The sequence below is a fragment of the Myotis yumanensis genome, unplaced genomic scaffold (assembly GCF_028538775.1).
Source record: "Myotis yumanensis isolate MYYU_CA2020_CCGP unplaced genomic scaffold, mMyoYum1.0.hap1 SCAF_1, whole genome shotgun sequence".
In the NCBI taxonomy this organism is placed as follows: domain Eukaryota; kingdom Metazoa; phylum Chordata; class Mammalia; order Chiroptera; family Vespertilionidae; genus Myotis; species Myotis yumanensis.
The window spans coordinates 38,525,828-39,102,543 of NW_027223752.1; the positions used below are offsets into that span (position 1 = coordinate 38,525,828).

Here is a 576,716-nt window from a genome sequence, read left to right on the forward strand (position 1 = left end):
TCCAAACTTCTCAAAGTAATCATTAGATGACAATTCATTAGGAATCTCACAATCAAGGGCAACTGCAGTCTCGTATGTCCAACAGCGAGCAACGTTACGAATTGTGTATCCACCTCCCCCAAGCATCAGTAATGGTAAATTGAAAGTTTTTACAACTTCTACACATTTAGCATGACCTTTGACTGTCAGATTGAAGCAACCAAGTCTATCACCAGATAGTGAGTCTGCACCACACTGTAGCACCACAGCCCTAGGTTGATACATCTCCATCACTTTTGAGATGATAGGCTTAAATATTTGCCCATAAGATTCATTATCTATACCATATCTCATTGGGAAATTGACAGCATAGTATTTGCCTTTTCCTGCACCAATATCCCTCAAGTCTCCTGTTCCAGGAAAGTATTCCCCGTATTTATGGAATGATACAGTCATTACACGATCTGTTGTATAAAAAGCTTCTTCAACACCATCACCGTGATGGATATCAATATCAATATATAAGACTCTCTGGTGATACTTTAGTAATTCAAGGATGGCAAGCACAATATCATTAACATAACAGAATCCTGATGCTTCTGATTTCTTAGCATGATGTAATCCTCCAGCCCAATTAACAGCCATATCAGTTTGTTGTCGGTTTAACTTCACAGCTCCAGCAACTGAGCCACCAGTTGAGAGCTGACAAAACTCAAAGAGTCCATCAAACACTGGACAATCTTCTCCAACATTAAATCTCTGCATCTGCTTACTGTACTCAGACATGTTATCTGGTCTTATTGAACGTAGAAATTTGATGTATTCATCACTGTGGTATTTTGTCATTTCTTCAGCAGTGGCTTTATAGGGCCTATATATTTCCATTTTTCTATATAAGCCATAATTTAGCACCAAGCTATGGGTCATGCGGATTCTATGAGGTTTCATAGGATGGCCTTTTCCATAGTAATAGTTTCCAATATCACCATCGCAGTAGTAGCAGACTTTCTTTTTGCTGCCTCCCTGACTGTACTCCATGGGCTCCCCAGCCACCACCGCCTCCTGGCTCCTCCTGCTGCTGCCGTGCTGCCCCAGCTCGGCTCTGAGGGGAGAGAAAAAGGCTATGGCTTAAGTGGGAGTGGCCGTCTCGTGGGGGAGGACGCTCGAGGGAGGAGAGGGTGGTGGAAGGGCTCCGTATGGCTGGGTGGAGGGGCCTAGAGCACGGAGCCGGGGAGGCCACGGCGCCAACTCAAGATACTGGGGAGGGGGGCTTGCGTACGCCAGATGCTGAGGTCCAGTTCCAGCAGGTCCAGGGGTTCCCCAAGGTGTGGATGGAGTCGGCGAAGAAGGAAGGACACAGAGGCAGCGTTCAGTCGATCAGCAGAGCGAGGTTCTCCCTCCAGGATCTCCAGCCAAGTTCTGTGTTTTATTGTCTTGTTACATCTGTATTTATACCAGTTGATTTTAATCCTGTCAATTTCTATTCCAAAGGTTAGGGCGTTTCTTATCTCCATTCCAAGGAGTAAAGATTATGTAGCTTAAGTGTGATTGTTCCTAGTTAAAGTGATTAACTGCCCGCCTGGCATTTAGTTAAGGGGTTTTATTCCCTCCTTAACTTCAGGGAAAAATCCCTACCTGGGGAAACAACCTTTCTCGGAGAGGTGACCTTGATTAAAACACATAGCACCAAGAAGGTGAGCAAACATATTAAGAACAGTATGCCATATACACCAAGTCCCTTGAAACATATGCTGTGCAGATGTTTCTTCCCTGCAGCAACTGTGTCAAGCAGCAAGGATGGACTGGCTTCCAGCAGGAGAGAAGTGCTGGGGATAGAAATTTCTGTTCATTAGCAAGTTGATAATCAAACCCAAAGAAATAAAACATGTGAGGCAAAAAGTATAGAAAGCAGAGATTGTAGTAAATCAACATTTAAGAAGTATGTAAACGATGGGGCCACAGACAGATGGAGAAGGGATGTTAGGGAGAGGAGGAAAACCAGAGTCATAGGACAATGGCTGCCTATCTTATTCCTTGAACACTACTTTCTGACCAGGTGTTACCTTCACCTGGAAGTGTAGTGCCAGCTATCCTAAAAGTTTGGGCTCTTTCTTAGTTAGGAAACTTTTAGAGATTCATATGGATATGCACAATACATGCTAGAGCTTAAATAAATACTGATTTGTTTTCTCAAAAAAAAAATTGGGGCTCAAACAAATTGTTACCAAACACCCTTATCTTTGGTTATTGTTGTCTTGAATCTGGTCTCTTGCTTTGCCTTGAGATTTGGGTTCCTGGAGATGTCCTGTTTTACCAAGATATTTGGCCAATATATGACTTAAATAAATTACATAATCTCTCTGTGATTCAGTTTCTCATTTGGAAAATATCAGATAGATCAGTAATTTTTAAATTCCTTTTTTAAAGTCATAGAATTTTTTTCTCAAATGAAATATTTTGTGGAGCCTGAATGTAGTAAACAGAAAAAGGCTATAGCTGTTTTGATTGAAGTCGGGTCAGTTGTGAACAGGAGCTCTGTCCTTACATATCAAGTTACCCACCTCAAACTTGTTTTTAGAATTAATGTTCAGCCTTTGCTTGTAGACCTAGATCCTGATAACTCACTTCAATGGAGAAAATGTGCTTTGGCCAACACCAAATATTTCTGAACTTTGATGATGGTGGATATTCGTTTGTGGCAGACACTGTTGGTTGCCTTTTCCTTGTCAATTCTATTTCTCATTTCTCCCTGTCCCTCAACTTTTTATTGTTGGAAGAGCTCTGTTTTTGTTTTATGTTTCCTTTTACTGCTTAAGAAAAATGATCTTCTTCCCAGTCCCAAAGGATAAATGATAATTGGTCTAATTATGGCGATCTTCCTCCTTTTCTTAGTGATTTGGTTAGGAATGGGTAGGGCATATAACTCAATCTTGGCCTATAGAACTGAAGGTAATTTTACTGAGGGGCTTCTTGGAAAGGTTTCCCTCATTAATGCAAAGAGCTGGATGGAGGAAATAATCCTGTTGTTAGCTGGATGTTGTCATCTACCTGTGATATCTGAAATGATACCAGTCATTCTGCGATTAAAGGGGATGGTCCAGCTCATGCATGCTGAGCATGTAGAGCAGAGAGAAGGAAAGAACCTGAGTGTTTGAAGATGTTATTCTATGAGACTGACGTGCTGCCTGCTGCGCTAAGGGGGCGCCAGAAGATGTTATTCTATAGCTGAAGTAATTGACCTGAAGCTGACCCAAAACTACACTATCGTTGATCTTGTAGTTGTGTGACATAATACAATTCTTTATTGTTTAGACTTTGGATCATCCATACTTGCAGCTAAAATTATCATAATGGATTCCACTGCTCTCTGGTATAAAGGTGAATGATACTCAAAACCCATTCATCCTTTGATACATCCAGTAAGCATTTATGAGCATTATGTGCCAAGCATTGCCTAGGTGTGGAGGATACAGTAGAGAAGGGCACAGGGATGGAGCTGACATCATGGGATGGTGTAAAAACAGAGAGTAGCTTAGTGTAGCCATAGCATAGTGACTAAGTGAGAAGAACACTGTTGATGCAATCAGGGCAGGGGGCATTCTAAGAGGAGGATTAATGTGCAAAAGCAGAAGCATAAGATAAAATTGGTTTGGGGAACTAAAATTTAAAAAGGAAACCAACAGCGAATATAATTAGAAAGGACAAATAATCTGTTAATATTATACAATTAATTCTTTAAAAATAATATGGCATACTGCTATCTAATCCTGTGGCTAGAAAGATGTATGGATTGCACACATAGTTAGTGGTGGACGGAAGAGATTAATGCTTAGAAATAAGGCTGATTCCGGGGCGAGTATATGGTTAATCATGTATGCTACATAAGGTATTTAGATTTTGTGCTGTAACTCAGTTTGCTCTAACCCATGTCAGAGGAAGCTTGGATGCTGACGCGAGAAGGACTTTAGTTTAAATTCAACAAATAATTATTCAGAACTTATTATGTAAGCTCTGGGTAATAAAAAATGAGGCCAGACTCTCTCTGACCTCCGAGATGATCATCTTAGTAGTGAACATGAGACATGCAAACCAATAACTTCAGTACAAGGTGGAATGTGAAGCCAGAGGACTTTGAAGCCAGGAGATGTGGGAAATGAGGATGTCTCAGAGAAGGTGGGTGCAGAACAAAAGGCATAAACAGAGTTTTTGTGAATGTGTATGCAGACAATAATTCCATTATTGTCTGTGAGACTGTAAGCAAGCATGGGGTGCGGTCAGAAAGGGATGAAGACCGAACTTGTGAACACATGAAAGTCACTCTAGGAAATTGAACAACTGAAGACCTAGATGTAAAACAGATACATTAGAGTCAAGGTAACGATGTCACCACATAATATTTGGTTTTATGAAAGAATTCACCATAAACAAAAGTAAACAGTGCTCTCTTCAAAGACCAGAGAGAATGTTAGTTATTTAAGACCTTTTCTTCATACGACTCGATAGCTCTCACACAAAAAAGGCCTTCTGTCAGCTCCACACACGCGACACTAGCATTTTTACTTCACAGGTGCATGTGGCTATACTGTGACATCTCATTTCCTGAGCCTGTAACTGTCTGAAACCAAAGACAAGTAAGGGCCTGCACCGAGGAGGATAAAAATGTAGGTAATGAAAAGAGATTAATAGCTTGAGCAGGTAGTTGAGTGGCTGCCTTAGGGGAAGCTGATCACTTTACTTCATAGGATGAAGATATTGTGATAATGTTGGTCAAAATCTGCCCCCGGGGAAACCAACCGCTTTTATCTTTACTTAAGTTTGTTGGCAAACCATTAGACTGTTTTTTGTGTTTGTTTATTAATTCTCCACTAAATCTGGATAATACTATGAGCATAAAACAGCAAGGTTAAAATTAGAAAAATTTTGAATTTACTTTGAAATCTCATGGCACTATATCCTAAAGAAGAAAAAGCACACTTGAGTTTTGCCAAAACTTAGTTATTTTGCTAGAAAAAGTTGGGAGATTCATAATGTAAAACAGAGACATTATCATTTTGATAGTCTGGGATTCAGAGCACATGGGAGTAAGTTACTAGAAAAAACCTCTTAATACTCATTTAATAACTAGTTCAAAGTGTCTAATTTTTACATGCAGAATTAAAAAGTGCATTGGGAAGTGGTGTGGTTTTGGGGAATTCAGGTTTTGTTTCTCACCTGGCCCTTGTTCCCCAGGAGCTGTATAGATCGGAGAAACACTGCATCGTGTGTGCGTCTGTATGTTTAAAGCTTCTGCTAAATTGGATTTTTTGGTACAAATCTCGCAGAGGGATTTGTGGAATCCTTTCCAGATATGATATTCCATTATTGTAAAAGCTTTACTGCTCTTATCTTTGTGGGCAGAGGGTCAGAATGGACTGCATGTGAGGATTAAAATCAGCCAGCCCAGGAGCAGAATGAGCTGGGATGGATTACACAAAACATTTTAACAAACGCTGGAGGTCCTGGCTTGCCTTTATCTTTTACCTCTGAGATTTCAGCAAATGTTCCAAGAACATCATTTGGAGGAAAGCAGATATCAGATACAACATTCCAGTAGCCACGAAGGCTGAACTTATATAAAACATTGATCTTATTTTCAGGAACCACTTAACTTAAAAAAAAATAATGGTAGAAATACTTTTCAGCTCTTTCTGCATTGGAGAAACAGGGCATCCCAAGGCTCTGACCTATACTCTACGCTTCCCCTTCTGCCTCAAAGGAGCTCATTTCCCTTCCCCAGCTTCCTATGCAACCTGCAAGTGAGGATGTGGGCAGCTTCCACACCTCTGAGCCTGCCTTACGTCCTGGGGCCATCCCACTGCCTGTGGTGCTCTGATAGAAAGTTCTAGAGCTGCCGCTCATCCCATGTAACTAAAACCTGGACCAGTCCCTTTGTTACTAAATTGTTATTGCTAAAGCTTTTGTGGGAAAGTATTAACTGAGGCTATTGATAGCATGGTCTGGGATTAATAGAATACTTTTTTCTCTGACATGTTGCAACCTAAGAACTGTATTGGCCTGCCAGTGGCTCTGGAGAATTAGTAAGAACACCTCTTGCCACCTCCATTCAAAAAGACAGATGTTATCTGTGCAATTAAATTATTAGTAAGTTATAAGTAATTAAGATTTAAAAAGAGACAATTTAAAACAAACCGACTAACCTCAAATTACAATGAGCAGCATCTGACTTTTGAAGTCGGTAGCATAATTCCCATAGGTGGGAGAAATAAACCTCTACATGGGAGCTGATGGGGGAGAGGGAAAGAAAAGAGAGGAACAAGGACCTCTGTCCTCTGGGCACACAAATCAGGGAACCTAGAGAAGGTGGTCCATTACTGAGCCAAGCCACAGGGAGCAGAGAGCTACTGTGTTTTGCAAATGAAAGAGGGGGTTTGAATCTCTAGAAGGTCCCGGAGGAGGAGAGTTGGGGAGCAGAGAAGCATGAAGCCTTTAGGGAATATCTAATGTTTAGATTATGTTTGACCTGCAGTACATAGCACTCAGCCTTCATGCCTTATGTTTTGGGTAGAAAAACAAAGAAAATGGGGTTAGGTTGTTTTTTCTCTGACACAAGACAGGAAGGGCAGAGTAAGTTACTAGAAGAAAACAACTTCTACCACTTCTCCTCCCTGTTCTGCCTCACTTTGGCGAATTCCTGGCAAGGATGTGCAAGGGAGCCCCCCTTTCACTGCAGCGGGGATGGGGGGTGGATGGGTGGGAGAGAAAAGTCTTCCTAAGCTCCAAGTGCCTCTGAGTTACACTGGGCTGTAGATGCCTGCTTGTTAGGCATTTTCAGAGGGAATTCTAGAAATGGGAATGGAGACTGTCCTTAGAGAATAATCTTTGGAGCCACCCTGACCTGGGCTTGAATCTTGGATCTGAAAATATAAAACTCTGTATGACTATGGGCACATATAAGAGTTCTTTTTTTTTTTAAAGTTTGACTTCTCACCTATGAATCAGGGACGATGATACTTTTCCAACAGTATTGTACTGAATTCTGTAATATTTGTCAAGCAGGTGGTGCTGAGTCTGATACGTGACAGGTATGCAGTATGTGGGACCTTGTCTTGGAATTTAATTAATTTGGAGAATTAATCCACATTGGATCCTAAGAGATACTGGTTATGGTAGGCTTCTAGTTACTCAGTGGTGAGTCAGGGGGAGTGAAGTTCTTTTGAGTTAAGGAATCAGGAGGTTCATTCAAGATCCTGTTCACCCCAGTTTATCTTGAAGATATCTGTGAGCGGATAATGGAAAGCAGACAAGAACTGAGGTCACCTTAGAGATTTGAGGACACCCTCTACCTCCTCATGGCCTGCCATTATCTCTCAGCTCATGGAGTCTTGTTTCTCGCTGTGGGTTTTTTGCCTCATAACATTAACTTCCCATGACTCACTGTGACGGGCAAGACTTCATGGCTTTGTCCCAGCTTTTGCTCACATTAGCAGCCTCACTATCTTAATAATGCCCACTTAAAATTTCCGAGAGGCAACTTGGATCAACTCACGTTTTAGCTTCAAGTTACACCAAAGTCTCTGACCAACATGTGGAATGCTACTCTCCAGTCACTGGCACATTTTTTATTCTCTCAGTTGTGGCCAGGGCTGCCAGACTCTCAGAGAAGCAGTGAGCAGGAAGACCCTGGGGTGTCTACTGTGGTTTATCAGTCCTCAGAATAAAGCCTAGATACACTATTTCTCCAGACCATCTGCTTTGTATGCACTGTTAATGTACATGTCTGTTCAGGTACCTGAGCTTGGGAACATGAGGCTGTGAATAAGTTACATATGGAAAGGTTGCTGAAATGTAGTGGTCACTTCATTGAAAAGTAGTCCATGAATATTTGGTCAGTAGATTCTATCTCTTGTTGGTTAGTGACCACCCATCTGACCAGCTTTAGGTATAATGACAAAACTGAATGTGCAAAGTGGAGGATAATACACTGGGATGGTAACATCTCAGAGAATCAGGTTTGTTCTTAGGGTCATACTGTCCAACCTCTTCATATCTGAGGATGGTCTCACTATTTCAGTTCACATTTGAGAATTGATTTGTTGAGATGTAATATTGGAAATCACTTCTTTATACAAAAACAAATAGGAAATGAACAAATAAAATATAGAAAATAAAAATAGTTCTAAACCTGCCACTGAGCAATAACCACTATTTAAATCTTTGTGTACATCATTCCAAAAAGGGGGAAAGAATGTGTGCAAAACATGCACTGTGACACTCATAAAATTGGATTATACGTTTCATACTTTTGCAACCTGTTCTCACAATATTTCTGGAATTTTTTTTCCATTTCTCTAAATGGTCTTCTATTATATCTTTAACTAGAGGCCTGGTGTACAAATTCGTGCACAGGTGGGGTCCAGCCGGCCTGCCCTGACCAGGGCCAATCGGGGCCAGCATATCCTATATAATAAAAGCATAGTATGCACATTGTTCCCTTGACTGGGAGTTGTCCAGGAGTTTGACCAGGGGGTGGGGTGGACCAGGGGAGGGGAGGGAGGTCCTGGCCGGTGGTCGTGGCAGGCAGCTAGGGGGAGGGAGGTAGTATCCGACTGGCAGCTGGCAGCCGCTAGGGACCCTACCAGTGCATGAATGTTGTGCACTGGGCCTCTAGTTTCATATAAATAGAATAATATGTAGTCATTTATGACTGGCTTCTTTCACTTAGCATAATATTGTCAAGATTCATCCATGTTCATATTAAAATTTCATCAGTTGCCCAGGACTGATACTAATATGTTTTCTTCATTCTAATCCAGATTCATGCAGTGCATTTACACATTTAGGATTGCTATGATTTCTTGATGAATTGATCTGTTTACCATTATGAAATGTTCCTCAAATATATATTTAAAAGTTATTATTATATTATTATTGAGTTTGGAAACTATATATTCTGGTTATAAGTTTTTATAAGAAATATGTATTACAAATATTTGTTTCTGGTATGTGGCTTCTGTATGCATTTTTTGATAGTATCTTTTGATGAGAGGAAGTTTTCATTTTGATAAATTCTAATTGAATATTATTTTTACTTATGATTTTTCCTTTCTATATCCTAAGAAATCTTTGCTTATCTCCATGTATCAAAGACATATTTTAAAATTTTATTTAACAGCTCTTCCTCTGCCTCTTCCCCTCCCTGTCCCAGCCCCCTTACCTTTAGCTTCCTCACTCCCAAGTTCCAAGGGCCCTTCCTTTACTTCTATAACTTGTTCCCTAAGCCTGTTTCTTCTAGGAATTACTGCTCCTACCTCTGTGATTTACCAAATAAATGTTCTCTAAAAATTTTTTTTTGTTTAACAGCTTTATAGTTTTATCTTTATCTTTAAATTAATCCATTTCAAATTATTTTTGAATTAGGGGTTGAGGCTTATTTTTTTTTCATATGGATATTTACTTGTTTTCAGCACCATTTGATTTTAAAAAATACTTTTCTTTGCCTATTGGGTAGCTTTGGCACTTTTGTTGAAAATCAAATGACCACAAAATTTGGGTCTATTTCTGTGTTCTCTATTTTTTCTGTAGATCTCTCACTTTATTCTTATGCCAGTGCTATAGTCCTGATTATAATACTTCATAGTATGCTTTAATTTCAAGGAGCTTAAGTTGCCCAACTTTATTTTTCCCTTTCAATATAGCTTTGGATATTCTAGGTCCTTTGCTTTTTCATATATATTTTGGCAAGAGCTCACCAGCTTCTACAAAGCATCAGCTGGGATTATAATTAGAATTGTGTTGAATTGCTATATCAATTTGGTTATAGTTGACATCTTAATATTATTTCCAATACTTGAACATTATATATTGCTCCATTTTAGTTAGGTATTTTTTAAATCCCAGCAGTAGTTCAATTACATTGCAGATGTGTCCTATATCTTTTGTTAAAGACATTACTAATTATTTAATTTTTGATGCTATTGTAAATCATATTTAAACATATTTTTGTTCCAATGGTTTGCTGCTAGTATATTCACCTTATTTTTGTATGTTGACTTCCTACCCAGAGACCTCACTAAGTTTATTTAGGATCATTAGGATTTTCTATGTAAGCAGTCATATAATTTGTGAATAGATTGTTTTCTTTTTTCCCCAATTTTTCTGACTTGTGTTTATTATTTGTGCCTCTTTGCACTGGTTAGGACCTCCATACAGTGTTCAGTAGATGTGGTGAGAGTAGAAGTCCTTGTCTTATTCTTGATCTTGGAGAGGAGCATTCAATATTTCAGTTATATATAATGTTAGGGTATTAGATGCCCATATTAGGTTAGAAAAGTTCCCTTTTCACCCCTCATTTGCAGATACATAGCTATTGAATTCCATTAAATGCTTTTCTGCATTGATTTAAACGATCATGTGTTTTTTTTCTCCTTTATTTTCTTTAACATGATGAACATGATTTTTGAATGTAAACCAAACATACATTTCTAGGGTGAACTCCACTTGGTCATTCAGTATTTTCATTGTTTTGTTTTGCTGGATTTCAGTTGCTAGTTGTTTTTAAAGAATTTTGTAACTATGTTCCGAGAGATATTGGTCTTGATAAAGCTAAAGAAGACAAACTTGAGGCCCTTTTATAAATTTGTAATGCCTACATCTAATAATTTGAAAAGCGGTGAGAAAGGTATTGAAAATTTTTAAAATTTGTATGGATTTACACATAAAGGAAAAAAAGGCTTACAAATCCTCTGTTGCAAATTGTCACATAGATTAAACTCACAAAGAATCAAACTAGAATTTAAGGGTTTTTTATTTTCTTTTATGTAGCTAAATTATTCTGTGTTTTCTTGAATATTCTTAAATTATTTTGAAAAAAGGACTAATTATTTTTTTAAAAGTTAAAGTATTAATAGTTATGATTGCTTATTTAAAAATATTGCCTATAACTATTTTTTATCATTGGATTTATAACTTATGTTCTTATCTTTTCTGACAAGTCTTCTTGATTTTGCCTTTCCTAAATTCAAACCCTACATTCATAATAATAAAATTATTAGGATGGCCTTTATGTCTAAATAATCTTTGAGTTTCCTGGAATGGCCATCAGGAAACACAAAGATTTTCTCCTACTTTATCCTTACAAAAGAGAGTGTATAGAAATAATTATGCTTGCTTGGCATTCTCAACATTTTAATTAATTCAAACTATTGTGAGAGCTCTTCTGTTGATCAAACATTGCATAAAGGAACAATACATGAAACCAACAAATCAAGAAGAGTTTCAGCCTTCCTAGGGTATTTACGCATGAATAAAATGTGTTAATATGAATAGATCTCAATGATAGCACATCTTTCATATGAAAGTAAACATTATCACTTTCATGTATAATATCTCCAGAAAGGCTTTGTTTCTAGGTTTTAATATTCTTGTAAATCAGGGACAATCATAATACAGTTTATGGGATAAATTAAAGGCCTAGGGGTTTGAAAATTTTCTCACTTTTCATAATATAATCTTTCTCCCAGCATAATCAGTGACTAAATCTTTATAAAATTGATTATGTTATAGCTTAGTAGAAGGTTCTACTCTCCTCCATTCTGGTATTTGTAGTTGTTATGATAAATTAACTGGAGCACTTGGTATTTAATTTTATCATCCACAGGGGTTTCTGCCCCTTCTTTATATTCACCTAAAGACCTTTGATGTAAGATTCAGATCTGGAATGTGTCTTCTGGAAGGAATACCAAGATAATCTGAGTAAGGACTGCAACAGGTTCTCTCTCTTTCTCTGTGCCCCCCATGCTTTTTTTCCTCTCTCTCTCTTCCCCTTTCTTCCTCTATCTTTCCCCCTCTCTCTCCCTCTCTGCCTCTCCACCTCTCTAGGCCTCTTACCCCGCCCCCCCCCCCCTCATCTTCTCCCCGCTCTCTCTGACCCTCTCAGGATGTTCACTTTTGGAAATCTGTGACCATGTTGTGAGGAAAACAGGCCACATATATCCAATACCCAGCATTAAACATCAGACAAGTGACTGAGCAAGCTTTAAAATTATTCCAGTCTCCTTCAAGTTGTCCCAGCTGATGCCCAGTAAAGCCATGAGCTGTCTTTATCAAGTCATGCTCAGATTACAGATCCAAGAGCAAATTAAGTGTTGTTTTGAACCATGAAATTTTGGAATAATTTATTTTGCTGTCATAATAACTGGAATTGAGTTGAGTTGTGGAATGTAGTAAGTGGAGCAGATATAGGGAACACATGTATAGGTAGCACTGACATCACGATCCCCACCAGGTGCCTGAGTCAGGACATCCAGAGCTGTTCAGTTTCAGAAGCAGAACGACAACATAAAGCAGGTTGCTTCCTTCCCAGATCATTGACATATGACTCCCAGATTCCAAGAGCCACTGATTGCCAAGAGCTTCTGTGCATGTTTTTGTTTTTTATCCTCTTTTTTTTTTTACTGTTATACCTTTATGAAAAAATATTAGTAGGCTGCACTGTTCTTTAGTTACAGTATTCTCAAACTCTTTATCCTTGACAATGACCAGATATGTGACTAATTCTTTAAATACTGCAAAGTTGAACAACTCATACCTAATTGTTACCTAAGGAGGATCCAAATAAATTAAGGGAATTTTTGGGATATGCTTCAAATTTTAATTATAATCTTTGACCCTGGAAGAGGTCTACAAAAATGGTTTTGATATATTAGAGAATTATAGCTCAGGGTAAGTACCACAAGAAATCTGTGAAGGGCCATTTCTACATACTGAAATAAACATGGATTTTTCATAAACTAAACATAGCTTAAACATGGATTTTTCAAAAACTAAACATAGCTTAGCCAATTTGATAAATACAAACAGGTATAAATATTGTTTAATTTGAATTTAGTTGATTACCCCCTTCCCCCAACGACCCTCTCCTCTGCTCAAAGCCAGAGAGTGGTCTGAGAACGAGAAATGGCTCCAGCCTTTGCCCTTCCTTCCTTCCTTCCTTCCTTTCTCCCTCCCTCCCTCCCTCCCTCCCTCCTTTCTTTCCTTCCTTCCTTCTTTCCTTCCTTCCTTCCTTATCTCTCTTCCTTCTTTCCTTCTTCCCTCTCTCCTTCTTTCATTCTCTCCTTCCTGTTAGGTACCAAAATAGCTGCCTCAGTTCTAGGCTTCATAATCTACCACTAGGCAAGAGAAAGAACGCTTTTTCTCAGGAATGTTCAGTCAAGTCTGTTCACATCTCTTAGTTGTAAGTAATGTGGTCATCTTTAAACCAACCATCAGGGGAAAAGTGGATAGGGAATGCTGATTGACTAAAGCTAAAGGGACTCCTCTCCTAGGATTGGTGACATAGTGCAGTTAAGACAATCTATACCCTAGGACTGAGGTTGGGGATGGATTCTGCCAATGGAACTTAGGGTACAATTGAGAAAGGAGAGGTGGCTATAGGGGGATACATTTTAGAGAAGGAACGAATAGACACACACTGTACATCTACTGAGTATTTACTCCGTATCTGGCACTGTGATGGAAAATGCTGCTACTTTTTTGGCAGCCCTGCTGGCTTTTTTTTCCTGTTTTACACATAGAATCTTGGACAAAAGAGAATGCAGAGAGAGTAAGAAGAGGATTCCCTGCACCTCCCCTCCCCAAGTATGTTAAGAAGGACATGTTGCTAGCATTATCCTGAATATTGTTGTGAGAGAGTGAACCTGCTTGTAATTTAGACTAGAGTCTTCCATTTGATTTTTGTTACCATGGACAGCTAAGCTATGTTAGTTGTACTTTGGGAAGCCACTTTTTTCTCCATTTAGACAGCGCTTTCTGTTCCCTTCCATATGGAATATAGTTTAAAGCAGAATGGATTTTGAGCATTCCTGAACAAAGGGAGTGGGATTTTTGAATCCAACATATGGAAAAATTATTTTAAATCTTGTAGGTGGTTCCAGCTTTTTAATCTCTGGTTTTATTTGAGCCTGATTCACCTTATCACACATAAGGCAAAGTGATTTGAGGAATTATTAATAGACTAGAGGCCCAGCACGCGAAATCTCACATGGTAGCCTGCCGCTGCTCGCAGCCCTGCCTACCCACCCACCACTGCTCACCATGTTTGCCACCCCGCCCACCCTCCCACTGCCCTGCCACACCCACAGCCCGGCCCACCCACCCGCCGCTGCTGGCTGTGTTCACCGCCCTGCCCACCTCCCCACTGCCCTGCTGTGCTCGCAGCACCACCCACCTGCCCACGGCAGCTCACTGCGCTTGCTGCCCCACCCGCCGGCTGCCACCTTGCTGGGATCGGAGCCTGTGGACTCGGGGGAGGGACCGAGAGGTGCTCAATGCACCTCATGGTGACCGGTTGTTTGGTCGTCCTGGTCATCATGGACCCTGGCATATATATATATATATATATATATATATATATATATATATATATATATATATACTAAAGCTCTATTGTGTTAATCCATATAATCTCACTCTCTGGAAATTTCATTCCAAGTACTCCTTTCCAAGGTTCCATAGGTACTAGAATGAAGATTTCTAAATTTTTTAAATTACATTTTGGTCAATCTTTCCATATTTTGAATGTAAATCATAAAAGTAAATGTGTCATATAGTGTCTGTTTTATAAGAAGATAAGAGTAATTTTCTTTGTATTTATTTTATGATTATTATTATTTTGAAAGATATTTCTGAATATCTGGTTCAGATTTCACAAAATTTAAGAGACATCAATAGTAAATCACAAAATAAATAGGAATCTTACTACTGACAGTTTAATTTTGTGGATTCTTATTGTGGGCTGAATTGTGAGCCCTCAAAATTTGTATGTTGAGGTTATAACATCCAGAACCTCAGAATTATCATTGTGGGCCCCAGTACAGTCTGACTGGTGTCCTTATAAGAAGAGGAAATTTGGACACAGGGTGTGTGCGCAGAGGAAAGATGGTGTGAGGGCGCGGTGAGAAGGTGGCCATCTGTAAGCCAAGTAGAGAGGCCTCGGAAGAAAATAAACCTGCCCACCGACACCTTGATCTTAGACTGCCAGCCTCCAGAACTATGAGCAAATGAATTGTGGCACTTCGTTACGGCAGTCCTAGCGAAGTGACAGAATCTTCTGTAAGTGTATCTAAAGCCAGGTTATTTCCTTGTGAGTTTAACTGAGGTCAGGGAATATGATGGATTCATCTGTGCTTCATCATCTAGGAGGAGTCTGGCCCAGGGTAGGTGCTGTGGAAGTGTTTGTTGAATTGAATAAACACAAACTATGTTTTGATTACGGCAGCGGCAGAGCAGCTGGCCGCGGCCTGTCTCTTTTCGGCCTCCACCTGAAGTTTCCGAACTGTTGTTTGTCTGCTTCTTCCTAAATGAAAATGGCTGTTTTCGTCCTTTCTGATTATAGAGGCAGATGTGAAAACACACACGCATATATAAATGTGTGGTCCTAGTAAAAATAATCTGCTAAGGCATTTAAGTATGATTACTTAGTTCCTAGACTAAGTGAAACCCAGAAGACCATCACTGAAAGTAACCGCCATTCAAATTTTGGTGTATATATCTCACAAGGTGTTTTTTTTCATATCAATATTGTTATTAATTTATTTCTCCCTAACAAATAAATGACTTTTATTTAGCATTGTTGTTTACATCACTTTGTGTTCTTCTTCCCCTTATCACTTCACTCCCACCTCACTTTCTTAGGGTTTCTTTAGCTTCCCAAATTTCCCCACCCGAGGCCTGATACACGAGCTGTTCCCTCCGTTGGGACTGCTCTTCCTTCTACGCTTAGCTTCCTTCCCTCCTCTAATTTGCAGCTTAAATATGACCTCCACAGAGAGACTTTTCCTGAGCACTTAATGTAAAGTATGTCCCCCTTTGCTTCTTTCTTTGATCTCAGTCTCTTGTTTCTTTGTTTTCTTTGTTTTTTCTTTCTTAGAACTTCTTTGACTTGCAAATACGTTGCTTGTTAATTGTTGTTGTTTTTTTGTTGTTTTGTTTTGTTAATCCTCACTCTGATATTTTTTCCATTGATTTTTAGAGAGAGTGGAAGGGAGTGGGAGAGACAGAGAAACACATGGACTGGTTGCCTCCTGCATGTGTCTGACCGAGCCTTCAATTGAGGTATGCACCCTAGACTGGGAATCAAACCCCTGACCCTTCAGTTTGCAGGCTGACACTCTAACCACTGAGCCAAACTGGATAGGGCTTGTTAATTGGTTTTCTTGCTTATTTTCTGTCTCCTCTTCTAGAAACCATGGTTGGATGCCAGTGCTGAAGACCCTTAGCCTGTAGGTTTAACTTCACTCAGAGGCAGTCTCAGGACCCACAGAAACATGTCCCCACCAGATATGGCCTTGCTGCCCTACAGCCAAGGTGCAGTGACTCTGGAATGTGTGCTAGGGGCTTGTAGCCTGTTGAACTGTAATTTTTATCTCTTCTCCCTGAGCACCTAACCTATATAATAAAAACCTAATATGCAAATTGACCAAACGGTGGAATGACCAGTTGCTATGACATGCACTGACCACCCGAGGGCAGACCCTCAATGCAGGAGCTGCCCCCAGCCCGTAGGCCCCAGGCCTTCCAAGGCGGGTGCCAGCGGGGCCCCCCCCCCCCCCCCCCCGATCGCCCCACCGGTCACCCCACAGATTGGTCCTGATCGCTGGCCAGGCCTGGAGACTCTACCCATACACGAATTTCGTGCATTGGACCTCTAGTTCCATATAACGAGGCCTCTGCCTTCAGGTTGAGTTTGAATTTCAATGCCAGCACTAATGGTTCCTTGACCATAGATAGCCATGCCAGCCCCTATCCCTGAGCTGTGGCTGTTCCCAATCCCATCCCCAGCCATTGGCTGGGTGCTGCCTCTAATCCGACAGAGCCCTTCTCTACTTGTCCTTCTATCCTTCCCTGCCTGTTTCACCACCTGACAAAATATATTGCCACTATCTAGAGCAGCCGTGGGCAAACTACGGCCCGCGGGCCGGATCCGGCCTGTTTGAAATGAATAAAACTAAAAAACAAAAGACCGTACCCTTTTATGTAATGATGTTTACTTTGAATTTATATTAGTTCACACAAACACTCCATCCATGCTTTTGTTCCGGCCCTCTGGTCCAGTTTAAGAACCCATTGTGGCCCTCGAGTCAAAAAGTTTGCCCACCCCTGAGCTAGAGCTCTCTGACATCCTTCACTCCCAGGTACACATGATGCCTACACTGGAACCAAGCTCTCCCTTTGGATATTGGGATTTGGACTGTTCGCTCTCCAGTTCCATTGGAGCCAACCTATGGAAAGAGGAGTTGATAGCCTAATAGTTCTGAGTTTGAATTCCGGTTCTGACACTTACTAGCTGTGTGACCTTAGGGAAATTATTGACTTCTCTGAGTCTGTTTCACCATCTGGAGTGTGGGCTAACTGATATCTGTCTTTAGGAGTTGTGAGGATTAGTGATTACCTGTGACAAGCAGCTAATGCAGAGCCTAGTACTCGAGCCGCACCCTGCCAGCTGCAGCCCCCTGTTCCTAGCTTCTTTCTCCCATGCCATTGGCCCAGGTTCACAGAGCTGCATGGGCTGTTCTTTCTCTCTTGATCTGAGCTGAGCTGACTTCTTTAACTTTCTGAGTTTCTGTTTTCTTTTTGGCCCATATTCTTTAAACAAAAACTATTTTTTTTAACTGCCTCTGGTTTACACTTCTGAGCTACTTTGATCTATTCTTTCTAGCATAAGAGCCATTTGTTCACTTTTGAATGTAAGATGCATTCCATCGTGTTTTCAAAGAACCCTATAGACAGCTCCAGAGAAGCTGGTCTGGTCTCCCAGAGATGCTGCACAGAGTGGATGGCATTCGTTACCTTCACATGCAAAAGATGTTCTTAGAGTCGGGAACAGTTCTTGCCCAATTTTAAGGCTATAACAGTGTTTTATACTGCAAACGGAATGTAACAGAATGGCCCTTTATGGTAAGAATCTTTTTTTTGCAATGACTTTTTAAATGCACCATTTTTTTTCAAGGTTACAATTAGAATTACATGACCATGTGACTTCTCTGGAAGGCATAAAGCTGCTCTCTGGAGCCCAGCCCCCCTCAGACACCGTGGCATGAATAATTTGAAAAATGGCTGGGATCCCATATGTTTCTTCATCCCGCCTAGACAGAGCTGACATTTGGGGATTTATTCTTAGAGTTTGCTTCTTTGAACATGTTTAGTTCAATTAGTCTACTGAAGCTGAGGTGGCATAAACTTTTTAAAAGAAGTGGTACCATATTCAGAACAGGATGTTTGAGACATAACAGATGGGCTTGTGATCCGGCTAGATTACCATTTATCAAATTTACAGTAAACCTAAGTGAATCCATAACATCTAACCCAGTTCCTTAGAAAAGCAGATGCTCAAGCAATGCTAGTTAAAAGAAGATGAATAATAAACAGCTAATGGCTGGTATTCTATTGACGTGGGGAAAGGAGAAAATTTAAATGAGTTGGAAATTATTTAATCTGAGAAGGTCAGATGTACTATAGAGTAAACTGTTGCTAATTTTATTTCCTGAGATGAAAGGTTAAAACTGCTTTACACAATAAAGGCTACCACTTTTGAGTATCTACTGTTACGGCTGTCTCTTATTTGTATTTGTCCAGCATTTCTATTCTTTTTGGGGAGCTATGACTGTCTCCATTGTCAGTGAGATTATCAAACATGGTTGTGCCCAGCACATGCTGCAGGCTGAATCAGGTCCTGTATTACATCTCCCCTGCAACTGTTCTCAGTGTGGCCATAGACATGTGGACATATGACACAGGTAGACCCCATTAGGGTCTTCCTCTAGATCAGCGGTTCTCAACCTGTGGGTCGTGATCCCTTTGGTGGTTGAACGACCCTTTCACAGGGGTCGCCTAAGACCATCCTGCATATCAGATATTTACATTACGATTCATAACAGTAGCAACATTACAGTTATGAAATAGCAATGAAAATAATTTTATGGTTGGGTCACAACATGAGGAACTGTATTTAAAGGACCAGAAGGTTGAGAACCACTGCATGTAGATTGATAGCTAGCTATTGAGAAGAGAGGTTTCTCTTTGCACTGGGATGGTTAAACCCAGAGTTGATGAATCTGGGAACTAGCATATAGCTAAATGTTTAATGGCTGACTTTGGCTGGCTTTCAAAAAAATGCATCGCATCCATCTATATATATAAAAACCTAAGCAACCTTTATGACCGAACAACTGTAATGACTGGTTGACCAGTTGCTATGATGCACACTGACCACCAGGGGACAGACGTTCAATGCAGGAGCTGCCCCCTGGTGGTCAGTGTGCTCCCACAGCCAACCTCCTGCAGTCCCTCCCCCCTGCTGGCCGGCCCCCTGATAGGCCTCGATCACTGGCCAGGCCGAGGGACCCCACCTGTGCACGAATTCATGCACTGGGCCTCTAGTACACATATAAGCATATTTAAATTTATTATAAATTCTCATATGAAAGATATGTAGCACATAATTTTTAAGTAACATTAAACTATTCAGCATCCTTTATTGTAAATTCCACATAGGCCATTGCTACTCACAGGATACTTTCACTGATTTTTGCCTGACTCTTGATGATAATGCAGTTCCGACATGTGCATTGGTTGGTATTTTCTTTTACTTTAATGATAAGAATGAAATAGTGAAGATGTGTGCTAGAATTTACATGCTTGCCAATGATGTGAGTGACTTCTTTGTTGAATTGGATAATAGTTTTTGAAAACTGGTTGAATGTTTCCTCAGCTATTTTGTTGCTATTTACAATGTACTCACTATACACATGAACACTTTTAAGTTTAAACTGCATTATTTATAATCTGCATTTTCTCCATCACTTTCTTAAGTATAGATAATCAACAAAGCAATGAATACAACTCTGATTTGTAGCATTAGCTGATTTCCATGGCTGACTTCCTGTTTCCGATGTGACAGCACTGAACATGGGGTTGGAAATTGGTACGCAGTAGCACACACTACAGAGAATTTACCCCATACAGACATAATAGGCGCAAATAATCTCAAGAACATAGATAATAGTAAAATGTGGTAACATAATTAGGAAGTGATAAGTTTTGAGTATTGCCTTCATTTTTAATACAATTTATTTAATTGCCAAATAACATAATTTAATGCTTATTAGTGATTATGTTTAACAAGCTACTTATAAGATCTCTGAAAATCTAAAAGTTGGCTCTCATAAGCTGGTCCCAGTGCACCACTGAACATGGGGCTGTTGTTGGGTGGACACTTCCCCCACAAGGTGGAGAGGGCCTGTTTGTGAACAAAGGCTTCTCCCAGGGAAAGCACTGCTGAGAGAGACCAGCAGATGGGATCGTTCCCAGGGATTATGTCAGTTTTCTTTTTTGTTCTTGCTAGATGGACCACTGAATAGTCCTGAAATGTGGAGGGCTCTGTTTATAGTACTTACTTCCATGTCTTGAATGGCTGCACAATGAAGGTATTGTCTCCATTTTACAGGTGCAGTATTTTGTTTGTTAAATGCTGTCTCATTTAATCCTCAGAACAATTTATAAGATGTCTGGATACCTGTTTTTCTTTGTTCTAATTTTTCCAATAAGCTGGGAGAAGTTAAGTGGCTTGCTCCAAGGTGGGATTCAAGTCCCGCTCTGTCTGACTGCAAGGCAACTTCCTCAGCCTGTGTTCTCAGCAAATGCAGGGTTACTCAGCAGTGAATAGATCAGCATCTATACAATGACTAAGCTTTAGGTCACAGGAAAATCTGTTCACTGGCTTCCTCTACTTCTCAGCTCCCTCTCCTGTCTGCCAGGATTCCTTGGTGCCCCTTTTCTGCATTTCTCAGGTACTTCACCATGTAACCCTTATGTTCTCTCAAACCTAGAGATGTTATAGCTTAGGGAAATAAAAAGTGGCTCCTCCCCACTAAAAAGAGTCACAGATGAGCACACTGAGGCATAAAGTCCCCGGCCCCAGGCATGGAGGCACCTGGAGCCAGACTCATTGCCCTGCTTCCTAACTGATGCTCATTCCCTCTGGCTGACTGCTGATAGGAAAAGTATTTAAAAATAAATACCACTGTGTCTCCCCAGATGAATTCTGCAAATGCCAAAAGGAAGTTATGCTTTGGCCATTATTAATGCCCCATGACTCAAAGTTTACAGGGCATGATAATCACCTGGAGAAAGGCGATTTTATCAACCGTTCTGTCAATACCCACAAAAATGTGCCTGAACTTTGAAGAATTATCCTGAGTGAAAGAAGGCAGAGAAATAAGAGTACACACTGCATTATTCCATTTATATGCCATTTTAGAAAATGTACACTAATCTATAGGACAGAAAGCAGCTCAGTGGTTGCCTATAGGCCGAGAAGGAAAGGTCGATTGAAAGGGGCATAAAGAAGATCCTGGGGGTGATAGGTATGTTCACTACTTGATTGTGGTGATTTTTAACATTACAGATGTTAAAACTAGTCAAGTTCTACATTTTGTTTTTTAAAAATTATATTTATTTTAAAAATAATTTTCAATTTTTCAATTACACTTTGGTTATAATATAAATTAATAAATAGTATATTAATTTCAGGTGTACAACATATGATTAGATATTTATATAACTTATGAAGTGGCTACCTCGATAAATCTAGTACCCATCAGACTCCATACATAGTTATTACATTACTAGAGGCCTGGTGCATGAATTTGTGCACTGAGAGGTTGGCCGGCATGCCCCGATCTAGTTGTGTAGATGTGCTGAGGTAATGGCAAGCAAAGACCACAGACAGAGTGCCCCCAAACGGCCTGAACACCAGCTATTCTCTGAGGTGGAAATACAGCTCTACTTTGCTGCTCGCACTCAGGCTGCCTCACTCTCCCTGGGGCAGAGTTGCTGACAGACAGACTGGCTGTCTCTCCTACCTCAGCCACACATTTTCTTGGGGCTCCGCCCCCAAGCATGATAGCTGACTTCGGCCAATGGTGGCACACTGCCATAGGAGCACTAGCCAATCAGCAGTTGGGAGCCCAGAAAGGTGCAGGGCCGATCTAGAAGTGGATGATGGAGCAGAAGGGTGAGTGGAGTGGTTCGGTGGCAGAGGTAGGATGTCGGTGATGCTTACTTTACATCTTTGCAGTTAGGCTGCTGCCTTGCCCCTTCTGCCCCCATCTGAGCTGCTACTCTGTCTTGATCAGAGTTGGGTCACTCTCCTCCTGCGGGCTTCCTGGACCCAGATTCTCCGGTGGCAGGAGCCTTAACTGGGGGATCGGGGGACCATGGGAGGTTGACTGTGGGAGCGCACTGACCACCAGGGGGCAGCTCCTGCATTGAGAGTCTGCCCCCGGTGGTCAGTGCATGTCATAGCGACCAGTCATTTCAGTTGTTCTGGTTATTCAGGCATAATGGTCACTTAGGCTTTTATATATATAGATTATTAACTATATTTCCTATGCTCAAATTCTACATTTTAAATATGTGCAGTTTATCTCTCTCTCTCTTTTTTTAAAAAAACAAATTGCTTTATACTTATTTCTTGGATGTTTTATGTGTGTATGTGTGTCTTTTTTCTGACCAGACTTTTGATTTTTAATGATCTATTCAAACAACTGACAGTGAACATTAAGTAGAAACATCAGTCAGTAGTAACGTGAAATATTAGTAGATGAAAAGATAAAACAAAACCCCAAACCTGTAACTCACTAATGAGTCATAAAATCTATAGCCTCTTTCCCATGCTTCTACTTACAAGTCAAAATATATAGTGTAGAAATCAATGACTATATATTTCTCATTATATATATATATTTCCAACTGACCTGTATTTTAAAGATCTTTTCCAGATTTCTACACAGTTCTTGAACTTATCAATTAAAAAAAAATATATTGCTAGGCATACGTGCAATAAAAATACATTCATTCATTTGCTTTGTGATAGACATGTACAAGAATGTTAGAGCAGTTTTATTCATAGTAGCCCAAGCTGGAAACTTCCCCAAAGCCCATCAGTAGTATAATGGATAAACTGTGATCTATTGACACAATGCAATACTATAGAGCAAAGGGAATAAATGAGCTATAACTACACTTAACAACATGGATGGTTTAAAAAAATTAATGTATTGGAGTGACATTGGTTAATAAAGGTATATAGGTTTCAAGTGTACAATTCTGTAATACATCATCTGTATATTGTGTGAATTGGTCAATTCTAATAGAATTTTGCTTACAATTAAAACAACATACCATCATCTGCCTGTTCATTTATTCATATCTAAATATTTGGGTCATTTAGATTTACTAGTAAGAATTCATAATTTAAGGCATTTTTGTAAATTTATTTTTTTCATTTGAATTATCCCCTGACCCTATATCATTGATATTCCAATGTGATGTAGGGAAAGGACACCGGACAAGATGTCAGAAGCACTGAGTTGGGCCTTGACTTGCCACTTACTGGCTGAGGACCTTCTAAAAATCACATTTAAAAAGATGTGAGCTGCCGAAACCGGTTTGGCTCAGTGGATAGAGCGTCGGCCTTCGGACTGAAAGGTCCCGGGTTCGATTCCGGTCAAGGGCATGTACCTGGGTTGCGGGCACATCCCCAGTAGGAGATGTGCAGGAGGCAGCTGGTCGATGTTTCTCTCTCATCGATGTTTCTGACTCTCTATCTCTCTCCCTTCCTCTCTGTGAAAAATCAATAAAATATATTAAAAAAAAAAAAAAAAAAAAAAAAAAAAAAGATGTGAGCAATAGGAATAATTATACCTGTTCTAGTAATCTCACAAGATGCTATTGAAAATAATGACAGATTTGCAGTTATGATTATTATCCATCAATTCCTTTGGCCATGTGCTCATTAGGTTCTTTATAGATCTTATTTTGTGTAGCTCTGTATTCATACCAAGAAGATTTTTAAGAAAGAATGTTGTCTGATCATATTATGAATGATTTTTTCTCATTCCTTCAAGTTCTTTTTCTACATTATGCTTTTTGTATTGTGCAGGTGATATAGTTTTAATGTAATCAAACATGGTAATCTTGTTATTTATCATTTCCTATGCTCCAAAAATAATCTAGAAACCAATTTTAAATAGTTTTAAGTATTTAATCTGGTAATGTATTTGGAATTTATTATAGTGTATGATGTAAGGTGTGGGTAGAAATTAAAAATTTTAATTCGACACTAAATATTTCCCAACAGCACTGAATAATTAATAAATTGATTTATTTTGTGGCCTGCATGTTCTGGGCACTGAATCAGGGCTAAACAAACATATATGCAGAAGACAACATCTCTGACCTTAGGGAGTTCACAGTGTAGGGCCGGAGATAGGTAGGTAAAACTAGCTGTAGATGTGATATAATTTCAATGGGGTACACTTTCTCTGCTTCCTGGGTGACCTCCAGGGCATGCAAGAGTCATTTTACTATGTTCACATCCACATGCCCACTGATTTCTGGGGGCTTTCTCTATGCTAATTGACATCCCATCTCTGTAGCCACCCAACTCAACCTTTTCTTCTCTACAGCCATATTGTGTCCCTTGAGTTCTATCCAGGAGATGGGGCAGATCCTCCTGTCTTGACTCTCATAAACCTATTGGGTTTATTTTGTTATTTTCCTTGGAAATCCAGGACTGTGCCCACATGGCAGCAGAGACAGAACTTTCTTACTCCGCTTCCTCTCCAGCTTCTCTCCCTTCCCATAGCACAGGGAACTTTTTTCTCATTAAGGCTGAAAGTGGGAACATGTGAGATAGCTGGTTCTGATTAGTTTTTCCCCAAAACTTTTGGGAAACAGTATGATGCAGTGGTTTAATAGGATGGTTAGGAATCTAGGCTCTGAAGACAGGATACATAATCCTTCCTGCATCACATACCAGTTTTGTGACCCTATGCAAGTTTCTTCTGTGCCTCCATTTCATTTTGGTTCATTGGGAATAATTTAAGCACATACTGTAATGCCTGGCACATAAATGCTTAATAAATATTTGCTGAACTGAATGAAATTCAATTTTACTCTATTAAAATTAAATAATTAAATGAGAAAATGCATATACTTAGAATAGTTTGTAGCACCTGGTAGAATACACATAGCCTTTATTATAACAACTAGAGGCCTGGTGCATGAAATTCGTGCATAGGTGGGGTCCCTAGGCCTGGCCTGCGATCAGGGCTGATCAGGTTCCCCGCCTCCCGGCCTCCCCGCCTCCCCACCTACCGGCCTCCTCCTTCCCTTTCTGCCCACATGCCACCACCATGCGGTTCCTGCCTTCCCTCCTCCCCGTCTCCTCATTCCCTCACTGCCCGCATCTGCCACTGCCCACCCCAGATTCCCCGTCCCAGTCCAGGGCCTGGCCCCGATTGGGTGATCAGGGCCTGCCAGCTGGGGGGATGGAATTGGGGAGGGACCTGGGAGGTTGCCCCCCCCCCCAGGAAATGGGCCTCGTCCGCTGCCACCCACCCCCGGTTCTCTGTCTCAGCCTGGGGGCCCAGCCCCAATCGCCAATGGGGCTGCAGGCTGGGACAGCTCCTGCATTGAGCATCTGCCCCCTGGTGGTCAGTGAGCGTCATAGCAACCGGTCATTCCGGTTGTTCTGGTTCTGTGACTATCGTGTAGGTTTATATATATATATATATATATATAATCGTGTAGGTTTATATATATATATATATATATATATATTTTTTTTTTCTTATTGTATTTCTGTTTTTCTAATGCTTAGCTTTTGAAATTCATAAGCCAGGAAGAGGTGAGCATGGTGAGGAGCAGTGGTGCAATGATAGCAAGAAAGTAACAAAAAGTATGGGGGTAGGGGAGCATTTATTAATATTTTAAAAATATCATCTCTTCATATGCAGGGTTCTCTTACCTAGTTAATTTAGTTCTGGCCTTTTCTCTCCCCAAAGCATCTTTTTTTTTCTTTAAAAGAAATTGAAGTGTAATTGACATATAACAATATCTTAGTTTCAGAATGTAAGAAAATGATTTGATATTTGTATATATTGTGAAATGATCAGCACAATAAGTCCAGTTAACATCTGTCACAATACATAGCTGCAATTTTGTTATGTGATGAGTTCCTAAAGTATCTTGTATACCAATTACACAGAGATTCCATCTCCTAAAATACTATGTCACTTTTTTACTCTAAACATGTCTTTCATTGCTACAGAATAAGCCCAGATTCATTAAATTGGTCTCATGAATCCCTAATTGTGCCTCCAGTTCTATCTCCCATTTCTCTTTGTTAAGTCCGAATTATCTACTTTCTGTCATATATCATAAGCTTTTCTATTATTCTGATTTTCCTTTTTTTCTAGTTTCCCCCCCTAGAAAGTCTCCCTCCTTCTTCCCACCAAGGACACCCATCAAGGAGGCAAATAGAGGCTGAAATACAGCCCATAATCATCTCACCTGCGGATGTCCCTCCCTTGGTCCAGTGACTGTCCGAAGGAGACATCTTCTCCCAATTCTCACAAAATACCAAAGTGGCAGCTCTGGTGAGGTGACACCTAGGGTTTTAGTGATATTTGTTATTTGTTTGTTTTTGTTAATCCTCACCCGGGGTTAGTTTTCTATTGATTTTTAGGGAGAGTGGGAGAGGGAAAGACGGAGAGAAACATAAATGGAGAGAAACACATCAATTGGTTTCCTCCTGCATAAGCCCTGACCAGGGCCAGGGCCAGGGAGGAGCCTGACCGGAATCGAACCCGGGACCCTTTGGTCTGCAGTCTGACGCTCTATCCACTGAGCCAAAAGGGCTAGGGCTATTTTTTAAAAAAATATATTTTATTGATTTCTTACAGAGAGGAAAGGAGAGGGATAGAGAGTTAGAAACATCGATGAGAGAGAAACATCGATCAGCCACCTCCTGCACACTCCCTACTGGGGATGTGCCCGCAACCAAGGTACATGCCCTTGACCGGAATCGAACCCAGGACCCTTCAGTCCACAGGCTGATGCTCTATCCACTGAGCCAAACCAGTTAGGGCTATTTTTAAAATTTATAACACTGAGGGCAGTGCTGCAGGAGAGAAAGAATATGGTGGCATTAGAAGAAGACACAGGAAGGGCTCTTGACCTAAAGTCTTGGAGAATCAAAGAAGGCCTTTTGGAGAAAATATCTAATCTGTGTTCTGAAGGATATGCTTGGTGATATAGAACAGGGGTCATCAAACTATGGCCCGTGGGCCACATGCAAATACAAATATTGTATTTGTTCCATTTTTTTTTTTTACTTCAAAATAAGATATGTGCAGTGTGCATAGGAATTTGTTCATAGTTTTTTTTAAAACTATAGTCCGGCCCTCCAATGGTCTGAGGGACAGTGAACTGGCCTCCTGTTTAAAAAGTTTGAGGACCCCTGAATATTATAGAACATACGTGAAGGAAGAGAGAGAACATGGTAAGCATAGTTGACCCTTGAACAATGAGAGGGTTAGGGGTACTGACACTCCCATGCAGTTGAAAATCCATGTGTAACTTTTGATTCCCCCAAAACTTAACTAGTAGCCTGTTGACCAGAAGCCTTATTGTCAATTAACACATATTTTGTATGTTATATATATTATATACTGCATTCTTATAATAAAGTAAGCTAGAGAAAACAAAATGTTATTAAGGATCTTTTATCCTTTGAGACAGCATGGATGGACCTGGAGAGTATTATGCTAAGCGAAACAAGGCAGTCAGAGAAAGATAAGTATCACATGATTTCACTCATGTGGAATCTAATGAACAAAATAAACTGATGAACAAAATAGATCCAGAGACATAAAAGCATGAAATAGACTGACGAATTTCAGAGGGAAGGTGGGGGTAGGGGACGAGTGGGGAGAGAAGAACCAGGGAATTTATATGCCTATATGCATAGCCCATGAACACAGACAATAGTGTGATGAAAGCCTGGGAGGGGTAGGTGTGGGGTGGAGGGGGCCAATGGAAAAAAAGGGAGACATCTATAATACTTTCATCAACAATAAAGATAAAATTTTTAAGAAGAAAAACAATCATAAGGAAGAGGAAATATAGTTTTTATCTAGAAAAATCACATAAAAGTGGACCCATGAAGTTCAAAACTGTGTTGTTCCAGGGTCAACTGCTCAAGGAATAGAGAAGAGTGTAGGGAGCAAGGACATAAGAGGATGTGGGGTTACAGTGGAAAATGAGAGTTGAGACTGGATAGGTAAGCATGAGTCATACAGGAAAGGATAAAAAAAAAAAGACTAGCTAAGGGTTTTAAACTTTCCCCTGGGGGCAAAGAAAAACTTGGGTGACATAAATCGATTTTTGTTTTAAGAGCTTTAGTAATAGTGCAGGGTGAGGAATGAATTGGGGTGGAGCTTGGAGACAGAGATTGAGAGGAATATGGCAGGAAAATGCAGGAAGTAGGGAGACAAGTTGGAGGACTTTTGCAGTAATCCAATTGAAAGATGAGATTCTGGCACTGTTTGTTACTGTGCCATAACCTAGTCTATCCTGACTGTTACAGATTATGTACAGGGAATTAGGGGAATGATACTTCTCAATCCTGACTGCATAGGAGGGGCCTTGCTCTCGAGCAGTGCCAACAGTGATAGTGAGAAGTAAATACTTTTAAGAGATATATGAGAGGTAGAATGCACTGGGTTGGAGTTGAGGGGATCTTTAAAGAAGCATTGAGGTTACTGACTTGTACAACTGGGTGGATGGAGTTGGCGCTTCTGAGATAAGAATCACTGGAGGGGAGGAATTTGGATACGTTGAATTGCCACATAGAGAGCCAGTCAGCACATAGATATGTGTGTCTAGAGTTGCAGGAAAGAGATGTGTTTTGGAATCCAGAAATTTGTGGATTTCTGTATATTTTTATCTTCCCTAACAGGATTAGGGCCAGCAATCTCTGTTTTCAAACACATTACTATCTATGCAGCAAAAACATATCAGTATTTGCAGCAAATGGGATAAAGAAAGAGGACAAATAGCTGTATAACAATTCAGGTCAGGCTTTTCCGATGAATAAGTTTGTGACAAATTTATAAAAAAAAAATTCGGATTTCAGAGTTTTCAATTTCAGGAATGTGGATATAAAAGTATCCACTTGTACTATCTCATTTAATTCTTACGCTGGCCATTTACAGTAGACACTATCACTATTCTCTTTTTACAGACAAAGAAACTCGGGCATAGAGGTCACATAATCAGTATTCTGATTAAAATGCCGAGGTCACATAATCAGTATCAATACCAGAGAATCTAAGATAGGAGAACGTTTCAAGGAGAGAGGAGTGGTAACATGGTTACATGTCATAGGCAGGTACAATAAAATTAAAAATGAAATAGCCTCACTGGATTTGGCAGTTCAAAAAATGGCCTTTGGGAAGGCAGTTTCAGGAAAATAGTGGGGTGGAAGCCAGTTTCTGGTGGGTTAAGGAGTGTGTAGGAGACAAGGGAAGGGAGACAGCTACTACAGATTACTTTTCTGAGAAATTGACACAAAGGGGTGGAAGAGATGGAGCAAAAGCTAGAGCGAATTAAGAAAAAATAAGCAAATTAAGAAAAAAATATTTTAAAAATGTATATTTGTGTTGATTTCAGAGAGGAAGGGAGAGGAAGAGAGAGATAGAAACATCAACGATGAGAGAGAATCATTGATTGACTGCCTCCTGCATGCCCCCACTGGGGAGTGAGCCCACAACCTGGTCATATACCCTGATTGGGAATCGAACCGTGACCTCCTGGTTCATAGGTCAATGTTCAACCACCTAGCTATGCTGGTCTGGCAAGAAAGCATTCTTAAAGCTTACAAAATGTTGCAGAGAGAGGAATCATGGGACAGCCAGTAAAGTGAGGTCCCTCCAGAGGGTACAAGAGAATAAGATTCAGAGCTCTGGTGAAGCGATGGTGAGGAAATTGCTTCTTGCTCATCCAGAAGAAAAGGAAGAGAGAGCCAAGGCAAGAAGTTTAAGGATTGACAACATGACCCGTTCTCTGTGAGTCATCTTCCGAGATTGAGAGGTGAGAGGGTGACATCTGAGGTGTGGAGAGAAGAAGCTTTGAGAAAACTACTGTAGAGTATGGAAGGACCATTGATTAGGGGTGGGTAGAAGAATTGGGCTTCATTGAGAAGGGCAAGCTGAGTTTGGAGACCTTGAATTTATTGTGCATCAGTCTTGGAGGTTTTGCAATGCTTTCCTGAGATGCTCACCAACTACAAGTATGGAGAAACTCACAAATGGATATATTAGGGTTGGTCTTTGCTGGGTAGGTGTAACCTACCTGGGAGTTGAGGGTCTTGGCACAGTTTCTAAATCCCAGAGTGCAGCATTGCTCTAGAACAGAGATTTCTAACCAGTGAGCTGCAAGACTTTTTAAAACACATAATACCTGATTACTTAGTCAGGGGCACTGACCTCTTTCCCCTTAGGTTGTCAAATGAAAAATGACAACAGCCAACACATTAGCCACCTGGTGTGAATGGATCAAAATTGTACATTTTTTTTTGTCAGACTGGCAAAAAATATATATATTTTTGGTGTGCCACAGAATTTCAGTAACTAGTATAAGTGTGCCATGAGTGGAAAAAAGGTTGAAAATTGCTGCTTTAGGACAGTGGTTCACCACCTTGGTGCACATTGAAATCACCGTGGGAACTTTAAAGCTACTGATGTCGGAGTCACATGCTCAGAAATTCTAACTGACTTGGTCTGGGAGCTGTGGCCTGGATGTGGGGGTTTTTATAAGCTCCCATGTGATTTTAATGTGCAGGCAGGGGATTATTATTCCCCTAATTTCCTGTACTGAAAGCAAGTTCATAATTTATAGTAGTCAGGATGGCCTAGTCCAGTGGTCGGCAGACCGCAGCTCGCAAGCCACATGAAGCTCTTTGGCCCTTTGAGTGTGGCTCTTCCACAAAATACCACATGCGGACGCGCATGTACAGTGTGATTGAAACTTTGAGGCCCATCCGCAGAAGTTGGTATTTTGTGGAAGAGCCACACTCAAGGGGCCAAAGAGCTGCATGTGGCTCGAGAGCCACGGTTTGCCGACCACTGGACTAGGCTATAATAGAGTAACAAATAGTGCCACAATCTCAGTGTCTTAGTGTTATGCCCAGATTTCAAAATCCCCAAAGACAGACCACCAGGGAGCCGAGTCCGATGCAAAAGCAAAGAGTCATTTATTCAAACTAGCTAGTTTGGTCCCTCTGCCTCCCTCACTGACACAGTGGAGTGGCAGGAAGCAAGAGAGCCCGGAGTCTTGGAAGAACAAAGAATTTATAGGGCTTGGGTCAGGGGGTGGGGGCTCACTCGGACCACTGATTTGGCCGATTCCGGTTGGCTGAGTGAGTGCCGGGGGCTAATGACGCAAGGGCAGGGTGCAGCTAGGGTCTGGTTACACAAAGACAGGAGGTGGCTAGCATACTTTTGGCGTTGGGCTAGTTTCCTTGCGTTCCTATTGGCTGAGATAAGGGCTGGCTGAGCAACTGATACATTCTATGGCTTTTGCTTGAAGAGGAGTTAGGAACACGGTTATCAGCCCTGTTCTGTCCTTTCATTAGCACAACAGACATGTATTTCCTGCCTATATAATGTCAATGGCAGGTCTAGGTAACTCTTCTGGGCAGCTGCTCTCCTTGTGTTGTTCAGCATTCCATGGTCACCGAGGAACCGAGTACTGGCTCTCATCTGCTTACACCTCACCTCCATTCACATTTCATTGACTAGAACTAGTTTTTGGCCACAGCTCATTGCAAGGAGGTGGAAAAGGCAACCGGATGTTGGTGAACATTATTCATGACCAACACCTCCAGCTTTTGTTGTAAATGGAAAGTAGAAGGTGATAAAAAGGCTTATTTACTTACAAACACTTACATAGTGCTTATTACGTGCCAGATATGATTGTAATGGCTTTCAAATAGGAACTCATTTAATTCTCGTAACAGCCCTGTTAAGTAGGTAATTTTATCCCCATTTTATAGAGGGGGAGGTTGAGGCTAAATAATTTGCCCTAGGTCATATAGTTAGTAAGTGGCAGATGCAAAATTAAATTCCAGGCAGTATGGATCCAGAGTCCAAGCATTGAACCTCTCTTGATGCAGTACTACATCTTTAGCCTGCTTTTGCTCAATTTAGATTCAGGGAGGGGGTGCAGAGAGGGGGGAGGAAGAAGGTTATAAGTGTAAGTGGGTCTTTGCATGCAGAGGGATTGAGTAATGTCTGGATATTTCACTGCTAGAGCTCGGGTAGGGCTCTGGGGGGAGGCAGAGCGTGAGACTTGGAGAATGGGCTGGGGAGGAGGAAATGGTTGGAACTGATACTACTGCTAATGAGACCAACCCTGGAGGCCAGGATGGAGACCAACTTCTGGCACTTTCCTTTCTTCCTTTCTCTCTTTCCTCCCGATCAGAGCCACCCATTTAGCATTCAAAGATTGTACTAGTATGTACCTCATACCTTTGCTGAGGCTAGCTCAGAAACAGTGCAGGGATGGGGACAAAAATCATTCCCCTGCAGAGTTGTGGGTAGGCCATTTTCACAGAAGGGATTAAATATCGTCAGACCGTACCTATTTCTGATGCATTTCTGAGAGTTTACATGTAATTACAGCCACTGACATACTATATTTAAAAATTCTCTAAGGAGGGGTGCTTGATAAAAGAATCCTCCAGCCAAGCAGCAGTAGTTAGAAACCATCACTGCTTAATATATCAGCTTTCTAGGTCTTCATTTTTGCTTTAGCTGCTGTTAGACAGGAACATACCTGCAGCTCAGCCAGCTTTTGTTCATTTCATGGCTGTGACCTGGGAGTCAGCAAACACCTCTGGGTAGTAGAACTCTTGGTTCTCACAGACAGATGACACCACGACACTACTCTAATTGCAGTTCCTCAAGAGAGGAAGAAAGGACAAATGATTCTGCTTTAAAATGGAATGTTTGCCCTAAACAAACAAAAAGAAACCCTCTGTGTGACACTGAAGCTTTTAGATTCCCGTCTCTCACCTGTGAAGTCCTGCAGTTTGGTTATAACATATGGACTCTGCAAAATGCTTTTGAAATGCTGTATTGGCACCTTGCTGTCATCTGCCAGCACATGGGCAGTAAGTCCATACGGTGCCGCTCCATTTTCTTAAATTCTATTTTGATTATGAGCTGTTGCAAGTTGTCAAGGGTTTCTCTTCCCTCTAGTGCTACAAAATGAATGATGGCAACAGAGGTCACTGGATGTTGCTGGTTATTACCACATAAGCCAAAAATCAGATCATTTTCTATTATTTACAAGGAGCTCTGGCTACAGGGTCAGGAGACCCGATTCTAGTCTCATTGCAGCCTCTAAAGCACCCTGTCATCTGGGACTAGGCACTTCATCTCTGAGTCTGTTTCTTCCTCTATGAAATGAAAATTTAAAACGGATTAAGAAAAGTGTGTAAACCAAGAATTTGATATTTATAATTCCAATTTTTACAACAATGAAAAGAATCCAAAAGTTATAATGCTATGCAGTTATTAAGGACAAAGAAGAAAGGATAAATGCCATTTTTAATTAAATCTGCAAATGGCAACGAGCGGGAAGTTCTACCAGTAACTGTGACTGTGTCTTAATGGAGTCCAAAAGAGTTTCCTCTTTGGGAAGTGTGAGCTAATACACCCACAGAGGAGTGATTTAGAACAGGGATATTTATACTGGATGGGAAATGCTGGGAAGCTGAGGTTTTATATCAATACCCAGAGGCAAGAGTGGGCAGCTGGTGAGGTGCAAAACAACATATAGATTTGAAATATTTCCTTTTAATGTTGATGATGGATTTATCATATCACATTAGAAGTCTAGGATAGCAATCTATAAGTTATATAGGTACATACTTTAAAAAGATTAGCCTGCCTGTTCACACCCCAGTCTATGAATGGTTGATTAGTCTAGGATAGCAATTTTCAACCCTTTTCATCTCACGGTGCACATAAACTAATCACTAAAATTCTGTGGCACACCAAATTTATATATATATATTTTAGAGGCCTGGTGCATGAATTCGTGCACAGGTAGGTCCCTTGGCTTGACCTGCGATTGGGGCCCATTTGGGCCGGGCCAGTGGGGAGAGGGAGCAAGGGCCACGGGAGGTTGGCTGGTCAGCCCGCCCCCTGATCAGGTTGATCTGATCACTGGGGCTGGCCGGCTGGGGGTGGGGACGTGGGTGATTGGCCGGCCAGGGAGAGAAACTGTGAAAGGTTGGCCACCAGCCCCCCCCCCCCCGCCACCCCCCCATTTGGGCTGATTGGGCTGGCTGGCTGTGGGGAGGGAGAGGTTGGCCAATCATGGGAGGTTGGCTGTGGGAGCCAACTGACCACCAGGGGGCAGCTCCTATGTTGAGTGTCTTTCCGCTGGTGGTCAGTGCACTGGTGGTCAGTGCGCTGGTGGTCAGTGCGTGTTATAGCAACCAGTTGTTTTGGTTGTTCGATCTTAACGGTCACTTAGGCTTTTATATATATAGATTTTTGCCAATTTGACAAGAAATTGATATACTTTTGATTCATCCACACCAGATAGCTATTGCTGTGTTGGCTGTTGTCCTTTTTTAACTTGACAATCTAAGGGAAAAGAGGTCAGTTCTCCTCACTAAATAGTCTGTGCTCCTCACTAAATTTTAAAAATTCTTGTGGCACACAGGTTGAAAATTTCTGGTCTAGGACCATGATGTCTGTATACCAAGCTAGTGACCATGAACACAGGTCATATAAAACTTACCCAGGGTTTTTTTTTTTTTTTTTTAACATTTTTATTGATTTCAGAGAGGAAGGGAGAGGAGAGAGACAGAAACATCAATGATGAGAGAGAATCATTGATTGGCTGCTTCCTGCATAACCCGGCAACCTGGGCACGTGCCCTGACAGGGAATCGAACTGTAACCTCATGGTTCATAGGTGGATATGCTCAACCACTGGGCCATGCAGTCAGGCAACGGAGGTTTTTAATTTGCATTTCTCTGATGCTTAGTGACGTTGAGCATCTTTTCATATATCTATTGGCTATTTGTATGTTCTCTTTGGAGGTTGGGTGGGGATGTTGGAGGGATTGAGCAAAAAAGAAAATAAAAAAGAGAAAAATCTCATGGACATGAACAACAGTGTGGTGATTGCTGACAGAGAGAGGGGGCTGGAGGAGGTGGAGGAGAGTATAGGGGGGATAAATGGTGATGGATGGAGACTTGACTTGGGGAGATGGACACATAATAGAAGTGTACAGATGATGTGCTGTAGAATTGTGTATCTGAAACTGGTATAATTTTGTTAACTGGTGTCACCCCAATAAATTTAATAAAAAGGAAAAAAACTCCCAAAACTCACCCAAGGGGAAATGTCTCTCCAGCTCCCCTCTGCTTACACACACCCTGTTAACTGCAGGGAAGGAGCTGTAACCTCAGCTACATCTTTGACTCCTGCAGGAGGCAGGCGAACCACAAGGATCCAGTGTGTGCTCCAGTCCCTTGTTATTCAACTTAGACGCCCCGGTGTATTGCGAAGGCATTCTAGCTGTAGGGAAGATGCTTGCACAGTGCACCACCAGCAGTGCTTGGGTAGAAAGCTAAAATAGCCTACTGTTATTCCACAGAATCTCTTGATTTTTTGATGGAAAGAATCCTAGCCGAGCAAACTGTTCTTTGCCTCCAGTCAACCTCTGGGTTTGCTCAGCTGCCTAAGCTCTGTGAGAGCAGAGGAAACAAATGACCCCAAGCTAAAGCCCAGATCCTGGTTATGCAGTTATGTCTCAGCCACAGACGAGGGCCCTGATTCTGGGGTGCTCAGGAGACAGAGTGATGGTAACTGCAGCCCCGTGGCTGGTAATCTAGGGGGTTCCAAAGTCAGGCACCGCCCCTCCCTTCTTTTCCTTCAGGCTGTGGTCTGGCACCGAGCAGGAGATATTTCCTTTGAGCCCCGCCCAGGGATTCCCTGTGCTTCTGGGCAACAAAGCCTTGACCATTTCTAACAGGCATTACCAGCATATTCTGACCCCAGGAAAGGGGACACTCTGCCCAACTTTCCGTTTGCCGTCACTGTTTCATGCTTTCCCACACCAGCAGCCTCTGACCCCGCCGCAGTGCACGTTTTGCCCCCCCTACCCCGCCTTGACCCTGCTTATGCAATCGTCGGTTCTCAACAGGTCCAGGTGGAGAGGAAGCCTTCGATAGATCGTTGCTTCTCAGACTGGAGCATGCAATATTTACCTGGAAGGCTTATTGAAACAGATTGTTGGCCCTCGCCCCTAGTTCCTTCTCTGCCGTAGTAGATAGAGCCTCGTAATTTGCATTTCTAACAAGTTTTTGGGAGGTGCTAGCAGGTGGGACCACTTTGAGAACCACTGTCTTGGATAAAAGACGATGCCGGGGCGTGAGCTCCTTTTCTCTCCTTCTCTCCCCGCTGCCTTCTCACCTATGCCATTTCCCCCTCTCCATAGTAGATTTCGCCTTTTGGACTCCGTTTCTAAGGGTTGCACTCCTGTTCCCGGGTGCGGGCAGATAGAGGGTTGTTAGGGACGAATCCTGTGGGCACTCCCAGCCCTGCCCAGCTTTGCTCCCACCGCTGTCCCTGGTTTCCACCGCAAACGCTGCCCGCGCCCCCTCTGCGGTGGTGGAAATCATTCACCCTCTTTCCCTACTCCCAGCGTTAAGTGCAATCTGTTCAGCAACTTCGCAGAGGTGGCCGGGCTCGCCCCGTGCTCCAGCGCTCGCCCTGGGAAGCTCCCCTGTTCGGCTGCAGCCCCCGGCGCCAGACCAGCCTGGGGCGCAGGGGCCATTTGCGTGTAGACTCTGCTGGCTCCGCGGGGAAGGGCGGGCGCAGGCGCTGGAAGCTCCAGCGTTGAGCTCCGCGAGCCGAGCCCCAAAGGGGGGAGGGGGCGCAGCAGCGTCAGGTGGCTGCTCTGCGTCCCCGCGCGCCGCCCAGTCAGTCCCTGCTCAGCGCTCAGCCTCTGCGGAGCCGGAGCTTGGGGGAGCTTGGGGCTCGAGACCCCGGCGGGAGAAGCCGACCCGTGATCCCTCCGATTGCCCATTGCCCTCTCTGGCTCCTGCTGCTTCTCCCACTTCCTCTCCCACTCCGCGGCCCCTGGACGGCGAGTTTTGCCTCGATCTCCAGGGAGAGAGGAGTGGACCCGAGGCGCGCAGCCCGGCTGAAGTTGGGCTCGGCAGGCAGCCTTGATCCAGCTGCGCGAGGGGGGTGGGCTGGGGCCGGGGGAGAGGAAGGCGCCGTGAAGGGGTCTGGGTCTGGCCAGGAGAGACGGGAAGAGAGGCGCTCGAGTTGGCTCTTCCCGCTCCCCCGCCCCGGGGCGCGGGGCAGGGGGAGACATGCTGAGCCCGCGCCCAGGCGACGGCCACCGCGGCTGCAGCCTCAGCAGCAGCTTGAGCATCAGCACCGGCGGGACAGCGACAGCGGGGGCGGCGCAGGCGCATTGTGCCCCGCTGAGCCTGCAGTTCCAGAGCCCCGTGTGCGGCACCGCCACAGTCTGGGCAGCGGCGGCCGGGGGAGCGCTACTACCATGAACTGCCTGGTCCTCCTCCCCAGAGCTGCTCATCCGGGTCGGGCTGGAGACACAGTCTGGGGACCCCGCCGCCGCCGCCGCGCCCCCTCTTCTCTCGGCTCCATCTTCTCTTCCACCTTTTCCTCCTCTTCCTCTACCTTCTCTTCCTGCATCCCCCCCTCCCCCGCCGCGGATCCTGGCCGCCGCTCTCCAGACCCAGGATGCCGGGGGGCAAGAGAGGGCTGGTGGCACCGCAGAACACATTTTTGGAGAACATCGTCAGACGCTCCAGTGGTAAGAAGAGTTGCAGTTCAAAACACCCCGCTGCTGTCCTGCCCACGCGCGCCCCCCATCCTCCCCATCCCACCCCTCTCCCAGAGCGGGTGGGGGATGCAGACAACCCTACCTGGAGGCTTCAGCTACTAGCTGGACCTGATTTGGGGTGGGGGCAGGAATGAGGCGGTGGTGGAAAGTTAGTTGCATACCCTCCTCCCGACGTGCGCACCCCCCTCCCACCTGTCCAGAACCAGGAACCGGAGGGAGCTAAGGGGGAGCTGGCAGGGTGTAGACACGTCTAGAGAATAGAGTTGAGTTTCAGTTTGTTGAGGGATGTTTTCTTGTTCATCCTCTTTCCACACCGCCCTCCCGCACCCAAGTAGGTGGCAGAGACTGAACAAATTCTTAGAGTTTAGTTAATCTCAGTGCAAGGGTTTCCCTCAAGTTGGGAATGACTGCAAAAGTGGCGACTTGATAAGATTCAGTCTGGCTTTTGGGCCCAGTGGGTACTGCTGAAGGGAACCTTGGACCAGGGAGAGGAATTGAAGTTGGACCTCATGAAGAGGGGACTTGAACAATGGGAAGACAGTTACCATGGTCACATTTGTGTTGAAAGTTTCTTTCTTTTCTTTTTTTAATTGTGCATTGACCTATAATGATTCATGTGATATTTGATTTGACTTAAACAGGAGCAATTAGAAGGGAAGCAATAGCTTCTGTGCTTTTATAATAACTGGAGAAAGAATTTTAAAAATGCTATTTTACCTGGCTACTGATGTGAAGGTTTTCTTACCTTAAAGTGTCTTTAAAATACCACCATTTATGCATTTATTTCCTCCAAGATGCTCCGAATGGTGATGCTTATATAGTTCACATTATAAGACCTTGTAAACGTTGCATTTTACGGAAATCTCTACATCTTCTACTTGTTTTTAATTCTTTTACATAATTTTCAAATTTTATAAGGAAGATATGTAAAGTATCCTTTAAAGTGCTCCCCCCTTCCCCTTTAGAGGCCTGTATTTTATTTTGAGATCCCTTGCTTGGAGAATTATGAGACATTTCTGCATATTGATTAGTGTAGAGCTTAGACCAAGGCAATTGAAATCCTCTCTGTATTTCCATAACTGTTTATTTATTCATTTGCCCATTCATTAAAACAATATATTTTTGGGTGCCTTATACAACAAGACCCTCTGTGGGGTCCTTTGGATAAAGCAATGATTAAGACACTTCAGTTCCGAAGAAGTTCCCTGCCTAGTGGATAAGACCAAAGCACCCTCAAATGACAGTAAATCATTAAATATAATTATGCTTTCCCTGAATTAGTAGAATATATTATATTAATTCTTATATGAGGATCCCTTCTAAAACTAGGTTTGAACATATTTCCCCTGATTTTGGGACTATGTATATTTAAATGTCCCAAGCTATTTTTCATAAAGTTCTGACGTGTAACTTTATTTCTTCCACTGTGGTCAGTACCTGATACTATACAAGTCTAGAGTAGACTTTCTGGGTTGAAAAAAAAAAAGCGAATTGGCCTGATCTAATTTAAGAAACCTATAATATTTTTTTAGCCATTGCAGTGTAATTTCAAATGTGTTTTTGATTTCTATGATGATGTAAAATATAAATTTACAATGGTAGGCAATTTCTATGTTTGTCTATTACCTTTTTGTATTCCTGTTATTCAAGACCTCAAGTACAAGGGGATATTACTGTTAAAACAACCAGTTTGGGAAATTTAAAGGTTATTAGAATTAGTTATTTAAAATACGTGAGTCTTATTTCAGCTTTCTCATCCCCTTGAGTTCTTTCAGAATAAAGAATAAAACCATGGGCTCTCTGATGCTCTACAGGGTAACCAGAAGGTCACAGTTCTTTGACTGAAGTTTACTAATTCAGCATCTTTGAAACTTCATATACAGACCGGAACTGTGCGCGGGTTTTTAGATTACCTTTTATTTCAGATAAACCATGAAATTGAGACTTACCTTGTGTGGCTTAGAAATATCTGCTTCTGTTGCCTCCATTTTACTTCTCCCATCTAAATGAATGACTGTTCTATCTTTTCCACATGTCATGCTTATAATGCTTCATTGGTTCATTGGTTCTTGCCATGGATAACACCTAGTGCAAATGGAAATTTATCTGTTTAGGCATTTTACATACCATCTCTAAGCGCTTATGGGTAACTTTTAATACCACTACTCAAAAGCTCTGAGCTGTGTTTGAATTGTGTTAGATACTTAAGGTTAGTATATGCACAGGTGTATGTAATAAGTACTGGAAAGTCTCAGAACCACTTACATAGGAAGAACCCTGGAAAATAAGAATCACAGTATTAAGTTGGTCTACATATTCATGTGAGAGTATCCCATAATTGCCATTTCTATATGACTTGGCCGAGAAATAAATTCATTCTGAGAAATTGTTTAATTGAGATTAACAGAGAAAATGCTCTTCAGAATTCTCACAGATCGAGTTCATCTCAGTGAAGATTTCACTATTCTCTAAATCAAGCATGTCAAACTCACAGCCCGCGGGCCGTATGTGACCCACAATGAATATTTTTGTGGCCCAGCCAATATAACGGTGTGAGCAGGTATTTACAATTTGAAAGGAACTAATTGTCAGATCCAGGATTACTGACATTCACCTTGGGTCAGTTTTGAAGTAATCGATGTGAATAAGATTTCCCCCGAAGCAGGAAAGATAGTAGCAGAGAAGAGATGCAAGTGTCAAGAAGAAAACATTAATTTTATCATTGCTCTTTTTAAAAAAAAATATTTTATTGATTTTTTACAGAGAGGAAGGGAGAGGGGTAGAGAGTTAGAAACATCAATGAGAGAGAAACATTGATCAGCTGCCTCCAGCACACACCCTACTGGGGATGTGCCCGCAACCAAGGTACATGCCCTTGACCAGAATCGTACCTGGGACCCTCAAGTCCACAGGCCGATGCTCTATCCACAGAGCCAAACTGGTTAGGGCTATCATTGATCTTGTTCTTTTTTTTTTTTTATACTGTACTTTTAAGAATAAACCTACATTTCTATGAAAATTGAAGCTTTTGTTTTTTTGCAGCCCACATAAACTTAAACCTTGTTTATTTGGCCTGTGTTAGCCTTTGAGTTTGACATGCTTGCTCTAAATTAACAACATTGAAAGTGAAGTGTTGGTAGAGCTTTAGTAGAAAAAGAAAGAAAAGCAGGCAGTACTCCCAATATATTTAAGAACTGGAGAGATAGCCTGGGATTGTCTGTTTACTTTTACCCCTTGAAATGCTTCTCTTTCTGATACAACATCATTTCTTTCTTATGAAAAGATCAGATCTTTTAGTGAGAGTCGGATGACATAGAGACATATACATAGAGATGCACACAGATAAACATAATGACCAGCATCCACCTAGATACAAAGATAGATGCAGTAGAAAACCCTCTCTTTCTCACACACACAGAAATGTAGAAACAGAAATACAGAGGGATGGGGGAGGGAGGGAGGGAGGGAGGGAGGAAGAGAGATTAGACATGAAAGGGAAACAGACACAAAGCAAAAACAAAACAGGCTTATTTGTCCATGGATATCACTAATGAGCTGAAATCTCAGCCAATTAGAAAACCATCAGAGAACTTCTTGATGATGCAGAACCAAAGAGCAAGGAGTGTGGTATATTTGGGTATACTTTTTAAACATGAGGCATTCCTAATAAAATTCCAAACTTCTCAGTTGCAATTTCCCAGAATAATGGTGCTATATTCTGTGCCCTAGAGTAGCACTGTAGCCTATTTGCTGTTATTTCACACCTCCTGATGTGGGGTTTTTATTTTCCTTATTTAGTTAACTCAGTCTGTTATGGGAAGGCATTTCAGATTATTACTGGTGATTCAAAGTCTGTAAAATAAAATAATGAGGGCCATTGAGTAGGATGGATACACACACACTTTATAGACAAATACCAACATATTAGAGATATACTGAAACTCCTTCTTTCAGTTTAAAGATAAAAGGCAAGATCATTTTAGACCAATAAAAGGAAATCACGGATTCTTGGCATGTGATTCCAGTAGGTATAGAGAGCACATTATTACTCCAAGAAGTTGTAAAGGTCAAAAGTATAAAAAGCAAGGTTTAGGTACATTATTTTTTTGGCTAGCAGCAGGAATAAATTGGTAGGTAGAAAAAGTTTGGGAACTATATAGTGAGTTCATAACACCATATAAAGTTTCCGGCCCAAAGTGCTATTGACCAAATCTGTGTCTGAAATATTATTAGGCTATCTTCCATTATTTTAATTTCAATTATTTATGTAAGCTATTCATCAACATATATTAGGCTGTAAGGAGCAGTAAGCTCCTGGGTAAAGGGAAAAATCACTGAAATAAAACAACAGTTTTCAGAACTATTAGGTGGGAATTTTAGATTAGAGAACAAAACAAAACATTTCCAAGGTCTTCAATCTGATTATATCTTTGGCAGCACTTGCTATTCAGATGTTGTCTTTGATTCCTTGAGAAGTCGGCAGAAGTGGTTATTTTGGGTGATGGTGAACTAGGTTGCCATTTCGAAAAATTCTAATTTCGGAAATAATGTATTTTTATTAGAAATTAAGTATTACTCTTTAACATTTTTAGCATTATGAAAAACTAGAAATGTTTTTCTCTTTAGAGAAAAAATGGGCCCAGGAAAGAAGGCAGAAGCGGTAGTATTTTATGAACCACTTAACTTTCAAGAGCAGTTCAAGATACTCAATTTCAACCTTTCTAGAGGTACTCAGGTTGCACAGCCATTTCTTTACTCAGTGATTTCTTATAGGACTATCCACAATTATTTTTGTACTGTAATTAATATTTGTAAAGACTGGGATCTTAAAGGAGAACCCGTGGGAGAAGAAATAGAGAAACTAGTGATTTAAAACCAAAACAAGAAAGGAATAACAACTTTTAAGCATTATGCACTTTAAAAGAAATGGTGAAAAAAATGGCTATTTTGGGTATAAATTTCTTGATATTTTTTTCTTGGAAGATTTTCTTTAACATCTAAACCACTATTCAGGAAATATTGATAAAACTATGTAGTATTTTAGAAGCATTGGTTTACTCAGGTATTATAATGTACCTCTTCACTATGACGATATCATAGAGGTTGAAATTATACTGACAGCTTCCTAAATAATATTTACAAATAAGCCAGAGGATTGTCTCTGGCTTTAGAGCCCACGCTGCATTATATAACAAATGCAGCACTTCCCTGACTAGAGAGCTGGTTACCCCAGGACACTGTTGTCTTCATTAGAATTGAAGACATTCACTGTTGTCTACCTTTTGCTTGATTCCAGAAGTAGGGTATGCACAAAATCCATGTACCTCACCATCTTTTAACTGCCCTACGAACAGAAACATAGACAATATTTTTTTTGATAGAAGGGAGCAGCTATGAGTATTTTGACAGTGACTGCTTAGATTTCCCAAAAGAAATCCTTTAGTTTAGTCAATATTTACCTCTGACTTTCATTGTTAACAATAGCTGTTTGCTAGCATGGACAAACAATACTTCCACGTTCTCCAGGGTCTGGCCTAGGAAAAAGGGTCCTATGTATTCTTCTCCAAAGCTCTGTAGTTAGGATTTACCACAAGAGGTCACTATAGGTTCTGTCACAGGTGAACCAAGTACTTATATTTTTGTTCTGTTTTCTTTCTTTTTCCCCCTCAAGTTTGATGGGAGGTTAAAATCAATGTTGTTAGTTGTTACTCTTGGAAGAAAATATTTAAAATGTAGGACATAGGAAAGTAAAACGAAGAAAAGTATTTATTTCTTTTAATTATGACAATCTTATTTTAGTTGAAGGTGACCAATCTTTTGTGACTGTATGAATGGGGTATTAGTAAAAGCAATTTATGTAAAGAAATAAATTTAAATAAATTTTGGACTAGCGGAAGATTTACTTTAGCAGATGGTGGTGATATATATAAAATATAAAGAAAATGCCACATAAATAATGTTCATACTGGAAAGATGAATATACATATATGAAATCTTAATAAAATTTGTCCCCTAGTATATGTCTTGATATAATTTATATCAAATTGGTGAAGGAATTGGTTCAGGACAATACCTTGATTTTATTGACAGATAGTGCACAGATTTATGATTACTTGCCTAGGATATGATTCTAGTATTTTGATATTATCCAAATTTTTAAAATAAAATATAGAGTTAAAACAAATATTCTCCAAAGTTCTCCAAATTTACTACCCCAAAAATATGATTGGAGGTAATCTACTTTAAGAGGTGTTATTTCCTAGAATCTTGATTATAGTCTGAATCTTGATTATAGGGATTTTTTTTCTTTTTGGGAGGGCTAGAAACCACATACTGAGATATGCTTTGAAATGTCCTAAACAAAATTAGTTTTAATGGGAAAATTAAAATATGCCATATAGTAAATTTATGAATAAAATAACTATGTCGTGAAAACAAATAAACATAAATAACAAGTCACAGCCAAAAACCAGTTGTAACTGTTGTGGAAACTGAGGTTAAAGGAAGTAGTTTTGATGTGCTCTAAGAAATGGATATTTATAAAACATTTTCCTTTACCAATAGCAGAGTTGGATTATAAAAATTTCCATCTTATGTTCTTGTAACACACACCAAAAGGAATGAAAATGATAACTATGGGAGGTACTGGATAAAATAATCAGCTTGATTGTGGTAATCATTTCACAATGTATACATACATCAAACCATCAAGTCGTATACCTTAATTATATACAATTTTTATTTGTCAATTGTACCTTAATAAAGTTGAAAAAAATCCTCACTACATTCCACCAAATACTCTGACTTAATAATGTATGGCATGACTCCTTTTCATCATTGAGGAATGAATAAAAAGAATTATTTAAGTATCCTTATTTAGTATCATGTAGAAGTTAATACTGGAAAGGTTTAGTCTTAAAAATTATTTGATCGAGTGAGGGCAATAATAATATAGTCTCATAAATCAGTGTGTGTTTTAGATGTTTTTTAAGTATTTGGTTGTATATAATTACTATTAAAAATATCTTTATATACATTCTTGAAAGTAGTTTTGTGATGTTTTAAGTTTTCACATGGAAAAAGGTAGAAAAATTAAGTAAGGAGTAGAGTAATTTAGAAAGAGTGGCTGAAAAGCTATTTGAAATTTTGTTGTAAAGAATTTCTCTTTCTTGGGGTCTAGTCCCATGAGAGAAATAAGTACTCTGTACCAAGTCCTATTGATTTCAAGAAATATGTGATTTGAGATCTGAGCTAAAGTACACAATCATAGCAGTTCCTAAAGGTACTGACATAGAACTGGAAAGTCATCAAAATGTCCCTATATGAACTAAGCTCTGCAAGGATATGGGTCATACCTTGCACACCCTATATAATAAAAGGGTAATATGCAAATTGACCCTAACAGCAGAACGACTGGGAATGACTGGTCACTATGACAGACACTGACCACCAGGGGGCAGATGCTCAATGCAGGAGCTGCCCCCTGGTGGTCAGTGCCCTCCCAGGGAGAGCTCTGCTCAGCCACAAGCCAGGCTGATGGCTGCCAGCACAGCAGTGGTGGTGGGAGCCTCTCCCACCTCCTCCAGCACTAAGGATATCGGACTGTAGCTTAGGCCTGCTCCCTGCTGGCAAGTGGACATCCCCCGAGGGCTCCCAGGCTGCCAGAGGGATGTCTGACTGCCAGCTTAGGCCCAATACCCCGGGGAGCGGGCCTAAGCCAGCAGGTGGACACCCCCTGAGGGGTCCCAGACTGTGAGAGGGCACAGGCCAGGCTGAGGGACCACCCCAAGTGCACAAATTTTTGTGCACCGGGCCTCTAGTACTTTATATCCTCCACTGTGAGGAGCACATAGCACTAAGTACTAGTTGAATACATGATTTTTTATTATGTCTCCTGTAATTGATCCCTCCAAACAATGCTGATTAAATTTGTTAAGTAAGCTTGTATAATTAATTGCATACTTTAAAATACTTAATCAATGTGCACATTTGAAAATGGAAATCGCATTGTGTAGGGCCAATCAGATGGATCTCATGAGAGCATGGGAGGTGAATGTGTAAGTGATCTCATGCTCATTTTATTCCAACTCGATATACAGCTGAAATAGTTTCCATCACTTTTGTTCACATCTCCCAGGGCTTAAGAGCTCAACTATTTTATGCAAGAAAGAACTGTTTAGAAGTTTATATATTCCATTTAAATTATTTTTAAAACAACTTTGCAGTTAGGAGTTGCTGATGATAAGTTTTATCATTGAGAATTGATTCTTACCAGGTTAAGTATCTTCTGAGTGTTTTTGCCTTGTGGAGTAGCTTACAATCCTATTCTGTATTCAGTGGAAGAGGGAAAATGGATTTTGGCAATTTAGAGACTGCAGGACCAGCCTCAGACCACCAAGTTTAACTTAAAAAATCAAATAACTCACTTAGATTGAGGAGGAAAGTTAAACTCTATCCTGATCTTCTCTAGAAGTCTTTTTTTTTTTTGTCTACCAGCATATATATATATATATATATATATATATATATATATATATTTTTTTTTTTTTTTTGGGGGGGGGTGGGAAATTAAAGCATAATGAGTTTATTTTGACATAGTTATAGCATTGAGAAAATAGAAGAGTTTTTCAATGAAGCTTAAATAATCCCAGAATGAAGTCCCTTAAAAACAACTCCCATCCTTTTGCTGGATCCTCATACTCTTTCTAATTAATCATTCATTAATTCAACAAAAATGTATTGAGTGCCTACTGTGTGCTAGACACTGATCTAAGCACTGGGGGTGAATAATGAACACAATGATAGTGATTTTTTTTAAAAAAAATGTGAGGGCAGTGTACACATTCGTTAAGAGCCATAGGTTCTGGAGGTTTATACTAGAGTCCTGGCTCTGATATTTACTAGCTCTGTGACTTATGTATCTGTACCTAGTTTTCTCCCCTGTAAAATACAAGTAATAATAGTACCTAGTTTATGGTGTTGGAGAGGTAATATGTGCAAAGTGCCAAGAACAGTGACTGGTATATAAGTATTCGTATCAGTGCTGTTAGTTATTATCATCATTTAGATGTTTAAATCTGAATGCACCATCTGTGATTGATGCCTTTACTTCTTGGTCACCATTTCTTTTTGTATCTGTTTTCAACTGATTTCTGTCTATACCGTAATGTTGAAGCTTCCTAGAGGGTTACATACAAGTGAACATTCCTATGAATCTAAAGGCCTTTTATTTGTTCGTATTTTTCTGGCTTCACAGGATTTGAGACTGTGATCCCCTACCCTCTCCATCTCCATGTTCACCTTTTGGATTTCATGTCTGTACTTCCTCCTGCCCTTTTCCCTGGGTTCTCTTTCTGTTCCCTTTTGCCTCTCCTTTTCTCCCCTCCATCCCTTCTTTTTTCTCCTCTCCTCCCTTCTGAAGACTGAACAGTCATCCATCATCTGGGTTCAACCTTCAGTGGTCTTTCTTATATCTTCACCCTCCTCTTCAGAGCACATTTGTCCTCTGTGCTGGCTCTATCTTCTCTGTGTTCCAGTCCCGGGTTTCCAATGGCCTGTACAATTTATCCTCTTACACTTCTCACCAGTCACCTAAAACTCAACATGGCCAGAACTGAATTCATCATTGGTTTTGGCTTCAAACAGACTTAGTTTCTTTGGTATTTCCCCATTTTTGTGTGAAAGGTATTGTGATATAATTACCAATCACCTGGGTATAAATTAATTAACTCATTCTGCACACAGCACTTATGGAAGGTACAAAAGAAATACATGGCACCCTCCAGGAGTTTAGTTGGTTAAGAGTGCCATCTCAATATGCCAAGGTTGCAGGTTCAATCCCCAATCATTTATTACTTTTTAGAGAGAGAGGGGAAGGAGAGGGGAAGAGGAAAGGGAAGGAGGGAGGGAGAAAGATGGAGAGGGAGGGAGGGAGGGAGGGAGGGACAGACAGAGAGAGAGAGAGAGAGCCAGAGAGAGAGAGACAGAGAGAGATTTATTTGTTGTTCCACTTATTTTGTTGCTTCTTATTGTGCCCTGACCAGGGATTGAACCTGCAATGTTGGCATATTGAGATGACACTCTTACCCAACTGAACTACCTGGATGGTGCCATGTACTTCTTTTGTACCCTCTGTAAGTGCTGGGTGCAGAGTGAGTGAATTTATGCCCATTCACTATACTGACTCATCTTAGGGCATGAAATATGTCTGTAAGTGACAGCAAATGCAGCTATTTTATATATATATAATCATGGACCAAAGAAAGAATTAGAGATGGAAAGACATTATCCTACTCATTCCTAAAGCAATCTCTCTCTCTACTTGAGCAACAATAGTCAAGGTAACTGGTAATCTTTTTGGAACTTTGTGGGGGTATTTTCAAGTTCAAAGAACAGTGTTCTCAACAGAGCAAAGGCATTTCCATCTTGATGACACAGTCTTCTGTCCTGGCTTGAGCCTTTACCTACAGTGACACACTAAGACTCTCCAGGATTATAATAACTACCTTTCAAGGTCACTGGCAAAACTCAGCAAAGCCACAAATGAGCGGATCTCGCACTGTGCCTCATCATAGTAAGGGTATAATAAAATTCACCTTTTTCTATTTTCTCTAAGTAAGGTAAGTAAGGTTAGGTAGGTTTTCCTTTTTCTTTTGTTTTCTTAACCTGAGGAAAGCAAAGAATTAAGAGTTGAGATTTCCATAAACTGGTGGATCTGAGCTTAAAAAGCATTTGGATTCACTTTATCAAGGTTGAAGAAAAAGACACAAAAAGCAAAAACAGACAGACACCCCTTCTCTATGCAACACACGTCTATTACTTAGAGCCAAAGAAATATCAGTTCTCCTCACCTCAGTAAGTGGCAGAGCTAGGAGAAGCTGAAGAAGGCAGAAATATCAGCCTCTTTTTGTAACTGACACAGTGACGTCTAACCAAAGGAGAGAAATGAATTAATTTGTGATCTGTAGCTCCTAGTGCATAGATAGTAGAAATTAAAAAAAAGGGGGATAAAGCTTCAGAAAATTAATTGGATAGTAATGTATTTAGAAAAGCCTTGCTTGTTTTTCTACTAGGTGTGCAGGTTAGACTAGTCTTTTAATTGAAATTCTTCATAGATATCTTGTCATTAGTGTTCGATTGCCTCAAAAGGTTAACTTCAAAGAAAATATATAATCCCTTCAGAACAGACACAATTCATTTGTAAAAACAAGGTTTGTTTATTCGCAGGATTGAAAAATGATGCTGAATCATTAAATATGCAATACTTTTTCCCTTGATAAACACATTATGACTGATTTAGCTTTTATCCAAGATTATATAATTAGTAAATGTCTTATGGCTTTAGGTATTTTAAGAACTTTTATTGTAACAAAATCCAGTAAAAAAATCATCATTATCTGTATTTAGGTAAAGGTTTTTTTTTTGTTGTATTTTGAGACTATGAGTCCTATAAGCCATTATTGCAGTCATATTTTCCTTCTAATGATTCTGACCAGTGTTTTTTTAAAAGCCCATTTTCTTATGCACAAAACACCAACTATTAAAAGTAGTAACTTTGAATTGTTGAACATTTTTTGGTGTGTTTTGAAATTTTTCTATAACAAAATTGCTATTATTCCAACACTAGAATTTCAGAAATATGAAGTACCTCATGCATTCTGAACCACTTTGGGTTAAATGGAAAAATAATGCCATCAAAGAAACACAGAAACTTAAAAATGTACCTTTGATCTTGAAGGAGATGAAACATGGAGGCATATTTTTAAATTTGATGACAGCTGAACACATTTGAATAAATTAACAGATTTTTTTTTGCGTATTTCAAACTCCCACAGTGATGGTCTGCCTAATGTTGCCAATATTATTATATAATAATTAGTCTCACTGTGTCACTGTCGACACACACACATTCACACACACCATCCTATATAATAAAAGCCTAATATACTAAGTGTCCGACTGTTTGTTCCACAGTTCGACCAGTCACTATGATGCGCATTGACCACCAGGGGGCAGATGCTTCAGCTGGTAATTTAGCTTGTTGCTGGAGTCCAGCCAATTGGGACTGGGCGAGACAGGCTGGACACACCCTGGACGAATCTGTGTACTGGGCTGGTTTCAGCCCAATCCTTGCAGGCCAGGCCGAGGGACCCCACCAGTGCACGAATCCATGCACTGGGCCTCTAGTTATATATATTTCCTTGTAGAATGTTAGGATACAGGTGTATTGTAAGGACAGGAAAGATAGTAGCCTTTTATTCTGTTATTGATATAGTAGAAGGCAATGCACCTCCGAGAAATCAACATTGTGGATGTGGTCATGGCATATAAATTATTTATGCTTTTGTTTAGCCACATGTGCCAAGACTCTATTTAACCCAGGAATTATTTTGTTGTTACTGTTCTATGAAACTTAAATATATGTATAGATAAAGCTCACCCAGAAGACAAGATTAAAAAATAATATATGCTCATGATGTAAAACCACAAGTTTCCAGAGTGCAGGGAAATCTGCTATTTTTGTATTTTATTTTATTTTATTTTTTTGAAGAATTGTCAGTTCTTCAAAGAAAAATATCTAGCATGGTCCTTATTTATATTCCTGACAATGTCTAGCATTGCTCTAATAATTATTCATTGTGATGTGACTTTAAATAGGAATCAGAATGTTTATGTTTGATTTGATCATGCAACAAGTATTTGCAGGTATACAGACATGTTCCCTGATCTCATGGAACTTGGAATCTAGTAGGAAGACAGGCATTCAAAAAATTGACATCAAATATGTCATTACAAATCGTGTAAGCAATTTGAGGAAAGAAGGGAAGGTGCTGTGATTAAGTATAATGGGACTAATTTTGTGTGGGAGATGGTGTCAGGGAAGGTCTTTCTAAGGAAGTTGTGCCAATTGAGACCTAAAGTAAGAGGTATCTAGATGGTAAGCGGGCAGAGGAGGATTTCAGGCAAGGAGAAAACATGTGAACAGTTTATATTTGATTTGATCATCTAACAAGGAGAGAGAGAAAGTGACTGGTTAAGTTTGTGAGGCTCAAAGGCCAGTACAATTGGATTGCTGTGGACAAAAGAAGAGTAAGATGGGAAGCAAGGGTGTGGGTGTCAATTAGGAACCTGGCTATTCAGGGCTAGGCTTTTGCAATATAGCCCAGTGCAGTGGTCAGATCTGACCACAAGGGTATCCTGTTGTGTAACCACTAGTTGGATTGGAGGGAGAAGGAGGGATGATAGGGGACCAGCTAGGAGACTATGACAATAGTCCAGGCAAGAGATGAAGGTGGCGTGGCCTGGGATGGTAGCAGTAGAGATGAAGAGAAATGGATGCATCATACATGTTTTTGTTCTCTCTCTCTCTCTCTCTCTCTCTCTCTCAGAATTATTAGGGTCTAGTGATATATTGGATGTCATGAATGAGAGAGAATAAGGATAACTTTCAGGGTTTTGACTCAAGCATTTGGGGATAAATTGATAGATTGAGGTAGGGAAGATTTCTGTGAGATGGGGAGAACTGAAGACAGCCAGATTGGAGTGATGCTTGTCGAGATCACCTGCATCATTACTTTGTCATCTAGCTTCCTTTTCATTCCCTTGAAGTAAAAAAGAATGCAACCCAAGGGAGCTTATAGTGTGGCCGTGTACAGAGGTGATTCTACTTACGGACACTCAGAAAAGAGTATCCCAGGCCAGGCAATTAGCTTAGTCAGTTTGTTCTCGTGGATTAGAAAACGTAGCTTCAGATTTTAATAAGAGCCCCATTCAGTTGAGAAGCAAAGTAAGTTGTTAAACAAAACCAAAATCCCAAACCAAAACCTGACTTTGTAATGAATATTTGACAGTCAGCATTGTCGAGATACCCTCTTCCACCAGTCTCTTGTAGAAAATGTTAGTGATTATTGCTACCTGGATTTTATTGTGTTGCTTTTAAGCTTCAAATTTCTCTTCTTGATTTTTGGAATGTGCATCTTGTAGCTTTTTGAGTCAGAGGATTGTGGAGGTTGGGGTAACTTGGAGCTTGAACACCTGCCCTTAAGTCCCTCTTGGAGGAGCAGGGATCTGGGGGAGCAGCTTGATATAGCCTCGAGCCAGGTTCCATTTCCCTCCGCTGGAGGGGCTCCGTGCAGGCTTTAGGGTTTTTGGAATAAGAGTGATGATTTCTGGCTGGTGCTCCCCTGAAGTAGGACTAAGTGAGGACAGTCAGTGGGAAAATCCAGTTGACTTTCCTAGGAAGCTGCCTGGGACCTTGGGAAAAATGTAAATGAGTGAAAGTGTTTTGTTTAGTATTTCGGTGTCTTTTTGTGGAGTTCTTTCCCTTCACCTGCACTCCATGTCTCTTTGTCAGCACTCTAGAATTCTTTTGTATGTCTTAGCACTTCTTAAAATATCTTAAAACTTCTCTGTGCTAGTGTTCTGCATTATATCCCCGGGGCCATTTGCATAACAAAGACGGGGTGGGAAAGGGAGGAGGAGAAAGATTTAACCTTCCTCCCCATTGTTAATGTGCATGAAATTTCTGGATTGGAACACACAGTTTTCATAAAAGCAAAACAAAAATAAACCCACAAAACTGTCCAAATCATGTCAGATACAGGTATTTTTGGAGCAGCTCAAAGGAAAATATTCTTTTATTGGAATTGTTGTAGACAGGAAAGAGACATTCACAGACTTTCATTGACTGCATATAACTTCTCTTCTTCCAGAAATTTCTATCAGCCGAATTATTGAGCATTTGCATATGATCTCCTTTAGGAATGGAAATAATATGCAGAAGTATTGAGTTGATGTGGTTATTTTCTTATTGTCTGAAGGAATAGTACTGTAAAAAGGAAGTGCTTCTTTTATATTTAGCAAAACAAAAGCTTAGACAGCAGTTGGGAAATATAGCGGGATACAATACCAAGTCTTAGACAGTGAGGCCTGGTTCTGGTGTTTCCCTCACCACACACCCTTTTCCCAAGTTCGCTGAGTCCTTCCTTTAACTTCCCTGGCCTGCTTCCCCATTTATAAAAAGGAAGGAAAGGATGCACAAGATGAGTGCATTTATGAGCTTGGGGTCACCTGATGGTCTTGCTAAATTCAGGTGGGGTTGGGTCCCACACTCTGTATTGCTGATAAACTCCCAGGTGATACAGGTCCACACGTTGAGTAGCAAGGTACTAGATTAAAGTTTTCCAAAGCTGGCTGAGCATGAGACTTTCCTCCGTGCCTGTATTTTTTTGTGTTCTACCCAGAGGGAGTCTGTTCAGCGTGCCTGCATTAGAGTTTAGCAATCTGTATTTTTGACGCTCATCCCAAGATTCTCTTGCGGCTGCCAGCATTTAGGAATTGTTGTGGTAGTAAATTAGAGCTTCTCCACCCTGGCTACGCAGAAGAACCACCGGAGAAGATTTCAGAACAAATACTGATGCCTGGATCTTATTATTTCTGTTTCCAGTATCAACTCTTTACTCTATTGCTTATTTCCCCCTTGAATGTTGTCATAGTTCTCTGGTTTTTAATTTTTATTTTTTGTATGCCTTATAATTTTTAATTGTATACTGGCCGTTAGGGTGACACATTGTAGAGATTTTTGATTTAATTATTTTTCCTCTGAAGAGGGGTGCATTTTATTTTAGCAGATAGTTAAATTATTGGTGGGTCACCTTGATTATGATTTTAGCTCTGTGTGTGTGTGTGTGTGTGTGTGTGTGTATGTGAGGGAAGGAGATAGAGATAGAGATAGAAAGAGAGAGAGAGAGAGAGAGAGAGAGAGTGAGAGAGAGAGAGAGAGAGAGAGATTCACTCGTCTATATTTTTTATCTTACTTAGACCTTTATCCTGGGACTTCTTTCCTACTCCTAAGCATGGCCTTCTGTGGCTTAAATGGGCTTAGTGAGGGATGACCAAATGACTGAACAGCAGGCTGTGTGGGGTGACCAGGTCGGCAGGGGGGTTAGTGATGACCAAATGACTGTAGTTCCTTAAATGAGGAATTTACAAAGCTTCTCTAGCTTGATAGGAATGAACTCTGAAATTTGTCTTGTGGCCTTGGTTAGGCTGTGAAATTTCTGCCTGCTTCTTAGCCTTCTAGTCATTTCTAGACTTGAGTTCCTTAGTAGTCTTATCCTGTGTATGAACAGATAAGAATTTGAGGTAAATTCATGTATAGATTTATGGCTCTTTATGTCAAAGCATTCTCCTTAACTTTAAGCTGCTCTGACAGCCCCAAATTATGACCTTTGACTTTTCTGCTTGAAATCTCTCACTCAGGAATTGTACAAATTGGGAAGTGCTCACAGGGGAATGGACAATTAAATGAATATCGCATTTAATGTATCTCCTTTTATTCAAGGATTTGTATTTTTCAGTTTCTGCCTACCTTTGTTTGGTTTTCAGTGCCTTGAGACAGATTTCCCTTCATATTTTGTCCTTTACTTCTTGATTTAGCATCTATTCTGCTAAATTGTAATTGGTTGTCACGTAATTGTTTTACTGAATATGTAAGTGTTTTGAGAGTAAAGGGTATGGTGTCTTGATCTAGCCAATTGTCTGACCCAGAATAGTGCCCTTTACTTAGCAGCTACTTAGTAAATGTTGAATTGCATTGCGATTTTTATGAAGACCAACTGTGAATCAGAATTTAAACTTAAAGTTCTCTACTCATAAGTTAATTTATCTTTTTAGTACACTACTCTGAATGTAAGTTCAAAAGAGTTTATTTCAGGTAGATATTTTGAGTATTTTGAAGTGAAGTATTCCTTTTAAAAGTTGTAATCTTTTAAAATATTTACTTTAAAATATTTTTCATTTTTATATCTTAATATTATTTTAATTTTAATTCAGTCTAAATATTGCTAAAGTTATTGCCTAAGACTATTGGACCTTTAATCAAGGTTGATATCAAAAGGTATTATTTTTATATTAATTTTTATACATGAAGAAAACCACTTCTTTATGCAAAATAGATCAGAGATGTACCAAATTTTGTGTACCATATGGTTGAAAATAACATCTTTAAATAATTTTATTTTAAAAAAGAACTCTTCAATGTTATTTTAAATTAGACTTTTTAAGATTAATCAAATTTATTCCATCATGTCCAAAATTATATTAATAGAATTTTTGGAGGAATCATCCAAGTTTGCCTCTGTTATCAAGTCCAATATTCTCAATTTGTGGAGAAGTGACTGTAGCCCCAATCTTAATACATTAACCTGTTTTTTAGGTATAATTATTACAGTCATTAACATTTTTAATATTAACCATACTTTGTTTTCATAGCTTAGAGTATACTTGAACAGAAAGAGGTATTACATAAACTGGCTTTTCTGTTCAATGAAGTTTTTAGTTTGTATACAGATCTTGTATTTATTGCAGATCTCATTTGATGATCATGCTAAACTCATTATGTCAGTTTCAAGAATAGGTTTTATTATTTATACCATAGAAAACCATAATTGCATTTGTCTATCTTTATGAATTTGTTTTTTTGATTACTTGAAAGAAGTACATTGCTAAATGAAGCTAAAAACTTCCTTTTTTTTTTTCTTCTTCAGAATCGAGTTTCTTACTGGGAAATGCCCAGATTGTGGATTGGCCTGTAGTTTACAGTAATGACGGTTTTTGCAAACTCTCTGGGTATCATCGAGCTGACGTCATGCAGAAAAGCAGCACTTGCAGGTAGGTAATAGAACAGCTCAGGAGCATTTTCTGAAGTTTAATGTTGAATATGGCTAAAAGGTTTAAACTGATTTAAACAGTGACGTAGTGATCTATATTAATAATAGAGGAATATGCAAATTGTCTGGAACACCATCACAGTAACAGTAACGACCCAACAGCAGGCTGCATGGGGCGACAAGGCCGGCAGGGGGGTTAGTGAAGGACAACCAAACGACTGAACAGCAGGCTGCATGGGGTAACCAGGCTGGCAGGGGGCTTGGGTGAGGGATGACCAAATGACTGAACAGCAGGCTGTGTGGGTGACCAGGTCGGCAGGGGGGTTAGTGATGACCAAATGACTGAACAGCAGGCTGTGTGGAGCAATCAGGCCGGCAGGGGGAGCAGTTGGGGGTAACTAGGCTGGTGGTGGGGGGGAGCAGTAAGGAGCAACAAGGCCAGCGGAGGGCGGGGGGCAGTTGGCGGCAACCAGGCCATCAGAGGGCGGGCAGTTAGGGACGATCAGGCTGGCAGGCAGAGGCAGTTAGGGGTGATCAGGTTGGCGGGGGGGGGGGGGGCAGTTAGGGGTAATCAGGCAGGCAGGCAGGTGAGCAGTTAGGAGCCAGCGGTCTAGATTGTGAGAGGGATGTATGACATTCCCCAAGGGGTCCGGATTGGAGAGGGTGCAGGCTGGGCTAAGGGGGCCCCCTCTCCCCCCATGCACGAATTTTGTGCACTGGACCTCTAGTTTATAATAAATATACATTTGGTCTTCAACCTAAGTCCTGGCACAGAGCTCCTAAAAGGCTTGGCATTAAGAACAATAAAGGTGCCTTTTGTTATGTTAATAAGGTGACTATTGGAAAGCCCTTAGATAATCTGAGGTTGAGGACTGGGTGCCAGGAGAACCAACCACATGACTAGAGGGAGGTAACTTTTAGTATCCCCAACCCCCATCATCTAAGAGAGGGGTTGGAGGTTGATCAAATGCCAGTGGCCAATGATTTAATCAGTGGAAACTAAGTCATGAGGCCTCCATAAAAATTCAAAAGGACAAGGTTTGGAGAGCTTTCTGATTGGTGAATATCTGGAGGTGCTGGGAGAGTGGTGTGTTCCTCACTCTTTCTCCATACCTTGCCCCTTGCATCTCTCTCATCTGGCTCTGCCTGAGTTATATCCTTTTTAAATAAACCAGTAATCTAATAGGTAAAATGTTTCTCTGAGCTCTGTGTGCTGCTCTAGCAAGTTAATCAAATCCAAGGAGGAGGTTGTGGGAACCTCTGATTTATAGCCTGTCCTTAGAAGTACAGGTGACAACCAGGGCTTGTGACTAGTGGCACCTGATGTGTGTGAGTGTGTGTATGGGGGGCTGTCTTTTAACCCGTGGAATCTGATGCTAGCTATTTCAGGGTAGATAGTGTTGTGGTTGAGTTGAATCATAGGACCCCCAGCTGGTGTCCCAAGAATTGCTTGTTGTTGGTGTGGAGACCCTCCCACTTGTACCACACGCACTGGAATTGGTACCAAAACCTATTTACTCACATGTAAAAACTATAGGGTAAAAATTATATTAAAATATTAAGGAGACTAAATTGTCAGTAGAAATATACAGCTGAAGAGCCATTGGTGAAAACTTTTGCAGAGAGAAGGATTTTTGCATGTATGTGAATGTATGAATTCATCCAATAAATATTTTTTGCCAACCTATTATGAGCCAGGAACTATCTGAAGTGCCGAGTGATCAAAGGAGCATCCTACCTCAGGGAAGCACTGATGGGCGCTAAAACTGTCTTGAACAAAGTAGGGGAAACAATTCCCAATCAAGTAGGACATGGCTCATGAACACGTAAAGAACATCAAAATAAAGTTCTTAGACCCTGTGTAAATCATACATACTTTGTAATGTTGGTACATTGTACCATTGCTATTTTGTTTGACTTATGTAAAACAGATTCTGGCATTTGTATTTATAAGAATTCTTTCAAAATATGCCATATCTGTGAGCTTAAAGAGCGTATTGCAAAAAAGATCATAAAAAAGAAAAGGAAATTCTATATAAGGAACCAATTTAGAACTGACAACTTTTCACAATATTTCAATACTGAGATGGGATGTGTTTCCCTTGAGCTAATTTCTCTTTAAAGATCTCACTTAACTAAGCACCAAAATCGTGTTATTTTAGAACTGTGAGTGATCTGAATTATTTTCTATTCCAAATCGTTTGTTTTTCAGAGAGGAAAACTGAGGTGGTTTTGTTATGCGATTTGTCCATGGTCACTCACTGAGTTGTGACTTTCTTTTGAGTTAATAAAGCTATTATTATAATAACCATAACCTGCATGTCATTTTCCAAACGAACAATTATAAACCTACTTTTGCCCACTCCTGTTCATACTGCTTCTTCACAGAAGGCAAGGATTTCATTGATACCATGAGTCTAAACCTGGCTGCACATAGGAATCCCTTAGAGAGGTTTTACAAAACACAGATTCTCATACCTCACCTCAAACCTATTGAACCAGAATCACCCAGGGTGGGTGTGTGGGGGGCAGGGATAATTACTGTCAGCTCAGATGTTTCTGATTTTTATCAAGATTTGAGAAATAATCTGTTGAACCGTCTTCTTTTTTCTCTATTAAATCGTTCTCATATCAAATCTTCACTCTCTGGTATGAAATGGGTAAACAGGCTGATGAAAAACTATGGCCCCTTATTGAAAAACTCAGTAGTACTGATGACTTTTGTGCCTTTTTTATCTGTTGGGTAGATATTAGCTCTTGGGCTAGCAATTTTGCTAAGGTGTGTGTTGTAACTTCTGGGAGGTTAAGGTTTGTATTGAACATCTGTCTCCCTTATGTCTTAGAAGGGTTTAGGGTAGAAAAAGGTTAGTTTTATGCTAGATGTTACCTGTGGAACAGGCTCCATAGAAAATTCTAGGGAATATAGATGCTCCCATACCCATTTCCTCTTCTTGGACTTTAGACATCCCATCATCATACCCATGCCTATTTCAGGTGCCTGAAGGTATTTACGATTTTCTCAACAAGATATGGTTTCCCTCCTATGACTCCCATTAGTTCATCATGTGGCATTATCATCTGGCCTTAAACTAACTAGATTTCCTTTTCCCTTGGGTTTTTATTGCTACTGTTTCTGTTGTCACTTTTGTTGTTCTATGTGGATCTATTGTGAAGTCCATGCTTCCCATGTATCTATGCCTCCACACCTGCCCCCCCCCCCCCCCGGCCCCCCATCCCCAGCCTGTTTTCTTTGGCAGGTGCAATTTTTTCTACAGAAATTTCACTTAAAAATGCTGGGATATTATACAGTATTAGCATATTTTATCTTCTAAAAGAATTGTTTTTTCCTTGCTAGCACCAGTGCCAGATTATAAATGCGTCAAAAGTAAGGATTCCATCTTGCTCACTTTTGCATGCACAGCAGGACACAGCTCAGTGTTTTGTGTCAGCATTTGTTGAATTAGATTGGCTTGTTTTGCAATAAACCCCAACCTAGACCTCACATGCCTCCATATAACATGCTTTTATTCATTGTATTTCATCCCAAGCGTTACGGTATTTAAGGTGGGCGAGGGAGCAGAGAGCTTTGGATTATGTTATGCTTTTTCATTTTTCATTGTGGGAAGATGTCTTGCCTCAAGCTCTGTTCACTATTTTTAGAGACTATTTTCAAAATGTTAATATTCTTTTTTAAAATAGTATGTTTTTATTGATTTTCAGAGAGAGAGAGGAAAGGAGAGGGAGAGAGAGAGATAGAAACATCAACATTGATCCGCTGCCTCCTGCATGCGCCCTACTGGGGATTGAGCCCAAAACCTGGGCATGTGCCCTGACCGGGAATCAAACCATGACCTCCTGGTTCATGGGTCAACACTCAACCACTGGCCAGGCCATATCGCTTTTTATTTTTTATTCCCTGTGTAAATCTATGAAAGCCTTTGAATATGAGTCAGAGGAAACAGAAGGAGGAAAGAAGAAAATTATATACACGTTTAGAACTGCAGTGTTAATGGCTAAAAGTTATTGTAGAGTTTTGGAATAACTGAATTCCAATTGAATATAGAGATAAATAATTTGACAATGAGGATAACCTTATAAATAATTCAAAGACTTTTATTGATTATCATTATGAATGATATAAGAATAAGAAACTACAAATCCGTGAGTGTCAGTTTGTGTAGAAGAAATATGACACTTTGTATTCTGGAAAGAAAAGAATCATCTCTATATACAACTTGCATTAGATGGATTAAAGTAGTAACTGGGTAAAGATTTCAGGTTTTATTGTTTAATTGTTCAAATATGAAATGTTTTATGGGAAAATAACAAAAGCAATTTGTAATTTTACAATATGAAGAGGCTAATATGTATTATTTTTGTTTTCTTATTTTTTTTTCTTTCCAACCCTTCCCCCATTAGACCAGATGCACAAAATCTAATGAAACACACTCTTCAGTTTGTCTCAATATTATCATTATACTCTCTCTGGGAAGTTCTCCATTTTATTAAATTTTCTTTTATTTTTTTTCCCTTTAATCACATCCCTTGTCCTCTTTTACAGTTATTCAAAGTGTGTTTATTGTATGTCTTTCTAATCTGTCTTCTATTTGTTTATTAAATATGTGTATTCTTAAATGTTGTTGCTTTGTGCTTGTTTTTAAGACCCACGCAATTCATACTGTGCAATAAGATTTATAGTTTCTTACTTTTTTCACTCAACATTATGTTTTTGGGAATTTTTTTATCCTCATTGGAAGAGTGAGGATATTTTTTCCATTGATTTTTAGAGAGAGTGTGAGGGAGGGGCAAAGGGGAGAGAGAGAGAGAGGAGAGAGCAAAATATTGATGTGAGAGAGACGTGCTCTTTACTGGGAATTGAACCTGAGATCCTCAGGTTTGCAGACTGACACTCTAATCACTGAGCCACATTGGCAAGCGTGTTTTTGAGATTTTTTTTTATGTTGCTATATATGCTATCCTATTTCATTATGTTTGTTGTGTAGTGCTCCTGTGTCTTCATAGCCTTAATTTTATTGATCTATTTTATTAGTCATGAACCCCAACTTTTGACATTTTGCTGTCTCAAACTACTTGGAGATAGACATCCTCATACACATCTTCTTGTGGCCCCACGTGAGAAGTTGTCTGTCTTTGTCCAGAAATAGAATCACTGGATAGTAGACTGTATATAGGATTTGTACATTAAATCCAGATTGCTGTCAAGTGGCCTTCTGTTTCCAAACTCACCAGCGATGAGTGAGGGTTTCAGTTTCCCTACATCCTTGTACTTCATAGTAGCATCTAAATTTCTATTTTGATACATATGATGTATGCTATGTACTGTCTCATAACTAAAATTTAAAAAATTCTCATGACACTTTAGGGTTCCTAGAATTTAAAGTCTAGCCCATTTTATTGTGTAATAATTCCATTTCAAGCCTTTGGATTATTTGGATGTTTATTGAAGGACACAAAACATATTGCATGTATAATGGAGATTGTAGGTTTTGGGGGAATGGATCTAAAGCATATGATCTTACTTCATGAGCCCTAGGAAACCCTGACATTCGAGACACACTATCACAGGCTAGGTAGAAACCACATCAGCATTTTAATCTTTTATTAACCTGAAACTTTAAAGGCCCATCTGTTGTTGTTTTTAGGATAGAAGGGTGAGAAGAGCAATCATGTAGGTGGGGAGGATTGGAGTAGATAGGTGCTTTCAAAATCATTTTTTTTTCCTCGAAGGGCCCACTAATAATTCTTTGTCCATGCATCAAATTAGAGAAAGAAGCAGAGGTATTAAGAGACACTTTATTGGATGTATTTCAAAGGTAGTTTTATTAACACAAGATAATCTCAGCCAATATGAGCACATTACACATGATGGATCTCAGTCAGTCTGGTTCCATTTGGCTGCGGACTCTGCTTTGCACACAGTGGCACCGAGGGGAAGCGTTGGAGAGCCAGGGGCCTCAGTCATGCTCATGCTCCAAGAGTTAGAGATGTCCAGGGCTATCCCTACCTTCCCTCAATTACATGTCATGGGTCGACTCTTAATGACTATCTGAATCCTTCTAAACCCATAGAACTTAATGGGCTGTGAAACATTTTGGTTACAATCTATGATACAAAATAATGCTTTGGTTTATTCCAAAATTATTTCTGAGAGCTGTGTTCTTATTTGTTTTTAAATTCTCCTTCTACTCTCCCTCGCAGGCTTCTTTTTGACCCCTGGGCTATAGATCTCAGCCCGTCCTCCATTAACTTGGTGATGATTTCACTGTTGTGGCTGGTTCTGAGCTGAGGACCACATTTGCCAGCTAACTGCATTAAGCCAATCATCTGTGATGAAGCATTTGCTTGCCTGTGAACTACACACACTGTAGTAATATTATTTTCTAGTGGTGTCTGAATGTGGTATTTTAGTTCAGGAACATTGTTCAGTCATTAACAGATTGAGCTAGATGGCAGAACTCATGATGAGGTTGTACATTCTTTTTTAGTTTGGAAGTTCCTTTGCCCCTTGAAAGTCTAACATTATAGCCATTCTTACTGTGAGTTCTCATAATGAGGCTTATTTGTGAGATTTTGATGGCAGAACAAGGCATCCAAGAATAAATAGTAAATGCTGCTATAAACCGAAGTCACCTGACCCCAGAAGTTTCCTAGGACAGAATATACATGAAAGATATATTGACACCTGCTTAGGCAAGCTGGATATGGGTTAGGCCAGGCCGGAGGAAAATTTCTTCCTTACTTTCAAGACCAGATCTTACCACCACTTAGTTGTGTGGCAAGAGAAGTGGCCAGATAATCCAGGAGCAGGTCCTGGGTGAGTTTATGCTTCAGCCTCATGGGTTAGCAAAAAAAAAGAAGACACAAAATGATGTGCATCCCCTTTAAGACTCAGTGACCTTGCCCATTAGCAGGTGTGGCCCAATCCCATTCTAGAATTGTAGGGACACAAGGGAGGGTGGTTGGGGCTGGAGTGGCCTTCTAACCCCACTCATTAGAAGCATTCCAGTAATCGCTCAGCCATTGTACCACACATTCTAACTGGCAACTTCATGTGCATTACGCTTTTTGACCTCACTCTCTGAGTTGAGTTAACATTATCATTTTACTGATGAGGAAGTGAAGAATCAGAGGGGTTCTATCCCTTTCATGTGAACCATAGTCCTGCAAGTGCAGTGCTTCTATTATATTTCTACTGCTCAGTGTTACAGCAGAGATAGATCGCTTCTGTGCGTTGCATTTTCCCCTCCAATAAAATAAACAGTGCAGTTGTAGAAGCCATTTATAATATCAGTGGAACAACATAAGAGTCAAAAGACTCAAAAAAAGTATTCAGATTGTAATAGTGTGGGATTGTTTTCTTAAAATGCCTTTGCATTCTTAGGATAGGAGATTTTAGCATTGGGAGGGCTAAAATGATGAAGAATATATTATGGAATTTTCATAGTTTACTTGAAAAATTGCTGGTTTGCATTTTCTCTTCAGATTTTTAGCTGAATCAAATGTGTGTTGTAAGTGGTATTATTACATCAATTTTCAAAACAATCTTTTTTTAAGTTGTACCTTAATTTTCAATCCTGTTAGAGTTTATTTTTCAAATTATTATCCTATTTTCATCCTGCATTTTCAATTATAATATTCAAATTTCTTTCCAAGTTTTTCTGGTGACCAGTTGTGAATATTGTGTTTTGGTTTATTGAACTATAGAACCCTGACATTTAGTAGTAGGAGTAAAATGGTTTTTCTTTTATGTTTCTTAAGACCACAAACATTTAGTTAGCTTAATAATTATTTTTTGTTCTTAATGTTTTCTTTATATTAAAGAGTTTTTAGATTAAAAACAGTCAATTATCATTATTACTATTTAAAAAACTGGTTGATTGAAAGGTTCACCTGTCTGTAAAAATATTATTGACAGTATTAAACTGATGTTTTAATTTTGGAGGGTGGGACTTTTTAACTGAGGTATTCTAATTTAATTATAATGTCTTCAGGAGATTTTCATAAGACTCACATGAGCTGAAACCCAGGCTTTAGGCAGGAGCAGTGGCTTTTCAATGCCATCTTATAGGCAGGCACTGAAATTTCCTTTGTTAGTCCAGCTGTGAGATTAAGGAGTTAGAGTCTGTTATTTTATTATGAGATTCTCATTTATTTTACTGTCATAACAACACTAAAATATCTTTTAAAAATAAAAGATAGAAATATTATAATTGAAAATTCAGGATGAAAATTGCCAGGGCAATTTTTTGGTCTGCTACATCTACTTCCTTTCATTTCTTAGTTTCTTAAATTCTAGTTGTGTAGGTTAGTGTTACCGTGAGATTGGCCTGAGTTACTTCTCATTTCTAGAGATATGGCATTGCTATTGAATCCTGCCAGTCTTTGATGGATCTTGCTAACAAATTGCTTTTCAAGTTGTAAATTTCCCAGATTGATATATTCAGGGGCAGTTTTCCCATGAGGATAATGAATCTTAAACTTCAGGGGCCCCTCCCGTGAGTGGGTGTTGTTTAAGGTTCTGTGCCTAATTTTGTTTTATATATTTTTCCTTTCCTTAAAGGTGGCCCTAAAATTGTATAAGCTTCAGGCCTACCACACTTGGATTTGCCTCTGGCCAACAGGCTAAGTCATTGAAAACTGGAACAAAAACAATCATAAAGATATACTTGAGTTTTCAAAAACGTATTCAAGGTATCTAGTAGTAGCTCACAGATTCCTTCCTGTTGGAAGAAATGATCTAGACAATTATGTTAACTGTGTATCTAAAACCAGATGAACAACTGATGATTGTGAAAGCACTGGGAACAGAGTTTTAGAGGCTTGTAGTCCTTGGCTAAATTCTGTTTTTATAGATTATCAGACTTTTGGTGAATTTCTTTTAGAAAAATAGATAATTTCAAATATTAGGACAATTTTGTGGGATATAGAAGTTCACTCTTTAATCTGTTTTCTATGTTTCTTTAACCATAATAATTATATATGCCTCCTTCAGTTTTCCTCCAATTAGCCATAGTTGTATGTGTAATATGAACTTTTCATGTTTCATTGTACACAGGAGATAAAAAAGACTGAAAGCTGAAATGATGTAATACTATCTTAATACTCAATGGAAAAATTATGATTGTTCTATGACCTTTAACAGTGTCAAAACATTGAAAACTCTCTTTCTATTGGTTATAAATACATAGACATAAAAGTAATTGGAAAAGTAATATTTAGTATACTATGATTCAGAACATTAAATTAAAGTGTTTCATTTCTTTGTAAAACCTATCACTTGTAATATAACTCACGACATAAAGAGAGCATTTTTTTCCTAACTCTTTGCAAATGTTAATAATCCTTTTTAAGTTTAAATCAACTTTAACTCCCTTTTTCTCCCATGGACACTATTGTGAACTATCTCCTGAGTTTCTTTAATGTGAAGCCTTCCTCCCTCCCTCCCTCCCTCCCTTCCTCCCTCCCTCCCTTCCTCCCTTTCTTTCTTTCATTTTTAATTTGCATCACTTTCTCTGGGAACCCTTGATCCTTTCATCCCAATCACTTTTGTGATTTATGTTGGTAAGTTCGCCTTCACTCAGTTCCTCTGGCTGCATATCTAGATTCTCTCAATGGCAATAATGTCAACATTCCCACATTCATCTTTTTCTTCTCTAACCTTGTTTATGTTTGATCCAAATTCACTTTCAGCATTATGATTTTCACTTCTTGATGGACTTTAATATTTGATGGCTAATTCCTGCTTTCAATTTCCATTTTTATAAAATGTCATGTGGATTTATCATTGAGAAACGAGGAGGCAACATATCTAACGTGCTCTGCTTCTGTGTGTGAATTGAATAACAGATGCACAGTGACCAATGCACAGTTTTGAAAAATCGAGGTGATTGGTCACCGATTATGATGCGTTATCTGTTATTCACCAGTGATTTGTAGACTGAAGAGCGAACATTAAAGTCTAAACTTTATGCGATTTTTCAGTTAACATTCCTTAGTAACTGAAATATGAATGGTGCTATTGGGAAACTGATGTTCTTTAACTACACCGTAGTAATACAAATCTGTACGTATATGAGCTGTGTAAAGCGAGGATTGCTTTTTGCTCTCTTTCTGTAAGTTTGGAATAACTTCTAATGCTAGCTTTTAGCAACAAATTTAACAATAATGACAAAAATATGGTATAAATATTTTAGTTCACTTTGTGGGAGCAACATTATGTTTTGTAACAAAGACAATGGTATGATTTTATGTAGCATTTTACAAGCAACACACAACTGAAATGGATTGTTTCCCCCCAGTTTTATGTACGGGGAATTGACTGACAAGAAGACCATTGAGAAAGTCAGGCAAACTTTTGACAACTACGAGTCAAACTGCTTTGAAGTTCTTCTGTACAAGAAAAACAGTAGGTATCTAAATTATCAATAAGGTGTGCCAACTCTTTATTAATGTTGTTTTTTGGTAAGTAGTAGTTGAGCTATAGTGTAGAGAGAATATAAAACTTTGTTCCTTCTCTTGGCAAGTAAAATTAGATAGGAAAATTAATAATTGATTCTGGCTATGAAAAGCAACCTGTTGAGGAATGGAGGAAAAGCATGGTGCATTTTAGATGTGTGTGTGTGTGTGTGTGTGTGTGTGTGTGTGTATGGTGGCAAATGTTTTGTAATGAATACTCATGATTATGATTTTATAGTTATGTGACAGGAATTTAAAATGACAGAAATTTATTCATTTTTTTTGTAGGGTTAAGGAAAAAGGTGATTAGCATCATTGGATATCTGATTACCATTCTATAAATACATAGGTAACATGTGAATATAGGCTATCTACTTGAGGTGAATCTGCTAATATAGCCTTTTGCTGGACTCAAGCTCTTTTGTGTGTAACTAGTGGAAGTAGTCATTATTTTATTTTTTAAACCATTATTTATTATTATTATTATTATACCTTTAGAACAGGCCATTCACATCTGGTATATTTTGCGAGCTATTCTCTAGGATGAGCTTTGTGAGTGCTCAGCTATCTATTCTCTAATCACACAAGACATCATGGTCTGGACTCTCCACCAGAGTTTGGAGGAACAAGCCAACCAAACAAAAAACCGACTAGGACATTCGTCAGCCAAGACTCCCTTCTAATTCATTTTCTTTGAATAGTTATTTACTTTTATTCCTTTTTGCTACTTTTGCAAATTGATTTTTCTGTTTTAAAATGAACAGTCACTTCACAGGATGGATTCATTTATTTAGTGTTAATAGTATATGATAGCAAAGCCAATGATCATCTTCAGTGGAAATATATGCAGCTTGGGACACATTCTAACTGCAACAGGAAATACTTGCTCCATGCTCAGTGTCTGTTGGATCTTGTGGAGCATAATTTATTCTCTCCACTTTACCTCAAACATTTGTTCTCTGTGGACTATTTGGAACTCAACTTAGGTTTCTCTTTTTTAATTAACAGACCAGCATAGGGATAACCACAGCACAGTAGTGCATTGGTAATGGAACATTAGTCTTTAGTGATTTTACCTAGGGAATGTCTTAACATCTTATATTTCATTTTAGAATCAAGGCTGAGGGGTATTTCTCTGAAATCATACCCAAATGTCTGTTGGCTTGTCACCTAGAAAACAATCCATTGTGAATGATCAGCTCTGTCCTCGTCAAGAGAAATGTCAGGTGTTTTCTGTTCTTTTTTTTTTTCCACCAGGTCCAAATACATATTGACAATTCATAGTAGATTCTTATGCCCCAATCCCCTTTCATTTTCATATAGTACTGTTATCCCTTAAATGACTTAGATATGTCTCAAGTTTAGCAAATCATTTAAGAATATTTCATATTATTTCATTCTGACATTTAAGCAAAATAAACAGATCTTTGCCTGATTTTGAAACATCAGAGGCAAGTTCATAGTTTCTGAGTTTCTCAAAAATACCTTAGTGGAAATCCTGTTTGTTTATATCCTTTAAATCATGCGATCAATGAATCGAATTTTGCATTTCCAAACGTCTCCTTTTGAGGTGGTTTAGATAGTTTGCTTTACTTTAATGGCTTGAAATAATTAGCTGACCTTTGTTCAGGCCTGTCTGGTTCTTTTCAGATAAGTATCTATGTATGTTTAGATTTCTGCTTAGAGCTAATAAGAGACAGAGCCCATAGCACTGTAGATTAAAGCTCCTCTCATCTGTGCAGCATATGCATTGAGTTTTTCCCCTTTAATATGAAGGAAAGATATTACCCATGTACTATAATGGAGTTCTACTATACTTAAAAGCAGCTTTAAAAAAATCTTGTAAATAGTTAGCTGAAGCTTTTGAATATCAGCTGAAAAGAGTGTATTCGTGTGACTTTTAAAAATGTTAAAAGGAAAAGTCACATGTCTGTAGAAAACGGCTTTGGGGATGCCTGAATGCCAACACCTCCCATTACTTTCATTAAATAATTAGGTTAAACACCATTTTGCCAGTGAGGAGATTGAGGTATCCTATTTAACATGTGTCACGATTGACATTTCAGTTTGCAACCTCTATTCTTTAGGCCCATGGCTCTGATTAGCAGGGGGCTGTTTCTACTGTTGAAAAAGAAAAAGTGGCTCTGAGATGATGACTGAAAATGGCTCTTACACAAAGGGCAGAGCTGTGATATCTGGGTTCATTCCCAATAATCAATGCCAGGGCTCTGCCTTGACCTTCCAGCAGCTACGGGCCTCTCTGCTTGGCCCTCCCAGATACCCCCGTCAAATTCAGAATATGGATATTTCAACAACCACTCAGCAAGTACTCAGCCTGCTTGCAGAAGTATGACCTGTACTTCAACTTGAAAAAAGTCCACCATGATATCTGAAAGCAATTTAAAAAAATAGCTCTGACTCTATACCACAATTTGAATTGTTGCTGTTTTCATAGATATGAGCTGTAACATCATCTCTTTCTGTTCAGATTTCCAACAGACCTTGGAAATCAGCTTATGCTCAATGCCCCTTTCCCTTTGTTTATGACCCTGCTGCTGCAAGCTCACTGTGTTGTAACAGCCATAGGCCACGTGTCTCTGGCGTCTGGGGCTGGTGATTTGTAAAACTGCTTATCACTCACAGTTCCCGGACACATTGTGTAAAATCAGAATCAGAAAACAAAGAACAAGCCTCTCTGGAAGATGGTGTAATTGTTTCTGAGATCCCTGCCTCATCCTGTAGTCATTTTGGAAGGGACCACGTCTTTTCATAGGCCTCCTGGTGTTGCAAAGAACCTGGTTGTCTAAACCGAGTATTCCCATAGAAATCTCCTCTCTTTAATTCTCTGACTTCTTTTTGTTTGTTTGTTAATTCTCACCCGAGGATTTTTTTTCACTGATTTTTAGAGAGAGTGGAAGAGAGGAGGAGAGACAGAGAAACATGGGTGGGAGACACATCGATTGCTTGCTTCCTTCCTGCAGGTGCCACAACTGAGCCTGTAACTGAGGTATATGCCTGACGGCATTAAACCTGGGACTCTAACTAGCTGGGAGATTCTCTGACTTCTTGAACTTCTTGTCTAAATGGCAAACTCCCTTTTATGGTGACATTATTATGTGGTTGATTTTTTTTCTTTTTTCTTTTCTTTGGCCACAGTATGGTGGCGCTTCTTATTTGGTTTTCATTGGTAGCCACCAACAGGCTATCAAGTCTCACCTAGATACTATTTATAGCTGCACAGTTCACCTGTACTTCACCTCACACCTGACAAAGGCTTTCATGTCTTTAAGGCAGAATATTTGGGGAGGCTTTACTGCACTGTGGCTTAGAGCTAACATGATGGAAAATAAGTCTTTTTGATTCTGATGGAACATTCCTTCAGTGTTTTATTGTTTAATGGATAATTACACCTTTGAAGTCATTTCTCTTATCTTCAGATATTTATTTGACATAATGCCAGTTCTGATTGGTCCAGAACTTAAGCACGAAACTGTCCTCCGTGGTCTGCAAGAGCCACTGTTTGAACAACCTGGTGAGAGTCCAGCCTCCTGCTTTGAGGGAGGGAGGTAGGAAGCAGTGGCTCATAAAGACACCCGAGTCTCTCAAGGGCTGGGGATAACTTTCCCCCCTTTAACGTTGTTTTAGAGGCGTCAGGTAGAGCTCTGCGTACACCAGCCTTAGTGTCTCTGATGTGGGGGTACAGTCAAAGCCATCGAGCTATCTTAGAAGTCTATCCCAGCATTTCAGATGTTCTTCCCAGAGGAATACTTACCAGAGCATCAGGTATACTGTTGAAGTCAAGTGGAAGCACTTCTCAAAGTGACAAAGAGAAGCCCCTGGGAGTGGCCACACTTGGTGAGACGATCTAAAGGAAGCTGGCCAGAGCAGCAGTGCTTGTGTCACTTCAGTAGCGAGATTGCCTTTGTGCTCCCGCGTTGTGAAATGACACCCTGGGCTTTACTTTCAAGTTTTGATATTTTGTGTTGAAAAATATGTGTATAAATTTATTATTATTATCATTATTCTTTTATTAAAAATTTTTTAGTGTTGACATTATTGCAGAAGTCCTCTTCTCCCCCTTTGCCCACTTCTACCCTCCCCTGCCTACCCCATACCTTGGCTTTTACCAAATTATTACCTGTGTCCATGGTATATGCATATATGTCCTTTTAAATTATTTAATTTAATGTAATTATTTTTATTGTTGACAGTATTACAGATGTCTCCCATTTTCTCCCTTTTTGCCCCCCTCCACCCAACTCCTGCCCCATCCCAGGCCTTCCCCACGCATGTATGTTTTTTAGCTATTTCCTTCTGTTTGTTAATTTTTGAGCAACTGGTAGTTGATACAAAATTAAAGTTTTCTTGAATCCTTTTTAGCAGTTAAAATACTATTGTATTGGTGCTAATTCCTGGCATAGCAGTTGGCAGCTGAAGGAAGAGGAAAGGCAGGAGACCAAGTCATTGCTGAGGCTTTGCCACACTCTGTTGTCCTTTCTTTCTCTTTCAGGAACTCCTGTTTGGTTTTATATGCAAATTGCACCAATAAGAAATGAACATGAAAAGGTGGTCTTGTTCCTATGCACTTTCAAGGATATTACATTGTTCAAACAGCCAATAGAGGATGATTCAACAAAAGGTAATTTTCAAAGGAATTACTACACTTAAGAATTAGGCTGTCTTTTAAATATATTATTGTTATTATTATTTTAACAAAATCTATTGGTTGAACTCAAAAATAAAATTGTACTCCATGACTCTTACACATTCATACTAGTCATTGTCTGGATCATTTTCAATCATATTTTTGAATGGAAATAGCAAGTTGAGATAATAGTTACTTAAATTATAATAAGGGGAATTGAAAAAAGACATAAAGAAGAGATTTCTCAGAACATTATTAATTTAGGATTGATGTAAGGGGAGTTTCAGCAACTTTTAACACGGTGAGTTTTAGAAACAAAAATTATAACTTGTGGGATGACTTGGGTGAAATCTTACTGGAACACCGTTGATTAATTTTTGCTAAATTGATTAGAGTTTGATTAATTGACTTTTTCAGGTTACTTTTCACCTTTTATTTATTTTTTTTAAAATATATTTTTGTTGATTTCAGAGAGGAAGGGAGATGGAGAGAGAGAGAGAGATAGAAACATCAATGATGAGAGAGAATCATTGATCTGCTGCCTCCTGCACGCCCCCTACTGGGGATTTAGCCTGATACCCAGACATGTGCCCTTGACAGGAATTGAACCCTGTGGGACCCTTCAGCCCACAGGCTGACATTTTATCCACTGAACCAAACTGGCTAGGGTTACTTTTCACCTTTTAAAAACTGGGTCGTTGTAGATTCTCTTGGATAGATGTTGCTAGATTATGTAAATAATAATTTTGTTATCAAGAGAGTGGCTAGAAAATGAAAACATTCTCATCGGAATCTTATTGACTATATTCAGAGAGACTGCTATAGAAAACAGTAGTCAGTGGCATGGGATTTTACTCCCTTTGCTCTCATTTTATTCTCTTCAATTATGTTTAAATTAGAAATTGGTGTAATAAATGAAGAATTTAAGAAACCCTTAGGAAAAGCTTTTATGCAATGTGTTTAATAATCTCTTAGAAGACTAAAAATTAAATGTCTTCCTTTTTGCATTTGGCAAACATTGCCTTTTCTTATGTCTTAAAAAAATTGGCATAAAAGCTTTAATCTTTCCAACTGTAATCATAATTGTAGAGAAATTGCATTGCTCTTATTTCCTGCAGATAAAATCACATGTATATTACTATAGCTGCTCAGTTTCTGGTTAGCATCAAATTGCAAGGAATATTTTACAATGTGCAAATCATTTAAAGCATGATATAAATCAATCCTCTGTTGAATTTCTGAAAATGTGTGTATTAAATCATCTCCTGAAAGAATGAATAAAGCATTCACATTTGGAGCTGTCCTACCTATCCCTATGCCTTTACTCATATACCCAGTGTCTAGGAAGTTTAGGATAAATTCAAATGTTATTTCTTTTTTTAAAAAAAATTTTTATTGACTTTTTTACAGAAAGAAAGAGAGAGGGATAGAGAGTTAGAAACATTGATGGGAGAGAAACATCAATCAGCTGCCTCCTGCACACTCCTTACTGGGGATGTGCCCGCAACCAAGGTACATGCCCTTGGCCGGAATCGAACCTGGGACCCTTGAATCCACAGGCTGACACTCTATCCACTGAGCCAAACCGGTTAGGGCCAAATGTATTTCTAATATATTAGTCTTCTAATGGAATAATTTTCTAATTATGCTCATTTGTTTGTTTGAAAATTCAAAGTTCTTCATCCAATAGCAGCAGAATACCTGTTCTTCTCAAGCTTAAATGGAGTGTTCATTAGGTAGATCCCATTCTGGCCATAAAACATACCTTGATAAATTTAAAAGAGTAGAAATCTTACAAAGTATATTCTTAGACGACAATGGAATTAAGTGAGAAATCAGTAACAGAAAGATAGCTAGAAAATTTCAAATGTTTGGAAATTAATACATTTTTAAATAGACCATGGGTCAAAGAAGAAGCCTTAAAATAAATCAGAAAAATATTTTGAACTAAAGGAAAATAAAACACAACTTATCAAATATGAGGTATGCAACAAACGTGGTGCTTAGAGGGAAATTTATAACATTGTATGCAAATATTAGAAAAGTAGAAAGATATAAAATTAATGACCTAAGCTTCCTCCTTGGAAAAGGAAGCCAAAGAAGAGCAACTTAAGTCAAAACAAGCTGAAGACAGTAAATAAATCTTAGAGCAGAAATCAATGAAATAGAAAACAGAAAAACATTAGAGAAAATCACTACAATCCAAAGCTGATTCTTTGAAGAGGTTATTAAAGTTAACAAACCTCTAGCTAGGCTAACCTGAAAAATGGAGAAGGCACAAATTAATAATATCAGAAATTAAAGAAGAGCCATCCATGGACATTAAAGCACTGCAAAAAAAATGGGTGTGTGGGGGGTGCAGCTAGGTTGGGGAAGAACGAGGGCATATGTAATACTTTCAGCAATAAAGATTAAAAAAATACTTCAAACAACTCTACAGCCACCACATTGGTAATTTAGTTAAAATGGGACAATTCCTTGAAGATGCAAACTATCAGAACTCACACTAGGGGCAATAACATGAATTGTCCTATAGCTATTAAATAAATTAATAAACTTCCAAAACAAGAAAATACCTGGTGCAGATGGTGTTACTGTCAAATTCATAGTCTCTTCCAGAAAATAGAAGTAGTGAGACCTCTTCTCATTCTATGAGGCCAGCACTACCCTCACACCAAACTCAGAAAAAGATAATATAAGAAAGGAAAATTACAGACCAATATTTCTCATGAATATAGATGCAGAAATCTCAACAAAAGAGAATACAACAATGTATTAAAAGAATTACACACAATGACCAAGTGGGGTTTAGTCCACATATGCAAAGCTGGTTCAACATTTAAAAATCAATCATTGTAATTCACTATATCAACAGGCTAAAGAAGAAATGTAATATGATCATATCAATTTGCATAGAAAAAGCATTTGACAAAACCCAACACCCATTCATGATAAAAACTCTTAGTGAAGTAGGAATGGAGAGGAACTTCATCAACTTGAGAAGGGAATGTCTATGAAGAACCTACAACTAAGAGCTGATGATACCTATTGTTTTCTCTAATTTACACCAAGTGATGTCATGGCACAGCTAATGTTGGCCAAAATGAGTATAATACTTTCTCACAGTTTTGATCTGCTGAACATTAAAGGTGGTGTCAGTAACTTTGTAGCCTATCTATGGAAAATGAAAGTTAGCAGCATTTTCTGATGACATTGGGGGAAAGGGTGTTAATATTAAGGGTTACATTTTATTTTTCAAATTAATGTGTCTCCATTTTCCTGCCTCCACCTTCATCTCTGCATTTGCACATCAGAATCACAGAGTTCTTTGTCAGGTACAATCTCTTAAAATGCATAATCCATTCTTACAAAAAATGAATAAACTCCAGACAACACAGATCACTTGATTTTGAACTAAGTGCTTGATAGACATGCAAATTAGATTCTATAGGAAAAATATGACCCCATTGTGGAAAGGATTCAACTATCTCTAGTGCCAGAATTTTTAGAGGAAGAGCTTATTTTGAATAGACGTTTATTTTGAGACTCCTACACACTTTTCAAGTACATAACAGATTGCTGAAAAAAGTATTGCACAGGTAACTATGAATGGTGTATATGAGTAACTTTCTATTATTCATGTGAGTTATAAATTTAATATGAAGGATTCAACAGAGATAAAATATTTATGCCATGAAGTAATCATCCTACTATTGCTATAAAACTAGAGTATGCGAAAGCAAGTTTTGTAACTTAGGCAAAATTTGTATCCTTCAACCTTTTAAGTTGAGTAAAGGGGACCATGGAACTTTTGGGAAACAGCAAATGAGATTTTGTGATAAGACCATAATAGCAAAATGATTTGGGGCTAAAGAATTGAGGTTGGAGACAAGATTACTTTTCATTCAGCCGTGGGTTAAACAGAGTTACTTAACAAATTGCAGACAGATCACAAGAATTCTTGTGTTTTCTGTTCTAAGGCTTGTGGCCCAATCACGAGAATTCTTTAAAAAGATATTAGCTTGTAAGAACATGTAATAAATGACTTCAAAATGCAATGGGTATTTAATTTTAAAGCGTGCCTTTAACATTTATGTAAAATGTTTTTTGTACTCGTTCAATAGAAACTTCTCTGGCCACTGGGTAAAGCTAGCAATAAAACTACTGCTCTGCAATGTGTTAACATGAGCCTTTTCATGACTCTTCTAGGACTATTTTATTTTCCTTGTTTATCTATTTTATTCATTAAAAAAACCCAAAGTACAAGTCGAGCACACGGTACTGAGCAAGCACTATTCTAGGTCCTGGAAATACAGAGTTCCTTCCCTCATCTCCTAATAGGTGGGGCAGACACACACATGTATAAAGCGGAAGTTTTCTTCTGATTGTTTCTATTTTCTCAGTAATGTAGGATTCATGATTATCAATTGAGAGCAAAGATGGGAAAGGAGTGAGGAAGTGTTAAAGGTGTGAGGAGAAAGGAGTAGGTATGAACAATCTGTGAGTGTGGAGAAGAGATTGGGCAAAGGCAATCTATCAGGTTTGTGAGTAGTACTAATGTCTACTTGAGGCCAGTAGTCATGAGTTTCACTAGTATCTGTGAACATAATTATGTGTTTTACTCCACCCGTGTTAGGTCAAAGGTGTACAGATATAGAAGGTGAAGAGTTGGATTTAACCAGAGTTAGAATTTGGTCAGGTGAGTAAGATGAAAAGAATCAGGGAGCTCAAGGATCAGGGAGCAGGATCAGAAGGTCAGGGAATTGAGGATGCTTGCAAGAGAGTAGGTTGAGAGTATTTACCGAGGATTTAGGAAATAGTGGTTTGGGATGCAGAAAGACAAGTGCATCCACATGCAGGCAAACCAGAATGCAACTTTTAATCCCAGAGCAAGTTTTACTTCTTATTGTGAAAAGGTGCTGTGATTGAAACAAGGGCCCGAGTCTGTTGAAGTTTTGCCAGAATTGATTGGATTGACATCAATCTCCTACTTCTGGTACTTTTTACCAAGAAACATATGGTTGAAAGACTGAATACACTGGCTAAATCTGAATTTTATTTCTGAATGGTATCTGGGAAAATAACTATAAACTGACAGCAGCCAACTAATTTGAGTGTAGCTCTTCTTCAGAATGAATTTTATGATCACCAAAACTTCACGCTCAGTTGATTTTTGCCTTTAAAATGAATGGCACCGAGTGATGGCAGCAATACCTTTGATTTATACCATGATGGATGGTAGCAAAAACCATTGGAGAGGAAGGAAAGCAGTTTGGAGGAGGTAGTTAAAATGTGGCAGGAACTTTATAGTCTTTATCACACATTTCTATAATTCTGGAAACTACTGTTCTTATCTCATTTTACTGTTGAAGATCCTGACACCCAAGTCTCACGGATTTCCAATCCCATGTCATCTCTATGGCACTGTGCTGACTCATTCTTTCCAGTGGAAACTTATTGTTTGGGTTTAAAGATGTCCATTTTTCCCTACAAATTTTTCACCTTAATGGTATTTCCCCCCTGCTCTTCTTTTTAACAAACAAAACAAAATAACAACAACAAAAAACACAACTCAAACCAAAACAAGCACAAGTTGAGAATACATGGGTTCTGACAGAATTTTACTGTTTTGAATCAACAGAATTTACTGAAAATAATACAAGGGGGCAAAGTGTTTTTGTTATCTTTTGTTCCTGGTATTGAGGTCTTGGAACTGTTGCTCAGGTAATCAGTCAGTGGTACTCAATACATCATTTATAATAATACAAAGGGGGAAAATTACAGCCAAGAAATCCATTCTGTTGATTAGCCATATGTGTTCTAAAAGAGATGGCTCAAATCTCTGCCCATTTATACTGTATAGTATTTTCAAACAGATTCCAAAATTGCCAAAACACTTACAGTGTGAAATGTCCTGTGCCAAATAGTTATGGCATCTTTGTGCCAATAATTGAGACAAAAATTTTGTGTAGGGTGAAAATAAGGGCAAAAATAGCAATCTTCCCCCGTGGGAAGCCAATGGTTTTCTTTAGAGAGGAAAGAACAGATGAAATATGAGTAATTATACCATGTAGTCTCTTTGGCCAAGAGTATAATTGTTTACCTAAGCTTTTTTTCTTATGGATTAGAATCTTGTGTTGCAGTCCAGTAGATTGATTTAACTGCCTCTGCAACTTCCTTTTATTTTTAAGATTAAGCAGTCCATGACATAGAGGTTAATTGCAACCCAATAGAGCTAAACTAATGTTTTATTAAGAAGGAGTTGGCATCCTGAGCTTTTAGGAGAACAAATGTTCTCATAATACCATGAACAACTTACAGAGCAACTATTAGGCTCTTCATATTCATCTGTCTGTTCACATTATCCTGTATCGACCACGTCTAAGTAACATCAGCGAACTGTGCTGAATAATCAGTCACACAGTTAGGTCTCTGTAAAGGTGAGATCAGTAAATATATCTCTGGGAGAAGTTAGAACTGCTGATGTGTTTTTTTTCCCTCTGACCTAGACAGTGTGGCTGCTAAACTTTTTCAGAGTTTGTACCGTGGGGGTTGGTGACAGATCAAATGAACTAATTTATCTAATATCATAAGCAGTTCTAGACGTGTCCAAGAGCACAGAAGGATAGGCCTAAGGAAATTCACAGTGGCATTGTTAGTGACAGTGAAGAATCTAGAAACCACTGATATGTGCATGAATAGAACATATGAATGATCAGGAACAAGCAAATGCCTAATTTTCTGAGATGATAAAGGTGGAGGCAAGAATCAGTGTCATGTGGGTGGGTGTAGAGGTGGAGGGATGGAAGGGAACTGGAACACTGTCATGTTTCTTACTGCTTTTGTTTCTTCAGTAACTTATTTGATGAGGTAATCTGCTGAAAGTGAGGAGAGGCAGCTGGTAAAGGGGTCTCGAGAAAAATGATGACTATTTAGGAATGAGGATTACAAAAAAAGCCTTAAACCTAGGAAATGGGGGAACACATACCATTTGATAATTTGTATTCTTCCATGTGTCATTGAACTTATTCCTTCATTATATCCTCAATGTTTTTTCCAAAGTATTTTCTGGATGAACATTATTATACACAGGGGTTGAAAATAGGCTGGTCTTTTAATCCAATACTCAGATGTACCAAGGGGTATGACGTCACCTGTCTTAGAAATATGAAACTTCAATAAGTAGTATAAGATTGACTTGGAAGTTTCTAAAAAATATTCAGTGCAATTATAGTATTCAGTTGATGTAAGAAAGAGAAGTGACCACAAGGAAATATTTGAATACATATTTTGCCCACATATAGTTACTATGATCTAAAGACTTTCTTGTCACTTTTGCCCAACAAAGCAAAACCAATCCTATACAATGCAAGGGGAGCACAGAATTTTGTGGACAGCTAGCCACGTTGGCTACTGGGACTGTATTATAGATATGAGCAAAACACAAAGGTCACACATAAAAATTACTTATTACTTTACAGCCTCACTTGAAATATATGATGAGTCTATATAGAAGTAAAATACTTTTGGTTGATACTTGTCATTAGTTCTTGATATTATGCTATTTCTGAGATCATTTGAATTTTATCAAGAATGTTGATTATGTGTGAAAAACAGACTCTCTTCTTATTTTTAAGGTTGGACCAAATTTGCCCGATTGACACGGGCTTTGACAAATAGCCGAAGTGTTTTGCAGCAGCTCACACCAATGAATAAAACAGAGGTGGTCCACAAGCATTCAAGATTAGCTGAAGTAAGTGTGAGACTAACTTTGCTTTCCAAGGTGGTGGTGGTGGTACATTACCCCCTTCCCAAATGATTCAGTATTGATATTTTTGGCTATTATTTTACAAACGCTTATCTGATAATTTATAATTCCCTTACAGAGTTATAGAAATTTCAGATATTTCTTTTTATTTTGTCTTACTTTTGAAATTGGAAAGCAGTTCATGACATCCCAGGTGATGTCTGTGGAGTGTGAAGTGTCCTTTGAGCAAATGAGATAGGGAGTTCATGCATTCATCCATTTATGGATGCAGCACACACGTATTGAGGGTTTGCTCTAAACTTGGTACTCTGCAAAGGAGGTAGGTATGAAATAAGCAATGGGCTCTATCATCAAGGAGCTAAAAACCTAGCAGAGGAATCCGGTAATGGAATGTGATAAATGTTATGACAGGTGCAGTGGGAGCACATGCGGGGCTCTGGAGAGGGCTACCTGAATGAGATGATAGCTGGGCTGAGTGAATCTTGAAGGAAAAATATAAGAGGCAGGTAAAGAGAGGCCAGCATATGCAAAGGCTCAAAATGAGATAGTGCGATGACTTTGAGAGTGACTTCAGTGTGGGTGAAGTTAGGAGGGGAAGGAAAGGTTAAGGTGGTATATAGTGAAACAGTGGTGGTTGGTGTCCCATATGCCAGGGAAGTGACATGACTGCATTCATGCTTCAGAGAAACCTCTTAATGGGAGATTGGTCCCAATGGTTTCCTTTGCAATCCCATATTTTTATTGCATTAATTTAGAAAGGTTATTCTAAGAAGAGGTCCATAGATTTCACCAGATTGCCCAAAGAGATCCATGGCACAAAAATGTTTAAGAACCTCTGCTTGACCTAGTGGCTCTGTGATGAATGGGTAGAGAGGGAAACCAGTTAAGAGTTTCTAGTGGACATTCAGGTGGGATGACCATGGCTTTAATCAAGGGATCCCGGAGCAGAAGTGGGCAGATTGCAGACACATCAAGATCAGAGTCAACATGTTTGTTGATAGATTAGAATTGAATGTGAAATAAGGAGATGAGTCCAGGTCAACTCTGTGTTTTTAGTGTGGACAACTAGGTAGAGAGTGAGTGCTGTTGGTTAATAGAATGGTAAACATAAGAGGAGGAAGAGAAGGTTTGGAGGTAATGATAATGAGTTCAGTTTTGAACATACTCAGTTTGAAGTGCCTGACAGGAAATCTGAGTGGAGATTTATGGGTCAGGCCGCAGAGGGATATTTGGGTTTGCATTGTAGGCCTCAGTGTCACCTTCACAGATCTGGCTGCCAAAGCCAAGGATTAGACCATGTTACTCAGAGTCAGTGTATTGAAACCAGAGAGAAAAGGAATGAGCACAGAACTCCGGAGCAGCTCAAAGGTTTGTTGTTCACATGTCTTCTGTAATCATCATTTGTCTTTCTGATGTGAAAGATGCCAAAAAAGCTGTTCAAGGTACCAAAACTATGCTGAGCATTTACTGGGGATTCACAAAATATTCTGAGATAACTGAGAAAAGAGAAATTAAATGTGTGTGTTCATCAGTTTGTTCTGCTGGAGAAAGGTGAGTTGAAGTGCACAGGAGTAACTTTCTTCACTAGCTAAAGATATTAGTTTGGTTTGGAGAGGGTTAGGAATTAATTATGTTCCTTGAATTTAAAGGTTCTGCACTTGTTCTTGGACTATAGCTGACAGAGGGACTTGTATTGTTTTCTGCTATAAATAGACCTGTTAGCTTGGGGAGAGAGTCATACTTTTATGAGCGGACATGTTTATAAAAGCCCAAATAAGACTTATCACTAAATATTAACTAGTAATAATCATCACAATATTTTAAAAAATATGATATGCAATTGGTACAAGATTTAAAGTAGATAATTAGATACAACTTCCTTTTTCAATAATGCTTGTTACTAAGTACTACTCATTTTTGAAGCAACTTTTTTTTTGGCCTTGAGTTGTCTGTTTCTTTCTACAAATCAAGCTGAAGTGTAGGAGTTTGTTTCTGTGACTGCTGACTTTTATAGTCAAGATTCTTTCTGGGTCTTAACTACACCCTATTTTAGAGCTTTCCTTTTTTTGTTAACACATTGGACAAGAACAAGAGGAAAGGGACCATGAAGAGGAAGAGGAAAATTTTCTACATTAACACCCGAATCACTCATGATTTTTTTTTCTGTCTACATCAAGTGGAAAGTTTCTCTTCCGTTGACAGCTCATCATTTTTACTTTTATTTTTGAGGAACTCTCATTCTAGTTTCTTCTCATCTGATTTTTTTTGCTTTGCTCTTTTGGTTATTGTTAGTTTCTTTATCAGTCATCCCTAATTCACAAACCTGATTCAGAAACAAAACTACTTTCTGTCAGGACTTAGCCTTGGTTTCAGAGAACATACAAGAAAAACAAGGTTCTCAATATATCTAGTCAGCTCTCCAAAGACTGACCCAGAACAAGCACCAAGTTAGCACAAGGATATTGTCTTTCCAGGTGTTCTCAGGATCTTATAATTTGCTCAACCAGAGTATTTGGACTTGCTGTTGTATTTCAACAGCTGCTTTACTTTCCCCAAGACATTTACATTTTATCTTAACTCCACTGGGACCTCTAAATTTGGAGCTGGTCTTCAGTTTTCTAGATGCACTGACATCCTGCTGATTGGCTTCAGCTTCTCCCTTTTATACTAGGTAGAGGCAAACATACCACTGTCCATGGTCCTGACTCCATTAGCGTGAACACTCAGCTATTCAGAGAGAAAGAATGTATCTGTATTGGTACAAAAATACACCAGAAAACTTTATTTTATCTACCCTCCACCTAAGGCTTATTGCTTAGGAAAGTAAAAATGAGAATAAAGAGTTGTTACTGAACTGGTTTATAAAAAAGCCCCAGTAAGGGAGTTAAGATTAAAGTAATGCTCTGTATGTGAGAAAGATCAAAGCTTAAGCATATACCCCTTTAGTTGTTGTTGCCATTCTTTTTCCTCTTCCTCTTCTTTTTTTTTCTCCTCCTCCCTCTCTTCATAGCATTTTGGAATCACTTTATATATGCAAGTCACTGTCTGAAGAATGTGGTTCTGAATGTCTAAAGAAATAGAAGATAATGGTTTACTTTGGACTGTAAATTATAATCACTTGGAAAGGTTCTGAAAACCCACACAAGATTAACAATTATTTTCTGGGGTGGGGTATAGGTATGAGTATACTGTGCTTTTAAATTTCTTCAGATGATTCTAGTTTGTAACCAGATTAAGAAATACTGAACTCAGAAGTGATCCCATTCCATCTTTAGAGGATACATCCTACATTATTCCTGGGTACCAAGCAGGGTGGATTTGTCTTTCTGTTAGCAAATCATGTAGGGCCCGCAACACTGTTAGAGCTCTGTGGGATGTTTGAACTTCTATTAATAGTAGAAGGAAGAAATGAGCTTCAACTCCTTTTCACAATTTCCAAATTCCAGGTTCTGGAAAGCAATGTTAAATCCTGTTACCATGCCCAAGGCTTCCCAGACCTCCACTCTTGCTCTGAGAAGAAGTGATAACTGTTTGACCCTTCAGCTGGACCTGGGCAATTGGTCCCCTTCCCCTGTCCTTGGAATGTATGCTCTGTCCACCCTTCTCACAGTGGGAGCCATTTTCAAGGACATAGTCTTGAGAGAGCTCTGTGTAAGACCATCAGTACAGCATGCATGACTGAGCCCAGTGCAGGTCTACATGTAAACGTTCAAGATTCTGGTGGGTAGGTGTAGAGACCTACTCATCTACAATCACCCAAGATGATCCTTGTGCAGAAGTTCCCTTGCTTATTAAAACTGTCACCTACCATCTGGAGTGGTCTACCTCTTTATTGGGTCTCTTACCCTCTGCATATGGTGCCCGAATTTGTGCATCAATAGTTGGCCACTGGAGAAAAAGCTGGATGGAGCAGCAGTCAGATCAACTTTGGTAGAAGGATTGGACTTGGGATGACTTCCTTTGAACAAACTTTGGTAAAACTCAGGAGAAGAAGGAGATGGAATTATAGGGCGTGACTGGCCTTGAAACCAGAAGTCATGATAATGGGCTGTGGTTTGACTGCCAGTAAGTTTGAATTCATTACTGACTGTGCAAAGATGTCCACATTACTTATATGTGCATTTTCTCTCTTTTTTAGGTTCTTCAGCTGGGATCAGATATCCTTCCTCAGTATAAGCAAGAGGCACCAAAGACGCCACCACACATTATTTTACACTACTGTGCTTTTAAAACTACTTGGGATTGGGTGATTTTAATTCTTACCTTTTACACCGCCATTATGGTTCCTTATAATGTTTCCTTCAAAACGAAGCAGAACAACATAGCCTGGTTGGTGCTGGACAGTGTGGTGGACGTTATTTTTCTGGTCGATATTGTTTTAAATTTTCACACGACCTTTGTGGGACCTGGTGGAGAGGTCATTTCTGACCCCAAGTTGATAAGGATGAACTACTTAAAAACTTGGTTTGTGATCGATCTGTTGTCTTGTTTACCTTATGACATCATCAATGCCTTTGAAAATGTGGATGAGGTAAGTTTCTTCTTTTTATTTTTAACACGATGGATCATGTTTTGAGAAAATTAAGATAAAAGGAACTTGTAGATAATCAAAACTTCTTTTTAGCTACCAATGAGTTTTTATCTGCTTTTTCCACTTGATTTCTGGTTGAAACGACTAATAACTAGGAAAATGGCTGAGGTTGGAAGTTGTGGTTGGGAGAATTGGAGGCTGTGGTTGGAAGAGGTGGAGCAGAAGAAAAACAGCAACATTGGAGTCAAATACAGTTCACAAAATGGATAATTGATTGAAAGTTGATTAAATACATGTATTTACTTTAGAAAACTGTAGCATTTTAAAACTCCATATATCCATAGCTCTTTTGTTACCATATATACTAGATATACATAGTAGCAGTGGTTGGATTAACATAAGAAGAAAACTTTTGTGGCAAAGTAGTTTTGAATTTTTGCCTTTTTGGTTTCTTTATAGCTTTTTCTGTAAATGTATCTAAGTTTATTTCCAGTGAGAGACTGTATTAGATGTCTTCTGATATCTTGTCTAATTAGAGATTCTGCTAATTCAGTGTTATCTGCACAACAAAAATACTTAAAACATGTATATCTTCAAACAATTTCATCCGGAGTTTCTTAGCTTCTAATTTAATAGTGGATAATTTCAACTTGCTACACCAAGCTAATGCGATGCAACCAGTTGTCTCAACTAATAATATATAAATGAGCCAATATAGAATATATCTGTTATTAAAATGTGTTCATAATGATGTTACAAACTTAATTTCCCTGAAGATTCTATTCTGTCCTTGAAGACTGTCAAATGGAAAACTCTCCACTGTGTTGTTGTTGTTGCTGTTGTTATTCTATGTGTGTTGGGAGGTAGATCTAAACTTTTCTTCAGTGACTTTCCCCCCCATAAAATTTTCTATTTTCAATCAACTTTAAGTATATTTAAAAACCCATTTTGCCTGAATGTTGCATATAGACATTATATCTTGATACTGTACATGTAATTGTTAGTTTAAAAATTATGGTGAAAAAGGAATCATAGTAATTTATTTCCTAACTAGGGATTTTACCTATATCAAGCAATTAAAGGTACAATTATTTCTTTCCAGTTTACCTTCTGGAAAGGGTTGAGAGGAATTGGTTTTAAAATGTTAATCATGTGATAAGGAGATAATAAGCAGAATTTATATTAAACTCACTAAATGGATTAATATATTAAAATTAATACATCCAGATTTCAGTTATTTAGAACATAGACATAAAGATTTCAAAAAATAATCAAAGGATTGATTCAATTCATAGGAAAGAAAATACATTAAATACATTACATAATAAATGCATTTGGTATAATATATAAATACATCAGAAGGTCCTCAGCCTCATTCATATGAAGGAACATACAAAGTAAAATAAAAAATGCCACTGACATACTATTTTTAGTAATCACATTGTTAAGATCAAACGGCTGCTAACACTCGAGGCTGGTGAGCACTGTGGAAGGGGTGCACTGCTCACATCTCCCTGCAGGAGAACTGCTGTGTGGAGCATGCCTAGTGTCCTGCAGGACCCGGCTCTGGTTTGGGAAAGCCAGTTGTTAGCAGCTTTCAAACTCAGCATCCAGTGAGTCATCACCCTGGCACACTGGTGGCTTGAAACTGCCCAGAGTGGAATATTTACACCCAGAAAGCTGCAAATGCTACAAATACAGACCTTTTTTTAACTTGCTGTAGAACCGGTTGTTCATCATTTACCAACACACCACTGAACACAGTTGAGGACAGCTGCTGAATTTTCTGATCTGCTGAGGTTCACACACTGCAGCCACATTTCCCCAAGGCTAGGAATTTCCCCAGTGACTAAGGATGGGGGTATATTATAATTCACCTATTCCTGATCATTGTAGAACTCCCTGTTGAGCAGTTTTTGCTCTGGACTTCCCCTTAACGGGTACTGTAGTCTGAGGCTGTTGCTACCCAATTGTTCCTTCCCTTCTTACAGGTGTCAGAACTGCACCGTGGTTCTCCCTCCTCCCTTGATCCTTCCCAGGCATTTATGTCAGTAAAATTCGTGCACATCTAACCCTGACTTGGCCTCACTCCCAGGGGACTTGAGTTGATAAAGTGGTGGTGTGGGCACTCTCATACATTGCTCCAGGGAGTATAAATTGGTAGAACCTCTATGAAGACTAATTGGCAATATTTGGTTTTATAAAAGAGCAGAAGCTAGAGGAAGCTACTTTAAATTGTTTGGAGGATTCTTTTATTATTTGCTTTCTTTGTCACCAAACAGTAAGATTATGTACCTACCTCTTGGCTTTTCAGTTTTAGGTCTTGTCTTTGACTTATCACTATGCAATTTGAGGTTTTAACCTCCTTTCCCCTCCTGTTCTCACTATATACATGCACTATTTCCATCACCCCCTTCTCACAATATAGATTTATCCTTTTGGTTCAATGGATAGTAGGTTTTTATATCATTAAGATTACAAATATGCTACTTATAACTACATTTCAGCTATAATGCTCTGGTTACTTTTCCTTTTATGTACTTTCCATTTTCCTGAGAGTTGCTAACTGTCTGTTTTTATCATTTGCTTGTCACTAATCTATCAATTGTCTAAATCTCTCCTTATTATAATAATGTAAACAATATTCTATCAACATCATTTTCTTAAACGAATATCTCTTCTTTCTACCCTCCCACCATATTGACAGTTTAGCTAGCTATAATATTCCAGGCTAGAGATCATTTCTCTTCATAATTTTGCAAGTCATAATGCCACTGCAGTCTACCTTCTAATAATTCTGTTAAGCAACTCGAAGCCATTGTGATTGCTGATCCTTTACACCTGACCTATTTTCTCTTTCTAAAAGTTTGGTGTATCTTTTCTGTCGCAGAGTTCTGTAACTTACTCATGAAATGCCTTCGTGTGCATCCATTTTCATTAGTTTTCCTGAGCACTGACTGGGTGGTCTTTTCAATCTGGAAAGAGCATGTCTTGATTTCTTCTTATGTTGTTCACCTTCTCCCCCTTTTTCTCAGTTTTTTTTCTCCCAGCAATCCTTTTATTTGGATATTGTACCTACTGGACTAGTCCTATAATTTCCTTGGTTTTTGTTCTCCTTTTCCATTTCTCAATATTTTATCTTTTTGCTCTATGTTATGGGAGGTATCCTCAATATTATTTTCTAAGTTTCTTTGTACCTAATAATGTTTTTTTTTTCTTTTTTTGCTTAAGGTCTATTGGCTTGATACTATTAGGGGGATGGGGGGACAATGGAGGGGGGTGAGGACACATTTGTAATACCGTAATCAATAAAGGAAAAAAAACTGAATTCAATTTGGCATATATTTCTATCCGTTAACTTTTTACCATTCTGGATTATTATACTGTAGCTGTATTTTTTATAAATAGTCTATAGATTTTGAAAATCTCTCTAATTGGGAAATTTAATCTATGTAAATTTACTGAGATGAATCACACTTTAATTTACTTATAGGGTATATTATTTTCCATTTTAAACTGCTTTTTCTTTGCTTTTCTCTGTGTTTTTGATTTTAGTTTTCTTCCTCTCTGTTATGTTTTGGGTTGATTGAAGTTTTCTTTAATCTCCTGGGTCTCCCCACTGGTTTGGAAGTTTTTCTAATTGATTACTCTTAACACCAGGACCAGTATTTTCACATCAATATTTGACTTATTGTTGTTTTTTCTCTTCTCCTCAATAATTCAAGGACCTCTGTTCATTTTCTCATCTTTCAAATTTTTATTGTTTTGTACTTTGGTTCCACATTGTTTTTAACTTTCTCTTTTTAGTTATTATATTATTGTCTTATTTAATTGCAGTATTTATTTAGTGTTATCCACATGTCTACCAGTTTCTTTGCTGATACAATTTTATATGTTTTTGGCCATCTATTTTTAGTTCAGTTCCTGTAGGTTGCCTCTTCATTATCTATTACATAATATCCAACTTTCTGGAACATACTTTTTATAGGAAGCCTTCTTACATTATCCCCAAGCAACTCTAATGAATATCTTCACCATATTTTATCTTTACTCATGTGTACATTCACATATTGAAATTACTTTTGTTTTGTTTCTTTATGTGTGTTCATGAGCACTGTACCAGTTGTCTGGTGATCTTGGTGTTATGCCTTCTCGAGGACATATTTGTTGTGAATGGTTTCTCTGGCTGTCAGTCCTAATTGTACAAAAAGAGAAGGAATGCCTGACTGACTTATATCACAAGGTAATTATGAGGAATAAATGGGAAAAGAGACGAATGAATTTTGCTTGAAGAACTTCCTGTCTGAGGGGATATTATTATTTCATTTCTGTCTGTTTCTTTCTTCAGCTTGATGATAAGCCCTGTGATGGTGCAGAATGTGGTCCATCTCCTTGGTGATCCTGTTTGTGCTCTGAGTACTTAGTGGTGACTCATTGACTTAAAGCAATGAAGTGTCAGCAAGGTTTAGGAAATTGTACAATGACATAAAACAAACTAGAACTTAACAGTGAGGAAGTGAGCTAATGGTGGCTTGGGAAAAGGCGAGGGTGAGTCTGAAAACCACAGTGTGATCCTTTAACATGATGCAGGTCCACAATGACTTAGAGGCCTTAATAACACTCTTTATTTTCAAGACTGTCTCAATTGCTGTGCCCGCTGAAGGTAATTTGATTTACCAGGAATTCATGAACTGGATATGTGACTTTTTAAAAAAGAGAACTGGGAGGCAGGGAAGACAGCGTCCATTAAAGAAAAGCATTCTGTTTGAAAAGAAGTAATGCAGATTTCCTCGAAACCATAACAGGGTAAAAGATGTTGTCACTCTGCATCCAAGCAATAGAAACAAGCTGCCTCATGGAGTGCATTTGAAGACAGCTCTGGGAAGTCCAGAAAGCGTGATTTCTGGGAGAGGAGAGAGAGGCGAGTTAGAGCACATCAGAACAAGATGGGGAAGCTGCAGGTAACAGGCTGTTTGGTAGCATAATTGGGCTTAGAAAACATACTTGGGGAATTCAGAGGACAATGAGTGGTATCTGTAAGTGGTAAACATGACAAACTAGGTCAGTACAAGTGGCAACTGGGAAAAACATCACTCCTCATGCATTGTTTCAGGAGGCAAAATAAATGGGTCAGTCAGTGACTGCAGAGTGGAAATACATAAAAATATTTCTAATTTTCAGAAAAGCTGATGGTAAGTAATTTTCTTTTTAAAAACCATTTACACTATTGCAGATGTCCCCATCCTCCTCACCCCTCTTTGCCCATTACACTCAGCCCTTGTTCTCTCTTCCCTCTGACCAACACCACACTATTGTCTGTGATCTATGGGATGTGCATATACAGGGTGTCCCCCCCAAATGTATACACACTTTAACAGCTGATGGCTCAGTTTTGAAAATGAAATGTATTTTAATAAACATTGCCTTTATAATTATTCAAAGTGTGTGCACACATTTTTTGGGGACATCTTATATGTTCTCTGGCTAACCCCTTTACCTTCTTTCATCCAGTCCCCCCTCCCATCTCCCCTCTAACAGCTGTTGGTCTGTTCCATATGTCCATGCCGCTGTTTCTATTATGTTTGTCAGTTTCTTTTGTTCATTAGATTCCACATCTAAGTGAGATCACATGGTATTTGTGTTTCTCTGACTGACTTATTAATAATTTTAAAAATTTTAAATGAATTATGCTGGTCAAGTGTCTACCTGCATCACTTCGTGTTTACATTGTACATTTTTATTTCTTATCTAATCATCAAAATAAGAATTGTAACTCAAAGAAGCTAATTATGCTTGTAGATTTTAATGACTTTTGTCAGCCTAGAATCTTTTTGTCCCTTTCATTGAATCTTAGACCCTCTTTCAAAATAGTGTTAGAAATTGCCATTCAATACAATTTGATTGCCATTTTTTTCCATTAAAGCTTATATATAAATAAAAACAATGTTGGAGTGGTATAGGTAGGAATTATGTACTTTTTTTTTAGTTTTTCTAGTTTTAATCTTATTGAATCCATAGAAACACTGCCCAGTCCACCTTGGAATTGATTGATTTTTCTTATCAGTGAATTTGCCTAGCTGGTAAGAAACTTTATATTTAAGGGCAATTTTAGGTTCACAGCAAAATTAAAAGCAAAGTATAGAGACTTCCCATACAGAGTTTGCCCCCATACATTCGTAACTTCTCTCATTATCAACATCCTCCACCACATCTATTTATTACAATTGAACCTACATTGGCACATCATTATCACCCAAAGTACATTGTTTACATTGGTGTTGTACAGTCTTTGGGTTTTGACAAGTGCTTAATGATATGTATCCATCATTATATTAATGTACAGAGTACTTTCATTGCCCTAAAAATCATCTGTGTTCTACTTATTGATTCTTTGTCCCCTGAACCTTAGAACCACCTGATCCTTTTTTTTTTTTTTAAATATATTTTATTGATTTCCTACAGAGAGGAAGGGAGAGAGACAGAGAGCCAGAAACATCGATGAGAGAGAAACACCGATCAGCTGCCTCCCGCACACTCCCCACTGGGGATGTGCCCGCAACCCAGGTACATGCCCTTGACCGGAATCGAACCTGGGACCCTCCAGTCCGCAGGCCGACGCTCGATCCACTGAGCCAAACCGGCTTCGGCAACCACCTGATCCTTTTACTGTCTCCATAGTTCTTCCTTTTCCAGAATGTCATATAGTTGGAATCATACAGTATGTAGCCTTTTCAGATTGGCTTCTTCACTTAGTAATATGCATTTAAGGTTCTTCCATGTCTTTTCATGGTTATGAACTCATTAAAAAGAAAAACTACTGAATAATATTTCTTTGTCTGGATGTACCACAATTTGTTCAGTTTATTCATCCAATTACCTACTGAAGGATATCTTAATTGCTTTCAAGTTTTAGTAGCTATAAATTAGCTGCTATAAACATCTGTGTGCAGGTTTTTGTGTGGGCATAAGTTATCAATTCATTTTGGTAAATATCAGGAATATGTTCAGAAACTGCCAAAGTATCTTTCAAAATGGGTGTACCATTTTGTATTCCACAAACAATGAATGAGAGCTCCTATTGGCCCACATCCTCACCAGCATTTGATGTTGCCAGTGTCTGGATTTTGGCCATTGTAATAGAGGTGTAGTGATATCTCACTGCTGTTTTAAGTTGTAATTCCCTAATGATATATAAGGTTGGACATATTTTCATATGCTTATTTGTGATGAATATTGTCTTTGTCATGTGTCTGTTTAGATCTTTTGCTCACTTTGTAATTATGTTGTTAATTTTCTTATTGTCAAGTTTTAACTCTTTGTATATTTTGTATAATAGCCCTTTATCAGATATATCTTTTGCAAATGTTTCTCCAAGTCTCGGCTTGTCTTCTCATTTTCTTTTTTAAGTATATTTTTTATTGCTCTTAGAGAGGAAGGGAGAGAGAAATAGAAACATCAATTATGAGAGAGAATTATTGATTGGCTGCCTCCTCACACCCCACACTGGGGATCGAACCCGCAACTCGGGCACGTGCCCTGACTGGGAATTGAACTGTGACCTCCTGGTTCATAGGTTGACACTCAACCATGCTGTATAGGCTCATTTTCTTGACAGTGTCTTTCACAAAACAGGGTTTTAAATTTTAATGAAGGCCAGTTTATTAATTTTTTTCTTTTATGGATTGTGCCTTTGATGTTATATCTGAAATATAATCGCCATACCCAAGGTCACCTAGATTTTCTCCAATGTTATCTTCTAAATGTTTTATAGTTTTTTGTTTTACATTTAGGTTTATGATCCATATTGAGTTAATTGTCATGAAGGGTGTAAAGTCTATGCCTCTATTCATCTTTTTTTTTTTTTTTTGCATTTAGATGTCTAATTATCCCAGCACCTTTTGTTGAAAGACTTCCTTTGCTCCATTGTATTGCATTTACTCCTTTGTCAAAGATTAGTTGACTATATTTATATGGGTCTATTTCTGGGCTCTCTATTCTGTTCCACTAATCTATTTGTCTATTCTTTCACTGATACCTTACTGTCTTGATCACTGTAGCTTTATAACAGGTACTGTCTGTCATTTGACTTTTATCTTCTTCAGTATTGTGTTGGCTACTCTTCACAATTTTTTCCTCTCCATATAAAATCTAGAATTAGTTTATCACCAAACACAAAATAACTTGCTGAAATTTTGATTTGGATTATGTTGTAGCTATAGATCAAGTTGAGAAGAACTGACATTTTGCTAAATTGAGTATTTCTGACTATGAACATGAAACATAACTCCATTTATTTAGTTCTTTGATTTCTCTCATCAGAGTTTTGTAGTTTTCCTCATATACATCTTATACATATTTTGTTAGACTTTTATCTAAGTGTCTCCTTCTTGTAGACAATAGGGCATTATCCTTTGGCCACCATGTTCACCTCTCTTTTCATGAGTTCCTTTCCGTTAATATTCTTATTCTCTAATATATATATTCTTTCTGTATGTTTAGGGATTGCCTCAGGGTTTATTTAGGTCCCCACGCTGGGATCTCCCATTGGAAGTGTAAAGCATTGTGGACAAATGAATACAAAGATGAAAAAAGGCACAATCACTAAACTCAAATGTACCTACCTTCTAGTTTGAGAGAAAAATTTATTTGCTGACACACTATTCAAGATTGTGAATAAAAGATTGTAAGTAAAAGAGGAGTCAGCATGAGGGAGGAGATGGGGAAAGGATTGGAGAATGGGTAAGAGTCAGCTACAGGTTTCAAATTGGAACATGGTGGCAATGGTCTGAGCTGTTAAGTTCTATTCCAGGTGCAGATGGATGGTATTGAATGGGTAATAAATAGATAGGATGGGTAATAAATAGATATCTTTCTTATATTTGAAAAATTTGGTTATATTCCAAGAATATATTCTTTTGCATGAGTTTTCCACAGAGACAAAGCAGTCTGTCTAACTGAGGGAATTAGCTCTGGGAGGGTAGGAAGTAACAAGCAATGAATACAGCAATGAGATTCCTTTATTTTATTTTTTCTATACATGAATAGAGATTTTTATCTGTACTGACCTTCCTGCATGATGAATGCTTCCTATTGTTAAGCATTAGGTAATGATTTTGATACAGAGGCAAAGAAGGTGGAAATATATTGCAATCTGTATATTATGAGTATTATTTACTTATTTTTCCCTTAACTAGCTATGGGTACTCGCATAGAAATTGCTCTTTACTGTTTTCTACATAGTCTTTATTCCTATGCTCGAGGATATATCATTTCCTCACTCTTCTTTGAAGGAGTTTCTAAACTTCCATTCCTACTCCATTTGGTCTTTTTATGACTTTATTTTATTCCATGATTTAATTTATGCTTTCACATAACAAATACTAACTGACAAGAAACATGATTATCTTTATATTGGAATCCTTCAACTTGAAGAAATCTGTTTTTTAGGCATTGTGGATAAAGGGTTAACAAAAGCATTTCTCTGTCTGCATGAGAATTTTACCTTTAGTCAACTGTCTTCCTTTTCTCCCAGGTAACTGATGAAGGAAATATGTTATCTATGCTTCTAGGCAATGTTAGGCATACTTTAAAAATACCTCTGATCAGGAAATTGCATATGGAATGAGAAGAACTTTTAATGAACTATAAATGACCTGATGAAGACATCATAGTTAAGAATTCCTGAATAATACAAGCGTGAGCATATCCCTGTGGACTCTGAAAGCTATGCCTGTGTTATTATTACAGGTTTGGATTAGGTGGAGCATAAGGTATCAAAACCTAGATCCCCAAACATTACCAAAACAACATGTTGATAAGACAAAGCTGAGCTGAGTTTATTGTTGGCCATTACAAGGGAGAACACTATCTTACAAATATTTGGCTGTTTCTCAGAATAGAAAAGGAGAGACTTTATTGGGAACTGGAAGTTTGATTTATGATGGGTCTTTCAAAGGGAAGGGCTGGGGAATGGGTTTTATTAGGATTGGGTAAGGATTAAGACTCATGAAATAATAGTCCAGGATTGGTGGAAACAAGGCGAAGATTTTGAGGCATCGGATTCAAAGAATCTTTAGGTGTAAACTGCCTGTTGATACTTTCTACTTAAGAGTTGATCAGTCTTTGGGAAGTTCCTATAATGAGAAATCAAGCCATTTTTCTGGGCATGGGCATGGAGTCCTGGAAAAGTAAAGCCACGCTAAGGACAACAGAGGCCTAGCACAAAGCCACGTTAACATAGTAAGTTATGGTTTCAGTTCTGAGTGTACAAGCTGAGTGTGAAGTTAGACAATTTTAGTTTTAAGGCCTTTCAGTCTAGATGGTTTCAGTACCTGCTAATTGAGTCTCATTTTTACACTTCTGAGTTGCCCCCTGGAGGAAAGAGCACAAGCAGCACAGCTCTGTGGACCTCTGCACAGACAGTTATGAGGTCAAAGCCTGTGGAAGAAGATGCCTGATGCGGCCCCACTGATAAACAGTGATTTCTGCCCTACATCCTCGGAGTCTACTGAGAACAAGCATAGTCTATAACAGTCTTGTGAGTCTGAGTGTTCACTTGGTCAGCACTGCAGACACAAATATGGACTCTATAATTAAATGCCTGGTGTGCGTTTTTCAAGAAGATGTTAGTTTTCACGGTGATTTGCTTGTGTTTAGGTCATTGTGTCAGTAAAAATCAGCATTTTCAGTTACCTTCCCATAGGATGAGTTATAAGTGGCCATACTCAAAAGTTGTTGTTTGAGCCTTTGCAGATATTGCAGTTGCTTTGGCCACAGTGAAGAAGAGGCCTAGATGACAGGAGCTTGTGCAACAATAATTTTATAATAATTACATCTAGACTAGCAGAAATTTTTACCCAAATAGAATCCTGCTGGAATTTTAAAACCAGTTGTATTTCTTGTGTTCAATATTGACATCTAACAATTAAGTTTAATAAAAGCATATCTATTTAAAGACAACGTTACCTGTATTGGTAAAGAAATTAATCATAATTAGGAAATACCATCTCCATGTACTGGAGTCTGTCAGTGAATAAGATAAAGTTATATCACTAGGACTGTTCATTTATGCTCTTCGTGTATGTTAAGCATACATTAAAGCTTTAAGCATATATACATAATTTCAAATAGTAATATGCTCTACAAATAATAGTATAAGGCATTAGACAAAAGATAATGATTGGAGTGATCAGCATTGAGCGATGTAGGAAATCTTGTAATGAGGGCTAACTGCAGCTCTTAGGTTAGGAATTTATTTCAGTTGCAAAGAAAAGAGACTCAAGGGACCTCAAATGGTGGGAGGTTTAATATAAGGGTGGATTTTTTGGAACACTGGAAAAGAAACAATGGGACCTTAGGAACTAGTATATGGTCCTGGACCATGGCAGCTCTGGGAACCTCAGCACAGCCAAGTTGTAATATTAGGAAAGTGAGCCCGAAAGTGGGCACTAGGTCGAAGGGCTGGGAAAAGAGGGAAAAAACCTACAAAAATAGAGCTACTCTTTGACCACTTTCTCCACATGCCTCACACACTTGCTTTGCCAGTTTTAAAAATTATATCCTTAACAATTTCATCGTCACGTATTATCATAAAAATGGTTGGAAAAGAGTCACTTTTAGAAAATAATTTTGGAAGATATGACCATTCACTCTGTTCTGTAAGATGTCCCCAAAATCTATACACACACTTTGAATAATTATAAAGGCAGTGTTCATTAAAGTACATTTCATTTTCAAAATTGAGTTATCAGCTGTGAAAGTGTGTATATATATATTTTTGGACGTCCTGTATTTTTGCAGAGTTTGCAGGTCTTCACTTGAGTGTCCCCTTATTAATGTGATTCACTTAGTCCTGTCAATATACTTATCTATTTTTCTCTTTAATGACTGCATTCTTACCTTCTCTTCTTTTTTATCTCGTGGCTCCCATTCCTGAATCTTCGTAGCTTTCAATACATCATGGCCACAACAGCCTTTCTCTAACTTAATCCTCACTGCCTTCTGCACCATTTCCTCAGCATTTCTTGGACCAGTTACTCATACTATAAAACAAGGGTCTTAACCTATTCAAGGATGGACATAGTTAGGGGAAGTGTCTGAGGAGGTGACAGTTAAGCCCAGACCTGCAAGATTAATAGGAATTAGATGCATACACAAAAAAGGAGTGGTTGGTGGATTAGGGAGAGTGTTTTACACATTATGTTTGGAGACCCCCAGGTGAGGGAATATGACATTTTTGAAGAAAGAAAAGTTTCTTTGACTAGAGTACAGAGAACAAAGACAGAGAAGCACAAGGTGACACTGTAGAGGCAGGCAGGTTGTGGTAAGGAGTTCGGATTATTGTAAAAGCAGCAACAAGTTATTGAAGGATTTAAAGCATCCATCAACATAGTTTGCTTGTACATTTATCATAATGTTTAGGTGATATACTTCTTTTTAGGGTGCATGTTTTGATCATGCTTTATATTTGCTGTAGACCCAATGGATATCAAAGAGAAAGTCTTTTTCACGAGAAGCATATAAAAATTTAATGCATTATGGATATGGCTGAACATCAATGTCTGTTCTTCATCTTTCTATCTATCTGCTGATGCCACCATGTTTTGAAAAGAATATAGATTGGCTAACATAAATTATTTAAATGGAAGTCTTCTACTGAAGCATGTTAACTAATGCATGGAATAATGAGGATTATTTATTTCCTCATGGATCTTTTGGTAGCATGAGTTGGAGAAGTGAATTCTGAATAGGAAGAAGATAATAGAATTTGTTATCTGGGTTAGAAGTTCAGGTAACAAATGTAGTTTGAAATTTTCTTTTAGTCTTTAAATTGTGCTGTACAAAAGGAAATAGAAATGAACTATGTAGTCATCCATGTATAAAATCTATTTAGAATAAGAACCCAATGGTTTTGAAATGGAGTTCATTATTGTTTGATAGTTTTCATCTAGTTGCCTGATATGGCACTACCTGTGAAGATGAAGTAACTATTAATTATTAATTATGACATTAGTGCTAGAGGAGTAAGAAGTTACTATGAGAGATTAATGTATTCATTTTTTCAATAAATATTTGGTGCTTACTACATGCCACAGAGTGCTAGAGAGCGTTCAAAACAATGTTCAAAGGAATGAGCATGGTATGAGCACATAATCACAAATAGACAAATGTCAAGAAGGGAATGTATGTGGTCCTTTGAGATTATATGATGAAATGACCTGACCTAGACTGGAGAGGAACGTTTCTCTGAGGAAGCAGTGACCGAGCTGAAATCTGATGTATGAATAGAGCAAACTAGGCTAAGGACAGGGGCATAAGACAGTTGTAAAACACTCCACTTAGAAATAATAGCAAATGCATGGACTTCATGTTTGAGGGGGCATAGCATATTTGAAGAACTGAAAGTTGAATGGAGAGTGAGCTTAAGAGTGTTGAAAGATGAGGTTAGAGTGGTGAGCAGGGGCCAGACCATATAAGTCCACGTAAACCAAAACAGATTCTAAACAATGGGAAGATAGGGGATGATTTGTGTGTATTTTTGTTCACAATACTACATCCCCAATATTTAGAATAAACTCAGTAGACATTTAGTGAGTGGATGAATGAAATCATGTATGGCAACTTTTTTTTTTTGCATTTAAAGAATGAGTTAGAGAAAAATAAATAAGTCCTTCTTGGGCCATTCTTTTATATTTCTGAATGTATCACCACATTTCAAAAGTCGACCTAAGTACGCAGCTTATTGTCCATCCTTATATTAAACGTCCATTCTTATATTAAATCTCTCATCACTTGAGGTCACTTGAATATATTTTCTTTGCAATTAAAAAAAATATCCTAACCTAGCAGCTGCATTTAGCTCAGTACAAGCTTTCCTGCATCATTCAATCCTGATCATCCCAGTCATTATCTATTCCTATTGCCTTGTATTATTTTTATTTGTAGAGCATATTACTATATGAAATTATGTATATGTGTTTTAAAGTTTTAATGTATGTTTAGAATACATGAAGAGTAGAAATGATCAGTCCTAGTGCAGGTACTAATGTTCTTCGTTAAATTACACATTATGCTCTAGTTCCAGTGAGTTCCAGAGTGTGGTCAGACCGTGATGTGGTGAGGAGCAAGGGGTCTGAAGCAAGACTGCCTGTAGTTGAATCTTGGCTCCTCCTCTTACAAGCTGCATGAACTTAGTCAAATTACTTACCCTATCTGGGCTATGTTTAATGATACCTTTCACATAGGGTTGTTTTGAAGATTACATTTTTAAAATACATATAAAACTCTTGGAACAATACCTGGCATGTAGTAAGCATTCAGTATTATTATCACCATGTCTGTCTTCCAAGTAGCAGTGAATGATCTTGTTTTCTGGTTAGTTTACTGTGTGGGAGGGAGTATATGGTACAGGATTGTTGCCATCTTTATTACATCCTTCTATCCCTGTAGGTCCAACTATAATTCTACCCCAGTCTCCTTCCTCCCCCATCCCCATTTTCTTCCACATTGCCTGATAGTGTATATTTTTTAGTTTTCTTTTTCTGACAGTCCTTTTCTAACTATATCTTATGTATCTCCTATAGCTGTGGTCTGGTCAGTAGAGAAACTAAAGAGAATTTCTCTTTCATACTTGATGCCATACCTTTATACAACTCAATGCTACATTGTCTGCTTTGTTGTCCATATTTTATTGCTTGTGTTGCAATTTTTCCCCTTCATTTATTTTACATGTATTGATAGCTTAACATATTATCATATGCCATGATTTGTAATGGACACTAGATCCATTCTTCAAGGGGTTTAGAATTTCCTGGGATGCCAGGCATACAAACAGAGACTTGTAATAAAGTGTTATTGTGACAATTGTTGTAATAAAGATGTGCAAAGATGAATGCTAACACAGAGGAAGGACACCTAACTCTCATAGTTAGAGAGAGGGGGAGGGTATGGTAATGAATATGGTGGTGGTAGGGCGGTTGGGAAGAAGTCAGAGTAATGCACATGGAGGAGAGAATGTTTGTCATAAGCTGTACATAAGACCCTAGCCACCAAGAGTGTGGTGTGGGAGGGACAAACTTTTCAGAAGAGGGTATGGCTTGTAATGTAAAATGAACCAGAATGGACACTTTAGGAGCTACATGTTGCTGAGGGTGATAGAGCATAGACAGCACAAGGAGGAGTTGGTGGGGGAGATGCTGATTAGGCAAACAGGTACCAGGTCCTGAGGGCTTTCCATGTCACAGTAGAAAGTGAATCCTTAATCCTAAAGCATTAAAGATTTTAGATTAGGGAAGGAAATGATTAGATTGATGTGATTTTAAAGGACACCAGGCTGCTCACCTGTACAGTGTGATCTGTGAATTAAAGGAAGTGAGACTAGAGGTACAATGACCAATGGAGAGACTATTCCTTGTCACACAAGTAGGAAAAAAATGAAGTCCTGATGAAGGCATGGCCTTAGAAATGGGAAAGAAAGGACATTTTTGAGTGATTTAAAAGGTAGATATGGCCTGGCTGGTGTGGCTCAGTGGTTGAGCATCGACCCCTGAACCAAGAGGTCCTTGGTCAGGGCATATGCCAGGGTTGCAGCCTCGATCCCCAGTAGGAGGCATGCAGGAGCATCTGATAGATGTCTCTCTCTATCATAGATTCTTCTATCTATCCCTCTTCCTTCTCTCTCTCTAAAATAACTAAAAACATTTTTTAAAAAGGTAGATATGTATTGAGCACATGGGCACTTTGATGGTAAGATCCTCTGGACTTGATAATCAGCTGTATGTGGCAGGGAACAGAGGAGCCGAGGCTCAGCCCCAGGCCTGAGGGACTGAGTAGATAATGATGTCATTAAGAAGAGTAGGAGATGGAGAATTGATTCAGGAGAGGAGAAGGCTTCCCTTTGAGACCTATCACCTTTGAGCACCTATGGGACATATAAATGGAATGGAATGCAATTGCAGGCAATTGGCTTCTGTATCAGGAACACATTAGAGATTTTGTGCTAAGAAGTGAACCTGTGACTCTTCCATCTATAGAAGTCAGTTGAAACATTGATATGCATTAAATCAACCAAGAAAGGGCTGAGGGTAAATCATAAAGAGATCCTAACATAATAGAAGCATGGAGAAGGGTAGCCCTAGAACATGATTTTGAAAGAAATGTCAGTTGGGGAGTTGGCTAAGACCCAGGAGAAAGTGGTGGCATAAGAACTATGTCAGAGAGTTTACAAAATATTTTGTAATATTAAGTGGTGTTGGACATGGCTATAGAAAATGTGCTTTTCTATTAAGTGGAGTCCAGAGCAGGTGCCCCTCTATGTGGACTGCCTCCTTTTGGAAAAAGCTGCCTACATCAGAGATCAGGAGAGAGTGTCCTTCCATCTTTGAGGCCTAGTCCTAGGAGGCCCTCATATTTCACATTCCTATTGAGAGTTGTGACTAGTTTGAATAGGGAAAAAATTCTTTCTTTTTAGAAAAAAGAATTTAGGTAGAAATGACTTTTTTCTGCAGTGTTTAAACAGAGATACCATGTTTTCTTTTAAGAATTTTAGTTAACTAAAGAACAACAGCAACACTGTTGTTTTTTTTTTCCATTTAACCCTGAGTTTTCCATGCATTTTGGCTATGGGTTTCATTAGAGCAGAAGCAAAGCATGTTTATCTTAACGTCCCCAGGGCCCAACCTAGACTCTTGGCTTATAGAAAGTATCAACAAATACTTATTTTTGCCTTTCTTGTTTATGGTTACATAATTTCAATTTTTAGGGCTTCCAGGTTCTTTTTAGTCTTCTACCTATCAACATCTCATGTCATTGAATTATGCCAATTCATCTTCTGAGGTTTATTAATGCTACTCTTTTGATATGCCTAAAGTTTAATATCTTTTTTCTCTCCCCAAGTGTGCAAGTGAAAGGAGAACTTATCTTAAGGCTTTATTTATGCCACAGCATCGGAGAGTAGAAGTTGAAATAGAGCCAGGCTTAAGGACATCAGAGTTGAAACAAAAAAACTGCCAGGATACTTCTGCTGCTATTTCACTTCTATAAGGGCTTCTATTTCTGCTTCTCTTCATTTTCTTTCTCTTTCTTTCAAGTCTTTATTTAGAAAAATTTTAATTATATAGCATGCAGTATAACCAAATGCCTTTTTAACCTTTTTACCTTAACTGTCAAGAACTTTATGATGCCATAATTTAGAGTCTTATTAATGTAACATTGGTTCCACTACCCTAACCAATCCCTCCATGTTGGTTAGAAATAAGCTCAGAGTAAGTTTAGGAAGATTGCTTGCATTCCTTCTGGGAGACAGAATTAGCACTAACGATGTCATGAGACTTGGAGGTGGTGGTCAGGTGAGAGGCTTCCGGATCACTGCTCTATCTTCCATCCTCTTATCAGGAATGCATTTATCCTCTTTTCCCAGGTGGCTTATTACATGCTTCCAAAAAACAAAAACAAAACAAAACAAAAAAACCAACAAAACAAAACAAAACACACACACACACACACACACACACACACACACACACACACAACACCAACTATGGGACCTATTGAATGAAGAAAACCTATGCTATATTTCCATTTAGATAATGTTATATTTGGAATTTTAAGCTTCTCAACAAAATATGATTTTGCTGCTGTTTCCTTTTGATATTCTTTTCTATGACTATTGCTGGAGGATAATAAGATTTGGCAGGTTATGTACCTATTCAAGGTTAATTCTTCACTTTCTCAGAGCTCTACAAATTTAGTGCTTATTATGACTGTGGTGGGAAGTAGTGGAACCATGACATTTGCCTGTTCTCCCCGTATGCACAGAAGTATTTCCTGTGTGCTTGCCTGTGAGATCAGGATTCTTTTTTCAGAAATTTTGCTATGCATAGCTATTTTAAAGTGAGAAATAAAAATAAATCTTGTAGAGGAAAAGTTTTATAAGAGAAGAAATAAAATGTCTGAACTCATCACCCTATTTTTATACTCTGTATATTGCATTTGAACATTATTCTCCTTTGTTTTTATTCTGAGCTATTTAAACTGCACTTATGAAAAGAAACTGGGTCTTTCTTAGCTAATGAAATGATTTGTGTAATAATTGACAAATACCTTATTTTTGAGTAGGAAGGAATCAGCATTTAAAAACCTTATAATTTCAGCTTTTTTGTTGACGTAAATAAAGTTAGAGCTATATTATGATCATGTTTTTAGTTTATAAGTGGTTGATGATCAAGTTCATGAAAGTGAGCCATTGCACTGTTTTATTTTCTTAAAGAGTGTCTCATTTCTTTTCAGGGAATCAGCAGTCTCTTCAGTTCTTTAAAAGTGGTGCGTCTCTTGCGACTGGGCCGGGTTGCTAGAAAATTGGACCATTACCTGGAGTACGGAGCAGCAGTCCTCGTGCTCCTGGTATGTGTGTTTGGACTAGTTGCCCACTGGCTGGCCTGCATATGGTACAGCATTGGGGACTACGAGGTCATCGATGAAGCCACGAACACCATCCAAATAGACAGTTGGCTCTACCAGCTGGCCTTGAGCATTGGGACTCCATATCGATACAATAGCAGCGCAGGGATATGGGAAGGAGGGCCCAGCAAGGATTCACTGTACGTGTCCTCTCTCTACTTTACCATGACAAGCCTTACAACCATAGGATTTGGAAACATAGCTCCTACCACAGATGTGGAGAAGATGTTTTCGGTGGCCATGATGATGGTTGGCTGTAAGTATCATGCTTTCTTTAAACAATTTTTCTTCTTTACAAACGATTGTTGTTGGCAGTTGTCCAGGCTCTAAGTTCTGTCAGGATTAAAATGAAACTGCTTTGTTTTCAGAAAGGTGTTTAATCCATATTATTTGCATTGGTTTACTTTTTATTCATCTTTAGAAAGTAAAAATATGCAAAATAATATATCTTACTTTTTAGAATATATTAACACATTTAACACAGTATGGATAGAGCGATACAAACATTGACATGGAAACTGCTATTTTATTCTGTTCACAGTAGCAGAGCTCATTCCAAGGGAGACCAGTTCTAGACAGGCAGCATCTGGCGCATCCCAGAGGTTTCGTTGGCAATGCATTAAATTCCAGAAAAGCAGACAGGAGCTGTTGTGGGATACATTGTTTAGAAAAAATTTTATCTAGTAATAGAATTGCTGAATTAAAGTTGATTTCTGGATACAGTTTTATGCAGGTTTTACAATTAAGACTAGTAAGAAAGGTTTATAAATCTAATTTCCATTACAAACACTCTAGGTTTGATATATGCCTATTTGAGAGAATGCAAGGATTAGTAAATATAAACCTATTAAGCAATGACAAGAGTAGCTAGGATTTAGCATGCGTACCTGAGTACTAAATGCATTGAGAGTGTTCTTGGGAGTAGAATGTTCTCTAAAGCAGCCAAAGACCATGTATTCTACACTCAGAGAGACCAGATGATGACAGAAGATCAGATCACTAACGAAATACATACCCAAGAAGCTGTTGTAAAAGAAGATCTTAGGGAGTAGTCACCACTATTCACACCTTCAAATTGACTTAGGTGATTTGTCCAAATCTATTTCTGATACCTAAAGTAACCTTAAGATCATTGTATTGGAGTTTTGATTAGTGTTATTAGCAGCAGGTAAGCCTTTGGATCCTGGTCATTGGTTTTTGTGTATAATGCATCCTTTTTAAGGTTTCACATTGCAGGGTTTTACATTTTGACTCTGATGAGAAAGATGTTAGAATCCAGGAGTGTCAGCTGGCCTGTGAAGGCTCAATATCTTGGGTTTAAGCAAAGTAGTTTTCAGAGTTCCCAACTTCTGAGAGCTATTGGAGCACCTAGGCTAGTAGCTGTTTAGCTTCTGTCCCTCTACCTCCTTTGTACAGGTATGGAAACAAGAACTCATGGGTTCTATTTGCTGGTTAAAGGTAACAGAGGGAGAATGAGAATTCCAAGTGTTGTTTGCTCCAGAGGCTTTTAGGAGAAAAAAAATGTTCTTACATACAAGGAGATCCTGATGTTTAATTAAACTGTTGCCTATGTACCAAAATGGTAAGATGTATTGTCAAAAAGGTGCTTTATAAATTCAGAAGACAACATTTTGTCAAATGTAGTATTTATTGCTATACTAATTTTAATATTTAATTAATTTTGCCTTACACATGAGCATAATTTTATTTTTAAAAAATTTATTTCAAGTAATTATATATTCACTGGAAGTTGCAAAGACAGTACAGAGAGGGCTTTTGTGTTCTCCACCTGGTTTCCTCCAGTAGTTACACCTTATACATCTCTAGTACAAGACCCACACTGACATTGGTGCAAGGTGTGTGTATAGTTCTGTGGTGCTCTATCACGTGGGTAAATTCCTGTCATTACCACAGAAATCAAGATACAGAATAGTTCCATCACCACAAATATGTCCCTCATGTAACTGATCTATAGTCACACCCACCTCTTCCCCCAAGCATGCCTAACCCTTGGTAACTATCTGTTCTTCATCTCTATACTTTTTTTTTTTTAATTTTGGGAATGTTATATACATGGAATCATACAAAATGTGACCTTTTGAAATTGGCTTTTTCCACTTAGCATAATCTCCTGGAGATCCATCTAAGTTGTTGAGTATATCAATAGCTCGTTCCTTGATATATCTGAGTAGTATTTCATGGTTTGGATATACTGCTGTTCAACTGTTCATCTATTTAGGGGCATTTTGGTTGTTTCCAGTTTGGGGCTATTACAAATAAAGCTGCTATGAACATTCACGTACAGCTTTCTGTTTAGACATAAGCTCTCAGTTCTCTGGGATAAATACCCAGGAATGTGATTGCTGGGACATATGGTAAGTGTATATTTAGTGTTTCTTTTAAGAAATTGGCAAACTATTTTGTAGAGTGGATATACTAGCATAGTAACATTTTTCACAAAAGAATAATAGGAGAATAAAATCTATGGAGAGTTGAAGGGCACCATTATCATTTTGTTTCTCAGGCCCAAAACCTGGAAATTATCCTAGATACCTGTTTTTAATCATGTGTTTCACCTAATCATAACAAGCTCTGCTGGCTTTACCTTCAGAATACATTTGAATCTTTCCATTTCCAAACCAAGACCAAGTCACCACCATCACTGGCCTGCACGTTTGCAGTAATCTCCTATGTGTTCCTTCTGTTTCTACTATTGTTTCACATCTCTACCCACAGTGGCCCCTTTAAGTAAATGAGATCACATAATTTAAGTAAATGAGTTCACATCCTCTGCTCAAATCCCTCCTGTGTTTTTCAATGCACATAAAGTAAAATTCAGATTTTCTATGCCTGCTATCAAAGCCTTAATGGTCTGACCCCTTGTCTGCCTCACCCACTTCACTTTCTCCCCTTTTTTATTCTACTCCCTCCGTGTGAGCCATCTTGATGTCTCTGCACAGCAAGCTGAGTCCTGTCTCAGGGTCTTTGTGTTTGTTTTCCCCACTGCTTGTAACACCCCTGCCCTGAATTATGTCCTGCATTCATGCAGACCTATACTCAGATTTCCTCTTCAGAAATTCCTCCCAGTGCTGCCCTGCTAGAAAAACTACCCCGATGCCAACCACCTTTGTTCTCTGCCCTTTTTCCTTTTTCTTCTTCTTCATTGTATGGACCAAGTCCTGAAACCACATTGACTCTGTTTCTTTTCCATCAGTATGTAAGCTCCATGAGAGCAGTTGTTTACACCCAACTTGTAAACAGTTTTTAATATCATGCTCAATCTATACTTGTTGTATAAATGAATGAAGTTGGAGATGTCCCTGATGGTCATAGTGAGGTTCTCCTGTCCTTAAGTCCACTCCAGTTAGGTCTCTGATGAAGATACATGCCAGAAAAATGCAGTTTTTGAATTTTGGCCCCGATTCCTTTGTGGAAGCCTTGGTGAGCTCATCTGTATTGTCTGCCTCTGGGAGTGCAGTGGTCCCTTTAGCTGGATTTTGCCCCACCCTAAGTCTCTCTGTAGGCCTAGTCAGTAGGAGCTAGTCAGTAGAAGCACCAACAATTCCTTCACCACTTTTTACTATTTACCTCCAGAATCTACCTACATTGGAAATTTTCACATAGATTTAGTCGAGTTTTCAAAATTTCGTTTGATTCAGAATTGGTCCCATTCCTTCTTGGCTTCATGTGTGGCCAATTATATTGCTATATGTACATTTTCTTCTTCTCTTTTCCTTCAGTTCCTATCTTGATTTTATGATGAAGACCTGGTCTTAAAGTTAGGCCTTTTACTGAGTTTTTGCTATATCCTTTCAACATCTGAGTGGTTGTTTTCTGTTTAGAAACCAATTTCTGACATCTTTTGCCTGTTGATTTAGGTTTCTTTTTTATGTCTCTGAATAAATTTCAATTGCTATAGCCAGAGTGTTCCTAGGAGATGCCTTTTAATTTCCTTTTTCGACTTGGGTCGTTAGTAATTTTATGGCATGTTTCCTTTGCAACAACCTAAGAAGATAATAGAAAACTGTCAAGACCTGTGCAGTGTTATAGTAACTTCCCACAGTTCCAAAATTTATTAGATACACATGCACAAAACATCAACCAAATTGGCAATTGTAGCTGTTTGCAATCTTAGTTTAATTTTTTTTCCCTACAATAACGCCAAGGAAAATAGACAAAACAAACCACCAGTGTTCCCAGAACCACCCAGAACCAGTATGTGTTATCAGCCATAGACGTAGCCAGGGGATTTAGTGGTAGTAGTGTGGAGAGAGAGAGAGAGAGAGAGAGAGAGAGAGAGAGAGAGAGAGAGAGAGAGAGAGAAAGAAAGAAAGAAAGAAAGATTGGGAAGGGGGGAAAGTGAAGGATAAAGAAAACAGAAAGGCTGATGCTTTTGGTTGTGCTAGGATTCTAGTCAATCCATGCTGGCTGTTTGAGAAGCACCACTTGTAACCTTATAACTGAGAAAAATGTTTTATCAGAAGATTGTTGGAGCTAAAAATCACTTTTATTCTGTTGAGGAAAATAATCACTACTTGTAAATGATAGCCTCTTTTTCTGAAGAAAGTCACCTGAAAATTTCATGCCTTCCAGCAATATTTAGAAATTTCAACGGCAGCACTTTCAGTCCCTGGGTCCTTTCTGACAAATCTCTAAGTAAAATTTATGACGGTGGCCTCCCTTCAATTCTGGTCTCCTGGTGTCTCCTTTTGATCCCTTCTGTGTCAGCAAGATTGCAACATATTGTCCTCCCCTGCTACCGAGGACTTTTTTTTAGACTAAATCCTTTGTTCCTACATTTGCCCAAGGTGGAGAATCCTCCTGCTCAGATTCCAGAACTGGAAGGCTGTTTGGATCTTCTCAAAATATGTCTACCACCATGGATTTCCTACATCAAATTGATCTGTTTTCAGTGTTAGCATGCTCTGTGCCTTGGCTGTACTGCACGGCTCTGGTAGCAGCCATTGCCATTCCTGGATAGTCACTTCCCCCATTTCCCTTTATCTGCCCATTCATGAATGAACCTGACTACTCTGCTGATGGTCACGAAATTCACTACCAAAGGGCTTTTCTGAAAGAGGATATTTTTGCAGTTTATTCTGCAGCACTTGTGGAAAATAGCATTTTTTTTTTTAGATCAAGATGTGGCTAATCTCTTTGTTAATTTGCACAGTAAATACTTAATGATGCCTTTCTGAAATGTTTTTAAATCCATTTCATTGATATAATCTCATTGAGCCCTTAGTAATTTTTTTTTCTAAAGATTAGCACACTGACTGATTTTACTTCTGTTCAGAAAGGACCTTATTGATCTGATGATTTGTTTTGGTGTTTATAAAAGGAAGGGGTGGGAGTGTGGAACTTTTTGATATGATTATCCTTTTGTCTTAATGTACTTGATGAATCCTCTTCTAAATATTTAGCAAGAAAATAATGCTTACTTAGTTCCTTCTTCATTACTAAAGAATCACATAATTGTATTTTAGTTTAATCCAACCATTATAAAAACTATATTTTTCCATCTTTTATTACAGTTTAATAAAAAAGAAACATAAAATAAAAATAGAAGTTATGAATAACTTTTGGCCATAATAATTTGTGTTCAACCGTAAATTTCTCTCTCTAAATATACATATATTTCCTTCTCCTATATATAATTTATTTGCATTATTTTTAAACACTATTAAATAAATTTAATAAACATGTAAACAGCATATTTCAAAAGACTAGGCTAGACTTTGGGTATTTATAGGGTTGGGGTAAGTAGGTTTACACATTGTTTGTATGGAAAGTACCACAATAAGTAAGTAATAAGAAGAACAAACTCTGTTTCACGTATTCACAACTGTAAACCTACTTCTGCCCCAATCTGTGTTTTACTTAAAAGCATTTTTACTCTTTCATTTGTTGCCTGCTTAGTTGTTAACCTTAGGCAGCCTGACTAACATGGTATTTGATAATCAGAACCTGTCCTGCTAGGATGCTATTCAAACTAAGTCTTTAAAAGTAAAACGAAGCAAAACCAGGAGCTATAAATACGAAATTGCCGAGGTTAAATTGGTAGACGGGACACCCAGCCATAATAATGCTAATTGCAGTTTTAAAATTGGATATAATTGATGATAGCTTGGGTAGTGTGAGAACTTTCTGTAAATGACTGGTGCAGTGTATAATGCAGAAGCAAATGTTTAGTGCACTTAGAAGTATAGCAGGGCCATCTGCCAGTGGGATGTGTATGAAGGGAAATTTGAATCTCCACGTAGGTGGTTAAGTGCTGCCGGGGAGCACTTAGACACACTGGCCACTCAGCATCATGCAGAGGAGACTCATGCCACGCATCGCATCATATTCTCCAGTTGATGAGCTCATTTAGCATCCACAGTGGAGTTGAGATGAAAGCCAAGCTGAGATGATGGGCACTTCCCTTACCCTTCTCCATAGGAAGAGGAAATAAAGAGAAGCTAGTGAGACCCAGAGAGTGGGAGAATCTACATATATGAAAAGTTAAGTGACCAACCGTATGTCTGTCCAACTGACTGACCGACTGACCGACCGGCCGGTATATATGACATGCACCGGGAATTAAAAAATAAATGTTGATTGGTGCATCATGGTGCATATAAAGCTCTCACTGGTGCCAATTGCACGTGATCAACTGGCTGATACATATGATGCACACTGGCAATTGATCAAAACCTCTTGATAGCGGTTTTAATTTAGGAATGGATATTATTGAAATCCCCAATGAAATGATTTGTAAAGGATCTATTATTGAAGCTACCTTTGGAAATAGTATATCTATAGATAATATTAAAAATATATCTGAACGTGCGATTCTTTGTCCTAAAAATTAGCACGTTCATAAATTGAAGAAATTTTGGATATACTCAATAGAGATTTTCACACCTGTTTGAGTAATGATTCCATCGATTCAATGGTTGATGCCGAAAAGGAAAATTTTCCCATCGAATTTCTTAATAGTATTACTCCTTCGGGAATGCCATATCATAAATTAAAATTGAAAGTAGGTGTAATCATTATGCTACTGAAAAGTCTTAATAGTAAATGGGGTCTTTGTAATGGTACTAGATTTATTATCAAAAGATTACGACCTAACATAATCGAAGCTGAAGTATTAACAGGATCTGTGGAAGGAGAGGTTGTTCTGATTCCAAGAATTGATTAGTCCCCATCTGATGCTGGCTTCCCATTTAAATTAATTTGAAGACAGTTTCCCGTGATGCCAGCATTTGCAATGACTATTAATAAATCACAAATAAAAACTCTAGAAAGAGTAGGAATATTCCTACCTGAACCTGTTTTTGGACATGGTCAGTTATATGTTGCTTTCTCTGGAGTTTGAAGAGCGTGTGACATTAAAGTTAAAGTTGTAAAAACTTCATCACAAGGTAAATTAGTCAAGCACTCTGAAAGTGTTTTTACTCTTAATGTGATGTACAGGGAGATATTAGAATAAGTTTAATCAATTTATCAGTCATTGCTTTTATCAATGTTGCTTTTATATCATGTTTTTTTTTGTTTTTATCTCATGTTTTTACATCATGTCTTTGTTGTTTTTATATCATGTTATTGTTTATTAATCAATTTATATATTATTTTCATATACATTTTACTAATTTTCTTTCATCTCTGACACTTCTATTATAGAAAAAGGGAAAATAGCTATATTAAAGTATTTTGTATTTTAATTTTATAATACTATATTATATATACTATTTTGACATGTAATTTTTTTGCAGTAATGTAATTACCGCACGAATCTTTTTTCTAATTAATCTCCTTTCAATGTGCGTGAATTCATGCACTGGACCACTAGTATAAAATAAGTGGAGGAGAAAGGCCTGTGTGACCTTGGATAGTCTTTGAGTCTCTCTAAGTTTTATTTTTTTAAATTGTGAAATATAGGAGTTAAAATAAATGTCTTTTAAGGCCCCTTTCAGTGTTAACATTCTATATATCTAAGATTCTGTTAGTGAACTTCTGCCACTGTCCATAGAGTTGGGCTGGTGGTGTTGGAGATGAGGTTAACATGGAAAAGAAGTATGTGTAATTTAAAGGTTTTAGGGCCTTGTTTTATGGAGAGTACCTTGTTTTATGGAGAGTAAGGTGTCTTGTATGGAATATGTTCAGTAAAGAGTTAAGAAGGGAGACTGTCAGGGGATATTATAGAGAAAAGATAGGTTTTGAAAAGATAAGAGTTTTTTCATATAGAAATTAGGAAGCTAGGAAGACTGGAAGGCATTTGCCTCAAGGGCAGAGAAAGGGGGCTGGGGAGAGTGGGTACACCATGCCAGTGGGGACTGGGAACGCTGTTTGGCCCAGATGGATATCCGGGTGGGTTTAAAAGTGAGTTGTTACCCTTTTCCAATTCTAAAATAATTCCTCTGCAGATTTTAGTATGAGACTCAGATACAATATCAAGTTATATGTTAACTTTTCCTTTCCCTTGCCATTGTGGTGTGGGTAGGAAATGGAGTGTGAACATGCCAATTTTCATTTCTGGTTTTAGTTTTAGCCAGATGGAGAGTGCTTTAAGTTTAATGTTTATTTTGGAAACTGGGTCAATTCTTTGTGCCTACTTTACCCCTGCTTTTAAAAAAAGATTTTTCCTTTCCTCGCCCTTGTTTTTTAATGAGCTGAGTATCCTGTGAGGAAAACATTTTGTGGAGCCTAAAGTACAGGGTTATAGAAACCTTTGTCATGGTTTAGTAGTTTCAGGTATGTAGTCCAATAGTTAAAATTAGACCAAGAGATGTGCATTTTAGCTCCTGTTTCTTATTCAAAGGAGTACTTGTATCTTTTTCAGGAATGTTCGTTTGTACTCATGTTTCTTTTTATGCCTAGTCAAATTTTCACAAAGGCCTCTCAGATTCTGTTAAGGTTGAGTTTTCCCAAACAACAAAAAGAAATTTTCTCAGCGGCCTATTAAGTAACCTGGTCTCTTTGCTTGGTCTCTGGAACTACCTGTGTCTCTGTATCACTCAAAACTATTTAATTCATTCAGCATTGTCTCAAGTGTTCTAATAGGTATTGGTATTAAGGAAACAAACTAGATAGTTCCTGGCCCTCAATAAGTTAGTGGTAAGTGAGTGTCTGACAAGGAAATCATGGAATCCTCTCTTTTTCTCCTATTTTCTCCATCCCCATCCCATCTCTCTTTATACTGTAAGCCAGTGGTCAGCAAACTCATTAGTCAACAGAGCCAAATATCAACAGTACAACGATTGAAATTTCTGAGAGCCAAATTTTTTATAAACTTAAACTATATAGATAGGCACATTGTTATTAACTTAATTAGGGTACTCCTAAGGCTTAGGAAGAGCCACACTGAAGGGGCCAAAGAACCGCATGTGGCTCGCAAGCCGCAGTTTGCCGACCATGGCTGTAAGCTAAGAGCTAAGACTATGAACAGGTGAATAGAGAAGCGGGGCTAAACTATAAGGCTTGTAAATGCAGGTTTTGTGTTTGTCCTTTTTTTTAAAGATAGAATTTTTATATTAATGTGTGGTTAAGTTTTACTTTATTAAATATATTCTTGTTGATTTCAGAGAAGAAGGGAGAGGGAGAGAAAGATAGAAACATTAATGATGAGAAAGGATCATTGGTTGGCTGCTTCCTGCACACCCCACACTAGGAATTGAGCCTGCAACCCAGGCATGTGCCCTGACTAGGAGTCAAACTGGTAGTCTCTTGGTTCTTGGCTCAGTGCTCAATGCTGAGCTATACTGGCCGGGCTCCTCTTCTTCATTGTATATTTAGCATAAAGCATTGTGCCTAATTGATAAGTTATGTTCATTAAACATATATAGAATGAATGAATGAATGAATAAATGAATAAGTGGAAGTTCACCTAGCTCAACCTGAGGAATATAGGAAGATTGTAAGAGGAAGTGACTTAAGCTCAGACTACAAACAAAACAGGTAAATGATGCAGTACTTAGGTACTTTCCAGGTAAAGAGATAAACGTAAAGGAACAAAAATGAAATGATTTGGCCTTTTTGTGGGACTCTTTGGCTTGAGGGGAATGTAGAAGTGTATGGGGAGGAAGGAAGAAAGCAGGATGTTAAAGGCCTGCATGGCTTGATAAAGAGTTTGTCTTTTATCCTAAAGGTTATGGGATATATAAGAATTTTATTCTAAAGTGTGAAAGATGGATCAGAGGAGATAAAGGCTATGGGCCAATAAATCAGTTAGAAGGCAGTTATCCAAGAAGATATAAACTAAAATGGTAGGAATATGGAAAAAGGTGTAGTTTTATATTTGGCAATATATTTTTTTCTCCTAAAGGCCAGATATGAACTCTCGAAGGTTTTGTGGAGCCTAAGGTCTCCATTACAACTACTCACCTCTGCTGTGGTGGTGCTAAAGCAGCCGTGGACATAAATGAATGAGCATGGTGTGTTCCAATAAAACTTTAAAGAGGGCTGGCTAGTTTGGGCAGATTAGCCATAGTTTCCCACTATTCAGCATAGACAACATGGATTGTGAAAGGACAATGGATTTTAGAGTCAGACTAACCTAGGTTCATTTTTTTCAATACTTACTGCAAATTTACATTTATTATCTAAACCACCATCTAGAAAATGAAGATAATAATCCCTACATTGCAGAATTATTTGGAGTACTCAAACAGATATTGCATGGAAAGTTCCTGAAATATTTTTTACATTGTTATTGGTGAATGGATGAAGGTGTTGGATATGGTAGAAGGAAGAGTTCAAAGGACTTGTAGATTTCAGGCTAATTCAGCGCAGTGAATAACGAAATTCTTTTTTTGAGATAGAAAAGAAGGAGCAGATATTACTGGGGGGAAAGGGTAATTGTTTTGGACATGTTGAGTGTGAGGGCCTGTGGGTCACTTGGTTGGAGATCTCCGTATGTTCGGCATTTACACGTGTGGTTGGGGTTCCAGAGATGTGAGCCATGGAGAGATCTCTTTAGGAGTCACAGTGTAGAGAAAGTAACTGATGTCAAAAGAGTACAAGATAGAGTCAGAATGAAGCTGGCCAAGTGTGGACACTTGAGGAAGGAGAGACACAAAGAGGTTAAGAAAAGAACCCGGAGAGGAAAAAGAAAGCATGCTGACAACGGATGAGAGAACTTCAAGAAGGAAGGGGGAACAGCAAGACCAATTGGACAGTGAGTCAGGAGAGATCTGGATGGCATTGGGTGGTCCTTCTTGACCTTCAATGAGTAGTTTCATTGAATAGTTGAAGGGGGTTTGTCTTTATGGAATCTGAAACTTTTTTTTCCTATGTGAGGGAAAATAATTTTATCAGTAACCATTGATCTAGTGTAGGTAGATTTTGTTTATACAGTATTTTTTTTTTACTGCAAATTTGCTTTTATTCTGAATCAACTTTCAAGTTCAATAAAATATATTTACATTAGATTATATCTCACTTTCTTTTTTAAAAAATATATATTTAATTCTTTATTGTTTAAAGTATTACATAAGTCTCCTTTTCCCCCCATTGACCTCTCCCTGGCTGCCCCCACCCCCCAGCACAAGCCCATACCCCCCTACTGTCTTTGTTCATTGGTTATGCTCATATGCATGCATACAAGTCCTTTAGTTGATCTCTTACCCCCCTCACCCCCACCTTCCCTCATAGGTTGGGAAGTCTGTTAGATGATTCTATGACTCTGTTTCTATATTTGTTCATCAGTTTATGTTGTTCATTATTCCACAAATGAGTGAGATCATGTGATATTTATCTTTTCCCGACTGGCTTATTTCGCTTAGCATAATGCTGTCCAGATCCATCCATGCTGTTGCAAATGGTAAGAATTTATATAAAATATATTTTATTGATTTCAGAGAGGAATGGAGAGGGAGAGAGAGATGGAAACATCAATGAGAGAGATTCATTGATCGGCTGTCTCCTGCATGCCTGAGCCTGTAACCTGGGCATGTACCCTGACTGGGAATTGAACCATGACCTCCTGGTTCAGAGGTCCACACTCAACCACTAAGTCATGCCATCTGGGCTGAAATCTTACTTTCTAAAAGAAGGTATTTTACTCAGGAGAATTTTCTTACTGATTGCTTCAAAATTATTTGGTGAGCTTCCAATAAATTTAGTATTGATTCCTATGAATGTGTATATTGCCTTAGACAGGTATTGTTACTTGGCAGGTGAAGTGGTGTTCTGCTAGACAAAAACATTCGGGGGAGGTCTTACATAATCCTTACATATGTGATATTGAGGATCAGTTGACATATGATTTTAATTTTGGTTAAAATAAAATTCTTAGAAAATTTTTTCACAGGTTGAAAGTCTAACAAATCCATAGATGAATTATTTAGAACATGTTAAAATAAATGTTATACCCAAAGGCCTCTATGCAGAGATTTAAGAATTGCTTTGGTATGCTCAGAAAGTGGATTTTTTTTTAGAGTAATTTCTAAGGCAGTTTCCAAGTGACTGCTTCTTTCCTACTTATGTAATATTTACATAAATTGTGATGACTGACTTAAGTTTCCTTGGGAGTTAAGGTTCCTGCCACAGGGTCCTGGCAACGGGCTATGTGTGTAAGTGAAATTTCTATAGGATGGCACTATATCCAAGTTGATTCTTTGGAAATACTGGAGGCTTAAAAATATTCTCATTGAAGCTAACTCTGGAACTACCTTTTTGATCCTATCTTCTTTAAAGTTGAATTTATGTTTAACAGCTCCCAAAAGACTTAATCTGTGACGATCTAATTTCAGAGCCTTATGGATTTAAAATGAATGTAAGGGAAAGACACTTACACTCATGCCTCTGGTTAGACTTTGGCAAAGGAGACAAGTTGACTCTTCTAATGAGACTTTAGGGTGGAAGCCATGGATTTTAGGAAATTTTCTCACTGCCTATGAGTTTGCCTGTTAGATTCTTTAGAAAAGGCCTCAAAGAACCCTCATAGGAGGTGTGATTCCCCAACTCTGTGCCCTTAGGAAGGCCTCCCTAGAGAGTAACATAACTTGTTCTGGCCCCATACATACTCTAACACTCTAGATTCCATCATCCCTTGTCCTTTTGCTGAACCATGGCCCCCAAATTCCAGATCTGGATATGCTGCCTCTTTTGCTACTGTTCCAAGATCACAGAGCACTATCTGGAGTAAATTACACAGTTGTATGAACAGGTGCCACTAAAATGCACGGTCCACAGTCTCATCACTTGCCTCTTATTTTAAGCTCATCTCCCTCTCACATTTGTTGAGCAGCTATTCTTATTCAACTCTCACATGTTTCCTTCCCACTTCTCCTACACCCAGGACCACCCTTCTTCATCTCAGAAGATGGTCTTCCTTTTATTTCTTTGAAAAAGAAAGTGTAGCTGAAGTGGACACACATTCCTCTCATTCCTGTCCTTCCTCTGACAAAAGAAGGCTGGGGGTGGGAGGGCAAAGGGGACAGCCAAACCACACAAACATCTGGGTCAAAGTAGTGTCTTTTCTTTTAAGTCAGTTGGGAAGACTTTGGAAGGTTTTGGGTTCAAGAGTGGCATGTTTTGCCTTATGTTTTATAAGGATCAATCTGGCTGCTGTGTGGAATTGAGACAATAACTGGTAACTGGGCAAGGATGGAAGAGGGCAGATAGGTTAATAGTCAAGGTGAGAGATGATGGCAGTGGTGGTCAGAATTGGTTAGATTCTGGACAAATGGTTAGGACCAACAAAATATCCTATACAATAAAAGAGAAACATGTAAATTGACCATCCCTTCACTACGCTCACCAGCCAATCAGGAGTGAATATGCAAATTAACCCAACAAAGATGGTGGGTTAATTTGCATACCCAGGCACCGGGTGGAGAGCAGAAGTGGACGAGTCGGCAGCTTGGGGGTATGTGGCTCCCTCGATCGCTTCCTCGGTCACTCCCTTGGGGGGACATGGCTCCCTCTGTTGCTCCCAGCGTGGGGAGCACCAGGAATTCTGGAATAGTAGTTCTGATTGCAGCCCCATGACTGAAGCAGAAGTCCAGAGCATGGGGAGCACCAGGAATGCTAGGAATCATAGTTCTAGTGGCAGACGGATCTCCTAAACACTAGAGCAAAGTGAGCCTGGAGCAAGTTACTGTTGCAGTGGGAGATGGAGCAAAAGCAAAGGTGAGAGACATAAGTAAAATCAGAGTGTCTAGGAAAAATTAAAGGGAAGATATCCTAAAACTTCCAGGAAATCTCCACGAATGAAGCAAAGAAAAAAAATGCTTCTATTATTCTGTGAGCAACAAGCCAAACTGGGTTGGGGGTCTCAGACAATTTGCTCATATGATTGCAAAGACAGACAGAAACTCCTGGATTGGAGAGAGCTCCCCTGAGGGCTCCCAGATTGGAGAGGGTGCAGGCCGGGCTGGGGGACCTTGCCACCCCCACTCCACCCCCACCCCCACCCCCTGTGCACAAATCTTTGTGCACCGGGCCCCTAGTGAGAGTATAAGAGAGAATGAGGGTCAGGATTTACTTGAAGGCTTTTGGTGCAAGCAACTGGTGTGATAAGTTGGGGATGGCCATTTGTCATGTCAAGTGGGCAGTTAATATATCCGAGTCTAGAGTTCTATGCAGTGGTCCAGGGTGAGGACATAGGTATGCCCTTCTCTCTTCTGTATTGTCCATTTCTATCTCTACTGGTTATTTCTTATCAGCTCATGAACATGCTAATATCTCTTCAATATTAAAAATATATATGTGGATAAAACACTCAACGCTGCACTCTTTTTACCCATTTACATATCTGTCTACCAGTTCTTCCCCTTTTAAGTGCTTCCTAAATCGTGTCTTTACTTTCTCATCTCCACTATTGTAAGTGGACGTCTTCTGCTATGCCACCTCTCAAAGTACATTTCCTAAATTTCACGGACACGTTCCATCCACATAGAAACATCTCTCTTAGCTTTGATGTTTATCTCTCCCTGATCCCCCTCCCACTGTTTTGGCTATTCTCTGTTAGCTTTGCAGGATCATTTTACTCTGTCTCTTGAATATTGACAACTGTGATATTGGGAACAAATTATTGTCAGCCTCTTGAGAGGCTGAGCTGTGTCTTTTTTTCTTTTTTTTTTTAACTGTTGACATGTAAGTTTGTTTTGTTCCCAGTTGTTTTTGTGCAAACATTTTTTTTTATAAATTTAAATTCTTTATTGTTAAAAGTATTACATGAATCTCCTTTTCCCCCTGTTGACCTCTCCCTGGCTACTCCCACCCCCCAGGACATGCTCTCACCCCCCTACTGTCTGTGTCCTTTGGTTATGCTCATATGCACGCATACAAGTCCTTTGGTTAATCTCTTACCCCCTCACCCCCTGCCTCCCTCATAGGTTGGACAGTCTGTTTGATGCTTTTATGTCTCTGGTTCTATTTGAGCAGTGTCTTTCTACAGGAGCGGCTTAAGGGGAACCAGCCAACTTCCAGATAACTCCCTAACCACTTGGCCTGAAGATCCCTGCCTTGTGTGTTTGTTCTTCCCTCCCAGAGGCCCTGTGCAACTACCAGTTGAGTCTCTGAAATGTGTAATTCTCTAGCCCCTGTCAGCATACCGGCACAGACTGAGTTTCAAACTAGCTCAGTGTCACAACAAAGAGAAAAGAGATGCTGAGATTTCAGAGGAGGATGGAGAAAACGTTCAGAGCCTGAGGTACTTGTTGGCAAGCAGGGGTGGGAAGGAGCTGTGATGCTGCTGCCAGAAGAGGGAGACTCTTCAAGAACTCTTCTTTTTCTTCTTAGCTCTGTGGTGGGAAAAATAACCAGGGATTGATAATTCATGCCCCTTTTCTCTGCTTTCCTGCCAAGAGAACTTTCTTCCCCAGTCTATCTAACGAGCCCCCGTCCTCTAAGTATCATTATCCCTTTATTATGGTCTATAATTATACTTTTTAATTTTTTCTTTATGTACTTGCTATTTGTCTCTCCAACTAAAATGGGAGCCACAAAGGCAGGGAGCGTGTCTGTCTGGTTCAACTCTGTATCCCTGGGGTAACAGGAGCATAGTAGGTGCTCGCTCCATAAATTCTTTTGAATGAGTGAATCGATTTTGATACTCCATATTTGAAAACTTCTAAATTCAGAGTGAAGCAAAACCACACTAGTTTTTCAGATCTAAGTATTTTAGTGGTGGTTTTAAATAGATATACAGTGAAACTTAGATACACGAATATGTGGCTGGCTTCGTTTTTCTCTAACAGAGCTCACTGAGTTGGTGACTTCCCCCCTTTATTATTTTTCAACTTTCAACCTGTCCTTTGATGCTGCATCTGTCCTATGATTGTACGGTCACTGTGCCTGTCGTGTCCCAGAGTTGTGGCTAGGAAGCAGGATATACTTCTCTGCGGCTTTTAGATTTCCCATCAACTTGTTTCAGGTTTCTTTTTTTCACCTTATGTTTCCTTTGATTCTCTCCACCCTCCACCCCTTCACCACCTGCTATGTTTTCTGGCAAAAGAGCTAAATTTTCAACTATAAAACAAAACACAATGAGCACAACAATAACAACAAAAGCCATTTGCTGTCTCAAGGGCATGGCACTTTAAAAGGAAATCTATACTTTGAAGATTATTGTTTTGGCTATGCGCTTAAAAAAAGTCTAATTTGAAACTCAAAGCTATGTTGCTTTCTTCCTCCCCTCTTAAAAAATTATTTTTATTGTTGAAAGTATTATAGATGTCCCCCATTTTCCCACTTTGTCCCCCTCTACCCTTTCTTTGTTCTCAGCTGTATGGACACTGCTCTTATAAAGTGACGGCCACTGTTTTAGTGGGAAGACAGCAGAGGGGCCATTAGAACTAGGATTTATGAAGACTGGAACAGCGTGTGTGTGTGTGTGTGTGTGTGTGTGTGTGTGTGTGCGCGCCCACGTGAGCATGTGTGCTCACATTTTCCTCATTCTCAATCACGAGGGAGTCCTGGCCTAAATGAATGAATTTGTTGAACTCCCAATCTCTTTTTGTTCATTGGCTATATATAGAAGGGAAAACCCTGGGAAATTAAACAGTTTGGAAACAACTGTCTGTTCCATCGAATTTGGTGATGAAAGTTTGTATATTCTCTTCTCCAGAGGCAACATAAGGTTAGGAGTGTTTCAGTTTAGATCAGAAATAGAAATATACTTTATTTTGTTATCTGCTAAAGAAACAAAACCATGTAAGTGTGTGTGTTTTAGAAAAATATGAATTTGAAACAAGAATGTTCCTGCACTCAAAGGGACATTTCAGTGGCTTCTGATGTTTGATGAGAGCCCTCCTATAGCTATGTAACTTTAACTGCTGAGTTAGTCTTTAGAGAGAAAGTTCCAGAGGAGGAAAGGTGATTGTAATGGGATTTGGTTAGTATGACAACACTAGAGAAGACAGCTGAGATAAACAGGAAGAGACCCAGGGTCCACAGAGGAAGGGAAGGAAATCCCAAATATTTTCTGAATTTCTGGTTTTCCTGGTTTCTTTTTAATTTCATCTGTGTGATATCCAGTTTATCTGCCTGTTTTTTTTAAATGTAATGTTTAGATCAAAGTAATATATACACATAATTTAAAGAGCAAAATAATGCTAAAAGGTTTATTTAAAAAATGGTTCACAGTTTTCCATGTCTTTTTCCACTTATCAGAGACTACTTTAAAATATTTTCACTTTTTTGGTGATATTTATCTTTTTATTTAACCTAAATAACATGAGTATTGAGAGGATTTTTAGTTTTTGTCATTATCTATTGACTTCTGTCTTTAGAAGGTGAAAATATAGTTCTCTTTTCTGTCCCTTAAATACCACTATATACACATACGTACATATGCCAATTTTCTATCTTCTCAGTATATTTAGATCATAATCTTTATGATCAATACTCTGTTTTCATTATCAGGACTATGTAGACACTATTTATACAGGAGTTACCTGTATACTATCATTATTTTTCTGAGCAACATTTGGTTTTCCCTAGCATAATTATTGTGATTAAAATTTTCTTCTTAGTTTTACACATATTTCTCTTTATTTCATTTTCAATCTCTTTTCTAGTGCATAAATCTCATAGAAAATTGCTGATATTAGGTAGTGATCAACTTCTCATCTTTTTTTTATAATTTTCTTTTTAAAAAACTACATTTTTATTAATTTCAGAGAGGAAGGGAGAGGGAGAGAGAGACAGAAACATCAATGATGAGAGAATCATTGATCACCTGCCTCCTGCATGATCCCTGCTTGGGATCGAGCCTGCAATCCAGGCATATGCCCTGACTGGGAATTGAACCGTTGATCTGATTCATAGGTCAACGCTCAACCACTGAGCCACGCCGGCCTGGCATGTTTTCATCTTTGGAGGCATTTTCTTGGAGGCTTCTATCTCTAGTCTGGATTAATCACTCTAAGTCTGACTCACAGTTCTCAGCCTAACTCCCTTCATTCATGATCTTCAGGAATCCCTTTGCTTTTCTCCTGTTTCCTATGTCTGTTCTGAAGCAGCAATTCTTACAGTAGCCTCCAGAGGAAGGATGCAAAAATAATATTTTTTTTGAGATTGTACATGCCATTAAATGTCTTTCATTTATCCTTAAACTTGATAGTTGATCTGAGCAGAGATTTAAGTTAGAACTGATCTTATGACAGAATTTGAGGCATTCTTCCTTTGTCTTTTGAATGAAGTTATTCTTGTATTTTTATATTTTAAATCTAAAAATATTTACTTTTTAAAGTGAGATATAATAGACATATAACATCACATTAGTTTCATGTATATAGCATAATGATTTGCTATTTGTATACATTGCAAAATGGCTGCTACAATAAATCTAGTCAACATCCATCAACTTAAATAGTTGCAAAAATTTTTTTTCGTCTGATGAGAACTTTTAAGATCTATATATTTTCAGATATACAGTATACCATTGTTAACTATAGGTACCATGCTGGTAAATAACATTCCTATGACTTATTTATTTTATAACTGGAAATTTATACCCTTTGACTCCAATCACCCATTTCCCATCCCCCACTCCCACCTCTGGCCCCACCAATTTGTTCTCTGTATCAATGAGCTTGGTTTTTGTTTTTGTTTGTTTGTTATATTTTAAAATTTCACACATAGGTAAGATCATATTTTTCTTCCTCTGTCTTATTTGTTTCATCTGTGTTGTTGCAAATAGCAACATTTTATTTTTTTTTTTGGCTGAATAATACTCTATTGTATAAATATACCATATTTTCTTAATTCATCTGTGGATAGTCACTTAGGTTGTTGCTATATTTTGGCTATTGTAAATAATGCTGCAATGAATATGGGGGTGTATATATCTTTTCAAGGCAGTGTTTTTCTTTTCTTCAGCTAAATACTCAGAAGTGAATTGCTGGATTATATGGTATTTATATTTTTAATTTTTTGAGGATGCTTTGTAATGTTTTTCTCTAGTGGCTGTATCAATTTGCATTCCCAACAACATTGTGCAAGGGTTCCCTTTCTCCACATTCTCACCAACAGTTGTTTGTTGATTTATTGATAATAGCATTCTGACAGGTGTGAGATGATACTTCATTGTGGTATTGATTTATGTTTTCCTGATGGTTAATGATGGTGAGCACCTTTTAATGTATCTGTTGGCCATCTATAATGTCTTCTTTGGAAAGATTTCTATTCAGATCTTCCGCCTATTTTTTAATTGGATATATATATATATATATATATATATATATATATATATATCTGCTTTTGAGTTGTATGAGTTCATTATATATTTTGGGTGTTATGTCTTATCAGATATATGAATTGCAAATATTTTCTTACGTTCAGTAGGTTGCCTTTTAATTTGGTTGATGGTTTCCTCTGGTGTGCAGAAGCTTTTCTAATTTGATGTAGTCCCACTTGTTTAATTTTGCTCTTATTGCTTTGCTTTAGTCAAATATATTCAAGTCTTGATTCTTGTAAATAATAGGGTTTTCTCTCTCCTTCCTTTTTGGAAACCTTTAGAGTCATCTTTTGGTAAGCAGTGTTATGAAACACTATGGGTGATGTCTTTTTCTATGGGTCTGTTTTCATCCACTTTTAAGATTCTCAAAGGGCATGTCTCATCACTTGGAAACACCTATTCTTCACTCCTGGGAAATTTTCTTGAGTTATTTATTGATACATTTCTCCTTTTCTCTTCTTTATTGAAACTTTTATTATTTGGAAGTTGGATCTCTTGGCTCAATTTTCTCATCCCCATTTTACAATGTTCTATGACTTTTTCTTTATTTCACTCTATAGTCTGGAAGTTTTCCTTAAGCTCAGTTTCTAACCCCTCTTTGAGCTTTTATTTTTCTTACCCTACATCAATTTCCAAGAGCTTTAGAGTTTTCTTTGTATTCCTTCTTATAACATTCTGGTTTTTTTATGAGTTCAAACTCTATGTTCTCTCTGAAGATGTACGCCAGCTTATGTCCAGTTTTCATATCCCCGCATAGTCTCTGTTTCCTTTAAGTTGATATTTGTTTTGTTTTGTTGGTTTTGGTCTCTGTTTCTCATGTTGGGAGCTTTATGAAGTTGTATGAGAATCCTGGCTATCTTTTTATTGCTGGACTTGTGACTATGGCTTTAATGTAGGGAGATCTGATTGGGTTATTTTGTGGGGAATATTCAGCATCACAAGTTTTATGTCATTTCTTTGGGGCTGCCAGTTTCCACAGAGGGAAATGTTTTCATATTCCAGGCTAGAGAATATAAGCCTTGCTTCCAGCTTCCTGGAGCTGAATGGGGAAATAGAGCTGGGGGTTTGACATTCATGGTGTGAACTTTCATATATGCCCCCTGATTTCAGTATGGTACCCCTACTTTCTGCTGCTCCCTCAGTCCAGAGGCACTCTCCAGTCTTCTGCTGAGGCGTGAAAAGGAAAACTGCTTGGCTCCGTGGAATTCAGAGGGCATCTGGGAGATGGATAGTTATCTGCTTCCTAAATAGACTTTTAACCAATCTTATAGTTTCAGCTCCACCTTTGTTGTACCCTTCCAGAAGTACCTGGTGGTAGCAAGTCCTGTGATTTTTGGAGGTTCTGTAGTGCAAATCAGATTGATTCTTGGCTTTCCCTCTGCTGGTTTAAGTTAGTTACTATTTGTCCTATGCTTTTCAGCTTTCACAAATTTGTTTTATGTTTTCCTATTCTCTTGTCCTTGTGGCTTTATGGTTTTAAGAAACCATATTTATTGTTATTTTGTGGAGTTTTGAGAGGAAGCAGAGGCAAATACATGTGGTCAACCTTCCATCTTTGGCGGAGCCTCTCTGCCTCTTTGCCTGGTTCTGTCACTTCTGTTGTTTCTTACTTCTCTTTCCTTTGTTTAGTATACAGATTTATAGAGCCCTTTATCTAAAAATTCCCACTACTGTTTACCATTTTTCTCTTGGTTAGTGGGGAGTATCCCATCCTTGCTAGACCCTTTAGTGGTCCGTTGCTATACTATCTGTCTACTGCACCTGTAAGTAAGTCTACTCCACTGTCTGTGTGGTCCCTGACCTTTGGGAGTCCTGTGCTGCTAGAAAACCTCTGCTCCATCATTCTCTCTGGCATTCTTCCCCTCTGTATTCATTAGAGCCACACTTTCTTTTCTACCATGTCACCCCTCAAACCCATCTCCAGCAGAACATCTTCCCCAATTCCCTTCCTATATAGACTAACACTGTAATGGTCACACATGCTGTCATCAGCTAGATTGAGTCAGGGTGGTCTAACCTTTTCACATAGGTTTATTCTTTGGAGTTATAGGATGGTTTGAAATTTACCAGCGTCATGATTGAAGCTGGACGTAAATACCTTCAATTTCTTAAAGTTAGGATTCCATTACACTCTTAAAGCTAGATATGGTCCACAATGAAAGAGTGAGAGGAAAACCACACTAAGTATTGTGGGCGAAATTTAAAGCAATCGGGACTACAATGCCTCTTCTGCCTTAATAAACAGCATTTGATAGCCCACAGTGAATTCAGCACAGTGATGCTTGGATTGTGTTGATAAACCTGTTCTGGGTGTTTTCCAGTTTGTGTTTGGCTGAAATACTGGCAGCTGGAACACTTTGCTGAGGCACTCTGTGTAGGGTGGGAACACATGTGCCTTTGGTGAAAGCTGCTTTGCAGTGAAAATCACTGGGATTCCTGTGAAGCTGTATTTTGTGAACATTGTTATGAAATCACTGCCTTTGAAACCTTTGGCTTGAGTCTCAAGTAACTAGATTTATAGAGTAAGGGCCTACTGGGTGAGCATGTTTCACTATTGTGGTGTGAGGAACTTTTCTGTTGACAGATAGAACTTTGCCAATGTAAGTTTAAAGCAGGGGAAGACTGACTAATAAAAGTCATCATAATTAGTGGTAAAAAGTAAGCTTTAAAAGAATCATGGTTAAAGGCTGTGTTCCCTTTAAAAGTTGAGTAACCAGAGTTTCTGGAATAGAGTGAAAAAGGAAAAAATGATGTGGGGTGAGTTCAGAAAATAATAGGACCTGGTCATTCAGGGCCTGGAGACCATGTTATTCTGTGGGTGGGAACCTGTAGAGGGTTCTGAGGAGAAAATGATGAGACCTGACATGTCAACAGGATCACTCTGGGCACCATGTTGAAAATAAACTAGGATGACAAGGGAGAGAAGAGATAATTCAGGGAAGCTCTTGAATAATCTTAGCGAAAAATGATGATGGCTTGGACCAAAGCAGTAGCAACGCAGATCATGGGCACTGGTGAGGTTCTAGTTATAGTTTGAAGGTAGAACAAACATTATTTACTGACATATCAGATGTGGGGCATCAAAGGAATAGAGAAATTATGAATGATTGCAAGTTATTTATTTTTGGCGTATGCATCCTAGGGATAGAGATGATTATAGGGAAAGAAGAGGGTTTTTGGGAGGGGGAGGATGTGGTAGAATTAGGAGTTACATTTTGATGAATTATGTTAAGTTTGAGATGCTTGCTAGATAAGTGAAAATGTCTTATAGGAAATTGGACAGAGAAGTTTGGATTTTAGGGGAGAGATTCTGCTGGAAACATCCATTTGAGAATTGTTGGTATAGAGCTGATATTTAAAGTATGGTTGAGAAGGTGGGGGTAGGTGGGTGAGTGGGGAGAGATTAACCAAAGAATTTATATGCATACTAGAGGCCCGGTGCACAAAAATTTGTGCACTCGGGGGGTGGGGAGGGGGGGTCCCTCAGCCCGGCCTGTGCCCTCTTGCAGTCTGGGACCCCGCGGGAGATAACGACCTGCTGGCTTAGGCCTGCTCCCGGGTGGCAGAGGGCATGCCCAATCCCTAGGTGCAGCCCCTGGTCAGGGTCAGAGCAGGGCTGATTGGGGAGTTGGGGCGCCGCCCCCTGTCATGCACAGAGCAGGGTGGATCGGGAGGTTGCGATGCCACCCTCAGTCATGCTCAGGGTAGGGCCAATTGGGGGGTTGGGGCACCACCCCCTGTCACACTCAAGACAGGGTCAATGGGGAGGTTGCGGTGCCACCCCCTGTCACGCACAGAGCAGGGCTGATCAGGGGGTTGGGGCACTGCCCCCTGTCACTCACAGAGCAGGGCCAATCAGGGGGTTGGGGCGCTGCCCCCTGTCACTCACAGAGCAGGGCCAATCAGGGGGTGGTGGCACTGCCCCCTGTCACGCACAGAGCAGGGCCCATCAGGGGGGTTGGGGCTCCGTACCCTGTCACACACAGAGCAGGGTTGATCAGGGGGTTGGGGAGCTCCCCCCTGTCATGCACAGAGCAGGGCCGATCAGGGGGTTGAGGAGCTCTCCCCTGTCACTCACAGAGTAGGGCCAATAGGGGAGTAGGGGCACCACCCTCTGTCACACACAGAGCAGGGTGGATCAGGGGGTTGGGGCGCTGCACCCTGTCACACTCAGGGCAGGGCCAATGGGGAGGTTATGGCTCTACCCTGTCACACACAGAGCAAGGCCCATGGAGGGGGGTTGGGGCGCCACCCTCTATCACCCACAGAGCAGGGCCGATCAGGGGGTTGGGGCGCCACCCTCTATCACCCACAGAGCAGGGCCGATCAGGGGGTTGGGGCACCGCCACTGTCACACTCGGAGCAGGGCCGATGGAGAGGTTATGGCTCTACCCTGTCACACACAGAGCAGGGCCCTTGGGGCAGCGGGGGTTGGGGTGCCGCACCCTGTCACACACAGAGCAGGGCCGATCACGGGGTTGGTGCGCTGCACCCTGTCAAACACAGAGCCGCAGGGTAATCAGGGGATTGGAGAGCTCCCCCCTATCAGGCACAGAGCAGGGCTGATCAGGGGGTTGGGGCGCCTTCCCCTGTCACAAACAGAGCAGGGCGGATAGGGAGGTTGTGGCCCCACCCCCTGTCACACACAGAGCCGCAGGGTGATCAGGGGGTTTGGGCGCTGCCCCCTGTCACGCTGATCCCTGTGCCGGCAGGCATATTACCCTTTTACTATATAGAATAGAGGCCTGGTGCATGGGTAGGGGCTGGCTGGTTTGCCCTGAAGGGTGTCCTGGATCAGGGTGGGGGTCCCCACTGGGGTGCCTGGCCAATCTGGGTGAGGGGCTGAGGGCTGTTTTCTGGCTGGCGAGTGACTGAAGCTCCCAACCGCTCCTTGTTTTCTTTCTTTCTTTTTTTTTTATTCTGGGCCAGCTTTAGCTCTGAGGCCTCACTGCTGAAAACATCGATACAATGTTGCGGTCCGGCTGGGTTTCAGTCCGGCTGGTTTCTGTGGTTTTGTTTAGCTTCTTATTTGCAACATAGTACATAGTTGCTTAGAGTTGCAGCTGAGAGGCCGGCAAGGGAACGTTGGATTCCGCAGTCACTGAAGTAAGCAAGCCTCCCTGCTCACTTCAGTGCATGGCTACCGGCCGCCATCTTGGCTGACAGTTAATTTGCATAACGATATGCTGATTAGCCAATGGGAAGGGTAGCGGTCTACGCTAATTACCATGTTTCTCTTTCATTAGTGTAGATATGCATAACCCATGGACACAGACAATAGTGTGGTGAAGGCCTGGGGCAGGGGGATAAAGGTAGGAAGGAGGGGTTCAATGGGAGAAAAAAGAGGACATCTGTAATACTTTCAACAATAAATACATTAAAAAATAAAAATAAACAGGATACATTAAAAAAAAAGTCTGGTTGAGATTGGTTGAACCCTCAGGATTGGATGTAGGTGAGAAAGAGGTCTAAGAACTAAGCCCTGAGACATTCCCATGTTTAGTAGTCAGTTAGACAAGGTGAAACCAGCAGAGACTGAGAAGGAGCACTTAGTGAGATAGAAAGAAACCTAGGAGCAGTGTCTTGTGGGCCAGGTGAGGAAAGTGTTATAAGGAGAGATGAGTGAGCAGCTGTGACAAGTGCCATAGGTCAAGCAGGATGAGACCTGGGAATCAGTATTGGATTTTGCAGTCTGGAGATCACTGATGGCCTTGAGCAGACTTGATGGAATCATGGGGACAAAAGCGGTTACCTCTTTAAATCTCAATTTTCTCATCTCTAAAATGGGGTATCATTACCATGTCATAGGGTTGTTGTGAGAACTAAACTAATTGATTCATGTAAAGGACTCAGAGTTGTGCCTAGCATGTTGTAAATGGTAAATATTTTTATTGCTTTTAGACACCTCTATTTAGCTGGAATTTAATTGCCAAACATGGTTCTTTTGGGAGGTCATGCAAATTAATTAAGAATCCACATAACTTGCCGAAACCGGTTTGGCTCAGTGGATAGAGCGTTGGCCTGCAGACTGAAAGGTCCCAGGTTCGATTCCGGTCAAGGGCATGTACCTGGGTTGCGGGCACATCCCCAGTGGGAGATGTGCAGGAGGCAGCTGGTCGATGTTTCTCTCCCATCGATGTTTCTGACTATCTATCTCTCTCCCTTCCTCTCTGTGAAAAATCAATAAAATATATTAAAAAAAAAAAAAAGAATCCACATAACTGAATTAGTGTCCAGGGCAAACACCTCCCTTCCAGGCTATCATTGAAGACCTTGTCCAGTATCTCACCAGTGTGGGTAACTTTGCACAGTGTGGTAACTCTATCAAAGAAGAAATAACATGACTTCTTTCTCAAGGTCACATCCTAGATCTTAAAGATCATGCCTCTTGTTTCTAGATGCTTATCATTCTAGATCTTATCCAAAGAAAATGCCTAAGTTTACCAGTTTCCTATTGGAATTCACCAATTTTGTTATTCTTACTTGAAAATTATCATTGGGTTTGCCTCATTAACTGATATTTTGCCAACTCTATCTTCCTTAAACATAGGTGTCAGGGACACAATTATTTCTTTGGCAGGTCCTCCAGTGACTTGGGATGAACTCTGATGGAATCAGAACAGACACACTCTTTTAGAGCTATTAATGTTTTATTTTTTTATAAATCAGCTTGTCTCCTGTTGGGTTTATGTCCTCTCTCAGCAATGCTCATTATAATCTAGTCTGAATGTCATTCGGCTTGAAGTAGAGGGCAGGCTGAGTGGGAGTTGACTTGTGTATTCTGTGTGTCTTCCATCAACCCAGACACAAAACCCAAGAAGCAGGTGCTGTGGAATGAATTGTGTCTCCCCAAATACACATGTTCAAGCTCTAACTCCCATGCAGCTATGATGGAGATAGGGCATTTAAGGAGATGATTAAGGTTAAATGAAGTCATTAGAGTGGTGCCCTGATCAGATAGAATTGTTGCCCTTTTAGAAGTGGAAGGGACAGGGCTCTCTCTACCATGGGAGGCCATAGCAAGAAGGTCACCTTCCACCGTTAGATTCCTGGTCAGGGCACATGTCCTGTTGTGGGCTTGGCCCCCAGTAGGGGACGTGTGGGGGGCAGTAGATCAATGATTCTCATCATTGATGTTTCTCCTCTCTGAAATCAATAATAATAATGCAAAAATATATAAAAGAAGGTGACCTGCAAGCCAGGAAGAAGGCTCTCACCAAAATCCAATCATGCTAGAACCCCACTTCCAGCCTTCAGAACTGAGAGAAAATAAACTTTTATTGTTTGAGCCACCCAGTCTATGGTATATGGTTATGGCAACCTGGAATAGTAAGTCAGCTGAAACCTTCTCCTCCTCCTCCTCCTCCTCCTCCTTCTCCTCCTCCTCCTTCTTCTTCCTATTTGTTGTCTTTAACATTTCTTTAAAACATTAGTTTTTGTTTTTGGAGGGGGGGGCAGAAGACTTTAAATCTCCTAACAATGTAGTTAACCATCTGCATTGAAAAAAATCATCAGTTGGCTATGAAATACTGTCAACTTCTTTAATTGCATCCCACATAATACTTACCATCTGTGTTTTATAAATTGATCAGAACACCTATGAAGATGCACTCCTAGTTTATCAAGCTCTTTAGCATTGGATTCCTTTAATTTCCTATAATTAAAGGATAGGGTAGCTGATGTAAGCCTACCCTTCTTGCAGTCCTTGCATCTTCTCCCCTCTCCCCCTTAGCTTTATTCTGTACTAACAACTAGCATTATTTCCTGCCTGAAACATTTTGAAATGTTTACTGTGTGGTATTTCAGAACACATTCAGGAAATATTCATCCAGTATTGATCAGTATGTAGTCTTTGTAATTTTAAAGCTTGTGCAAGCCTATGGAGGCAAGAAGAAAGCTTATCTATTTCTCTGGTTTGTGCACTAACAACAACAAAAAATGCCAGTACCTGTAAAGTCTTTTCTCTCATTGTTCCAGATTTTGTTTTTTAAGGAGGGCATTTCTTCTCTAATATTGTATCAGAAAGCACTAAAACAGTAAGCTATTATTTGTAGTCTCTGGAAATCCATAATTGGAAATCTAATTTCAGATTCCAGAATTATGTCTACACAGGTTGACTTGAGGCTGCATTGCAGCCACATGGTCCAGACTGTGGACCAACCATCCCTGTCCTACAGGCACAAAAGAGAATGGCTACTCATTGGGAACTTAATGGTTTAAAGACAATAGAGGTATCTGTCAGGAGCAGTGGAAGGGGCTTGCTTAATACTTTAATTTCTCTGACTTATACCTGTGAAATGCAGAATGAATACACATCTATCTTATTTATATCTATACCTATATTTCAATATAACATTACTCAACTTATTATATATAAATATACATTTTAGGCTGACACAAATCTGTTGTTGAAGAATATTCATTATAGTACTCAAGGGGAAAAAATAAAAGCGTACTGTTGGAGAATTTTCAAAGAGGAGGAGGAAACATTTAGAAGAACAGTTAAATATGCAAGCTACAGTTTACAACAGAAAGCCCATATGGTTTAATGCCATACATTAGTTTGTGTTAAAATTTTTGTGGTTCATTTTCAACTTAAAATGAATATGAGCTTTAATTAGTTTTGAAGTGAGCTAGGTAGGCATATGTCTTTCGGTAAACACAGAATAATTTTGTAAACAGCCAGTGTGATGGGCGGGGGCGGGGGGGGGGGCAGAAAGAGGCTGTTTCAGTGTGAATATGGTATTCTCTCCCATATTCTTGGTGATAGGTCTAAATTCAAGTTAACCACCAACATGGGGTCCTCAGAGACCCAGGCCAGCCAATCCTTAATGTATTGAGAATGTGGTTTGTTTTTCTTATTACATTTTGCTTAACTGAAAAAGAAAGAATTTTTAGGTTTTCATTAATCTATTAGTCAATCAGTCAAACACTTATTTGACATATTTCATATTGATGTATATTTACTATGAAATAGAAATGTATGTGTGGCTTCAGTGCCTGGATATATATCTTCCTGGCTATCTATCTAACTATCAACATAGATATAGATATAAATAGAGATATCTAGGCCTAAGGATACAAAATCAATTAAAATCTGTTTTCATCTCTCTATACCTCAGGGATATCAACTTCCTTATGTAGTTGAATTTGGAAGAAGTAAAACTTGGATACCTTAATGTACTTACATAAGGTGGAAACCAGAATGTTTATCTTCTGCATCATTGTATCCTGGAATAAGCCAGAAAAAGAGCGCCTGGTTATAGATATAATCATATATTCCTATGTATGTCACAGAGTTGCTCTATGAGGTCAAATAAAAGAACACATGATGAGCATATTTGAAACTTTTAAGGACTTAAATGATTGTTGTTATTCTTGGAATACTCAAAATCCAGCTCCTATGTGTCCCTGTTAAAATGGGGCAATTTAATATATATTTTATTCATCATATGGGGGTCCAGAAGGTTGGTAAGTGAAAGGACCAGTCCTTGTCCATTCTGAAATCAGGTGATAACCAGTCTGATAGATAACAGACAGGTCAGTCAGACTCATTCAAGGCCTTGAGAACAGCCACTGGGATGGGCAGAGGGCTGTTTCAGTGTGATTCCCGGGCATTCAGCTTTCCCCAGGATGGTTCTCGGCTCTCCATGGGTCCAGAGATGTACACGTCATGGACATGAGAAGTTGTGCTGCTTAGTCGAGATTGTCCCGAATGTTGATGACTCAAAACTTGATCAGACCAGGCTGGGTCATCTCCAAACCTTTGTCAGTCACACTCAATTTCTTGTTACCATCAGGCACTGTACATTCAGTTAGGGTTTTGAGATTCTATTCACAAAGTCTAGACAACCAAAAACATGCTTTCCTATATTTTAAAGAACAAGTTTAACTTATCTTCCATTTCTTTCGTGAAGGGATAGGTTTTGAAATCCTTATTTTTGATTTGCTTTGGATTAATGATTCTTGTTCGCAAGAGAATGAAGGCGAAGCCTCTGTCCCTGCCACTGTGTTTAATTACGGGACACACTGGGCTACATTTGACTGCATCCTGTTTCTGAACCAATGTTGGTTTCTCTAGTCTACCGTGGAAGATGTTTTGCAGCTCCACAGCAAAAGGATAAAAGTAAAATAAATGTTTGGGAAAGCACTTTGAGATAGCTAAAGCGAGAGAGCCATACAAAAGTACACAGGCAGTGGTAGGGATGACAAATTAATTAAAGCACTTAATTGCTTTATGGAAATAAACAGCTCTTTTGCACACTTTTTGGGTGTGTAATGAGAATGTTTCATAAATTTATAAATGAATGCATAACCTCTGATTTACGGAGCTTGGCTAATGTATCTCTGTATATTTTTAAATTGTGTTTTCAGACAGTATTTTTCTTTCTTATTGTGTAAATCCAGAACCGAGTTCCTAATGAGATAAGTTATTATAAGTAGTTAGGGAAGAGAAAGAAAACAAAGTATTTTAAAAGTTAACAGCTTTGAACAACTTATTGCTATTTCAGATTTCATGAATCTTGTTTTCAAGATTGTAATTTTTATTTCTCGCTGGAAACATACCCTGAATAACTTTTTTTTGAAGATTGTCTAAGAAACACAGAACAATAAGTTAAGAGTTTTAATAGTTTTCCTGGAGGCTTGACAATTTCTGAGGGGTCATCTCGGAACTGGGGTCACCTTATAAGATAGATGAGCACACAGGCACCACCCTGTAAGCTACATGAGAGTCTCTGCACCTCTTTGTATGGCTAGCACTTGGCACACTTGGTACATTGGAATAAATGAATGAACAAATTAACTCTCATCCCTCCATCCCTGCTTTAACTTGTGAGGTTCTGTTTTTCCTTCTCCAGTCAGAGTTCACTAGAGGGGTTCCAGAGGTGAACTAAAATATTCTCTGGGGGCTTCTGACCTGTTGCTGCTTCCCACACACATCAGTACCCTGGCTAGTCCTCTCTCTATAATCTGCCTTCTCTTCCCCAGTCCTCTCCACCATTCTCCCCAGGCCTCCGGCTCCCCTGTATTTTTATCTAAGTGGGAGTCAGTGTCCTAAAATGATGGTCAAGGACCAGTCTTCAGTTGCCCACGGAATTGGAACAGTGATCAGAAATATTGCCAACCCTTTTATGGAAATGGGCGAGCGCTCTGAAAATTGTCATGTACTGTATAAATGCAACGTATAAGTAATAGTTTTATATAGTAGTTTATTGATTTGTCAAAGTAATTGATATCACCTTGCCAACTTGGACAACCTCAGATATCCTGGGACTCTGGCTGGTATGCCTTTCTAAGCCTTTGCTGACCTCTCTCTGTGTCCTTGGTTTGGAGATTCTATATTTAAGTTTAATCATATTCAGTAGACTATTAGACCCTTTGTATTCTGAGACAGAGAAAATGATTTGTCTTCTCACAGTGCCCGTAGGTGTCATGTGATGAGCAGGTAAATGATAACAGTAGTAAAGGTTTATTTACTTCTGTAATGGGCAGGGATAATTCTATACAGTATCTCATTTTACAATGAACAGCTGATATTTTTTCTAGGATGTCAGGTGTGAAGCTAAGTGCTGTCCATAATTTGACTTATTTCATCCTCATAATAACCTTATGAGTTAAGTTATATAATTACCCTAATTTTACAGAGGAGAGGAAATTGAGCACAGAGAGGTTAAGTAACTTGCTATTAAGACCAGGAGTCATTACTCCCAGATAGTAAGACATGAGACTTGGTTAGGCAGTCTCACTGCAGTCTAGAATGTCCTTTTATGTTCTTTCTTTTATCCCTGTGGATCCTAGAATGCTTTTCTAACTTTATAAAACATAAAAGAAGCCTTAGAGCAGTTATATTATTATTAAAATATCATCTCTAGGGGAGTACCTATAATATTTGTTTTCTAATATAAAAATAGCTTTATTTTTTCTGATTATAAAAATAATTTAACTTGTGAAGAAACATAAGACAATACAGAAAATACAAATTAGAAATTAATAATCACTTGAAGCTCCATTACCTAGTGGTATTTGGGTGAATATGCTTTCTGACATTTCTCTGTGTACATGCATGTATGTATGTGTGCATGTATATATGTATGTGTGCAGGTATATATGTGTGTAAATATGTATATGCACATATGAGACTATACTATGCATGTTGTTTTCTAACCTATGCCTATGCTCACAATGTCTTTTGGGGATGTCTTTTCTGTGGCAGTGACTATAAGAATATACCTTGCTTTGGAATGGCTATATGGTGCTGCCTTATGTGGCTATCCCTTACTTTATTTAAGTGATCCCATATTAATAGACATTTAAACTGCTTCCAGTATTTACATTATAAACAATATCATGATAAACATGATTGGCACAAATCTTTCGGGGGGTGGACACTTGCTATTTGGGAGCAAATTCCTGGAAGTGGGATTGTTGACAGAAAGGATATTCACACTGTATTTAGGTGGACAGTGCCAAACCAGAGACGTAGTAACAGCACTCTGCTAATGTATTTTGAGTGTGCCTATTTCTTTAATTTCTTGCCAATGTTGGTTTTGTTAATTTTAAACAATCTTCGCCTGTTTGATAGTTGAAATTTTTTTGCTTTTATTTCTAATGCTCAATGATCAGTGGGGTTATTATGTTTATTGACCATTTGTGTATGTTTTGCAAATTACCTATTAATGTCCTCTATCCCTTGTTTTCATTAGTGTGTGGTTTCTATTTTTATAGATTTTTATCCCCTTTTTACATATTTTTTCCAAATAGTGGTTAGTTTTTCAGCCTTGTTCTAGTAGTTTATTGACTTATTTATCTATAATTTGCCATATAGGAATTTTAAATTTTTATGTGGTCAAACAGATCTCTGTTTTATGGATTCTTCTGGCGTTTGAGCCATTTTTTTTTGTTTTTGTTTTTTTTGTTAATCTTCACTAGAGGATATTTTCCCATTGATTTTTAGGGAGAATGGGAGAGAGAGAGGGAAAGATAGAGAGAAACATCGATGTGAGAGAAACACATCGATTGGTTGCCTCCTGCATGTGCCCTGACCAGGGCCCAGGCAGGGGAGGAGCCTGCAACGGAGGTACATGCCCTTGACTGGAATAAAACCTGGGACCCTTTGGTCCACAGGCCAATGCTCTATCCATTGAGCCAAACCGGCTAGAGCTGAGCCATTTTTAGCAGAATCGTCTTTACCCCGACATCGTAGAAATGCCTTCTTCTTAATAGGACACAGAACCAGGCCGAGTAATTGTACCTATGTGTCAATCACTTTAAAGTCCACTAATCTTTCACGAATACATTCTCATTTAATTTTGTTCACAATTTCACATTATTAATAATCTTTCTCAGGAAAGGAAAATGAGACAAAGGGAATGATTAACTTACCCCAAATCACACATCTAGTAAGGATTGGAATATAGGTTAGTCTGATGTCAAAGCCATGCTTCCTGCCATGGCACGACACTGTGATCTCTTAGTATGTAGAAAACCAGAGGAATAAGAAGGTTAAATGGCCTGTCGCTTGCTGAAATGTATTCCCTTCTTTTGATAGAAAGATTAGGAAATGATCCTTGACTGTTAATATGATGCTTCTTGTAGTAATCAGATTCCAGTTCAGTCTTTTACAAAGAATTTCAGTGGAAAAGCAATTACATGTTAAAAGAAAAGAGACATAGGAATGTTAAGGTATTAAGAATAATGTGGGGTATGCCTCGGGTTTTACGAATTAAGAGGATGATGTCCAAGGAGTTAAATGAATTTGTGAAAATGGGTCAATGAGAGAGCACCGTACCAGAATGCATGGTCCATTTTCAGGCAGTCACACTTAGCAAATTCTTCCCTCATCTCATTTCCAGTAAGTAGTCAGAGCAAGTATTAAGCAGCATTTTACATGTACAATTAGAAAGGGTTTTATGCCTGGTATTATACTGGATTTTGATGCAGATGAAGTATTCACAGAATACTTTCAGTCATCGGGTTAGAATTCACTGTTAGAATAAAGGAGTATATGATTTCAGTTGATATTGCATCACAAGTTATAAGCACTTGTGTGAACGAACTGATATTTTTGGTAAGCACTGTATTTGAGACAATATGAAAAGTTTTTTCCCCTTTTGTCTCCCCCCGCCCCCCAAGGATATATTTGAGTTGGGAAGGTGTGATTCCTGGTTTTGCAATGAGATGACCAGAGTTCAGTGTCAAGCTAGCCAGAGAAAGACAAATACCATATGATCTCACTTATATGTGGAATCAAATGAACCAAATAAACCAATGAACAAAATAAAAACAGAGGTATGGACACATGGAACAGACTGACAGTTGTCTGCCAGAGGGGGGTGAGGGGGAGACTGGATGAAAGAAGGTGAAGGGAGTAGCCCCAAAACATATATGCGTAACTCATAGACACAGACAACAGTGTGATGATGGCCGGAGGGAAGGGGGGGCTGGATGGAGGTGGACAAAGGAGGTGGAAATGGGGACATCTGTAGTAGTGCCAACAATAAAAATAAATTAAAAAAAGACAAAAATATTTGGAAATTCAATGCAGAACAAAAAAAGCTACAAAACATTGTAAAGCTATGTAATGGGAGTGAAGCAGATCTCCTCCTACGGCAAAACATAGAGTCATTGCTCTCTAATCTATCCTCTCATGGCAGTTAAACGTTTTAAACTGCAGTGCAGGCTCAAATTTTTGTTAGTTTGTATTCCTATTTCGTTGCTATAAATCCTCAAACCCAAATTTCTTGCATTTCTAGAAAATGAACTACGTTACCTCCAACACGAATTGCTTCTAGATCTTCCAGGACTCTTTCTGAGTGATTGAGTTGAAAGAAAATTGCCTCCCTGTACCATGTGGGCTCTGCTATTTTTACCTTTGTCTGGACCGTTTCCCTTACAGTTGCAGTAAATCAATCACTCGCTGGGATGGAGAGCCGTAAAGGCTGAGAAGACTGTTATTTGGGAGTCTCAGCATTTATTTGGCCCATGACACAAGGACAGGATATTGGCATGACCCTCTGTTGAGTCATGGTTCTCTCCTCTCTAATCAAACCTTTCAGTTCCAGAGCTTCTTTGTGTTCTCAAATTTCATTAGAAGTGTTTTCTAGCCTGTAGATTTCCAGAATGGAATCCAGGGCTCATGAGGCACTGGGAAATATTTTTTTCTCATCAAAAAGACAGACCAGGCACCTCAGTGGCACAACAGATTTAATTCTTTTGGTATTCTAATAAAAAGCTTTCCCCTGAAGTTAATTACTCCTCACATCAGGGTTGTTCTTTCTAATAAAATAAAGCAGTGACCCTAAGATGAGGCTGATTTTTTTTGACGTGTTATAAGGAATAACATGAAGGAATTTGGATACTCAAGAAATGTTTTGACTTTCTTGTTATTTGTGTTCTCCTTTCAGTAATATTTCCCCAATTAACCAATTATTCCTGGTATGGTTGTTAAGAATAGGAACATTTGGCACTCTTGGATTCAAATCCTGACTTTGCTACTGACTATGTGGGTGGCTTTGGGAAAATTGCTTATTTTTAAACCAGTTTTCTCATTTATCAAGTGGGAGTTATGATACCTTTCTCTCATTAAAGTCACATTTAAGATTAACTGAGGTAATGAACATAAAATTCTTTCATTGTACCTGATAGCAAATAGGTGTTCAATGAAAAAGGAATATAGTACTATCACTAGGCACTAATTGTTATAAGTCTGTTGATACTTTCATAAACAGCTAACCTTTATGAATGATGTTTGGCATAACATTTCCCCCCATTATACTTTTACTTCAACATAAATTGAGGAACTGCTACATGTTCAACATAGGGATACAAAGAAGAATAACATATGGCTCTTGAGAACTTAGGAGATCAGGAAATAATTGTACCTTTACTTTTACTTCCTTCACCCATTTATTATCTTGTGTGACTTTTCATGGTATTTATAGCCCTTTAAAAGCCTACCAGGAAAGAGTATACACATACTACCTGTAAGAATTCCATTTCTTGCTTTGGTGTTTATTCACCAGATTTCTTCTAAAAATGACAGTAATTTTGGAAACTTACTCTATTTAGTGTGGTGTATACTTACACATATAGTTTCTACTTTCAAGAAATAGGGAAAGAAGGATTTAGAAGATTATGCAAATTTATGTAGTGATTTGATGGCATTAATTTAGTACAGAGAAAATAGAGAAGCATAATTAGTTATATCCAAGTAATTTGTAGGAATAAGACTTTGGGCCAGTTAACAAAGTCACAGAGCCAATTAGGTAAAAAGATTGTTATGCTATATTGCTTAATTGGAGCAGGGAGATCTCTGGTTGAGACCTGAGGCATATTGATATGATTCCATAAACATTTATTGAATGTTTGTTCTGTGTCAAGCACTGGGTCAGCTCTGGAAATACAAAGGTGAATACGAGAAAGACCCTGTCTTCAAGGAATATCAAATCCAAAATCTAATGGGAATTTGCCTGATAATTTATGCTTGAACATTCACTTTTTGTCTATTTTCACTGCTCAAATGGCAAGGTACACACATTTGAAATAAGAATATTCTCCTGAGTATTTTATCAAATGTGTTCGCTCTTTGTAACATCTCAGATAGCAATGTGGCATAGAGTCAATTGCCAGGTTATGAGGGGTACTATGTATTTCTACATATAGCTACTATATATTTTAATCCTCACTGGAGGATATTTTTTAGAGAGAATGGAAGGGAGGGTCGGAGGGGGAGAGAGAGAAACATCAGCATGAGAAAGACACATTGATTGGCTGCCTCCTGCTTGTGCCCAGACCAGGGCCAGGGATCAAACCTGTAACCAAGGTATATGCTCTTAGCAGAGAAACTGTGACCCTTCAGTCCACAGCCAATGCTCTAACCACTGAAAAAAAACAAAACAAAACAAAAACCAGCCAGGGCTAGAAGTAGGTGAGTCTTTAAATATAATTTCAAATTGTTCCTAATTCTTTATGTAGTAAGAGAAGGGAACAAAAAGAAAATATTTAAAAAAAACAGCTTCACAATAATTTCTAATACATACTTTTTTTCAGTGTGATCATACTTCATACTTAAGCTGAAAAATGACACACAGAAAGAAAGGTTGGGTAAATACATGGTATTGATCATTTTAGACTGTCTAACATTAAAAGTATTATTTTATTAATTTAAAGTCAGTTTCTAGCTAGTCCCACAGACTGGAATAAGAAGCGATTTTTCTTAAAAGACTTAAGGGAACTATGTCTGGGTAGGTTCTTATTATGACAGATGGGTTCTTCTTCTACATACTAACTTTCTTAAGTATGGTGGTGCTGAAAAATGGGCTATTCATTTGCACTACAGTTCTTCCTTTTCATAGCTTATTTTCTGAAAATTAGAACTATTGATAATGGGTAATGTTTATAACTTGTTGCTTCTTCTTCCTTTTACTCCTATGTCTACTGAGCACTTATTGAACACAAGACATAGTACTAGCGGGGAAAAAGAGGCATGCATAGAACTAATGTTACTCTTAAGGTCAAAGTAGTAGGTATTATAATGTAGGTGCCCTAGTACTGTGTAGTAATAATTCTGCATCCTTGCTTCTTGGTTGTGTCACCTTGGATCAGTCCTTGATCTTTCTAAGGTTTTATTTCTTATCTAATGGGTTGTTGTGAGGCTTAAAGACATATACTCAGTTGTCCATTCAGCAAATGTTTGTTGAGCACCTACTATGTGTCAGATACTATTATGGGCTCTTGAAATACAATAGTGAACTAAAAAAGGATCCCTGCTCTTATGGAGCTTGCATTCTAAAAAAGGGAGACAGACAATAAATAACAGACATAGTAAATAAGGAAATGAATAGTATATTAGCAGATGATAATAACGAACAGATGGAAAAAAGACAAGTAGAGTGGGATCTGAGCATTTGGGGGTGTGGGGGAGAGGGAGAGAGCCAGGTATGTCCATTGAGAAGGTGGTGATTGAGGAAAGGCTTGAAGGCAATGAGAGTTACCTTGTGCATATCCTGTGGAAGTGCAATCCAGACAGAGGGCACAGCTAGTACAAAGCCCTGTGGTGGGATTGTCCCTGTCCTGTTAAATCTGAGGAATAATGAGGAGGAAGCCACTGTGGCTACAAAAGTGTAAGGAACATGCCCTACAAGTGCGTGAGCACTAATAGACATGATTGAATTATATCATTAAAGCAGCAGAGGCTGAATGAGCTGAGGCAGGCATCATTGTTTCGTGTGGAACTGGTGGTACCTAAGATGTACCTTAAGGGAGAGACAGGATATAGACAGTGCCTGAGAATTAGCCTAAATTTTGTTATTTAGTCCTTGCACTAGGACTTGACCCCAAACTGTGTTGCCATCACAGTAATGTGATCTAACCAAACCTCTTCTTTTATTGCTAAAGTTTGGGCATTGTAAGATCACTCTCCCACCTATATCCCACATGTCCCTTATGTATCCTCAAAGACACTTGTCAGGTAATATGTGTCAATGTGAGAAGAGGGAGAGAAATTAAGAGTTTTCCTTCTCTTCCAATGAAATGAACAATTCTGGCCACCTGTATTATAAAGCTGCAGTGTAACCTCCTGTTTTTTTAGGTTTTATATAAAATCATAATTTTAATAGTCTGTTTTGAGCTGTCTCTTTGATAGAGGCAAGTTTTACTTAATGTATTCAATGATTGGAGTTCTATGGTGATACAGAATTCCTGTAGCATTCTCTATTTCTATCCTATCCCTATACTGTTTCTCTCTCTCTCATGTCCACCTCTCTCTCTCATATCTTTTAATTTAAAGGGGTGGTTTGGGGGCCTCCAGAAATTAGGCCAATGTGAACGATGACTCACCATGACTAACTCAATAGAGATGGAGTTCTATTTTTGTAAAAGGAATATGGTTAACATCTGAAGCTCTTTATATATCATTAGCAAATTTAATTTTTTTATAATAACCTTTGATATATTTTTCTATTTTAAGAAAACACATTAGAGTGGTGTTTATCTACTCTGAAAATTTCTCTCTGTTTGTATCCATTAGCAGGATTTTTTTTTTGTGAATGTGTTTTTTTTGTTGATACTCTCCCAGACTTAAGGATGAGGTGAGAATTTATTCTTGATTTTCATACACAAAGTGAGGGATTTTAGTTGGGGGAGGTTTGAGGCTAAAACTGTTGCTCTTCTCTCTAAGACTCTATGAGCATATTATCGGAAGAAAGCCAAGAACATTTTTTAAAACCTCAGGGATGTATTTCAGCTCTACATTTACTTGAAAGATGAAAAAAATTCTTTGACAAACTATGTTATTTTAGGTAGTGATTATGAATCATTAAGAAACCAAAGCTTCTTCCAGTATGCATTAAAAACCATTTTGCCTTCAATTTTATAATGTTTTTACTCTTTAAGTTCTCCTGAGAACTGTAATTATTCTAGGTGGTTATATAAATTGAATTTAGAGAATTCCTATTAATTAGACAAGCCATTGCTTTATTACCTACATTTCTGAATCCGCTGCCCACCACTACTCCCCAAACATACAAAATTTCAAATTTACTTTGACGTGTGGTCTCTTCTTGATTTATGTCACTATTAATTACTTCTGGCTCATTTTATCTCCTAGGCCAAGAAGATGCACTAGATTTATCCTGAAGCTTCATTTGTCCAGACAAATCACTGTCCCAGCCACTCCCCTCATGTATTTTTACTCCTTAGGAAGAAAGTAAGTAACTAAGCAGCAATTTAGAAATCATTTTCAGATAGATGTTATTAGAAATATAGATACATTTTTAAAGTAATCTCACAATTTAAGGGAAGAAAAATTTACCACATTTAGCAATTTATATTTCTAGCAGATTTCCAGCAGAGTTGTAGTCTTAAAAAGACAGATATACCAATTGGTGAAACTTAAAGGGAAAGATACCTTCATATGTATAAATTATTTTAACTTAAAAAAAAAGTAGTTGAAGCTTTCTATTCCCTCTCACTTTTCTGCTCAAAATGGCTTATAAAAATGATTAATCTTACATTTAACTGTGTTGTATTTGGGAATAAAGTTTTCTTTTGAGGCAGTTATTAAAATAAATCAAGTTATAAGAGAAACTAAAAAATAATAGAGCAAGGTAAGAAAATGGAATACTGGATTCTGATTTAATTCAGCAAACATTCTAAGGACTATAAGACAAAGAAGAATAATATTCAATTGTCATCAATAAAATTTTAATTTATTCTAAAATTTTAAAATAATTATTAATACCAAATTTACGGAGTGCTTATTATGTTAGGGACATTTTAATACATTTTATTGTTTTTGTTTTAGCTTTTTTTTTTACATGTACCATCTCATTAAATACAACAACTCTAAGAGATAACCAGGCTTAGGTAAAAATAATTTTCAGTAAATCTTTTCCCTGAAGCTTTATTGAAATATAATTGACATATAATATTGTGTAAGTTTAAGGTATACAATGTTGATGAATTGAAATATGTGTATATTGTGAGATAAACAAAGGAGTGTGTGAAGCACATTATGTTCCCCGAGTTTTAAAAAAATTAACTAGATAAAGGCCTTTATCTATTAACCTAAAATGCTTATTTTTCTCATATATAAAATTTTCACATGTAATGAGCCAACTTCTCCATTTTTTATTCTATTTTATTGACCAAGATGTCTATTTCTGAACTAATGCCATATTATTTATTTATACATCTTTGTAGTATATTTTGATATTTGGTAGGACACAATTCCAGGCTTTGGTTATTCCTGAATGTTAATTCTTCTATATGAATTTCAGAATTATCTTGTCAAATTCAATGAAAACATTCTATTGGACTCTTTTTTTTTATATTTATTGATTTGCGATTATTGTACCAGCCTTGCATCCCTGGAATAAACCCCACCTGATCATGGTGTATGATCAATTTAATATATTGCTGGATGCAATTTGCTAATATTTTGTTGAGGATTTTAGCATCTGTGTTCATCAGGGATATTGGCCTGTAATTTTCTTACTTTGTAATTTCTTTATCTGGTTTTGGAATTAGGATAATGCTGGCAGCATAAAAAGAGCTTGGAAGTGTTCCTTTCTCTTGAATTTTTTGGAATAGTTTGAGGAGGATAGGTGTTAGTTCTTTGAATGTTTGGTAAAATTTATATATAAATATATCCAGTCCAGGATTTTGTTTGCTGGAAGTTTTTAATTACTGCTTCAATTTAATCTGTTGTTATTGGCCTACTCAAGTTTTCTGAATCTTCCTGATTGAGTTTTGGAAGATTGTATGTTTCTAGGAATTTGTCCATTTCACCCAGGTTGTCCAGTTTGTTGGCATATAGTTGCTCATAGTATTTGCTTACAATCCTTTGTATTTCTGTAATGTCTGGTGTTATATTGCCTCTTTAATTTCTGATTTTATTTATTTGGGTCCTCTCTCTTTGTTTCTTGATGAGTCTGGCTAAGGGTTCATCAATCTTGTTTACCTTTTCATAGAACCAGCTTTTGGATTTGTTGATCTTTTGTACTGTTTTATTTTTATTTTTTAGTCTCCATGTAATTTATTTCTGCTCTGATCTTCATTATTTCCTTCCTTCTACTTCCTCTGGGCTTTTCTTGTTGTTCTCTTTCTAGTTCATTTGGTTGTAGGGTTAGATAGTTTATTAGTCATTTTTCTTGTTTCTTGAAGTAGGCCTGTAAGTGCTGTGAACTTCCTTCTCAGGACTGCTTTTGCCATGTCCCATAGGGAAGTTTGCTGAAAACTTCCTCTGAGTATCTCTCACTGGTTTTAATATTAGCACTCTTTTATTGTTACATTTCCTGTTTCCAATTTGTCTTTTATTTATACACTAGAGGCCCAGAGCACAAATTTGTGCATGGGTGGGGTCCTTCCAGCCTGCCCTGATTGGGGCCAATCCGAGTAGGCTGGCTGGGTGGAGAGGCTGTGGAGGTTGGCTGGCTGGCTCCGCCCCTGATCGTGCTGGTTGGGCAGCCACAGTGCATATCCTCCCGCTGGCCTGATCACCTCTAACTGCTCCCCCCCACCAGCCTGCTTGCCCCCAACTGCCCCCCCTGCCTGCCTTATCGCCCCCAACTGTCCCCCTGCCAGTCTGCTCTCCCCCAACTTCCCTCCCCTGCTGGCCTGCTTGCCCCCATCTGCCCTCCCTTCTGGCCTTCTCGCCCCCAACTGCCCCCCTGCTGGCCTGATTGCCCCCAACTGCCCCCCCCCACTGGCCTGCTCACCCCAACTGCCCTTCCCCCCCCCCCCCCGCTGGCCTGCTCACCCCCAACTGCCCTCCCCTCCTGGCCTGATTGCCCCTAGCCGCCTCTTCCTCTAACCACCATGGCTTTGTCTGGAAGGACGTCTGGAAGGCCTCCCAGAAGGTCTCCCAGTCTAATTAGCATATTACTCTTTTATTAGTATAGATGAGTTATTTTTTTAATTAAATTTTATTGGGGTGACATTAGTCATCATGAACATTTAGGTTTCATGTGCGGATTACTAATTTACAAAATCTGAATACAGGACCATGTGCTCACCACCCAAAGTCAAATCTTCTCCTGTCACCTCATATTAGGACCCCTTTCTTTCCCCACCCCCTTCCCTCTGGCACATGAGTTATTAAAAATCACTGTATTTCCTAGTTTAAAAATTTGCATTGCTTTTTAATGTTATTTTAGTTGTTAATTTTATTTCATCCTGCCTAATAAATGTGTCTTTAATGAAATAAGCTCTTTTGGAATATGATGTATTCGTTTACTGTATGATCAGTTTTTGAGGCTGTCTCTACAATGTTTGAACACAAAATATATCTGCTTATCTATCTACCTATCTATCATCTATCTAATCTATCTATCCATCTATCTATACATGCATATATACATTTATACAAGCAAAACTTATATATATGTAAACTTGTTAATTAAATCTTCAATATCCTTAAATATTTTGGTCTATTAGCTAGAAAGGTACATTGCAAACACAAAATGTTTGCAGATTTATTAGTTTCTCCTTGTATTTGAATTACATTTCTTTTACCAATTATGTTGTTTGCTTTATCAAGGTTTTCTCTGTTGATTGTTACTTTTATCAACATGAAATATTCCTTTTGGTTCTTGTTTTTGCTTTTCATATTGCTGCTGCTGTCTCTCCTTCCTTTTCTTCTGCACATCACCATTGCATAGCTTCTTTTTATTAACTTTTTGGGTACCTCCTTTTCCACCTTTAATTTCTACATTCATCTGACAAGTTGCTTTAGATATATTTTTGATTTCCTTTCAATAGAATTTGGAAAAACTTGTATTTTAAAAGTTGAATTAATATAATTATATTTAATTTGAATTTTACTTTATGGGAATTATTTTGTTTGTCATGCTTTTTACTCTCCCTCCCATGTCCTGAAATTTGCTGAATTGAGTATTTTGTTGTGTTTGTTGTAGTTGTTTTATTTATTTCCCCTTTAATTACTTGAAAATTAAGCATTTCTCTGGTTGACATTCTAAATTTTTAATGCACATACTTGCCCTCCTTTTTTCCAGTTTTATTGAGAAACAATTGACACACTTTGCTACATAAGTTTAAGATGTACAACTTGATTTATATATATTGCAAAATGATTATCACAACAGATTTAGTTAACACCCATCATCTTATATAGCTACAATAAAAAGAAAAGGAAAACTTTCACCTTGTGATGAGAAATCTTAGGACCTATTCTCTTAACCATTTTCCTGTATACAACACAGCAGTGTTAACTTTAGTCATCACGCTGCACATTACATCCCTAGTACTTCTTAACTTATAACTAGAAGTTTATATCTTTTGATTGCCTTCCTCCAATTCTCCTTTCCCCATCCCCCGCCTCTGGTAACCACAAATCTGATATCATTTTCTATGGGTTTTGTGTTTGTCATTTTGTTTACTTTTATAGATTCCACATGTAAGTGAGTTCATACAGTATTTGTCTTTCTCTGACTGACTTATTCACTAAGCATAATGCCTCAAGGTACATCCATGTTGTCACAGATGGTAGAATTTCTTTATTTTTTTAATGGGTGAATAATATTCCATTGTATTTATACCAAAACTTTTTATCCATTCATCCATGAATGGATACTTAGATGGTTTCCATGTCTTGGCCATTGTAAATAATGCTGCAATGAACATAGGGATGCAGGTATCTTTTCGAGTATATTTTTTAATATATTCCAAGAGTAAAATTGCTGGAGCATATGGTAATTCTATTTTTATTTTTTTGAAGAACCTCTATACCATTTTCCCTAGTGTTTGCACTGATTTACAATCCCACCAACAGTGCACAAGTTTCCTTTTTTTTGTATCTGTACTAGCATTTGTTATATTTATGATGATGGCCATTCTAATAAACTACATGTGTTTAGTAGGTAAGATTTTATATTTTGATATGTATTTTAAGTATATAGGTTTGATTTATATATAAATACATATTTAAAATATGTATTTGATTTATGTAAAAATATATTTTTAGTAGGGTTCAGAATTGATTATATACTATTCTATCATGTTTAAGAAAAGAACTCTAGCATTCTTTCCATTTTCCCCCCTCTTTTACTAATCTTTTGTCAACTACCATGTTGCCATCATGTAGAATTTATTCCACATTGTTGTTATTATTAACAGTCACTTCTTTTTTTAAAAAATATATTTTATTGATTTTTTTACAGAGAAGAAGGGAGAGGGATAGAGAGTTAGAAACATCGATGAGAGAGATCAACCAGCTGCCTCCTGCACGCCCCCCAGTGGGGATGTGCCCGCAACCAAGGTACATGCCCTTGACTGGAATCGAATCTGGGACCCTTGAGTCCGCAGGCCGACGTTCTATCCACTGAGCCAAACCGGTTCGGCTAGTCACTTCTTACTTACAGCTGAATGTTGGAGCTTTGTGTTCCTTCTTTGTTTAGATGCTGTCTCCCATTGTGTAGGGGTTCATGATAGTGTCCCTGAATCTGAGGTTTGCTGAGGGTTCCTTGTCTTAGTTTGAACAATTTTTTTTGTAATTTCTAGGAATTTGGGGTGGAGAAGAGAGACCATAGCATGTTTTAGGGCTGCCAAAAACTCATGAAGCATGTCGTGAACAGAGGGCAGGCAGGTGTTGGAGGGTAGACTAATCTGTCATATCTTTGCTAGTCTCTGCTCCCCTGATTACTGAGTAGTTGACCTCATTGAGCCTCAGTATTTTAAGCTGCAAAATGGTTATCATAGCTGGCTTGTGATGATGAAAAGAATTGAAGGATGACAAGCAGTCAATTAATGATTCTCTCTCATCATTGATGTTTCTATCCCTCTGTACCTCTCCCTTCCTCTCTCTAAAGTCAATAAAAACATATTTTTAAAAAATGCATGACAAAATAGGAAACAGTCAGTGTGGTACTTTGAAGAAAAATCATGGCAGACTTCATTTTCTTCTTTGATAGATTGACAGGCCTCATAAACAATGGGGAGTAATGGATAAGATCTATGTTGCTTCCTTGTAATCACTCCTGAAATGTTCAGGTGTGACTGGGCCATATTTTATGTTTCCATATAGAGAAGAAACACAGGGTCACTGTCACTGGGCCTGATTAATTGCCCTGTTTCCCTGAGCTTCTGCATCCAAGCCAGCCTGCTAGATAAGTTGTGCTAACAAAAATAAGGGCAGCGGAATGAAATAAAGAATCAGAGTGAACTCTGTCTATCTAGACCAGGGGTGGGCAAACTTTTTGACTCGAGGGCCACAATGGGTTCTTAAACTGGACCGGAGGGCAGGAACAAAAGCATGGATGGAGTGTTTGTGTGAACAAATTCAATATAAATTCAAAGTAAACATCATTACATAAAAGGGTACAGTCTTTTTTTTTAGTTTTATTCATTTCAAACGGGCCGGATCCGGCCCGAGGACCGTAGTTTGCCCACGGCTGATCTAGACCAATGGTTCTCAACCTTGGCTGCACATTAGAATCACCTGGGACTCTTTTTAAAATCCTGATTTCTGGGCCTCATCCTCCGGAAATTCTGTTTCTTTGTTACTAATGTTGTGGCCTCACCCCATACCAAAAAAACAGAATTTCCAGAGGGTGAGGCCCAGAAATCAGGATTTTAAAAAGATTCCCAGGTGATTCTAATGTGCAGACAAGGTTGAGAACCACTGATCTAGACAAACCAGGAGAGATTTCTTACATGAAGGAAATTGTAGTCAGAATTATAGGAAGGAGTTGGGATTATAAGGTTAGAAAAAAATTGGGGCTTGAAGATGCATACTGTATCTTAACAAAAAATTCGGGAAAAATTGAGATGGTGTTGTAAATTGTGCAGTGAAGGAAACAATTTTTATTTCTGAGGTAGGGTGTTTGAGAATGCTTTGAAGTGGATTGGAGTCTAATTCCCTCTTAAGTTCAGCAAAATGTCTTTACAAATATGTACTTTTATGGGGAATATGGGATGAGAAAGAATATTAATGTCACCAGAAAATGAGACAAGAAAAAAAAAGTCTTAATATTAAAGGGAAAGCAAACAAACTTTCTAAATTTTATCCTACATATGGTGGGGGAGTAACATGTGAAGGGTGGTCCATTCATTTACTCTTTATGAGTTTAACAAATTCAGTTGGAAAGCAAAGGGGAAAAGCCCAGCTGTGTTCTGTTTATTGTTAAACACAGAGATGAATGGGTTTTATATTTTCAGTTTCCAACCATTTTTTTTTTTTATAAAAGGAAGATGGATTATTCTCATTCTTTCTGGAAACGATGAACAGTGTTGACCCAAGTGAAATATAGATTTGTGTAACAAAGAAAGTGGTTTTGTTATAGAATCAGCTCCTATGCTTCCTCTACATCTCAGCTCAATCACTGTTTCATTAAAGGAGTCTTCTTTCACCTGTGAGGCTAGGTCCGCTCAGCCTTTCACAAACTTACAACACCATGGACATGTGTCCATCTGTGAGTAACACTTGTCTCCATACAAAGGTTATATTTGTGACTTTTTAATTTTATTTAGATAGGCTGAAAGCTTCACTGAACACAGGAAATGTGCAAGTTCTGTCTCACCATTTTCTAACCAAAGCCTAGTACAAGATCTGACACCTAGTAGACTTTCGATAAATGAATGAGACAATGAATGAATGGATGTAGTCAAGATATTAAAATACTGAAAAAGAAACTGAAAACAACCCCCCGCCCCCAACTATTAGGTTGAATCAGACTGCAGTCATTGCCATGAAAGGAGTTGTCATGTAAAAGTTCTACAGCAGGTGTGTTACCTTTTTGAGTAAAGGAGGCAGCTTTCCAAACATAAGGAAAAGGCACAGGGGTGGAGAGTAGGCAGTGCTGGCACATTCGGAGTGGGTGGCAGATGGATGCAAAGTGGGCCTGGTTCCAGCTTCAGTCTCGGCTCAATTTCAGTAACTGTTCCTGAACATGTCTCTCTTTTATTGTCCCATTGAAGGCCTTTTATAAAGGCACTCTGCAGGTCCTTTTGATACAGCAAGTGAGAGTGATCAAAGCCCTGAGAACTAGGCATCATTGGCACACGGTGGAAGCTGGTTGCAGCAGTACTTCTTCACTTTTCTGAGCTGACAGTGGGGTTACTGAGTAAGAAGTGAGGATTCATTTACTGGAGAGCAGGAACGGAAACAGGGATTTCACAGCAATTAAACACATTTAGCAGAATTATTTTCTGACCTTTGGCAACTTCACAATTTCGTGGCTTCCTTTTTGTTGGGACTGTCTAGGACTCTTATCTAACATCTGTCATATTTTTTGTTGTTGTTCCCCCAAAGTAAAAGAGAAGGAAGGAAAAGAGATCTTAGCAAGGAAGGGAAAAATAAGATGAAAAGAATCCAAGTGTTCATCTTGTAGTCATTATGAATCCAAGTCCAGGATGATGGTGGCTTTCACAGGAGACATGCGTGAGTTTCACCTTCTATGATCTTGTTCTCTGTGCCTCATTATTTCTTATATTCATTAATAATTTTGTTATTGGGGTTAGTATGCAAATGTTACCAAGTATTTTCCCTTTTGTTTGAAGCTCAAAAAAGCAAAACAAAAGAGGTTTCGTTGTACTTCAAAAGGATCTGATGAACTGGCAAGGTTTTGAGATTTGGAGATAGGATAAGAAGGGACATTGTGGCTACTCATTTGAACTTCCTTAGAAAGGAGATAGATATTTATTCTGAGCCTAGTATGGGTACAGTTCCATCTGAACCTGGATGATTGGCTTGATAGCTTTTCAATGACTCCTCCAGCTATTTGATTCTTTGAATGATGCTAGAAAATAAACTGATAACTCAGAAATGCATCTAGATCAGTGGCTGGTAAATTTTGAACTTTATAAATAAACGTTCTTTACATTGTAATCTAAGTTACTGTAGTTCTATTTTTTAAATACCTTTTTCCCTCCTGCAAAGCAAAGCTTGAACATGTAAGCTAATGATTACTGTTGGTTTGAAAAAGCCAGATATAATCAAATTTCAGATGTAAGACCTCCATTTGGCTTGTGGTAAGGGGAAAATGAATTGAGAAAATTTGGAATTCAGCACTTTTTATTTTATCAAAGTCTGGATGAGTGATTATCATTAGCAGCCACTTAAGCCACACTGTGTCATCTGTGAAATATATGAGAAATGTTTTTCCACCTGATATGAGGGCTTAATTTCTTTGGAGTTTGTATGTGTGTGTGTGTGCACACGTGTGTGTGTGCATGTGTGTGTGAGGTGACTCACAGTAGCCTCTCCAGATCAGGGAAAGTGTGACTAATGAGGATACCACAGGGAGCTGGGTGGGGTGTGTACTCTGTGTGTGTGTGTGTGTGTGTGTGCGCGCATGTGTGTGTGTATGATTTTGCAGCAGATGAGAGGATCTCTGTGGTTGGGTGGGAAGAATCAAACATAATGCACCCCACAGTCTAATTAACTATGCTGTTTCTATCTAGCTTTCATTTGCTTTTGCTTCTGTAATGATACCATGAAAGTGAGATCATATGGCTGAATTCAGTGTGGAGACCTGTCACTTGTGTAAAACATCAGATTCATTCATGCCAAGGAAGCGAAAATACAGTGATTATGAGTAAATATTCTGGTAGCTCCTTTTATGATGTTTAGAGTTTACTTAGACCGATATTATTTTTCTATCAGTACAGAAACAAATAATTCTTGACCTCCTGGCATTCTTAATGAAGATGATGTGCATTTCTGAAGGAGTTGCATTTCTGACAAATTCATCCGGGAGTAGTCTTGGAGTATTTTTATAGGACTGCCGTCATTTTTAACATATTCGAAAACCATATTCTCAGTGGTAAATAAATGTTGTAAATCTTTAAGAAACTGATGTAAGAATGATATTTTTTTCACTTAAGAGAACAGCTTATGATCTCCTCACTATCACTATTTGCTGAATAATAAACAAACATGATATAATGAAATCATTTATGCGTGACATCAAATCAACTCTTTAGTATGAAACTATTTCTAATATCATTAGTAACCGTACATTCTGTATAACTCTGATAAGCCCCAAGAACAGAGCCAACCACCCAGTCATCTATCCATCCATTATTTTTCTAGCTACCGCCTCAGGCTGTATGAATGATGCAGTCTAGTTTCATCTTTGTCATTGTAGCACAATCTTTTTATTTATTTACCACAAACCCCTGGCTCATTCGCTGCTGCTCCCAGATTATGTTTTCTGAGCTCACAATGACTCAGCATTCTACTTAGGCTAATAGAGTGCGAGAACTGAAGAGGAGAGTACATGTTGTCTGAGTAAACTTCTTCATGAACATGAAGTCTGGAGATACAAAGTGCTAAGATGATGATACCCAGACTCTCTATACTCACTTGACCTGTCTGCCTTTCCAGTCCTTATTGTTCCTTTCTAATCTCAGAAGAGAGTGCTGGTTTTGCACTTTGTATAAATGGATTCATATACTATATGCATTCTTCTGTGACTTGCTTATTTGTCCCATCTGTATATGTTTTACATTCATTCTTGATGCTGTATGAGACAGTTTATCTCCCCACCCCCGACTGATGAATAGTGTTCTTTTGTATGACTGCTACAGCTATTTTTTACTGTATGATGTGTGGTAGACATTATAATTATCTCTGGTTTTATTTTTGTGTCCAAACAATGCTTTTATAAACATTTTGTACACATCTCTTGTTGCTCATGTGCAAGAAGTGTGTGTGTGTGTGTGTGTGTGTGTGTGTGTGTGTGTGTATAGAATGGCCATGTCATGTCTGTGCTCTTGGCCAACTTTACAAGATGATGTGAAATGTTATTTCATACTGTTTTACTAGGGGTAAATGTGAGGTCTCCATCCACATCACCACCTGATAGATGGAAAATGAGGTCATTGTGTTTTCAGGTTACATTTGCCTGATTGCTAATAGGGATTTTAAAAAGATGAGAATCATTTCATGTGTCCTATTCTGTAATCGACCTTTTCAAATTAATTTTTATTGGGTTGTTTGTGTTTTAAATTGGTTCATAAGAGTTTTTGTTCTTTTGTGTTTTCTATATTCTGGATATATCCTTTGTTGGTTATAGATGCTGCAAATATCTTCTACTGTGTTGCTTATCTTTTTATTATTTTATAGTATGTTATGAATCATCTTAATTTAATGTGGTCAAATAAATTGTTCAGTTTATGCTTTTGCATCTTGTTTGAGCTCATACAAGTATTCTCCTATATTTTCTTCTAAATGTTTTTAAACATTTTCACTTTTATTTAAATCATAGATAGATCTGGAAATGTATTTTTATTCAGATGTGAGGTAGGGGTTTATTTTAATTTTCCATATCTGGATAGTCAATTATTTCAGTACCATTTTTTGAATTGTTCATTTCCCCCCACTGATCTACAGGGTTACCGGCTTCATAGATCAAGATGCATGATTTGATGAAACTACCTGTTTTTCCATGTATCTATACCACACTATTTATCAAATATGTATATAGTGCTTAATGTGTGCCAGACACTGTTCCAAGAAAGTTAGAAAGGGTAACTCATTTGATCATTACAGGGAAGGTACTCTTACTATTTCCACTTTATAGATGTGGCAACTGAGGCACAAAGGGATAAGTTAACTTACCCAAGGTCACTCTTTCAGAAAGTGGCAGACCCAGGGTTGAACATTATGCTACCTCTCCAGTACTAACTTGTCTCTTAGTACTAGAGGTTTATGATTAATACTAGAGGCCTGTGGGGTCCCTCTACCTGGCCTGCATCCTCTTGTAATATGGAACCCCTCGGGGGATATCAGACTGCCGATTGGTTTCGGGTTGATCCCCACAGGTCAGGCTGAGGGACCCCACAGGTGCATGAATCTGTACGTCGGGTCTCTAGTATGCATATAAGATCTTTGATTAATCTCTTTCCGTCCTCACCCCTCCCCCTTCCCTCTGAGATTCATCAGTCTGTTCCATGTTTCCATGCCTGTGCATTGAGCGTCTGCCCCCTGGTGGTCAGTGCACATCATAGCTACCGGTTGAATGGTCCAATGGTCCAATGATTGCTTAGGCTTTTATATATATGTAGATTAACAAAAACCACCCAGTGCTGCTTCTTTCAGTGTGCTATGACACTTTGTGGTATATTCTCTTCCATGTAAGACTTAGATCAGCAAATAAACTTATATATATACACAGGAGTACCAATAAACTTAATAATTTGATTTTATGCTGAAACTATTGATCAATTAATAGAGAATTGGCGTCTTAGGATATTGAGTGTGGTATGTCTTTCCATGTGTTTGTAATTTTCTCCATAAAGGTCTTACATGTTTATTGTTAAGTTTATTTTAAAAACACACACATATATATGCTTTTATATACATTATGATATATATAATACTTTATAATCTATACATATTATACTTTATGATATATATTTGTTGTGAGCATCACAAGGAAAAACATTTGCATTTGTCTCTACCAGTGATTTTGAGATGGAGGTCTATTTTGTCTATTATTAATACCAGATTTATTTAATTGATATTTGTCTAGCATATAATTTTTAGCTTTTAATCTTCAACCTTTCAATGTTCTATAATCTTTTGAAGCCCATAAATAGCCCATGGTTGTATTTTTAAAAATTCACTATGACAATCTTGTTTTTATATTTTTATTTTTAAAAAAGATTTTGTGCTGATTTTAGAGAGAGAGGAAAGAAGAGGGAGAGAGAAAGAGAAACATCAATGTGAGAGTGAAAAATCAATTGGTTTCCTGACCAGGAATTGAACCAGCAAACTTTCTGTGCATAGACGATGCTCAGCCAACTGAATCACACTGGCTAGAGCAACAATCTTGTTTTCAACCAAAGATTACAGTTCATTTCCATTAATTTTAATTACCAAAACTTTAAAATTTGTGTCTATACTCTTTGTGCTTTCAATTTCTAATTTTTCTGTTTCTTTTTGTTGGGTTTACCTTGGATTGAGTTTCCCCCCCTCTCTTGTTTTGGGAGTTACCTCCATGTTTATTCTTGTAGTGATTTCCTTAGATATTTTAATGTATATGTTTAGCAAAATCTACTGTGAATTAGTATCTTTACTTTCCTCAGTGAAATATTATGGATTTACAAGCATAACCACTCATTTCCTTCTGAACTTTTTACCATTGTTCTAGTCTTTTAGTTCTATTTAGTTTTTAATGCCAGAAATTATATACTGACTAAAGCATACATCATACTGAATATTTTCCTCTTATTTTCTAAAATGTAATCTTAGAATTTAACCCTTTATTATATAATACTAGAGGCCCAGTGCATGAATTCGTGCATGGGTGGGGTCCCTCTGGGTGGCCTGCAGGGATTGGGCTGAAACCCACAGTCCAATGCTGCCTGCAGCTCCTTCCTGCCACTCCTGCTCATCCCGGCCCCACTGTGCCTGCTGTGGGCTTGCACCTGATCGGGAGAGGCTTGCACTGCCACAGTAGTGCTCACCAGCCATGAGCCCTGTGTCTGGTGCCCTCTCAAGGGGAGTGGCCTGTGGGATCGGGCTGAAACTGGCTCTCTGACATCCCCCGAGGGGTCCCAGATTGAGAGAGGGTGCAGGCCAGGGTGAGGGACTCCACTGGTGCACGATCAGGCCAGGAAGGGACTGCAGGAGGGCTCCAGAGCATGTCTGGCTCATCTTGTTCAGTCCTGATTGGCTGGACCCCACCAGCAATCTAACCTACCAATTGGAGCATCTGCTCCCTGGTGGTCAGTGCACATCATAGTGACTGGTTGACCAGTTGACTGTCTGCCCCTTGGTGGTCAGTGCACTCATAGTGAGCGGTTGAGTAGCCTTAGCATATCATTAGCATATTATGCTTTGATTGGTTGTTTGGTTGTTCTACAGTTTGGTTTATTTGCATATTGCCCTTTTATTATATAGGATAATATATTACATTATATTCTCAAGTCTGTGTCACAAACATATTCTAAGCTTTTTAAGACCAAGTATCTGGTTGTTTTTTAATTAAAAAAAACCTACAGTGCCTGGGACAGTTCCAAATACTTAGCAGGGGCTCAATAAATACTCATTGGCTCATTGGCTTAGCATTCAATTATACTCATGAGTTTTCATTAAATGAGAGATTTTAACATCAAAGTTAAAAAACTTAAATATTTTTTTCTGTTGTAGTTAGTCTTGGTTTTCCATACTTGATTTCTATAGGACTAATTCAAGTGAAAGTTTCAATTGCCAAGTCAAGTTGGTGTGAGAAATAGTGGGTAGGAAGAAAGATAGAAAGAAACAATGGGTAATGTAAAAAGTATTACTGCATTCTCTGACTATGTGAAAAAGAGGAAAACTAATATGGTTCCATTTTTCATTTGTTACTCTTCTACCTTAGTTTTTACTCTTCTACTTATTGTCAGTGATCCATTTTATTCCTTGGCCTTGTTCTGGGTCAAACAAAGTCATGATAGATCCACGGCAAAATTTATACCTCTTTTCTTTCTCATCCATGCTGCTCTTTTCTAGTATTCCAGTGTCTTTCAGATAAACAGCTTCAGTCTTATCTTTTTCACTTGGTTCATCTAGAAAAACATTTCTTTCCCACTAATAAAAATACTTTCCTTGCCTTACAATATGTGTTTGAAGAATAGGTTAAAAATAAACCCAAATATTACTTAAGATAATGTAATAAGGGACTCGAGATCAGACGTCTGTTACTCATTCTTTATAACTTCTGGCTAGAAGCCATGCTAATCAAGATTTATTGCTATTTATTTCCCAGACTGCTTGCTCAGAGGACTCCTGCATTGTCTTCAGTCAATTTCACTTTGCTTGTGATGTCAGTAAAGCATAAGTAAAATTTGAAAGACTATTTGCTATTGGGGATGGGGGACCACTACCATAAAGCAATTTAGTGATCAAAATTTGTCAATTATTCTAGTCTTTGCCATTATTCTAGTCTTCAGTTGCCCTTTGGTTGCTGAAGAATAATTTGGAATTCTTACCTTTCTATAATTGTTTTCTTCTAAAGAGAGGCAGGGTGCTTTTTATCTATATTCCTCATATGTGGCTGTGTGATATTATTTATATAATTTTCAACAATTTAAAAAATCTTCCATTAATATTATTTATTGTGTTGTTACCCAGATGATGGCTTTCTATGACTTCATGTAGATCTTTGTTTCTGAAAAAATCATTCATTTCTGATCAGAATTCCTATAAAGAAAAGGGAATTCACTGAATAGTCTGTAAGTCAAGTAGCAGGTTATTGTGTAAATTCTGTTGATGACTGGGCAACATAAGCCATGTGGACCATAAAACTGAACTCTGAATCTACCTCACGCAGACTTTTGAAAATGTGGCTAGATCTACTTTTCACTTTTCCTTTAAGGATACTCCCCATGGTAAGAGGAAGGTGGAGGGAACCTTCTATCATCATTCCAGTATCCACTGGTAATGTTAAATGAATAATTAAAGCATCTATATCAATAGTAGGCCCTTATTCTTGGACTTTTCCCTCACCCCCAAAGCATATTTACCTCAATTATCTGTGATTTGCCATCAAAAGTGAATCAAACTGTTTCACTATATTAATATAGTGTTTTTAATGTGGTCAAACATGTAATTTTGTTGAATACATAGCTTATAGATGTAGTGACCTATTGACATTGCAAATAGAAAGAAGGATTTGCTTGGTACTACTTATGACTGTTACTTCTGCTCTTTTTAATTGGTCTGAGTATTGCCATTAGGGAAAGCAATATTCCTGGGCCTGTTGCTGTAGGTTCCCTGTTTCTGAACATAGCTGTGGACTATTGGATTGAAGACTCAGCTGATGTTTCAATAGTTTCTGCTCACTGGAAAAGCTTATGATGTGAAAGTTATTTCTTTCTTCTATGCCCCCAAAATTGGGCTCTGTTTTTTCTACTATAAGAGTAAATTAAGCCTTTGTGTAAATGGGGTTAAGTGTTATCCCTGCTATAGGAATTCATAGAAAGGAGGATTCAATGTAGGCTATTCATGCAAGCTAAAAAGAAGTGTTCCTTAGTAATGCTGATGAACCCTTATAAGGCAACTCTTTGGAGTATAAGTCCTGTCACCAGATTCTTATGGGAAAAAAAAGCATTAAGTCTTCTGGTTGTCTTGAATTTCAATGTCTTCTTGTCATATCTCTGAACTAAGAAAACTGTGACTGTTGATGCTGCATATGATACATTTTGATTTGTTTTATGACCCTTTTCTCACTCAGGAAATGCTTTGCTTTATTCAAATCCTGATGCTGAATGAGTTATTGTTAACTAATGAATTCCTTAATTTGTATTGATGGTACAAAGATTAACTTTGTAGGATACTACATCATCAGAATCTTTCTATAATTTCCTAGGATCTGGAAGAAAATAAAACAACAAAGGATATTTATAGTTAATGTTAATACTCCAAAATATCTCAAAATAGATGTAGGAAAGAACCCTCCTATCATACATGTCTAAAGTGTCAATGCTTATTTAAAACTATTGCCTCCGTGCACTGATTCATGCATATTGAAAGGAAATTAATTAGAAGGTGGCTGGTGGGGCTCGGCTGGGCAAGAACTGCCCTGGAGCCAACCTCCCTTGGACCTTCCAGGCCTGCTGCACCTGGGGTGGTGCCATGGCTTGAAGGGTGTCTGCAGAGTGAGTGGGGTCCCTCCAGCAGGTGGGGTTGGCCTGGCCTGTGGGGATCAGGCCAAAACTGGATCTCTGACATCCTCTGAGGGGTCTCGGATTGTGAGAGGGTGGTTCTTGGGTTACGCACCCCGAAATCTGGCTCCCTCCTCTCTGGTTCCGGGGTGCATCAACCTAAGAACTGCCACTGCCAAGTCACCATAGCTCGGCAGCTCCTACATTGAGCATCTGTCCCCTGGTGGTCAGTGCACATCATACCTACTGGCTGGTCGGACATTTGCTTAGCCTTCTATATATATAGATGTTATTGAGCTCATGGGAACTATATGTTTGTAATTTTATCAACTGAGTCTAAAACTAAAGAAAGGCTGAATGTCAAGTTTCCCTCCATTATTAATTTCCGTATTGTGAATTTAAGCTTCTTTGCTTTGTTAATAAATTATCATTATATTATAGGCTTGGTTATCTATAGATTTAAAGCAGTAGAAGTGAGGGAAATGTATTCACTAAGAGTGTTAGAAATTAAATTAAGAGGAGTTATCTTTTGAAATATCTGAAAAGTTTATTGAGCATTGATTAATTTAATTTTAGTGCAATTAATGAAAATCAAAGGTGGATTCATTTAGTTAAGGGCATCAGATGAAGGAAACTGTTCTTTCTCTATAAAGACCTAAAGTGAGAATGGAGAATGACTTATAATTAGCCTTTAGATTCTGGTTTAGCAAATGGTCAGACAGATGCTATCTGAATGTTAACTCATGTTAGATAGCTTTTGTTTTTTTTTTTTTTTTTTTTTTTTTAAATATATTTTATTGGTTTTTTACAGAGAGGAAGGGAGAGAGATAGAGAGTTAGAAACATCGATGAGAGAGAAACATCGATCAGCTGCCTCCTGCACATCTCCCACTGGGGATGTGCCCGCAACCCAGGTACATGCCCTTGACCGGAATCGAACCTGGGACCTTTCAGTCCGCAGGCCAACGCTCTATCCACTGAGCCAAACCGGTTTCGGCAGCTTTTGTTTTAATACAGTGAAAATAATTACCTTGACTTCTAGGTATTCTAAGGATGCAGGTTGAATATACAGATAAAAATAAAGATAGAATAATGTGATGCAATAAGAAAATTATATTAATTCAGTGGTGCTGTTTCTAGTGATGGAGGAAACCTATTTGAAGTGGTTGGGCAAAAGCATTTATAATATAAATAAACAAGAATGAAGGGAAATATTTGTATCCTTTAGTTGATGACAGCTTTTATTATTTACCAGTCTGAACTTTTTTCTTCCCACTCCCATACCTCCAAGGATGTATATTTCTTCTCTTTAATCCATAGATTCTGTGTACATGTACAGGGTAGGGCAAAAGTAGGTTTACAGTTATGAGTACATGAAACAGAGTTTATTTTATTGCTATTGATTATTGTATTATTTTCCATATGAACAACTGTAAGCCTACTCTTGGCCCCATCCTGTATGTTTTATGGTGTGTGTGTGTGTGTGTGTGTGTGTGTGTGTTCAGAGTGTAAGGTTAGGGGTGTAATGTGTAGTTTCAAGTCTTAAGACTCCTATTGATTTGATGACTGGTTGATCCATGACATTTTTATGACCTTCAACTACCAATTTTTCTGCTAACCTTCTAATGACTTTCTGAACAACTGTCTTCAATACTCATGGATGATTAGCTTATCTTCCATGTACTTATATATATGCCACTGAGATCCACTGGCACTAGGCAGGATAATTTATTATCACACAGAATTATTACTGTGCGGAATTTAGTACTTAATGATCCAATTTTGTCTCATATCTAGAGCGTTGTAGGTGCTGCAATAGTCTGTGTCATAATCTGCCCTGGCCTCATGCTTTGTGGAGATTTCTTCTGAAAAATCAGAGAGGCAGAGCAGTGGGACCTGGGCCAGCACTAAAAACCCAGCCTTGCCCTGTCAGTTAATGTGATCATTGGCTGCTAGACTACTGCATCATCTTCCCCCTGCTTCTGGGTATGTGACTCTTAGTTCTCGACTTTCCCTTTGTTTCCTGTCACTTGGCTGTGCTATTCCTGTATTTTGTTCCCTTACAATTGATCTTGATTTCTTCGGTGTAGTCTCTAGATCTTTCCAGGCTGGGACACCAGCCACCACGTGTGTTCTGCTAGAATGTAAGCTCTACAAAGGGAGGATATGCGTTTATTTTGTTCAATGCTATGCCCTCAGTGCCTAGAACAGTGCTTGGTAGGTGTCAGGTTCTCAGTAAACATGTGTTGAATGAAATGTATTGACCTTTGTCCCTATTATTTGCTTTCCTCTAACTCTCTGACCTTCGCATTTTCATGAGTAGCCTTTGTCATCAGGTGTCTGACTTATGTAACTTAAGGGTGATACAGGAACTCCAGACAAAACCCACTCTGTCTCTGAGCTCAGGCACATCTAGCCACACCTAGCCTATGGCAGTTTATTGCATAATATGCCCAAGGACATTAATGTTATAAGGTATTATCATTATTAGAGTGTGTTGCAGCTGGTACTGAAGGATAAATTAAAGTCTGCAAGTGACTTTGTCTTCTCCTAAAGAAGATGTTTTCATAACTAAGAGATTGTTAAGTTTTGTCAAGAGCAACTTCAGAAAATTCTTAGAGAAGTGGACTTATTTCTGTGTGCTGTCTAATTGAGTTGGGGTCAGTGATCTTTTGTGTGATATGAAAAATAACCTTTGGGATGATCCAAATGGATTATGCAAATGGGTGACAGCCATTCTACAATCTTAGGACATCTACAGGTAATAATGATGCTATTGTCTAAGTCAAGATGTACATAAACACTTGCTAATAATATCTAGTGATACTATTTCTGCCACTGAGAATCTAATAGTTTTCTGAGGTACCTCAAAATTATATAAGTCTGAGTCTTACAGGAATGTATATAAAATTACATTCCAACTTAAAACCATAGAAATATAGATCTTAGAGCTGAAAAACACCTTAATATATCAGCTATCTCAGATGCCTGCCTACAGGAGGGTTATTTGAATTTCATGCAGAACATCCATATGAGACCCATAGAGGTTGAATGACTTTCCTGCCAAGGGTGACATAGTAAAGCTTTGGAAGGAAACAAATTTCATCTATTGTTATAATTTAAAGGGAATATATATTCCCATAATTTCTGTTTGAGTTTTTCTTTCATAGAAAACTTCAAAACAATCTGTAATGTCATAAGCACATCTATTTATGATATGCACAAAACTTTGTAGCTTCAGCAGAATGGGATTAGAGGATAAAATGGAACATTTTTCCATTCTTCCAGGCAGAGGGCTTATGCTCTTGGTAAGACAAAGCACAGTAAACACAGGGTGGGGCAAAAGTAGGTTTACAGTTGTGAATATGCAAAGTGCAGTGTTTTTTTGTTTGTTTGTTTGTTTGTTGTTTTGGTATTATAATTTTTATATTATTTTCCATATGAACAACTGTAAACCTACTTATGCCCAACCCTGTATTTTGTCCTACTTGCTTCTTATACTTCTGTGTTTTGTCTTACTCTGGAAATACCTTATAGTGTCCAAACACTGACCTTGAATTTCATGAGCCACACAACTTCCGATCTGAAGTTTTGAGCAGTCCTCATTTGTAATTACAGTCTGTTGCAGAAGCAGAACATCTAACTAATGCTATTTTGCTTCTTTCACAACCAAAAGCTGATTTGGTTTGTATTACTTTCCTGCCATTGCCGAAAAGACCACACAAGCTGAGTTGTATAGTTCCGAAGTCCACCTGAAGTCCAGCGTGGCAGATAAAATTGATTAGACTGTCTTTTCTCAAATCTACACAGTGATACTAGTAAAATACACATATCACTTAAATAAGAGCATAATAACTTATATAAGGAAATTAGGAGCAAGGTGGCTAATTATGTAATGTCCCTTAAAATGTCCTTTCTGCCATTATCAGAGGTAGAGGATTAGGTAAGCAAAAGTGGCCTTTTGTTTTGTACTTGCTATGGCTAGAAATATTATTTTACCAATCTTGAAAAGTACAATTTCCCATATCATCACACTGTCAATCTACTCATCTCTATAAATTTTCTATTATTCAACTATCTCATCTAATAGTCTTAACTGTTCTGGTATTAGCTCCTCCCCTCATTTTTTTTAATGATATATTTTTATTGATTTCAGAGAAGAAGGGAGAGAAAGAGGGGGATAGAAACATCAATGATGAGAGAGAATCATTGATCGGCTGCCTCCTGCATGTCCTCCACTGGGACCAAGCCTGCAACCTGGGCATGTGTCCTGACCAGGAATCTAACCGTGACCTACTGGTTCATAGGTTGATGTTCAACCACTGAGCCACACCCGCCAGGAAGTTTAAAAAATACAGAAATATAGTAATTTACACATTTTGTGCCTTTTAAAAAAGGCTTCATAAAATCAAGCCTATTCTCTTCTGTACTCTGAAAGGAAGTACACATCCAGCCATGTGAGTGTGTTAGCATAATGCTCATGTTGACAGGAACCATATTTTTTCTCAAAAGCATGATGGATGAAGCTAGTTTTGCAAAGAGCTCATGACCAATTTCTTTCAAGGTTCCGTTCAAATTTGACAGCATGAAGAATTTCATGTAGCAAATGGGAAATGTCCTTTTTCATTTTCAGCTGGTATGATACTCATTTTGGCCTTCTACGCACATCCATACCCAGTCCTGGTTAAAGATACGGGAGGCCCACCGTGCCAGAGCTCTGGTGCAGCACAGCCATTGAAGAGAGCAGGTGTCTGTTAGTGTTCTCAAAACCATGCACCCTGCAGGATTCTGCTTTTGTTGGGGTCAGTTTTAAATGCAGGCCATATGGCATAATAAAAGGAATCAAAGTATGAATTTCTACATGCTATGAATATTGCAGTTTTTGACCAAACTGCTTCATGCTTGGCTGTTATCTTTTGGGTTGATGGGTTTCCAGAGAAAACTAGCTGTGCAGGCAGGGGAAGGATGGGGGTGAGGTGGGTAAGAGATCAACCGAAGTACTTGTATGCATGCATATAAGCATAACCAATGGACACAGACACGGGGGGGGGGCGGGTAGGTGAGGGCATGTGCAAGGGGGTAGAGGAGGCTGGAGGTAGGTCAGTGGGGGAAAAAGGAGACATATGTACTACTATTTGTAATATTTTAAACAATAAAAAAATAAAATAACAACAACAGCACCCCACAGCTGTGCAATTTGAGATGTTTCGGTACATCTGTACCAAAGTTGCAGCCTGAAGATGCCCAGAATAGTGATATTCGATGTGTGTGTGTGTGTGTGTGTGTGTTTTCTCTGCAGATGCTAAATTTTCAGGAAGAGAAATGTTCAGCTTGAGCAAACATGACTAATAATTGTTAGATGTTTATTTGCAAACAGACAAGTGTTGGCAGCACAGAATCCAAAACAGAAATTATGGGTCTTGGGGCTTCTTATTTTCCTCAGGGCCTAACCCTTTCTTCTAATATTCTTTTTGGAATTTTAAACATTTTATTTATTTGCAAAAGAATACAAAATAATACACTTTACCTAACTTTGTATTTAATTGTGCTTCTCCCACATGATGATAAATAATCATTCTGAAACACAAATGGATACTTGTGTAATGATCCTTACCATCCTGTCAGCAAACATCTCTCTTTATTCCCATAACATTTTAAAATACTTACTTGTTCAACTTCTTGCTACCTCTACTGGAACCTAACTCCCCTGAAGGCACAGACCATGTTATTTTGTCATTGTCTCCCCACTGTCTGCTGTTATGTGTTTGGAAAATGTATAATGAACGAGTTATACTATTTTTTAATACTTATTAAATTTGTTTTTGTACTTTAAATATTTAAAAATTTTGTCTTCAAGTGTGCTATATAGGATAATTCTCCATTGGTCAGTTCTCACTTTACCTAATCATGTGAAAAATGTTTTCCTAAATAATTTGATAAAATCCAGCACTCATTTATGTTAAAAACTCTCAGCAAAATGGGGACAGAGGGAATATACCTCAACATAATAAGGACATATATGACAAACCTATAGTTAATATTACCGTATATTCAAAGGATAAAAACTAAAAGCATTTCCTTTAAGATCAGGAACAAGACAGGAATGTCTGCTTTCACCACTCTTATTTAACACTAGGGGCCCAGTGCATGAATTCATGCACCTTGAAAGGAACTGTGGGCCATGAGGCTGCAGTGGGCACAGAGGTGGGTCTTGGCCCATCCTCTGCGCCCCTGCCCAGGCCCTCCCACCACGGCCCCGGGTCCTCTGTCTGCTGGCAGCCCTGCTCCCACCACCACCACTTCCATGTGCTGAATTCTCTGGCTCCTCTTGCACCTGCTGACAGCATGTAGCGACTGGGGCCAGCGCCAGCAGTGGGTGCTAACGGGGCTGGTGCCCTCAGCAGTTGCAATTGGTGGCTGCTGCCCTGATCACCCCTCAGGAACAGGGGGAGGTGGAGAAACCCTCAGGGGAGATTGGGGCCGGCCGCCATCACTTGCAGCCATTGATGGCACTGAGCGATCGGGACCGGTGCCAGGCGCCAGCAACGGGTGCAAGCAGTGGCTCCGGTGCCAGCTGCGGGTGTGAGCAGAGCCAGCACTGGCAGTGTGTGCAAGAGGTGGCTACCAGCCCTGATCGCCCCTCAGGAGCAGGTGCGAGTGCCTGGCGGGACTACGGCGTGTGGGAGCAAAGAATTTTCAGTAACCACCAGAGGCTTGCCCTAATGACAGCAACCAGCGCCCTGCCTTGATCTGGCACCTACACTCACCTGCTCTACCATCCTGCTGTGGCGAATGCCGCCATGTTTCACACATGCCCCCTGGTGGTAAGCGCACATCATAGTGACCCATTGTTCGGTTGTTCTGCTGTTTGGTCTATTTGCATGTTAGGGATTTATATAGATAGATAGTACTAGAAGTCCTAGCCACAACAATCAGAAAATAAGAAGAAATAAAAGGCATCCAAATAGGAAAGAAAGTAAAATTGTCATTATTCGCAGATGGCATGATACACTATATAGAAAACCGTGAATATTCCACCAAAAAACTACTAGAACTGATCATTGAATTCAGTAAAGCAGCAGGAAACAAAATAAATATCCAGAAATCAATTGCATTTTTATATACTAATAAAGAACTATCAGAAAGTGAAAGTAAGAAAACAATCCCATTTATAATTGCATCATAAAAATAAAATACCTTGAAATACATTTAACCAAGGATATTAAAGACCTGTACTTGGAAAATTATATGACACTGAAAAGAAATAGAGGAAGATATAAATAAGTGGAAGCATATACCATGTTCATGAATAGGAATTAAAACAATTAAAATGTCCATACTACCCAAAACAATCTATAGATTCAACACAATTCCTATCAAGATACCAGTTATGTATTTCACAGAACTAGAACAAATTTTCCAAAAATTTATGTGGAACCACAAAAGATCCCGAATAGCCACAGCAATCTTGAGAAAGAATAAAGTTGGAGGAATCATGCTACCTGATATCAAACTAAATAGAAGGCCACAGAAATCAAAACAGCATGGTACTGGCATAAAAATAACAGATAGATCAATGGAATAGAATAAAGAGCACAAAAATAAGCTCATACTTTTATGGTCAATTAATATTTGACAATAGAGGCAAGAACATATAATGGGGTAAAGACAGTCTCTTCAATAAATGGTGTTGGGAAAATTGGACAAATACATGCAAAGAAATGAGACTAGATCACCTTATTACACCATACACAAGAATAAACTCAAAATGGATTAAAGATTTAAATGTAAGACTCAAAACCATAAAAATTCTAGGAGAAAACATAGGCAGTAAAATCTTGGATATTTCTTATGGCAATATTTTTTTCTTATATATCTCCTTGGGCAAGGGAAACAAAAGAAAAATTAAACAAATGGGACTATATCAAACTAAAAAGTTAATAAAAAGACAACCTACTGAATGGGAGAAGATATTCAACATGTTACATCTGATAAGATGTTAATATCCAACCCTTATAAAGTATTCATACAACTCAATACCAAAAAACCTCAAATAATTCAATTAAAAATGGACAAAGGACCGCAATAGACACTTCTCTAAAGAGGACATACAGATGCCCAATAGACATATAAAAAGATGCTCAACATCACTAATCATCAGAGAAATGCAAATAAAACCACAATGAGATATCACCTCACATCTGTCAGAATGGCTATATCATCAATAAATCAACAAACAAGTCTTCGTGAGAATGTTGAGAAAAGGGAACCCTCATGCACTGTTGGTGGGAATGCAGATTGGTACAGCCACTGTGGAAAACATTATGGAGTTTACACAAAAAATAAAAAATGGAACTGCTGTATGACCCAGGGATTCCCCTTCTGGGAATATATTTGAAGAAACATGAAACATTGATTCAAAAGAATATATGTGCCTCTTTGTTCATTTTAGCATTGTTTACAATAGCCAAGATTTGGAAGAAGCCTAAGTACCCATCAGTAGATGGGTAGATAAAAAAGCAGTGGTACATTTTCACAATGGAATACTACTCAAGGGTACAAAAGAAAGAAATCTTACCTTTTGCAATAGCATGGGTGGACCTGGAGAGTATTATGCTAAGTGAAATAAGTCAGTCAGAAAAAGACAAATACCATATGATTTTACTTATATGTGGAATCTAATGAACAAAATTTAAAAAACAAAATAGGAACAGACTCATAGATACAGAGAACAGACTGACAGCTGTCAGAGGGGAGAGGGGTTAGGGGACTGAGTGAGAAGGTGAAGTGATTAAGCCAAAAAAACCCCAAACAAATACCCGCAACCAAACTAATAGACACAGACAATAGTTTGGTGATTACCAGAGGTTGGGGAAGGTAGAAGAGGGTAAAAGGGGGCATAAATGGTGATGGAAGGAGACTTGCTTTTGAGTGGTGAACATACAGTACAATATACAAATGATGTATTATAGAAGTATACACTTGAAACCTATATAATTTTATTAACCAGTATCACCCCAATAAATTCAATGAAAATTTAAAAAATGTGTTTTACTATAAGAATGTTTTTAACTATAATTCTTTAATGATTATTTATGAACCTGGCCAATAATGAAAACTGATAGATAATCTTAGTTATAAGCCTTTACTTTTCATCATATTCCTGGAAAATACATTTTTTTCTTTATATATTCTTACTAGAGGCCCAGTGCACGACATTCATGCACTGGGGGCGGGGGGGGATCCCTCAGCCAGGCCTGCACCCTCTTGCAGTCTGGGACCCCTAGGGGGATGTCCGCCTGCTGGCCTAGGCCCATTTCCCCCGGGGATTGGGCCTAAGCTGGCAGTCAGACATCCCTCTCGCAGTCTGGGGCTCTCGCAGTCCAGGGAGAGGCTCCTGCCACTGCCACTGTGCTTGCCAATCATGAGCCCAGCTTCTGGCTGAGCAGCGCTCCTCCTGTGGCAGCGTACTGACCACCAGGGGGCAGCTCCTGCATTGAGCATCTGCCCCCTGGTGGTCAGTGTGCATCATAGTGTTGTTCATTCTGCCATTTGGTCTATTTGCATATTAGCCTTTTATTATATAGGATAACATCATATCTGTACTATATTCTCAGAATATGAGATATAATAATAATTATAATTAACATAGTTATCTTTGATCTAAAAGGAACTTTAGATATCATGCAATCCAAAGGAAAGAAAATTAAGTTTCAGGGAGATAACATAACTTGTCTAAAACTATATTGTTTGGTTTAGTTTTAATTGTGGTATGTTTGATTATATACTTTTTAAAAATGTGGTGGTATTTTAGGACTCTTTTTCTAAGCATTAAGATAAAACATTGAAATATAATTACTATTATTATCCAATTCATCCTTCAAGAATTGGTCTTTATATTCATTCCTTAAAATAGAATACTTTTTTTTAGGGATTTGAGATCATCTTTGTTTATTTATATTGGCATCCTATAAGGTTATACAAATAATTCATATATTAATTATGTGTCTTTGTTTTCAATTATTTTTTTTAAATGAAGGCATCCAGTTTGTATCTAAATTCAATTATTTCATACTGATGTGATATAATTTTGTGTTGCAAAACTCAAATGAAAATTTCTGTACTTTGAACCTGAATTGAATCAAACTTACATTTTAATATTTTCACCATCAATTTTTTCACTTACTTCCTTATTCTCTAGTCTTCTATGCCTTTGTGTTTGTTTTTTGCCTTTTTAAAAATAGCTAGCATATTTATGGCATATTTATATCCCCTACATTTACATACTTCAGTGCTGGTTAAATGGCAAGGCTAGAGTAGTTATTTTCATTTCTAAGTCAATTGTTTGGAATGCAAACCACAGAGCAGGAAAATCAGATTTCAACTGTGGGCTATATACACACTGACTGCTACTACTATTATATAGTCAGCACATTACAGGCTTATTAGGATTTTGTGAATTATTATCCAGTTTTATTATAATTTCAATCTGAATTTTTAAAAATTCCAACACAGAAAATATGCCCTTTCTGCAGTGTTGATGGTTCTCTAAGCGGCAAAAAGAGCTGAGGCTGTCAGGTTAGTTGCTTTGGGGACTAGAAACTGTCTGAATTAGAGAAAGCACCTGGCTATGATTCTATATCCAGATATTCTAAATTGGGAGCAAAGGACATTTGCCCCCATTGCTTAACTATTCTTAACTCACACTCCTCCAGCTTTACTCTTATGAGCCATTTATCATGGTGGTGGTGATGGTGATGTGATGACGAAGGTGATTGCTATAATACATTCCATGGTGGAAAAAAGAACAGCAGAGTCTTATGTGATAAGTTTCCCTCCACCCTCAGTACCCCATCATTGTACAGACATATTAGTATTATTAATAGCTTCTTGTGCATTCTAACAGAAGTTGTATCTATCTACAAGTATATATTTCATTTAGCCTATCTCAATCTCAGTTTTCCTCTCTGTATATGTCACCTATAGGTTGAGTCTTAATGAACACTGGATTGCCAGAATCCCAATTTTAAAATGCCCTAGAATTTTGATATATTTATATCAAAATTTTTATTTGTATTTGATATATTTACATTTCATGAGTAGCAGTAGCAGCAGGTACGTAAGGGACTAACTCATTTACTAGCCTTCTAAATAGGGCAGTTCAATTTTCTTAGACACATCCTAGGCAATTGAATTCTCCTGAGATTTGAAAAATGTCCAATTCTTACTCAAAAAGTTGTCCTGACTGGATCAAGTAGTTAAATGGACAATGAGGAGTAGGGAGTGAACCACACCTCCGAGAGCAGAATGAAAGCATCTGCTGCTTATCTCCCAGATTGATGAGTGCAGCTATTTTGGAAGAGTGAGTACTAATTAATCCATTACAGTACCCACTGTGATTCCTCAATGTAATTTCGGGCTAAACTGATGTTTGGAGACTTAAAACCTAACCACAGAAACTTATCACTGTAAGCTAACATCCCTGTAAGAAAAAATTTTCAGGGGTGTTAGAAAAATTTCTTAGACCATGTAGTAGAAAGGAAGTAATAGAAAGCGGAAGGTTCTTGTTCTGCAGAAGGTTCTTTTAAAAAATTAGCTTAGTTTCCCAAGTGCTTATGAAGTTGACCAAATAGAGCTAAAGTTGCATGTTTTATTAATAAGAGCCTTGATTGGTTGTGTATTTGTATTTGTGTCTAATTCTGGAGAGTTATGCTGCTCAATTAAAATCCACCCAGGAAGCATGTTCAGCGTGCACAGTGTTCTAACGATAAAACAGATTTAGTAAGCTGCATTAAAAAAGAAAAGGCAAGAAATGAACATTCCAAACTCTGTTGTGAAGCAACAACTGGGGGCATCAGAATGGTGGCATTACTATTCCAGAGAGTATATTACACTGTAGGTTAGAACCAGGAGGGCATGTGGTCCCACTTTACAGTCCACTATACACATGTCAGCAGGTGGACACTGTCAAGTTATGTGTTACATATATTAAGCATAAATCTGATTGGCAAGGAGCACATCCAGGACTTACTTTTCACCGTCTTCTAAAAATATATCCATGCTTCTGAGATGTTTTCAAATGAACAAATACTACACTAAATTTATACAGACTGTTCATTATTGAAAAAAAATTGTGCACAATGAGAAAGTTTCCACTAAGATGATGAAATTCTTCACAATCCTCTCATCTCTGCTTGCTTACAACCCACTGGCATTTTATCTCTTGCTCTTGTCTATCATTTTCATTTTAAAAATTTATGATCATATGTAGTTTCCGGGTTATAGTTGGTACTCAATAATTTATTTATTTTTAATCTTTATTGTTGAGATTATTACAGATGTCCCCTTTCCCCCCCCCCCCCCACCGCCCCCTTCTAACTGGTTCCCACCCCATCCCAGGCCTTCGCCACCTTATTGTCTGTGTCCATAGGTAATGCATATATGCTTATAAGATCTTTGGTTAATCTCTTCCCACCTCCTCCCATCCCCCTTCCCTCTGAGAATCATCAGTCTGTTCCATTTCCATGCCCCTGATTCTATTTTATTCACTAGTTTATTCTGTTTATTAGATTTCTTATTCATTTATTTTGATTTTTACATTCAATTGTTGATAGATATGTATTCGTTGCCATTTTTGTTGTTCATATTTTTTATCTTTACCTTTTTCTTCTTCTTCCTCTTCTTAAAGAATACCCTTCAACATTTCGTATAATACTGGTTTGGTGGTGATGAACTCCTTTAGCCTTTTCTTGTTTGTGAAGCTCTTTATCTGACCTTCAGTTCTAAATGATAGCTTTGCTGAGTAGAGTAACCTTGGTTGTAGGTCCTTGCTATTCATTACTTTGAATATTTCTTGAGTATCTTATATCCGTGTTTTTGAACTCTATATCCAGTAGTTTGCTTTTTTCTATTTCTTTCATTTGTGACATGTTTCTTTGTCTCCGCATTTTGGCTGCTGCCCTGTGATTTTTTCTATGTAGTGGGTAGAGCTGCTATATCTCCTTGAGTTGGTAGAGTGGCCTTGTGTAGTAGGTGTCCTATAAGGCCCAGTGGCTCAGCCTCCCCAGTCACATGAGTTGAGAACTCTAGGTGCATCCCTTTGTGGGCTGTGTGCACAGTCTTGTTATTAGTTGAGACTTGATTGCTGTTGGTGTCACTGGAAGAAATTGACCTCCAATCAAATTGACTGGGAGGACCAGCTGTGACTACAGAGGGAGTTAGAACTACAGGGCTTGCTTCAATAGGGCTTCAGTGCTCACTGAGTCTTCGCCTGAGTGTGTTGCTTATGGATGTGTAGAGTTGTAATCTGGTATGGTCTGACATTGACCACTGGGTACACTGGCTCTTGGGTCTCCAGGGAGGTGCAAAGTCAGCCACTGCCTGGGGCCTCCCAGCAGGAGCTACAGAGAAATCTGCAGATTCCTCCTGTTTGTATCAGGTTTGGGAGTGCCCAAACAAGGCCCAGCTGTGAAGCAAGGCAGGCTGGTGCTGGTGCTGCTATCGGATCTTGGGCCTTTTATTGATAGGTTTGGGGCTCCCTAATCCAGCTGCATTTTGTTTGAGAGATTTTAGCCTGAGCAAGGACAGGCCATTCAAATGTAAAAGCTGCTGCAGGCAGCTTGGATGGGGTTGTAAATTGGATGAGGTGGGGTCTCAGGGAATTACCAGGGCAGAGCAAACAGAAATGGCTGCCAGTCAGCCCTGGGACCAGGAGGTCCCAGCATAAGAACAGTGACCCCTGTGAGCACTTCTGTCTGGGAGAAAGTCCCCCCCAAGTTTTTGCCCCAATGCCAGACAATCCAGTTCCTCATCATGTGTGTCTGTGTCCCCCAGAGCCTTTTCCTGATGCTGGAGCTCAGAGGAAGCAGGACCTTGTAAGTTCAGTTTGTGTTCTGGCCCTTTAAGAAGAACAGTTGGGTCTTCAGTAGCCTCTGTGTTACTGAGCCCCAATCCACACTGGTTTTAATAGCCTGTAGTTATGGGGACTTCTTTTCCCAGCTCTGGGATCCTGGGCTGGGAGTCTAGTGTGGGGCTGGGACACCTTGCTCCTCACAGGTGGCCTCCACAGAGATGATCTCCCTCCTCATTAAAAAAACAGCACACATGGGTATCTGGGTGTTGGACCAGCCTGTTCTGGGCCTCCGCACCTTTTACCAGTATCAGTGTGCTTTCTTCTTCACTTCTTTAGTTACTTCCATTCAGCCAGCTCTTTGGCGATTCTAGATGGTGGTTGTTCTGAATTTTAGTTGTAATTTTGATGTGGTTGTGGGAGGGGGTGAGTATAGGCATTTGCCTATGCCACCATCTTTGGAAACAACCAATAATTTATTTGTTGAGTGAGGATCTTTCTGGCTGTAGAATGCCACAATATCCTAACTGGTGTGTCCACTGAGATGAGTTTCTCATTCTGCCAACATTGAAAATAAGATCCTTATTTTTACTTTTTTACATTCTTAAAGGACCTTTAAAATTCAGTACAGGGTTTTCTATTTGGAAAAATTTTTCACAATTTCTTATGAGATGTTTCTCCCTTTAATTTTGGGAATGTGGAGTGGTATGTATAAGTGCATGAGTGTGTCAGTATGTGCATATTTTAAAAAGATAGAATTTATAGCTGTAATATTTAATTGCAACCACTAATAAACTGTTTTTTAAGTGCCATAGTCTTTTCCACAGAAAATGCATTTACTAAATGTAAAATTAACTTCTAATAAAGAAGCTGTTAGCATGCCCTTGATTGTGAAAAAATGAGTAGGAATTGAGATAAAATGTTTAGTTGTTCAGTGTCTCTCACATGTTATCACCACCAAAAACTTCTCTGAATATAAATCTAGATCAATAAATTGCTGATAGAAAATTTTTAAAAAATGCAGCTTGTTGCGGAGCAGATATGTAATAAACACTGCTTAGTGTACCTGATTAAATATTCTTTAATAAGACTGTTCTCATGCAGCAGAAATTCGACATAAAGTCCTGGCCTGGCTCTATGTATTTAAAATTGTTATATGGGCTATATTATGATTACTAGTAAAAGACATGGATGACATTTGCTTTTAAATAGTACTAAAAGCAGGGCTATAAAAATAGGCTTTTCAAAATATACAAAGAAGAGACAAAGTATAGGGAAAAAGATCAACAACTCTGATAATAAACAAAAATGCAAGCTAAAAAAATAAATTCCAAATTAAATTGTCAAAAGCATAGTAATTTTAATGCCTATCCTGGGTAGAGAGCAGAATGAGACAATGTATCACACTACAGGTAGGTATACAAATTGCAGGAAGGTTTTTCATTTCAAATTTCATGTCTTCAATAGATTTTTCAAATTTTCTGTATTCTTATGTCTGCTTGATCAATTGTGTCATTTCAGGAATTTATCCATTCTACCTAAGTGATTGATTATTGACATATTCCCATTAACAATATACAGAGAGCTGACAAAATTTCACTATTTTTTTTCTATAGAATTGTAGCTTAATTTTTTGAGTGTTTTGTATGTTGTAGCCTTTGTGCTAAACATTTTATATGTATCAGGTCATCAACTTCTTCCAAAAAGGTTTACTATTATCATCATTATTATTTTTATTTTTTTTGTTAATCCTCATCTGAGGATGTTTTTTCCATTGATTTTTTTAGAGAGTGTGGAAGGGTGGGGGAGAGACACAGAGAGAGACACATCGATTGGTTGCCTCCTGCATGGGCCCCAACGGAGCCTGGGGACCAAGCCTGCAACCAGGTATGTGCCCTTGACTAGAATCAAATCTGCAAACCCTTCAGTCCACAGTATGGTGCTGTAACCACTGAGCAAAACCAGCTAGGGCTATTATCATTATTATTTTTAGCTGAGGAAACAGAAACTCAGAAGGATTAAATAACATTTCCAAGTTTACAAACTAATGTGTGGTGCTTTTGAGATCCAGAAATCCCAAGCTCTTAATCTTAACAGCCATTTTAGAGAAAAGAAACACATCTATACACGAGGTACTCTTGCTTTTATTATTAGCTTTTTTTGTGTGAAGTTCAATTCTTCTATGGTAATAAACACACAAGGAATGTCTTCAGCAAAACCTCACTTCTTCAGGAATGAAGTTCTTAGAGGCAAACTTCATTCTTCTGTGGGAGGATTTTTTTTAGTTTAAAACAAATTGTTTTTGTTTGTCTTTATTATTAGCCTCAGGAGTTTCCAGGCCTCAGGCATTTTGCAAGCTTAAGAGTTATGGGTATTGAGCCTCCTAAAACACCTTGTTATGCTAGAAGCCTGGGTTCATCATTAATAGTAGAAAGCTACAACCAGCTCAGCATGAACCATCCTGGAGCATGAACCATTGGTAGACCTACGCATATGCAGAAATCACTTTGTGCTGTAAGCACCAGACTTGTGGTTTGTGGAGTCTAAGTGCTGCTCTCATTTAGTTACTTCTACACTCTGTCCCCTAATCCTTTTATTTGGGGAAAAGTATTGAGGAGGACTTTGAGCATTTATGGTAAATGGATATGAAATTTTATTACTTTCTTGTACTCCAAGTCTTCTCAGAAGAGCAAAAATAAGTAAGAGTTTGATTTCTTTAAGTGCCTCAAAAAACAACAGTTAATGAAATTCAAAGAGCATTGAATTATTAAACAATCATACTTCCCAAAATAGTATTTGTGGTTTAGCCAATTGGTCATTTTTACTGAGTGCCCAAGGATTATAACATACTGATACATGCTTGCATCTTTGATTTGTGTATAGTTCTCATTTTCAGATAAATCATATGAATTTGCCGCGATAATTACAAAAGGAATTTATTTCATGCATCAGTAGCCCCATTTTAGGCCAATAAATTAGTAAAACATGAAGAACTATCTAACCCACATCCACCCTGTAGTTAATTAAGCAACTGAGTTTTCCATTTCTTTTGTCCTCCCCAGAAAATCCTAATATTACTCAGTTGTTACAGTTGGCACATGATCATTGGCAAAGAGGGCAGTAAGGAGGCTGCTGTAGTAACTCAGCTGAGAGATGATGAGTGCCTAAACCCGGGCAGAGGAAATATGGATGGGGAGTAGAGACAGATTTCTCACCCATCAGTGGAGACTAAGGCAAACCCATGTTTGTCAAAAGGATTAAATGTGAATGTGAAAGCACCTATAAATTATGAAAGCTGGGGAATCTTAGGTGGCTTCTTTCTTCTTCTTGACAGTGTTAATGACAGCTGTCAGCCTTAGTCACCCAACCTCTTCATGTAAATATTCAGTTTTAACCTACTGTCGGCTTTATGGACTACCTGCCAGGAGCCCTGAAGATCTTTTTCATCACATGCTTATTGTAGTTGACATTTCTGCCACAGTGATGTGCCTAGTGGAATGAACTTGGTATGGCTTTATTCCATGCACGTCAGACCTTGACAGTAATGATTTATTGAAAAGGTGAACATTTGGTACCAAGTGTTATCAGGAAAGAATGAAGCCTGGTAATGTGGGAGATAAAGAAGAACTTAGTAATACATCAGATAGTGTTTCATGGGATATACAGTGTTTCTTGGGGTACACAGTCTTGCAAATTAGAAAGATGAGGGTAGTTTTATCAAATAAAAAATTGAAACCTTTTAAATCAATGCCGTTTTTGTTTCTCTAACAGGTTGGGGTTGCTCCATTCAATATAGGCAGTGAACTAAGTTTTACTTCCTAGCTAACTCCTAATGAATAGTTTTGTAGCCAGCATACTCAAAGTTTCTACAAATCATAGTTCTTAGAAACCATAACTGGAGTAATATATTCTGATCTTTAATCTCCAGATGATGGATTATTTTCATCATATATCATCCCATGCATCGCTTCTCGGCCTTTTGGCTAAGATCAAGTGTAGTATCATCCCATGGGTTTGTTCCTCTAATCTATATATATAAAAGCCTAAACGACCATCACAACCGAATGGATGACTGAACAGGCTGTGTGGGGTGACTAAGCCAGCTGGGGGGTCAGTGAGGGGCTACCAAATGACCGAGCAGCAGGCTGCTTGGGGCGATCAGGCTGGCAGGAAGGTCAGTGAGGAGTGCCCAAACGACTGAGCAGCAGGCTGCGTGGGGTGACCAGGCCAGTGGGTGGAGCAGTTGGGGGCAACCAGGCCGGCAGGGGTGACAGTTGGGGGAGACCAGGCCTGCAGGGGGGCAGTAAGGGGCAACCAGGCCTGTTTGGGGGGCAGTTGGGGGTGACCAGGCCGGCGGGGTGGGGCAGTTGGGGGTGACTAGGCTGCCAGGGGGGCAGTTGGAGGTAACCAGACCAGCATGGGGGGAAGTTAGGGGTGATCAGGCAGGCAGGCAGGTTAGCAGTTAGGAGCCAGTGGTTCCAGATTGTGAGAGGGATGTCCCCAGGATCGGGCCTAAACCGACAGTTGGACATCCCCAAGGAGTCCTGGATTGGAGAGGGTGCAGGCTGGGCTGAGGAGACCCCACCCCCTGTCCACAAATTTCATGCAATGGGACTCTAGTCTATATATATAAAAGCCCAGCGACCTGAATGCTGGAACAACCAGAATGACTAGAATGACTGGTGGCTATGACGCACACTGTGGCAGCCAGCCAGCCTTATCTGGGTCCTGATTGGCCTCCCTCCCCACAGCTGGCCCAGCACCCAAATGGCCCCCATTGGGGCAGGCCGTCCAGACCCCACCTGTGCAAAAATTTGTGCACCAGGCCTCTAGTTTGATAATAATGTGATTGTCTTATACATGATACTCTCTTGGTGATTACTTGTTCTAAGATTCAATTATGTTTTAACACAGGATGGGATATTATCTTCAAAAGAAGTCAGTGAAGTACCCTTTCATATGTAAATCCATGCTAATAGTGCATGTTAACTTCAGTTAATTTATGGCTGCAAGCAATGCACAAGTTCTAGAAAATGCACAGTTTGTGGAAAATATACTATCTTGTCTACAATAAATTTATAGTTTATGTAAAGAAGCAAAGTTACACAACTATGAATTGATTTACAAAAATAATTGGGAAGGTACAGATCAATACAACAGAAGATAGTACAGACTGAATATGCAGAATGCCAAGATATGGCCAGCCCTTCCCAGGAGCTCCAAGACTCCAAGAATGTGTGTTAGGGTTCAGGTACTCTGTCTTGCTGATTCTTCCTCAGGTCTTTTGGTTAATCTGCCAGCCACTGGTGTATTTCTGATCCTTAACATTTCCCTCTTCACAGAGATGGTGACCAACCTGGTAGCTTATTTGCCCAGTTTTAGTCTCTTTTTTACTCCAGGACAACTTTTTATAAAACCACAAAGTAAGCTTTTGCAAATAGCATTTTATTCCTTATTCAACAAACACTGACTTTGGAGTCATAAGACCCACAAATCCTAGTGGCAGGGGAATGCACAGAGTCTGTGCCCCAAAATCCAACAAGCCTTGGCTAGAGAAAGTGCTGATCCATGCCAACTCATGTATTGTCCTTCACCTTGCTCTCTGCCATTACCTATATCAGTGATTTTCAACCTTTTTCATCTCATAGCACATATAAACTAATTACTAAAATTTTGCTGCACACCAAAAAATATATCTTTTGCCAATTTGTAAAAAAAAAAAAATGGGTATACTTTTCATTCATTCACACCAGATGGCTATGTGTTGGCTGTTGTCATTATTTTTAAATTTAACAATCTAATGGAAAATAGGTCAGTGCCCCTGACTAAATAGTCAGATATTGCACGTTTTAAAAATTATTGTGGCAAACCTGTTGAGATTGTACTTTGATCAAATTCAAGTTTGGCCTCATCACCTGTCACTTTTACTCTTGTTCTTTCTTCAAGGAGACATTTCATGACTAGTTTCTCCTGTACCTCTACCCGTGACACTGGTTGATGTAGCACTACTAGTGTTTAGATTTGTGAAAATGGGTTTCTCAGCTGCTGGCCTGCATTAGCATCCTGGGATTGTGGCAACAGTCCTCAGTATGTCCTGATGTCTGTACCTCCTCCCTCCTGCCTGCTGCAGTGATTGTTAAATGGTTTTCTGTGGAGATATGTAAAAAGTTCATACTTAAGAAGTTTTGATCAAACCAATGACAAGGAAGCAACTAACATTGGCTACAACAGGTCTTCTATGGGATGCAATGATTATTTGCAATATTAACCTTAAAGCTCATATAGATATTAGGTAATGTAGCTGTTGAGACTAAATTCTGGTCTGATTTGTTTCCTTATATTTATAACTAGGGGCCCAGTGCACGAATCCGAGCAACCTTGAAAGGAACTGTGGGCCACGAGGCTGCTGTGGGCACAGGGGCAGGTCTTGGCCCCAACTCTGTGCCCCTTTCCAGCCCCTCCCACGGTGGGCCCCACTCCCCTGTCTGCTGGCAGCTCCGCTCCAGCCGCTGCCACTCCCACATGCTGACAGTGCCAGCCCTGCTCGCACCCACTGATGGCGCGGAGCGATTGGGGCTGGCGCCAGCAGCGGGTAGGAATGGCAGCTCTGGCTCCAACAGCAGGTGCGAGTGGGGCCGTCGCCGGCAGTGGGTGAGAAAGGCAGCTGCTGGCCCTGATCACCCCTCAGGAGCAGGGGGAGGTAGAGAAGCCCTAAGGGCTATTGGGGCCAGCAGCCGCCGCTCGCACCCGCTGATGGCTCTGAGTGATTGGGGCTGGCACTGGGCACCAGCAGCAGGTGCGAGCACTGCGTGGGACCATCGAGTGTGGGAGCAGAGAATTTTCAGTAACCACCAGAGTCTCGCCCGGATGACAGCGACTGGTACCGCGCCTTGGTCTGGTGCACCCCCTCACCGGCTCCACCTTCCTGCCACAGCCAATGTCTGCCAAGTTCCATGCTCTGCCACCTGATGCTGATGCCCGCCATGTTCTGTATGCGCCCCCTAGTGGTCAGCGCACGTCAAAGCGACTGGTTGTTCAGTTGTTCGCTTGTTCTGCCATTCGGTCTATTTGCATATTAGGGATATATATATCTATATCTATCTCTCTCTCTCTCTCTCTCTCTCTCTCTATATATATATATATATATTTAAAATAGTAACTCCTTATGAAGGTTTATAAATCTACCTTTCTGAAAAATGCAAATAACTTTTTTTTCTAAAAATGGTTCATGCTTATTACAAAAAATCAAATATTGCAGAAAAGTTTAAAGAACATAAAAATCACCAAAAATACTATTACCCAAAGAGTGGAGTTAAGTAACATGTTTTTTTTTCTAACAAAAACACACCATTAATCTTTGCTGATATATGCCCAGAAGCCCCATCATCATCATCCTAATGGTTTCAGTTGTATTGTTGTGCCATTACTTGTATCACACAATCTTCATTTTTGAACATTTTAATTTTTTTCTTGTTATAAAAACATTTCAGTGAACATTTTATTGCACTCATTTTATAATGCTACCATATAACTTCCCAGAAATGGAATAACTGGGCTAAATGGTACAATTTGAATTTTTGTTCCATACTTGGTACAGGCACATCTTCTTGATTATTTTCTGATAAAACCTTTTTCTACAATATTATAATATTATTTATATTACTTTTATAAACTGTTCAGCTTCAACAATGGATATACCCAGATTGTAATATTCTTGGAATTGATTAGCAAGTAATTTTTGCTGTAGCCATAGCCTTTGTGATTTTGCACATCTTAATAGAAAGTTTCCCTTCCATCTCTTCAAACTGTCAGGTCAGAATACTTTGACAATATTCTTAGTCAGATGAGTTCTGGGACAGTTTTTATGTACTTTTTGTCTACTTTGCTACATAAGGAGAATCTTTTAAATTTAATTCAACTTCTGTTTTTATGTGTTCTTTAGTTATATGTTCAGAATGATGCTGTCAATATATAGATTTTAACAACTTTAAAAGGTTCTTGCTTTTAAGAACTTCATTGTATTTATAGCAAAGTATGTTAACATATATAAAGGAATTTAAATATATAAAGCAAGGCATATCATTCCTATTTTAAGGAGTGAGGTATTGATAGGTTCTGTCTGAGAACAGGAGAAGTTCCTTGACCTGTGATAATCAGAGTAGGTTTTATGAAGGAGATAATAAGCCCTGAGAGTGGATGGGATTTCGGAAAGGAGGGCTTTCATAGGGGAGAGATCAGTTATCTATTGCTGTGTAAGAAATGACTCCAAGACATAGTGAAATAATGCCGCCATGATTTATTATTTCTCATGACCCTACTGGTCGAATGGGTTATTTTGCTCCTCCTGCTTGGGCTCCCTCTGGCAGCTACATTTGGCACCTCAGCTGGGGGCTTGGTTCCACTGGCACCACAAGGATAGCATGACCTCTCTATCCTTGCTGTCTTGCTCAGTACAACCCAGGCTTTTTCAGGAATGGTGGTCTCAAGGCAGCGTTACAAGAGAGTACAAGTCAAACATGAAAGTTCTCTTAAGGTCTAGCTTTGGAAGTTGTATAATATCATCTCTGCCACGTTCTATTGAGAGAAATGAAGTCAAAGCCAGCACAGATGAAAATAAATAGATTTTGGTGGAAGAAGCAGAGAAGTCTCCTTACAAAGAGATGTACATATCAAGCAAGATAGGAATAATTTGTGGGCATATTTTGAGATTCACCACAAGGGAACTGCATGAACAAATATTTGGATGCAAGAATAAATTATATTGAGAGTTAACAAGAAGATAGGTGATGACACTATTTCTCAGAGGATACGAGAAGCTCTTGGCTATTCTACAGGTATTGTTCTTAGGATCACCAACAGTTTATTTAGGTTGTTAGCAGTGGATAAATAATGTGGCTTGGCACAAAGGTGTTTCAATATTATGTCAAGTTATTATATTTAGTACTTCCATATTAATGTAAGCATAATACCTACTATAAGGAAATGTAGAAAGAGTAGTGTTATTACTCTATTGCTTCTTTTCATATTGTAGTGCTAAAGATTAGAGAAATGATTGAGAGTATCATTACTGAAAAGTAAGGATTACCAAAAAGTATTTAAAATATATGTCTAGTACAAAATAAACAGAGAACAACCATACATTTTTAAAATTCAATTTTTCACCATAGTGAAACTGCTGGATTCAGTATACATTCTCATTATTTTTCTGTATCTGATAAAGCTAGACTTACAATTAGGTCGAGCAGGTAGATCTATACACCTTATAATGTGAAGGACATAAGATTATCTCAGCATCAAATCATTGGGTTGCTACGGTATCTAAATCTCACCATTGTAGTTTCCTTATTTTGTATTTTAATGTTTTTGAAATAAAGAGATACAGTATAACAACTTATAAATATCCTGAAAGTACCACATATGTCATTACCATCTATTCATCAGATCATATTATAATTGAAGTCTGGGTGTGTGTGTACACATGTATGAATGGAGATGATAGAAAGAAAATGTGCCTTCTCCTAACCTAAGAGAGGAAAGATATTAGGAACAAAATAGAAGCACCAAAAAAACATAATCAGCTACATAACTTGTGAAATTTTATACTTTCAGTTGTTTCTTGAAACTATAAAAATACCAATTTTTAAACATAGAAAATTAAAACAAACAAAATCTTAATTGAAAAAAAAGGGTCTATTATGCTATCTTTTCCAAGTTGGATTACTGTTCCTTGTGTTTGTGCTGACCCTTGCCCATCTTTATGTACAAATATATCTTCTTTGTGTCATTTATATTAAGCTAAAGTTTTAGTCTTTTTTTATAACTATGATTTAAAAAATTATGTCAAAACGAAAGTATCTCCTTTTCCTCTGGCATGTCTGAGTGACTCTATCACCGGCAGTCTCTGTCTATGTGCCTGTTTATTTCCCACACCCTAATGTTGATTCTTCCTCTGCTTCTTTCTAACTTGGTTTTAGAATTCCTGAGAAACATGGAAGACTGACCAGTGTCCCAAGGTTGACATATCTAAGAGTACCCTCATTTAAAATTGTGTTCAGTACCTAAGACAGCCCTCCAAAGATTTGTGTGTGTGTGTGTGTGTGTGTGTGTGAGAGAGAGAGAGAGAGAGAGAGAGAGAGAGAGAGAGAGAGAGACTGAGGTAGTCTGTACCAGCTGCTGGGTTCATCTAAAGATAACATGCAATTTTAATCTTTGGTTGCCTCTGGTTGCCTGACAGTCGATATATTTTGAGACTTCTTGTTTGACTCATAATAAATGATGAGATCAGTATTCATTGACATCTATTATTATTGTTCCTTCTATTTATGGGACTTTGTTCTATCTTGCCCAGTTCATCTTTATCAGAGTTACAAAAACTTCTATAGCTATTTAAGCAATGTTAGTGTACTAGTTTTATTAGAATAAAAAGAATTGTGCTAGATTATAGAGAATAAAGAAAATTGATTTACTTACATAAAGATAGAGTAACTATCATAGAAGGATAAAGTGGAGATAAAGCTATATTGATCCTTTAATTCTTTGTTTTTACTAATCATTAATTTCTCAGAGTTCTCTTGAAAAAACAACTTTCCAACATCTTTTCACTTATCCCCCCTTTCCCTTTCTAATATCTTTGATCTTATATTAGTAATTGATTAATATAAGTTCATGATTAATTTTCTAAATTGACTCTTTAGGGTATATAGGAAATATCAATAAGCATTGCCACTAAAATGAGGCTATTTTAATGGAGCCAGTTATATGGTAATCATGGGGTCAGCTATAAACTGGTGCAATCTGTCCAATTTATGCAATAATTTGTTAAGTTCTAGAATGTGCCCCTTCTGTGCCCCAACTTATCTAATAGCTGACAGTTACTAGTAAAAATGATTCAATCAACTGGCATTACCTGGAATTTCCCATTCAAAATTCCAGCATCCCTGATAGGGATAATGTACTGTATTTGTTTCTGATAATTAATACAATATAAATAAATTAATGAGATTAGTTCTAACAGGATAATCGACCTACTTCAGGTACTATTGGGGCATAGCTTAAATGAAGACTTGGAAAGAAGACATGTCTGGCTCAATAGTGGATGCCCAGAGGGTGCCTACATATATGGTTCATTACAGAAAAGCATCCAAGGAGATCAGGAGATGTTATAAAAGAGCAGGAATGAAAGTAAGACTCTGTAATGGGAAGTTTTGAAGATCAGCTTCTTTACTTTGTTCTAAAGCCAACTAGAGTTATTTCAAATGTTTTAAGATACTGTGTGCTACACATGCAATCACAGATGAATAGAACATTTTCCTTCACACCTTACATATCATTATTAAATGTGGACTTTATGCCCTACCTGGTTTGGCTCAGTGGATAGAGCCTCGGCCTGCGGACTGAAGGGCCCCAGGTTCGATTCCGGTCAAGGGCATGTACCTTGGTTGCGGGCACATCCCCAGTGGGGGGTGTGCAGGAGGCAGCTGATCGATGTTTCTCTCTCATCGATGTTTCTAACTCTCTATCCCTCTCCCTTCCTCTCTGTAAAATAAAATATATTAAATGTGGACTTTAGTGAATATAAATAAAAAGGGCAATGATGACCTATGTGGCTTTAAAGGTTACCAGAAATGCATTCTCATATTAATTTTTGAAATTGCTCAGTCTAGGGCCAATGATTACTTGCCAAGGCTTAGAAAAGAAAGATAATTAGGAAAAGTAAATGTCAGATGTCATCATGAAAAGTCTAAAAATACAAATTGTTAATAAGGCAATGAATGGATGCAACTTGACCTCTGGAGCAAACAAAATGAAGTGACTGGAGAACATCCTTTCTTCAGAGACCTGCGTATCAACATCTTGTCTGTTAGCATGTGCAATCGTGGGAGTGGAGGCTGTTACAATTAATTAGCTGAGCATAGATTTTTTGTTGACTCTGCAAATTGTTTAACCGTGAGAAATAAACTATAGTTTATATGCTTGGAGTGATTATAAATTTATTTGTGGATTTTTGTAAACTATGAAAAGGAAAAGATTATTAGCCTTCCTTCAAAGATTGTGATTTGGAAGAATTAAAGATTAATAATAGTTTTCTGTAGGAACTAGTGGATACTACTGGAGAGCAGGGATTATGTCTGTCTTTTTTATCATTGTATCATTGGTGGCTGGCATACTAGTATCATAGTATTTATTATTCAGTAAATATCTACTGAATGCAAAAATCTTGAATGAATAATGAAATCTATGATTTGTGTTATTGCATCATTCAATCTTTCTACCTATGCATCTCTTTGAAAACATTAAACGTTAATTCATGACTTTAATGCTCATATTATTAAAATAACAGGCAGTTGTTAGTTTAAAAGATAAAATACATTAACATTTTAGAAAGCACTTTTCAAAAGGTACTATTGGTGCCCTAACCGGTTTGGCTCAGTGGATAGAGCATCGGCCTGCGGACTAAAGGGTCCCAGGTTCGATTCCGGTCAAGGACATGTACCTTGGTTGCGGGCACATTCCCAGTGGGGGGCGGGGCAGGAGGCAGCTGATCGACGTTTCTCTCTCATCGATGTTTCTATCCCTCTCCGTTTCTCTCTGTAAAAAAAAAATCAATAAAATATATTTTTAAAAAAGGTACTATTGGGCTCTGATGTGCATGAGAAGAAGCTCACTATCCTCCTCTTCCAGGCTTCCTACCAGGTGAAGAACAAATCTGTCTTTATTAGGGTTTATTATTATGGTTGCATAACTAATCAAACTCAGTGGCTTGAAACAAGAACAGCTATTTGTTTTACCCATGAATCTGCAATTTGTGCAAGGCTAGCAGGCCATGTGGTGTCAGCTGGGTCGGTTTGAATGAGTCTGAAAAATCCACTTCTTAATCGGCTCAGCAAGCTAAGCTTACCTGGCTGCTAAGCTGATGTTGTCAAGCTACTTTCTGCACATGCAATCATAAGTTGATGAAACATTTTCCTTCAGAGCTTACTTATATTATTAAATATGAATATAAGTAGAAAAAGAAGTGATGGCTGAACCACCTATGTAGCCTCAGTGTTACTTCAGTGTCTTCTCATATCAATATTTTAAATTGCTCAGTTTAAGGCCAGTGCTTAGCTGGAAGCTCGGCCAAGGCTATTGACCAGGGGCCCTGATTCCTCTCCAGGTGGTCCTCTCTAGAAGAAGGCTTGGGCTTCCTCATGACATAAGAACCAAACTCCAAGAGCAGGTGTTCTAACAGTGAAGAATTGCGAGATTCTAGTTTCTTTTTTAAAAGCAATATATTTTTATTGATTTTGGAGAGGAAGGGAGAGGGAGAGAGAGCTAGAAACATCAATGATAAGAGAGAATCACTGATTGGCTGCCTTCTGCACAGCCCACACTGGGGGGTCGAGCCCACAATCCGGGCATGTGCCCTGACTGGATAGCAAACCGTGACCTCCTGGTTCATAGGTCGACACTCAACTACTGAACCACACCCGCTGGGCAAGATTCTAGTTTCTTTAAGCATGGGCCTAGATATTGGCATATGATCATATTATTATATTCTATTGTTAAAACAGTCATAGAGTACACTTAGATTCAAGGGCAAGGGATATACATCCTGCTTCTCAATGGAAAAGGTATCAGGAAACTTGCAGCCATTTTTAGTCTATCATAATTATCTTCTAAATAATCCCTTTGTGGTGAATAAAAAATAAGTCATTTATTGTGCATTCCAGAATTACTGAGACTCTAAATATGTTAAACTTGTAAAATTAGCTTGTTTTAAGTTTCCTTAAGCCTAAAAGGTTGCAGGATAGCATATAACAAGAGTCTTAATAAAATTTTAAAAAATTAGGCTAATTATCATTATTAGAGTATATGAATTGACTATATAGCATCCCTTTCAAAGGGTAAAATTATATACCAGGACTCTACAAAACTGGCCAGGCCAAGCATGGGCATTTATATTTGATGAATGACAATAGGTCTTCCCAATTTATTTATTATCTTCATATAGTCAGGACATGTATCATCTTTGCTTCTAAATATTTCATTCTCCTATCTGCATTAATAATATATATTTCTCCTATGTTTTTGTATCACCAGAGATTGTGACTTGAAAATAGAATGTGTCTAAAAACTATTTTCTAGGTTTTTGGTGTATGAATTTACTGGAAAAAAAATTTAATAGCTGCTATGTTTCAGGAACTGGTATGTGTTCTGGAAATACAGCAGTTAGCAAAAAGGGCAAGGGCTGTACTTGCACTCATAGAATTTGCGTTTCTAATGGAGAAGGTAGATAATAAACAAACACTAAATTAATATGCGGTGTAATGTAGTGATAAATAGAATTAAGAACATAGGCATAGTAAGGGGATGGAGTGTGAAACTGGAGGAAGAGGATGTTTAGACAAGGAGGTCTGGAAAGGGTTCTGTGCTGAGTTGGTTTTTGAGCAGAGACCTGAATGAGAAGAGGATATAGACCAGGTAAAGATCTCACAAAGGGTGTTTTAGCAGAGAGAACAGCTAGTGAAGGTACTCTGAAGAGTTAATGTGTTCAGAATGTTTGAGTAGCACCAAGAAGGCTATCATGACTGGGGCAAAGGGAGTGAGAGATGACTGGCAGAAATTATGATCAGCGAGGCAGGCTGTGCTCTGATTATCTTGGACTAGGTTTAAATTAAGTCTATGTGTGATTACATATATATTTCTTTCTTTCTGCTGCATAAAATATTATTTGGAAACTGTTTCCATGATGATGATGATGATGATGATGATGATAATGATGATGCTACATAACAATTCATAAATACTTACTCACTATTAGACTTTCTTTTTTAACTTGTTTTGTATGAGTTACCTTGGATATCAATCAGGCATCCAAGAAGATGTGTGTGTCTATAATTCAGGGCAGAGGTATATTATCATTGAGAGAAGCTGCATGTTGGATACATGCAAATTTTCTGTGCTCTTTTTGCAACTTATTATAAGTAAAAATATTTTTTAAGTATATATACACATATACTTGAATCTTAAATTATACACATATACTTACCTTAAAGTATACACATATACTTACCTTAAATTATGACCTTGTTTAGTCCTCTCCAGTATAGGACACCATACTCACATGAAAATGAGAGTCAGAAGTGGATATCTTTGTAAATATGCCAAACTTATTGAGATGTTGATTACATTCTTCATTTATTAATGCTGCAAACTTTTAATACATTAGCAGTTTTCTTTATATTTTAGCACTTAAACTTTTCATTTGAGCAGAATGTACGCATATTTAATGTACCCACAAAGATGAAATGTGTGGTAATTTGTTACACATAAAAGCAGTAGTAAGACACTTTGGCAAATAGAACATATTGCAAACATCTTAGGGAGCCAAACAAGTTAAATATGTCAAATAATAGGTAGTTCCGTGATATTTATTGACAGCTTAAAATAGCTGGGCACTATTACAACACATGATTGCAGCATTATTTCATTAATCCCTAAAGTGCTTTTTATTTTATTTTTATTGATTTCAGAGAGGAAGGGAGAGGGAGAGAGAGCTAGAAACATCAATGATGAGAGAGAATCATTGATCGGCTGCCTCCTGCATGCCCCACACTGGGGATTGAGCCCACAACCCAGGCATGTGCCCTGACCAGGAATCGAACTGGTTCATAGGTCGATGCTCAACCACTGAGCCACACCAGAAGGGCAAAAGCTCATTATTTGAAAAACATAAATTCTCCTCCTTTCTGAAAATGTGAAACTCCATATTTTACATGTATTTTTCTATCATTATTTTACATATTATTTCTGTGTTTGACTTTCTTAATATCACAGTGGTGGAATAGAGATGTTAAGTCTGTGATTACCTCTATTTTTAAATATAAATATTCCAAAGGTTTAAAGACCCAGTTGAGAAATGTCAGCACCATATTATTCTTACTCAGTTTTAACAAAACATCATCTATCTTGAAAATTACCTGCACTGTCATCAAAATTCCTAAGTAACAGCAGCAACAACAGCCTAAATACTGATAAAATTACAGCTTCCTGATGTGCCATTGTAATTTGTTGTATTCAGAGAACAATTGTTCTTAAAAAACCCCACATGATTTTCTGAAAATATGTTAAGGATGTTAAGTTGCACCACTAGCTTGATTTTATATCACCTCCATCAAAAGGAATTTTGGTTGACGAAATGGCAAAATGAAATAGCCCATACTTTGTTTAGAGGAATCATTTTTTTTTTAAATGCTTGGAGGATGTAGAATGGAAGTGATCATTATCTGATAGTCCACTTATTTGTCAAATGCTTATGGAATGTATGCGGTTACTAAACATTGTGTTCACTGAATACTAAGGTGAATAAAGTATTGCTTGCTTTCAAAAGAGCTTAGTGTTAACCAAGGGAAGGGATAGAGTGGGGGTTGTGTGCAGTTGGGGGCATGGTCAGTTTGGGCTGAACTCAGCGGCTTTTCAGAGCTTTTACAAAATCAGGTAAACATTAGTAGCCCGACCAGATGTGGAGAGAGAAGGGTTGGTAAATTATGGGTTGAGGAAGGGGATCATAGTCAGGGGGATTACAAAACCCTCTCCCATCGTAGGCTCCTGTAGATAAATAGCACTGGTCTGCAAGCTGGCTTTACTCTTAATTAAAATGATGAAATAAAACAATTTACAATACTGTATACTGACATGAGTTTCATAACTTGAATTTTCAGGCACTCCCAAAGTTTCCTTTTAGCTGTTAATTCCAACCGCGTTTCTCTTCAGAACTTTCTAAAAACGGAACACTTTAATTTGTCTTCACTCCCTATATTTCTTATGTTGTGTCAACAATATTTATAAGTAGGGAAGTGTTCCAAAAGCTGGAAGGAGCAAGCAATGAGAAAGAACATACATTTCTAAACTGGATCATCAATCCCTAGAAAATTCAAATTGATCATTCAGGAGCACAAGGCTGGAGGATGACTTTAGATGCGAGGCTAGAATTTCCTAGGAAAATTATAATTTTGGAGCATTTAATTCTTCACGAAATCTTTTAGCCACTCTCATGTTTTGTCACATTGACCAGAGTATTACATATGCATGTTTGTCCTACTGTAGGTAACACTTACTGAATTAACACCAAATTCCAGGCACTTTTCTCAGGGGTTAACATGTATTAGCTCCTAAAGGTTATAAAGACATCTCTGTCACACTATTCATTGATTGGGCCAATATTCACATTTTCTTTTCACTTGGGATATTTGTTTCATTTTCATCATTTCTTCTCTTTCAGCTCTTCTTTATGCAACTATTTTTGGAAATGTTACCACAATATTCCAGCAAATGTATGCCAACACCAACCGATACCATGAGATGCTGAATAATGTACGGGACTTTCTGAAACTTTATCAGGTCCCCAAAGGCCTTAGTGAACGAGTCATGGATTATATTGTCTCAACCTGGTCCATGTCAAAAGGCATCGACACAGAGAAGGTAAGGGGTTATCATTATTGCTATTTATTTTCTATTTCAATAGGATTCTCAGATGCCTGTAGTTTTCCCACTCACATATTGCTTGTATAATTGTTTCATAAATGTTACTCTATTTCATAAGTAACATATCAATCAATCATATTATTGAATGCTTAGAAGGTGCAAAGCACTCAACCATTAATCATCAATTAGTACTAGTCATCACACTCAATTTAGAAATTGTGGGTTCTGAAAACAGCTAATTACTGCATTTCCATAAAACACTCTCATTGCCACTCAGAGTAATTTGCTACATTCCTCTAAAACTCTAACAGGGCTGCCATTTCCCCTGGTAGATTTTATTCTTGATTTTTCTCTTTGACCTTTTTGCCCATTTAAAATTTAGAAAACAACTGCCTTGCTTATAAACTAAAAAGAATTATGTTTGCTATCCTCCCCTAAATTCTCTCCCCTTTCACATGTTTCTAAAGCAACTTACAATTCTTTGTTTTTCCCACACAAATCTATAAGATGGACACTATCCTCCCCATTCATTTGATATCTCTAATTTCTTGCTTGTATTTTCATGAAACCTTTTTAAATGTTTCCCATCCATCTCATATTAGGGGCAAAGAAAGGACCGAAGGCCTCCTCACAATAAACAAAACCAAATTTTAAAAACTTCTCACTTCCTACACCCAGCTGACTCAGGTCAAATATAGAGGATGACAAATAGGGCTTGCACATAGGAGTTTTAGAGAAAACTGGTCGTGAGCTATTTTACTTTATAAGCATCAGTGGAGACTTTTATTTTTAGGTACTAATTTTTGACAAATGATAATGAAACGGCACATTACCTTCCTTGCCATTTCCCACAAACTTGATTTGTTCTCTTAATCATATGAGGTTGAGTTGTAGTTTTTCTATAAGACCTGCTCAACAAGTACCTTTCAAAGTCAAAGGGAAAGAGCAAACGGGCAAAGTAGATGTTTAGTTAGGGGAATGTCATGAAACAGCAAGCAGATAGTTTTTTAAGCCAGAGCAGGCATTGTTAGGAGCAGACGGTTGAGTGCATGTGTAGGGAATGAACATGGAATGTGAAAATTGAGGGAGAGAAGCCTGCTGATATACTCAAGGGTAATTATATGAAAGAATCTTGAAAGAGGATGACATGTGCTCGTCTTAAACATTTTACAAGATAAATTTGCTATTTAAATGGCCACTTAAAGTGGAAAACGTGACCACAGAGGAGAAAAGGACAGATTACATTTCCATGGAATTTGATTAATGTATAAATGATTCACTATGTGGTTAGTTGGGAGGGTATCCAAAGAAGGAACAGAATCCTCCTCAGGGGTGCAGGTGTGAGTCGGTGTTTAAGACGTCAAATGCAGGAGGTCCTTTGAGGTCCACCTTTAGTGAAACTGAGGTCACGAGGGAACTATCTACTTTATCCATCACCATCTCAGGTAGAAGCTTTTCTTCTAGAAAGTTCAGTGATGTCATATGGTAGATGACAGAAACACCAGTGAAATGATAGAATAATAGCCTTTTACATTAGAAAAGAGCCCAACCCAAAGACTGTGCTTCTCCTAGAGGACCTGTTCAACTGCCTGCTTTATGCCATTGGTAGAGTCTAACACACTGGCATGGGGTGTTGGCATGGCACTGCCATGTAGGAGAAAGTGATTTCTGGGTTCCTATTATTTACCATATTTTTTGGTTCATACATTGTGGTCATGGAAATGTACTTCTGATTATCCACTGGAGTACCCACTGGAATAATAATTAAAAATAGATGGAGAGGCTAATCTTAAAAGTGAAATAAAATTTTAATTCAAATGAAAAGATTTTTAAAGAAATAAGTATACATATTAAAGTGAATTAGCTTTTAGGTAAGAAAAAAATCATGGTTGTGCCTCCTAACTGAATGGGGAATCTTTGGATAGTTTATGTCTAATAGAAAAAGCAGATTCAAATGACTGGTAAATATGTAAGTTTTGCTGTGCATTTTTAAAAGGATATCTAAATTTATTTTAATATAGCAGCAAACTCTCAAGGCCTTTATTAATTTCTCCTAGCCTATTAAGAAAATTCCCACCCAGATGCATAAGAACTAACCGTAACAGCACTGTAAGTAAGGAGACATATGCCAAAGTCTTGGCTTCAGAGATTTCCGCTAATTTCATAGGCAATGAGGGTGAATTTTAAAAATCTATTCTTAGACTACCCACCATATGCTATACCAAACAAGAAAAAACAAAATTGGCATCCAGATGTCTGGGTTAGTAGTGAACCTAAACACCAAGGGGAAGACCCATATGCCTGTTGGGCATTTAGTTATTTGACAAATAAATAACCTAACACATAACTTTAAAATACTATAATAAAGTATTGAATTATAGGCCCAACAATTATTAGCCAAAACAAAGATGGAGTAGATATCTCAGAACTAGACTTTACTATGGATAAGAACCTTTTATAACTTAAAGGACCATTGCAAAGATGGAATTGACATATTATTTAATATAATTATAAAATGAACTAAAAATCTAATAAAATATTTAATGAGAGTCTTTCCACATGACCTAACATAAATATGAGAAAGACTGAGAGTTAAATGTAAAAAATAAGAAACCATAAACAATTAGAAGAAAATATGTAAATAACTTATTTTTGTATGTATTAAAGTGATGTAATACATAAGAAAGTAATTAATAAATAGATTTGGCTAGGAAATGTAAAACTTCTCATACCAAAAACTATGAAGATGAAAATGAGAGTATTTGTAATAAATACCATAAGTGAAAGGTTACTTAATATGTAAGGGTGATTTTATAAATCAATAATAATCAAGAACAAAAATGAGCTGAACACACTGAAGATAAAAATACAAATTACTAATCTATATATATAAAAGCCTAAGCGACCGTTCGACTGTTCAACCGGTAACTATGATGCCCTGCACCCTCTCGCAATCTGGGACCCCTCAGGGCATATTGGAGAGCCAGTTTCAGCCCGATCCCCAAAGACCTGATCCAGACAGGAGGGGCCCTGATCTCTACAGGCACAATCCAGACAGGAGGGAGCCCGATTCCAGGGTGCATCACCTGAGAACCGCCCTCTCACAATCCGGGACCCCTTGGGGGATGTCAGAGAGCCAATTTTGGCCCCATCCCCAAAGTTCAGGCCGAGGGACCCTTCTGGTGCACAAATCTGTGCACCGGGCCTCTAGTAAGCATATCAGAACATCTTATTTTCACTTTTAATGACTTAATATTGAAACAGCAAGAGACCAATTTTAATATGTCAAAGGGACAAAGTTAATGCTCAATCTTAGCAAAGGCTGTAGTGCCTGACACTGTCATATAGTTTTGGTCTGTGTATAATTTGGTATGGCATTGCTTGAAAGAAGTTTGACCAAGATAATACCCTAAATTCGGGATATTCTAGAGCTCAGTCCTGTGCCGCTTCCTCTTTTGACTATATTCTTTTCTTCAATGATATTCAATCCAATTATTTTAAAAATTTATGCAAACACCACTAAAATATACATACTCACCTTGGACCTGTTCCCTGAACTATAGACTTTCCTGTACAATTGCCCATTCATGTTCAGTGAAATTATCCAGAAGTGAACTAAACATCTCCCATAAACATGCTCCATTGATATTCTTCCCCAATGCAGTTAATGGCAACTCTACCACTCAGGTTCTTAGAATGAAATTCCCCTTCCCCCACAATAAAACCTCCATCAAATTTTGTTGACTCCACCTTCAGTTCTTACCACCTTTATTACTATTACCTTGTCCAAGTTACTATCATGTTCTATCTGGGTTATTGTGTAGCCAAATAACTGTGCTTTTACCTTTGTCTCTTTATGGTGTATTTTAGCACAGCAGCCAGTGAGCTTATATGGCTTTCATAATAAAACTTTCTATCTACCTATTTATCCATACATATATATTATATACATATCTTTACTCTAGGATGTTTTGGTAATAAGAATGAAATTGATTGAGCTTATTAAAAATATAAGGGTGGAATAAAGAAAATGAATGGCTGATGACAGTAATGACATAAATTCTGTAATTGTAGTAATAAAATATTAGAAATATGAATATACTAGATGATGTAACTTTAGTAAGTAGCTTCTCAATTTTAACAAATATCCCCTATTTGATGTTAGAGATCTCTGTTAGATTTCCTATTCCTCAATAGTCAAATACTTGTCTTACTATATTTCTTATCTCACATTTTGTTGATTACTTCTTTCAAATATTTTATTAATGATTATACCATAATTAACTATGACTACATAATGAAAAAGATTGGAATATAATGTATCGAAGCTAAATGTCTTTGTTCTGATGCTTCTCTTATTAGTTCAAAAGAGCTATCTTTTTTAGTTGCTAGTACAATAGAATTTAATGATGCATTGCAGCTAATTATAGAAAAACCTTCACCCTGATTACTGAGATTTCCTTCTATCATTTCTACATAGTTTTATAGATTTAAAAAAAAATTCAGCTTTAACCCACAATCAAATTAATCACTGTGATTTAATTCAGTCTTAACTTGCCTTATGTGAATAATGTTTTCTCTAATTCAAATTGTGGCATTAAAGTCAGTACTGATGTGGAGATTGTAGCATTTTTATCATAAAAGGTAGCCTTAGGCAATGTTTTTTAATTTTTACATATAGAATAGTACCTAGATTAATTATAATTGGTTGAAAGTATTTTATTGACTACTAATTACAATAGTTGCTCTAGATCCTCTTAAAATTTAATATTCAAATCCATCCCTTGGGCTTTGCTACTTGCTGACATTCTGTGCACCTAGAAGACAAAAGAAATGGGTGCAATGAATGAGTATTTAAAAGGAAAGAAGAGATCATAAGAAAAAATAAAAAGGATGATGGATAAAGCTCAAAAAATGTATCCTACAGTTTGAAATTATTTTACTGGGAAATAATTCAAGTAAAGTAGATGGCTAGGGACTTCATTTTCAGGTTTGGGGATTATATGAAAAAATGTACGACTTTGTATAATGTATAGACTACATATTTCTCATCATGCTGGATTTTTTTTCAGTTTTCTTTGTGGAATGAAGCTTAAAATTAACCGTATCATAATTTTCTAAATTTCCTAATGTCTTACTTTTTTTTCTAATATGTAGTTTGGAAAAATCAGTAGAAAAAACTCTTTGGTCTTCATTTCTTGTTTCATGTGTTTTGTAATAAGCATAAAATATCAGTTGGAAGATCCCATTATATGAAAAGTTCTATCAGAATTATGCAAAATATTCAGGCAACATTATGCCTGTAGAATTAAAGAAATTTATATTTTGAATATTTAAAATTCTTGGGTTATTTTTAAACCTAATCTATCACAGAAGCACTCTATTCCTTCCAAATACAGTAGGCAATATATTATTTCTACAAATAGAAGTAACTTCCTTTTAATCAGTTTATTTTAATATACAGTGGGGCCTTGACTTACAAGTGTCCCGACTAACGAGTTTTTTGAGATACCAGCTGTCTCTCAGCCAATTTTTTGCATTGAGTTGATAGAGTAATTTGAGTTAACGAGCTCCTTAACAAGCTCGGTCTCGGAACGAATTAAACTCGTAAGTCAAGGACCCACTGTGTGTGTGTGTGTGTGTGTGTGTGTGTGTGTGTGTGTATTAGAAAAGCATGCCTAAATATTTCTATTATTAAATGTGAAAAACAGGGATGGCATTCTTATACATACATGGCATCTTTTTCTTTTTTAAAAATATATTTTTATTGATTTCAGAGAGGAAGGGAAGAGGGAGAAGGAGATAGAAACATCAATGATGAGAGTAAATCATTGAACGGCTGCCTCCTGCACAACCCCTACTGGAGATTGAGCCCACAACCTGGGCATGTGCCCTGACCAGAATCGAACCATGACTTCATGGTTCATGGGTTGATGCTCAACCACTGAGCCACACTGGCCGGACTGGCATCATTTTCTTGATTCAATATTTAAATACTCAAGAGGTTCCTATAACAATGTACAGCTGAACTCAAAAGTGAAGGCAGCAGCCTTCCCAGAAGACTCCACAGACAAATGTGCTGGGTTCAGTGTACTACATAAATATATACATGTGAATATAGTGAAAGGAAGCTGAAATGGTCTTAAGATGCATTAAAGCACTTTTATCTTCAGATCAAGAGTGGCAATAATCATCCCAATACAGTCGATGTTAATCAGATTATAGGTAAAATATTGTGTTCAGCTTCCAGCTGGATATTTTAAAAGAAATATTATCAAGTGGCCACACACTTACCAGAATGTAAGATATAAAGTTCTGGGAATCTTTTTATAAGTCAAATAGTTAAAGGAAATATGAATATTTAGTTTGGCTAATTGAAGACGGGGAGAGTTATGACATGTTCCTTAATATATTTGCAACAACATGGATGGGCCTTCAGAATATTATGCTAAACGAAGTAAGTCAGCAAAAGCTCAGAACCATATGCTTTCACTCATATGTGGAATATAAAACTGAAATTCATAGACACAGACAACAGTATGGTGGTTACTAGAGGGAAAGAGCGGGGAGGCAAATAGGTGGTGATGGGAGATGATTAGACTTTGGTGGTGGGCACACAATGCAATATACAGGAGACATATCATAGACTTGTACACTTGAAATCTATATAATCTTATTAACCAATGTGACCCAATACATTTAGTTAACTTAAAAAATTAAAATTTAAACAATATTCAAAGTATTTAAAAATGCAATGATCTATCTCCTTCAGGAGGAAATGAACTACCTGCCTTTAAGAATGCAGACAGAATGTAGTACAGATCCCCACACAGATTGCATGGTAATTGTGTCTGAGTGCTTTTGAGTACTATTACATATCAGATGTTGTTTATAATACAAACACATATATTCACAGGGTCCAGTATAAGAAAATATAGGAAGGAGACTTGACTTTGGATGGTGAACACACAATACAATATACAGATAATGTGTTATAGAATTTTACTCCTGAAACCTATATAATTTTATTACCACAATAAATTCAGTAAAAATTAAAAAATATAGGCCACAATTCTGTAATAATTCAATAATTATTTTCCCTGATTTTTAAAATTAGTACATCTAAATACTATAGTTTTGCAAATGAAACTAACTGTTTTTTTCCTAAGTGATAGAATAAAGACCATCTTTAAAAAAATATGAGGACCCAGAATCCCTGATAGGGCTAAGCCAGGCCAGGCCAATGGGACAACTGGCATGTTTTTCCTATAGACTTTAAATAGACATATAGTAAGCCTGAGAGGCTATGTCTAGTCTATCATTACAAAGAACTATATTCCTCAGTCTGTAGTATGAAAGCATCATGCCCCAAGTATCTGAAAGCCGTGACATTTCTCTCCCTACCTAAACATATCAAGGGAACTTAACTATCGTCATGTCCACACATTCTTTTCAGTTGTTACCTACTGAAATATTCAGAGTAAGTGTTCAGAATTACTTTTGACATTTCTCTTTTCTAGCTGACCTTCAGGCCTTATCTGAAAAGGTAGACATTATCTGAAATTTTATTTTTCCTTTCATGTATCAGGCATTAAATAAACTAAGACTCAAGTGTTTATTAGAAACATTACAAGTAAATGAGAACTTTAATATTTGCTGTGAGAGGAATTTGGAACATGCACATATATATATATATATATCCTCCTATCTAATAAAAGAGTAATATGCAAATTAACCGTCACTCCATCACAAAGATGATGGTGGCCACGGAGCTGGAGCGAGCAGGAGGCTAGGTTGCCCCCGGTGATGGAGGAAGCTAAGCTTCCCGCCTTCCCTGGCCAGCCCTCAGCTCCACTCAAGGCTACAAAGTTTCAATTATAGAAGATAAATAAATCCCAGATACCTGCTTCCAGCCCGCGGGTGTGGTCAGCCTGAAAACAGCCCTCAGCCCCTCACCCAAGCTGGCCAGGCACCCCAGTGGGGACCCCCACCCTGAAGGGGGTGTGGCCAGCCTGAAAATGGCCCTCAGCCCCTCACCCAGGCTGGCCAGGCACCCCACTGGAACCCCCAGCCTGATCTGGGACACCCTTCAGGGCAAACCAGCCTGCCCCCACCCGTGCACCAGGCCTCTATCCTATATAATAAAAGGGTGATATGCAAATTGACCCTAACAGCAGAACGACTGGGAATGACTGGTCACTATGACCTATCAATGCAGGAGATGCCCCCTGGTGGTCAGTGTGCTCCCACAGGGGGAGCTCTGCTCAGCCACAAGCCAGGCTGCCAACTGCCAGCACAGTGGTGGTGGCGGGAGCAGCGCTAAGGATGTCCGACTGCAGCTTAGGCCTGCTCCCTGCTGGCAAGTGGATATCCCCCAAGGGCTTCCGGGCTGCCAGAGGGATGTCTGACTGCCAGCTTAGGCCTGATCACCCGGGGAGTGGGCCTAAGCCAGCAGGTGGACATCCCCTCGGGGGTCCCAGACTGTGAGAGGGCACAGGCCGGGCTGAGGTACCCCCTCCCCATGAGTGCACAAATTTTTGTGCACCGGGCCTCTAATATATATATATATATACACACAGGGTTCGGCCCTTGTAGCCGTGGCAGCTTGCAACGGCCCTCGCAGCCCCAACTTTATCTGGAAGGTCATCTGGATGGATGTCTGGAAGATCATTTGGTTGTCCAGTCTAATTAGCATATTAGGCTTTTATTATTATAGATATACTTTGTTATGACTTTTGGCATAGTTTATGAGTGTTGCAGTTCTAGCTTTACATTATTGTTAGCTAATATAATTATTAGTCAACATTTTGTGTGTCAGATAATAGACAGCATTAGTTTTCTCCAGTAAGGGTAAGGAGATGTTATATAACTAAGTTAAATACCGAATGACTCAAACCTCTCTCTAGGAATTATATTAAGTCCATTCTTTTTATGTACCGTGTTGAAATTATTTTAGTGCAGTTGTTATATAACAGCTCTTTGCCACTAGCCTCTGAGGAAGGGACAAATGAATCATTTAATTGTTATAGTCCAGGAGTAAGAAGTAGGAGTTGTCCATATGGGGCCATGGATGACTTGTTCAGTAGCCTGGCTTTACCAGGAGGAGTGCGTGCCATGGTTCTGTGTCCACAGCTATGATGGAGATACCACCACCCACCTCACTTACTTAGCTGGGGGATGAAAAGTGCCCACGTAGCACCTGCATAAGATAAGCAATAATAAGTGTTAGCAAATAATGTAGACGATAGTGGGTATAATCGATTTCTTTCTTTACCTGTTAGAAACTGCAAGAAGTAGGTCATGCCAGGCACCATTTCTAATCTTAGTGTTTGCCTACCATTTGGTACGTACTGTTGTCTTTAAATATAGGTGAAAATGGAACCACAGTTGGAGAGTAATTTGGGTGAATAAAATACTTCTACATACATACACACTGAAGGCAAAGACAAAAATATAATGTGGACTTTGGGGGAAATGTAAGCCATGAATGAATCCACATGCTGCAGACTACGTCATAGCATGAGGAGGTGTTTGGATCTAACCTGCTGTTTTGTTCTGAGCTGCCTTGATTGATCCATTTTCAAACTCTCACTAGAATAAATCTACAGAAATGGTTATTGAAACACCTACTTTTGAATGAAATTCTAGTCCTTCCCACACAGTTTTTACAGTTTACTAGAAAAAGGTAGGATTATGCAGATGGTTGGATTTTACAAACCGAACTATTTAAAAATGATATTTTTATTTGTGTAATTTCTGTTGTTATTATCTGACTATGTTTGTTATATCTTATGTTTCTTCCAGGGCTTTGTGGTTTTCTACTCCCCACCCAGTTTCCCATCTATTTTATGGTTTTTTATGATAAAACCTAAGAGGTGCCTGTCCTTTGGCTTGGGAAGATTGCTTTTGATTTGGGATTCATTTATAGTCTATGAAGTACTGAAAAGTCTCTTTTAGCTCCTTTACTATTAGTGCCAAATAACCATAGGCATCCCTGTCTGACAGAGCAGAAGGCAGCAAGAGGGTGGAGAAAATAGAGCAAAATAGATAAATACAAATATAGTTATGTTAGAAAAAGATCCCTGTGTTTGTTCATTGCCCATTGCCTCAGATGGCACTTCATGCCCTACTCCTGGCCTAGTCCTAGAGTCAAGGAGAGGAACACATGGTGGCATGATCTGGAGGCTTTCTCTCAATTTTACTTTTCATAGTCTTGATCTGTCTTGAAACCTTCAAACATTCTCTTTTTCTCTTATATTTGCATTCTTTCTCATTGCTTTATGTCTTGAACTTTCTTGAGGAAATCTGCACTTTCCTAATTTCTGCTGGGTTATGTCTGAGATATAGAAATATCTACTAAGGGAAGGAGCTATATTATCATAGAATTTCTATATAGGAAAATAGCCAATTTAAAAAATTTGTATCCATATCAAAGGGAACTATGGTTTTGTAGGGTATCGCAGTAATTGCTAAGGAGCGGTAAATTAAACACAATCCTTGCTCTTGTATTGCCCAGAGTCTAATGGGAAAGGAAAGAGTTAGCAACAAAAATAAACATACAATTCCAAATTATGAGGATGCTTGAAATACAGTACAGAGAACCATGTGAGATTTATAAAAAAGGGGAGAGGGAGTGAAACTAATTTAGGTTGGAAGAATATAGGTTAAAACAATAGAGAAAGCAATAGAATTGGGACATAAAATCTTGTTAGAAACAGAAACTCCCCAAGCCTTGGCCACATTTATTTTGTTTGATTTTGAGAACATATATTTATATTATAAATATATACTGTGTTAATATTTATATTCCATTTAAAGGATATGCCATATTTATCAATCTCCTATTATTGGATATTTAAGACATCTAATGATTATATTAAGGTAAACATTGAGAATGGCATTTTCCAGGTCAAAGGGCATGCATATTTTTTTTTAGCTTATATAATTTTAAAAGTTTACGTCTTTTAAAAGGTCAAATGAGCTATAACAAACATAAGTTTACCTGTGTCCTTTCTCATAGTAACATCGCTAATATTAAGCATTCATCTTTTTAATTTTTATGAATTTAATAGGTCAATAGTCTTAGTATATTTAACTTTCACTCTTATCAATACACTAGAGGCCCGGTGCATGAAATTCGTGAATGGTTAGGGTCCCTAGGCCTGGCCAGTGATCAGGGCTGATCAGGGCCTTCCAGCTGCTGGCTGGGACCTTCTGGCTACCAGTCGGGACCTCCCTTGCCTGGCTGCAGGCTGCAGGTTGTGGGCTGGGGCCTGCCTTCATTCCGCGCTGCCCTCTGGTGGTCAGCGCATGCCATAGTGAGTGATGGAACTCCTGGTCTCCTGGTCAAACTCCCGAGGGGACACTTTGTATTTTAGCCTTTTATGTATATATAGATAAGTACTATAATTATCCCCAATTTATTATTATGGAATTTGGGCTCTAAGAGATTACATGACTTGCCTTAGGTCACATACAACAAAACTTGGATTTGGACCTGCATTACAGAGACAATGATCTTTATTAGCTACTATTATTCTTGTTGCATATTATTATCTGGTGGACAAGTATCTCCTTATCACACCTTAATTATTCCTGTTTTTTCACATGTTTATTTTTTTTTCAAATGAAGTTTCTTTTCCCTTCCCAATCATCATCTTCCTAAACATTGAAAATAAATCCCACTAGTTTTTTTTTACTGGAATTGCACTATCATAATCTCAGAGTTAAACATACAACAAAGGCCATCAGAAAACTTATACAGGTTGGCTGCTCAGACGAAATATGGCAGGCTCGTGTGAAGGAATTCAAGACCTTGGGCATAACTCTTCTAATGCTGAGTTAGAGGTTCCACTCCTAGAACCCAATGTGAAGATCAGAGGATTGCATACCTTGGGTACAAACTGGAGGTAATATAGGTGAGGTATGATGAACAAAATGCTAGGTCAACAGTAAGGAGACAAGTTCTAGTCTCCCAGTCTAGTTGCCATATTCAATCACTTAAACTCAGTCTCAGAATTTATATTCTTTCATGATCTTTACATTTCTGAGATTAAAATTTAAATATTTGGGAAGATTTTGTGAGAAGTACCCAGAAAAAGTCAGAAGATGGAGTCTGAATTAATAGTTTAATATTATAACCTTGTATCAAACTTTATCTTGATAATAAATGAGAAATAAATGGAAAGCAACCTTTCCAGGGGGAACCTGTCATTGTTAGAAGAGAAGCAAACCAGCACAGCCCCCAAGTTACACCTAGTTGTTTCGATTAAGATCCCTCTTTTCAAATGGCACAATTTAAAATTCCAGTACATTCAAAGAGACTTACATGTTTAATCTGACAGTTATTACTTGGCTTTAGAGTGCCTTCTAAAGTAGAAAAATCAATGGTCTCATAATTTTCGCATGTTTTTAATGACTCATACATTTCAGTAAATTACAGAGCACAGTACAATTAGAAGTAATTCATTCATTCAACCATTCTCAAGATAATTGAGAACCATTTTTTCTATATGATAAGGAAGCAAATAAAACTAGAACCCCAAGCCAACATCCTCTTTACTGTAAATGGTAATACTTTATTATCATTTAAATCTTCTGTTAGAAGAGTTTTGATTTAATAATGGCTTATTAACTTCATAATAAATATTGTGTGGTTAAAGGAAAGGAAACATTATTTTTAAAAGGAGGTAAATATTCTCTATGTTGAGAGCTGAGGCATGACAGGAAGTTTGGTCACGAATTCATATATATTTAGATAGATATTGATGGACAGGTTAGAACTTAAAGATCTGTTTCTTGTTCCAGTATTTGATAATAAATGTTGATTAAGTCCTTACTTACAAGACATTGTTCCAGGCTCTGGGATGACAATGATGAAGCAGACAATTTCTGTCACACAGGACGTGCAATCTAGCAAGATAGATGAAATCAATTTTTGCTTCCTTTGACCTACTGATACTGTTTTACCTACATTATATACTTTTTGTAAAAATACATTTTCATTTTCTATTTCTTTCAAAATTGGAATGAATTCAACCTAAGAAAAAAATATTGAAATTCCTGTTGAGCTGTATTTGAACCTTAGGAAAGGGAAATGTGTTTGCTATTCCACTGCAATACTAGATACCTAGTACTGTGATTTCACAAATAGGCATAAAGGTGCTGACAGTCCTAGGGAAGGTATACTTTAAGTCACTCAGGTATTTGGCCTTCCTCAATATGTTGCTCAGATCTCATTGATATAATAATATAGTTTATTGTTGTTGCTAAAATATCTTACTTGTCCAATAGACTAGAGACTTCTGAAGGTAGTGGCTGTGTAGTTATGTGTGTGTGTCTGTATCCAAAAGACAGCATATTTCTGGCATTCAGAGGTGATCAATGAATCAATGAACCAATGAAATAGTACTAAGAAATGATAGAACTGTTTGAGAGCACTTTGCAAACCTCTGTGAACTTAGGGAAGGAGTTACTTCCTTTTCTTTGATACTGCTGCCTCAGTTTGTTAGATTAGACAGAATTTACAAACCTAATATAAAGGATTTTTTAAGGGGAAAATAACAGTATAGTTTATTCAGTTAAAAAGCATTACCAAGGGCCAAACTCTTTGTCTAAATGAAAATTTCAATACAGTTTTGTAGTGTTCTGGGCATATAAGATGAAGCTGGGATATTTTATAGAGAACTCTGTTATAAATTACAAGGTTGCAAATTGATTTCCCAGAGCAGAGTGTTTTGGGCCAAAGCCCTTGGCTTTGTGCTAGAGGCTAATGCCTCAGGTCAGAGGTTTGGCTTTCATTCTTCTTGGGAGCAGAAGGACAAACCACAGTTGTCCCTGGTGAGATTCAGCTAATCTTCCTGTCAAGCTGGCATATGTAAATCCAAGGCACACAGACAGTTCTGCTATTGAGATGCTTTCTCGAGGGTTTTTGCTTTATGGAAAGTAACACAGCGAACCGGTGCTAATGGCACCAAATGCAGTGTCCTGTTGTCGCCTGATGCTCTGGGGGTTGGTTATTTGGAGGGCTATTGTCCCTCTCAAAAGGGAGGGACAACACTTCTAGCTTTGGCTAATGCAAATTTTAGCTTTTAAAAAATATTTTGAGATAATTGTACATTCACATGCAGTAATAAGAATGTAGAGAGATTCTATATACCCTTTGCCCAATTTCTCTCAGCTAGGAATTTGACATCATAGGAATCATCAACCTTATTCAGATTTCACCAGTTTTATGTGTACACATTTCTCTTCCTCCCCTCCCCTCCCCTCCCCTCCCCTCCCCCTCCTCCCCTCCCCCACCTCCCCTCCCCTCCCCTCCTCTCCTCTCCTCTCCTTCTACATAACTGCCACCACTCAAGTTATGAAAGAACATTCCAATCATCAGGATCTCCTGTGTCACCATCTACTGCCAAAACCACCTCCCTCTTCACCCACCTTCCTACATCCTGGCAACCACTAATCTCTCCTCAATCTCTTTAATTTTGTCATTTAAAAAATGTTATATAAATATAATCATGAAAAATTTTGAGATTAGCTTTTTTTCATTGAGCAAAATTTCCTAGAGATTCACCCACATTATTGCCTGTAATAAGTTTGTTTCTTTTTATTGCTGAGTAGTATGCCATGACATAGATGTACTACAGTTTGTTCAACCATTTAGCTGCCGAAGGAAATTTATGTTGTTCCCAGTTTGGGGCTGTTACAAATAGAGCAGCTGTAAACATTCAGGTTTCTACGTGAACGTAAATTTTCGTTTCTCTGGGATAAATGCCCAAGAGCACAATTGCTGGGTCATCTGGTGAGCACACAGTTTTGTAAGGAACTATCATACTCCTTTTCCAGAGGGGATGTACAATTTATATGTGTGGTATATGAGCAATCTAATTTCTCTACATCCTCACTTCATTTAGGCTTATCGCTATTTTTTATTTTAGGTGGGCAGTGATCTCACTGTGTGTTTAATTTGAAAGGGTTAATGATGTTAACATATTTTCTTGTGCTTATTTTTCATCTTGTATGTTGTTTTCAGTGAAACATCCTTGAAAATCAGTCGGAGGCTGAAAACCAGGTGACACAGGCTTTATTAGAGGAAAGACCTGCTGGGCTGTCTCGCAAAGGGAGAGCAGTAGCCCGTGCAGCGGTTAGAACTCTTTTTTTTTTTTTTAAGGAGAATGAGGAAGGCACAAGGGCTTGGGGTACTTGGCAAGAGCTGGTTGGTTAGTCAATGTATATGTCCATACAAGGTGTTCCTTCTGAGTTGGGGCCATATCACATTTACAGTAAGTCATTGCCATTACAGGGATGGGTGGGTTTAGCAATTACATTCCAGGGAAAGGTGAGTCTATCAATCCTTCCATGTCTTTTGCCCATGTTATGAATGGATATTTTTAATGTGAAGTTTTAAGAGCTCTTATATATTTTAGATCTTTGTCTTTTGTTGAATATGTGATTTGCAAGTTTTTTTTCAGTTTGTAGTTTATCTTTTCATTCTCTTCAAGTTCTATAAACTTACATTTTATATTTAAATCCATGATGCATTTTTAAAAATATATATTTTTATTGATTTTAGAGAGAGGAAGGTAGAGGAAGAGAGAGAGAGAGAGAAACATCAATGATGAGAACCATTGATAGGCTGCCTCCTGCACGCCCCCTACTAGCGATTGAAACTGCAAACCCAGGCATATGCCATGACCAGGAATTGAACTCTGATCTCCTGGTTCATAGGTTGACACTCAATGGCTGAACCACACCAGCTGGGCAAATCCACGATGCATGTTGAGTTAATTTTTGTATAAGGTGTGAGGTTTAGGTTGAAGTTTTTTTTTTTCCCCCCAATGTATGTCCAATTTCTGCAGCACCCTTTGTTGAAAACGCTGTATTTCCCCAACAATACTATACAGTCTTTATTACTATAGCTACATAGTATGTCATAAGGTTGGGTAGGGTGATTCTTAGTACTTTGTTTCTTTATCAATGGTCTTAGCTACTCTAGATCTTACCATATATCTTCTGATATAAATTTTAGAATAAGCTTTTTGTCTATGTCTATAGCAAAAATTGCTGGGATTTTGATAGAAATTGCATAAAATTCATACATCAATTTGGTGCAAATTGACATATTTACTATGTTGGGTCTTGCAATTAATTAAAATGATATATTTCTCCATTCAGTTAGGTGTTGTTTGATTACTTTCATCAGTATTTTGTAATTTGTAAGATACAGATCCTGTCTATGTTCTGTTAGATTTATACCCAAGTATTTCATTTTGTGAATTATAAATGGCATTTTGTTTTAAATTTTGATTTCCATATGTTCATCATTACATTTCAGGTTTTTGAATGTTTCTTTGGCATTAGGCTCTCATCTATTGCTTTTCCTTAGAGTTAGCACTCTCACCTCCAGCAAAATTTCTATCAACCTTCTCTCTTTGATTTGCCATGGGCAGAAACCAGGTCATATTTGCAGGATCTGGGACTCTGGAAGGGTTGCTTGCAGCATTAAGTGACATCTGAGAGTGTCTGTTACATGAAAATTCTACATGCTCTGTGACAGTCTTTTCTCCTATTCATAGGCATTATTACTTACTCTGTTATTTATGGCTATTTTCTGGATGATAAGAATTACGATAGGTTTGATTTATGACTAGTGTTACTGACATGTTTAGTTTCTCAGTTATGATGACAGTGGTGACAAATATTAATGTAGGTAATATACAAACCAAAATTCATTTATGGCTAATTTCTTCCAAATGCTTTAAATAATATTAATGGAGCATACTATACCAAAAAGATGATGGTTTGGTTTCTAGGATATTTAAGAATACTAATGACCTTTAAAGATAATCTCCTACCTAATAATAGACAAACATGGTAATTGACTGTACCTTTGCTACGCCTCCCATGGGCTAATCAGCGTGATATGCAAATTAACCACCAACAAAGATGGAGGCTAATTTGCATACTGCAGGCAGGGTGGGTCAGTGCCATCCTGCCTGCCCTGCTGCCATCCGGGCCTGCTATTTGCCACCTGGGCCTGCTATTTGCCACCCAGAGTGGTGGGGCAGGACAGTGCCACCCCACCTGCCCTGTCGCCATCCGGGCCTGCTATCTGCGACCTGGGGTGGTGGGCATCCTGTGTGCGACCTGACTGGGGCGGCTGGGTGGTGCAGCAGCGATTGGCTGGCCCGCCCGGGCATCCCGTGTGTGATCCGACCTGGGGCGGCCAGGTGGGGCAAGTACGATCTACTGGCCCGCCCGACCACTGTCTGGGTGTCCGGTATGCGACCCGACCCAGGATGGCGGGGCGGGACAGCGTGGCTCCTCTGTCACCCCAGCTTCCTCATCACAGCTCCCTTGGGGGCCTAAGCCTTTAGTCGGACATCCCCCAAGGTCTCCCTGGCTACCAGAAGGATGTCTGACTGCAAGCTTATGCCCATACCCAGGAGAGCGGGCCTAAGCCAGCAGGTAGACATCCCCCGAGGGGTCCCAGACTATGAGAGGGCACAGGCTGGGCTGAGGGACCCCCCTGATTGCACAAATTTTTGTGCACCAGGCCTCTAGTATGTGTGTGTGTGTGTGTGTGTGTGTGTGTGTGTGTGTGTGTGTATATTTAACTTTTGTCAATATAGCCAAGTAATTAAAGTACCAATTCACGTACACCCACAATGTGTGTGAGGAACTCATTCTTTTGAAGGAGCTGGGAAACCTCATTTGTCTTAGGTAACTGTAAAAAAATCATGGTCAGGTTATTTCCAATATTATTTCCACTCTGGATAATTAATCAAATATATTTTTAAATATATTTCTAATTTTAGAAAATATTTCTAATATTTTTGATAAATAAGAAAAGTATTCTTATTTAGTCAAATATATGCATATTAAAAAGCACAAAAATAAGATTGAGAATGGAGAAAAATAGAAAATCTAAATGTCATCAGAGCCCTCACTTTGGGAAGTTAGTGGCCCCAAACATCTGCAGCTTTATTTAACAAGTTAAAAAATGGTAACAATTTTTTTTCCATTAGTCACACTATTGCAAAACCAGGACCATGAACAACTTGATAGAATTGGTTCTCTATAATTTTAAACAAAAAACTTAAGCCTCACTTTTGTAAATGAGGTCTGTTCACAGGAAATTTATCTCTAAAGTGAAACACATGAATTTTAATCTATAATCTCTCACTGGTCTAAATATGACCTTTCAGTTTAAATAAAGGATGTTAATGTACTTTGGTTTATTTCATTACATTGTTCCTGAGTTAATTCCTTGGAGGTTTTGATAACCCCAGAAGTTGGAAGACATATATTCAGACAGCTGGCTCTCCCTTGGTGCACATGGCTGTGAGGTTAAGGCTTTTTAAAATTTTATTTATTTATTTTTAAATAAGTTGAGCTTTCTTTTCTTCCTATTAAATGAATGAGAATTGAATGCCTGTAGAGAACTTTACTTCATTTATTGGTAGTCTTTGAGTACTTCATTCCCAGGAAGGATTGTAAAAATGTTTGATGTTTAAATGTCATTTCCCTGACTCTTCCCATGGATTTTTACTAACTTAATACCAACCCATTGGATTGGTGAGGAGACATTAATCAGCAGTGCCTAACTTAATTGCACCAAAAGAATCAATAATTTTGAAGAATGTCAGTGGTGGCTGCATTGCCTAGCAAAATGTTGTTAATGCATATATTCCTTTGTCCCAAGAAAGAAAACAGGGGAATCTTTTTCACTTATTAGCAATTGTTACTAAAAATAGCTGACACTTTATTATTCCTGATTATAGATAATCAATACAATAATTTACTTTAGAGCAGTAATAGACCTCAAGAGGGAGCCCTGTTTAGTTGACTACTTTCAGGCACTTAAAATAAAATTATCCCTATCAGCCCCATTTTCACATTAGGAATTGGTTATAGGTTGATTAAAACTGACCAATCTGTTGTCATTGAACTAGGGCACAGTGGCAGGAGACTACCTCTGGTAAGAATAAAACTCTCCAGCTCTCTAGGTCATTACACTATATAAATCTACTTCTCTTTCACATAAAATTGCCTTTTCTCTTCAAATGCAAAAGGGAGATTTTGTGAGGATTATTAAACATACTAAGATACTCTCATACACTACTGGTCTGAGTGTAATTTGATATACCTGTTCTGAAAGGCGATTTGTCAAGAGATTTTAAATGATTTTATAGTATTTTACCCATTAATTTTACTTCTAAAAAATCTATCCTTGAACAATTAGTTATCCGTATAGGTTATTTATTACAACTTGATTTATGAAAGGGAAAACTAAAAATCTTAATATCCAATTATAATGAAGTGGTTAAATGAATTGTGTTCAATTATATAATGGACTATTATGCAGTGATTCTAATTATATTTTTAAGTCACTAGGTTGTGTCATGGGAAATGATTTAATGTGATATCGGGTGACTATGGCAGGAAATCAACCTTTAGAGATTTAAATTTTATGAAAATGGTATATAAATATGTATAAACTAGAGGCCCGGTGCACAAAAATTTGTGCACTCGGGGGGGAAGAGGGGGTCCCTCAGCCCGGCCTGTGCCCTCTCGCAGTTTGGGACCCCTCGGGAGATAACGACCTGCTAGCTTAGGCCTGCTCCCGGGTGGCAGAGAGCAGGCCCAATCCCTAGGTGCAGCCCCTGGTCGGGCTCAGAGCAGGGCCGATTGGGGAGTTGGGGCGCCGCCCCCTGTCATGCACAGAGCAGGGCCCATCAGGGGGGTTGGGGCTCCGTACCCTGTCACGCACAGAGCAGGGCCAATCAGGGGGTTGGGGAACTCCCCCCTGTCACGCACAGAGCAGGGCCGATCAGGGGGTTGAGGAGCTCCCCCCTGTCACGCACAGAGCAGGGCCCATAAGGGGGTTGGGGAGCTCCCCCCTGTCCCGCACAGAGCAGGGCCAATCAGGGGGTTGAGGAGCTCCCCCCTGTCACTCACAGAGTAGGGCCAATAGGGGAGTTAGGGCACCGCCCCCTGTCACACACAGCAGGGCGGATCAGGGGGTTGGGGCGCCGCCCTCTATCACCCACAGAGCAGGGCCAATCAGGGGGTTGGGGCGCCGCCACTGTTACACTCAGGGCAGGGCCAATGGGGAGGTTATGGCTCTACCCCATCACACACAGAGCAGGGCCCATGTACGGGGGAGGGTTGGGGCGCCGCTCTCTATCTCCCACAGAGCAGGGCTGATCAGGGGGTTGGGGCGCCGCCACTCTCACACCCCGGGCAGGGCCGATGGAGAGGTTATGGCTCTACCCTGTCACACACAGAGCAGGGCTTGTGGGGGGGAGGGGGTTGGGGCGCTGCACCCTGTCACACACAGAGCCACAGGGGGACCAGGGGGTTTGGGCGCTGCCCCGTCACGCTGATCCTGTGCCAGGAGGCCTCACGGCTCCTCTGATCCCGGTGCTCGGAGGCATATTACCCTTTTACTATATAGGATAGAGGCCTGGGGGCCGGCTGGTTTGCCCTGAAGGGTGTCCTGGATCAGGGTGGGGGTCCCCACTGGGGTTCCTGGCCAGCCTGGATGAGGGGATGATGGCTGTTTGCAGCTGGTCACACACCCTTCAGGGTGGGGGTCCCCACTGGGGTGCCTGGCCAGTCTGGGTGAGGAGCTGAGGGCTGCTTTCAGGCTGGCGGTTGTTGACTGAAGCTCCCAACTGCTCCTTTTTTTCCTCTTTTTTAAAATTTTATTCTGGGCCAGCTTTAGCTCTGGCTCTAGCTCTGAGGCTTCCACTGCTGAAAGCAGGTATCTGGTTTGTTTGCGTTCTATAATCGAAACAATGTATAACTCCAGCTCTGAGATCCCGGCTGGCTGAAAACTGGTTTCTGGGGTTTTGTTTAGCTTCTATATTTGTTAGAATGTTTCAAACTGCCAGCTCAGAGGCCGGCAAGGCAGGCAGGGAACGTTGGAGTCCGCCATCACTGGAGCAAGCAAGCCTCATGTTCGCTTCCAGCTGCCTGGCTGCCAGCCACCATCTTGGCTGACTGTTAATTTGCATAAGGATATGCTGATTAGCCAATGGGAAGGGTAGCAGTCGTACGCTAATTACTATGTTTCTCTTTTACTAGTGTAGATAATGGAGAAATTTTATTTTCTTCTTTATGTTTTTTTATTTCCTATATGGAGTATGATGATTGTTAAAATACATTTTTAAGTATATTTAAAGAATGAATAAGAGAGGAGAAAGCCTTCTTCTTTTGACTTTCTCCAGACAAACAATTTCTAGAGGATCTTGATTCAACTCCTTGGCCTCTAATTAAAGTAATTATGCTCAGTCTTCTAAGCTTTTTCTAAATTACTAATACCATAATGGATGAAAGTGATGGGGGAAGGGAATTAAGGAGAGCGAGATTTACCAAATGTTCACTCTATACTAGTATCTAGCTAAGGTCCTTTTCATAAATATACTAAGACTCATATTTCTAATAAGATGACTTCCTTTTGGCAAATAGTAATAGCATAAATAAATGATTTATCAATGAATAGTTATGTCTTTACTGACACTCTAAAACATAATACATTTATTGGAGTTAAAATTAAAGTGTTTAGGAATAAAACCAATTTGCAAAGAAAGCTAGGCAGTTCTGTGGTGGTGGTGACATTCGTGATTTCCTAATAAGTAAACTTAGTTTGATTAATTAGACACTAAATGATTTTCAGAAATCACCATTTATAGTTTTGTACTATTTAAAGAACTAGAAAACATCAGAAAGTGCCAGATGTTCTATTTTATTCCTGGTTGCGCTTCATTGAGGAGCATGGCTTAAGAGTGGGCATTCAAGAGTTTTGGGTTTGGCTGGTAATTTATTGAGAGGCCTCAAGCAAATCTCATAACCTTTATGCTATACATTTGCTTCATTTGTAAAATGGGGCATTAGACTAGGAAGAGTGATTTTTTAAAGCCTTTCCTGAGTGGAAGCTCCAGCAAGGCAGGCACTATGAAGTGTTTGCTCTTGGATCTGGTTGGCCTGCATAGTAGCCAGCATGTAACTAACACAGGACTAGCACTTGATAGCTATGAGTTAGATGAATGACTGAATGTGCCCCTGTGGACCTCTGCCTGGGAGTCTACCATCCCATCAGAGCTTCACCCAGCATAATTCTGCTTGTATCAGCTTTATCTATTAGGCATAAGGAATAATTCATTATAAAAACCAAAGAATGACTTTACTGCTGAAAGTCAAAATTTGAAATCCTTAGGCTGAAATCTTTTCAACTCTGATAATTCAATGTTACTATTGTGTGCTATTATTAAAAAAATGCAGATCACAACACTCTTATTCTCGTTTTCCCTTTCTATGCATTACCAATTCTATGATAGAGCTGTTTATAAATTGAACTTATGGCAAAGAGAGGGATGGTCTGTGCTTTGTGGATGAATCAGAGGTGACTAGGCAGAGAAGGGGATGATGGGATATGGCAGGCTGAAGGAACAGCGTGTAGGAAGGCAGTCATGAGAGAGTATGGCAGGTTCAGAGAGCGAGAAATACTGTGTGACTGGATGCAGGGTTGGAGCAGAGTAGTAAGAGATGTGGCTGAAGGAGGCTCCCACGTTAAGAGCCTTGCGTGCTTGGTTAGGACTTCGGCTCTACCTGGGGAAGCAGGCCATTGGATGTTTTAAGAGAGCAAGGTAAAATGATCATTTTGTGTTGTACTAAGTGTTCCCTAGTTGCAGTGTTGAGGTTAGATCTTTGGAGCCAGAAGGATGTCTGTTAAGATACCTCTTGATCTTAGGTTTAATGGGACTGGTATCATAAATAATATCAAAAGAGTTATTTTCCCGACCATGTCATTCCTCCCACCCCCACCCCAGGAATTTATTTGCGGAATTCTAAAAGTGATTCCTTATATGCATGCAGCCATAGCTCTTCCAAAGAGAAAACTTATTGTCTTAATTAAGAATCAACTTTAATTTATAAGTATCTTGATATGAAGAGGGGATAAATAATCAACACTAGAGACAAATAAAAGTCACTTTAACTTAAATATTTTCTACTGAAATGTAATTCCACTTGTTTATAACTATGAGATACCCATTAGGTAACTTACAAGAGATTCGATATGACATTCAAGGCCAAGTGCATTGAATTGGGATTAATGGGCCAGGTCTTAGTGTCACCTTGAATGATAATTTTATCACTTAAAACTAAATTTTTACTACCTAAGACATTTATTAGTGCCTTCATTTATAGAAAAAAATAATACTATACTCATATTTGGATGGCAGACACACCATGTAAGGCACATATGCTATCTATGTATGGAGACAGAGGTGTGGCTCTGGTCTATTTAACATGAAGTTTTAACTTGTTGGTTTATGACATCTGGACTTTAGTATATACCACCAATCAAAATGATAAATCAGTGTCATAAATGAAGTAAAACATAAAGGGAAGATCCACTTAAATTGATAAAAATTCTCTTTGATATGCCACTAAACAGAGAATGTTGCTAACACTAGAAAATTTAATTTGCAGCATGAATCCTGAAAGAATTAAAATAACATAAAATGACTATTACCAAAATGAATCTAAGACAATGAAAATTCTGCAAAGTAAATGGAATAGAAGAACAATTCATTTTTCCATTAAGATATTCAGTGTAATGTTAATGTGTGTGTACTTTAAAATTATTTTTATTTTTTTGCTTTTCTAGCATTCATTTTATTTTCAACTTGAGAAAAATATTAACATTAGCTAGTCCTTGAAATAACTTTAGATTCATGCTGAAATATTTTCTTAATTGTGCCTAAATCTCATCAAACAGTCAAGACACATAATTTAGAAAGGGGTAGAAAAGGAAAAATAGCAAATTGCTTTTGTAGGGAGCTAAAGTGACAATAAACTTTGTAGGAATACTCATTTTCAATAAGGTTAATCCATTTCTTTAGCCCTTGCCATGTGCTAGGCTAAACTGGGCTAAGCTTAAGCCCTTTCATTTAATTCCAGTAATGAGCCTATGAAATAAACACTATCAACCCATTTCACAGATGAAGTTTAGAGAGATTAAATACCTTAGGTTACAGATGGTAAGTGATAGATTTGCACCCAGACCTATCCTCTGGAGCCCAATCTTTTATGCTACCTCTAAGTCATAAGTAATGACTTCTAAGCAGCACATGTCCCATGTCACCTGACCATGCCCTGTCATTTTTTCTCATTGTGTTATAATTGTCTCTTTACATACCTAATTCCCCCTACTACATGGTTATCTACTCCAAAGCAAATACCGTGTCATATTTAGTCTTCTAGTTCCAGGGACTTAATGCAGTGGTGTACCCCATAGTAGCTATTGAATGAATAATGCTGTCAGAAGTCACTAAACATTAAGATATTAAATAAAATATTACATTGTTATGAAAAGCAACTGATGTGGAAATGAAGTGCCAATTGCTTCTGAAGCTCTGCTAGGCATTCCTTTCCCTAAAGGTGAGATTTCTTCAGAAAGCTAGGTGGGCTGAATTGCTATTACCTATAGGAATTCAAAGGAGTATGAAACCCCAGCACAGATACACTATATATGTAAAATGATATATGCAGTTTTAAAAATGGTTAAGGGAAGGGATACTGACAGCATAATTTAATTAAGGTCTTGACATTTATGGTGGACTTTTCTACACAGGGAAATAACCAACTGTTCATTGATATTGAGCTCCACATAAAAGGAACAATCAGGGGATTATTTTAACCTTTAGATAATTTTTAAAGGTTAAAATGCAATTAGTGTAGGAAAGAAAACTATTTTATATGAAAACATTACTCAGTGTAACTTAATGGGCGAGGGGGGATCAGCTTAGACTTCAGCTTGAGGGATTGAAAACCTAGCAAAGAAAATAATTTCTGATTATAAAAAATAGGTTACCAAGGGGATTGGGAGAAGGTTCTAAGCGAGCTTGCACATGTATCTTTAAATTGGGTAGTACTGACTTCTGCAACCACATCTTACTGGATGATGCCCTGGTTAAATATGAGGATAATGTCTATTTTAGTCTGGGTCTTTAATTGCCTTGTCTGAAAGCTGTCGGCAATCAAAGCTCCCTAACCCTGGCTCTTCTAAGCGATGCCTAGAGCTTGAATTGTGCTGCTGTCCTCAGCAGTCTTTAGGAGTCAAAGGCCAGAATGCAAGGGCTGCCAGCAAGATGATGTTCCCACTTTGCCAGCATTGACATTTGCAATTGCCCAAGCCCTACAGAAGGCTGGTGGATACACTTTTCCCTTCCTGGCCATAAATTCATCTGCAAAATAAAACATTTGAGCGGAAAAATACACAGAAAAAAGTGGAGTTGTAGCAGCCAGTGACAGCAAATGAAGTCACAAGGGTGCTTTTGTTGATTTTGTTTTCTTATAACCGGTTTCTATAAATCCACCTCTGATGTAGAATAAAGTACATTCTCCTGAATTTTAATTTAGTTATAAAACATTCTAAAATAGAGACTAGACTAAAATGAATGTTAACGCCCTATCTTAGTTGGCCCTTGGGTGAAGTTATATTATGGTTGTTGTTTTTTTTTTCCTGAGACTCTCCTGACCACCCCCAGACTCTTCTCTTTATGTTTCACTACGTGGTACTGTATTGAAAGAGTCCGTTGCTCATCAGCCCACCTCACCGGATTATTATTTGGTCCTTGAGAGCAGGACTGTGTCTTTGAACTCTTCCATCCCAGTGTCAAGTACAGTGTGTCACAGACTTTGTCATAGTCCATAAATATTTGTGGGAGGACATTTTTTTTTCTGAAATAGCCTCTTTCTCATTTCTTCTCACTTATTCCTCTTTCACGTTCTTCAGGTTCTCTCCATCTGCCCGAAGGACATGAGAGCTGATATCTGTGTTCACCTAAACCGCAAGGTGTTCAATGAACACCCTGCCTTTCGGTTGGCCAGCGATGGGTGCCTGCGCGCCTTGGCGGTGGAATTCCAGACGATTCACTGCGCGCCCGGGGACCTCATCTACCACGCCGGGGAAAGCGTGGATGCCCTCTGCTTTGTGGTCTCAGGCTCCCTGGAAGTCATCCAGGATGATGAGGTGGTGGCTATTTTAGGTACTGTGAACTTTCTTAATGTAGTAGCAAATGCGTAACAGGTTTGGAGATTTTGCTTCTCAGGTTTCTTAAGAGAAATTGCCTTTGCTTGCTGACTTTGGAAACTGGGTCACTGATCAGACGATAAATTTTAGTGAAAACTAGTAATGCTGCTTCAGCAAAGAACGTTAGTATTAGTCGCAGCCTAATGGGCTGCACGAGGGTTGGACTACACTTTGTTTGGCAACAATAGGATAGCACCTTTTAGACTAGAGCCTGACTTGGCTGTACCTCCATGTTGGTAAGTGTGGAAATGGCTTGTGGAGTGATTGTCAGGTTAGTAATCTAGAATGCTGGTCTCAGAGGGGCAATAGAACCTGTCTAATTCAACACTTTCCTTTAGAGATGAGCAAAGTGAGGCCCAAAAATGTTTGGTGACTTGTCCGGCTAGTACATGAGTGAGGGCTCGAGTGCAGATCATCGTACTCTAAATCTTTTTACCTCATCACAGCGGACCTAAGTAGCGAGCTAAAAGTGATGCGGAAATAAATGAATTTGACCCACTATATTGGAGTAATCACAATGCAAGTGGATTTAGGCTTTTAAAACTGGTTTTGTCCATTCACAAACCAGGAAAATTATTTGGCTAATAATAAATTCATTCAAAAATTCAGAGACCTAGTAATTAGTTGCACTAACAAAAAAGGCAGTGGCAGTACATATAAATGACAAAACATTTTTTAAATTTAAATGTTTGGGGACAGTGTAATATATGTATTGGTAGAACAAATGCTAAGTGATATTTTAGATTATTATTATTTTTTTGCTCCAATATCAGCAGCAAGTTCATGAAGCCCACATAGCTATAAAAGGAAGCAATAATAAAGTCAGAGGAGAATCATTTCTGGCTTTTTCCTCAAGTGAAATAAGTAAGAATTGCAGGATGTCAACTCCATTTTGATCACATTTTTCCTGGCTTGTGTCTCATGAAAAATGAGCTCAATTTTAAACTATTGGATTTTTTTAGCTTCCGAGGTCAACCTACCATCGCTTGAAAGCCACTTATTCTCGTTAATACGAGATTGACTGATGTATTTTAGCAACTGCAAAAGCAAAATCCAGCACAGAAATGAGGAACTGATCTCAAAAAGCCCAATTACCTGGCAGAGACAGAACTAAGCACTGAGAAACAGCGACCCCTCCCAGGAAAACAGGTCCTCGTAACTTTGTAAGAGTTAGAGGCCATGGTGCAGAGTTGCAAACGACTGAACACTGTTGTTTGTAAACATTTTTCTTAACTGTTTAGTCAGCACTGTGTGTGTTTAATGCTACTGAGTGCTTGTTCTGTTCTGTTTCCTGGAGTATAAAGGAGTTGTATGTAATCTTTCATAGCAAGTGCTTATTTTGTCAGAACGATTCTTTGTGGTAAAATGAAGCATATCCATACTACAGCCATTCTTGTTTGCTTAAAGAAGAGGCTAAGACACAAGCCCCAAACAGCTGTATTTTCTTTTCTTGCACGTTCCTGTCAATGGTGGGTGGGAGAACAGACATCCAATATATTATACTGAGGACCGTTGTGATAAATGGCTCAGCTGTGTGCTCATGCCATTTGCGTTGCCTATATTCTTCATTGGTAACTTTTTTTTTTTCTAAAAGGAGGGCTGGAGAAAGCCTTGAGTTCAGTGCTGGGTCTGTTAAGCTGCAATCATTTGCTCAGTGAGACAGACAGAATGCATTTTCTTTTTGTTTTAAAATAAAATGGTAGCTGGTTTTGCCTAGTGACACAGTAAAAATGAACACAGGGCTTCTGGGTATTGGGCCAATCTCATCATATAGCTGTCACATTGTATTTCCTTGAGTGTGTGCTTTTAGTTTATCCTCCTCAAAAGTCTTGAGAGTCAGAGACTTTTCATCTCTGGGCTTAATGAGTAAAACTGTATGTACACCTCTTTGACAACCTTTCATTTGCTTTTTCATTGGGCCTCTAATAAGGATTAGTTCAGCCAAAAAGCAGTCAGAAGGTTTTTGTTTAAAAAAATGTTTTGATCCGGAAGTGATCTTCCCAAGGCAGACGTAAGCAGCAGAGGTAGGGGGGCGAGATGCTGACAGAGGCTGCAGAGGGGCCGGCGGGGTTGCATAGGTCCATGAGACCCGGGATGACCCTGTCCTCTCTATGAGTCTGTGATTTGGATAATCTCTGGAGAGACAGATGTGGAGACAGGCTTCTGGAGCTCCTCTCGGTGTTGAGCCTTCCTCCAGTCTAGGTGCAGAGGAGAGGCGATCTGAGGGGATTGTATGCTAGGATTGTGGACCCCTGGTGACTTTCTGCAGGAGAGGGGCTGTGATGCTGCAAGTCAGAGATGACTGCACTGTGTGCCTCAAAGAGTGAGTCTGCCGTGACTCAGACCCACCCTTGTGCTCACACAGTCTGCAGGATCCACCTTCCAGGCAGCTATAGCTGGGTACACACTGCTGCCCATGCTTCGCTGGAAGGGCCTGCAACCTGCTAGAAGGGCCTTCCCTAACTTGGCCAGCTTCTAGACTTGCAGATCATCACATTGGCTCCATTTCATGATATCTCAGGGTGGTTTCCATTGAGAATGCATGTTTTGTTTGTATTGATTTCAGAGAGAGGAAGGGAGAGGGAGAGAGATAAAAACAATGATCAGAGAGAATCATTGATCAGCTCCCTCCTGCACACCCCCTACTGGGGATTGAGCCTGCCACCTGGGCACGTGCCCTGTGCAGCAATCGAACCATGACCTCCTGGTTCATGGGTCCACACTCAACCACTGAGCAACAGTGCATGTTTTCAGACTTTTCTAAATTAAAAAATACTTCATCTTACTTAAAAATGAGGGGAGGGGTTTCTTTAATGGTCATGATTGCTTAATGTTTTAAGAAAGAAAGAGGAAAATTGTTACTCCTGACATTTTGATGACCATTCCTTTCCAGCTCCTCCTGTTTTTTCTTCTCTTTCTCCTTCCTACTTCTCCCCTCCCCTTCCTCTGTCCTTTGCCTCCTTCTCCTTCTTGTAATTTTTTGGTTGCTTATTTTTGGAATAATTGCAAACTTAATGAAAAGTTCCAGAAATTATCAGGGTGCAAAGTTTGAGAAATATCTTTAGGTTTTCTACCTTATTAAGTAAGTTGGTTAGGTCTTCTATACATTTACTTTTTTCCTATCCTTGAATGGGGAGTGGCATGCTAAAGTGTCCTATTGTTAATGTGCCCTATCTATGTCTTTTTGCACCTCCTGTAGTTTGTGCTTTGTAGTGATTGTTGCTGTGTTTTTTGGTACACAGATATTCATAACTTTTTCATGGAAAATTGTGGCTTGGAACATTGAAATATGTCCTTTTTCATCTTGTCTAATGATTTTTTTTTTTTGCCTTGCAAGGATTAAACAGAAGCACATTTGAGTACACTTGGAAAAATGAGAATTTGTCTAAGTTGGTCTGGTAGGAGAAATGTGCAGGCCCTGCTCTCCCTTAATACTGATATTTTGCTGATTGAAAGGAAGGTCATTTTAAAATTAATTAAAATTTCTGGATCCAAAAATCAGGTGCAGTTTTATTCTTTTGGATCCTTGCCCCTAAACAGTCTTTTGGTAGGTGCATAATTCTTTAGTGTGTCAAAAGTCCTACGGTGTTTAATGAATGAGTTCTGAAGCATAACTAATTAATGGAAAGTTTAAAAATGTAGTCAACAAATACCTTCTTTTTTTTTAACGCTTCAAAATGTTTTTCTAAATAGGGCATATGAAGATAATTGCAGTTCATGTCTTTTTTCAACTTAAAGTTCTTTCAGTTCTTACACCTCCACTTTTTCTTGACCTTCCCACTTTGTATGAAACACAAAGAATTCTAAATTCAGTTCATGATGCATAATATTTTATATTCTTTCATATCTTCTTGCTTGTTAGTTCCAACCCTATAATTACCTAATGTGAACAGATTTACGGGTATGGCTAAAATAGCCGGGTTCCTTTTAAATGACTGAATGAGGTGTATTGTACCTTCTAGAGACTATAAAAATGGCATTTCCCCATTAACAATAGACCCAGCTTCTAAGATATTTGTTTTTCTGCATTCACAGTTTGTCCTTTCTGTGTTTACTGATTATTAGAATCATATGATTGGAATCATTAATCTAAGACAGTCTGTATCTAAGTATTTTAATTGTAACTTCAAATTCCTAAGAAAACTATGCTTGTTTATGTACCATTTGGATGGAAGGATTAGATATTGTTATGCGATTGGGGGGAGGGAATAGGAGAAGAAGGAAAAGATAGAATGAAATGAACTTAATAGTGTAAAAAGGTAATTTCTAGTACCTGGGTTAAGATTTCATTTTAATTAGAATCAGTCCCTATCTTATCAATACTGTGCATAATCAAGGAAAACTTATAAATTATGGTTCTCAGAATTAAACGTCTGCTTCTTATTTTGATTCCAAAAAGAAGAGCATCTGAGATGTGAATGAATAATATTTTGCTATTTTGAGAACCTGTGAAAATGTGACTTTTCTTCTGTGCCTAAGATTTCTTTCTGTATACTTGCTGTTAGAAGTCAAGTGCTTCACACTTTTAAAACCTTAAACGGGCTTTTCCCAAGCCCTAGAAAATTCTTTTGGCATCCACATTTCTATGTTCTGAGATGCTGAACTATGAACCGGGTAGGGTTACTCTACATATTATGATGATGACCTTAGTTAATTCAGACATTTTTATAAAGGGCAAACTAGTATTTGGTTTTAAATATGTATGCTTGTCTTTAAACTTTCCAAGTTGTGCTTATCACATCATTTATCCATGGCTCAAATTGCACACTCTAGAGATCCTCAGCCTACAGATTTCTGGACATAATATGAGTCTTTACAATCTGGTAGTTTAGATTCAACTTCAAACTGAACCTTACCATCCTTAAAAACGAAGTCTGTGTATTTCATCTCCTAGGTATCTCTTTATCCTATCTTTCTATCCCTCCCCATGACCACTGCTCTTAAAATTTTGATCCCGGGCTGTGGCTGCATCTGAAAGGCCTGTCTGCTTGCAATCTGTCATCAGCTCCAACCTCCAGTTTTATGTTCTGCTGCCACTATAAGAATCTTTCTAAAATATAATTTATCATGTCAGTTTCCTCAGTTGGATCGGCTTTTTTAGCAACTTGACTATAAAATGTAACTGGTAGCATGCTTATGTAACATTGAAAGTTCATAAATACATTTTGATTTTTAATATTTCCTATCAAAACTTTTAAAGTATAAATGCATTTCAGGCCCCTTTGAAAGTCTGTCTGATTTGGATACCAATAATTATTGAATACTCATTATTTTACATGCATTATTACATCAAATCCTTTAATTAATTCTGTGAAGAGCACGCTTACTAAAGTTATCTTATGGATGAAGAAACCAAAGCTCTGCAGTATCAGATGATTCACCCCAGGTTACAGCTAAAACATAAGTGGTGAGCACAGGATTTGAACCCAGATATGTCTAACTCTATGCCCATTCTCTTAACCATCACATTACAAATGTGATGCCTTCTTTAACAGGACTTTTTAAGTACAATTTTGAATTTATACAACTATTTTGCTTAAACTTGACAGAAAATAGAGGGCCTAGATTTTTACCAATTTGTTTCCCTTTATGTAAAAAAGGGTCTCTAACAACAGTATTAAGTACCATTCCAGTGAATATTATAAAAATTCTTTACCAAACATTACTTGAGTATAAGACCATTAATCAGCTACTAAGTACCTAAAAATATGGTCCTCTCCCTGGTGACTAGTTTACTACCAGGCAAGTGTGTAGGACTGGGGAGACCTGACTTAGAGTGTGAATCTCATGAGCCCTCAGAACACAAGTTGAGGATGCTAAGTTCCGTGAGTGGGCTTTTCATCTGGGTCCTGGAAGAGTTCATGTGTCATCTAGTTGGTAGGGAATAAAGTGGAAATGAAGCTCTCAGGAATGCTCCAGGATTGCAAGAATGCCACAGATCTTTGCAGCTCTTCCTATGAGAAGGTGGAGCCTCCTTTTCCACCCTTTGAGTCTGTCCTGGTCTTGTGACTTGTCTCAGTTCGTACGCTGAGTCCTCCACTCTTCCCTTAAGTGCTGAGGTTCTGTGGTTAGGGTCGGGTAGCTTAGCCTGCTTTTCTCACTGCTCTTTTATTTACCTAAGGCCCTGACATCTACTTGCAGAAAGCTTCATCTGCATTTTCCCAGCCATACTTGTTCTAGTCGTCTCTCATCCACCATTATTTTTAATAGTTGTGCTATATGTAATCATTGTCAGAGCATGTAGCCATGCACACTATATTTTTAACCTTTATTTAGTCTTAGTTCTACAAATAACTATTAGTTATTGCTACCACTAGTCTTTGTGTCAATGTCCCTTTAGGTATTTTGATTATCTGAAACATTTTCACTAATAAATTCCTTAGGAAATATCTATGGGAACAATGATGAGTTCTTTTATGTTGGTGATAATAGTTTGTGTCCTGTATACTTGAAAGTCAGTTTGCTGGATATAAAATTCTTGATTCACATTTCTTTCCTAGAGTATCTTAAATAGATCACTCCTACTTAACTCAAATCAATAGGCATATTTTAGAGCTTTGCTTTACTACCATCATCTCTGTTGTATCTTCTTCTCTTTACCCTTGTTGTCACTGCCTTCACTCCTGATGAGGTGGTTGTGGAGATAAGGTGAAATTATATGCATATAATCTGTGAAATACCATATTATGTTTCACAGTGAGGTAGATAGCCTTCCAACAGTGCTCCCTTGTCCACTCTTCACCCTGTCATTATTTCTGTTCTCAAAGTACTAGATAGGTCATGACTCTCTTTACTCAAAAACTTTTAGTAGTTTCCTTTTAAAACAGGATTAAGCAGAATCTGTTGCATGGCATTCAAAGTTCTCACTATTGAGTCCCACTTTTCCCCTCTAGACTTGGCTCTATCTCTATGTCCTGTAGGTTTCTAGGATAGTGAGCTAACGTTGTTCATCATGCCCTGGGCAGATCAGGCTTGTATTATTTGTCGGTCACAAATACTGCCCTTACCCTTGAGGCTCAACTAATGATTAAACTCAAACATGACCTTATTTGTGAGTTCTTTCCTGAATCTCCTCAAGTCCAAAACAGTTTATGTTTGTGTGCTTTGCCTATCGTGGTCCTATAGATCTCTCCCTCCCCCCTGTTTTGTAAAATTTTCTGGCATGTCTCTTTTACTTAGACAATTAAAGACTCTTAAGAGCAGGATTTTTAATTCTTGCATGTCTCTATCCCCACACAGCACACGGCACGTGTTCCAGTTTAAGGTTAGCATTAGGACACTGGATGCATGAATTAAATGGGGTGAATAGGGCAGCCATCATTTCTCCCATATGTGAAAGTAATAAGACTTTGTTATATGAACATTATTATAGGCATCAACTCCAAATCCTTTCTAGGAAAAGAAAATAGAAGAGTTTCAAGATGTAACTGTTTTTCAATTTAGTCTTTTTCTTGGATTTTTAAATAATATGCTATAACTTTCTTGATTTGGGCACATTAGTGTTAAGAACAAATTAAGAACTAATTTGTTCTTAACACTAATAGTGCCAAATTTAGGATTACCAGCCTGTGTATTACCATATTATTTAGCTTATTAAAGGTGGTTATCATCATCCCATATGAGTAAGGATACTCTCTATTTTTTACAACTACTTAATAAGAGGTATTTGGCTCATTATTTGTGTGTTTAAATAAAAATCTATAAGCTTCACCAGTAAGTTGTTTTTTTTAGTAAATAAGAATTATTTTTTTTATTTTTTAATTTTTTTTACATTCTTTTTTTTTTCTTTTTTTTTTCTTTTTCGCTTAAAGTATTACAAAAGGTATTACATAAGTGTCCTTTTTTCCCCCCCGCCCTTGACAAACCCCTACCCTCCCTTACCCCCCAGTGTCTTATGTCCATTAGTTATGCTTATATGCATGCATACAAGACCTTCGGTTGATCTCTTACTCCCCTCCCTCCTGCCCCCCAACTCTCTCTGGCCTTCCTACTGCAGTTTGACAATCAGTTTGAGGCAGCTCTGCCTCTGTATCTATTATTGTTCAAAAGTTTGTAATGGTCTTTATTATCCATGAATGAGTGAGATCATGTGGTATTTTTCCTTCATTGACTGGCTTGTTTCACTTAGCATAATGCTCTCCAGTTCCATCCATGATGTTGCAAATGGTAGGAGTTCCTTCTTTTTAACAGCAGCATAGTATTCCATCGTGTAGATGTACCACAGTTTTCTAATCCATTCATCTACTGATGGGCACTTAGGCTGTTTCCAGATCTTAGCTATGGTGAATTGTGCTGCTATGAACATCTGGGTGCATATATCCTTTCTGATTGGTGTTTCTGGTTTCTTGGGATATATTCCTAGAAGTGGGATCACAGGGTCAAATGGGAGTTCCATTTCCAATTTTTTGAGGAACCTCCATACTGCCTTCCATAGTGGCTGCACCAGTCTGCATTCCCACCAGCAGTGCACAAGTGTTCCTTTTTCTCCACATCCTCTCCAGCACTTGTCGTTTGTTGATTTGTTGATGATGGCCATTCTGACAGGTGTGAGATGGTACCTCATTGTTGTTTTGATTTGCATCTCTCGGATGATTAGTGACTTTGAGCATGTTTTCATATGTCTCTTGGCTTTCTGAATGTCCTCTTTTGAAAGGTGTCTATTTAGATCCTTTGCCCATTTTTTGATTGGATTGTTTATCTTCTTTTTGTTAAGTTGTATGAGTTCCCTATAAATTTTGGAGATTAAGCCCTTATCAGATATGACGTTGGCAAATATGTTTTCCCACGAGGTGGGTTTTCTTGTTGTTTTGTTGATGGTTTCTTTTGCTGTGCAGAAGCTTTTTATTTTGATGTAGTCCCATTTGTTCATTTTCTCTTTAGTTTCAACTGCCCTAGGAGCTGTATCAGTGAAGAAATTGTTTTGGCATATGTCTGAGATTTTGTTGCCTTTGTATTCTTCTAGAATTTTTATGGTTTCCTGTCGTACATTTAAGTCCTTTATCCATTTTGAGTTTATTCTTGTGTATGGTGTAAGTTGGTGGTCTAGTTTCATTTTCTTGCATATGTCTGTCCAGTTTTCCCAACACCATTTATTGAAGAGACTATCTTGGCTCCATTGTATGTTCATGCCTCCTTTGTCAAAAATTAATTGAGCATATTGGTTCGGGCTAATTTCTGGACTCTCTATTCTATTCCACTGATCTATATGTCTGTTCTTGTGCCAGTACCAGGCAGTTTTGAGAACAGTGGCTTTGTAATACAGCTTGATATCTGGCATTGAGATCCCACCTACTTTGTTCTTTCTCAGGATCGTTGCAGCTATTCGGGGTCTTTTTTTATTCCAGATGAATTTTTGGAGAGTTCGTTCTAGATCTTTGAAGAAGGCCATTGGTATTTTAATGGGCAGTGCGTTGAATGTATAGATTGCTTTGGGTAGTATGGACATTTTAATGATGTTGATTCTACCAATCCAAGAACATGGTATGTTCTTCCATCTGTTTATGTCTTCCTCTATCTCTTTTTTCAACGTCCTGTAGTTTTCTGAGTAGAGGTCTTTAACCTCTTTAGTTAAGTTTATTCCTAGGTATCTTAATTTTTTTGGTGCGATGGTAAATGGGATTGTTTTTCTGATCTCCCTTTCTGAAAGTTCACTATTGGTGTATAGAAATGCCTCAGATTTCTTGGGGTTAATTTTGTATCCTGCTACATTGCCAAATTCATGTATTAAGTCTAGTAGCTTTTTGATGGAGTCTCTAGGGTTTTGTATGTATAATATCATGTCATCTGCAAATAAGGACAGTTTTACTTCCTCTTTTCCAATTTGGATGCCTTTTATTTCTTCTTCTTGCCTAATTGCAATGGCTAATACTTCCAGTACTATGTTGAACAGGAGTGGTGAGAGTGGGCATCCCTGTCTTGTTCCTGTTCTTAGGGGAAATGGTGTTAGTTTTTGTCCATTGAGTATGATGTTGGCTGTGGGCCTGTCATATATGGCTTTTATTATGTTGAGGTATGATCCTTCTATTCCCACCTTTCTGAGAGTTTTTATCAAAAATGGGTGTTGGATTTTGTCGAATGCTTTTTCTGCATCAATTGATATGACCATGTGGTTTTTTTCTTTCAATTTGTTTATGTGATGTATCACATTTATTGATTTACGGATGTTGTACCATCCTTGCATCTCTGGGATAAATCCTACTTGGTCATGGTGTATGATCCTTCTGATGTACTGCTGGATCCGATTTGCTAAGATTTTGTTGAGGATTTTGGCATCTATGTTCATGAGGGATATTGGCCTGTAATTCTCTTTCATTGTGATGTCTTTACCTGGTTTTGGTATTAGGGTGATGCTGGCTTCATAGAATGAGCTTGGAAGCGTTCCTTCCTCTTGAATTTTTTGTAGTAGTCTGAGGAGGGTAGGTTTTAGTTCTTCCTTGAATGTTTGGTAGAACTCCCCTGTGAAGCCGTCTGGCCCTGGGCTTTTGTTTGCTGGAAGCTTTCTGATGACTGCTTCAATTTCTTCCATAGTTATTGGCCTATTGAGGTTTTTAGATTCTTCCTGATTGAGTTTTGGAATGTTGTATTTTTCTAGGAATTTGTCCATTTCCTCCAGGTTGTCTAGTTTGTTGGAGTAGAGTTGCCCGTAGTATTGTTTAACAATCATTTGTATTTCTGTGGGGTCTGTTGTTATTTCGCCTCTATCATTTCTGATTTGGTTTATTTGGGACCTCTCTCTTTGCTTCTTGGTGAGCCTGGCTAGGGGTTTGTCAATCTTGTTTATCCTTTCAAAGAACCAGCTCTTGGTTTCATTGATTTTCTGTATTGTTTTTTTGGTCTCTATGTCATTGATTTCTGCTCTAATCTTTATTATCTCCTTCCTTCTGCTCACTCTGGGGTTTTCTTGTTGCTCTCTTTCTAATTCTTTGAGTTGTAGAGTTAGATGATTGACTACCATTTTTTCTTGTTTTTTGAGATAGGCCTGTAGAGCTATAAACTTTCCTCTCAGGACTGCTTTCATTGTGTCCCAGAGGTTTTGGATTGTTGTGTTTTCATTGTCATTAGTGTCCAGGATGTTTTTAATTTCTTCTTTGATGTCATCGGTAACCCAATCAATATTTAATAACATGCTATTCAGCTTCCAAGTGTTTGAGTATTTTGGGTTGTTTTTATTGTAGTTTATTTCTAACATTATGCCATCGTGGTCTGCGAAGAAGCTTTTTATAATTTCAATCTTCTTGAATTTGTGGAGACTTTGCTTGTGACCCAATATGTGGTCTATTTTTGAATATGTCCCATGAGCACCTGAGAGGAATGTATATTCCGCAGCTGTGGGGTGAAGTGTTCTGAAGATGTCAATTAAGTCCATCTGATCTAGTGAGTCATTTAGGATTGCTGTTTCTTTGCTGAGTTTTTGTCTAGCGGATTTATCCAGTGATGTCAGTGGTGTATTAAAGTCCCCTACTATGATTGTATTGTTGTCGATCTCTCCCCTGATATCTTCCAGAAGTTTTCTTATGTATGTGGGTGCTCCTGCATTGGGTGCATATATGTTTACCAGGGTTATATCTTCTTGTTGTATTGATCCCTTTAGTATTATGAAGTGGCCTTCCTTATCTCTGGTTATGGCCTTCACTTTGAGATGTATTTTGTCAGATATAAGTATTGCTACCCCAGCTTTCTTTTCCTTTCCATTTGCGTGAAAGATATTTTTCCATCCCTTCACTTTCAGTCCGTGTGAGTCCCTTCTAATGAGGTGGGTCTCTTGTAGACAGCAGATGTATGGGTCATGTTTTTTTATCCATTCAGCCACTCGATGTCTTTTGGTTGGAGCATTTAGTCCATTTACATTTAAAGTTATTATTGAAAGGTACTTGTTTGTAGCCATTTCTTTTTTTGTGTGTGTGTGTGGCTGTTTTCTTTCTGAGCTTGATATTTCTTCTTTTTACACCAGTCCCTTTAGCATTTCTTGCATGGCTGGCTTGGTGGTGATAAACTCCCTTAGCCCTTTTTTGTCTGTGAAGCTTCTTATTTCCCCTTCAATTTTGAATGATAGCCTTGCTGGATAGAGTATTCTTGGATTCAGTCCTTTGCTTTGCATCACTTTGTAGATTTCCGTCCATTCTTTTCTGGCCTGATGTGTTTCTGTTGAGAAATCATTTGATAATCTAATGGGAGATCCCTTGTATGTTACTTTCCGCCTCTCTCTTGCAGCCTGTAAGATTCTCTCTTTATCCTGAACATTTGCCATGGTAATGATGATGTGTCTTGGTGTGGGTCTTTTCGGGTTCACCTTGTTTGGGACTCTCTGGGCTTGTGTGACTTTTTTCTTCCCCACCTCAGGGAAGTTTTCTGATATTATTTCTTCGAATAGGTTTTCTAATCCATGTTCATCTTTCTGTTGTTCTGGAACCCCTATTATTCGTATGTTGTTTCGTTTCATGTTGTCCCAAAGCTCCCTTAGGCTCTCCCCCTGTCTTTTAATTTTTTTCTCCATTTGCCGTACAGTTTGAGTGTGTTTTGCTTCCTTGTCTTCTAATTCACTAATTCGGTCCTCCGCTTCTCCCAGTCTACTGTTGATACTTTCAATGGAGTTTTTTATTGAAGCTATGTCACTCTTCATTTCTTCTTGGGACTTACTTAAGTTGTTGATTTTTTCATCTGTTTCTTCTAGCTTCTTGCATAAGTAGTTGAGTTTTTCATCTGTTTCTTCTTGCTTCTTGAACATCTGGTGCATGTACTCTAGGAACCTTATTCTGAATTCTTGTTCCGTCTGTTGCATATCTCTGTCTCACTTAGCTTCTTTTCTGGCGAGTCCTCCTTTTCTTTCCTTTGGGGGTTTCTTTGCCTACCCATGTTTGATCTCGCTGACATATGTAGATGTTGAGATGTTCAGTGGCTGCTCCCTGGGTGGCAGGGGCTCCTTGGGTTGTGGTTGCTGCTCAGACGGTTGCGGTAGCAGCTGCTTTCCAGTTGGCAGCAGCTCCTCTGGTGGGTGTTGTTCACAGCTGTGTTGGCTCTTCTGGCTGGTGGGGGGAGGCTTCACGTACAGCTGCTGTTCCACAGACAGAGGGTGTGGTGATCAGGAGGCTGTGGTGATCAGGAGGCTGCGGTGATCAGGGGGCTGCTGTTGCTTGGATCTGCTGCGTTGATTTAAAGGCACAAAATACAACAGAGCAAGGCACAACGTACCAGGCACTGAACACAAGTATATTCACAATATTAATAACCCCAAATAAAGGTGACCACCCGAATTAAGAGAATTAGGGGATAAGGGAGAAAGAAGAGAAGAAGATAAAAGAGAGAACAGAAAAGAAAAATAAGAAAAAAACAAACAAAAAAGGAGTGCAAAAATAGAATTGGGAAAAAAGAGGGGGGAAAAAAAGAGAGCGAAAAAAGAGAATGAAGTAGAAGCGGGGAAGAGACTATTGGTATGAGGAGCAAACTCCAATAGAACTGCCACTAATCTCAACAAATTCCAGCAACAGATCCCTGGAGATGAATGCAAACTACAAACCACCAATAATATCCAGAGGGGTAAGGGAAAACAGAAGCACAAAAATAACCGGGGTGGGGTGGGGGAGGGAAGGGAAAAACCAGAAGAAAAAAAAAAAAAAGAAAAAGAAAAACAACCTCACAACCAGTCCTAAAAAAGAAGAAAAAACACAAAACAAAACAAACAAACAAATAAAATAAAAAAAAAAAAAGCCCAGTATATTCAACAATCAAGAAAACAATAGAAAGATAAGAGAGAAAAAAATGATTGGAAAGTGAAGAAGGATAAAGAATAGGTGTATAAGGATTTAGAGCAGTAGATTGGAAATAGGATATATAAGTAGGGTGGAATTAGACAGGGGGTAAAAAGAGGGAATTGGGAAAGTCTGGAGCAGGAATAGGGTAAGAGAAACAGGACACCAAAAGGGGAAAAGTAAGGAAGAGGGTTTTAGCAAAGAGGTGAAATTGAGATAGGGAAAATTAATGCTAAAGGAACGATGAAAATAGAATGGAGAACACTAATCCCAAAAGAAAATAAAGAGAAAATAAAATGGCACTTTAAAAAATGGTAAAATGGTAGCAGTAATAATACTGGTTAAAAATAAAAATGTGGTAATTGAAAGGGTAAAATCAGGTGATGGAAAAAGAAGAAAAAGAGAAAAAAAAATTGGTTTCTTAGTAAAAAGGTGAAAAAATTAAAAAGAAAAAGAAAAAATTTGCAGTAGTGATGGTCTTTCGGTTCTTCTACTCTTCAGCCTGGTTCGCCTTAGTCCTGCCAGGTATTTAGGAGAGTGTTGAATTTGCCTGCATTACACTGTTCCTCCGTGTTGTAAATCACAGTCCTGATTTTAAAGCAGGCCGTATTTGTGATCCAGTCTGCCTTAATTTGTATTCCCCTAAGAGTCAGTTTGTGGCTCAGCCTCTGGGTGGCAGTGTTTTTGGGTTGGCCTCTGAGGCTATACAGCTTCTCTATCCTTTTTTAATCCTTACCCTGCTCTGTGTTGTTGGTGGGACTGAAAATCCCTCTATAGGCCAGACCCTGGTAACTCCCAGGGACTAATCAGCTTGTTTTAATCCTTTATCTCATACAGGGTGGAATCTGGGTGTGGCTGTGCTCCTTGCCTGGGGGGCTGGGGGGAGGAATTCCACCCTCTGGAGGAATGGCTGCCCCAGTCCTGGGCCCAGGGGGGTCTCAGCACTCAATTCGCTGCCACCTCCTCCGGCTCCCCCTCTTTCCTCAGCCTCTCCCCAGATTCCCCTCGTCTGCACCTTCACCCTCTCTTCAGCACAGGTGAGTGTCTGTATCCGAACTGTCCTATGAGCAGGGTTCAGTGAAAACAAAGAAACAGACAAACGCCGACCGGCCGCGGAAACGCTCCTCTCTTACCAGCACTGCATGGTCTGGGAAACGCTCCTCTCTTATGGGCACTGCATGGTCTGATCAGTTCCTCAGGATGCCCCCTTTAGTCTCAGTTCTCCGCAATCACAAAATCCAAATCTCAAATCTCCTGGCGCCAGCAAACCCGCGGAACTCCTTACCCTGGTCAGGGTCTGTGTCTGTCCCAAGAGACGAGGCTGTCTGCCATGCGGTCTCCCTCCGACCCTCTGGGCTCAGGTCTGGCAAACTTTCCTGCCCAGATCCCTGGTTTTCATCCTTTCCAGGGGAGGTCTGCCCTTCCCGGCTGCAAACCGTCTCACCAGCTGAGTAAATTTGCCAATTCGGGGTGGGTGTTATTAGTTTCAGCTGCTTACTCCGTTTCCTCCGGGACAAGACCTGGGACGCGTCTGCCTATATCGCCGCCATCTTGCTTCTAAAATCAAGAATTATTTTACTTATCTAAAATTGTCTATAAGTTTGCATTCAATATAATTTTTAAACAGAATGGCTTTGGACTTCAATCCTTGAGGATTGGCAGGTATAAATTCTAAATGTTTTAAAAGATTCTATTCTAATAAACCTATATAGTTTTAAAATTTTAATACTCATCAGCTTATTTCTGTTACTTTCCTTGAAAATATTACTTTATGACACTTGCTGTTTGTAAATACTCAAAGTTGTTAAAATTGTATAATTTAAAAACTCATACTGTTGTTTATTTATAAATGAATATATTTTATGCATATGTGTTGATAATACACTTTATGAGCCTCCTGCTATAATCAATTAAAGTGAAGGGATGCCTAATAAATGAAATGGATTAAGTTCATTCTAGAGAAGAATCATCAAATAGTGCTATCACCATATCCCACACACACTCACTAAGTAATCTTCAAATGCTATATTTTTAGGGATTTGTTGGCTATATTAGAAAGCTGCATCCACTGATGAATAACTGATATAATTTGTATTCATTTATTTTATCCATGGCATTAACTTACCAAATAATGTGTTCCATATTTTAAAATATACTCTGGCTGTAACACCAACACTTCAGGAGACCATAATCTCCAAGCATACCATGATCTGTATTACTCCTTTAATCAAGTTGTAAAGCTGTCTCTATTTTGTCTTTAAATTTTTCAGTTTCCCACTCTATGAATGTTTCACATTTGCTTCTATTGTGCAGTTCTGTGTTTTCTGTGGTTTAGAAGTTAAATACTTCATCAGACTTAATGTAAAGAACTGAGAAACTATAAATAGACCAAACAACAACTTTCCTGTTGATTGTGAGCTTTTCTACTAATTTTAAGGCTTTGAGGGAAGGTTTGTTTTCTCAAGCTCTAGAATGTTTATAGCTACTACTTACATTAAGTGGGAGCTGACCTAAAAACTAGCATCAGATACTCTGCACTCAGGAGTTCCCAGCCCTGGAAGTGTGCAAAATCTTTGTAATGGAGAGATGGGTACTTCTCTATTGGATATTCCGTGTATAATTTCATATCTCCACAACCTGTGGCTTCTTACAGATCACTCCGTGTAAATGTGCATAATATTTCTTGAATAACTGTGAATTGAGTGACTATTAGGTGATAGAGATAAATGGATACGCACATTTTGAAATGGCTGATTAATTTCCAAGTGATATATTTTGTATGATAATGGAAATTCTATGTTATAAAACAATTAGTATTTCTTACTATATAATGCCTGTTTTGGGGGGGAGAACAGGGGATAAGTTTTACTTTGATTGAGTCAGTTAACTTTTTTGTTACTTTTCAACCTTGTAATGGGATTTGGAATTGAGGCCCTAGATTTTAAAGTTCGTGTGTGTGTGTGTGTGTGTGTGTGTGTGTGTGTTGACAATGAGACATTGAAAAAATATTATCTTGAAAATATAATTTGATGATTTTGAGTTGACTCACTATGGAATTATAGATGTAGAGAAACTTTAAGCATTATTCTTTGTCTATCCGGTTCCCTTTAGAGTCAAAGGAACAGATGATGATTCAGGTTCAGTAACCTGATGTAAGCCACACTTAATGGCAGAGCCTCAGTTCTACCTCTAATCTTGCATTTCCCAGTTTTTTTTTCTCCCCTTCTCTCCTTTTCTAATGTGTATTTTTTCTTTAATAAATATTTGTTGAGTTCTTGAACTGTTCTAGGCATTGAGGTTTATGGCAGTGGTCAAAATAGAGAAAATTCCCTGCCCTCATGTGTTTATAGTCTAGTTAATTCTGTTCACCCCACATCATACGCTTTTTATTTCTCCAAGATACTAAAAGCATAAATTATTCAAATTTAAAAATTTTGATAGAAATATGGTAAGGATTTTCATTTCATCAGTGAGGTAAAATAAAATATGTAACAGACTTTTGAATGCTTTCATAATTAAAAATAGGGGAAATTTATGTATTGAGTATATTTTACCTATTGATGATGTACTTATCATCAATGAATATTTACTTATTATTTCATAGGTTTATGTATATATTTTATTAATTTAGTTTTATTTAAAAGTGTAAGGAAAAACATCTGTGAAAATAGTTTGCTATTTTTAAATTAAGTGTATTTATTAAGGGACATTTTGGAAAACATAAAGTAGAAAGAAAACAATAACATCATTTGAAGCTGATTGCTATAATTATTTAAATAAATTCTCTTTTAGTCTTTTATCCCTTTTGATTTTTAACACAATGTGTCAATTGACAAATTAATAGCAATATAATATACTATATAGAACAACATAGTATAATAAAATGCAATATACTTTGGTTTTTATCAAGATTATTTTTCTTTAAGAAAATAAGAGGTAGATAATTCATTCACAATTCATTTAGTCTTGGAGTTCCACTTTCATTTTTATGTACTTTATGATAGCTTGACCATAATCATATTTTTCTTTTTTAAAAATTTATCATTAGAAGATAAGCATTTTTTGCATTTATTTCAAAAACTAGTTTTAATTCTGTATGAATTGGTGAAAGGTAGATAGACAAGTTTCCATTGTTATTGGACAATTATTTATTTACTTATGCCAATCTGGGATTGTTCTTAATAATACTACAATGAATATTACATGTGTTGGTTCTCATTCTTTTGATTGATTCCCAGAGGTGAAATTAGAATTAAGTCAAAGGCATTGATTATGTTTATGGTTACTATACATAAAAATCAAATAGTTGAAAACCAATGCGCACTTATAAATGGGTGAGAGGTTGTATTATGAGTGATCATTTGAGAACTGGTCACAGAAATGAAACATAAAGAAATATAAGCCTTTTCTATCCGTTCAAAGACTTCCAGTTCCCCATATAGAAAGAGTAACAATGATGATAGAGGAAAAGAAATAAGAGGTAGATCAAAGCAGCCCTTTTAAAGACCTGTTATTTTCATTGCACCATGGACTCCGATAATATAACACTTGTTGATCTCTTCTACTAAACAATAATACATATAAATTATAAGACTAAATAAAATCTACCCATTATCTCATAATGCAGAGAGAACCTATCATTTTAATGCATTTGCCTTGTGCATATGCATGTTTCTGGCATATGGGATAAATGAATAAAATGCGGTCATACTATGTATATGACTTACTATCCTGCTTTTATTATTTTACATAATGTGAACACTTCTCTGTTGCTTTTTTTCAATTTATTTAGTGGCTGCATAATATTCCATAATTTATTTATTCATTTATATTTGTCTTATTTCTACCTTTTTTGGGTATAGTAAATATTAATTCAGTTAACAGTTTTTAAGTAAATTGGTAGTTCTAATAATGTAATTAGAATAAATACATATAATTAGAATTACTAATTTAAAAGGATGCCATTTCTGAAATTTATCTGTGTAAGTGGAGGTAAATTTTTATACCTAAAGTCTCCTTTAGGTTATCACGATGCTCTGTAGCCTTTCACACATTATTTGAGTCTCAGATCTATAATTATTCTTTTTTGGACAAATTTATGGCTATCAGATGGTAGTTGAGTTGTTAGTTTCACTAATTAAAAGAAATTTTTGAGGGTTCAGAAACAAGTGAAATTACTCAATATTAAATAAATATCCATTATGCTTATTTTGTGCTGACCATATGATTACATGGCAATTTTAATCACCTTCTCAATAATATATGTGTTTTCTTTTTCTATCTGAGAATGCTTTAGTGCCTTGTAATTCTCTAAGGATGTCCAAACTGCATGTGTGCGTGTGTGGGCAAATAATCTATAACCTCTCTCTCTCTCTCTCTCTCTCTCTCTCTCTCTCTCTCTCACACACACACACACACACACACTTCTATGGTTACATGTTATTTTTTCTTGCTGGTGGTCTGGCTGGCCTGACTTTGACCTTTAGGATGAGAACAGATATTTGCAGAAAGAGTAAGTCTTTGGCAGACTTCCTGTAAGAAGATTTTCCCACCTGCCTATGCCAGGGGCTCTTACTGAGCTGCCTCAACAGGAAGGGCAACCAAGTACTCTTGATTTGAGATGATGAATTGTTGACTTGAGGTCACCAATTGGAATGAACTCAAGTGTATAAGTAGACTTGTATGTGATTGCTAAAATTTTAAAAAGACATCCACATTTGACTACAGTAGGGCATTCTTCATGGAACTGTTCATGGCATAACACATCTGGGTCTCCACGTTTACCCAACCCAGCTCCTTAGGCTCTGTAATTGTGTATGTGAGCTCTCAGGCTGCACCCTGAAGACTTGTATAAGTTTGACTTGGTGGAGAGAGAAGAGCATCCTTGGAGACTAAGTCATGGTAAGTTTTAGTCTGCCCGGAGCACAGAGCTTAGTTGCTGAATAATGTATGCTTAATATATGTTGAAGCAGTTCCAGATTTATAAAGGCTGTAACAGTAGATCTTGTATATTGTATTTTACTGTCATCTGTACCAGAAGGGACAGAAGGGATGAAACTAAAAAAAAACTCCCTTGCTCCTTTTGGTCAGAATGGGATAAGTCAAGGTGGCAAAAGATAGTGAAACTTTATTAAAATGAGGTTTTTGGTTTCTCCATCTGATCTCACTTACTCATATCACTCCAGATTTCCATCAAGAACTGAAATCAGGGTGAATGCTTCATATATTCTGTAAAAGCGGTGTAAATTGTTATATGTGTACAGATGGGGTCCCACACTCAGGCTTGAAATTATCCTAGGAGATCAATACCATATATGAAACGGAATAAAAATAGTAGTTAGCATAGTTACTATCCTAACTAGTGTAGATGCTTGAATACATATCTTATACTATTTTTTCAGGGAAAGGTGATGTATTTGGAGACATCTTCTGGAAGGAAACCACCCTCGCTCACGCGTGTGCCAATGTCCGGGCACTGACATACTGTGACCTTCACATCATCAAGCGAGAAGCCTTGCTCAAAGTCCTGGATTTTTACACGGCGTTTGCAAACTCATTCTCAAGGAATCTCACTCTTACTTGCAATCTAAGGAAACGGGTATGTTATCTGGATCCACTTCCCCTTTTATTATCCAGAGGGATACTATGTCGTGCTTTATTAGTGGAGGGTTGGAAAGTTATTTAATTTTCAGGAGTACATTCCCAGCAATGTGAAGTGACATCATTTTCTTTCCCCTTATTTATGTTTTGTTTACTTTTTGAGGGGGAAATAGCACCTGAATATATGGATAAAGATTTGAAACATTACAATTTAAGATGCAAAATGAAAAACAGACTTGAGGAAAAGCAAACAAGCTATACTATAATATAATTAGTTAGTTCTCGGGTTTTATAACTGCTAAAATTACTATTAGTGAATCTTTCTCTATTATGTGGATTTTTAAAAGCTGGTAAGTTTAATCAAACTGGTTGTCTATTATATACTCCTGTTTCATTTTAAAATTCTTTAGTGATGAGAGAGAGAGAGAGAGAGAGAAAGAGAGAGAGAGAGAGAGAGACCGAGCATTCATTGGTTGCTTCTTATATGTGCCCTGACTGGAGATTGAACCTGCAAACTTGGCGTTATTGGGACAACACTCTAACTGAGCTACCTGGCCAGGGCCCTATTCACTCTAAAACTTCCTTCTGCATTAATTCTTATTCCCCATTAATTCTTTCCAAGCACACTATCTCTAAAAATAATTATCCACACTGACATGTCCTACAAATAGGTATAAGGATTTTTTTTTACTTTGCACTGCTGATGCAAATATAATCTTCATTGCCATTTTATTTTTTTTTATTGATGGTGTGACACATTTAATTTGCATAAAGAAATCTCCTATTTCTGATTTGTAGGTCCTTGGACATTATAGAAGGCTCTTTTATTGCCAAGGATGAAATATACATTTGGATAACTGCATGGAAGGAATTTCATATAAAATGATTGCCTGTCTACTGTGGTGAAATATTTTGAAATAACAAGCCTTCCCTTCTACCCCATTACACAGAACCTTCCCTGTAGTTAACATGGAGGAAAAAAGTCAATCCAAGAGACAAATTAACTTCTCTACCGTAGGAACAGAGAAATGACAATAAGCAAATCAATGTAATTCCCTACTCCGGGTTCTAAAGGAGGATAAGGCTGCAGCAGTCATATTCATACTAGCTGTGTCACAATATTTTGTTCTGTTCTTGAATAGCATTTTTGGTCTTTATTTTTGTTAACAAATAGTTATTGAGCATCCACAGCCTGCAAGACAAAATGTAAAGAGCTGTCAGCAGCACAAAGACTAAACACAGAGTCTTTATGTCAAGGAGCCTACAATCAGTTGTGATTATTATGTGAAACAAATTTGGGAAACATCTATTTGTGCAAGCAATTGAAAGTTAAGGTAGTGATGAATGTGGGAGAGAGGTACCATATATAAACTAAGGGTTGCTTATGTGTTAGGGAGCTCGGAGTCCCTTTAAGTATTAAGCAAAATTATGTCTCCTTTGGTGTATGCTCTACCTTCTCCAATGACAGATTCCTTCTCTACAAGGCAGTCTGTTAGATATTTGAAGCTCTTATATTTTAAGTCTTTTACAATCTAAGTTTTGCGCGTTTTGGAATCTTTTCACTTACTGCAAGATTATCAAAACTCCTATCTATGTTGTTACAGTCCTTGTTACGGTGATCTTATTTGTCACGGTCCTCCTCAAAGCATGTTGTTTACACAGAATCTCATCTGATGTTTATCATATTCCTGTGGGGAAAATAGGGCCATTATTTTCTCTTCAAAACACACAAAGAAGGAAACTCAGTCCCAGAGGGATTAATATCTAATCACTAATTGATATATTTACAATGCATAGACAGATAATTAAGAACTCACCAAAAGAAAATAAATTTTGGTTCTTCAAAATGAATTCATCACAAAGCTCTATTGCCCCTTTTTCTCCTTCATACATCTGAGCACGTGCTTATCACACACTCACACATGTGCACACACACACACACTCACACTCACGTGTGTACACATACACACAGGTTGTAAGAGTTGAGTGCACATACCAGCTTGGTTGCCTCTGATAGAAAGAGAAGCTAGAGACAAAATCAAGGAGTTTTTGTAAGGAGATCTGAGAAAATATACTCCAGGGATGCATGAGAATAGTTACCATTTTGAGAGCCTATTTTATAGCCAGGTACTTCAACATATTTTACATATAATAACTAACCTTATTAAATGTCAACTACCCATAGACAACAAAACCCTGTATAATCTATTTTGTCGATGAGGAAGTAGACACACTCTCAGCAATTTACAGTTTCTCATTCATTCAATCATTCCCAAATGAGCTGCTAATAAAAAATATTTTATTCTTATTGCTATTATTGTAAGGTTTCTTGCAATTAACATTTGTTGTGAATTGTATAATAAAACTATGTCTTTAGTGTGCTACCGACATCTCATAGCTGCCTTAACCATACTTAAAGGCGTGCTTCGAGTAAATTGGGGGATCCTATTGTGAGAGCCCTGATTTAGAGCCATCATTGGGTACAGTTTTGGCCACATGAGCAGATCTAGTGGCTGAGTGAGAGGCTTGTATGCTGTGCAGTTCTTGGTGGCTGCCACAGGGAGGCATGCCCCGGTGCTTTAGCTGCTTGCCTTTATCCCCATTAAGGAAAAACAGTATTTTTGTTTTGCAAATATAGCTCTCACTGAACATCCTTAAGCCCCTTTATATAAAACTGGTAATTTCATCCAACAACCAGAGCAGGGGTTGGCAAGTTTTTCTGTCAAAGACCAGAAAGTCGATGTTTTAGGATCTGAGGGCCATATGGTTTCTGTCTCACTGCTCACTGTTACCACTGCAGAGTGACAGCAGCTGCCTTAGCTTGGGCAGCCATCACAAAGTACCACAGACTGGGGGCCTTAAACAGCAGGAATTTATTTCTTACAGCTTGACCCGTGTAAGTCACCTTTCTCTGGAATGCCAAAACGGTGTTTATTAACTTAAGGACCAGCCCTTATGTATGGGTCTGAGAAAGCAAGCAGCACACCCAGTAGGTGATATCTAAATTTTAAAGGATTCTAATCAGACTTTTAAAGCAGTTTCTGCACTTTTGCTCATTCCGCCTAGTGCGTATGCAGTGCTGTTTACCGTTTGTGTAAAGGAGTTAACACAGCAGGTGTGACTGCTGTGCTTTGAAAGACGTGCTTGTGCAGTGGGCCCTTGGCTGGCATCTGGGAACTTGAATTTCAAGATGGTTCCCAAAACTGATAAGAGTGGCTCACTGTGCCCCCATTATTTATCCAAACAGTGTGGTTTATGCTTAGCATTTACTTCCAGAAGTCTGGCTTTGGTGTGTGCCAGGCATGTGACCAGCTTCCAATAACAATGCTGGGCACCATGTTCCTAGTGAGCCTCCCTGGTGGCAACTTTCCCAAGTGTTGTCCGGACTTGTTGCTGAAGGAATAGAAAGAGGACCTTTGGAGGCTTGTGCTTAGTGGCCCCTGGACTTCACACATTCACTGCTTCCCTTTGCTAAGTTTGCTTTGTATCCTTATGCTGTAGAAAGTCAAAGCCGTGACTATATGCTAAATTCTGTGAGTCCTCTTACTCTTAGCAAATCATCCAACCTGGATGTGGTCTTAAGGACCACCAATGCACCATTTATAAAGGTTGATGAGAAATCTGTATTCTCACCAAATCTGCAGATATTTTGGTAATTTCATCATAACCCTTTCCCCATAAAAGATGCTGACACCTACTGAAAGTATGCCTTGTGAGTATAAAAGAAAGAAGTATTTAAAGTTGGTGGGTATATTTGTTCACGAGGCTGTCAGCAATATTCCATTTCTTTGAAACCTAAAATAAGTGCTACATTAGCACTTCTAACAGCATTAAATGTGGCTGGGAATTTTTATTATTTCTAAGTATTTTCTTCACTTTCAAAATAGCCAGAACATATTTTCCTCCAGAATGACTGTTTAATAGGAGGAGTGAAGAGTTTTATTTGTTATTTTCTGTACTTCTTCTGGTGAGACACTTTGATAACGTGTGGCACAGAGAGCATTGGCTGGCTCAGTATATATTCAGTATACAACCGTCACGCTCCTACTGTGTGACTACGGGGTTATGGAGGTAAAAGGCCAAGTGCCTGCTCTTCAGGAGTCTGCAATCTAGTGAGTCAGGTGAAAACATCATACTAGAGTCAGATATGAGAGGGCTACCCTCAGGGCACCAAGGGGGCATAGAGGAGATGAGTCTAATTCATCCCAGGAGATAGGCAGGGATTCCAGGAGGTGATGCAATGTTGGAGTTAGAATTTTATTTCAAACAGAGAAATATTCTAGAGCAAGGAAGGATCTTGCAGATTGTCTAGGTCCAATCTATTTTCTTTAAAGATGAGAGAACTGAGACCCAGAGTATTGCATGATTTGCTCAAGTTCACTTAGGTAATTAGCAGCAGAGGTAGGGCTGGAATCCAAGTCCTTTCAATCCCATGCTGGCTGTATTTCTGCTGTTCAGCCCAGATTAGAAGCTTTATGTAGAAGATTGTGAGTAAAATGCAATACTGAATTGTGTTCATTTTTAATAGGGAAGAAGGAAAGTATATGGTATGAATTTGTATGAGGTTCATAGTTTGATCTTAGTGTTTTGCACACTGATTCAGAATAAAACTAATAGTGGAGCCAAAAAAGAAAGCTGTACGTAGTGTTCAGAGTGCTTTCAAGACTCCCAGGCTCAGCATGAGCCATTGTATATGGTATGGCCACAGCAGGTATGTCACTTTCATTATGAAAGGTCTTGTTTTAGTAAAAGCATGTAACTTACATATAGTATTGTTCAAGTGATGTTACTGAATATGGAAAATCTGGCTTTGCTGATACTACTGTGTTCTGATGTACTTCTTGCTAATAGAACTATTCTGACTGCTGCACCACCTACTATAAACATTTATAAAAAGAAATTTTCTCACATTAAACAAAACCCCAATTTTTTATCTTTGTTTTTTGTTATTTTTTAAGAGGTTAGCACTTTCACATTAGAAATTATGAAAAAAATATTGGCAAATTTACTGCCAAATGTGGCAATTATGAGTACTAAAATTTTGTTAAGTTTTTTAAAAGGGAAGAAATATAGGAAGGAAGGAAGAAAGAAAAGAAAAACAAGTATTTTCATGTAGAGTTGGGGAAATCTGAGACCTGGTTGATAACAGGAAAAGGAATGAGCTTGTGGTGAGAACAATTCTTTGTTAGAAATGAGAATTATGATTACTATATGGCCACTTCCAAAAACTCAAATAAATATATTGATAACTGAAATTTGAAAAATAATAACAAAGATTGAGCATGTCAGTATAGGCTAAAATCCTATATAATAAAAGCCTAATATGCTAAGTGTCTGGTTGACCAACCAGCTGTTCAACCAATAAAAGTGTAATATGCTAATAATATGCTAAAGCTGCTCAACCACTCACTATGATGTGCACTGACCATCAGGGGGCAGACAGTGAACCAGTAGTTTAGCTTGCTGCTGGGGTCCAGCCAATCGGGACTGAGCAAGACAAACTGGACATGCCCTGGAACTCTCCTATAGTCCCTTTCCAACTGGCCAACCTCCCATGTCCCTCCCCAGCCCCGATAGTGCACTGGTGGGGTCCCTCAGCCTGGCCTGTGCCCTCTCGCAATCAGGGACCCCTTGGGGGATGTAGGAGAGCCAGTTTTGGCCTGATCCCACAGGCTAGGCTGAAGGGACCCCACTGGTGCACAAATTTGTGCACCAGGCCTCTAGTTGTATAATAAAGCAGGTTTCCCTTTTGAAGAACATATCTATTGTGTTAGTGAGTATAAACCTCTCTTGTGGTCATGGCCTGACCATGATTGGCCATGGTCTTCATTCCATGGTTTCCCTAAATTTTTTGCTGATGTAATCAAAATTTTGTAGTCAAATAGCTCCAGAGAACATGTTTCTAGTACATCTACTGTTGTCATGGAGTGGAGCCCACTGGACATTGATCAAAAGTGATGCCAAACTGACATTTGCCCATTAGTTGTGGTCTCAAGGAAAGGCCTCCATTGTTGCCTCAGAGACCCATCTTGCTTCTGGTTTATACTCATTTTTATTGATCATCTCTATATCCTTTAGTTCAAGACATAGGCTAATCTGGGATCTTTCAACAATATTAATTTAACCCTTGTATTAGTTTGCTCAGACTTCCATAACAAAATAACACAGACTGGATGGTTAAACAGACATTTATTTTTCTCACAGTCTGGAGGGTAGAAGTCCAAAATCAAGGTGCAGACAGGGCTGATATCTGGTGAAGACTCTTTGTGTTGCAGATGATTAATTGCCTTCTCACTGTGAGCTCACATGGCCTTTCCTCTGTGTGTGCACATGGAGAAAGAGAATGAATTTCCTGGTATTTCTTCCTTTAAGGACACTAATCTTATTGGATCAGGGCCCTACTCTTTTGACTTTATTTAACCTTAATTTCTTCCTTAAAGGCCCTATCTCCAAATACACTTACACCGAGGGGCTTAGGGCTTCAACATATGAATTTGGTGGGGAGGACAAAAACATTCAGTCAATAGCAACTCCATTTGTTGTTTGTTTTAAAATTTAAAATCAAGACAGCTGAAATGGGTCTGCTTTATTGGGGATGTACAGTAGCATCAGCATTCAGTATTGATTTTTGTAACTTCTGGGCAATGCATAATTATCAAGACTAGCAAAATGTTTTTGCACTCCTACAGTGATTTAAGAAAAGATTCTCATTTAAACTTAAAAAAAAAATCCCCAGAATGATTAATACAAATTGAAAATTGGTAAAACAGAACAGAGAGGTACTTGCAATATCTCTTTTAACCCATAAAGCCAGAGTCCTTTCTCACACATGGCACTGTTCTTAAGTAGAGAGCAGTTGAACCCAGCTGGCAATTTTATAGCTAAGTATAGCACCAATCCTGTATTCTAATGTTCCAGGAGTAAGAAATAGTGGTTCAGGCTCACTCTTGCATTAGAACAAGCTAGCACTCAGTAACTGTTTTTCTTTCCAGAAAGCATTTTTATCATGGTGAATCTAGCAGCACAAAATACCTTTTTTTTTCTGTGAGCAATGAAGCATCTCTATAGCAATTATCTTTTGTGGATGGAAAACACACTAGAATTGGATATGAAACAGGCCTAGAGGACTTGTTAGATGTACATGTGTTGCAGTGAGCATGTATTTCAGTACTGGCATCTTGAAAGAAATGACCTAGGAATGTAATAATGGGTGTTCTGACTTCACTAATTTCCTTTCTTCCCCCTGATGGCCATGTTGGTATAACAGTTAAGCAAAAATGAGAGCACTCTCCTTCCAGAAATCCATAATTTTCCAATCCCATGAAAAAGAAATTACTTAAAACATTGTCCACAGTTGGGACAAATGATAGTGTGGTTTCCGTAAAACTCTGAAGTAGTCCATAGTATCTATGCTTACTTCTCTCATAGCGTTGATTGTGGTACCATGGTTTCCTATTTACATTTTTGTTTTTTCACCTAAACAAAGAGCTCCATAAAGTAGGTATTTTCTGTAATCCTGTTATTGCAATAAGCAGAAGTGCTTGCTATAATTGAGTGAATATGTCAATGAATGAATGAAATGTGAACACACATGCCACCCAGCACAGCTTTTATCAATACTGACTAGAATAATAAATGATACCCTGGACAACTTTGGCAAAGAATCTTATGAAATAGGATTATGAAAATGACCATTACTGATTCATGTTAAATCACAATTGGAGTTAACTTGTAGCTGCAGTTTCTCACCTGCAGATTCTGCCACAAGGTAGCAGCTTGTCATGTGCTTTCAGAAATAGTACAGCAGTTTGGACACAAGTGTTGAGTGAATTAAACTCACATGATACCAGGGGCCGTGATTTCCAGAATAGTACCCTAATCTCATTCTAAAGGACTTACCACACTAGACTCTGAGAAGACAGTAGTTACATCTCTCATGACCGCAACTGCTCATCAGGATTGCAAATTCACTGCGCACTACTGGACCTGTTGGCAGTAGCTCTGCTCACGTGTTTGAACCCTCTAAACTGAGCTGCATCCACACTGATGTAGCTCACTGCCTGGAGGTTTGCACAACACGGGGAGTGAGCTAAGAGAGATGAGGTGACTTGCTCCTGGCTACACAGCTGATAGCTGCTCTGAGGTTCCAACCTCAGTTTCTCAGCTCTGAGCTGTCCCTCATTCCGCTGATGGTGGTAGAAGGAGGCTGACTTTCAGCAATTTCAGGAGTTTGTCTTGTGCATTTAAATGAAGCAGAGACCTATTTATGCAGTCTTTTGAGCCCTTCAGCTGCTTCTATTTAGAGCTCACTGTTGGTCTGCTTCCAGATGGAATAACGGCGTTTCCACATTTAGTTACCAGGACATAGGTTCACAGAACTCTAACTCTTCTATGATGCCTCCAGTTCTTTAAGGACAGTTTCCCAAGTTTCAGAGTGAGGACTGGATTCAATAATTTACCAATGTACTCGACAGTAAATTATATTATCTGTTGTTCGACAGTGCCTCTTTTCAAAAACTAGAGTTTATTCTGAGCACAAGAAAATATGTATTTTAGCAGTAAACAAGAAGGAGATGAATAAGCAGTTAGTAGACAGAAGAGTACTTATCTAATGTAACATAAGGGGTAGATATTTTATAAGTTCTTTTTCTTGGGAACCCTCCACATAGCAACAACCCATGATTAGGTGCAATGCTTCAGCATTTGTTTTATTTTAGGGCTGAATCGTGCCTTAAAATAGTGCCTTTCTAGGGGCATCATAGCTGATGCCAGACTGTTCATTTGCAACATGTCTACCACGTCTTAATTCTCAACACATATATTTTGACCAGGGACCACTGAAAGCATGGTGCTATAGCATACCATCTTTATTTAAAGGAAATAATCCATTTGAATGAAAAAGCAAGGATTCCTATGAAGAATGAAAGGCATGTATTATTTTCTCCCCTAATGCCTTTTGGTGTTGTTTTGAGTTTGGAATACATGCACTCTTTAAATATACGACTTATCTCCTTATGTCTCTTTTTACTTCTCTCTTCTGGAAAAAAAAGTCAGTGGATATTACCTGTGCTCAAAAAGAAGTTATATGTATAATATTAAACTTGTATCTGTTTATGGATTTTTAGGCTGAGTTCTTGGGGGAGGGTCCTTCCTCCCCAAACCCCAACATAACGCCTAAATTTGATCGTATAGTTTGTCATTGTAGAGAATTCTTCCCTTCAATTTTTGAGCTGAATCCATTGACTCAGCCTTTTCTGTTCTCTGAGGTACCTGAGAAAATCTACAGCTCAGTAGACACACATTATAAAAGCTTCCTTGCTGCTTCTGAGGAGTAGCTTTGCAACACTTTACAACCAGGAAATATTTTGAGAAGCATTTGGTTACTCGGAGGAGGAGTTTCAAGATGTTTACCGTGAATTCAGTATTACTGTGAGTTCAGACTGTTGACGAAAAAAGTAAGATAAATATTGTAATAACACATGTCAATTTATATAGAATAGAAGGCATTTTAAGCATTACAAACACTTTGCAAATGAGAAAATAGAGACTGTTCTGTGGTTGGGTTGCGTTCTGAATAGTTGACTATTATGACCAAAATGGCAGCTGCCTGCCTAGAATGTCCATGTTTCCCCCTCCACTGGGAGGTGCATTTCATAGATTTTGATATTGCAATCAAGTGGTCTTTTCCCAAAGGAATCAAATCAAGTCATTCTATTAAATAGCCAGGGACACTCAGATGACCCAGCAGGACTACAGTAATTTCATCCAGAGAAAGTCCTTCATTTCTGCCTTTTCTTTCTGAATCAGGTTACACCTGATTCACCCAACAGTTTTAGAGGTTGGCACTTGACTTCCCTGAGGCTTGTTCTTTGTCCACAGTTTCATCCTCTGGAGAGTGATGTCATTGGTAGAGCTTCAGTCCCTTAGGAAACAAACACTCACAATGGGAATTGCAGGATGAAAACTCTAACTGCTAATTCTGCACATAAGAAGCAGCCAAGTTTCCCTAATGGCAGCACATGGAGGTAATGCAGGGCATTGGACCCTGGCCAGGAATTTGCTTCCCTCTTTTAACAGGTGCCTTAGCAACTGCTTTAGATATGGTTGTGGAGTGCATCATAGTTCCAGCACATTCAATGGGTAATATGTCACACAGGTCCTTTGAAAGTTAGTTTTTTTTTTTTTTTTTTTAAATATATTTTATTGATTTTTTACAGAGAGGAAGGGAGAGAGATAGAGAGTTAGAAACATCGATGAGAGAGACATCGATCAGCTGCCTCCTGCACATCTCCTACCGGGGATGTGCCCGCAACCCAGGTACATGCCCTTGACCGGAATCGAACCTGGGACCTTTCAGTCCGCAGGCCGACGCTCTATCCACTGAGCCAAACCGGTTTCGGCTGAAAGTTAGTTTTCCAGGAGAAGATACATACCCCCTCTTGAGTGAGAAAACAGTGTTTCCCACTGCTCAGAAATGCAGAAACCAGGATGTAGAATGACCTGCTTAGCCACTGTGGAGGGCGCTGTTTCTAAGGAAGGGCCTGCTGTGCCCGCAGAAAGCAAACCCAAGAGATCAGCTCCAGCCTGAGGGATGTAGGACTCCATCAGATGAGGCTGACTGCCTGCTTGTCAGCATTAACATTTCTGCACCTGGCTGTCGCAGGGTGGCTTGTTACTGAATAAAATCATAGGCCAGGAGGACATTCTCTGGGCTGTTGGGATGGAGGAGGGAAGTGGGGAGCAAAGAGAGTGACTGACAGGCCTGATCCCTTTTATGCTAACACAGCTGACTTCTCCAAAGTATTTGAAAAGTAGGTCCTGAAGCGGATGTTGGCTCTCCTGAGAAGAATATGAAAGTAGATTTGGGTTTGGTAGCTTTGCCACGATGAAAAATCTCTGTTGTTGGGTTCCTGTGGCATTCTACTTAACCCATTCCTTTAAAGAGGTGTTTTTGATTGTGAACCAGCAATTCTGTGTTGCTTGGCAACATTAATGAAGGTCAAGCAATGCTGAGAGAGACAGAGACAGAGACAGAAACAAAGAGAGAGAGAGAGTTTCAAAATTTTTAAATCAATCAGAATGAGTCTGTCAGCAGAATAGACTTACAACAAATATAATTATATGAAAATGTATCTGATGCTTGATGAGTAAGCCAGCTTTACTATACCAAACAGAATAAGAGACTTGAATTTCCAGCTTTTGAGCAAACTTTATAAAACAAACTTATCCATCCTTTTCTGGATGCTTAGGTACCTCTGTATTTTCCATGGTTAAATATCTAAATCTCAGGAATAAAATCATAATTAATGCTATAGAATTTAAAATTAACCAAGAATTTTCACATTGTTCAGAAAAACCTACCCAAGTTCTAAACCTGCTACTTTATTCTCGATTTGAGACAGTGGAGGTGTTTAGTACTCAGGTGTTTTCTGGTTTGTCAAACATGCAGCTGATTAATTTTGGTTCAAGAAGATTAAAGATGCATTTGACATCTCACCAAAATGAAATCAAACTAATAAGAGTGACTAGGGCAGTAATAAAGTTAAAGTATAGCCACTCATACAGCAACAGAAGTTATTTTATACGGACAGATGGGGCAACAATATTCTTTATTGAGTTATAAAAATACTTTTTCTCTAAAAACTAAAAATTTCAGATAAAAAATTTCAGTGAAATATCAAGATAGAAAATGGAAGTGAACTTGGAAAATATATTACAAGGAAAATGATATGAGTCACTTGAATCGCTATTATATAAAAGACTAGAGGCCCAGTGCATGAATTGGTGCACGGTGGGGTCCGGCCGGCCCCACCCCCAATGGGGGTGGAGTGGTGGTTAAGGGCAGGGCCGGCTGGGGGGAGGGGTCACAAGCGGTTGGCCATCCACCCCCGCCCCCTGGTTGAACTCCCTGTCGATGGGACAATTTGCATATTAGCCTTTTATTATATAGGATACTGGTCTCCTTATCCTGTGACTTCAGGTCCTCTTCAAGGATCAGTTGGCCCTACCTTCTCCATTCCCCTCCCCATGTGCCAGTCCACATGATCTCTCCTTTCTTCATACTTCTGTAGCATCCACCACTGTATTTTTTATTTGATAGTTACTATATGTTGCTTTGCAGGGTATGTGTATTGAATAGATGCTCTGTTCCCATATGCTGACTGTTAAATTCTTAGAGATAGAGAAATGTCTATCCTCTCATACATCCAACTGCTCTTTGTACTCCAGCACTCTGAAGACATCTGTTGATTGAATGGCTGAGTGATAATGTTGCAGAGTTAATTAACTAAAAGCAAAGCTTTCTGATAGTACATCTGGATACCCCTGGGGGAATAGGTATTTCCAGGAAAGAAGCAGGAAATAACAAAAAAAGAGATTTCTGATATATTCACTTTGTTAATTCTGAAAACCACTGGGCTAATTTTAGAATTATTATTATTTTTAAAAATTCTTTATTGTTTAAAGTATTACACGAGTCTCCTTTTTTCTTCCATTGACCTCTCCACCGCCACCCCATCCCCCAAGCATGAGAATTATTTTTAATAAAACTTTATAAAGGTTACGTTTTTGAGGAATTAGAGAATTCTTTGGGAAATTAAAGATAAAAAATTTAGACTTGCATTGGATTATTATGACCAAATAACATTTTAATAGGTTAAAACTTGATCCAAAGTAATGAGAAATTGTAATATTGAGATTCTGCAGAAGACACCTGAATTATTTATTTTCAAACAGCATTAGGCATTCAATTTAGATGAATGTCTAATTGTTATTTTGGTGAAGGGAAAAAAAAGAGGAAACTTCTCCCAAACACATAGCTCTTTCTCTCTTAAACAATTGTAGGCAGGAGAAGTGGACCATTGCTTCCACCCAATTCAGAAATATAGAGCAGACCTGTTTACACCCATGGTCAAGAAGCATCGTACTCTTTCCTAGGGAATGTTCCAAGATCTCGCTTCATAAGGAATAGAATTCCAGTCTGGGTTCAAGTGTATGATCTTGGGCACATGAATTTACTCACTATGCCTTAGTTCATACACCTGTAAAATGAGATGATAATAGTCAATAAATCTATATGGGAGTGCCTCTCAATGCCAAGCGCTTTTCTAAATACAGAATGCCTATGAGTGAGTAAAATGGATGTGTCCCTGTCATCATGGGGCTTAGGGTCTAGTACCTATCTCATAGATATGTTGTGAGTATTAAGTGCATAGAAACTACTCCATGTGAGGTCTTAGTAAAGGTTAGCAGTGAAGAGAATGATGGTGATGGAAATGGTGACAGATGTGTTTCATAAGTGGCAGTACCAGACTAGTGCTCAAGAGTCTCTCCCAAAATTCTAGCAGAAAGAGAAGGTTAGGCTGGAGTCTGTCATTCACTGCTGATCATAAAGTAAGGGAAATGTTCATGAGGCACCCAAGTCTGGTCTCTCTTGAAGCTAGAATCCCCCTCTTATAAGACAAAGGCAAAATGTAGTGGCAAGAGTTCTATATGCAGTCATGGAATGTGCTGAGAATTGTGAAAATGAACACTTCTACACTTGCCAGAATAATGTTGAGTTTTTCCAAAGGAAATGGCTACTTCTGTTCACACAAAGCAATATATACTGCCACCACTTTCTAAACTCCACACATTCAGCATAACCTCTATTGTGGTAAAAGCTCAAGTGTGGTCCCTAACATTTGATAGAATGATTTGGCTAATGATACATATTAAGAGAACAGGCAGGGGTCGTGATATCAAATCCAGTTCTTAGCACTTTGCATGGATTGCATGTCTCTTAATCTAGGTTAATGAGCAAACTTCCATGTTCTGTTTTGCTGTGTGTGTAAGATTAGCAGTTAGCCAATTTAACTTAATCTAAACCTTGCATTTTAGCTATAGGTTCTAAACTCATCCTACATTATATCTATCAAGATTGGCTATCTGAGCACTCTACTATCTATTTGAGTACTGTCCTCTTAACCATGCCCCGTGGCTATTAAAGCAGAGTTATTATGTAAATGTGTTCCTCTTAATGGGAGACACTCAGGGGAAGCATTGGGAAAAATGGAAAAGAGCTTTTCCAATCTGTGTTCAGTATTAACCCAGTAGTTTTATAAAACAAGAGCTAAGTTTACTCTTTTATTTAGAACCTCAAGCTAAATTTAAATTGCACTTTTAAAATTAAAAGGCAACTGCATTTAGTTTTCATAAAAATTTAATTTCGCATGCCCTCAACATTATGGCATTTTTGAAGGACTTAATTTTTCTAAATGCTATTTGCATCTATTCATTTACTTTTGAAAGAACATAATAAAGACAGGCCACTAGTAAGGGAAGAAAGAAATATTGCTTGGACAAGCTTATTCCACAAGTCAAATTTGTCAAAGAAAATGTGCACTAATATCTTTCCTTTTTATAATATTCCCTGTAAGAAAAAGTCACTCATTTTATTGATGTTTGACATTTTGTAGTAAAGGTAAAATTCATTTTTAATGAGAAATATTCCACAGGGTTATTAATTAAAAGAAATGCAAAAAGAGAGAACTGTCATTTAAAAAGAGCAACTCATGAATTAGAGAACATCTCTAGTTCAAAATACAGCTCAGTAAAGTTCTCTCAGGATTGGGGGTTGGCTGGGTGTGGGAATGACTTGCTCCTTGCACCCTGTGTCCTGGATGCAGAGGACCTGTGTCATCTGGGTCTGAGATGCTTTTGCATCAAAGCTTTGGTAAATTGCCCTGGCAAGTGTGGCTCAGTTGCTTGAGCATCATCCCTCATGGCAAGTTTGATTTCTGGTCAGGGCACATATACAGGTTTCAAGTTCAATCCCTCATCATGTGTCTATAGGAGGCAGTTGATGGATGTTTCTCTCTTACAATGATATTTCTCTCTCTCTCTGTCTGTCTGTCTCTCTCTCCCTCTCTCCCTCCCTCCCCCTCTCTCTAAAATCAATAAAAATATATATTTAAAACGTTTTAGTAAACATAGAGAAATAGCTCCTTGAGTTTATTGCTTAAATCATTTATTATACTTCTTATTTTGGGTTCATAGTTCTCATGAAATATAAACTACTTGAGGGTTAAAGATTGTGAATAATGTAATCATAGCACCTAGCGTAGTACCTTGTACTGTAAAGTTTTTAAAAAGCCGGCAAGTGAGAGAATCAATATTTTAGTGTCTCCTGTTTGGAAGAAGACTGAATGTAGTTATTATTACATGGATTTATATTTCCCTAACATAAATAATATCTCTCAGAAAAGATTAAAGTGGCTAAATTATTTAACTTGGAGCCAGGTCATGAGAAAATGGTAATGTAAAATTTCCCTTTGATGGTTTCATACTTCCGTGCCACCTCCTAGATCTTCTAGTCTTGCCTCAATCCCTCCTCTCTATACTTTATTTTCCACTAAGCTTTATGGTAGCCACTCTTCTGTTGCCCTGGACACCTATCTTTTGGATCATGGTAGAGGTTTGAGGGATCCAAGATATATAGCCCCTATGTCTATCCCATATTTGGAACCAATGGAGAAATCAAAATATGACTATCATAACCGGTAAAGATGATTGGAGATAATGGCCATAGGGCTTTACCAAGTGAATTTTCTAGTACTTAACTCTGAGTCAAGCAGTTTTACCATTCAGGCACTGGTCTGTCTGGGTAACAGCAGATCTCCCCCACAAGGGCAGAGCCTGCTCAGATAGCTCACTCCATAGTAGATAGGCCCAAATGCTTCGTCTCTGCAGGAAGGATGGCTTCCAAAGGGGAGAGAAAGTGGCTAAGCTCTGCTTCTTCCAACCTCCAACCAGAGAGGACACTCCTTTTCTGGGGAAAAGAAAGTGAATGAAAGGTGGAGGAAGATGTTAGGAATATTAATTAGTCTTATAGAAGTCTCTCCATTTGCATACATAATGAGGGGAGATTAAGTATCTCCCTAAATGGAATCACAGTACTTAGGATTTATAACATATAGGTATTACAACATATGCATAAAATACAGGGTGTCCCAAAAAAAATGTATACACACTTGAACAGCTGATAGCTCAATTTTGAAAATGAAATGAATTTCAATACACTGCCTTTATAATTATTCAAAGTGTGTGTATACATTTTGGGGATAGTCTCTATATAAAATTTATAAGGTATATAATAGTATATACATTTATAAAATGTATAACATTTATAAAATACTTTTATAGATAGAAATAGAACACACATACACACAAGTGAAGACCACACACATGTATTTATACTTTAAGAAATTGCCCAATATCCACCAGTAGAATTCCAGGCAAAATGACCTGAAGAATTGCAGGTAACCTCACGGAGATGCCGTGGGGCCATGAGCATTTCGGAGGATGGCTTGGATCACACCACAGGGAAGAGTAAGGATTATGGACTAAGTACATCAGAACCACTTGGATGCTTTTTTAAGTTACAGATTCCTGGGCCCCACTTCAGATATTGAACCACAGTTACCAGGTATAATGGGGTAAGGGCTCACTCCAGGTGATTCACATACACACCATGGTTGGAAAGCCAGTGGCAAAGAAGCAACTGCCTGACCTTAAAGTAGTGCAGAGGATTGAGACCAGCTTTTGTAATCCCCTATTTCCCACTGAAAGGAGACAGAAAATGGCTAAGCTACAAGGTGAGTTATTTAGATTATGAATTAAGATCCTTCTGATCGTAAGGGTGACCAGGGAAATAGCTGCTCTGATTAGAATTGTGAATAATTCTAAGTGTGCAGCATGTCTTACCCAGAAGTTCCTGGAACTTAACCCATATGAGGACGTTTGGTCTATGTGGGAGACAGGCACCTACTACTACCTAGTCAGTCAGTCTTCTTGTGGGCTTCCACGATGAATATCCTAGCCCATCATCCACTCTCAACCCCCATTTAGCCTTTATCCTTTGAATCTCTTTGGCCCCTTGCCTCCAATCAAAGCCCCTTTTCCAAGAGTTTAAGTAAAGGTGAATAAAATATGTGATTAGTTCCCTGAAGGTTTTAAATCATGTGTCATACTGGTATTAAATTTATACTTGTTTAGAGAGTAGATAAACTTGGCTTTTGAACATTCCATACAATGTTAGATATTCTGATAAAATACTGCTTTTGATGGAGAGTCATACTCAACATTGATCTTAAAGTTGTCTTTTCTACACAGTAACCTCTTAAAGTGTGAGGACAGTTGGTTACTCTTGAGAAGGAGCATTGCTGCTGCCCTGCTGGGGCTAACACAGGCCTAAAGATGGGGGAACTAATGACTTGTTGAGACTTACCACCTCATGGACTTGTGATCCACATAGAAAAACCGAGTAACCAGCCACTAAATTGATTTGCCACACTAGATAACTTTTGTATATTAAAAGCCTGGAGATTTGACCTTAACCTTATTGAAAACTTGCGTAATGTGTGTCCTACAGGGAAGCAAGTGGTAAAGAACTTCCTCTGCTAAATGCCAGGTCAGAACAAAAGCTACATTGCATAAACCTGCTGATATTTCCTTAGAAGGACGTACTGTTTACATTCTCCCCAATTATTTACCCAATTTCCTCCCTTTTCCCTTCATTACACCTTCTGCCCAACAGTCTTTTGGATTAGAAGGTATTCTGAAAGCTATGATGATTTATTTAAAATCTTTTCAAGAAGTGTGATTTCCTAGGCCTATAGTGTGGAAAGTCCCTGCTGTTTTAGCCATTTCTAGAGGAGTTTTTCTCAGAGGCTTTGAATGATGAGTTTGATAGGTGATCCATCATGGTTTCTGACCATAGTGTGAAGTTTGATTCCAGTTGCTAAGGAACTCTGTTTTCATTTAGTTTTTCTGCTTGTTATTCCAGAATTATTTAAGCTCATGTGGTTATAATTTCCTTTCCTGAAGATATGGTCAAGATATGAAAAGCTCTTTTTCTCAATGTTTAATATCCCAGACCATAATATGTTCCCTCCCCTCTCCTCGCCTCGCCTCGCCTCGCCTCTCCTCTCCTCTCCTCTCCTCTCCTCTCCTCTCCTCTCCTCTCCTCTCCTCTCCTCTCCTTTCTTCTTCTTCTTCTTCTTCTTCTTCTTCTTCTTCTTCTTCTTCTTCTTCTTCTTCTTCTTCTTCTTCTCTCTCTCTCTCTCTCTCTCTCTCTCTCTCTCTCTCTCTCGATTTAATGTTAGAAGGTACATTTGCCAGTATCTGGGATTATTTGTGATAATATGGAAAAAACTTACTGACAAGGAATTTAAATGTCTATATTTCAACCATAGTAACATGTCTAACTCGTCTCGGGTGACCACCTTAACCTCTTGTGCCTCATTTTGATCATCTTTAAAATTGGAATACTTATACCATCTGATCTTTCCATAGCTCTTACAGTTTAGAAATCTATTTAAAATGCAGCATCTTATGTGTTCTTCAGGGAACATATAATTGTCTTCATTTTATAATTGAGAAAACCAAGTCCTATGCAAGCAAAGTAACCTGCCAAGATCCCTCAGTATTAAATGGCAAAATAACACTTCTGGAAACAAAACAGGTGTTCAGAAAGTTTACTTATTGTTCCTTCTATAAATATATCCTTCAGAGCTTAAGGAATTATTGGAAGGAATAAATGAGGTAGTAGCAGGAGGATTTTTAAGCAATCAATAGTTACATAAATATAAGTTAATATTTAATAAAGCAGGACTATTTTTTAAAATATATTTTTATTGATTTCTTACAGAGAGGAAGGGAGAGGGATAGAGAGTTAGAAACATCGATCAGCTGCCTCCTGCACAGCCCCTACTGGGGATGTGCACACAACTAAGGAACATGCCCTTGACCAGAATCAAACCTGGGACCCTTCAGTCTGCAGGCTGACACTCTATCCACTGAGCCAAACCGGTTAGGGCAGGACTATTTTTTACTAATGAAACCCTTCAGTGTTCTTATTTTTCTCTTTAGTTCCCTGAGTTAGAAAACTTCAAAGCTGATATTGGAAAAATAAATAAATATAGAGGCTGACCTTTGGATGGAGGTTGAAAAACTCAACTAAATTCTTTATTTCTTGTGTTCACTAGCCATTCAACCAAGTTGAGGCTGTTTCTCGGCTTTTGTATTGGGTAAAGACTGCCCTGCCAGCTCCTAACTGCATGTGGGAAATCTGCAACCAGCTTTCTCTTCTTTGCTAAAAGAGCTTTCTTTTCAGAACCTGTGTCATTTTGACAAATTTCTAGTGACTTCCAAGGCCACGCTTAGGTGGAACATTAGCCATTGTTCAAATTAATAAATGCCTGTTATTGCTCTCGCCGAAGCCACTTAGAATTGTCCATGTGAGGAGACAGGTTCTTTGCAGATTGAGCCCTGCGATTCAAAGCGTCTGCCCTTGTGGGTTTTGATTGTGGCCTAATGTTTGGAGTTCTCTGTTTTCTCTGACTTCAGTGTTTTAATACATATAGCCTGTTCCTCCTGTGTAGCAATCACAGGGGCTTTCATTGCATCTTAGCTACTCTGGAGAGTGACTGCTTAGCTTTCCATTGTGCTCCCCAATATGTGAATTTCATGTGTACCATATAGCGAGTATAAGTCTCAAGTCTCAAATGTGCCCTCCCAATTTAGTGAAATCAGTCTAACTATTTTTCATGATGTGGTGGTAGACAGATACCTTAATTTTATTTATGTAGATTTTAAAAAGAAACCTGTCAACAAGTTTGTAAGTTGTAAGTTCACCTTAGGTTGTGCAATGCTATGGCTACCATTGTGGCTTTATGTTGAAATATTGAACTTTCTACCTTTAATACTTTTTTTACTTTTTTAAAAAATTAAATCTTTATTGTTGAAAGTATTACTTATGTTCTTCTTTTCCCCCCATTGACCTCTTCTACCCCTCCCCACCCCCCACCCCAGGCCTTCACCACCCTATTGTCCAAGTCTAAGGGTTATGCATAAATGAATACATGTTCTTTGGTTGATCTCTACCCACCCACCCACCTATCTCTGCCTTCACTCTGAGACCACCTTTAGTCTTTTAAAGATAAGGAGACTGCTATAGATGGAAAGTTTGTGTCCCTCCCCCCATAATTCATATTTTGAAATTGAAGCTTCCAAGGTGATGATATTAGGAAGTGGGGCCTTTGGAAGGTAATTCAGTTATAAGAGCAGAGCCGTCATGAATATGATTAGTGCCCTTATCAGAGAGGCCCAGAGAGCTCCCTCACGCCTTTCCACCATGTGAGGCCAGAGAGAGAAGGTGGTAGGTAAGGACAGAAAATGTGTTCTTACCCACCACGGAATCTACGGATACCTTGATTTTGGACTCCTCAGCTTCCAGAACTGTGAGAAATAAATTTCTCTTGTGTATAACATTGCCATTTTCTTATTTCTTTGTGTGTGTGTATTGTGTGTGTGTTATAACAGCACGGACAGACTAAGACAGAGATCTGTATCCAAACAACAGATATTATTGAGTGGCTACTATGTGACCAAAAGTTGCAACAGAATAAAAAAATAATGAAGTGGAAAACCTTCTTCTGAGCATCAGTTTTATTCTCAAGATCAATTTGCTCAGATTGGGAGTGGAGTTGAGTGGGAACACATCCAAAGGTCTGTTTCTGCATGGATATGGGAACATTATGAACACGGTGCTGAAGGACCATTCCCGCCCAGCAGTGAGGCCCCGCGGCCAGTGTGCACAGAAAGGCGGGTTTGTGTTTGGAGACAGCTGAATCAGGGCGTCCCACAGCAGAGATTTTCACCCAGGCTGAACTTTTGAATCACTCTGAGAACTTCGGACAAAAGTATGATGCTGGGCCTCACCCCTAGAGATTCTCATTTAAATTGGTTTGGGACAAAGGTAGATACCTTTCCACCCCCCGCCCCCCTCTCCCCCCAGTCCTCCTGTTGAATATGTTCCCCAAGTGGTTATAATGTGCAGCCAGAGTTGAAAACCAGTGTGTTAGGTCAGCGATTCTAAAACTGCGCACAAGAGTCACCTGGGAGGTATGGGTTAAAATTCAATTCTGTGGGGGTCTGCCTTCAAAGATTCAGCTTTGATTGTTCTGAAGTGGGACCCAGGAATCTAGCCTAAATGATTATAATTTGTGTGCTTCTTAGAAAACACTGAGAAACACCACTTGTGAGCTTCAAGTGTTTGTAACCTGATTGGCTGTCTGTGGGAACCAGACTAGAGATTTTAGTTCACTAACAATGAGTGTCTAACTCAACATTCCCAGATAGCGGATGGAAAAGAATGTAGCTGTTTCTCCCTTCTTATTTTTAAAAATATCTTGCCCTCCCCCCTCATCTATGACATTATGTTTGCTATGCAAGAGCTTGTCACCTTTTGGACAGAGACTCAGTCTATGTAATCTTTAAGAGTTTCTGCTTTTGGTTTTGTGAAAATTTAACTGAACTATTTTTATTCACTTTATTTAGGATTTTACTTATTAAATAGAATTATGACAACTTATTTAGATTGAAGTCTGATAATAAAACCTATAAGACATGGAGATGTTTCAAAAATCTAAAGTGAGTCGAATCACATACTCTAGGGAACCTTGTACTCTTTTGGTACTTATGGCATTAGCTATCCTAAAACTTCTAGAATAAGCTGTATGCTTTTTCTGCCACCAGTTTCTCAGTGTTATTTTGTTTAATTCTAACAGGCCCTTGAGGAAGATATTACTGTTCCAGTTTGTTATCCTGAACACTGGGATCCACAGAGGCTGAGACTAAGTGCATCCCAAAGCTTGTAACCATAATAAGCAGCAAAGATAGCATTTAAACCCCATGGTCGTACTTTGGGGTTTTTTCTTCTTCTAAACTCTCTTTAGCTACAGAAAATTCATAGATAATTTTGGCAGAACAATTTACAGTGCATTTAAAGCTTTTAATTTAAAAAAAAATGTTGCATTTTTTCTTTGCACAGATATGTATTAAAACACAAATATAGAGGCTATTGTAAAATAAAAGCAGAAAACAAAACTGTATTACTACATATTGTGGGAAAGAAGGATTAGATGAATAAAGACATTTATAGAAAACTAGGGGCCCAGTGCACGAATTCGTGCACCTTGAAAGGAACTGTGGGTGGCGAGGCTGTGGTGGGCACAGGGGCGGGTCTCGGCCAATCCTCCGTGCTCCTGCCAGGCCCCTCCTGCCATGGCTCTGGTCCCCTGTCTGCCCGCAGGCCCGCTCCCATGCACTGACAGTATCAGCCCCGCTCGCACCTGTGGAGTGATTGGGGCCAGTGCCAGCAGTGGGTGTGAGTGGGGCAGGTGCCGTCAGTAGGTGCGAGTGGTGACTGCTGCTCCAATCACTCCTCAGGAGCAGGGGGAGATGGAGAAGCCCTTAGGGGTGATCAGGGCCAGCAGCTGCCGCTCGCACTTGCTGATGGCAGCAAGCAATTGAGACTGGCGCAGGGCACCAGCAGCGGGTATGAGCAGCGGCTCTGGTGCCAGCAGTGGGTGCGAGCAGGGAGCAGGGCCAGTGTCGGCAACAGGTGCGAACACTGGGCAGGACAGTGGCGTGTGGGAGCAAAGAATTTTCAGTAACCACCAGAGAAGCTTACCTGCTCCACCATCCCACCGTGGCTGACGCCTGCCATATTCCGTGCTCTGCTGCCTGCTGCCAAGGCCGCCATGTTCCACGTGCGCCCCTTTGTTGTCAGCACACGTCATAGCAACCAGTTGTTTGGTTGTTTGGTTGTTTGATTGTTCCGCCGTTTGGTCTATTTGCATATTAGGGTTTTATATATATAGATAATATCAAATTTTATTAGCTGAAAGTTTCTTTTTTTCCTCTCTTTCTCTTTCTCTCTCTGTTGATAAATTTTAAAACATTTAAGTAAACTGCAACCTTCACTCTGTGGGTTTATACTCCTCTCCATGCCTTCCATTGTCATTGGGTGGTGGGAGGGGACTAAAGGTCAGGTCCTATAAGATGCCAGAAGAGATGCAAAAGCTTTTACAAACTAAAATCTGGGAAACTCCGTCTTAACTTCAACTGAAAATTGGCTTCCCTTCCTTAAAAGAATGAGCCATGGAATATTAGGTCACTATCTACAGCCTGTATTACAAAGTTAGAAGGGCACTCCATCTGCCCTATTAAATAGAGCTGTCCGTGAAAGCTTTACCGGCTTTGTAATCTAGCCTGTGGATAGAGCAGGTTCTTGTATTGTCAATCACCCACCCCTCTGAAAACACTAACAGTCCTTTTCTCTCCTACATCTGAAGCATGAAGTTCCTTAGAAAAGTTCTTAAGGAATGGTGCAAACCACTTCATCTATCACTACACCTGTTTTGCTAAGAAAATTTCATTATAAACTTCTTCATGTAGCAATCAAACCAGTTTAAGATTATAATGTTTGCCCTAAAAATATGAGAGGGATGTTGTTTAGATTTATATGTATTTTCCGGTTTTTCATACTCAAAGAAATCAAAGCATATGTTGAAGTGACTTCTACTGAAAAATAAAATGTCTGGAAATTAGCAGATTACGTTTAGGTAAGTGAGTAATGGAAGCCAGAAATGAGACTATTAAAAGCTTCCCGTGAGTTCTTTGTTTTAAATTGCTAAACCGAGCTCATTAGTCTGTATTACTCTAAAGAGACGAGGGGAAAGCTTCACCTGTTAGTGGATATTAATTTCATTCTTACTATTATCCAGAAGAGATTCCTTGATACTAAACAACCAGCTGTGTAATGTAGAATTAGCCACACTTCACTTCTACCTTCATATTGTATATTTTTTATTTTATGCATTGCTTGTCAAAATATATGAATGGCAGGTAAGCTTAATAAAAATAAACAAGGAAGGAAATCAGAATGAGTTGAAAAATGGGGACATTGTCCTTTTGGGGTTACATCTTTTGAATATAATGTTCTTCTCTGAATTATATTTGCAGCCCAGGAAGGCTTTTTCAGGGTGAGGTGGAAGCAAAGGAAACAGTGGGGGAACAAAGTAAGGAAATGGTGAACAAGAGGAGAGCAATAGATTTAAATAGTAACTAGAACATGTAGACTGACCAGCTAGGCAAGATATATTATACACACACACACACACACACACACACACACACACACACACCCCAAGGGTGAACAATGGACAGATGGAGCATAATAACAAGAATGTGTCTTTTTACAGTCAAACACATCCTGACAAATGCCCATATACACACCTTCTGTATATTGTGGCCAGTGGTTATTAAAACAATACATTGATACCTTAGTCCATGTAATGATTCTATCACAGACTGACTCCTACTTGATCTTTCTTCTTTTGTTTAACCAGACCTCATACTTGTTTCACTTGTTTAAATGTGTGATCTGTAGGAATGGGAAATAGCTTAATTATTTATATGGTCTGTTTGTCAAGAGAAAGAATTCTTGCTGATTCAGATGTTAAAACATTACCACCCTACCCTTCCAAACCACCATCTTTCTTTGCTAAAAGGTTTACATTTGATTATGTTTTATGTTTATGGCCTACCTACAAAATACCATTAAATTGCTGTTGTAAATCAAAGGTAATGTTCTATTGGCAATCTTTGAACTAAGCAGCAAACTTTTCATTCAATAAGGTCTCTGCAGGTTTATATGACAAAGCGCAAACTCTCAAATCCCATGCCCTGGTCTTTTTCCACTTGTACTGTTTGCACAGAACTTTCTCATAGAATTATTTCAATCTGCATAATAGTGTGTGATTGAAGACAGCAAGCCTTTGGGACTTATAGTTTCAATGGTTCACAGAACTCCTTGTCAAATTTCCATTAGGATAGCGAATAATGACGTTCAGTAGACAATAATTTAGATATTCTGTAACACATGGACAAATAATTTCTTGGGATTTTTTTTGTTTGTTTTTTTCAAGTAATTTAAGTGTTACTTTAGTACTGACTTCAAAACTTTGCTTCTAAGAACTCCTGTATGCCTTGGCCAAAACAAAACAAAACCCTTCAAACAAATAGTTTTGTCATTTTGACTAGAGAATCTAAGCCTGAGGTTCAAATGCAATAAGATTTCAATGAAATAAGACTAAAATTTTCCATGTCCTGGATAATGTATATTCTTGAGACAGTTTTTATAAGTTTTATCCAAAAATAAGTGTGTGACCGCCCCCCCCAAGAGATTGAAGACTTCTTTCGATACACTACTGTCTTTGACTGTGGTGCCATAGTATAATTTGTATTGAAGGGAATGTTTACTATTGATATTATTAATTCCAAATGATTAAGGATGACCCCTTAATAGCTACATTGCCCCTTTAAACCTGCTTACAGATAGAGTTACCACACATCTATGTAAATTCTTCTTGGACCTTTTTTTAAAAATATATTTTATTGATTTTTTACAGAGAGGAAGGGAGAGGGATAGAGAGTTAGAAACATCGATCAGCTGCCTCCTGCACACCCCCTACTGGGGATGTGCCCTCAACCAAGGTACATGCCCTTGACCGGAATCGAACCTGGGACCCTTGAGTTCACAGGCTGATGCTCTATCCACTGAGCCAAACCAGTTAGGGCTTCTTGGACCTTTTTATTGCTCCTGTCAGGTTGCTCCTTCTGCCTGGCATGCCCTTACACCCTCCCTACGTCTCTTCCTGCTGAAGTCCTTTGTGACCCAACTAAAATAGCACCATCTCTTACACCTCTTCCAGAGCCCCTCAGCCAGTTTCCCTCTTTGACAATGCGCTTTGAGAATTCCTTTTATTAGAGAACCCTTATAGTTTGATTTGTATGGAAGTCCTATATGCCTTTTAAACTACTATAAGAGAGATCACGTTTTATTCATCGCTGCTTCCTCCATCAAGCACAGTGCTTCACCCTCAGTAGATATTAAAAAAATGCTTCCTGTTTAACTATTGGGTGAATATGAACCTGATACCATATCTCTTAAGGGAGAGGAATACAAACTATACATTGTCCATGGAATACTTATTCGGCAGGAGTAAATCATAGTGCACAAGCTATATTAAAGAAACCACAGTATGATGTAATAAGTCCCTACTTAATGTTGTCAATAGGTTCTGTGACTTTAAGCAGAACGACACACAAAGAAACCAATTTTACCATTGTTTAATTGATGTAAACAGAGTTAAGTTCCTATGGCTTCTCATCAACATTCTAATGAATTGACGTTGAGTGAACCGATGCTATTTGAGGACCTGCTGTATTTTAAAAATATTTTCTCTTTCCTTTTTTTATGAATGATGCACTTTCTGGCTATAGTGCCGAGTCTCATTCAGTCATAATGAGCTCTCTGTGGCACCAAGAAAGCTTAAATGTCCTGCATTCTTAAGTATTTTGCTATATATGCAAGTGTGTTCAGTAAATCTTGGCAAGTAATAGCTGTTAATAATGCGCGCTGCGTTTCACGGCTCCCACTGTTAAAAATGATTTCAGTGGTGCTCAACGGGGGCTCCTTTTACTGTCTCTTTTTGAGAACCTATTTCCAGGAAGCCTGACATCATAACAATTAAGAATGTCATCTTTTATTACTTACCTCTTAACATACAGGACCACTTTCATTCTATAAAAATAAATAGATCATTTTAATAACAGCTCATATTTATATAGTACTGTACAGATTATAGAGGTACTTTTACATGCAACATCCAAGTTGATTCTTAGAACAGCACTGTGAAGGAGATGGAGTGGATTTCATTGTCTTCATTTTCATTTGTGGGTAAATAGACCCCAGGCTGGTGAGTGATTCAGTGGGATATAGAGCCCAGGCATTCTGACGTCAATGGCAGCCAATGTTCATTCTACTACTTTGTGCTACCTTTAAATACTAGAGATATTCTACTTATGCACTCAACCGATCCACCTCATGCATTTTTCATGTGCCAGACACTGTATGTTCTAGGCACTCAGTGTACATCAGCGAACAAAGCAAACATCAAATCTTTGTTGAAATTAATGTTGGGAAGCCAACAGATAAATGAGGTGATGACCATTGTGAGGAAGGAGATTGGAGCATTTTTAGATGGTTGCAATTATATGTAGGATAATTTAAGCCTCGCCAAAAAAGTGATGCTTGAAAAAGACCTGAAAAAAATGAAAGGGTAAGGCTTAAAGGTGTCCAGAGGAGGTGTAAGTACAGGAAACAGCAAGTGCAAAGGTCCTGAAACAGGAATTCTTCTTAATGCGTTTGAGGGACAGAGAGGATGCCACTGAGACTAGACTGTGGTGAGCAAAGGAGAGAATAGTGGAAGATAAGAATAAAGAAGTAGAGTCATAGAGTCCACTTTAAGGACTTTGATTTCTACTCTGAATAATATGGGAAGCCATTGGAGAATCTTGAATAGGAAAGTAGTAGGGTATGAAGCTCATTTTAAAAGTTTCACTCTTGCTTCCATCTTATATATTGAGAATAGGTTATGGGGGTGGGGGAGAGATATAGAAATACAGAATAAGAGAGACCAGTGAGAAGGCTATTATGACATCCCAAGCATTGGTGGTTGCATTAGTTTTCTAGGGCTGTATTAAAGCACCAAAACCTGGGTGGCTTATAATAGAAATTGACTACCTCACAGAACTGGAGGCCCAGTGTCTTAAATCAGGGTACCAGCAACTCCTGTGCTCTGCAGTTGTTAAAAGATGACCAAGTCATGCTTCCTGCCTTAGAGTACTTCTGAGTTTAGTAAGGTAGAGAGAGATGCTAACAGATCATTTTAATATACTACCTGAAATTCTCTGAGAGATTTTGAAGTGTTCTGGAATCCCAAGTGTGGATACTTATAAGCAGAAAGACAGTGCAGAAGGTATAATGCCAGTAGATGAAGAAGGGGGTGGGGTAAATAGGGGCAAGGGGAGAGGCGTCCCAGAAAAGAATGCTGTTTAGGCTAAAACTCTAAGGGCACAATCAAACAACATGGTCAACAGTATTTGGGAAAAACAAATAGATTTAAGAAGTCATGGAGGCATACAATATTATGACTTGACTAGAAACTATAAGCAATTTTATATTAATAACACACAAAGCACAATACATGATAGTTCCCCTGCTGAGGATATAGGTGATGGTCAGGACAGGAAGAAAGTACCTGTGTGCCTTGAAAAACTCAAATTACAGCCTTTGAAGGGTCTTCAGCTGTGGAATGATGTGATCAGATTTTCATTTAAGAAATTTCTCTCTGGTGGAAGTATGAATGATAATTTTAATGAATCATGACTGGGGAGTGGGGAAGAGAGAGGAGTCTAAGATGACTCAGACTTCTGATTGAATAAATGGAGCCATTATCCTGAGGAAAATAGATGTGGGAGCAATTATGAGTATAAGCACATAGTATAAGGATAATGATTTTGGTATTAAGTGTCATTGAAACATACAGATAGTTGTGTCTAATATGTGGATAGCTAGGTTTAGATCATGTTTCACTTAGGAAAAGCATGTAATGTTAAAAGAGTATTGGGCCAAAGACTGAACTATGGGGAGCACCAGTGTGTGAATGGATAATAATAAGAAGAACCTGTGAATGAGATGTAAAGGAAGAATATAGTGGGTACCATGGGTGCCAAGGAAGTACATCTACTAGAAGAATAGAGTGATCAACAGTGTAAAATGCAGAAAAATGTCCAGTAAAATATGGACTGGAGAATAACCACTGTATTTGTCTATGGGGATCAATAATAATGACCAGAGAGAAAGAAAATTGTTTTGTATATGCTGAAACTGGTTTGGCTCAGTGGATAGAGCATCGGCCTGTGGACTGAAAGGTCCCAGGTTCGATTCCGGTCAAGGGCATGTACCTGGGTTGCGGGCACATCCCCAGTGGGAGATGTGCAGGAGGCAGCTGATCAATGTTTCTCTCTCATCAATGTTTCTAACTCTCTATCTCTCTCCCTTCCTCTCTGTAAAAAATCAATAAAATATATTAAAAAATTGTTTTGTATAGGGATGGTGGGACAAAATCTAAGTTGTTTGGGTTGATAACTGAATAGGAAGTGTGCAAGTAGTGTCTATATAAACTATTCTTTCAAGAAAATTGTATCAGACTTGGACCCAGCAGCAGAAAAATGGCACTTTTATTGGATAATTAAAGGAAGGCTAAATAAAATGCTTATGTATAAAGTGTGGGCAACCCTGTGGTTTCTCTGGATAAGGGATAGGGCTACCCATGGGCTAATTACAGCACACCATTACCATCCATTGGCCTAAACAGATAAGAAAAAGGAAAGAGAGGATGATAAGAAGGAGAGGAAAAAAGAGGGGCTAGGGAGAAAGAGAAAGAAACCGCGTCAAAAAGGCTGACTGACACAAGCTATGGCCTTTAGTCAGTGAATTAAGGCAGCCCATGGTGACACCACAGAGAGGAGCTGAGATAATAAAGCCTCATCCTCTCTTCTTTCTTTCTTATCTCCTCTAGTGTTTCCCACTGGCCTACCCCAACTGGAAGCAAGGCAGCAAGTAAACCCATTAATGTAGACATGCAGGCCAGTATCTCAGGGAACAGAGCAGAGTAGGAAAAGGTGGGAAATGGATCTGGAGAGGTAAATGGAATATGTTTAGTATAAAATTAGTTTGAGTAAAGAAGTAAGAAGACATTAAAGTAGCTGAAAAGTCAAAGGAAGGGTTGAATTTTGTGAATCTTTTTTTCCCACCTCCACCAGGATAGAGAAATGAGCTAAAAGCTGGGGTAAAAGGTTAGCAGAAAAGTTAAAGCTAAGTGGAGGATATAAAGGTAATTGATGAAGAAAAGTCCTAGAATATTCAGGTGCTCAGATAAAGAGTCAAAATGTTTACAGAAGGAAGAACATTTCATTCTCTCAGATTGGAAAGGAGAGGCAGAGGTATAATAGTATTGAATGTCTAGGTCAGTGGTCAGCAAACTGAGGCTCGTGAGCCACATGCAGCTCTTTGGCCCCTTGAGTGTGGCTCTTCCACAAAATACCACGTGCGGGCGCGCATGTACAGTGCGATTGAAACTTCGTGGCCCATGCACAGAAGTCGGTATTTTGTGGAAGAGCCACACTCAAGGGGCCAAAGAGCCGCATGTGGCTCACTGGCCACAGTTTGCTGACCACTGGTCTCGGTGATGAGGGGGACAGAGTGAAGAGTCAAGAAATTGAGTGAGCTGACCACCTTGCCCCAATTTTTTCAATGAAGAAGGCATAATCATCTGCTGAGAGTGGGAAGGTGGGATCTGGGTGAGTTTTGAGGAAGATTATATTTCTTTGAAAGAGTCACTTGGGGAATGGGGTTAGAGAGAGGGTAGGAGAAGAAATTGACCAAGAACAAGATATATCCACTGAAAGACCAGATAATGTTGGAGATCCTGAGCTATCACTTGTACCCTGTATGTATGATGGGTTTTTCTCATTTACTGGTGTGCACACAGCAGCCTGACTATGTGAATCACAATGGCCAATTGAAGGGATAATTCGGGATCCTGATTTTATCAGATTAGTTCAGTATTGGGGCAAAACCACAGAGAATGAGGCCACTGGTGAACATCCTTCAAAATCCATCTTATACCACTGAGACCCTTTTATTTTCTCTCTCTTCTTTGGGTGCTATTTTTCAAAAGTATATTTGCAACATATTTAAACCCTTGATAATGGTGTTCTTAGAATATTTCATAACATTTAGATAAAATTCCCATAAGTATTATAATTAGCATGTTCATGCTCAGTTCAACATATTTATTCTGAAGGTTAAAACAAGGCATATAAATACAATTAAGGTTTGAATTTAAATAAAAATTGCACTACATTTATATATCCACATTCCATGTGCAAACCATCAATGCTGTTTGTTAAATACACGTAGCTTATAACTAAAAAATAAATACTGTATTTCAAAAGGAAGGCAACTATATTGAATTATTGCAGTGACATGTTCTCTCTATTTCTTTTGTTTTTCCAAAAATATAATAAGTTTTGGTCAGTAATTATACTTTCAAAATTCCAAAAAATTTATTTTTTACAAATAGAGTAAGTGAAAAAAATGACATTGTTGGAAGAGTGTCACATACTATAACCATCTCCCAACTCCCACCAATCTATACTTATTGTTTGGAATATGTTAAATGTAACCCAATTGGAAATTGCGCCTTTGTAATTTTACTCTACCTGCTTACTTACCAAGGAAACTACATATAGGTGTCCTTGAATCAGGGATGAAATCTGTCTACCAATAAAGACATATTTATTATACATTAATGTCATCCCAGTAGAAATGAAGATTTCTGTGAGTTTATGTTATTATCAGATTCATTTAACAAATAAACACTTCCATGTTGTTGTTCTTGATTAGATGTGAAAAGAGGTTTCTTGATTCTGTCAATATTAAACAAGATAAAACAATTTGGAAGGTTTTCTTTCCATATAGTGAAGAGTAATAAAAGAAAAGAAGAGACGGGATATGAGTCATGTAATTTGGTTACGTGTGGCGTTGATTGTAGTAATTGATCCATGGTGGACATTACTGCCGTAAAGTTATTGATCTTGCTGTCTTGCAACCATTTACCCCATAACTATCAAAGGCAATAAGCTAATATTATCTATAGGAATCACTGCTTCTCAGGCAATGCTTAAAATTAAATAACTATACTTTAGCAGCAACTTTATTTTGGCTTTAGTAAAAGAAGGATCAGAAGATAATACTTTATCCTCATGTCTCTTCTTGCATACAATCCATTAAGTCCAAAACTATATTTTTATTTAAAATTATAAAAGCAAATGCCTAGGAAAACAAAATATTCTTGCAATGTCTAGAAAGAAAAAAAAATACCCTGATTTTCATGCAGAGTGTAGATTATTTTAATTTACTCTTTGATTTTAATTCGATAAAACAATATTTATATGACACTAAGAGTAAATCAAACTGGAAATTTGCAAAGTCCTTCAGTTTCTTTGTAAAGGAACTGCCAGCTACTAAAATCAATAACCCCCAAATTTTAGTATCTTAACACAATAAGACTTCAATTCTCATTTATATATCAACCCAAAGCAAGTGCTTGGTGGGAATTCTTCCACTGAGTGATCCAGATACCCAGGATCCTTCCAGTTATCAAATGCATCATTGCTTAAATGCACTGGTCCTTTCTTTCCTGCTGACAACAAAAGAGTGGATCCTGCAGGGAAATTTTACTATCCCTGGATATGATGCACATCATTTTTGCTTACAGTTCCTTGACTAGAGCGCAGTCATATGACAACTCCTATCTCTAAAGGAGGCTAAGGAAGTGTCATCTAGCCTTGTGTAAGGGAAGCAGAGGAAACAGTTGTGATAAATTAGTAATCTGTCATAGAGATTGACTATGTGTCTTACCCTTCTTTCCACACCTAGAACACAGAGTAGACAATAGCAAGTCTCATCTAGGCATTGTTTTCAGCTCAAACTTCAGGATCTACCTGATATGTGCAATCCTCTTCCGGAGGTCTGACAGGCAGGAGTTTGTTTTGGGACATGCTATTGGCTATTGTAAGTGGCAATGTTGAGTAAGTAGCTGGATATATATGGTGTCCATATGTCCCACTTTAGCCAGGACCATTGTCTTGGGGATCAGTCAGTGTGTTTTACAAAAAGAATGGGAGGTGGCGGTCAAACTAATCATGTTGATTAAGTGAAGGTCAATTAAAAATACGCTGGTCTGTTGTTCATTATACTCCATAAATGAGTGAGATCTTGTGATATTTATCTTTCTCTGACTGGCTTATTTCACTTAGCATAATGCTCTCCAGTTCCATCCATGCTGTTGCAAATGGTAAGAATTCCTTCTTTTTTACTGCAGCATAGTATTCCATTGTGTAGATCTACCACAGTTTTTTAATCCACTCATCTGCTGATGGGCACTTAGGCTGTTTCCAAATCTTAGCTATGGTGAATTGTGCTGCTATGAACATAGGGGTGCATATATCCTTTCTGATTAAACTGATGAACAAAAACAGATCCAGAGACAGAGAAGCATTGATCAGACTGTCAATCCTCAGAGGGAAGGTAGGGTAGGGTGCGGGTAAGGGAGAGAGGTCAAAGGACTTGTATGCATGCATATAAGCCTAACCAATGGACACAGACAACAGGGGGGCGAGGGCATAGTGGGGGGGCAATGGGGGGATAAGGACACATATGTAATACCTTAATCAATAAAGAAAAAAAGATACACTGGTCTGTTTAGTATCAAGCAATACAAATACTCAATAGAGAATGCATATCTAGAATATACAAAGAATTGTTACAGATCCTCAAGAACAAAAACAGATATATGCATTTGCATATTGTATTGAAAATTACCTGTTGATATACCTTGATTCTTTACCAGACAAGCAGCAAACTTATCTTATCCATGATTGTATTCTCAGTATCTATAAGCCTGTAGGGAGCGGCTCCCATAAATCTTTGATGAATTACAATACACTGAATTACCCCCATTGCATTGTAGTAACATACTAGTGAAAGGGTCTACTCCTGCTACATCCTTGAGGGTGGGACAAGGTCTTATTTATAAAGTAAAATTTAATTGAAATAAAGCTCATACATTGAAAAGTATATAAGCCATAGTGTACCGCTTGAGGGAGTTTTATAAACTGAACTCATCCATGTAACCTAGCTTGAGAACAGTACAGGAAACATGTAAGCCCATTCCCTCCAATCCCCAAGATTTAACTACTGTTCTGCCTTTTAACACTTTAGTTTTACCTCTTTTTTATTTTTAGAATTAAATAAGTTGAGTTACACATTATGTTCTCATTTGTATCTTCTTTCACTTAATATTACTTTTATAGGAATCACTCATGTTGCCCGTTGTTGTAGTTCATTAATATTAGTTGTAGTGGTTTCTGTTGAGTGGATACGTATTTCGACATATCCATTCTACTCTTGATAGACATTTGGGTTTCCATTTGAGGCTATTATGAACAGTGTTACTACATCATCTTTGCAGATGTCTTTTTATTTCAATATGTACAAAATTTTTTTGGGGGGGGGTTATATACCCTCGATTGAAATTTTTGAGTGTTGTTTATCCTTAGCTTTATTAGGTGCTCACAAAACAGTTTTCCAAATGGTTGAATAAATTCGAACACTGACCAGCTTCTTATGAGTATTCAGTTTTTCTGCATACTCATTAACACTTGTGGTTTTCTTTTCCATTTTAACTATTTAGTGAGTGTGTAAGGGTAACACACTTGTGGTTTTAAATTATAATCCCTTGACAGCTACTTAAGATGAGCACTGCTCCATATATTTAATAGCTATATATATTATTTTTTAAATAAAATATTCATTTTTCTATTGGACTTGTCCCTTTGTTCTTGAGTATTTGTAATAATCCTTTCTATATTTTGGATATGAGTCCTCTATTGGGTATTTGTATTGCATTTACCTCCTTTCACTCTAACTTGTCTTTTGGTTCTCTTCATGGTATTTCTCAAAGAATAAAAAGTCTTAATTTTAATGTAGTTTCACTTACTCCTTTTTCTCCTGAAAGATTGCCACTTTTTGTTTGCTGTTTAAGAAATGTTTTCTTACTCCAAAGTATTGAAGATTTTTCTCTTGTACTTTCTTTTGATAGGTTTATGTTTTTTACCTTCCACAATTGGATCTACAATCTGTTTAGGGTTGATTTTTGTGTATAGTGTGAGATACATACAGGACACCAGATCTGCCAGTGCCTTGATCTTGGACTTGCCAACTTCCATAACTTTGAGAAATAAATTTCCGTTGTTTATGAGCCACAAAGTTTATAATATTCAGTTATAGAAGCCTGAATGGGTTAAGACATATGCTAATACTATAGCCATCTTAATTACTATAATTTTTAAGAATAAAATATGAACAGTATAAGTCAGTTTTTTGTTCTTAATTAGTATTGCTTTAACTGTTGTGCTCATTTTGCATTTTTATATAAATTGTAGAATTAGTTTGTTAAGGTCTTTAAAAGATTCTACTAGGATTTAAATTTGTTATAATCAATCAATTAATCAATTAGGGAATCATTTCTTCCATCTTAACATTAGTCTTCTAAACCATAAACCTGGTATATCCCTGCATGTATTTAAGTCATTTATTTTTGTGTTATCTGTGCCTCGTATGTGCCTGGAGCTCAGTTGACCCTCAAAAATATGAACTCTCACATTCCCTCTCCTTCCACCCTTATGTCCTCAATCAACTATGAACTCTCATATTTTCTCTTTTTTATCATGTGATCCTCAACTAAAAACAGTCAGTTCTCTCCTCAGAGATTACCTTTCCCTCGGAGCGAAAACTCTCTGAAGTATCAACTGGGCTAATGTAATTTGTGCTTCCTAAGAAACAGGGCAAAAACTCTTCCCAAGTTACTCTATATTATGTTATTTATGTTAGTAGAAGACAGTGCCTCCAATCACGGTAATATATGGAGTATGAGGTTCTTCTACCCAACACTAACAAAACTAGTTAATAATAAATAGAATATGACTGTAGGGGATCTGTCTTGACTATATAAAGATACTTCCAAATAGAAAAATCACAGATACATAAGTTTTAATTAACAAATGTTAGATTTGGTGCCAACTACATGGTTATATTTATACTAGAGGTCTGGTGCACAAAATTCGTGCACTTGGGATGGGGGGTCCCGCAGCCTGGCCTGCACCCTCTCACAGTTTGGGAGCCCTTGGGGGATGTCTGACTGATGGCTTAGGCCCGCTCACCATGGAGAGCGGGCCTAAGCCATCAGTTGGACATCCTTAGCGCTGCTGCAGAGATGGAAGAAGCTCCTGCCACCGCTGCTGCACTCGCCAGCCATAAGCCTGGCCAGCTCAGGGCTTCTGGCTAGGCAACGCTCCCCTTGTGGGAGTGCACTGACCACCAGGAGGCAGCTCCTGCATTGATCGTCTGCCCCCTGGTGGTCAGTGCACATCATAGCGACTGATTGTTCTGCTGTCCAGTTGATTTGCATATTAGCTTTTTATTATATAGGATAGAAAGTTTCAAGTGAAGTATTCATGCACAATTTTTTCACAGTCTGTGCTTCAATACTGTGCAGAGCTGAGATCTCTTTAATCAGACTTCCCAGTGATGCCTGTTGAGGCTTGACTTCTGTGACTTCTGCTGGCTTTGCTGTGTGCATATGCCTATGCACGTTTGTGGGCAGGTGTACTGACCGATCCCAGTCATTGAAACAGCTCCACTCTTTTTTTTAAATTGTAGGATCCAGCTCTTGGCAATTGCTACACTAAAGAAACAGCCATAGAGCTTCTCATACTCTACTTTGACTAGAATAACTAATTGCAGCTCAGCACTGTAGGGACAGAGTTATTAGCTACTTCTTAACTCTAGACACTACAGTTCAATTTCTGGCCGGCAATGTTTGGAAGCAAAAACCCTGGTAATTAGCAGCACATTTTCATTATCTCTCAGCACAGCATGTGAAGCAGTTGCCTCCAGTAGAAGCAAAATCAAACAACATGTATCCTAGATCTATACTTGTTACTGAGGGTCATAAAAGCCTCAGTAGGGTTTGATGAAAGGAATTTTTGACACCTGTAAAATGAGGCAAGTGTGTTATCATCTGGCAAGAAGTTATGTTAGGAATGAGTTAAAGAGCATGAAGTAGACTGTCTTATTTCAAAGTGGGGTTTTTGTGTGTGTGTGTGTGATTTTTTAGCTTTGGTACTGACCTTGTATTTCATATATTTGAAGAATGTTAATGCTGAAAAGAAAGAAAACCTAAGTCTAACACCATCATCATTATTTAAAAGAACTAAAGTAAAAAATATTATGGGACTTGCACACAAGGTAACATAACTGATTAGAGCCCTGGCTATGACTGGGATTCCAGTCTCCACACGACCCTTCATTGCTCTTTCTGTTAGGTACTCTAAATCTCAATTCTAGAGGATCCTGCAAAAGAAGTTTTTGAGTTGGAAGTGGCACTAGTCACCAATTCTGTTCCTAGTAACCTTTTTCTAAATTAAACATCAAGTAGTGTATATGATACATTACTTTGCATTATCTAAATGTATTGAACACATTCTTCATTTGGAGTAGAGTAGAGGTGGTCCAAACAGGGAAAAGTCACTTGCATGGCTAATTTTGCTTCTATGGAAGTTCAAAAATCCAAGTGGTGAATGAAAGAGGAGAGATTTCTGCCCCAGGTGAACATATGCTATCCTTATGCCACTTGTTAGATGTAACTATTGATATCTGTTTTACATGGAGTAGCTCTATCATCCTGTTAAAATAGAGAATGGTTTACCTTAAATAGATCTTTAAGCACACCTGATGTGTAGACGGGCTACTTGGATTTGCCAAGTTTATACAGGTGGTCAGTGTCAGAGAAAGTATTAAATTCCTTGCCTCCTAACGGATGCCCCAAGACTTTACAACAACATTTCACTGCACATTTTTTTTTTAAAAAAAATACATGTTTATTAGTTTCTGAAAGGAATGGAGAGGGAGAAAGAAGTAGAAACATCAGTGATGAGAGAGAACCACTGATCGGCTGCCTCCTGCACGCCCCCTACTGGGGATCGAGCCTGCAACCCTGGGCATGTGCCCTGACCAGGAATCGAACTGTGACCTCCGGGTTCATAGGTCGATGCTCAATCACTGAGCTACACCGGCCGGGCTTACTGCACATTTTGATCTAGAATTAAATTTGTCATGAGGGAACTGGAGAGTGGATTTAGAAACCAGGAAAAGTAAGGTCTAGAGGTCCAGCTGTGAATGACTGATTGTATATCCAAGTGCCTAATCATTTTAACTCTTCTGAGTTTCAGCTGTCAAATTTCACAACCTGAAGAAGTACCCAAGAATTATTCCCTTTTGTAGAAATTTGATTCCAACTGTAAAAGATTGAAAAAGTAATCTATTATCTAGCTACACATTTCTAAATCTGTCTAAAAGATAATACTCCAATAGAGAAAACCTGTATTTCTCAGCAGTGAAGAAATTGTATGTGATCTTGAGTAAAAGCTGCATTATTTTTTAGATATCAAGTGCAAAAAGTAACACATTTTAAAATAAATATGTCAGAGTTGGTTTTGCAAACAAAAGCTGCAGAAATTGTTTTTATTATGAAAACAAATTCTTAAAAGGATTATAACTGCTCTACCTGAATAATTGTTTTCCTTGAGGCCCAACAATTATCTTACCAGGTGAAAGCTAAGGCCACATGTTAGCTGTGTACCTGGGGACAAAGGAATAGTGTCACATGAGATCTAGTAGGTAATATAGTTGAAAGTGCAATGTAAACTACAAGACAAAATTACACATAGCATTCGGAGTGCTGGCATAGAATAACAGAAGGAACATTGGAATGGCCATTAGGAAATAGATTTCAGTCCCAGCGTGGCCATTTGCTGGCTAAGTGAGCTTAGGCAAGTCACATAACTTTTCTGACCCTCATCGGTCAAATAGGGATTATCATAATGGCCCTGCCTGATTTATAGAGTTGTGGGGAGAAAATGAGATAACTATGCCAAATTGGATTGTAAAATGGATTGGTTTTGCCAAACGTTAAATAATGTTATTTTCTACTTGCATGCTGGAGCCCCATTACATATTCATGTGTGTATATATATATATATATATATATATATATATACACACACACATATATATATAATATACATCTCTCTCTCTGTGTTAAACTTCTAGCCTAGAGTCAGGACTTTTGGCTTATTCCATTATTAAAGTGATTCAACGTCCTTTTTCATTTCATGTCCTTCTCTCAGGCCTTTGATCCTTTAGATACTTTGCATCTCTCTTGAATTTAGATCAGGAATCAGTCTTTCAGTCCAGTAGACCCAGGTTGGAAACCCCACTTTGTTATTCATTGGCTGTATAGACTGAGGGGAGGTTTTTAAAATCCCTTTAAGCCTCGGTTTTTTCATCTATAAAATGGATCATCGTGCAAATTAAATGAGCAGATAATCCAAGGAAAATATTTAATGCAATTCCCCTAATTCTGGCGTTTTTCTTGCAATGATTCTAAGATGGAGTTAATAGCTACTCTGACCAGAATAATTATGTTCTCAATGACAGTGTAGTCTAATGGGTCATTTATGGGATTGGGGCTTTATTCTTACATATCCAACAAAGTAAAATGATGATGCTTGTCTCTATCAGTTTTGCTCCTTTGAAATTGAGTGTGCTAAAATTCTGTGGTGAGAACTTAGGAAAAAAAGAATATTCTAAATGTGCAAATGCTAATAAGTAGGTGGCAATTGCAATGCTACTAGATATTAGCTTACATAGCAAGAGTGGGGCTCTGCCACCATTTATTCTAAAATGTGTGGTATTGACTTAGCAGGAGTCAAAATAAGTAAGGAAATTGATATTTCAGACTTGGAAGGGTGGAGACAAGTAATTTTCAGTGACAAACCATTTGGTAAAATTGCTGTCTGTGATGGCCTTCTAATGCTATGGCTCTTTTGAAAGATGATGGAAAGCAGAATATCACTAATGAGTGGTGTTTGGGACTGGTTACATTTAGTAAGCCATGAGAAGATGACATCAGGCAAGGGTTGGCTGGCTTATAAACAAATATGGAAAAGAATCAAGAATGGGGGTGGGGTGGGGGTGGGAAATAAGATTGAAAAGTCATTGCACAGAAAAGTCCTTTAAGGCAGCGGTCGCCAACCTTTCAGACCTCACAGACCACCAGTGGTCCGTGGACCATCGGTTGGCAACCGCTGCTTTAAGACTCAGTTTTGTAGCAAAGATCAGATAATGAAAGTGATCTCCCACCAAGCTGGTGGCATCAATGTAGCTGCCAGTATGGAGAGAGACAGAGACAGAGACATGAGGCCAAGAAACAAAGGATTAAATCAGGCTTGAGAATTATGTCTAAGAAAGAACTCTTTGTGAGGTTGCAGTATATGGAATTCACTGTAAATAGATCAGAAACTGACTAAAATTTCTGAGAGCATTATATTGCTACAGAAATCACAAGTGTGTTTTTTTAACTTGTATTTTATTTATTTATTTTTTTTTATCTTTAATTTCTTTATTGGTTAAGGTATTACAAATGTGTCACAAGTGTAGTTTTAAGAAATTGTTTCACTATGTGAGCCCAAAACCAAACCTTAGGCTCCCAAATTTGCACAGACAGGAAGTAGCTGAAATAGGACAAACTCTTCAATCCCCGTATCAGGTCTGACTATAGAATAATATGGACAAAAAAAGATGCTCTAAAAAGATGGAATCAGGAGCCACAGAGAACAGTGGATGAGAGAGCTAATCCCAGATAGCAGACTGAGAGACTAATAAAGGAATTTACCCTACTGCCTGGAAGGGGGCCCTTCAAGGCCTGGCCGGCACATTTCATCACTGCTCTAGGCCAGTGACTGCTGAGCCTCTCAGCCATTGATCCCTGCCCCCTTCGATGGGAGTGTATAGTCAGTTATCCTATGCCTGCTCCACTATTGTATATTGTGCATGGGGGTATATACCTGTGTGTACCTAGCGGGGGGTGGTGGTGGATAACTTGTCTTTGTAGTTTGTGTATTACCATTGCAGGCTTCCTCATCTCAGAAGATGGCACTATTATTTATCCTTTTGCTTATTAGACTAAAGATAGACTTCAAAAATTTACTCTTTTTCTCTCAAATTGTCCATGGAGCCCATCAGCAAACCTTGTCAATTTTACTGGCAAAATAAATCCAGAATCTGACCACTTCTTACCTTTATTTCTGCCTCCCTGGTTTAAGTCACCATTATGTCTCACACGAATTACGCAAAAAACAAACAAACAAACAAACAAAAAACCAAATGGGTTACTCTATCTATCCTTCCCACCTTACAGCTTATTTCCCCACAGCAGCCTGGGCGATCCTTTCCCATGCCTTTCCCTCATGTTAAAATCCAGAGTCTGGCCTCCTACCCAACCTCCTCCCCCATCACTCTCTCCACGTTTACTAGCACCTACTTTGTCTTCCTTACTGTTTCTCAGGTAAAGGAAGCATTCTCTCACCTGAAGGACCCCTCTCCCCGTGCTCTCTGCATGACCTGCTTCTTCACTCCATGACTATCTGTGCTCAAATATCACTTCCTCATAGAGACCTCACCCCTTAGCTATTCTCTATGCCCTTACACACTTTATATTTCTTTGTAGCTCACATCACCTTCTGACATTATAAGAAATATCTAAAGGGTTTTGTTTTGTTTACTGATGTCTACCTAACTCCAAATCAGAGAGTGGATCATGGTAGGTGTTTAACAAATATAATGTGAATGAATATCTTGTTTGCTGCTGCATCTCACCTTTAATAAGTGTCACGGGGTAGGTGCTGTAGAATACACTGGACCCAATTCCACCGGGGCATTCAGAGAAAGCCTCCTAGCAGGGGGCTTCGTGGATGCTCTGCCTGTGCAGCTGTACGGGGCCTTGCACTGAGAAGTGCCCTGCTCCTGGTTTAATGCTCTGTTGTTACTATCCTGAAATTCATCACTTTGAATAGGGAGCCCTGCTTGTTTCTGTTTTAAATATATTTTTATTGATTTCAGAAAGGAAGGAAGAGAGAAAGAGAGAGAGAGAGAGAGAGAGAGAGAGAGAGATCAATGATGGGAGAGAATCATTGATTGGCTGCTTCCTGCATGCACCCTACTGGGGATTGAGCCCGAAACCCGGGCATGTGACCTAACCAGGAATCAAACCATGATCTCCTGGTTCATAGATCAACCCTCAACCACCGAGCAACACCAACTGGGCCCTGCTTGGTTTTTATTGAGATATAATTCACTTGGCATACAATTGACCATTTTAAAATATAAAATTCATTGTTTCTTTGTATATTCACAAAGTTGTGCAACTAGCACCGTTATCTAATTCCATAACGTTCTCCTGAAAGAAATCCCATACCCATTAATATTCATTCACTATTTTCTACTACCCCCTCCAACTCATCCCTGGAAACTATTCATATACTTTCTAACTAAATTTGCCTTTTCTGGCCATTTCACATAAGTGAAACCATACAATATGTGACCTTTTGTGTCAGGTTTCTTTCACTTAACATAATGTTTTCAAGGTTCACCCATGTTGTACCATGTATCAGAACTTCATTCCTTTTAATGTCTGAATAATATTTCATGGTATGGATATATCACATTTGATTCATCAGTTAATGATATTTGGGTTGTTTTTACTTTTTGGCTATCATGCATAATGCTGCTGTGAACATATATATACAAGTTTTTATGTCTCTGTATGTTTTCATTTCTCATAAATATATACCTAGGGATGGAATTGCTGGGTCATTTGGTTACTCTATGTTTAACTTTTTGAGAAATTGCTGAGCTGTTTTCTACATGAGGTTGGACCATTTTATATCCCTTCCAGCAATATGTGAGGGTTCCAACTTTTCTATACCATGCCAACATTTGCTAATTTCTGTTTAAATAACACTTGGTATTTTTTTACTATAGCTGACTTTGCCTTCCTTCTTTTATTATTTTTTAAATGAAAAACCTCTAGTAATGAAAACATATAATGATCAACTCTATTCCATTTATGCTAAACTCAGTAATGGAGTTTGTAATCTATGTTTCATTTCTTATGAAAAATATATTTTCATATTTACGATAGCCTGGAGAATTCATATTAATGAACTTTTATATGGTAAAGGAAAATGTGGCCTAGAACATTTTCATTAGTAAATTCAGGAATTGTATCAGTAAATCTACAATGTTCTGCGCTTGCATCTTACTACCTTTATCCACATTAGCAAAATCAAAAAAGTACTACGTTTCTCCCTTTCTTCTTTTCTTCCTTCTGTGGGGGAGGAAGTGAAGAATAATTTTGCTTCTACCCTTCGTGGCTAAAAATAAATGACATATTAACAGGAGAAAAATTAAAGTCTAATAACAAGTATACCTCCTGTATACACGTATACCTCCTTAAATAACATTTCCAGCTAACAACAAAAAGAAAATGCTGGGGAAGTGGGGAGACCAGTTATTGCTGGGGGGAGGGGGTACCTAGAAAAGCACAGTAAACAAGGGTAAGTTGTTATTTAGATTTAGATCAATGCCTCTCCATTGATAAAGAGTTTCTAGAGATTTAGAATCATCTTTCTCTTCCTCCTACAAAGAGGGAGACACTCTTTCAAGAAGAGATTTCACTTATAAATGCAAATGTCTCTTATAAAAGGACTAGAGGCCTGCCTGGTGCACAAAAATTTGTGCACTTGCAGGGCAGGGGTCCCTCAGCCTGGCCTGTGCCCATTCACAGTCCAGGACCCCTTGGGGGATGTCCACCTGTCAACTTAGGCCCACTACCCCGGGGGATCAGGCCTAAGCTTGCAGTCAGACATCCTTCTGGCAGCCAGGGAGCCCTTGGGGGATATCCGACTAAAGGCTTAGGCCCCCAAGGGATCGGGTCTAAACCGTTAGTTGGACATTCTTAGTGCTGCCACGGAGGTGGGAGAGGCTCCTGCCACCACCACTGCGCTGGCCAGCCATGAGCCAGCTTCTGGCTGAGTGGCACTCCCCATATGGAAGTGCACTGACCACCAGGGGGCAGCCCCTGCATTGAGCGTCTGCCCCCTGATGGCCAGTGCACAGCATAGCAACCGGTCATTCTGCCGTTCAGTCAATGTGCATATTAGCCTTTTATTATTATTATATAGGATGTCCCTATTTCCCCCCTTTTGCCCCCTCTACCCAGCTTTTGCCCCCCACTTCTCTCTGGCCATCACCATCCTGTTGTCTGTGTCTATGGGTTGTGCATATATTTTCTTTGGCTAATCCCTTCTTTAAATTCACTTCTTTAAATTTTTATTTTCAGATAAGTGCTTATAACTGCACTATTATATATTTTGCATTATATCATTTAGAATTAAGATAATTTTTTATTGAACCCTTGTAAATTTTAGCACAATTTAATAAATTATGCTAGAAGCTATTAGGAGATTTTTCATGTAATGCATACACATTTCAATTAATATTTTATTAATTTTTAACTTTTTAATATTTTAATTTGAAATAATATCATACACATAAAAAAAAACTATAAAATACTACAGCATATTATATGTACCCTTCACCCAATTTTTTAGGTGCTAATAATTTAAACATAACCATTATACAACTAACAAAATTTGGAATATATTTTTCTTATAATCTCTTTAATGTTACTTAATCCATTTACTTTGTTTTTTGTTAATCTTCACCCAAGGATATTTTTCCATTAAATTTTAGAGAGAGTGAAGGGAAAGGGAGAGACACATTGATTGGTTGCCTCCTGCACATGCTTTGATAGGACTGGGGATCAAGCCAGCAACTGAGGTACATGCCCTTGACTGGAATTGAACCTGGGACCCTTCAGTTCACAGGCTAATGCTCCATCCACTGAGCAAAACAGGCTGCAGCTTAATTCATTTACTTTTAATCTATATGTGTCTTTATATTTAAAGTGGGTTTTGTTTTTGATTCACCATCATAATCTGTCTTTTAGTTGGTGCATTTATGCCACCGACTTTCAGAGTGCTTACTGATAGAGTTACTACCATATCAGGCGGCTTCTGTGGCTTCTGGGGCGGGCATGCTTTGCCGCCCCGGGACCCTCCCATCTTCGATCTTGGGTCCGGGGTGGCAAGGCACGGCCAGCTGCTGGGGGCTTTCTGGGGCAGGTGTGCCTTGCCGCTGGGACCCGCCAATGGGGTCCTGGGGCAGCCGGCCTGCCCTGGATGGAGGCTTGCTGGCAGTTGGCAGTTGGCGCTGTCCCACCCTGCCTGCAGTATGCAAATTAGCCGCCATCTTTGTTGGTGGTTAATTTGCATATCATGCTGCTTAGCCAATGGGAGGCATAGCGAAGGTACAGTCAATTACCATGTTTGTCTATTATTAGATAGGATCACTTCTCCATTTTCAGAGCTTCTCCTGTGCCTGCTGTTTCTTAAAACAACCAGCTCAAGATAGCCCTTATGCCAAAAAGACATATTTTGGGGTGATACATTTTGTTCCTTCTTTCTTTCCTTCCTTCCTTCCATCCTTTTCCTCTCTCCCTCCCTCCCTCCCTCCCTTCTTGCCTTCCTTCCTTCCTTCCTTCCTTCCTTCCTTCCTTCTTTCCTTCCTCCCTTCCTCTCTTCTTCCCCTCTCTTGCTCTACTCACCTCCCTTTCTTCCTTTTTCACATTAATTAATTAATTCCTTAAATTTTATTTGGGACCTAATTTTATTTGAACTAGACATTAACACATCATTTTTGTTACCAAACAGAAAGAGTTCATCTACCTGATTTTACCAGGGTCAAACACTAAACATCGAAAATTGCAGTGGAGAAATTAGTAACTTTATTTGCAGAGCACTAAGCAAGGAGAACAGGAAATCTATGGCTCTAAGCCTGAACTCCTGTTTCCTGGGTTCTGGGCATTTTTTAAGGAATTAGGGGGAACCGGTGTGTGGAAGCACTGGCTGGGCAAGTTTTCATTGGGAGACCTTGGAGCTTGTCTGTTTATGGGAAGGGGCTCCAGCACCAAGAGATTCCTGGACAGTGGACCCTTTGCTTCTAAAAGCGTTCTGGTGTTCGCAGTCTGGTTATGCCCCAGTCTTTCAGTTCTGTGGGAACAGCGTCCAGAGCTTCTGTTCCATGTTATAGCCAGTTGTAGATTAGTGTTTAGTCCAGGTTTAGTCCATGAATCCATTGTAGGACTCCCCCATGGCTGTGCGTGAGGTGGGCACAAGGGAGAGCAGCCCCCTGCGACAGGAGTCCCAAGAGGACCCAGGGCCTGTGTGTAAGAGAGAGAGAGAGAGAGAGAGAGAGAGAGAGAGAGAGAGCAAACTTCCTTTGTTTGGAAGTTTAATTGTTTAGGTTTCTCTTGCTTGCAGTGGCCACACCCATTCTGACCACTAATTTGTTCCCAACTATGACTGGCAGACAGGTAGGCACCTTCCCGTGTCACTCAGACCTTCCTGGGCATCCATCTAAACTGCCTTTGCCCAGTGCCTTTCCCCATCAATCAGCGGGGAACAGACTTGGAGAGTGTTAAATGCACTAATTGGTAAAGCTGTAGACATGGCATGTCTATACTCTTTGGTCTTCCCTTGCTCCTTTCCTGTTTGAGCTGGTTTTGCAGTTACACTTGCCTCTGGAGAGCTTAAAGATCTATGAGTGGCCTAAGTAAAGCAAGGCCACCATATTTCAAAACAGTTTGATGAGTCATCCTTACTCTTCCTTCACACATCTCAGTTTGTTGAATGGCCATCAGCCATGGCTCCATCACTGTGGCCTTTGTTAGAAAGAGCTTATAGCCTCTGATCTGGATATGACCGCATGTTTAATAAATATAAGTCTTTGTTGTATTAGTTCAGGTTGGAATGGAGTGAAAGGACTAGAGTTAGGCTTAGTGACTAAGTTTATAGAAATAGTAAAAAGAAACAAAGAATCAAACCAAATAGACCCCATGAGTCAGATGAACAGGAGCAGCTGCTTGATCACATGCCCCTATAAATTCATAGTCAATTCCCCAGACTCACAGATCCAGAAAGCGATGGGCCATTTGAGAGAAAACACCACTGCTATTCTCCTTCAAATTATAAACCACTGAATCTATGTCATTAAACAAATTATTCTAACCTTTTTTTTTCCCCCAGACCTTTATGGGATTTCAAAGTTCAGTACACATTCAATTTACTCTATTTTGATATCACTTTTATAATCAAATGTCCTACTTTTGAAATGGAAAGCTCAGTTGGCCATGTTCCCTGTTAAGTTTTAGAAGCTTTTATCATTTAAATAAATTAAACCTTCCAGCATGGGCTTCACAGAACATAATGAAGCACGGAGAAGAAAAGCTTAAATGAAATAAACCTCTCAAATCATAGGAATAGTACATGCTATTGTGCATTCTACCAATAGATGTGTGACAGGAATCAGCCTGATTCATGACTTTTCTTTTTTAAATTTGCCCTCAATTTTTTGTCGTGTTCATCAGCTATTTAATTTGCCATTGGTGGTAGTGACGAGGGGTTGGGGTGGGGCGAGACGAGACAGAGTACATCAAGTGAAAAGCCTCTGAGAAAACAATGAATACTGGATATTTTTTAAATTTAAATTCTTTATTGTTGAAAGTATTAGATATGTCTCCTTTTTTCCCCACTGACCTCTCCCCAGCCACTGCCACCCCCTAGCACATGCCCTCACCCCGCTACTGTCTGTGTCCATTGGTTATGCTCATATGCATGCATACAAATCCTTTGGTTGATCTCAAAATTGGATTTTTAAAGGCTGGTTTCTTTCAACACCACATTGATAATCATGCATATACATTTTTTCTTTTACATGGTTTAATTCATTTACGTTGCTTTCCTATGAACTTCATTCAGATCTTTCAACATTTTTAAAAACTATTTTTTTTGGGGGGGTGGGTTGTTTTTGTTTTCTAGAAATATATCATTATCATTTCCATGTACTAATTGTGTACAATTTATATAGCTAATATATTGAATTAACAGGGAACATTTTACTTCTGTATGACACCTTGCCCATATAAGAATCAATTGGATTATGAAAATTCTTAATTAATAAGTTTGCAGATTCTTCCAACTTCCAAAGAGTAGCATGCATATTTTTTAAAAATCCAAATAGGAACATGCTATTTTTTAGGTGTTTAACAAAATAAAATGTATCAATCTTCCATTCTGTTACTAAGTTGAACCATTTTATTATATGCATGATTAAATAGTTAAAAGTAAAAGGCACCTCTTAAAAGGAAAGATTCTGCAGAATATATTTGAGAATGCTCGTAATGGTAATGTAGAATAATTGCCATGCTATTTTTATGATGAAATGTGGCTCCTTAGTAATAAAAACACATTGTTATTCAAATTTAGAGTTAAGGGTCATAAAGTTATCGTCAAAACTATGAGGGTTTATAGAGAGGGCCTATTACTTTTAATGTTTTTGAAATACAGTGAATTACTTTAGGCATCCCTGCTGTTTTATTTTCTTATTTATGACATAATGCATTCTTTGTAACAAGACAGACACAAAGCTATTATACTTTACATATAAGACATGGATCAAGTGGTGGTGGCACCTCAGTAGATTATTAGTCTTTAATCCTTAAACACAATAAAATCTTTTTATCTGTTTCTTTGTTTTTAATTTTAGTGCTTATATTCTCTTACCTCACATTAAGGAAGTGTCATATTGCCATCAGCTGGAAAATAAGTTCTTTTTTTTTTTTTTTTTTATATATTTTATTGATTTTTTTTTACAGAGAGGAAGGGAGAGAGATAGAGAGTTAGAAACATCGATGAGAGAGAAACATCGACCAGCTGCCTCCTGCACATCTCCCACTGGGGATATGCCCGCAACCCAGGTACATGCCCTTGACCGGAATCGAACCCGGGACCTTTCAGTCCGCAGGCCGACGCTCTATCCACTGAGCCAAACCAGTTTCGGCTGGAAAATAAGTTCTTAATGGGTGTTATTACATCCTCACAATGAAACTGTTCTGACTCAGGTTCTTTAAAGACTGATTTGTGGGTTGAAGCTCTGGACCTGGCTTCCAAATGAGGAGATAGGGGTGGGCGGGCATTATGATCAATTACAGGGGTTGGGAACCTTTTCTCTGCCAAGGGCCATTTGGATATTTATAGCATCATTCACGGGCCATACAAAATTATCAGCTTAAAAATTAACCTGTTATATTTGGTCAAACATTTAATTAACTCACCCTTAATGCTTTGGCAGGGCCAGACTGAATGATTTCCTGGGCCGTATATGCCAGTGGGCTGGACACTCCCCACCCCTGAATTATAATACATATAGCATTGATTTATTGTTTAGACTAAGAGTGCAAAATAATAAAAGAATTATAAAACAATCTTCCTGTTTGTAATACTTTCGATGCATAAACTGATCACAAACATATTTGCTGAATGTATGAAAAGGTTATTGATTTGATAAATAACATTTATTTATTGAGGTCTTTCAAGGTAACAGACGCTGTTGTAGGCATTAGAGGTATAGAAGTTAACAAAACAAAGGTCCCTGTCCCCATAAACAAATGAATCTAGGTATTAGTGTTATCTGCGTCCCCACTTGTTACCCGTGGAAATAGAGTTCCTGCGCTGTTGCAAGGACAAGCGAACTTTACTCCTGTGGAATTAAGCCCCTGGCTTTCCAATGTCCTATTTCCCTCCATCTGCCATGGAAAAAGTCCAGTCTTGTCTTCAGCAGGGCTAGGATTAAGATCCAGAGTCTCGGCTCCATATAAAAGTCCAGTTTAGTCCAGCATGTGGCTAGTTTAGATTGTGTCCCAGCTGCAGTCCATTGTATATGGGGTTCACCTGGCCATGAGCTGTGTAGCTGCTTAAGAGCACATGGTGGGTGTAGGCCATGGAGCAAGAGGGTGCAATAGGGAACAAGAAGCAAGAGATAGAGAGAACTCCTTTGTCTGGGGATTATGACCAGGGCTTGACCAGTTAACCCTTCAAGATTTCACACTCTTGCAGTGGCTCTATCCCCCTAGCCAAGTATCTTCCCTACTTCATCCCTACTTCACTGCACATGCACCCATTTCCTGCTTTGTTGGACTCCGTCCCCCAGTGATCTGCAGGGAATGGACTGGTGGTTCCCTGGGGAGTGTGAAGTTGAAGCTTCCTGGTGAAGCTGCCCAGATGACCATGATTATAATGCCTGGCCTTTCATTTGCTCTCTTTCTGTTATTAATATTATTAACTAGCCAATAACATTACCAAAGTTGGTATGAGAGTATAGGGAAAACCACATTCTTTGACCCTCTCCACTCCCCGCCTTTCATAAATGTAATAAATGTAATATATGTTGAAGCAAGTTAAAAGAAAATACAAGGGCTTCCATGAAGGGGACAAGAAGCTACAAATGGTGGCATGTATTTCAACTGCTGGGAGAGTAAGCAAGCCTCCTGTCTGCCTTGGAGAGTGAGGAGAGTTTAGAGACCATCTCCTTTAAGCCTCTCTTCAGCTTTTTTGTCAAGGGTATCAGTTACTCAGCAAGCATAGGGATGGTTCTCCATGGCAAATGCTTTGTGACGCATTACCTGTTGGGTGTGAAACTCCCTATTTCATCCACTTAACTATCTGGGTTTTCACAAGGTCCAGAAGGAAGTGTCAGCGTTACCCTGAGAGATGTAATGAAGAGCAAACTGTTTGGAATCTGACTCCTTGGATTTGTATCCTGGTCTCTTACTAGTTGTGTGACCACAGGCAAACCACTCAAACTTTCTGTGCCTTAGTTTGCTCTTCTGTAACATGAGAATACTAGGACTTATTGCACAGAGTAGTTACGACACTTAAATTAGAAAATAAATGTGTAGACAATCCCTTTGTTATATGTAAACTTCTTATAACTATTTCTCAATTAGTCACAATTTCTCTTCTGCAGTCAAAATATACAAGATAAATTCAGTCTCCTTTAACAAACTCCATCTAATCCAATAATGTTTTTTAAAGTTAATTTTGTTTTAGAAGCCTGATAATGGTAAATAGTTGATCCAATCTAAGTGTTATTGTTTTCAGTGAGGCTCCAGTTCAAATTCTGTAGCTTGGGTAGGACATTACATTTAGCAAAAAAACCCAAACAAACAAAAAACAAAGGACCACCCAGTTAAATTTAAATTTCAAGTAAACAATAAATAGTTTTTAAAGTATAAATATGTCTGATCCAAATAAATAGTGTACACATTTTTTAGTATAAGTATGTCCTAAATATTACAAGAATATCCTGCATTTTATTTGGCATCCCTGTGTCAGGCACCTACCTACGCTGCTCCACTGAAAGTTTGAAATAGATCCTTTTTTCTCAAATGGGAAGGCTATTGTCACTTCCCAAATGGGAAGGCTATTGCATCAAGGCTATGTCTATCAAAGGCTAGGTAACAGCCTTTAAAATAAATAAACAAAAAAGGCAGGAATTGAGTGTGAAGGAGGATGTGGCCAGTTATTTGCATCGGTCTCCTCATGTCAGTTCATAGACCCAAAGTGAGTACATTTTCGGTGATAGGGGGTGAAACAGGAATAAAGTATCTATGTTTCCATGTTTGGATCTGTCTGGTCCCAAAGAGTGTTAACATCTTAAAGTCTTAGAACAAGCTCTGTTTACTTAGGAAGTGTAAGAAACACGTCAGCCCTTTGAAAAACCTCTAAGTACACGGTTGGAGCTTTGATAGCAGGCTTGGAGATTAGTATTGCATCTTTTTAAAAAAGTGCCTCTAGAATGGGAAAAATATGCTGGTCTTTGCAGACAGTTATTAAATTTAGAAAATATTTATTTTAAATTTCCAATGATTAGTACATGATAAGCTGTTTTTAGTGTCTCAATCTCAATTTTTAAAATGTGCGCTTAGAGAAGGGCTATCTCCCTGACTTTTCTGTTAACAGTGACCATCATTAGTATTGGTTTCTGCTAGAAAATCAATGATTATGTGTTACTCCTGGAAACTGCTGAATCTTCAAGAAGTGATGAAAATGGTTTCAAATACAAAGTGTTTTATGAGAGTTCAAGGGAGAGAACCAACATTTTTTTTGAGTGTCTTTCATATGCCAGGGACTCTGTACTTCTCATATATTTCTAATCTAACCAACAACTACATCAGAGGAGGTGATGGAGGTAAGTTATTTTGCTATTATCATAAAATTGTCTGATTCTGAAAGCACTTCATCTCACTTCGTTTTGAATTTTCCTTACAGCCTTCTCCTGCAGTTATTTTGTTCTTCAGCAAAAAATCTTACACTATTAAATTCACTTCTAACTCTGATAATATAAGTGGTAATGTCCTATATAGTTTACTATTTTTTATTTTTCTTGAAATTATACATTCCCAGTATTATTTTTAAAATAGATATTTTTCATGAAAGTTTGCTTATTTATTTATGGATATGCATCTAAAATCACATGTACTATATATTTAATTTTATGTTTAAAATGTAAAAAAATATTGGAATTTGAAGATTCCAACCTCCCACTCAGTGAAAGTCTCACCTAAACAAAGTTCTTACTTCTGTTTGCATATTTTAGTAGTGTGAGGAACACGAGTTTTCAAATTATTCAATTATTAGATAGCAGCTTGAAATTAAGTATATATATTCAGGTGATATTTACCTTCCAGAATTTTTTTCTAATAGATCCAAGTTTTGCCTTCTGGAGCCATATGAATACATTTACTCCTTCCTTATGCCCAACCCATGTCCTTTGTGGATGACCTGTCTAACTTTCCAGTACTTTTAAACCCTGGAAATCTTACTATTTGACCCTTAAACAGGGGATGGTATTAAAGTAGTTTTGAATTATATATATATATATATATATATATATATATATATATATATATACACACACACATACATATACATACACTAGTGGCCCGGTGCATGAAATTTGTACACATTAAAAGGGAATTAATTAGAGGAAATATTTTAATATTGCTACTTGCCCTTTCTCTATAATAGAAGTATCATAGATGAAAGAAAATTAGTAAAATGTCTATGAAAATCTCCCTCCTGTCAGAGTCTGGGGTGCGCTGTGGAACCCAGAGTCAAGTCCCCGCCACCTGCGTGTGCCTTGAAATCATGCAAGACCCAGACCAGGCCGTCCCCAGCTCCATCAAGCCCTGCAGGGCGTGGGGTGCAGCCTCAGGTCCCTCGGCCCTGTCACGAGGGCATGAGGGTATGATGACCATTTGCATATTAGCTCTTTATTATATAGGATATATGTATATATATATATATATATATATATATATGTATATATATATATAAAACATACAAAAACAGTGACATATTACAAGTAAATCTAAGAGATAAATATATATTTCTTTACTCATATATGTATATACACACTTGCATATACTAACATATTTAGTATAACATATACTAATATATTTTCCATTAAATAGGAACATGAACTAGAAAGGCAGTATCTCTATTCAGTTGTTTCTTCACTACATTCACCTAGAATTAAGTAAGCTAAGTAATCTTAGTCAACTGCCCTATGTTGAGTTTTAAGCGCACTGCTTGTGTTAAATAGTATGGGAATATTTTTTTCCATTCAGAAATGACCTTGCCCTATGTTTGAGGGTTTCCTCTGTAAAACCAAGCACATCTGTATGCTGTCACACAATTATAAATTCATCTGTTTTTTATCGTGTTTTCAATATCTCTGCCCCACCACAGATCATTTTCCGTAAAATCAGTGATGTGAAGAAGGAGGAGGAGGAGCGCCTCAGGCAGAAGAATGAAGTCACGCTCAGCATCCCCGTGGACCACCCGGTCAGAAAGCTCTTCCAGAAGTTCAAGCAGCAGAAGGAGCTGCGGAATCAGGGCTCCTCGCAGAGCGACCCCGAGCGGAACCAGCTCCAGGTAGAGAGCCGCTCCTTACAGAATGGAGCCTCCATCACCGGCACCAGTGTGGTCACGGTGTCACAGATCACACCCATTCAGACATCTCTGGCCTTCGTGAGAACAAGCGAGTCCCTCAAGCAGAACAACCGCGATGCCATGGAGCTCAAGCCCAATGGCGGTGCTGACCCCAGATGTCTCAAAGTCAACAGCCCCATAAGAATGAAGAACGGAAATGGGAAAGGGTGGCTGCGACTCAAGAATCACATGGGAGCCCATGAGGAGAAGAAAGAAGACTGGAATAATGTCACTAAAGCCGAGTCTATGGGGCTATTGTCAGAGGACCCCAAGGGCAGCGACTCAGAGAACAGTGTGACCAAAAATCCATTAAGGAAGACAGATTCTTGTGACAGTGGGATTACAAAAAGTGACCTTCGTTTGGATAAGGCTGGTGAGGTGCGAAGTCCGCTGGAGCACAGCCCCATTCAGGCTGATGCCAAGCACCCCTTTTATCCCATCCCCGAGCAAGCCTTACAGACCACACTGCAGGAAGTCAAACACGAACTCAAGGAGGACATTCAGCTGCTAAGTTGCAGAATGACTGCCCTGGAGAAGCAGGTGGCAGAAATTTTAAAAATACTCTCAGAAAAAAGTGCGCCCCAGACCTCTTCTCCGGAACCCCAAACGCCACTCCAAGTACCTCCCCAAATACCATGTCAGGATATTTTTAGTGTTTCCAGGCCTGAGTCACCTGAATCTGATAAAGGTGAAATCCACTTTTAATATATATTATACATATATATTTGTTAATATCTTAAAGACAGTATATACATCTATATACAGAATGTGTATATACAGTATATACATATATATTTTCACTTGCTTTCAATATGATGAACACAATATGGATTTTGATATGTAAATATTGCATGTCCAGCTGGATTCTGGCCTGCCAAAGATGATTATTAAAAACATAGATATTGCTTGTACATTATGCAGTTGACTGCATGCACACTTTACTTTTCTTTATAATCTCTATTCTGTAATTTAAAAAAGTATGATTTTTGTTAATTAAGGCAATGTAATATTTGAAGAATCAGGGTCCAACCTGCCAGTGTTGCCATGACAAATTTGATCTCAGGCTGAGTAGACTGCACTGTCATTTCCTCACTGTTCTGTTGAGTTAAAATTAGAGATTAATGCCAAGGAAGAGTTCAACTTTGTAAACTGTTAGTACCATTTTACGATCTCTTTCCTTAGGTTATTTTTCTGTAACTGAGTGTTAGGTTATTTTTCCCCAAGAGGCAATGTTTTCTCCATTTAAAGGACTGTTTTGTTGCCTGAGTCAGATAGCAGTGTGGGGTATTGAAAATTTATTGCTATGGGTTTTGTGCATGAATTGCATTTCTGCTCAACTATACCTCTTCTTTTTCAACATTATACTTAGATAGTAATCATTAACTTCTATGTAAGGAAATCCCTATCCCCTCCGTCTTGGAGAACAGCTGCCATCTTGTAAGCTGATTTTATCAACCCCATAAACACAAAACTCTTAATATAGTGTATATTATTATAGAAATACTGCACCACAGGGTACAAGGGCCTTTTAACCATTCCTGTTAGAGATGCTGATCTTCTGAAGGTGATGGATGCTCTCAAGTTGTGTTTCTAAAACTTGTTCAAGGGCGAAGTTAAAAGGTTCTTCACAAAGAAAGAAACAAACAAAAAAACATTTAAGAAATCATATCAAAATTTTACCTATAATGACATAAATAAAAAAGAATGTAAAACAGACAAGTTTTGTAGCTTATCTATCACTTAGGAAGGATGAGACACAGGTACAGAATTGCTCACACATGATTCTGTGTGTAGCAATAACACATGAAATGTGCTTAAAAAACCCAGAAACAATTAAGAAGTAGAGGTTAAATTGCTCAACTCAGATAACTGCTTTTCTATAATTTTATTCTGGTTACAGTTTTCTATAGCTTTTTTGCACAGTTCTACTGCTGGACTTCTGCTGAGTTCATAGACTCCTGTGGCTCACGCAGACCACTTAGGAAAGGGGGGTACTAGAGACTGAATTTCAGATTCTTTTGGGTCACAAATCCTCTTAGAAAGTGCCTATTATCAACTAAAAAAAGTCACAAAGAGTTATGTGTAGCTAATCCTTTAAATGATATGTATTGGGAATCAAATACACATTAATTCCTAAGAACACAGAAGAACTTATTTATCTTGACTAACGGGTATTTTGTAAAGTTGGTTGGAGAGATATACTTTTGAATTGGTGCATGCTTGACATTTACCAGTGGGAGCAGGGCAGTTAACGTTTGCATCAAGTTGAAAATATATACCAATTGAATTTGTACATTATCGGACCATCTGTCCCCAAGATGATAGCAAAATCAAAGGAGATATTTTGATCAATTGTACCCATTTTTATGAGCTTTTCTACCTATCTCGCAGCATCCATAAACAAAATCACCAGAACCAAAACTTATCACAGTTAGACTGGAGAAGTGCAAAACAAAGTCATTTATTAAAAAGTTGATATTTTAGAATTTGTAATAGAACTTCTTCACATGCCCACAAGATGTGCCTCTTTCATTCAGGAGTCTCAGAACAGATGTTCTGTGCCATGGATTCCATTTTCTTCCCTTTGTGCCCATAACTTCCATGACCCATAATGGAAGTTGTCAGGGGACGATGTCTCCATGCTATGCTACAATATCTACCTACCATAGGCACATAAAAATGAGGTAATCATGGTATAAAACAGGGGTGGTGAAACATCTGGCTCATGGGCTGTATAAGGCCCACAAAATCATCTGGTCTGGCCCTGCCAAGGTATTAGGGGTGAGTTAATTAAATGTTTGACCAAACATAGCAGGCTAATTTTTAAGCTGATAAATTTGTATGGCCCATGAATGATGTTATAAATATTTAAGTGGCCTTTGGCAGAAAAAAAAAAGGTTCCCCACCCCTGGTGTGAGGTATTAGTCTTGAAATTGGGATTTTGTTGCTGTCAGGGTGAGGAGGGTACCTTTTTCTTGACCTCTGACATTTATTGAATTTCAGGGTACTTTTCTATTTAACTAAGTGTGAGACAAGCTTGGCTAAGCTTTTTAAAGGTGGATGAGTGGTAAAAATAAACTGAGTACAGAAAGTGGTCAGTTTAACTTTAGCCATGTGCTTTAACAAAAAACAGTTGCTGTAAAGCTGTAAGAGAATGACTGTGAAACAGACGGCCAGTGTAAAGCTACAATCCATGCCTTTGCATATTAGTGGTGCATATACTAGTACTTGCTGTGTTCTGGCATTGACTCAGAGTTTCATCAAATTGACCTATAATATTATTGTTCACATATATGGGAAAGAAACGTATGGTTTTTGAACTACTACAAGTGTCACAAAGGAGAGAAATGTATCAATTGCTTATTTCTGGTACAGTTATGACTGTATTCTTTTATAGCCACCTCTGTTCCAGTTTGCATGACATGATGAGCTGCTGAATGCACCCTGCTGTTTCAGCAGGAATGCACGTGTTCAGCAAACACTGTACATAGAGTAGTCTTTTAGGTTCCCACATTCCTTAGTTCTTACCAGTTGAACTTACTCAGATTTGAATGAAAGGTGAGCACCTGCTTGAATATGTGCAATAATGATACAATCATGTTCTGTGTTGCCTCAACCAGCATAGACTGTAGATTCCCTTTGGGGGGACCAGATGACTGCATGTTTTATTCTTACACTGTATAGATGCTTTTGGTGCATCCAGAATAAAATTTTTACTATGATATTTCTGAACAATGCACTAATAGGAATAAATAGAAATGTATTTAAAATCTAAACATTTTCCAAAGCAACTTACACACCTTCATTATTTTTCTATGATAATATATAAGATCAGATGCTGTACCCTGGACAGGTGGGTGTAACACAATAGTGAAAGTCAAACAAAGAAGAAAATGTGAACTGTGCATCATAATGGCAAGTTTTATCAGTCTGTTTTAGGATATTATTGCACTAAATGTGATCTGGTAGATAGAGGAGCTTATAATAAAAGACAAATAGGCACACGAAAGGCAGATGACAAAGCTGAGAGTGTCCCATGTTGACATAAGTAGAACTTAGGATGGTTTTGGCATAGATGTTGAGTAGAGATGCATACTTCATTGTTAAAATGGAAACCTTTTATTATGGACACTGGTTTCATCTCACATTAAATATAGAAATATAAATGTCCCAATAATTTCATCAAAAAATTTATGTAGATCAGAGAATTAGAAAATTTGGGGTTTTAAATTGCTCCTAAGAACACATAAATTTATGTAGATCAGAGAATTAGAAAATTTGGGGTTTTAAATTGCTCCTGGAGTACCCAGCACTTTAATAGGAATATGAATTATGACCACTAACTAAAGTGCCATTTTGAAATTTAATCTTATTGGAACCTAAATGTCAATCACAGCTTCTCTTAAATTTAAGAAGATTTTGTTCACTTGTGAGATCTGGCCCGTATGTTGTTCTATTTTAAATAAATAAATTCTTTCAGAAAACATTTTTTTTTAATTAGTCTTTAGAGCAATGACTGTTTTTGAAGTGTGCACTGGCTGGTACTGGTGAAATTATTTGTCATTCTTAATGAATTGTACTATCTTGTATAATTTTTATCTTATAAGCTATTTTATCTATCTCTTTTCCAAAATTTTATGTAGCTAATGAGAACTTTTCTCTAGGATGTACATAATACATGGACAACTTTAAAATATGAATATTTTTAATGATGTGAATGTTGTGTTTTAATACTTCGTTATGTGTAAGAGTATTTCTCTTGTGGTCTTGATGGAAAGGGATAAAGGAAAGTTCAGTCTTTTGGAAAACAATCTGTCTGTGGTTCTGAATCTAGCTTTGCCATAAATGCAGTGTATCTTTGGGGAAGATACTGCTGTTTTTATTTTGTTTTTGATATGTTCTGGGCTTCAATTTCCCCACCAATAAATAATAAAACGAAGAGCTGCTCCCTTCTTATATCAAGACAATGTTAGGTGATGAAAATCATCTTTCTCTCAAATGAAAATCACATTAAGACAAATGATCATTTTTAATTTTTTTTCATAGATCAGCCAAGATGTGCTTTCCAAATATTCTAGGTTTTAGAGGAGACTTCTTTGGTCAGAAGGTGGTGGGGAAAGGCATGGGGGGGGGGGGGGCGCTAAATAATCATTAGTAAGAGGCATGTGAGTGAAAGACTTGAAAATTACCTGGGTATTTGGAACTCCTAATCAAATAAACATACAAAGAACGAAAGTCTTTTGAGGGAAGAGAGAAAAATATATATGTAAATACAACTTTTTTCTTACTCTACTGAGTCATAGTGCTCAGCAGAAATTTTCAATTTTGTGAGAAAAGTAAATAAATGGTGAATATTTAAAGTATAGGGCACTTCAATTTTTTTGTATAAAAATAATCATGACTTGCTCAAGATATACTGTTTCACAACAGCAGTTGTTCTTATAACAAAATTCTTAATATTTAAAGAATTCTTTCCAATAACCAGTTTTCCAGTGTGTACCTTCAATTGAAGAAAGTTAAGAAAAAGGTTAAAAACAAACAAACAAACACACACATTTATATTTTTAAACCACCCATGTTATTCTGTCTTTAGTGAGAGGGTTTGGGTTTTAAAAATCATAATATATAATTAGTAATATTGGTAACTCAAGGAAGCCACTTTTAGCATGTGAACATTTTATTTTTATTTTTAATATGTTTTTTTATTGATTTCAGAGAGAGGAAGGGAGAGGGAGAGAGAGATAGAGACATCAATGATGAGAGGGAATCATCATTGCATGCCCCCTACTGGGAATCCAGCCCACAACCTGGGCATGTGCCCTGACTGGGAATTGAACCTGTCCTCCTTTTGTGGGTTGGACTCTCAACCACTGAGCCACACTAGCCAGGCAACATTTTATTTTTTTAAATGAGATTTGTTTTGTTAATTTTTGCTCATTCTGCAAAGAGTCTTGTATATTAAGGGATACACTCAAAGCTGTAGTCCCTTAATTTGCCATGACCCTTTGGGAAAGGAAAGAAGAGCACATAGAAACAAAGGAAAACATTTTATGCACTTGAGGAAATATTTAGTTCTGTAATCTTCCCATCAAGTCAGAATTTAAAAACTGTTATACAATTAGGAGTTAGATGTTATTTTGAAAGCAGACACCATTTCTCAAGTTAAAGAAGGATTAGTTATAAATGCCTGATATATTTGAGAATATTAAAGGAGGGTTAAAGGGGATTGGTCATTATTGACCGTGACTTTTTACTATCCATTGTAATCCTTTTGATTTATTTGCAAAATGGTCAGTGACATTTATATTTGTATCCACTGTGATAGGCCTATGGCATTCCAACTCACAGTTGCATTACATATGTATTCTACACATATGTAAATAAATATTTTCAATCAACTTGCTGTCAGTGTAAACTTTGTACTTACATTTCACATGTTGTTAGCAGCTTAGATAATAAAATCTCTTACAACTGTGGCATGACATTTAATGTGTTTTTAGAGGGTTGATATAGATCAATTTGACATGATAGGAAATATTCATCTTGGTCCAGGAAAACAAGTCAAGAGGAGATGTATTTGGTATTACACAGAAGAAAAACAGTCAGGTTTGAAATAGGTTCTGGTGTCAGGCTAACATGAGCTCATAGGATTCCAAATCAAGATTTGCATTTCCAATTTGGAACAGATATACAATGAGGATCATAAAGGAGGTGACCATTTAGACTCATGGTGGTATAAGCATGGTCATTGATAATGCTTATGGGTGAAATCAAATCAACTCTGGTGAGTTTATATAGAATATTTTTTCATTGTTTTACCTTAGTTTTACTGGTGCGCATTGCTTTAGATTATTTTTATTTTACATACTAGAGGCCTGATGCATGAAATTCACGCAAGGGGCTTGGCCCTCACAGCCTCAGCTTCATGCGGAAGGTCATCCGGAAGGACATCCAGAAGGACATCCAGAAGGTTGTTCAGCTGTCTGGTCTAATTAGCATATTATGCTTTTATTATTATAGATACTTTATTGTGCAGACCTCTCCATGAGAAAGATTGGCTAAGCCTGGATCTTCCATTAGTTATAAACACACTCACACACACACAGACACACACACACATTGTGAATGGGCAACAACAACAAAAACATTTGAACAGAAGCAAAAGTATAACATCCAGATTTCTGTAGTTATAACATTTTTCTGGCATATCACCAGGCAAAACCAAAGGGCAAATTCAGATGAATTCCCATGTCAGAGTCTTTAAACATTAAATAATGTGAATTACTAAATGCTATCTTAGGACTTGAGCAAGCAATATGTTCAAACATTCAAATGTTCCATACATTCCTTAGTATCAGTTTTTCTCATTGTTAAGTAAAAGAGTGCTTACCTGAGATGTTCCTAGTACCCATTAAATGAATTATAAAATGTGGTTTTAACAATATAGCTACAGAATCATCCACATTAAAAGAGACATGTGTTCAGGTTTGCCATACCTCTTTTCTGTGGAATTTAGATTGTCAATGAATTATATTTCTCAAAGTTTATTTATTTTCACAAAACAATTACCCACACGCTTAATATTTATTGATATTTGTATTCTTTCTTTGAAGCATTTACCATTTACCTTTTTTCCCTCTGGAAAGGTATCTATTAATTTTCCACAAATCTACAGTTCTTTTATCTTCTGGATTTTACCCACCTTTTCTTATTTGGAATATTTTTAGAACTAGAGATTTAGATGCTAAAAATAATAATCTTATTAGCTATTCTCTTCCTGGAAATTTGAGTTATTTAGTATGTTTAACATTTAAAAATCAATAGATTTATATTAGGATAAAATGCTTACTCTGAATTTCAATTTTTTTATCTGACAAAATTTAAAAAAAATTTCTTTGACCCTGGTGAAAATTTCTTCACTTTGTTTTTACAATAAAGGAATTTAATTTTTGATTATCATAATCTTGAAAATAAGTGGTAATGATTCCAAATGCTATAGTAAAAATCTGTTACGGGCCATAAATTATGTGAAGATGAGAAGTGCTAAAAATTCTTTATTAATGAAGTAATTAATAGAATTATGATGCCTAATTATATCAAACATCAATTTGTTAGTGCCCATGTTAATTATTATTAATAAGTTAATCTTCAAAGCATTTTATGTCAAATAATTGGTTCTCAGCTACCCAGTGAGGGCAAATAATATCATTTATCCAAGTCTAAAGGACACTAAAATACTTTGGAGTTCTAGTAGTGTTCTTCTTTATTGTTCTTCTCTACCTCTCAAAACACTTGGGGGTATACACAAACACAAGACCAAACAAATCATCTTCAGTGTAGAGGAAGGCAGTTAACTTTTTTGTTCTTTGGAGAGTACTTAAATTCATTAAATGGCATGATAGAGTTTGGGAATGTTTAATTGAGAAATTAAGAGAAAATAGGTAAACATTTATGTTGGCATACTTGTTTAGGTGGTACTAGAATTTGTAGTTGGTCCTACATTCTAGTTAATTCTGAGTCATGTTCTGGAGGGAAGGTGGATGGATACAAGCTAGAATTGTTTAATGCCTACTATGTGCCAGATGTTTTAAGAGTATTGGTTTGTATTCTAACTTGAGATTTTCTACCTTTTGATTTTTTATGATGAGACCAATGTTTTTGCATGCTTTATGAGAGCCAGGACCACTGAGGATTTGGACTGGGAACCAGGAAGATGATGAAGGCTGAGTGGAATCTACCAGCTCTTTACCTTCATGCTTAGAAGTTAAGTAAGTTAATTAAGCCTATATTTACTGAGTGCTCACTCGCTATTTACACTATGCTAACCACTTTATTCAGGTTATAAATTTAATTATTGCAACAGCCCTGCGAAAGAACAGATTAAGGAACTTGCCAGGATAGCATAGCTATTAAGTGGTTGGGATTCTAATACAGTCAGGCAAACCCTAGGGAGACAACTTCATCTTTCAGAGTACTGACATTGCAAAGGCTATCTAGTTTAAATGCAAATTCCAAGTCTTTCAAGACATGCACTTTTAAAAGTTCCTGAATTGAAAATAAATTTTAAAAATTTACTTTATAATGTTAACATATATGTTTGCTTTGTTCATAGTAGGTTAGAGTAAATGACGGAGGTTGAACTCATAAGGTGCCCCATCCAATAGTGGAATTTTCCATCACTTCTCCCCACACTTGAAAGGCATTGGTGGAGGTCAATTGACAAATGTAATTATTAGTAAGAGGCAAGTCGTAGTCACTGGTATTAGCATTTCCTTTTCCAATTCAATTTTGACCTAAAAAAAGTAATACATGGTAGTCACGGAAAGCAAGATATATTTGAGATTTTTTCCCTATATATTTTTTTCCACTTTTAATATTGGGATTTAGATGAGACTCCAGAAATATTTTATTTTTAAAATTTGTTTTTTGACCCCCTGAGTTTTAAGTAGATTAACATAGTCTTGGCCAAACCACTATTAAATGCATTATCCAAATGAACTATTTCTATTTTGAATGGCAATCTGTGTTATTTCCAAATTTAATGAGCCTGTGAATATTTACTTCAGAGAATTTAAAGAATTTTCTCTAATGAAAAAAATGTTAATTTTATGAATGTGATTTATTTGTTCTACTCTTTGAGGATTTTTTAAGCTAACATCTGTGGATAAGGAGAAAAATAAGGTATTATGATCTTATACTCTGGAATCTTCAGCCCAAGCCATCTTGTTTTCACTTTAATGATAACATAGCCAGAGGTAACTATGAGAAAGACCATTCTACTTTTTCCATAACAGCTGTGAGGACCTCAATGATATCATACAAAGCTTTCTAAAGTTAGCTCATTTTCATCACTGGGTTTTATATTATTACTGCATTATTATTTAAATGAAGTTCTGACTTGCTATATCTAAATGCACTTGGTCAAAGAACAATTGACGAAAAAGTACAGTTTTTGGCTAGACTTCTAACTGAGAAAAAAGGAAAGAAAGAGGTAGGAATAGCAGTTGCTTTTTCTTTTTTAAAAAATTACAGTTTAAATATTATTTTGTATTGGTTTTAGGTATACAGCACAGTGGTTAATTAGATACTTCACAAAGTGTTCCCCCCAGATATTTCCAGTACCCACCTGGCAATGTGCATAGTTATCACAATATTATTGACTATATTCCCTATGCTGTACTTTATATCCCCATGACAATTATAATGTGGTTTTTTTTGTGTGTGATGCTTTTTAATAGTTTTTATTTATTTATTTGGAGATAACACATTGTCATAACTCTTGTTAGATTTTAATGCATTTAACAAGAAAATGGAAGCATTTTGAAGCTTGTCAAATATTGGGGCTTTAATATATATATATTAAATATATTGTTCTCCTATCAATCAAGTTTAGAACCTCTACTTCTGACTACCTAGAAGCACAGGCAAGGGCACCTAGCTGTTGGACTGTATCTTCATGGAGTAAAGTCAAAAGATTTGACCAATCTCTCCTCATGAAGAAACACTGACTATTGAATGAAAAGTCCACACAAGGCTAAAATACCTATATTGATACTTGAATAAAGCAGATTGAGTATTCATAGTAACTAATTTAATGAATTCATTGTCAAATATTTTATCCTCCTCTGTAAATCATCTTTGATAGCATGAAATTTAACCTTTTCCTTCTATGGTCACACTCTCTATCGAATTAAGGAAATTGGACTTTGTGATTAAAGCAACATAAAGGTTGTTGATCACAGAGCTGTTGGTGTCATGGACCCTTCATTTGTTCCTCAACTTTTTCCAACCAAAGTATGATGGGAAAGATTACAGATGAGGTTGAGATAGAGTAAACAGGAAGAATAGCTAGCAAACTATGCAAAACCATAATAAAGATTCATTTTGAATTCCATGTCGAAGAAATTTTGATAGACTTGAGTCTTTAATATTGGTATATCATGTCACACCCATGAATTATTAGTTTAAACAAAAGCCAAATGTACTTTCATTTAAAATAAAGATTAAGATTATTTAACATATTCCATATTTAGAAAATAGTGGGGAGACTTGGTTTTTGTGATCTCTGCATGAATGTTTTCTTGTTGTGATTCTAGAGACCCTTCTTCAGAGAGGGTATAAGAGTAATGTTTACGTGCTTCTCGTTTTAGTTGGTAGTAATGGCATTTTCAACTGAGTGGTCATTGTGGACCTTAGAACCCATTCACAGTTAAAGCGAGACAGAACACACATTTCATCCTGGGGACAATATGATTGTTACCAATATGATTGAAATTGGAAAACAATTTAGAACCATTTCCACAATGAAACACCCATTGTAGTTTATTAAAAAAGCAATGAGTTCTAAAAGTGCTTGGTACTCAGACAATACAAATTAAATGTGCATATTTATATATTGAAGACTATACATTTCTTTTTATTCTATATGTTGGTGACTTTGGATACACTAGTTAATGGCATTTTGTATAGTATAATGAAATTTCTGACTATCACATTGATGTTACTATGGGAATTAATTTTGGCAAACACATAAATGTTTGCCAAAATTATTGGTGGGAACTGAGTTTATTAAAGATACCTGTACTATGCTAGTGAATCAGTGGAGACAATTAATTCATGCGTTGGCCAAGGAAGCAATGCAAAAACTTCATGTGATGTTTTTTAATATCATTCTGCTAAGCTGTACTTGTTTTCTCTTCTCAAACTCTAACTCATGCTTAGCAGATCACTTTTTCTACTTAAAGGTATTGCAATGTGTAACATAGAAATTTTCTATGTAATGTTGAAAAATTACCCGATTGCTAAGAGAATGTGTGAAAATATTTTAACTTTATGAATTAGGGTCAATTCTGGAATATTTGTGATCAAAATTTTATTAATTCTGGGAAGTTTGTGGTGATTATTACTTTATTTAAAAATTGTCCTCCAGAAATAGTCATTTTAAAAAGTGAATTGATTGTCAGGTGGAAGTTTTTAATTGAAAGAATTCCGGGTTTCAGCACAATAAACTCTATTTCATCAGGGAGGATTAGCTTTGTTTTTTTTTCACACTTTATTTAAATGTGAATATTTTTTCATGATACAGAATAAAATGTCATTTTATGAAACTTGTTTGAATTGAGTCTTTGTTGAAAATTATTGTTTTGATTCTGGTTTATTAAATGAAAAGCTCCCATGACAAAAACATGAAGCAGTGAATTCAGAGAACTCAGTCTTCTGATATATTAACTCTGATAATGTTATTTTAAACTCCTATTATACTTTATCTTTGGTAAATTCTACTGTGATGGTATAAGTAATAAAATTAAAGAAGTGTCAGATCAGAAGTTAAAATTTTAAAACCCTAGAGGTAACTATGTTTGAATTAGAAGATTTCTGTATCCCATGAAAGATAATGATAAAGTCTACATAGAATTTTGGAGAAATTTTCATTTTACAATAGGGTTTCTTTTAATAGTTTTTAATTATATCAACCTATCAAAAATGTTATTATTTTCCTAACATTATGGATTTATCCCAGTCTGTGAAATTTAGAAGCATAAGGGCAGGATATACATGAAATAATAGAATAATTTCATTTTTTTAAGAAAAAAATCACAAATGACTTTGCCACGAAGCCTTGAGGCACTGAAAGGCAAGAGCTGAATAAATATGTAATATAGGATGACTGTTATATGAGAAATGCATATTTTTTCTAATTAAGGAAATGCTAGCTTAAGGGATGTATTTTGGACATCAATGAAGAATTATTCATATCTACTACTTTTCTATGCAATAGAACATTGTTGTTGGAGAACAACTAAATAATGCTTTGTCTTTGTTATAGGTATATTATGGTATATGTACACAAGGTAGGAATTCTAGAGTTAGCTCTCATTTGTACAGGAGTCAAGTATATGATGATACACATAACTAAATGGATCATCAAAGTGGTGGCATCCTTTCTACATAAATATTCAGTAATTTACACTCCACTCTTTGTCCTTTTCTTTTCTTTCCTTATATACACGTGCGTGTGCGCGCGCACACACACACACACACACATATCAATAAACAGAGGCCCAGTGAACGAAATTCGTGCACTCAGGCAGAGGGAGGGGCATCCCTCAGCCTGGCCTGCTCCCTCTCACAGTCCAGGAGCCCTCGGGGGGATGTCTGACTGATGGTTTAGGCCTGCTCTCCAGTTAGGGCCTAAGCCGCGGGGAGCAGGCCTTAGCCGTCAGTCGGACCTCCTTAGTGCTGCCGTGGAGGCAAGAGAGACTCCTGCCACCACTACTGTGCTTGCCAGCCGTGAGCCTGAGTTCTGGCTGAGCTGTGCTCCCACTGTGGGAGCACACTGACCACCAGGGGGCAGCTCCTGAGTTGAGTGTCTGCCTTCTGGTGGTCTGTGCACATCATAGCGACCAGTCGTTCTGCTGTCAGGCCAAAATGGGCTCTCCGACATCCCCTGAGGGGTCCCAGATTGTGAGAGGGTGCAGGCTAGGCCAAGGGACCCCACTGGTGCACGACCAGGGTTGGGGAGGGTCGTGGGTGGTTGGCCAGCCAGGGAGGGACTGTGGAAGGGCTCCAGGGCTTGTCCAGCCCATCTTGCTCAGTCCCAATAGGCCAGACCCCAGCAGCAAGCTAACCTACTGGTTGGAGCGTCTGCCCCCTGGTAATCAGTGCACATCATAGGGAGCAGTTGAGCAGCCTTAACATATCATTAGCATATTACAATTTGATTGGTTGAACGGCCAACTGGATGACCCGACATTTAGAATATTAGGCTTTTATTATATAGGATTATATTCTTCCTTTGTAAATTTTGTGATGATATATCAGTGGAGAAAGATACCAATTTTCAAAACACAATAAAGCATGTTATTGCTTTGTATGAGTAAATACTCAAGTGCCAAATACCATTAAGAGAAGATGGAACAGGAATTCCTTCCTATGGAATATTTTCTCCTGTGTGTGATAAGGGATAGAACATATTTGAACCTTCCACTCCTCAATCTTTTTGTGTCAGTACGGTGCTATTCCCAACCAGCAAGGAGGGCCTTGCTTTCTGTAAGATTGTTGAAATCAGTCATACATAGTTTACCTATATCATGTCAGATCAATTTTGTTTAATCTACACAAATAAGAATAATGTGCTTTAATTGGATTAAATGAAGATGTGCCCAATATGAACAACCTGGAACAGACATTGTACAGCTGGAAGGCACTCTGGAAATGAATTAGCACCACACCTAACTTTGAGAAATGAAGAAACCAAGAATTGGAGAGAGTAAGTAATTCTCCGAAGTAAAATGTATAGTTAGTGGAAGAGTTGGGATTAAAATTCAGTTGTCTTGATTCCAAGTCCAATGTTTTTTCCACCGTATCATATAGCTGTCTGGGTTTTCCACAGTGTAACACCATATGCCCACGCACATGTAAACACATTCTAGCAAATGCTGCTGAAAACGTTGCTAGCCTCATCTCTGATTGTTGCTGAAAGGACAGTTGTGTGTATAACTATGCTACTTTAATAAAGGTATGTGCCCTTCATTTTCTTTTTCTGTTTTCTTAAATATATTTTTTATTGATTTCAGAGAGGAAGGGAGAGGGAGAGAGAGATAGAAACATCAATGATGAGAGAGAATCATTGATTGGCAGCTTCCTGCATGACCCCCCACTGGGGATCAAGCCCACAACCCAGGCATATGCCCTTGACTGGAACCAAACCTGGGAGCCTTCAGTCTGCAGACCGAATGCTCTATCCATGAAACCAAATTGGCTAGGGACTATTTTTCTTAAATTAAAAAATGCTATCTTACAAAAGGTGTACTCTCCTTTTGATACTAAGATTGTTTAGTATCCTATAATCATGATACCTAACAGTTTTAGAAACAGAATTAAATAGATAATCCATTTGTTGTATCTGGCTAAGGCGACCCAATTGGGAAATAATTAAGAAAGACTGGGAAAAGATTGCTTGGATACCGACCACCTCAGATCGGTGTGTGAAGAGCAGAGGCTGGAACTTCTGCCACTCTTTTCTCCTGTGGGCCCATGTGGGTGCATCAAACACTACTTCCCATCTTGCCTTATTCTACTGTTTTCTTGGGCCCAAACTTGAGTCTTTACGTGTGTGTGTGTGTGTGTGTGTGTGTATTTAGGGAGAACATTCTTTTGTTTTTTTAAAATTCATTGGAACTATTCTTATGAAAAGGTAAAATATATGTCTGTGACCATGGTTTATAAATAACAGTGTTCAATATGGTCAGTGGCTAGTGTACAAGTGTTAGCATTCAGTTGCACCCAAATTGTGGACATTAGGGTTGTGAATATCCTGTTCTAAGACCAACAAAATTCTGTTGACATTCTGTATGCTAATGACTTTTGAGTTACATAGTTTATGGATTGGCAGGCGTGAGTTCCAGGAAAAATAACCAGGTTTAGAGAGAGAGAAAGGAATTTCAGCTATTTCATGCCCTCTTTAAATTTCCTTGCTCTCCACTCTTAACACCTTTCTCTTAAATCTCAACAAAGGCTAGGAGAGAAGGGAGCAGATTTTCAGGATCCTGGTTCTTTTACCGCTACATATGCACACACCGTCTTCTGTTCCCTGCAGTTTTCCACTGGGCTTGAAACAGAAGAGAAGAAACACTCTGAGCTAGTGGCTGTGTGGCTCCCCGCCTGTCTAAGGAAACAAAGGAAGACTAAAGCAGGACATCCCACAATCCCCCATTAAATCTGAGAGGAGAAAGAGCAAGGAGGGGCTTTGTCTTTCAGCACATCAGCAGCAAACAGGACAGGTCTGGGCTGGTGGAGGTGTCAGGAGCCTCTCCTTCCCTCTGCTAGTGGGTATTTTATTCTTTGTGTAGATAACTTAGAGGGGAAACATCAGAGAACATTTTCCTACCCAGATCTCTGACTCCAAATCGAGTTTTCATTTGCCTCAAAGTGACTCTTGGACATGCATGAAATATATGGTTTTCATATTAGACCTTACAGAAATAAAACAAATGTTAAAATTATTTTGAGGAGGACTTTGTAGTGGTCCAGTGTCTTTATAGAAAGTTATGATCTAATTTTTCAGGGTTTGGTCTTGTTCTAATTCTAAAGCAGGGAAAAAACAACTAATGTTTACCTTCACATAATGGTCTGCCTAGTCATATATATGGAATATTGCGAGTTCATGGCATCACCTTAGCTTCTCCCCTGCACATTTATCTATGTGTGAAAGCTCCACAGGAGCATTGAGATGAGTGCAGGATGCTCTGATGATGTAGACATGAGCTACTTAAAGGAAATGACTATGTTTTCTTCTTTACAGTTCCCTGCAGTGGTTAGAAGTGTGCACTGTACCCAGGACAGTTACTACAATTAAAAGTATTGAAAGAATGCTCGGGGTAGTTTCAGATCTATTATTTTACACTCACCTCTGTTTTGAAAAGCTTTAACATAGCTAACTCATGCAGGAAAGATATAGCTACCACTTCTTTCCTCTTTGCATCTAAGATAAGTGAACCAACATAAATCACTCCTAATTGTCCAAGACTATGTATTATAAGGTCGAAAATTCCATATGCTGCCTTAATATCCCTGTGCCTCCCAAGGACCCAAAATCTATCTGTGAATTCCCCCAACCCTGCCAAATGGGCAAGCCCTACCCCCATTGCCGCTAAGCAGGAAAAGCTCTCAGCTGACTAGTTCCCTGTTAGCCAGGATAGGTGCATTCCACCTGGTCCCCAGCCTAACAAGGATTTCACTTCCCTGCAGCCCATGAGTTGTTTTCAAACAAGCCAATCACATCCCCACGTGATAACTAAAGGTCACTTCACCCTATGGTTACTAACAAGCCTCCCCACCGCTCCCCAGCCCCTGCTTTCTGTTCCTGAATGCAATCCCAGTGTGATTCTACATGATTTGCAATGTCCTCCATCTCCCCCAACTGTGAGTATAGGTGACTAGTGAACTCCTGTCTGTTTCATCTGTCCAGTGTTTGGTGTTGTGCATTTGATCATCTTGTACTCTTTAAATGGGGCATCCCTCCCTTTTCAACAAGGTAATAGAATGTAATTAGGACAGAACGTTAATTCAGTTTGTTGAACATAAGGTCTATAAACTAACAATGCTCATCAAAAGTAAGCACATTATGTCTCTTCTTACTTTGATGGTTTCATTAAGTGACAATCTTTGTGTACAATGGAGCTTTATACTCAAATGCGGTGATGAAATTTGATTGGGTACAAATTTTGGATATTGTCTTTTGACATGCAAATATTTCATAATAAAGGCAATTTGTTTAGCACGGAGGTCAGCCATGTAGTAAAAATCAGTCCCCTTTTATCCAATTTGACTACATAAAACAAACATATTTCCCTCATTTACTGTTTTTGCTGCTGGAATTTGATGATTCAAAACAAACTGTAATGATACTTTCCTTTCTGCAAATATCTTCACTTTCCAAGACACTTACTTGGCATTTTCTAGGTATCAACAGATTTATAGTTACCTGGACAATTCTATGGTGAGAAAAATTATACTATTTCAAAGTTCTTCTATGATCTGCTCTAAAGAGTTTTGGACTGATTGTTTAGAATTTAGTTAGACCATTAGTTCTCAACTGGGGGCAATTTTGCTCCCAAGGGAAATTTGTCAGTTTCTGGGGATATTTTTGGTTGTTTAACTGGGGCAGGCGTGCTATGGGTGTTTACTCTGTAGAGACCAGGGATGCTGCTAAACATCCTACATTGCATAGGATTAACACCCCATCCCAAATAAGGAATTACCTAGCCCCATTTATCCATAGTGCTGAGGTTGTGTGATATTCTGAGTCGTAACAAAAAATATGTATGTGGTTTGCATTCCCATTTCTGACACAGAGCTTCCAAAACTCTTGGAATTTCCCATGTGATGATAGTGATAAAGGTGTCTTTTCTTATGTCAATGAGGTGACTTTTGGACTACATCTAAGGATGGTAGCTATTGCCATTGGAACCATCAATTTGACTAGTGGGTTGGAATTTTCAGTCCCACCACTGACCTCAGGGGAGAGGGGAGTGAAAAGGGGCTAGAGACTGAGTTTAATTAACAATGGCTAATGATTCAATGATTGTATTAATTATGCCTAGGAAATGAAGCCCATATAAAACCCGGAGGACTGGGTTCCAACACCTTTCATGTTGGTGAACACTTGAAGATTTGGGGTGAGTGTTGTGCCCGGGGAAGGCATAGAAGCTCTGTGCCCTTTCCCCATACCTTGCCTGATGTATGTCTTCCATTGGGCTGTTCTGGAGTTATATCCTTTTATAATAAACAGGCAATATAATAAGTAAAATATTTCTCTGAGTTCTGTGAGCGGCTCTAGCAACTTACTCGAACCCAGGGAGGGGACTGTGGAAACCTCTGATTTATAGCCAGTCATAAAAACTATACTGTGAATAATTTGACCTAAAATAGTGTCAGGCATTGGCTCATTCAGAAAGCAGCCTTTGAGAACATTCCCAAAAATAGTCTTGGGGCTAAGGGATGGCTGATCCAAGATTTTTAACCTTCTAGTCTGTATATAAGCTCTATGCCCAACAATCCCTACCCACCTGTCTGAACAGAGCAGAATCATATTCTGTCAGGATGGAATGGCAATTCTAAGTCCAGAGCTATAACTTTCAGCTCAGTATATCCATTACAGGATATTTGTATCTTTCATTTAATTTTTAAGTTTTCACATATTTATAACAGCTTCTTTCAGTTGAAATTTGTAAAATAAAAGAAAGCTGTATGAATTCCTAACTATTTTGGAAGAATTTCCCACCCTTCAAATGACTTTTAAGTAGCTCTCAAATTCTAAATTAGCCTTTTTTAAATAGTACCCACGACATTATAGCTTAAATCATAGGGAATAGGATAAATGTGGACCAAAGTGTCTTCTCTGGATGCACTAAGATCATTATAAAAGAAAGGCACTAGGTCTTAATTATGTTGGAATTTCCCACCTTTCTCTCCCTCTTTCCCTTCTAAATTGTACTCAGCTTTGAGGGACTCTTAAACATTCGAACCACACGTGTACATCACATACAAGTGAGTGGAAGAAGCTTTATAAATAATCTTACCTGAATAGACACCACTCTCATCTCTGTGTGAGTGAGATGATTCCTAGAAATATTTCTTAGCCCTGCTAGTGATGCACAGTTTGTTTGCAAATTAGTTTTGTCTGCCATTGGAACATTGCTGCAGATGTATTGGCGAACCTGTCATTGGGGAAGCTTTATTGCCTCTTTACAAACAGCTTTTTGGAAATGCAATTTAAATAGCATAAAGTTCGCTCATTATAAGTTATTCAATGATTTTAGTAAATTTTTAATACATTTCATTGATTTCAGAGAGGAAGAGAGAGAGAGACAGAAAGAGAGAGAGAGAGAGAGAGGGAGAGAGAGAGAGAGAGAGAGAGAAACATCAATGATGAGAGAGAATCAATGACCAGCTGCCTCCTGCATGCCCCACACCGGGGATTGAGCCCACAACCCAGGCATATGCCCTGACGAGGAATCAAACTGTGACTTCTTGGTTCATAGGTCAATGCTCAACCATACATATAATATGTTTGCTTTTGTGTCTGACTTATTTCACTGACAAATGTTTTAGAAGTTAACCTATGTTGTTGCATGTGTCCTTACCTTTCTTTATTGCTGAATAGTATTTAAATGCAGTTATATCCCAGTTGTTTGCCCATTCATCAGTTTACAAACATTTGCATTGTTTTCAGTTTTTGGTTATTGTGAATAATGTTTCTCTAAACATTCATACAAGTCTCTGTAAGGACATAACATTTTCTTTATTGTGAGTAGATGTGTAGGAGTGGAATTGCTGGGTCATATGGTAGCTGTGTATTTAACTTTTAAAGAAAATATCAAATTGTTTTTTAAAGTTACTATGTCATTTTACATCCTCACCAGAAATGTATATGATGGCTTCAGTTTCTCCACATCCTTGCCAACATTTAGAATCATTGGTCTTTTTGGTTATAGCTATTCTAATAGTTCTATAATGGTATTTCTGTGTGGTTTAAATGTGCATTTCTCTAATGACTAATGAAATTAAACACCTTTTATGTGGTCTTCCTTTTTTTCCTTTGGTGAAATATCTATTTGAATATATTGAATTGAGGAAACATTCAAATCTCTTACCTTACCTCTGCTTCTTGGCACCACTAAGCCCAGCTTCATGGGATGACAATTGATTTATGGGCTATAAGAGTGTATCTTTTTCAGATATCTGAGTGACTTGATATAGGAAAGAGATGGAGGTAGGAGACACTAGTACTTTTGGAAGATATTAACTTAAAGTTACAAAGCTACCTTAAGGCTTAATATGTTTGAATATACCAAGGAACCTACTTAGGCTATTTCTTAAGCTAGTAGGTGCTGAAAAATAATTCTGGTGCCAAAAATTTTAGTCTCAAGAGATCTTCTTTATCTTAAAAGCTCATTTTGAAAGGTAATGCAGGAGGAATTTATATGAATGAACTTTGGATTAAACTATAAGAAACCTCAAAGATAAAGCAACTTTAAAATTTAAAGATGGAATGGTCCTGACAATGGAATATTATCTCATCCAGACAAGGGAATGTTATGCAGCACTAAAAAGAAATGAACTATCAAGCCTTGAAAATACATGGATGAAACTTAGATGCATAATGCTAAGTGAAAGAAAGCAATCTGAAAAGGCTAACTACTGGCATGATTCCAACTATATGACATTCTTCAACAGGCAAAATTATGTAGGTAGTAAAAAGATCAGTAGCTGCCAGGGGTTGGGTGGAAGAAGGGATGAATAGGTGAAGCACAGAGGATTTTTAGGGCAGTGAAACTACCGAATATAATACTATAATGGTGGGAGTGTGTCATTATACATGTCTCTAAACCCACAGAAGGTACAACACCAGGAGTGAACTCTAATTTCAACTATGGACTTTGGGTGGTGATGATGTATCAATGTAGGTTCCTCAAGAGAAATAAATGTACCTCACTGGTGGGGAATGTTGATAACCGGGGAGGCTATGCAAGTGTGTGGGCAGAGGGTATATGGGAAATCTCTGTACCTTCTGCTCAGCTTTGCTATGAATCTAAAACTGCTCTAAAAATAAAATCTATTAAAAATTAAAGTTGTTTATCTAAGTAAAAGGTGTTCCTTGCAACCCAAGCAACTTTGTGTCTGAACCAACTCCCATTTACTTTTCACACTCTCTCTGTCAAATCTTTTATTTTGTGGCAAAGTCACCTGGTTGGTCCTATGCACTAATTTCTTCAGCAGCCTGTAATAATTTAGAGGTGCCTGCCACTAACCACTCCACTTGCTACTCACTGTTTATACCGCCTTTAAAGTTGCAAAATTCATGTTTGAAGCCTATACTTTTTTTGGTGTTTTTTAATTTGTTTTTCAGGTAAGATAAAATAAAAAAAATTCTTCTTTCTCTGTAAGTCAAGTGACATAGCTATAGAACAATGCTGTATAACAATAGTCTGTTTAGAACCATCATAGTTTGGTTCGCAAGTTTAAGAAACGCAATGATGTAGAATTTACTAATATCCCTTTGATGGTGTGTATTGCAAATTCACTCCTGGAATATTATGAGGAAAAGATTTTTTTTCTTTTGACTTGTCAGCTGTGGTTTATTCTCCCAGAATAACACAATGAGGAAGGGTTTGAACTGCTCAGAGCAGAACAGACTGGCTCGCAGTTTGAGGGACGTAGTGTTGCTCCAAACCAAGTCTGTGGGCCCCCTTTTCCCTGCAACATCTCCAGCCACAGTGCAGCTTTGAGAGACACGCATTGAAAAGCGCTTCACGATCCTGGGACCCCAGACTGTGCTGCTTCTCAATATATTTGTTCTGTGCTCAGACAGTGTGGACTAGGCTCCCACTAATTTACCAAATAAATTCCGTCCCCAAGGGACTGTCTGTGGCCTGATTCTGTGAGGGCTGAGACCACATCTCCTGGACACCTTGTGTCTCCAGGACCTGAAGGAGAGCCATGCATATGAAATATATTCAGTAATTATTTGTTGACTAAACAAACATTGAATGTTATCTTAGCATTGTTAGATGTTAACATTGTGAAATGTTGAGGAATATCTGAGTACCTCACTGGCTCACTCCCAGAGAGACTACCTTCTAGCTCAGTATTTTCGGGTTTCTTTAAATTTGTTCCTTTTGGTGCAATATGGTTAAGATGAAGACACTGACATCATATATTCTGTTATGGTGCTAATAACATTATAGAATATGCATAATCATCAATACATAGCTGTGCCATTTTAATTCTTCTGTAATTATTCAAGTGGGTTTTATTTTACAAAAATGTACTTGTTCTATGTAAAACTACTATGCCTAGAGCCTGGCTGGCATGACTCAGTGGTTGAGCATTGACCTATAAACCAGGAGGTCACAGTTCGATTTCCAGCCTGGGTTGCAGCTTGATACCCAGTTGGGGGTGTGTGTGCAGGAGGTAACCAATCAATGATTCTCTCTCATCATTGATGTTTCTATCTCTCTCTCCCTCTCCCTTCCTCTCTGAAATGAATAAAAATATATTTTAAAAAACTACTATGCCTAGAAAGGGAGAGTTACAGAGGTAAATTAGAGAGAGAGAGAGAGAGAGAGAGAGAGAGCAAGCTTGCCTTCAGGGGAACTTAGAACTCAGGGTAGGAAGCAGAGGTAAATACATAATACAAGGTACTGAGTACAAGGGGAAGGGCTGGGGTAGGAAGCAGAAAAAATGCTGATTGTGGGAAGAACCTTCCTGAATGTTCCAAATGGGGACACCAGTTTGTACTCTCAGGAATGTAGAGCTGTGAGCAGGGAAGCAGGTGGCAGAAAGTACTGCTCCTGAGTCCCAGTGGTGTGGTTAATGGACAGAGTGCACCCTGTCCCAGTTCAAGGCAGCTGAAGGATGATAGAATGATATATACACTCCCAAGATCTGTTGCATAGGTGTATTAATTTACTGTATTACCTAGGTTTTTTTCCAGAGTGTACTTTTAAAAAATATGTTTTTATTGATTTCAGAGAGAAAGGGAAAGGGAGAGAGAGATAGAAACATCAATGATAAGAGAGAATCATTGATCCACTGCCTCCTGCAAGTCCCACACTGGGGATGAAGTCTGCAACCCAAGCATGTGCCCTGACTGGGAAGCAAACCATGACCTCCTGGTTCATATGTCGACGCTTAACCACTCAGCCATGTTGGCTGTGCTCCAGCATCTATTAATAGTTGGTTTAAGATGAAGTGTGTGAAAACCATATTATTTTAGTAGATAGAAATTAGGTTGAAAATGTGTGGCCTATAGAAATAAAGATGTATCATTTTTTTTTTCTGGCTTTTGGGAGTGTTACGCTATTCCAGAGTTTCACCAGGATTGTAGATGACACCCCCAACACCATCTTTATTGTCTTTTAGTGAATGAAATTTACCAACATATAGTATGATTCTTTCAAGAATAGAGTTGCAAAGGCTGTTGACTCCTTTTCAATTCAAACTGCAAATTAAATTCTTAACAATACGTTCCCACACTTATTATTTAATCTTTATAAAATTAAGTTATAATTTAATATATTTTTAATTAAACTTTTTATTTTGAAATAAATTATAGGTCCTCAGACAGTTGTTATGTAGTACAGAGAGGTTCTGTATATCCCTCACCCAGTTTTCTCCAATGATTATGTCTTACCTAATTATAGTGTAATATTAAAACTAGGGATTTGACATTGTCACAATCTGATTATAGTTCCAAGCCATCTTATCTTGTGAGTAGTTTCATGTAACCACCACTACAATCAAAATACAGAACTATTTCATCACCACAAAGATCTTCCTTGTGCTGCTACCTTATAGTCAGTCATACTCTCTTCCCTGCCAGCCTAGCCCAGCCCCATTCCCTGGCAACATCTAATTTGTTTTCCATTCCTATAATTTTGTCATTTCAAAATGTTTTGTGAATAAAATCCTACAGCATGGAGCCTTATAAGACTGGCATTTTTCATTCAGCATAATACTCTAGAGATCAAGCCAAGTTGTTGTGTATATTAATAGCTTATCACTTTTTATTTTTTGCATTAGAGGTCCCATGCATGAAATTCGTGCACTGGAGGGGGTGTCCCTCAGCTCGGCCTAAGCCCTCTCACAGCCTGACACCCCTCAGCAAACATCCCTCTCACAGGCCAGGACCCTTCGCTTCTTACAGCCAGCTGTGAGCCAGGCTTCTGGCTGAGCGGCCATTCCCCTGTGGGAGCACACTGACCACCAGGGTGCAGCTCCTTCATTGAGCGTCTGCCCCCTGGTGGTCAGTGAGCATCATAGAGACCAGTTGTTCTGGTCATTCTGCCATAATACTCACGTAGGCTTTTATTATATAGACTAGAGACCCAGTGCACGAAATTCAAGCATGGGTAGGGTCCCTAGGCCTGGCTAACGATAACGATCAAGGCTGATCAGGGCCTTCCAGCTGCTGGCCAGGGTCTTCCTTCCGGCTGCTAGCCAGGGCCTTCCTTCTCCCGGCTGTTGGCTGAGGCCTTCCTTCATTCTGCACCACCACCTGGTGGTCAGCACATGTCATTGTGAGTGGTCAAACTTCTGGTTGGTCGAACTCCCAAGGGGACAATTTGCATATTAGGCTTTTATTATATAGGACTAGTGGCCCAGTGCATGAAATTCGTGCACAGAGGGGGGGGTCCCCTCAGCCCAGCCTGCACCCTCTCCATTCGCGGATCCCTTGGGGTATGTCCAATTGCTGGCAGTCGGACATCCCTCTCACAATTTGGGACCACTGGCTCCTAACCGTTCACCTGCCTGCCTGCCTGATTGCCCCTAACAGCCCTTCCCTGCCGGCTTGGTTGTCTCCAACTGTCCTCCCCTGCTGCCCTGATCTCACCCCCAATGTCCCTTCCCTGCCGACCTGATCTCACCCCTAACTGGTCTCCCCTGCCAACCTGATCAACCCTAACTGCCTCTGCCTGCCTGATCGCCCATAACTGCCCTCCCCTACCAGCTTGATCTCACCCACAATGGCCCTCCCCTGCCAGCCTTATCTTGCCCCTAATTGCCCTCCTCTGCTGGCCTGATCTTGCCCCTAACTGCCCTCCCCTGCCGGCCAATTTGGTTCTGATTGGTCATTTTCTATGCCAGTCAGCGTCAAAAGCTCCGCCTCCTAGGCAGCCATTGGCTCCTCGCAGTTCACCCAGATTTGGTTCTGATTGGTCAGTTTCTATGCCAGTCAGCGTCTCTGGGCTTATCTCCAGGCCAGAGAGGCGGGGTTGATCAGCAGCCCCCCCCCCCCCCCCCCCCCCCCCCCCCCCCGTGTAGGCCCAGAGAGAAAGAGAAAGAGAGGCATGGATGATGGCAAAGCCTGGAGAGAAAGAGAGAGGCAACGGCTGATCAACAGCTGCCACGGAAGCTGCAGATCAGACCCTGCCTCTCTCGCGGCCTCTCTCCGGGTCTGATCCACAGTCCCCTCGGCAGTCAGTGTTGGGTTGCTGTACTGGGGGCATGACTGACCTCCAGTGTTCAGTCCAACCTTCAGTCGGTCATTATGGACCCTGGGTTTTTATATATTAGGATAGTATTCTGTAGTATGAGTGTACCATTGTTTGTTTCATGATTGAGGGGCATTTTAGTTGCTCCTAGTTTTAGGCTATTTTGTAAATCAGGCTGCTATGAACAACTATGTAGAGACTTGTAGGAACATTATTAGTTGCATGTGTCTGAGATAAATGTTCAAAAGTACAAATTGCTGAGTCATATGGTAAGTGTACATTTTCACTTGAGCTCTTCTATTAGGTGTATAATGATACTTCCTGGTGGCCTAAATTTGCATTTCCCTAATTTCTAGTGCTGTTAAACATCTTTTCATGTGCTTATTTGTCATCAGTATATGAGAAGCCTCAAGAAAACGTCTTTTCATGTATTTGTCATTTTTTAAATTGAGTTGTTTTTTTCATGTTGAGTTCTGAGGATTAATTGCATGTTCTAATTATGAGTCCTTTGTTGGATGTATGGTTTGCAAATATTTTCCCTTAGTCTCTAATGTGTCTTTCAATCTGTGAACACTCTCTTTGTAAAGCAAAAGTATTTAATTGTGATTAAGCTCAATTTATAGATGTTTTACAAGAATAAACACTTTTATTACGTGAGCTAAGATAGGAGGAATAGACTTTTTATATATATATAATGCTGTGGAATCATGTCTAAGAACTCTTCAGGAAGTTCTAAACCCTGAAGGTTTTCTGAGTTTTACATTTAAATCTATGGTTCTATGAGTTAGTTTTTATAGAAGATGTGGATTTAGGTTGAAGTTTACTTTTTTGCCTATAGTTATCCAATTATTCCAGAACTATGTGTGGACAAGTTTATCTTCTCCGTCAAATTGTACTTACATCTTTGTAAAAAATCAGTTGGCCACACTAATCTATCCCATTTATTTATGTATCTATTGGTCTACTCATACCACATGATCTTGATTACTGGAGCTATATAAGAAGTCTTAAAATTGGGTATGGTATTTCCTTCCAATTTATTCTTATTTTTCAAAATCATTCTTAGCTATACTAGTTCCTTTGCCTTCACATATAAATTTTAAAGTAATCATGTATATATCTATAAAAAGTCTTATTGAGATTTTGATAGAAATTGCATTAAATTTCTATATAAATTTTTTGGGGAAATCGCATTTTACCATGTTGAGTCTCCCAATCCATAACTACAGTATATTTGTTCATTTATTAGAGATTTTTTGATATCTTAGCATTTTTCAATTTTCAGGTCACATCTTATATAAGTTTTGTTGACAATATGTATATCCAATAAATTTATTTATTTATATGTTTAGTGATTATAAATTGTATTATATTCTTAATTTAATTTCTAGAAATTTTCTGACATTATATAAAACTATATATGTTTTTTGTTATGTTTACCTTATATTCTGTGACCTTGCTGAACTTCTTAGTTCTAGGAATGTTTTTATAACATCCTTAGAATTTTCTCTATAGACTATCATATCATCTGTAAATGGGGATAGTTTTACTTCTTTCTTTATTCCTTTTCTTGCCTTATTGCACTCGCTAAAACATTTGATGAGGAATGAAAAAAGACACTGAGTGGTTAATGCCATCGTAGGGAAAAATGAGAAGTTTAACTTGGCAGAACAAAGGGTACACCTAGGTTATCAAACTCTTGTATTAAATTCCTGATAAAAGTGGAGGAAGGGAATGGAGAGATGTATTATAATCACAATAAAAAAGACCCCAAGTGACAGAATAAATGCTAGATTCTTATTTAAAAGAAAATTAAAGAAAGTAATATGACACATTAGATACAAAAGCTACAAACCAAAGTTTTTCATAATTTCTTTTTTTTTAAACCTTTTCCTAAAATTGAAGGGTATCAGCCATGTTTATCATTTTGAAATTTATTAAAATTTTATTCTCATTTTTCATTCTAAAATATTTTAAGAGTCAGCTGAAAGTTTTCTTTCTTTTTGGTAATGGATTTGAAGTTTTTGTTTTTTAAAGCAAAAACAAGTATGCTTTGTTATTGTAAATTATTTTTACCTTTTCACACTTTTTATTTTCTCATCTTTGTTCAACAATACATTTATACATTCTTATAAATTCTCCTTGTCCAACCCTGGCCGGTTAGCTCAGTTGGTTAGAGCATCATCCAGATATGCCAAGGTTGAAGGTTCAATCCCCAGTTAAGGGCACATACAAGAATCAACCAATGAATGCATAAGTAAATAGAACAATAAACTGATATTTCTCTCTCTCTCTCTCTCTCTCTCTCTCTTTCCTTCCCTCCCTCCCTCTCTCTCTTGACTCTGTCTCTAAAATAAATTTTAAAGTATTTAATAAATAAATTATATTTTCCCAGAGTTATCAAAATTTTTCTTTAGAGAAAAAAGATTTTAGAGGATGTTTAAAGGAGATTCTTCAGACCAAATAAAGGATAAGTAACCAAGTAAAATATTTCTTAATAACTTATAAATATTGCCAACTTCTAGTAACTCTATTTTTTTTACTCAGTATAAATAACAGTTGTTACAAAAATAAGGGTTAATTTTATCATATTTACGAAAGAGCTATGTAGGATGAAATTTTTGTTAAATGGTAAAAAATTTTTACAATCAATAAAGAAGCTGAAACACGGGGTTGTAATGGGTGGTTGAAGCATTGTCCTATTAAATAATGTCATAAATAAGTCCTTCACATGCAGACTTGTCTCATTTCTTAGGGGATTTTGTTGTCATGGCAACAAGTTTTACAAGAGCATTTTCAGCTTCCATAGTTAGAATTACACAAAAAGAGTTTGATACAATGAACATAGGTGAGCTTTAGTTATTATATTTGGATAAAAGCCCCTGCTTTATCACAGTCATATCATTAAAAATATTAAAAATGTGACACTTCTTTCCTTTTCAAAGGAAGGCCATTTTACTATAATGTGTGTATTTTTTAATCTTGAGAAAATAAATTTAAGAGGTTCTAAATTTTTCTCAGTTTAGATACAAGTAGATTGTAAAGTTATTTATGATGAGTAAGACATGATGATATCTAATACATGAAAGAACTTTGAAGTTATAGTCTACTTCTTGTAGAGATGAATTTTAAAGAGTACTAGCAAGCCAAATACAGTTAAAAGCATAGTTTGGATATAAAAATACTGTTAGGAATGTGATGGTGAACTGCATTAGGCATATTTTATCTTATGTGAAAATCTCATTAATATGAAAAACATCTCTAGCTTTCCTGTTTGCCTTTTGCAAATAGCTTCAAGATAAATGGAAACTCTCTCTTAATGTTAAGTAAAAACATATACTGCTATACTATTGTTTTGCAGCTATGTATTTATTATCATCTTTAATCAACACAAAATCTTGGAATGTTCAGTATCATCATTTCTAAATAGAGAGATAAGTGGTGACAAATCAATATTTTGTGCTTTAAAAATATTTCTTTAGCAGTCAAACTTCTTGAATAATTTCAAATTGTTGTTTTATCAGAATAGCTGAACTGGACCCAAATTTTAGTGCGTCCTTGCCCATCTCCATGTCAATTTAAGAATGCTTTTTCTGACCCCTGATATAAGACTTCATTTTACCTTACTAAAAATGCTAATATTCTGAGAAGACTTATATTTTGCATGATCACCATAACCTATCAATTAGAATATCATGTACAACATATAATAAATTGCAGCTACAACTTCAGGACATTGCATAGCATAGCGGCTAAGAAAGAACCCGCCCCCTGAGCTAAGCCTTGCTAGGTTCTAGCAATAGCTCTATCACTTCATAGAATATAAACTTAGGCAATATTTTTTCACCTCTATGCGTCTTATTTCCTCTTATCCAAAATAGGACTGATATGGCTATTCTAGAGCCTTCAGGGAATCATATTCCTTCCAGTTTTCTGATTTATCATTCCAAGGTAGGACGTTAATTCTCATTGTCAGAGGTGGATACTGGAGCCCCATTCATTTAATCTGCGTTGGAAGAAGCAGATCTAGGGCAGATCTAGGGAGAAGAAGAAGGGTGCCCCGACCTTTTAAGGAGACTACATAGAAATACTACACAACACTTCTGACTTCTCATTGACCATGACCTAGTTCTAGATCCTACTTAGCTGCATGAATAACTGTAACGTGTTGAGTTTTTGCAGGGTGGCAAGAAGCTTGTGGTAATTTGTGTTATTATTGTAATGATCATCATCATTATTTGTTAGTTATTCCCATAGTGATTGTAGGGGACAGGAAGAAAATGAGGGGCTGGCAAAGGAGACAGAGGGAAAAGGACAACCGCGGGGATACAATGGCCAGAGGCCACAGGCAGAGTTCCAAGATAGCAACTAGGGGTCTAGGATCATAACCTTCCTAGAGAAAGAAGGCAGAGAAAATGCCAATAGATTTGGAAAGCTCATCTGAAATAGCAGATCTGGTAAAGGAGTGATAGCAGAACCCAGACCACAAAGGGTAACGAAGTAAGGTGAATGTGAGAAAGTAGAATCAAGACCATTTATCCTCCGTATTTAAAAATTGGTACTAAAGGGAAGGAAAAGAATTAAGTTCAGTGGCATAAGTTGACAGCAGAAGGGAAAGAAGCATATTTAAGATTGGTTTGGTTGTTTTTGTGTTATGAAAAGGTGAACATGTTGTTGAGAGGTTATTTTATCCTGAGAGCCTTTTCAAGACTTTCTAGGCAAGCATTTTACATTTGGGTTTGTTTGTTTAATGATTCATAGCTATAACATCATTTAGATGAAAAGCACCACTATTGTTTACAAATAGAACCTTGTGGTAATCTTTTGAAGTTTTTAGATGTGTAAGTTAAATCTTTATTTTCAATAAAACGTAGATGATAACCTAGCAGTGTTCTGTGTTTCAGTGTTCAGTGTTTTCACCATTTTTCACTCATCAACCAATAAACACTTATTGGTTCTTTGCTTTGTGTAGTCATTGTGGGGTGCAGTGGGAGACACAAAGAAATAAAGGAATTCTCTTTCATTATGTGCATGAGACAGGTGGGATCTGGGTAAACACACTTTCTAAAACCATGGAGAAACATACCTATGGCTTTTGAAAAAAACATACGTTGTGTTGCTATTTATTTATTCATTTTGGTAGGAGGTTCATATATTTTGCTTAAAGACTTTAAATTATTTCTGTACTATTTTATATTTTCCACTAATTAATTAATTAATTTTTAACACGTATCTTTATTGTTGAAAGTATTACAGATGTCCCTATCCCCTCCATTGACCCCCTCCACACTGCACCCCTCTACCCCCAGGCCTTCACAACACTATTGTCTGTGTCCACAGGTTATGCATATATACACATAACTTCTTTGATTAATTTCTTCCTCCCCTCTGAGATTTGTCAGTCTATTGCATGCTTTTATGTCTCTGGATCTACTTTGTTCATTCATTTATTTTGTTCATTAGATTCCACATATGATTCCCTGATTAATTTATTCAAAAATATTTAAGAGTGCTACAAATAGGTACACATATACACACACTTCAGTAATGTGACTCATTTGGGAAATGTCCCCTCAGAACTATAGAACTATCTTAAGAACTATATTTTTTATTTTCAAATATATATCTTGAGTGGAATTCACTGATGAAAGCACTTATAAGTAGATAACACATTAAACTCTGTTTTTTAAATATGACTTAATAATTCTTACTAGTGACCTGGTGCACGGATTTGTGCACATTGAAAGGAAACTAATTAGAAGGTGGCCAGCAGGGCAGGACTGGGCGAGATGGGCCGGACACAACCTGGAGCCAACCTCCCGCAGTCCCTCCCCAGCCTGCTGCACCTGGGGCAGTGCCGTGGCTCGAAGGGTGTCTGTGGAGTTAGCGGGGTCCCTCAGGCAGGTGGGGTCCCTCGACCTGGCCTGTGGGGATTGGGCCAAAACCAGCTCTCTGACATCCCCAGAGGGATCCCAGAGTGCAAGAGGGCACTCTGCAAAGTTCCGCTGCTGCCATGTCACTCCTTCTTGGCAGCTCCTGCGTTGAGCGTCTGCCCCTGGTGGTCAGTGTGCGTCATAAATACCAGCCAGTTGGACAGTCATTTAGCCTTTTATATATATAGATTATTTACCTACAAACAGTTTAAGGCTGAATTACAGAGCTACACATATGGGATTATCCTCATTGCCAATGTTTTGAAACATGTTGACAAGCAGAAGAGAAGTGTTGTGGTCCTTTCTCTGCAGGTGCGACTGATAGTGGTTACGATCTGTGTGTGAAGCTGTGGCTCAGAGGATCAATACCCAGTGGTAGGGCTCACCATACTATCCTCATGTGCCATTGATCTTGGATTTGTGGTTGAAACCATTGCCCACTATAATATTCTTCAGAATCTGTATTTGCAATATTTATGCAGAAGAAGTCAGGTTGTAACCAAAACAGTCTGCTGCTAACTATTCCTTACATCTTAATGAATAATGAGGTCAGTAGAAAGCCTGGAGATGCAGGTTTTATTGACAACATGTTTGCTCACCACCACAATTCTTACAGGGGTACTGGAGGCCAAAAAGTAAGGCCATGCATCACCTCCATCAGCTCAGTTGGCTACCTGTACAACCTCTTGACAAGACCTAAACTCAGAAACAACTGTTAGGTATGGAAAGTATGTCTTTGGTTCTCTCAGGTGCTCCTCCTCTTCGTATCTCCTCTTGCCTTCTGTCCTAAGCCAAAGGCTTAAGTAGTCATTTCTCCTTTGCTATCTACCAACCGAGTGCCTCTGAGAAAGAAAGACTCACCTTGTTTCAAACAGTATTTGTATGTATGCCTGGTGCTATTCTAAGAGTTTTAAAAATATTAACTCATTTAATACTTATAACCCTAATATTCTATTTTTATAGATGATAAAACTGAGCCATAGAGATAACTCACTTGTCCAAGGTTGCCTAGCTAGTGCAATGATAGTCATAATTTGATCTAGGCAATCTAACCTCAGCACCTCATACAATCTTTACAACTAAGATTAATTACTATCTCCTCTTCAGGGATATTTGTAAATATTCAACAAATTGTACATAAAGTGACAAGAATAGTCTGGATTCACTTCTTACTTAAAAAAAAACTTTTCATTTTCCATTTTGAATATAAAAGTTATTTAGACAGGTTTGTTTTCTCTGCTTTAATAGAGATGAAATATTTTTGGATATTAATTATATTAGTATTTTGCATCCAATCTTGGCAAGTTATTATTAAAATCTACCTGGGATAATGAGCCTTCAAGAAGAAGATAATAGAGTTAAGAATATTAGAGGCAGCTGTGAAATACCAGGGGGCCTTGAAGGTAGGCACCTCATTTTATGTGAATATATTATAAAACAGGCAGAAGATATTTGAGGTCACAGCCCAGGAGATGCAATAGATGAAAAGAGAGATGAAGGAGCCAAGTGAAGGATCATTTTAGGATGCTCAGAGGAAAGCACTGGATCATAAACTATGAACTCTGAAGGTGTCCTTCTGGCACGAGAATGCCACTACTATTAATTGGACACTAGCACTGCATAAGGAATTATATGTAATTTAGTAGGATACATCTCCTATTGAGTTGGCTTAATGCCAAGAGATTGGAAGAAATGAAAGAAATGTAAGAAAATACAAAAGGAAAAAACATTTCTAAGGGAAACATTTTTTAATAGCCACAAATTTTCTCTCATAAAATTTGTTCATGTGATTAAATATGACAAGGTTAAAATTAGAACAAAGTTTTAGTTAAATTATTTATCTAAATATGGCCTCAATGCAGATTAATATGTGAAACATCTTCCATTGTCACCAAGACACATTACTCTAAAAATAGCCACAATTAAAAAATGTGCTGTACTGCGGGTGGAAAATGTTATTCTTGCTGTGTCTTTAATATCTGTAAATGTGTTCTGTATGGCATATGATTCACCAGGACTATGCTATTTCACCTTTGGCGAAGTACTTCTTTACCTCCTATTGAGTAGTTTGATTAGTTAAAAAATGAGGATTAAGGATGGCATTTGCTATAAAAAGTCGATAACAAAGACTTGAGACCCTTTCTAAAACTTGAATGGGAATTAGAAAAGATTCTTTAATGATAACTTTTATGGGGCCTAGAAATGTAGAAGGTGAAAGAAGGGAGGCAAAGAAATGAAAGTTTCACTCTACTCAACTATGACTATGACTTCCATTTAAACTTTTTTTCCCTAAGGTATCACACACTCCTATACCTGAATGCACATTCTATATAATAAAAGGGTAATATGCAAATTGACTGAACGGTGGAACAACTGGTCTGCGGGGGGCGGGGCCAGCAAGCAGGTGGTGCCAGGCCAGCCAAGGTGCATGCCAGCAGACAGAGGGAGGGGATGGTGATCGGGGGCGGAGGCAAACAGTGGCAGTGGAGGGGCAATTGGGAGGAGGAGGGGGCTGGCTGCTTGCCAGCCTGTGCCATCCCCTGATAGGCCCACCTGGTTGCCTCCTGCAGAGGGATGCCAGCCTGTGGCTTAGGCCCACACAGGGAGCGGGCTTAAGCCATCAGTCGGACATCCCCTGAGGGCTCCTGGACTGCGAGAGGGTACAGGCCAGGCTGAGGGGCCTCCTCCCCTGCCCCTGAGTGCATGAATTTTTGTGCGCTGGGCCTCTAGATTAAAATATATAATGAAATGCTTTTGTATTATCTTAGTAACCAATCTTGTCTATGACCCAACCAACAGTGGTTGTATTTATAGATTCCCTATCATTAAAGAAGACAACAACAGAAACAAAGAACTCCTGAATCCTGCACTTTATTTATGTGAAAGAAACAGTCTGAAACAATTATTACTTGTGTGGTAGGTGTGCCCAACATTTTTATACTCTTAATCAAGGCTGATAATTAATTTTTAGCAAAAAAGCAATTGTTTTTCAAACATTAGTTCTTATTAGTTATTGAGTACATATTCTGCTACCAGAAAAAAAGTAAAAGGCATCAAGCTAATGGAGATAAAAATCACAGATGGCATAAATCATTTGGATCCTTACGTGCCATTCATTTAGCATTCAAACAAGGGTTGGAACAAGCTGGCAGCTCGTCACCTCTTCCTCCTGGCTTCAGAGTATATTTGGACCACACTGGATGGTCTTCACAAAGCAGCTGTGCAAATTGCCCTCAATCCAGAAAGCTGGCCATTAGCATGGGGGAATTTCAAAAAAAGAGAAAAACTAAAAAACTCATGGACACAGAAAACAGTGTGTTGATTGCTGGGGTGGGGGGTGGGATGGGAGAAGGTGGAGGAGGGTAAATGGGGGATAAATGGTGATGAATGGAGACTTGATTTGGGGTAGTGAACACACAATACAGTGTACAGATGTGTTGTTCAATTGTGCACCTGAAACCTGTATAATTTTGTTAACTAGTGTCACCCCAATAAATTCAATAAAATACCTTTAAAAAAATAAATGCAATGAGCGAATATTTTTTACTTTAAGAAATCTTGGCTCTTCCTTATACAAAAAAAAAATCAAATTTTTAATCAATTGGGACAGGCAACTATTAAAAGTGATAACTTACTCATGGCATGTGAAGAACTGATCACATCTATGCCTCTGAGGGCCCTTCCCACACTGGCTCAATTTCGTTACTCTGGCGTGAGTGCCTGGCACATGGTGCAAACCATAGCCTCAGAACACATCTTATTTTAGGCAGTGGTGTGAGTAGGGCATTTGATCCTTGGAGCAGATCATTTTTTAATTTCTTCTTTCTCTATAGAACAAAAATATTTATGGTAATAAGAATGTAATAATCATAAGTAATAAAAATTTTTAGACTTTTTCTTTTATTTTATAACAAACAATTAACAATTAAAGTGAAAAACAAAATTTAAAGGAATTATTCAAATTCAGTAAAATTTCCCTATGATATAAAAGTTACAATTACCAAAGAAAAATATTATATTCTATTGTTCACACTTTGACTGTTTTAAATTGTAAACACAAATAAAAATGTTATATACTTAAATTAATATGAATATATAATTACATAATATGTATTAACACATGTTATTAAAATGAAACATTAATTGCAGGAATTAATTAGATCTTAGATGAACACTTCTTTTTGAGAGGAGTATTTGACACTGATGTGGTTAAGGACTGCCAACTAATGATGCTGATAAATGTAGATTCACTCTTAGTTGGTTTCATTATTCTTTTTTAATTATGTGGCATCAAAGCATCCCCTTAACTCCTTATTGCTGCCTGGGTCAGACCTCTCCCACCACTGGCATTGGTGTCACTTTGCTTGTAGAGGATTCTCAGTAGCTCATATTAGTATCTCCTATGCCCATCCATGTAACTGAAAGTATTTTAGCTCAAATGAGTGCTTTTTGGTGTATAGCAGCCAGTTGTTCTGCACTCCCCCTAAGTCCTCCATGCACCCACGCATAGCATATCTCTATCAAATGGTAATATGTGATCTTTCTGAGAGCAGAAATTTTACTCTAAATGTGTTTTCCCCCCAGAAACTCCCTGTGAGAACTAGAGTTCTGTTTGATCTAACAGCTAGCATGAGGGATAAATGGATAATACTGATCCTGATGTGATTTCTCCCCAAGTTCCCTCTGGAAATCAGCTTAGCCCAATTCTCTATACATCAAACTTCAGGATCAAGACACCTAGAATTTTTTCTGTGCTCCCAATTCAACTAGAAGACTGGTTTTCTTGGTCTACATTAAATGCATTAAAATTATGCAGAGATGAAAGTATAATGGTTTAATATTCATCTTAAAGCTGTTACCTCCAGTGAAGGGGAACAGAAAACAGACTATCTAAAGAAAGGAGCATGCATGAATATCATGTGAATAGCTTTCTTGCTGTTTAGGACCCAGTGAGCAAATAAAAGTAAGGGTAATAATTCAGAAAGACAGAGGATATTGAAGTGAATCATTACCGAAACGTGGCCTAAGCCAATATTGCTGAAGTAGACTCCTTTGAGAATTTATCATGTCTTGGCAGTGCGGGTTTTTATTTGCTGAGTCTTGAAGATCTGTATTTACAGAAATTGTTATTGCTAAGCAAGGGATCTAATAATCCAAAGAGCCAGAAAGCTGTCATTACTGAATGTTTTCCCTTTATTTCCAGACGGGCTATAAATAGCATATAGCTGCCTGAGAGTCTTCTTGGACTTCTTTCAAAAGACATACATAAACATGGGGTGTGGGGGGGAGTGGCAACAGGATACACATCTGTAATCTCATTAGCTTTGATATCCCATTGTGTGAATTCCGCAAGTATTAGGAACTCAAATCCAAATTTAATCAATTTGCTTGTTTATATACAAGTTTGCAGCAAAAATTATGAATATTCAACTGGTAAAGCACAACCTAATGTGGGATAATGGATCTCTATTATAACTACACTAGAGGCCCGGTGCATGAAAATTCATGCACTGGAGCGGTGAGTCCTTCAGCCTGGCCTGCCCCCTCTCACAGTCCAGGAGCCCTCAGGGGTGGGAGGCGACCTGGCGATCAGGGAAATGCGACGCCCCATCACACCTCTGCTGCTGCCACTGTTGGTAGCGCAAGCCTCGGCCCGTCCTGGTTACCTGAGCCTCGGGCGGCCCTGGGCGGCTGGGCAGCCACCATATGAGGCTTGCCTGAACCTCGGGCTAGCCCTGGGCAGCTGGGGGGCTGAGGGGAGTGGGGGTCTCCAGAGGCAGGCAATCAGAGTGGCCTTGCTGTGCACCTGCCACCCTGGCAGGACTGAGGGGACTGGGTGCCACCATCTTGTGCCTGTGGGCGCCACCATCTTTGCGATGGTGTGAGGGTCAATTAGCATATTCCCTCTTTATTAGATAGGATCATACTCATATAAATAATGACTATGACAGTAGTTTACCCCAGTGTAAGTAGTTTAGGAAAAATAAATAGTCTTTGAATTTAGGAATTTCAATTAATCACTGAATGCTTATACTCAACTCTACTAAATATAGGGTGTCTCAAAAAATTTACACATATTTTAACAGCTGATAATGCACTTAATTTTCACTCCTTTTCAGATTTAACTGATTTGAAATAGTGAGTGAAGCCAGTCTAAGCTTTAAACAAAGCCAATTTATCCTAAAGTGCCACTATACTTTTTTTTAATGGCGATACATAAAAGATAAAGTTTATGGCACAAAACTGGCAACAGTCAACAAATTGAAGGTGCACAAATACTAAACCAAATGGTTCTTGATGTTTGCAATTCCATTCCTTTACATTATCAGCAGTGCCTGGACCAGAATGGTCATCTGTTTTAAAACAGGCATTGACAAAATAATTATTCATTTCTGTTGATTCTTTTAAATTTTGAAAATGAACTCTATGTTAATAATCACTGACTTTATAATCATTCAAAGTGTGTATACATTTTTTGGGGACACCCTGTGTAATGGTCATGAAAATGGGGTCAACATAGCTTCTTTATCTGTATAGAGAGTATATACGATCTCTCTCCCTTATTTACCTAGTACATCATACACAGTAAGTCCTCTCTTAATTTTGATATGTTCTGCAACTTTAGCAAATTACATGTAACAAACATAGTTTAACTATAGGCTAATTGATATAAACAAGAGTTAAGTTTCTATGGCATCTCATCAACCTAAATGATGTTGAACAAAATGATGTTATTCAAGCACCTGCTTTAAACAAATATTATATATGTGAATCAAGTATCTAAAAGATACAGTTAAGTCACTTAATCACCATCCATTTTGAGGTTTAGGATTTATTTATAGTTTATACAGTTTGTTTTTCAAGCTTACAGTTTTGTCACCTCTCCTTGTTCCCTGTTTTTTATGTTTTTGTTTTTGTTTTTTCCCTAGCTGCAGGAATCATTTAATCAGTGTACAGCACTAATGGGACTAACCCTGACTTCCAGCAAGAGGAACCAGGATTTCAAGGAAAATATTTTATAGTTCAACATTGAATCAGTATGATCTGCCTCTAATCTGGCTTTGAGCTTCAGCCCTCATGACAGGCTGGATCTTCATCTTTCTCGTACCCAAATCTCAACATCACTCATGGCTTAGCTCATGCTCCCTGGAGAATGGTCCTTGGTTCAACCAAACAGCCCAGACCTCGAGGCATAAAGGACCATTTCCTGAACATTTCTCCTGCTTCTTCAGTGCCCAAATCTGGTCCTCAACTATTGGTTTGTTTTTCCCCTTTGCTCTGTCGTTTGAATTACATTGTACCCAAGTTTCCAAAATATTAGACCTGCCTTGATTGACCTCTGAACCTGGTGTTTTCTGGTTCTTTTCTTGCTAATTACTTGCCCCAGCCTTAACTCTTCCCCTATGCTTATAAGGGTTTACCTTCTCGGAAAAATCGTACTAAGAATCTGGTACCCTACTATTGGGAATGTATTTCTAGATTCTTAATTTTACCTTGTTCATCTGCTTCTCAGGTCTGCCCTAGTCTAATCTATTTCCTTCTGGTCTTATCATTCTAGCCTGGCTCTTTGCTCTGAATTATTTACCTTGTCACTGACATTCCTAAAGTTGATGTTTAATGTATTTTGATTAAGGAGCCTTCATCATGCTATGTGGCACAGAGTATACCATAAAGCTTGAATTTGGTGCCATAGAAACTCATTAGGAATTTCACATAAATTGTTCATTCCAATTTATTTAAAATGATGTTTTGTGAGTTTTTTTAATTGTTGACACTATTACAGATGTCCTCCCCCTTTTGTCCACCTCCATTCAGTCCCCTCTCTCCATCCCCTGTTGTCTGTGTACATGGGATATGCATGTATAGTCTTTGGCTAATCTCTTCACCTTCTTTTATCCAGTCCCTCCATTCCCCTCCCCTCTGACAGCTGTCAGTCTGTTCCATATATCCATGCCTCTAGTTCTACTTGGTTAATCAGTTTATTTTGGTTATTGGATTTCACAAATTAGTGAGATCATATGGTATTTGTCTTTCTCTGACTGGGTTATTTTGCTTAGCATAATAATCCCTAGGTCTATCCATGCAGTCCCAAAGGGTAAGAGTTCCTTCTTATTTTATAGCCATGTAATATTCCATTGTTTAAATGTACCACAGCATTTTTATTCACTCATCTCCTGATGGGCACTTGGGCTGTTACCAGATCTTAGCTATTGTAAATAATGCTGCTATGAACATAGGGGTGCATATATTCTTTTTGATTGGTGTTTCAGGATTCTTAGGATATATTCCCAGAAAGCATCACTGGGTCAAACAGCAGTTCCATTTTTAATTTTTGAGGAAATGCAATTGAAGAAAGTATAGCAATTCACCTATCACAGGGCCTGGCATTCCTGCTGTGCTTGCTCAGAATTTGATCAGAGAAGCAAAACTATCAGGAATGAGATGAAATAATGGGTTATTAGAGGGACTTGACATTGTGTAAATGTGGGCATTGGTGAAACAAAATATGTATGGCTTTTGCTTTTTCATCTTTTTCTGGGCCTGAGATGAGCAGGGAGAAGAGATGGTGTGAAGTGGAGGAGAGCAAGGACAAACTGGAACCCATGAGGATAATCTGGAACCCGCCAGAATAAGCTGGAAACTGAGCTGATCTGTCACCACCTCCAATCCTGTAATGTTGGTGAGGCGGGTAACCTGCAGGAGAAGCTGACTCATTCAGAATCCAAAAATGCACCTGGCCCCGGAGTTGGAGAAGTGCAGGGAGGAGATTAGATGGACGCTAACAAGGTAAACCAGCTGCTCTGCAACAACATGCATGAACTGCACTAGCTGTGGACCCTACACTGACTGCTAAGCTACACAACACTCCCGATTTACTTCTGGATTCGATTTCCCCCACAAATTTCTGTTGTGGTCATCTCTAGTCCATAATCGTACAGAGAAGATAATTCTGGGAACATGCTGCAAGCTTAGCTAAGCTGACATAGTACAGAGACACCAGACCCCTTTTTTGTCTTCTCACCTGAGCTTGAAGAATACAGCTAAAAAGGTGTATTGAAAAATTATATATACATTATTTACATTTAAACATGACCTAATTGAATTGTCCATCTCTGATTTCATCAGCAGGGTCAGTTTATTCCATTTGTCAGGCAATTAGACAGCTGGTCAACTTCATTTTAGTCTTTGTTCTTTAAGCTGGATCAAGATTTCAATTCTCTTTGCCACAGTTATTGTGTGCTTGGGGTTAACACTCCCTTTGAGTCTCTAGCTACAGCAATTTTGTACTTCTTTCAAGCAAGGTGGGAAAATTACTGGTTTGTGACATAGGAAGCCCTTTAAAGCTTCGTGGGTAAGTATAGAGGGATCACGCCACCAAACTTCATAAAATTGCTCATTTAATTGTTTTACTCATCCAGGTCCACTGCTGATAATCCTGATATGAACACCATGCCTGTTCTTCCAAGGGCAGAGTTATTTTGGTTGTAGAAAGGTTTCCAAAGCTTTTTAAATCTGTTTGAGCTCTTGAAGATCTGCAAGAGTGATGCATTTTTTTTTTACCACATTAAATAATACATTCAAGTGTAAGTGGTTCAAAGTGAGAAACTAGAGAAAAGGGCACTGGATGAAGCAGCTCGTGCTGTGTCTCCAAGGTGATTGTTTGTCACATAGCAATAGGCCTGCCCCTGACAAGGCTGGTAATGGTGGCCTTGGTGGAGAGGGATGGTGTAATCAGTAGAGCCCCCTTTAGTGCTGTCACTCACAGACCAGATCTGACTAAATTCCTCAAAAAATTGAGTTCAGGTTTTGGGAGAAATAATTTGTTTCTGTGGAAGAAAAGGAAATAGCACACTCCCTGTATCAACTTCCAAATTTAAAATCAAAGATGATCTGTTAATTTATTGAGAATGAATCTCTTAAGAACTCAGACTTGCAACACTTGCAAATGCATAGAGGGAGAAGGATCTGGGCAACACATTCTGATCAACCTCAAAACAAAAGGAGGATAGAATATCTAAATCCTACTTCAGCCACTTAATAACTATTTCCCCAAAACAAATTAAGCATTTCTTGCAATATTTTAGAATGCCTGATTAAAGAATTTATCTCTCAGTTCTATGAATATTGATTCTGAGTTTAAACACTACATGGACATGATCCCAGTTGAATCATTTTATTTCCAGTTTCTATTAATTTAATTTTATTTATTGTACTCCATTTTATTTCATTCCTAGTTTCTGCTAATTTTATTTCTAGTTCCTGTTTTAAATTGATTTCAGAGAGAGGAAGGTAGAGGGAGAGAGATAGAAACATCAATGAGAGAGAATCATTGATTTGGCTGCCTGCTGCCCACCCCGTGCTGGGCATTGACCCTCGCATGTGCCCTGACAAGGAATCAAACTTAACCTCCTGGTTTATGGGTCTACGCTCAACCACCTTGTCACACTGGCAGGGCTATTTCTAATTTCTACAATTTCTAGCAACAAGTTTATAATGTGCCATCTAATCACTTATTTGAAGATAGAATACTATATTAGCAATTAATTATGCTCAAACACAAGCCTGATTAAGACCTTTAGTCATAGTCTAGGAAGGAATGAGAGAACCTAAAGTGTGAGAGTGGGGCCAGAGAGGAGGGGATGGCATTGAAATTTCCTGACTTTGGTGGTTGAGGAATACAGAGAAAAAGCCAATTTGGGTGTTTCTAGCTTGGACCATTGAGTAGATGATCATGCAATGATCTGAGAAATGAAAATGGAGAGGAAGCAGGTGGGAGATGAAAAGATCAGTTTGTAACTAATATCTGGAACTAACTGCCACATCACTGGATACATTTGTGGAAGTTCTCGGAGGCTTTTCCTTTAGTAGCCATTCTTCTGAGCACTCTTAACTTCTCACCATCTGCATTGAGTGAGGGGGATCGCAGCTGCTTTCTGTCTCCACAGTTGGGAAAACCCTGTGATGTTGTCAGCATTTCAGTGGTTGGTTGGCAATGGTTCAATTTGTGGGTGGATTTTATTGTTGATAATAATAGTGGAGTTGGCTCTTTTCGGGGCTAGTGATTTTTCCAGTGCTTGGCATAGGAAGTAAAATTGAAAGAGCATCTTAAAATCTTGTCCTTTTAAAATGTTAACTAATGAACTTCAGTTTGATGCTTTACCAGAGCCTGTGGGATTACGGGTAATAAAAACAGGAAATGTGAGTTTGATGTGGTGGAAGCAATGATGAAATTTGCTTTTTATGCACCTTTAGGAAATGCATAAATGTTCCAGGTCAGGCGGCACAGTAGCTGTCATAATGTGTTGGCATCTTGTCACTCTTGCTTTCTATCCTCCGTGTGGGTTTGTTCAGACTCTGCATTGCATTAGGCTGCTTCTTATTAGAATAAAATATGCTCAATTCCCTCAGTACTGAACTAAATTCACTTGGGTATTTTTTAAAATAGATTTTTATTGCTTTCAGACAGGAAGGGAGAGGGAGAGATAGAAACATCAATGATGAGAGAGAATCATTGATCGGCTGCCTCCAGCACATGCCCCACTTAGGGACCACGCCCACAACCCTGGCATGTGCCCTGACCGGGAATCAAACCGTGACCTCCTGGTTCTTAGGTCAATGCTCAACCACTGATCCATGTCAGCTGGGTTCACTTAGGTATTTTAATGGTAGTTTTTAGTCCAAACTCTTGCTTTTTATGCCCAAAATTAGTAAACTCAGATCCATCAATGCATTGACAATTGAGATGTCCTTTACATCATTGTGTAATGAGTAGAAAATGGAGTTTCATGAATACTAACTTATAGTGTGGACATGTTATAATGTACATTAAAATTTTTTTCTGTCTATAGAGTACAGTATAACTTGTAGTAGACTAGCCCTGTCTTTGCACACTTTTGTATTATTCAGAATACTTGCCTACATATAGTATTCATTCAGAATATGTTATAGATGTTACTCTCTAGTTGAAGATAAATGGAGTGAGAAAGAAAATAGGGCTTTCGAAAACATCAATTTGGAAAATTAAATAGAGTTATATCTTTACAAATATCTGAACATGTTATCTTTTAAAACCTTAAACTGATCCCCAGTTCTTGCCAAAATTATCTAATTATAAATAAAATTTTTATGTACTTATCTTCAGTGTTCTCTTTGGTACTATGTGCACCCCTTTGCTTCACTGGAGAGCCACTGCTCATTTAACTCTCTCTTATCCATCCATTCCTTTCACAACCACCACACCAGATAGGTCTTTATTGCATCCTCTCTAGAACCACTGACAGGCTTCTTAATAGACTTCCTTCTAGTCTAGCCATTCCTCAGCATCTTATATGAGATTAATTTTAAAAAATGCCTTCATATTATTCCACTTTTCAAGAACTGTCAGTGGTCCCTATTTCTTACTATGCAGGTATGATTGACATTGAAATTTTAGTGCCAGGAATGTTCACAATTTAGAACTATCTCCATAATTTAATATTTATACCACTCATCCCTTACGAGGATTTTTTCAACAATATACCTTCTCTTTTTCTTTCCCTATTGCATTCTCTTGCCTAAAAAGCCATCCCAATGCCTCTGCTTATCTAAACTGTAGCCATCCTTCAATATCCTGCATCTAGTCTCACCCCCTTTTTGAAATTTCCCTCAAACATTCTCTGTCTTAATAATCCATACCGTATAGTTCTGTACCTAACCAAATAATATTTTAACATACAGCACTCTGAGAGAGAAATAAATTTTCACTGTTTAAAAACTTTTAATTATAGAAAAGCATTTTAATAATTTTTTGAGGAACCTCCATACTGTTTCCCATAGTGGCTGTACATTCCCACTAGCAGTGAATGAGGGTTCCTTTTTCTCCACAACCTCTCCAACACTTGTTATTACTTGTCTTATTGATAACTAGAGGCCTGGTGTACGAAATTAATGCACCTGGGGGGGGGTGGGTGTCCCTCAGCCCAGCCTGCATGCTCTTGCAGTCTGGGAGCCCTCGAAGGATGTCTGACTGCTGGCGTAGGCCCGCTCCCCACGAGCAGGCCTAAGCCGGCAGTCGGACATCCTTAGTGCTGCCAGGGAGGCGGGAGAGGCTCCCGCTACTGCCGCTGTGCTCGCCAGCCATGAGCCCCACTTCTGGCTGAGCAGTGCCCCCCCTGTGGGAGTGCACTGACCCCCCGGGGCAGCTCCTGCATTGAGTGTCTGCCCCCTGGTGGTCAGTGTGTGTCATAGCAACCAGTCATTCTGCCATTGGGCTAAAACCAGCTCTCTGACATCCCCCAAGGGGTCCCAGATTGAGAGAGGGCACAGGCCAGGCTGAGGGACCCAACCAGTGCACGATCAGGGCCAGGGACAGATGTGGGAGGGCTCCAGGGTGTACCTGACCCATCTTGCTCAGTTCAGATTGGCCAGACTCTAGCAGCAAGTAACTTACCGGTCGGAGCATCTGCCCCCTGGTGGTCAGTGCATGTCATAGCGAATGGTTGAGCAGCCTTAGCATATCATTAGCATACTAGAGGCCTGGTGCACAAAAATTTGTGCACTCCGGGGGGAGAGGGGACCCCTCAGTCCGTCCTGTGCCCTCTCACAGTCTGGGACCCCTCAGGAGATAATGACCTGCTGGCTTAGGCCTGCTCCCGGGTGGCAGAGGGCAGGCCCAATCCCTAGGTGCAGCCCCTGGTCAGGCTCAGAGCAGGGCCGATTGGGGAGTTGCGGCGCTGCCCCCTGTCATGCACAGAGCAGGGCTGATCGGGAGGTTGCGATGCCACCCCTAGTCATGCTCAGGGTACAGCCGATTGGGGGGTTGGGGCACCGCCCCCTGTCACAATCAAGGCAGGGTTGATAGGGAAGTTGTGGCATCACCCCCTGTCACGCATGGAGCAGGGCCAATCAGGGGGTTGGGGTGTTGCCCCCTGTCACACACAGAGCAGGGCGGATCAGGGGGTTGTGGCGCTGCCCCCTGTCATGCACAGAGCAGGGCCGATCAGGGGGTTGGGGCACTGCACCCTGTCACACACAGAGCAGGGCCGATCAGGGGGTTGGGGCGCTGCACCCTGTCACACACAGAGCAGGGCCCGTGGGGGGGGGGGGGAGTTGGGGCGCCGCACCCTGTCACACACAGAGCAGGGCTGATCAGGGGGTTGGGGCACCGCCACTGTCACACTCAGGGCAGAGCTGATGGGGAGGTTATGGCTCTACCCCATCACACACAGAGCAGGGCCCATGGGGGGGGTGGTTGGGGCACCGCCCTCTATCACCCACAGAGCAGGGCCGATCAGGGGGTTGGGGCACTGCACCCTGTCACACACAGAGCAGGGCCGATCAGGGGTTTGGGGCACTGCACCCTGTCACACACAGAGCAGGGCCCATGAGGGGGGGGGGGGTTGAGGGGGGGTTGGGGCCCCGCACCCTGTCACACACAGAGCCACAGGGCGATCAGGGGGTTGGGGAGCTCCCCCCTATCAGGCACAGAGCAGGGCTGATCAGGGGGTTGGGGCACCTTCCCCTGTCATGAACAGAGCAGGGTGGATAGGGAGGTTGCGGCCCTGCCCCCTGTCACACACAGAGCTGCAGGGCTATCAGGGGGTTTGGCTGCTGCCCCCTGTCACGCTGATCCCAGTGCCAGAAGGCATATTACCCTTTTACTATATAGAATAGAGGCCTGGTGCACGGGCAGGGGCAGGCTGGTTTGCCCTGAAGGGTGTCCTGGATCAGGGTGGGGGTCCCCATTGGGGTGCCTGGCCAGTCTGGGTGAGGGGCTGAGGACCGTTTTCAGGCTGGCAGGTGACTGAAGCTCCCAACTGCTCCTTTTTTTCTTTTTTTATTCTGGGCCAGCTTTAGCTCTGAGGCCTCGCTGCTGAAAGCAGGTTTCTGGCCTTTGTTTACCTTCTGTATTTGATACAATGTTGCGGTCCAGCTGGCTGAAGCCCGGCTGACTAATGCAGGTTTATGGGGTTTTGTTTAGCTTCTATATTTGCAACATAGTTGCTTAGAGTTGCAGCTGAGAGGCCAGCAAGTCAGGCGGGGAACGTTGGAGTCCACTGTCACTGGAGCAAGCAAGCCTCCCTGTTCGCTTCAGTGCATGGCTGCCGGCTGCCATCTTGGTTGGCAGTTAATTTGCATATCTCAGTGATTAACCAATGGGAAGGGTAGCGGCCATATGGCTAATTACCATGTTTCTCTTTTATTAGATAGGATTATGCTTTGATTGGTTGACCAGCTGACCAGAAGACCAGACACTTAGCATATTAGGCTTTTATTATATAGGATAGCCATTCTAATGGTGTGAGGTAGTATCTCATTGTAGTTTTGACTTGTATTTCCCTAATAGCTAGTAAAGTTAAGAATCTATTCAAATATCTGTGAGTTTTTTGAATCATGTCTTCATGGGAGAAGTGTATGTTCAGGTCTTCTGCCCATTTTTTTAACTGGATTGATTGGTTGGTGTTGAGTTGTATGAGTTCTTCATATATTTTGGATATTAACCCCTTACCAGAGCTGTTGTTTGCAAATATCATCTCCCATTCGGTTGGTTGCCTTTTTTTTTGTTAGTGGTTTCTTTTGCTGTTCAGAAGTTTTTTAGTTTGATATAGTCCCATTCATTTGTCTTTATTTCCCTTGTCTTTGGGATCAAATTCATAAAATCTTCTCTAAGACCAAGGTCCATAAGTTTAGTACCTTATATTTTCTTCTGTGTAAGTTATTGTTTCAGATCTTATACTTACGGCTTTGGTCCATTTTGAGTTAACTTTTGTACATGGGGACAAACTATAATCTAGTTTAATTCTTTTTCATGTGGCTTTTCAATTATGCCAGCACCATTTATTAAAGAGGCTTTCTTTTTTCTATTGTGTTTTTGGCTCCTTTGTCATAAACTATTTGCCCATATACATGTGATTTTATTTCTGGGCTCTCAATTCTGTTCCATTAGTCTGTGTATCTGTTTTTCTGCTAATAACATGCTATTTTGATTATTGTTGTTCTGTAGTATAATTTGAATTTAGGTAGTGTGATACCTCTGGCTTTGTTCTTTTGTCTCAGGATTGTTTTGGCTATATGGGATCTTTTGTCATTCCATACAATCTGATGATTTTTTGGTTCTTTCTTTAAGAAATGCCATTGGGTTTTTATGGGGATTGCATTAAAACTGCATATTGTTTTGAGTAATATGGGCATTTTGAATATGTTGATTCTTCTAATCCATGAACACATAATATCATCTTTCCAAATCATTGTCTTTTTCAATCTCTTTTAATATGCTTTATAGGTCACAGCATATAGATCTTTCACATTCTTTGTTAAGTTTATTCCTATGTATTTTATTCCTTTTGTTGCAATTGCAAAAGAAATTATTTTTAAATTTCTCTCTCTGAAAGTTTATTGTTACTATATAGGAATGCAGTGGATTTCTGTACATTGAGTTTGTATTCTGCAACTCTACTGTATTTGTTTATTGTTTATAAATATTTTTTAGTGGAGTGTTTAAGGTTTTCCACATAAGAAATTATGTCAACTGCACAAAGTGACACCTTTACTTCTTCATTCCCAATTTGGATGCCTTTTATTTATTTCTTTTGTCTTATTGCTCTGGCTAGGACTTCCAGCACTATCTATATTAATAAAAGGGTAATATGTTAATTAGACCAGGAGACCTACTGGATGTCCTTCTGGACAAAGCCATGGTAGCAGGGCCGAGGCAGAGGTGGTTAGGGGCGATCAGGCCAGTGTGTGGGGGGGGAGAGTTGGGGGTGAGCAGGCTGGAAGGTGGGGGCAGGTGGGGGCAAGAAGGCCAGTGGGGGGGCAGTTGGAGGTGATCAGGCTGGCAGGGGGGCAGTTGGGGGTGAGCTGGCCAGCAGGGGTGGCAGTTGGGGGCAAGCAGGCCAGCAGGAGGGGGCAGTTGGGGGTGATCAGGCCAGCAGGGTGGGGCAGTTGGGGGTGAGCAGACCAGCAGGGGGGGGCATTTGGGTGCTATCAGACAGCAAGAGGGGACAGGTGGGGGTAAGAAGGACAGCAGGGCGCAGTTGGAGGTGAGCAGGTTGGCAAGGGGAGGCAGTTCAGGGTGAGCAGACTGGTGCGGGGGGGGGGGTGGAGTTGGGTGAGAGCAGGCCAGTAGGGGAGCAGTTGCGGGTGATCAGGCTGGAAAGGGGATCAGTTGGGGACAATCAGGCCAGCATGCAGAATGGTTAGGGGTGATCAGGCAGACAGGCAGGTGAGGGGTTAGGAGCCAGTGGTCCCAGATTACGAGAGGGATGTCCGACTGCCGGTTTAGGCCCGATCCCACTAAATCAGCAGTCGGACATCCCCCGAGGGGTCACAGATTGGAGAGGGTGCAGGCCAGATTGAGGGACACCGCCCCCCCCCCCCCCTGCATAAATTTCGTGCACCAGGCCACTAGTATTAAATAAGAGTGGTGAGAGTGGACATCCTTATCTTGTTCCTGATTTTAGAGGAAAAGCTTTCAGTTTTTCACCATTGAGTGTGATATTAGCTGACGATTTGTCATATATGGTTTTTACTAGTATTATGTTGAGGTACTTTCCTTCTATACCAATTTTATTGAGTGTTTTAATCATAAATGGGTGTAATATCTTATCAAATGCTTTTTCTGCATCTATTGATAAGATCACATACTTTCTATCCTTTGTTTTGTTAGTGTAGTGTATTACACTGATCTATCTGTGTATGTTGAACCATCCTGTACCCCTAGAATGAACTCCCAGTGCTGTCCCCTGAAGCCAGACACCACTAGCCTCGATGTGTGCAGCTGGCTGGGGTGAGCTGGGGGAACCCAGCTGCCTCCTTTATTGCTTTGCCCTCCCAGCAATGGCAACTGGAGGACTTCTGTGGCATCCCCAGGTAGCCCCCCTCTCCCCACCATCGAGGCATCTCCACCTGACCCTTTTTCTCTCAGGGAAAAGTGTCTCTGTGGCACCAGTTGCTGGGGTTGCAGGTAATGTGCTCTGCAACCCAACATGAAAGTTGAGGGAGGTGGGCTATAGGAGGTTAAGGAAAGGCATCCAGGTTCCGTGGATTTGGAATGCCCAGTGCTGCCAGACAACTGTGGCCACACTTCTGTGCTTCATCGCTGCCCAGGTCACTGGGCTCAGCTGCGGCTCCTGCTGCCCCTCCTGCAGGAATGCTCAGTAAATCTCTTTGCTCTTCCTGACAGAAGGGAGTGCCATCCATACTTGAGTCCTCCCCTCTCCAGGCTGAGCCCCGCATGAAGCTCCAGGCTGGAGAGCTGTGTCCAAGGCTCTTTTGAGCTCTTCTCTCTTCTTGTCTTTCTGGTTCGCTCCCACTTGCCCACCTTTAGATGTTTCAATGCAAGGATCTCTCAGATGTGTTTGTGTGTTGAGTAGGGGAAATTGTTGAAACGTCAAGGGGAGAGACCAAGGAAATCTCTCACACCCTTCTCATTCTACTGATGTCACTCTCCTAAAATAATCTTTTGACAGCACTGGTTACCTGCTTTTAATTGCCATTGACACCTGAATGAATCCTGCAATGGTCAGGAGACACAAACCTAATTCAAACTTCTATCTCGACCTCCATGTTCATAACCATATCTACATTTGTATCTATATTCACATGTATATTTGTATCTCTGTTAACATCTTTATCTGTATCTGCATATATCTGTACCTATGAATATATTTCTACTAGAGGCCCGATGCACGAAATTCATACAAGAGTAGGCCTTCCTTCCCCTGGCTGCCAGCACCGGCTTCCCTCTGGCACCCGGGACCCGGGATTCCCTCTCAGCCCTGGCTTTTTCTGGAAGGACATCTGGTCTAATTAGCATATTATGCTTTTATTATTATAGATATCATATCAAAATGTTCATATCTATCTATATACTGGGAAGGGTTCACAATCAAAAGATTTGTTAACAAACTCAACCCATGTTATAGAATGAGAAGAATCCACATTCTACTATTCATTTGGCATAAGCATACTTAGATATTAAATTATATCTTTTCCACATTAGGTTTCTCATATTAGTTTGCTTTCTTATTAAGGAAGCAGGCTATATCTTCAATTAAGGAATTAGTGGAAACCTTTAACCAAGAGTCTACTGCTCTGGGATTGTCTAGCTTCCTCTCTTCTTATGTTATATAAATTACACAGATCCTCTCTGAGTGTTCTGTGCTGCATTTGTTACCCATAAATCTATTTTGGGATGTTCAGTAAGTTTACCACTGCCCTTGCTAGGTGTCCTCAACTGATAGATCAGTAAATATTTCAAGTTCAATTTACACCCTTAATCAACCATAATACTAAGGAAGCTTCAGGTTCCTGTAAGATGTTCTGCAAAAAGCCTGCCACTGGCCCTAACTGGTTTGGCTCCGTGGATAGAGCATCGGCCTGTGGACTGAAGGGTCCCAGGTTCGATCCCGGTCAAGGGTATGTACCTTGGTTGCAGGCACATCCCCAGTAGGGGTTGGGCAGGAGGCAGCTGATCGATGTTTCTCTCTCATCGATGTTTCTGACTCACTATCCCTCTCCCTTCCTCTCTGTAAAAAATCAATAAAATAAATTTTTTAAGAAAGCCTGCCACTGAATAAATGATAGCCACTGAGTACCCTGGGAATGACTGCTCTACATGCATCTCACCAGTTGTTTGAACCCTATGAGGTCTTTGGCCAGTTGCTTTTTTGTTCTACCCTTCCATTCTCTGAAACTGTATTTTCTTTTCTATTTGGCAGATAAGAGCTTCTTCTTTAAGTTAGAAAAATAACTTCCTGATTAGACTCAACTGACAATAGTTCTCCCCATTTTCTAGAAGGTAGAAATATGGACATCATGACTGTTTCAGCTCAGGGTATTCTTGTTAACACACTGATATGTAGACTTTTGTTAGGGGAACATCTTGGATGATGTTATAGCCCCAACTCCTTCTCAGGCAGCAAAAATATTTTATGCTTCAATCTGAAGAACATTTCTGGGTACTTACCACATGCCACATATTTTATTAGATGCTGGATAGTTTGGGTTTTCAAAAGGCACTTTCCCTTTTTTTGATGGCCTTACAGACAATGAAAAAAAATCAGTTGAATGTGGTATCTATCAGACCATTTTTCTTAAATTCATCCTCATCCCACCATCCTGTGTGACTACTGCTCCTAGGGTCTGCTGGGCTCTCTGACCATTCCTCCTTTGTTCCCATTGCAGGCTCCTCTCTGTCAATTTCTTACAAGGCGGTGTGCTCCAACACACTATATTTTGTCTTATTCTCTCATTATTCTACATATTCTCCCAGAGTGACCTCCTGTACTTTATCCTGATGATTGATGTAGATACTTCTAATTAAAATATCTCTCCTGCTTTCCAAACCTGTATTTTCCAATTTACTGGATGTCCTTTCTTTTTCCACTCAATATTTTACTTTTCTTTCATTGGTACCTTGTATCTCCACCAAAGTCTGGCTGTAAGCCCAGCATGTCCCTCCACCCATCCTCTCACTATCTATGTGCAGCTAGTGGTAAAGCCCTGCCAATTCTTTTCTTTATTTCTAAAGTCCTCTCAAATTCCATCAAAACTTCAACTGCACTAGCTTTGTCTCTCTTCTTCTCTTCCCTGAGTTATTACCAAAATCCATTTGACCTTCTTGTCTCCTTTTGCTTTCTTTAATTCATCTTTTAACAAGAAAAAAATCTTTATAAAAGATTTCATAAAACATAAAGCCAAAAAGTAAAATACAATATTCCTCTGATTAAAAATTTTTAATGATTTTCTATTGCCAATATGATAAGCTAAAATTTCCTACTTGGGTCAGGCTCTCCAAATTTTGACTCTATTTACTTCTGAAGTCTTATTTCATGATTCCACCTATCCCTACACTCCCTCCCAAACCCAGCAACATATACACATTAACCCATTTTTGAATAACATGCAACTACTTCCATTCCTTTCCTCATACCAGGGAATCCATTCTTCTACTTTCCCAAGAGAACACATCTTCATTTACTGAAACTGTTCATTTACTTTTAATATTTTTTATTTGAAGTCTTTTTTCTGCTTAAATTTGACCCCTCACATATTTGTACCTCCACTGTACTGTGTACATAATTTCATAAAGCACCCAAGCTTCACTACCAAATTGTGTTTGCACATATATCTTCTTCTACTATAATATAAATTGATTGAGGACAAGAATAGATTTAAATTCACCTGTGAGTTCCCAGTACCTAACAGAGCACCCGTTCTATAGAAAACACCGACTACATGTTTATTGGAAGATGAAATGGAAATAACAATTTCCATCATCCATTTTGTAAGAATGATGGAAAACTCATAGTTATTTAATGTTGTTCAGCTACATATTTGTTGTATTTATAAACTTTTTCTTTGTGGGCATAAATATATGGTTCTCTGAAGAATCTGTACTAGTTAAGCCTCCTTAAAGTTATTACTATTGTGATATGGATTTAGTAATTAATTTTACTCTTTTAGATGTGGTATATCCCACGTTAAACATTAGTTATTTTGAGTCAAAAGGCTATGAAGTAGACATAAGTCAAACTTCTTGTTAGGTCTTGTTGGTGGACACAAGGATTTTTTTTATTGCCCCATTTCTGAATCCCCTTCCTATGTTTTTAAATTTTATTTTTCAACTGCAGTTTACATTCAATATTATTTGTTTCAGGTGTACATCCTAGTGGTTAGACAATCATATACTTTACAAAGTGATCCCCCCAATGTTTCAAATACCCATGCACCACACATAGTTATTATAATACTTTTGACTATTTTCCCTATGTTGTACTTCATGTCACTGAGACTACTTTGTAATTTCCAATCTATACTTCTTAATCCCTTCACCTTTTTCATCCAACCTCCCAAATCCTCTCCCCTTTGGCAATTCTCAGTCTGTTATCTGTATCTATAAGTCTGTTTCAAATTTGTTCATTCATTTATTTTGTCCTTGAGATTCCACATACAAGTGAAATAATGTGGTATTTGTCTTTCTCTATCTGATTCATTTCACTTGGCATAATACCCTCTAGGTCCATCCATGCTGTCTCAAATGGTGAGATTCCATTCTTTTTGTATGGCCAAGTAATGCTATAAGACTTTGTGGGAGACAGGGCTTGAATTCTACTAAAGCTCCAGAAAACCCAGTTAGTTCAGATTCAGGCTTCTCCCATTCATGCAATCTAGCCTGGGCCAACAAGACAAAAATTATACTGCTATTTAAAATTCAAAGGAGTGGCACAAAAAGCAGTCTTCATTCATTTATGCAGCAACCACACCCATTTCCCAGGTTGGTAGCAACAGCCAAGTTCATTTTCTCTCCAGTGGCAGAGAAAACAGTGACTTCACAGTTCCTGTGGTCCTGGCACCTACCAGGTCTTTCCTTCTTCTTGCTCGTTTTCCAAGCCTCCTGAGGCATTTCCCAAGTTATGCCAAACTTTTTGATAAAATCCTTCAGCTTCTGTCTTTCTGCTAACAAAATTGACTAATAACTATTGATGAATTTTACTTATGCAAAATTGTTTAAGTGGAAGGCTATGTGTAAGTATGCCTCTAATGTAAAAATTGATGTATTTAATTCACAAAATACATTGGGCATAGCTCTCCCAGGCAATGGATTCAAAAGCAATAAGTTCTAACATAACACCAGCGAGCAGACTCCATGGGTAAATGACATAAGTAATTTATGGGCAATAACCATTGCTTTGCCTTCAGATATTTCTTTATCTCTTTTGCATGCCTTTCCCCAGGTGCCATCTGAAAGGGAATAGTAGGCAGCTAATGAAGGTGTTCTCTATGGAATTATAGGCAGCCTCAAGAATAAGGAATAGAGCAATTGTCTGCAATCATAACCAGATGTTGCAAGGCTCTATAAGTCTTAATGGCTGTTGCTTCAATACAGCTTTTTAGGAGGAAAAAATCAATAACACTAAAATAGATTATCTATGGGAAGCATTTACTGGCCATTTTTCATGAGAAAAGTACTGTACAGAGACTTAATTGTGCTCTTTGGATATAGTTTGAAAGTTAAAAAGCTAAAGGATCGTGTTTATACTTGCATGTTTGGCTTTTGTGAGAAGTTTTATGAATTATCATTGGGATGTCTATAGAGCTTTTACTATTGAAAACTATGCCTGCTATTGGACTTTAAGCAACTTAAATATATGAAAGAAAAATTACATCCTGTTCAGTTGAAAACAGGGTCTAAATGGAACAGATGTGGGGCCTCACGATTTGAATGTGACAAAACTACAGATCCTTTCCTCTCTTTGAAATTGGACCTCTGGTGGCCACAATAGTGAGCAATCTGTTCATAAAGCCATCCAGATATTTTTACTCCTACTCAGCTACCAGGTTCCTGGACAGGCCAAGCTGTAAATTAACTAGGAGATGCTGGCATCTTAGCCATGTTTTGTCTGTGAAACCTGGTAATTCCTGCCAGAGTTTCCCAAAGAATGGCCCTTGGACCACATGTATTAGAATAGCTTGGGCTGCTTATTAAAAGTGCAAATTTCTTGGTCTCATTCCATTCACTCTGTGGGTGTGGTCTGTACATCTGTCTATGATACTTCCTAGGTGATCAATACACTCTCTAAATATCAATCATTGATAATGTCTCTCTCCTCTTAGATATACATCTTAGGTCCAGAATTAATTCTGATAAAAAAATGAAGAAGTACAGATTTATATGAAGAGCCTTAATTCTCTCCCCCAAAATACCTCCCTTTCCAATTCACATGGCAGGCATCTTTTAACCACTCCCCTAACCATATTCTACACAATCGATTATCTGGTGCTTTCTCCTAATGCCTTTGGCTTTCTGTGATCCCAGACACTGAGAATTTGGCCATCATATTTCTTAAACTTTATCCTTTAATTAAAACAGCTGTCCTGGATTTTATCCCTATAGACAACTCATCTAAAGCATCTAGGAACTACTGACAAGCTACTGTATACTAATATATACAGGCTGGAAAGAATTCCCCAAATAATCCTTCCGTACTAAGTGATACTGAAGCATTTAACAGAACTTCCCCTGTGCAAAAGCACCTGCTTGACTGTCTCTCCCAAGAGAGTCAATTAAATCAGATATTGCAGCTAGTACACTTTATTGTTTAAAGTACTACATAAGTCTCCCTTTTCTCCCATTGACCTCTCCCCAACCGCCCCCACCCCCCAGCACATGCTCTCACCCCCCACCCCATCTGTGTCCATTGGTTATGCTCATTTGCATGCATACAAGTCCTTTGGTTGATCTCCTACCCCCTCACCCCCCGCCTTCCCTCATAGGTTGGACAGTCTGTTCGATGCTTCTATGACTATGGTTCTATTTTTGTTCATCAGTGTATGTTGTTCACTATATTCCACAAATGAGTGAGATCATGTGATATTTATCTTTCTCTGACTGGCTTATTGAACTTAGCATAATGCTTCCAGTTCCATTCATGCTGTTGCAAATGGTAAGAATTCTGTGTTTTTTTACAGCAGCATAGTATTCCATTGTGTAGATGTACCACAGTTTTCTAATCCACTCATCTGCTGATGGGCACTTAAGCTGTTTCCAAATCTTAGTTATTGTAAATTGTGCTGCTATGAACAAAAGGGTGCATGCATCCTTTCTGATTGGTGTTTCTGTTTTCTTGGGATATATTCCTAGAAGTGGGATTACTGGATCAAATGGAAGTTCCATTTTTAACTTTTTGAGGAAACGCCATACTGTTTTCCACAGTGGCTGCACTAGTCTGCATTCCTACCAGCAGTGTAAGAGGGTTCCTTTTTCTCCGCATCTGCTCCAGCACTTGTCATTTGTTGATTTGTTGATGATAGCCATTCTGACAGGTGTGAGATGATACCTCATTGTTGTTTTGATTTGCATCTCACGGATGATTAGTGACTTTGTCTTCATATGTCTCTCGTCCTTCTGTATGTCCTCTTTTAAAAAGTGTCTATTTAGGTCCTTTGCCCATTTTTTTTATTGGATTGTTTATCTTCCTTTTGTTAAGTTGTATGAGTTCCCTATAAATTTTGGAGATTGAACCCTTATTGGAGATAACTTTGGCAAATATGTTCTCCCATGCAGTGGGCTCTCTTGTTGTTTTGTTGATGGTTTCTTTTGCTGTTCAGAAGCTTTTTATTTTGATGTAGTCCCATTTGTTTATTTTCTCCTTAGTTTCCATTGCCCTAGAAGCTGTATTGGTAAAGATATTGCTACAACATATGTCTGATATTTTGCTGCCTAAGGAGTCTTCTAAGTTTTTATGGTTTCCCATCTTACATTTAAGTCCTTTAGCCATTTTGACTTTATTTTTGTGTATGGTGTAAGTTGGTGATCTAGTTTCATTTTTTTTTTTGCATGTATCTGACCAAATTTTCCCAGCACCATTTATTGAAGAGACTGTCTTGACTCCATTGTACTCTTGTCTCCTTTGTAGTATTTTTTTAAAAAATCCTTTGTATTTCTGTAGGATCGGTTGTTACTTTACCTCTTTCATTTCTGATTTTGTTTATTTTGGTCCTCTCTCTTTGTTTTTGGTGAGCCTGGCTAGAGGTTCATCAGTCTTGTTTATCCTTTCAAAGAACCATATCTTCGTTGTATTGATCTTTTGTATTTTTTTTTTGGCTCTATGTTGTTTATTCCCACTCTGATCTTTATTAATTCCTTCCTTCAGTTTACTCTGGGCTTTTCTTGTTGCTCTCTTTCTAATTCCTTAAGTTGCAGGGTTAGATAATTTATTACCACTTCTTCTTGTTTTTCTCAGTAGGCCTGTGGAGCTATGAACTTCCCTCTCAGGACTGCTTTCACTGTGTCCCTTAAATTTTGGATTGCTATGTTTTCATTGTCGTTTGTTACCAGGATGCTTTTTATTTCTTCTTAGATCTCTTTGGTAACCCAATCATTGTTTAATAACATGCTATTTAGCCTCCAACTGTTTCATTTTTTTATTGTTTTTATTATAGTTGATTTCTAATTTTATGCCATTGTGGTCTGTGAAGACGCTTGGTATGATTTCTATCTTCTTGAATTTGAAGAGACTTTGCCTGTGTCCCAATATGTGGTCTATCTTTGAAAATGCCCCATGTGCACTTGAAAAGAATGTATATATTGTAGCTTTGAGGTGAAATGTTCTGAAGATGTCAATTAATTCCATCTGTTCTAGTGAGTAATTTAGGATTGATTTCTTTGCTGATTTTTTGTTTAGAGGATTTATCCAGTGGTGTCAATAAGGTATTAAAGTCCCCTACTATGACTGTATTGCTGTCAATCTCTCCCTTGATAGCTTCCAGAAGTTTTATTTTTTTAATGTATTTGGGTGCTCCTGTAGGGTTTATATATGTTTACCAGATATACATTGAGTGGCCAGATTATTATGACCACCTGACGTTTGTAGGCATATTAGCCGTACACTGCATCGTATGGGATATGGAAGCCAAAGCCCTGTTCAAACACCTTTGCTGTCTGTGGTTACCAAGATAAAACATCTCCAATTTGCACAGGAACACAAGGGTTGGACAGTCAAGCATTGGAAAAAAGTCATGTGGTCTGATGAATCACGTTTCCAGTTGCATCATGCAGATGGCAGAGTGAGAATTTGGAGGAAACAGCATGAAAGCATGCACGCCACATGCATGAGTACAACCCTTCACGCTGGTGGGGGCAGTGTTATGGTTTGGGCCATGTTTTCCTGGCATGATTTGGGCCCTTTAATTCATGTGAAACAACGTCTGAATGGCACAACATACCTAAGTATCGTTGCTGATCAAGTTCATCCTATCATGTTGATGGTGTATCCCCGTGGAGATGGCTTCTTCCAACAAGACAATGTGCCATGCCACCGTGCTCATATTTTGCAGGAGTGGTTTCAAGAACATGAGGGAGACTTTACCTTGCTTAGGTGGCCCCCACAATCACCAGATCTCAATCCAATTGAACATTTGTGGGAGGAAGTTAAAAGAGCCATCAGGCAGTTGGTTCTACAACCATCAAATCTCACAAAACTGGACAGTGCTATTCATCAGGCATGGTGTCAGATTCCTCGCATCACCTTTCAACATCTCGTGGAGTCAATGCCAAGAAGAATCACCGCAAAAGAATTGAAGGCAAAAGGTGGCCCAACGAAGTACTCATGGGTTGGTCATAATAATCTGGCCACTCAGTGTATATCCTCTTGTTAAATTGCTCCCTTTAGTATTCTGAAGTGGCCTTACTTATGTCTTGTTATATCCTTCACTTTGAGGTATATTTTATCAGATATAAGTATTGCTACCCCAGCTTTATTTTCATTTCCATCTGCCTGAAAACTTTTCTTCCAACTCTTCACTATCAGTCTATGTGAGTCCTTTGTTCTGAGGTGGGTCTCTTGTTGACAGCAGATATATGGGTCATGTTTTCTTATTCATTCAGCTACCCTATGTCTTTTGATTGGAGCATTTAATACATTTAAGTTTAAGGTTATTATTGATGGGTACTTGTTTGTCACCATTTTTATTCTTTATGCCTGTGTTCTTTCTTCCCTTCATATTTCTTCTTTTTATAGCAGTCCCTTTAGCATTTCTTGCATTGGTAGCTTGGTGATAATAAACTCCCTTAGCCTTTTTTTTTTTTTTTTTTTTTGTCAGTGAAGCTCCTTATTTCACTTTCAATTTTGAATGATAGCCTTGCTGGGAATTATATTCTTTGATTCAGTCCACTGCTTTGCATCACTTTGTATATTTCATTCCATTCCCTTCTGACCTGATATGTTTCTGTTGAAAAATCAGTTGACAGTCTAATGGGAGATCCCTTATAGGTAACTTTATGTCTCTCTTTGGCAGACTTTAAGATTCTTACTTAGTTGTTGGTGTTTGCCAATTTTATTATGATGTGTCTTGGTGTTGGTCTTTTTGGGTTCATCTTGTTTGGGACTCTGTGTGCTTCTTTAACTTGTGTGAGTTTTTTCTTCCTAATATCAGGGAAGTTTTGTCATTATTTCTTCAAATAAGCTTTCTATTCCTTGCTCAGTCCTCTCCTTCTGGTAACCCTGTTATGCGGATATTGTTTTGTTTCACTTTATCTTGTCCCAAAGCTCCCTTAATTTTTTTTTTTTTTTTACCAGTTGCTGATCTGCTTGGATGTTTTATCCTACCTTGTCTTCTAGCTCGCTGATGCAGTCCTCAGCTTCTTCTAGCTTACTGTTGATTATTTCTACTGTGTTCTTTATTGAAGCTATGTCATTCTTTATTTACTCCGGCTTCTTCTTTATTTCTCTTGATTCTTGCCCATTTTGTTGAATTTGTCTTCCATCCTTTTCAGCATCCTTATGGCCATTGCTCTGAATTCTTTCTCTGACAAATCACTTGCCTCCATTTCATTTACTTCCTTTTCTGGTGATTCTTCCTTTTCTTTCGTATGCGGACTGTTTCTTTGTCTCCCCATATTTGATCCTTTCAGGGTATCAGGTTATGTGGCTCACTCTCTACCACATTAATGTGCCTTCCAAAAGGCACATTAATACAAATCAACAAGACACAACACAAAGGGAACAAAACATGAATGTATTCACAACACTAATAACCCCAAATAAAGGTGACGACCAGAGAAAAGAGAATTATGGGGGGAGAAAAGAGCGCAAAAATGATATTGAGAAAAGAAAAAATGGTAAGAGAGAAAATAAAAAGAAGAAAAAAAGGGGAAAAATATACATATATGGGTAGAAAACTCCACAAAACAAATAAATAAACCAAAAAATGCAAACAACAAATACCCAGAAAAAAAGGGGGGAGTGGCTGAATCTGAAGAGGCAGAGCTTATATCAAGAAAGTAAGGTAAAGGAATCGAATGAATGGGGGAATGGACACAGTTCAGTATAGAGGAGGTAGAACGAGAATGAGTTGATAAGAAGAAAAGTAAAAAACAAAATAATCAATAAAAATTTCCCTTTCTTTAATCTCTCTATCTATTTAATCATCTATTTTTGGAAAAGGAGAATAGAGTAGAGAGCAAATAGGCCTGCGTTTGGTGAGTGAAACTAATTAAGCAATTAGGAGAAGAAGAGAGCAAGTGAAGAGAGGACGAACAAAAGAAAAAAATAAATTGGCTAACAAAGAAAGAGAAAAGAGAAGGTTGCATGGACTTTGAGCAGGGGAGAGGTAATTAGATATATGAGTAAGCCAATAGAGACTACTATAATAGTAATGCGTCAATAAAGCAGTTAAAGAAGATCAATTTTTAACAAGGAGTAAAAAGAAAGGCGAGAAAAACTAAAGCAGGAACAGGAGAATAGAAATAGGATGAAAAAGAGAGAAGTGAGGAAGAAAAAGTTGGCAAAAAGGAAAAAAATGAGATAAAGTAAAATAATGATTAAAAAATAAAAATAGAATGTAGAACACTAATCCAAAAAAGATTTAAAATAATAATAAAAATTAAATAAAGTAAATACATAAATAAATGTTTTCCTTTTCTTTCTCAAGTAAAAGATAAAAAATAAAAAAAGTGAAGTAGAGAAGTGTCGTTCACTTCAGCTGTGTTTTAATGTCCCATGGGGGCTGGATTAAGACCCCTCTCTACTGTTCTGTCTAACACTTCTCAGTTTCCTGTTAGGTAGTCAGCACCACGCTGAAGTTCCCAGTGATCCACTGCTCCTCTGTGTCTGTCTCCACAGCCTTGGTTTCAGGCAGGCGGGACCAATCTGCCCGCTTTGCTTGTCTGCTGGCTTTTAGTTGTATTCACACAAGTGTCTATTTCTGACATGGGCTCTAGGTCAGGGTGTTGCTGTATTAGTTTCTGGGACCAAATGGCCCCTCCACCCAGCCCCCGGGGGTTCCTTGAGGGTATTCAGAATCTTTGTTTCCCTGCAGAGCTCGAGGTTGGGTGTGGCTGCGCTGCTAGGAGGGGCTGGCTCTTTAGGAGAAAAATGGCTGTTTAGGGTTGGAGGGACCGGACTGTCCCAGAGCTGGATTCCTGGTCGCCTCTCCCTGTTTTGCTCCCTAGCCTTCACAAAATCCTCCACCTGCACCGCAGTCTCAGTGAGTGTTTGTAATTGAAAGATCCTATGTACTGGGTTTAAATTAGTGAGTAAAAGTAGGAAAACATAAAGACAGAGCAACCACGCCACTGCACGTTTCTCTACCCCTGTCACTGCATGGCCAGTGCAGAACTTCAGGCTGCCTTTCTGGGAGCAGCCTCCCATGGCTGTGGGCTTAGATCTGGCAGCCCTGTGGACCCACTTCCACAGTCAAGTGTTATATGTGTCCCCAAGGGACACAGACTTGGTGCAGCACAGTTTCCTTCTGACCCCCTGGTCCCCGTGGTCTCACATCTCTCTCTCCAGCCCAGATCCCCTGCCCTACCATTCTCCAGGCATCCTCTGTCCTTGCCACGGATTTTCTCACCAGCTGTGTTTAATTTGCCTATTCCAGGTGGATGTTACTCAATTCAGCTGCTTCTTCTATCTGCTCTGTGAGAAGGCGCAGGACATGTCTGCCTATTCGGCTGCCATTTTGTCTCCTCCGGACAAACGTTTTAGGAGCACACGGCCAGGGAGGTTGGAGTGTTGGGTTTGTGGGTTCGCAGCCGAGGCAGCAGATTCCTGGCTGGTGTGGCTGTAGGGTCCTGGGGCTCCCTGGGTGGAGGTGAGGATGGGCTCCCAGGCACAGTAGCTCTCCCCTTCAAAATGGTGTGGCCTGTGTGGCAGAGCCGGCCGCCCCAGGAGAGAGATTGCAGCGGTAGCAGAGGCCGCCCGGCTACGAGAGCCTGGTCCTCCAGCCCCCAACAGTCCCATGGAATATAACTGTCACACACACACACACACACACACATGCACTTCCTTTTCGCTCCCTCACTCACTCACTCACACTCTCTCCCTCACTGCCCCGAATGACTGTTTTTATTGCTTAGAAAACAAATCCAAGATTGTGTTTACCTATATTGAAGCGATAGGTTGCTTGGTCAATTTGGTGGGGAGAAGTGCAAAATGGGAAGGGCTTGACCTTGGCCATCTAGAGGTCTAAACTGGAGATGGGAAGGAGGGAGTTGGCATTGGAAGCACAGAGGAGGAGGAGTGTGAAGGGAATTGGCTACAGCTTTATGTGAGTACATGGAAGGGGGTGCTGACTGCGATTTCAAGTTCAGCTGACATTGAAAATGTGTGTAGTTTGAGTGTGTTAGTAAAGCCTCGTCTTTCAATAAGTCTTAAAACTATTTTCTCTGTAAGTTCTGCCCATGCAGAGCTTGGTTCTCTTACCTTATAATTCTCAGAAATTAGTGAAACACACAGCTCCAATTTTCCATCTTTCTGTTCTTTGCTGAAAGCATCCATGTGGTGATTGTCCTATTATTGAAATTTCCCAAGTAAGATTTTCAAGAAATGGAGAAAAGATGTTTGCTTTTCCTTTGAAATGTGAAGCATGCCATTCTAGATTATAGTAGGAACCAAAGGCCCTTGATTTGATTTCATTCTGCCACAGATAAAGAACATCATGATTGTTTTGTTGCTTTAGTGAAGGAGAAAATGTTACCCATAGGCAAGAAACTATAGGAGAAAAAGTCAAGGGAAACATTATAGTTATTTTACAGATAAAGAAACAAAGAAGGCAAAACAATTTGGGAGAATGCGTCCTTATCTAGGGTACATTTCATGTTAAATAAGGAAGTATGTTAATTGAATTATAAGATTTAGGGAAAAAAGACTACTTTCTTTCTCCTCCCTGTTTTTTTTTTCTAATTAAATTTGTTGGGGTAACATTGATTAATAAAATTATGTAGGTTTCAAGTGTACAATCCTATAATACATTATCTGTATACTGTATTGTGTGTTCATCACCCCAAGTCAAGGCTCTTTCTGTCAACATATATCCCCCTACCCTCTCCTATCTCCTCCCACCCCCACTTTCACTCTGATAATCACCATACTGTTGTGTCTTTGTCTGTGAGGTCCTTTTTTCCATACTTATTGCCTTTACCTTTTTAACCCAGCCCACCAACACCTCTCTCCTCTGATAGCTGTCAGTCTGTTATCATATCTATGAGTTTGTTTCTATTTTGCTTGTTTGCTTATTTTATTCATTAGATTTCACATATAAATAAAATCATATGGTATTTGTCTTCCCTAACTGGCTTATTTCACTTAGCACAATACTCTCCATTTCCATCCATGCTGTCACAAAAGGTAAGCATTCCTTATTTTGTATGGCCAAGTAGTATTCCATTGTCTAAATGTACCACAGCTTTTTTTTATCCACTCATCTACTGATGGGTACTTGGGCTGCTTCTAAATTTTGGCTATTGTAAATAACACTGCGATGAAATAGGGGAGCGTATATTTTTTTCCAATTAGTGCTTTAGATAAAAGATAGCCCATGTTAAAAATTAGCCATTTTGTGTCAAAAGGCTCTGAAAAACACCTAATTCAAATTTCATGTTAGATCTTACCACTAAGTGTAGTGGACACAAGGACTTTTTTGCCTGTCTAGCATCTCAATCAAGGTCTTTTTCCTTTTGCCAGCTCTTCTCACTATGTCTTCAGCTCCACATAAAGAAATACATTTTACTCTAAAGTGGAGAAAAGATTGTTACTGAAGTGCGCATATATTTTGGTCCTAAATTGAATATGAAATAAAAGATTTGATTGTGTTTCCCCATAACATAATTAACTATGTCTTATAAACTTAGTAAGAACACATAGTAAAAAAAGAGATAGCAAAAATCTACACAGAGCCCTAAATGGTTTGGCTCAGTGAATAGAGTGTCGGCCTGTGGACTGAGGGGTCCCAGGTTCGATTCCAGTCAAGGGCATGTACCTTGGTTGCAGGCACATCCCCAGTGGGAGGTGTGCAGGAGGCAGCTGATCGATGTTTCTCTCTCATCGATGTTTCTAACTCTCTCTCCCTCTCCCTTCCTATCTGTAAAAAATCAATAAAATATATTTTTTAAAAAATTTAAAAAAATCTACACAGAATGCAGACACTTGTAATCTTCAAGGTCTTCACAAAAGTAATCTAGATCATGTTAATGACACTTCCAATTCTTGTTACAGTTAAAGTGAATTTACTCCAAAGGGTAAAGAACCTATCAAATAATTAAATGGTGATATTATTTGTTTACATTTCTATGAGATTTGTGTACTATCAAAGTGTTTTTTATGATTTTAAACTTATTTAATCTTCACAGCACAAAAACTAGGGAAGGCAGGACAGATATTATTTTCTTTTGATGCTTGTTATAATTGAGCTGGTAAATGACTGGGCTTAGGTCTGACAGCTAGTAAATGGTAAAGCCAGAACTCAAATCCTTGTGGTCTTCCCGCTTCCAGGGGCAGTGTGCCAAAAATGTAAATTAAGTAAAAGTTTTCTCAATTTTTGTATAGGAATTCAGAATAAGGCTATCACTGATGTAAAAAAGGTACAACTATATATTTCATCAGTGGATCTTTTTAATATATTCTAACTTTTATGAAATAACTTGTAAGATAGTAAATAGTTTTTTTAATAGAAAATACAGCTTAAATAGTAAAACAATAACGCTAGGCAATTTTTTTTTTCAAACTTCATCACAAAATGCCTTGCAAATAGTGAATTAATATTAAGGAGTTGAACAGTAAATTGTAATAGGATAGATAGATTTAAGTATTCTTAAATGGAAAAAAGTAAGATAATCAAAACTTAAAACAATTATTTTAATACTATATATTTTATTCATTGATTTTTCAGTAGTAAATGCTATTTAATGCTATAAATTCTATAAAATATTATTTTAAACTCACAATTATCAACCATTTAGACTCTGACGAGTTCTGCAGATGATATTTCTATATAAGTCCATCTGGTTAGCAAAGGCTATCTTAATTTTTCACAGTATTTAATCATGACAGCATCAAGAATTAGAACTCCATTTCTAACAGACTAACTACATAAGAAAGGGCAAAGCTAATTACGTGGCATGGATTCATAGCATTTAGGACAAGTTTAAATATGAGAAAATTAGAAATTTTTCAAAAGCATGGGTGTGGCCTTGGCCTGTGTGGCTATGTAGATTGAGTGTCATCCCGTACACTGAAAGGTCGCTGGTTCAATTCTATTCAGGGCACATGCCCAGGTTTTGAGTTTAATTTCCTGTTAGGTGTGTACAGGAGGCAACTGATTGATGTTTCACTCTCATATCATGTTTCTCTCTCTCTCCCTCTCCCTTCCTCTCCTTATAAAATCAATTTCTTAATAAAGGATTGCCGGGAGCCGGTCCATCCTTGCTGTTTCAAGGGAACTGGTGTATATGGCATACTGTTCTTAATATGTTTGCTCCCCTTCTTGGCGCTATGTGTTTTAACCAAAGTCACCTCTCCGAGAAAGGTTGTTTCCCCACGTAGGAATTTTTCCCGGAGGTTAGGGAGGGGATACAACCCCTTAATTAAGTGCCAGGCGGGTATTAAGCTACATAATCTTTACTCCCTGGAATGGAGATAAGAAACACCCTAACCTTTGTAATAGAAATTGACAGGATTAAAATCGGCTGGTATAAATACGGATGTAACAAGACAATAAACATCAGATCCTAACCAGAACCTGGCAAAAGATCCAGAGAACATGGCAAAAGATCCTGGACAGAACCTGGCTACAGAACTTCACTGGAGAACCTAGACAGAACATGGCAGGAGAACCTGGATAGAACCTGGCTGGAGAACCTTGCTACAGAACCTGGCGACTGAACCTGGCTGGAGAATCTGGAGAACCCTGGCTGGAGAACCTAGCAAGAGAACATGGCTACAGAACATGGCAGGAGACCCTGACAAGAGAACCCGACTATGATGATCAACTGAATGCAGCCTCCATGTTATTCCTTCTTCGCTGACTCCGTCCACACCTTTGGGGATCCCTGGACCTGCTGGGGCTGGACCCCAGCAAAGGATGAGTGTGATTGTCCCATGACACTTGGCATAGTAGGGATGTTTTCACTAGGAAAAACTTTGGATAGCATTTAGTAACATGGGAAAACATATGATACACTGCCATGTGGGATGTTAGACTTCATAGGTTGACAACACACCGGAGCATGGCAGGGCAGTCTAATCCAAGTCCATGGACCACCATGTCCACGTCTCTGCTGTGTCCCCTTTGACAGACAGGAATGTGTTTCTGAGTATTATTTTTCTGCCTTTCTCTTTACTACTCTTCTCAATACCATTTGCTCTTTTCTAATAATTATTGTGAGGCCAACCAATTGGTTGAGTTAAAGGGTTAGGAATATTAGACTATTATCTGGGAGAAACTTCAATAACAAAATGTAGGGTCTGAGAAGCATGAAAAAAAACGAATCTTTACTAATTATCACTTCAGTCCCAGGATAGCCTGCTAAGCATTAAAATATTACTCAAAATTAATCAAAATACAATCAAACACTGCAGTTAGTATTTAAAAACTTCATTATAATTTTTTTTTAAAATTTAAGTTTCCAACAATTTAAAATTTCAATCATTTTGAATACCCTAAAGATAAGTCAGCCTGAAGCCAGCAATTCATGGAAAGCCTGAAAAAAATCCTTCATATTTCTAAATTATGATATATTTTAGTACTTCTTATTTGAAGCAGGAAAAATTATCACCATGATAGATTACTTGCCTAAAGTCACTTGTATCTTTTCATTGGAGCTTTTGAGCTTTTAAATCAAAAGAATGAACAGAAACTATGGATTGAAAATATGCTGGTATTTTATGAGAACACTAGCAGGAAAAGATCAGCAGTTGATAAGAGATTTCATGAAGCCTCCATTCAAAAAAGTTTCTTAATCAGATCAAAAACTCCAAAGTACCATCTATTAATACAACAGCCCAGCGACCCTTATGGCGGAACGACCAGAATGACTGGTTGCTATGATGCGCACTGACAACCAGGGGGCATATGCTCAACGCAGAAGCTGCCCCCTGGTGGTCAGTGCGCTCCCACAGCAGGGGCATCGCTCAGTCAGAATTCGGGCTCACAGCTGGCAAGCGCAACAGTGGTGGTGAGAGCCTCCCCTGCCTCCGCAACAGCACTAAGGAGTGGCAAGCCAAGTGGTAAGGAGCGAGCAGGCAGGCAGTTAAGAGCAAGGGGTCCAATTGGGCCTAAACCGGCAGTGGGACATCCCCAGAGGGGTCCCAGATTGCAAGAGGGTGTAGGCTGGGCTGAGGACACCCCCTCCACATGAATTTCATGCATTGGGCCTCTAGTGTAATTATAAGAAAGCACATACTTGTATCCATCAAATAATATATAGCATGATTTTGGTATCAACTTCTGATTCTTTCTGTCTAAGGATACTTCAGTGTGTTTACGAGATGTATGTCTCCAAATTTTATGAGTTATCTCTCATGTTTCTAATTTTGAATTTCAGTGTTCCAAATTTACCTTCATAGCAGTTTGTTCTTGATATTGGAAGGGGGGTTGATTCCATGATGCCCAGCCCCTGCAGATACCAAAATCTGTGAGTGCTTAAGTCCCTTATATAAAATGGTGTAGTATTTGAATATAATTTATGCACATTTTCTCGTATACTTTAAATCATTTCTAGGTTATCTATATATATATAAAAAGCCAGTGACTTTAACACCATCATGACCAGAATGACCAGAACCAGAACATCACAGCCCCTCGCCCAGGCAGGCCTTGCCCCCCAGCAGGGACCCCTCACCCCGATTGGGGATGTGGCTGGCCTGCAAACCACTGGCGGCCCCTCGCCCAGGCTGGCCTCACCCCCCAGCAGGGACCCCCACCCTAATGGGGGTATGGCCAGCCTGCAAGCCACCCATGGTCCCCCACCCAGGCTGGCTTTGCCCACCCAGCAGGGACCCCCCACCCAGATCTGGAGCCCCCATCAGGGCAGGCCAGCCAGTCCCCACTCGTACACCAGGTCTCTATTCCTTTATAATAAAAGGGTAATATGCAAATTAACCCTAAATGTAGAACGACCAGAACAACTGCTGGACCAGTCACTATTGAGGTGCACTGACCAACTCTCAGTACCTTCCCCTGGCCATCAGGCACTGATCACCCTATGGCAAAAGGGGAACTGGGGCTGGGTGGTGGTAGGGGGTGGGATCAGCTGTGGGCAGCTGGGGAAGATGGCCCTGATCACAGGCCAGGCCTAGGGACCGTATCTGCATATGAATTGCATGCGCTGAGCCTCTAATCTACACTAATAAAAGAGAAACATGCAAATTGGTGTCACTCCGCTATGCCCACCAGCCAATCAGATGAGTATGCAAATTAACCCAACAAAGATGGCAGTTAATTTGCATATGCAGACACAGAGCAAAGACTGAAGACAACGTAGAAGGAAGCCAAGTGCTGCAGAAGGGAGCAAAGCTGTGGAGAAGCAAGCAGGGCTTCAGAGGTGGGAGGGAAGCAAGTGGGGCGGCGGAGATGGGAGCGAAGCCTACCTCGGTGGGTTTTGCTCCTTTCTCTGCTTCGCTCCGGCCACAGGAAGCCCTATTCTTGCAGGAATCTTCCTGCAACGGGCCTCTGGTCCTATATAATAAAACCCTAATATGCAAATCGACCAAATGGCAGAATGGCTGGCAGAATGACTGGTTGCTATGACACTCAATGACCACCAGGGGGCAGATGCTTAACACAGGAGCTGCCCCCAGCCTGCAGACCTTGAACTGAGGCAGCAATGGGGGGCAGGGCCAGTGAGCAGGTGGTACCAGGCCGCCAGCCAAGGTGGGTGCCAGTGGGGACCCTCGATTGCCCTACTGGTTGCCCCGCAGAGGGAGGTGACTGGTGGTGATGGGGGGGGGGGCAGGGCTGGTGAGTGGTGGCACCAGGCCAGCGAAGATAGGTGCAAGCAGGGGCCCTGATCACCCCACCGGTCACCCCACAGATGGGCTCTGATCGCAGGCCAGGCCTAGGGACCCTACCCATGCACGAATTTTGTGCACTGGGCCTCTAGTTTATAATAAATGCTTAATAAGATGTAAAACCTATATAATTAGTTGCTATTGTGTATTGTTTATGGAATAATGATAAGAATAAAAACTTAGACATGTTCAGTACAGACGCAATCATTGTAGGCCTAACTACATATAGTACACATCAGCAGCATTTTAAGTATTTTCCAAATATTTTTGATTTGTGGTTGGTTGAATCCACAGATGTGGAACCCATGGATACAGAGGGTTAACTGTACTTAGGTAGCACTAGCACAGCAATTTCAAGGAAATTCTGTCTCAATTTGCATTTTTCATAAAGTTCACAGTTTAAATGCATCATCTGTTTAATTTTGCTTTTAATTTGCTCTACAGAGTCCAGAAAAAAATGATAACTAGACATGTAACTTTACTCTTTTACAGTGTAGTGTTCGTAAAAATGTCTACAAAGTTCCTATCTCAGAGAATATATATATATAGACTGCTCTACCTTTCATGAATAGAACCTGTTTAACCTCATGCCCCTCACCCCACCATAGGGCAAGAATCATGGACACCTCATTACCTCATGCTGCACTCTTAACACCCCTGCTGCCAGGATCAGCCTCAGGTGCACCACTGAATTGATTCCTGTGTCATGAATGTGCTCTCTGTCCATCATGAAGAGCACCTTCCCATCATCTCTTAATAATGAATTCGTACCAAGATGTTAGGAAAGGTATGATCATTTTTTAAGCAAGATATTGCTTAGTCTAAAAAAGTGGAAAGTAAAACTTGAGGCTTTGTGGTATGTTGAGAAGAAGATATCTATGGACAAAAAAATAAAAGCATTTCTCCATGTACGTAACTATCCATTCTTTCTCTAAATTTCATCTTTAGAAAGTCTTCCTGCTGCCCATGACTTGCCCTGCTGTGAAGAGGGGTATGATAGTTATGGGTCTCTCCCAAACTTTCATGTTCTTTTCTTTGTAGACACAAAATAAAATTAAACTTTCTCATTTCCTTTAAGTTAGGAGGGATCCCGTGACTTGCTTTGGCCCATAAACTATGAGCAGGAGAGTTCTGAGTCATTTTCAAGCAGCACCTCAGTCACCATGCTCCCTTTTCTCCACCTTTGCAACCACGGGAGCCCAGAGACAGACCCTCTTAGCCTGGCCTCTGAGTGTGGATGATACAGAGCAAGGCTCCCTCCACAGTGACTCATGATAAACAAGTAGCATGAGCAAGAAATATGCCTTTGCTGTTGTTATTTTTAAAATAATATATTTTAATTTATTTCAGAGAGGAAGGGAACGAGAGAGAGAGAGACAGAAACATCAATGATGAGAGAGAATCATTGATCGGCTGCCTCCAGCACGCGCACAACTCCTGGACATGTGCCCGGACCAGGAATCGAACCCTGACCTCGTAGGCCCTAGGAGGCAACAGTGGTCGGCAAACTCATTAGTCAACAGAGCCAAATATCAACAATACAACGATTGAAATTTCTTTTGAGAGCCAAATTTTTTAAACTGAAACTATATAGGTAGGTACATTGTTATTAACTTAATTAGGGTACTCCTAAGGCTTAGGAAGAGCCACACTCAAGGGGCCAAAGAGCCACATGTGGCTTGCGAGCCACAGTTTGCCGACCACGGTCCTAGGGTGATGCTCAACCACTGAGGCGTGCCAGCCTGGCCGCCATTTTTGTTTGAACACAGCAATTTTCAGCCTTTTCCATCTCATGGCACACATAAACTAATTACTAAAATTCTGTGGCACACCAAAAAATATATTTTTTACCAATCTGACAAAAAATAGGTATAATTTTGATTCATTAATACCAACAGCTATTGTTGTGTTGGCTGTTATTTTTTTATTTGACAATCTAAGGGAAAAGAGGTCAGTTCCCCTGACCATAGAGTCAGGTAGCACATGCTTTAAAAATTCTTGTGTCATACTAGTGAAAATCGCTGTTTTAAGCCAATGATATTTTGGAGTGGTTTGTCATAACAAAAGCCATCCTATCCTAACTGGTGTAAGTATTACATTGAGTAAAATGTAAAATTTCTTCAGACAGTTTAAAACTCATATAAATATAAACTCTTGGTTCCATGCGAGAAGCCTCTTGTCATTCATAAGACAGGTTCTAAATGTATTTGGTTTCTTGTAAGCTATTTGAGTTGTTAAGTTCAGGCTTGATATTTGTACTTTATAAATCAACAAGGGTTTTGCTAGTATATATGTTGATGAACAGAGAACTCTGGAAGCTGTTTAGGTGACTAGCTTCCTTTTAGGGTAGACATGTTATCACAGAGAAGTAGGGCCAGCCATTTGGTTATAGGATAAGGGATCATTCTGATTTTTCATGCTGGGGGTCGGGGGAGGGATCCATCAACATTCATTAATGGAGTAAGAAGTTGCAGACAGCTTTGCTGACTGTCCCAGGAACCCAAGGCAATTGGGCCCTTGTATGCTTTGTGTCCCATCTCATTGCTTTCAGTTTTTTGTTGTTATTGTTGTTTGTTTTTTTAAAATATATTTTTATTTATTTCAGAGAGGAAGGGAGAGGAAGAGAGAGATAGAAACATCAATGATGAGAGGGAAATCATTGATTGGCTGCCTCCTACATGTTGGACCGAGCCCACAACCTAGGCATGTGCCCTTGAACGGAATCTTGAATGGAATCAAACCTGGGACCCTTCAGTCTGCAGGCCAATGCTCTATCCACTGAGCCAAACCGGCTAGGGTTGCTTTCAGGTTTTTTGCTTGGTTACCCAATGTGGATCCTGATTAGGCTACACAGAGTTTAATGTGAAAAGCAGTTTCAGTGGATGGTAGGACTGTAGTTCTAAGCTATATTTCAAGTCAGAGATAAAAGCTATTTGGAGGCCTAGAATAGGTAGGAGTTATATAACTTAAAATATAATTGAGGACATAATGATTTAAAAAAAACAAACACCCTAAAATACATGTGAAAAGGATGAAAGACCATAAGATGTTTTTTTTCCATTATGTGCTTCTGAAAGGCTAGTATTTTCTCCTTTCTTCTCCCTTCATTATAGTTCCATGTAATTGAATTCCATCTTCTGCTCCATTAACCTTCAAAGAAGCTATGTAACAGGTGCCCCACTCAGGTAATGTCGGGGCCCTATAAAGATGCATTAACGATTAACCTTTCATCAATGCATTCAACATTTTTTGAAAGGACTGTCAGTAATTAATGTTGTTAATGTTCAATGTATGAGGAAAATAATAGCTGTAACTCTTACTGACACCTTGAAAATAGGCAACCTATTTATTGATCTGACCTTACAAAGTGAACATCTAATCTAGTTAGAGCAACAATTTTGACTCTATTTATAATGTATTCCTACCATTACTTGAGACTTTAAGCTATGGGACTTCTTATATCCTAATGTTAAATCGTACCTAAACCATAAGTAGACTGTTGTGTTTTTTTTTAAAGTAACCCCTAGTATATAGATGTTTTAATTCCTGCAGTAGCTCATGTGAATAGAATATGGAGTCAGGGCAGTCTTCATATTCTGGTCAGAAGAGCTGCCACTGTTTTTCCTTAAAAAAATAAATAAATAAATAATACTCTGTATACTCTGCTGTATTTGCAAAAAAAGGCATTCAGTTTAAATTTTTTTTTTCTCCAAAGGAGATTAGCAGAGCACATGTGATGTAGAGTGCCCTATTTCAGGGCTTTTTAAGGACAGTATTCTGATCTCTTAGGCTTAACAAGCAGCTATTTTTTTAAGCTTGAACAAGCAATAAAAGCACTCCTTCTCAGGGCGAGTCTGAAGAGATCAGTCATCTTCACCTCAGAGGCATTCTGCTCAACTTGAAGTAAAACACAGATTCCAGAAAATAAACCTACTGGGCTGAATTAGGGGCAACATACACATCAGATGCTCAGCTAATAAAAGCAGTAGGAGAAAATATTTACACATTTTAATATGCACAGTATTTTATTTTTTTTCTTGCAGTGTCACTGTGGGTGTGGAAGTTAAATCTGTTCAAACATGAGCATCTGCTTGGAAATTTTATTTAAAAAAATATAAATATATCCTATATAATAAAGAGCTAATATGCTAATAGTCATGACGCCCTCACGTTGTAACTACCGTTCAGCAGGAGACTGCGTGCGCAGTGGGGCAGAGCCGCCACTTTGCTCCAGAGATGGGGCAGAAGCAGGGAGGCGCCCGGAGGAGGCGGGACCATCCCGTGGCGGGGAGGGAGGGGGTGAGAGCCCATAGCGCCCCCCCCCACCAGTCCTTCGCCACCCACCACTCGCACTCAGTGCGCCCACCTGCCAGGGGAAGGAGCGCAGCGCAGCAGGGGGGAGGCTTCCATGATGGGGTGGAGCCGCCGCATTGCTCTGGAGACCGGGTGGAAGTGGGGAGGCACCTGGAGGATTCAGGACCAGCCCAAGGTGACTGGAGGGACTGAGGGTGGGGCTTGAAGTGGCCAGAGAAGGCCTGAGAGATCGGGGGGCAGGGCCAAGCGTGCTCAAGCTCTGGGTGTCAAGCCGGTTGGCGGGTGGTGGGCCAGGTGTGTGCAGGTGGGCGGGGCTGCGCAATTTCGTGCACCAGGTCACTAGTAATATATAATCAACATAGACACACACACACAGGCACGTGCGTGCACGCACACACACTCGTACACAGGCTCAGGAAAACTAGTGTAATTTTATATTCTCTTGTAAGTTTAAATTCCTAAACTTTTCTGATCCAACAAGCTGATAGTTTTTGACTCTGAACTTCCAGTTGACTGCCCTTTCTGAGATATCCTTTGTGCTCCTTTAATCTTTAAGCAGCTTGCATTTTGCTTAGCTAGTCAGCCCAGTTTTTTTTTTTTTCTTTTCTCCATTTTGCTGAACAAAAAATTGGGATGTGGCCAATATCCATGATTCAGAGGACTCAGGAGAGATGTTCTCCTCATAAAATAGTCATTCTACTTCTTCCGAGAAACCACTGGTGGTTCCTTTTAGCGTGTGTCCAGGTTAGTATTGTCTTGCTGTCAAATTTCAAAATCGTCTGTATTTTGAGATGGAAAAACCTCTGAGTTGGGTACACAGACAACTGGCTTAGCTAAGAAAGGAAAGTGAAGGACACCACCACAGCAGAAGCATAAGAACATCATGAGAAAGGAATTACAATGATCTCCTCAAAGTATTCAAGCTAAAGAAGTGGCAGCTATTGACAAGTCTCATCACGGATCATTGGTGATATTGCCAATTCACTGATTTCCCCCCTAAAAATGCTGTTTTCCTACTCCAATAGTGAGCATTTTGTAAGTTTTAAACAGTCAAGTATCAAGGTGAATAATCATGTTTCATATAGGTTATCTAAATTGAAAACAAAAGGCCAAGTCATTTTATAATAGCAAATTACAAATACAACCTAAACGCTATCTCAAACAGGATGTAAGATGTATTTTTATTGGCTGTTGACATAGTAAGCAGGTCTGAGAAACATCAGTTTAAGTGCATTATTTGATTCCAGTGATTAAGTATCTTCTGTGTGTGAGACAATATGCAAGCTACTGTATGTACCATTATATGTGTAAATGAAAACCCATAGAAACAATATAGATGTTAGGTAAGTTTACCAGGGCCTTCACAACCAGCATTGATTCAATAATAGTATTAACTTGAATGAACAATCAAAATTTACTTTTAAAATAATTATTGAAAGCAGAACCAAAAATGATCTTAAAAAGGAAGATAAGAGCCTTGACTGGTGTGACTTGGTTGGAACGTCATCTGGTATACCGAAAGGCTGTAGGTTCCATCCATGGTCAGACCAAGTACAGAAGGCAACTGATCGATGTTCTCTCTTGCATCAATGTTTCTCTCTCCTTTCTCCTCTCTCTAGAATCAATGAGCATATCCTGGGGTGAGGATTAAAAAAATAGAGAGAGAGAATAGAAACTCTTTAAAATAAAGCTACAAAAGTTAATTTAACACATTGGTTCAGAAAAATGCTGTTGATCATGACTTAATTTAGTCACAGCTTACAAATACTGTACAAACAGTAGATAGTATAAACACCTGTTATTTACATTGATGGATAATTATTGATACCATGTACATAACTTACCCTCTTAGCCTCATTTTCCTAGTGTGTGAAGTGTGGAAGGTGATAATCTCCCTATTCTATAGAATTAATGGGAAGACTGACTGAAGTCATGTACATAACACACAGTAAGCCAAATGTCCTGGACATAGAAAGTTCTTTCAAAATATAGAATCCAGCCTGGCCAGAGTGGCTCTTGTTTCCTTCCACCTTCTATTTCCTGTTTCTATGGCTGCCTCCATCCTCTTTTCTAGTAACTCTTTCCTGACTCTCAACCTGATCATCTGGAGAAAAAGGCGAAGTTAAGTTCTAAATTAACAAAAGAAACATGTATCTATTTGTTCAGTACACCTTTCAGTAAGACCTTCCAAATATCAGCCTACAAGTCTCTCTGCATGCCAACTAGTGGAAAAGCAGCCAATTTCCATTTTTTTAAAAAAATCACATCTCTCTTTTCTCCCAAGCCCTGAATGTAATCTATTGCTCTCACTTTGCCAGAATTATGCCTTCCTATCCCCCTTGGGGTCCATATGGCCAACCAGAATGGCCTTTCTGAACTCTTGTTCTGTATGACCCCTGTGTAGTATTCGGTACAGTGGGCCACATGGTCAGTTGGAATATTTCTCTCTGAATAGAGCAGTTGCTCTCAATTAGATGAGGTATGGAAGGACAATTTTGTTCCCAGGGGACATTTAACAGTGTCCACAGACATTTTGATTGACTCAACAAGGGAGTGCTACTGCCTAGAGTGGTTGGAGGCTAAGGATGCTGCTAAATATCCTACAATGCACAGCTAGCTACTCCCCTCACTGACAAAGAATTATCCAGCCCAAATGTTAATAGTGCCAAGGTTGAAAAACCCTTTAGACAGGGCCAAATGAAAGAGAATTATTGGATTTTTTTTGTGGATCAAACTCCAAATAGGTCTATGTGGTTTAAATTGCCATAATTGGGTTACAGAAATGTTCATTCCACCTCTATTTTCACGTTGGCATCTGGAACCTATGAGTTTGACACAATGGTATAAAGCAGCAGAGAGAACACATTGTGACCAGGCTCTGGGTGTGTGTCAGAATATAACATTAGGTGCTATCTACCAGCTACAGATTTTTATGAGGTTTCCAGTCTAGATGCTTTTCAAAATGCTTTTCACCTGCTTGCCATGATGTTCAGATTTTCGGTGGTATTTTTATTAGGAGTGCTCAAAATCCAGTTTCACGAATCTAATGATGGGGAATTTTCCACAAAGAGACTTGTGCTCCCATTTCTCCCCATGTCTGGCTTTGTTTGTAAGAATAGAATTCAGTTTCCTGGTCATCACTACTCAGGCATAGGGGATTTTTAGAAGGAGTCAGTTGCAGACTTATGAGAACAAAATTTAGTATATGTGGAATATCTGAAAAAATACTCAGTAAAGTACAGGAAACTTAATTCTTGATACAAAAATTGCACGTGTCCTATTCACATATTTTTGAATAAGATATAATCTTTCCATTTTGATCCCAGAAATTGACATCAACAAATCTCTATTCTGAACTCCGTGGTCCTTCTAAATTTCAGTATCTTTTTCAAAAGAAAAGGTTCCTACCTACCTTCAAGTTGCATTTCACACTAATTATGTTTAGGAATCCTTATTTTATTCAAATCTGTATAACTATAGTTTTAAAAATATTTAGTCTGTTCCCAAGAGTCTCTCTGAAGTAAAAGACTTGTACAATAAAAAAACTACTAAAAATATAAATTCAATGCAATGAAGCCCAATAATTTTAATTATTTTACATAGGCAGTACTATAGTGTTAACTTTTACTAATAGTGCCTACAATAAAAATTATCCTTTGTACAAAGTGGAAAAAATGATTTCATTCAAGGAAAAAATCATATGTTAACAGGCTCTGATACATGGATCTGCTGCACCATGAAATTCGGCCTTTTAGTCAAGTAGAGAAAGCTTGCCAAAATGTCAAAATATGTTAACAACACTTTTCTTCACCTACTTCGTGGCCTTCTGACAAATCCTATAGGACACAGAGCATTTAACAATCTCCATTTTTTATTACAACTTCACTAACAATTAGAATCAATTCTACAAAGTTGACTTATGTGTGATCATATTTTAATACTAAAGAAGCCTCATCAAGATCCCCTACTTCCACAAATGTCCTGAGGACTTCAATTTCTTTTTTGTCCTGTGTTGTAGAAACGCCTTATTCTCAAAATCTTACTGTTCTACCCAGTTTATCATTTCTTAACTTCCTGTTGCTGTTGTTTTCTTTTTTCACCTGAAATCCTCTCCCTCCCATGAAGTTCATTTTACCCCGGCTGTGGTATACCACAGGGATTAAAAGCATACAGCTTTGGGATCAGACATTTTTGGATCTTAGTCCACAATTTGATATTTACTTCTTGGTACGTGAGGCTTGGTACTTGATTCAGGCAAGATGGTTGTTTCTTCTTAAAGCATTTCATGCATGTTTCAAGCTAGAAGTAAAGAAAAGACCAAAAGTTAAAGCCCTTCTAGCAAGGCATTATCTCAGATAGATGCTTTCTTCAGGAACCTTTGCTTATACATTGGCTGGAACAGTACCATCTCTGGATTAAGCAAGGACTTGGAATTGGTTTATTTTGTTCCCCCCTATTCATATCAGAGGAAACGGAGGGACTGAGAAAGAAGGAGTTTGTAAGAATTCTCGCTGAGTCTTCCTTCACTCTTTGCCATGGGAGGTATAGGAGGTGTGTGGGAGTTCCACCAATGCAGAAGGCTTGATAGGGGACCTTTATTCATTTGTTACCTTTCAGTATGCTCTCATGTATTTAAACTCATGTACTCTTGGTTTGGTGTATTTATGCCTTATCTTGTATTATAATAGAATGAAATCTTACATGAAAGACATCCCAAAAGTGATTCTTGCAAGGAAACCATAATATGAAGAGACTAGTAATAATTAAGAAAACACAAGCTACAAGAGGTTATTATCACACACGTTCTATGATTAAAATGATCATGTTCCAAACAAATCATACTAGAAGTCAGGCAAAACATGGTGAAATTATCCAAAAGATTTAAGAACAAACCACACCTTAACTGTATATGGGATCTTGAAATACCTAGCATGACACCATTATGATTTGTCTGAAAACACTCAGAGTTTAAAACATATAATAAGCACCATGAACACAGGACATAAAAAGAAACCTCTTCAACTTTTTTTTAGCAATGTTAAATTTATGGGATTTTTGTCTATTAAACTTTTCAATGAATTTTATAAACATTTAGAATTTCCTTCTGACGTTTTCTTACCTAATAGAAAAAAACAAAGAGACATCAATAGAGAAACACTTATTCCTTTTCCACAGCAATGTTGGCTGAAATGATATATGGAAAATAATATGGTGATAAACTAAAGTGCATTTCTCTGTCAGCAGGTACTATTAAAAAACTCATAAGAAAAAACATTGCTGCTGCAGACTTGGATAAGGTAGTATTTGGATAAATTATCCAATGTGGGAGAATGGCTACGGAGCTGGATAAAAGTTAAAATGCTTTAATATCTCTCAGCTTAAGACTTTTTTTAAGATTCTTTTTCAATAATGATACACAAATAACTGCATCTTTTGAACCACTAAAGGAATTAGCTCAAAATTACAACGGCTTAATATATCAAGTTTATTTCATGCTCACACTAGGTTTTCAATAGATCGAATGGCTTCTTCCCAAGGGAGCTATCTCCCAAGCAACAACCTAGAGCTCTAATGTGCTTTCACTCGTGTGCTCTATCGTCTCAGCACAGGCTGCCAGGTCACTATAGCGCAGCGATCTTCAACCTTTTTCACCATTGCACACATAAACTAATTACTACAATTCTGCGACACACCAAATAATTCATATGTATATATATTTGCCAATCTGCCACACACAAAAATAAGATAGATTTTTTTTAATTTGACAGTCTAAGGGAAAAGAGGTCGGTGCCTTTGACTAAATAGTCAGGTATTGCGTGTTTTAAAAATTCTTGTGGCACACCAGTTAAAATCACTGCTGTAGTAGGAAAAGACAGGGATGGGTTTTCACGCAGGGGCTTCTTACAGCCTTGGGCAGGAAATGACTCAGGTCACTTCCACTTACCTTAGATTGGCTGGAAGGACTTGATGGCTTCATTAATGCCAAGATGGTGAGAAGCATAGTTTCCTGTGTGCCCAGGATATAGGAGAGAAATGAATATCAATGACCACCAGTAATATTTTCAACATGTAAGCAACATAAATTTTAAAGAAAGGAATGTGTAACTGTAAACATTCTGGAACAGTTTCTTTGATAAAACAAGAACAAGATTCCAGAGCAAGATTATGAGATAGTACTATGTGTGAAATTCATTTTCTGCATATTTCACAGACAATAAATTTTAGCAATGAGGTTGAAGCCAGAGCATCACTGGTGAAGTTAATTTTAAAATACAAAGCATTCTTTGTTAAAATGATTATGTTTTCCATTGAGTTATCCCAGCACCTTTACAGAATATCAATTGACCATATTTGTATGGGTTTCTTTATGGGCTGCGTTATGCCATTGATTCATGTGTTGACCTTTGCACCGGTATCTGATGATTTCAACAAGAAAGGAAAGCAAACCATGGAAGCAGGGGAAACCATATAAAAAATTTCAGTAGTCCAGGCAAGAAATGATGATGTCTTGAAATAAGCGGTAGCATCAAAATTGAAAATAATTGTTCAGATTCTGAAAATATTTTTAAAAAGAACACACAAAATTTGCTCAAAGGGGCAATATAGAGTGTGAGTGAATGTGGAAGTAAAAGAGCAAAGTCAAGAATTTAAACCTAAATAATTAGAAGAAAGCTCTTTTTTTCTAATACTGGAAACACTAGAGGAGAGGCAGGTTTGAGATCAATAAAAAGACATGTTCAGTTGAGGGGACATTAGGTTTCATAGTCCTCAAAGAGTGGAGTGGAGTAGAGATGTCAAGTAGCCAGATTTTTTTTTTTGTGTGTGTGTGTGTGTGTGTGTGTGTGTGTGTTTTGAGACCAAAGTTTAGGGTAGAAATTGTTGCTGAAAATATATATTTAAGAATCCTTACCAAAGTGATACTATTAAAATTCATGGGGCTGAACAAAGTAATCTAAAATATCTATACAAAACAGATATGTGAGACTAAAACCTGGGCACACAAATGTTTAGAGGTCTGGGAGCTGGGTATTTAGAAAGGTGTCTAACAAATCATAGGAAGTTATATGGAAAAGCAAAGAGAATGGTATTCTAAAGACCAAATCGTCAGCCATTGATGGTCTGTCTATTAAGTTGTTTCCATTCTCATCTCATAGAAAAGGTTCCATTTCCTTTGGGTAAACACTCAGAAGGGGAATGGCTAAATCATATGGTAGATCTATTTTTAATTTTTGAGGAATCTTCATATTGTTTTCCACAGAAGTTGGACTAATTTATATTCCTACCAACAGTATATGAGTTCCCAACAGTGTATGAATATATATATATAATGGATTATTATTCATCCATGAAAAAGGATGGCATTCTATTATTTGGGACAACATGGATGGACCTTGAGCATAATATACTAAGTGAGATAAGTCAGACAGAGAAAGACAAGTATTGTATGATATCATGTATATGTGGAATCTAAAAGAAGTCAAACTTGTAAACAAACAAAAAAAGCAAAGAGTAAAATGGTGGTTACCAGAGGAGGGGCTTGAGGGATAAAATTGATGGTATTTAATGGTACAAACTTGCAATAAGTACTAAAAAAGCCATGAAGATTTAATATACAGTATGTTGAATATAAAAATAATAGTATACTAGAAATATGCAATGTGATAAATACCCGTACAGTGCAGTGCAGCCATATTACAATATATGAAATTGTCCAAGTAACATGCTGTACATGTTAAATTTACACAATGTTACATGTAAAATTTATCCAATTAAAGTAGAGTTAGCCACTGTATCTGTTAATGATTGCTGATAGGCTGAAAAAGATGAGGCCTTCAAAGCCACTGAAATTAATATAACATCTTTTGCGGGCTAGTGGTGGTGATGATAGCCTGTTTAGGGTTGATTCAAGAAATAATGGGAGGATACGTAGTTGAGATAGTAACTCCAGAGTTTTGCTGTAATAGGAATTACAGAAATGTGTATTAGCTGGTGTAGAATGTGGGGTCAAGACAGATTTCTATTGAGCTGGGATAGGTTAGGGTGTGTTTGTACAACTTTGGGAATGATCTAGCACAAAGGTAAACATTGGTGATGCAGGTGAAAGGTGACAATTGCAAGAGAATATGATATTGAGTGCTCAGGTGGAGGTGTTGACAATAAGCCTCATAGAAGAATAAAAGGCGTAGTGTTTGTGAGTCGGCTGATAGATTTGTCAGTGGTAGCATGCTGACATTCTCTCTGGTTGCTTTTATTTTCTCAGTGAAATAGGGAATTTATACCAACTGAACTTGAAGTAGGGAACAAAGGTGTTAAAAGTCCAGGAAAAAGGAGAAAATGTGACATCACCTATTAGGAGAGTAAATGAATGAATTGACAAAGGAGTTTGGGAAGATTACTGGGTGTCACTAGAGGCTTAGTGGACCACTTAGCTTGGTTGTGTGATTGCTCTCGTCATGCTCACCTACTCAAGTGCAGGTGTGGAATAAGTGAAGAATTGGATTTAACCAACTATGACAGCTATGATGGCAAGAAAGAGAAGTCACAGAGTGGAGGGGGATGCCGGGAATGATTAGAAAAATATATCCCATTATATAGCTGGGAAAAGAGCAAAGTGAGATGATGAATAAAAATGTAATAGGACTTACAAAGATGTAGACCAGTATTTGGAAAATACTTCATTATAGGATTATGAAAGCAGTTTAGTGGGTCATGGTCAGCCTTTTAAAAGTAGAAAGGATGGAATGGATTACAGAACACCAGGTAGAAATATCATAGGTAATAGATGTATATGCATGCTGGGTTGCAATATAAAATTCATTTTTTAATGTGGATCCTGGTCAAAACTCTTTGTAATCTCCCCATTTTAGGGAGGCTCTTGGTAAAAGCCTGGGTCATTAGGCTCATCTGTTACTACAAATACAGCTTCATTGGTCTAATTTATAACTCTCCTGTTTGGGAAACAAAAGCAGGCAACTTTTCAACTCTATTAGTCTCCAAATTATGGAACTCTAATTCAATTTAGATTGCAGGCAGGACAGAGAACATCTTTTTAGCAGTGCCATAATCCTTTCTAGCTCAGCTTTCTGGCTGTTGAGGTCCAGTTTAAGCTCATACTAGTATTTCTCTACCAAGACATTCTTGCAGAAAGCATCAGGAAATAACCAGCATACGCCAAAAAAAATTTAGATTTCCTGCCATTTCCCCTAACACTGCAGCTTTAATGGGAACATGTTTTGTGTTTCAAGGTACAGCAGATGAAAAATTGGCCCAGTGTTTCACCACCACATAACAAAGGTCACCAGTTCTCCTGTCTACAGTGCCTGTGTCCTCCCTCCCAAGGCCCGGCTAAGTTAATTCTATATTGTAGCATCCTACTTCCCCTTACCAAGTTCTGTTTCAGGCAAGGATAGTAATTAGCCACATGCATCAGAGAATACAAATAATAGTCATTTAAACAAATGGGACTTTTTTAAATTTTCATGAAATAGAATAGCCCAGGGCTGTTAAAGCAACTCCTCAATGCTACCAACATCCAGAACCTATCTTTCCACCCAGCCATCTTTAGTCATTTATCTGCTTTCTACCAGTTTATTCTTCTCTACTCAGCTCTTAACTACTGGGCCCGGGGATTCTGCAAACTACGTTTTCCAGCTCTTTTGGCAGCCAGCTTCTTGTTAAATTCAGATGGGAGATTTTGAAGTGGAAGGAAGGAAGAACAATTCTGATTCTGGCTCTGAAAGCATCAGCAGTTACCCTGGTAGCTGGTGGTTGTAAGAGTAGTGACCAGATGGTTGTGCATTCCCTCCAGCAGGCCCGCTCTTGCTGGATCCCGGCTCTGGCAGGCGTAGCTCTCTGTGGAAGTTCTAGCCCCTGCATACTAGACCGTGCATGCAAATGGGCTCCATTATACAGATGATGGTAGTTTTTGTGTGGTTTTTTTTTCAGGATGATATCATTTCTTCCTTCTGCTGCTGCAGCCCTTTCTACATGTTTTAACTGTTTTTCTATTGAATACTCTCTTCCTGAAATACCTAATTTTGATTTCCTGTGTACATCCTGATTGCTATTGGTACCCATGGGAGTATCTTGGGAAAATATAAAAAATAAAAATATGAATAAATAAAATGATGAACTCATTATTAGAGGAAAATATGATGCTGATAGCCCATGGTGTGGTTAATTTTCACAATTGCTGTAAGTATAATCTGTTGAAACCTGGGAAAGAATGCCTATAGAAGACAGGGGTTGGGAAAGCAAGTGGACACTGAATCAGACTACCAGACTGATGATGATGGCAGAGGCTGTTGAGATACTTGGCTGGTTCTACATCAGAGAACTTACACAAAGAAAATAACAAGCGCAAGGCTTACGATTTTCAGCATCCATAAGACTGAGATCTGAAATTCTGAAATACACTCAGAATTTGTTTTTATAGTTTGCAAAATACAACAGAAGTCTCTCATGTGAAAGTTAAGTCCTTAATTGGGATGGAGGGAGACCCTTAGAATTGAAATGGAGCACTTGGATAAAATCCGAGAACCAGGAACCCACCAATTTGCTGAGCATCCCTTGCCAGTAGAAGAAATTCTTCCTCTTCTATTAATGCCAGTTGAAGCAGGTAACTTGCAAGAAGTTGCTCATGCTCCCCTGATCCACTCCACTAGCCCTAATTACTTCTAGACCCATAACTAGAGCCATGGTAGAGACAGCTCTAGAGGAAACTTAACTTTAACGGGAATAGAGTTGAGTTTAAACTAAACAGAAAAATATTAATTTAAAATAATGGAAAGTTGAAAAATGTGTGTTGAAATTGATTCTACCATTTCTTGTTGAGCATGCACTACTCAATGCCATGCCACCTCTCTTGTTGAGGTTTTACAGAGATTAGCTGTTAAATGGGGACCCAATGGATCTAATCATTTAGTGGGTATTTCCTCAGTTCCTAAATACAGAATAGGAATGAACACACCCATGAAATGGCAAAATTATCCCATTGTTTAGGAACTTCCCCTCTTTGTCAGCATGCAAACCAGAGTCTAGGCTTTATGTATGGGGACACAAGAGAGAGTGATGCCCTCATCAAAGACTTGAGCGTTTAGAGGTGATGACTCTTATCACGTTCTCACTTAACTGCCCTGTTTGGCAAGTGGATTATAGAGAATAACAATGGAGTATCATAGCTCCAATTAGGCAGTGATTTCATTTCACAGCTGCTGCTCCAGATGTGGCATGTTTATTGAAGAAAATTAACACAGCCCTTGACAGCTGGTATGCATACTGATCAGATAAGTGTTTTTTTCTCCTTATTAACATCAAGGACCACCAGAAGCTGTTTCACCAAAGAAGGAGAAGGCCGTACTAACTTTCCTCCTCTCAGTTATAACAGAGTGTGGAGAACCTAGATCTACCTGACATCCCATAGATCATTCATTATGCTGACTCACCCTGAGGAGAGTTTGTGAGAAGTCGCCTAGAAGTGTAAAGAAGACAAATGGGGGCCAGACTGTGGGAAATGAAAACTCGGAGGTCTGTCTCTTAAGAAAAGTTTCTAAGAGTTCAAGTGTCTGGGGTTTGTTCGAATACCCCTTCCAAAGTGAAGGACAAGGTTCCTACCAGCCATCATTTGAATTTTGGAAACAATATATACTAATGTGAGTGTGATGCTCTAATTTGCTGAGAACTGACAGTTGAGTGAGACTGGGAGCAAAAGAAGGTCCGCACAAGGACCAGGTTTGTACTGCAAACTACTCACTGAGGCATTTGATCTGGCAGATATAATGATGCCGAAATCCGTGCAAACAGGGATGTTGTGTAGACCCATAACTCCTGCTTGCTCCAGGGCCCAGATAAAGACTTACTGACTGACCATGGGATACCAGATAGTCATAGACTCTGAGCTACCTATCATGAACTGAATGATATCTAATTCAGCAAACCATATGAAGCCTGGGGAAATCCACACTATGTTATTAAGTGGAAGTGGTATATACATTCTGAACCAATAGCTGAAGTATGGAACTTTTTAACCTGCTAGCCAAAATATTACAATTTCAGGAATCACAGAATGGAACTGGAAGAGGTTCTCTGATTACTGCTTTTAATAACCTGCTCCCCAAAGTGTTGGTCCCTGTCCCTTAAAATTTGATCTCTACTGATTCAGAAATCTTCGTTCCCAAGAGAGTGTATGCCAGTTTGTATTAAATGCTTGGACCTGAACCTACATTCTTCTGCTTTCAAAGCCTACACTCATGTCTGTTACGTAAATTTAGACTCAAAGATAACTGCAAAATGTTGCAACTCAATGTTCTCAATACAACAACATAGAACACTCATCCTCAGCACAATGAAAACTATGTCATGTGGACAACAAGCCCATTTGTTCTAGTTCCTGTTGCTGTGTAATAGCCACCCCCAAAGCAATGAAAGCTTTTAGTTTATTCATGAATCTGCAGTTGGGGAAGGGCTCAGTGAAAATAGCTCTGCTTCACTAATGTCAGCTTGAAGACTGAAGGCTAGAATCATCTGAAGGCTTGTTCACTCACATGTCTGGCAGTTGATTCTGACTATATGACCTTCAACCGCAGCTGGGGCCACAGACTAGAATGCCACTGGATGACCTCTCCATGGGCCTGGGCTACCTGACCACATGATGACTTGTTACCAAAGGGTAAGCATAATAAAGCAGAGCAAGGCAGGTGAAAGTCGTATGGCCTTCGATGACACAACCTCAGAAATCATACAGAGTTACTTCTGCTGCATTTTATTTGTTCCACAAAGGCTGGCTCAGTTCCAAAAGGAAGGGAAATAGACTCTACCTCTTGGTGGGAGAGTAGAATGTTTCTAAAAGAGCACACAATGCCAGAAATATTTCCAGTGACTACTTTTAGAAAATGTAATCTGCCATACCATTATTAAGGCTAATTGAATAGTAGAACTAAAACTTATTGGTATATATTCATACTCAGTCATGATTAATTCAGAAATTATGGTGGCCTTATGTCTATAACTGGATTCCATGGTGTGGAGATTGGCTACAGCGTTTGGACAGGTTCAAGCCTTGGACTAATGAGAGGGCACAGTCTTCTCATAGCAACGTGCAAATCCCAGCTCTGCCCTCCAAGCACAATTATAGCCAACAGCTATAGTTGTAAGCTTGAACCTATGGTCTAAACACGTGGCCCCACGTGCCTGAGTGATGTAGGCTTGATAGAGTTCAGGTACATGTAATTGAGTAGGATCAAAATCCATGAGAATGTTGTAAACATCTTGACCACGCCTTTACTTTACCTCCTGGAATCTGGCTATAAAATAAAGACACGGCTTGCAGTCCGTGGCACTGTCTCTCTCCATCAAAGAGGGCAGCATCCCGCTGAGGCCCAGCTTTCATTCTCCTTTCTCAATCCTTCACGGCCCCCACTCAGGCTCACCGAACCTGGCTGAGCTGGCGCGGCACATAAGGCGCCCAGTGTGGGGCTGAGTATGCCAGAGCTGTGCCAGCCGCCACACATGGTGAATTCAGCTACAGGAAGAGGAAAAGATAAATGAATTGCTTATAACCTGGAGAGAGGAGTTATTGTTTATTAAAAATAAAAATTCCTTTCTGCCTCATACCCACTCCCCATTCTCCCAACCACCATTAAGAAAAAAAGAGCCCACACTACCTAATTTATCATATCTATTGAGTACATAGGGCCCAAGAGTTTTTACATGCAGCAATGATCTTTACTGCCCTCTTTGAGTAGGATAATACTAAATGTCACAAGGATAATTTTTATGAGAATGTAGCAGCACCTCATTCCAACTCTATCATAATTTTTAAAGTAGTCATTATTAATTACCAAACCATTTTTATAAAGACACAAAAGTTAAGAAAATATGAGGAAGTCATGTTATACAGAGAGGGTAAAAGTCAGTCTTACCATCATCCTTATTTCATCCCAGAAGTTGAAGATGAGATGCAATAGTGTGATGCATGACATGCCACGTGAACACTGACACCCTGAAGAAGGAATAGGGATGAAACAGCATCAAAACTGGTGAATGGTACTCAGTATTTACTTGACCCAGTAAAGCTAAGTTCCCCTGGCTCATTGGCTCTTGGCAACCTGCCCACGCAATGACTTAACCCCTCCCAGCTCCATAACCACCTTAAGTGTCATGAGTGGTCCCTAGGAATGAGGGTTGGAGGGGAGGATACTTCGTGTATTTATAGATGGTTCTCCTATGGTCTACCTCCTTCCTGTGAGAACTCTCATTTCCACACCAACATTGTTATCTCCCCATGTTCCCCAAACAGCAAGACCCCTCACATAGGCTGTGCCATGTAATATGTAAAACATGACAGGACCGGGGGGGAGAGAGGGGGGGAAGGCCTCTGCTAACCACCCTGCTACATGCAGCCACTCTACCTCTCACCAGAATCTCATAAAACCAGTTTATTCTGTTTTCTCCTCCATTAACCTTGCACACATCCAAAAGTTTGGACTAGAAATTGATGGCAGAGACCAATGTTTCTGGACTATTTAATCCTCTGGGAATTCCACAGCTATCACCCACATGTTTGATAGGGGGGATTTATAATCTATAGATAGAGCACTGAAATTAATCTGAAAAGTAATCATATTATTTTAAATCTTAGAACACATATACTTCTGTGAATAGGGGGGTTAAGTTTCTTATATGTGAATAAGGGGTTATGTTTTCTTAAGTTTCCTTTTCAAGGCCTGTGTGAAGCGATTGAGGAGGTGACTCAGTTGTGAATCCAGCAAGCAGAACCGATAAGCAGGGTCAGACCGACCCGCCAGGAGTCAAAACATCTCATCAACATCATTTCATGGCCTGATGACTAAAGGACAATAGCTGACATCTGCAGATCCCTGGGGCTGCACGTGGACCCTTAGCCCCCTCCCCTACGTAATCCTGTCCCATGCACCTTGCTGGGAAGGCAGGATTTGATGCTTGTAAGCTTCCTGTTTTCTTGATTGACTAGTCTTCCCAATAAATGCCTAATATGATTCAACCTTGTCTTCGATATTGGACACAGTGACAGGCAGCCCAAGCCCAACTGGGGGTTTCCCAGTAACATTTTTAGCTATGCCCAGATGTGTCTTAATCCCAGTTAAAGCTCAGTATTGGGTCTCTATTACAATACTTTTATTTTTTAACCTCTTTAAGTCTTTCCAATGTTCCCTAAATGTCATGCTGGGTCATGGGTAATGATGAGATTTGGTGAGACAGGCATGACTCATGGCCTGGAAGAAGAGTCTGAATTGTGGATTCAGGGCTTATTCAGGAAGAAAAAAAAAACACATAAAATTGGAAACAAGGATAAGCCAAATATGGGATTGTCAGAAAATGCAGCTTGAAGTCTAATCAGACATGTAGGGACCAGTCACTGAATAATTACTTCCATTCTTCCTTCATCCCTTTACTTTCAATATAGAAGAACTTACAGGGACAGAAGTGGATTTAATGAGTATAAAGGTTAAACATTTCTAAAACATGAATTTTATTATATCTGTTTTTGATTTACATATTATAGTAGCTCCCCATTGTCTTCTGAAAGGAAGCATAAAGTCCTAAACATGGCCATGTAAGGACCTCCCTAATCAAGTCCTTGCCTGCCTTTTCAGCCTCATCTCCTGTAATAGGTGTCTAGGACTGCCAAGACTAGATGGCTTAAATAATAGATGCTAGTATTGATTTTCTCACAGTTCTGCAAGCCAGAAGTCCAAGATCAGTGTCATGGTGATTGGTTCCTTCTGAGGACTCTCTTCTTGGCTTGTAGATGACGCTATTCTCCTTGTGCCTTCATATGGCCTTTCCTCTTTGTGTGTCTGTGTCCTAACTTCTTTTCAGCTATCAGTTGTATTAAATTACAGCCCACACTAATTATTTTATTTAACCTTAATTACCTTTTTAAAGAGTCTGTGTTCAAATACAGTCACATTCTGAGGCGCTGGTGGTTAGGGTTTCAACATATGAGTTTTGGTTGGACCAAATTCAGCCCATGATACCTTTTGTTGACCCTCCCCCACCCCTTCCCTCAAGACACACACTCAAAATTCTTTAGTTATACCTAATGTTTCTTTGGCTGTTTCTTACACATGCTGTTATTGTGTTGGAATGCTCAAAAAAATCCTCAAAAGCTTCCTCAAAAGCCTTCATTGCAGTTCTGTTCTTTGGATTATGTTCGCAAAGAACTTTCTATACAGTTCTATCATGTTGACTATCATTTGGAATTATACTAGTCCCTCTCCTTTTCTTTTCTCCACTAGCTTATTAAAGGCATATGTGACCTCTATCTGCACATAGTAGATGTCCCACAAACTTTTAATAAATTAATGAAAAGTTTATTACTTTATGTTTAACAACCAGGTGACAGTAACAATTAAGTTAAGGAGAGGGGCCATGCATAACATTCTGACTTCAATTTTTGCCCTGGCTAGGGCCAGAAGGAGTGCTACAAGAAATAGAGGTAAAAGGCTGCTATTATATTCAGAGTCTTATGCATAGGAGTAGGGTAGAGACAAGGCATCATGGAGGAGATTGAAGCAGCATGGACCCAGATTGAAGCAGTCTGGGTCCAAATGCTGGTTCTACTCACTGGCTCTGCTTACTTTGTGCCCACAGGTAAGTTACTTGACTTTTCTGAACTTCAGTTTTCTCCTTTATAAAAGTATTATTAAAAATGTCTATTTTTTGCTGAAACCGGTTTGGCTCAGTGGATAGAGCGTCGGCCTGTGGACTGAAAGGACCCAGGTTCGATTCCGGTCAAGGGCATGTACCTTGGTTGCGGGCATATCCCCAGTAGGGGGTGTACAAGAGGCAGCTGATCGGTGTTTCTCTCTCATCGATGTTTCTAACTCTCTATCTCTCTCCCTTCCTCTCTGTAAAAAATCAATAAAATATATTTTAAAAAATGTCTATTTTGAATGGACATTGTTGAGACTTCATTAAGATAATATACACAAGTATAGAAGATAGTAGTTATTCAGACTTTAAAAAGATATTGAGCCCTGGCCAGTGTGACTAAGTTGGTTGGAGCATCATCCCACATATGGAAAGGTTGTGGGCTTGATTTGTGGTCGGGGCACATACCTAGGTTGTGGATTCAATCCATGGTTGGGGCACATAGGGGAAAAAAAAACACCAATGTTCTCCCTCACATAGATCTTTCTCTCTCTCTCTCCCTCTCCCTCTCTCTAAAATCAATAAGACTGTCAAACTTCAGAGGAAACGTAGGGGAGGGTGGGCAGGGGAGGTATTAAAGAGGTAAACCAAAGAACTTGTATGTATATAAGCATGACCAATGGACACAGACAATAGGGGGTGAAGGCCTGGGCTGGGGGGCAGGGGAGGGCTGGGGAAAGACAATGGGGGAAGAAGGGGACATATGTAATACTTTCAACAATAAAGAATTTTTAAAAAATAAAGTAAAATCAATAAGAATATCCTCAGGTGAGAATATTAGGAGAAGATATTGATAAAAGAAGTTTTAATGACATGAGAACATTCTAGTATTTAATGTGAAGGCAGTAGAACAATTTTATGAAATTAAGTCTATGATATCAATTCAATTATGTAACAGACATTACACACATGTACACACAGATACAGACATTTAGAAACCAATAGAACCTGACTTGGATTAACTTGGAAAAGAAATGTGTTGGGTAGACATGAGGAAGCTAACAGAATTTACAGGAAGGCTGAAGGATGGGTAAGGAGCTGGGACCCAGGGGTGGGAGCAGTACGGCCAGGCCAGGTGTTGCCTATAGTTCCACTGCTTCTGCATGCTGGTCTCTCGGCATTACCCACTTCTCATCTCTCCTTACATGTGCACTCCTATCCCCAGAGGCAAATTCTCAGTGGGAAGAACTCTTGGCTGAGAGGAGGTCACATTCTGGAGCCCTAACCAGCAGGGTAGGAGGTTGAGAGGAAATCTGGCCTCTTTGGCCTTTATGATGGAAAGACTTACAAGTAGTGGATTCCTCAAAAGGAAGCATGGGAAGGTTGTGTGATGCTAAGAAGGAAGAAAGACTGGGAGGAAGAGAAAGAGGACAGATGAGAGAAAAGGAGAGAGAAAAGAAGAGAATAAAAAAGAATAAGAGAAAGTACATCCTCTATTCTGATTTTATAGATGGCATTACAGAAGTTAAATAACTTTCTCTCAGACTTACAGATGATCCGTAGTGGAGCCAAGCTTCAATACCAGGCAGCTTGAGTTCCGATTTTGTGCTTTTAATCGTGCTACTGTTCTTGCAGTGCAGACCGATAGACCAGAAGCATAGATGAGAGTACGCTAAACACAAGTTTCTGCTTTTCCAAGGTCACTTTACTTCCTAGACTCTAGCATCCCATAATTGCATACTTGTTTGATTTGAGCACTACCTCTGCTCCTTAAAAAAAACCATGTACTATTTGAGAAAACGAAGCACCTACTGCAAGCCAGAGAGGGAAATAAAAGCTGATGCTAACTGCAGACAGTGATATTTTAAGGTAAAGCACACTTGCTGATAAGCAGCTTTTCTCATGTCATGCTGTCTCCCCAGTCAGGTGGGAGCAAACACCAGCCTAGAATGTTGCTTCAGTATCAAAATTATGTTCCTTGTATGCTTGAGCCACATAAAACAAAAAAACACAAACAAATAAACAAAAAAGCTTTCTGCTTTTCCTCATGAGTATGCCTTTCCTTGGGATTCTCCCCCCCCCCCCCCCACTCCACCTCGTGGATACAATAATCTACTTCCTATTCAATGTATTGCTTCCTATAAATTATTTTTCTCTTCAAGGTGAATTCTTTATTTTCCACTGTAGGATGGTATGTCTTCAGGAAGGAACTGAATCTAGAGGAAGAGAGTGCCCTTTGAGCTTGGCTATTCAAATTTTGGGGTTCTTTAACATCTCTTTTAGAAATTATTTCAGACTTACAAAAATGGCAAATATAATAAAAAGAATTCTTTCCTATCCCATCTTCACCCAGGTTCCATAAATTTAACATCTCCCATAACCACAGTGCAATATATTTGTAAATTCAAGATCCTATTTGTCACTTTCTCTTTCTCAGTTGCCTGGACTTTCATCTCATAAAGAGAGTGACACTGGCTATTCAACTTTCCTTCTCCTTCTAAAAGACACTTTCACAATTTCTGTTTCTTGTGGCTCACGTACTGTTCACCACAATTAAGTTCCCGAAAGAGTAGTTTTATTACTGAGGTGCTCAAGAACTTAAAGACAACTAAAAGCAGGATCTAAACAATTATCCCAGGAATTGATGTGATTCCTTGGAGGGGTGAGCTATAGGGCATGGTAGAAAGTTCCTGCTTTGGATTCAGGAGAGCTGGGTTTGAATCCCAATACCATCATATATTAACTCTGTAACCTTGAGCAAGTCATGTATCTGTTCTGAGCCTTGATTCCCTTGAAAATGAGAATACTAGAATGTGTTTCCCTGAATAGAAATTCAAGCTGAATAATGTGTGTGGTTGAGTTTGGAACCAGCGGGTGATATATAAATAATGCTATTTTCATTGCTATGGAAAGTCTAGAAGGAGTCTTGAAAGCTAGAAGAGTAACCTCCAAGAGGAGCTTCCAAGGAGCCTTCCTATATTGCAACAAACATTAAATTTTCTTCTGTCAGACCCAAAACCTTCCCAGGCAGTGGCCTATCACAGACAGTTCTGGGATGTTAGATAGAGGGATGCTCCCCAGCTGGTTCCTGGCCAACACAGCAATGGACCTCAATCAACTCCAGCAAAACAGCGGGCTGCTCTGCCCACACTGGGGCTGAGAAGTTGTTAGCTCACACCATTCAGGGAGCACTGCTCTGCACATCTGTGCCAGAGTTGGAGGTGGGGAGGAGAAGGCTGCTTAACACTTTGTGTTCTCACATTCTATTCTCACATTCTTTGCTTTGACTTAATACCCTCATCATGAATATAATCATACCAGTATCTATTCCTGTGAAGGAAAGTTTAATGTTGGTCTCGATTCCTGTATTTTAAGTTCATTGAAGGTGTGGAATGTCTATTTTTAACACTTTGGGGTTCTCAACACCACATGAAGAATCTGTCATAAAGTAGACACAGAAGAAGAATTTACTGAATACATTTATGAGGAGCAAATAAAATATTCTTGAGAATTGTGGTAATTAAGTGTAGTACCACAGTGACCGTCATCTTGTACAGGAATGTTTTCCTTTCCTTTCAGTATCTGGTAAAAGTGAAATCATGGGAAGGAGTTAAGAATTGATATGGATACAAGGTAGAATGGAAACTTTGTCTTTTCTCTATTACATATTTAATCAGTTATTTGAGCAGCTAATCTTGACTGAGGTAATGTATGGAAAATATATGCTAGTTTTTTTCTTTTGTCTGTCCTCCTTTTTAATTTCTAAAGCATAACACAGCAATGAGATGTTCAAGTTTAGATTTTCTCTTCAGAGATCCTTTAGGAAACCTGTCCTTTTAAACAAGACCCAGAACCTTGGGGACACTGCTGCAGAGTCCATGACATTCACCACTTTGGCGGGGAAAGAGACCAGCATAGAAACAGCTGGGAGCCAGTTAGGGGTGAGCACAGACATTTCCCAACTCACTTTCCTATGTCCACATACAGACAATTCATGCAGCTAATGACAGATATAAACTTTGGAAAATTGTTTTCTGCAAAACACTTTCAGAGAGTATCTACAATTTACCTCACCAGACAAGAAATATAATTTTTTTTGGTTGTTAATTTAAAAAAAAAATGCTTTCTCAAACTTAGTCTGGCATTGATTGGGAGGAAAAATGAATTTCAGTATCTCTGAGATACATTCTCCCCCAACATCCCTATTAAAACTCCATCAGAAATCCAGAATTTGGGTTGTTGCATGAATTGGATTAATCAGATGATCATGGCACAGTGTTTTGCAGGCCTCCGGCAAGCCCCAAACTAATGGTTTACAGCTGTCACCGTGCACCAGGGGGGCTAATAAGAAAAGCTCTAGGATATCTGTTAAAGCAACTGGAATGCAAAATAAGAAAACCAAGTTGAGTATTCTGTCAGAGATAAGGGGCTGACTTAATAGAAAGCTGGGGCTCTCCTGCCACTCAGCCAAGGCGTGTATTGAGAGGAGGCATCACGTCCATAATGCCTGGATACAGCTTGGGCTTCTGCCAAAATGCTGAGGGATGTGAAGAGAAGTCACAAATGATTTTTTACCACAAATATATAGTTAATATCTCTGCCCATTTGCAGATAGGCATGCTTATTTTTAAAATGCTACCTGGAATTTTGAGGCCCCTGACATTTTCTTTCACATATGGTAAAGCTGAAGCCATTCTTTTTTTTTTAATCCTCTCCTGAGGATTTGTTTTTATTAACTTTATAGAGAGAGGGGGAAGGTGGAGAGAGAGAGAAAGAGAGAGAAACATTGATTGATTGTCTCCTGCACCCATCCCAACTGGGGATCAAACCCACAACCTGACTGGGAATCAAACCCACAAACTTAGTGTATGGGACAATTCTGCAACGAATTGAGCCACCCACCCAGCCGGGGTCTGAAGCTACTATATTCTTTACATGTTTATTAAGCACACTAGAGGCCTGGTGCACGAAATTTGTGCATGGGGGTGGGGGGCGTCCCTCATCCCAGCCTGCACCCTCTCCAATCCAGAACCCCTCAGGGGATGTCTGACTGCTGGTTTAGGCCCCATCCTGGATATCCCTCTCACAATCCAGGACCACTGGCTCCTAACTGATCCCCTGCTGGCCTGCCTGATTGCCCTTAACTGCCTCTGCTTGCTGGCCTGATAGCCCCCTAATTGTCCCCCTGATGGCCTGGTCACCCCCTAACTGTCCAGAAGGATGTTGGACGTCTGGAAGATGTTTGGTCGACCCAGTCTAATTAGCATATTATCATTTTATTAGTATAGATGGAGTGTGCCAGATACCAACTTTGGAGACCAAGATGCTCTGGCCTCAGGAAACTCATAGTGTAATTAAAAAGGGCGTGAACAGACTGGACCAAGTGCTTTATAGAGAGAAGAGTTGCATCTTCGTTTTTGTATATCTCTAGCCCAATACCTGGCACATATATTCAGTTCTTAATAAAAACTAAAATTGATAAGAACTGAAATGGTGAGAGCTTCATAATACAGGAGCTAAGAGGAAGGGCTTCTAATATAGTCTAAATTGCAGAAATAAGAAAGGATTGGAGTCAACTTTCCAGAGGAAATAACATTTGTTTAAACAGAATTGTTAATGACAGGTGAGAGCTAAACAAAGAAAGAAAGAGGTTCAAGATTATCCTAGGCAGTGGATAAACTTTGTTCAAGAGAGGGCAGGAATTGAGAGAGGGGCAATTTCCTAGAACTGCAAATACAGTGCTTTACTATGTGTGCAGTAAAGGTGGGTGGCAGTAAAGGTGGCTGACATAGGGTTGGACAGAAGGACAGGGACCAGATTTTGGAGAATGTCATGCTAATGAATCTGGATTTTAACTTTAAAGCAACTGTCAAACCACTGAAGCATGTTAAGCAGAAAACTGGCATGACTGGATTTATAATGTTAAAAGACCACGATGATAGCTTTGGGGAGGACTACATAGAGAGACTATAAACTTGTAGGGAGAGTATGACTTAGAGGCTTTGAAATGATCTAGACACAAATTGATGGGGACTGGATAGAAGGCAGTGGCTGTGAGGAATGAGATATGTGGACTATTTGGGGTAGAATAGGCAAACCTGGTGATTCTATGCAGAGGTGAGATAGAGAAAGGCATCACATGCTCGGGGTTCTGACTTGGGCACCAGGGAGAAGGGTAGCACCACTTATTGAGGTGGTGAAAACTGAAAGGGAGAGGTTTGGCCAAGGTGGATAATGGACACTCATTTATGTGAGCAGCTTGAAGGTCTGGGGCAATTCAAACTAAGATATCTAATAGGCTGTTGGGTGGTATAGCAGATTATAGATCATCAGAGAGCTCTGGGCTAATGATATAACTTTGAGTCATTGGTTCATAACTTGTCATTGTAGCCTAGAGACTAGATGAGAACTTGCAGAAGAGTACAAAGTGTGAGAGGAGAGCCTGGAAAGGAGCCTTACATGATCTGCAGAGGGAACAGAAAACCTTCTCTAAGTAGCTTGTCTGGAAAAAAAAGCAGCTGAATAAATTGGGAAAGAAATAGAAAAATTTGAGCATCTGGAGTAGATGTATACCCGTGAAAGGAGTAGCACAACAGCACCAACAAAAGCTACATAAAGGATGGGTCAGCACCTTGACTCTAAGGATATTGTTTAATTTTACATTTATTGTCTTCAATACCCATCATTCCCTTATCATAGACTAAACTAGTGTAAGTGGCACCAGAATGTGCCTGTTAGGCAATAATAACATGACAGGAGAACCCCTAGAGAAAAATCTCTCCCATTTGGGAATCACAGCCAATTGAGCTCACTCCTACCTTTCCTGATAAAGCTCCTGCTGCTTAGTTTGGGATGTGGGTTGTTATGGTGATGGGGGTGGAGTGGATGGAGCCTAAGAGGAGGAAATTGTAAAAGATGCCATTAAATATAGAAGGACTTGAACTTTCTATATCTTTGAGAAAGTGTATTCCTTGCAAAGTCTGTATTGAGATTTCCTTCAACTCTGCCAGGGGTGGTGATGGGCTCTGCATAATCAATAAGGTTTCCATTGTCACCTCAGACACTGGGCGGTTTATGGATTTCCTTTAAATACATTTTCTGAAACTTTTTATAATGTTCTTTCTCTAATTAATTGGAGTAGTTTGCTATATAAAGTCGACTTGACTTGTCAGCCCTGGCACTTAATTTGATGCCTATAGTCCTACATTCAGTGACACTGGCAATCATCTTTAAAATGAAAATCACCGAAATGAATGTAGAGTATCCACCTATTTACTGTATGCAGCTGAGGAGCCTAAAATGGCCTAGCTCTAATGTTAATTAAAAACTATATGTTTCCTGGCTGATTCTATTAATATGTTAAATTCTTATTATAGACTAGAGGCCTGATGCATGAAATTCATGCAAGGGCTCAGCCCTCACAGCTGCGGCAGCTTGCCTCAGCCCTCACAGACTCAGCTTCATCTGGAAGGTCATCTGAAAGGACGTCTGGAAGGTTTTGCAGCTGTCCAGTCTAATTAGCATGTTATGCTTTTATTATTATAGATATTGCTAGATATAAACATTTAAATATCCACTTTACCTACAATAAAAAGCAGTAGAGTATAGATATGCATTAAGATAGAATAGTGAGGTCTTGAAACAAGAAGAAAATCTACAAATCTTCCTTTAAAACATATACTCAAGCCTGGCCACTGTAGCTCAGTTAGTTGAGTGTCGACCCATGAATCAGGAGGTTACAATTCCCGGTCAGGACACATACCCTCCTTGTGGGCTTGATTCCCAGTAGCAAGTATGTAGGAAGCAGCCAATCTATGTTTCTATCTCTCTGTCCCTCTCCCTTCTCTCTCTCTAAAATCAATAAAACATATTTTTTTAAAAAAATTATTAAAAATAAAGTCAAATAAAAGCAAAAATAAAAGGTTAAAGAACAATAGTTTTAAATAAAGCTATTGTTTTTTTAAAGTCCTTTAAAAAATTAAGCCACATTTTAAGGAATCCTTTATACTTATTATTTTGCTGCCTCTCTACCAATCCTTTAAAGACAAAAGTTATTATCCCTATTTTATCGATGAATAAACTGAAGCAGAGAGAATGACTAGGGTCAGAGATAGAGAAGAAATCAGAATTCAAATCCAATCATTCATAGTAACCTGTCAGAAATCAGTCTATTGCATGGAAACGGAGAACTGGTGATTTGTAATTCTGTTATTTTTTTTAAATTGGGAAATTATTCCTTTCAAAAGTGCATTAAAAGCCTCTGAATTACCAAATTTAGGGAACACATTTTGTCCAAATAAAGACGCATTTAGGAGTGTGTATATGTTTGTGTATCTGTGTGTGTGTGTGGTGTCCATTAATTTAAAATTTCTTAACAATAAGTATATTACACAGTGAAGTCCAGCTATTCTACCCAAAATAATATTTATTTAAAGAGTGTAACAAAAGTCCTACTTTAATTTTGTTTCTTTCAAAAAAATGTAGTAAACCAAACTTTTCTCATTCTTACTGGTTTTATGAACTTATTTGATATGAATATTCCAGGATAGGCAGTTCATTGAGTTCACAATGATTTAATTTCCACTGGAGCATATTTTAATAAACATTTTTGCCATTGACAAAATGTTTTTCTAGCTAGATCTGAAGGTTTCCTTTAAATATACATGTAATTCATATATAACACATACATATATATTCTTTACATATTTATACATGCATTTATATATAGATAACTAAAGAAATGAATATATTGAATATATATATACTAGAGGCCCATTGCAGAAAGATTCCTGCAAGAATAGGGCTTCCTTGAGCCGATCGCACCACCAAGCCCCACCGCCCAGGGCCTCACATGAGGGTCCCAGCCACCCAGGGCCACACACGGGGTTCCCGCCGCCCAGGGCCTCACATGGGGGTCCTGGCTGGCGGCGAGGCTTAGGTGGCACATGGGGGTCCTGGCTGGCAGCGGGGCTTAGGCGGCACACGGGGGCCCAGATGGCAGCTCGCACTGACCCTCCCTGCCTGCAGTATGCAAATTAGCCGCCATCTTTGTTGGCGGTTAATTTGCATATCACTCTGATTGGCTGATGGGAGTAGCGAAGGTACTGTCAATTAGCATCTTTGTCTTTTATTAGATAGGATTACAGGCCTGGTGCACAAATTCATCACCATTAAGGTCCCTCTGCCTGGCCTGAGGGATCGGGCCAAAACCGGCTCTCCAACATCCCCCGAGGGGTCCCGGATTGCAAGAGAATGCAGGCCAGGCTAAGGGACCCCACCAGTGCATGATCGGGACCAGGGAGGGACCACAGGAGAGCTCCAGGGTGTGTCCCGCCCAACTCACTCAGTCCTGATCAGCTGGATCCCAGCAGCAAGCTAACCTACCAGTCGGAGTGTCTGGCCCCTGGTGGTCAGTGCATATCATAGCAACTGGTTGACCACTTGACTGTCTGCTCTCTGGTGGTCAGTGCACATCATAGTGAGCAGTTGAGCGGCCTTAGCATATCATTAGCATATAGTGCTTTGATTGGTTGAATGGATGACTGGACGACTGGAAATTTAGCAGCTTAAGCTTTTATTATATAGGATATATGAGAAAGAGAACAAAGACTGAGACTCAAAGAATAGAGGATGCTGAAACATTCTGTCTTTTGTTCTGAACAGTTTCTTATTCTTCTAACCCATCATTTAGATCTATTCTGGACCAACACCAACAGGAAAAAGTCCAATCAGATTCCATACTATACTAAAGATTGAGATGTTTATTCCTCTCCATGTGAAATGAGATATATGATATATTTTAGAGCAGGCTTTGTTACAATCCTTTCTAAGAGCTTAATATTTATTGCATGCTGTTAGTTTAATAATTGAATTTTACTAAGCTTACTGCTCATTTAAAAATCAACCACATTTTTTGCTCATTGAATTTATGGTTGAGAAGGCATTTTCACATTAACCTGTCTTCCATGCCATTCTTTAGTCCAAGAAAAATGTTTCAAATTTAACTTAAACACATCTGTGTTATTGTAATGTTTAGGCTAAATTAGAAAGTCAAGCCTAAAATATATAATGGTAGTAGTTTAATGGTAGGAATGTTCATATATTAAAATATTTTATTTAACATAATTTTATTGACACTTTACCAACCCTATTTTTTCTATATTAGTTATAAAATCACTTCATCAGTCTTCTCTCCCACCCAAAATTCATGCTAGTATTTTTATAGCCAATTTTATTGAAGTATACTTTACATTAAGTATACTCTTTTTAAGTGAACAGTTTGATGAGTTTTGATAAATATGTATAACTGCATTTCCTTCATCCCACAAAGTTCCCTAATAAATCTTGGCTTAATTCTCCTACTCCCAAGCAACCAATGATCTGCTTCTATCACTACAGATTGGAATTTCATGTAAATGGAATCCTACTATATGGACTCTTGTGGGGTTCCTGGAGGTACAATTTATGAAAGTGTGGAGACTCCCTTAATACTGGGAAATTTCCCCCCTTGGAAATTTTAACTCTCAAGCACTTCTATGTTGAGTCTCCAGTAATTCATCAATTACATTTTAAAGTGTTCCCACTAAAGGAAAAGAAAAGTGTTCCCATTGATACTGATACTGGCTCCAGCTGCAGGCTTCTACTCTCTCCACCATGTAATTCTTTGTATCTGTCGGTCTCCAAATTTCAGAGGAGCAGTTTGTCCTGTGACCTCAATTCTCTGATGGATCTAAGAAGAGTTGTTGATCTTTAGATGGCTTAGTATTTTTCTTGTGAGATGGGAATGATGACTTCTAAGGTCTTTACATGTCAGCTTAGAAAATGGAAGTTCTCTTGTTACCCATTTTTGGGGGAGTTATCTGTAATTTTTAAAAAATTATCTTTATTCTTGAAAGTAAAGGAACGGGAGGAGTAGGGGGTGAAGGAGGGGGAGGAGGAGGAGGAAAGAGAAGATACATAAATGACAAATATCAGCAATATTAGGAATAAAAGAATGACCATCACTATAGATCCTATAGACATTAAAAGGATAATAAATACCATTTAACTCAAATTTTTCCAATAAATTTGTCATGAATCATTATAAATGGAAAACCAAAGATCACCAGCTATTTGAGGAAAATAAACAGAATAAATAATTCCAATGTGAAGCAACAGAACAAAACCCCTGAAAAATTAGAGATAACTATGAGAAAGAAAAATAATACTAATTAGTATGCTCAAAGAGATTTGAAAGGATACTGCATTCTTTAAAAAAAAGCTGATTGATCTGCAAACTAAGTTATCAGAAAACAAAAAAAAGAGTTTTAAAAATAAAATATTTGAAAAACAACAATTCAACAGATGGGATTTAAAGGACAGATTCATTTCAGTATCCTAAAATCCATGCCAACCACCTTGCAATTATGGCAAAATGGCCACAACAGGACTGAGATTAAGTGGTTGACTCAGTTCAATGTAAACTTATTATCGTGCTTATTACTGTGAAAATAACCACAACATTTCTTTGTTTTTTCAAAGTATCATTTTAGTAAAGAAAGGACAACACATTGCAAAATATCATGATTAACAAGATTTACTCCTTAAATTCAAGTGTTTCCCAGCTGTGCATTCTTTGAGCTATTTCCAATTACATTGTCCTATTCAGAGAGAAGTCTTTCAAAATGTAACTTAGACCAGGAAAATATTAAAACCCATTTATTTAAGACAAATCTTACCTTGACCAATCTTGCTGCATCATGAGTCAGAGTTCAAATTAATTTTTATTTAGTTGCCTGTGCTTTTAAAGTAAAATTAAATAGCAGAACTGGAAACTTTGCTTGCATATTATACCATTATAAAATTAGAGTCAGTCCGTTAATAAATAATTGTTTAAAGATTGACAATAGAAACAATAAATGAATTTGATTTCCTGGACAAGATTAATGAGCAAGGAAAGTTTGCTTTGCATAAAATAAGATTATATAAACAAAACACTGATGAATGGTTAACACCAAGTCAGTGTTTACACTAAATCAAATCAGTTGTGCTACTATAGACACAAGCTAATAAACTAGACCAGACTTTGTTTCTTTAGGGTCATTAACATAAGAGTGTCTATCATGTTAAGTATGACTGATAATTACTTTTTATGAATCATAGTAATGAGCTTAAGTCATCAAAATGTCTCAGATAATCATCATTAGCATCTAGCATTTTATATATGCAAGTTGCTTTCCAGTCAACATGTTTTTTCTTCAAATTATTGCTCCAGGCATTCTTGTGTCTTAGTCCAATCTTAGTTATTGCTGGTTCTCACACACAAAGAGGTTATTTTTCACAAGTTTCTTAATAAGGCAAGGTTTTGAAAATGTCAATGTTTTAAATGATGCCTTTATTCAAGAGTTTTCTCATCACAATTATGAAAATAATATGGCTGAATACTAAAATTATTATTTCCTGTTTCTTTGGGTTAAGAAGACTCTGGTGAAGAATGGCATTCATGTATGTAATACATATTTCTATTGATCCCAATTATGGAATTGTTTTTATTTTAAAATATTTCCCAATTTGGTTTTCTATCTCAATAATAGAATAACTGACATCAATGGTCAGGTTGAATATATGTTTGGAAAGCAAGAATCCTTACAATTATCCTTGAAACATGAACATATATATTTGGAATATCAGAAATTAGGAGAAACTTGCTTTTTTACTTTAATTTCATGGAGAAGGGAAGTTCAAAGACCCACTCCATGAAGAGAGAAGTTGTAAACCTGGTAGCTGCAGGAAGTAATTTCATCAAGCCACAGCCTAGGATTCTAGTTTTCTTTGCAAAAAGGCTGACTGATGGCCAACATCCTTCCTTTCAGTCCTCTCTAAAAAAACTGCATCTCTCTACCCTGAATTTTCTCATATTTTTCTTGTCTTCAATCCCTTCCCTGCCAAGTGTGTTAAATTAGATCAAATAAGTAAAAACTATCACAAGGTCAGAAAGTTTATAAATTGAATTAATTTTTTATGTTATTCCGAAGCAAAAATCTGAAAGCATAAATTCCCTCCTCAAGTCTTTTCATTCTCTACTTTGCTTTGTTATTCAGGTCTTTGAAATGCCATGGACACTAAGCAGATTTTCACTTTCTCTCTTCTTTCTATTCCCTCCACTTCTCTCATCAGGTACATTTGTCTATGTTGAGTCTGTCCCTAGTTACAGAGTATTATGCCCATGTCACCATTGGAAAGAGTGAAAATTGGACTACCAACCCACACATACTAATCAAGGAGCTTATACTACCTTGGGTGTTTCATAGTTACCACATATTGGGCTGACCAGTCACAACAGAGGGGTCTGAATGATCAAGGGCCTCCACCTGGGAATAGTCAGCAGACAGATTAAGGAACACAAGGAGCTTAAAGTCAAATCTATGCTTGGATGAAGCATAGTGTGGGAGAGCTATAGTGACCTGTTAGGGAGATAGGACCAGATTTCTACCTTTTAAATGTGTGAAAGGTAGGTCTGTGTCATTTCAAATAACTAGAGTACTTTATGCAAAAATACCAAAGTAGGTACCATGGAGGATAAGAAAGGGTGTATGAAATCTTTATAATAAAGAGCCTGAAACATTGAGACATTTAGCCAACTAGTATAATACAAAATATAGAAATGTTGAACAAAATGCTACCAATTTTCTATGCTATAAATAGGAATTGAATTTTATCTGAGTAGTAACTATTTTATAAAATAAATCTCCACTAACCACAGAATGAGAAAAATAGACATAAAATTAAGCCAATGGGTTTGATTATATGGAGCATGTCGTAAAACAGAAAATGGTGACAATTTTTTTTTTTTTTTTTTAAGAATATGCCTACTCTTTTTTTTTTTTTAAATATATTTGATTGATTTTTTACAGAGAGGAAGGAAGAGAGATAGAGAGTCAGAAACATCGATGAGAGAGAAACACCGATCAGCTGCCTCTTGCACATCTACTGGGGATGTGCCCGCAACCCAGGTACATGCCCTTGACCGGAATCGAACCTGGGACCTTTCAGTCCGAAGGCCGACGCTCTATCCACTGAGCCAAACCGGTTTCAGCGATGGTGACAATTTTTTATGAAACAAAATATCAGTGGGTTTGTTTGAATAGAAACTTGAAAATGCTATGTTGTGGTCCCTTTGAGTCCTGTGCTTTAATAATAATAACTATTAATTATTTTAATTATTATTTTTATTTATAGAAATATTTTATTAGTGTATTTCAATGGTGACAAATGTCCTGGACTATGGAAATGCATTAATTACCTATGTCATCTTTCTGTAATGTTTTCAACTTATAAAGACACTAGAGGCCCGGTGCACAAAATTCGTGCATGGGTAGGGTCCCTAGGCTTGGTCGGCAATCAGAGCCAATCTGTGAGGCATATGGTAGGGTGATCAGGGGGCCTCTACCGGCATCCATCTTGGCTGGCCTGGGGCCTGCAAGATGAGGACAGCTCCTGCATTGAGCATCTGCCCCCGGTGGTCAGTGCGCATCATAGTGACTGGTTGTTCTGCCGGGTGTTCTGCCATTTGGTTGATTTGCATATTAGGCTTTTATTATCTATACTAATAAAAGGGTAATATGCAAATTGGTCATGACTCCCTCACAGTCACAACCAGATATGCTAATTAGTCACAGCCGGTATGCAAATTGACCATCACTCCAACACACAAGATGGCCGCCCCCATGTGGCCACAAGATGGCCTGCAGGGGAGGTAGTTGGGGGTGACCGGGCCAGCAGGGGAGGACAGTTGGGGTGATTGGGCTGGCAGGGGAACAGTTAGGTGTCAATCAGGCTGGCAGGGGAGTGGTTAGGGGCAGTCAGGCAGGCAGGCAGGCAAGCCATTGGGTGCCAGCAGTCCTGAATTGCGAGGGGTTCCAGATTGGAGAGGGTGCAGGCTGGGCTGAGGGACACACCCCCCCCCCCCCCACCCCACCCAGTGCACGAATTTCTAGTATAGTATAAACTATGGAGGATAAGAATTCCATACAACTAAGTATTCATATACAATTATATGAATCATGAGTATTATAATAAATATAATGATAGAATGATATAGTGCTCATTTAATGATACACAATAATAGTAAAAAATAAATTTAAAAGATCATCTGAAGTCTATGTAAATGGAAAATTCATTCCTTTATGGGAACAAATTGTTGGTTAAGTAATCATTATTCCCACCCCCCACGCCCCCCCCCCCCCCCGCCCACACACACATACACATACAAACACACACAAATTTGAAAGGAAAAACATTAAGAGCTATAAGCAATTTGCTGTCATTCATTTTTTAGATAGACATGTCCAGTTCTCATAATCTGTGCATTTATACATATACTAGAGGCCCAACTCATGCACAGGTAGGGTCCCTAGGACTGGCCAGTGATCAGGGCCCATCAGATTCCCCATCTCCCTGCCTCCTAGCATCCTAGCCTTCTTCTTCCCTCACTCCCTCAGTGCCCCTTTGCCGCAGCTGGTCACTCGCCATGTTCTGTGCTGCCCCCCTGGTGGTCAGTGTACATCATAGTGAGCGATCGTACTCCCGGTTTCCTGATCAAACTTCTGAGGGTACACTTTGCATATTAGCCTTTTATATATATACTAGAGGCCCGGTGCACAAAAATTTGTGCACTCGGGGGGGAGAAGGGGTCCCTCAGCCCATCCTGTTCCCTCTCGCAGTCTGGGACCCCTCAGGAGATAATGACCTGCTGGCTTAGGCCTGCTCCTGGGTGGCAGAGGGCAGGCCCAATCCCTAGGTGCAGCCCCTGGTCGGGCTCAGAGCAGGGCCGATTGGGGAGTTGGGGCGCTGCCCCCTGTCATGCACAGAGCAGGGTGTATCGGGAGGTTGCGATGCCACCCCTAGTCACGCTCAGGGTACAGCCGATTGGGGGGTTGGGGCACCGCCCCCTGTCACACTCAAGGCAGGGCCCATCAGGGGGTTGGGGTGCTGCCCTCTATCACCCACAGAGCATGGCCAATCAGGGTGTTGGGGCGCCGCCACTGTCACACTCAGGGCAGGGCCGATGGGGAGGTTATGGCTCTACCCCATCACACACAGAGCAGGGCCCGTGGGGGGGGGGGGGGGTTGGGGCGCCGCCCTCTATCACCCACAGAGCAGGGCCAATCAGGGGGTTGAGGTGCTGCACCCTGTCACACACAGAGCAGGGCCGATCAGGGGGTTGGGGAGCTCCCCCCATCAGGCACAGAGCAGGGCTGATCAGGGGGTTGGGGCACCGTCCTCTGTCATGAACAGAGCAGGGTGGATAGGGAGGTTGTGGCCCTGCCCCCTGTCACACACAGAGCCGCAGGGCGATCAGGGGGTTTGGGCACTGCCCCCTGTCACGCTGATCCCGGTGCCAGGAGGCATATTACCCTTTTACTATATAGAATAGAGGCCTGGTGCACGGGTGGGGGCTGGCTGGTTTGCCCTGAAGGGTGTCCGGGATCAGGGTGGGGGTCTCCACTGGGGTGCCTGGCCAGTCTGGGTGAGGGGCTGAGGGCCGTTTTCAGGCTGGCGGGTGACTGAAGCTCCCAACCGCTCCTTTTATTCTTTCTTTCTTTTTTTTTTTTTTTAATTCTGGGCCAGCTTTAGCTCTGAGGCCTCGGCTGCTGAAATCAGCTTTCTGGCCTTTGTTTACCTTCTGTTTGATACAATGTTGCAGTCCGGCTGGCTGAAGCCTGGCTGACTAATGCCGTTTTCTGGGGTTTTGTTTAGCTTCTATATTTGCAACATAGTTGCTTAGAGTTGCAGCTGAGAGGCCGGCAAGTCAGGTGGGGAACGTTGGAGTCTGCCATCACTGGAGCAAGCAAGCCTCCCTGTTCGCTTCAGTGCCTGGCTGCCGGCCGCCATCTTGGTTGGCAGTTAATTTGCATATCTCAGTGATTAGCCAATGGGAAGGGTAGCGGCTGTACGGCTAATTACCATGTTTCTCTTTTATTAGATAGGACTAGAGGCCCAGTGCACAAAAATTTGAGCACTCAGTGGTGGGGGAGGGGGTCCCTCAATCCGGCCTGTGCCATCTTGCAGTCTGGGACCCCTCAAGGGATGACCACCTGCTGGCTTAGGTCTGCTCCCTGGGGGTTTGGGCCTAAGCTGGCAGTCAGACAACCCTCTGGCAGCCTGGGAGCCCTCGGGGGATGTCCACTTGCCAGCAGGGAGCAGGGGAATAAATAGTGATGGAAAGAGTCTTGACTTGGGGTGGAGAACACACAATACAATATATAGATGATGTATTATAGAATTGTACCCCTGCAACCTACATAATTTTATTAACCAATAACACCCAATAAATTCAATTAAAAATAAAATAAAAAAGAGACCTAGTACTCTAGTACTTACACTACATTTTTTTTTAGATCAAAACTCTGGATCAGAGTCAAAAAAAAGAGGCTAAATGAAGAAAAGTAAGAAGACTGATAGGTTAAGACTGGCATTATGTCAGATGCAATGCAGAAAAACGAACTAGCAGAAGAACACACAAGTCTGAGAAAGAATGAGTCATGGTGACTTGGCTGAGCAATTATCTGAGAAACAAACAAACTATAAGCAAGAAAACAGACAAGGCTAGCAAAAGAATTGACTCAACAATATCAAGATAAGATACCCAAATAAAGCAGTTGTTCTTGCTTGGATTAGAGATATTTATCCCTATTACTTAGAAATTGCATTGTCTAATATAGTAGCTACAAGCCTCATGTGACTATTTATATTAAAGAATATTTAAAAATCCAATTCTTTAGTTGCCCTAGCTACGTTTTAAGTGCTCAATAACTACACAGGGCTAATAGTGCCTTTATTGGATAGCAAAAATGTAAAATATTTATGTCACTGCAGAAAGTTCTACTATAGAGCACTGCCTCAAAAATATGAATTCCACCATCAAACAAAGGAGGGTCATAATCAGACCAACTACCTGCCTAGGGTTAATATTCTGACCACAGCTCAGTGAGTCAGAGTCCAGATAGGGAATGGCAGTTATGCTGAGCAGAGGAGTCAGCTGTTTAAACATCCTGGCATCTTATATCATCCTATATAATAAAAGGGTAATATGCAAATTGACCCTAAATGCAGAACAACCAGGAACGACTAGTCGCTATGATGTGCACTGACCACCAAGGGCAGACACTCAATGCAGGAGCTGCCCCCTGGTGGTCAGTGAGCTTCCACAGGGGGAGCGCCACTCAGCCAGAAGCCGACTCATGGCTGGCCAGCACAGCGGTGGTGGAGGGAGCCTCTCCTGCCTCTGCCAGAACTAAGGATGTCTGACTAATGGCTTAGCATTCCAAGCCGTTAGTCAGACATCCTCCAAGGGCTCACAGGCTGCCAGAGGGATGTCTGACTGCCAGCTTAGATCTGATCCCTCAGGGAGTGGGCCTAAGTCATCAGTTGGACATCTCCCTAGGGGTTCTGGACTGTGAGAGGCATAGGCCAGGCTGAGGCCCCCCCACCCCAGTGCACAAGTTTTCATGCACTGGGCTTCTAGTTGGAATATATGGGGAAAGACACTGCACAGAGGGTTTTCTGGTGGTTCTTGGCAACAGAGTAAACTGTGCATGGGCAGGGCAAGAGAACATGAGGCTTACCCAATTGCAGCTGCCATGGGATTGAGCCAGATTGTAGAAACCTTGTAAACACTTTAACATGGTGGGCATTCATTATAGACATCATAAAACCCCAACTTTAAACAAACAAACAAACAGCACTACTCTAGATCTACCCTAATAAAGCCTAAAGCCATGACCTGCCCAAATATCCAGGGCAGACAGAGTTTAAATATTGAATTCTATCAAGTTAGACAGGCTTGGGAAATATAGTGAGGTTCTCAAATATCTTCACTAACAAAATGTAAGTATGTGCATACACAAGTTCAAGATGTTCAGCCAGTAATCAAACAGTGAACTTGAACCAATAACACTATACAAGGGAAGATCACAGAAATCAGAGCTTCTAAAATAATTAACATTGTCCAGTACAAAGTAAAATATTAGACATCTATAAAATAGTAAACTGTGGCCAATACTCTGTAAATAGAAAGTAGTCAACTGACCCATAGTGACCCAGATTTTGGATTAATGAGATAAAGACTTTAAAGCAGCTATTATAAATAAACATCTTAAAACAATTAAGGGGAAATATAGTCTTAATGCACATAACTGTGCAAAATTTAGAAATTAGAATGGATTAACATAATCAAAAATATTTTTAAAAGAACTAAGTTCACTTTAACACTAACCATAAAACTGGTTATCAATATAGCTATTGATGTAAGAGTAGACATATAAATCAATGAAATAGACCTACGTATACTGTGGTCTAGACCAATGCTACTCCAAGTATGGTCTGTGGATGATAAAGACCACCAACTCTGTTACAGACAAGTACTATAGTTGAGCATAAACATTTAGACATTTTTATAGTAAGTTGACATTACTGTGACATCCAAGAGCATGATTAATGTATTTGTCTTTTGAACAGGACCTACACAAGTTCAGTTGTTGAATTCACGGTATGAATTTCATAAGCTACAAACTGCGTACTAATATGCCTTGTAAGTCAATGTTATGAGACTTAATTTTTTAAGGTTAATCTATCATCTGTAATTCAAAAGATATAAGAATCTGAGAATATATAATCACTTATTTATCATAACAATATTTCATAGTTATTTTAATTTTTGGTCAGTCACATTTTAAAATAAATTTAGCATTTATAACTACTAACTAACCTAAGGAAGCATACTTTGAATAATTTGTTTTAAAATAATTTATACATGGCGATAAAACCTTCATTGGACTCTTTTTCTCAAGTGGCAATAGTAATGAAATAAATACTAAAAATGAAAGTGATTCTGAAGAATAAAGACAAAGGTAATTCATTCAAGTTATATATATATACTGGATTCAGTTCTGTAAACATATTTGATGATGAAGTGAGAAAACCACATTGCACTATTTGCAGAGATATACTGACTAATGAAGCAATGAAACCATCAAAGTTTAAATGGAATTTTCACACAAACCATTACAAATAAGTTCATACAAATAATAATCTGAAAGAAATAATAACCAAATTATAAGATCATCTGAAGATGTTTAACATATTATATATAAATATTAATAATCTAAAATGAACTCTTTCATTGAAAAATAGTTTTTATAAATTTTAAATTTTTATATTTTATGTGTGTTCTGACTATATTTTTGAAATGTAATTCTATGTCTAATGAACCTAATAAAAATCAGGATTTTATATCATATATCTTATTTTATTTTTATATTAATTTGTTTTTATTGTATGCTACAGATGTATTGCTTTATGATGGATATGAACCACAAACAAACAAAAATTTAAATATATCCACAGATAGTTTAAGAATCGCTTCTCTAGGCAGACTGTATATTAGCTTAGTGTTTCTCAGACTTTATTGTGCATAAGAAGCACCTTAGGATCTTATTAAAATACACTTTCTGATTCAGTAAATTCATAAAACCTAATATTCTGTTTTTGTAAATATTTCCCAGATGATGCTAATGGTGCTTGTCCATGTATTACACTTTGAGCCATTATATTTATCTTATATACTCTCTTACTACTAACACTGAGGAGTGTGGGTATGCCCCGCAAAAAAGAGTAGACTAGGAAACCATTAGTTATAATGTAAATTTTGATGTCTTAATTTGACTTGATATAGTGATATTATCAAAAGATCTTTGGAATTTTACTATAATAATCATGATTCTATGTAGACACCCCAAAGGAAATGCTTTTACACTCTTTCTTGGGGCAATACTCTGTTCAGATATGCTAATGTCCTTTCGCCTATGACTCTGATTCAAATGCTGGTCTTCCTTGATCTAGAGAGGGAGAGAATCAGCATCCGTGGAGACGGCGGGCTTCTTCCACCCATAAACACCTCCCTAAAGGGTGCAATGTTATTGTGGTACATAAACTTAGTGGTTCAAATGATGAAAATAATTGACAATTTTAAAAAGGGGATCAGTTTGTATTTCTTGTCAGCAAAACTAAGCATAACATAACAAGCAGATTCATAGACTGAATAACACCTTCTCTGAACTTCACTATTATAACGTGATATCCACACCAAACGGTTTAGGGGGCCTACAGGTTCCAGTAATAGCAATGTGACGTGTACAAAGATATATCAGAAACAGAGATACCATATATAAAATCTAGGACACATGTGAAATCACCCAACTCTATGAAGGCACCGGATAATCATTCAAAGCAGGCAGAAACTGGAGAGGAAACTTCCTTTGAGAGACAGAAAAGATGAGATCCAGTTATAGTTATAAATTTGAAGTTTTTTTTGGTTGTTTTTCAGATGTACTCCTTAATCTCCTCATGACTCAGGACATCAAAAAACTGCTCAGGGTATCAGAAAACTATACATTTACTGGCTTTATATGTGAAAAGACAAATCTGAGACTGATAGAGTGGAGAACAATTAAGTGTAAAGAATCTTAGAAAGAAGGAGTCATATAGATGGAAGCGCCAAAATCTGTACGTATAATGTAAAAAACAAAAACAAACAAACAAACAAACAAAAATCAGCTAAACTGTGCAATTGCAAAGGAGACACCAGACTCTGCAAAAGAGCCTGATAGAACTGGGGATATATGAGCAGGGAAGCCTGAGTTTTGAAGTATGAACCTAGCTAAGCTGGTTTTTCTGATAGAATAAGAATGAATCTTCAAAGGAAGATAACCAAATTCAGAGTTTCTACAATGTATCTGTCATAATGTTCACTATCCATATAAAAAAGCACGAAATATGTGAATGAACAAGACAAGTTGATTTCAGAGGATTCAGTGGCAAAATATTGAACAAACACCTCAAAAATTACGTACATGAAAATGTTCAATATTAAGTCACATCAGAGAAGTGAAAATTAACATCAATGAGACACTACAACATATTCATTAGAATGACTGAAAGTAAAAATCTTATATAGCAGCAATATTGATATTTTATCGCATAACCTAAAACTGGAAAGAGACCAAGTGTTCATCAATAGAAAACAGTGATACATTCATTCAATAGGATGATGCTCAACAATAAAAGAAACAAACTATGATTCATGCAACAATATGGATGACTCTCAAAAACACTGTTGAGTAAAGAAGCATTACACAAAAGAGTGTATACTGAATGGTCGTATTTATGTGAAGTTCTAGAACAAGCAAAACAAATCACTGTTGAAAAAATACACTAGAACAGAGCTTGCCTCTGGGACCTGAATTGACTGAGAAAGGGCATGAGGAAACTTTCTAGGGTGTTTGGTCTCTAAAGAGGGGAAGAGGTCAGACAGGTAGGTGCTGTTTACAAAATTAGAGAATAGTACATTTAAAAAGTCTTCATTTCCTTGTATGTGAATTTTATCTCAAAAGAAAAAGAAATGTGAACAAAGATGGAACTTTAGTAAACATATGCACATTGAAGTACTGTGAGATAAATACACCGATGATTGCACTTACTAGGAAACACACCAAAAATTAAATGGACTTATATGTGGATAGAGGGATAAATGGATGAACAGATATGTAATAAATAAGATATAGTAGGTAAATGTAGAATGCAAGTCTTAGTTGTATGGTTTTCACTGTAATATTCTTTCAACTTTTCTTCATGTTTGAATACTTAATAACTAACTGTTGGAAGGACTCTATTGATGAAGCTTTATGAGATAATGTAACTACATTACAGAACAAGAGCCAAATTCTGAGGGAATTGTTTAGAACATCTGTCAGGGGAGACATTTCTCTAATGTGCGGAGAATTTGAAGGTGGTCGGCGATATTGTTGCATTACACAACTCCAGGGAATACCTGTGAAACAGGCAGTCAAGTTAGGGGAGCTAGAGTAACAAAGGCACTATAAATCATTCATACTCACTTGCCTACTTTTATACCACTAGGTAAGAAATTTTATTTTCATAAGCCTAATATCACTTGTTCAAAACAATACTTTTCTATAAGTTTGATCAAAGAATCAACTTCTATTTGCCCAATATTTTTAAAATTCAGAATGTGAAGTTTACAAAAAGGGCACAAATTCAATTATGTAACTTAAAGATTTTATTTATGTATAGAATTCTTATTTATGATTATTTTAATGCAATGCATGTATATCATGCAATAAATAATGGACACAGACAACAGGGGGGTGAGGGCATGAGTGGGGGTATAGGGGGTAATGTGGGGATAAGGACACATATGTAATAACTTAATCAATAAAAAAATTTAAAAAAAGAAATAACTGAATCAGAACACTTTATTTTCTACATTATTTTGCAATCATTCGGAATACTTAGACTTGGGATTAAATAAAAATGTTTATATCTGATGCATGATTGAATTATCAGTTTTATAAATATATATATTTGTAATCTTCCAGGAAGATTGAATTCTACAATTTATAATCATATGTCTTCTTGTGCTTGTTGACAGGACTTCTATTCACTGCTTTATTTCTTAGATGTAAGGACATGTACCTTAAGACTCGAAAGGATACACCAAACAGCGCTTTTTCAGACCCTTTCATAAATAATACATTAACAAGCTTTCAGAAGTTCATAGTCATTTCTTCCACTTAAAAGTGAGAAGAAGAGAGGGGTGAACTAATTTGCAGGAGGCAGAATTTCTGGATTCTCTACTAACTCTATGAATTCATTCTTCTGAATCTCACAATGTAATGGCATATACTCCCTTCATTACTACAAAAGTACAAGGCTTTAAAACAAATAGTTTAGGAGATGCTTTTGTCTTCAGAGAAACCTAAGTCTGTTGCACAAAGTGATAAAGTTTTTAAAAGATGTTCACCGATATTTATGAGTATTTGCTGTAAGATATGGTGCATGTTGTAGAAATTGGCTATATTGTACAAACAATTTACATAAAAGAGTAACAACACATTTACAGAGCTATACACATACCGAGTTATATATAAATATAAGTCTGTACAAACACATATGTTTCCACTGATTTTTCTTGTTTCCCTCCACCCCCAGTTTGATGATAAGTAGCCATAGAGAAGGTGAGTTGCAAGAAAAAAACTTAAAAGGAAAGGCCTCACTAAGCCTGGCCTCTGCAATTAGTTATAGCAGAAGGGAGCTGACTAATGGGAGAGAGGGCATGAAGCACAGTGGGAAGGAAAGGACAGAATATGAGGCAAAGTGAATCAAGATTAGGAGCAGGCAGCAGAGGACTTCTCAGTGGAGTTATAAATGCAAGTTTTAGAAAACCCAGAATGAAGAGTCTAAATTCTGTGAAATACTCTACCAAAGACACAATGAGGAAATTGCACGGGAAAGTGAGCAGTGTTATCGTTCTACAACTTATCCCCCTGAAGGTCATAGATGCATAGAGTATCGATACAGCACAGAGGAATAAGAGACAGCTGATCTCAGCCCATGCTCAACCCAGAACACTTTCACAGAGACTACAAGCTTGGTATCACCTTGTATTTGCTGTCCCCTTTTATCACCATGGACCCAATATTAAGGGAGGAAAATGAGATAATGATGCTCTTTTTGTTTTTAGATTATTAATTTAATTTAATTTTTTTTCCATCACCATTTATCCTCTCTATGCCCCCTTCCACCTCCCTTTTCTCCCCCCACAATCACCACACTGTTGTCCATGTCCATGAGTTCTCTATTCCTTTTTCTTTTTTGCTTAATTCCTCCACACACCACCAACACCAACCTCCAGCAGAGATACTGATGATCTTATTCAGAGATTTATTTATTTATTTATTTATTTATTTATTTATTCATTCATTCATTCATTTGGGCAACAGGAGGAGGATTGTGATTGAAGGGAGGTTTATCTATGGGATCTGAACATGTTTTATGTAACCAGCTGAAGGATCAGTGCAAAAGAGAATAGGGACAATGGGGTGTAGTTACTGAGAAGGGCAGAAGGGCTCATACCCAAAGCACTAGTGGAGGAAGTGGATTTAGATAGGAGGAAAGACACTCATGTATTGAAATAGAAGAAAGGAAAGAGATGATGAGTGTACAGTAGGTTGGGTTGTTGGGTTGGAGGCCTTGTGGGCTGATGGAGTTTCCCTCTGATAGCTTCAATTTTCCATGTGATGTATGAACTGAAGCTATCTGCCAGGAATCAGGAAGAGGTTGGGGAGATGGTGCATAATTCTAAAAAGAGTAAGGAGGGTATCATTGCAGAAAGTAGGACAGTGGGTTGATCAGGAATAACCTACTAGGATTGCATGGCATTACCAAGTGTTCATTTGAGATTGGTAACTGTGACTTTCAAAAGAAGACAATTGCTCTGTTTGGAGACTTTCTCAACATAGGACTAGTCTATTCTCTGATAGACCACTGTATGCCCTCTACACACTAGGTAAAACCATTCTTCTCACATTTTCCTATGTTACAAAATCATCATCACTATCATCATCATCATCCTAAATCACATCTATTCTGTGACTTAAAGAAACCCCACTTATTTTTAAAATTTTTAAATAAGAGAAAAAAATGTCTCACTCTTCTTCTTTTATTACCTTTATCTTATTCATTGCAATTTATCCCCCACCTCCACCTCCCTAGCCCAGAAGCCTTCAGACATCAACAAAGGCATTCCTAAAGGGGTCACTGCCTAGACCAGTGATGGCGAACCTATGACACGCGAACTCATTTTTTTGGTTGATTTTTCTTTGTTAAATGGCATTTAATATATAAAATAAATATAAAAAATATACGTCTTTGTTTTACTATGGTTGCAAATATCAAAAAAATTTCTATATGTGACATGGCACCAGAGTTAAGTTAAGGTTTTTTCAAAATGCTGACATGCCGAGCTCAAAAGGTTTGCCATCACTGGCCTAGACACTCTTTATACACTTAGATCTTGCCCTTCTTATCTCTTTTGACATATCTTTATTTCCTTCTTTTCCAATTTTAGTTGTTTTCCACTGTTGTGCTCTTGTCTTCTCACTCCTAAATAATTAGTAAAGTCATTGTGCAAATTATCAGTTTTAGAAGATTCATTCGATAAAAAAGAGATAATGTTGTAGCCAACAGGAAGGGTGGGGAGGAAGACCTAAATATATTTCCATCTGATTTCAATCAAATTCAGCTTAAATGTTAGCTCTCTCTATGCTTAATATCCAGTTTCTGCAGCACCACAGCTCTGCAACATTCCAAAGGGAAAGGTCTCAAAAATCCTTTAACAAAACAACACAGCTCTCAGTCTATAATTCTTAGCCTTTCAAAAAAGTTGAATTTTAGAAGGCTGTTTAATTTTGCTGCTCTCCTCACAAGTGCCAAAGTCAAAGAAAAGCAAAGGAAATGGAGTAAGGGGGAAAAAAAATCTTACTCCTGAGAACATATGACTTTTCAAAAACTTTAAAAAACCCCACTTATTTTTAAAGTTTTTAAATAAACTATTTTATACATATAAAAATTATGTATACCATACATGGTACAAAAAAATTTAAAAACTGAATATTCATGATCCTATCACCAGCTAAAATACAGCATTCTGTTCTGACTTTTTCACGGCCATCTCTGAAGATGTCTGCAGAGAAAAGGAAGTATATATTTTTAAATGCAATTACCTCAGACCAACTCCTGCCCACATGAAGGTGACCTCAATTACCCAAGGATGCTCTCAGTTAACCTACAAAATAATATGGCAGCCTCCTTAAATTACATGCCTGAAACAGAACCACAGGAAAAGAACCAGCCTCAGAAAATGGGTCCCTTGAAGCTGCAAAAAGCCCTAAGGTGCTCAGCCCCACCATTTTTCAGATCCTAAACAACTTGGTAGAAAATAAATTTCAGGTGAGACTCAACAAAAAGTGTCCCTTGATACTGGCCCTGCTGAAAGAAGCCAGGATGAAACCCTGGGTTAATGGCTCTCACATCCACTCTGAAAGAATGCTTTTTATTGCTGCCCACCCAATGACATCCTCTTTTCTATAAAATGAGAAAGAAAGCATGTCAGAATTTAATTACAGTTTATCAGTTTGTACCTATTTACAATTCTAAATCAAATGGAGCAGCAAGCCTACTGTGGTAGATGGTACTTAAGCCCTTCATATATGTTAACCCCAAAGTCCTCACAAACCAACTTCCAAAAAAAGGTTTGTGTTTTAGTTTCCCATGAATGATTTCACCATTGGGCCCCATGTTAAAAACATGCTTCAGGAAATAATAACATCTGTGCTGTTACTTTCTCTATAGAGTCTGACTGCAATGTGGGATATGTCAAAAGCTTCTTGAATATCCAGACTGCAAATTTCAACCCAATAATTAATACTATCGAAGTGTGGTTTATTTTCTCTCCAGTAATTTCTTTAAGTCTGATTTTTCTGTTTCAGTCTGAAGGACTCCTTACATTCCCTAGGTTTGAGGAAGCTGGAAGGTAAGATAATGTTAATGTTCCTGCAATGAAATGTTGTTTTGAAATTCAAGGCAATAACTAGTGGACATCATGAGATAGTATCAAACTCCTGATGAACAGTATATCCTATATAATAATAGAGGTAATATGCAAATTGACCCTCACTCCATCACACCATCACAAGACGGCGGCGCCCATAGCGGGGGGGGGGGGGGGGGGCAGGGTTCCCATAACACAAGATGGCTGTGCCCACAGTGGAGGCGAGGTTCCCATAATGAGCCATAATGAGTGATCAGCAGGGACCTGAGGCTGCATGGCCGGGCCAGGAGAGGGGACCTGAGGCTGTGCCCCCCGCCCTATGGGGCTTGACAGGGAACCTCAGGCTGCGCAGTCCACCTGGCAGGGCTTGACAGAGGACCTCAGGCCGCACCCTCTGCCCTGGCACTGGGCTGGGGGACTCAGACCACATCCCCCACCCTAGCAATGGACCAGGGGACCTGAAGCTGCACCCACTGCCTGGAAGGGCTTGATGGGGGTGAGGATGGCCAGGTCTGCATCTCGCCCAATAGGGGAGAGGCTGGCTGGGTCTGGGTCTTGCACACTTTTGAGGTGCATGCAGTGGGCGGGGACTTGACTCTGGGTCCTATGGTGTGCCCCAGACTCTGACAGGAGGACGATTTTCATATACATTTTACTAATTTTCTTTCATCTCTGACACTTCTATTATAGAGAAAGGGCAAATAGCAGTATTAAAATATTTCCTCTAATCAATTCCCTTTTAATGTGCACAAATTTTGTGCACCAGGCCACTAGTTAATGTATAAGTATTAAACATTGAGCTTAACTGTTTATAAAAACTTGAGCACCAAGAAGATCACTTCCATATCTTACTCCTTTTATTATTTGTGTTTCTTTTCTATGTATATTTTATTGAATTTATTGGGGTTACATTGATTAATAAAATTATATAGGTTTCAAGTGTACGATTCTACAATACATTATTTGTATATTGGGTTGTGTGTTTACCATCCTAAATCCTTGTAAAAAATAATTTCAAATATTTATCTGAACAGAAATGAACAGTAGAAAATGCTCTGGGTCAGGATTTAGTAGATGAGGATCTGTGGTCAGAGCAGGTTTCTTCATTGGCAGAATAAAAGAAATACTTCCTACCTGAGTGATTCCAGGGTTATTCTGTTCAGCACCAAGATCACATGGTATGTGAAAGTACTTTAACCATTGCAAAAACACTATGTACATGTGGACTATAAGAGAGACTTCACCTTTCTATTATTATACCTTAACTTTCATCCTCATCAATTAAACTAATTCCCATTAAACTAAATTGATTTTTGTGTCTTAAAGACATATTTTTCAAATGTAATCTCATTCATGAAAAAAATAAGAAGGAACAGAAAGTTATTAAATTTGTATAGGTAGAAAAAATGTGTATGTATTCATATATATGTTCACACACACAAACATGACATATAGACTAGTAGAGATAGTGTATCTGAGGGTTCTCCAGAGAAAGAGAACAATAGGAGATATATAGACAGACAGATATATATATATATATATATATATATATATATATATATATATAGTCTTCAAGTTGGAGATCCAGGAAAGTTAATGGCATAATTCCAGTCTCAGTTCAAAGGACTGAGAATCAAAGGAGCCAATGGTATAAATTCTAATCCAAAGACAGGAGAAGACTGATGCCCTAGATCAAAGAAATAAGCAGAGGGGGACATTTCCTTCCTTCTACTTCTTGTCCTATTTATGCCCTCAACAGTTTGGATGATGCCCACTCACATTAGAAAGTAAAATCTACTTTATTGAATCCATCAATTCAAATGCTGATTTTGTCTGGAAACATCCTCACAGACACACCCAGAAATGTTTAATCTGTTCACCCCATGGCCCAGTCAAGTCGATACATAGTAACGTTAACCATCACAGATGAAAATAACAATTAATTATAAGGCTTTTCTATTCTCCCTATCTGTTCCTTTCCTAATCTTTGGTGACTTCAACAACTAGGTCTCTTTTCCTAAACTTCATTTAGCTTCATTTCCAATCCTTCCTGCCTGCTTCTGAATGGGTTAGGCTTGTACCTGGACATCATCTGAAACTACTATGCTCCCAGTCAAGGAATTTTGTAGGCTTGTTTCTTATCTACCTCAAAATCTTCTGCATTTCAACACTCTATTTTGCCAAGACAAACTATGTAGCCCACTTATGTTCTCACCCTGACTCTTCTTAGATTCTCTCTCACACAACTTTATTCATTCCTTCTTCAGGTTTCTTTGACTTTCATGGACATTCTCTTGTGTCCTCACTTCTAAAAACTATCCCCTCTGACTCTGCTTCCCATTCAATATGCATCCTAAATCCTAAATGTCACAAAAAGTCATATCTGTTCACTACTTCTGCTTACTCAGTTTTTTACTCCCCAATCCACAGAAGTATGGATTTGGCCAGCATATTGTATTTGAATATGTTCTGCCAATGGTCACCAATGCCTATGAATCACCAGGACCAAATCCTCTTTTTTGTAATGCATCTGATGTGGTTTCCCCACAGCCTGGACCTGCCTTTCTGGGCTCATTGTGCATGTTCCCTTGATGGCTCCCCTTCTTAAGCTGACTATTAAATACTGGTATTATCTCACAAAGTTCTCTCCCTAGTGCTTGCTAACATTTCTTTCTTTGGGTACCTTCATTAACTCTTACGCACCCATGCACACCTATAACACTGGTTCTCTTGACATGAGATCAGAATTTCCAATAGTTGTCTGAACATCTTCACATCTGTCCTAAAACCCAAACTACTGACAACCAACACTCATTCTATTTCTTCAGTGTTACTGACATCTGTTTTTTCCTTCATCCATACTGCCATTGCACTCATTTGAGGCCCCATCATTTTTTGTCTGGACTATTGCAATAGCCTCTAAAAGATCTCTCTCCCTCTGTCTGCAATATAGACACAAGCATTATTTTCTTAAAGCTCCATTGTGACAAATACTGGTACAGTTTCCCTCCTGCTCAAACTCTGCTAATGTTTCTTGATTTTCTATAAATATAAAGTTTACAATAGTTAGCATGTTATTTGAGCCCACTCATTTCATTTTTATCTCCCAGTAAAATATCTCCTTCTTCTACCCCACCCCCACACCAGAATACTCTTTGTCATTCCCCAAATTTTCTAGTCTCAGGGTCTTTTGTTGGTTCTACTATTACTTCTGTCAGAATATGCTACCTTAATTCATTATACAAATCCACATCTAGTTCCAATTTTGATCCTCTTAAATGATTCCTTAATAATCCCAATTGCAGTCCTTTCTCACTGTTTAGTGTTTATAGGACACTTTCACCAAGCAGGCATAATTGTGACTTGTGTGTGTTCTGTTTCTATACCTAATTCTCAGCTCCCTTAAAGTGAGCATTTTAAAGAGAGAATTGTATTAATCTTTATATTCCTCCATAGTACACCTATTTTGTACAGCACAGAATTTTGTTAAATACATTTGGATTTGCAATGTCATTTATGGGAATATTTTTGATGTCCCTGAGCAACACCACAAAATGACCTTGCTTAACAGTTAACAGTCTGGTCACATGTGTGTAGAAATGCTAAATGCAGAATTCAAACTCTTTTTGGATATAGCACAAAATTCCCTTCACTTATAAAGTTCTTTAGTTTTTCAGGTGCATGCTAGCATTTTCATTAACATTATTTTAGTAATTGCTGAATAAGTATTTGTTGAGAAATGTCAAGTGAATATATGGGCACAGAGGTTCACTTTCTTTCTTTTGCATTTTTTTTTTTTGGAAAGTCTAGGATTAAAAGGAAACTATTCAGCCCAAGCTCTAGAGGCGGCAGCTCTCTTTTACACCTGACTAATAAAGTGCTGCCGGGCCGGCTTCCAAGAGCTGTTTTTCTTGTCCCACGAGGCAGCTTCTCCCCAGAGAATGGCTTTATTTTCTCGCAGCTGTCATCTCTTAACCTTATTTTAAAAAATCAGATCTGTGGACAAAAACACCTGCTTGTCCACAGGTTCATGGGGACAGGCTTTAGTTGGAACCAGCAGGAGCAGCGTCCCTTGTGCCATCATTTCACATGGATTCGCCAAGACCGCAGAGTGGTGCCCTCACCATTCAGCTACCGTTTAATCCAGAGTGTGCATTTCAGAGCCAGTCCATTGTAATGGTCGCTGTTTGTGACATCTCATACCAGCCTAATTACCAGGTTGGAAATGCACACTCTGTATTTTGAGTTTCTGATTAAGGCCAAGTCATTTTTCTTCTAGCCACATACTGCTCCGCAGCAAGGCAACATTTCATCAGCAATAAGAATGACTTTCATTTTTTTCTTCTATTTTCAGCTTCTTGAGAATTCTTCTTTGAATCAAAATGATAGCAAAACTTGATTTTGATTTCAACTCAGTGTCACTTTGATTTATCTCCCTAAGCAGCGGGTGAATGGGAACATACAGCAGGCAATAAAAATGTCATTCCACTTCTCACTCTCTCTCTCTCTTTTTAAAGAACACTCTCATTTTGGCTTTAAAGGAGCTTCTTCTCCAATAAGTCAAAGTACTGTTCTACTTGGGTAGATCTAAAAATCATCCAAGTCACTCATGACAACAGGATTTTACCAACTTTACTATTAAGAGCTTTTTTCTGTCAAGAATTAAGATAAATATTTATGTGCTTTGTATGTTGGTAGGTCATTATATATGTGTATATTCACACAGTCAAACATAGTTACACTATTTCATACTAAAAAAACTTCAAATAAACTAAAATAAGGCAAAATATTTATCAGACCCACCCAATTTTTAATTAGTCTCACATCTCTGAGGTCTTGGATATTTTACTGCCCTCTCATAATCAGTTCCTTTATCTATAAGAGAAGGACAATCTTACCATAGGGCATTTTTATGAGCGTGATGTGGTAACAGGTAAAGCATTAACATCAAGCTTAGATTGCTGGGGCAGCCAGAACATGATCATGATCATGATTAACAAAGTGTTGTCATGAGAAGTTGGAAAATTCATGTGCAACACGAATCGAGTATAGGTGGAGTCTCCATCCTAGTCCCAAGCCACCCTTTCACTGGGTGGGCTCTTCAGTTTCTGAGATCACTTGACCAACAGCAGAGTAGCATCTCTGCTCTGAGCATTGGAATGATCAGTACTCTAAGTTGTAAAAGAGATTAAAGGTCATCTAGCCCAAAAGCCCACCTACCCTCTTCTATATAAGCATCAAGTAAACTCTTCTCAATTGAAGAGCTGTTATCCAATCAATATAGGTTGGCTTTACTTTGTAAGAGATCATTAGGAAACCTAAGATTCAGTCCTGATATTTAATTTTCCAACACCTCTTTTCCAACAGCTAGATCTATTAGCTATACCTCAAAATACCTCAATAGCTGGTCCTTTCTCATCACTTCTACTGTTACCACCTAGATAAAGCCACAACTGTCTCTCATCTGAGCTACTGCAATAGCTCCCCAATTATTCTTTCTGCTTCTAGTTTTGGCACCTTACATTCCATTTACCACACAGCAGCCAGAGTGATATTTAAAAAAAATAATTCAGAACATGGCAGAATCTTAAATTCAACCTCCTAATGACTTGTCAGGGTGTTTAGGCATACCCCACCCATAACTTCCCAGGTCCCACAAAACCAAACACCTGGCCCCTCATTCTCATTTGTCCCATCATTGCTTCAGTCACCTGATCTAAACACGCCTTCTCACTGCTCTTCTGACAAACCTAGTTCATTTCTGACTGACTTTTCTTAACCAATCAATTTAATTTCCCTTCACAATTCCAGTCTCTATCATATTATTCTGTTTTCTATTTTTCATTCTGTTCATACCTTTTAATTTATCTTTCTCTCTTGCACCTCCACTGTGACCTCAGAATTTGTAGCAATACCTGAATCATGCAGCACTTAAACATTGCTCAATTAATGAATATATAAATGCTTTACATTATAATTACAAATACCTTCTTAAGTCCCTCCAGGATAAATAGTATATTTTACCCATCTAAGAAGCTCCAGCACCCAGAACTCCTCTCATGAAACATATTCTGTGGACAACATAGAATGTAAATGAGTAAACAAATAAGGTGGTGAGAAGTATTGATGATTAAGTATTAAGCATAATTATATTCATTTCCTGGGGGCTGCTATAACCAAATACTAAAAACTGGGTGGCTAAGAACAACAGAAATGTTTTGTCTAACACTTCTGCAGCCCAGAAACCCCAAGTTAAGGTGTTGGCAGGGCCATGCTCCCTCTGAAGAATCGATTTCAGCTCTTCCTCCTGACCTTTGGCAGCTCCTGGACTGTGGCAGCATGAGTCCTGTCTTTACATGGTATTCTCCCAGTATGCACATTAAAGCTAACTCTCCTTATGTCCTTGTTCTCTCTTCTCAATAATTTGCAAAGATCTCAAGATCAAAGATCATGTTGATACCTCTCAATTCTATGGTTGTCCTTTAATATATTTCTTTTAACAACAACAGCAGCAGCAACACTTTTAGAGTTGAGTTTAGGCATTATAGAACACAGGGCATTTTTTTCTTTTCTTGGTACTAACATGCCATAACAATCTCATGTGGTTCTCTTTCACACCTGTGTCAATAAACCAAGCGATGATAAAGCCAATACTGTGTTCCTCATAGGGCTTATTCTAATCTCTGGGTCTTCCCATACCCCTTCTTTTATTTTAAATTCACATTTTCATGAGATGGATATAAAGCTAAAAGTGAAGAGGGTCATTTTAGGAAAGAGAACAGTCAGGAATGGTTACAATGAACTTGTTATTCTTATTAGAATAAATATTTGGAAATGCTGTGTATTCCTACTGTTAACTGACCCCAGAGAAAATTGGAAATAAGTTGCTCATTAGGGGAAATGACATTTTATGACACAGAAATTTGCTTTAAACATATCTTAGCATATAAATTTTGATACTAAGAATAGACTTTTCAAATGGACCCATAATGTAGAGATAGATAAAAAACCTTTCAAAAGGACATGCTGTACCTTCAACCTTTCTTTCACCTCTCAGTTAACTAACCTGATCATGGGGTTCTGCTGGGTTGTTAATTTGAGCTATATTGGAGCAATCAGCAGCCGTATGTTTCCCCACCATTTCAGGGCATTGAGTATTCTCTTGCTGACTTTTGGGTTTATAACTCTTTGGAATGACCTTTCCAGGGGAGGAAGACTCAGAGGATGGGGCAATAGGAACTTTTAAGTTCAGAAACTCAGCTGTAAGTGTCTGAGAACCAAGTTCCAGGGACAATTATATTTTTTCTAGCTCTCCTGTGACAGTCTTCAGGAACAACAAGCACATTAGCCATAGAGCTATACTGTGCTGTGGAGTCACTGTGCTATGGAGCACATGCTCACCGAGGTATTTAAATGCTGAAACTCAAAGAGCACTGCCAGTTGATAGTTCTACCAGGTGTCCATAAGTCTGGAAACTTAAGAGGATTTCTTTACATATGTACGCATCTACAGATTGAAGGTGTCCTTCATGACATTCTATATACTTGATTATGTTTTCCAGACTTTATGGACACTCTGTTTTCTTTTGCAGTTTTGCTGGATCTTCCAGGAACTTGCAGTGGTATAGGTTTTTCTTAAGGAAAATTGGCATTTTGGGGTATAATTTCTTTTTAAAATAATTTCTATAGTGTTTATTGAATCCTAAACTTATGCTATCTTTCCTGAAGACAATTTGACAATATAATATCAAAAGCCTTAGCATGTTGAATCTCCTATGAATAAATGCTCAGTCTTTAGAAATTTATCACAAAGACATAATAATGGATGTGATTAAGATAGATAGATAGATAGATAGATAGATAGATAGATAGATTACAACTTCCACCCCCTCTTTTCAGGTATGAGGGTGAAGAACACTACATCCATTGTTTAATATTTTAAAGCACAGTGATTCTGACCAGAAGAAAGTCCTAGCAGCATTCCAGACTACTGTATTGCTTATAATATTAATCCCCTGTTCCAGAAAGTGAAAGGGGAAGGAGGGAGGAGAGGAAAAAATACTTCCCTTCCTTGGCCCACAGAGTGATTTACATTTTATCTCAATCTTCTGTTTTCTACAATGAACCTATTTTAATTCTGTAATAAGAAAAACTGTATAACATGACATTTTTGATACAAGTTGCATCTTTAATGAGATGTTATTTCCTGAAAGAATGTTTTTCACTCTTTGTGTTTCCTTGGTCATAATTTTTATTACAGTAAATAATGTGCCATAATAGATACATATGCAGTGATATACTTTATAATTGATATTTACAACAAACAAAGGAAAATAAATGATTTTATAACTAAAAGGACTAGAATCAGGAAAAGCATAAAAACAAAGGAAATGTAATATGATGATGAAAAATAATATTTTAGATTTGAAATGAAGCTTATAGGTAATCTACTTATTTCATATTTCACTATCAAAAAGTAATTACCTTGAATGCTTTCAGTGACATAGTATTCACTATTATTTATATTAGTATAAGTACATAATAACCAGTATTTTTTTTATTAGCAGTCATTTATGGATTGTGACAAAACCTTTTGCATTAAGAGCCTGCCTCCTTTTTACCTCTCAGTCTAAACTTATAAATTCCTCCCAAAATGTGTCTGGTGAGATGGATGCAGATGGGTGATGATCTTTCTAAAAGATATAGATTATTTATTTTTTTCTCAAAAGATCAAATTTTCTGAACAGGGGTGTACAAAAGTAGGTTTACAGTTGGGAGTGGAATTCACTTGAAGCTATTGTAATAATCATAACCTGCATGTCTTTTTCCATAAGAACAACTGTATATGGAAATAACCTTAATGTAGTACTCAAATCCCCATATCTTCAATATTAGGTGCAATTCTACAATTTTCTTATTTATCATCAGGAAATTTCTTGATTTTTTTGCTTACATGAATAATTTATTTTCTTTTTATGTGCCTTGCAAGTTCTGTCTCCCGCATTTTTTATGTTGACTTTCCTATTTCTCTGAGTTAATTATTTGTTTTTTTATTCTCCTTCTTAATCATTATAGTTTCTACTTTCTCTATTCTATTAGTTGCTATATTGTTGTGTAGCTATATCACAATACAGGACAAAAGTGCTTTATTTAATTATTTTCTTTCTGTAGAAATCTGACTTATTCAGATAGCCCTTATTTTACAGAGCTAATTCTACTATGTCTAATTTTCTCTCAAAATGTATATGGAAATCTCAATATCTTATACAAATTTGTATCACCCAGTGCTCCATAGAGAGTGTTGTAAAAGCAACGTCTATCTCTACATAGGGTATGCAAGGACACAAACTATATCCTTAATCTATACTGATATATATATATATTCCATAAATATATGTATTTATATATGATAATCAGGATTTATACTGAATCTAGCAGAATAGAATTGTTTTCTTGAACCTTTAAGAAACACCACTATCCCTCAATATAAGCCAGACTAAGATGGCCACTGTTTTCTTTTTCACTAGCTAACTCTTGAATTAGTTTAATAGTTCTTCCAGAAGTAGGCTTCTTGTTCCTGATAATAATTTCTTGGAAGTATTGAAAAGCTTTGATAAAACAGAAAGTATTTTAGAAAATATTGTTAAGTGAAAAAATGATTTCAAAACTATGAAATAATAAGGAAGTTTGAGTCACACCAGAGTACAGAATTGATCTTGCCAAGCTAATGCTCTGTGCATCTTGTGCAATTGCAGTTCTTATATCGGTAGGATCACTTTTGGAATATGCCAAGAGGGGATGCTAAACTATGCTTTTTCTTATAATGGTGTATTTGCTCTTAAAAGCCAAACATAAAATTACTTATTATAATTTTTCATGCATCATCACACAAATATAGATACTCTGTCTGGTTTTAATTAGTAATTCAGATAAGATACACATTGACCATAAGGAACCTATTGGATTTTCTGTGTTGCTGACTTGCTATTTATGATGCAGATTCTAAGTCACCCATGAATATTGCATAGCAAATGAGAAATACATACATGTAGAAAGTGCACTAATGGCACTGCTTGTATAATTGTCATAAAGACAAAATGAATAGAACAGTATATAGTTTTTGAGGTCACTCACACCTGATTCACACTCCACTTCTGTCACTTTCTAAATGTGTGATCTCATGCAATTTATTTAGCCTTTCCTTCAGTCTCCTTGTCTCTAACATGGGGATGTTAATATCCATCTTTTAGTATTGTAATGAGAACCACATAGAAACATACACATGAAATACTTGTCTTAATGCCTGAGATATATTTTTTTATCATTTTCATTAGTGTCAAATATAGTTTCTCTCCTATTCAACATTCTACTGGAAGTTCTAGCCAGAGCAATTAGGCAAGAGAATCAAACACACTCAAATTTGAAAGGAAGAAATAAAGTGATTTCTGTCCCCACATAACATGATTTTATATGTAGAAATATAAAATAGTCCGGGAAAAGAGCTACTAAACAAATTCAGAAAAGTTGCAAGATATAAACTTAACAGGCAAAAATCACTAACATACATATTCCTGAATATATTGAAGAAGACATATAGAAGTAGAAAGACATCCCACACTATGGCTTAGAAAACTTAATACTGTTAAGATGACATTACTAGCCAAATTGATCTATATGTTCAATGTAATTTCTATCAAAATCTCAACAATGTTTTTGTATAAACAGAAAAATTTATCCTTAAATTCATATGGAATTTGAAGGGACCCTGAATAGCCAAAACAATCTTGAAGAAGAAAACTGAAGTTGAAAGACTCATACTTCTTGATTTCAAAACTTTTCAATAATCAAAACAGAGCGGTCCTAGCATTAAAACAAATATATTGACAAGTGGAATCATATAGAGGGTCCAGAAATAGACTGTTGCATATATTGGTAACTGATTTTTAGCAAGGCTGCCAAGACCATTATTAGGAAAAGGTCAGTTATTTTTAAACACATTGTGGGGGGAAAACTGGACATCCACAAGCAAAAAAAAAAAAAAAAAATTAGACCCTTACCTTATACCCTATAAAAAAATTAAAATATATAAAAGAGAATGCTAGGACTAAAACTAATAATTTTAGAACAAAACATAGAGACAAATATATCTGACATTTGATTTGTTGATGATTTGAATACAACATCAAAGTATAGGCAATAAAAAAACAGAGAAAATAATTGAAATAACTATCAAAATGTGGTATATGGAACACAATTTTATCCTCTTAATGTGATAATAGTAAATTTTACCCTCCGATTGTTCCAGTTGTAGATAAGTATAGAATATTTTTATGTTTTTCACTTTTTTGTACTTACAGAGAACTAGAATGCATTAATGTTAATAATACTGCATTAAAGCCCTAGGTGGTTTGTCTCAGTGGACAGAGCATCAGCCTGTGGACTGAAGGGTTCCAGGTTCAATTCTGGTCAACAGCACTGTATCCATGTGGGAAGCAACCAATCTATGTGTCTCTCTCACACTGATGTTTTTCTCTCTGACTCTCCCTCTTCCTCCCACTCTCTCTAAAAATCAATGGAAAATATCTTTGGGTAAGGGTAAACAAAAATAATAATAATACTCCATTGAATAATATTAAAATTCAACTTTCTATCACAATCCTATTAAAGGTGGCAGTTCTAGTCAATTCTTTGTTCTTATGAAACATGCAGTTTTTATAAGGATGAGCTTACCTTGAACCATTAAAACACTGCTAACATAACACTGCTTGATAATAATTGTAATGGAAACTGCTATAATATTTTATAATTATTACATTATAGTTAACATGCTGAACCACAATCATCTGATAGATCATCAGTAATAAAAATTAGATTGTAGGTGTAGCTATTATTATAATTTTGTTTTAGGGAGAGTTTTATAATATACAAAGTTTATTTGAATGTGAACTTGCAGTGACAAAGTACTATATACTATGCTGCAGACTTAAAAATGCTAAGATATAAAGGGCCTTTAGGATTACAGGGGTGAGCAAAAGTAGGTTTACAGTTACAATGCAAATAAATAATACCATAATTAATAAATAATACTGCCAGAATAAACTTCATGTTTCATGTACTCAGAACTGTAAACCTACTTTTTCCCAACCCTGTATTGTAAATTTGTAAATTCTAGAGCAGGGGTCCTCAAACTACGGCCCACGGGCCACATGCAGCCCGCTGAAAACATTTATCCGGCCCACCGGGTGTTTTTGCCGCCGCTGCCTGTCCTGCTTAGCAGCCGACTCATCCCGGGCCCGCAGTGCGCATGTGTGGAATGTCTGAGGGACAGGGAACTGGCCCCCTGTTTAAAAAGTTTGAGGACCTCTCTTCTAGAGCATTCTTATATATAAGATTTTGGGTTTTTTTTAAACATGGCAGAACATTGTTCTCTAGAATGATCTAAATTAGAGCAGTGGATTTCATCTCAAGAGAGTAGGCTGGCCCACAGCCTAAGACTTGGCTTCAGAAAGCGCCATGAGAGGAAGATGTGAAAACCAGGCTTCACTAGTCTTAAAACTGACATTCCCTTCAGTGATCGGGACCTTCAATTTCTCCCTCTGGTGACTTTGGCTCTCAGCACGAGTAAAGTCAGAGTTGCCCTTGTCAGTCATGGAAGAACGTTGTTTACAGGATTTCTTCCACTTCTTATTTACTTGGTTCTGAATGTCAGAAAATGCGTTAAGTGGTGTATTATAGGTTTTAAGCATGCGCGTAGCTGCAGGAGGAAATTGCCAACATAAAATTTCTTTTCTATGCAGCAAATCCAGATTCCTCTCAATCTGTATTTAGACTAGTGATATAATAGTCAACTAATGATAATTCTTTAAATGATTGCAAGCAGCTACATTTGTTCCGAGTTATAATTCACTTAAATGTATAACTAGGGCAACGACACAAGCTAAATACAGTAATAAAATAACACAATAAACTGTATTTACAATCACGTCAAAGCTAACTGGAACTGAAATGGTGGAGTATGAAACCTAAATTTACTCTTGCAGCTTTCTCTAACTTGGTAGAACAGAACTCTGAGCGCTCACCTAAAGGGTAAACCCACCTGATGTGAGTGACATGCTTTTAATTAGATCCAGCCACATAAGGCCTGCGGTGGGGGAGAGAGAAAAAAGCTTCACTCGAGCTTATCTTCCACTATTGTTCTCCAGAAAGAGGCCTAGGAAATAGTCCAAACTGTCTCCTTTGGGACAAAAACAAGGCATATCTTGTTTGTGAAAATAGTGTATGGTCTTAACATGATTTTAACTCAATTTAACACTCATTGAGTACTATTCTATGTCGGGCACAATGCCAAAACCTGGGCCCCAAATATGAATGGGGCACAATTCTTGGGTTTAAAGAATTCAGTTGTATATTGAAGCTGAAACCTTCAGTATAAACTGTAAAACAAAGTGACGACCATGTTTTAAAAAGCAAAGATGCATATTCTGTTATCCCAAATGATCTGCATTTAAAGGTGTTTTTTTTTTTCATTTTCCATATTGTTTTTATGCTAATGGATTTACGAAACTGTGCTAGAGAGAAAAAATTGTTAAAGGCATGTTTATAAGAAGTTAGAAATATCTCCTTTGCCAGTAACAAATCTAGGTAATTTTCATTCCTGAGCAATTATGCAAAAAGGAAATTGATGGGAAACAGTATGAGGGATAGATGTGAATAATACAACGTAAATCAAGGAAATGGAAAGGAGCAGTTTATTCAGACTTCTAACGGGACTGCTAGCAAACATGGCTTTGGTCTCTTGCCATTTCCTTTTGAGCCAAAGAGAACAAGATGATTTTAGTATCGGGAGTATAAATTGCTTATATATAGATTTTTCCTTTTCATCCTCAGATTCGATGAAAGAAAACCAGGACAACTGAAAGCCTATTTTAGAACCTCAGACTCCCTGTTATCTTTTATGTTTTCACGTTGGATTTTCACTAGCCATTACTCTTCCAAACTCTTCATTCAGGAATTTCTGAAGTCTTTTCTGGAGTCTTTGGGTTGGAAAGGCTGAGTGAAGCGAAAAAAAGGTAGGTGTTCTCTAAAAAAAGTAGCAGCCCATATTATAAAAGCAAAAGCAAATATTACCCCTGGTTCAAGCTCAGGTGCTAACTAACCCTCACTCACATCAGTCGTTCCTTTGCTTCTCCACAGCAAACATCAGCACTGTTGTTACTGACCAGGAAATAGTTTCTGTGTCGTAGTCAATCTTGCTGACTTGTTCTCTTATTAGGTAGTATTAGACAGGGTAGAAAAGGTGCTAAAGAGATCACAGTTCTATAATGATCAAGTATCTTATAATTTCAGCAAATCGGTCTCAGCATCATATATGTTGGGAAGAATGGCCTATATATGTGGTTGTGGTAACTCTGGGGTGGGCCTGAAATCTTAAGGGTGCCCTGGAGGAAGCTCCAAGGTTTTGATTCTTCTTTTCAGTCGCTACAATATTTGATTCTGACCCTCTCTCTTCTTAACTTCAAACTCTATGATCTGTATTGTAATGACCCCCATTTGTACTTTGTGTGGTCCTCCTCCCCAGGTTTTGTATCTCATTTCTCCCTAATGGACCCACACAGCTTTCCTTGTCCACACTTGAAAATATAAGATGTGTGAAGGCTTTTGGCCCATACCTTTTATCTCTACCTTTATCCCCATTCCTCATCTTGTTTTTTTCCCTTATATCTGTATGCCTGAATTCTCACTTTCTCTCTAGCCCCTTGGACTCATGTAAACAGCTGCCTGACTAGTTTTCTTCTTTCCCCAGGACATGCTGTCTTGTATAGCTTCTCAGGGTTCCATATACTGTAGCCAGAGGCAATGAAATACACAACCTTTAGGTTTGCCCATGGTATCTAAGGCCCAGGTTCCCCTTAATTGGGAAGTAGAAGAAAAGAAAAGGAGAAATGGTACCTTGGAAAGCTGTGGAAGATAAAATTTTAATAATGTATTGTTTCCTGAAGATTTGGATTTATCCTGTACTGTCTTGCTAATTGGCTAGACAATCCTAAATGTAGAGAACAAAGGTCCCTGCACATTTAGTAGTACTTTATTCCCTGGCCAAGCACTGGCTTTTCATATGGTCAAGAGTCTGATGGCTCAACACAGAGATGTAATTATTTTCACTAAAGCAAAGTCATTGATGACAATCAGATGATTAATCCAATCATCATAACTTACTTTCATTCTTATATTTACTTACTAAAAACTATCTAAAGAAAATAGTTTATTAAAACAATAGCATAAATGATAAAAGGTAGTGGGGATCAAAGCAAAGGTTAGTATTCCATTGAAATGTGCCTGGTGCATAAACCAAAATACAAGATTCTTCTTCCTCCTTGTTGAGCAAGAGTGGTTGATTTTACCACATCACTATAGAAGTCATTACATCTCAAATGGATTAGACTTCGTTCTTTATAGTTTGTCTTCTAGGCTCTTCTACCATGGCTCTGTATTGAGTCATCTTAACTAAGCTAAACCATGTTTGTTAGAAATCCTCTACATGATTCTGAGTTTGCACAACTCACAGGAGATATATTGCATGATATTTGGAAGATACAAATGGGGAAGCTCTGAAAGTTGGTGCTGGGTATCAGACAATTTGGCTCATGGTACAAGTGCATGTAAAACTATGTGGTAAAGACACCAGATTCTATATGTCCATGGCATTGAACCTCGGTATGGTAAGAGACAGACATGAGTTTTGGTGTGTCTTCTTAAGTTCCAATTGCCCTTCTTTCCATTTTTGCAGGTACATTTGTTCTTGGTCTCATCCACATCCATTTTTTTCCTACTGCCCATCTGGCTGACATGTAGTGACATGAAGCTCAACATTAGGCAAAGAAACAACAGCTTAGGCAGGCTGCTCCAACCTCTCCTAAAATTGCATTATGTCTACCCCTGAAATAAATTATTTATTCTATATCATTCTAGCAGTTCTGCTTCTATGATATAACCCAGATTGGTATAACTATCTAGTTAGGCAAGCTTAAGTATGACTTAATTTCAAAAATAAGTATGCATACTTGCTTTATATGTATCCTAATCCCTCTGTAAGAATCAGCAGAGAACTCTCATGTGAAAACATTTTGAAGACTACAGAGCACACAGATGAAAGATATTATATGTGTGTGTGAAAAAAGACACATGTGTACATATTTTTACATACAAATTGGTATATTGTCAGTGAGCTTCGCTTTATCTAAGAATAAAATAATTATTGTTGTAACTGAAGCTTTTTGAAGGCTCCAATTTATTTTAAGACTTCTAAACAAATGCCTTTAACAATTTCCTTGACACATGCAAATAATATTGAAGATGATTAAGGAAGATAATGAAAAGCTATGGCAGTGTCTGGAAATGCAAAATATTAGTCAACTGACAGATTTCTTTTTTATTTTTATATTAAGTTTGACTCTGCAACTAATTGCATTTAGAATTTGATTCTCAAAAGACACCCATTATTCTTGAGCTTTTTCTCCAGAACATTCTAGAAGACAGGATCCACATTTTATCTGATCTCTCTTCTTTCCTGAATGGAAGGAATAAGATATTTATACTCATTATAAGTCAGGATAATCACATGGAGGTCCTTTCTGCCTTGCCCATGATTTATACTGAGTAATATTTATTAAATAAATAAATGAATAGACTAACCAATCAGTTAATCAGGTAGGTCAGTTTCCCATTGTTGAAGAAGAGAAAGCAACTTCTGATAAATTCTTGCCTCATGTTCTAGGTTGAACTAGTCTTAGGGTAGAAAATAAAGACAACTGTGCCAAGTAGTATTCTGATTAACAGAATAGGCCATAAGTATACTTACTAATGTTCATCAATGACTTCTATTGATAATATTAAATACTGAGATGAGAGGCAGCCTATATAACATTGTGCATCTATCTGATGAGCTGAAGAATTAGATGGGTATGAGCTAGGAGTATTTTAGAGGCAGGTAATTTTTGAATGAGAAAGATAAAGATCTTCTAAAATGTCAATTCCTCTGATTCTAATTTCCTGAATTTTTCTTACTTTACATAGTGTGAGAAAGTCATAGTCATGGAAGACTTTAGTCACCCCTTAATTAAACACGTAGGCAGACTTGCTTCTGGCCAGTCGCATTAGGCTACCAACTGGAAGTGAAAGTGTGTGCTCATTAAGAGAGTAAAACGTCAGGGCAAGAATTTTCATTTAAAATTTGTACTCTCCTGCTGTGATACCAACGTGGTTGTGATGGATGATGGGTAGTGAAATTAAGTTGAAATCTACGTGTAACCCAAGAATTTTATGTAATGGCATGCCATGTAAAGACTGTTCTTAAGAACTGAGCAGTACTTCAACTACTTAAGAATTTTATTTTTGTGCAAAAGCCTGAAACTGGTCAGCTTTTTAAGTAAAACTGATGAGGAAAATTAACAAAATTTTGTTGTGATGACCTAGTGTTGTTATGAACATTTTATTTGCATGTTGATGTTTTGTATTCCCAATTAGGCAGAAATAAAATTAAGAGTACGGGAATTTCATAGTCATAGGATCACATTTATAGCCCATTAACGTTAAACAGCTACTGTTATAATGAACATAGTGCTCCAATGATATATCTGTGCAGGTTGATAGGTATAATGAAATGTCCATTTGAGGTCCTTTAGGGGGACAAAGAGGTCAATTGTGTAAAAGAAAAAGTCTTAGAGCAAAAGGTCAGGTTGCTTACTCAAAAGTCATACCATTTAGTGTAATTGATTTAAAATACCTCCTGCTTTAATAAGCGATGATCAGAAATGGAAACTAGCTGAGGAAAACAGAGACTTCATATACAGGAAGTTAGATATTCAGAGTCTGGTCCAAACCATTATTTTAGGAGAACAGGAAGGCCGAAGAGGAGATGGTTAAGATAAACTTAGTGCCACATAACCTTAAAAGTTTTTGATGTAGCAATTCAAATTTATATTATAGTACTTTCATATCAAGGTGAGAATTGGGTTCCTGAAAAATTTCTGTAGGAGACTCAGACTTCATGGTTAATAAACTTAAGACCTTATTTTAAACGTATGATTTTTTAAAAAGCCAAAGTTATGTCCAGCTGGTGTGGCTCTGTGATTGAGCATTGACCTATGAATCTGTCTATGCCTCTCCTCTTGACTTTGGAAGAACTTGTGACTACAAAGGAAATGATGGTAAGTGACTTCAGAGGCTAGGTCACAAAAGGAAATGAAGATATTGCCTTGCTCACTGGAGCACTTGTGCAAAACTCTGAGGCTTCCATGCTGTGAATAAGTGCAAATAGCCCATGAGGGAATCACAGACACAAACCCCAACACTGTGCACAAAAGGCCCAGCAGGCTGCTAGCTGCTGAAACCACCTTCTTTTCCAGTTCTAGCTGCCATCCAAGTGCAACCTCATGAAAGACACCCAGGCAGAACGGTACTCCCATGCCCTTTGGGAACTCCTAACCCACAAATATAGACAGACATAACAAAATAATTGCTATATTTAGCTATTAAATTTTGAGCTCCTTTTTTTTATGCAGCAACAGAGAACCAGAAGAAAATTTGGTATCTGGAAGTGCAGTGTGTCTCTAACACAACCTGGAACAGCTGGCATTGGCTTTGGGGACTCACTAGTGGTGGGCAGAAGCTGAATGACCTCGAGGAGACTGTTAACAGAAGCTGGACAGGCTTCAAGGAAGTTATTAGTGGGGGCTTAAAGGAAATTAAGAAAAATGTTATTTATAAAAAGCTAGAAGAAAGGAGATTTATTTCATGTGGTAGCATAATGTTTAGCAAAACTCTTAATTGTGGTAATACTGATAATAGAAAATGTACCTCATGAGCTGATGGATCTGGCTAAGGTTTGGGGGCAGAATATTGAAAGTGTAAGCTCTTTTAGCCATGTATGATAAGTCATAAAGACAGATGAACCACAAAACAGAATTACTTGGTTTTAAAGCAAAATTTGGAGGAAATAGAAAGAATCCAAGACTGGCTGGGTTTTAAAATAAATTAATTTTTCATTCCCAGTCTCTCTAGATCAGTGGTTCTCAACCTGTGAGTCATGACCCCTTTGTGGGTCGAACGACCCTTTCACAGGGGTTGCCTAAGACCATCGGAAAACACATATATAATTACATATTGTTCTTGTGATTAATCACTATGCTTTAATTATGTTCAATTTGTAACAATGAAATTGGGGGTCACCACAACATGAGGAACTGTATTAAAGGGTCGTGGCATTAGGAAGGTTGAGAACCACTGCTCTAGATGGTAAACACAAAATTATATAATACTATATTCAAATTAAGAAATGGCTTCAGGACAAAGGGCAAATCCAGCTGGGCCTATAAGAGTCCTTGGTAAGACCTCAGAAAAATTTAACTTTGTGCTGCATAGATCCTTTCAAACAGACAAGACAGCCTTCTAAAAGTTTTAAGAGCATGACTGGCAGACACCTCCATCCAGCCACTGTTCCCAAGAATCATATTAATGTTTTTCTAAAGAAACCTCACAGGGAACCCAAGGTAGAAAAGAGGTTATTTTAAAATATATATAGTTTTGAGCTCTCTCTAATGTAATCAATTGTAGATTGGTACACAGAAAACCCATCTCATTTTTTAAAAATATTTTTACTTGATTTCAGAGAGGAAGGGAGAGGGAGAGAGAAATAGAAACACCAATGATGAGAGAGAATCACTGATTGGCTGCCTTCTGCATGATCCACAATGGGGATGGAGCTCACAACCCGGGGCACGTGTCCCAACCAGGATTCAAACTGTGACCTCCTGGTTCATAGGTCAACACTCAACCGCTGTGTCACGCCGGCTGTGCCCATATGATTTTTAAAGTAATTGTATCACTGTGGACAGAATGGGACAAAGACAATGCAACATGCAAAGTAGTATTGGATCTCTGAATGTCTTACAGACAGGAGACAGTCTGAGAAAATGACTGACTGTCATATACAGCCTCCTTTTTTATGGGAAAGGAAGGATAACTTGAGTGACAGAAGCAAGAACTCTGGAGAGTCAGTCCCAGGAGCAGACCTGGCTTCTAATCAAGGAAACATGTCGGACTGTATTTCAAAATTCCTTTGTATGCATGACCTCTGTGCCTCCCATTTCCACCCGTTTTTGAGTAGTTGTGCCTACAGCATGTATCCTATGCCTACCTCACAACAGTGTATTGGGTGCGTAAGAGGCAAATGACTTTTCATCTTAATCTACATATCTTAAAACTGAGAGGAACCACATTTCAGGAGGTGTGTCCAAGGGAACTAATGCAGGACCCTTCCAATCTGTAATGAGATGCTGGTCCTGAGCCTCATGCTGTAATGAGATCAAACTTAAGTGTGACTGTATTTTGAATGTGGGAATAATGCAAATAATTTTGGCCAAAATGTAAAATATGGAGACTTTTATTAGTTGATACTCCTCCCACTGAGAAGTGGGATCTATGCTCCATCCTTTCAAATTTTGGAAGCAATGTGATTAGGGTGGAAGTAATGTTATAACTGTAGAAGCTAGTTCAAAATAGGCCTGTTCATCACTACTTTCATGTTGGAGTCCTGCTCTCACCACAGCTGTGAGGAAGCCCAAATTAACTCATGCAACAGACAAAATGGAAAACTATGGGGTCACATAATGAGAGAGAGACAGAGGGAGAAGGAGAGGGAGAGGGAGAGGGAGAGGGAGAGGGAGAGGGAGAGGAAGAGGGAGAGGGAGAGGGAGAGGGAGAGGAAGAGGGAGAGGGAGAGGGAGAGGGAAAGGGAGAAGGAGAGGGAGAGGGAGAGAGAGCTTCCTTACCAGTCTCTAGACATTCCAACTCTCCTCTGTTCCAGATTCAATCCTTTGTCTTGCAGCTACTTCATGAGAGACCCTGAACCATGGTATGACTGTTCAATCCAGTCCCTCCCAAAGTTCTAATCGGAGAGATGATAATAATATGATTGTTGATGTTTTAAACCACCAAGTCTTGGGATAAATTGTTACATGACAATAAATAACCAGAATGGTCATGACTACACTAAATAATTGCAATTTATTTGTTGCCCACTAAAATGCAGAATAGCAGCCCATTTATAATTAAGATACTATAATATCTTAAATTAGAAATTTTGATTGTTATCCAATTATTTTTCATTTATTTTATGTTGTTCACTGAAACTTTGTGGAATTTCTCCTCTACTGGGTTTCAATGTCATGCTGTAAATCCTTTTTGCACCTTTGTAAAAATATGCAAACCATAGGTCAATATATATATTGCAATGCATGTAATGCTCCATGCACACACTTTAGTGCATTTCTTTCTGACATCCTCATTTGGAGATGTTAATGTCTGACTCAGTGTCCAGGTCTCAGAGAAAGTAATGTAGGGGGTTTTAATGGAAAATACATTAAAATATTTATAAGCAGTATCCCATTAAGTGTGCCTTGAATTTCAAGTACACTGGAACTGAAATCCTAGAAAGTGAGAAATAGTCATACAGAAATGGATTTTTGCATAGGTAAGAATTTTCAAAAGAGAAATCCAAGTCTAAAAAGTCACTGATGAATCATGACCAATAATGAAGTTTCCAAAGTCTATCTCTATGGAAAAATAGAACCCCCAACCTCAATAGCTTCAAACAGCTCATATCTATTCACTCACTTCAGTGGATCAAAATAGGGAACAGATACCAGATATGTGTATCAAAACAATGCAGAGAAAGAAGGTGCAGTTCTATTATTATTCTATTGGCCATACTCTCCCTCAGAATGTAGAATGTATAAGCTTCCAGCTAATATGGTGCGGTAACCATGTTTCCTAAATTGTGTCTGCCCCATTTTGAAATGGTGTGATATTAGAGGATGTTGGTCCATTTCCCTGAGGGACGGATAGGAAGAGGCAAGATAAGAATGTTCCTGATGCCGAAACCGGTTTGGCTCAGTGGATAGAGCGTCAGCCTGCGGACTGAAAGGTCCCAGGTTCGATTCCGGTCAAGGGCATATACCTGGGTTGCGGGCACATCCCCATTGGGAGATGTGCAGGAGGCAGCTGGTCGATGTTTCTCTCTCATCGATGTTTCTAACTCTCTATCTCTCTCCCTTCCTCTCTGTGGAAAATCAATAAAATATATTTAAAAAAAAAGAATGTTCCTGATGGCACTACCTTAGCAGGAACTGTGAAAACTCAGTGTGCTGAATGTAACAGAAGAGTGTCAAGAAGCAGCAGTGAAGAGAGTAATTTGGGTTGAGGTTGTAGTTCACAGATGTAGGGTGAGTGTGACATCTGTGAGATTAGTAAGAAGCAATGGGAAGAAGGAGGATTTCTGACACAATCACACCTTAGTTGTCTGCCATTGAGCAGAATGAGTATTTGGTGTAAGATGAGAGTGAAGGAGGGTCCCTGGAGCTCTACCAGTGAATCTAATGTCACTTGGAAAAAAAAGTGGGGGAGGAGGAGTGAGAAGAAAAAAAGAGGGGAGAGGAACAGGGAGGGAGAAGAAAATAGGTTTGCTAAAGGAGAGGGATTACTTATAACCCTTGACTTTCTTGCTGGTTTTAGAAACTCTATGACATTAACATACAGAGAAAATGAATGTTTTTCCTTCCTTCCTTCCTTAATTGAACTTGAGAAATGGACAGAAAATCCATGAGGATAACAAAGGGAAAAATTAGGAAAACATTCATGCAGATCATGGGTCCTTTAACATCAAAATTCACTGCTGTCCCCTAGCAACCTGAATGAAAGATAGCAAGGAGATTTGCTTTTCAACCTGATGGGTAATTCTTTTAAGTTCCCATTATTCCCTTTTCTATTATTATTCTACTGTGCCTTAGATGTACATAATGGTTTACATCCACAAAACATACAAATCATCTTATTTATCTTCAGTCCCCAGAATTTTATATCCAGGTGAAAATTTCCTAGTAAGATCTTACAAATTCAAAGCTGTCCATTTGGGTACATTTACCCAAGGGGCTTTTAGAAGATGAGAACTGTCAGGGACTTATTTTTAGAAAAGAGGGAATGCAGTATTTCTAAAAATAAAGATTCCATTGACTGGAGCCCTCTGCACTGCAGAAAGCAGCCTTTGGAGCAGAAGTCATCAGCAGGAACTCGATAATCCCTGAATGGAAAGGCCACACAGTGGCTCGGTAACTGACATTCTCTCTTGGGAGTTGGTATGTGAGGCAGATGGCTCCAAAGTAAAAGGCGTACTCTGTCCTATTTTTCTGTACTGATGGCACAAGGGAGTGGGTCTGTCTCTTTCAGGATGGCCTCTAAATCTAATCCTGTGCTAAAATCAGATTGCAATTAGCAAGAAGGAAGCAAGATGTGTTGGAAAGAGTTTGAACCGTAGTGAGACTCCAGGCTTTAACTCTCACCAGCCATTTTTATATATATATATATATATATATATATATATATATATATATATATATATATATAAAAGTGGGGGGAGAATAGAGCAGGAAAGCATGCATCTTGGAGTGATGTCAAAGAAAACCGAATTGCAAGTGCATAGGGTGAATGTGGAGAGGACAAATGGCAAGTAGTGGTCAGATGGTCTATGGCATGGTGAAAATTCTGGATTTTATCCTGAAATTAAAGGAAGTTAGTGAAGATTTCATCTAGAAAGTGCTGGCCTATAAATCGGAAACAATGACTATAGTAATCCTGAAAGACAACTAACAGACACCCCTGCCCAACCCCATGTACATCCTCCCACTTCTCCCTTCAAAACACACACCAGATCCGGCCTCTATCCATCATGTTTCTTCTCTTGGCTAAGCAGGTTTAGTTCATATAGTTTTCTTCATTACTGTCATTTAAATTCCTTCATTTCCTAGATTTTCCTTCTTTAAATAAAAGCCAATCTTTGGACCTTGACTTGCATATTGCTCTGCTCTGCTGAGGGCCAGATGGCATCCTACTCTCCTCATCACTTCATGGTAAAGCCTGGTATCCCACCACCACCTGTGTCTCTGCCACCTAGGGCAGTGATGGCGAACCTATGACACGCGTGTCAGAGGTGACACGTGATCTCATTTTTTGGGTTGATTTTTCTTTGTTAAATGGCATTTAAATATATAAAATAAATATCAAAAATATAAATCTTTGTTTTACTATGGTTGCAAATATCAAAAAATTTCTATATGTGACAAGGCACCAGAGTTAAGTTAGGGTTTTTCAAAATGCTGACATGCTGAGCTCAAAAGGTTCGCCATCACTGACCTAGGGTCCAGCTGTATGGTTAGACCACAATCTTCAATGAGCAAACCCATTTCTTTGTTGGTCACATTTATAGATTTTCTGAAGGGCAATAGAGATTACTGTCAGGCACAGCAGAACCCCTATGCAGAAAAGTGAACTGTAGAAACTCATCGATTGTCCAGCAAGAAGCCGTATAAGAGCAGTTAACCTGGACACAGAGTGTTGAATTGAAATCTGCAGAACATTTTCCAAGCTTTCTGACCTAGATGAGGTTAACCCCAGTGTGATTCCTATCTATTGCCTCAGTAATATTGAATTGAAAGATTTATGCTTCTGGTAGAATGTCTATTTCATTTCCTATTACTTCTAGCTTCATACTCAAAGCAACAATTTTCAAGTGGAGGATATTGAAATAGACCAGTTTCATTACATCACTTCTGTATTTAATTTTTAAAATTCTTTCATAACCCTATTGGGTGTTTTGAACTAAATTAACATGGCTCAAGTAAACCACCAGGACCCTGTAGAAGTCACAGAAAAGAACATGAGATTTCTTATTACATGCACTCTGACCAACACAACCTTAAACAAATTTATGGAGGAACTTATAAAATGTTTTAACTTGGTACTTTATAAAGACAATAACAGTTATTAGTTTAAAACAACTAAACTCATGATAGAATTGACCATGAACATGTATAAATATAGACTGTTTCAAGTTGGGTGGCCAATGTTCCATTTTGGCTGAAAGAAAAACTCATTCTCTTTTGATCTACTCTATCAGGTTTTCTTCCCCACCTTTCCCCTGAAAGTATTCTAATCAAAGTCACCAATGGGCTGCACATTGTAAAATCCAACTGTCAGTTCTAACATTTTATTTTACTTAGCCAATCAGTTGTGGTTACCAATTGATTACTCATTTTCTCTAGAACACCTGGTTTGCTTGGCTACTAGGGTACCATTCTCTTGATTTTCCTTTAGCAAGTTACTCCTTATTGTTCTCCTTTGCTGAATCATCCTCATGTTCCCAGTCTCTAAATGTCACAGTGCCCTGGGCTTAGTCCTAGGACATGCTCTTGTCTCTGTCTATACTCATTCCTCAGGTGATCTCAAGCATCACAGTTTTATATATTTGGCCACTAACTCCTAATTTATATCTCTAGCCTTCCAAACTTGTCTACTCAACTGCCTACTTAAAATTTACATATAGAATGGCATCTCAAACTTAATATTTGCAAAACTGAACTCTTAATTCCCTCCAGTTTCTGAATATACTACTTTCAGATTCACCCTCTTCTTATTAAATGGCAACTCTGTTCTTCCTATTGCTTAAGTCAGAGCTTTGGCACCATCTTTGACTACTCTTTTCATACTTCTAGCTCATCAGCAAATCTAGGCAGTTTTATTCTCTCACTGTCTCCACTTGCTTCCATCCTGATCCTAGTTATTGTCATCTCTGACCTGCAACATTGAAAGAGCCTCCTAACTTATCTCTCCACTCATACTTCTGGCCATATTTTTCACATTATTTCCAAATTATTAATTTCAAAATGTGAAATAAATTATGTCACTCTTCTACTTAAAATAAGGCTATGCCTCCCATCTCACTCATATTAAGATACAGTCATCTCTATTTTAACTTTCAAGGAACTATACGATTTAACCAAATCTTATAAAGGCTACCACCCTTTCTTTCTCTCCATTCCATTTACATTGGCCTCCTTATGCTCTTCAAATATTGAAAGCACACTTCTGCCCTCGGAACTTACTTTTCCTTCTCCTCAAAGATGTCTGACTCACTCATTATTTCCTGTAGGTCTCAGTTCAAATATCACCTTAAACCAGCAGTCAGACATACCTCTCACAATCCAGGACCATTGGCTCCTAATCACTCACCTGCCTAATGCCCCCAACTGCCCTCCCCTCTGGCCTGGTCACCCCCAGAAGCCCTCCCCTGCCAACCTGGTTATCCCTAACTGCCCTCCCCTGCCAGCCTGGTTGCCCCCAAATGCCCTCCCCTGCCAGCCTGATTTCGCCTCCAACTGCCCTCCCCTGCAGGCCTGGTCACCCTCAACTGCCCTCCCCTGCTGGCCTGTTCCCCCCCAACTTCCCTCCCCTGCTGGCCTGATCTCACCCCTAACTGCTCTCCTCTGCTGGCCTGATCACCCCTAACTGCCTCTGCCTCGGCACCCATCACCATGGCTTTATCTGGAAGGAAGTCGGACATGAGGAAGATGGCCAGTCAACCCGGTATAATTAATATATTACCTTTTTATTAGTATAGATAGATTATATAGTATAGGATTGCTTAAATGGGGGAAAAAGCCTTTTTCAGCAGGAGGAGATGCTCTTGGTGGACAGAAATACATAACCGCTATATCTGGACTGATAGCCAGCCATATGCACTATACTGCCAAACAGGTTATTAAAAAATTGAACCACTTTCTTACATCTTACACCAAACAGCTATTGCCCTTAAAACCCCTCCTCAGCCCTCACCTTAGATTCTGCCTTCATAGTTCACTTAGATTAGGTTCTGATTGGTCGGTTTCTATGCCAGTCAGCATCAAAAGCTCTGCCTCCTAGACAGCCATTGGTTCTTCACAGCGCCCACATTTGGTTCTGATTGGTCAGTTCCTATGCCAGTCAGCGTCAAAAGTTCCACCTCCTAGACCAGTGATGGTGAACCTATGACACGCGTGTCAGAGGTGACACGCGAACTCATTTTTTTGGTTGATTTTTTTTTCGTTAAATGGCATTTAAATATATAAAATAAATATCAAAAATATAAATCTTTGTTTTACTATGGTTGCAATGCAAATATCAAAAAATTTCTATAAGTGACAAGGCACCAGAGTTAAGTTAGGGTTTTTCAAAATGCTGACATGCGGAGCTCAAAAGCTTTGCCATCACTGTCTTAGACAGCCATTTGTTCTTCCCAGCACCCACATTTGGTTCTGATTGGTCAGTTCCTATGCCAGTCAGCATCTCTGGGCCTATCTCCAGGCCTGATCAGAGAGGTAGGGCTGAACAGCAGCCCCAGAGGCCCAGAGAGAAAGAAAGGCCCGCTGCTGGCAAAGCCCGGAAAGAAAGAGGGAGAGAAAGAAAGAAGCAAGTACTGATCAATAGCTGTCACTGAGGGTGCAGATCAGACCCTGCCTCTCTCTCTGGGTCTCAGCCCCCTGGGCAGTCAGTGTTGGGTGGCCAGGCTGCAGCAGGGCAGTCAGTGCTGGGTCGCCACAGCAACCCAGCAGTGACTGAAGGACTTCCAGGTTGGTCTGCCTTCGGTAGTGATCGGTTGTTACTTCATAGCACATGTTAATCTATTAATTTTCTGGTTCTTGCACTGGATTGTTCTGAGAGCAGAAATGTTATTTGCAGGTATATGCCTAGTACTGGCACACAGTAGATACTCAATAGGTATTTGTTGAATGAATAAATGAATGAGAGGAAACTCTATAGTTACAAACATTTTTGATTTATGACATTAAATGATGTAGCTGCAACCAAGTGATCCCTGGTTACCAGGTAACTGGTTATGTTGGATGTAGCAGCATTCTCTGAGGCTCTGTCAAATATTCCTGAAAGATGTCAATTAATTAAGCCTATGTGTTTCTGTCTTTTATTGTTAGAGCATTGAAGGATATAAACCAATACAAAGAATTATCATTTAGAAGGACTTTCTTCTCATGATTCTAAGAAAAGCAAAATCTTCTTTCAACTTAGTTAAGTTTGACCTTTAAGTTTCCAAGAGGCAAAGACAGATATTATTTTCAGCTACTTGCTAATGATTTGATTAGGAAAAATGGTTCTATTCATTCCAAAAGAGATATTCACTTGAGCACATGATGATTGTATTTTCTAAAGGACATAAAAATCACATATTTTTCTGATTTGGGTTCAAGCAGAAAGGAGGTTTCAATATTTTTTTTTCTGTAGAAAACACAGCCCCATCAACCTGATTCTATTCCTTTTATCTTCAAAAATATTCTCTCAATTCAGGCCTTATAATTTATGACTAATTGTTTGAATATTTGTTATTGTTTTTTGGTTAAGAAAAATCTTCTTCTTCCATTTCAACAATATAATTTTTTTTTTTTACCAATGCAATAGTTTAACAAGAGTTCTCTGGGCTCAGAATGATATGGATTCTTATGTTGTGATAGATGATTTTTGCTATGTCTCACAAAGAGAAGTCTCAATCATAGCCACCATGAAGGAAGGCAGATTCAATTACCTGTTCACATACCCTTTCACACACTATAGGAGGATTTTTAGAGTATGAAATATTTTTGTCTTTTATACATATATTTATAGATATGCTTACTTTTTGTAGAAAATGTTTATCATATATTTCCAAATAAAAGATGATAATAATCTTAAAATGCACACACATTTGAATAAGGCTAATTAAAATTTAGTTCATTGTAAGAAATCACCATTTGTAGTCGCATAATTATAATATAAATAAATGTTACTTTAATGTGTATTATTTTACTATTAGAAACTCCATTTTCATCTAACAGTTAATTTAGGAAGCTACCATAAGATATTATTATTCCTATTTTCCTAATAAGAAAACAGGTTCAGCTAGGAAAAATGACTCTCTCATGGTTATAGAATTAGTCCCTGTGCTTTACCAACAATTATGAAATCTGCTTTTCTGGTGAATAATATGCAGAAAAAATAAGCAAAGAGAAGTCCAATTAAACAAGAACATAACAGTAGATGTCAGGATCTCTTTCATGAATCTCAGGCCGCCTCTTAGTCTTCAGCGGTTCATCATTATGATCCTTTGCTTTGGTGAAAATAGGAAAAGCATTTACAAGACCTTTTGACTTTACCTCAGCGAAACAATGAAGTACATCAGGTGAAAAACCAAGAGAGAATTGTTGAGTTTTATAGTACGAATGTTTGCCTCTCTCTCGAGTTCACAATGCTTCTCCAGGGGAGGAAACAATCCTAATTAGTCTAGATCCTAGATACAGAAGCACAAGCTGGTAGCTCATGAGCCAATGCTAGCCTCCAGATGTGTGTGCCTTGTGTGTCACCGTCCCTAACACTCATGTTATATTATACCCACTGTTCTAAAATGTGCATGCCTGTCTGGCCCATGATGGCATTTGAGACTGGCCCAGAAGACCCATAGACCTTCATCACGCCTGCTCTGTTTTTCCTCCCTGGGATGCAGATCATCCATCCCTTAGCTTTATTTTACCTGTGACTAGAGTTAATGTCAGACTGTTGACCGTACATCAATTAGGAGACGTAGCTGACACTTTCTATAAATGTCAGCAAGAATGCCTCCCTCTAGCATTACAGAAAGCTCTTTTTGAACAAAACTTATTTTTAGAAATGCAACACTGTGATTTTTTTTCTAAAAGTAAAGTTTGAATTTCCATTTTATTTAGAAGCCCTGGGGACATTAGAGCTGAGGAAATGCATTCTTCAGCCAAGGAACTCGATCACAGTGTCCTTACTGATGACACTGGGCATTTTGCTAGAGTAAGAATAATATTATGAGACCTGCCATTCTTGTTTAGGTGTCTGAGAAGTAAGTGCAAGGCATGAGTGGTGCTGGGTCAGGCTTTTAGACCCGAAAAGGAGCAAGAAGATTCCTTTTTCAGTAGCAGGTACTACCTGCCCTTAGTGCCTATTCTGGGCAAGGTCACAATCTCCGTTTTTTCCTCAGGAAACTTGGCATATGTAGAGATTGTAGCATCTCTTTGAGATCTATTCATAGCAATCATTTTCTACTGCATCCAAGTCTCACAAAATACAAAATGAGCCCTGGGTGGCTCTCTGCTGTATCTAACTTACTTTACAGTCAACAACCCCTCAAAGTAAGCCTGTGCCTGCACTTTGCTCTAGAGGTTGTCTTGAAATCAGGACTCATCTGCTGGAAAAAAACACAGGAGTTTGTTTTTTAAAAAATTGGTTAGCAGGCGGGGGAAAATTTAGGCAAGATTAGCAGAGACCCAAGCAGGACTGATGCCTCAGTGGGCACCCCTATTTTATTTGAAGTCTTTAAAAAAAGTGCAGTATACATTGTTAACAATATACATTGTTCTTCATTGCCACAGTATGCATTTGCTATCATAATAAACATATGATTTTTATAGTGCAAACTTTTATGTTTATTCATACCCTCCCACCCCATACTCGAGGCGCTTACTTGAATAATGTGAAAATATGAAATAAATGGCTGGCCCATGAAGAGGAATGCTCAGTAAAAATAATTCCCGCATTTTATTTATATCACCGCCTTGTACGTGATGCTGTTTTCAAGGAATGGTGGCTTCTATTACATTTTAAGGCTTTTATAGGCTCATGAGTTTGTATATTACAATTCTTATGCCTGACTATTAGCTTCACATACCTTCCTGGGAAAGTATATGAGTCTCATCATTTTGCATGTGGACATGCTTATTTTGTCTGTCGGCTTTGAGTAACAGGATAATTAATGATAATTTTATTTGTTTCTATACAGTTAAGACTTTACTTATAGGACTGTGTTTTAAACGTGGACTTTACAAAAAAACAACAAGTGTTTTGATTAAAAACAACTAAACTCATGATAGAATCGACCGTAAACACAAACAGAGAACACAAGCACTTTTGTGGATATGCATAATCGTGTGTACACCCACACTAACACAATGATGATAAATAGCAATGTGGGATTTCAGAGTTCACCACCACTACTGCACTGATGAATCCCTGCATATAGACTGGGCATGGGAAATTACGTTTTCCCTCATTACCCTTATTCTGGTATCTATTTATCTTCCATTGTATTCATGAAACCCAAATCAGTTTCATAACTTCCTTGCATTAGAGAGTACATATCAACTATAAGATTGGTTAGTCTCTGTTACAAGTGCTTAAAGTTTAGACTTTTCAAGAACAAATTATTTTAAAAGATCTATTTCTGTTTCTGTTTGATGAAACCCAGATTTGAACAAATGCACTGACTTCAGATTAAAAGACTCTCTTCTGCTTGCTGCAATATGTCATTTTTCTTTTTTTCTGTCATGTCCTGGAAGGGATTCATAATCCTTGGTTCTTGACAGAAACAGGAAAAATACTGGTTTCAGACTTTTCAAGAAGAGAGTTTCCTACTTGAGCATTTTTAAAAATATATTTTTATTGATTTTAGAGAGGAAGGGGGAGGGAGAGAGAGATAGAAACATCAACAATGAGAGAGAAGAACCATTGATTGGCTGCCTCCTGCATGCCACCCACTGGGGATAAAGCCCACAACCTGGATGCATGCCCTGACTGGGAGTAAATCCATGACCTCCTGGCTCATAGGCTGACTCTCAACCACTGAGCCATGCTAGCTGAGACCACTGGAGCATTTTTTTAAAAAGTTACTTGCTTTCAAACATTCCCATTTATTTCTTAGTTATCTTATATCATCCCCCCCTTACCAAATTGCAGTGGAAGCTGAGATATAATCAAATTTGTATCTCTAGAGTGTTTTACTATTCAACTATTTTGTTACTGGTATGAAAACTTCTCCTCCCAGTGGTTGTAGCTTCTTAACTTTTTTAAAGGCCTTGGCATAGCTTAAGATAGATGCCAGTCCAGCCTGGGAAATCTCTGACGCTATGAGAGTAAGGAAATGTCCTGGGCGGGGAGCGGGGGGGGGGGGACTTTTACAAAGATGATTAGCAATAATATTACACTTTCTTTTCCAGTCTCTTCCTATTTATTCCTCTACTCTCATCACCTTGGAAACCCAGATAACAAATAAGGCAAGAGTTTTCTAGTACTTTTCTAACCTAAGAACTTTTACATCATTTAACAATTGTAACTTTGCCAAATAAACTATGGCTAGATTACTGAGCCCTCCAATCCAAGAATTAAAAATCCCAACTCTCTCACATTCTGTATATTAAAGAGGAGAAACTGGCCTTCTTCACTATTATCTATACATTTGCATGTCCATAACTGACTTCTCTCAAAGACGCATTCTGAAATGATTATGCTCTGAGGAAAGAATGAAGCACCAGGTCCCTAAAAGAAAATAGAGGAGGAGCAGATGCAAACGTTTCTGCTCCATTTTTTATCCATCTCATTCTATTCTATTTTTTTTTATTGTTGACAGTATTACAGGTGCCCCCATTCCTCCCATTTGTCCCTTTCCACCTTGCCCGAACCCCACCCCAGGCCTTCCCCACACTGTTGTCTGTGTTCATGGGTTATGCATATATGCATATATGTTCTTTGATTAATTTCTTCCCCTCCCCTACCCTCCACTCCCATTCCCTCTGAGATCTGTCATTATGTTCCAAACATTCATGCCTGTGGACCTATTTTGTTCATAAGATTCCACATGTGATATTTGTCTTTCTATAACTGGCTTATTTCACTTAGCATAATAATCTTCAGGTCCCTCCATGCTGTCACAAAGGGTAAGAACTCCTTTTTTACAATTACATGGTATTCCATTGTGTAAATGTGCCACAGCTTTTTATCCACTCATCTACTGATGGGCACTTGGGCTATTCTCAGATCTTAGCTATCCTATCTAATAATAGACAAACATGGTAATTCACTGTACCTTCGCTACGCCTCCCATTGGCTAATTAGCACGATATGCAAATTAACTGCCGACAAAGATGGCGGCTAATTTGCATACTGCAGGTAAGGCGGGACACAATGAGCTGGTGTGAGCTGCCATCCAGGCCCCCGTGTACAACCCCAGAAGCCGCCTGCCTGCTGCCTGGGACCCGGATCCGGGTCCGGGCTGCAGGCCAGCGCCTGTGTGCAGCCGCAGAAGCCACAGGCCACACAGCCTGGGGACAGCAGATGGATGTTAAACATGAGTGGAGCAAGGTGAGAGGCAGCGGCTGGAGATGGAGGAAGCAGGTCAACAACTAGCAGAACCACAGGGCACCCAGCCCTCTGCAGCCAACTCCAAATCTGAGGCAGCTTCCTGCTCCTATTCTGGGTGTCTCTGTGGTTCCTGTGTGGAAAGGGGATCCTAAAGAGGTGGCCAAGCCCTGCAGGTGGGGAGAGGCGGCTATTGGCACCAGGCTGTGGGGCATCTGGAAAATTATCTCCTGGCAAGAGAGCTCTGGCCGCTAAGCACTAGGAGGGATTCCTCCTTATCTGCCTACAAATGCATTCACTCACAAATACACATTCAGACACTCTCCCCACCACACTCACTCTCACACACATAACATACACTCTTACATACAACAGTCACACACAAAACTCTCACGCATTCTCACATACACATACACACACACACACACACTCACTCTCTCTCACACACCACACTCTATCCTCTCTCACTCACACACATACTGTCACACACAACACTCTCCCTCTCTCACACACAATGAACACACACACAATAAATACTCTCACACACAGTCTCACTCACACACACACATACACACACCACTCTCTCTCCTTTTCATACACAACATACACTCTCTCCTACAATACTCACACAACAAACTCTCACACAAACAAAAAGCACTCACACACAACACTCTCATACACACAGCATACACTCTCACCTACACAACACACACTCTTACATACACACTCACACACACACTCACAACACATTCTCTCTCTCTCTTTCTCTCTCACCCCCCCCACCCCCCGCCTCACTAACACACACTTAGAGTTGTTAAATCCTGTCTGGCCACCTCAGGAATGTCTCTCACCCTCCTCCTAATCACCCAAGTTCAGACCACACTGCCTTCTACTTATTCCACTGGCAGATCATCCACATCTAACGAGCTCCTGCTGCCAGCCTCACCCATCCAGGCTGAGTTCAAGTTTAATAATTTAATCCCTGTGAGGGCCAATTAATATTAATTCCACACCCAGCCTGTTCCCATCGCTGAGCACCAGCAGCCTGGCCCAGGTCATGGCTGGTGTAGAGGAGCTCAAAGTCACATGGAAGAAAACCGCACAGAGCACATGCCTCCTAATCGTCAGCCAGGAACCTGCATCAGGAAATTCCAAGCAACTGGCATCAGCAATTCCAAGTTACTGAGCATCAGTCTTCCAGCCACTGGGGTAGACAAGTCAAAACAATAGGTTAGGGAGGCAGACTAAAAAAAATGAATCTTAGAGAATGACAAGTACTACATAAAGACCAAATATGTGGGGGGCTGGGAATCCTATATAATAAAACCCTAATATGCAAATCAACCGATACAACCTGCGCAACGACCCATCACTATGATGCACACTGACCACCAGGGGGCAGATGCTCAACGCAAGAGCGGCCCCCAGCCCACAGGCCCCAGGCCAGCCAAGGTGGGTCCCTGCTGGTCACCCCACAGATCAACCCTGATCTTTGGCCAGGTCTAGGGACCCTACCTGTGCATGAATTTCATGCACCAGGCCTCTAGTCTATATATATGAAGAGCCAGGGGCCATGGTAACCTAACGGATGACCGAACAGGCTGAGTGGGGCAACAAGGCCAGCAAGGGGGTTAGTGAGGGATGACCAAACAACTGAGCAGCAGGCTGTGTGGGGCGATCAGGCCAGCAGGGGGGAGCAGTGAGGGGTGACCAAATGACCAACCAGCAGACTGCGTGGAGTTACCAGGCCGGAAGGGGTGTTAGTAAAGGATGACCAAATGACTGAACAGCAGGCTGTGTGGGGCGACCAGGCCGGCAGTGGGGTCAGTGAGGGGAAACCAGGCCAGCAAGGAGGACAGTTGGGGGTGACCAGGCCTGTAGGGGGGAGTAGTAAGGGGTGACCAGGCTGGTGGGGGGGGCAGTTAGGGGCAACCAGGCTGGCGGGGGGGGGGGGGCAGTTAGGGGCAACCATGTTGGCAGGGGAGGGGCAGTTAGGGGCGACCAGGCTGGCAGGCAGAGGAAGTTAGGGTTGATCAGGCTGGCAGGGGGGCCAGTAGGGGCAATCAGGCAGGCAGGCAGGTGAGCAGTTAGGAGCCAGCGGTCCCGGATTGTGAGAGGGATGTCCTTAGGATCGGGCCTAAACCAGCAGTCAGACATCCCCCAAGGGGTCCCGGATTGGAGAGGGTGCAGGCTGAGCTGAGGGTACCCACCTCATGCACAAATTTTGTGCACTGGGCCTCTAGTTGTAAATAACACTGCTATGAACATAGGGGTGCATATATTCTTTCTGATTGATGTTCTGGATTCTTAGTATATATTCCCAGAAGTGGGATTGCTGGATTTAGTGCCAGTTTCATTTTTAATTTTTTGAGGAACTGCCATACTGTTTTCCACAGTAGCTGCACCCCCAGTCTGCATTCCCACCAGCAGTGTACTAGGGTTCCCTTTTCCCCACATCCTCACCAGCACTTGTTGTTTGTGGATTTATTGAAAGTAGCCATTCTGGCAGGTGTGAGGTGATTATCTCATTGTCACTTTAATTTGTATCTCTCTGATGATTAATGATCTTGAGCATTTTTTCATGTTGATTGGCCATCTGAATGTCCTCTTTGGAGAAGTGTCTATTCATGGCCTTTGCCCATTTATAAATTGTATTATTTGTCTTCCTGGTGTTAACTTGTATGAGTCCTTTGTATACTTTGGAAATTAATCTTTTATCTGATGTATCATTGGCAAATATGTTCTTCCATATAGTGGGTTCCCTTTTCATTTTGTTGGTGGTTTCTTTTCCTGTGCAGAAGTTTTTTAGTTTGATGTAGTCCCATTTGCTTTTTTTTCCCCTTGTTTCCCTTGCCCTAGGAGATGTACTGGTGAAAGTGCCACTATTCATCTTCCCATCTGATATGAATATGCTTCTGCTTCTTTGCAGTACTCATTGTACTTTGTGGCTCTCATACTCTCAAACAGGGTCTAGCTAGACCTTCCTTAAAGGAAGCAATCCCTTCTAGATAGATGATATCAAGTAGAGCAAAGCTCAGGAACCTATAAATATTTGTCTGAAAGCAAAATCTGTTTACCTCACAAGCTAATCTTTTAAAAACTTTCCTACTCTGAAGTCAGTAGAATTGACATGGTCTACTTGCACACCAAGACTAAAGCTGTACTAGTCAGGAAAAACCATAATGATACGTGGTTGCGCTTCTCACAAGAACTTCTGTGTCTCAGACATCTGCCAGGGGAAAAGATGTAAGCATACAGGCTCCATGCACATCTACACTTTATATTCCTTGCAATGAGTCACCTGTTTTCTGCCCTACAGGCATTTTCTTTGAGCATTCACCATGGTTGTCCATAGCAGGTCCTGTGTGGGAACTGATTAAAGTACCAAGGCAAACTTAACTTCCTTAAAGCCCAAGGTATGACAAGTAGTGACAGAAATTTTCCAAATAACAAATGTAGACCTTTGGTCAGAAAGCCAGATACCATACGTTTAACAGGAATTGTGGGGGACCTAGTCTTGGCTGAGTCCTTAGTTCTGGACCAGGATAAAGATATCTCCACAGCATCCACTGCTAATGAGTAGGATGGACTACCTCACCAAAACACCAACTCTTTTGACTTACTTTCTTAATTTCATAGGACACAGAGGGTGCCACAGGCCAAAAAATTTTGTTGAAATAGAACCTATAGCCCAACTTCATGAAAATGAATGCTGTCAAAACAAGGCCAGCCTCCTTTAATAATCGGTTTCATAAACAAATGGAGGTTATCTGATAAGTCTAGAACTAAATTAAAAATTATCAGGCAGATTTGAAATATATTCTGAGGGATTTACTTCCAAGAGAGTTATGTAGGGTACTAACTATTTTTTTCTTTCTGGGATCCTGAACTGGCACTAAAACCTCTGTGTCTAAATTGGATTTATTGTTTCTTAGTGAACCTTGCACTATAATTTTCATCTACTCTTATTTTAGTTTTGCCTTTGATCTTGTACTATAAGCCTTAACAGTTGATTTTTCTTTCTTTTTTTTTATTTTTATTTTTTGCAATGCAAGTGCCTGACTTAAGCTTTGATCGCCCAGAAATATACCTAAAGGTGGCTATCTTGAATAAGCACCTTGCCAGTCACAGGACTAGATAAAGAGACATGCTACCCCACCCTCATCCTCACCCCACCTACATCCCCATTCTCTTTTGTCTTAGAGATCAAAGACATTGTGATGACTCACCATTTGGGCTGCTTGGTTTTTCTCTTCCTGTGCTTTAAATTTCTGCTTTTATGTTTTAAATTTACAAAAAAAGAAAGAGTTAGCCAGTAAAATTCTAGGCCCCTACCCTCAATGCTAATAAAATCAGAACCCTAGGCCTGCCACAGCTCCCTCTCCCCTTCTCCCAGGACCCTCGTGGCCTCAGGTGTACCCTGTAATTTCCAGGACTTATAGTGATAACACTTTTTTAAAACAAATTTTCTAATGTTATTGCTAAGGGCGTCTTGCAATCATAATAAATATCGCAAAGGCTGCCTTAGCCAGTTTGACTCACTGGGTAGAGCGTCAGCCCACAGACTGAAGAGTCTGGGGTTTGATTCCAGTCAAGGGCATGTACCTCAGTTGCAGACTCAATTACTGGCCTCGGTTGGGGCGTGTGTGGGAGGCAGCCAATCAATGTGTCTCTCTCACATGTTTCTCTCTCTGTCTCTCCCCCCTCTCTTCCACTTTCTCTAAATATCAATGGAAAAATATCCTCCGGGGAGGATTAACAACAACAAAAACAATCACAAGGGCTAGTGCTGCCACAACATTGGTTACTGATAGGCTGAGACCTGCTGGAAACAGCCCTCATCCTTCCATTGTCAGAGAACTCATAAATACCCCTGCTTTAATCTTGCTTCTGCTTAGGCCTGGTACCAGCAAGTACTAAGATATATTAACTGAGAATACCATCTCTTGCCTTCCTTATATCAATACCCCTTTCCAAGGCCTCTATCTTAAGAAGTGCCTCTGATTCTCCTAGAAGTTAAAGGGAGTTAGTTGAAAAGGAATGTGAATGTGTAGAACATAGGCATGCAGCTCACGTGCTATCATCAGTATATCCTTCAACCATCCAAAGGAAAGAAGCCACATGAATTAACCTATAAAATTTCTAGTTCTGTACTTCAAGGAGGAGATCTTCATTCAGGCTGGACAAACAATTAATTGAACCCCCAAATTTACTTGGTTTTTAGAATAGGTTCATCTGTTTACAAAGATAATCCTAAACCAGTTAAGACAAAAACATGAACTTCAAATAAGATACTTGCACTTTCCTACTTGAATGAAGAGTTGTGGAGAATGAGTTAGGGCCTTGGATTTGTGAGGTGCCTTGTGTGGGAGATCTCTGGAAGCAGAGAAGAAGCATGGGCTGACCAATGGGGGCCTAGGAGCAATAAGAGAACCCTCCATGGGCAGCCAAAAGGTAAATGTCCAGGCATCTATTCTGGAATATAGAGACCAGCCAGAACTAACATTCACAAGCAAAAAAGGAATCTCAGTGTCTGTGTAAACAACCTGATGACTCGAAGGAACCACTATCCAAGTCAGACCCTAGAATCTGAAGCTAAGGACAGTGACTGAGTCTAGGTATTTGGCACTGGTCAGTACTTTTAAAGCTTATTTTGAAGAGCTGTCCTTGTACTTATTTTAGAATAATTTTCAATGCCCAACTTTAGGGTATTTAGATTTAAATTAAAATCATATTAACAGAGTTAAAGCAGGAATAAAGTAGATTGGTACTAATAAAACTTATGAGATTGCTTTAAACCATTGCAGCCAGACACAGTATGAAGGCTAACAATAGTACTAGTGTTACTGTTATTAATATAATTTGAAAACTGAATGTTTTATAAAGTGCAATTGGTTGACCTGTGGGGGTTTTTTTGTTTGTTTGTTTGTTTTTTAACATGGTACTTTTCTTTTACTGAAATCTTTTCTATGCTTCTTCCTTATAGAAGATATTCTTTTTTTTTAAGCCTCACCTGAGGATATTTTTTTATTGATTTGAGAGAGAAAGAGAGAGAGAGAGAGAAAGAGAGAGAGAAGGGAGAGAAAGAGAGAGACATAGTTGTATGAGAGAAATATCAATGTGTGCCTCCCATACATGCCCCGACCAAGGATAGAACCCACAACCTTTTGGTACACAAGACGATGCTCAACCAACTGAGCCACCTTGGCTGCCAAGAAGGGGCTCTTAATTAAGAATTCAGCTGAATCTGAGTCCCTGAAATTTAACGCACCTTTGTGAATGCACATTTTAAAAATAATAACTCTGCCTATAATTATTACTTAAAATAAGAACAAAAGTTGAACTATACAAACTGGGCAAATAGGGGAGAAAGATGTTTTCCTGATAAGTATGTTTCTCGGAAAAGGCAGGAGGAGTGGGTGGGTGGGAGGAAGGCGAATGCTTGATCATAGCAGTGATTCTGCTGTAAGCTGAGGAGAGGGGAGTCTGGGGCTGGGCAGACCTGCCAGCTGGGGTGGTGGGAGGTGACCTGGTGGAGTCCAGGACTCATGCAAGCATAGAGAAGGGGTCACCAGGGTAAAAGAACTGTGGGTTTGAGTCTCAGGAGGTGGCAGTGGCAGGGTCTTGGCTCTTAGAACAAAAGGGGCCAGCCAGTATGACTCAGTGGTTGAACATTGACCTAAGAACCAGGAGGTCACAGTTCAATTCCCAGTCAGGGCACATGCCTGGGTTGTGTGCTCAATCCCCAGTGTGGGGCATGCAGAAGGTGGCCAATCAATGATTCTCTCTCAGCATTGACTTCTTCCTCCCTCTCCCTCTCCCTGCTTCTGTGTAATCAATAAAAATTTTATTTTTATAAAAGTTTAAAGAAAAGGTGTGGGGGGGACATCAGACTGCTTTGACCTGTCTTGAAAGTTATTGTATGCTCACAAGTCAAACAATGCAATTAACACAGTGCTAGAAATTTTTCAACTTGAATAAATCAGTCGAGTGAAAAGTGTGAAGACTTAAGGTTACTCTGTAGATACATTTAATTGGAAACTTAAATAGTTTCCGTAAGTGTTTAGATGCGTGTGTCTTGCAAAGATCTTCTATTTGGTTGGTACTGGCTTTTTAAAAATCTGATAGAAAATGCCTTTCTTTACACCTCTGTGTCATTTCAACATCATTAATAGTTTCTTCTTTTCTCTAAGGACAAAGGTGTAGCAATATCACAAGTGATTGTTTTGAATAAGCTTTTCATTTGAGCTAGACACCTTACTGTGAAACAGGCACTAGAAGCAGGTAACACATTGCTTATTGCTTCCCACAATATCAGGTTCCTTGCAAAACAAAGAGTTCCATATGCTCTTGGTTTCTCTTATTAAAGCATGTATCATCTAGAGTAGGAGAGACAGGGTGCTGCTCTTACAGAAATAGTGCTGATTTGGAGCTGCTGTTCAGTTTAACTACGTTTCCAGATTACGTGTGATAATGGCGGGTCCAGTGGAGTATAACACATAGCCCTTAAATACTAAGGGAACTCAGAAGTTTGTGTCAAGTGATTAACCGTAACAATAATGTTCGCTTTTCTAATCCTTTGCAGACTATAATGCGGTGGGTGTTACATTTAACAACTCGCCTCGTGATCTTGAAGAGAGAGGTGTCTAACTTAAGTACTTCAAGTTACTGTATTTCTGTTTTGCTTCATGACAGCTTTAATAATATCATTTTCACAGTTTTCCCATGAGAGTTGAGACCACACTGCACAGATGTTTTCTGTTTCAAATTCTCATCAAGTGAACATGTACCTGGCGCTGCACTGTTCTCCTTGCCTCCCACTTCACCAATTGAAGGTCCATCTGATATGAATTGGGAAGCTAACGTATCAGGTGAGACAAATGACAAAATGCAGCAGGCAATTATAAGAGCCTTCTAGGTACAAACGGCCCAATGTTTCCTTCCATCCTAAGGGTTTTTGGTGCACTTTGGAACAAGCGGCTAACTTAACCTAATCTTGGATGGATGCACTCATACACTCTATCGAAAAAAAGAATGTATCTCTACTTATTGTCCAGATTAGGGAAAACTCAATTATACACTGAAATGATATTAAGAGTTTGGGTCTCTAATATTTCCATTGTCTTTATTATTTTCTCCTGGTTTTGGACATTAACTATTAATGTTTATTAGGTTACCTGCTCTCATAAAATTAGTTAGTTGCTTTAGTTTACCCCCAGAACTTCAAATTACCAAATCTCTAAAATCTTTTACCCCAAAATATGAACGAAACCCTTAACTTCATATCATCTGCTAAACACAGGAATGTTCTCCAGCCATTGTAAACATGAGAATAAAGTGATCTAAACTAGGAGTGGAAGGTTCCAGCCAAGAGTCATTCTAATGATTTAGAGAGAGATCGTCAGCACCAGAACCAGGCTAATAGCAGTGAGAATGGGAAAGAAGGTATGGAGGAAAGAAATATTCCTAAAATCAAAATCATATGACTTTGAAAACTCTTGGATAGTGAAGAAATGGAGAGGCAGAGAACGGGTCTATTATGACTCACGAGTTTCTGACTTGGCAAACTGAATGGCTATAGGGCATATGGGGAGAGATGAAGATACAGAAAATAGAGGACAGATAATGAGAACATTTCTGCAATTAGGAGTATAAATGTATTGAGAACATCCAGGTGAAAACAAATGTCTCACCTAAAACAGGAGCCTAAAATCCAGGACTGATAATTCTGGGCTTGAATTGATATCGTGGTCATAGAAGATATTACTCTGAGAGAACATGTAGAAAGAAAATAAAAAAAGGTAATGAATAGAAAATCCAACACAGGACCTGTGTTTACTGCTCCATAATAGTCATTATCAAGTTGTTTTTTAATTTGTTTCAATTACCTTTATTTTTCAAAATATCACGAATTATTTATAACATATATAATTAAGAAAATAACTAAAAAAACCTAATTTATAACACTTATAATATGTAATAAAATTATTTATATCAGAATTAGAAGTGATACCTCTTTCACCAATCTTTTGTAGTCATACCCAATGGTTTTGGGGGGGAAAATAAAGCAATACATTACATATAATTTAAGTTGCTAAGAGGTATCTAATAGAAAGAAGTTAGATCACAATGACCTGGTTTAGAATTGTATCAGACCTCTAACATTACCATTTTCCTCATATCCAGGGATTCAAATGAATAATCTATATTAGCAGGGGCAAAAGCAGCAACTAATTTAGGCATTTTCAGGACAGGCAGTATAACTGCCAACATACTCACTCATGCCACCTGCAAGGACAAAGTTAAATGCAGAGGAGCTGCCTAAAAGTTCTGAATACATTTTTGTTCAGCATGTAATGTAATTGATGTTCTTCCAATGCGATGCTGCTGAGATGGGTAATAAAATGTTGGTGTCCCAATAGCTTTGGCTCCATTCCCTCTATAAAATCATTAAGAGCTCCATCATCTATTACAGTACATCATTGACGCTGGATAAATTGGTGCCTTCAAGGCAATGGAAGTGATCAGCATTTTTCTCATAGCCATAGATGCACATGCTGCCCACTATGAATTGAGAATTATTTTCTATGGTGAGAAAAGATTACGACTTAGATACCACAATAATTCAGTCTAAAATAGGCATAGGAATACATGTGGGATTGTTAATGCCAAGTGTGATGTACTTTACACAATAAGGATTTGACATTACTTTTGAAGACACAGACTTTGCAGGTATTCTAGGTATCTTCGATGTTTTGCCTCTTCCTGATCTGGGGATTTGGGATCTCACTTGCCTTATCTCCTACCACCCGAATAAAGTTGACCACTCCTTCCTACTTACTTCTGTTTCTTTATATCCGCATCTGATGTTGTAAGTAGCGCATATACCATAGCTACTGGTTTCCTTACCAGTTTCCTCCTCTAGACCATGAACAACTTGAGCAAGGATTTATGTCTTTTTCTTCTTACTTTCCCAGAAAAAAGATCATAGCATAACATAGGTGGTAAATAGGTTTCTCTTGAGATACAAAAAAATAAAATAAAATGTGCATTCTTATTTTGGAAATATAAAACTGAAAATGAAAGTAATCTGGAATAAGATTCATATTATAAAAAACTTTAGGCTTGATAATATTAGAGAAAAATGAAGGAAATAAGAAAACAATATATTTTCAAAGCTCTGAAATGTGAAGTAATTCTAAAATATATTATTGTTCATATTGGTCTCATTTGAATAAGTTTTTATATTTCTGAAAGGTAAAATATATTAAGTATTTTAGTGGTATATATAAGATATATTAGTGGTATGATATTTTTACTCTCTTTAGTCTTGAGAATTTCAAAAATGTAACTGAAGTGTAGCTGTTGTTGTCATTTTGTTATTATGTAGAAATATTTGTAACTAATTAAATTAGACATAACAAAGCTAATTCTAGAGAGGAAAAAAACCCTACCTGGCTCTGGCCACTGTGGCTAAATGGCTAGAGTGTCAGGGCTCACACTGAGGGAGGCAACCAATAGATGTGTGTTTCTCTCACATCGATGTTTTTCTCTCTCTCTCCCCCTGCCTCCTTCTCTTCCACTCTCTCTCTGAAAAAGCAATGGAAAAAAATATTTCAGGTGAGGATTAACAGAAAACAAAAACAAACAAAAAACCTGCCTGCACAAAAGAGCTCTCTACTGATATTCTCTGGATGGTTTACTGATGTGCTTAGGAGTTGATTTGTTGGGACCATCATGTAGTCACATCCAGTTACCTCAGAGTGACCCAAAAATATAATTTTCTACATGGCTAAGATATGAGACTAAGAGATAAACACTCTTTTGTGGCATAGGGATAAGTCATGATGTTGACCTGAAACATTTTCTTGTGAGTAGCAAAACAGTATAAAAAGCAAAATTAAATTACCCATTTTATATGAAGAAAGAGAAACTTTAAAAATCTTTTTGATGTTGGTTTATATTGGCAAGAAGCCAACATGACCTCTCTAGGTATCAGGTGCAGACACAACATTGGGAGAAGTTGTCTTTCGGGCATTATTCACTTTGGTTTAATTATTCACTTCAATGAAGTCAGTTAGTTATACAATATGGGTTCGTGGCACCAGAGATTAAACTGTGGTATCAGGATCAGGGCCAAATAGCAAACATAAAACTGTTATTTCAAAGTAAGAATCGAGAAAGGCACTAAGGAGGAGAAGAGGCTGAAGATTGAAGGTTCAGTCAGAGGTCAAGAAGCTGGAAACTAGGACAGAACACAACTATACGCAAGGTCCAGTGGTTAGGGTCCAACTAAGGATGAGATCAACAACTTAAGAGATTGGGGAGCCTGTATAGTTTATGAGTGCTTAGGAAGGAGATAGAGGTCTGGGACCTGAGTTGCTTGGAGCAGAAGGAGAAGTCGGAGGAAGCATGAGGTCTAGAATTCAGCACCAGAAGGTCTGACTTATGGAGGCCAGTGCCCAAAGCACTGGGATGATCCAAACCTGATGTGTTTTGGCCTAATTATTCTTGATGCTTTCATCATACTTTCTGTCAGGACAAGGAGAAGTCTCAAGAGGTAGATAACCGAGTTTTATTCTTATAATCTTCTATTTATTTGATCTTGTTCAATACATCTTTGGCCTCATTCTCTAATACTTGTTCCCCTTACCTTTCTGTGGTAGCCTCACTGGGCCACCTGCTCTTCTTTGAAGATGTCAAGCACTCTCAGTGTATCAATGTTAGCTGCTCCCTTCAAGTGCTATCCCCAGACATTTGAAGGGTTTATTTTCCCATTTCTTTCGGGAGTCTGTTCCAATATCCCCTGCTCAGTGAGGTCTTTCTTAACAACTCTATATAAAATAGAACCTTCATATCACCCTCAGTTCCCGACCTTATTTCATTTTCATTCACAGATTTTTATCCCTATGATATTGCATTGCATCTTTATTTGTGAATGGAATATAAGTTCTATATGGGTAGAGAATTTGTTTGCTGTGTTTCCAATCTTATCCCCAGAACATAGAATAAAGCATAGCACATAATATTTATTGAAATAATAAATAAGTGAATGAACATTTTGAGTAGAAGCTATAGGTAGCTGGAAATTTAAGTGAGAAGATAAAGTTGCAGATATTTTTTAAGCTCATAGATAAAGGGGATACTTTCCATGAATATAAGTAGGATAAGAAGAACAGTCTTATTATACAATTGTAGTCCTAACAAATTATTGAGAGTGGTCTAGTTCACACTGATAATATTTTGGTTTGTATGATAATTTAAAATCATCCTAAGTGTTTTGCTTAGGGGGAGATTGTATGGGCTAGTAGCAAATAATAGGTGTATTAAGACACTGCCTGCCTCATCTGTTTTAAATTTTAAGAACCTGAATGAAAGTTATGATGATAATTTGTTTTCATTGGTTCTTTACTCATTGAAATTGCATGTGTCTTCATTGGAGACTGATCTCTAAGGAAATGGTACAACCTCAAATGCTTTAGGAGCCAGCCAGGTAACAGGAGTTTGTGGAGCAGGCAGAGCAAAACAGTGGGGAGCTGTGAAGACTATGCAGAGCTAGATTTCTGTCTCACATGAAGGAGGTAGCTGCTATGCAACCACAGTGAATTATGTCGCCATGTCAAAATACAGGTCCAACAACACAGTCCTTATACATTTTAATAAAGAACTATATAAGTCCAAAATCTTATGCAAATATCCAACATTTTAAATGTTGACCACTAATTCAAAAGTTGTAGAATATAGTGTAAGCAAAACATGTAACATCTTCTGTCAAATTAGCCTGTGAGTTTCTTATAAGTCCAAAATGTGAGAATAAGATCACGTAAATGAATTGGAGGTTCATATCTCATGTCTATGAATGTGGAACTGGGAGAAAAAGAATTTTAAGAGAAGAACCACACTTCCCATTTAAATCGCTGCTTCTAGGTTTTTATGATTTTCGTGTGCTCATGGGCAAGATAGGGATTTTACCATTGCCTTATAAAGACCTTGCTCAGATGTTAGAAGGAGGTAAGCTTGGAATTATTTGTTTGTTTCAGATTTTTTTTATTTATTTATTATAATAAATTCTTAAATATTTGGCCAGGGACTTCTCTGCACATTCATAGAAAGTTGAATAGTCAGTAAGAAACAATCTAAAAAAGCAGCCTCAAGGGAGAAAACACAATGGGTTTGAAGAAATATTGAAGAACAGCAGGGAAAAATAGAGAAGAAAATGGATCAAGGTGAAGCAGCCCTACTGGGAAAAGTACAGAAATTATTCAAGTGCTGAGACATAAGAAACTGGTATATAAAATAAGGATATGGTTCCCTGGTGGGTCATAGATGAAAGGGAACACAACGTTATAAAAAGATCAAGTTGCTAAATTATAAAACTCCCATGATGAGACCATTATCACTCTTATGTAATATACATTAATTACAAGAAAGCTAGTTGTTCCTCTAAAGGTAAATTGTAAATAAAATGTCATATTTTTTTCAATAAGTAAAAATGTTCAGGCTCTACAAATTTGCTGATCTGCAAGTTTAACAGAAGTCAGGTTAATGTTGTCTAAACATAAATTGATATAATATCCAGACACTAAAAACATGACAAATCTGGACATCATAAACCTACATGAGAAGTGATGAATTATACTGGAATACTATTGTATTAAGTCCTATTTCTATAATGTTAATTTCCTTGTATACTGGGTGACATGATGTCAAAGAGGTGCAGCATTGTCTAATCAAGGATGAGGTTGTGGGGAAAAAGCGTCTGCCCAGGATGGATAGGATAGTAACTTTGGAGGGTAGAGTTGTGATGACTTAGAAACTTGGGGTTAAACAGAGAAACCTAGGAGAATGAGGTGTTCAAATCAGTAAAATATTGCTAGGATATAAGAAGAAATGAAACAGGAAGATGATAAGGATAATGGGAAGGGAACAGCCATGGAAGAAGAAAGAAAATACATGATGGACAATTGGCCGAAATGCAGGATGGGACAAGTAGAACCAGAGCAACAGAGAACAGTCCATTCTGACATTTTAGACAAGTCACTTTTCTTTTGTTTTGTTTTTTGACTTTGGCACTTTATTGTGTATTCAAAATTCAGTTATTAGTTTTAAGACTTCAGATTTTCCTCAATATATAATTTATATAAGCATGCAGAGAATGTACAAATATAAACATATATGTAATAAATGAATGTTTATCAATAAATAGAATTTACCAATTAAAAAAACAAGTCCATGTAGGCTCCTGTTTTTTCCAGAACAACTTCCTGGGAATTGCATCAGAAAGTATATCATCATCAAGCCAAGAGGCTTCCCACAGAAATAAATTAGACTCCAGGATCCTAGTACCTTCAAAGTTTAAGCTTTAAGTAAATCATAGGTATAACTAACAATTTCATAAAACTAAAGATACAACCATCATTAAAATTTGTAATCCTTTGAAACTATATAAGTAACTTCCATGTTCTAAATAAGGGACACACATGCAATTTACATGTTGATTGCACAAGGGGACTCAGAGCATTCTAACCTGTGCGAGTGGCCCCACTTACAATTCTATTTTATTTAAAATAAAACAACATTAAGGTGTTAGTGAAATAACATTAAACTATAATCTATATATATCTACACTAATAAAAGAGAAACATGGTAATTAGTGTACGACCGCTACCCTTTTCATTGGCTAATCAGTGAGTATATGCAAATTAACTGTCAGCCAAGATGGCGGCCGGCAGCCAGGCACTGAAGTGAGCATGAGGCTTTCTTGCTGTGGACTCCAACGTTCCCCGCCTCACTTGCCGGCCTCTCACCTGCAACTCTAGGCAACTATGTACTATATTGCAAATAAGAAGCTAAACAAAACCCCAGAAACCAGCCGGACTGAAACCCAGCTGGACCGAAACTTTGTATCGATGTTTTCAGCAGCGAGGCCTCAGAGCTAAAGCTGGCCCAGAATAAAAAAAGAAAACAAGAAAACAAGAAGTGGATGGAAGCTTCAGTCACTTGCTTCCGGAAAACAGCCCTCAACCCCTCACCCAGACTGGCCAGGCACCCCAGTGGGGACCCCCACCCTGATCCAGGACATCCTTCAGGGCAAACCAGCCAGCCCCCACCCATGCACCAGGCCTCTATCCTATATAGTAAAAGGGTAATATACCTCCCGGCACCGGGATCAGCGGAGCAGCGAGGCTCCCGGCACTGGGATCAGCGTGACAGGGGGCAGAGCCCAAACCCCCTGATCGCCCTGCGGCTCTGTGTGTGACAGGGGGCGGGGCCACAACCTCCCTATCCACCCTGCTCTGTTCATGACAGGGGAAGGCACCCCAACCCTTGATCAGCCCTGCTCTGTGCCTGATAGGGGGGAGCTCCCCAATCCCCTGATTGCCCTGCGGCTCTGTGTTTGACAGAGTGCGGTGCACCAACCACCTGATAGGCCCTGCTCTGTGTGTGACAAGGTAGAGCCATAACCTCTCCATCGGCCCTGCCCCGAATGTGACAGTGGTGGTGCCCCAACCCCCTAATCTGCCCTGCTCTGTGGGTGACAGGGTGCGGCGCCCCAACCGCCCCCCCCCCCATGGGCCCTGCTGTGTGTGTGACAGGGTAGAGCCATAACCTCTCATCGGCCCTGCCCCGAGTGTGACAGTGGTGGCACCCCAACCCCCTGATCTGCCCTGCTCTGTGGGTGATAGAGGGTGGCGCCCCAACCCCCCTCCACGGGCCTTGCTCTGTGTGTGACAGGGGGCGGTGCCCCAACTCCCCAATTGGCCCTACTCTATGAGTGACAGGGGGGAGCTCCTCAACCCCCTGATTGGCCCTGCTCTGTGAGTGACAGGGGGCAGTGCCCCAAACCCCTGATGGGCCCTGCTCTGTGAGTGACAGGGGGCAGCGCTCCAACCCCCTGATCGGCCCTGCTCTGTGCGTGACAGGGGGTGGCGCTGCAACCTCCTCATCAACCCTGCCTTGAGTGTGACAGGGGGTGGTGCCCCAACCCCCCAATCGGCCCTACCCTGAGCGTGACTGAGGGTGGCATCGCAACCTCCCAATCCGCCCTGCTCTGTGCATGATGGGGCGGTGCCCCGACTCCCCAATTGGCCCTGCTCTGAGCCTGACCAGGGGCTGCACTTAGGGATTGGGCCTGCCCTCTGCCACCCGGGAGCAGGCCTAAGCCAGCAGATTGTTATCTCCCGAGGGGTCCCAGACTGCGAGAGGGCACAGGCCAGGCTGGGGGACCCCTCCGCCCCCCGAGTGCACAAATTTTTGTGCACCGGGCCTCTAGTATATATATAAAAGCCTAAGTGACTGTTCGTTCGACCGTTCGACCGGTAGCTATGACACACACTGACCACCAGGGAGCAAACGCTCAACACATAGGCATGGAAACATGGAACAGACTGATGAATCTCAGAGGGAAGGAGGGTGGTGGGAGGATGGGAAGAGATTAACCAAAGATCCTATATGCATACTAGAAGCCTGGTGCCTGAATTCGTGCACCAGTGGGGTCCCTTGTCCTGGCCTGTGGGTATCAGGCCGAAACTGGCAGTCCTACATCCCCTAAGGGGTCCTAGATTGTGAGAGTGTGCAGGCCATGCTGAGGTACCCCACCAGTGCATGAATCTGGGCACCAGGCCTCTAGTTAATAATAATTTACATAGACTATTCTATTAGCAAATATCTCAAAAGTTATCTCGCTCAGTATTTTAGCAGATTCTTTTTTATTTTTCAATTACAGTTTACTTTTCATATTATTTTGTATTATTTCAGGTTTACAGCATAGTGGTTAGACAAATCATACACTTTATAAAGTGTTTCACCCAATATCTCCAGTACCCATTTGGGATCACAATATTATTGACTACTTTCTATGCTATACTTTACATCCCCATGACTATTTTGTAACTTAATCCCTTCACCTTTAAGAAGTGAAATTTATTAGCAGAAACATACAGATTGGAGATATTTTGGAAATCTTAATTCCATATACTAGTGAAGAAATGTGTTTGATAATGAGTAGTAAGAAAAGGGATACAATAATTAATGCAATAAAAATTAACAAAACTCAAATTAAGAAATGAAAAAAATGAATAATAATTCAATCAAATAAGAAAAAATAAGAATTAAAAACTATAAACCAACATAAAATGAAAAATAACCACTCATAAATAATAACATGTCATCAAAGCATTTGATCATGACAGTCCTGATAAGTAGGGTCAATTTTCCTGATGAAACTAAAAGGCTTAATGAAAAGGCACCTTTTAAAAAGTCCAGCGACCTAACTAGAGACTGAAACATTGTCCGGCTGAGCACAGGAAGAGAACTGCATCTCAGAGGTGAGCCAGAACTGAATTGCCTCAAGGACAAAGACCACTCAGCAAAGAAAGCTCAGATACAAGTAAGAGATGCAGGGTGCTTGGGTCTGAGTCCTGAGCTTATGGGGGATGAAACTTTTAAAAACTAGACACTGAGAAATCTGAAAAGCAACCAAAAGAAAACAGAAGTTGCCCACAAAGGTGTGACAGACTGACAACTGAGTTCTTGGAAAGCAAAAGACAATAGAAAAATACCCTCACGCTAATAAAAAGTAACTGGCAAGCTAAAATTTTCTACCCACTGAGTATACCCTTAAATAATGAAAGCAAAACAGATATTTTCAGACCAAAAAACAAAACAAACAAACAAAAACTGAGAGTGTGTCAGCAGGAGACTCAAAATGAAAATTGTTTATCAGGCAGAAGGAAAATGATCCCAGATAGAAACTGTTATTATAGATAACTTCAAGAAAAGTTACTTGTGTCGATAATCACCTTAATTTTAATAATAATGTTAAGAATAAATGTGATAAATTATAAATAGAAATTTTTTATTTGATAAAATAAAATTAAAAATAGACATTAAGCCATTTGACTTAGGAGTTTTTAAAATATAAGTATTGAACTTAGAAATGTTATCAACTACTGACAATGAAAATATTTGGGAGAAGAGTTGTCTCTATTGATCACATCCATATCTGCTGTAGTTACTCTTGCTCTCACCTATTTCAGGAGAGAAGGATAAAGTTTATGAGATAAGGGGATTTTGGATTTCCAGAATACCTCCCATCACCCAACCTCCCACACAAGTTAACTTTAGCTAAATATATTTTTTATTTTGAGTTTGAATGTGGGGTATCCAGGACATAAATTTTCAGGACATCTGTTCCACCAATATAATTTCAGTGACTAAAAGCTGAGATATCTTTTAAAATTATATAATTCTGTACATAATTTCAACCTTCTAAATTAGAATATATAAAGATAGGGCCTAGAAATCCATCTTTCTAAAAATCCCTCCAAGTTAATTCCTCTCAATCCAGCACTAAACTGAGAACAGGTATTTAGGAACCGCAGTTCTAGACCCATCTCTAATAATTTGCATTTTGGGGGCTCTGATTAGTTCAGAACAGGAGCTAAAAGGAGAAAGCAAAGATTATTACCCTAAAAGAGCTTTCAGACTAATTGGAAGAAAGATGTCTAGAATAAGTTAATTATATACTTATAAAGGCTATGGCAAATGGAAACATAGCATAGAGAAAGTAAGGTGAAGCTAAGGATGGCTACATGGAAGATAGCACCTGACAAATTTGAAGGATGAATGTGTGATTACGGTGGGGGTAGAGGGGTTGAATGAGACAGACTGACCAGGAAGAATCTTAAGAGGAGGCTTTTCCAGATTAAAAAAAAAAAAAAGCAGTATAAAAACCACATTATTATTTTTTTAATCTTTATATAACTTTCATGTGTTCTTAAGCTTGGGAGTGAACCAACATCCCCCACTGGAGACCCTGAGGACTTTTATGTATAATTAAACAATTAACTCATACTAAGATTTCATTAAGTTCTATGCATTTGGATACTTACAATAAATTTAAACTCTGAGGTCTTCTCAAGTGGGATCATCGTTTAATTACTCTTTTCCCATCTCTCTTGCAACCACTTTCCTTTGAGTACAGCCAATTTGAGGACCAAGAAAGATTTATAAAGAGGTAAAGAGTATGGATGATGATGATGATGATGATTATGATGATGATGAAGATGATGATGATGATGATGATGATAAAGTTTTCGCACATCAACAACATTGCCAACCCCTGCTACTATGTTTAGGACCTGGATCCAGGATGGAGAGGGTTGGGAGGGACTTTTGGAGGTGCTGTATTGGGCACACAATACAGTCTACATCTGATGAGTCTTAAAAATACAAAACCATAGATTAACACTGAATAAAGCCTAAAGAGGGACATTATTGGTCAATGGGTTATTCTAAAGAATTATGTATCTATTTAAAAAATAAAGTAAAATAGACCTGCTGGTGTGACTCAGTGGTTGAGCAATAAACCAGGAGGTCACAGTTTGATTCCAGGTCAAGGATCATGCTTGGGTTGTGGGTTCAATCTCCAATAGGGGGTGTGCAGGAGGCAGCCAATTAATGATTCTTTCTCATCATTGATGTTTCTATCTCCCTTTCCATTCATCTCTAAAATCAATAAAATACATCTTTAAAAAAATAAAGTAAAATAAATTTCCTCATATTGGTTTGAGTGGAGCCATGGCACTAGAGACTTACAATTTCAATAATATAGAGGTTGTTGCTATTGCTATGGTTCCCACAATGTGGATGCTGTAAACCCATAGAACGATACCAGTACATGATTATGCAACTCTACTGCGGCACATCAGAAATAATTTTTCTGTGTTTTACTTTTAATACCAGAAAAGCTCAAACCCGCAAATAACAAATCAATGAAATTAGAATAAATAACTTTCTTGAGTCCATATCTATAATAATAAAAGGGCACTATGCTACTTAGACCAGATATCTTTGGGACATCATTCCGGATGTCCTTCCTGATGAAGTTGGGGCCAGATGGAAGCCGGTGCCAGCAGCTGGGAGAAGGAAGGCCTACTCTTGCATGAATTTTCATGCATCGGGTCTCTAGTAATGATTATAATTTTCCACATACTTAGAAGATGTAAAATTTAGTATTCTACCAAGGTGTATATTTTCATGTGTGCCACATCTTCCTTGATTCAGTTTCATTTTATTTTTCTCACTTCAGGGTGCATACATTTTAATAGCAAGAAGAATTTTAGCAATATTTTATATTCTGCTGGAATCTGACCAAATATAATTCTTTATTGTAACACTAAGACAGGTTTTAGTATGTTATGTTCTTCCTAATAGAAATGGTGGCATAATAAATGGGATCTTTAAATCAATATCAGGTTTGCCAGTAAACCCATGGAACTTGGTTTAACATTTTAATAATTAAGCAATTAAGAACAAGATTTCTGGTTTCTATTATTTTTCTGAGTGTTTAAATTAATGTAACATTTGTGTTGTCTGTTACTTCCTTATTTCATTTATCATAAAAGTGACCCTTAGAGTCCGGCTGATGTGGCTCAGTGGTTGAGTGTCAACCTATGAACCAGGAGGTCAAGGTTTGATTCCTGGTCAGGGCACATGCCCAGGTTGTGGACTCAATCCCCAGTGTGGGGCATGCAGGAGGCAGCCAACCAATGATTCTCCCTCATCATTGATGTTTCTATCTCTCTCTCCATCTCCCTTCCTTTCTGAAATCAATAAAATAAAAAAATAAAAAGTGACCCTTAGAGGAACAAAATAAATCCATTTACAAAAGCTCAGTTGTACTGGTAGTATTAATCATTATAATATTGTAATTTTTGTTTCTATTAAGTAGCCCAGATGTTTAGGCAAATGTTTCTTATCCAGGAGAAATTATTTTTAAGTCACAGCTTCTAGAGTCTCTATTATATTTATACTAGAGGCCCGGTACACAAAATTTGTGAACGAGGGGGGGTGGAGGTGGGATGTCCCTCAGCCTAGCTTGCACCCTCTCCAATCTGGGACCCCGCGAGGGATGTCCGACTGCCCACTCATAATCCAGGACTGCTGGCTCCCAACAGCTCGCCTGCATGCCTGCCTGATTGCCCCTAACCCCTTCTGCCTGCCAGCTGATCACCCCTTAACCACTCCCCTGCCAGCCTGATTGACACCTAACTGCTTCCCTGATGGCCCGATTGCCCCTAACTGACCTCCCCTGTCAGGCTGGTGACCCCCAATTGCCCTCCCCTGCAGGCCTGGTCACCCCTAATTTTCCTTCCCTGCAGGCCTGGTCACCCCTAATTGTCCTCCTCAGCAGGCTCAGTCACCCCTAACTTACCTCTCTTGCCAGCCAGGTTGCCACTAACTGCCCTCCCATGCTGGCCTGGTTTCCCCTAATTGTTCTACCCTGAAGGCCTGGTCGCCCCCAACTGCCCTCCCCTGCAGGCCTGGTCCCCCACAACTGCCCTCCCCTGCAGGCCTGGGTGCCCCCAACTGCCTTCCTCTGCCATCTCAGTCACCCCTAACTGCCCTCCCCTGCTGGCCTGATTGCCCACAACTACCCTCCCCTGCTGGCCATCTTGTGTCCACATGGGGGCGGCCATCTTGTGTGTTGGAGTGATGGTCAATTTGCATATTGCCTCTTTATTATATAGGATTATATCACTACTATATTCATATTTATATTTACATATTCACATTTATGATGTTCAAACATCTGTATTATTTCTTTGCAACTGACTAATAGCATTAATCCTTCAATAACATTTGTGTAATTCAGTGGGCATTATTTAAGAAACTGTTATGGTCATAATATATTGCTGGGTGCTCTGGAACACACAAACACATGTAAATATAACATAGCCCATGCTCACAAAAGAGTTTATGACCTAGTTAGGAAAAGAAGTTCAATTCATGAACAACATAAAGTATAATAATATTCAATGTTGAAACACTATGTACTAAAATATATTTTCTAGTCTTACATATTATAGACTTTGTTTGGGTTACTGCTCAAATGCTGCATGTAGATAGTATTTGGAGTACTGAGAAGAGAAGGCAATGACTTGAGAACTCATGGGTTCATGATACCAAGTCATTCTTTCTTTTCCTTCTCAATGTTCATCCATTCTTTTTCCACTTTTATGGACCCTACATCTCATGACATTCCAAGCTGTCTAAGAAAAAAAAGAGTCTACAAACATATTTTTAATAACCTTAAACTCTTATTTTTCTCTTATGTTGCCTAAAATGTGTACAATATTTAAGTTACTACTGGTCATTTGTCTACTGGAGCCAATAAAACTTGTCTCTGAATACAAAGCGTAGGACATTAGGTCACTTTATAAGTGTGCTCTGATGTCTGGTTCTTCTTCTGGCCCTGTAGCCCTCAGTCTGCATGCCCTGCCCTCTCGTGCTGTGTAGCATGAGCAGGTATATTTCTCTGCAGGTGGGGGAAACCAAGCTGCAATAAAGCATACAATCCACCCTCCTATTTATCTTTTTCTATTAAAAACATGTTGCTAAATATAGTATTCATAAAAATTGAAGTCTGAATCAATTTATCATTCACTGGTACAATTTTAGAAAGTTAAAAATGTGTTCTTCATTCACATTCAATCCTATTGCAATCTCAAATTACTAAAAATTTACTGAACTATACACACTGTGACCTTTGCTTTTGTCTTAAAAAAATTACTGAGATAATATTATCACTTGAAGTATAAAATTCATATGATCACAAAGAAGGAAGCCAATTAATGTGTCTTCTCTAGTTTTTAAAGATAGTCCAGATCACACTTACAAGGAATAACTCCTCTGTGGTAGATTATGCTAGAGTGGTGAACATCTAAGTTGTTTGTTTATTTGTTTTAGTTGTGTTTTTCTTATCAGAATCACTTAAGCCCCTTTAGTAACATTCAGATAAGTGTCCTTTCATTCCATGTGATTTTAATGGAGTTGTAAGTCAGCGCAATCAACAAACACTACTCCAGCCTATATAGGAATTAGCATATAAATCAAATCTGGCAAATAAGAGTCCTGCCTTGATACTGATATACAAATAAGTGGACATCATTTCATTCCAATGTAGTTATTAAAGTAAATTGTATGTTGTGGTTATATGGGCTTGGAGCATAATATGGTCATTCTTACCACTAATGCAGGGACAGTCAGAATTGACAGATGGAGAGGGAAGGGATCCAGATGATATCACTTGAGTCCCTGGAACCAACTCTGCCAGATGGTATATCCACTCCTGTCTTGCACTGTTATGAGAGTCAAAGCATTTTTTTTCTCCTTAAGCTAGTTTGAATATTTAACTACTAATCCAGGAAGGGCACCAAACAATCAGAACCCCAATGAGTCAGAAGATAGGCTGATAGTAAAAAGCCAGTACCATTGGACCTCTACATCATAACTGAATACCAACTGTGATTTCTGCCATGGAGGAGGGATATCGTGCTAATATAGGTAAGGGAGAGGAGGAGGATCACAGGGGATTAACATTTAAGCATTCTCCCTACATATTAGAGACCATGCTGATCTTTATTGACATGTCATGTACTCACACATGGCAGAGTTGGCATAGAAGTAAATTGGATCAGTACCCAATTGAAACAGATGAGAAAAATTAAGGTTTAAGGAGATTAAGTGATTTTCCCAAGACTGTATCACTGGAAAGTGGTGAGTCTGAGATTCTCTCCAAAACTGTCTGGTCCCAAAGCCCAAATTGGAGACACAAATGTGAATATGTTAATTTTGTAATTCTTCTCGCTTTTAAATTCTCTGTCTATAAGAATCTTAGTCTGGGAAATCAATGACTTGATGTTCAATGTTTTAGACTCCTTTTATTTTGTTAGTTTGTAAAAAGAGCAGTTTTGATTAAAATAAAAAAAGGCTGGGCTGGTGATTTCAATTTCCATTGGTATCAAATAGTATAGATAACTATATTTCTCCAAATGACAAATATTTTTCCCAGTTTAGTTAAGCTCACTTGCAGGACAAATTTTGTATGTCTTTATGAACCTACCAACTCCTATTTGTACACGTGCAATAAAAGTCTAGGACTGAGTTTGTGGTCTTTTAACCATTTTTCTTCTAGGTATCCAATATTATGGATAATAATTCTAAGAAGCTTACCTACTAGGATTAGCAATGGCTCTACTATATTCTGTTATTTTAAAAGTTTCGCTATGCTTTCTCTCTTGGGATGATAGGAATTTATATTTTGAATTTGGAAACACATTTATTACTCAATAATATAATGTCTATTTTATGAAAAGGTAGGTGGAATCACACTCCAACTTTATAAAGTATCCAGAATCACTAACTAGTTAAGAATAAACTTTATACTTTGTCTTCTAATAGACAGAGGTACCCTATATTTGGTTTAAAGTAAATCATTTTATACTTATATATACTGTGACCTTTAATATTGCTGAACGGTGTCTTTACCACATACAAAAGAGGGCTAATGATATTTAGGAACTAGGGTACTTAATATAGAAGATGACACTTCTTCACTGACCTTTTTGAATTGCTTACATAATCTCCCTTTATCTGCAAGAGAAAATCCACTGCTCTTCTGTTCTTTGGTTTGATAAAAAGTTAAAAAAAAACTCCTCACTACGAAAAACATGAAATCTCAATCCTATCCTCATTGTTAAGATGTCATCACACATAGAATTCATCTAAAGTGCCTTAAAGATTATTAAATTCAGATTGTTCAACACACATTTCTCTATCCCTGATAAAAAACTGTCTAGCTGAGTTGTCCATAAGCAAGAGAAAGTCAGAAACCGTAGTGCCCAGTTCTGGTGCTATGACATTGAAGATCTCTCTGGCTTGTCACCCTAAAGTGCCATATCAGTGAAAATGCTCCATTTTTAGATGACTTACTCCTTCATGCATAACTTACTTTTTGGAAAATTAAAGAGAGTTTAGTAAGCGTGTATCAGAGTGCATAGCATGAGTTTGTAGTGCCTCATTGTGCCAACAGGACATGCTGGAAGTTTGGAATAATTTAGATCGTCAGAATTTTAGAGTATCTAATTTTGGGGCTATCTTTGGCAGCTAAGAGGCAGAATAAGAGCCAGGGTTGGGACAATATTCTAGGCATGACTGAATTCATATTCAAGCCATTACATAAAGATCAATTTGTTCTTTATTGCTTAACCAGAGCAGTAATTAGGAAAAGCTAGAATTTCTATGAACCTCATCAGAAGATATATTAAATAATGCATTGGGATTGCCAATCTGTATTCATACGAAGCTTCAAACTTCTTGCATTGTATTTAAAATAAACTGAAGTCATTAGTTATATAAGTGTCTATCTGAAAATACTATGGAGCCCCTAATGTTCTCAGCACAGCATTGGGAGTTCCTATGTTCCCTGCTACTAAGGGACTTATAGTTTCACTAGAAGCCTGGTGCACAAAATTTGTGCAGGGGTGTGTGTGTGTGTCCCTCAGCCCAGCCTGCACCCTCTCCAATCTGGGACCCCTCAAGGGATGTCCAACTGCCCTCTCACAATCCAGGACTGCTGGCTCCTAACCACTCACCTGCCTACCAGCCTGATCACCCCCTAACCACTCCCAGCCAGCCTGATCGATGCCTAACTCTTCCCCTGCCAGCCCAATTGCCCCTAACTGCCCTCCCTTGCTGGCCCGGTCCCCCGCAACTGCCCTTCCCTGCTGGCCCAGTCACCCCTAACTGCTCTCTTCTACTGGCCTGGTCGCCCCCAACTGCTCTCCCCTGCAGGCCTGATTGTCCCCAACTGCCCTCCCCTGCCAGCCATCTTGTGGTGGCCATCTTGTGTCCACATGGGGGTGGCTATCTTTGACCACATGGGGTGGTCATCTTGTGTGTTGGAGTGATGGTCAATTTGTATATTACCTCTTTATTATATAGGAAGGATTGGGTAAATAGCACTGACTTTCTTCAGACTTGAATTTGTTTAATATCTATGTGTGGATACCAAAGAAAAGAAAAGGAAGTCCATGAGTTCTAGAAGCAAGGGAAAAGAGCAATTCAGTAATAAAGATGCTATGTAGAGCCCCAAATGTAATGAACACAGCCTGAAGACCAAAAATTGAGAAATCATTTTTTCAAAAATTGAAATACACAAATTGGCTTAATAATGACAGCTAACATTATTCAACAGTTAGTATTGTAAAGCAATTAAGACTGGATTTGGGAACCATAGGAAGAGGTTAAATTTCAGTTCTACTCTACAGACAAGTTAATTAGCTTCTCTCTGCCTAAGGTGCATCATCTGCAATATAGGAATAACAGTACCAATTTGATAGGATCATTGTGAGAATTAACTGCATTAAAACACATAAGGTGCATAGAACAGTATCTGGCTCAGAATAATTGTTCAGCAAATATTAGTTCTTTTTAATCGTAATTGAGCACTTACTTTGCTTCTGTCATGAATTTAAGCAATTTTACATCTTTTATCTCACTTAATACTCACAAAGACCCTATGAGGTTTAGATAAGGAAATAGGAATAGAGAGATGAAGCAGCTTTCCCAAAGTTGCTGAAGTATGAGTGCCTAAGTAAAGACTTGGACTTAGTACAGGTTGGTTGTTACAAAATAGTCATGGGGATATAAAGTACAGCATGGGAAATATAGTTAATAATATTGTAGTAACTATGTATGGTGTCAAGTGGGTATTGGAAATATAGGGAGGGGGACACTTTGTAAAGTATATAATTGTCTAATCACAATGTTACACACCTGAAACTAATACAAAATAACATTTAATGGCAACTGTAATTAAAAAATAAAGTTTAAAAAATAAACTCTTCTTTAGCAGATTAAAAATCATACTTGGACTTAGGTAGTTTGGATCTAGAATCCATGCTCTTAACTGCTATACTACACTCCCCACACTTTCCTTACTGCGTCACTTCTTCCTGCCAAGTATTATTTTTCCCTAAGGACAGGATAGCTGCAAAATTTAAAACAACTAGAACTTACAGAAGTAATCATTATTGATGGTGCTCTTATGAATATAACAACTAAATAGCTAGATTTCTGTTGGTTACATGGATACTCATGCTGCAAACGATCCTGCTTTGGATAAAACCCACACTTATCTAAATCTATTTAGGATGTGCAAGCTATTATATAAAATTGAGGTGACCCACTTTTGTAAATGGTAAATATTTTATTTAACTAGCTACACAGATCCTATGTTTTACACAGAAGCAGCTCTTAAATGTCTGTCACACTGGGAAAAGTTTTTGGTCAGAATGAATCAAGATGGAAGTTCACCTAGACCCGTGGTCAGCAAACTGCGGCTCTCGAGCCACATGTGGCTCTTTGGCCCCTTGAGTATGGCTCTTCCTAAGCCTTAGGAGTACCCTAATTAAGTTAATAACAATGTTCCTACCTATATAGTTTGAGTTTAAAAAATTTGTCTCTCAAAAGAAATTTCAATCGTTGTACTGTTGATATTTGGCTCTGTTGACTAATGAGTTTGCCAACCACTGACTAGACAATAGGGACCCTATAACATCCCCCTAGCCAAAGGAGTCAGAGGTCACATCCAAGGGAGTCAAAAGGAAAGCAGCGCAGACATGTTCTGAGGTCCAAGCCAGGACAACAGTCAGAAGGTTAGCCAAAGCAGGCATGAATAGAATCCTATTGAGCCCATGAAAATAATTTACAGACACTGTTCAGGGTCTAAAAGAGCAGGTGCAAGAACTGAAGAAAAGGGGAAAGGTTTAGGGGGTCAACAGCAGGACTGATAAATAACACTGTAGCCAGAGCAGAGCCTAAAACTCTGAACAACATGACCTCGGATTCCAAGCAAATGGTGTGCCTCAATGAGAGCCATCGCTGACTTGCCCAGCAAAGGGAGTGAAGTGGCATTGGAACCAGTGATCCTGATGGGGCTAAGATCAGTGTCTTCAACCCACCTACCAGGGACCCAGTGTGAAAATGTTGTGCTGAAGAAAAAGAGGAAACCACCCAGGGAGCATATGGGAAATACTAAACAAAGGCAAAAACAGCAAGTGTTGAAATATGTGAGTTCTTAAAAGAATAGATTATGATGCAGCATTTTTACAAATGCATTGACTTTCAAAATATTAACTTTGAAATGTCTATGTTTTTATATATTTGTAAAAGACCTTTCATACGTCACATCTTTGCTTTTTCCATCCATGGTAGAACAAACATTTGGGGTTCTTCCATACTGGCAATGACTGTCTCCAAATAATTCAATCTTGGAATTGTCTGTCAGAAATAATTGAGCAATTGACGATCATCTTGCATTTTGATCTTACTAGTTTATCAAATGAGTGGACAATAAAGTGCTTGATACTATTAATTAACCTCTAGATGTCATGAACTTATATCTGAGAGAAAGATGGAAGTATCATTAGGTATACTAGAAGTGGCAAACCTTCCATTTCATTTGAAGACATATTGGATGTGGAATAGTAAAATAATTAAGAGAACATGTATACAATACTGGAAATATATCCTGGATAATTGTATCTAAGAACACAAATAAAATTATTTTTTTTTTCATTTCTAGATAGAATATTCTCATATTCTCAGTCCATCTCTGCTCATCCCTATCCTGTGCTCTTTCTCCAAACATACAAGCATAATCAAGTTGACTTTCTCACATGCAACAATAATACGGAATGTTTAAATATATTTTACATAAAAAATAGGGATAGCCTATAATTCAACCAATGAACACATGTGTGCATGCACACACACACACACACACACACACAGATTATGTTAGGAATACTAATAATTACCTCCACTCTGAGTCATAAAAACAACTTTATACATGAGCTTCAAAATGTGTGATTATTAGTAATAAATTACTCTCATCAGCATCTCTCAGTAGTTTACCTGATATGATTAGCCTTGAATTTGCTTAAGAGTATTTCTTCAAAATAAATTTCCTATGATCCTTTGAATAGGCCTTGTAGCCATCGCTACTGTTGGCCTCTCTGAAAATAACCAGAGCACTAAGTTTTTTAAAATTATATTTTCCAAAGGAATAAATTGTTATTTTATTGTGTCAGGTGCAATGCCCCCCGTCCTTTTTTTTTTTTTTTTTTTTTTTTTTTTTTTTTTTTTTTTTACAAATAGAAAGGTAATTTGGAAAGATTACAAAGCACTCAGACTTTGGAATTCAGGTATGGTAGGAAGTCAGGGGAATAAGATGAATTTTATTCCACTTGAATCAGATGAATATAATCTTTGAATCATCTGGTGGAAAGGGTAGGGCTGTCAACCTTTTTAGTTTAATTCATTTGGAATTGCTAAGGGTATTTTTCACTCTTAGCTCCCTTTCCTGCTAGACTGTGCTGGGCCAAAGCCACTACAGCTAGTTAACGCAGAGCTATAAAGATCTAAATACGACAGAGGTTCCAGCCAGGTGAGTCATCCTGCCTGATGGAAAATCAAAGGACTTATGAGCCATTTCTGTTATTGACTCATGATCTAGTTCCTCAATTAGTTATAAAAACCCAAAGCCAAGGAGAGTAGTTAACTCTATTTCTGATGTTAAAAATTGAATCATAGGAAGCTTCGAGAAAATTCTTTTTTTTTCTTTATTGATTAAGGTATTACATATGTGTCCTTATACCCCCGCCCACGAATGCCCTCACCCCCCTGGTGTCTGTGTCCATTGGTTAGGCTTATATACATGCATACAAGTCCTTTGGTTGATCTCTCCCCCTTATTCCCACCCTCCCCTACCTTCCCTCTGAGGTTTGACAGTCTGAGCGATGCTTCTCAAGAAAATTCTTAGCTGTGACACTTTGGGACCAGAAGAGTAAACCAGTACTCAGCCTAAGAATATGACATATATGGTACCTGCAAACCTAAATTAAAGGTTTTCCATGATGCTAAAATTGAGTCCTTACTTCCTGTTTGGAGGCATAGGCTTGTCATCATAATTTGTAATATATTCATACTTCCTCACCACATTTCTAATGGTGGGAACTGAGATGTAAGTGTATGACTTACCTTGTTCACTATTAGTTAAGCAACAGAAACTTATATAATCCAAGCACTTTTGATAACATAATATAAATTAAAATTATAATAGTAGCTAATATTTTTAGAGCTTACTCCAGGTCAAACATTGTTTTAAGAATTTCAAATCTTTGAGGTAAGTACTATTATCATGCTTATTTTACAGAGAAAAAGGTAAGATGCAGGTAAGTAATCTGCCCAAAGGATGCAATTAGTTAAGTTGTTGATTAGGATTTGAACTTATGAAATTTGGCTCCTGAGATATAATGTCTCATTCACTTTGATAAACTGATGAGTTAAAGACTAGTTTTCATTATACTATACCCCAAATCAAAGAACAACGTAGGTGAATTCAGCTTCAAAAGGAAACATTTATCCAAAGCCATGGCTTCCTCAGTTCCAGTCTTCACTTCAACTATCTACTTTTTAGTCTTTTCATGACCACATCCTTGACATTAATGTTACCTAGAACTGCTGCATTTCTACACTCCTAATCAAAAAGCATTACTCCTGAATCACAATCTCTGTTGATTTCTCTCACTCTGCTGCTCATACTACACTCTTCCTTTAACCAATCCTGGTTTTCCTGCTGTTGTCCTGTTTATTTCCTTTATGTTATTTTCTCTCCTTATTCATTTTATTCCTCATAGTTCATCCTTACATTCTTTCTGCCTCTTTCCATTTTTCTTTTAATAAAACCTTGTCTGTGGACCAATGCAGCCTTCCTCTGCTCCTGCACATGAAGCACTGAGCACTGCTAACGCTCTTTTCCTTGGATTATTTCAATTTATTGTCTTCTGATTTTCTTCCCATCTCTCTACTTGCTCCTTCTGTCTCCCTCACTGATTATCTTCCTCCTGACATTCCTTAATTGCAAACCTTTCTCGGGGGTTTCATTTGCAACTTCTCTCACTGCTCCCTGCACTCCTGGGTCATCTCACCAACTTCTATTATTCCCATCACTACCTGTATTTGTTAAAGTAGGCTAAAATGCTGTAACACATAGATCAAAAAATGTAGGGCTCAAACAGAATAGACGTTATTTCTCAAATAGTGGTCCAAAGTGAGTACTATTCCTGGTGGGTGGGAAGATATTTTTCATGTGGAGATTGAAGAACTCAAATGCTTCAATTTGTGAGTCCAATATACCTTAGGACATTGTCATTGTTTACTTCCATCCAGCTAAAGAGAAAAGAGAACATGGAGAAGCTATACTGATTCTTAAAAGCCTTCGTTCAGGAATGACACATTCTCTTCACTCAGATCCTATTGGTCAGATTTAGTAACATTGCAATACCTCACTGGAAAATAAGCTGAGAAGTACAGTAAAGGTACGTCTAGGAAGATGTAGAAATGAATTTTTAGTAAACTGCTAGTAGTATATATCATACCATATTGATATATGGCTTAATCTAAAATATTATCTCCAGACCATATAGCCAAATGCTAACTGAATTCTCCATTAGGAGGGTCTCAGTGGTATTTCAAACTCAACATATCCAAAACTAAATTTACTAGCTTCTACATAAAACTGCTCAGTAAATGACACAGTCAGATAACTGGGAGTAACCTTGACTCTTCTTTCTCACCACTCTGGCCCAATCGCCTACAAAGATAGTGTGAAACTTCTTTTAATCATATATATTTTTTAATTCTTAAAGCAGTTTACAAATATCATCTTATTAGAAAAACTCTACCTAAAATGCTTTGAAAATTTATTTAACCATTCATTAAACATGTATTCAGTGACCAATATATACAAGGAAAGTATACTGAATGCTTTCAAGGATCAAATGGTAGATTAGAGATGGTTACATTGCTAAAGAATTTTGTAATCTAGTGAGGGACATTCAGCATGTTTACAAATAACCGTATCATAATTTAGATCAAGATGGGTGTCATAGAGGATTTATAAACCAAGATCATGGGAATTCAGTAGATGTATAGAAGCAGTTATGGCCAGAATGAGGAGATAACATCTGAGCTTTATCTTAATGAATGGATGGAATCAGGGCAGGCAGAAATGGGAGAGAAGGTTCAAGGTTCCTGCCTCAAATACTCAGAAAACTTCCACCACAGGGAATGGAAATTGGCCTCCACTGAAATTTTAATAACTTCTTCTTACCACAAAAAATCAACTATTCCCTCATCAACCTCATACCAACAACCATTTGCTGAATGATCCAAAATATACAATACTATCCAAATTATCCAAAATATAGTATAGAAAACCTAGACCCTACTTTTATCAGAGGGCTGTTTAAGATATTGATTTATCTAAGGCTTAGAGAACTAAAAACAAAGATGAGTTTCCCTGGATTAGTGATATTAAAAATTTAAATAAAAGCTGCTTTAAAGAAGGAAGCACAGGAAAAAGTGCACTGGAGTGTGTTTTTTCTATTGTCTCTTTAAATCATACAACTAAAAGAAGAATGAAATAAATCAGAGAGTACCTCTAGGCAAGAACAATAAAGAAAATGAAAATTTTGTTTTTGTAAAATAATTCCTCTGGCATACAATTCCAACTGGAAAATAAGCTCTTGAGCCAATGAAATGAATCATCTTCTTAAATATAGGAAAATATAAAGAAGCCCAGATGTATGGCAAAATCAGTTAACAGTGCTATAAAGAGATTTCATCTCAAAGAAAAGATAAACAAGCCTCCCCCCCCCCCCCCCACACACACACATACCTCTAAGCATAAAAATAAGTAAATAAGGAGCCAAGAGCCAGATTGAGTATAGCAGTGAAGAATGAGAGCTATTTCCCATTATTTATAGGAAAATAAAAACATTATTGCAACAGGTCAATATTGTTCGTTTGATAAATTGTATGTACATTTTGTTCATTGATACTATTAAAGTGTTCTACATTACGTTTTTATATTTTTAGAGTGTTGATCAAGTATCATAATTTATTGAGGTAATCACCCCATTCATTCTAGGGTACTTCCTTTCTGACTGCAGGGCAGGGAGGAGGAAATAGCCAGGAGCCAATTAGAAGCCTAAGATGTTCTTGAGGGCACATGAACATTTTTTTTTTTCACTTAGAAAATAAGGTGCTAGAGATAGTTGTGACATATCCTGCATCCAAGATGTTGCAGAGAGGTCTTTTATGCTATTTGAAAATTGTAACTAAGGACCACTCCTATGTCTGCCTGAGAAAAGCAAGGGTGCTTGTGAGAGAGGATGTGCATCCATGAGTGAGAAAAAGAAGGTAGCAGGAGAGGTTTAGAGCCATTTTGAGCTTAGCTTGTTTTTACGTTTTTTCTATTTAGAAATAAGCTTTAATACAGTATATTTTCCATAAATAAACACACTTTTAAAAAAACTACATAGGCAAGGGCCTTGAGGAACACGAAGTCTTCTGAGCAATTGCTTTGAACTATGACCATCTACAGATGGTGCTTCTAAGTTTATGCAGACAGCAAGGGCGTGGAAGGGACTGGAATGTACTGAACATCTACCTAATTCTTACCCAGTGACTCCACATCTATCATTTCACATCCTCGTCAAAACAGCCTTGTTGAAGCAGAATTTGATGAGTTAAAAAATGGAGTATCTGAATGCATAAATAGCATGTCCTAGTTACCCAGACCGTAAGACCAGATGACATAACTTGAATCCAGATTGATCTAGTTTTAAGACCATTTCTTTTTTGTTTATACCATATTACCCACTGATGACACAGTCACCACATCCACCCATACCTGTTCTCCCCAGTTCTCAGCGGGAATAAGGGCTTAAGCAAAGAGTAAAAACGAAATAGTTTTGCAAAATACTATCCTTGTGGAAAATCAGGAATGTGTACAGGAATCTTTCTGTATTATTTCTTAAGAATAACTATATGTGACTTCATTATTATTTCAATAAAAATCCCAATTGAAAAATCCAGTTCTCTTGTTTAATAAGTCTGTCTATCTGTCCTAATTACAAGCTATACCCAGCCCACTGCCCCTAGTCCTACCCTTGTCTTCCCTTCTTCACTTGGCATGAGTCCCTTCATCACAGACAAGCCTTCACATTTTTATTTTTATTGATAAAGATTGTTTTGCTACATCAAACTGTGAATCAATTTAAAACACAGCACCATCTCCTAACCTGGATTTCATGTCCAAGACTGACTTTTGCCTAAAGACACATTTCAATGCTGCATGGGTTATGCCAATCCTGGCCATTAATTTTACCACATAGTCTAATGTTCGGAATTTGTCAGGAAGAAAATAATTTCCTCAACATTGTTTTTAATTCTATTGTATATGTTTCAAGTTTAATAATTAAGCTCTACCCAGGTTGCTATAAATTTTTCTTTCTAAATCTAAGCACCAAAAATACAGGCAATGATCAAAGGAGCTTTTCCTAACTGTTATCTGAACAAATTTCACAGATTATTCACGTGATACATATTTTCAAATGCTGTCACTGTGAATTAAAATTTGTATAATTTTAAACAAGTTGGGTTGTTCTTGGCTTCATGGTAAAGCTCTGTACTTAGTACTATCAGAAAAATTGTTAAATAGTTGTTTTTTACTGTAAGCAAGTTTCTGGAAAAGTGAAAGGCCTTTATTCTAGAATGATGATTCTGAAAGGATGGCATTCAAGTTAGCCCACCTTATTCTAATGATTCAGAGAAGTGAGGAGGAAAAGATTATGTAGTCAAATCAGAACTGGATTTAAAGTCTGCTAGCCTGATGGGCTTCTATAGAGGATTTGAAAACTGTAGACCAAAATATTTACTGAAGGGAAGGACCACATTAGGTTGGAGGGACCGGGAAAATACATCAGCTAATTGTGAAACAAATCTATTCTTATCTAAAAAAGGGGAGGGGGACTTCCATGGCTACAGCCAACTCTGCTACTAAAAGTGGTATTGAAAATAATTTCAAGCTGTAGTTTTGGTGATGAGTAGGATGTCTCTGCAAACAAAGTACACTCCTTCCTATTCAAATTGAAATTCTTTTCTATATGGTATAGATTCTGAAAACTAGAGGAATTAAGTTAAACATTTCTTTACCTTCTTCTAGTTTTAATGTAGAATGATATCTTGATTTTTAGTTTTTAAAAAGTGCTGTGTTTAGCTTTTTTCCATCCTGATAAAAAAGGGAGAAATCATTTTATTCCCTTCTTCTAGGCAAGATTTTATTATTTCCCCTAATACTGGAATAGCTTCAAACCTGAGTCTAGGTAACCTACATTGTAGTGCTGGATTGTTCAATATTAGACATTTCCTGCTACCAGCTGGTTCATCTAAAAAATAAAAAGGAATGGTGTTCCAGGTTTCAGTTGTGCTAATTGTGTGAGTGATGGATGCTATGGCTTGTCTTGGTCTATGGGGTGGGGTTGGACAACCTCCTCTGAAAATGTAGCATCCTGTGCGATAAGCAGAGTTCATACAATCCTTTTTTATGGAACAGCCTGCAGTCTGAATATATGAATAAAACACCCATGGAGCTTACAAATTTTCCCTTTTTTATGACTTTAATAAAGTTACAAACTATATCAGCTTCTGTCAACAGAAAATAAAGTTAGACAATCTTAGAAATCACTGCAGGGAACAAAAGAACTCTGTCCCCGGCATCTCTGTGGGGTTTACTGGTGCCTGCTTCCAACATGCTCACTCACCCTGAGGTCCCGTTTGCTTTATTTATTCAGCCAGTCCTCACAAAGATACACAACCGGAGGATTTATATGCCAAAATGGCATCATTAATTGGAATTAATAGAATCCTTCTGACATAGCCTAACAAGAACATGCATTTGGACCGTCATTCATCCACTTATGCTGGCGAGTCTGAGGCTCTTGTTAATGAATGAGATGTTTAGCTTTCAAATCTGCTCTTTCAGGGCAATAGGGTAGCAGCTTTCATTGGCAATTAATAGAAATTGTTGCTGCTGTTTTTATCATTCTCTTGTTTTTAATATACTGTGACAAACAATGAAAAGTTTGGACTGCCAATCAGGTGGTTTTGGGCTTTCTTTTCCTTCTCTAAGAGGCTGGTCCTGGGCAGATGTGAAACCCTGAGAGCAGGAATCAGGTCTGTTTCATCCATAGCCCCAGAACCTGTCATGGTGCCAATGTCAAGAAAGCATATAATCAGTACTTGCTGAAGGTGAGTTTCTTTTGGAAGGATTCATGTCTTTTTTTTTTTTCATTTTGTTGCCTCACCTTCATCAAAATTCCTGTTTCAGACTCTGCCAGGTAGTGGCTTTCTTGTCATTGCCCAAGAGGACACAATGATTTTAAGATGAGGAGCATAAGAGCGAGTTTGTCAGGGTCACCAGTTCCATGTTGGCAGAAGCTATGGATTTCATTTGTCAATCTCTCCCTTCATGATGATTTGGGTGGTGACCTTCATGATCTTTCTAATTAATGCACTGTTTTCATAAATTAAAGCAATGAAATCATTATGGGCCAGAACAATATTAACATCTTAGATGCCCCAGCTTTCTAGTCCCTAGAAGCAGGCTGTGCATAGGCCATCATGATGCTATACTTTGAAAAAGATCCTTGACTAGTATTTTTTTAATATATTTTATTTATTTTTTACAGAGAGGAAGGGAGAGAGATAGTTAGAAACATCAATGAGAGAGAAACATCGATCAGCTGCCTCCTGCACATCTCCTACTGGGGATGTGCCCGCAACCCAGGTACATGCCCTTGACCGGAATCGAACCTAGAATCTTTCAGTCCGCAGGCCAACCCTCTATCCACTGAGCCAAACCGGTTTCAGCCCTTGACTAGTATTTTATGCTTAGCCTCACTCAAATTCTTCTTGACTGGACCTGAAATTTATTAAATTGCAGAATATGCTTGACTCCTGCCACTTTTTTCCCCTGTCTGGCTTTCAAAACTGCATTTTGGAGGAAGGAACATTTGTTATTACACATCTGAGCCTGTACAGTTAGATCATTGGATCACTGTTGGAATGTTTCTTTTCTTGGACTCATCTTCTGTCCTGGGAACCTTTACAGCTTTTATGATCAGCTATATAAGCTCTTCTGTTAGAAGCTGCATTCTGCCAGGGGTGAATGAACTGGGCCCACACAATTTGGTGCTTAATTAAAAAAATTTTTTAGCTCATGAGTTATTGCAGGTTCTAAACTTAGCAAAATGTCTTTCCTGAAACCCAACATGAATATTAATGTGAGACAGAGTTGGAATGCCAAAGCAGCTCAGGGTGGGTCAGGTACTTTAGAGATGCTGGAAATTTTGAATGTGTATCTGTTAAGCTATGAAATGTCTTTACATAAATTCCCTGTTGTGGTCTTTTATTAAAAGGAAAAAAGAATTCATACTTATATCCACTAAATCTTCATGTGGGCCATGATATCCCTTTTTGAAAACTATTGAAAGAGTGGCCTTATATGATTCAAATTATAAGAATGTATAAGGGGAGACCATTCTGAGGACAATTACACCTTATCTATATATCCTAATATATAAAGAGCCAGGGTATGTCACGACCTAAACGTCTGGACAGATGACTGAACACCAGGCTAGAGTCTCGGCTAGCAGGCGGAAGTCAGTCCTGGGTCCCAGCAGCATGGTGGGAGTCAGTCCTGGGTTCCGGCCGCCCACAGTGGGAGTCAGTTCTGAGTCCTGGCCACCTGCGGCGTGGTGGCGGGAGGGAGCTGTAGGAACAGAGCCATGCTGCCATCAGACTGGTCTCTTGGTCCCTCCCCCCAATCTGAAGGCCTGGTGAAACAGAGCCATGCTGTGATGGGACTGGACCCTAACCAAGGGATCCCGGATTGTGAGAGCATGCAGGTTGGGCTGAGAGACCCCCTGAGTGCACAAAATTTTGTGCGCCAGGCCTCTAGTAATATATAAAAAGGCAGTGACCATGACAACCGAAATACTGGTCAAATGAATAGCAGGCTGCATGGGGCAACCAGGCTGACAGGAAGGGCAGTGAGGGATGACCAAATGACTGAATAGTAGGCTGCGTGGGCTAACCAGGCTGGCAGCGGGGGTAGTGAGGGGCAACCAGGCCGGTGGGAGGGGGACAGTTGGAGGTGACAAGGCCAGCAGTGGGGGCAGTGAGGGGTGACCAGGCCAGCAGGGGTGTGGAAGAATTCTTCCCTAGAGCCTTTGAAGGGAACATGGCTCTTCTGTCACCTTGATTTTTGACTTCTAGCCTCCATAACTCTGAGAAAATAAGTTTATGTTGTTCAAAGTCACCTTTTCAGTCATTTGTTACTGCAGCCTCAGAAAACGAAAACACCAGGCACAAAGGTTTATTTTACAACTAGAGGCCCGGTGCACAAAAATTTGTGCACTCGGGGGGAAGAGGGGGTCCCTCAGCCCATCCTGTGCCCTCTCGCAGTCTGGGACCCCTCAGGAGATAATGACCTGCTGGCTTAGGCCTGCTCCTGGGTGGCAGAGGGCAGGCCCAATCCCTAGGTGCAGCCCCTGGTCGGGCTCAGAGCAGGGCCGATTGGGGAGTTGGGGTGCCGCCCCCTGTCATGCACAGAGCAGGGCGGATGGGGAGGTTGTGATGCCACCCCTAGTCACGCTCAGGGTAGGGCCGATCAGGGGGGTGGGGCGCTGCCCCCTGCCATGCACAGAGCAGGGCCGATCAGGGGGTTGGGGCGCTGCCCCCTGTCACACACAGAGCAGGGACCATCGGGGCTTGGTGCTCCGTACTCTGTCACACACAGAGCAGGGTCAATCAGGGGTTTTGGGAGCTCCCCCCTGTCATGCACAGAGCAGGGCTGATCAGGGGGTTGGGGAGCTGCCCCCTGTCACACACAGAGCAGGGCAAACAGGGGGTTGAGGAGCTCCCCCCTGTCACACACAGAGCAGGGCAAACAGGGGTTTTGGGAGCTCCCCCCTGTCATGCACAGAGTAGGGCCAATAGGGGAGCTGGGGCACCGCCCCCTGTCACATACAGAGCAGGGCCCGTGGGGGGGGGGGGGGTAGTTGAGGCACCACACCCTGTCACACTCAGGGCAGGGCCGATGGAGAGGTATGGCTCTACCCCGTCTCACATAGAGCAGGGCCGGTGGGGGGGGTTGGGGCGCCACCCTCTATCACCCACAGAGCTACAGGGCTGATCAGGGGGTTGGGGCGCCGCCCTCTATCACCCACAGAGCCGCAGGGCTGATCAGGGGGTTGGGGCACTGCCCTCTATCACCCACAGAGCCCCAGGGCTGATCAGGGGGTTTGGGCGCTGCCCCCTGTCACGCTGATCCCGGTGCCGGGAGGCCTCGAGGCTCCGCTGATCCCGCCTGGCAGGGTCACAGATCCGGGTCCCAGACCGCAGACAGCCTTGCCTGCTGCCACCTGCCTTCAGTATGCAAATTAGCCGCCATCTTGTTGCTTCAGGTTGGGGGCCGGCTGGTTTGCCCTGAAGGGTGTCCTGGATCAGGGTGGGGGTCCCCACTGGGGTGCCTGGCCAGTCTGGCTGAGGGGCTGAGGGCTGTTTTCAGGCTGGCGGGCGACTGAAGCTCCAAACCTCTCCTTTTTTTCTTTTTTTTTTTTTTATTCTGGCATTTATTTACCTTCTACGGCTGTCACTGGAGCTGAGAGCCGGCTTTCTCTCTGAGGCTCGGCTGAAAGCAGGTTTCTGGCCTTTGTTTTCTGTATTCGAAACAATGTTGCGACTCCAGCTCTGAGATCCCGGCTGACAGGAGCTTTCTGGAGTTTTGTTTATCTTCTGTAAATGTTACTATGTTTCCAACTGAAGCTCAGAGGCCGGCAGGGAACGTTGGAGTCCACAGCAAGCAAGCCTCCTGTTAGCTTCCAGCTGCCTGGCTGCCGGCCGCCATCTTGGCTGACAGTTAATTTGCATAAGGATACGCTGATTAGCCAATGGGAAGGGTAGCGGTCGTACGCCAATTACCATGTTTCTCTTTTATTAGTGTAGATGATAAAGAGGTTAATTAACCAAGATGACATAGTAACCCCACATGATTATGTGTCACATAAGAAAGTTCCAAAATGCATTAAGCAAAAATTGATAGAACTGAAAGGAGAAATAGATGAATCTGTTCTAAAGGGTTCCTCTGGGTCCAAAATGGCTGCAGAAACTCCAACCATCACCTCAAAGTTTTGAAGAAGAAGGAGGAAACATGAAAGGGACAAAATAATGTTTCTCCCAACAGAGTCAGTCGTTTAAGTACCTTTCCCAGAATTCTCACCTGAAGACTTCTAGTTATTATCTCATTGTACAGCCCTAGTTTCATGGGAGACTAGGAAATATAGTTTTAGTTTCCTGAAGGAGAAGAGATTCACTGATTAGGAAGACAGGGATAAAGCATAGTTGAGTAGCAACTAGCAGTTTTTTTCTACCTGTGTGAGGAAGTAAAGCCTAATGTTTAAGCATGATACCTCTAGGGTCACATCACTTAGCTTAACATATGGTTCTACCCCCTACTAGTTGTATGAACTATAACACAGTATATAAAATTTCTAAGTCTTAGTTTTCTCATCTGTTAATTTAAAATGTAATATATATATATATATATATATATATATATATATATATATATACACACACACACACACACACACACACTGAGTGGCCAGATTATTATGACCACCTGACATTTGTAGGCAAATTAGTTATAATTTCGCACTGAAGTCGCTAGAGGGCCAGATCATTATAAATAGGGAAGCAGGTTGTTTACGACAGTAGAAGTGATTTTTTTTTCTGAAGATATGGGTAAACAACACAATTTAACAGCCTTTGAACATGGGAGATATATATATATATATATATATTAGAGGCCTGGTGCACAAAATTTGTGCACTCGGGGGGGGTGGGGGTCCCAGGGGGGGTGGGGGTCCCTCAGCCCGACCTGTGCCCTCTCGAAGTCTGGGACCCCTCGGGGGATGACCACTTGCTAGCTTAGGCCTGCTCCCCAGGGGATTGGGCCTAAGATGGCAATCAGACATCCTTCTGGAAGCCCGGCAGTCCTCGGGGGATGTCCACTAGCCAGCAGGGAGCAGACCTAAGCTGCAGTCAGACATCCTTAGCGCTACTGAGAAGGCAGGAGAGGCTCCCACCACCACCGCTGTACTGGCAGCCATCAGCCTAGCTTGTGGCTGAGCAGAGCTCCCCCATGTGGGAGCGCACTCACCACCAGAGGGCAGCTCCTGCATTGAGCATCTGCCCCCTGGTGGTCAGTGTGTGTCATAGTGACCAGTCATTCCCAGTCTTTCTGCTGTTAGGGTCAGTTTGCATATTACCCTTTTACTATATAGGATAGAGGCCTGGTGCACGGGTGGGGACCGGCTGGTTTGCCTTGAAGGGTGTCCCAGGTCAGGGTGGGGGTCCCACTTGGGTGTCTGGCCAGCCTGGGTGAGGGGCTGATGGCTGTTTGCAGCTGGTCACACCCCCTTCACGGTGGGGGTTCCCACTGGGGTGCCTGGCCAGTCTGGGTGAGGGGCTGAGGGCAGTTTTCAGGCTGGCCAGTGACTGAAGCTCCCAGCCTCTCCTTTTTTATTTTATTTTTATTCTGGGATTTATTTACCTTCTATAATTGAAACATTGTTGCCGTCACTGGCGCTCCCAGCTCTGAGGTCGCTGCTGGCTGAAAGCAGGTATCTGGGGTTTGTTTAGCTTCTATAATTGAAACATTGTTGCTTTCGGAGCTCAGAGCTGGGCCACGGCAGGCAGGGAACCTTGGCTTCCTCCATCACTGGAGCAAGCAAGCCTCCTGCTCACTTCAGCTGTGTGGCTGCCAGCTGCCATCTTGGTTGGCAGTTAATTTGCATATCACCCTGATTAGCCAATGGGAAGCGTAGCGGAGGTACAGTTAATTACCTTTTTTTTTCTTTTATTAGATAGGATATATATATATATATATATATACACACACACATATACAAACATGTATTTATATCTTAACACTTGGAGTGGGGGAAACGAGTTAAGTCGGCTCGCGTGAATTGCGCGTACTCCGCGGGAGCCGTCTTAACTCAGTTCATATAGATTTGCGGTGGAGTGCGGGAAACGTGTAAACTCGGGCCGATTGTAACTGCGTATTACCAAATATTTGTTTGTTTGCCGTTCACAAAGATACCTACCTGCGTATGCGAACCGTTTCATACCCATTGGGGTAATAGGTATCATAAAAATCCCTGATTTTGCGCGGGAAACCTAAATAATTGCCCGCGCCATCTTATATTTTGGCGGGAAATTCACCCCACACCGGAGTGTTAAAGGGGGTTATTTTGAGAATTAAATAAAAACATACATATGTACAAAATAATCATCTATACTATCATATGCCCTCAACCACTTTGAAAAATAGTTTAACATTGGCTACTAAGTATGTTCATACCTTGCATCTGAGCAATTTCTCTCTTAAATATTTCCCCAAAAGAAGTATATGCCAAGAGACATGTATACAAATGTTCATAGCAGCATTATTTATAATAATCTAAAACTAGGAACTATCCAACTTCCTAGACAGTAGAATACATTTTTAAAAAGTGATATAATCAAATGGGATATTACATCACAATGAAAATGAATGCCTTCTAACTGTATTCTGCAACATTAATGAATCTCATAGAAGATCAGATTTATAAAAATTTAAAAGCAAAACTAAATTATAGTGTTGAAAGTACGGTAGTAACCTTTTGAAGTGATTTAGAAAAGAATTGAAGAAGGCTTCCCAGATATTGGTGATGTTCTATTTTCTTGACTTGTGTGGGAGCTAACAGTATTACCTTGGGATTATTCACTGAGTCATGCATTTATGTTTTTTTCCCACTTTTCTTTATATGGATCACTTAGCATGACTATGTACTTAGTTATCCAAACTCATATAACTTTAACAGTAAAAATGGATGGCATTATGACATGAGGACAGCAGGCATACTCCAGGACTGTCCTAGCAAACCAGGACATAGGATCACCTTTGTTATACACAACAATAAAGAATTTATTGGAAGAAAGAAAGACTAGAGGGAAGGAAGGCAAGAAAATGAAAAAGAAGAATAAGAGGATTAGAATGACAGAAAGAAAGGGAAAGAGTGGAGGGAAGGTAAGAGAGAAGGAAAAAGGAAAGAAGAGAGAGAGTAAGGGAGGGAAGAAAAGAAATAAGAGAGAGAGAGGGAGAAAGACACAGACAGAATAAAAGAAGAAGTTGACACTGACCTTCTACTTCAGAGACCTGGGTTGTGTGGAGGAATAATAAAACAAATCATATGATCATATCCCTTTCCCTTGAGACAAGCTTTGCCGAGGTGAGGTTGGGTACAATAAGCAGGAAGTTGTAAGTAGAATATGAAATTAAAAGTTTAAAATTGATTGACCAAGATGTTAAGCCAGTGGTTCTCAACCTTCTGTCCCTTTAAATATAGTTCCTCATGTTGTGACCCAACCATAAAATTATTTTCGTTGCTACTTCATAACTGTAATGTTGCTACTGTTATGAATCGTAATGTAAATATCTGATATGCAGGATGGTCTTAGGTGACCCCTATGAAAGGGTCGTTTGACCGCCAAAGGGGTCTTGACCCACAGGTTGAGAGCCGCTGAGCTGCTGAATTGTTAAGCTATCTTCTGGCATGTCCTTGAAGACTGCCTTTGAGGGAGAACTAATTGACCTTACAAAGCTGAGAGCGGGGCGGGGCGGGGCGGGGGCGGGGGGGGGGGGGGGGTAACATGTATTGATGTGTATAAACCTCCAGGATGAAACTGAACAATAAAGGGGCTATACTATCTCCATTGGTTCTCTTTGATCCTTGGGTAGGCACATGGCACCCACTGAGGTGCACAGACATCGGGCTTAGTCCGCAGTTATTGACCTCTACCCTACAGCATGTGCCCAGGTCTCACTCAGCCTCTGGCCATGAGGTCATGTTTGATTCTCTGCTCCCTTCTGACCTGACCACACAATTCTTCAGAGTTGCTGTTTCTCCCTCAGTTCTTCTGTGGCCTTCCCAGGAACACAGAAAAGATTTCACTGAACACCCGTGTCTTTCTGAGGCAGCAGGAGACTCATATGTCAATGAAGTTTCACTCTTCCCCTAAAAACACGACAGCCATTTGATTGTCCTGGTGCCAAGATGGGAGAGACAGGTGACGCTGCTTTTTATCAGAGATCCAAAGAGCCTCTGGAACTAGGTCTTCACCTTCAGATAATCCACGTGGAGGTGATTTAAAGTGTGTTCCCTGCCATCAGAACTCTCCCAAGGCTGTGAGGGCAAAATATTAAGTTAACTCCTGCTTCCTCTCCCAACTCTCTTTCACTTTTCCCCAAATTCAGGGATCTCTATCTAGTATGGGTGACGGGTCTTCTGCTGGCTGATGTATTATTCTTCCTAAATCTTTCAAGTGAACTCATAATATTTATTACAGGTGCTACACGTATATAATCCTGACAACTCTCCCTTGAGATGAATGGCAATGTCATACCTTCAGGCACGAATGATGGATGTTTCTGGATAGCCATATTAAAAAATAACAACACAAACAAACAAACAAAAACACCTGTTACTTTGTCTAATTATCCTGATAGAGTTGTTAAGACACTCACCAAAAATTTTCTAGAGTAGTTCAGATAGCAGTTTCCTGGTATTGTTGATGTCCAAACAGTAAAACCCTAACAAAGGTCTTGCTTGCTATATGTATTTACAGGCAGTGTGTAAAGCTTGTATAAAATTATAAATGGGTCGATCGCATTGAGAGAGGATCTGACCACTCAGCAATCTAGGAAAAGACTATTTAATTCTGAGCACAGAGCCTAGTGAGAATGCCCTTGGTCTCTATGGTATGCCTCATCATTTCTGAACACAGTTCAAACAGACCCTACATGACTAGAAACCCCAATACAGCCTCTTTTATGGACTAATTTCTCTTTATCAATTTGGAATCCATAGATTAGTCTCCAAATTATTTATTATCTGATCAAGTACACCCCTCTTTTTTAAAAACTGATCCTAAAAATTAACTCAGAATTCTAGTAATTTCAAGTTCCATGCCAAAAATATTGGTTGTTTAAAAAATGCACACATTTATGTATGTAAAGTTGAAATATTGTACATACTTGATGCCTTTAATATCATTCTGTTGTGTGTGTGTGTGTGTGTGTGTGTGTGTGTGTGTGTGTTTGGTGTGGAAAATGCCTGTTAACTTTAGAAACAATTTTATATGAATGAAATATTCTACGTACAAAGAATGGACTTCAAACCCAGTTTTGATCTAATAGCATTATATTGCTAAAATAAATCTCTTGTGTATGTGTGGTTCCCTGTAATGTTATTGTACTCACGGTTATTGTTGTGCTCCCGGGGAGTGATGGATAGCAGTGAGGCCTAACCTGATTTCACATCAAGTTCTTGCTAATCTCACACCACCCCATCATAAATCTGAATAATTTGCAGCTGCTCTGCAACCCTCATGTGAGCTCTAGAGTGGTTTTGACCTGAAATTATGTATTATTGCAACCTCCTTTAGAAAAATGGTAAGAACTTTTATTGTTTCCATAACTGAATTATGTTTTTATATCTTTTACACTGCTGTAGTGGGTATTGCTTAGCAACAAGTCTCCAAGAGCATGGGAGCACCTCATTAACATAATATGCTAATCCCCTGTCTTGCTACCACCTGAGTGAATTCACTGCTGGCCCCTCTGACTTGTCTAGCCCAGCGGAATGATTCATTTTCACCATTCTAAAGTAAGTGTGTGTTTCTATAGAATGAAACATATTAACTCTTAGTGACATAACAGCAAATATTAAAGTTTAAGTAGTTCAGATCACCCAACAGGGACCTAATGTATAAAAAAAATAGCATTTTCTATGGAAGTGGATTCACTTTGATATTTTTAAGCAAAGGCCACTTAATAAGGCAAACCCATGCCCCCTCATTACATTTTACTGCCTGTTGTCTAAGAGGACACAAATGATACACTACCAATAGAAAGTGCTCTTTGTATAAGTAGCTCATGCTGGGAAATGCATGCTATTTTCCCTAGCCTTCTTTGTGTCTAGGAGAACACTTTTGGGAGACACTAGATTTTAGGATAAGCCTGAGCAAAGGAAAAGAAATTTCTGCTATCCAATATTAATGACTGCCTCTATGTAGTTGGAATAAGTGACTTTGGTCTTGTTAGAACAGAGAGAAAAGCTTCTAAAAATATGCACTGAGATTCACAACTCACTAAAAATAATTCTGAATTAGCCAGAATTTATGTACGACAAGCACACAACATGGACCTTTCCCACTAAGGATTTAGCTCACAAGCTGTACAAACATATGATGATTATTTCTTGGCATTGGTTGTAACTATTTTTATCTTCCATTTGGCTTAGTCTTCATGTGGTTCTGTAGGAAGATTCTTTCCTCAGTCCACCCTGTTAGCCTCTTGGGTGACATGAAGAATTGAGGCAAGCTGTACTTCTCTCAGGGATTTAATTTTTTAAAGTGGGTGAATGTGCTTTAAATCGGTTCATCAGAGAAGGGAAGATAGGGGCAAGATACTATGAGAAAGCATGAGAGTCTCAATGAAATATGAGACTATTTCATAAGTCTAAACCATCACTCTAATGAATTAGCCAATTTTTTTGTGAATTTTTTTTATAAATAGAACATCAGTAGCCATGAATCTTAATTCTATTTTTCTCTTCTTTCAAAGTATTAAATTTCCAATTTAAAAGTGGTTATTGTACTTACAGAAACTGACATAGCTATATGTGCTTATCAACTGGTTCAACCAGGCACACCACACACAGTAAATAGTAAAAAAAAAAAAAACCAACATAAAACAAAAGGTAATAAATTGCCCTAAGCTATTGGCAACTGAAAGTTAAGTTTGAAAGACCTTGAGATAAGCATATTGTAGAAGTAAAGCAAAGAGTAGTTAAAACTAAAATGTGAAATGTCATAAAATATGACTATATTAGACTGGTATAATTTCTGATATTCTAACATTTTTAATAGGATTCAAAAATATTCAGTGTTGGCTTCCTGTATTAAATTATGCATACAAATCCACTTTTAAGAAAATGTAATTGCTCCCAAGCCCTTGTATCCTGCCATCCATAATGAATAATATAGTGTGGCATGCTTTTATAAAGTTAAATATTTCTTTTGACGAGAAATATTTATCTCCTAAAAGCACTCAAAGTTTTGTTTTCTTTCCCCAACTTTGTCTTTAATTTAAATTTTTTCCTGGTCTTTTCTGGTTACTCCAGATTCTATTGTTAACTCTGTAGGGTTGAATGATAGATCATCTAACCACTGAGTGAAACTTCTCTTATTTTATTTTGACATTGAGTCTACAACAGTTCTACTAGCCTATTTGAGTATTAAGGAGAGTTTCTCTAAAAGAATATTTAAAACTATGGTAACCAAGTCTTATGGTCATCTTTTCCTTCTTGCCCTCAACCCTCAAAGAGTCATTGCTTTTTAAAAAAAATCTATCTATCTATCTATCTATCTATCTATCTGTCTATCTACCTACCTACCTACCTACCTACCTACCTATTTACCTATTGGAAGAACAATAACCAAAATGACACAGTGTCAAGTGACCATGTGCTATAATCTGGAATAAACACAGATAAAAGAGTGAAATAGAATAAGTGACAATCAATGAATAAGAGACAAAACCAAAATGTTTTCTTCTCAGTCAGCGAGAAAAGAGAACAACCTCCACTTTAAAAAGATTTTACAAAATTATGTGGAGAGAATTAAATTTCATTGTAGATAAAGATATCATAAAAGAATATATTCAAACTCTAAACTTAACTAGGACAGATTATATCCTGTGAAAATGGCAATAATAAGAGGGAATGTTTAAATAATTTCATTTATTATCTTGTGCCTCAGCCATGTATCTCCTGCCACAAGAAGCATACTTGACTAATGGACCTACCTACTTGCTCCTCTGGATCCTGATCTATGTTCATGCTAATGGCACTCAATGTCCAGTATATGAAGAGGACATCATCCTGAGGGGAATACAGATAGTTACTGGAACAAGCAGGCAGAATAATTGCTAAAGATTTCGTGGTGACCTAGGAAAACATCCTAGTGGAGGAGTCATTTATTCAGGATTTCACAGGTGAGATGGTTTAGGCACTGGAAAGATATCAGGGGTCTTGGCAATGTAGTTGGCAATGCCCATAATAACATCAGTCTATTGGTTACTGCAATGTTTAATTGTTCCTCTGTAGAAGGATAATGAGAAAATGAGTTAATCTCTAACAAGAGGGCCACTTTGGTAGACTATAAAGAAGCATGTATCTCCTCTGGTAAAGAGCAGACACTGTTGAGCAGCGGACAAAGATCTGATTGAGTCACAAACAAAGACATTTGAATTTTTAGTTAAGGTGGGTCTGCAAGCCAAGGGTAGGCTCCTAATGAGAAACCTAAAACCCTAAAATTTGGGTTGGAAAGATCTGAGTAGATGGACCTAAGAGAGTTGGCTTGGCAGAATCCATAGGGCTTGCAGATGGAGTCAACTCTTCACTAGTAAGAGCATTAGTATTTCTCCTTCATTAGAAAGACCTCTCCTTGCAATACAACGGTGCTCCCCTCAGGTGCTAATCTACCTGTTCTCTTGATAGCTAGGATAATAATTGGGTTAAATCACAGAATAACAAGCTTGGGGTTGTATTGGGCCTAATAAAGAAGAGAAAATATTATATGCCAAAGGAGACACAAGAATGAGATAGTATAACTGGAAAGATGCAGGTAAGTAACCCTTGGATGGAATTTTTAGGGAGCTTGATCAATAGATCCAGAGTAAATTGGGATAAGGAAGAATTCATTGACTTTGAGGTAATTTCTCAGAACATCACCAGGGGCAGGGATCCTAGGGGATAAGCAAACTCATTGTTAAGATAGCTATTAGAAGTCTGGAAAAAAAAAACAAAACAATGGCCAATGGTAAGTGAAGTGGAGATGACTGAGAAGTCCTGTCAGATGAGGAAGGAAAGAATGAAGAAGTTGATGGATATGGGCATGCTTGGGATGAATAAACAATGAAGCTAGAAGACCCAGCAGAAGATTGCATTCCATGTGAAAATACAGAAGTCACATCATTCACCATGGCCATTAGGATTCTGGAGCAAATCAGAAAATTCTGTGCCTTTTGAGGAACAGTTCTTAACATGTTATTTTGATGCTGGTAGAGATGAAATAGTTAATAATGGCACACCAAGTGACCATGAGTCTAGAACTGTCTACCATGAGCAGGGTCTGCCAGACCCACCAAACCATAAAATTACATAGTCCCAGCAACAGTTTTTATAAGATAAAAATGTACATCTTGAATTGGAATCAAGGAGGATGAAAGGGCAAGAGTAAGATATGGAAACAGGTACCCAGGCCCTCATATTAACTGACATGGATGGACCAATACCATTCCCTAGCTCATATCTTTGATTAAATTGGGGGAGGGGTCACATAAGACTAGCTTAACAGAAGAGGAGAAAAAAAGCCCAAGTTTAGTTTAGAATAGGTTGGCTTAGTAAGTGGGTTCAAGCTAAAAAATTAATGGTGATTGCATTAAAGCTATATTCAGGGGTGGTCTTGAAAGATTGGAGATGAAAATATCTCCAAAAAACAGAGCCATGAACAATGCACATAATCATTTACTTTGGATGGAAGAAGTGGAACTAGATGAGAATATATACCAATTTCTGATTAGTGGCCAATGGCCTAGCTGAATGCTTAGATGCCTGGGAAGGAAAGGACTACAGAATCAGAGATAAGAAATTCTGCTGTAGAAGCATGTGGGTAAACACATGGGTTTGAGCACAAAGTCATCAGCATTCACCAGAAGGAATCTACAATGGAAGAGGCACTGAATGACCATATAGCCAATGTCTTGGACAATTTATGTAAATTAGCTTTTGTTATCAGTCACCTTAGAAGTGCCACTGGTGGCCCATGAAAGCAGTAGCTATGGTGGCAAAGGCTACAGTTGGAGTCAACAGTAAGGACTCCACTTAACAAAGCAAATCCAGCCACTGAATATCCCACCTGTTATTAACAGAGACCAATGCTGACCCTCTAGTTACTAGTACCTCTCAGTGGTTCTCAACCTTGGCTGCACATTAGAATCACCTGGGAATCTTTTTACAATCCTGATTTCTGGGCCTCATCCTCTGGAAATTCTGTTTCTTTGTTACTAATGTTGTGGCCCCACCCAAGAGGTTCTGGGGTGACAGGAGGTGCTCACTCTTACACCCCTGTCCTTGGTAGCTTGCTCGCCTGCTGCTGCCATTGTGGCCCCACCCCATAACAAAGAAACAGAATTTCCAGAGGATGAGGCCCAGAAATCAGGATTTTAAAAAGATTCCCAGGTGATTCTAATGTGCAGCCAAGGTTGAGAACCACTGCTCTAGAGTCTAGTATGTCAAAATTCCTGGAGGAGACCAACTAACAACTTGGTAACAAGTTGACAGCATTGGGCCTGTAACATCCCAGAAAGGCCAATGGTTCATCTTAAAGGGACAGATAAGTACTTCAGGTATGTTTTTCTTTTCTGTCCACAGAGCCTTAATCAGTATTAACAATGCCTTAGGGGTTTACAATGCCTTATTCACAGGCACAGAATCCCACAGAGCACAGCACCTAATCAAGGGACCCACTTTACAGAAAAGGAGATGTGGGACTAGGGTATCCTAGGATCACATCCATCATAGGCCTCACTGTTTATACCACATATTAAACAACCCAGTAGCAGTAAGTCTCCTAGAGTGCTGTACTGGCCTTCTAAAAGCATCAATGAAGTACCAGCTCCAAGACAACACTCTGAAAGGATGGAAGCCATCCTTCAGGATGAAGCACAAGTATTAAATTATAGACCTCTACCTGGTGCTGTGTTCTTGATGGGAATAATACATGAGTGTGTATTAACCAAGGAGTCAAATCATAGATATTTCATCTCTAGAAATTTTATTATGGTCTTTATTCTTTCACTAGTGGCCCGGTGCATGAAATTCATGCACAGGGGTAGGGGGGTGTCCCTCAGACCGGCCTGCACCCTTTCCAATCTGGGACCCCTTGGGGGATGTCTGACTGCTGGTTTAGGCCCAAACCTGGTCCTAAACAGGTAGTCGGACATCCTTCTCGCAATCCAGGACTGCTGACTCCTAACCGCTCACCTGCCTGCCTGTCTGATTGCCCCTAACCACTCTACCTGCTGGCCTGCTTTTCCCCAACTGTCCCTGCCGCTGGCCTTCTTGTCCCCAACTGCCCCCGCCCACCAGCCTGCTCACCCCCACTGCCCCCCACTGCCGGCCTGCTTGCCCCCAACTGCCCCCCCTGCCGGCCTGCTTGCCTCCAAATGCCCCCTCCTGCCAGCCTGATCACCCCCAACTGCCCTCCCCTCCTGGCCTGATCGCTCCAAACCACCTCTGCCTTGGCCCCACAACCATGGCTTTGTCCAGAAGGATGTCCAGAAGGTCTCCCAGAAGTTCTCCCGGTCTAATTAGCATATTACCCTTTTATTAGTATAGACATCATTCTTTAACATGTTTATGGTTTTCTTTACCTCTTGAACATAAGGATATAGTTATAATAACAATTTTAATGTTCTCTCTAGCTGTTTTCACAGTTTTGAATTTAATTTTTATTTTAAAAAAATGAATATCATTTTTATAGTTTCTAGTTCCCTGCCAAATTTTTTTAACTTTGCTTTTATCTAATTGTATATAGTGAGGGCACTTGTTTTATAATATATTGCTGATAATAACAATATCTCTAATTGTGATAGTTAATTTTATGTGTCAACTTGATTGGACTAAGGGGTATCCAGATAGTTGATAAAATAATATTTTTGGCACGTCTGTGATGGCATTTCTGGGAGAGATTAGCATCTGAATTGCTAATCAAAGCAGATGGTTCTCCCCAATGCAAGTTGGCATCACCCAATCTGTAGAGGGCCCAAATAAAACAAAAAGGTGGAGGAAGGGTGAATTTGCATTGTCTGCTTGAACTGAGACATCTAACTTCTGTCCACTGACACTGGAACACCTGGTAGTTGGTATTTCAGACTCAGATTTGCCCTTATTCTCAGGCTTCAAACTTGGAATGAATTATACCACAGGCTTCCTGGGTCTCCAGCTTGCCACGGCAGACTGTGGGACTCCTCAGCCTCCATAACCGTATGAGCCAATTCCTATAATAAATCTCCTCTTATGTATAGAACATATTGGTTCTGTTTCTCTGGAGAATTCTAATACACTAATCTCTATATTTCTATTGTCTATTTATTTTTTCTTATGTTTCTCATGTTGTCCTATCTCCTCATGTGCCTAGTTATTTTGAATTAGCCATTAGATGCTGTACTTGAAAAATTATTTGAAGAAATATTTTGAGTTCTAACTTGATAATATTTTCCTTCAGGGAATATTTTTATTTGCTTTAGTCAAATGCTTAATACTTTGGGACACTGGAAGTCTAGGAACATTTTAATATAAATTCAAGTTTTAAGATTTTCTAGATCACTTGATGATGTGAAACTTGGCCACATACCATCCTAGGGCTTGCTTATTCCCAGTCCACTCTTACTCTTACTAGGTGTACCGGTTAATAATGCAGATTTTTTTTAATTGATGGAGTTACACATATGTTGATATATATGCGATTTGATATGTATGTTTGTTGTATTGAAAACAAGCTTCAAAACTCCATATGTCCAATTTGCTGAAGGTGTTAACATCATAGATATTTTTACATTTAAAAATGTTGAATTTGTGCCAAAAAAGAGCATTTGTGGCAAGTTATAATTCACTACTTTATTTTGAAGAAAAGTGCTGCTGAGTACTTCGGGAAGCTTATGGTGAACATGCTCTATCTCAAGATACTTGTGAATGCTGGTTAATAAGCTTTAAAAGTGATCATTTTGATGTGAAAGACAAAGAACGTCCAGGTCAACTGAAAAAGTTTGAAGACCAACAATTACAAGCATTATTTGATGAAGATGCATGTCAAACTCAAAAACAACTTGCAGAAAGATTAAACGTTGCTCAGCAAACAATTTCCGATCATTTACAAGCAATGGAAAAGATTTTAAAGGAAGGAAAATGGGTGCCACATCAACTGAACAAAAGACAAATGAAAAACTGAAAAGTCATCGGTAAAATGCTGCCCCAATGGTATGAAAGAAAATCTTTTTTGCATCGAATTGTGACTGGTGATGAAAAGTGGATTTATATTGAGAATCCCAAATGCACAAAATCATGGGTTGATACAGATCAACCATCAACCTCGACTGCAATGCCAAATCGCTTCAGAAAGAAGACAACGCTCTGCGTTTGGTGGGATCAGGAAGGTGTGGTGTATTATGAGGTTCGAAAACCAGGTGAAACTGTAATAATCAATTTGAACCATGCTTTGATCATGAAATGACCAGAATGTTCCAGAAGACATGGCAAAGAAATTTTGCTTCATGATGACGCACCATCATACACTTCAAAACCAGTTAAAGACATGTTAAAAGATCTTGCCTGGGAAGTATTAACCCACCCGCAGTATTAACCACACCTTGCTCCTTCAGATTATCACTTGTTCCGATTGATGGTACACGCACTTTCTGAGCAACACTTCAAAACATATGAAGAAGTGGAAAATTTGGTCTCTGAATGGTTTGCCTCAAAACAAGAAAAGTTCTATTGGGACAGTATCCACAAATTACCTGAAAGATGGGGGAAATGTGTAGCTAGCGATGGACATTACTTTGAATTAAAGCACTTTTGATGTTTCTCTTGAAATGATCGTGTTTTCTTTGATTACAAAATCTGCAATTATTAACTGGTACACCTAGTACAGGCCAGCTCTGCATAACCAAATAGAAGACATTTCTCAGAATCAGCCCCATTAGTGAGTCACAAATGTTGAGTTTTGTTCCCTGTGCCGTTTAGGTGACCAGGAGCAAAGCTCAGCATCTCAGCTGTCTCTTACGCAACCTTAGGGCAAAAACTGTCCAAATACTTTTTTTAAATCTCTCTAGATTCCCAGCCTTTGGTCTGGTCATATTGTTAGCATTTTGATATATTTTCAAAAATGTGGTACCAACTCACACCTGTCAGAATGGCTATCATCAACAAATCAACAAACGAAAAGTGCTAGAAAGGATGCAGAGAAAAAGGAACCCTCGTGCACTGCTGGTGGGAATGCAGACTGGTACAGCCACTATGGAGAACAGTATGGAGTTTGCTCAAAAAACTAAAATTGGAACTCCCATTTGACCCAGTGATCCCACTTCTAGGAATATAACCAAGAAACTAGAAACACCAATCAGAAAGGATATATTCACCCCAATATTCATAACAGCACAATTTACCATAGCTAAGATTTGGAAACAGCCTAAGTGCCCATCAGCAGATGAGTGGATTAAAAAACTGGTATATCCATACAATGGAATACTACACTGCAGTAAAAAAGAAGGAATTCTTCCATTTGCAACAGCATGGATGGAACTGGAGAGCATTATGCTAAGTGAAATAAGCCAGTCAGAGAAAGATAAATATCACATGATCTAACTCTTTTGTGGAATATAATGAACAACATAAACTGATGAACAAAAACAGATCCAGAGACAGAGAAGCATCAATCAGACCGTCAAACCTCAGAGGGAAGGTAGGGGAGGGTGGGGGTAAGGGGGAGAGATCAACCAAAGGACTTGTATGCGTGCATATAAGCTTAACCAATGGACACAGACATCAGGGGTGTGAGGGCATGAGTGGGAAGATGGGGAGGGGGTTAATGGGGGTATAAGGACACATATGTAATACCTTAATCAATAAAGAAAAAAAAGTGCTTTACTTTCCCCCTAAAAAATGTTTAGATGTTTTCAGTGGCACATTTGGTCAGAATTACCTAATCCAACATTCCTGGAAGTAAAAATTCTATGACACTTAAATTCTAGGAAACCAGATAATATCAGTAATATTTAAAAAGAAAGGGAAATTGTGGTTTGACAATATGAAAGAGGTGTGTTTAATGATATCAATTTAAAGTTGAAGGGCAATCATGGGGAAAAAGAATCTATACTTCTAAGTATCTTCAGAAGCTAGGCCAACAACAACAATAACAACAACAACAACAACAACAACAAAACAGGCTAAATTTCAGGAAAATTACTTAAAACAAAACATGTTAATAATTAGACTGCCAGGCTGGGAAAGCTTGCTTTAAGAATTAGTGAGCTGTCTAACCCTGGATAGAGTCAGTTGGCTCTTACATAGGATCTGAGTTAGCCCAGGTGAGTCCCTAGTAAGTGATATCCCAAGAGGAAATGGAGATGATGTCTGAGTTACATATGTAGTCTAGAAAACAGTAAACAATTTTATAATGAATAACTTAGATTCAGACTTCAAGAAGATAACATTTTAAGACCCACTTCTTGTGCAATCTCTCTGATTGAAATCTCTCTCACAAGCAAAGTTCTGGAAATGAAATGTATTCTCTCTCTCTGCTCTGTGAACATTAATTTTTATGTATATTTGTTACAGTTCAAGATCCAGGATAATGCCCTGTAAACAGGGAGTAGCTATTAGCACATTAATTAGTATTCTTTTTATAGTCCGATTGAGAAATATATTTGTTTGGATTAAATCTTTTGCCCCAAGAATTCCAATTTTCCTGTTAAGTAAGAGGCCCTGTTATAACTGCAAACTACAATTTATGCTTAAGCACATTTTCACACACTTTCTATATTTAAGTATTGTCTCTTACTGAGAAGAACAAATGACTCAAAAGAATGAAAGAAGCTCAAATTCATACTGAGAAGTCTTTCGTTGGGTTGGCAATAGAGGTGTAAATATGACCCAAGATAACAAATTTTCTAAGAGCTACTATTCAATGTGTAAATGCTTGAAAGCAAATCTTATTTCCTTTTCAAGTCTTTATAAGCCAGAGCTTATTCTAAATTATCGTGATTCCCTCAAATTCTGCTATCAGAAATAGGGGAAATGAGGGGTATGTTCTTTTATTTCCTAAATTAGAATGTGCATAATAAAATATGATGCCCTGCAGTTATCTTAATGGGCAGGGCCATCCGGAGAGAATTCTGATACCTTTATCCAATCTGTGCTCCTGTAGACACACATGTTAACTTTATATCACTTTATACTTTCAAGAAAATAAGCTGCTGCGAGCTGATTTCCCTTGGAGAGGTTTACCTCACTCGTCAGAGAAGAAAGTTTCAGGTTGTTATTCAGCTTTCCAAGACTGCAGTTGCACACTATGGAGGTGCAAGGATTTTGTAGTGTATTCTTCTAGCTAAAGTGTAACCAGCTTGAATGGTACTGCATTACCGCCAGTTCTACTGCTGATGTGGTACTTATCAGGAGAGCTGCAAAATATATCACTGACCAATCCTCCTTTCTTTTCCTTTTTTGCTGCTTTGTTTTTCTAGAAAGAGAGCCCTCCCAGGTCATATGGATATGGCTTTGTCCTTGCCCAACAAGAATAAAACATCAGGAGGGCTGAATGCAACTATAGTAGATCATAAAACAAACCTTAGTAGCTACTGCAACAAATAATGGAAATAGTGGAAATGAAGGAGGTATAAGAAAAAAAAAAGTTAGGCATTGTAGACACACTAAAGTACTTATAGCCAATCACTCTTAGAAAGAAGGACAATAATAATAAACAAGTTATCATTTGTGACTTACTTAGTTTTGTATTTTGTGTTAGGCATCCTCCAAGGTGATTTTAAAGCAACCATTGAACCAATATTTTCAAATTGTGTGATATATTTCCATTTTATAGAAGAAAACTGAGGTCCAAAAAGATCAAATGATGTTGCCAAACACAACCAGATAGTGATAGGGCAGGTATCTAAACGCAATTCCCGTGTACTCAGAATTCCATCAATTCCTGCTTTAATTCCTATTTTATCCTATACCAGTACCAGTGAAATAAAAGATGCAGAATGAGATCTGAAAACCTACCCTTCAGCAACAAGTAAAAACGCATGAATCTTATTTAGCATCTGTGCTATTGAGATCATAATGAAACTTTTAATAGGAGTATTATTATAAGGAACAAGGTATAAGAGAAATAGATCCAGATGAAACTAAGAGCAACCACTAATATGCTGTAGTTTATTTTAAGAGCTGAAATTATTTTTTCTTTACTTTTTTTATTTAAATTTTTTTTTTTCAATTGCAGTTTACATTTAATAGTTTGTGTTAGTTTCAGATGTACACCATAGTGGTTAAACAATCATATACTTTACAAAGTATTTCCCCTAATATTTCCAGTACCCAACTGGCACCAAACATAGTTATTACAATACTAGAGGCACTAGTGGGGTCCCTTGGCCTGGCCTGCACCCTCTTGCAATCCAGGACCCCTCGGTGGATGTCAGACTGCTGGTTTTGGCCCAATCCCTGCAGGCCAGGCCGAGGGAACCTACCGGTGCATGAATCCATGCACCGGGCCTCTAGTATGCATATAAGATCTTTGGTTAATCTCTTCCCACCCTTCCCCCACCCCCATTCCCTCTGATATTCATCAGTCTGTTCCATGTTTCCATGCTTGTGTGTTGAGCATCTGCCCCCTGGTATTCATTGCATGTCATAGCTACTGGTTGAACAGTTGAATGGTCGGACAGTCACTTAGGCTTTTATATATATAGAATACTGACTATGTTTCCTATTCTGTACTTTATATCACCATGACTATTTTGTTACTACTAATCTTTGCTTCTTAGTCCCTTCGCCTTTTTAACTCATTCTACAAATCCCCTTCTTTCTGGCAACTATCAGTTTATACTCTGCATCTATGACTCTGTTTCTGTTTTGTTGTTGCTGTTCATTTATGTTGTTATTCAGATTCCATATGTCTGAGAAATCATATGGTATTTGTCTTTTTCTGACTGACATTTAACTTAGCATAATATGCTTTAATTTTAAAAGTAACTCTCTATAGACCTCTACTTTCTATCTTCTTAGGTTGAAATTTGTCAACTTTAGATTTCTCAACATCTATATATATATATATATATATATATATATATATATATATATATTGATTTCAGAGAGGAAGGAAGAGGGAGAGAGAGATAGAAATATCAATGATGAGAGAGAATCACTGATTGGCTGCCTCCTGCACACCCCTTACTAGGGATCGAGCCCGCAACCCAGACATATGCCCCTGGCCGGAATGAAACCTGGGACCCTGCAGTCCACAGGCCGATGCTCTATCCACTGCACCAAACCGGCTAGGGCTAGACTCTCAACATCTTATCCCTCCTTAGGTTTAGAGATATCTCCACCTTATGAGTCTTATGGAAGGCACAGTTTGCTTCACTTTGCAGCTGACATGTGTCTCCTGAAGGCAGTGTATGGTTGGATTTTGTCTTTTGATCCAATCTGCTACTCTGTGCCATTTTATTGGTGAGTTTAGCCCATTTATATTTAGAATGATTATTGACATAGGAGAATTTTCAATAACTATTTTTATCTTTTGATTTCTGGTAGTTCTATGTCTTCATTGTTTGTTTTCCCTTGTGTTTCTGTGTGTCATTTTAGTTTGGTGGTATTCTATAATTTTTTCCTCTGTTTCCTCTTTTTAAGTTATGTGACTCAGTTTTGGATTTTTTTGTGTGTGTGGGTGGTTATCATTAGGATTATGCAAAATAAAAAGTTTCATATATACAGTAGTCCTTTTTCTTCTGAATGCATCTATCTCCATTCCCCTTTGCAAATTCAGACCTTTACCCTTTCTCATTTTATGTTTTTGTTGTCAAAAGTTGTCATTATTTATGCTGTGATCTCATTTCCATATTGCAGTAGTTATCTTCTCTTTCTAAAAATGTTTTACCTCCTTTAAAATGTATATGATATTTAAGTATATAGTACCCATTTCTGAAAAAGAGTTGCAATATTCTACTTCTGTCTGTCTGTAAGTAATCTTACCCATTGTTTTATATCCTTTTGCTCTTTGTTTGAGATAGAATAACCCCTTTGAGTATTTATTGTAATGGAGGTCTTATGGTAGCAAATTCGCTCAGCTGCTGTATGTCTGGAAAAGTCTTTATTTCCTTCATAAGAAAAGGATAGCTTTGCTGGTTATATTATCTTTGGCTGGTAATTTCTCTCTTTCAGTAGTTTGAATATTTGCTTTCACAATCTTCTAGCTTGTATGGTTTCTGCTGAGAAATCTGATGATAGTCTAATGCATTTTTTTTTATAGGTTATTGTCTTCTTTTCCCGTGCTGCCTTGGGAATTATTTCTTTGTCATCAATTTTGGACAGTTTTAATAAAATGTGCCTTGGAGAAGGCCCTTTTGGATTAAGATAATTAGGTGTTTTGTTTGCTTCTTGGACTCGATGATCTGGCTTTTTCCATAGGTTTGAGAAGATCTCAACTATTTGTTCGAATAGACTCTGTTTCCTTCTCTCTCTTCTCCTTATGGTACACCAATTATCCTTATATTACTCTTTCTGGTGGAGCCAGTTCTCATAGAGTACTTTAATTTATTTATTTATTTTTACTCTCAAGTCTCTTTCTTCTTCCATCTGCATCATTTCTAGATTTCTATCTTCAATGTAATTAATTCTTTCCTCCATCTGGTCAGCTCTATTTCCTAAGCTCTCTAGTTCATTCTTTACCTCTTTTATTGAGTTCTTATCTACAGAATTTCTATTTTAAAGTTTCAATCTCTTCGGTAAAGTGCTTGTTTTGTTTATTGATTTTATTTCTTAGTTCATTAAACTTCCTACCCATGTATTCTTGTATCTTGACTTTTTTTCCACTATAGAATCTGCAGAAGGTAGCTACTTACTTTACCAGTATTTCTTGCTTTAACACTAAACTTGGGCTCAGATATTGTACATCCTGATAGAATTTTATTTTTTTTTCCAGCTTTATTGAGATATAACTGACATATAACATTGTGTAAGGTGTTCTTTGTGATGATTTGATACACATAATCTGTTGTATAATGATTAGTAGAGTTAGTTAAAATCTCTATTACCTTACATAACTACTTATGTATGTGGTGAGAACATTTAAGATATATTCTCTTAACAACTTTCAAGCACATAATACAGAATTGTTAACTATAGTTATCATGCTGCACATTAGGTCTCAGAATTTATTTATCTTATAACTGGAGGTTTGTATCCTTTCACCAAAGTCTCTTGAGTTCTCCCAAACCCCAGTCCTGGCAATCACCATCCTAATTTCTATCAATTCAGCTTTTTTTTAGATTCTACATGCAAATGGAATCATATAGTATTTGTCTTTATCTGCCTTGCTTCACCTAGCATAATGTCCTCAAGGTCCATCCATGTTGTCACAAATGGCAGGATTTCCTTCTCATGGCTGAGTAATGTTCCATTGTGTATATATACCACAATTTCTTTATCCATTCCTTCATAGAAGGACATTTAGGTTGTTTCCATATCTTGGCTATTATGAATAATGCTGCAATAAACATGAGGGTGTATATATCTTTTTAATATATGCATTTTCTATGTACATATACCCAGGAGTGAGAATGTTGAATCATATGATAGTTCTATTTTTAACTTTTTAAATAAAACATCCATACTATTTTTCATGGTGGTTCTACTAATTTACATTCTCTCCAACAGTGCACAAGGATTCATTTTCCTTTACGCTCTCACCAATACTTGTTATCACTTGTCTTTTTTTTATCATAGTCATTCTAACAGGTGTGATGCAATACCTCATTTTGGTTTTGATTTGTATTTTACTGATGAAAATGTTTGAGCACCATTTCATGTACCTATTGGCTTTTTTTTTCCTTTGGCCTATATGTCTTTGAAAAAAGTGTCTGTTCAGGTTTCTGCCCATTTTTAAATCAAATATTTTTGCTTTGAGTTATATGAGTTTTTAACATATTTTGGATACTAACCCCTTGCAAGGCAGGTGGTTTGCAAATATTTTCTCTTATTAAGTAAGTTGCCTTGTCTTTTTAAAACATTTTCTCTATATTTTTAAAATTTACTTTTACTATTGAAAATATTACAGATGTCCCCTTTTTTATCCTATTGGCCCCTCCACCCCACACCCATCCCACTTCCAGACCTTCACAGCACTATTGTCTGTGTCCACGGGTTATGCATATATACATATAATTCTTTGGTTAATCTCTTCCTACCTGCCTCATCCCTCTGAGATTTGTCAGTCTGTTCCCTGCTTTTATGTCTTGGGTCTATTTTGTTGCCTTTTCAAGTTGTTGAACTTCAGAAGAGTATTGTTCCCACAATCCTGTGACTTATGTCTTTACACTAACTAACACATAATCTCCTGTTTAGGAAAAGGGAATTCTGTTTCATGAACAGCTGACTTGTCGATCTATTATTGAGCTGAGATGTGTGAGAGCTAAGAAAATGTCCACTACTTCTCACTAGCTAGAATGTGTAGTCATTGTCATCTCCCTAAATCCAGGAATATAAGCTCTGTCTGGAAAGGTAACTGAACCTGTAGAAAGAGTCAACACTGCAACCCACCACGCGCCATAAAGCCCCATCTCTCCTGTCACATGGTCACTCAGGTAGTATTCAGATGACCTTTTAAGAGAGGACATCTGCAGCCTCATGTAACCCACAGGCTTGCTTTTGCTCCAGAGGCAATCAAACTGGGTCTCCACATAACAACATCTGAACCTTAAGAAGAGAATTGAACATATTTCATTTATTGTATTTTCCTTCTTTGTTTTTTTCTTCTTCAAAACACCATTATTTTCTTATTAAGTACTAAAGCCTTCTTTTCCCACATTTCAGTTTATATTAACGGTATAGAAATTGTCTGGGCATGGAGATAGTATATCTTTCTTTCTTTCCCCATGTCTCTAATTAAGAGTTATTTGTTCCTACTTCATCTCATATCCCCTTCAAAATAGTTCTAATTTTCACATTTCCTCTTTCAATTGGGAATATTGTACATCAATCTTTCCAAAACTTCTTTCCCTTTCAAACTTCTAATTGGATTTGTTCACTGGAAAGAACTTACCCTGTGGAGGAAAGAAAACTTGCCTCTGATACACAGAAGGCAAATTCCTATCTCTGATGTTCAGCTTCACCTGGAATCTAGTCCAGTTCAAATATCAGATGAAGAAGAACTCACAGGCATGAACCATAGTGGGGTGGTGATTGCAGGTGGAAGGGGGGTGGGTGGAGGCTGAGGAGGGTATGGGGGCATAATTAGTGATGGAAATAAACAAAAAAACAAAAAAGTAAATAATAAAACTTTGTTTAGGATTAAATTTTTTAAATGAGTTCTTAGGCGAGTTCGGTGTTCTAAATCACATAACACTCTGCTGTGGTAGATGAATGTGATCTCGGACTTTAAAAAAGCAATCACTCTTTCCTGTGCTAATGCCTTAAAAATTATAAGATGTAATTCCCACTTATACTTGATGTTTTTAAGCCATTACCTGGTTGCATACTCTTTTGGACACCCAGTTTGACAAAGGAGTCAGTCAAAAGTAGTCACTTTATCTTCATACATATTTATCAATTTGTTTCTGAGGAAAAGTTTCAGTGCACTCCACTGCTTGTGGAGGCAGAATCCTCTCCATGAAATTCAAATTTAGGTTACTTTATTTCAGACTCTTTTTCTCTATATAGTTAAAGGTAGATTTATGAGTGGCAGAAGGAAAGGAGTGGGTGAGAAAAGATGAAAGATACAGTAAGTAGAGCTCTAAAGGGTCCTTATTACTAAGTCATATAGACCGATTTTGATTGACACATCAGCACAGAACTTTAAGGTAACACATAGGAAACAGAATGTAAGTGAAGCATGGGCCTGATTTATTGCTTTTCCAAGGTCATGGGCATATAGAAATACAATAAAATGATCACCTTTGTCTCAAAAAAGGTACCCAAAATACATATGATGAGATAGGTTCCTAAAACCCTAGGATATAAAACCTCCCTACGGTTTTATAGCATTCACTCTGCCAGTCATCACCCCTTTGGTTTTAAGTTACAGGAAGCAATTCAAATTTGCTTAGAGAAAAGAAGAAATTACAAATTCACATAATTCAGAAGGGATGGGCATAGTGGGGAAAAACTAGAAGCAATGTATTGCCACCTGTTCCCTTCACTCTCTCTTCTCTACTTTCTCTTCTTACAGTCAACATTCTCTCTTATCACAGAACAGTTTTGATAGGTGATACTTAAAAGTTCCCCCCAAATTCCATTTTATGCCAAATAAATTGGAACTCCCAGGCCAAGAAAACCCTGTACATCAAGCATGCCAAACTCACGACCCATAGGCCACATGCTTCATTTATTTGGCCCGTGTTAGCTTTTGAGTTTGACATGCTTGCTGTACAATCTAAGGTAAATAAAAACTTTAAATAAATCCAAAAACTGCCTCAATGTGCCTACCTTAGAGCTCTAGAGTACTATTGTGAACAACTGCACATTTATAAATATACTTCATAAAAAAATAACATATTTATTTCAGTTTCCCATACCAATGTACTTTTTAAAATATTAACTAAACCCAACTCCTGTTCAATACACAAAAGCTAAAATTTATTGAGTGCTTACTTTCCTGATTTACTTGTATTATCTCATTTAATTCTCACAGCAACCCTACTGTGTAATAAATTTTATTTTTCCCATTTTACAGATAAGAAATTACAGCATAGAGAAGTTCAGCAGCTTTTCCATGGCCATACTACTAGGAAGTAGTAGAGCTGGGAGAAATAATAGAAATTCTATATAGAAAGTAATCAGCACAGAGGGAGTATTTATATTTATTTGCTATTCAATCTAAAGTTAATTTATGTTTTCCTACACATTCAAGTCTGTTCTCTCTTTGGTTCTAGAATGCTGACCTTAATCCTAGCTAATAAAGAGGGAATATGCTAATTTACCCTCATGCCACCGCAAAGATGGTGGCGCCCACAGCCAATAAGGAGGGAATATGCTGATTGACTGCCCTGCCCTCAAATATGGTGGTGCCCACAGTCAATAAAGAGGGAATATGCTAATTGACTGCCCGCCCTCAAAGGTGGTGGCGCCCACAGCCAGTAAGGAGGGAATAGGCTAATTGTCTGCCACACACTCAAAGATGGCAGCACCTCAGCCCTGCCTGGGGCGGCAGGCATGCAACAAGGCCAGGCCCACCCCCACACACCTGCCTCCAGAGTCCCCCAGTCCCCTCAGCCCCCCAGCCGCCCTGGGCCACCTGAGGCTCAGGTAACCAGGGCTGGCCGAGGCTTGCACTGCTGGCAGTGGCAGCAGCAGAGGTGTGATGGGTCATTGCCTTCCCCTGATCGCCAGGTTGCCTCCCGCCCCTGAGGGCTCCTGGACTGTGAGAGGGAGCCCCCCTCCAGGGCATACATTTTCATGCACCGAGCCTCTAGTAAATTTATAAAATCAGTGACACATGCCCCAATAGGGCACATTTAACCCTATTCCCAGCTCAAAAAGAAAAAGCACAACATTGAATAGAGAGGGGAAAAAAGACATTGACATGGCCCAGTGACTATAAATAATGCAAGGTTGAATTGTAAAAAAGATTGCAATGTTTCATGTTACATTGGCATATTTTATATACGTTTGTTAACAACACAGAAATCGTAATCAAAAGGATAATCGGACCAAGAAATGTGAGTTGGTAGCTTGTCAATCACTATGAAGCAGAAACAAAGTGATCTCCCTCTCTCATGCTAAACATGCTACTCTCCCAAGAGCTGAATATATGTGCTGGTTATGTACAAAGTGACAAAACAAAACAATGAACCTGATAAGCCAGAAGGTGGGAAAAAGTAATTAATATTTCTACCAATTCTTCTCTATTTAGCATAGTTATAGTGGAAAAATGTCTTCTGATTGAAAATGAATAAAGATCCTAAAATATTGTATTCATGTTCAGTATTACCGGGATAAAGAGAGGCTACCAAAGTGAAGATTTTTCACATTATACCTTTACTCTTCTATTCTTCACTCTGTCAAAATATTTTGTCATGCCCCAGTATTTCTTCTGTGAATCAGGATAGCTTTTTTCTTTTAGCTTATCACAGAAGCAATTTCAATTAATAAAACAGCCGCCTTATATTTGCAAATGAAGTAATTCAAGCTGATGTCACCAGCAGAGCAAGATGCCATGGGACCCAGCTCGTGTATTGCTTGATTTAACAAAGCATTATAATTAGAAGAAGTGTATCACTCGGGAAATTACCTAGAATATGCTCATAAACTGGCAATCACCTTTGCTGTCACCAGCGCAAATGAAAATTTAACACACATTTAATAATTTCTGCATGCAAATTTAGAGCACATTATTCAGAACTTGTGGCAATAAATTATATGCCATTATTTAATCTACAATGCTTACCTTTCCTATTTTTCTATATGCAGTCAAAATGATTTAATTTACTCCTAAGTATTTTTAATAAACTTGAGTTAAGGTATAAACTTAAGTCTTTATATATTTGTGTGTGAATGCCTATCTTAAAATTTTTTGTGTGTGAAACTTTTCATTTATATTTCTTCAGCTAGCTTCTCTTCCTTTTAGCCAGCTCTATGTTTAATAATCTTTTTACCCTTCAACCTCTGGCAATGCTTCTAATAAAATTCAATCTCAAAGGTAAAATAATGCAACAGGATATTTGTCTAAGTCTGTTAACTAATTTCACTTAGGTCTGCTATATTTAAAAGCTAGTATCATGTGGACCATTTTTGTACATGAGTCTTTCATATGTGCTACAGAGGTAATGTTCTCTGTGGACAGAGGCAGCAAAAGCATCATTGGCCATTTTAGGAGGCATTTGCACATCTTCACAGGAATCTGCCTGCTAGAGCCTGTGTGGGCATCTGTGCAAATCTGGGTGTGCCTACCCCCTGTGTGAGTGCACAGGGAAAGGCAAGAAGAAACTGGAAGAAGTTGATAAATCCTTCTCATGCTACACTTACTGATACACAGGTGGTCAGTGGGTAAGAAGTCTTGCCTAAAGAATCTTGAACTTCTGTCCTGTCCTTAACTAATATCCAGACTCTGATATGAAAACTTCAACATGCAAGGTTGAAATCAGACAACCAAAAAAATAATAATCAGAGGTCGTGAATTTATTTGGTTTATTTAAATATTGCTTGATCCAGCCATCTCCTTCCTTAATAATATGTATATTTTCCCCTGGCCTATGTGGCTTAGCTGGTTGGGCGTAATCCCATGCACTGAAAGTTGATAGTTTGATTACAAGTCAGGACACAGGTTATGGGCTCAGTCTCCACTAGGAGGTGTGAAGGAGGCAACTCTCACATTGTTTTTCTCTCACATTAATGTCTCTCTCTCTTTCTTCCTTTCCCTTCCTCTCTCTCTCAAAAATAAAAATAATTTTTAAAAAAAGAATGTGTATATTTTTATGCACTCATCCACTGATGGACAGTTGAGATGCATATATTCTTTTGAATCAGTGTTTCAGGTTTCTTTGGTATATTCCAGAAGTGAAATCTCTGGGTCATAAGGCAGTTCCATTTTTAATGTTTTGAAGTAACTCTGTATTGCTTTCCAAAGTGCCTGCACCAATCTGCATCCCACCAAGTGGGCATGGGGATTTCCTTTTCTCTGCATCCTCGCTAGCACTTGTTGTTTGTTGATTTATTGACGATAGCCATTCTGACAGGTATGAGGTGATATCTCATTGTGGTTTTAAAATTAAGAAACAAAATAGAAGCAGTCTCATAGATATAGAACAGACTGACAGCTTTTAGAGGGGAGGTGGGTTGTAGTGCTGAACAAGGTGGAGAAATTAAGCAAAAAATACACCAAAGCTCATAGACACAGACAGCAGTATGATGGTCACCAGAGGGAAAGGGGGTGGGCAAAGAAGTTAAAGGGGGACAAATAGTGATGGAAAGAGACTTGACTTGGGGTTCTGAACATATAATTCAATATGATGTATTACAGAATGGTACACCTGAAACCTATATAATTTTAGTAACCAATCTCACCCCAATAAATTTAACAAAAAAAGAATATGCACATTTTGAAAACCATATTCTGTCAAAAGAAACATATTAAGCTGAACAATAATTTGTTCTAATGAAGGACAAGTTGTCTTAAAGCAAAATATCAACATTAAACCTGAGCATCCTGCTTAGCCAGTGTGGCTCAGTGTTTGAGCATCAACCCAGGAACCAAGAGGTCACTGGTTCAATTCCCAGTCAGGGCACATGTCCGGGTTGTGGGCTCCATCCCCAGTGTGGGGCGTGCAGGAGGTAAATGTAGCTGGTGTGTGTATACTCACCTAATGCTTAATGGATTTTAATTTATTTACAAAATTATTTTTATTTTTGATAGTGTTACAGATGTCTCAATTTGTTTTCCTCCCCCACACAGTTCCTGTGACACCCCAGGCCTTCACCACCCTATTGTCTGTGTTCATGGACAATGCATAGATGCTTATAAGTTCTTTGGTTTATCTCTTCCTAACCCCTCCTCTTTGCCCGTATTTTTTGTGTTTTGTTTTGTTTTTTGGTATTGAGTTGTATAAGTTCTCCATAAATTTTGGATATTAACCCCTTATGAGATGTATCATTGGTGAATATGTTCTTCCATTCAATGGGTTTTCTTTTCATTTTGTTGATGGTTTCCTTTTCCATGCAAAAACATTTTAGTTTGAGGTAGTCCCATTTCTTTTTCTTTTGTTTCCCTTGTTTGAGGAAACATATTAGAGAAAATATAGCTATGTGAAATGTCTGAGATTTTACTCCTTATGTTTTCTCCTAGGATGTTTATGGTTTTGAGTCACACATATAAGTCTTTAATTAATTTTGAGTTTATTCTTGTTTATGGTGTAAGAAGGTGGTTTAATTTCATTTTTTTGCATGTATCTGGCCAATTTTCCCAAAGATATTTATTGAATAGACTATCTTTACCCCATTGTATGTTCTTGCCTCCTTTGTTGAATATTAATTGACCATAAAAGTGTGGATTTATTTCTGGGCTCTCTATTCTGTTCCCTTAATGTGTCTGTTTGTAAACCAGGCCCATTCTCTTTTGATTACTATGGCCTTGTAGTATAGTTTGATACCAGGTTGCATGATTCCTCCAACTTTGTTTTCTTTCTCAAGATTGCTATGGCTATTCAGGATATTTTGTGGTTCCATATAAATATTTGGAATATTTGTTCCAGTTCTGTAACATATGCCATTGGTATCTTGATAGGAATTGGATTTATTAGTTTCTTTTTTTATAATTGGTTAATTAATTATAAGTTTCAATAAGGCAAAAAAAAGATTTTTTTCAGTAATATTAAACCTTTGATGCATGCTTCTTTTTTAAAAAAAATATATTTTATTGATTTTTTACAGAGAGGAAGGGAGAGAGATAGAGAGTTAGAAACATCGATGGTAGAGAAACATCGATCAGCTGCCTCCTGCACATCTCCCACTGGGGATGTGCCCGCAACCCAGGTACATGCCCTTGACCAGAATCGAACCTGGGACCTTTCAGTCCGCAGGCCGACGCTCTATCCACTAAGCCAAACCGGTTTCGGCGATGCATGCTTCTTATAGTGATGATTCAGAAGGCTGAAATGATCAGGTCTAAGGTAGTTTACTGTTAATATTACAAACTTAATAGTAATATGATATTTATACTGAAGTTTTGATAACAGTTGGGTATCTATTACCAATACTTTTTCTGAATGAAAAATACAAATAGTGATTGTTACAAATCCAACTGGAAAAATGTAGAATATCAATAAAAGTTTTCTAAAATACTTCTTAATGCTAACATTGGCATTTGCAAATCATATCAAGCCCATTATGAAAAAAAATGTTTAGTATTTTAACAAAAAAAATTTAGTGTGCAGATTTCCTTTCTTTTGTATGAATGAGCTTTTTTTCCCCAGATAAAAACACAAGTAATAATAGAAGCACTTAGACATCAAAATTTGGAAAAAATCACTACCAAGAAAACAGAGTGAGAAATGTAGATCATAAAATAGTTTGTCATGGAAGTTGGTTAAAACAAAATGGTCAGTTAGGCATAAAAAAATCCTATGATATCCCAGAGCTAGAAAAAAAAAAAAAAAGCCCAGCAGCACAATGAAATTATATGTATCAAAAACCTTAAAAACATTTTACCCTTTGACCCAACAAATCCTCTTTTACAAATTTATTGTAAGAAAATATCAAACAAGTGAACATAGATAAATCTCAATGGTCTTCATATACAGGGTCATTTGGCAACTCTATATACCACTGAAGGCAATCCTATATAATAAAGAGGTAGTATGAAAATTAACCCTCACGCCCTCACAAGATGGCTTCCTACAACCAGGCCGGCTGGGGGGTTAGTGAGGGACGACCAAACGATTGAGCAGCAGGCTGTGTGGGGCAACCAGGCTGGCGGGGGGGGTTGGCTGTGAGGAGTGACCAGGCCGGCGGGGGAGGGCAGTTGGGGGCAACCAGGCCAGCATGCAGAGGCAGTGAGGGGTGATTAGGCTGGCGGGGGGGCGGGGGGGCAGTTAGGGGCAACCAGGCAGGCAGGCAGGTGAGCGAAAAGGAGCCAGCGGTCCAGGATTATGAGAGGGATGTCCCAGATTGGAGAGGGTGCAGGCTGGGCTGTGGGGACCCCCAATCCATGCACGAATTTTGTGCACCAGGCCTCTAGCAATATTATAATGATCATACACGCAATTTACATGGAAAGATATGAATGGTATAATAACTGAAAAAGCTGTTTATGCAACCTTATGTAAAATATAATAGCAAATATGTTTCTATTCATCAAACATGTACCTACATATATTTGGGATTACAAGATGGGTTGTGGACAAATGTGGCTGGTTTAAATTCAGTTCTGTTTATGCATATTTTTCAAAGGTGTATATGCTGAATAGGTATAACAAGTATAATAAACATTTTTTTAAAATATGTAGTGTAATATTCTTTCTGAGATGGTTAAAGTAGCATCACTGTGACTTATGCTATCATGTCATGTATTTTAGTGTGTTCTCTTAAAAGGTCAAGGAATCAGATGATTTTCTGGTCTTTAACTTTTTAAATTAGCCTCATGCTCTGTCATTGTGGTTCTGTTTTTTATGCCTCACTCTATATCTGCCTAGCTAAAATATTTGCATTTCCATGTGAATAATTTCCACAGAATTTAAATTTTACTGTAATTTTTATTATTCTATACTTGCCTTATGAATTTGATTTATGTTAATAAGCATAATGAATAAAATGGTTTTCTTTAATCTGCAATTATTCTAATAACATTATAACAAGGCAGTTTCCTCTTAATATGAGATATTGATTCTCTGGATGTTAATTTTGCATACAAATGAAGAGAAATATCAGAAAGAAAAAAATTCAGAAGACAAAGAAATGAAAAAATAATGATTTGAATATGTTTTAGACCATTTTTTATCTACCAGTAAACAGTACATTTCTTTGAAAATTTTTAGTATTGTTTTTAGCCTATGAACCAAGTCATTTGTATGATCTGTTTCAAAGCATAAACTTCTGGAACAAAATAACATGATGTTTAAAATTATGGAAATACCCTGGCTAAAAAATGAAGACTTATTTTTATGTATATTATGTGCTTATTATCATGTGAAACTGATAAATAAAAGATATAGGGCTAGAAGGTAAGTCTTGCATTTTCTCTTAGCCATGACCCTTGAGAAACGGGCATCCTGAAGTATCTGCATACATTTGTATCATCTTTGATGTTCTTCCAGCTGGACACATGAATATGAGCCCTTTTCTCACTTTTATCTAAAGTCTACTTTACAATGTGTTTCACCAAGCTGCCAGTGAAGGGACACACAAGTGTTTGACCCTCTTGTGTTTTAATAACTTCTTACTGTATGTATTTTACTGAGCAGAAACAGGTCATGTCTCTTCTCTCTTCCTCTTTATCCTTTTTGTATCAACAATGTATACCTATTAGTATATAAAGCATATTTTCTTGCTAGAGGTTGCTCTCTAGAGTTACTCCTAGGGTACTTGGGGCCCCAGGCAAACAATTTTGCAAAGTTCCAGTAGGTCCTTGTGAGGTATAGTGATTTATTCTACAACTAGAGGCCCGTTGCACAAAATCCATGCACGGGCCTAGGCCTGGTCAGCAATCAGGGCCGATCAGAGCCTTCTGGCTCCTGGTCGGGGCCTTCCTTCATTCTGCACCACCCCCGGTGGTCAGTGAACCTCATAGCAACCAGTTGTTTGGTTGTTCCGCCATTTGGTCTATTTGTATATTAGGGTTTTATATATATAGACTAGTGGCCCGGTGCATGAAATTCATGCACAGGGGTGTTCCCTCAGCCCAGCCTGTACCCTCTCCAATTAGAGAGCCCTTGGAAGATGTCTGACTGCCGGTTTAGGCCCGACCCCTGTAGGATCGGGCCTAAACCGGCAGTCAGACATCCTTCTGGCAATCTGGGACCACTGGCTCCTAACTGCACACCTGCCTGCCTGCCTGATTGCCCCTAACTGCCTCTGCCTGCCTGCCTGATTGCCCCTAACCCCTCTGCCTGCCTGATCACCCCTAACCTTTCTGCCTTTCTGCCTGATCACCCCTAACTGCCTCTGCCTGCCTGCCTGATCACCCCTAACTGCCCTCTCCTGCCGGCCTGATCTCGCCCCCAACTGCTCTCCCCTGCCAGCCTGATCTCGCCCCCAATGGCCTTCCCCTGCTGGCCTGATCTCACCCCCAACTGTCCTCCCCTGCTGGCCTGATCACCCCTAACTGCCTCTGCCTCGGCCCCCACCAGAAGGAAATCAGATGCCCCGAAGATGGCCGGTTGACCCGGTTTAATTAGCATATTACCGTTTTATTAGTATAGATAGATTATATAGGATAGGATTGCTTAAATGGGGGGAGCGGGGAGCCTTTTCCAGCAGGAGGAGATGCTCTTGGCAGACAAAAATACATAATCCCTATATCTGAACTGAGAGCCAGCCATATGCACTATACTGCCAAACTGGTCATTAAAAAATTGAACCACTTTCTTATACCTTACACCAAACAGCTGTTGCCCTTAAAACCCCTCCTCAGCCCCCACCTTAGGTTCTGCATTCCCAGTTCACCTAGATTAGGTTCTGATTGGTCAGTTACTATGCCAGTTAGCATCAAAAGCTGCGCCTCATAGGCAGCCAGTGGCTCCTCACACTTCACCCAGATTTGGCTCTGATTGGTCGGTTTCTATGCCAGTCAGCGTCTCCAGGCCTATCTCCAGGCCTGATCAGAGAGGCAGGGCTGATCAGTAGCCCTCCAGAGGTCTGGAGAGAAAGAGAGGTGTGGCTTCTGGCCAGGCCCAGAAAGAAAGAGAGAGGCAAGGGTTGATCAACAGCTGCTATGGAGGCTACGGATTAGACCCTGCCTCTCTCTCCAGGCCTCTCTCCGGGCCTGATCCACAGCCCCCTCAGCAGTCAGCTCTGGGTCACGGCACCCACAACTGGTGGCAGTCAGTGCTGGGTAACCACGGCAACCTAGCACTGACTGTAGGACTGACCTCCGGTAGGTCGAGCCTTTGGTCATTTTGTACATTACGGACCCTGGGTTTTTATATATTAGGATGACAGCTAGATAACTGGTGCTTATTCATTTACTCTCTAGTCGAAATTTTTCCTAGTATACAGGTATACCTAGTATTCCTAGTATGCCATTCTTTTTGCTCAAATCCTGGAACTAGTTCTTCTTCTTTTTTTACTGTCCAATGTGCCATTTCCAACTAATTAATATCTCACACCATAAGAAAAAGATAGCAATGTTATTAATCATGTAGCCATGGCTTTGGGAAACTGTATTAGAACAAGTAGAATTTCTTGCCTTTGCAAACATCTCTAAATGCATTTAGCTAATGCTGGTAAAATCATTCTCATGAGATCCCTTTATATCATCATGCCACCCCTGGGTACTGCCTTCTAGTGACTCTTTTAAAGGTTGTTACTGACCTTCGTTGAGGATAACCACAAATGTGAATCTTACCTAGAGTAAGTAGGCAAGTGTGAATAATGTGTGTTCTGATGTTAAATTTGCAAGTTAGAGTTTTATAGCATAAAGACAGATTCCAACCATGTCTTCTCTTAAACGCTTTAGCCATAATTACTACATTCGAAGAACATGATCTTTTCAATGTTTACCAAAGCCTGACTTCCACACACCATCACCAGAAGGCAGGAGAATAACAGAAGAGATGAGTGGCCCATTTGCACAAGAAATCTGTCCCTCATCTGCATCCCGCAAGGCTTATGACACACCTGGGAGAGCACAGTGTCATCACGGAGCCTGGAGACCAGAAAGGACCCACTGACATTGGAGTGCTGTTTCAAAATCCCCAAAGGAGATAGATAAAGCCTCCCCAGGAGGATGCCTTACGTATAGAGCTTGCAGAGGGGTGGGGTGACTTCCCTGGATCCCAGCAACAGGGAATAAAGGATACCTGATGCCACCACTGCCACTCTCAGGTGCTGTGGACCTGAGGCAACACAGAATAAAGCACAGATGAGTGAGAACTCTAGCCTGTGGGCACAACTGAAGGCCCAGACCAGGTAGTGGACAGTCATTGGCTCTGAATGCTGAGGTTTCCCTGAGTCCACATAAGTGAGAGTCACATCACTAAGAATCAATGTATCAGCACCATTCTTGTGGCTCAATCCCTGTGATCCCAAGAAAAGTATACTGTGGACCAAAGTCCAAAAGCTCCTAGGACATCTAGTCATCTTAGGAGTTGATTGTAGAGAATCAGAGGCCTGAGCTGCCCTTCAAGGACAGTATTGCTGGTTGAGGCCAGTCCGAGGTGCCACAGGAGACCCAGGAAGAGAAAGGCACTCCAAAGCACAGGGGCCCTAAGGCATGGGGTTGGGGCTAAGGGCCAGTTTGCCCAAATCTAAGGGTGGCCTTTCTCTCTCATTTGGAGCCCGGTGAAAAAGAAACAAGAATATATTCTGGTACCCCTAATTCGGCTAGCTGGAATTGGTAAATGATATATTTCTCCATAAATATTTTTGCCTTTTACTACTCATAGTAGTATACCTAATACTAGCTGTTCTTATGACCACGTAAGTTATGAAACTGTAATAGTCTGACTCTATTTTTGATGTTTGACTGCTGACAGCTTTCAAGTCCCACTGGTCCCCCTTCCTCTTCTGCCCCATATCTATATAAGTCGAGAAGAAAGTCCAGTTTCTCCTTCCCTTGGCCCTGGAGGGAAGTGCAGATGAATCAAGCCCTGTCCTCAGTTCAGCTCTACCTCCTAACCACCATAAAAACAAATCAGTCTCCTTTCCTTGCTCTCTCAAGCCATTTTAACACCTGCTTTGGCACCTCCCTCTTCCTCCTGAGAAAGCCTCATTGTATGAGTAATAACATTTCTTATACCCTCTTGGTATGACGCCATCAGTCTCAATATCCAAACTACATTTTGATATAGGTGGGAGTCCATCCCGCCTCTTTCAGGTGATCATGAAAGAAACATTTAACCATCTGGCATTTGCAGAGCCAAGAAAGAGATGTTAATTGTAGGATAGCCCAAGAGAGCCTGGGCTGTTATAGTTTACCAGGTTTAGCAGAGGAGTTTCTCTACCTCTAAGAGGCAGACTCATTTTACAAATGAATTTTAAGCACATCTGAATTTTGATCCAGGGTAAATCTGTTCTCTACAATGACTGACTAGCAACCACAATGGCCTTTGGGGAGGTAATACAAAAATCTCTAGTTCTAATAAATTATAGCCTGAAACAATTGTAGCAGCTTCAGCTACACTTGTACCAGCAGATTGCTTTAGGAAAGGAACATGTGTTATTTAAAAACTGTCAAATAATTACATATGATTTCTCTAATCAAAGGCCTACGGTTTAGTTGTAGCAAGCCTGTTCCCAAAGCAGGAATAAGATATATTACCTTCAGGTTTGCCATTTCACTTCTGAACTTTAACCAGAGATTCTGTAAGTGCAGTATAAACATTGGCATTAGCAACCATTCCAAATGATGCATCTTGAGGACTACATGATATCATTTTTACTAAACTAGCAAAATCCATACTCTACAAACTGGATAGTGGAATGAAAACATCAGGGGACAAAGATCTTGACATTGGTTCTAATTCTTGGACCCTCCCACAACCACTAAATAGGCAACTTTGGAAGCATTATTTAACTTTTTTGTAAGACCATCCATGATATCTCTTCCATATGGAAAAATTTGTGATATATTGTCTTGACAAACATAAAATTAACCACAAAAATGTCCCAGATAGAGAATAGAATATCATTGCAGTATAATAAACACAAATGCTGGCCTTGCATCAAGGGCAATCTTAAGTGATTCAAATCTTGAGTTGAAAGGAGAAATGATTTAACTTCTCCCCCTCCAATATTCTGGTAACTTCTACTCCCCAAGATCATACTTACAGATGAATACATATCAGAATTGTTTCCCTAATTACTTATAAATATAAATATGGATCTTATCTCATAATATGGGTCCTGACAAGTCTTCCTTTACTGTATTTGTAGATTTATCCCAATGGGTCATACAAGGATGCTTTTGTGTGTGCATCAGTGTTAGAAGCATTGGGGAACTCTACATCAGAATGGTTTAAAAACTTTAAAACTGCCTGGGTCTTAGAAGTTAGCAATCACATAATGGTAAAATTATTTTGAACATGTATTGACATTGATTTTTTTAAAAATACTATATCAATATAAAAAGCTTCTGCACAGCACAAGAAACCATCAACAAAATAAAAGGGCAACCAACCAAATAGAAGATATATGTAAACAATACCTCAGATAATGGGTTAACACACAAAATATGTAAAAAACTCTTACAACCTAACAACAACACCCAAACAATCCAATTTAAAAATGGGCAGAGGACCTGAACAGATACTTCTCCCAAGAAGACCTACAGATGGCCAACAGATATATGAAAAAAATGCTCAACTTTACAAGCTATTAGGGAAATACAAACCAAAACCACGAGATACCACCTCACATCTGTTACAATGGCTATTATCAACAAGACAAGAAATACAAAGTGTTGAGAGGTTGTGGAGAAAAAGAAACCATCATAAACTACTAGTGAGAATGTAACATGGTACCAGGACTATGAAAAACACTATAAAGTTTCCTTAAAAAATTTAAGAATAGAGCTAACATACAAACCAGCAAGATCTCTTCTGGGTACCCACCCCCAAAATTGAAAACATTTATTCATAAACATATATGTACCTCTATGTTCATTGCAGCATTATTCACAGTGGTCAAGACATGGAAATAACAGAAGTACCCTTCAATAGATGACTGTATAAAGGTGTGGTACATATATTCAATGAAATATTACTCAGCCAAAAGAAAAGATGAGATATCGTCATTAGTGAAAGCCTTGGTGGATCTTGAGAATATCATGCTAAGTGAAAGCCAGGTAGAAAAACCAAAAACCATATGATTTCACTCATATGTGGTACATAAAACTGAAAGTAACAAATGAGGAATGTAGAAGAAGGTAAAGGGTATTGATCCAACATTTGCTGCCAGAAGGAGACCTTACTTTGGGTGCTGAAAGCACAATGCAATATACAGATGATGTATTATAGACTTGTACACTTGAAACCTATATAATCTTTTTTAAATCCTCCCCTGTAGTTATATTTTTATTGATTTTTAGAGAGAGTAGTAGGAGAGGGAGAGGGAAATATCGATGTGAGAGAGAAAAACATTGGTTGCCTCCAATACACACCCCGACTGGGGATCGAACCCACAACATAGGCATATGCCCTGACCTGGAATTGAACCTGCCACCTTTTGGTGTATGGGATGACACGCCAACTACCTGAGCCAATTGGCCAGGGTGAAACCGTGTAATCTTATTAATCAATGTCACCCAAATAAACTTAATAAAATTTAAATAATATTTTTGTAGTAACTTCCATATAAATTGCCTCAATCCTTGTAGCCTAATGACCTAGTCTTGGTACTGTGATACATTTTTAAAAAGTTGACTCTGAAAATATTAAAAAATAACGTTGGTCTTCACTAAAGGTTTCCAGAGGCAACACAACGATTTTACAGAGTGCTTTATACAGATTAACTGCCTACCAATCCTCATTGGATAGTTTTCCCCTGACCAATTTCACTCTGATAGGGATAGTGGCTTCTCCTGTTCTCACTCTCCATGAAGCCTGCTCACATTGTTTTTACATCATGCCCATTGCCTGCTCTCCCATAAACCTCGACTTAAGATGAGAAATTTAACATTTCATTTCCTTCCTCACCCCACTACTCTCTTATTATTTCTGAAATTATGTTAGATGCCCAACTCAGATTTGTTGTTTTGTATACATGTGTGTATTTTATACAATTTTATGACAATATAAAAAATAATTTGGATATTTACCTTGTTATGTAGATCTATTACTTACCACCGTTTCTTAGTTCTCTTTTTTTTTTTTATTGCTTAAAGCATTACAAAGGGTATTACATATGTGTCCTTTTTTCCCCCCCACCCTTGACAAGCCCCTGCCCTCCCTTACCCCCCAGTGTCTTATGTCCATTAGTTATGGTTATATGGATGCATACAAGTCCTTCAGTTGATCTCTTACTCCCCTCCCTCCTGTCCCCCAACCCTCCCTGGCCTTACCACTGAAGACCGACAATCGGTTTGAGGCAGCTCTGCCACTGTATTTATTATTGTTCAAAAGTTTGTAATGGTCTTAATTATCCATGAAAGAATGAGATCATGTGGTATTTTTCCTTCATTGACTGGCTTGTTTCACTTAGCATAATGCTCTCCAGTTCCATCCATGCTGTTGCAAATGGTAAGAGTTCCTTCTTTTTAACAGCAGCATAGTATTCCATCGTGTAGATGTACCACAGTTTTCTAATCCAATCATCTACTGATGGGCACTTAGGCTGTTTCCAGATCTTAGCTATGGTGAATTGTGCTGCTATGAACATCTGGGTGCATACATCCTTTCTGATTGGTGTTTCTGGTTTCTTGGGATATATTCCTAGAAGTGGGATCACAGGGTCAAATGGGAGTTCCATTTCCAATTTTTTGAGGAACCTCCATACTGCCTTCCATAGTGGCTGCACCAGTCTGCATTCCCACCAGCAGTGCACAAGTGTTCCTTTTTCTCCACATCCTCTCCAACACTTGTCGTTTGTTGATTTGTTGATGATGGCCATTCTGACAGGTGTGAGATGGTACCTCATTGTTGTTTTGATTTGCATCTCTCGGATGATTAGTGACTTTGAGCATGTTTTCATATGTCTCTTGGCTTTCTGAATGTCCTCTTTTGAAAGGTGTCTATTTAGATCCTTTGCCCATTTTTTGATTGGATTGTTTATCTTCTTTTTGTTAAGTTGTATGAGTTCCCTATAAATTTTGGAGATTAAGCCCTTATCAGATATGACGTTGGCAAATATGTTTTCCCAAGAGGTGGGTTTTCTTGTTGTTTTGTTGATGGTTTCTTTTGCTGTGCAGAAGCTTTTTATTTTGATGTAGTCCCATTTGTTCATTTTCTCTTTAGTTTCAACTGCCCTAGGAGCTGTATCAGTGAAGAAATTGTTTTGGCATATGTCTGAGATTTTGTTGCCTTTGTATTCTTCTAGAATTTTTATGGTTTCCTGTCGTACATTTAAGTCCTTTATCCATTTTGAGTTTATTCTTGTGTATGGTGTAAGTTGGTGCTCTAGTTTCATTTTCTTGCATATGTCTGTCCAGTTTTCCCAACACCATTTATTGAAGAGACTATCTTGGCTCCATTGTATGTTCATGCCTCCTTTGTCAAAAATTAATTGAGCATATTGGTTCAGGCTAATTTCTGGACTCTCTATTCTATTCCACTGATCTATATGTCTGTTCTTGTGCCAGTACCAGGCAGTTTTGAGAACAGTGGCTTTGTAATACAGCTTGATATCTGGCATTGAGATCCCACCTACTTTGTTCTTTCTCAGGATCGTTGCAGCTATTCGGGGTCTTTTTTTATTCCAGATGAATTTTTGGAGAGTTCGTTCTAGATCTTTGAAGAAGGCCATTGGTATTTTAATGGGAAGTGCATTGAATGTATAGATTGCTTTGGGTAGTATGGACATTTTAATGATGTTGATTCTACCAATCCAAGAACATGGTATATTCTTCCATCTGTTTATGTCTTCCTCTATCTCTTTTTTCAACGTCCTGTAGTTTTCTGAGTAGAGGTCTTTAACCTCTTTAGTTAAGTTTATTCCTAGGTATCTTAATTTTTTTGGTGTGATGGTAAATGGGATTGTTTTTCTGATCTCCCTTTCTGAAAGTTCACTATTGGTGTATAGAAATGCCTCAGATTTCTTGGGGTTAATTTTGTATCCTGCTACATTGCCAAATTCATGTATTAAGTCTAGTAGCTTTTTGATGGAGTCTCTAGGGTTTTGTATGTATAATATCATGTCATCTGCAAATAAGGACAGTTTTACTTCCTCTTTTCCAATTTGGATGCCTTTTATTTCTTCTTCTTGCCTAATTGCAATGGCTAATACTTCCAGTACTATGTTGAACAGGAGTGGTGAGAGTGGGCATCCCTGTCTTGTTCCTGTTCTTAGGTGAAATGGTGTTAGTTTTTGTCCATTGAGTATGATGTTGGCTGTGGGCCTGTCATATATGGCTTTTATTATGTTGAGGTATGATCCTTCTATTCCCACCTTTCTGAGAGTTTTTATCAAAAATGGGTGTTGGATTTTGTCGAATGCTTTTTCTGCATCAATTGATATGACCATGTGGTTTTTTTCTTTCAATTTGTTTATGTGATGTATCACATTTATTGATTTACAGATGTTGTACCATCCTTGCATCTCTGGGATAAATCCTACTTGGTCATGGTGTATGATCCTTCTGATGTACTGCTGGATCCGATTTGCTAAGATTTTGTTGAGGATTTTGGCATCTATGTTCATGAGGGATATTGGCCTGTAATTCTCTTTCATTGTGATGTCTTTACCTGGTTTTGGTATTAGGGTGATGCTGGCTTCATAGAATGAGCTTGGAAGCGTTCCTTCCTCTTGAATTTTTTGTAGTAGTCTGAGGAGGGTAGGTTTTAGTTCTTCCTTGAATGTTTGGTAGAACTCCCCTGTGAAGCCGTCTGGCCCTGGGCTTTTGTTTGCTGGAAGCTTTCTGATGACTGCTTCAATTTCTTCCATAGTTATTGGCCTATTGAGGTTTTTAGATTCTTCCTGATTGAGTTTTGGAATGTTGTATTTTTCTAGGAATTTGTCCATTTCCTCCAGGTTGTCTAGTTTGTTGGAGTAGAGTTGCCCGTAGTATTGTTTAACAATCATTTGTATTTCTGTGGGGTCTGTTGTTATTTCGCCTCTATCATTTCTGATTTGGTTTATTTGGGACCTCTCTCTTTGCTTCTTGGTGAGCCTGGCGAGGGGTTTGTCAATCTTGTTTATCCTTTCAAAGAACCAGCTCTTGGTTTCATTGATTTTCTGTATTGTTTTTTTGGTCTCTATTTCATTGATTTCTGCTCTAATCTTTATTATCTCCTTCCTTCTGCTCACTCTGGGGTTTTCTTGTTGCTCTCTTTCTAATTCTTTGAGTTGTAGAGTTAGATGATTGACTACCATTTTTTCTTGTTTTTTGAGATAGGCCTGTAGAGCTATAAACTTCCCTCTCAGGACTGCTTTCATTGTGTCCCAGAGGTTTTGGATTGTTGTGTTTTCATTGTCATTAGTGTCCAGGATGTTTTTAATTTCTTCTTTGATGTCATCGGTAACCCAATCAATATTTAATAACATGCTATTCAGCTTCCAAGTGTTTGAGTATTTTGGGTTGTTTTTATTGTAGTTTATTTCTAACATTATGCCATCGTGGTCTGCGAAGAAGCTTTTTATGATTTCAATCTTCTTGAATTTGTGGAGACTTTGCTTGTGACCCAATATGTGGTCTATTTTTGAATATGTCCCATGAGCACCTGAGAGGAATGTATATTCCGCAGCTGTGGGGTGAAGTGTTCTGAAGATGTCAATTAAGTCCATCTGATCTAGTGAGTCATTTAGGATTGCTGTTTCTTTGCTGAGTTTTTGTCTAGCGGATTTATCCAGTGATGTCAGTGGTGTATTAAAGTCCCCTACTATGATTGTATTGTTGTCGATCTCTCCCCTGATATCTTCCAGAAGTTTTCTTATGTATGTGGGTGCTCCTGCATTGGGTGCATATATGTTTACCAGGGTTATATATTCTTGTTGTATTGATCCCTTTAGTATTATGAAGTGGCCTTCCTTATCTCTGGTTATGGCCTTCACTTTGAGATGTATTTTGTCAGATATAAGTATTGCTACCCCAGCTTTCTTTTCCTTTCCATTTGCGTGAAAGATATTTTTCCATCCCTTCACTTTCAGTCTGTGTGAGTCCTTTCCAATGAGGTGGGTCTCTTGTAGACAGCAGATGTATGGGTCATGTTTTTTTATCCATTCAGCCACTCGATGTCTTTTATTTGGAGCATTTAGTCCATTTACATTTAAAGTTATTATTGAAAGGTACTTGTTTGTAGCCATTTCTTTTTTGTGTGTGTGTGTGGCTGTTTTCTTTCTGAGCTTGATATTTCTTCTTTTACACCAGTCCCTTTAGCATTTCTTGCATGGCTGGCTTGGTGGTGATAAACTCCCTTAGCCCTTTTTTGTCTGTGAAGCTTCTTATTTCCCCTTCAATTTTGAATGATAGCCTTGCTGGATAGAGTATTCTTGGATTCAGTCCTTTGCTTTGCATCACTTTGTAGATTTCCGTCCATTCTTTTCTGGCCTGATGTGTTTCTGTTGAGAAATCATTTGATAATCTAATGGGAGATCCCTTGTATGTTACTTTCCGCCTCTCTCTTGCAGCCTGTAAGATTCTCTCTTTATCCTGAACATTTGCCATGGTAATTATGATGTGTCTTGGTGTGGGTCTTTTTGGGTTCACCTTGTTTGGGACTCTCTGGGCTTGTGTGACTTTTTTCTTCCCCACCTCAGGGAAGTTTTCTGATATTATTTCTTCGAATAGGTTTTCTAATCCATGTTCATCTTTCTGTTGTTCTGGCACCCCTATTATTCGTATGTTGCTTCGTTTCATGTTGTCCCAAAGTTCCCTTAGGCTCTCCTCCTGTCTTTTAATTTTTTTCTCCATTTGCAGTACAGTTTGAGTGTATTTTGCTTCCTTGTCTTCTAATTCACTGATTCGGTCCTCCGCTTCTCCCAGTCTACTGTTGATACTTTCAATGGTGTTTTTTATTGCAGCTATGTCGCTCTTCATTTCTTCTTGGGACTTACTTAAGTTGTTGATTTTTTCATCTGTTTCTTCTAGCTTCTTGCATACGTAGTTGAGTTTTTCATCTGTTTCTTCTTGCTTCTTGAACATCCGGTGCATGTACTCTAGGAACCTTATTCTGAATTCTTTTTCCGTCATGTTGCATATCTCTGTCTCACTTAGCTGCTTTTCTGGCAAGTCCTCCTTTTCTTTCCTTTGGGGGTTTCTTTGTCTACCCATGTTTGATCTCACTGACATTACTAGTTGTTGAATCGTTCAGTGGCTGGACCCTGGGTGGCAGTGGCTGCTCCCTGGGTGGCAGTGGCTCCTCGGTCTGTGGTTGCTCCTTGGGCGGTTGTGGTAGCAGCGGCTCCTCTGTTGATAGCAGGGCCTCTGATGGGTGCTGTTCACAGTTGTGGTGGCTCTTCTGGCTGGTGGAGGGAGGCCTCAGATGCAGCAACTGTTCCCCAGGCAGAGCGTGTGGTGATCAGGAGGCCGCTGTTGCTTGAATCTGTTGCGTTGATTTAGAGGCACAAAATACAACACAACAAGGCACAACGTACCAGGCACTGAACACTATTGTATTTACGATATTACTAACCCCAAATAAAGGTGGCCACCCGAGCTAAGAGAGTTGGGAGATAAGGGGGAAAGAAGAGAAAAAGGTAGAAGAGAAAAAAGAAAGAAAGAAAAAAAGGAGTGCAAAAATGAGATTGGAAAAGGGAGGGGAAAAACAGGAGGAAAAAAAAAAAGAAAGAAGAAAAAAAGTAAGAGAGAAAAGAGAGTGAAGTGTAAAAGGGGGAGAGACTATTTATGTGAGGAGAAAACTCCTATAGGTCCGCCACTAATACCAACAAATTGCAGCAACAGATTCCTGGAGATGAATACAAACTACAAACAACCAATAATATCAAGCGACGCAAGGGGACAGAGAAGTGCAGAAATAACCGGGGGGGGGGGGGGGAAGAGGGAGGGGCAGGAAAATAAAAAGAATAAGCAGTCTAACCTCACAAACAATCAAAAAAACAAACAAAAAAAAACAAAAAAAAACACAATATACTCGTCAATCAGGCAAACAATGATAAAACAATAGAGAGAGAAAAGAAGAAGAAAAGAGAGAAAAAAAATGGATAGTGAAGGAAGATAAGGGAAAGGTGTATAAGGATTTAGAACAGGGGATTGGACATAGGATATTTAAGCAGGGTTAAATTTTGACAGAGGGTAAAAAGAATAGGGAAGATCTAAAGCTGGAGTAGGGTAAGAGAAACAGGACAGCAAAAGGGAAAAAGTGGGGAAGATTGTTTATCACAGAGGCAAATTGAGGTAGAGAAAAATGTTGCTAAAGGAACGATGAAAATAGAATGGAGAACATTAGTCCCAAAATAAAATAAAGACAAGATAAAATGACACTTTAAAAAATGGTAAAATGGTGCGGTAATAATACTAGTTAAAAATAAAAATGTAGTAGCTGAAAGGGCAAAATCGGGTGATGGAGAAAAAGAAAAATGAAAAAAAAAATGTTTTCTTAGTTAAAAGGAGAAAAAGTAATTTAAAAAAATAAAAATAAAAATGTGCAGTAATGCAGGTGCTTCAGATCTTCTACTCTTCTTATTGGCACGCCCGGAATTCAGGAGAATGTTGACTTTCCCTCTGATACACTGTTCCTCCTTGTTGTAAGCCACAGTCCTTATTGCCTTATCTGTATTTACAGAGGAGTCAGTTCGTGGCTCTGCCTCTGGGTGGCAGTGTGTCTGGGTTGACCTCCGAGGCTATAAGTTCTCTCCGACCAGGAGCTGCCTATTGTACCTGAACCAGCTCCGCCCAGAGGTGGTTCCCCCAGCGCCACTCCCAGCTCTGTTTCCCAGGCTCCCCAAAAACAATCTTCCTCTACAAGCTCTGCTAGTGACCCCAATTGGGCACTCACATGCACTGGGCTCAACAATCAAACTCACAGAAGAGGAAGTGTGCAAACAAGAGCCTGGGAAGCTGTTCGAACTCGCAGGGTTCCACCCTCCAGAACCGCGTGGAGTGTCTGCGCGCGCTCAAGCCCCTGGCAACAACAAGTAGCCAGCTATCAGGGAAACTCTGAGGCAGCCCTTTTGCATCCAGTCCAACTATGGGCTCATTTATAGTGTTACCTTCTGGCAGCAGCCCTGCGGGAGCCCTCCCCACTTGCGAGACACGCTGGCCTCTATGGGCACGGATTTTGGAGAGCACGGATTTTGGCGGACGCAGATTTCCCCCTGCGCCCGCGCTCTCGTTCCTCGCTCCAACCTGAACTGCGAACCGCACCTTTGAGGTAAGTCTAACCTTTCCGTGGAGGGGTGCAGGTCTCCCCTTGGCTCTTGCAGTCGCGCTGTTTGCGAATCGTTGCCTCCGGGTTAGTAGCCGCCGGGTTAGTAGGCGATCTCTGGATGCCGGTAAACGCTGCCTGAGATGGCGCGGTCTCGCTGCTGCGCTGGCACCCAGAGGGAGGTTTCAGCCTCAATCTCTAACCATCCGCATTTTTTAGGAGTTTTCTGTCTTTCCTGGCTGCAGACTGTCTCTCAGCTGAACCTCCCCAGCTTGATCGGGCTGATTGTTACCCGTTTCAGCTGCTCGCCCCTATCTGGTCCGGGACAAAGCACCAACACGTCCGTCTAAGCCTCCGCCATTTTCTCCCAGTTGTTGATTTTTTCATCTGTTTCTTCTAGCTTCTTGCATAAGTAGTTGAGTTTTTCATCTGTTTCTTCTTGCTTCTTGAACATCTGGTGCATGTACTCTAGGAACCTTATTCTGAATTCTTTTTCCGTCATGTTGCATATCTCTGTCTCACTTAGCTGCTTTTCTGGCAAGTCCTCCTTTTCTTTCCTTTGGGGGTTTCTTTGCCTACCCATGTTTGATCTCGCTGACATATGTAGATGTTGAGATGTTCAGTGGCTGCTCCCTGGGTGGCAGGGGCTCCTTGGGTTGTGGTTGCTGCTCAGACGGTTGCGGTAGCAGCTGCTTTCCAGTTGGCAGCAGCTCCTCTGGTGGGTGTTGTTCACAGCTGTGTTGGCTCTTCTGGCTGGTGGGGGGAGGCTTCACGTACAGCTGCTGTTCCACAGACAGAGGGTGTGGTGATCAGGAGGCTGTGGTGATCAGGAGGCTGCGGTGAACAGAGGGCTGCTGTTGCTTGGATCTGCTGTGTTGATTTAAAGGCACAAAATACAACAGAGCAAGGCACAACGTACCAGGCACTGAACACAAGTATATTCACAATATTAATAACCCCAAATAAAGGTGACCACCCGAATTAAGAGAATTAGGGGATAAGGGAGAAAGAAGAGAAGAAGATAAAAGAGAGAACAGAAAAGAAAAATAAGAAAAAAAACAAACAAAAAAGGAGTGCAAAAATAGAATCGGGAAAAAAGAGGGGGGAAAAAAAGAGAGTGAAAAAAGAGAATGAGGTAGAAGCGGGGAAGAGACTATTTGTATGAGGAGCAAACTCCAATAGAACTGCCACTAATCTCAACAAATTCCAGCAACAGATCCCTGGAGATGAATGCAAACTACAAACCACCAATAATATCCAGAGGGGTAAGGGAAAACAGAAGCACAAAAATAACCGGGGTAGGGTGGGGGAGGGAAGGGAAAAAACCAGCAGAAAAAAAAAAAAAAGAAAAAGAAAAAGAAAAAGAAAAACAACCTCACAACCAGTCCTAAAAAAGAAGAAAAAACACAAAACAAAACAAACAAACAAATTTAAAAAAAAAAAGCCCAATATATTCAACAATCAAGAAGACAATAGAAAGATAAGAGAAAAAAAAATGTTTGGAAAGTGAAGAAGGATAAAGAATAGGTGTATAAGGATTTAGAGCAGTGGATTGGAAATAGAATATATAAGTAGGGTGGAATTTGACAGGGGGTAAAAAGAAGGAATTGGGAAAGTCTGGAGCAGGAATAGGGTAAGAGAAACAGGACACTAAAAGGGGAAAAGTAAGGAAGAGGGTTTTAGCAAAGAGGTGAAATTGAGATAGGGAAAATTAATGCTAAAGGAACGATGAAAATAGAATGGAGAACACTAATCCCAAAAGAAAATAAAGAGAAAATAAAATGGCACTTTAAAAAATGGTAAAATGGTAGCAGTAATAATACTGGTTAAAAATAAAAATGTGGTAATTGAAAGGGTAAAATCAGGTGATGGAAAAAGAAGAAAAAGAAAAAAAAAATTGGTTTCTTAGTAAAAACGTGAAAAAATTAAAAAAAGAAAAAGAAAAAGAAAAAATTTGCAGTAGTGATGGTCTTTCGGTTCTTCTACTCTTCAGCCTGGTTCGCCTTAGTCCTGCCAGGTATTTAGGAGAGTGTTGAATTTCCCTGCATTACACTGCTCCTCCGTGTTGTAAATCACAGTCCTGATTTTAAAGCAGGCCGTATTTGTGATCCAGTCTGCCTTAATTTGTATTCCCCTAAGAGTCAGTTTGTGGCTCAGCCTCTGGGTGGCAGTGTTTTTGGGTTGGCCTCTGAGGCTATACAGCTTCTCTATCCTTTTTTAATCCTTACCCTGCTCTGTGTTGTTGGTGGGACTGAAAATCCCTCTATAGGCCAGACCCTGGTAACTCCCAGGGACTAATCAGCTTGTTTTAATCCTTTATCTCATACAGGGTGGAATCTGGGTGTGGCTGTGCTCCTTGCCTGGGGGGCTGGGGGGAGGAATTCCACCCTCTGGAGGAATGGCTGCCCCAGTCCTGGGCCCAGGGGGGTCTCAGCACTCAATTCGCTGCCACCTCCTCCGGCTCCCCCTCTTTCCTCAGCCTCTCCCCAGATTCCCCTCGTCTGCACCTTCACCCTCTCTTCAGCACAGGTGAGTGTCTGTATCCGAACTGTCCTATGAGCAGGGTTCAGTGAAAACAAAGAAACAGACAAACGCCGGCCGGCCGCGAAAACGCTCCTCTCTTACCGGTCTGGGAAACACTTCTCTCTTACCAGCACTGCATGATCTGGGAAACGCTCCTCTCTTATGGGCACTGCATGGTCTGGTCAGTTCCTCAGGATGCCCCTTTTAGTCTCAGTTCTCCGCAATCACAAAATCCAAATCTCAAATCTCCTGGCGCCAGCAAACCCGCGGAACTCCTTACCCTGGTCAGGGTCTATGTCTGTCCCAAGAGACGCGGCTGTCTGCCATGCGGTCTCCCTCCGACCCTCTGGGCTCAGGTCTGGCAAACTTTCCTGCCCAGATCCCTGGTTTTCATCCTTTCCAGGGGAGGTCTGCCCTTCCCGGCTGCAAACCGTCTCACCAGCTGAGTAAATTTGCCAATTTGGGGTGGGTGTTATTAGTTTCAGCTGCTTACTCCGTTTGCTCCGGGACAAGACCTGGGATGCGTCTGCCTATATCGCCGCCATCTTGCTTCTCCTTAGTTCTCTTTTTAAACTGTGATTTCTTTTTTAGTTTGCTTTTAATTTATAAAGGTCAAATGAATGGAATATATCCTGAGTCCTTACATGTTTCAGAATATCTGTATGTTCCACATATGAAGACTTATAAAGTCTTTCTCTCAAAATTCTATAGTTAGTGCTTCATAAATATTTAACATTAGGTGTCCCTCTCTCTCTTCTCTCTTCTCTCTTCTCTATTCTTTCTTCTCTTTCTTCCATATGGATAACATGCTTTTATCTGGCTTCTTTGAGAATATTTGTCCTTATTTTTCTTTAAATTATGAAACATTTAAACAGTAAGATGTTTAAATGTTTAAATGTTCAATATTTTTCTTCCTGGTGTACTCCAAAAGGAGTCATGGAAAATTTCCTTGGATCTAATTTCCAGTTCAGTAATTTTTTCTTCTCTCATATCTAATTATTTAATTCTTCCAATAAGTTTTTCAGTTCAGTGACTATATATATATATATGATATATATGTATTTTTTCTATAAATTCTCTTTGATTCCTTTTTTAATCTGCACATTTTTAACCTCATGTTACCTTCTGGCTTTCTTATTGTTTTTCCTTTTCAGAGTGCTTCTGTGTTTTCATCTTCCAGACATAACAAAATTATCTCTAGTCTAGTACTGAGTTTTAAAAAATATGTATCTTTATTGATATTTTTCAGAAAGAGAGGAAAGGAGCGGAAGAGAGAGAAAGAGAGAAACATTAATGTGAGACAGGAACATTGATTGGTTGCTTCCCATGAACCCTGACCAGTAGCAACCTGGGTATGTGCCCTGACCAGGGAATCAAACCAGCAACCTTTCAGTGCACGGGATGATGCTCAACCAACTGAGCCACACCAGCCAGGGCAAGCCCAGTAACAATTTTTAAGTGAATTTCTGGCTTTAAAATTCCTTCATTATATGTGTTGAATAGTTCAGGCTTCAAAGTTGTATAAGGTACTAACGTGCTGTTCCCTTTCATCATGGGAATTCCACCCCCTTCCACTATGTAATGAAATTCACAGAGAACATTTTTGTCCTTCTCTCAGTTGGTAAAAGGATTTTTTCCCATTTTCTTTTATTTTTTTCATTTTCTTTTCTTTATTCTTTCACTATTCTTTCACTGACGGTATATAGACTTTTATGAGTCCCACCTACCATGAATTTAATGTGAGAGGAGAAAGGAAAAGTTTTCCTTAAGTTTTATTTGGGTGGGTAAGAGTTTTCCTATCTGTTTGAGACTATAATATGAAACCACTGAAAAGTTTTGAGGAGGAGAAAGTACTAATGAGACTAAGTAAGGAAGGTGTCTTTAAGAGTACTGAGCAGGATAAATTTCATTAGAAGATTTGAGTTTGGGACTCTGAAGAGACTACTGCAGTAGTTCCAGTGAGATAACAAGGGCTTGATCTAGACTAGAGCATTGGAAGTGGTATTGGAAAAGAGATTAGAAAGAAATTGAAGAGAGAATAGATAGACTGTCTATTAATGGTAATACCACCTAAGTGAACTAAACCTCAAATTTGACCAGAGTCTGTCATTTAGAAAATAGCTCAAATTTCTTTTTGTGATCACTGTGTCTCTGGAGATGAATAAAAAAAGAGTGTTGTCTTTCACGTATCACAAGGGATGGGACAGTAAACACACTGTCAGGACAACACATTTTGGGCACAAATATGTGTTTACTCCTAGTGTTACTCAATTTTGTTTTGCTAAGCAAAATACATACTCTGAACCAGTTAGAAGCCATTTCTACATCAAACACATAGCTCTTAGGGTCAAGTTAGCCAATAAGAGATAAATCCACATCGTGTATAAAACAAAATTGGGGAGAAGAGCTAGTAAAGATCAGGCCTTGGTTTTGTGCCAGATATTTATTACTGACCAACAAACAAATTTAGGGGCATAAAAGAAATACCATTTGATTTTCCTCACAGACAATATAGACCAAGAAATTGAGCAGGGCATAACACAGATGACTTGTCTTTGCTTCATAATGTCTGGAGTCTCGGGCAGGAAAACCTGAATGCCCAGGAATGATGCAAATAGTTAAAAACAGAAATCACCTGGAGGTTTTCTTACTTATATGTCTGGAACCTGGGTGGGATACCTCAAAGGCTGGGCTGTGGTGGGACTTCTAACAAGAGAACCTACTAGAGGTCTCTCCAGGTGACTCAGACTTCTCACAGAATGGCAGATTAACTCCAAGGAAAAGTATCCAAATTGAGAGGATTGGGAAAGCAAGCATTCCAAGAAATTAAAGCAGAAACTGCAAAACTTCTTTTAATCTAGACTTGAAAGTCATGCAGCATCACTTTCACGGCATTCAATTACCAACAATATGTACTGAAGGAGACATTGTGATTTTTCCTGCAGAAATTAAAAGGACAATAAGGGAACATTACAAATAACTCTATGACCATAAATTCAATAATTTAGATGAAATAGACCATTTATATTTTATCCAAATTCACTCAGGAAGAAATAAATAACCCATATAGTCATATATAGATGAACAAAATTGAATTTTTAGTTATATGTGTATCTTCCAAAAAAGAAAACTATAAGCACAGATGGTTTTACTGACAAATCTCTTCCAGAAAATAGAAGAAAACACTTCCTCATTTTATGAGGCCATCATCATCCTGACACTAAGCCAAAGACATTACAAGAAAATGAAACTACAAACCAATATCTCTGATGAACATAGACACAATGATCCTCAAAAACATATTAGCAAATTAAAGACAACTATATATAAAAAGGATATACATATCATGACCAAGTAGAGTTCATCCCAAGAATGCAAAGCTGGATCAATATTCCAAAATCAAAGTAATTCACTATAGTAACACAATACATATGGAAAACCACATAATAATATCAATAGATGCAGCAAATGAATTTCTCTAAATTAAATATTCTTTTCTGATAAAATCTCACAGCAAAATAAGAACACAAGTGAATCTCCCTCACCTACAAAAGATAACTATGCAAAGCCCACAAATAACATCATAACAACTGGTTAGATACTGAATGTTCTCACCCTAGGATTAGGAAAAGGCAAGGATGTTTGTTTTTGCCAGTCTTCTTCAATACCACACAAGATGCCCTAGTACAGTGGTTCTCAACCTTCCTAATGCCGCGACCCTTTAATACAGTTCCTCATGTTGTGGTGACCCCCAACCATAAAATTATTTTCGTTGCTACTTCATAACTGTAATTTTGCTACTGTTATGAATCATAATGTAAATATCTGATATGCAGGATGTATTTCCATTGTTACAAATTGAACATAATCAAAGCATAGTGATTAATCACAAAAACAATATGTAATTATATATGTGTTTTCCGATGGTCTTAGGTGACCCCTGTGAAAGGGTCGTTTGACCCCCAAAGGGTCGCGACCCACAGGTTGAGAACCACTGCCCTAGTAGGACAACAAGATAAGAAAAGGCATACAGATTAGAAAGAAATATACATTTATTTATTTTCAGATAATGCAATTTTCTACCTAAAAATTTCAAAGAATCTACTAAAAATATTTCCTAGAACCAGCAAGTGAATTTAGCAAGAACACAGTACACAAGGCCAATACACAAAAACCAATTATATCCCTATAGAGCTGCAATGAAAAATTAGAATGAGCTTTATATTTTAAAAACCACCAATTAATCTTTAAAAACCAGCAATTAATTATCAATTAATATTCAGTACTAAAATCACCAAATAAAATTAATACTGAGGTGTAAATTTAACAAAATATATAAATAATTTGTATTCCGAACACTACAAAACACTGGTGAAATAAATAAAAGATTTTTCCAAAGACATGAAGATACAGTGTATCATATTCATGGATTAGAAGCCTCAACATTATTAATATATGAATTCTCCCCAATATTGGCATATATTAAATGCAGTCCTGATCAAAATCCCTGCAAGCATTTTTGTAGATATAAAAAAAAAACTGATTCTAAAATTTATTTGGAAAAGCAAAGGGACTAGAATAGTCAATACAATTCTGGAAAAAAAAAGAATGTGGGAGAACTCATCATGTTCGATTTTAAGACTGATATAAAGATTTTATAGCAATCAAGAGTGTGATGTTGGTGGACGGTTAGAAATACATGTCAATGGAAAAGAATACAGAGTTCAGAAACAGTCACACAAATATGGTCAACTTATTTTTGACAAAGGTGCAAAGGCAATTCAATTAAGGATAGTCTTCATTTTAAAGATAGTCTTTTCAATAAATTGTACTGGAACAAATGGATATTATATACAAGCATTTAAAAACTCAACATATACCTGATAGCATACACAAATCACCTCAAAATGGATCACATGTTTAAATGTAAAATTTTAAAGTATAAATTCTAGGTAAGAATAGAGGGAAAACATTTTGACCTTGGGTTTGGTGATGAGTTTTTAGATACAATAAGCATAGCCTATTTTTAAAAATCAGTATGTTGGACTTTATTATAACTAAATGATTTTCTTTGTGGAAACTAAATAATTTTCTTGTGAAGCTAAATAATTTTATGTTTAAAAAAATGAAAAGACAACCCACATATGGAGAGGTAATATTTGGAAATCGCATATCTGACAAAAGACTTCTATTCCAAAATATAGAGAGAATTCCTAAAGCTCAACAATAAGAAAATAAATAACTCAATAAAATTATGGGCAAATGATATCATCAGACATTTCACCAAAGAAGATTATATAGATAGATCATAAGCATAAGAAAAGATGCACAACTTCATTAACCATAGGGAAATGCAAATGAAACCACAATGAGATACCACTACACACTTACTAAAAGAGCTAATATTAAAAAATCAATTATACAAAGTTCATTGAGGATGGAGAGGTAATAGAACTGGTGGTTCCAATGTAAAATCAAACATTCAATTTGGAAAACAGTTGGCAGTTTCTTATAATGTTAAGCATATATTTACCACATGATCTAGCCATTCCATTCCCAAGAATTTACCCAATGGAAATTAAACTATATGTCCATTTTAAGACTTATATATGAATGTTCAAATAAGCTTTATTTGTAATAGTCAAAATCAGGAAACAATTCAACTATCAATCAGTAGATGAATATGAACAGATCATACCCATATCCATAGATTGAAATTCTATGTAGCAATCAAGAGAAATGAACTATTGATACACACAGTATGGATGGTTCTCAAAATAATTAGGTTGGATTTTTAAAAGCCAAATGTGTACCTAGTTTATGATTCTACTTATATAAAAACCTAAAAATGTACAAATTAGTGAGTGTGTACCTGAGGATGGAGGACAGGGAAGAGAAGGGTGGCTCTAATAAAGGGCACAAGGACAAGTACCACATAATCTCAGTTATATGTGGAATCTAATGAACAAAATAAACTGACGAACAAAATAGATCCAGAGACACGGAAGCATGGAACAGACGGAAGAATCTCAGAGGGAAGGGGGATGCGGATGGGAAGAGATTAACCATATATGCATAACCCATGGACACAGACAATAGTGCCATAGGCCTAGGGGGAATGGGGGCAGGATGGAGGAGGTTAATAGGAGAGAAGAGGGGTCATCTATAATACTTTCAACAATAAAAATAATTTTTTAAAAAATAAAGAGCACAAGGAAATATTTCTGATGCTGTATGTTTATAATGTTGAATGTGGTGATCGTTTCAAGGGTGCATACATATGTCAAAACTTATCATATTGTGCAATTTAAATGTGTTCAGTTACTTGTATGCCAATTATGGCTCAGTAAAGCTATTAAAAACATAAATTGAAATAATTCCCAACTTATAAGTATTTGCTCAGCAAGATTAAATGTAAAATAAAAGTAGCATGTCTCCACCCAAGAAATCACTGAGATTTGGGCGTTTGCAGACCTTTGAAATGCAGATTCAACTCCCTAATCAGCATCATTTTCAAACCTTTGATTTTGTTATTTTGTTTTTCATTCTTATTTTTTGTAGCACAGGAAGCCCAGGGAAAAAGCAACCATCCTTGCCATCAGCCAGGCTTTGTCTTTAATATTTAATTAAGGATAAAAAGAGAATCAGGTGATTCTTTGCCCCCATCAATCATTCTTGCTTCCAACTGCGCAAGAGCTAATGTACTTCAGAAGAGGATGCTGTTAGCTAAATCGCATAAATATTGAAAAATTCACACCTATTTTCCATAATCATTGCCTGCACATGGTTCACAGCCAGCACATTGTGGGGTGTTGGAGGAAGAAGAATGCTATGTAACATAGAAACAGCACATAGCATCTGAAAGGGGCTCTGCACAAATGCCCCTGTTGTGCCAAACCACAAAGGAAGGAAATAATTTGTACTTAATCGTCGCTAACATTTATTGAGTACCTGACACTGGGCTTAGCACTTCAGTTGTACATTCTTTTATAATCCCTGTTTCTGCTCCTTGAGCTGTTTTTTAAATTAGCATCATAATCTTCACATAAGAAGGCTATAGCTCAGCGGGCTTCAGACACTTGCTTAAATGAGAGATGAGTCACATTTCAAACCCACATCTGCTTTGATTCTAAAATAGGTGGCTTGGCCTTAGCTGATCTGGCTCAGTGGATAGAGCGTCGGCCTGCAGATGAAGGGTCCCGGGTTCAATTCTGGTAAAGGGCACGTGAACAGGTTATGGGCTCAATCCCCACTAGGGGCCGTGCAGGAAGGAGGCAGCCGATCAATGATTCTTTTTATCATTGATGTTTCTATCTCTCTCTCCCTTCCTCTCTGAAATCAATAAAAATATATTTTAAAAAAATAAAATAAAATGGGTGGGTTGAACCTGCAATATGGCCCCTGATCTAGAGCCAACCCTGTTCTTTGGAAGTTTCCCCCTAATTTCAGTTCTAGAGAAGAATAGAAAGAAAACCAGAGGGAGAGAGAAAGTACACTTTAGTGAAAAAAAGAAAACAGATAAAACTCTCTATTGTGCCTGCCACATATTAGGCCCTTTATATTTCTGAATTGAATTGAAGTGGAGTGCTTTTTTACCCTCTTAGCCCTTCTGAAAGCCATAAGTATGCAATATGTTTTATGGGAGGAACACATGTGCTAAATGTGCTGTTCTGAAATACACATACAATGAAACTGCAGTGGCTGGCCAACTGTGTGTGGTGCAGATCCCCATGGATGTATCTACCTTTGGAAAAGTTGGTTCTTAGGGACACAAGTTTGCCCAGAGTATAGCCCAGAGTTAAGTGGTCCTGCTGAAATGACAATTTCATCAATTCAGCTAGTGGGAACCTGCCACCATGATTAATTTGATCACACAGTCCAGTTAAAAGTCAATGCTGTGCCCATGTAAAAACAGAGAGGAGATGCTTCTCTACCATCGTCATCGCTCACCCTTGTACTCCTTCCCCCGCTGCCTCTGAGTCACTGTTCAGCACTGGCCTTTTCACAAATAGAGAAGGAACAACCTTAGACTGAATTGGGCTGGCATTATAATTGCTCAATCATGTTCACTTCAATGTCAAGTCAGTTCTTATACAACCAAACACCAGAGTCTTGCAAGAAAGCTCATCACAGGGAAAGCCATGTCCAATAAAGAATCCTGAGGGTCAATATCTGCCTCTCGTAGAAAGAGTTCCACTTTTCATGGATTGTTAGAGAATTGGCTCTTGCGAGAAAATCCAGGATGGGGTGAACACAATTGACTCATAGCCTATAGCATTGACAAGCTTTGGGAAAAGAGCCTGATACACATGGTGGGCTCTCTGTATCCACAGGGTCTACATCCATGGATTCAACCAACAGTGGATTGAAGATATTCAGAAAAAAAGTTACATTGTTGCTGATGTGTACTATGTTGTCAGACCTACAGTGGTATCTTTGTACCTAACATGTATAGACTTTTCTTCTTGTCATTATTCCCAAACAATGTAGTATAACAACTATTTAAAAACCATTCACATTGCAGTAGGTATTATAAGTAATCTAGAGATGATTTATAATACAGGGGAGGATGTGTATAGATTATATGCAAATATAGGGTGTCCCAAAATTCATGCAAGAAGTAATTTTGATAGAAAACACAGGTTTATAATTAAAAATTGTAAATTTTTATTGGTTCATAAAGTATATAGTATAGGGTTATGTATGGAATAGCACATCGGGTAAATGGCCTCCAAGGCTTTGCTGGCACATATGCAAAGCCATGGTCTTCATTGGTCTTCATTGTCCCTGCTCCTGGGCCATAATTGGTACTTGGTAATGCTTATCAAATTGAAGGGATTAAATCAAAGAGCAACAGATATTAGAATCTGATTCAATAAACCAATTAAAATTAGGCTTTTATTTTTTGTTGTTGTTGTTGTTTTTGTTAATGCTCACGCAAAATTCAAATCTTGCGTGAATTTTGGGACACCCTTTAGTACACCATTTTATATAAGACTTGGGCATCTGCAGATTTTGGTATCTGTTGCGGAGGGGGGAAGTGTCCTAGAACCAATCTCCTGAGAGACAACTGTATACCTTGTCTCATTGTTACTTTGGCAGTGGGTATGAGCTGTAGGGCCAGGGAACTCATATTATTGAACTAATTTCACTTGAAGATTAAGTTCACAGTGCTATCAACCAAGTACCAGTGGAGTTTTCTATCTGACCAGTATTGTAAAAAAGTAATGAAACAAGTAATATAATGTAGCTCTGTAGAGAAGTGAAAGAAAAAAGGGTAGTGCGGTAGTAAAGAGAACATTCTCTTTTAAATTAAATTAGTTTGAATCCTGAATCTACCACTTATTAAATGAGTAACATTGAGCAAGGCATCTAACCTCAGTTCTCTTATCTGCAAAACAGGGCTGCTAATGACAACCTTATAGGATTGTTGTAAAAATTACAATAAAAAATGAACAAAAGTATCCATATTTAGTAAGGTCTTAGTAAGTCTGGCTTTAAATATTTTAGTCCATATAATGTATACTTGCAGTCTATAGGGAGAGACAGTATTATTTAGAGATTATCAGAATATGTATCAATGGTTAAGTGTATTGAATTTTACCTAATCTTTACAAATTATTGATCATATATTTTTAAATGTATGCCTTATTTTTGTTTTATAAGTCAGTTATTTTCTCCATGAATTCTAACAAGCTGCTTCATTTACAAAGTATTTAACACATTTATAATCAGGGCCAGATTTCAAAATAGATGTTTAATTTGGCTATCATTAAAGATTCATTTTTGGCTGAAGTACTCAAATCCACCAATTAGCCCTTTAAAAATGTTTCTTTGAATTTCCTACACCTTTTGATTAGTTATATATTTTTCCTTGGTGTAAGACATGTTATGTGAGCATTTAAATTATAACCAACCTATGTTATATGAACATTTAAACTATAACCAACCTATGTCATTTCTTAATCTTTCTTGTTTTTCAATCCAAGTTAACTTTTACATTATATTACTTGTTTCATTAGTAAAATTTACACATAACATGTACTGGATTGGAAAATAACCCATATCATATTTGTGGACCTTTCTTAAACTTATTTTTAAATAATTACAGATTCATAGAAAGTGGGGCGGGAGAAGTACAAAGAGATTCTTGAGAACTCCAAGAAAATTTCCCTCTTGAAGGAATTTTTTCAGGAAGAAGAACTCGGGTCTCAGTCAGAAATACTGAAATCTGGATCTGCAGTATTGAAAATTTTAGGAGTAGATTTTTTTTTATTTCCAAAGAAACAAAAAACACTGAATATGGAATAAATAAAATAACAAAGGCAATTTTAAATTTACAATTGCTCTAAAAGAGAACTATCTAAAAGAGTAACAATGTATTATATGATTATAGCATATGTAAAAGTAATATATATATATATATATATATATATATATATATACACGCACACACACACACACACACACACACACAATAATAGCAGAAGGGAGGGAGGGAGGAACTGGGAATCCATTGTTGTAAATTTCTTTCAATGTAACTGAAGGGATATTGTATTATTTGAAGGTAGATTAATTAAAAAAATGTATATTATAAACCCTAGGGTAACCATTAATTTCAAAATGAGGAAAAATCATAAGTTCATAAGGCAGATAAAATTGCATCACAAAAATGCTCAGTCATAAAGGTTCTCATCACACACACAAAAAATTATAACTAGATGTGGTGGTGGTAGGTGTTAACTAGACTTGTGATAATTATCTTACAATGTATACAAATATCAAATCATTATGTTGTACAACTAAAATTAATATAATGTTATATGTCAATTTTACCCCAATAAAAATGCTCAGTTATCACAAAACAATAAAGAAAAAAATATAAAAAGATGTAACTAACAGAAAATAGCAAAAACAGCTGGCAATATGGTAAATTTTAATCCAAACATATCAATAGTTACTCTAAATATAAATGATCTAAAAACATCAATTACAAGAAAAAAATGTTACCAGATGGGATTTAAAAAGCAGGGCCCAACCCAAAAGGGAGGGCATCTGTAATTCTTCCAACAATAAAGATAAATTTTAAAAAATAAAACTAAAAAGCAAGACCCAACCATATGCTCTGTAAAGAAACCCACCAGGCATACATTAAAAGTCAAAAGCAGAGAAAGACATGCCATGCAAACACTACAAAAAATAGCTTAAACGTCTGTGTTAATATCAGACAAAGCAGGGTTCAGATGTGAGACATTGGTTGAGGTAAGAGTGTGGAAAGAGTTATGAAATGTAACTATGATAGTTTTCACCTTGGTAGTTGCCAGGATTGGTTCGGTGAACTGTTTAGCTAAATGGGTACCCTTACCTGTCTTGGTAAGGGAAAACACTTTTCCCGTTAGAGGCACCTTTTTCCTCTCTTTGATCTATTCTGACAAACCTGATAAAATAGAATTGTCCAAGAGTCACCCTGAGAGAGATCCTGGGAGTCCAGGACAAAGGGCTAACAGGGTCTGAGTTGCCTCTGCTCCCAATTTCAGAGGATTCCCCTAAACTCAGCTTTCCACGGGACTGGAGTCTCCCTTCTCCCAGAAAGGTGATTGCCATTCCCCATGGGGCTCAAAGTGTCCAGGTGGCTGCAGTCAACTCCTGAACAATTCTGCAAATCCAGACTTCTTACATCAGGCAGTCTAGCTCCTCTCCAACAAGGTTGCTATTATGCTTGCACATAGTGACTGGGGCTGGGGGAGAAGGGAGGTCTGATTCCATGAACAGATGAGCAGATAAGGACCCATAGACCCTGGCCTCCAATGGCTCACTGTTAGATGAGGATGAGATGGGGGTGAGGGAGGGGGGGTGTTGGTAGAGTTGAAGGGTCCTACTTTTTTTCTCTCCTGCTCACCCTTGGTTTATATGAATTTCCAGTTTCCCAATAAAAATTTTCCTTAACCAATACCCAGTTATGTTGCACAAAACATTCTGAATCCTGATACTTAACAGATGGACTAGCCTGGCATTGAAACCTTGGGTTAAATTCTATTGAACTTTAGTCACCTATTGCCTAGAATAAAGCCATCTGAATGGGACTTTAGGAGACAATATTTGATAGGATCCAAGTACCTTAAGAATATCATTTAAACATGTTGGGAGCATTGGTTGCACTATATCATCTGATGTGGAATTTCCCTGAATTTAAGGTGGGATTGGGAGCCTCTGGCAGTTAAAGTATATGAGAATCAGGCAAAAAGAAAGGCCCCTCGGCTCAGCCTGTGTTGCTCAGTGGTTGAGCATCAACCTATGAACCTGAAGATCACAGTTCAATTCCAGGTCAGGACACATGCCCAGGTTGCAGGCTCAATCCCCAGTGGGGGACGTGCAGTGAGGCAGCCAATTGATATTTCTATCTCTTTCTCCCTCTCCCTTCCTCTCTCTAAAAAAATCAATAAAAATATTTTTTAATAAAAGAAAGGCCCCTCTAGAGATATGAAGGGCAAAGAAATTCAATCTCATTTATATATCACTGAGTTCAGGTTCAAAGATGCCCAAGGTTAAAAATAACATACTATGACCATATATGAAACTTGTTTATATTCCCCTTTTACTTAAAGACCAGCAACAGCAGATATTAATATTAGGGAGAATGCTTAGATTTGGTTTGGGTATGATAGCCTTTGAACTTGAGACAGAGTTCAGATCACCCCTAGAGAGTGGTGTATATTCACTCTGAATCCATTTCCATAAATCCTGACAAAGTGCAGCAGCCTCATGAAGAACATCCGGTCGGGTTGAGAATCACTTACCACAGAGAGTCAGACTTAACAACCACAACTTCACTGTTATTTCCACTGTTTTTTTAAACCAAGATGATTTCAGTTCATAAAAGCCCTAACTCCAACTAAAATCGACTCCATATCTCCAACTATGTAAAGAGAGGAAGAGCCTGTGGTGAGGTATGAAAAGATAAATCAGCCCTGACTGGTTTGGCTCAGTGGATAGAGCACCGGCCTGCAGACTCAAGGGTCCCAGGTTCGACTCTGGTCAAGGGCATGTACCTTGGTTGCAGGCACAACCCCAGTAGGGGGTGTGCAGGAGGCGGCTGATCGATGTTTCTCTCTCATCGATGTTTCTCTCTTCTCTATCCTTCTCCCTTCCTCTCTGTAAAAAATCAATAAAATATATTTTAAAAAAAGAAAAGATAAATCAAAACAGAACAAACAGGTTTTCTTCCTATGAATTCCCGTAAGTCCAAAGTCAAGCATTTTAATCACTGATATAATTAGATAAATTTGAGTTAGGCCAGATTGAAGCTATGAAAAATTCCTTTCTTTATATACATTAAATACTAGTAAATCATTTTATAATTTCATTGTTTCCATACAAGCCTCCACCGATAAAATTCCAAGTTGAAAGCTCTCTCAGCTTTGGTTCCCGCTGAAGGTGGAGCCTGAGGCTGGACCTTGGTGTCCATAGGCTTTTGGGGAATGGGTCTGAGGAGAGGAGAGTGAGGAAGCCTGTGGAATGAGACAGAGGAGGAGGAGAAGCAGGTGCCCTTGGCTTCAGAGGAGGCTGTGAAGCAGTGAGTATGAGAATGCACCAAGCCCTTGAGCTGGGCTTGAAGTTAATCTAAACAGATGCTGTGGCTGAAATTAGACGTGGGTTGGAGGACTGTGAGTGGGGCCCCAGAGGCATCTGCTCTAGGGCCTTATGGACATGCTTAACAGACGGTAGGGCCAAGCATTCTGAATGTTCACTGGGAGTGATCCAGTTGCTGGAAACGTATTCGACTGTCTTAATAGCTCTTTCAGCAGCACATTTACAATGAAGTGTGCAAGGATGTAATCATTACACATTCCAAACGAGTAAAGTTTGAACTAATATTTCATTATTGCTGGATCTTTAATAGGTTTAATACATTCCATAGACCATCTAAGCCAGGTTCTTTATCAGAAGGCTTTCTGTAATGGGAAAACTAAATCTCTGACCTTCTCAAGCAATTGGGATAATGAGAAACCAAAGGAGCAATTTTGCAAGCGGTGGAATGTGATAAAATAAAACCCCCAAAATATATCTATTTATTTGCCAGTGGTATAATCAGAATAGAGTGGAAGTGAGGCCAAACCTGTAGGCTTAGATCCACAGCTACCACGGCCTTAGCTAGCTTCTGAGAGTGAGGGGAAGGGCTGCTCCCTACTCTCCTGACACTAAGTTAGGTGCTCCTTGCATTTGTCCAGAGCACCATGTATTTCCCCCAACACACACACACACACACACACACACACACACACACGCACTGGTACATACACAGGCACAGGTACAGGTACACACACAGACACAGGCACAGGTACACACAGCCACAAGTACACACACAGAGGAAAAGGCATAGGTACACACACACATACACACCTAACTCTGATCACACCTCTGTTCATTTATTGTTCATGGCAGCATGGGTCTGCTACAGAATAGACACTCAATACATATTTAAGAAATTATAGGAATTATTGAAAGTATGTTGAACAAAACATCACTCAGGTCCTCATAGACCATCCTGGGATGTGCAGAGGTAAGAGTTACTGCAGAACAGGCCTTGCCCTCACTCAGGAGAGGCGATCCAGTCATCCAAGCTTGGTCTTTAAATAAAAGGGGAACAAAGGCTCTGGGACCAAGATTGCACTTCCTCTAAAGCAGCGGTTCTCAACCTGTGGGTTGCGACCCCTTTGGGGGTCGAACAATCCTTTCACAGGGGTCGCCTAAGACCATCGGAAAACACATGTATAATTACATATTGTTTTTGTGATTAATCACTATGCTTTAATTATGTTCAACTTGTAACAATGAAAATACATCCTGCATATCAGATATTTACATTATGATTCATAACAGTAGCAAAATTACAGTTATGAAGTAGCAACGGAAATAATTTTATGGTTGGGGGTCACCACAACATGAGAAACTGTATTAAAGGGTCGCAGCACTAGGAAGGTTGAGAACCACTGCTCTAAAGAATCCAGAAATTTTACTTCAGATAAACCCCAGGTGTAAAGTAATCATTATGAAAACTAAGAAACAACATGGGACAATTTATTTTAAGTAGTAAGTACAGAAAGAACAGTGCAAAATTATACACCACCATGTATTTATATAAACAACACTGGACCGGAATATTAAAAATGAATATATTTCATTGATATTGGTATTGTGTATTGTGGGTATTCTACTTCCAGAGTTGTTGCAAAATTTAAACAATAAATAAAACATTTGAAAATGGAAATAACTTTACCCACGGTACCAGAGATGTAAACACATATGGGGATTTGACAATCTGCAATAAATATAGACAGCAAATAGGCACTGAAAATGTAGCCTGAATATTGGCTACTCTTTCAGTGGCTTAAAACAAATACAAAGAATACACTAATAGAATGAAAAAGAAAGGACAGTCTCTAGTATCCTTGATGCAACTCTAAGTCAATTTCACCTGAACCATCTGAAATTCCAGGAACAGATGGTCCAGTGATGCCAACAGTAATCATTTCATTATCAGCATACGGAAAGGGGTTTCTCATGGTATACAGCCCACAGTATTGCCATTTCAGAGGCAGGTATGGGATTAAAAGAAATTCCGCTTTTAAAAATGACTGTCAGACACTGACTGCTCCTTAGAACAATGCTGTTTTTCTCGGTCTTGACTAGAGATGTAAGTGAAGGCTCACACTTTATTCTAATTCCAGGAAATTAATCAGGAGTGATTGAAGCCATGTGCTACCATGGTAACCTAGGTCTTAGTAGCTCTTCTCTATTTCAAAGAATTAAATCTCTCTGTGAATAAGTTAGCACTAAAGTCATCATCATTTTCCCACCCCATACCAGCCCTGATCCCTCTGGCCCACCCAGCCCAGCCTCCATTTTAAATGGCATGAAATTAAAATAACTCACAAGCTATCTTTCTGGCATTGGCCAATAGGCAGCAAATAGGTAATTGAAGGATTTGCTTTCAGAATTCCATCACCTCTTCTATACAAAGCTGGGATTTTTAACCTCAGCACTTTAATGTTTGGGGCTGGATAGCTCTTTGGAGAGGGAGGTGTCCTGTGCATTGCAGAACCCCTGGCTTCTACCTTCCAGATGTCACTAGAAGTCCCTGTGCACTCCCCACAGGTGGGATAAGTGAAAATGTCTCCAGAAATTGCTAACTGTCCCCTGGGAAGCAGAATCACCTGTGGATGTGAACCACTGGAATAAATGAAGTTCCAAGGCCTGAGACAGCTTATTAAGAAAATGACACCTTTGTAAGAAAAATGACTCATCTGAGTGTGCATGCATTATAGTCCTACTAATGTAGCTATGCATAGAGTACTCGTTGGTTTATTTTAAATGTATGGCTTGTTTTCTGATCATTGGGCCAGCCTACCCTTTAAGCCCAGTATAACGTGATCAAAGTCCAAATCTATGTATCCATTCTGCATTTCCTGGAATTAAAAAAAGCTTTATAAAATAATTAGAACCACAATAAGCTTTGCAATGTATCTTTTAGATGTTAAGGTCATGGAAAACATAGGTGGTGTCTTGTTCATTTTATATGTGTTCATTTATATTTATATTATGCTTAACATGGTGCTTCACATACAACTCCTGGCAGAACATTTTCAAAAGGCTTTAGAACAGAAACAAGACATCACCCAAAATCACCATATGGCCCCACAGATCAAATAGTGAGGTGGCTCAATTCCTAGCCAACCACCTATTGACAAGGACACTTGTTGATATTGGAAACAAAGGGGACACAGAAAGTGATTGTTCCATCTGACAAAAGAAAATCCAAAACCAAATGAAACAAAATCCCCAGCATTTAGATCAATGAGGGTGCTCTGAGGAAGGAAAAACATATCCAATATCCTGCCTGACACTTCAACACTCAAAGTGAGTTAACTATGAATATAGATGCTCACTCATCAATTCCTGGCAGATACAAGTGCTGCTCTACATTAAACCTTGACATTTGTCCAACCTCTTCCTAGAATATTAAACTTACCAAACAGGTAGTAGGTATTTCAAATAGCCCACAGATCTCCTCTATCACCCTGCCCTTAACTCTAACCCTGGCCCCTGATTGTAAAACATCCCTTTCCTGCTTTGTGACACCACACCTGAAAATTTCATAGGGAGAGACTTATTTTGCAAATGAAATTGTGATATCAGATGCACACCAAAGGGACTATTTCTAGAGTTTCCAGGGACACTGCCATTCATAGTCAAGTAGTGTCTGCTCTCAATATAGCTTTGCCTGCGTTGTTATATTCTATGCATTCTATGCATATTCTATACAAAATAAAGGCCCGGGCACCATACTTTACTTTATGGGCTAAAAAATCCACTGACATGGGAAAATTAGAGAAAAACCTGTTAAAACTTATAAAGATTCTTTCAGTTGTTAATTCCCCAGTATTCCTTGAAGCCAGAATCAAAGACAGGTTTGACACCTACAATTGAAAACCTTATGCTTTAAACAATAAATAAATAAATAAATAAATAAATAAATAAATAAAACCTTATTTCCAAAGGTCTTCTCAGACCCTGGACCAATTCTTATAATTCTCCCATCCTGCAAGCAAGGAAATCAAAGGTATGAGAATATTGATTTGTTCAAGATTTCAGGGCCATGCAGGGCCATGGGGGCAGTATTTAGGAACAGAATGAACCAGCATGGGTTATAGGAGGCAGGCTTTACAGTGATAAGAGTATGGGTGGCCTTTGGTTCCTGCAAGAGGATGTGATTTGCTTGTTCGAGTAATGTCATGGATTGTCAGGGAGGTGAAACTCATTAAGTTCAGGACTGAATGGGTGATAGCTCATCCAGCTGTTAGGGACCTCTGATTCTAAAGCATCTTATAAGAACTGCTTCAGCAAAAGATTTATATAGCTAAAAAAAAGTCTTGAATACTTAAATATTCTTTATATAAAAAAGGCTAATATGGAAATTGTCCCCTCCACCAGGAGTTCAACAGGGAGTTTGACCAGGGGGCAGGGCTGGCCTGCTAACCATCCAGGACCCCTCCCCCCCACCTGGCCTGATTTGCCCCATCGGGGAGGGCAGGCTGGACCGCACCCATGCACGAATTAGTGCACTGGGCCTGTAGTTAAATTATATACTTCTAAATAACCTCTAGAAATTGTCACAAATATTTGAATAGGAAACAATAACTTGTACATAAAACCATAAAACAGCAAATGGCTTTTCTGGGCTGAAAGATTCACTTCCACACAAACCTAGCAAATTGGTGCTGAGTTTGGGTCACAGAAAAGTAAAGTCACAAGTAAATGCTTATTTTTTGCAAATAGAATAGTATAGAAAGCATAGTATGTCAAAATTTGTAGAATACAGTTAAGCAGTGCTTAGAAGATATTTTATAATTTTTTAAAAATATATTTTTATTGATATTTTACAGAGAGGAAGGGAGAGGGATAGAGAGTCAGAAAGATCGATGAGAGAGAAACATTGATCAGCTGCCTCCTACACACCCCCCTCTGGGGATATGCCTGCAACCAAAGTACATGCCCTTGACCAGAATCAAACTGGGACCCTTCAGTCCGCAGGTCAAGGCTCTATCCATTGAGCTGAACCAGTTAGAGCGATATTTTATAAATTTTAATAATGATACGAAAAGAAAAGCTTAAAATAGATAAAAGTTTATCTTCTAAGAAGCTAAAATGACTGATGAATTAAACATAAATATATAGAAGGAAGGAAACATTATAAGAGCAGAAATCAATGAAATAGAAAGCAAACAACAGTGAAAGTTTACAGAACCATAAGTGGTTCTTTGAAAATTTAATAAAAATTGATACACCCCTGGCCAGATTAATCAGGGATTAAAAAATACAGAGAAAAGAAAAACTACCAATATCATTAATTAAAAGGGGATCTCTACTATAGACAAAGATTACTTTTTATACTGTAAAAACTATAGGCTTAAAGATCTTATAGAATTATAAATTAAAACACATTTATAAGTTAAATGAATAGAAAGCTATACAATCTTTAAAATTGTATATTAACATTATATGACAGATAGTAGAACTAATGTTTTCAATGAGGTATCAAAACAGGATATCAGATGCCAAACATTTAAACTAGAATCCTTAAAGCTGGTGTTCTCCATTACAATCCCCTTATTCTCTTCAAGAATATGAGTCAGTTGAGAAAAGGTTTTGTGAGGAGACCTAACTCTGGTAGGCCAGAGTTCACAAATGATGTGGCAATATTGATTGCAACTGAACCTCAAACTAATTCTAAAATATGTATCTATATAAAGGAGACATCACTAGAGATGTTGTAGATGTTAAAGGAACAACTAAGAGTGTGACGAATACGTTTGTGATAGTAAATCCAATAACCTAAATGAAATGGGTGAATTCTTCAAAAAGCACAATTTATCAAAAACAGTCCCTAGAAGCAATAGAAAATCTGAGAAATTTTCTATCTAATAAAGAAACATAATTCATTACCTTTCATATGCAAACTCTTTTTAAAAATAAAGGAGGAGGAAATGCTTCCTAACTCATTGTATGAGGCCAGCATAACCCAGATACAAAAACCTCACAAAGATATTACAAGAAAAAAAAGGACATAAACATAGACAAAATTCCTTGATAAAATATGAGCAAAACAAGCTTGGCAATACCTGTTAACAAGTTAATGCATGCTTACCTTCACCCCATGCCTCACCTACTTCATCCTTCATACCTAACCTAGAAAAACATGTGCACAACATGTTGAATACTGGAATGTTCACTGGAAATTACAAAGGGAATTACTATGTACAGTCCACACATAAGGAGGAGGAAGTTATGATTCACATCCTTGAGGGCAGAGTACATAAATTATTTGTAATTCCTCTGTAGGAGAGCTTTGACTATTCTCTCCCATGTATGTATTTACTCAATCATTTGTTGATATCAGTAAAAAGTCATGGATATTTTTTACTTTGGGCTACATTCTAATGCTGTCAGGACCATGGGCAGTTCTATTGGGGGATTTTTGTTTGGTTTTTTTAATCCTCACCTAAGGATATTTTTTTCCCATTGATTTTCAGAGAGAGAGTGGAAGAGAGGGGGAGAGCCAGAGAGAGAGAAACATGTGAGAGACACATTGAGCAGTTGCCTCCCACACGCACCCCAACCAGGGCCAGGGATCAAGCTTACAACCTAGGTACATGCCCTTGACCGGGACTCGAACCCATAACTCTTCAGTCTGCTGGCTGATGTTCTAACCACTGAGAAAAATAGCTAGGGCTATTGGGGGATTCTTTTGATATTAAAGGATATTGCAAAGTATAAAGGAACAAAAACGGAGCTTCTATAATTACCATGGAGCTCTTGGAAGACTGCCATGCGACCTCCAACTGGGACAGTGAAATGCCCAACTAGAGCAGCTCTGTCTCCATCATATCCTGTTGTTCTGACAAAAATCGTGTGTTATTGCTAAAGACACCAACCTAAAAGTGGCTTATCTTATTCTTAATAATGAAACTCCTCTTCCATTTCTGTCATTTAAAAATGTTATCATCTATATTGATAAGAAAAAAAACTGAGTCTGATTCATTTTGAACTTGCAGATGGAAAATTTTCCAATTTAAAATGAAAATTCCATAATCTGTCCAATCCTAAGTTGGCAAAAAAGTAGCATACTTGTGTAAGGACCACCTAAAATAAATGTCTTTAGCCTTCCCTCAACCACATTCACAAAAGTTCTCCTGCAACTATATCTGTCAGCCCCACCGTCTCCTGCACTCCAATTCCTTAGTTCATTCATTGGATGTTTCTGAATAGACAAAGCTAAGAATCCCTGTCCAAACAGATATCCATCATGTTTTATCATTAGGAATAACAATACCAATAAGTGCCAAACATATTCAGGACACAAAGAGAACACAGAATTGGACTTGGGGCCTGCCCAGTGGAATCAGTATCAGAATTATGCTAAGACAGAAACACAAGGCCAAAATGGTAATGCCCTCTTCAGGGATAAAGAAAGGTTTCTTGATGGGATAGATATTTCTGGGGTTTCTGTCAAATTGAGTCACTTTGCCTTGGAAAGGATTTGCATGGATTCCCTTTCAATATGTGGGGAAGGGAAGAGATTGATAAGCACTAACAGAAATATAACACTAGTCAGACTGTCATTTGTTATTTCCTTGCCTTGAGTTCAACAGTAACAGAGGAGAAAGATGTCACTTACGCAAAGGCATGGCAGATGTTACGTTAAGAGTGTCTTATGCAGATTGCAGCCCAGTGGCATGGCCAAGACCTAAGTCCTGTCACTCCCTCACTCCCTGTGGCTCCTCCTCTGTTCTGTCTTTGGCTCTCGCTGTTCTTCTGGCTTTGGAAATTTCAGGACAATTTTGAGAGAGGAACCCTGTCAAATTCTAGCACTTTACTTTAAGGTAACTAGAGTCACCTGGAAATTACTCTCTAGAACAGGCTCTAGGCCACAGGATTACTAAACTTTGGGCAGAGGGGGAAGGGGAAAAGTTGCATAGCAGGTGAAGTGGCCAAGAGCATCTGAATTTCCACAGGTGGCCTGGAAGCCTGGCTCCCTGTGTGGAGTCCTGAGGAGCCCTGGCCAGCCTTGACTCTGACTCAACTCTACTAATGATCACAGTCTCTAGCTAGTTCATAAATGAAGCATGCTCTTCCCCTTTAATGGATATTCTCAAAAAAATACAAAGGACAATAAAATGTCCTGGTCAGAAAAAAAGTCTACGTAATAAGCTTTAGATTGTGCTTAATACATACAACAATCTGAACAATTGCAACCTCATTACAATCTATTATAAAACTTTTACAATGATGCTGGAAGACACCTTTTGCAAACTAAATAATGGCATCTAGTCAAGCTGACCCTTCCACACACTGTCTCATCACAGCGTGGAAGGAACTACAGAGAGCATGCTATTTGGGGTTATGGGTCTTGAGTATTTAAATTTCAGTCCAGCTAATCATTGCTTTAACATTGGAACACAGACTTCAACATTCTCTTTCCTGGTTCTGTTCAGGCTCACAATTATCAGTGTGGATTTGCATGGGGGGGAAGACATGGATTCCATTAACACTGACAGAAAATGACATTCCTGAGATAGTTGAAAAACATTGAGGCAGTGACTCACAATGTCCTAGGAAGAATTATAAAAATAGCTATATGACTTAGGGGAAATCATTCCACCCTACTTCACTTGCAGTCTCTCCATCTTTCCACTTCATATTTAAAACGGAGCTGAGATTTTTCTGCCCTCCTTACCTAGTCTGTGAGAATCCAATGTGTGTGAATCTTGCACATTCGCAGCTGCCCAGCCACTGTAGCCTAATATTAACAAAATCCATTCCCTTATCATAGGGTTCTGCTTCAGATTCTTTCTTTCTTCAACCTTTTCACCAACCATCCTTAGTCTACTCATATTCCTGCCACTCCTTCCAGTACCTAAATATTCAAAAATAAGTATGTTCTTTGGATTTGAAAACAAATGTTAATGCATGCCCAAGGCATTCCTTCTTTTGAGATTTTCTTTCCCTACCTTTACACTCTTACATTACCTCTGTACTTCCTGTCTTGATGACCACAGTATAGCCTCCTCTAATTGCCACCCTCCAAATCCATTCTTAAATTCATTGAGTCATTCTTTTTACCACATCTGAGTACGCCATTTGCTCTTCCTGCCGCCACTGTGTATTGTGCTCCTCCATCCTATCATGAGGGTGGCCCGGCTTGTTCCCCTGCTCTACAAAACTTTTCTGAAGGGCACACTTCCTTAAGGCTCATCTTCTCTCTGTAGCATTGCAGTGTAAGATGAACCATTGGTTAGCCCACATCAATCCTGACACTAATGCGCTTGTAGTGAGTTTACAGGAGCAATGAGGAAGGCCAATTCTTCTAAACCCAGCCACCATTAATTATACTATTGAACAAGGGACAGTATGGTCAACTACAGGGACTGCTCAAATGCTTAATTAGGTCTCTAATGACAAGTGTGTAAAGGCAGTGTCTGAGTGCTTATATTAATGAAGGTACCATCCCAGCAGGATGACTGGAAAAGCAGTCACAGGTCCTTCTCTCCAGAGAACTTGAGTTCTATGTTGAAAATACAAGACAAAGTTGAAGATTAAAGAAAAGTTTAAAAAAAAAAAACCCTCTAAACTAGGACAGAGGTTGGTTCACACAGGTTTGCAGCCTATTAATAGTTTCATAAATGTGGGTGAGTCAGCAAACTGTCTATGGGTGGTTCTTCTAAGTGGAGATGGGCATATATAGATCTTCCTGACTCCAGTTTAGTAAAATATCCAAGAGAAGGTGCTTTAAGTGCTATACATAGAGCCCTCGCAGAGACCTCTGTCCTAAACTGTACCTAACTTTACCTTCTCCAGATGTAATCCACATTGGGACCAGCAAGGACTCTGCCTGCATGTCTATAGCCCATCCTCCTAACCTCTTTGTTCTGCTTTTCCTCTCCCTCCCTATAAAAACCCCTGCCTGCACTGAGATGCTGAGATGAGCTTTGGACAAGAGTCTCCCATCTTCTCAAGATGCCTGCACTTGAATAAACCTCTTTCCTTTTTTTACCAGTGTCTATCTCACAAATTTGGCTTTGGTGGTAGCAGATGGTTGAACCTTGGTTTCAGTTACATATGGATGGCATCTGTCTTCCTTACATTCATTCTGGGCTGCTGCTGGAGTGTCAAGATCTGTTCACTTGATCATGATTCTGGCATGGTAATGATGCCTAAACATTGCTAATCATGTGAGGCCATTTTGAGAGCATGGTTTTATTATGCAGGCTTACAGATTATAGTCACATGACAGTAAAATAAATAAATAAATAAATAAATAAAAGTAAAAGAACTTATTTAATTTTTTTCCAAAAGTACATGCTCTCCAAATGTATTTATAGGTATATTTTATTTATTTCTATTTTTGAACCTTCTCCAAGAAAATCTTTAAGGTGACTTCCTTTGGAATTATCTATGTTAGCATACTAGGTTAGAATAGAGCTCCTTGATGATTGAGATCCAATCCCCAACTGAAAGATCTTGAGTGTAAGGTAAATAAATACACAAATACTTAACAGAAAAAGGAATTGTAAGAGTCAGAGAAAATAACAAGCCCAGTGCTATGGGGGGTTCAAAATATGAACAGATCTCACTTGTTTGAGGAAGCTCAGCAAAACTTTCATGGCGTAGTTTGAATTGGAAAAAGGTTCTGCAATGAATTGGATCTGAACAGATTCGAGAGTGACATTCCAGATAAAATAAACAGCCTGCACAAAGTGCAGGAGTCAGCGTGAATGTGGTGGGTCCTAGAGAGATGAGATAGTTCAGTTGAGCAGGAACATAAAGGTACACTTAGAGCAGGGGAGGTGAACCTTTTTTCTGCCAAGGCCATACATTTGTAACATCATTTATGGGCCATACAAAATTATCAGCTTAAAAACTAGCCTGCTATATTTGGGAAAACTTTGAATTAGCTCACCCCTAATTCCTTGACAGAGCCAGACCAACTGACTTCACAGGTCTTATATGTCCCGTGGGCCAGATGTTACCCACCCCTGACTTAGAGAAATAGAGAGGAAGCTGGAAGAGTCAGGAGGTAAGGGCCGATGGACGGCCGGCTGATGAGTGTGGGACACAATTTGATAAGCAATAAAAAGAAACTGAAGCCTGTTGACCAGGGCAAAGATCTGATCACAACTGCCCTTAATAATGTGATTGATTCTAAGGTGTTGAATAAAGCACTGTGGAGGGAGACAGAGGTTGCTATTTTAGGTTGAGGTTATAAGAGTTAGGCTAAGGCAGTGGGAATGAAAAAGAAAAGGTGAGTATAAGAATAATGCAGAGGTCAAGTCCGTAGAATTTAGGAATTTAGTGAATATGAAATCCAGAAGAGACAAGGGCAGAGGGAATAAGACTGAATAATGGAGAAGACTGAAATAACAAAGTGAACGTGTTTTGTAAACTGTAAAGTATGGCACAAATGAATTCATTGTGCATGGAATCATTAACAGACACTGATGCACTTATCTGGAAATCAAGAGGTGGGTCTTCTTCATGGGGAAGGTTATGTACACTTCATTGTCAGGTATTAGTAGAACACCCATGTGGTCATGTCCTTAAGGCAGATGAAAATGTGGTACAGCCCCAGGGAGTACCATGAACTAGAGAGAGATTTGAATGTTGACTTCAGGGAAGTTGGGGACAGAAGTGGGGAAATGAAGGCTATCTCTAGGAGATCACAGTTTAGAAAAAAGAAAAGACCCAGATATGACCCTCTGTGGTCTGGATGCATTTATGTCACAAGACAGGGTGTAGAGAAACCTAAAATAAACATTTAGAGCAGGGGTTAGCAAACTTATTCTGTAAATGGCCAGATAGAAAATAGTTTTGGCTTTGCTAGACACATAGCCCTCTGTTGCAACTACTGTCTGCCGTTGTAGTGTGAAATCAGCCTCAGTCACTATGTAAACATGGCTATGTTCCAACTAAACTTTTCCTAACAAACAGGCAGAGGGCCAAATTTTTCCTGTGGGTCAGTTTGCCAATCTTTGATTTCAGGAGGAGGACCATGATGATACAGAATCTCAAAGGGGAATTTCAAAAAGAGTGGGAGGATTTAAATCATGCTGTAGAAAAGGTCAGGAAGAATAAGGATTGAGAAAGGGCCATTACATTTGAAGATCATCAGTCATGCTCTGCCGAGCATTTCCCATAATGTGGAGAAAGCAGAAGCCCTACTGGCAAGGAGTGAGCAGTGAATAGATGGTGAAAAATTGGATGCAGAGCACTGAGAATTGTCTTATGAGAACCACAGTGGGGAAGAGAGAAACAGAGTGTGGCCACTAGCATTGGGGGAAGGGAAGAGGGTTTAAATGACATCTTTTAAGACCAGAGAGGTTTAACCATGTTTTTTGGTTTGGGAAACAGGATAGAGGAGAGAAGAAAAGATACAGGCAAAAATCACTCCAAATATGTATGTCAAAATAAAATGTTTGCATTTGGATAGAAGCAGAGTGGGAATGTCCTCACAAACGTTCCTTAAAAGTTTTCCTCTCATGGCAGTGCTGTGAGATGCAGAAAGGGAGAGCTGTGTGGAGCTAATGCAATAGGACAGGAAAGGTGAAAAGCCAGCATTGGGATTGGGCTAGTTATGTTGTAATTCCAGGTCTTCTCCTACCAGCAGAGTGACGTTGGACAAGTCACTTTTCTGACGCAAAATAGGGCAGTACTAATCACACTCATCTCATAAAGTTGTTGTGAGAATTAAGTGAAATTTAGCATAGTACAACTAGGAAGGGCTCAATACACACAGAGGAGGTGTTTTTGTTGTCAAAACTCTCTGTTAAAGCTGGCCTGAATTTTCTTGCTTGTGATATGATCATATAAATGGAAGGGAGATTCACTTCTGAGTCTATGGCATCAGGCCCATCAGAAACCAGCAAGTAACCCTAGTTAAAAGTTATATGGGTGAAGTTTGATTACGAAAAGGCATTTTATAAGATTTTTTTTAAGCAGCACTTCAAAAAATGCCATAGGATTTCAATACAGGAATTTTAGGCTGATGACAAAACAATTCTAAAAGGTAGATCACTCGGCAGTCACCCCAGCAGTTGAATGCTAGAGCAATATTAGAAATTTGGTCTCCATAACTTCTCCAAATTTGTGAGATGTTGTTTTTCTTTTTACTGATACTGGCAGGGAAGTGCCTTGAGGGTGAGAGGAAAATATTGATTAGAGCATTTGGCAAACTTTGAGTCTTATTTCCTCTGCAATGATTTTCCCGTCCTTAGTAAGAATGAGAACAACTTAGGAAATTCATCATTTTGGATGATGCTATGTTTTCACCTGGATCCAAATATATATATTCCTCCCAGACATTAAATTTAAAGATTGCCTTTAGATATTAATGATAAAAATTGTTCCCATGCTCGTCAACCTGTCGATTTTGCTAGAACTGGTTATGGGTGTATGTGTGGAGACAGGCCAAGGCACCCCTAGGTACACAAGTCATGATTTATGCAGCTAACTAGACTTCATCTATAACTTTTCTATTTAAATTCAGTGTAAGTGAAAAAAATGTATTTTTCCATCTTGTTAATCTCCAACAGATTTCCTAACAACAGACTTATAGTATTTACTTGATTCAGTTTGCATTAGATATAAAATATAATCATTTTCTCTATCCTCTCATAGTCAAGTAAGTACTTATCATGTCTTTCTGTTAAAGAAATTATGATGCTCATTTCATTTCTATCAGAGATGGGTAGTTTGGGGAGAAATATTTATTTTAAATGTACTACAGTGATTTCCTTGCTCTGGTATTCTGTTGCAATTTATATCTCAGCAGAAACTTAAGAAAAATAAAAGATGCAGCTTTTTCAGTAGCTTGTATTCCTCTCTTCCTGCTGCCCTCCTTAATCTCTTAGATGGGGAAGCAATATATTACAATGATTAGAATAATTTTCCAACAGGAGTTAGTATTTAAGAAGCAACAACATATGTCATCTAAATATAAAATATGTTGGGAGGAAAACAAAATCATCAACTCCTCCTGTAATTACCACAAGGCATTTTCCTGCTGATTTGCTCTGTTGGGAAAAAAATCATCTTGTTGATTCATACATCTATTTACTTCCGGGCTCAGTTCTCCTTGGTGACAACAAGTGGGGAGCAGAGCGATCTGGTAACCCAACCCAATTTACAAAAGTCATCCCAACCTAGGAAATGAGCTCTATCATTTTCCAGTGCTTGGTTTTTGCCCTTAGCAATGCCTACCAGATAGAAGAGTAAATAAAATGTGAATGTAGCAGCGCCTAATTTGTTTACACACTATAAGCATGTAACTTGGAGATAACACCTGTCTGCAGAGCCTAAGAAATTCTCAAATGTAATGTCCTTCATTAACAACCCAAATCCATCCTTTTGTGCAGGACTTATGGTCAACTATCTAAGGGTGATTTTGGACAAAGGCACTGGTATCAACCAAAATAGATGCGGGCTCTAATGGTTCTGAAAGCTAGAAGCTGCTATATAAGACTTGAGTCCTTCAGTTCCTGAATCAGGGGTAAGACCAGGGGTGCCCTTTGAGACAGAAGCTCGAGGATGGAGCTGTGTTCCACCAGCACAGAAGCATTTTGACAATCCATAGATGACAGTAATGGAATACCAACTCTTCCTGTGATCTCATCCTTCCTCCAATACACAGACTTCTCCCAAATATTTTGGCACCATCCACTAGTTCCTATGGGGGAATTATTTACAATACATCATAACCCATGTTTAATTAATGTTTCTTGTTTGTATATGTATTCTCTCATTATATCATTGGCCTAACAAGAAAAGCCCATTAAGTTCAATGTCTGTCAGATCCACCTGGATGAATCAGAGCCACTATGACATTGGTTCATTTCTACTTTATAGTTGTGTAAATATAAACACTCTGGAGCTACATAATTTTCACATTTATGTCACCCTTGTTTTGTTATCCTCACCTGAGGATATTTTTTCCATTGCTTTTCAGAGAGAGTGGAAGGAAGGGAAGGAGGGGAAGAAAGAGAGAGACAGAGAGAAACATCAAAGTGAGAGAGACTCACCCACTGATTGCCTCCCGCAAACGCCCCAACCTCAGAGCAGGGAACGAACCTACAACCCAGGGCTATGTCACTCTTGAAATTAACAAGTTAACCCACTCTATTTCTTCTACTTTTAATAACATCCTATATTCTACTATATTAGATATTTCTTCTGATCAATAGTGGACAAAAATTCTCTGGATTTTCTGGTAGGTGTGTAGATCAGCAAAACTTTCTTGTTATCTGTCAGCATAAGTACATTAAGGAGATACCCATTACAATTCTAAAATCACAATGATTAAAAATCATAAGCCTCAAACAACAAAATAAAACTTGCAACAATACATACAGACAAATTTATAGACAGCATGCTCTCTACCAGCTGCTTTCAAAATTTGTATACCCAATTAAATGTTCTCCCATCTTTATTGAGATGTAATTGACATATAACATTGTATACATTTGAGGTGTATAATGTGATTATTTGATACAGGTAAATATTGCAAAATGATTACTATAATAGGGCTAGCTAACACCTCCATCATCTCACTTAATTGTCTTTTTTTGTGTGTGTTTGTGGTAAGAACATTTAAGATCTGCTCCTTAGAAACTTTGAAGTATATAATACAGCATCATTAACTACAGCAACCATGTTATACATTAGATCCCAGAACTTATTAATCTTATGACTAAAAGTCTGTATTCTTTGACCATTATTTGCCCCATTTCCCTCCCCCCACCACCTAGGCTCTTGCAACCACCACTCTTCTCTCTGTTTCAAGGATTAGATTTATTTTAGATTCCACATATAAATAAGATAATATGGCACTTGTCTTTCTCTGTCTGACTTGTCTCATTTTAGAAAATATTTCATATACTGTGTAAAAATATAAGCCAGTCAACTGAGAGAAAAATAATTTAAAGATTATAAGGTCATGTTATGAATTACTGATATAAAAAGTAAAATCCATTAAACATAAAATTAAGTCTAACTCTTTGGTATAAAATTAATTCTAAAAGTAAATGTAGAGTTCTACAATAGACCATGACAGCATCTGTACTGGACTAGCTCTCTTGACATGGCAACCAAAACACTGTACAAAATATGTGAAAAAACAGTTCATTGACATTGAACAACAGAGAGTGCTGGACTCTAATCCCTAAAAGAGGAAAGTAACAAGGTGAGCTGTATAATCAACCTGACGTTCTGCCCAAATGCAGTTGAGACCACCAGACAGGTAACAAGGTAACATTAACACTGTTCACTATCTAACAAAACAGACATTCAAAGAAGCGGGAAAACATAACCCATAACCAGTAGAAAATTCATTCAACTGAAACAAAACCTAAATGACAAAATTAGCAAAGACTTTAAGCAACTATTATAAATATGCTCAATAATATAGAGAAAAACTGAAGATGAGGAAGAAAGCAAAAACTATAAAAATGGGAATATAGGCTTAATAAAATCTAAGACAGTATCAGAAATGAAATTCTCACTGATGGGTTTAAAAGCAGATTAGCATTGCAGAAGTAAAGCTAAGTTAACTTGAAAATAGGGCAAAAGGACCTATGAAAACTGAAACACCCAGAAAAATGCCAGAAGTACAAAATAGCAGTTTCAGTAATATGTGAGACAATATCAATAGGTTAAACATATGCCTAATTGGATTCCCAGAAAAAAGAGAGGCAGGCAGAATATATGAAGAACATTTATTTCTTTTTTATATATTTTTATTAATTTCAGAGAGAAAGGGAGAGGGAGAGATATAGAAACATCAAAGATGAGAGATAATTATTGATCTGCCACCTCCTGCACACCCCCCACTGGGGATCAAGCAGCAACCGAGGCATGTGCCCTGACCAGAAATCAAACCATGACCTCTTGGTTTATAGGCCAACACTCAACTACTGAGCCACACCAGCCGGGTGTAAATTTATAATTTTAAGTGCATGCTTTAGAAAAGTTTTTTTAAAAAGTTTTAATTAATCATTTAAGCTTCCACTGTAAGAATTTAGAAAGAAAACAAAATTAAATTAAAAATCAAACTAAACAGTACTCTTCCTTTAAAAGATCTCTCATGAAGTATAACCATGTTAACTGAAGAGTCAGAATGTAAAGAGTTAACTTTTTAAACTTTCTTAAACTAATTATCTTATAAATCAGAAAGGCAACAAAAATTGTGGTGACATTAAATGCCCTCATTTTCTACCCAGGACTACAATGTAGAAATGCACAAATTCACGTTCACACCTGAGATAGAAACAATTCCACACAATGGAAATTGATTTTTTCTTCTGCATACAGAAAAGAAAAAAAATAAGTTAAAATTTAAAATATTTTCAAAACATTTTTTCTAGTGTTAAATGTCAGATTGCAGCAATTTAGAAACACCCATCTCTGTTGTTTGAAAGAGTTCTGAACTTAGCTTTACTAAATAAGTGGCCCCATGTTTAATATATATCCTTCTGATTCACATATCTCCCTTATATACTCTTCCCTGTGGGAAGTCAAATAATTTTTTCCAAAAGTACTTTACCTTCACAGCTTCTTGTCAAAGGGAGAGATTTGTTTAAAGTGACAGTAGAAAAAAGAAGTGGTATAAGTCTTCCTGAAGTTTAGTATTGACTGTTTCACTAAAGGACAGTGGTAGGCAGTTAATTTATCTTTATTATTCACTAAGTCCATTAATAGAGCTTCTCTCATTGTGGGAACTGATTAGAATGTTTTTGAGCCTTCGGACTATCTTGATAGTCAGAAGGCAGCAGAATAGATTTTAAAATTGAAGCCGATACACATTTATTCCTATAGCTAAAGGAATGGCGTTTGGTAGTCAGATTCAAATATAACTCAATATTTAAATGGTATGTCTTCCACATCAACATAGTGCTATAGGCAGTTTCCTGTATTGAAGTCAAAAAATTAACTCCACTTTTCTTCTCTCAATGTTTAAATTATTTAATAATTTTTTCTCTCTTAATGTTTCAACTTTTTAAATGTGGTGATAAAATTTTTAGAAGACTTTAACAGAAATGGGAGAAAGATCATCAGAGGCTTACAGCTCAAGATAGCTTGCTTTTTAGCACATTCTCCTCCTTCCCAGAGAATGACTAAAATGATTTAAAAAAAAAAAAAGAAAATCATAGAGCTTAGGAAAGCTAACGTACTGGTACCACTATCAGACAGACCATAATTCAGATTATGAGTTACAGGAAGATATAAGGAAGATGGAGAAAAGTTGATCATGTAAACCCATAGGGCTGAGGAGAAAAACCTTATAACCCCTATCAGAAGAAAGAATGGACACAATTGAGAATCAAATTAATGAACTGGAAAATTGAACTGAAGTATTTATTTTGTGGGCACAAAGATGATAAATATAAAAGAACACCCAAAAAAAGAATGGACTATAAATATAGAAGTTCCAATATATAATGATTTCCATAAGTCAACCACAGGGAAAACAGGAGAAAGAAATAACATAAGAAAATATCTCTAAGCAAAACCTCACATCTTCAGATTTAAAGCTAATAAAGGTGATCATTAATAATGAGAAGCTATAGCCCTAACCAGTTTGGCTCAGTGCATAGAGCATCAGCCTGCGGACTGAAGGGTCCCAGGTTTGATTCCGGTCAAGGGCGTGTACCTTGGTTGCGGGCACATCCCCAGTGGGGAGTGTGCAGGAGGCAGCTGATCGATGTTTCTCTCTCATCAATGTTTCCTAACTCTCTATCCCTCTCCCTTCCTCTCTGTAAAAAATCTATAAAATATATAAATAAATTTAAAAAAAATAATGAGAAGCTATAAAAGATAGAAACACACCAGTGTTTTCTAACCTAGAGAAAATAGTTTACCTACGAAGAAACAAAATTCAGATTAACATAAGTCATCTTGTTTGAAAATAAATGCTAAAAGACAATGAGAGAATGTCTTCAAATTACTGAGAGAAAATAATGTTGAACCTCTTATAACATACAGCCTCCATGAAACCCACCTCCTGGTATTCATGCCCTTCTGTAATTCCTCTCTCCTGGGATATGAGCTGGACTCTGAGTCACTTCAAGCAAAGAGAATACAATTAGAAGTGATGGGATGTCACTTCTGAGATCAGGTTAAAGACTTTGTCTTCTGTCCTAGGGGCACTTTCTTTTCCTCTCATGCTCAATAGCTCTGAGGAAGCCAGCTTCCACATTGGGAGATGCCCTATGGAAAGGAGCACTTATCAAGGAAAGAGAGGAGGTCTCCAGCCAAGAGCCTTCATGGAACTGAATTCTGCCAACAACCACATCATTGAGCTTGAAATTGGATCCTTTCCTTAGTGAGGTCTTTAGATGTAACAACAGTCCAAGCTGGCAGCTTCATTACAACCTCTTGAGTGACTGATCCAGAGGCAACCATCAGAATTTCACCCAGATTCCCGACTCACGGAAATTGTGAAAAATAAGTGTTGTTGTAAGCCACTAAGTTTAGTCATAATTTGTTATGGAACAATAGATAACTAATATTCAAGCATAGTTGCCAAATAAAAACATTTTGCAATCAAGAATTTAAAGCCACAAATCTTTCTGAAAGAATTATTGAGGATGTGTTTCAGCCAATGAAAAAAATTGATCTAAGAAAGAGACATGAGAAACTAAATGTAATAATACATTTTTAAACAATAAAATACATAAATCATTCTAAACAACTGCTTAACATAGAATCATGAAGCCTAAGACAATTGTTAAATGATTTATAAAATTGGGATAATAACATAATAAGAAGAACAATCTAAAGCTTACATTTCAGTGTTTAAGAAAACAACAGAATGTATAGGTCGGGGGCAGAGAAAGTATTAGAGTGCTAAGAATTTTGTCCTCTTCGGGAAAGATCAAATAACTTCATTAATTATTTATATTCATAAAACATTTTTGAAATATTATTTAAAATTAAATGGTACAATGGAATACTATGCCACTATAAAAAAGAAGGAACTTTTACCATTTGCAACAGCATGGATGGAACTGAAGAGCATTATGCTAAGTGAAATTAAGCCAGTCAGAGAAAGATAAATATCACATGATCTCACTCATATGTGGGATATAATGTTCAACATAATTTGATGAACAAGAATAGATCCAGAGACAAATGGTAGGGGAGCGGGCGGGTTAGAGAGCAACCAAAGGACTTGTATGCGTGCATATTAGCATAACCAATGGACACAGACTGGGGGGTGGGGGCTTGCCCGGGGTAGGAATGGCTGGGGGGAGTGGGGGAGGGGGTCAACCGGGATAAAAGGAAACATATGTAAAACTTTAGACAATAAAAAATAATTAAATATAATTAAATTAAATGGTAATAACCATTAGGAAAAAATGCAAATAGGATGCATAACCATTAGATGGGGAGAAGGATGAAGAAAAACAATCATTAAGACTCTAGAGAGAAAAGGGGGGGGGAGAAATACTAGAAAAAGAAAACATTCAAAATAAATATCAGGAATAACATCAATTATATCAGTCATTGCAACTAATTATGTTAAATGACTATTATTTAAAGGCAGTGATTCTTGAACTGGATTGTAAAAATGATCTCTATACTACTTACAAAAAACACACCAAAATAATATGAAACAAAAAATTATTTTATAGGTGATAAAGGTAAAAATATAATTGAGTAGCAATATCAAAAACATCTGTAATTTATTTGAGGTTAAAAAAATTTTAAACAGAGAAAAGAGGGCTATTTCACACTGATATAGAAGATATGTCATTACATATTATGCATCTAACAGCATAGTGACATATATGCAAAGCAAATCTGCTAGAAACACAAAGAGAAATGACAAATCCACAAGCATAGTGGAAGATTTAAATGAACTGTAATTAACACCACTAAAAAATTTGATTAACTTGTCCACAAAATAGATATTACACATTCTTTTCTAAAGTGTTTTTAACATTTACTGAAATTAACCATGTCTTAGTCCAGAAAAAAAACCAATAAACTCCAGAAAGTGTAAACAATGTTTTCTCACTGTAAAGCAAGATTATTTGAAATTAACAACAAAACTGAACACAAAAATTTATTCAGTTAGAAACTGGGACTTTTATGTAAGTGATTTCAAAGGTGAAATCAATATAGAAATTACAAGCTATAGAAAAATTAAAGGCAATATGTCATCCTATAAAAGTAAAATCAAAGGTCTACCTTGATTGGTGTTTAGAGGACATTCTACAGATTTAACTGTACTTATTAGAAAATAAGATTAAAAAATGAAATATTTAATTTAAAAACTTTCTATAGGAACAACTGAATAACTCTCAGTAAGTACAAAGAAGTAGCAAAGATAAAAGTAGAAATTTATCACATTCAATGTTGCAGGATGTGAAGGACTATATACTTTCAGGCTTCAGATTGTTGAAGCCTATTCAGAGGCCAGTTGAGAAAACTCTATTAAATTTCAAACAAGTATCTGCTTATGCTTTTTGGAAACCATCCTATATTAATAGTCACCTCTATCCCCACATATCCTATATAAGAAAGCGGTAATATGCAAATTAACCCTCACCCCCTCACAGGATGGCTGCCTATGACCAGGCCGGCAGGGGGGTTAGTGAGGGACGACCAAATGACCGAACAGCAGGCTGCGTGGGGTGACCAGGCCAGCAGGGGGGGGGGGAATTTGGGGGTGACCAGGCTGGCAGGGGGGGGGGCAGTAAAAGGTAACCAGGCTGGCAGGGGGGGAGTGCAGTTAGGGGGGGGGCAGTTGGAGTGATTAGGCTGGCAGGGGGGCAGTGAGGGGCGACTAGGCCAGCAGGGGAGCAGTTGGGGGCGACCAGGCTGGCAGAGAGGGGCAGTTGGGGGCAACCAGGCTGGCTGGGGGGTGCAGTAAGGGGTGACCAGGCAGGCAGGCAGATGAGTGATTAGGAGCTAGTGGTCCAGGATTGTGAGAGGGATATCTGACTGCCGGTTTAGGCAGACATCCCCCAAGGGGCCAGATTGGAGAGGGTGCAGGCTAGGCTGAGGGGCTCCACCCCACCCCCATGCACTAATTTTGTGCATTGGGCCTCTAGCAGTATAATGAAAGGCTGCTCATTTCATCTTTGTTTTTCAATAGCAACATTTGGGAGAGATATTAATGCCCATCATAAGGATTATGATTAAATAAATTATGTTATATTCATGAATAAAATATTTTGTAGTGGTTAAAGAATGATTGCTCTCTAGTCTGACAGAAATAGCAGGGATCTATCATTCAATGTAAGAAGTATGCAACAAACTAGTATTTGTAATATGTTGCTATTTTAAGTACTTTAAATTACATGTGTTAAGCATTATACTGGTATAAAAATCTAGAATATATACCAAACCACAAATAGCTGTTACTCTGTAAGTTAAGGATTTAGGGGATGCTGTTAATATTGAAATGAATGAATCTTTTTTAAAGTACAAACTATACTTAACTTTTATAATTTAAAAAACAACAACAACAAAAATAAAACATCATCATAAGCATTTCCTTGCCATGACTAGAGGCCTAGGCTCCTGTCCCAGCCCTATTTCTTAGCATGTAACTTTCAGCGAGTCATAAATTCTGAGATGGGAGTTTCTCATTTGTTAAATGAGAGAAATGAGAGTTGTCCTATATACCCAGAAGGGTCAATGGAAAGAACTAATGGAACAATGAAGGTAACATGCTTTCAAAAATTCACAAAACACTGTACAAATGCAAGGGATATAAGAAACTGGAATAAAAAGAGACATGAAATGCCTTCAAAATAAATGGAAAATAATATTGTATAACTTTTAGATGGAGAAATGTCTCACACAAAGAAGCTTAAGAAGCTGTGAACCCTGAGAAGCAGGCTGATGCGGAGAGGGTCAGGATGCAGTCTTAGGAAAGACATGGGGAAGGAGACTGCTTGGTTTAACTCCTGCAGAAATCAACCAACCAACCCTATTTTAAGAGCCATTGGTTCTTGAGCAAGAGTATTGTTTTAAGGATGTAAACTGTCACAAAACTACCTTTGCAAGAGTATGTCCTCAATCCTACTTAAAAAGTTCAGGGTTTTTTATTGAATTTGTTTGGTGACATTGGTTAATACAATTATATGGGTTTTAGGTGTACAATTCTATAATACATCATCTGTATATTGTATTGTATGTTCATCAACCCAAGTCAAGTCTTCTTCCACTACCACTTATCTCCCCATTAGCCACTCCTACCTTCCCCTGCGCCCAATTTCCCTCTGGTAATCACCATACTGCTGTCTGCCCATGAGACTGATTGATTGATTGATTGATTGATTATTTACAATAACCAAATTTGGAAGCATCCCAAGTGCCCATCAGTAAGTGAATGGATAAAAAAAGCTCTGGTACATTTACACAATGGAATACTACTTGGCTGTAAAAAAGAAGGAAATTTTACTTTTTGCAACAGCATGGATGGACCTGGAGAGAATTATGCAAAGTGAAATAAGCCACTCAGAGGAAGACAAATAAATACCATATGATTTCACTTATATTTAGAATTTAATGAACAAAATAAACTAGCACAACAAAATAGAAACAGACTTGTAGATACAAAGAACAAACTAATAACTGTTAGGGGATGGGGATATGAGGGCTGGGTGAAAAAGGTAAAGGGATTAAGCCAAAGTTTAGATCTCAAAAAGTCAAAAATAGATCCCAAATATCAACTCATTGGCTAATTTGATTTTGTTGGTAAGAAGAAATGTATTTTTGTAGCATAATCAGATTCCAGAAAACAACAGAGAAGTTGTGTGATGATTACTCAATTGTGTGCAAATTGTCCCTTAGAGAAATTTATACCTTAGAGAAATCTTCCACAAGTGTCTTGCTAATTCACAGCAATAAATCCCTATAGAAGATTAATGTCCTGAAAAAGAGTAAATAATTTTAAAACTACATATCTTGATTAATACCTTTATATTAAAATGACCTTGCTATACTTGGCTTCAGGACATTAACATCTCAAGCAGGAAGAGAGACAATAATATTTAATATATTGCAAGCCCATGAGGCAAAAACTATGATTATTTTCCATTTACTGTATTATCTCCAGGCCAGTGGTGCAAAGTAAATGTTAAATTATTATAAAACATGGCCTCAAAGGAAAGTCCTGTGAAAGGGAGAATAGATCATTCTGTAACCTTCACAGGAACATTTATAAGATTTCTGGTGGTTATTACAACCATTTGAATAAAATGAAAAAGTAAAAGCCTCCTTGGTGATAAGATAGACCCCAGTCTTGAGCCAAGGTTTCAGATCTCCAGATGTGTAGGCTATGACCATGTCTTTAATGTGCGCCTGTTGGAGCTCCCATGATTAGCATGACACAGGCACACACAACATTTATTGAATGAATGTGTAAAGAATTCCACAGCTCATGGATTTTTTTCCCTCTTCTCATTATCAACATCTTGGTGGGATTCACCTTCACAGAAACCAAGGTCTTCCTGAAGTTCTGACCCTCCTTTACTGATTATGTATGCCAAACTTGGAGGTGACAGCCAGGGAATGGATTAAATGAGGAAGGAGATGGAAACTGGTCATTGGTTCTTTTTATCTCTGATAATTCCCTGGGGTGTTAATGGTAAGCCAGCAATACATAATACCTTACATAAGTGAAAATTTCTACAAGCAAAGGTTTTCAGATATTTGACACTGGCAAAGCAGGTCAGAGGGGACTGAGGCATCCAAAGGAAGAATAGAAGTAACAAGAGAAGTGACAAAGGACCACACATAGGCCCTGCCACACCATCCAACATCTAAAATGAATTTATCAGTATTTGTTTAAAGTTGAGCAAAATCTTCAAAAAGCTCCAACTTCACACCTTCTCCATTTGTCTCATGTCTCCATTATATTCCCATTTAACCCACCTCATTGAGATATCAGCACATCTTTGACTTTCCCTTTCCTTGTACTTTTTAAATCATTTATCTCTGCCGAAACCGGTTTGGCTCAGTGGATAGAGCATCAGCCTGCGGACTGAAAGGTCCCGGGTTCGATTCCGGTCAAGGGCATGTACCTGGGTCCTGGGCACATCCCCAGTGGGAGATGTGCAGGAGGCGGCTGATCGATGTTTCTCTCTCATCAATGTTTCTGACTCTCTATCTCTCTCCCTTACTCTCTGTAAAAAAATCAATAAAATATATTTTAAATAAATAAATAAATAAATAAATAAATAAATCAATCAATCATTTCTCTCTTGAGCTTCTGCTATCAGCCAGACTTCATACTATGTTCTACAGAGGTTACAGGCATAACCTCTGCTCTCAAAAACTCATGATCTAGCCCCCAAGGTATCACCCACTTTAGTCCTCACTAATAACTGCAATAGTCTCATAGCTGTATTTTCTCATCCTGATGTATCTGTATCTAACCCATTATTCACCCAATAGCAATATGTGTGTGTAAGAATATATTTTATTTCATGGTCTAGATATTTATACTGTGGCAGACAATGCTAAATACCTATCTATTATACATTGCTAACAAAACCTTGACTTGTTTTAAGCGGCTAGCCTCCCACAATTCCTAGTTTTCATTGCAGCTGAAATAGCCATGTAATTGGCCAAGGATGTATAAGCAGAAGTTGCTAGGTGGGCCTCCCATGAAAGCTCTTTAAAAAGGATAAGATTCCGATGAAATGTGTGTTTAACCTTTAATCCCTCCCATCTTACTATCTGGAATGTGGACCTGATGCTGTAGGTGTTTCTTGTGATAACCATGAGACAAGAAGGCTATGCACTAAAGACACAAGCCTAAGATGGCAAACAGAAACATCGAACAAGCTCTGATCCCTAATGGCACTATGAAGCTGCTGAACCTGTCCCAGATTGCCCATCTCCAGATTCTTCATGCATGTATATTGTTTAATGAGGTTTCTGTACTCACAGACAAATATGATCCTAACTGGCACATGTGCCTCCCTCCCAATCATACCTTCTGTTCACTCTTGTAATTGCCTCTTCTACCATTAAGCTCATCTATTTATTGTCCACAAAATGAACCATGAGCTCTGGGCTTTGATTCTTTCTTCCCTCCTACTGGACACAAGCCCTCTCTCCTTTCTTTCTAGACATCTAACTCCTAATCTCTTTTGTAAGGACAAAGTTACAGGGTGTGAAGAATGTGGACTTTTCTACTAGGCTGGACTTGATTTAAATCCTCACTCTTCCACTAACTAACACAATGATCCTGAATCTTAACCTGGATTCTAATCTTCAGTCTCTTCATCTGTAAGATGGAGATGACAATATCTACCTCATTGGGTGGTTCTGAGCAGGCATCAACAAATTATAGCCCATGGACCAGTCCGGTTCATGCCTAATTTTGTAAATAAAGCTTTAGTGGAACTCAGCCATACCCATTTATTTATATATGATCTATAACTCCCTTAATGCTACAATGGTAGATTTAAATAGTTGTGATAGAGACTCCATGGTCAGCAAAGCTGACAACATTTACACTCTAGCTTTGAGTGTTGAGCATCAAAGGAGGAAATGAATGTTAAGAGCCTAGCATAGCATGTCATGGAGTAGAATACTCAGCAAATGGCAATTGTGAGATGATGGATGGAAGGGGCATGTGGCAGGGGAAATGCTGTCCAGAAGACTGATGCACTAGCTGCTTCTAGGTCTTCCAGGAAGTCATTACAGATAGAGTCAGGTCCTTAGCTTCTCAGATCCAGAAATAATTTGGTCAGTGCCCTTGGAATAGAATCTTTTCTTAGATTCTATAAAAACAACTAAGCTCACAAGAGACTAATGGATCAAACAGTGTAAACTTGCTACAGAAAATCCTTGGCATTCATGAAAAGAAAAGTTATTACAACTAGTTGGAAGTAACGCTACTTGAGATAGAGTTAACATGTCATTGCTTTTGTTAAGGAGTAAATTTGCATCCCTAGTGTATAGAGACAAGATACTCAGCTAGTGAGTGAGTCCACTAAGTACCTATGCACATCTCAACGAGGTTTTTATTTCTGGCTTATCATACCTAATTGTTAAATCCTGGGATGTAATATAATGAAGCCTTTATTTCTAAGTAAAAATATGTTCCATGCTCCCCCAAAATAACAGAATAGGAAACCACCAATTGATCATTCTGTGACAGAAGTAAAAAGAAAATGAAGAAAAATTAAATCAAGTGATGTATCTTAATCAAAATAAGAAGGTTTTCTGTTATCTGAAGAGAGCAACTTTCTAATATATAAACTCATTATACATTTCCTAATGGAGACAACTGTAAACTATACATAGGGGAAAGTACTATAATTTATAAGAAAAACCATATGCTATAAGGGTATTTGCAAATTTGGGACCTTGAAAGAGAAAGGAAGAGATCAAATGAAAGAGTGAGGAGGGAGAGTGTGAATGAGGGAAGGAAGCAGAGAGAGAAAGGAAAGAAAGGGAGGGAGGCAGGAAGAGAGGGGAGAGAGGGAGGAGAAGAGGGTGGGAGGGAGGGAGGAGAGAGAGGAAAGAGGAAGGAAAGCAGAGGGGTAAGGAGGGAAGGAGGGAGGGAGGAGAGAGAGGAAAGAGGAAGGAAAGCAGAGGGGTAAGGAGGGAAGGAAAGAGGGAGGAGAGAGAAATAGAGGAAGGAAAGGATGGAGGGAGGGAGGAATTCCTATCAAATACCTGGAGAGCAGGTTCTGGTGAAATGTTTCCCAAACCTGTTTTATTAGATGGTAATCTTAAAATATGCTCAAAAGGGAGGAGAATATTATGGTCAAATACATTTGGGAAATGATTACTATCAATTCTCTCTCTTGAAGAATCACCATGAATTTTAACATGTCCAATGCTCTGAAAGGCCTTTAGGAAAAAAATACTACATAGTTAATTTGACCTAGCATATTTTTTTCAAACTGATTTCACCACAGTGACCTTTTAAACTTAGTAAGTTCTAAAGCAAGGGTCATGTAAGTGTTTTTAGGTAAATATATGAACAATATAATCTTAAATAAAATGTATCCAGAATTCCATGTGTTTTTAATATTGCATTCTTGTGCACAATTGATCAGGCTTAAATCTGATGAGCATCCAGTTGAGGCTTGAGTTCTGTCACTATCAGCAAACACACTTAATCAATCTCCACCTGGTCTCAACTAAATAAAGTTTCTAAAAACTATACTTATTACCATTTTTATCTTTTCATTTTCCTCTCATTGTTCATAAAGTGATGTGTACAAATGAAACAAAATAGTCAAGCCATGCTCACATACTAGTATCTCTGTCTCTAGACTGAAATAGCATTATTTCAAAAACTGAACTGTTGGCAGCACATGTTGCTGTATTTGTAACTGATGTGTGAAAATGTGTTTCTCGAAAGTCAAACATGCCAACATGGAGAACTTCCATATCAAGTAAAGGAAGAGCTCAGATAAAGATTTGATCAATGCTTCCTGAATATCAGAAAAGTCTCCAATGAAAAAGTACACCAGAGCTGGTTTTGAAAGATACGTCTCCAATGCCCAGAGGAACAGAAAGGTGGAGAGGGGGACCTCCAGGCACCAGGACTCCAGGCATGGGTCACAGAACAGGTGGATGTTATCAGGGAACTCTTGAATCAGTCACACAGCTCATAGCTCCTGTTCTATATTGAGATCTTTGCATTAGTATTTGATGTTGGAAGGCACCGTTTGATGGCCCTTATGTAGAATTAAAATCTAGCTTAGGCATACATTCTCAATGTCAGATGAGTTCACGTTCATCTTTCATGCTGAAGTTCCCCCTCTCCCAGGCACCCAATCCCTAAGTCACTGCTCTGCTCATATAATTCTCCCAAATGGCCTCCATCTCTTTGGGACACACAGACACCTAATTCCTACCCTCTTTTGTAAGGACAAGGTTACAGGGTATGAAGAACATGGACTTTTCCACTAGGCTGGCCTTAATGTAAATCCTCACCCCTCCACTAACTAACACAATGATCCTGTGGCCACCTGCCCTAGGCTGCTGCTATTCTAAAATGCCCTTTGGTTGTCTGCACAGAAGTTCTCCAAAAACCCCAGGTGGATCCTCTCATTTGGGGAACACAGAATTCACATTCTCCAGATCTTATCATCTGCCCAATATAACCAGGGTTTCCCCACAGGTCACCATGCCTGACAAATTAAGAGAATCTGTAGTAAGAAACTCTTTTGTTCTAGTTGTGATCACAGAACTATAATTGAACTTTGACCCACATTCCACACCTCCATTCACCTTTCCTTATTCTTCACCCAGTTGGCGATTTCCAGGTTTCTAGGGAGTTTCTCACATTGCTCTGAAGTGGTCCCCTCAACTAGCATATGGGATGTGTTGTCTCCCCGTTCTCATTCCATCTCCCTGTGGTAAAGTCTAATGCTGAAGCACCACTATCCATGCCAAAGTACAGGGAAGGCTACTTCAGAGCTACTTATGATTCCAGACAACTCACTCTCATCAGTGCCAACGCCTCTAGCTCCAAAGCTGTGGTATATTAGGGAAGTCTTTCCATGGCTAAGAATTTTAAAAATATTCTTCTATGTGTTACAGCCCTGATGATACTATATTAATTTCAGAATCATCCCCTCTTCTTTTTCTCAAACCTGAGGTATTCTTTGTGGATAAGGTGACCACGTATCCTGGTTTCCACCCAAATAGTCCTTGTTTAAGCCTGTTGTCCTGGCTTAATTATCAATACAGTACCATTCTCAAGGGGCCCTGGTTTGGGTGAGAAATTACATAGTTATCCTAACTACTCACCAGTCCTATGTATCTCATTCTCCCATGCTGCTAACTCCCTCATTTAATAGGCCCATGTTAAAGTATTTCTGTAATGTATTCTCTACTTCTGTAAATATACCTCAGGATATAAAACTGGATACCAATTACATTATATGATACATAAACATTACTATTAGCTATTTAAATCCCAAAGTTAATTCTTTCCATTTACAGGCTTACATATCCTCAATCCAAATAATTTGGGAGATCTGAAAATGGCAATATGAAATAATACTCAACTACTTAGTAAGATCTGCCTGTCTTATTCAAGTTTTTATAGTATATCATGTAAGCAAACAGTACAAATTCTAGCAATGGTACTTAAATGATTGGTTTTCCCATGAAATTTTCAAAAATCTGCACTCTACCATGTTTTGAATTACAGTAACAGTCATTGACAGCATAATTAAAGGTTAGTGACAATCAGAGATTGTTTAAAAATATATTACTTTAATGGCCATGTTGACATCAAGATTTCCTATGAGCCCTAACCGCTTTGGCTCAGTGGATAGAGTGTCGGCCTGTGGACTGAAGGGTCCTAGGTTCGATTCCGGTCAGGGGCATGTACCTTGGTTGTGGGCACATCCCCAGTGGGGAGTGTGCAGGAGGCAGCTGGTCAATGTTTCTCTCTCATTGATGTTTCTAACTCTCTATCCCTCTCCCTTCCTCTCGGTAAAAAATCAATAAAATATATTTTAAAAAAAGATTTCCTATGAAATAAACTACCAATGCAAAACAAACACTGAAAATACCCTTGAAATTATCATATTAGGTTACATATAAGCCTAAAAGGGTTTTAGTGAGAGATTCACCCATGGTTTCTTACTCTTGGCACTATTGACATTTCGGGCCAGATAATACATTGTTTGTTTGGGCCTGCCTGTGCATTGTAGGATATTGACAGCATCCTTGGTCTCTAAACAGCAAATGCCAGTAGCAACTCGATCCTCCCTACCACACCCCTGAGTGCAGCAATCAAACACAATATCTTGGGCTACTGCAAAATGTCCTTTGGGGGACAAAATTGTTCCAGTTGATAACCAGTGGGATAAGAGTTGCAGAGCAGAACTGAACCCCAATGCATCGTTTAAGTAGCTGCAGAATCCTGTTAAACCCATAATAGCTCCTCAGGAAAGGGTTAATGTATTTCGAAACAACAGTTGACTATTGGGCACAGGCTATGTACAAAATACTTTTCTTAATATTGTGAGGGGGTAAAACACACAAACACACCTGAAATATAGTCACTTCCATCAAGAACTTCAAAAGGTATCTCTGATGTAACTGACTTTATTTCAATTCTACATGTGTTTATTTAATTCCCTTTGGGAAATACAGTAAAGTATTTCCTGAATATCTAAGCATATTTATCGGAGTAACATGTTCACAAGTATTCTAGATAGAATGGTCTGAAAATACAGTGAAGTCACAGAACTAACATATTATTTTGTTAACACATATTTGATGACTAAATAAAGAATCTCATGCAAACTACTAAAAGGAAGTCTATAAAGGTGTTTTGAGGAAATGGTTTATTCTGGACTAAAACATATGACAAAGAAATGTGGGTCCTTTTCTGGGGATTGAGAAAGGGCTTGCCAAAAAGCCCATACTTTAGCTTAGAACTTAAGATTTTTTTTCTGTAACTTGTGATATTAAACTTACACAGTTGAAGAGGATAACCAGGTTGAAATCTGGTCTTTGAGGTGTTAGCCTCTTAAGATTCACTTGTCAGCTTCCCTAAGCATGTTAGACTGAGATCTAGATAAAATTGTCAGGGATTGGCCTTTTCAAGAGGGACAAAAATAGGAACATACAAATGAATAGTCAGGTCAGTTATGGGACCTGAGGAAAAAACACTTGAGTTTCAACATTTAGGAGGAAAATATTTCCATAAAAATTTTTTCTTTGTTTATGTAGAAAGAGAGGAAGGGAGAGAGAAACATCGATGTGAGAGAGACACATCAATCAGTTGCCTTCTCTATGTGCCCTGTTCGAACCCACAACCATCTAGTGCACAGGATGATGCTCTAACCAACTGAGCCACACCGAGCAGGGCTGTCCATCATTGTTTTCTCTCTAACCTCTGAGTATTAATTGAGAGTAAAGAATTATAACTCAGGGCTTGGTGCCCTAAATGTGGAAACGGCCACAAAGTACATTCCATCTCTTCTAGCTAACCTGCCTTTCATATAGTGGAGAAACTCTCAGATTTCATTGCTGAGATCCCTCTAGCCAAAACACTCCAGGGCCTGACTTTCCACCGGTGTTACACATGCCCACCAAACATCCCAGAATCTCTTCTAGTAGCAAAATATTTCTTGGTCAGGAAAGAGGAAAGCACTATCCAGTGATGGCGAACCTATGACAAGTGTGTCAGAGGTGACACGCGAACTCATTTTTTTGGTTGATTTTTCTTTGTTAAATGGCATTTAAATATATAAAATAAATATCAAAAATATAAATCTTTGTTTTACTATGGTTGCAGATATCAAAAAATTTCTATATGTGACACGGCACCAGAGTTAAGTTAGGGTTTTTCAAAATGCTGACACACCGAGCTCAAAAGGTTTGCCATCACTGCAGCCTATGCTTAAATAAGCAAAGGGCAGCGTATTCACAGAGCAAGATGGTCAACTTGCATTTGGCTTTACATTCTCAGGAAACGACGAATGGCAACAATATTATTGCCAACCTCCGTGTGTCATTTCACATAATCCTGACACACGTTCAAATTCATTATAATTTTAAATAAATTACTGAACTCGCGTGGTGAAACTGATTTTTACTTAATATATATTGATATCCATAAAGCAGACTCTTACCTTTGTGATTTTCTCTTTCAGTTTCTCCTGAGGGAAGCCACTCCACTCAGACAAAAACATCAAAAGTTAGTGGAATACTGATCGGAGATTTTAAAAGTTCTTCCTAAGGCTGGATTAAATCTCAGTCAAAATCAGGTTCCCACTTCCATCTGTTCTGCGGGTTCACAGGAAGCAGGCATGCCAGCTGGGCTGGAAAGTTCTGGTGTGAGAGAAAATTTTCTTACTAAGAACCTAGACTTCATAGCCTGTCAGCAAACATAAGGCTTAGATATTTTGTGAAAATATTTCCTCAAAATAGCCCATAGACTGCTGCCTGGGAAATGTTTGAGAAAGAGGACAGAATTTAGTCGGGGAAGCTTGGGACCAAGGAGGGCAAGATGCTCTAGGGCAGTGATTTTCAACCTTTTCATCTCATGGCACACGTACACTAATTACTAAAATTCTGTGGCACGCCCAAAAATACATTGTTTGCCAATCTGACAGAAAAAAATTATAATTTTGATTCATTCAAAATGGACAGCTATTGTTGTGTTGGCTGTTGTCAGTTGTTTGTTTGTTTGTTTATTTGACAAGCTGAGGGAAAAGAGGTCAGTGTCCCTGACTAAATAGTCAGGTGTTGCATGTTTTATAAATTCTTGCAGCACACCGGTTGAAAATTGCTGCCCTAAAGCAATAGCCAAAGCAAGAGCTGGGGAGAGTGAACAGATCAGCAAGCAAAAGCAAAGAGGTCCTCTAGGGACAGGATTGAAAGTAAAAATAAACAAGTGTATTGGGATGAGACAGCAGGAGGTCTGTTATAAACTGTTCCCAAGGCTTGTAAGGTCAAGCAAATCTCGACACATGCTAATCCTGCTGTCATTCTGATCCCTCAAACATGTCACATAGATAAAACCAAGTAAAAATGAATAAGAACAGGTGAGACGTTGGGAAGGAATTGTAAAAAAAAAAAGAAAGAAAAGAAAAAAAAGCACTTGAATTGGGGCAGGTAGGGACAGATTGGTGCTAATTCCCTAAGTCTGGTTTAAACATATTTTAATGTCAACCAGCCGTCATTTTCTGCTTGATTGACTGATCAAATTGATCCACATTTGAATCTCTGTTCTTATTAGCGGTGTTAACACATTGTTGACCTTCACTGAGCCTCAGCCCCTCCACTGTAAATTGACATAAAGATACAGTGGTTGTGAGGATTAAATAAGACAATGGATGTCTTGCATCCGGCAGAGAGAAGGTGCTTCCCATACATTTGCTCTTCTCCTTCCCCGCCCTCCACCTCTAATCACTGCCCAGCCTTGAGAAGTACACCCATCCCCACCCAACGTATGGCAGAATAATTGACCAGGTTCACCAAGCCCTGGGGAACATTCCAGTTTTGACAACCAAGCTGCTATAATTGAACTGTATCCTATAGAGACAAGAAAGAGCAATCGCAGATTCATGAGCACAGACTGATTTGTTTTCCCTCGTTCCCACTGGGGCATTTCATGCTCTAATACAGCAGTTCCATCAGAGGGTTGAAAGCAGGAAGGAGACATAGCAAACATAGTCCTGAACCTCCTGAGTCAATCCCATGAATCATGGGTATAAGGAATAGGCAGTTAAATAACAGGTTATTCTGTAAGAAATGGGGTTAAAATTCAGAACCACATTCAATGGTTTCGAGGCTCCTGTGCTCTGTTTGTTTGAAAATAGATCTCCATGTATGCTTTAAATTGTCAATGTCTTACCAATCCCAGAGTAACTGTACTTACAACCCTATTTTTAATTATAAAATGAGTTGATGTTTCAGAAATAGTAAGTGTTATGAGATAAGGAGGCATTTTTTGAAAAGTTAGAAAAACAATATGGAGTTGTCCTGAAATTTGACTAGAACCGCTGCAGAAAATAAACCCTTACACTGAATTGATGAAAATCACATCACCTGTAGATTCAATTGTAATTGGGGGGGAGCTATTTTTTCAATAAAATCTAGTTATAGCTTTTTTGGCTCCAGGTGCCACTCACATAGAGGCCACAGATCTTGAAGTAGCTGCCCCTATTGATCCTGGACTCAGCACAGACTCTCAGCATATGGAGAGGAACCCATACACTTGGAATCTTGTTATTTTTTCTTAGAAATCAAATCAAAAGGATTGATTAAGGGATTGTGACACAGTTGAAGAGTAACAGTACTGAAATGTAATGCTAGCTTTTTGTATTTCTTGTTCTATATTAAATTTCTCCATAGACAATAAGTACTTTTTTAAATGTAGTTTTTAAAAATATAAATGTATTTATCCTGGAATTATAGGGGTAGCAAAACATTCACAATAAACATAAAAAATTAAGTTAAAATATAACTGTGTTTCAGATTTTTAAAAATTAAGACCTAAAAGTCTATTAACCTTGACCCAGGCTTAAAAGAGCCATGTGTAGGTCATGCACCAGCAAGGTCATGTAAAAATTCCTTCTGGGACACATTGCCATTGTTTTGTTTAACTTAAACTTTGGTGGTTGTTCATTAGCATATCATATCAATGGAGGGAAGGAAGGAGTTCTCTTTTTTGCTACCCACATAATGAAATTTGTAAAAATGGCCATCTAAAGCTAAAGTGGACCCAGCATAGTGGTGCTATGGCAAAACCCAGTCTTCTGCAGCAAGACTGAACTAAAGACACTCAGCCACCCAGCCTGCCCCCAGGGGGCAGCCACTTGCTGCTTGGGAAGTACTTTGGAAGAAACCCTCCCTCATACACTATCTGTAGGCTTCAGCAGGGGGAGTGGGGCAGAAACGTACACTGGAATCACTAAATCTGGACTGAAGTCTGTCTGACTGGACTCATCTATGTGACCTTAGGCCAGTCATTTAACTTCTCCAGAACTCCTATCTCCTCTGTGACATGGGAGGACAGGACAAGAGGCAATAGTCCCCAGAACTGTGGTTTTGTGGGGAACAAGGCAGAGAGTCCTGTTCACAGGTGCATTTGAGGAGAGAATGTACTTCACCACAACACAGTCAGTAACAGAGACGTCTGCCCAGGTCTGATTATGCAACTCCTTTTCTAATATCTGCAATAAAGCCTCTTGCCAATGTCCATCTGGCCTTGAATACAATAATAAAATCAACAACCAACTTCAGAGCTTATATAATAACCTCTGTTTTATAAAACAGACTTCAAACGTTGTTTTTCATTTCCAGTGTGAGTTTCTGGGACTTAGGAGTAGGGGAAGCAGATACTCAACAAATATCTAAGAAGCACATGCTACCGTGAAGGCCCTAGGCTCCCCTGTGCGAATTGCTATGGAAGTGCCATGAATCTGATAGGCATAGCCTCTGCCCTCAGAGAACCTATAACCTAGATAGGAAGACAAAGATACCCTCGAAAGCAGAATAAATACCTGCAGAGGGGTTTGCATCACTGCTGTGGGACACACAAGTAAATATGTATCCTGGGAAATCAAGGAGGCTATTGGGAGGAGGTGACAATGAAGCTAAGCGTGGAGTGTGTGTGCACTGATGTCCAATGAAATTCTATCAGTCAAGTGATCTCTAAAAATTAATGTGTGAGGCTGGTGGTGGAGCTAAGTGGACCAGACGAGGGCAGGGAGGAGAGGAAGGCAGGTGAGAAGAAATTTGACCATCACAGCACGTTAGGAAAGAATAGCTAGCAGTTGGATGTCAGTTTCTTACAGGTATGACTTCCCAAGTTCCAAGTGCTTATTATCAAGCACTTGAGGGTGCTTAATAATTAATGGAGGTTTTGAATGTACCTTTTCAATACAGGGAGTGCATTTAGAAATGCCAGAACCTAAAACCCTATACTCTACAGGAAAGATGTGAAAATAGTGAAATCGGGTCTTGGAACTTTAGAAAGTATTATTTTTCCATGTGTGAGCAAAGAGAGCAGAAGTTCTGATGGAAAGAATGGGAGGCATTAATGGTTTAAGAAGTGTCATTAAGGATGTTAAAACAGACTTATAAGGCTACTTCACAGAATGGGTCTTAGGAATCACCCCAAATCCCTGGTTTTCTAACTTTTGTTCAAATAAAGCTTTAATAAGAGCCTCAATATCCAAATCCAATATAATAAGAAAAGCTGGCCTGGTAGAAGCTGTGAGATGGATCTGAAACTTTGCCCAGAATCTAACCTCCCATCCCCATGTGCAGGTTGCCCCTGAGACGTTAAGGCTCAGCAGAATTCAATTTACAATCACATGACCTACCTCTCCTTCTAGGAATGAAGCCCTGTACTGTCTTTAATTTTTAATTTAATTTACACATTTAATTTTATTTTTAAGAAGTTGAGTTTTAGTTTACCTAAAAGCCTATAATACCAGTGAACTTTATTTGGCTATAACATTTTCAACATTGCTGAAATAATGAGCCCATTGTCAAATTCATCTTTATCCAGAGAAGTAAGCTGACTAAGATGATGAGACAGACAGGCATGAAATCCAGGTCTCCTGGCTCAGGCCATTCTGCTGTGTTGCCTCTACCCAGAACATATACCAACCTTAGGAACACACATTAATCTATGCATTGTATAGAGTCTCTTTGTTTTCTAATTTGTAGATTTTTTGATACATTGAGAATTGGAAGATTTCATGCTAGAGTTATTGGCTTTTTCTAGTTGAGGTTCAAGACTTTGGGGGAGGGGGATGAATAAGCAGCACCCAATGACACACTCTTCATACCCACTCCTGCAAAGAGAGTCCAAATGACTCATTCTCCTTAAACAAGACAGGACATTGAAGCAAAATGGTACATTTGTCTGGAGCAGAGACATCAAATACCTATAGCTAGTTTGAGTTCTTGACCAGTCAGTTTTTGCTTTTATGTAAGAGAAAGAACTCATCTGTCTGAATCTAAAGATAGTACTTATTGA

The 576,716-nt window shown here is 38.7% G+C and overlaps 1 protein-coding gene, 1 long non-coding RNA gene and 2 pseudogenes across 2 annotated transcripts; 2 read left to right on the forward strand and 2 right to left on the reverse strand.

Moving 5' to 3' along the window:
• The window catches only part of LOC139002461 (histone deacetylase 2 pseudogene), a 1,632-nt pseudogene extending 615 nt beyond the window's left edge, over positions 1 to 1,017 (reverse strand).
• A 36,660-nt stretch (positions 1,018 to 37,677) lies between these two features.
• Positions 37,678 to 293,232, forward strand: KCNH5 (potassium voltage-gated channel subfamily H member 5). The gene is made up of 11 exons (XM_070418754.1): positions 37,678 to 37,755; positions 55,332 to 55,455; positions 65,774 to 65,880; positions 70,441 to 70,569; positions 78,213 to 78,328; positions 82,482 to 82,874; positions 101,160 to 101,586; positions 188,222 to 188,421; positions 214,232 to 214,484; positions 234,675 to 234,871; positions 287,905 to 293,232. The coding sequence occupies exons 1-11, from the start codon at positions 37,683 to 37,685 to the stop codon at positions 288,850 to 288,852; spliced, it is 2,967 nt and encodes a 988-aa protein (XP_070274855.1). The 5' UTR covers positions 37,678 to 37,682; the 3' UTR covers positions 288,853 to 293,232.
• LOC138999533 (U2 spliceosomal RNA) lies at positions 174,922 to 175,015 on the forward strand (annotated as a pseudogene).
• A 72,097-nt stretch (positions 293,233 to 365,329) lies between the features above and the next one.
• Positions 365,330 to 375,654, reverse strand: LOC139002481 (uncharacterized). The gene is made up of 3 exons (XR_011470159.1): positions 375,582 to 375,654; positions 367,607 to 367,669; positions 365,330 to 365,961 (listed from the first exon to the last, which is right to left on the reverse strand). It is a non-coding gene; the product is annotated as an uncharacterized lncRNA (long non-coding RNA).
• Between the last annotated feature and the right edge of the window lie 201,062 nt (positions 375,655 to 576,716).

What these genes read in the sequence shown, in the direction of transcription:
- KCNH5 (XM_070418754.1), top strand. Translation starts at nt 37,683, where the DNA reads ATGCCGGGGGGCAAGAGAGGGCTGGTGGCACCGCAGAACACATTTTTG. An exon ending in AAGGCATCGACACAGAGAAG is followed by an intron (nt 188,422 to 214,231) that starts GTAAGGGGTTAT and finishes CACGTTCTTCAG; the next exon opens with GTTCTCTCCATCTGCCCGAA. An exon ending in TGAGGTGGTGGCTATTTTAG is followed by an intron (nt 214,485 to 234,674) that starts GTACTGTGAACT and finishes CTATTTTTTCAG; the next exon opens with GGAAAGGTGATGTATTTGGA.